Source organism: Pseudophryne corroboree, chromosome 9 (assembly GCF_028390025.1).
Source record: "Pseudophryne corroboree isolate aPseCor3 chromosome 9, aPseCor3.hap2, whole genome shotgun sequence".
In the NCBI taxonomy this organism is placed as follows: Eukaryota; Metazoa; Chordata; class Amphibia; order Anura; family Myobatrachidae; genus Pseudophryne; species Pseudophryne corroboree.
The window spans coordinates 342,397,790-342,974,505 of NC_086452.1; the positions used below are offsets into that span (position 1 = coordinate 342,397,790).

General features: G+C 46.9%; 4 protein-coding genes, 4 non-coding genes and 2 pseudogenes across 14 annotated transcripts in view; 3 read left to right on the forward strand and 7 right to left on the reverse strand.

Annotated features, from left to right (window-relative positions):
- Nucleotides 1–18,788: 18,788 nt before the first annotated feature.
- On the reverse strand, nucleotides 18,789–97,823 carry GNL3 (G protein nucleolar 3). Its single transcript, XM_063940629.1, has 15 exons — nucleotides 97,708–97,823; nucleotides 96,595–96,653; nucleotides 96,150–96,287; nucleotides 95,924–96,037; nucleotides 95,631–95,714; nucleotides 80,377–80,509; nucleotides 57,121–57,224; nucleotides 56,030–56,168; nucleotides 55,652–55,739; nucleotides 49,807–49,981; nucleotides 49,298–49,440; nucleotides 48,968–49,098; nucleotides 20,326–20,504; nucleotides 19,798–19,840; nucleotides 18,789–19,124 (listed from the first exon to the last, which is right to left on the reverse strand). The coding sequence occupies exons 1-15, from the start codon at nucleotides 97,718–97,720 to the stop codon at nucleotides 19,030–19,032; spliced, it is 1,638 nt and encodes a 545-aa protein (XP_063796699.1). The 5' UTR covers nucleotides 97,721–97,823; the 3' UTR covers nucleotides 18,789–19,029.
- Nucleotides 49,534–49,607, reverse strand: LOC134959602 (small nucleolar RNA SNORD19). The gene has a single exon (XR_010187611.1). It is a non-coding gene; the product is annotated as a small nucleolar RNA SNORD19 (small nucleolar RNA).
- Nucleotides 50,048–50,113, reverse strand: LOC134959607 (small nucleolar RNA SNORD69). The gene has a single exon (XR_010187614.1). It is a non-coding gene; the product is annotated as a small nucleolar RNA SNORD69 (small nucleolar RNA).
- LOC134959603 (small nucleolar RNA SNORD19) lies at nucleotides 55,910–55,983 on the reverse strand. The gene has a single exon (XR_010187612.1). It is a non-coding gene; the product is annotated as a small nucleolar RNA SNORD19 (small nucleolar RNA).
- On the reverse strand, nucleotides 74,365–77,954 carry LOC134958191 (uncharacterized). Its single transcript, XM_063940621.1, has 2 exons — nucleotides 76,534–77,954; nucleotides 74,365–76,370 (listed from the first exon to the last, which is right to left on the reverse strand). Exons 1-2 carry the CDS (start codon nucleotides 77,699–77,701, stop codon nucleotides 74,377–74,379), a joined length of 3,162 nt encoding a protein of 1,053 aa, XP_063796691.1. The 5' UTR covers nucleotides 77,702–77,954; the 3' UTR covers nucleotides 74,365–74,376.
- Nucleotides 80,246–80,317, reverse strand: LOC134959606 (small nucleolar RNA SNORD19). The gene has a single exon (XR_010187613.1). It is a non-coding gene; the product is annotated as a small nucleolar RNA SNORD19 (small nucleolar RNA).
- Nucleotides 97,824–98,007: 184 nt separating the features above from the next.
- Nucleotides 98,008–360,611, forward strand: PBRM1 (polybromo 1). 7 transcript variants are annotated; one of them, XM_063940622.1, is made up of 31 exons: nucleotides 98,008–98,360; nucleotides 124,677–124,832; nucleotides 140,131–140,228; nucleotides 140,911–141,058; nucleotides 149,482–149,622; nucleotides 149,755–149,871; nucleotides 157,485–157,553; nucleotides 157,714–157,812; nucleotides 158,594–158,679; nucleotides 159,732–159,823; nucleotides 160,800–161,022; nucleotides 166,314–166,455; nucleotides 242,100–242,200; nucleotides 258,581–258,857; nucleotides 262,089–262,194; nucleotides 267,368–268,010; nucleotides 269,138–269,349; nucleotides 270,431–270,604; nucleotides 277,558–277,715; nucleotides 277,904–278,170; nucleotides 279,127–279,272; nucleotides 304,368–304,525; nucleotides 314,857–315,040; nucleotides 316,721–316,931; nucleotides 319,382–319,588; nucleotides 319,972–320,173; nucleotides 323,277–323,474; nucleotides 325,048–325,215; nucleotides 351,597–351,667; nucleotides 353,414–353,630; nucleotides 360,083–360,611. In XM_063940622.1, exons 1-31 carry the CDS (start codon nucleotides 98,307–98,309, stop codon nucleotides 360,253–360,255), a joined length of 5,298 nt encoding a protein of 1,765 aa, XP_063796692.1. In that variant the 5' UTR covers nucleotides 98,008–98,306; the 3' UTR covers nucleotides 360,256–360,611. The 7 variants fall into 7 exon arrangements, with proteins under 7 accessions (XP_063796692.1, XP_063796693.1, XP_063796694.1 ...); XM_063940623.1 differs by having other exon boundaries at nucleotides 323,277–323,465; XM_063940624.1 differs by lacking the exon at nucleotides 325,048–325,215.
- Nucleotides 305,368–305,486, reverse strand: LOC134961885 (5S ribosomal RNA; annotated as a pseudogene).
- Nucleotides 313,586–313,704, forward strand: LOC134961887 (5S ribosomal RNA; annotated as a pseudogene).
- A 33,449-nt stretch (nucleotides 360,612–394,060) lies between the features above and the next one.
- The window catches only part of DUSP12 (dual specificity phosphatase 12), a 184,190-nt gene continuing 1,534 nt past the window's right edge, over nucleotides 394,061–576,716 (forward strand). Inside the window, exons 1-6 of the mRNA XM_063940630.1 lie at nucleotides 394,061–394,235; nucleotides 465,608–465,900; nucleotides 496,166–496,279; nucleotides 509,883–510,001; nucleotides 559,925–560,015; nucleotides 562,543–562,720. Coding sequence (XP_063796700.1) covers nucleotides 465,644–465,900; nucleotides 496,166–496,279; nucleotides 509,883–510,001; nucleotides 559,925–560,015; nucleotides 562,543–562,720 — 759 coding nt within the window. The 5' untranslated portion in view covers nucleotides 394,061–394,235; nucleotides 465,608–465,643. The remainder of the gene's footprint in view (nucleotides 394,236–465,607; nucleotides 465,901–496,165; nucleotides 496,280–509,882; nucleotides 510,002–559,924; nucleotides 560,016–562,542; nucleotides 562,721–576,716) is intronic.

The window sequence follows — 576,716 nt, forward strand, 5'->3', positions numbered from 1 at the left end:
TATCCGGAGATGGTAGTGCCACCTTTTTAGACAAACGTGTGAGCGCTTTATCCACCTTAGGAGGTGTTTCCCAACGTGACCTATCCTCTGGCGGGAAAGGGAACGCCATTAGTACCTTCTTAGGAATTACCAATTTTTTATCAGGGAAAACCCACGCTTCTTCACACACTTCATTTAATTCATCTGATGGGGGAAAAACTACGGGTAGTTTTTTCTCCCCAAACATAATACCCTTTTTAGTGGTACCTGTATTTATATCAGAAATGTGCAACACCTCTTTCATTGCCTCAATCATGCAGTGAATGGCCTTAGTGGGCATCAGGTTAGACTCATTGTCGTCGACACTGGTGTCAGTATCAGTGTCGACATCTGGGTCTGCGGTCTGAGGTAGCGGGCGTTTTAGAGCCCCTGATGACCTGTGCGACGCTTGGACAGGCACGAGTTGAGAAGTCGGCTGTCCCACATTTGGCATGTCGTCAAATTTCTTATGTAAGGAGTCTATACGTGCACTCATTTCTTTCCATAAGCTCAACCACTCAGGTGTCTGCCCCGCAGGGGGTGACATCCCTTCTAAAGGCATCTGCTCCGTCTCCACATCATTATCCTCATCAAACATGTCGACACAGCCGTACCGACACACCGCACACACACAGGGAATGCTCCAACAGAGGACAGGACCCACAAAAGCCCTTTGGGGGGACAGAGTGAGAGTATGCCAGCACACACCAGAGCGCTATATAATGCAGGGACTAACTGAGTTATGTCCCCTATAGCTGCTTTTTCTATATAACTGTATACTGCGCCTAAATTTAGTGCCCCCCCTCTCTTTTTTACCCTTTTCTGTAGTGTAGACTGCAGGGGAGAGCCAGGGAGCTTCCTTCCAGCGGATCTGTGAAGGAGAAATGGCGCCAGTGTGCTGAGGGAGATAGCTCCGCCCCTTTTCCGCGGACTATTCTCCCGCTTTTTCCTATATTCTGGCAGGGGTATTTTCCACATATATAGCCTCTGGGGCTATATATTGTGGTATTTTTGCCAGCCAAGGTGTTATTATTGCTTCTCAGGGCGCCCCCCCCCCCAGCGCCCTGCACCCACAGTGACCGGAGTGTGAAGTGTGTGTGAGGAGCAATGGCGCACAGCTGCAGTGCTGTGCGCTACCTTGGTGAAGACTGATGTCTTCTGCCGCCGATTTTCCGGACCTCTTCTTGCTTCTGGCTCTGTAAGGGGGACGGCGGCGCGGCTCCGGGACCGAACACCAAGGACTGGGCCTGCGGTCGATCCCTCTGGAGCTAATGGTGTCCAGTAGCCTAAGAAGCCCAAGCTGGCTGCAAGCAGGCAGGTTCGCTTCTTCTCCCCTTAGTCCCTCGCTGCAGTGAGCCTGTTGCCAGCAGGTCTCACTGAAAATAAAAAACCTAATTTCTATCTTTCTTTCTAAAGGCTCAGGAGAGCCCCTAGTGTGCATCCAACCTCGGCCGGGCACAAAATCTAACTGAGGCTTGGAGGAGGGTCATAGTGGGAGGAGCCAGTGCACACCAGGTAGTCATAAATCTTTCTAGAGTGCCCAGCCTCCTTCGGAGCCCGCTATTCCCCATGGTCCTTACGGAGTTCCCAGCATCCACTAGGACGTCAGAGAAAGGTTCCTTAGTGTCAGTAAAAATTCAGAACCTTGCGCTGGCCTGCTGAGATTATTGGTTGGTACAAAGACCATGTGGTTTCTTCAGATGTGGAAAGACAAGATGTACAATGTGCTCCTATATACCTAGAGAAACAAACTCACTACAATTACCTCAAAATAATGAAACGTACACTCTAAAATCTTTTATGAATTGTGACTCCAAATTTGTTATATATCTATTGAGCTGTGGGTGTGGCTTACGTTATGTTGGTAGGACTACGAGATCCCTCCATACCCGGTTTATGGAACACCGACGAAATATCATAAAAAATTGTACCACACATAGTGTATCACGTCATTTCAATGAAAAACATTCCAATGATCCGAGTAGTTTAACTATAGTTTCATTGGAATTGATTCCCCCCACAGCTAGGGGTGGTGACCGTTATAACAGATTATGTAAGAGAGAGGTATATTGGATGCTAAAATGTAACTCATTATATCCTGATGGCCTCAATGAGGCGATTGAATTGAATTCAGTGATTTAGAGGTAATTTATCAATTGATGTATCCATGTACTTCTCGTTTTCTTGTTCACTCTTTCTCTCCTCCTAATATTCATATTTATATTTAGATCCTGTCTCCACTTTCGTGGGTTTTTTTTTCAGTGAATATATGCATGTGTAGATTTCTTCGAGATTTACATTTCATGTATACTATTATTATATGATCATGTTTTTTTCTCTCTCCATACTGATTTTTATGTAAACTAAAATGGGCAAAATTAATATATATATATATTTTTTCTCTCAATATATAAAGATACCACCAATACATCTAAGAAGAAAAAATATATACTATTGCATCAATTGGTTTTTCGAATGCCATCTATATATATATATTAACTCCAACTGAAGAGTATATTTACATATATATATTTACTTTTTCAATTTATTTTCCATTAGGGAACATATCATGTTTGTTGGATTGTATTAGATCACCTTGGTGACCGTTTATATAATGGGCTCCTTGGGACGGGGGCGCATGTGCGGCCAGGGCCTGGCTGCGCCGTTGCTATGCCCCGGGCCGCGTTGCTAGGGCATGACGTCTACGGGCCGATCATGTGATCTACATGTATCGACCACGTGGGCGGCGGCTTCACGTCACGACGTCGATCACGCGCCGTATGACGCGGACCGACCCCGTGACCACGTGTTCTGGTGACGCGGCTACGGAGCGTGGGGATGACGCCGTCATGGCTAGGACTGGCACCTGCTCCTCCGCCCAACTTCCCCATAATTCAGTTCGAATGAATCATCTGATCCATCTGACCCAATGAGATCTTGGTGAACGATCATGTGATGAATAATAATCACATGACCGGACAAAAGATCATTCTCATTAGAATAAACATAGTAATTTTATACTTTTCCAGATCTCGTTTTTGATTAAATTTATAAACATCCACATGTGAGACCAGAATACAGGCTTATATGATATTTGTCTTTATCGTTCTTTGGGACGGTTATGTAGTTGAATTAATTAATACACAGGTGTTTGCAATTTTATTAATTGTACAGGGTATATAAAGAGCTCTGGGTCATGCTCTATCATTCACTCCTGAGGAAGCTGGTAGTCAACATCAGCGAAACGCGTTGAGACGATATTGCTGGACAATTTTCACTACTTATCCCCTTTCAAATTGGAGACTCATCTCTTCACGATTGACCCGGACGGCATCAATTGGTCTCTCCACCTTGGACCCAACCTGCTATGGTGAGATTGAAAAAATCCCTGCCTGCATGAAAAAGCTTGCACAGTGTGCTTAAAAGAGGGACATTCAAAAGCTGCTACTCACCTAATATCTGACTTGTGGACCACGATCTGGAGAGAATCCTAGCCTGGGGTACTATTTAATTCTCCTAAGGGGATTAGTGAATGTCTTTGACCCACGAACTGAGTTTTCGAAGTTGATCCCAGATGTTCTAATCTTATATGTTTTTAAACAATATTATTATTATTATTTTTATTAAATCTGTCATTAATTCAACCTAAAACCTACCGTCCTTTTATATGTTTTCAGTTCCATCTTTCACTATTTTAATGTTGTTTTGATCTTTGGAGAGAATAGAGGGATATATCCATTAGAACAACAGAGCACAGGTGTTATTTTCTCTTTTTCTGTAACTACATTTATTGGGGATTGCCACCCCCTACACCAGCTGCTATTGACAGCGCACCCCATTTGTATATTTTTTTCTACTTGTTTGTTTTTTGGTATTCTGGTGGTGCTGCAGTCATGAGTTGTTTTACGAATATTAGTGAACGTAATGATAGGAGACAAGCCTACTGGTCTCACATGGATGTACCTAAGACTGAGAAATTGGGTTCAGATAGATCTGATATGATACAGGATTTCTACAAACTGGAGGACCTCTTGAAAGCCGAATCTAGGAACTGGCTTGATAGTACAAATTTACAACAGTATATTGACAAAAAAATGGTACCAAGAGGCCTCAGGTTGTTCAAATCCTCTATATTTCAAGACAATCAAGAATATCAAACTGAATGGGATAAACTTTTGGATGATTGTTCTCTTGCAATGATGAAATTGATTGTTAAATACAGGTCACATAAGGTTATGTGTATCGAAAAAGAGATAGTTTAAAAAAATCAATGGAGAGATTTAATAGAGAGGAGAGTTTCAACGAGAGAGATAGATCAGTCAATGATAAAGTTGTAAGATATGAACAAAATATTATGTAACAAAAACAGAAAAAATTTAGGAGAGATCTTTATGATTATGAGAATAATTCTGTAAGATCCTATAGAAAAAAACATAGAAAAACGGGCCCACTCTAAAGAACAAACAGCTCAAAATAGAGGGAGAGATTGGTATAGATTACGATCAAGACCACCCTTTAGAAATCAATCTAGAGACCCTTCTAATTCAAACAAATACAAGAACCAGGGCTATAGGAAAACAGAGAGGCGAGAACAACACCATTATGTAGATCATCACACTTCTCCCCCTCAAACAAGAAGGAATCACTATGGAGACAATGCTTCAGGAGGAACACAGGAACATCACACTGAGGATAGGGATTTTTTAGGGGCACGCCCGAAAACAAAATACAATTATTCCCACCACAAAGACACCCCAAAAAGAGGCAGGGATATAAGCCCAGAGGCAAGAGAGGAAAGCATGAACAGAAAATATCCAAGAAAAATCTAGCATCTTCTCAGACGAATGGGAAACACAAAAGAAGTATTTTCAACTTGTCCAACCGAGTTCTGAGTCAAGCCGATATATCTCTATTAGAGAAAGGCTTAAAATTTTCACCAACAGACGAACCAAACATTTTTGATCTCTATGTTGAATTAAATCGGTACGTCAGGTCTCTGTGCCGTAAAAGATTCTTTGCCAAAAGGGACCTTGAACGGCGCGGAGATCAGTCGATACCTATACTATTGGATTCTAACGATGATGCCATGCTTTCCATCCTCAAAGAACTGTGGGAACAGAACAGTACAGAGAGACCTGAATCTGGGGAATACTGTAAGATTTTTGATCTTCAAAAACCTGTTAATCCCTTCAGACTCAAGTCGGAATTTTTCCCAATTTCAGCCAAGAGTAGCTGTATTGAGTCCTTTTATAAAATCACTCTGGAAGACTTCAAAGATCTTATTGGGAAACAACGAAAACACACCTATCACTGCTCTAACCTTTCTAAGCAAGAAAAAAGTGCTCTTAAACATCTTACTAAAGATACTAATATAATTATAAAAGAGGCAGATAAGGGAGGCGGTCTGGTTATCATGAACAGAGAAGATTACATTGACGAAGCTTTCAGACAATTACTTGATACCCAATTTTATTCAGTTCTTAAAACTGATCCCACCCAGTCTTATATTAATGAACTTCGTTCTCTATTAGACTCCGCTGTCTCATCGGGGGTCATCTCCAGAGAAGAACGTAGATTCCTACTCCCCACATTTCCCGTCACGCCCACTTTTTATTTTCTTCCAAAGATTCACAAATCCCTCACTTCACCCCCAGGGAGACCTATTATTTCAGGTATTAATTCACTTACCTCCAATCTTTCTTATTATATAGATCACTTTCTTCAACCACGGGTTTCCACATTGAGGTCACATCTGAAGGATACAACAGATTTTCTCAAAAAGATCCCAAAAATTCCCTGGAAACAAAATTATGCTTTTTTGACACTGGATGTCAAAGCACTTTACACACATATTCCACACTCCAAAGGTGTTGAAACCATTTGTCAATCTTTATCCTCGGATGAAGACCTCAGTGTGGAACATAAACAATTTTTAAGGGATTGTATCTCTTTCATTCTTCATCACAATTATTTTTTATTTCAGGACACATATTATTTACAGGTTATGGGAACGGCCATGGGGACCAGGTTCGCGCCCAGCTACGCAAATCTCTACATGGGCGATTTTGAGGATCGCCATCTGTGGAATGGCGGATGGGGCGGGAGCCTGGTCTTCTATGGCCGATACATAGATGATCTTTTTATTATTTGGGATGGGGATTTATCTTCTGCACAAGATTTAGTCTCCTCACTTAATTCCAACTCTTATAATTTATCTTTCACCTTCACATATAGTCAGGAACGCGTTGATTTTCTGGATGTGACCCTCAGAGCAGTGGAGGATAGAATAATCACTTCAAATTATGTTAAACCAGTTAATACTAATTCTTATTTACACTATAAAAGTGCCCATTATGCCCCTTGGAAAAAGAATATACCCAAGGGACAACTAATGAGGCTGCGACGTAACTGCACGGAGATAGAAACCTTCCGTGCACAGGCAACTGATATGATTGACTCCTTTAGATCCAGAGAATACCCTGATAATATTCTAGAACAAGCTTTAGAAGAAGTACTTAATATGGATAGAGAAGATCTTTTAGAAAAAAAGACATATTCTAAAGCCTCTAAAAATTCTGCTCAAAAATCAGAAGAGAGACAATGTGCTTTTATTAGTAAATACAATAGGTGCTCTGGTCAAATCAAAACTATCATTTCCCGGAATTATAAAGTATTGAAACAAGATACAATTCTTGGAAAACTTCTACCAGATAAAATACAAGTTATTTATAAGAAAAATAAGACTCTTAAAACCATTCTAGCCCCCAGCCACCTTAGAGCGAACAAAACAAATGCCAAATCCGCTGACCAGGGTTGGTTAGTACAAAGACCATGTGGTTTCTTCAGATGTGGAAAGACAAGATGTACAATGTGCTCCTATATACCTAGAAAAACAAACTCAATACAATTACCTCAAAATAATGAAACGTACACTCTAAAATCTTTTATGAATTGTGACTCCAAATTTGTTATATATCTATTGAGCTGTGGGTGTGGCTTACGTTATGTTGGTAGGACTATGAGATCCCTCCATACCCGGTTTATGGAACACCGACGAAATATCATAAAAAATTGTACCACACATAGTGTATCACGTCATTTCAATGAAAAACATTCCAATGATCCGAGTAGTTTAACTATAGTTTCATTGGAATTGATTCCCCCCACAGCTAGGGGTGGTGACCGTTATAACAGATTATGTAAGAGAGAGGTATATTGGATGCTAAAATGTAACTCATTATATCCTGATGGCCTCAATGAGGCGATTGAATTGAATTCAGTGATTTAGAGGTAATTTATCAATTGATGTATCCATGTACTTCTCGTTTTCTTGTTCAGTCTTTCTCTCCTCCTAATATTCATATTTATATTTAGATCCTGTCTCCACTTTCGTGGGTTTTTTTTTCATTGAATATATGCATGTGTAGATTTCTTCGAGATTTACATTTCATGTATACTATTATTATATGATCATGTTTTTTTCTCTCTCCATACTGATTTTTATGTAAACTAAAATGGGCAAAATTAATATATATATATATATATTTTCTCTCAATATATAAATATACCACCAATACATCTAAGAAGAAAAAATATATACTATTGCATCAATTGGTTTTTCGAATGCCATCTATATATATATATTAACTCCAACTGAAGAGTATATTTACATATATATATTTACTTTTTCAATTTATTTTCCATTAGGGAACATATCATGTTTGTTGGATTGTATTAGATCACCTTGGTGACCGTTTATATAATGGGCTCCTTGGGACGGGGGCGCATGTGCGGCCGGAGCCTGGCTGCGCCGTTGCTATGCCCCGGGCCGCGTTGCTAGGGCATGACGTCTACGGGCCGATCATGTGATCTACATGTATCGACCACGTGGGTGGCGGCTTCACGTCACGACGGGACGTCGATCACGCGCCGTATGACGCGGACCGACCCCGTGACCACGTGTTCTGGTGACGCGGCTACGGAGCGTGGGGATGACGCCGTCATGGCTAGGACTGGCACCTGCTCCTCCGCCCAACTTCCCCATAATTCAGTTCGAATGAATCATCTGATCCATCTGACCCAATGAGATCTTGGTGAACGATCATGTGATGAATAATAATCACATGACCGGACAAAAGATCATTCTCATTAGAATAAACATAGTAATTTTATACTTTTCCAGATCTCGTTTTTGATTAAATTTATAAACATCCACATGTGAGACCAGAATACAGGCTTATATGATATTTGTCTTTATCGTTCTTTGGGACGGTTAGGTAGTTGAATTAATTAATACACAGGTGTTTGCAATTTTATTAATTGTACAGGGTATATAAAGAGCTCTGGGTCATGCTCTATCATTCACTCCTGAGGAAGCTGGTAGTCAACATCAGCGAAACGCGTTGAGACGATATTGCTGGACAATTTTCACTACTTATCCCCTTTCAAATTGGAGACTCATCTCTTCACGATTGACCCGGACGGCATCAATTGGTCTCTCCACCTTGGACCCAACCTGCTATGGTGAGATTGAAAAAATCCCTGCCTGCATGAAAAAGCTTGCACAGTGTGCTTAAAAGAGGGACATTCAAAAGCTGCTACTCACCTAATATCTGACTTGTGGACCACGATCTGGAGAGAATCCTAGCCTGGGGTACTATTTAATTCTCCTAAGGGGATTAGTGAATGTCTTTGACCCACAAACTGAGTTTTCGAAGTTGATCCCAGATGTTCTAATCTTATATGTTTTTAAACAATATTATTATTATTATTTTTATTAAATCTGTCATTAATTCAACCTAAAACCTACCGTCCTTTTATATGTTTTCAGTTCCATCTTTCACTATTTTAATGTTGTTTTGATCTTTGGAGAGAATAGAGGGATATACCCATTAGAACAACAGAACGCAGTTGTTATTTTCTCTTTTTCTGTAACTACATTTATTGGGGATTGCCACCCCCTACACCAGCTGCTATTGACAGCGCACCCCATTTGTATATTTTTTTCCTGCTGAGATTATGTCTGGCTGGGCTATGAATAACTTCACTATGTGACTCGTGGCCTTGTGTGATAGTTAAAAGGTCTGGCATTGAATCGTCTGACTGCAACGCAGCTGAAACTGTTAACATGCGACAAATGATGACTACTGTTAGTGCAAGACTTGGACATTGGTTATAGCAGCCATGCGCAACTCAGATGGTGTTAATATAGTTAGATCTAGCCGCCTTTCTACTTGCCCAAATAGGATCAGGGTAGATGTCCGTATGCGGACTGGTATTCACACTGTGCACGTGGATTCCATTAGATAACACTCGCACAGACATTAACTGTAATAAACCTCCTATGCATATATTACAATATATATGTAATATATATACACATATGTAATAACCAGATACCAGGGATTGTCATTCTATAGTGATGATGAACCTCCCCAGAGCAGTGGTGCTGTGGGTATCATCCTCCCATATCCCGCGATCTCACCCACTGCAGCGTCGCTGTGTGTACTGCTGACAGACCGCGGCAGCAGTGAAAGTTGCCCAATGTATAAGGATCCCCCCCTGTGCATCAGCGCAACTCGCGGTTATACTCCCTCCTCTCCCGCTGATCATAGCTAGCGGCAGGGAGCCGGAAAGCGGAGGAAGGCAGGGAGCGGTAGCAGAAGCCCAGCAGCGGCAGCCTGGCTGTCTGCGGCTGGGCTGAGTAGCGGGAGCGCACTTTGATCAGTGTGCGACCGCTGTCCTTATACTGGTAACGGCGTCTGGCCAGCGGCGGCAGTGTGGCCATCCGCGGCTGGACAGAGCTCTCAGCGTGTTCAGGTCCCAGGCAACGCATAGAAAACAGTACCTTGAGAGTTAGTGGAGGCTCTGACGGGGCTTCTACCTTCAAGCATCATCCAGCTCCTGCAGCCTTAGGCTGAATCAGCTGATGCAGCCTTAGGCTGAATCAGCTGAAGCTGATTTAGGTCTATGGCGGGGCTCCTCTGATTGAGCACCGACAAGCCTCTTCTGCCCATAGCAGTACACACAGACCCAGACACAAGCTTCTTAATAAGCTGGGAAGAGCTGTGGTGAAAAAGTAAAAAAATAAGATTTTACTCACCGGTAAATCTATTTCTCGTAGTCCGTAGTGGATGCTGGGAACTCCGAAAGGACCATGGGGAATAGCGGCTCCGCAGGAGACTGGGCACAACTAAAGAAAGCTTTTAGGTCACCTGGTGTGCACTGGCTCCTCCCACTATGACCCTCCTCCAAGCCTCAGTTAGGACACTGTGCCCGGACGAGCTGACATAATAAGGAAGGATTTTGAATCCCGGGTAAGACTCATACCAGCCACACCAATCACACTGTACAACTCGTGATACAATACCCAGTTTAACAGTATGAAAACAACTGAGCCTCTCAACAGATGGCTCAACAATAACCCTTTAGTTAACAGTAACTATGTACAAGTATTGCAGACAATCCGCACTTGGGACGGGCGCCCAGCATCCACTACGGACTACGAGAAATAGATTTACCGGTGAGTAAAATCTTATTTTCTCTGACGTCCTAGTGGATGCTGGGAACTCCGAAAGGACCATGGGGATTATACCAAAGCTCCCAAACGGGTGGGAGAGTGCGGATGACTCTGCAGCACCGAATGAGAGAACTCAAGGTCCTCCTCAGCCAGGGTATCAAATCTGTAGAATTTTGCAAACGTGTTTGCCCCTGACCAAGTAGCAGCTCGGCAAAGTTGTAAAGATGAGCCCACCTTCCTTGTGGAATGGGCTTTTACTGATTTAGGATGCGGCAGTCCAGCCGCAGAATGCGCCTGCTGAATTGTGCTACAAATCCAGCGAGCAATAGTCTGCTTAGAAGCAGGAGCACCCAGCTTGTTGGGTGCATACAGGATAAATAGCGAGTCAGTTTTCCTGACTCCAGCCGTCCTGGAAACATAAATTTTCAAGGCCCTGAATACGTCCAGCAACTTGGAATCCACCAAGTCCTTAGTAGCCGCAGGCACCACAATAGGTTGGTTCAAGTGAAAAGCTGATACCACCTTAGGGAGAAACTGAGGACGAGACCTCAATTCTGCCCTATCCATATGGAAAATCAGATAAGGGCTTTTACATGACAAAGCCGCCAATTCTGACACACGCCTGGCCGAAGCCAAGGCCAATAACATGACCACTTTCCACGTGAGATATTTTAGATCCACGGTTTTAAGTGGCTCAAACCAATGTGATTTTAAGAAACTCAACACCACGTTGAGATCCCAAGGTGCCACTGGAGGCACAAACGGGGGCTGAATATGCAGCACTCCCTTCACAAACGTCTGAACTTCAGGCAATGAAGCCAGTTCTTTCTGGAAGAAAATCGACAGAGCCGAGATCTGTACCTTAATGGAGCCTAATTTCAGGCCCATAGTCACTCCTGCTTGTAGGAAATGCAGAAATCGACCTAGTTGAAATTCCTCTGTTGGGGCCTTTTTGGCCTCACACCAAGCAACATATTTCCGCCATATGCGGTGATAATGCTTTGCAGTTACATCTTTCCTGGCTTTAATCAGCGTAGGAATGACTTCCTCCGGAATGCCCTTTTCCTTCAGGATCCGGCGTTCAACCGCCATGCCGTCAAACGCAGCCGCGGTAAGTCTTGGAACAGACAGGGCCCCTGCTGCAGCAGATCCTGTCTGAGCGGCAGAGGCCATGGGTCCTCTGAGATCATCTCTTGAAGTTCCGGGTACCACGCTCGTCTTGGCCAATCCGGAACCACGAGTATTGTTCTTACTCCTCGTTTTCTTATTATTCTCAGTACCCTTGGTATGAGAGGCAGAGGAGGGAACACATAAACTGACTGGTACACCCACGGTGTCACCAGAGCGTCCACAGCTATCGCCTGAGGGTCCCTTGACCTGGCGCAATATCTCTCTAGTTTTTTGTTTAGGCGGGACGCCATCATGTCCACTTGTGGACGTTCCCATCGATTTACAATCAGCGTGAAGACTTCTGGATGAAGTCCCCACTCTCCCGGGTGGAGGTCGTGCCTGCTGAGAAAGTCTGCTTCCCAGTTGTCCACTCCCGGAATGAACACTGCTGACAGTGCTAGTACGTGATTTTCCGCCCATCGGAGAATCCTTGTGGCTTCTGCCATTGCCATCCTGCTTCTTGTGCCGCCCTGTCGATTTACATGGGCGACTGCCGTGATGTTGTCTGACTGGATCAGTACCGGCTGGTTTTGAAGCAGAGGCCTTGCCTGACTTAGGGCGTTGTAAATGGCCCTTAGTTCCAGAATATTTATGTGTAGGGAAGTTTCCTGACTCGACCATAGTCCTTGGAAGTTTCTTCCCTGTGTGACTTCCCCCCAGCCCCGAAGGCTGGCATCCGTGGTCACCAGGACCCAGTCCTGTATGCCGAATCTGCGGCCCTCTAGAAGATGGGCACTCTGCAGCCACCACAGCAGAGACACCCTGGTTCTTGGAGACAGGGTTATCAGGCGATGCATCTGAAGATGCGATCCGGACCACTGGTCCCACAGGTCCCACTGAAAGATTCTGGCATGGAACCTGCCGAAAGGAATTGCTTCGTAAGAAGCCACCATCTTTCCCAGGACCCGCGTGCAGTGATGCACCGATACCTGTTTCGGTTTCAGGAGGTCTCTGACTAGAGATGACAGCTCCTTGGCTTTCTCCTCCGGGAGAAACACTTTTTTCTGGACTGTGTCCAGGATCATACCCAGGAACAGTAGACGTGTCGTCGGAACCAGCTGTGATTTTGGAATATTCAGAATCCAACCGTGCTGGTGTAGCACCTCCTGAGATAGTGCTACTCCCACCAACAACTGCTCCTTGGACCTCGCCTTTATTAGGAGATCGTCCAAGTACGGGATAATTAAAACTCCCTTCCTTCGAAGGAGTATCATCATTTCCGCCATTACTTTGGTAAACACCCTCGGTGCCGTGGAGAGTCCAAACGGCAGCGTCTGGAATTGGTAATGGCAATCCTGTACCACAAATCTGAGGTACTCCTGGTGAGGATAGTAAATGGGGACATGCAGGTAAGCATCCTTGATGTCCAGGGATACCATGTAATCCCCCTCGTCCAGGCTTGCAATAACCGCCCTGAGCGATTCCATCTTGAACTTGAATTTTTTTATGTATGTGTTCAAGGATTTCAAATTTGCCTCTGGACAGAAAGGACCCGCCTTTTCCACGCCTGTTTTTCTGAGTCCGAAAGGACTGTACCTGATAAAACGGCGCCTTTTTAGGCTGTGAGGGAACATGGGGTAAAAATGCTGACTTCCCAGCAGTTGCTGTGGAAACTAGGTCCGAGAGACCATCCCCGAATAACTCCTCACCCTTATAAGGCAAAACTTCCATGTGCCTTTTTGAATCTGCATCCCCTGTCCACTGGCGAGTCCATAAGCCTCTCCTAGCAGAAATGGACAGTGCACTTATTTTAGATGCCAGCCGGCAGATCTCCCTCTGTGCATCTCTCATGTATAAGACTGAGTCTTTTATATGCTCTATGGTTAGCAGAATAGTGTCCCTGTCTAGGGTGTCAATATTTTCTGACAGGGAATCTGACCACGCAGCGGCAGCACTGTACATCCATGCTGACGCAATAGCAGGTCTAAGTATAATGCCTGAGTGTGTATATACAGACCTCAGGATAGCCTCCTGCTTTCTATCAGCAGGTTCCTTGAGGGCGGCCGTATCCGGAGACGGTAGTGCCACCTTTTTAGACAAACGTGTGAGCGCTTTATCCACCCTAGGTGGTGTCTCCTAACGTGACCTATCCTCTGGCGGGAAAGGGAACGCCATTAGTAACTTCTTAGAGATTACCAATCTTTTATCAGGGAAAGCCCACGCTTCTTCACACACTTCATTTAATTCTTCTGATGGGGGAAAGACTACGGGTAGTTTTTTCTCCCCAAACATAATACCCTTTTTAGTGGTACCTGGGTTTATATCAGAAATTTGTAACACCTCTTTCATTGCTTCAATCATGCAACGAATGGCCTTAGTGGACATTAGACTAGACTCATCGTCGTCGACACTGGTGTCAGTATCCGTGTCGACATCCGCGTCTGCCATCTGAGGTAGCAGGCGTTTTAGAGCCCCCGAAGGCCTTTGAGACACCTGGACAGGCACGAGCTGAGAAGCCAGCTGTCCCGCATTTGGCATGTCGTCAAATTTTTTGTGTAAGGAGTCGACGCGTGCACGCAATTCCTTCCATAAGTCCATCCACTCAGGTGTCTGCCCCGCAGGGGGTGACATCCCTTCTATATGCAACTGCTCCGCCTCCACATCATTATCATCATCAAACATGTCGACACAGCCGTACCGACACACCGCACACACGCAGGGAATGCTCTAAGAGGACAGGACCCACAAAAGCCCTTTGGGGAGACAGAGTGAGAGTATGCCAGCACACACCAGAGCGCTATATAATGCAGGGACTAACTGAATTATGTCCCCTATAGCTGCTGTTATATATACTGCGCCTAAATTTAGTGCCCCCCCTCTCTTTTTTTACCCTTTTCTGTAGTGTAGACTGCAGGGGAGAGCCAGGGAGCTTCCTTCCAGCGGAGCTGTGAGGGAGAAATGGCGCCAGTGTGCTGAAGGAGATAGCTCCGCCCCTTTTTCGCAGACTATTCTCCCGCTTTTTTCTGGATTCTGGCAGGGGTAATTATCACATATATAGCCTCTGGGGCTATATATTGTGGTATTTTTGCCAGCCAAGGTCTTTTTATTGCTACTCAGGGCGCCCCCCCCTAGCGCCCTGCACCCTCAGTGACCGGAGTGTGAAGTGTGTATGAGGAGCAATGGCGCACAGCTGCAGTGCTGTGCGCTACCTTGGTGAAGACTGATGTCTTCTGCCGCCGATTTTCCGGACCTCTTCTTACTTCTGGCTCTGTAAGGGGGACGGCGGCGCGGCTCCGGGACCGAACACCAAGGCCAGTTCCATGCGGTCAGTCCCTCTGGAGTTAATGGTGTCCAGTAGCCTAAGAAGCCCAAGCTAGCTGCAAGCAGGTAGGTTCGCTTCTTCTCCCCTTAGTCCCTCGCTGCAGTGAGCCTGTTGCCAGCAGGTCTCACTGTAAAATAAAAAACCTAAATATATACTTTCTTTCTAGCTCAAGAGAGCACCTAGTGTGCATCCAACCTCGGCCGGGCACAAAATCTAACTGAGGCTTGGAGGAGGGTCATAGTGGGAGGAGCCAGTGCACACCAGGTGACCTAAAAGCTTTCTTTAGTTGTGCCCAGTCTCCTGCGGAGCCGCTATTCCCCATGGTCCTTTCGGAGTTCCCAGCATCCACTAGGACGTCAGAGAAATAAATTATAGCTGGAAGCTGAATCCAATATGTCCAATCCTAGGAGGCACATAAAAAACACTGGGGTACTTTGAAGTATGGAGGGGGAAGGGGGGTTACACATTTAAATATTAAAATGTGCCTATCCCTGCTAATGCACCATCCATATCCCATGAGTACTCCAGTGACCCCTAGTGCAGACATTCCCAACTGCGGTCCTCAAGGCACACCAACAGTGCAGGTTTTAATGATATCCAGGCTTCAGCACAGATGGTTAAATCAAAATAACTGAGGTACTAATTAAGTCACCTGTGTTCAAGCCTGGATATCACTAAAACCAGGACTGTTAGTGTGCCTTGAGAACCGCGGTTGGGAAACACTGCCCTAGTGCATAGGTTCTCAAACTCGGTCCTCAGGACCCCACACAGTGCATATTTTGCAGGCCACCCAGCAGGTGCACAGGTGTATTAATTACTCACCAACACATTTTAAAAGGTCTACAGGTGGAGCTAATTATTTCACTTGCGATTCAGTGAGAAAACCTGCAAAACATGCACTGTGTGAGGTCCTGAGGACCGAGTTTGAGAACCTGTGCCCTAGTGGATGAAACAGAAATTTAGTTTGAGTTTGCGAGAGGTCATCCAAGATGAAATGGCAGATGCCGCCATTTTCGCCAGCGACCCGCTAACCGGGACACCGGCGCTGTACTCTTCTATCTTCGGCTCTGTTAAGGGTGGCGGCGTGCTGCGAGTGGGTACGCTCGCCGTGGTGAGGCTTGCGAATGACTCACTCAGGAGCTCATGTCCTGCCAGCGGAAAACAGGACCATTAACTCTTTAGGAAGTTGGGCCAGTCTCCCCCCTAAGTCCCACGAAGCAGGCATGCTGGTGCCACCCAGCAATGCCTGTAAAACAAACAGAAAAAAAAATGTAAAAAACTCTTCTGGAGCTTCCTTAAGCGTGGAGCGGCTCATCCGGGCACATTTTCTAAATGGAGTCTGGTGGGAGTGGCATAGAGGGAGGAGCCAGTCCACACTATTGATTTCTTAAAGTGGACCCATCTGTACCCCATGGTACTAATGTGGATCCCAGTATCCTCTAGGATGTAAAAGAAATATGGCTCTGCTGACAAGCATACAACATACTGTATACACTCTAGGTTAACCTAAATCAGAATGTATGTCAACAGTAAACCAGTCCACTGTGTCATCTCCCTGTCTGCATGGGCCACCTGTTCATTCTGGACCACCTTTCGGCACAGGTGGGCCTGGCAGATGATTGCAGGTCAGATCCCATTACACATGCCTTCACTTTTGGAACAAGTGCAGAGTGAGATCACACAAATAACTGGTGTAAGACACACTACTACCAGTCCTTATATTTAGTGTATTACTGGGGTTTCTATTCTAAACCTGTGTTTTGTTGTATGTGCCATACAACATCACCTGGCAGCAAAAGTGTGTGCCCAATACAGTGGTTTCCAAACTTTTTTGAGTCACAGCGCCCTAGAATATCCCAAAAAATTTCACGGCACCCCTAGGCTAAAAATTTCTTATTGAGAAATTTAGAAAGAAATATTACATTAAGTAGATTGCGTTTATATGTCATCCTTAGGGTCAGTTGTGTGGTGAGGGACAAGATTTGCTTCTGTTTGACCACATATTTTATGACTGGCAGCCACCAGCACTGGTTTTGCCTATTATATTGACCATGAATAATTTGAATTGGTCCTGGACCACCAACCCAGGGCACCCCTGCAAGTGTCCCGAAGCACCCCAGGGAGCCACGGCACACAGTTTGGGAACCTCTGGCCCAATAACCTCCACTATGACTGCAGTGATCTCAAATACTCGCTATAGCGCGTATTTTACAAGTTACAAGCAGTAAGGGACCCGGTTTTCAAAAATCAGCGGGTCCCACAGGAAGCGCTGTACACCGCGACCAGTGAATCCTCCTGCTACCTCCCAGTCCAATTGATGCTGTGCTGCCGTGAGCCGCCCCCCACCCCGGTCACTTATAGACAGGGAAGGTGGAGCATGGTTGGTGCCACCTCCCCGTCCCCTTTCAATGGATGCTGTGCTGCCGTGAGCCGCCCCCCACCCCGGTCACTTATAGACAGGGAGGGTGGAGCATGGTTGGTGCCACCTCCCCGTCCCCTTCCAATGGATGCTGCGCTGCCGTGAGCCCGGGGGTGGAGATGGTTGGTGCCGCCTCCCCGTCCCCTTACAATTGGTGCTGCGCTGCCGTGAGCTCCCCCCCTCCCAGTCACTGGTCCCCTTACAATTGCTGCCATGAGCTCTCCCCCAGGTCACTGGTCCCCATTACAATTGCTGCTGTGAGCTCTCCCCTGAAACACCCCACCCCACCCGGGCCACTGATAGACATTGCTGCCGCCTCCCCTCACTCACAGCCGGCCCGACACAGCAGAGAGGGCGGTGGCTATAACAGAGCAGTGATGACCTGGCAGCAGAGGAGGAGGGGAAGGGGGGGGGGGGTCGAGAGAGGAGACAGCTCGTCAGGCACAGTGTCTATGGAGCTTGGCAGCAACAGGAGACGCGGAGTGGAGAGAGCTCTGTTACCGGCTATTCTCAGCACCCAGCAACAGGGATGGGCAGCTTGTGTTAGTCTGTATATATACACGTGTGTCTCGATGTTTGTGTACTTCATAATAAGTCTGTGTCTGTATGTGCACAATGGCATAATGCCACTTGGGCTGGCAGGGTAGTACCACACTCGTGCTGTGCCTGGAGCAAAGTGTATAAAACGTGCTGTGCCTGGAGCAAAGTGTATAACGTGCTGTGCCTGGAGCAAAGTGTATAACGTGCTCTACCTGGCGCAGTGTGCATAGGCGGTTCTACCTGGCGCAGTGTGCATAGGAGGTTCTACCTGGGGCAGTGTGCATAGGAGGTTCTACCTGGTGCAGTGTGCATAGGAGGTTCTACCTGGTGCAGTGTGCATAAGCTGCATTACTGTGTGGTGTAATGTGAATTGCCACTATTATGTGGTGACGCCCCTAAAATTTTGCAGCGCGCCTTACCTATGCTTTACAGTCTGTGAGGTGGAGCAGAAATTCACTTTCTGCCTAAGGGCACCAAAATGTCTAGCTACAGCTCTGGTGCAGGAGTGTCCTGCATGCCACACAGCCTAGCAGCATTGTCACCCCATCCCCCCACCTTGCAACACTTTTGTAGTGTCCAAACAAGATTAAGATGAATACGAACCTTCATTCCAATGGGACCCAGAAAAAGACCGGAAAGACCACAATTTTTAAAAGTGAGGGGTCCTGGGGCCCACTTTTTTGGGGGGGCTCAGCACAATCACTGGACTGTGTGAAAACGCATGTATAATGTAGTTCAGTGCATATCTTTATTGCATCTTTCAAAGATCAGCCTTTCTTTAACCACTCAGCCAGTACTACTCTGTTACTGTAGTTGTACTGTAGTTGTACTGTAACACTGTTACATTCACTCAGTACAGATAAGACCGAACAATGTATTTATTATAAGGCATTATACTCTCCAGACTTTGCATACATCAGTCATAATGGATAATTTAAGATTCACAGAATCCATGTTATACAATACCACTCTATATACAGTGACAATTGTCATTTCCAAGTCTATCAATAGCCTCAAAAACTCCAGGTACAAGCCACCATCTCTGTACAGCCATCCAAACTGGGCACAAGCGTTTCATGTAATCTAGATCAAATTGATTTTTCAGTTAAAATCCGTATTAAAGTCATAAGCATCATCAGTCTCCACTCCCAGCTTGTCAAAAGTGACTGATTTTTTAGCAATTTCCTTAGTCAAATCTAAATGGTAAAAGAAAGAAGGAAAAAAAAAATGGTTATGTCACATTTTGTTCATTTATTACACTCATTTCTCCACTATTGTGCAGTCAGGAATTCTAACTCAAGGGGAAATCCAATCACAAGTACAGGACAGAAAAGGACTACAAATTTGCAGGCTACATGGAAATACAGTACTTGTGTCCCTCATACAATAAATGTTCAATGTTTATTTCGGAGGCAATCAGGATCCAAAACCGCATCAATTTCAACATTTAATGCCCTATACACGATCATTCACCAATGTCTCATAAATTCCCCAGTAAGTATGCTTAGAAAATATCTAAAAAATTGCTAGAGATAAACATGAGGTTCTGTGTTCTAACAGTCAATGGTCAACACATCTAAAAAAGCCTGTTATAAGACTATAGAAGTGTGTTGCCAATCCTGCGCTTGGATTAGAGAATTTCTCAGGTAGAATGGTTACATAGAATTCTTTAAGTTAGTCAAAATTGTATCTAGCTACAGTATAAGCCAGCATTATGAAAATAGGAAGAGGAGGAATTTACTGTAGAGAACAGGATAGCTTGTGCTTCACTATATACAGAACATTTCATTACAACATTGAATATTATCTAGTATCTGACTGTACACTATGTCTCCCTACAAAGTTGATTTGCTCGCATTTGATACATACCAGGTTGTTCCTCCAAAGCTTCGGGCAGCTGAAGAGTCATTTCCTGGAAGACAATATACATTTTACTATGATGCCCGTTAAGCTGCATTACCTGGAAGGTGCAGCTAGATGGAGCCAGAGCTCTACCATAAACCCATTATTATGGCTGTCATAACCTCAGCATAATGGTTAATGAAAATGATTGTTGCAGGTGAACAGGAACTTAGCTATACTTTAAGTAAATTAGTCAAAATATTTTGTGATAGCACAACGATGTCCCGTCCCCATCAATATTTAGCATCTTAATTGCTTAATTTGAAAGTACAGAAGTCTATTCAACAAAGGCAGTAGTAACTCCAACCTACACCAGCCCCTTTTCCACTGAGATGGGAGGAAAATCCTGCATGTCCATGAGTTAAAAACTCTCCATGGAGCAGACACAGGACAATATGTGGTCAGGGTATTTAGTGTACTTCGAATTATCTAGAAAACTGAGCTATTATATGCTGGCATCACTGTAATGGCTGATACATTTTACCACTTTCCTACCTCTTCACTGCCATCATCATCCTTGTCGTCGTCCTCCTCCTCTTCTACTCCTCCTCCTCCTTTCTCATCCTCAGAATCTTCGGGTTCCTGCTCTATTATTTCAGTCTCATCAATGATACCATTGGTCAGATGAGAGAGGTGGAACACAATGCTGCTGGCAGGACTTGGGCTTTTCAAGGCTTTGGCAAAAAAATAAAAAAATGTCAACATTCAACAGGCAAAGCTATAACCAGGAAGTTGAAAATCACAAAAAAACGGCCAATTGGTCAATTCAGAATTTTGGAACCAATGTACTGGAAAAAAATTAGATTTTAAACCTACCGGTAAATCTATTTCTCCTAGTCCGTAGAGGATGCTGGGGACTCTGTAAGGACCACGGGGTATAGACGGGCTCCGCATGAGATAGGGCACCTAAAAAGAACTTTTACTATGGGTGTGCACTGGCTCCTCCCTCTATGCCCCTCCTCCAGACCTCAGTTACAGAACTGTGCCCAGAGGAGATGGACAATACAAGGCAGGATTTAGAAATCCAAGGGCAAGATTCAGACCAGCCCACACCAAATCATACCATGTAACCTGGATCATACATAACCAGTTAACCGTATGAACAATAACAGTCACGGTCCAAGACCGTTTCCAACTGTAACAGAACCCTTATGTAAGCAACAACTATATACAAGTCTTGCAGAGTTTCCGCACTAGATCCTCTACGGACTAGGAGAAAATAAGAATTTACTTACCGATAATTCTATTTCTCATAGTCCGTAGTGGATGCTGGGACTCCGTCAGGACCATGGGGAATAGCGGGCTCCGCAGGAGACAGGGCACATCTAAAAAAGCTTTTAGGTCACATGGTGCGTACTGGCTCCTCCCCCTATGACCCTCCTCCAAGCCTCAGTTAGGTACTGTGCCCGGACGAGCGTACACAATAAGGAAGGATCTTGAATCCCGGGTAAGACTCATACCAGCCACACCAATCACACCGTACAACTTGTGATCTGAACCCAGTTAACAGTATGATAACACAAACGAAGTAGCCTCTGAACAGATGGCTCACAACAACAGTAATAACCCGATTTTTGTAACAATAACTATGTACAAGCATTGCAGACAATCCGCACTTGGGATGGGCGCCCAGCATCCACTACGGACTATGAGAAATAGAATTATCGGTAAGTAAATTCTTATTTTCTCTAACGTCCTAGTGGATGCTGGGACTCCGTCAGGACCATGGGGATTATACCAAAGCTCCCAAACGGGCGGGAGAGTGCGGATGACTCTGCAGCACCGAATGAGAGAACTCCAGGTCCTCTTTAGCCAGAGTATCAAATTTGTAAAATTTTACAAACGTGTTCTCCCCTGACCACGTAGCTGCTCGGCAAAGTTGTAATGCCGAGACTCCTCGGGCAGCCGCCCAGGATGAGCCCACTTTCCTTGTGGAATGGGCCTTTACAGATTTAGGCTGTGGCAGGCCTGCCACAGAATGTGCAAGTTGGATTGTACTACATATCCAACGTGCAATCGTCTGTTTAGACGCAGGAGCACCCAACTTGTTGGGTGCATACAATGTAAACAACGAGTCAGATTTTCTGACTCCAGCTGTCCTTGAAATATATATTTTTAATGCTCTGACAACGTCCAGTAACTTGGAGTCCTCCAAGTCGCTAGTAGCCGCAGGCACCACAATAGGCTGGTTCAAGTGAAATGCCAAAACCACCTTAGGGAGAAATTGAGGACGTGTCCTCAATTCTGCCCTGTCCGAATGGAATATCAGATATGGGCTTTTGTATGACAAAGCTGCCAACTCCGAAACTCTCCTGGCTGAAGCCAGGGCCAACAGCATGGTTACCTTCCATGTAAGGTATTTTAAATCTACCGATTTTAAAGGCTCAAACCAATGAGATTTGAGAAAATTTAGAACCACGTTCAAATCCCACGGTGCCACTGGAGGCACTATTGGGGGTTGTATATGTAGTACACCTTTGACAAAAGTTTGTACTTCAGGCACTGACGCCAATTCCTTCTGGAAGAAAATTGATAAGGCCGAAATTTGAACTTTAATGGACCCCAATTTGAGGCCCATAGACAATCCTGCTTGCAGGAAATGTAAGAATCGACCCAATTGAAATTCTTCCGTTGGAGCCTTCTTGGCCTCACACCACGCAACATATTTTCTCCAAATGCGGTGATAATGTTGTGCGGTCACTTCTTTCCTGGCTTTAATTAAAGTAGGAATAACTTCCTCAGGAATGCCCTTCTCTTTTAGAATCCGGCATTCAACCGCCATGCCGTCAAACGCAGCCGCGGTAAGTCTTGGAACATACAAGGTCCCTGCTGAAGCAGATCCCTTCTTAGAGGTAGAGGCCACGGATCCTCCGTGAGCATCTCTTGAAGTTCCGGATACCAAGTTCTTCTTGGCCAGTCCGGAGCTACCAGTATTGTTCTTACTCCTCTTTTCCGTATAATTCTCAGTACCTTTGGTATGAGAGGCAGAGGAGGGAACACATACACTGACTGGTACACCCACGGTGTTACCAGAGCGTCCACAGCTATTGCCTGAGGGTCTCTTGACCTGGCGCAATACCTGTCCAATTTTTTGTTGAGGCGAAACGCCATCATGTCCACCTTTGGTTTTTCCCAACGGTTCACAATCATGTGGAAAACTTCTGGATGAAGTCCCCACTCTCCCGGGTGAAGGTCGTGTCTGCTGAGGAAATCTGCTTCCCAGTTGTCCACTCCCGGGATGAACACTGCTGACAGTGCTACGACATGATTCTCCGCCCAGCGCAGAATCCTTGCAGCTTCTGCCATTGCACTCCTGCTTCTCGTGCCGCCTTGTCGGTTTACGTGGGCGACTGCCGTGATGTTGTCGGACTGGATCAACACCGGCTGACCCTGAAGCAGCGATTTTGCCAGGCTTAGAGCATTGTAGATCGCTCTTAGCTTCAGTATATTTATGTGAAGAGACGTCTCCAGGTTTGACCACACGCCCTGGAAGTTTCTTCCCTTTGTGACTGCTCCCCAACCTCGTAGGCTGGCATCCGTAGTCACCAGGACCCAGTCCTGTATGCCGAATCTGCGGCCCACTAACAGATGGGCAGTCTGCAACCACCACAGGAGAGACAACCTTGTTCTCGGTGACAGTGTTATCCGCTGATGCATGTGCAGATGCGATCCGGACCATTTGTCCAGCAGATCCCACTGAAATGTTCGTGCATGGAATCTGCCGAATGGAATCGCTTCGTACGAAGCCACCATCTTTCCCAGGACTCTTGTGCATTGATGTACTGACAGTTCCTGGTTTTAGGAGGTTCTTGACAAGTTCGGATAACTCCCTTGCTTTCTCTTCCGGGAGAAATACCTTTTTCTGAACCGTGTCCAGAATCATGCCCAGGAACAGCAGATGTGTTGTCGGGGTCAATTGAGATTTTGGAAGATTTAGAATCCACCCGTGTTGCTGAAGCACTACTTGTGTTAGCGCTACACCGACTTCCAGCTGTTCTCTGGACTTTGCCCTTATCAGGAGATCGTCCAAGTAAGGGATAATTAATACGCCTTTTCTTCGTAGAAGAACCATCATTTCGGTCATTACCTTGGTAAAGACCCGAGGGGCCGTGGACAACCCAAACGGCAGCGTTTGAAACTGATAATGACAGTCTTGTATCACGAACCTGAGATACCCTTGGTGTGAGGGGTAAATCGGGACATGTAGATAAGCATCTTTTATGTCCAAGGACACCATGAAGTCTCCTTCTTCCAGATTCGCTATCACTGCTCTGAGTGACTCCATCTTGAACTTGAATTTCTTTATGTACAGGTTCAAGGATTTCAGATTTAGAATAGGCCTTACCGAACCGTCCGGTTTCGGTACCACAAATAGTGTGGAATAATACCCCTTTCCCTGTTGTAGGAGGGGTACCTTGACTATCACCTGCTGAGAATACAGCTTGTGAATGGCTTCCAAAACCGACGTCCTTTCTGAGGGAGACGTTGGTAAAGCAGACTTTAGGAACCGGCGAGGGGGAGACCTTTCGAACTCCAGCATGTAACCCTGAGATACTATCTGCAGGACCCACGGGTCCACTTGTGAGTGAACCCATTGATTGCTGAAAATCTTGAGTCGACCCCCCACCGTTCCTGAGTCCGCTTGTAAAGCCCCAGCGTCATGCTGATGGCTTTGTAGAAGCCGGGGCGGGCTTCTGTTCCTGGGCAGGGGCTGCTTGCTGCCCTTTCTTACCCTTTCCTCTGCCTCGCGGCAGATAAGACTGTCCTTTTGGTCGCTTTTTATAGGAGCGAAAGGACTGCGGCTGAAAAGACGGTGTCTTTTTCTGTTGGGAGGGGGTCTGAGGTAAAAAAGTGGATTTGCCGGCAGTTGCCGTGGCCACCAGGTCCGAAAGACCGACCCCAAACAATTCCTCTCCTTTATATGGCAATACTTCCATATGCCTCTTGGAATCCGCATCACCTGACCACTGTCGCGTCCATAAACTTCTTCTGGCAGATATGGACATCGCGCTTACTCTTGATGCTAGAGTACAAACATCCCTCTGAGCATCTCGCATATAAAGGAAAGCATCCTTTAATTGCTCTAGAGTCAATAAAATACTGTCCCTATCCAGGGTATCAATATTTTCAGTCAGAGAATCCAACCACACTACCCCAGCACTGCACATCCAGGCTGAGGCTATTGCCGGTCGCAGTATAACACCAGTATGTGTGTATATACTCTTCAGTGTAGTTTCCAGCCTCCTATCTGCTGGATCCTTGAGGGCGGCCGTATCAGGAGACGGCAACGCCACTCGCTTTGATAAACGTGTGAGCGCCTTATCCACCCTAGGGGGTGTTTCCCAGCGCGCCCTAACCTCTGGTGGGAAAGGGTATAATGCCAATAACTTCTTGGAAATTAGCAGTTTTCTATCGGGGTTAACCCACGCTTCATCACACACGTCATTCAATTCCTCTGATTCTGGAAAAAATACAGGTAGTTTTTTCACCCCCCACATAATACCCCTTTTTGAGGTACCAGCAGTATCAGAGATCTGCAAAGCCTCCTTCATTGCCGTGATCATATAACGTGTGGCCCTATTGGAAAATACGTTTGTTTCTTCACCGTCGACACTAGATTCATCTGTGTCGGTACCCGTGTCGACTGACTGAGGTAAAGGACGTTTTACAGCCCCTGACGGTGTCTGAGACGCCTGAACCGGTACTAACTGGTTTGCCGGGCGTCTTATTTCGTCAACTGACTTTTGTAATGTGCTGACATTATCACGTAATTCCATAACTAAAGCCATCCATTCCGGTGTCGACTCCCTAGGGGGTGACATTACCATCATCGGCAATTGCTCTGCCTCCACACCAACATCGTCCTCATACATGTCGACACACACGTACCGACACACAGCAGCCACACAGGGAATGCTCTAATCGAAGACAGGACCCCCTAGCCCTTTGGGGAGACAGAGGGAGAGTTTGCCAGCACACACCAAAAGCGCTATAAATGTATATAAACAACCCTAGAAGGTGTTGTTTACTATATATGCGCTCTTAATATATAAATATCGCCAATTTATGCCCCCCTTCTCTTTGTTACCCTGTTTCTGTAGTGCAGTGCAGGGGAGAGACCTGGGAGCCTTCCTCACCAGCGGAGCTGAGCAGGAAAATGGCGCTGAGTGCTGAGGAGAATAAGCTCCGCCCCTTTTTCGGCGGGCTTTTCCCCGGTTTTTAAGAAACTGGCCTGGGTTAAAATACATACATATAGCCTTAATGGCTATATGTGATGTATTTATTTTGCCACTAAAGGTAATTATATTGCTGCCCAGGGCGCCCCCAGCAGCGCCCTGCACCCTCCGTGACTGAGTCAGTGAGCCGTGTGACAACAATGGCGCACAGCTGCCGTGCTGTGCGCTACCTTCAAGAAGACTGAGGAGTCTTCTGCCGCCTGCTTTCCGGACCTCCGTTCTGCCGTCTCTTCAGCGTCTGTAAGGGGGATCGGCGGCGCGGCTCCGGGACGAACCCCAGGCTGACCTGTGTTCCGACTCCCTCTGGAGCTAAGTGTCCAGTAGCCTAAGACTCCAATCCATCCTGCACGCAGGTGAGTTGGAAATCTCTCCCCTAAGTCCCTCGATGCAGTGATCCTGTTGCCAGCAGGAATCACTGAGATTGAAACCTAAAAAAAAACTTTTCTAAACAGCTCTTTAGGAGAGCCACCTAGATTGCACCCTCTCGGACGGGCACAAAAACCTAACTGAGGCTTGGAGGAGGGTCATAGGGGGAGGAGCCAGTACGCACCATGTGACCTAAAAGCTTTTTTAGATGTGCCCTGTCTCCTGCGGAGCCCGCTATTCCCCATGGTCCTGACGGAGTCCCAGCATCCACTAGGACGTTAGAGAAATAGATTTACTGGTAGGTTTAAAATCTTATTTTCTCTTACGTCCTAGAGGATGCTGGGGACTCCGTAAGGACCATGGGGTTATACCAAAGCATCCAATCGGGCGGGAGAGTGCGTATGACTCTGCAGCACCGACTGAGCAAACGCTAGGTCCTCATCAGCCAGGGTATCAAACTTGTAGAATTTAGCAAAAGTGTTTGACCCCGACCAAGTAGCCGCTCGGCAAAGCTGTAATGCCGAGACGCCTCGGGCAGCCGCCCAAGAAGAGCCCACCTTCCTAGTGGAATGGGCCTTAACCAAATTTGGTACCGGCACAGCTGTAGAATGAGCCTGCTGAATCGTATTACAGATCCAGCGAGCAATAGTCTGCTTCGAAACAGGTGCGCCAATCTTATTAGCAGCATACAGGACAAACAGAGCCTTTGTTTTCCTAATTCTAGCCGTCCTGGCTACATAAATCTTTAAGGCCCTGACTACGTCCAGGGATCTGGAATCCTCCAGGTCACATGTAGCCACAGGCACCACAATAGGTTGATTCATATGGAATAAAGAAACCACTTTAGGCAAAAATTGCGGACGTGTCCTCAATTCAGCTCGATCCACATGAAAAATCAAGTAGGGGCTCTAGTGTGACAAAGCCGCCAATTCTGACACTCGCCTTGCTGATGCTAAGGCCAACAACATGACCACCTTCCAGGTAAGAAATTTCAACTCAACCTTGTTAAGCGGTACAAACCAGTGTGATTTTGGGAACTGCAACACCACGTTCAGGTCCCATGGTGCCACTGGAGGCACAAAAGGGGGCTGGATGTGCAGCACTCCCTTTACAAACGTCTGGACTTCTGGAAGAGAAGCCAATTCAATCTGAAAGAAAATCGAGAGGGCAGAAATCTGTACCTTAACAGAGCCTAATTTCAGGCCCATATCCACTCCTGTCTGTAGGAAGTGAAGACGACCCAAATGAAAATCTTCCGTAGGTGCATTCTTGGTCTCACACCAAGACACATACTTTCGCCAGATACGGTGATAGTGCTTTACCGGTCACCTCCTTCCTAGCCTTTATTAAAGTAGGCATGACCTCTTCCGGAATCCCCTTTTTCGCTAGGATTCGGCGTTCAACCGACATGCCGTCAAACGAACCGCGGTAAGTCTTGATATACACAGGGCCCCTGTTGCAACAGGTCTTCCCTCAGAGGAAGAGGCCAGGGATCTCCTGTGATCATCTCTTGTAGATCCGAGTACCAGGCCCTTCGAGGCCAGTCTGGGACAACGAGTATCGTCTGTACTCTTCTTTGTCTTATGATCCTCAACACTTTTGTGATGAGAGGAAGAGGAGGAAACGCGTAGACCGATTTGAACACCCACGGTGTTACCAGAGCGTCTACTGCTACTGCCTGAGGGTCCCGAGACCTGGCACAATACCTCCGAAGCTTTTTGTTGAGGCGTGACGCCATCATGTCTATTTGAGGAGTTCCCCAAAGACGCGTTACGTCTGCAAAGACTTCTTGATGGAGTACCCACTCTCCTGGATGGAAATCGTGTCTGCTGAGGAAGTCTGCTTCCCAGTTGTCCACTCCCGGAATGAAGACAGCCGACAGAGCGCTTACGTGATTTTCCGCCCAGCGAAGAATCCTGGTGGCTTCCGCCATCGCGACTCTGCTTCTTGTCCCGCCTTGGCGGTTCACATGAGCCACTGCTGTGACATTGTCTGATTGAATCAGAACCGGTAGGTTTCGAAGAAGACTCTCCGCTTGTCGAAGGCCGTTGTAAATGGCCCTGAGTTCCAACACATTGATGTGTAGACAGGACTCCTGGTCTGACCACAGTCCCTGAAAATGTCTTCCTTGTGTGACTGCTCCCCATCCTCGGAAGCTCGCGTCCGTGGTAACCAGGATCCAATCCTAAATTCCGAACCTGCGACCCTCCAGCAGGTGAGTACTTTGCAACCACCACAGGAGAGACACCCTGGCCCCTGGGGACAGAGTTATTTTCCGATGTAAGTGCAGATGGGACCCGGACCACTTGTCCAGAAGGTCCCATTGAAAAGTCCTTGCATGGAACCTTCTGAAGGGAATGGCCTCGTAGGCCGCCACCATTTATCCCAGAACTCGAGTGCATTGGTGAACTGACACCCTTTTCGTTTTTAGCAGGTCTCTGACAATGTTCTGGATGTCCTGGGCTTTCTCCAGTGGGAGAAAGACCTTAATTTGTTCCGTATCCAGTATCATACGTAGGAACGTTAGTCGAGTTGTCGGAATAAACTGTGACTTCGGTAGATTTAGAATCCAACCGTGTTGCTGGAGCACTCTCAGAGAGAGCGCCACACTGCTCAGCAATTTCTCTCTGGATCTCGCTTTTATTAGGAGATCGTCCAAGTATGGGATAATTGTGACTCCATGCTTGCGCAGGACCACCATAATTTCCGCCATTATCTTGGTGAAAATCCTCGGGGCCCTGGAAAGCCCAAACGGCAACGTCTGAAATTGGTAATGACAATCCTGTACAGCGAATCTCAGGTATTCCTGATGGGGGGAATAATAGGATTTTGGTACTTACCAGGTAAATCCTTTTCTTTGAATCCATAGGGGGCACTGGAGTACTCTTGGGATATGGACGGCGCAGCAGAACAAAGGCACTGAATATTTAAATTTAGAACTCTCCACCCCTCCATATCCCAGAGTACCTCAGTGTACGAACCCAGTGTTTTTACTGAGCGAACTACTATAGAGAGGTTGACAATGGAGAATTCCTATAACATAACGGACAACAACAAAGTTGACCCATAACGTTAATGTCAACTAAACAGTTGACAGCATAACCGATAGACCTTTATAGTTTGAACCAATCGGTGAAAATGTGTTACCATAAGCTCCTTTGAGCTTAATACAAACCAGGTAAAATGTGTTACCCTAAGCTCCTGTGAGCTTAACACAACCCAGGTAAAACTGCTCTGGGTGGGCGTCCAGTGCCCCCTATGGATTCAAAGAAAAGGATTTACCTGGTAAGTACCAAAATCCTATTTTCTTTTTCATCCACTAGGGGTCACTGGAGTACTCTTGGGACGTACCAAAGCTTCCCTCGTGGGCGGGAGAGCTGTTTGACACTTGTAACAGTAGGCAGCCAAAGCTAGATGCTGATGCCGCAACCATTCATAACGTGTAAACGTGCACAAACGTGGTGCACTGAAGGCTATGTAGCCGCGTTGTAGACGCTCCACGACCCGCTGGGTCTGACATTCCCACAGAACCTGTGGGATGAGCTATTACTGACGTAGGCGACTGTAACCTAGCCTTAAAGTAAGCCTGACCTGTAGTCATTATTATCCAACTGGATAATGTCTGCTGAGAAACTGGCTAACCCCAGTTGGCAGCATCATAGAGAACAAACAACATATCCGTATTACGTACTGTAGACGTTCGGGACATATAGACGCGTAATGCGTGTACCACATTCAGAATTCTAGAATGTGCTGTCAACACAGGAACCACTATTGGTATATTGATGTGAAGAATAAGAAAGCGGAATTCGTCCGAAGATCTGCTTTGTCATGAGAAAACTCAAATACGGTGGCTTGGAATACAAGGCACCCAAATATGAAAACAAAACCCTTGCCGAAGCTAAGGCTAGAAGAAAAATGTTTTCCCAAGTGAGAAACTTAATCCCCATTTGTTGTAAGGGTTCAAAATATGAAAACTGTAAGAAATCTGAACCCAACCTCAAGTCGCCTGGCGCTGTAGGTGGGATAAATGGAGGCTGCACTTTGATGACACCTTGTAGAAAGGTGTGTATCGACGCAATAGAGTCAAACGTCTTTGAAAATAAGTTGACCACACAGATACCTGCACCCTCAGTGCAGATAAACGCAGTTCTCCATCCCACCCAGTTTGTAAAATAACAGAATACGGGTAACTTGAAAGATGTCGGAAACTTCCGAGCTTTACCACCTATATAAGCACACCAAATTTTGTAATAATGAGCTGCCTTAAGCGGCTTACTAGCTCGTAACATGGTTGGTATAACCGATACTGTAATGCCCTATTTCTTTTCTTAAGAGGGCGGTCTGAACCCCCACCCCGTCAACCGCAGCTGCGGTACATAGGTAATAGGTACATAGGTAACTATGGGTAAAAGAACGTTCCCTGTTGTAACAGGTTGGACGTATTATGAGCTGGCCAAGATCGTGTGCAAGTATTCCTTGGAGATTCGAGAAGCAAGCTCTCCGAAACCCATGAGATATCACTAGTATGACTGTGACGAACTGTCTTATGATCCGTTTTGGCAACGGAGAGAGCAGCGGAAAATGGTGGAGCCAGATACACGATGCTGAATGACCACACGAATGTGAGAGACTCCACCGCCACTGCCCTTGTGATCTGTCGTTTTGTACACATACTGAGCTTTTGTAATTGTGGCGAGATGCCATCATGTATACCTGAGGGTAACCCCTTCTGTGGGCTCACATATGAAACACCTCTGGATTTAATGTCCAGTTTTCAGGATATAAATCCTGACGGGTGAGATCATCTGTCTAACAGATGTCCACTCGCGGAATGAACCCCGTTGACATCACATAATGGTGTTCTGGGCAATTGAGGATTCGAGTTACCTGCCGCATTGCTATGCGGCATCTTGGTTCTCCCTGGTTGTTGTGTATGCAACTCCCGTTGCGTTGTCTGACTGCCCTTGGTCAGACTGAAAGCGAAGCATGTAGTGCATTGTAAATTGCACGGAGTTCCAGGACATTTATCGACAGCAATCTGTCGTGATCCGTTTTAGAACCTCTGTCGCTGATCTTTTTTTTTAACTACAACTCCTGAACCTCTGAGACTCTTGTCCAGAGTATATACACCCTCGCCCCTCTGTGGGAAACGCGAGTGAAGGGCGGCGAACTAAAGCGCTTTGAAAACACACCATTATTCTTAACAGGCGAATACACCAATGTACCGCTAGTGTGCGTGGCTTTTGCACTAATTACTAGATGTACATTTGTTCTTGCTGGTGTAGTAGGTAAATGTCTTTGATTTACCGTATTTATAATCTTACCTAGGAATTGACGTCGTTCAGACGGAATTCGATGCGATTGTTTTTGAACTTGACCTGCCACCGCAGTATACATTAGTAGCGCAAGTTAGAGGAACTCTGTTGAGACAGAGTTCTTATGAGCAGATCGTCTAAGTATGGAACGATTGTCACTGTCAGGACTCTGAGATGAGCTATCATCACCAACATCACTTTGGTAAATACCCGAGGCGTTGACAAGAAGCCAAACGGTAGACCTGAAATGGTTAATGGTTGTGGCGTTTTGCAAACGCTAGAACCTGTGATGACCAAACCGGAATGGGTAAATACGCATTGTGAAGATCAAGTGCAATTATGCAATTTTGTGGCTCCAATATGCAAATACTAACCGCAGAAAATCCATTTTCAAACTGCAGTAAGTGACTTGCTGATTGAGACTGCGACGGAGCTGTCTGGTTTTGTTACCCCAAACAGAGGGGAATAAGTAACCCTGACTCTGTTGGTGTACTACTGCCTGGTTATAAAGACAGCTGAAAACCAGCAGAGACTAAATGGCAACCTGCCAAACCGTTCGACAGAGGCAGTCTTGTCCTTTAATCTGTAAATAGCTGAGACATCCATGAGTTGATGTCTGGAAACGCAAATGTAACGTGTAAAGACGCGCTTCCACAATTGGAACATGGAGATGGCCTAAGAGGTCGTCAAGCCACTGGCTTGCTGACTGTAGCGTCCTGTCGTTACAAGGCGTGACTGTTTTGTACCACCGCCTTGAAAAAACTGAAGTCTAAAGGGATTAAACGCCGGCACAAGTATCTCCGTTTTGATACTGGATGCGGTAATGGCTGAATATCAAATTTAGGACCAAGCAAGCTCTGGCCTTGTCGCGCTTAAACTAGCGACGATGAAAAGTGAGAATCGAAGTAACCGGCGTTAGCAGAAGCTTTACAGATATACTCTGCAGCTTCTTTTAACAGTTCATTGTTTCCATACATAGTCTAGTGACCCAAATGTATCTTGGGTCTTTATAATGTTTGACACAAACGCATTTACCAATGGCGGATCGCGTCTTAAATAGTGGTTAGAGTCTACTCAGTCTCTGTAAAAATGGAGACATTGACTCACTGGGATTTAGCAATGTATGGTTGTCAAAAACCCCGCACTATCTGAGTGCTGGACTAATGTACCCTTCTCACTCGTAGTTATCGGTGTGAGATTTGACATAGAATCGTGCATTAAATTATAAGACCAGTTAAATAAACACCCTGGTACCCAAAGGGAAATTGGCCCTTTGGAAAGACTGTCCTTCGTTAGTGCTGGTGGAGTAACTTCCGAGACTCCGATTACCGCTCTTTTAATTTGAATTGCCAATGCTTAACATAGGATCTTTAAAATTATTTTTAGTCTGCGCTAGAGCCTTACTCGCTATGCAGTCAGACACCACAATACTCAACGGACAAACACTTGCACGACTTATTGAAGTTATTATCATATATATATATTTTATTGCTGAAAAGCATATTTATATGAAACTCATGGTTGTTTCTCTCAACGGAAATCTGTAGTAAAAAGTAGTGATGAGCGAGGTTCGGTTTTACTCGGTTCTCAAAACGGCATCTTATTGGCTATCCAAAACACGTGACATCCGTGAGCCAATAAGATGCCGTTTTGAGAACCGAGTAAAACCGAACCCGCTCATCACTAGTAAAAAGCGAAAGATTTATTCGATCTGAAGAGAAACCAGAGTATTCTTTATGTGAAAAGCAATTCACATGGGCATGTGAAACCCGAACCAAATTCCCACTAACACCCCTGCGCCTCTGGTGGCTTAGAGATGTAGGGCAGGAATGTTCCAGAATTACAAACTGGAAAAACAACAGGAAGCATGTTAAAATGGCCCCTTTGCCATGCTGACTGTGATAATCACCGAACAAGTTACAATTGTTCAGTGTTAATATAGCCTCTTATACAGTATAATCACAGTATGGGTACAACACATGCTCTATGAATATATATATATATATATATATATATATATATATATATATATATATATATATATATATATTTCCAGAACGTTCCTGTCCTACAACACTGCTCCACCGGATGGCGCAGGGGTGTTGGTAGGAATTTTTGGATCAGGTTTCTTATGGTCTGGACACGTGCACTGCACTTTGACCATATACACTTTTTCGCAATTTTACTGAGGTGGAATTGGTTTGTCTTTGTCTATTTATTTGTCTGGTCACATAATAAGTCAGTCACCAGCAAAGACGGAAAAGTTGTTTCACTGCAATGTCTGTACCAGTTGGTTCCCGGTGAGTTCTACCACATGCACAGTATATTTTATACTCCCATTTCATCTCCTCTTTTGCAAAGATAGTTTTCATTTGCCTTATAAATTCCCAGTTTCTGCTATGTTGCAATCCTGACGATTCTATGCCAGGCCTAACTGCGCAAGATGAATGTGGGAAGGGTGAATAGACCAGCAGTCAGATAGTGTGGGTGCGTCAGACTCTGAAGTTTACAGGAACTGAAGAGGCTCTGACAATTTATAAGGTGGTCTTTACTAGGCCACAGATCTCCAGCGTGGAATCTCTAAATAAGATGTTAATAGGATCCTGATACACAGGTTTCGAAACCTCGCCGATTTCCGTCTAGGTACCCGTTTCCAAAGTCAGTGACATCTCCATGGGAGCTATGCTAGAGTCGCTGTATACAGCAGCAGGGGTGTTGCTTCGACCGTGTTTGGTTGGCATTTGGGTAACTACGGCGTTGCTTGTCTGGATAACAGGACTCGGGTCCGCCCTACAAAACGTCCACCTTATGCTTCTCGCTGATCAAATCTGCGAAGTTGCTTATTATCTATGTACAGCTTCTACGGACGTCTGCCTAGTCAGTTCTCGCCATTCAGCGTCACTCGTTGTGGCACGACAAGCGCTCTGGCTGCGTCCTTAGCAGGCGGAGGCAAAGGTCGAGAGAAGAATAGAAGCATTACCTTATGCGAAGGTTGTTTGGTCCTGATTTGGACAAAGGTATTTTTCACGGGATACTCTGGACCAGCGTTCGAATCCTTTAGACTTCAGCCCTTTCGAGGCCGTGGTAGACGAACAGCCACGCCTGGTGGTCGAGGACGTGGTTTTCAACAAACCAACGCCAGTCGTCCGGACGCTATGGTGACCGGCAAGCCAGTGGCATAACGGGCTCCCAGCCCATCTCGGTGCTCCAGTTGTGGGAGCACGCCTTCAGACGTTTCATTTGCCATGGTTGCAGATATCCACAGATGGGTGGATCCGCAATTTAGTGTTAAAAGCAGTCTACCGCCTCTGCGGTTTTTCAACACAGGACTGCCTGTGTAGGAAGAGGGCGGTTCGGTAAATTGCCATTCACTCTCTGGAGTCGGCAGTTTTGATTCCGGTCCCTGTACACCAACAAGGTCACGGTTATTATTACAGTCTGTTGTGGTACCAAAGCCGGATGGCTTGGTCAGGCCAATATTGCATACTTACTACAGATTCAAGATGGAATCTCTGCGGACAGTACTTGCAGGTTTAGAGCCACAGGAATTCATGATTGCGCTGGATCTCGAGGATGCGTACTTACGCATTCCGATTTGGCCACCTCTTCAGAGGTTCTTGCGTTTGCAATACGGCAGATCCATTATCAGTTTCAGGCTCTACCGTTTGCCCTCTCGTCAGCGCTTAGGGTATTCACCAAAGTGATGTATGTTTTGATGGCTCATATCATATTCCTGTAAGTGATAATAGTTCCGTACTTAGACGATTGGCTTATCAAAGCTCCGTCTCAACCAAATGCGCCTTCAACATGCGTTGCTAAGGTACAATGTGCTGGTTCAGCACGGTTGGTTTGTCATGTTCAAGAACTCACATCGGATTCCGTCTCAACGACTTCATTTCCTAGGAATGATTCTCGATACGGTAGATCGAGGAATTTGTCTACCAAAACGGAAAGTACAGACTATTAGTCATCTGGTACGATTAGTGCTCAAGCCTCGGTATGTTTGTGCATTCGCCTGTTAGGCACAATAGTGGCGGCTTTCACAGCGCTTCTGTTCCACTTCCTTTTCAACTGCATGTGCTCGCACAGTGGTCGGCCTCGCATCTGCAGTTTCACTAGAGAGTGAGGTTGTCTCCACGGGCCAGAGTTTCTGTACTCTGGTGGCTCCAAGTACACAATCTAACCGCAGGAACTCTGTTAGGCGTCTGGAATTGGATAGTGCTAATCACAGACGCGAGTCTCAGAGGTTGGGGAGCTGTAGTTCAAAATTGTCAGCTCCAGGGTCTCTGGGAGGATCACGACAGATTGCTGTCTATAAATGTCCTAGAACTCCGACCAATTTACAATGTGCTACGACAAGTAGTGCACTTGCTTCGGTCTCAGACGGTTCAGGTGCAGTCAATAAACAAAGGGGAAAGAGAAGCTGAATGGCAATGCGGGAAGTAGCTCGAATCCTCAATTGGGCCGAACATCACCAAGTGATATTGGCGGTAGTGTTCATTACGACAATGGACAACTGGGAGGCGGATGATCTCAGCCATCGGGATTTTCATCCAGGAGAATGGGCATTAAATCCAGAAGTGTTTCACATGTTGGTCCAGAGGTGGGGTTACCCTCAAGTGGACCTGATGACATCTCGCCACAATCACCAAAAACCAGTATGTGTCCAGAACGCGAGATCCAAAGGCAGTGGATGCTCTCACGATTGCGTGGCCGTACAGCCTCGGGTATCTGTTTCCGCTGCTCTCTCTGTTGCTTACTCGCAGACGATCCTTGGCTGCTTCTGTTACGTCCGGACCTGTTACGACAGGGTCCATTCCTTTACCCCGATTTAGAGCGGATGCGTTTGAAGGGGTGGCTGTTGAGACCGTCCTCTTAAGAAGAGAGGGCATTCCACTATCTGTTATAACAACCATGTTACGTGCTAGAAATCCAGTTACGACAGCTCATTATTACAGGATTTGGCGTGCCTATATAGGTTGGTGTGAAGCTCGGAAGTTTCCGACATCATCTTTCAAGTTATCCCGTCTTTTGTTATTTCTACAAACGGGGTTAGATGGAGGACTGCGTTTATCTACACTAAAGGTGCAGGTATCTGCTTTGTCAATTTACTTTCAAAGAATATTGGCTCTATTGCCGTCTCACACACCTTTTCTGCAAGGTGTTCTCAGAGTACAGCCTCCATTCATTCCACCTACAGCGCCATGGGACTTGAATCTGGTTTTAGATTTTGTACAGCTTCATACTTTGAACCCTTACATCAAGTGGATGTTAAGAGACTCACTTGGAAAACGATTTTTTTTCTCCTAGCCTTAGCTTCGGCAAGGCGTGTTTCAGATTTGGGTGCATTGGCATGCAAGCCACTGTTTGTAGTGTTTCATGATGTCAGAGTGGAGCTTCGTACGAATCCCGCTTTCTGGCAAAAGTTAGTGTCATATGTTCACATCAATCAACCAATAGTAGTTCCTGTGTTAACAGGACAGTCTGGAACTTTGGATGTGGTACGCGCATTACGCGTTTATGTATCCCGAACGTCTACAGTTTGTAAGACTGATACGTTGTTTGTTCTATATGATGCTGCCAAAATGGGTTGGCCAACTTCTAAGCAGACCTTATCCAGATGGATTATACTGACCATACGTCAGGCTTACCTTCATGCTAGGTAACAGCCGCCTACATCAGTAACAGCTCTTTCCACACGTTCTGTGGAAACTTCAGGGGCAGCTGGTCGTGGGGTTTCTACGACGCAGAATTGCCATGCGGCTACATAGTCATCAGTGCACACGTTTGTGCGCTTTTATAAGTTAATACGTTTGCGGCATCAGCATCTAGCTTTGGCCGCCTAGTGTTACAGGTGCCAAACGGCTCTCCCGCCCACGAGGGAAGCTTTGGTACGTCCCAAGAGTACTCCAGTGACCCCTAGTGGATGAAAAAGAAAATAGGATTTTGGTACTTACCAGGTAAATCCTTTTCTTTGAATCCATAGGGGGCACTGGATGCCCACCCAGAGCAGTTTTACCTGGTTGTGGTAAGTTCAGGGGATCTTATGGTAACACATTCTCACCGATTTATCGGTTATGGTGTCAACTGGTTAGTTGTCAGTTACGTTATGTGTCAACTTTATTGTTGTCCGTTATGTTATAATATTATAGGTAATTCTCCATTGTTCATCCTCTCTATCATGTTCGCCTCAGGAAAAAACACTGAGGTATTCGGGGAGTATGGAGGGGAGGAGAGTTACTGAAATTTGAATATTCAGTGCCCAGTCCTTGCTAACACCGTCCATATCCCAAGAGTACTCCAGTGCCCCCTATGGATTCAAAGAAAAGAATTTACCTGGTAAGTACCAAAATCCTATTATTTCTTTAAAAATTTCTCTAAGAGATTTTTGGCCTATGGGTGCCGTGAAAAAAATTCTGAAATTCTATGCGCCGTGATTAAAAAAAGTTTGGAAACAACTGCCCTAGGGTGACAAAGCATTCAGTGTAGGATTGTGGCAATAAGGGATGTGTTGCATATTGCGGATGAACCCTCGGTCCCCGACACAAGGGTACACCTGTTTAAGGGAAAGAAACAGATTATAAATTTTCCCACATCTCATGAACTAAATGATTTCTTTGAAAAAGCTTGGGAGACTCCGGAAAAGAGACCGCAGATACCCAAAAGAATTTATATGGCATACCCCTTCCCTAAACAGGACAGGGAGCGTTGGGAATCACCTCCCACAGTGGACAAGGCCCTGACGTGCTTGTCCAAGAAAGTGGCGCTACCGTCTCCTGACACAGCTGCCCTTAGGGACCCTGCAGATCGCAGGCAAGAGACTACCTTAAAGTGTGTGTATTCTCGTACTGGGGCAGTCCTTAGACCGACAATTGCGTCGGCATGGGTGTGTAGCGCGATTTCAGCTTGGACAGATGAGCTGACAGCTGATTTTGATAAGATGGATAAGGATACTATATTCTTAACTCTAGCCCATATTAAAGATGTAGTCTTATTTATGAGGGATGCTCAAAGGGACATTGGTTTGCTGGCTTCTAGGGCCAATGCCATGTCTATCTCTGCGAGAAGATCCTTATGGACTCTCCAATGGACGGGTGATGCAGATTCCAAAAAACATATGGAAGTTCTACCCTATAAGGGAGATGTATTGTTTGGGGATGGGCTGACGGACCTGGTTTCCACAGCTACAGCAGGTAAATCAAACTTTTTACCATTTATTCCCCAACAGCAAAAGAAAGTACCACCCTATCAGATGCAGTCCTTTCGGTCGCACAAGTCCAGAAGAGGTCGGGGATCCTCCTTCCTCGCCAGAGGTAAGGGCAGAGGCAAAAGAGCACCTGCAAATCGGCCCTACCAGCTTCCACATCGGAACGGGATGTAGTCTTAGCTGCAATTCAAACGCTGTGTCTACAGCAAGTAATAATCAGGGTTCCCCTGAACCAGCAGGGAAGAGGTTACTACTCAACCCTATTTGTGGTCCCGAAACCGGACGGTTCGGTCAGACCTATTTTGAATCTGAAATCCCTAAACCTGTACATAAAAAGATTCAAATTCAAAATGGAATCTCTCAGAGCGTTAATAGCGAATATGGAGGAGGGGGAGTTTATGGTGTCTCTGGACATAAAGGATGCGTACCTTCATGTCCCCATATTTCTTTTTCATCCACTAGGGGTCACTGGAGTACTCTTGGGATATGGACGGCGCAGCAGAACAAAGGCACTGAATATTTAAATTTAGAACTCTCCACCCCTCCATATCCCAGAGTACCTCAGTGTACGAACCCAGTGTTTTTTCTGTGCTCAAAGCACTAACATCGGCTTGTGGGATTCCCACACTTGGATGGAAGATTTTATTAATTTTTCATTTTGACTTTTTTAATTTTTAATTTTACACTTAGCACATCCCTTCCCTTCCCAGTTTCTGGAAAAACATGGGTCCGGGATGGTGCCGCTGCAAGGCAGCGCATGGCGTGTCGGTCCTCACAAAGAGCACCCTCACAGCCACAGGCAGCCCACTGTCTCCTGCAACAGCTGGACGGAGCTTACAGAAAGAAGCCCCGTCACAGCCAGGAAGAAATGATCAAAGAGCTGGACGGAGCTTACATAAAGAAGCCCCGTCACAGCCAGCAAGAAGTTATCAAAAGGAACAAGCTGGACGGAGCTTACAGAAGAAGCCCCGTCGCAGCCAGGAACAAGATGACTTGAAAGCTGGACGGAGCTTACACATAGAAGCCCCGTCGCAGCCTTGAATAGGAGAAAGGTAAGCTGGGGAACGGGGCGGTCAGCGCAGGCTGCCGCCCCGCTAGGTGGGTCACAGTGAATGCCGCTTCCACGCACCGCCCGCCACAGCGCCCAGCCGCTACGTCTGAGACTCGCTCCAGACGGCAGCGCTACGTCCGCCCGTCCCAGCCGCTCCGTCCGGCCGACCAGCACATCCACCCGCAGACGCTCACTAACAGCGTTAACAGGGTGACAACCGGGCCGCTGCTCCGTCCGGCCGCCCAGCACCGCAGATGCAAGCCTCCCTGCAAGTCTTCCCGGCTGTTCCTGAGAAGACAGTGTTACAGGGGGGAAGGGGGGCGGTGGAATCGGGCGGCTCACTGCGGAAAGTTTATGTAAAATACATATATAAACAGCAGTTATATATGCAGCTAGATGTGACAGTAAATAATGCAGACATGTATTATAACCTGTCCTGTGATATCAGACCTATATTAATGATTATCATGTATAATAGGCTATTGAGCCTATATATTAATATCTGTGATTATCACTGTATAATAGGCTATTGACCCTATATTAATGTATGTGATTATCACTGTATAATAGGCTATTGAGCCTATATATTAATATCTGTGATTATCAAATAGGCTATTGAGCCTATATTAATGCTGTATAATAGGCTATTGAGCATATATTAATGTCTGTAATTATCATAGGCTATTGAGCCTATATATATATATATATATAAGAAACAGAAAGTATGATTAAAATGGCCTCCAGCCATGTGCTTATAGTCAAAGAACATATAGCATATTTTGTTACATGACCATATATACATACAGTATTCTATATACATTTTCTATGGTATAACATTGTCTATGGTATAACAAGTGCTACACGAATGCATATATAACACAATGCAGCCCCTTCTTTAGCATAGGCTGTGTATTGCTGCTGCTGTGGCATAATCTCTCCCCCCTGCAGCTGCGCTACAAGTAATAGGGACAGGGAAACTCCTGACTGCCCAGCATGAGCCCACTAGTTACTAGAGGGCTGTTTTACAGGGACAGACCGCGGCAGCAGTGTGCACTGTCCGCTGTCTGAGTGATCAGAGGCGCCGACATCCCCCCCCCCCCCCCCTTGCTACCCTTAGTGTGTGCAGGGAGCGCTGGCAGTGCCGAGCTGCCGGCCGTTATTGAGACAGACCGCGGCAGCAGTGAACGCTGTCCGCGGTCTGAGCAGTTACCTTCCCCATAGCCTCCGGCCGTTACAGGAACAGACCGCGGCAGCACTGAACGCTGTCTGATTGCATTACAGGCAGGGAGCGCTGAGAACGGCACTTGCAGCGGCCGTCCAGCGCGTCCCTCGGAGCGGCGGCCGGGAATAGAGGAGCGGCGGCGGGGAGCTGAAAACAGCGGTGGCGGGGACGGAGCAGCGGGATGGCGCACATAGCAGTCCCCCCACACGGCGGGGCGGCAGCGTGAGCTGACCGCCCCTGTCATAAATACCTGGGTTCCTGTGCTCTGACGGGGCTTCTACAGCAAGCTCCGTTCGGCAGCCTCAGCTGAAGGTAGCTGATGTACTTGGGCTCTGACGGGGCTTCTTCCAGCAAGCGCCGTCCAGTCCTTTCTGCAGTCTCAGCTGTTAGCTGAGCTGCTTGTGGCTGTGAGGGGGCTCCTTTGTGAGGCCCGACACGCCAAGAGCTGCACGCAGCAGCTTCTATAATCCCGTACCCAGAGCTTTTGTGTAAGCTGGGAAGGGATTGTAATGTATAAAAAAGAAAACAAAAATGTTTAAAAGTAAAAAATGTATGTCCCCCTCTGGAGGTCCACACTTGTGCTTCCTGTCCATGTGAGCACCGAAAAAACACTGAGGTATTCGGGGAGTATGGAGGGGAGGAGAGTTACTGAAATTTGAATATTCAGTGCCCAGTCCTTGCTAACACCGTCCATATCCCAAGAGTACTCCAGTGACCCCTAGTGGATGAAAAAGAAATTACATTAAGTAGATTGCATATATATGTCATCCTTAGGGTTAGTTGTATGGTGAGGGACAAGATTTGCTTCTGTTTGGCCACATATTTTATGATTGGCAGCCACCAGCACTGGTTTTGCCTATTATACTGACCATGAATAATTTGAATTGGTCCTGGACCACCAACCCAGGGCACCCCTGCAAGTGTCCCGAGGCACCCCAGGGAGCCACGGCACACAGTTTGGGAACCTCTGCCCTAGGGTGCAATTTCACTTCGTCATAGTCGACACTGGAATCAGAGTCCGTGTCGGTAGTAGTGTCTTGTGTTAAGGGACGCTTTTGAGACCCCGACGGGCCCTGTGAGTCGGTCCAATTCGAGGATTGACCCCCCCGATGTTCCCCCTAATTCAGCCTTATCAAGCCTGATGTAAGGATGCCACACTTGCATTCAACATATGCCACATGTCCATCCATTCCTGATTCGGCACAACCGACGGGGGGGGACACCACTCATTTGCTCCACCTCATCCTTGGAAAAGCCTTTCGCTTCAGACATGTCGACACCACGTACCGACACCCCACACACACAGGGATTAACCTATAAGGGGACAAAACCCCAACCAGGCCCTTAGGAGAGACAGAGAGAGAGTATGCCAGCACACACCCAGCGCTTAATAACACTGGAAAAATATGACCAGATAGCGCTTTTATATATAAAATGACCAGATTCCCACTCACTGCGCTCAAAATACCCCCCTCCTCTTTTTTCCAGCCTGAATGTTCAGCAGGGGAGAGACCAGGGAGCCAGCGTTTTCCTCATGCAGCTTCTGTGGAGAAAATGGCGCTGGTTAGTGCTGGGGATCAAGCTCCGCCCACCCGGCGGCAGGCTTCGGTCCCGGTGATTTTTTTTTATAGAAAATGGCGGGGGATCGTAGAATTACTGCCCAGCAGCCTAATCTACCTGGTCAGCGCCCAAATGTGAGGTTTATTGCTGCCCAGGGCGCCCCCCCCTGCGCCCTGCACCCTTCAGTGCTGCTCTGTGTGTGTGTGAATGGGAGCAATGGCGCGCAGCTTACCGCTGCGCGCCTTACCTCATGAAGATCTGATGTCTTCTGCCGCCTATGATGTCTTCTGCCTTCGGCATCTGTGAGGAGGACGGCGGCGCGGCTCCGGGACGAACCCCAGGTGAGACCTGTGTTCCGACTCCCTCTGGAGCTAATGGTGTCCAGTAGCCTTAGAAACAGAGCCCAACCGTTAAGCCAGCCCTGCTTCTCTCCCCTCAGTCCCACGATGCAGGGAGCCTGTTGCCAACAGGACTCCCTGAAAATAAAAAACCTAACAAAATTCTTTTTCAACAGAAAACTCTGGAGAGCTCTCTGCACCCATTCTCCTCTGGGCACAAGATCTAACTGAGGTCTGGAGGAGGGGCATAGAGGGAGGAGCCAGTGCACACCCATAGTAAAAGTTTTTTAGGTTCCCTATCTCCTGCGGAGCCAGTCTATACCCCATGGTCCTTACGGAGTCCCCAGCATCCTCTAGGACGTAAGAGAAAACCCCCCAAAAAAACAAAAAGGGGAGGTGCATAACCCAGAGGTTCCCAAGACTGCTACTACCTCAGTCAACTTAATTTAACCATTTGTGCAAAGCCATGGATAATCTTTAAAAACCTGGAGCGCCAGGGTTCCCTGAAGATCACGTCTGGGAACCTCTGGCCAGGTTAGGCTGGCTCTCAACCAACATGATCTCTAACCCATGACATTTGGGCTATAGCTGAGGGTTAGGGGCAAGAACAACCTGCCGCTAGCCAGAATCCAGATTTGATCACAGGGCAGCAAATACAACTTAAACACCTCTATGGCAACACTTCATGTGGAGTTTAGCAACATAATGTGGTAAGGCAAAAATAGGATTTTAATTACCTACCGGTAAATCCTTTTCTCGCAGTCTGTAGAGGATAATGGGAATCCATTTACTACCGTGGGGTAGACTGGTCCACTAGGAGCCATGGGCACTTTAAAAATTTGATAGTGTGTGCTAGCTCCTCCCTCTATGTCCCTCCTACCAGACTTCGTCTAGGAAACTGTGCCCGAGGAGACGGACATACTTTGAGAAAAGGATATAAAAAGGATAGTGGTGAGATTCCGAACCAGCACACAAAAACAAGAGTAAAGCCATGCTAACCAAACTTGAAAACAGGAACAGCAACAGCTGAACCAAACAACAATACTTAACCAAGTAACAGTGCAGTAAGAACAAAGTACCGGGCGGGCGCCCAGTAACCTCTACAGACTACGAGGAAAGGATTTACCAGTAAGTAATTAAAATCCTATTTTCTCTTACATCCTAGAGGATACCGGGAATCCATTTAGTACCATGGGGGAAGTACCAAAGCTCCCAAACCGGGTGGGAGTGTGCAGAGGTTCCTGCAGAACTGATTGGCCTCTGAGGACCTTCAGTTTGGTCAAAGTATCGAACTTGTAAAACTTAGCAAACATGTTCGAACCTGACCAAGTAGCTGCTCGGCAGAGTTGTAAAGCCGGGTCACCCTGGGCAGCCGCCCAAGACGAACCCACCGACCTAGTAGAGTGAGCCTGTATCGATCTTGGAACCGGCAATCCTGCCGTGGAATAAGCATGCTGGATAGTGAGCCTGATCCAGCATGCAATTGACGGCTTTAAAGCAGGACACCCAATCTTACTGGGATCATAAAAGAACAAACAGCGAGTCAGATATTCTGTGACGAGCTGTTCGTTTTACATGCACCTTCAAAGCTCAGAACATCCAAAGACTTTGAAGTGGCAGAGGTGTCGGTAACAACCGGAACCACAATAGGTTGGTTGATGTGAAACGCAGACACCACTTTAGGAAGAAATTGCTGACGAGTTCTGAGTTCAGCTCTGTACTCATGGAAAATTAAATAGGGGCTCTTATGAGACAGCGCCCCCCCAGCTCCGACACACGTCTTGCTGAAGCCAAGGCCAACAGTGTGACGGTCTTCCACGCATGATATTTTAAGTCTACCTGCTGTAACGGTTCAAACCAGTCCGATTGGAGGAACTGCAACACCAAACCGAGATCCCAAGGTTCCGTGGGAGGCACAAAGGGAGGTTGGATGTGCAGAACATCTTTCAAGAACGTCTGGACCTCAGGGAGAGAAGCCAATTGTTTCTGAAAGAAAAATGGACAAAGCCAAAATCTGGACTTTTATGGAGTCCAGATGTAGGCCCAGATCCACACTCAATTGCATAAAAAGCAGGAAACGTCCCAGATGAAATTCCACCGCAGAATATTGTCTGCTCTCACACCAATAGACGTACTTCTTCCAAATACGGTGGTAATGTTTAGACATTACCCCCTTCCTGGCTTGGCTCATAGTCGGGATGACCTTATAAGGAATCCCTCTCTTAGCTAGAATCAGATGTTCAATCTCCATGCTGTTAAACGCAGCCGCAGTAAGTCTATATAGACGAACGGGCCCTGTTGCAGAAGATCCTCACAAAGAGGCAGAGGCCACGGATCTTCGAGGAGCATCTACAGATGGTCTGCGCACCAGGCCCTTTTTGGCCAGTCCAGAGTAATAAGTATTGCTTGAACCTTTTCCCCCTTTTTTTTTTTTAATAGAATTTTTGGGATCAGAGGAAGTGGAGGAAACACGTATACCATCTTGTAGACCCATGGAGTCGTCAGAGCATCTACCACCACTGCCTGTGGGTTTCTCGTCCTGGAACAATACAGATTGAGCTTCTTGTTGAGACGAAAGGCCATCATGTCGATTTGTGGATATCCCCAATGACTTGTCAACCACCTGAACACCTCCGGGTGAAGGCTCCACTCCCCCTGGTGCAGGTCGTGTCTGCTGAGGAAGTCTGCTTCCCAGTTGTCTACTCCCAGAATGAAGACCGCCAAAGACCTCCTGACTTGACCATCTTCCCTGAGGCTGCACCCCCTGGGTGACTGCTCCCCAACCTCTGAGGCTTGCGTCTGGTTAGCAGAAACCAATTCTAAATCCCAAACCGCCGATCCTCGACTAGGTGAGAAATCTGTAGCCACCACAGAAGGGAGATCCTGGCTTTTGGCGACAGACTGATCCTCAGATGCATGTGAAGATGCGATCCGGAACATTTGTCCAACAGATCGAGCTGGAAGGGCCTTGCATGAAACATTCCTTACTGAATTGCCTCGTAAGAAGCCACCAATTCCCCAAGAAGGCGAATGCACAGATATCCAGGTTGGCTTCAGGACAGCCCGAACCATTGACTGGATTACCACTGCCTTTCCAAGGGAAGGAACACTGAGACTTAGTGTCAAGTATCATTCCCAGGAAAGGAAGCCTCTGCATCAGTTCCAGGTGAGATTTTGGTAAGTTCAGAATCCACCCGTGATCCAGAAGTAATCCTGTTGAGAGGCGAATGCTGTCCAACAACCGCTCCCTGGACGGTGCCTTTATCAGAACATCACCCAGGTACGGAATTATGTTCACTCCCTGTTTGCGGAGCAGAAATATCATCTCTGCCATCACCTTGGTGAACACCCTCGGTGCCGTGGAGAGACCAAATGGTCAGGACCTGGAACTGGTAGTGACAGTCCTGCAGTGCAAAGCGTAGATGAGCCTGGTGAGGCAGCCAGATCGGAATGTGAAGGTATGCATCCTTGATATCCAGAGACACTAGGAATTCCCCCTCCTCCAGACCTGAGATCACCGCTCTCAGAGACTCCATCTTGAATTTGAACACTCGTAAGTACAGGTTCAATGACTTGAGGTTCAAAATCGGTCTTACCGAACCGTCCGGTTTCGGAACTGCAAACTAGTTGGAATAATACCTCTTGTTTTGCAGATGAGGTGGAACTGGAACAATGACCTGAGTCTGTACCAGTTTTTGAATGGTGTACTGTAAGGTTATACTTGCTTCCTGCAAAACTGCTAAGCCTGATTTGAAGAATCTGTGAGGTGGGAGCTCCTGGAACTCCCGTCTGTAGCCATGGGAAATAAGATCTACGACCCTGGCACGAAGTTGTCTGGATGTGACTGAAGAATTATAGCGGTCCACCGTCATGCTGAAAGCTTTTAGGAAGCAGAGCTTGAGCTCGGTTCATGAGAACCGGCAGTTGCTGGTTTGCGTGGTTTACCTCTAGCGCCTCTAGAAGAACCTCTGGTTTTGCCTTTAAACTTGGCCGTCCGAAAGGACTGTCAATAGGAAGCTGAATAAGCCTTCCTGGCTGGGGGAGCTACTGTGGACTTACCCGCAGTAGCTTTGGAGATCCATTTGTCTAGTTCATCTCCAAATAAGGCCTCTCCTGGGAATGGTAGGCCTTCCACACCTTTCCTGGAGTCCACATCAGCAGTCCACTGGAGTAGCCATAAGCCCCTGCATGCTGACCCTGCCATAGTAGTGGTGAGTGCATTAAGCAAGCCTATTTCTTTTATGGTTACCACCATAATGTTCACAGAGTCCTGTATATGTTGCAGGAGTTAAACAATCTCCCCCGAAATAAGTAATCTAACCCTTCAGTTAGGTTACCCGACGACCATTTAGTAATGGCTTTAGTAATCCACACACATGCTATAGTGGGTCACTGGGCCACCCCTGCAGCTGTCACCTTATCAGGGATTTGTAGAACATCTCCGATAGCTTCTAGGAGAGCCTCTATTCCCTGTGACAGAGTAGCCACCCCCACCTCCATGTCTAACCCTTCATCATCAGAGTCAGACTGCAGGATATTGGCCAAAGTACGTTTTTTGCGGACAAATGGCAGGGGTCTGAGACACTGGTTTGGGAACCGTCTCTTTTCATAAATTCATCCATAGACTGTCTTAAGTATTGCGTCTTTCTCACTGCAGGACAATTTAGTAGAAATAATGGAAATCATTCCCTTAATGGAGTCCAGCCATGCTGGCTCAGCCTCGCTAGCCTGGGAAGGTGCACTACACTGAGTACATAGTAGTGAACCACCTGGAGAAGAGGAACACTCTGCCTTACATGAAACAGTCTTTGCCTGACATATTGTAACTGTGACAGCGCACACACACAAAAAAGTTAAATGCACAATTAACATACAAAGAGCACTTCCAGGGAGACACAGATAGTATGGAGCCAGCACACAGCGCACTTACCACTAATGCCAAGCTTAGCAGAGTACCCAGATTGGGGACTTCGTACACTAATAATCGCTCCCTCCACTGGTACCGCTGAGGTAATCTGGAATCACTCCGGAGGAGCTGCGCGTCCCTGTCAGTCAGCGCCTGTGTCCACTGCAGAGGGAAAATGGCGCTGGTGAGCTGCTGGATCCGCTCATAGTGAAGCCCCGCCCCTTCAATGGCACGCGGTCTTCCCGCTCTTTTTATACTGGCTGAGGTGATTATGTGTCTAAAATGGAGTCAGTCTCCTTTTAAGTCTGTGATGCCAGTGTGGGTACTGCGTAGACATATAGTGTACCTAACTCCGTTCGCCCCCACAGAAGCTGTGCGTCTGCACTGTGTACAGAGTTTGGAGACCCAGCCGCCCCATGTAGAAGGCGTGGGTCTCTGTACCCTCATGCCGCCATAATGGCTGGCGACCTGCTAACCCGGGACGACGCCGGCTTAGTACTCACCACTCTCCTGGCTCTGATAGGGGTGGTGGCGTACTGCGGGAATGTATGCTCGCCGTGGTGGGGCTTGCGAAAAGTTCCCTCAGGAGCTAGTGTCCTGTCAGCGGGGAACGGGACCATTAACCCTGAGAGAGGTTGGGCCGTCCCCCCCTCTCCTAAGTCCCACTAAGTAGGCAGGCTGGTGCCATCCAGTCCTGCCTGAAAATAAACAGAAAAATAAATGCAGCAAACTCTTCAGGAGCTTCCATAAGCGTGACCGGCTCCTCCGGGCACATTTTCTAAACAGTCTGGTAGGAGGGGCATAGAGGAAGTAGCCAGCCCACACTATCAAATTCTTAAAGTGCCCATGGCTCCTAGTGGATCCGTCTATACCCCATGGTACTAAATGGATTCCCAGTATCCTCTAGGACGCAAGAGAAAACAAAATGCTTACCTTTCACTATGCTCTGATTGTCCTCCTCTAGGAGTTTACGGTTAATTCCTTTCTGCATTGCACCTGTTTGCAAGTTGCTGATATGAGATTTGAGATGTGCAGGTGGAGGAGTATGGTAACTAAGTCTGGCTCTATAAAACAATTAAAGAAATTCAGGAGGATAAACAATGAGTTGGGTAGAGTATTACAGCAAGTGCAATTCAACAGGTTATATAGTTTTGTCATCTATAAATTAAGATTTTGTTTGGAAAGTTTATGCTTCTTCCATCAACTCTAATGGACAGAATTCCCTTAGACCTAAAACCCAAGATATAAATAAGGTCTCCTCACCCCATCCAGTCGTTCAAAAACACGAAGGCCGCTCCATGTACATCCGTCACGCCACCCTTCTTCAGATGGCCGCGTTTGCGAGCGAGTAGATCTAAAAACTCCAGGTAATTGCGGAAGTCTGGCAGATTGTACTGCAACATGATCTGAAAATAAAAACAAAAAAGCAAATACATGTAAATAAAGGCTTAAGAGGCCCCAGTCTATACAATCTGTACAAGTATGCATACACAGATGTTTACACAAATGAGATCAGAGTTGGATCTGACAGTCATCAGATTGATCAGACTGCTTCAAATTCTCCTCATTTCTGCATATTCAAAGATCGATTTTAAAGGTTACAAAAAGTAGTCAAAATAAATCCATATAGATGATCCAGTCAAGCTACGATACACCACTTAAGTCGCACATATTAAATTAACTTAAATAAAATCAGAATGGTTTCATTGTACCAGTTGACATGAGACTCATACTAGTGAAGATATAGAAGCTGTACAGAGCAGGCTACATACCTGCTGTTTATTGCAGTTTTTTAAAATAATCTTGACCGCAATTAACACATCATCCTCCTCTCGTGGAAACACACTTCTCATGAGAATGGTCACAGGTGTGTTATCGGGAGAAACAACCAAACTGGGACTGTCAATCATCTTGATTTGAGGGTCAATATTAACATCTTGCTGGATTCTGAGAAAGTTAAACTTATAGTCTGTGCTCACAAAAGTAAATAATAAGGTCATATAAAACATACAAAATGTTCAGAGTTGGATTGGACGGACCCTCCATGGGATTGTCAGCTCCAGTTTCTCATCACACATCAGTCTGGCAACACATACTATAGACCAGGGCTGGCCAAATCGGTCCTCGAGATCTACCAACCGTTCATGTTTTCCAGGCCTCCTGGAGATCTGTAGAATTGTCAGTTAGGAATGAATGCAGCACATCTTAATTAGTAATGACTACACCTGTGCACTAGCTAGGTGGCCTGGAAAAATAAGAATTTACTTACCGATAATTCTATTTCTCATAGTCCGTAGTGGATGCTGGGGACTCCCAAAGGACCATGGGGAATAGCGGCTCCGCAGGAGACTGGGCACAAAGTAAAAGCTTTAGGACTAGCTGGTGTGCACTGGCTCCTCCCCACATGACCCTCCTCCAAGCCTCAGTTAGGATACTGTGCCCGGACGAGCGTACACAATAAGGAAGGATTTTCAATCCCGGGTAAGACTCATACCAGCCACACCAATCACACCGTACAACTTGTGATCTGAATCCAGTTAACAGCATGATAACAGAGGAGCCTCTGAAAAGATGGCTCACTACAGCAATAACCCGATTTTTGTAACAATAACTATGTACAAGTAATGCAGACAATCCGCACTTGGGATGGGCGCCCAGCATCCACTACGGACTATGAGAAATAGAATTATCGGTAAGTAAATTCTTATTTTCTCTAACGTCCTAGTGGATGCTGGGGACTCCGAAAGGACCATGGGGATTATACCAAAGCTCCCAAACGGGCGGGAGAGTGCGGATGACTCTGCAGCACCGAATGAGAGAACTCCAGGTCCTCCTCAGCCAGGGTATCAAATTTGTAGAATTTAGCAAACGTGTTTGCCCCTGACCAAGTAGCTGCTCGGCAAAGTTGTAAAGCCGAGACCCCTCGGGCAGCCGCCCAAGATGAGCCCACTTTCCGTGTGGAATGGGCTTTTACAGATTTTGGCTGTGGCAGGCCTGCCACAGAATGTGCAAGCTGAATTGTACTACAAATCCAACGAGCAATCGTCTGCTTAGAAGCAGGAGCACCCAGCTTGTTGGGTGCATACAGGATAAACAGCGAATCAGATTTTCTGACTCCAGCCGTCCTGGAAACATATTTTCAGGGCCCTGACTACGTCCAGCAACTTGGAATCCTCAAAGTCCCTAGTAGCTGCAGGCACCACAATAGGCTGGTTTAAGTGAAATGCTGAAACCACCTTAGGAAGAAATTGAGGACGAGTCCTCAATTCTGCCCTGTCCGTATGAAAAATTAGGTAAGGGCTTTTATAGGATAAAGCCGCCAATTCTGAGACACGCCTGGCTGAAGCCAGGGCTAACAGCATTACCACTTTCCATGTGAGATATTTTAAGTCCACAGTGGTGAGTGGTTCAAACCAATGTGATTTTAGGAATCCCAAAACTACATTGAGATCCCAAGGTGCCACTGGAGGCACAAAAGGAGGCTGTGTATGCAGTACTCCCTTGACAAACGTCTGAACTTCAGGAACAGAAGCCAGTTCTTTTTGGAAGAATATTGACAGGGCCGAAATTTGAACCTTAATGGACCCTAATTTGAGGCCCATAGACAGTCCTGTGTGCAGGAAATGCAGGAAACGACCCAGTTGAAATTCCTCTGTAGGGGCCTTCCTGGCCTCGCACCACGCAACATATTTACGCCAAATACGGTGATAATGTTGTATGGTTACATCCTTCCTGGCTTTGATCAGGGTAGGGATGACTTCCTCCGGAATGCCTTTTTCCTTCAGGATCCGGCGTTCAACCGCCATGCCGTCAAACGCAGCCGCGGTAAGTCTTGGAACAGACATGGTCCCTGCTGGAGCAGGTCCTTCCTTAGAGGTAGAGGCCACGGGTCTTCCGTGAGCATCTCTTGAATTTCCGGGTACCAAGTCCTTCTTGGCCAATCCGGAGCCACGAGTATAGTCTTTACTCCTCTCCTTCTTATGATTCTCAGTACTTTTGGTATGAGAGGAAGAGGAGGGAACACATACACTGACTGGTACACCCACAGTGTTACCAGAGCGTCCACAGCTATTGCCTGAGGGTCCCTTGACCTGGCGCAATATCTGTCCAGTTTTTGAGGCGGGACGCCATCATGTCCACCTTTGGTTTTTCTCAACGGTTCACAATCATGTGGAAGACTTCTGGGTGAAGTCCCCACTCCCCCGGGTGAAGATCGTGTCTGCTGAGGAAGTCTGCTTCCCAGTTGTCCACTCCCGGAATGAACACTGCTGACAGTGCTATCACATGATTCTCCGCCCAGCGAAGAATCCTTGCCACTTCCATCATTGCCCTCCTGCTTCTTGTGCCGCCCTGTCTGTTTACGTGGGCGACTGCCGTGATGTTGTCCGACTGGATCAACACCGGCTGACCCTGAAGCAGAGGTCTTGCCTGACTTAGGGCATTGTAAATGGCCCTTAGTTCCAGGATATTTATGTGAAGTGACGTTTCCATGCTTGACCACAAGCCCTGGAAATTTCTTCCCTGTGTGACTGCTCCCCAGCCTCTCAGGCTGGCATCCGTGGTCACCAGGACCCAATCCTGAATGCCGAATCTGCGGCCCTCTAGGAGATGAGCACTCTGTAACCACCACAGGAGAGACACCCTTGTCCTTGGAGACAGGGTTATCCGCTGATGCATTTGAAGATGCGATCCGGACCATTTGTCCAGCAGATCCCACTGAAAAGTTCTTGCGTGGAATCTGCCGAATGGAATCGCTTCGTAAGAAGCCACCATCTTTCCCAGGACCCTTGTGCATTAATGTACTGACACTTGGCCTGGTCTTAGGAGGTTCCTGGCTAGGTCGGATAACTCCTTGGCTTTCTCCTCCGGGAGAAACACCTTTTTCTGTACTGTGTCCAGAATCATCCCTAGGAACAGCAGACGTGTCGTCGGAATCAGCTGCGATTTTGGAATATTTAGAATCCATCCGTGCTGTCGTAGTACTACTTGAGATAGTGCTACTCCGACCTCTAACTGTTCTCTGGACCTTGCCCTTATCAGGAGATCGTCCAAGTAAGGGATAATTAAGACGCCTTTTCTTCGAAGAAGAATCATCATTTCGGCCATTACCTTGGTAAAGACCCGGGGTGCCGTGGACAAACCAAACGGCAGCGTCTGAAACTGATAGTGACAGTTCTGTACCACAAACCTGAGGTACCCTTGGTGAGAAGGGAAAATTGGGACATGGAGGTAAGCATTCTTGATGTCCAGAGACACCATATAGTCCCCTTCTTCCAGGTTCGCTATCACTGCTCTGAGTGACTCCATCTTGAACCTTTTTATGTAAGTGTTCAAGGATTTCAGATTTAAAATGGGTCTCACCGAGCCGTCCGGCTTCGGTACCACAAACAGCGTGGAATAATACCCCTTTTCCTGTTGTAGGAGGGGTACCTTGATTATCACCTGCTGGGAATACAGCTTGTGAATGGCTTCCAATACCGCCTCCCTGTCGGGGGGAGACGTTGGTAAAGCAGACTTCAGGAACCGGCGAGGGGGAGACGTCTCGAATTCCAATTTGTACCCCTGAGATACTACCTGCAGGATCCAGGGGTCCACTTGCGAGTGAGCCCACTGCGCGCTGAAATTCTTGAGACGGGCCCCCACCGTGCCCGAGTCCGCTTGTAAGGCCCCAGCGTCATGCTGAGGACTTGGCAGAAGCGGGGGAGGGCTTCTGTTCGTGGGAAGAGGCTGTTTGCTGCAGTCTTTTTCCCCTTCCTCTGCCCCGGGGCAGATATGAGTGGCCTTTTGCCCGCTTGCCCTTATGGGGACGAAAGGACTGAGCCTGAAAAGACGGTATCTTTTTCTGCTGCGAGGTGACTTGGGGTAAAAAGGTGGATTTTCCAGCCGTTGCCACCAGGTCCGATAGACCGACCCCAAATAACTCCTCCCCTTTATACGACAATACTTCCATATGCCGTTTGGAATCCGCATCCCCTGACCACTGTCGCGTCCATAATCCTCTTCTGGCAGAAATGGACATCGCACTTACTCTTGATGCCAGAGTGCAAATATCCCTCTGTGCATCTCGCATATATAGAAATGCATCCTTTAAATGCTCTATAGTCAATAATATATTGTCCCTGTCCAGGGTATCAATATTTTCAGTCAGGGAATCCGACCAAGCCACCCCAGCACTGCACATCCAGGCTGAGGCGATTGCTGGTCGCAGTATAATACCAGTATGTGTGTATGTACTTTTAAGGATATTTTCCAGCTTCCCATCAGCTGGTTCCTTGAGGGCGGCCGTATCAGGAGACGGTAACGCCACTTGTTTTGATAAGCGTGTGAGCGCCTTATCTACGCTAGGGGGTGTTTCCCAACGCGCCCTAACCTCTGGCGGGAAAGGGTATAATGCCAATAATTTTTTAGAAATTAGCAGTTTTTTATCGGGGGAAACCCACGCTTTATCACACACCTCATTTAAACTTTTACTCTAAGCAGCTCAGGAGAGCCACCTAGATTGCACCCTTCTCGTTCGGGCACAAAATCTTAACTGAGGCTTGGAGAAGGGTCATGGGGGGAGGAGCCAGTGCACACCAGCTAGTCCTAAAGCTTTTACTTTGTGCCCAGTCTCCTGCGGAGCCGCTATTCCCCGTGGTCCTTTCGGAGTCCCCAGCATCCACTAGGACGTTAGAGAAATGTGAACTGTTGGTAGATCTCAAGGACCGGTTTGGCCAGCCCTGCTATAGACCAAGGCTTCTTAAGCCCAGTCCTCAGGACACACTTATAACCTTTTCACATCGCCAAAATAACCTGGGTTATTACCGGGTTGTGGCCGCGTCGACCAAGGTCCGTGTGCAGTGTGAAAGCGCCAAAGTGAATAGCCCAGGTCGAGCAAACCTGCATTTCAACGCGGGTGAAAAGGGTTAAAACACGGGTCAGAGCCAGGTCGCTTTGCAGTGTGAAAGCCTCTGACCCTGGATATGGGATGCGGTCAACATCCCGCTGGACGGGATCCCGGCGGTCGAAATACCGACGCCGGAATCCCGACATATTCTCCCTCTGTGGGTGTCCACGACACCCATAGAGGGAGAATATATTAATGGCGAGCGAAGCGAGCCCGCAAGGGGCTGCGTTCCGCTCGTCACCCCTGTCGGGATTGTGTGGTCGGGATTCCGGCGTCGGTATTTCGATCGACGGGATCCCGTCCAGCGGGATTACGTACTGATCCCCTGGATATTCAACCCTGGTCTCAGAAAAAGGTGCTGATTGGCTGTGTATGTGCTCGCTCAGAGCAGTCCCCAGTCCCTCTCCTTTTATTTCCTTTGAAACCTTATCAATGTGAGCCTGAAAAGTCCATTTTAAAATCACATCACACAGTGTTTAACATGGGTGACCTGGGTTCAGTGTGAAAGGCACCAGTGAATAACCCGGGTTTGCGATGTGAAAGCGGTATAACAGGACATGTTTTCCCAAGTCTCCTCACAGAAATCAATTGAACTAGAATCACCTGTGGATCTTTAAAAATGTGCAGTCCGTAATGAAGACTCTCCAGCAAGAAGATACGGAAAACATGCAGTGCTAAGGTGTCCCAAGGACTGGATTTGAGTAGCACTGCTATAGTATTACAGAACTTACCTTGTAGTGCCTTTTAATGCTCCCACATTGCACACACGGAATTCCTTCAAGCTATTAATTATACTGCTCTTTCCCACATTTGAAAAACCTAGCAGGAAAAACAGAATTATTGCAATAAAGATTAGGAGCTCCTTTCTATAAAAGACATTACAAACCACATTTAAACTACACAATCTACATGTTTATTGCCCCATTAATGCTATATACAAGATATTTAATTTAGGCTACATCTCAAAGACAACAGCCCGAAAGACAACGTAAACAAATGAGATCAGAGTTGGATCTGACAGTCATCAGATTCATCAGACTGCTTCAAATTCTCCTCATTTCTGCATCTGTTCACGAGCAAAGACCATTCATAAAAACACAAACTCCTACCTATTAAGCCGACTTTAATTCCTTCGTTTGCCGATGGACAGAGATCATGTAGAATCCGTAGCAGAGATTTCTTTCCATAGCACACAGTCCCTTTCGATATGTCAATACAACCGGGTCTCACCCTCTGAACGCCACCTGGCTTTAATGTTAAAAAACAATATACCAATAAGTGACCTCAAATTTACAGAACAGCAATTTACTCACACTCATTGGCCCACAGCTGCAGACCCTCAGTGTCCTATGGGGAATGCAGATATAAATGGAGCTATGGTAAAACTGTAGCCTGAAACCTTCAGAAGACTAAGGTAGAAACAAAATGTACTATAATTGCCCAGTATCCAACGTCTATACAGAAGATATATCTGGTACTTCTAACACGAGAACCAAAACAATGGGAAACAAAGCAGTTACTTTGTAGGAGGAATAGACGCACACAGCCCCTAGCAATAGCACACACTGCGGGACCTAGAGCATGCAATAAATCACCATAGGTATGCGTGCTCCCGATACCCACGTTATCCAATGAAAAAAATTAAAAATAGTTACAGGGTTTTCAGCTCTGGGAGGCGGCTGGGGAATACACTCACATGGTGAAGGACACCTGGATCCCGGCGCTTGAGGAGAAAACACCGCTTTGGAACGTGAGTAATTACAGACTAATTAAGCTAATTGGAAACTATTACTATTACTTAATTTGTGCTCTTATGGGTGCCAGAGCAAGTCCCGGCGATTTTTCCTAAAAATAAATGATTTTAGTAAAAAAAAACTAAAAACCACACAACCCCACTAATTCTGGAGGTGCATTTTTTTCTTTTTTTTTTTTACTTTTCCTGCCCTCAAATTAATTCCTCTTAATGAAGCAACATGCATATCAGTGGTGACGCACCAAAGATGGTTATATATAAAAGTTGTACCTTTCACTGGGAACATGCAGATAAACAAAATATGCAACCCTGCAGTAAAACATTCCCTCCTTGGTCAGGCAACAACTGTGTGGTAGTTTCCACCTACTGTATCCAGGCTCACACTGGCATACACAGAAAATGGTCTTCTAAACATGCTGATGAATATTCATGAAGAGTGACATTTACCAGGCTCTTCTCTTGCACTTGAGTAGCACACTTGAAGGCGATGGTTGGAAGCTCATTGTTAAGCACGCGAAGCCACTTCTCAACGTTGTCTTTGGGAACTAGATCTGTACCACAAAAAAAAATAAGAATTTACTTACCGATAATTCTATTTCTCATAGTCCGTAGTGGATGCTGGGAACTCCGTAAGGACCATGGGGAATAGCGGCTCCGCAGGAGACTGGGCACAAAAAGTAAAAGCTTTAGACTAGCTGGTGTGCACTGGCTCCTCCCCCTATGACCCTCCTCCAAGCCTCAGTTAAGATACTGTGCCCGGACGAGCGTACATAATAAGGAAGGATCTTGAATCCCGGGTAAGACTCATACCAGCCACACCAATCACACCGTACAACTCGTGATCTGAACCCAGTTAACAGCATGATAACCGTAGGAGCCTCTGAAAAGATGGCTTCCAACAATAAACAACCCGATTTGTTTGTAACAATAACTATATACAAGTATTGCAGACAATCCGCACTTGGGATGGGCGCCCAGCATCCACTACGGACTATGAGAAATAGAATTATCGGTAAGTAAATTCTTATTTTCTCTGACGTCCTAGTGGATGCTGGGAACTCCGTAAGGACCATGGGGATTATACCAAAGCTCCCAAACGGGCGGGAGAGTGCGGATGACTCTGCAGCACCGAATGAGAGAACTCCAGGTCCTCCTCAGCCAGGGTATCAAATTTGTAGAATTTAGCAAACGTGTTTGCCCCTGACCAAGTAGCTGCTCGGCAAAGTTGTAAAGCCGAGACCCCTCGGGCAGCCGCCCAAGATGAGCCCACCTTCCTTGTGGAATGGGCTTTTACAGATTTTGGCTGTGGCAGGCCTGCCACAGAATGTGCAAGTTGAATTGTACTACAAATCCAACGAGCAATCGTCTGCTTAGAAGCAGGAGCACCCAGCTTGTTGGGTGCATACAGTATAAACAGCGAGTCAGATTTTCTGACTCCAGCCGTCCTGGAAACATATTTTCAGGGCCCTGACTACGTCCAGCAACTTGGAATCCTCCAAGTCCCTAGTAGCCACAGGTACCACAATAGGTTGATTCATGTGAAACGCTGAAACCACCTTAGGGAGAAATTGAGGACGAGTCCTCAATTCCGCCCTATCCGAATGAAATATCAGGTAAGGGCTTTTATAGGATAAAGCCGCCAATTCTGATACGCGCCTGGCTGAAGCCAGGGCCAACAGCATTACCACTTTCCATGTGAGATATTTCAAATCCACTGTGGCAAGTGGTTCAAACCAATGTGATTTTAGGAACCCTAAAACTACATTGAGATCCCAAGGTGCCACTGGAGGCACAAAAGGAGGCTGTATATGCAGTACCCCTTTGACAAACGTCTGAACTTCAGGCACTGAAGCCAGTTCTTTCTGGAAGAAGATAGACAGGGCCGAAATTTGAACCTTAATGGATCCTAATTTTAGGCCCATAGACAATCCTGCTTGCAGGAAATGTAGGAAACGACCCAGTTGAAATTCCTCCGTAGGGGCCTTCTTGGCCTCACACCACGCAACATATTTTCGCCAAATGCGATGATAATGTTTTGCAGTTACATCCTTCCTGGCCTTGATCAGGGTAGGGATGACTTCATCTGGAATGCCTTTTTCCTTCAGGATCCGGCGTTCAACCGCCATGCCGTCAAACGCAGCCGCGGTAAGTCTTGGAACAGACAAGGTCCCTGCTGGAGCAGGTCCTTCCTTAGAGGTAGAGGCCACGGGTCCTCCGTGAGCATCTCTTGCAGCTCCGGGTACCAAGTTCTTCTTGGCCAATCCGGAGCCACGAGTATCGTTCTTACTCCTCTCCTTCTTATGATTCTCAGTACTTTTGGTATGAGAGGAAGAGGAGGGAACACATATACCGACTGGAACACCCACGGAGTTACCAGAGCGTCCACCGCTATTGCCTGAGGGTCCCTTGACCTGGCGCAATATCTGTCCAGTTTCTTGTTGAGACGGGACGCCATCATGTCCACCTTTGGTTTTTCCCAACGGTTTACAATCACTTGGAAGACTTCTGGATGAAGTCCCCACTCCCCCGGGTGGAGGTAGTGTCTGCTGAGGAAGTCTGCTTCCCAGTTGTCCACTCCCGGAATGAACACTGCTGACAGTGCTATCACATGATTTTCCGCCCAGCGGAGAATCCTTGCAGCTTCTGCCATTGCCCTCCTGCTTCTTGTGCCGCCCTGTCTGTTTACGTGGGCGACAGCCGTGATGTTGTCCGACTGGATCAATACCGGTTGACCCTGAAGCAGAGGCCTTGCTGGACTTAGGGCATTGTAAATGGCCCTTAGCTCTAGGATATTTATGTGAAGAGACGTTTCCATGCTTGACCACAAGCCCTGGAAATTTCTTCCCTGTGAGACTGCTCCCCAGCCTCTCAGGCTGGCATCCGTGGTTACCAGCATCCAATCCTGAATGCCGAATCTGCGGCCCTCTAGAAGATGAGCCTTCTGTAACCACCACAGGAGAGATACCCTTGTCCTTGGAGATAGGGTTATCCGCTGATGCATCTGAAGATGCGATCCGGACCATTTGTCCAGCAGATCCCACTGAAAGGTTCTTGCATGGAATCTTCCAAATGGAATCGCTTCGTAAGAAGCCACCATTTTTCCCAGGACTCTCGTGCACTGATGCACTGACACTTGTCCTGGTTTTAGGAGGTTCCTGACTAGCTCGGATAACTCCCTGGCCTTCTCCTCCGGGAGAAACACCTTTTTCTGGACTGTGTCCAGAATCATCCCTAGGAACAGTAGACGTGTTGTTGGAATCAGCTGTGATTTTGGGATATTTAGAATCCACCCGTGCTGACGTAGCACTACCTGAGATAGTGCTACTCCGACCTCTAATTGTTCCCTGGACCTTGCCCTTATCAGGAGATCGTCCAAGTAAGGGATAATTAATACGCCTTTTCTTCGAAGAAGAATCATAATTTCGGCCATTACCTTGGTAAAGACCCGTGGTGCCGTGGACAATCCAAACGGCAGCGTCTGAAACCGATAATGACAGTTTTGTATCACAAACCTGAGGTACCCTTGGTGAGAAGGGTAGATTGGGACATGGAGATAAGCATCCTTGATGTCTAGAGATACCATATAGTCCCCTTCTTCCAGGTTCGCTATCACTGCTCTGAGTGACTCCATCTTGAATTTGAACCTTTTTATGTAAGTGTTCAAAGATTTTAGATTTAAAATTGGTCTCACCGAGCCGTCCGGCTTCGGTACCACAAACAGCGTGGAATAATACCCCTTTCCCTGTTGTAGGAGGGGTACCTTGATTATCACCTGCTGGGAATACAGCTTGTGAACAGCTTCCAATACTGCCTCCCTGTCGGAGGGAGACGTTGGTAGAGCAGACTTCAGGAACCGGCGAGGGGGAGACGTCTCGAATTCCAATTTGTACCCCTGTGATACTACCTGCAGGATCCAGGGGTCCACTTGCGAGTGAGCCCACTGCGCGCTGAAATTCTTGAGACGGCCCCCCACCGTGCCAGAGTCTGCTTGCAGAGCCCCAGCGTCATGCTGAGGACTTGGCAGAAGCGGGGGAGGGCTTCTGCTCCTGGGAAGAGGCTGAATGGTGCAGTCTTTTTCCCCTTCCTCTGCCCCGGGGCAGGAACGATCGGCCTTTTTCCCTCTTGCCCTTATAGGGACGAAAGGACTGGGTTTGAAAAGACGGTGTCTTTTTCTGCTGAGAGGTGACCTGGGGTAAAAAGGTGGATTTTCCAGCCGTTGCTGTGGCCACCAGGTCCGATGGACCGACCCCAAATAACTCCTCCTCTTTATACGGCAATACTTCCATATGTCGTTTGGAATCCGCATCACCTGACCACTGTCGCGTCCATAACGTTCTTCTGGCAGAAATGGACATCGCACTTACTCTAGATGCCAGGGTGCAAATATCCCTCTGTGCATCTCGCATATATAGTAATGCATCCTTTAAATGCTCTATAGTTAATAATATACTGTCCCTATCCAGGGTATCAATATTTTCAGTCAGGGAATCCGACCAAGCCACTCCAGCGCTGCACATCCAGGCTGAGGCGATCGCTGGTCGCAGTATAACACCGGTATGTGTGTATATACCTTTTAAGATATTTTCCAGCCTTCTATCAGCTGGTTCCTTGAGAGCGGCCGTATCAGGAGACGGTAACGCCACTTGTTTTGATAAGCGTGTGAGCGCCTTATCCACCCTAGGGGGTGTTTCCCAACGTGCCCTAACCTCTGGCGGGAAAGGGTATAGTGCCAATAATTTATTAGAAATCAGCAGTTTTTTATCGGGGGAAACCCACGCTTCATCACACACCTCATTTAATTCATCTGATTCAGGAAAAACTACGGGTAGTTTTTTCACACCCCACATAATACCCTTTTTTGTGGTACTTGTAGTGTCAGAAATGTTCAATGCCTCCTTCATTGCCGTGATCATGTAACGTGTGGCCCTACTGGACATTACGTTTGTCTCGTCACCGTCGACACTGGATTCAGTATCCGTGTCAGGGTCTGTGTCGACCATCTGAGGTAACGGGCGTTTTAGCGCCCCTGACGGTGTCTGAGACGCCTGAACAGGCACTAATTGATTTGTCGGCTGTCTCATGTCGTCAACAGTTTTTTGCAAAGTGCTGACATTGTCACGTAATTCTTTAATTACTACCATCCAGTCAGGTGTCGACTCCCTAGGGGGTGACATCACTAACACAGGCAATTGCTCTGCTTCCACATCATTTTCCTCCTCATACATGTCGACACAATCGTACCGACACCCAGCACACACACAGGGAATGCTCTGATAGAGGACAGGACCCCACTAGCCCTTTGGGGAGACAGAGGGAGAGTTTGCCAGCACACACCAGAGCGCTATATATATATATACAGGGATAACCTTATATAAGTGTTACTGTTATAGCTGCTGTATTTATATATTAGCTGCCAATGGTGCCCCCCTCTCTGTTTTACCCTGTTGCTGTAGTGCAGGACTGCAGGGGAGAGTCAGGGAGCCGTCCTTCCAGCGGAGCTGTGAAAGAAAATGGCGCTTGTGTGCTGAGGAGAAAGGCTCCGCCCCCTTCACGGCGGCCTTTTCTCCCGCTTTTTTCAGGAAACTGGCAGGGGATAAATGCATCCATATAGCCCAGGAGCTATATGTGATGCATTTTTTTTAGCCATAAGGTTTTTATATCGTTTTTATTGCGTCTCAGGGCGCTCCCCCCCAGCGCCCTGCACCCTCAGTGACCGGAGTGTGAAGTGTGCTGAGAGCAATGGCGCACAGCTGCAGTGCTGTGCGCTACCTTATTTGAAGACAGGAACGTCTTCTGCCGCCGCTTTCTCCGGACCTCTTCGCTCTTCTGGCTCTGTAAGGGGGCCGGCGGCGCGGCTCCGGGACCCATCCAGGCTGAACCTGTGATCGTCCCTCTGGAGCTAATGTCCAGTAGCCAAGAAGCCCAATCCACTCTGCAGTCAGGTGAGTTCGCTTCTTCTCCCCTTAGTCCCACGATGCAGTGAGCCTGTTGCCAGCAGGACTCACTGAAAATAAAAAACCTATTTAAACTTTTACTTCTAAGCAGCTCAGGAGAGCCACCTAGCTTGCACCCTTCTCATTCGGGCACAAAAATCTAACTGAGGCTTGGAGGAGGGTCATAGGGGGAGGAGCCAGTGCACACCAGCTAGTCTAAAGCTTTTACTTTTTGTGCCCAGTCTCCTGCGGAGCCGCTATTCCCCATGGTCCTTACAGAGTTCCCAGCATCCACTAGGACGTCAGAGAAAAGGAGGAGATTTATGGTAGACTTACCATTGTTAAATCTCTTTCTGCGAGGTACATTGGATTCCACAGGGAATAACATTGGGGTGTAGAGTTGGATCTTGATCCGAGGCACCAACAGGCTAAAGATTTGACCGTTCCCAAGATGCACTGCACCGTCTCCTCTATAGCCCCGTCTCCAGGCACCGGAGCTCAGTTTCATTAACCAGTCCAATGCAGTAGCAGGTAAGAGACGGTAGAAGTTAGTCACATAGACCCACATTCTCACGACAGGAGAAGGGACTAGTGGCTAATGCCATACAAACCCAAAGAAGCCAAGTGAGTCAGGGTGGGCGCCCTGTGGAATCCAGTGTACCTCGCAGAAAGATTTAACAAATGGTAAGTCTACCATAAATCTCCTTTTCTGCAGCGGGGTACACTGGTATTCCACAGGGAACAACATCGGGGATGTCCTAAAGCAGTTCCTCATGGGAGGGGACGCACTGTAGCGAGCACAAGAACCCAGCATCCAAATGAAGCATCCTGGGAGGTAGCAAAGGCATAGAACCTGATGAACGTGTTCACAGAGTACCACGTAGCCGCCTTGCACAATTTTCTGCGGATGCGCCACGGCGGGCTGCCCAAGAAGGTCCAACAGACTGAGTAGAATGGGCTTTAATAGCAGCAGGAGCTGGGAGCCCAGCCTGCGCATAGGCTTGTGCAATCACCATTCTAATCCATTTGGCCAAGGTCTGCTTATTTGCAGGCCAGCCACGTTTGTTAAAACCAAAAAGTACTAAAAAGGAATCTGACCTCCTGATAGAGGCTGTCCTCTTCACATAGATACAGAGAGCCCGTACCACATCCAAAGGTCTTTCTTTGGAGGACAAACCAGAAGAGATTAAGGCCGGAACCACAATCTTCTGGTTAAGGTGAAAAGATGATACCACCTTAGGCAAATAACCTGGGCGAGTCTGAAGAACTGCCCAGGCACGGTGAAAAATCAGAAAGGGTGGATGACAGGACAAAGTGCCTAAGTCCGACACCCTCCTAGCAGAGGCAATAGCCAATAGAAATAGGACCTTAAGCTTAAGGCATTTAAGGTCCACAGACTCAAGAAGTTCAAATGGAGACTCTTGCAGGGCATTCAGAACAGACAGATCCCATGGAGCCACAGGAGGGACATAGGGAGGTTGAATCCATAGAACACCCCGAGTGAAAGAGTGTGAACGTTAGGAAGAGATGCAATTTTCCTCTGAAACCACACCGAGAAGGCAGATATATGGACCATGAGGGAGGCCAGACAAAGGCCCAAGTATAGGACTTGTTGTAGAAAAGCCAGAAGCCTGGAAGTTCTGAAAGTATATGCATCATAATTCTTAGTAGCACACCAGGTAAAGTAAGAATTCCAGACCCTATAATAAATCAGAGCCGAAGCTGGTTTACGGGCCTTCAACATAGTTTGAATGACCGCCTCAGAGAATCCTTTTGCTCTCAGGAGTGAAGCTTCAAGAGCCACGCCGTCAAAGCCAGTCTGGCCAGTTCCGGGTAGACACAAGGACCCTGAACGAGGTGGTCTGGTCGTTGAAGTAGAAGAGGACGCTCTATTGAGAGACCCTGCAGGTCTGAGAACCAGTGTCGTCTGAGCCACGATGGAGCAACTAGTAGTATTCCGCCTTCTTGCTTGAACTTCAGCATTACCCTGGGCAGGAGGGAACACATATGGCAGCCGAAAGTTCAACGGAATTGCCAATGCGCCCACGAACGCAGCTTGAGGATCTCTTGTTGCTCCGAAGACCGGAACCTTGTGATTGTGTCGAGACGCCATCAGGTCTACATCTGGAATGGCCAACTTGTCCACTAGGAGGAGTTGAAAAACTTCTGGATGAAGACTACACTCTCTGGCGTGCACGTCCTGACGACTGAGGAAGACCGCTTCCCAGTTGAGGACTCCCGGAATGAACACTGCCGATATGGCTGGCAGATGGCGTTCCGCCCATTGGAGGATTTTTGACACTTCCATCATTGCCATGCGGCGAGTGCCGTCTTGATGATTTTATGTACGCCACCGTGGTGGCGTTGTCTGATTGTACTTGGAACAGGCCTGTTCTGTACCTGTGGTAGGGCCAGTGTCAACGCATTGAACACTGCCCGTAATTCCAGAATGTTTATCGGGAGGAGAGATTCCTCCCTGGTCCACCAACCCTGGAGAGAGTGTTTGTTCCAACACCACGCCCCAACCTCGCAGACTGGCTTCCGTTGTCAGGAGGACCCAGTTGGAGATCCAGAAGGGACGGCCCCTGCTCAATCGTTGGTCCTGAAGCCACCAGCTCATTGACAGATGAACCTCCGGAGTCAAGGAGATCAAATCCGATGAGCAGGCCATCCCACTTGGAAAAGATTAACCTTTGCAGAGAGCTGGAATTAAATTGAGCGTACTCTACCATGTCGAAAGCAGACACCATGAGACCTAGTACTTGCTTCGCCGAGTGTATCGACACTCTCTGGCGAGAGAGTAAGTATCCGATCCTGTCCTGAAGCTTCAGGACCTTCTCTGGAGACAGAAACAGTCTTTGGATGCGTGTGTCCAGCAGCACGCCCAGGTGCACCATGCTCCGAGCAGGGACCAGCGAGGACCTTTTCCAGTTGATGACACCCGTGGGCTTGTAGGAATTGGACCTTAAGTTCCATATGACCGAGGAGAACACCTTGGGAGTTCGCCAGGATCAGCAAGTCATGCAGATACGGCAGGATCCCGATTCCCCGACGACTGAGATGGGCCGTCATCACAGCCATTACCTTGGTGAAGATCCGAGGGGCCGTGGTCAATCCAAATGGTAGGGCCTGGAATTGATAAATGTAGGTTGCCAATAGCAAACCGCAGATATTGCTGATGCGACATTGCAATAGGAATATGCAGGTAAGCATCCTGTATGTCCAGGGATACAATATAGTCCATGGGTTCCAGTGCCAGTACAATAGAGCACAGAGTTTCCATACGGAATTTGGACACACTGTACAAGTTTGTGAATGATTTGAGGTTGAGGATAGGCCGGAACGACCCATTTGGTTTCGGGACTAGAAACAGGGTCGAATAGTAACCCCTGCCTCTCTGAGACAGGGGTACCGGCACTACCACTCCTGTTTCCAAGAGGGATTGTACTACCAGGTGTACAGCTTGCACTTTCAACGGATCCGAAGGGATAACTGTTCAACAGAACTGGCAAGGAGGATGACTTGTACATGATTGCGTATCCGAGAACAACTTCCTGTACCCAGGCGTCTTAAGTGGTCTTTAACCAGACCTGGGTGAACTGCAGAAGTCAGCCTCCCACCCTGGGGTCCCCCGGGGGGAGGCCCGCCCAGTCATGCAGCAGGCTGGTATCGTTTGGCAGCAGGCCGACGGGCGGCCCAGGATTGTTTAGCTTTAAGCTTAGTGGTTTTGGAAGCACGAGCCTGTCGCGGATACGCTTGACCCTTTAATTTCCCTGGAAGTCAAAAGGAACGAAAAGTGGCGATTTTAGCCTTCGGAGCAGAAGGATTAATATTAGGGAGACACGCAGTCTTGGCTGTAGCCAAGTCAGTTATGATCTTGTTCAGATCCTCCCCAAATAGGATGTCTCCCTTAAAAGGTCTTTTTGAAGTCCAGGTCCACCTTCCAGGACCTCAACCACATAATTCGACGAGCCAGGATAGACGTACTAGAAGCCCTGGCCGCCATTACTCCTGCGTCAGAGGCCGTCTCCTGAATATAATGGGAGGCTGTGGTAATATAAGACAGATATTGCCTGGCAGTGACAGAAAAATCCTGAGGCAGCTCATCTTCAATTGCCTGAACACAAGCTTAAATTCCTTTTGCAGCCCAGGAGGCTGCCATAGTGGGTCTATGCACAGCACTGGTAAGAGTGTATATAGACTTCAGACAACCCTCCACACGCTTATCCATTGGTTCCTTCAGCGATGCAATGGTGGTGACAGGCAGAGTCGAGGACACCACAAGACAGGCTATATTAGAGTCCACCGGCAGTGGAGTCTCCCATTTGTTACTTAACTCCGCAGGGATAGGGTAACGAGCTAGCATCTTCTTGGATAGGTTAAACTTCTTTCCTGGAGACGCCCAGGATTCCCAACGTATGTCAATTAACTGGTCAGAGTGTGGTAAGACTACCTTAGCAACCTTCTGACGTTAGAATTTATCAAGTTTCTTAGACGTAGAAGCAAGTTCAGCGTCATCCCCCATTTGGAGAATCAGCTTAATAGCTTCCACTAGGTCAGGAACGTCAACCTGTGTTATAGAATCCTCATCAGAAGCAACTGTATCAGTGTCTGACGGATCAGTATATTCCCCATCTTCATCAGAAGAGTTGTCCGAAATATTAGTGGATTGCGAGGAAGAAATGGCCCGCTAAGAGGACCTCTTAGCTCCTTTTGAGGGGCGAGGGGTAGGTTGAGCAATCATAGATTGATAAAAATTTCTGCACCGGAGTAGATAGTGAATACACCCATAGCGGGTTCACCACAGGGACAATATGTGGCTGTAATGACACAGGAGGGCACATATGGGGCATGAGATGCGTCATCAGTGTAGATAGCATATTTGAAAATGCTTCCCAGGGTGGTTCCTGAGCGGCCACAGGTGCTGTGGGCTGGCTGGGAGATGTATGACACCAAGTGCCTGAACCAGTAGCTAAAACTTCCCCCTCAGGTAAATTTGTGGTGCAAGCACTGCGTGATGCAGGAGCGTCCGCGAATTTCACACCCTGTGTAGCTACATTATAAGGAATGTAGCCTTAGACCATGACAATACAATATAGCCAAATATAATACCTGCAAATAACCCCATGTTATGTAACAGTCACATGTAAAATTCAGAAGTTATTACATATAAAACTGCACTGGACTAGTAATTTACATATTACTATGTATGAGTCTATATATATCAATGCACAGTAGATACTGGATGTATATCACAGAATAATTGTACTAAATTATTCATATAGCAGTACACTTGTTCTTAACTAGCACTGTCTAAAATGACATGTAGAATACTGGTGTCTATAAAAATAAGATTTTACTTACCGATAAATCTATTTCTCGTAGTCCGTAGTGGATGCTGGGACTCCGTAAGGACCATGGGGAATAGCGGCTCCGCAGGAGACAGGGCACAAGAATAAAAGCTTTAGGATCAGGTGGTGTGCACTGGCTCCTCCCCCTATGACCCTCCTCCAAGCCTCAGTTAGGATACTGTGCCCGGACGAGCGTACATAATAAGGAAGGATATTGAATCCCGGGTAAGACTCATACCAGCCACACCAATCACACCGTACAACTTGTGATCTGAACCCAGATAACAGTATGATAAAACGAAAAGGAGCCTCTGAAAAGATGGCTCACAACAATAACCCGAATTTTTGTAACAATAACTATATACAAGTATTGCAGACAATTAGCACTTGGGATGGGCGCCCAGCATCCACTACGGACTACGAGAAATAGATTTATCGGTAAGTAAAATCTTATTTTCTCTGACGTCCTAGTGGATGCTGGGACTCCGTAAGGACCATGGGGATTATACCAAAGCTCCCAAACGGGCGGGAGAGTGCGGATGACTCTGCAGCACCGAATGAGAGAACTCCAGGTCCTCCTCAGCCAGGGTATCAAAATTTGTAGAATTTTGCAAACGTGTTTGCCCCTGACCAAGTAGCTGCTCGGCAAAGTTGTAAAGCCGAGACCCCTCGGGCAGCCGCCCAAGATGAGCCCACTTTCCTTGTGGAATGGGCTTTTACCGATTTTGGCTGTGGCAGGCCTGCCACAGAATGTGCAAGCTGAATTGTACTACAAATCCAACGAGCAATCGTCTGCTTAGAAGCAGGAGCACCCAGCTTGTTGGGTGCATACAGGATAAACAGCGAGTCAGATTTTCTGACTCCAGCCGTCCTGGAAACATATTTTCAGGGCCCTGACAACGTCAAGCAACTTGGGAGTCCTCCAAGTCCCTAGTAGCCGCAGGTACCACAATAGGTTGGTTCATGTGAAATGCAGAAACCACCTTAGGTAAAAATTGAGGACGAGTCCTCAATTCTGCCCTGTCAGAATGAAAAATTAAGTAAAGGACTTTTATATGATAAAGCCGCCAATTCTGACACACGCCTGGCTGAAGCCAGGGCTAACAGCATCGTCACCTTCCATGTGAGATATTTGAAGTCCACAGTGGTGAGTGGTTCAAACCAATGTGACTTTAGAAAACTCAACACAACATTGAGATCCCAAGGTGCCACTGGAGGCACAAAAGGAGGCTGTATATGCAGTACCCCTTTTACAAATGTCTGAACTTCAGGCATTGAAGCCAGTTCTTTCTGGAAGAAAATCGACAGGGCCGAAATTTGAACCTTAATGGACCCTAATTTTAGGCCCATAGATAGTCCTGTTTGCAGGAAATGGAGGAAACGACCCAGTTGAAATTCCTCTGTAGGGGCCTTCTTGGCCTCACACCACGCAACATATTTTCGCCAAATGCGGTGATGTTTTGCGGTTACGTCCTTCCTGGCCTTGACCAGGGTAGGGATGACTTCATCTGGAATGCCTTTTTCCCTCAGGATCCGGCGTTCAAACGCCATGCCGTCAAACGCAGCCGCGGTAAGTCTTGGAACAGACAAGGCCCCTGCTGGAGCAGGTCCTTTCTCAGAGGGAGAGGCCACGGTTCGTCCGTGAGCATCTCTTGAAGTTCCGGGTACCAAGTCCTTCTTGGCCAATCCGGAGCCACGAGTATAGTTCTTACTCCTCTCCTTCTTATGATTCTCAGTACCTTTGGTATGAGAGGCAGAGGAGGGAACACATACACTGACTGGTACACCCACGGCGTTACCAGGGCGTCCACCGCTATTGCCTGAGGGTCCCTTGACCTGGCGCAATATGTGTCTAGTTTTTTGTTTAGACGGGACGCCATCATGTCCACCTTTGGTTCTTCCCAACGGTTTACTATCAGGTGGAAGACTTCTGGGTGAAGTCCCCACTCTCCCGGGTGGAGGTCGTGTCTGCTGAAGAAGTCTGCTTCCCAGTTGTCCACTCCCGGAATGAAGACTGCTGACAGTGCTATCACATGATTTTCCGCCCAGCGAAGAATCCTTGCAGCTTCTGCCATTGCCCTCCTGCTTCTCGTGCCGCCCTGTCTGTTTACGTGGGCGACTGACGTGATGTTGTCCGATTGGATCAATACCGCCTGACCCTGAAGCAGGGGTTTCGCTTGACTTAGGGCATTGTAAATGGCCCTTAGTTCCAGAATGTTTATATGAAGAGATGCTTCCATGCTTGACCACAAGCCCTGGAAATTTCTTCCCTGTGTGACTGCTCCCCAGCCTCTCAGGCTTGCATCCGTGGTCACCAGGATCCAATCCTGAATGCCAAATCTGCGGCCCTCTAGTAGATGAGCACTCTGCAGCCACCACAGAAGAGACACCCTTGTCCTTGGCGACAGGGTTATCCGCTGATGCATCTGAAGATGCGATCCGGACCATTTGTCCAGTAGATCCCACTGAAAAGTTCTTGCATGGAATCTTCCGAATGGAATCGCTTCGTAAGAAGCCACCATTTTTCCCAGGACCCTCGTGCACTGATGCACGGACACCTGGCCTGGTTTTAGGAGGTTCCTGACTAGCTCGGATAACTCCCTGGCCTTCTCCTCCGGGAGAAACACCTTTTTCTGGACTGTGTCCAGAATCATTCCTAGGAACAGTAGACGTGTCGTAGGAATCAGCTGCGATTTTGGAATATTTAGGATCCACCCGTGCTGACGTAACACTACCTGAGATAGTGCTACTCCGACTTCTAACTGTTCCCTGGACCTTGCCCTTATCAGGAGATCGTCCAAGTAAGGGATAATTAAGACGCCTTTTCTTCGAAGAAGAATGATCATTTCGGCCATTACCTTGGTAAAGACCCGAGGTGCCGTGGACAACCCAAACGGCAGCGTCTGAAACTGATAATGACAGTTTTGTACTACAAACCTGAGGTACCCTTGGTGAGACGGGTAGATTGGGACGTGGAGATAAGCATCCTTGATGTCCAGAGACACCATATAGTCCCCTTCTTCCAGGTTTGCTATCACCGCTCTGAGTGATTCCATCTTGAATTTGAACCTCTATGTAAGTGTTCAAGGATTTCAGATTTAAAATTGGTCTCACCGAGCCGTCCGGCTTCGGTACCACAAACAGCGTGGAATAATACCCCTTTCCCTGTTGTAGGAGGGGTACCTTGATTATCACCTGCTGGGAATACAGCTTGTGAATGGCTTCCGAAACTGCCTCCCTGTCGGAGGGAGACTTTGGTAGAGCAGACTTCAGGAACCGGCGAGGGGGAAACGCCTCGAATTCCAGTTTGTACCCCTGCGATACTACCTGTAGAATCCAGGGGTCCACTTGCGAGTGAGCCCACTGCGCGTTGAAATTCTTGAGACGGGCCCCCACCATGTCTGAGTCTGCTTGTAAAGCCCCAGCGTCATGCTGAAGACTTGGCAGAAGCAGGGGAGGGCTTCTGCTCCTGGGAAGCGGCTGCATGGTGCAATCTTTTTCCCCTTCCTCTGCCCCGGGGCAGGAAGGAATGGCCTTTAGCTCGCTTGTACTTATGGGAACGAAAGGACTGAGTTTGAAAAGACGGTGTCTTTTTCTGCTGATGTGAAGTGACCTGGGGTAAAAAGGTGGATTTTCCAGCCGTTGCTGTGGCCACCAGGTCCGATAGACCAGCCCCAAATAACTCCTCCCCTTTATACGGCAATACTTCCATATGTCGTTTGGAATCCGCATCGCCTGACCACTGTCGCGTCCATAACGCTCTTTTGGCAGAAATGGACATAGCACTTACTCTTGATGCCAGGGTGCAAATATCCCTCTGTGCATCACGCATATATAGTAATGCATCCTTCAAATGCTCTATAGTTAACAGTATATTGTCCCTATCCAGGGTATCAATATTTTCAGTCAGGGAATCCGACCACGCGACTCCAGCACTGCACATCCAGGCTGAAGCGATTGCTGGTCGCAGTATAACACCAGTATGTGTGTATATACTTTTAAGAATATTTTCCAGCCTTCTATCTGCTGGTTCCTTGAGGGTGGCCGTATCAGGAGACGGTAACGCTACTTGTTTAGATAAACGTGTGAGCGCCTTATCTACCCTAGGGGGTGTTTCCCAACGCGTCCTAACCTCTGACGGGAAAGGATATAGTGCCAATAATTTTTTAGAAATTAGCAGTTTTTTGTCGGGGGAAACCCACGCTTTATCACACACCTCATTTAACTCATCTGACTCAGGGAAAACTATTGGTAGTTTTTTCACACCCCACATAATACCCTTCTTTGTGGTACTTGTAGTGTCAGAAATGTTCAATGCCTCCTTCATTGCCGTGATCATGTAACGTGTGGCCCTACTGGACATTACGTTTGTCTCCTCACCGTCGACACTAGACTCAGTATCTGTGTCTGGGTCTGTGTCGACCCACTGAGGTAACGGGCGTTTTAGGGCCCCTGACGGTGTCTGAGACGCCTGGACAGGCACTAATTGATTTGCCGGCTGTCTCATGTCATCAACCGTTCTTTGCAAAGTGCTGACATTATCACTTAATTCTTTAAATACGATCATCCAGTCAGGTGTCGACACCCTAGACGGTGACATCACTAACCCAGGCAATTGCTCCGCCTCCACATCATTTTCCTCCTCATACATGTCGACACACACGTACCGACACAGCACACACACCGGGAATGCTCTGATAGAGGACAGGACCCCACAAGCCCTTTGGAGAGACAGAGGGAGAGTCTGCCAGCACACACCAAGCGCTATATATATATATATATATATATATATATATATATATATATATATATATATATATATATATATATATATATATATATATATACACACACAGGGATAACCTTATATAAGTGTTATTCCCTTATAGCTGCTGTTTATATAATTTTTAGCTGCCAATAGTGCCCCCCCTTCTCTTTTTTACCCTGATTCTGTAGCAAGTCTGCAGGGGAGAGTCAGGGAGCCGTCCTTCCAGCGGAGCTGTGAGGGAAAATTGGGATTTTTGTTTACTTACCGTAAAATCTCTTTCTCTGAGTCCATCTGGGGGACGCTGCGCCGTTACTTGTGGGTTAGAGGTGTGTGGTAGTGGAGTTTGGCACAGAATCTAAAGCTGACTCCTCCCCCCTCTAACCCCTCCCATCTCCTTCCTGCTCAGCCATATTCAGTTAACGTTTAGCCAAGCCAAAGGAGATAGACCAGAATAAAAAAATTAACCAATTAAACCAGACAAACTATGGGAGGGATCGCAGCGTCCCCCAGATGGACTCAGAGAAAGAGATTTTACGGTAAGTAAACAAAAATCCCAATTTCTCTGTCCTCCATCTGGGGGACGCTGCGCCGTTACTTGTGGGATTTCCCAAAGCAAGCTAATGAGAGGAGGGAGACGGTGACGGCATAGCCGTCTTCAATATACGACGCCCAACAGAGGCAGTCTCCAAACCAAAAGTATGAAAACGATAAAACTTTGTGAAAGTATGAACTGACGACCAGGTCGCTGCTCTGCACAGTTGCTCAACAGATGCACCACCGCGAACAGCCCAAGAGGCTCCAACAGCTCTAGTCGAATGAGCCCTAATTGAGTCAGGAACCGAAACATGAGAAGACAGGTAAGCCTGTCTTATGGCCGAAGTTATCCAACGGGCCACAGTATTTTTGGAGGCCGGCCAACCTCGTTTTGGAACATCAATTAAAACCAGTAAGTTATCCGTGCGACGGAATGACTCTGTGCGAGACAAATAGATACGCAAGGCTCGAACCACATCCAGAAGAGCCAAATGAGAGTCCTCCCCAGAAGAAGATGTCGGAGTAAAGGCAGGAAGTACAATGTCCTGATTTAAATGGAATGCTGAAACAACCTTTGGGAGGAAAGAAGGTTTAGTCCGTAGAACCACCCGGTTCTCATGAAACACTAACAAGGGGGGTCTGCAAGAAAGGGCCGCCAACTCAGATACTCGTCTAGCTGAGGCAATAGCCAACAGAAAAACAACTTTCTGTGTCAGATAACGGAGCTCAACTGATTCTAAAGGTTCAAATGGAGAGGTCTGAAGAGCCGTAAGGACCAAGTTTAAATCCCAGGGAGGAACCGGAGGGACAAAAGGTGGTTGAATCCGAAGTACTCCCTGCAGGAATGTTTGAACCTCTGGAATATTTGCTAGTTTCTTCTGAAAAAGAACCGATAAAGCTGAAACCTGACCCTTTAGTGAAGAAAGCTTTAGGCCCTTGTCGAGACCCTCCTGAAGGAAAGAGAGTAGGCGAGGTAGTCTAAACAAATGCGGAGTCAGTCTCCGTTTTTCGCACCATGCAATGTAAATACGCCATATTCTATGGTAAATGCCTGAGGTCACCGGTTTCCTAGCTCGAATCATCGTCTGGACAACCGATCGAGAAAGACCTTTTGCCTTCAAAATCTTGGATTCAAGAGCCAAGCCGTCAAAGCCATCCGATGTAAATCTGGGTGGCGACAAGGCCCTTGAAGAAGCAGATCTGGTCGCAGAGGTAGACGAAAGGGATCTCCGACTACCATACTGCGCAGAAGAGTGTACCATTGTCGACGCGGCCAATCTGGAGTCACTAGAATCACTGCGAGACCCTCTCGCCGAATGCGTTGGAGTAGACGCGGAATCAGTGGGATTGGCGGAAACACATATCCCAGTTGAAATTGCCATGGGGCAGTAAGAGCATCGATCAGGATTGCCTGTGGATCCTGAGTCCTTGCTCCGTAGTGAGGAAGTTTCGCGTTGAGGCGAGACGCCATCAGGTCTATGTCTGGCATTCCCCATCGATCCACTAGAGAGAGAAACACTTCCTGATGAAGTTCCCATTCCCCCGGATGAATCGTGTGACGACTCAAAAAGTCTGCTTCCCAGTTTTCGACTCCCGGAATGTGGATCGCGGAGATCACCGGAACCCAGCGTTCCGCCCACGCGAGGATCTGAGCGACCTCTCTCATTGTGGACCAACTGCGAGTTCCTCCCTGTTTGTTGATGTAAGCCACTGCGGTGGCATTGTCGGACTGCACCCGAACTGGTTGACCCTGCACCATGGTTTGAATGCGAATGAGTGCATACCGAATCGCCCTTCGTTCCAGAATGTTGATTTGCAATTTTGACTCCTGATTGCTCCAGCGTCCCTGGAAGTGATGAGTCTGGAAAACTGCCCCCCAACCACTGAGGCTTGCGTCCGTGGTGACCATCATCCAAGACCAGATTGTGAACGGTGCACCCTTTTTCAAATTGTGACTGTGAAGCCACCAGTGAAGAGACTGACGAGTCTTTATCGACAAGCGGATCAACTGCAATTCGAGACGTGGTTCCGTCCGAGTCCAACAGTTGAGAATCTGCGTTTGAAGAGGACGGGCATGAAATCTGGCATATGGAACTGCCTCGAAGGAGGATACCATTTTGCCCAACACCTGCATACATCTGAGGACCGACACTACTGGTAAGTGTAACAGGGTTCGGATTCTCGACTGCAGATCCTGAATCTTGTCCGCAGGAAGAAACACCTTCTGGCTGTTGGTGTCGAATAAAAGTCCCAGAAAAATCATCTTCTGAGAAGGGAGTAGAGATGACTTTGGAAAGTTGATTATCCACCCGAACGATTGTAGAGTCTCCATTGTTAACTGCAGGTTCTGAGTGAGAATCTCCGCTGACGGTGCCTTGACCAACAGGTCGTCCAAATATGGAGTGATGTTGACCCTTTGGCAACGAAGAACTGCGACTACATGGCCTAAGACCTTTGTAAAAACTCGGGGAGCCGTAGAAAGACCAAAGGGAAGAGCTTGAAACTGAAAATGCTCCGGCCCGATTGCAAATCTCAGCAGAGACTGATGTCCTATCCAAATCGGGACATGTAAGTAGGCGTCTTTTATGTCTATTGAAGCCAAATATTCCCCTGGCTCCATGGCGGCGATAATTGAGCGAATGGATTCCATCTTGAATTTTTGGGTTGAGAGATACGGGTTGAGAGCCTTCAGATTCAGAATGGGCCGAAACGAACCATCCGGCTTGTCCACAAGAAAAAGACCTGAGTAAAACCCCCGCCCCCTTTGATGAGAGGGAACCGGAATGATTACTCCATTTTGTAAGAGGTTTGTGATTGCCTGAAGAAGAGCTTGCCGTCTGGAGGGATCGTCTGGGAGAGGTGTTATGAATAGTCGGGTTGGGACCGTCTCTTCGAAATCCAACATATATCCTCTGGAAATGACCCCCATTACCCACCGATCCGGTTTCGATAGGAGCCACACTTCCCTGAACTGAAGTAACCGGGCCCCAACCTTCATTGATCCCTCCAGGGGACCTGAGACGTCATGCCTCAGGTTTGTCGGCAGGCTTACTGGCCGGTCTGCGAATAGCCTGATATCCTCTTCCTCTGAAAGAGCCCCTTCTTGGGAATCTGGAGGAAGCACGAAAGGATTGGAAGTTACCTCTGCCCTGCGTACGAAAGGACCGAAACCTTGTAGGTTTTGGTTTGTGAGGTGCAGATGGAAGGAAAGGGCTCTTTCCTCCAGTAGAATCTGAAATAATCTTCTTTAACTCTGATCCAAAAAGGAACTCACCTTCAAAAGGCACAGCCGTCAATGTTTGCTTTGAGTCAGAATCAGCATTCCAAACTCTAAGCCACAAAGAGCGTCTTGCAGATACTGTCAAGGCTGAAACCCGGGTCTGTAGCGCAACCGAATCCAACAAGGCTTCACCCACATAAGTGAGTGCCTCCGAAATCTGTTCCGCTACGTGAATGGCTTCCGACGGATCATCCGACTGCATTCCCGATACCACCTGTGCAAGCCATTCATCCACGGCCTTAAGTACCCAGGCACTCGCCAGTACTGGACGGAGAGAAACACCTGATAAAGAAAACATAGATTTTAGTAATGCTTCAATCTTTCTATCAGTAGCGTCTTTTAAGGTCACAGACTGTACCGACGGAATAACCGTAGCTTTTGCTAGATGTGAAATAGGAGCATCTACCTTAGGGGCCGTCTCCCAAAATTTCGTATCTTCCTCTGTAAAAGGATATAGAAATCTTAACTTTTTAGGCGCCTGAAAACGAGAATCCGGTTTAAGCCAGGGTTCTTTTAAAATATCCGCAAAGTGAGAATAAGAAGGGAAGGCCGTAACCTGTCTCTTTTGTCGTTTGAAGAAGGGGGAAGGAGTTTCCTCTACCACCGTGTCCTGAATATTAAGAGTCTGACGAATGGCTTCTATTAACAATCTAACACCTGAACTAGTAGAAGGTTCCTCATCTTCCCAAGCCGAAACTTCATCCCATTCAGGATCTACCTCCCCCTCCTCCAATGGAGATGCCAGGGTGTCCGCCTCCTCACCTGGAAATGCTATAGCAGGTAACGGCTGCGATCGTTTAGTAGCAGTCGAACTGCTGGCAGCATTTACAAACTTATTCAAAGATTGAGTTAAATCAGTGAGGCACTTTCCCATATTTTGGGCCCATAAAGGCTCCACCTGAGTCCGAGCAGATTCAGTCTCCCTAGATTGACGCAAATCTGAAATGGCGTCCACCATGTTTTTAACCCATGGGGGCGTCGGCTGATCTGCGGAACCTCCCTGCTGATCTGTCACTGATGCACCAGAGCATGAAGCACATAAGGTACCTGCGTCAGAACTACCTTTAGCCAGCTTTGAGCCACACTGAGAGCAGGAAAAATAAACTACCGAGGCCGTTTTTCCCTTTGTAGGTCTGTCCGGTTTACTAGTCACTTTTTCCATTCTGAAGGTATACACTAAAATAAAATCACCCTAAACCTTCTGACTAATGAGCTGTGTTAACAATCTACATTAAGGATAGAGTGGGACCTAATCCAGGATGACTGAGTGCAAGTCAGAGACTCTCCTTATTAGGTTAATCCCTAGGTGGATTCCAATATGGCCTGTAATCCCCCCTTTGATCAGCCCCCTCTATACTTGCGATTATGTTAAAATTCTCCCCCTGGCAGGCTCCGTGTGTGAAGCGCACAGCGTCCCCCTGTCCGTGCAGAAGAAGATGGCGTCAGGCAGATTGGCGCGCGCGCGGGCAGAGCAGGGCGGGAAGCCGTCCCTGCACTGCTGACGTCACCCGGCGCTGAAACCGGAAGTTCGGGCCGCCGCGCGCCGCTACTCACAGCGTCCGCGGCGGCTTCTAGCTGGTCCCCGGGAGTCAGAAGATTCTCCCGGACCAGTCTGCCATCTGTCCCCACAACCCTCCAGGTCTCTCACTGCGGTTGTAGGGGAGAAATCTCCGGCGCCGCTCCCGCTGGCGGCGGGGGGGGGGGGCTCGGCTGGCGTGCATGTTTATGAAATAAATGAGTGAAATAAATGAGTGAAATAAATAGGGACAGCCCAATACTGTCGGTGACAGATTGTGGCTGTCCGTTACCTTTCTTCTGTCGTCGTTAATGTACAAAGGCCCCAGTGACCCAGGTATGGTGGCCTTTCTAGACAGCATCCTCGAGTGGAATATTAGTCCACTCCATCAATACCTGTCACCCGTAAACAGGGACTAGGCATCCTGTAAACAACAAACAAAAAAAAAAAAAATCTAGGAGAAATAAAAACTGTGTCTGTACTCCACAGGCACAAAATAAAAACTGAATATGGCTGAGCAGGAAGGAGATGGGAGGGGTTAGAGGGGGGAGGAGTCAGCTTTAGATTCTGTGCCAAACTCCACTACCACACACCTCTAACCCACAAGTAACGGCGCAGCGTCCCCCAGATGGAGGACAGAGAAATGGCGCTTGTGTGCTGAGGAGATAGGCTCCGCCCCTTCACGACGTCCTTATCTCCCGCTCTTTTCTGTAAAAATAGTAGGGGTTAAAATACATTCATATAGCCCAAGAGCTATATGTGATGTATTCTTTTGCCAACCTAAGGTATTATCTGTTATATTGCGTCTCAGGGCGCTCCCCCCCAGCGCCCTGCACCCTCAGTGACCGGAGTGTGAAGTGTGCTGAGAGCAATGGCGCACAGCTGCGGTGCTGTGCGCTACCTTAGTCTGAAGACAGGATCGTCTTCTGCCGCCGATTTCACCGGACCTCTTCGCTCTTCTGGCTCTGTAAGGGGGCCGGCGGCGCGGCTCCGGTACCCATCCAGGCTGAACCTGTGATCGTCCCTCTGGAGCTAATGTCCAGTAGCCTAAGAAACCCAATCCACTCTGCACGCAGGTGAGTCCGTTTCTTCTCCCCTTAGTCCCACGATGCAGTGAGCCTGTTGCCAGCAGGACTCACTGAAAATAAAAAACCTAAAATACACTTTTATTCTAAGCAGCTCAGGAGAGCCACCTAGCCTGCACCCTTCTCGTTCGGGCACAAAAATCTAACGGAGGCTTGGAGGAGGGTCATAGGGGGAGGAGCCAGTGCACACCACCTGATCCTAAAGCTTTTATTCTTGTGCCCTGTCTCCTGCGGAGCCGCTATTCCCCATGGTCCTTACGGAGTCCCAGCATCCACTAGGACGTCAGAGAAAACACAGCGCTGACAAGGCAGGTGGTTTTAGAGGAGACCGTACCCAGCAGTCCCGGAGATCAGCCCAGCTAGTAGTTAATATGGCGCCAAAATTTCAGCAGGGAGTGAGGTAGAGAAATGCAGCTCCAAGGCGGGAACATCAGCAGTAGATGGTGCCCAGAGCTGGGGGGAGAGGCTACAGGTCAGCACCTCATCCCCTCTGCTGCACTTCACCACCGGGTACTGTGGAGTCTATTACAAACGGATTTTAGTAAATCTGACCTGTGCTCCATGCCCTGGTGGATAGTGGGGGACCCTGTACGGCCACAGTGTCCGCGCAGGTGGTGTGGTTTGTCTCCTGGGACCGCAATTTACCAGTGGGTCCCACCTGGGGGACCCTCTTACCTCCTCCCTGTCATGCAGCCATGGAATAGAAAAAGCTGCAGCCCTTGAAGTCTTCTAAAAAAACTCTTTCAGGGCTGCCTATCGCAGCCCCACCTGTTAGCTGCCTGTACTGCAGGCACCAACTTACAAACTGAGCTCCAGTGTCTGGGCTATAGAGGAGGCGGTGCAGTGCATCCTGGGAACAGTCAACGCTTTAGCCTGTTGGTGCCTCGGATCAAGATCTAACTCTACACCCCGATGTTATGCCCTGTGGAATACCAGTGTACCCCGCTGCAGAAACACCTGTTATTCAAATGGATTGTTAAGAACATGGAGATTAATCAATATAATTTTTTAATAAGGCCCAAGAATCCTAAGTACAGCTTTTCAGTTCCACTTAGGTATAAAGTCCATCGCGTAAAAACTAGAATTCTGTGTTAGGCGATGACCAGGCAGGGCAGATCAGAGTTGGATCTGAGTCTTCACTGTTAGATCAGACTCAATTACATATTCTCATCATGTCACCACTGATAAATCACAGTACAGGTTGTGCTTTACAGGAAGATAATAAAAAGCAATTACCAGCTTTATTGAGCACCAGTAAGAGTTTTTTGTTAGGAGATTGGAGTACAGCCTGCTCTGCTTGCAGACATCTGCTGCCCAGCGGATCTCTGGCGTCCAGCACTTCCAGGACAACATCAGATGCAGCAATCACCTGTCGGAAAATAAAACGCTCAGGCAAGTGTAGAACATGTAACTGGACCATTGTTAGATTTTCATGTGCCTTTCCCGAAACTCTTCTCCTATAGTTACGTCTAAATAATTCAATGTACATCACAAGACTATTTCCCATAGATTAACCCTTTATCCACTTAAATGGGCATTATTAAAAAAATAAGATTTTACTCACCGGTAAATCTATTTCTCGTAGTCCGTAGTGGATGCTGGGACTCCGTAAGGACCATGGGGAATAGCGGCTCCGCAGGAGACTGGGCACAACTAAAGAAAGCTTTAGGACTACCTGGTGTGCACTGGCTCCTCCCACTATGACCCTCCTCCAGACCTCAGTTAGGATACTGTGCCCGGAAGAGCTGACACAATAAGGAAGGATTTTGAATCCCGGGTAAGACTCATACCAGCCACACCAATCACACCGTATAACTCGTGATACTATACCCAGTTAACAGTATGAAATATAACTGAGCCTCTCAACAGATGGCTCAACAATAACCCTTTAGTTAGGCAATAACTATATACAAGTATTGCAGACAATCCGCACTTGGGATGGGCGCCCAGCATCCACTACGGACTACGAGAAATAGATTTACCGGTGAGTAAAATCTTATTTTCTCTGACGTCCTAGTGGATGCTGGGACTCCGTAAGGACCATGGGGATTATACCAAAGCTCCCAAACGGGCGGGAGAGTGCGGATGACTCTGCAGCACCGAATAAGCAAACTCTAGGTCCTCCTCAGCCAGGGTATCAAACTTGTAGACCAGTGATCGCAAAAACGCGCTATAGCGCGTATTTTACCCGATTTTGAGGGAAGGGGACTCACTTTTCTGAAATGGGCGAGTCCCCGAGGACGCGCTCTGCTGCAGCAGCCAATCACTTCCTGTTAAGTCAGTGATTGATGCCTGTGACTGTGGCGGGAGAAGGTGAGCACCGCGGAGGCACCGATTCATCACAGACTTATTGTTGCCTGAACCATCCGCTCCGGCGCCCGTGCTCATGGACTGAGCGCACCGCCTCTCCGCAGGTCAGTTTCCCCGCCGCTCCTGACAGCCGCTCTGAGCGCCGGCCAGAGTGTGTGTGTGTGTGTATGTATGTATGTATATGTGTGTGCGCGCGGTGTACATCTCCCGCCATCCCGGTCTCCGCGCTGCTGTAAACCGACTTCTGGCTGCCGGCTCTCGCCGTGCCTGCCATATGGGCTCTGCCAGCGAGGAGGTGAGGAGGTGCTTGCACTGTTGCGGTGTGTAAGTGGAGGGGGCCAGTTAGTGTGTGTGTGCCTGGGGTACAAGGGGAGATGGTCAATTACTGCTTGTGTGTCCTGGTTGTATGGGGGTTGGGGGGCAATTACTGGGTGTGTGCACGGGGTATAAGAGGGGGGGGAGAAGAGTATGAGGTGGTCAGCTGCTGAGTGTGCCCGGGGTATGAGGTGGTCAGATGCTGTATGTGTGCACGGGGTATAAGGTGGGCAGATGCTGTGTGTGTGTGTGTGTGTGTGTGTGTGTGTGTGTGTGTGTGTGTGTGTGTGTCCGCGGTATAAGGTGGGCAGATGCTGTGTGTGCGTCCGGGGTATAAGGTGGGCAGATGCTGTGTGTGCGTCCGGGGTATAAGGTGGGCAGATGCTGTGTGTGCGTCTGGGGTATAAGGTGGGCAGATGCTGTGTGTGCGTCCGGGGTATAAGGTGGGCAGATGCTGTGTGCGCGTCCGGGGTATAAGGTGGGCAGATGCTGTGTGCGCGTCCGGGGTATAAGGTGGGCAGATGCTGTGTGTGCGTCCGGGGTATAAGGTGGGCAGATGCTGTGTGCGCGTCTGGGGTATAAGGTGGGCAGATGCTGTGTGCGCGTCCGGGGTATAAGGTGGGCAGATGCTGTGTGCGCGTCCGGGGTATAAGGTGGGCAGATGCTGTGTGCGCGTCCGGGGTATAAGGTGGGCAGATGCTGTGTGCGCATCCGGGGTATAAGGTGGGCAGATGCTGTGTGCGCGTCCGGGGTATAAGGTGGGCAGATGCTGTGTGCGCGTCCGGGGTATAAGGTGGGCAGATGCTGTGTGCGCATCCGGGGTATAAGGTGGGCAGATGCTGTGTGTGCGTCCGGGGTATAAGGTGGGCAGATGCTGTGTGTGCGTCCGGGGTATAAGGTGGGCAGATGCTGTGTGTGTGTGTGCGTCCGGAGTATAAGGTGGGCAGATGCTGTGTGTGTTCGCGTCCAGGGTGTGTGGTGGGTAGCTGCTGTGTGTGTGCCTGGGGTATGATGCAATGTGTCTCGGCGCTCTACCTGGTGCAATGTGTCACGGCGCTCTACCTGGTGCAATGTGTCTCGGCGCTCTACCTGGCGCAATGTGTATAACTTGCTCTGCCTGGCGCATTGTGTGTAACATGCTCTACCTGGCGCAATGTGTGTAACGTGCTCTACCTGGCGCATTGTGTGTAACGTGCTCTACCTGGCGCAATGTGTGTAACGTGCTCTGCCTGGCGCAATGTGTGTAACGTGCTCTGCCTGGCGCAATGTGTGTAATGTGCTCTGCCTGGCGCAATGTGTGTAACATGCTCTACCTGGCGCAATGTGTGTAACGTGCTCTACCTGGTGCAATATGTGTAACGTGCTCTACCTGGTGCAATATGTGTAACGTGCTCTACCTGGTGCATTGTGTATAACGTGCTCTACCTGGTGCAATGTTTATATTTGATTTACCTGGTGCAATGTTTATATGTGCTCTACCTGGTGCAATGTATATAACGTGCTCTACCTGGTGCAATGTATATAACGTGCTCTACTGGGCGCAATGTGTATAATAATGCGCTCTAACAGGCACAATGTGTATAAAGTGCTCTACCTGGCGTAATGTGTATAACGTGCTCTGCCTGGCGCAATGTGTATAAAGTGCTCTACCTGGTGCAATGTGTATAATGTGCTCTACTTGGAGCAAAGTGTATAGCGAGCTGTACCTGGAGCAAAGTGTATAACATGCTGTACCTGGTGCAATATGTATAATGTGCTCTACCTGGTGCAATATGTATAACGTGCTCTACCTGGCGCAGTGTGTATAGGAGGTTCTACCTGGTGCAATCTGTATAAGCGGCACTACTGTGTGGTGTAATGTGAATTGGCACTATTATGTGGTCACGCCCCTTCCCCATGAAGCCACGCCCCTCAAATTTTGCGCACTGCCTGTACTTTACGATCTAGTAAGGTGGAACACCAATTCACTTTCTGCCTAAGGGCACCAAAATGTCTAGTTACAGCTCTGGTGCAGGGTGTCCTGCATGCTACACAGCCCAGCAGCACTATCACCCCATCATCCCCCCACCTTGCAACACTTTTGTAGTGTCCAAACAAGATTAAGATTAATAAGAACCTTCATTTCGATGGGACCCAGAAAAGGACCGGTAGGACCCCAATTTTTGAAAGTGAGGGGTCCCTGGGACCCACTTTTTTTTTGGATCAGCGCTATCACTGTAGACTCTTGCAAAAGTGTTTGAACCCGACCAAGTAACAGCTCAGCAAATTTGTAAAGCCGAGACCCCTCGGGCAGCCGCCCAAGAAGAGCCCACGTTCCTCGTGGAATGGGCTTTTACAGATTTAGGGTGCGGCAGTCCAGCCGCAGAATGTGCAAGTTGAATCGTGCTACAGATCCAGCGAGCAATAGTCGGCTTAGAAGCAGGAGCACCCAGCTTGTTGGGTGCATACAGGATAAATAGCGAGTCAGTTTTCCTGACTCCAGCCGTTCTGAAAACATATTTTTCAGGGCCCTGACTACGTCCTGTAACTTGGAATCCTCCAAGTCCCAAGTAGCCGCAGGCACCACAATAGGTTGGTTCACATGAAACACTGATACCACCATGGGAAGGAATTGGGAACGAGTCCTCAATTCCGCCCTATCCATATAAAAAAAAAAAAAAAAAATCAGATAAGGGCTTTTGCACGATAAAGCCGCCAATTCTGATACACGCCTGGCCGACACCAAGGCCAACAGCATGACCACTTTCCACGTGAGGTATTTTAGCTCCACGGATTTAAGTGGCTCAACCCAATGCGACTTCAGGAAATCCAACACCACGTTGAGATCCCACGGTGCCACTGGAGGCACAAACGGGGGCCGACTATGCAGCACTCCCTTAACAAAAGTCTGAACTTCAGGCAGTGAAGTCAGTTCTATTTTGGAAGAAAATCGATAGAGCCGAAATCTGGACCTTAATGGAACCCAATTTTAGGCCCCTAGTCACCCCTGACTGTAGGAAGTGCAGAAATCGACCTAGCTGAAATTCCTCCGTTGGGGCCTCACAGCACGCAACATATTTCCGCCATATGCGGTGATAATGGTTTGCGTTCACTTCTTTCCTAGCTTTAATCAGCGTAGGGATAACTTCCTCCGGAATGCCCTTTTCCTTCAGGATCCGGCGTTCAACCGCCATGCCGTCAAACGCAGCCGCGGTACGTCTTGGAACAGACAGGCCCCCTGCTGCAGCAGGTCCTGTCTGAGCGGCAGAGGCCATGGGTCCTCTGAGATCATTTCTTGGAGTTCTGGGTACCAAGCTCTTCTTGGCCAATCCGGAACAATGAGTATAGTTCTTACTCCTCTCATTATTCTCATTACCCTGGGTATGAGAGGCATAGAAGGGAACACATACACCGACTGGTACACCCACGGTGTTACCAGAGCGTCCACAGCCATCGCCTGAGGGTCCCTTGACCTGGCGCAATATCTTTTTAGCTTTTTGTTGAGGCGGGACGTCATCATGTCCACCTGTGGCCTTTCCCAACGGTGTACAATCATTTGGAAGACTTCTGGATGAAGTCCCCACTCTCCCGGGTGGAGGTCGTGTCTGCTGAGAAAGTCTGCTTCCCAGTTGTCCACTCCGGGAATGAACACTGCTGACAGTGCTAACACATGATTTTCCGCCCATCGGAGAATCCTTGTGGCTTCTGCCATCGCCATCCTGCTTCTTGTGCCGCCCTGTTTACATGAGCGACCGCCGTGATGTTGTCTGACTAGATCAGCACCGGCCGGTGTTGAAGCAGGGGTCTAGCCTGACTTAGGGCATTGTAAATGGCCCTTAGTTCCAGAATATTTATGTGTAGGGAAGTCTCCTGACTTTTCCATAGTCCTTGGAAGTTTCTTCCCTGTGTGACTGCCCCCCAGCCTCGAAGGCTGGCATCCGTGGTCACCAGGACCCAGTCCTGTATGCCGAATCTGCGGCCCTCTCGAAGATGAACACTCTGCAGCCACCACAACAGCGACACCCTGGCCCTTGGAGACAGGGTTATCCGCCGATGCATCTGAAGATGCGACCCGGACCACTTGTCCAACAGATCCCAATGGAAGATCCTTGCATGGAACCTGCCGAATGGAATTTCTTCGTAAGAAGCTACCATCTTTCCCAGGGCTCGCGTGCATTGATGCACCGACACCTGTATTTGTATTAGGAGGTCTCTGACTAGAGATGACAACTCCTTGGCCTTCTCCTCCGGGAGAAACCCTTTTTCCTGTTCTGTGTCCAGAACCATACCCAGGAACAGTAGACGCGTCGTAGGAACCAGCTGCGACTTTGGAATATTCAGAATCCAGCCGTTTGTAGCACTTCCCGAGATAGTGCAACTCAGACTAACAACTGCTCCCAGGACCTCGTCTTTATAAGGAGATCGTCCAAGTACGGGATAATTATTTCGGCCATTACCTTGGTAAATACCCTCGGTGCCGGGGACAGACCAACGGCAACGTCTGGAATTGGTAATGACAATCCTGTACCACAATTTTGAGGTACTCCTGGTGAGGAGGGTAAATAGGGACATGCAGTGTCCAGTGATACCATGAAATTCTCCAGGCTTGCAATAATCGCCCTGAGCGATTCCATTTTGAACTTGAACCTTCGTATATAAGTGTTCAAGGATTTCAATTTTAGAATGGGTCTCACCGAACCGTCTGGTTTCGGTACCCCAAACATTTTGGAATAGTAACCCCGGCCTTGTTGAAGGAGGGGTCCCTTGATTTCACCTGCTGGAAGTACAGCTTGTGAATTGCCGCCAGTACTACCTCCCTTTCTCCGAGGGCAGCAGGCAAGGCTGATGTGAGGTAACGGCGAGGGAGAGTCGCCTCGAACTCCAGCTTGTATCCCTGTGATACTACTTGCAGAACCTAGGGATCCACCTGTGGGCAAGCCCACTGGTCCCTGAAGTTCCCGAGACGCGCCCCCACCGCACTTGTCTCCACCTGTGGAGCCCCAGCGTCATGTGGTGGACTCAGAGGAAGCGGGGGAAGATTTTTGATCCTGGGAACTGGCTGTCTGGTGCAGCTTTTTCCTTCTTCCCTTGTCTCTGTGCAGAAAGGAAGCGCCTTTGACCCGCTTGCTTTTCTGAAGCCGAAAGGACTGTACCGGAAAATACGGTGCTTTCTTAGGCTGTGAGGAAACCTGAGGTAAAATTTTTTCTTCCCAGCTGTTGCTGTGGATACGAGGTCCCAGAGACCATCCCCAAACAATTCCTCACCCTTATAAGGCAGAATCTCCATGTGCCTTTTAAAGTCAGCATCACCTGTCCACTGCCGGGTCTCTAATACCCTCCTGGCAGAATGGACATTGCCTTAATTCTGGATGCCAGCCGGCAAATATCCCTCTGTGCATCCCTCATATATAAGACGACGTCTTTAATATGCTCTATGTTATCAAAATATTATCTCTGTCTAGGGTATTAATATTATCTGGCAGGGTATCAGACCACGCTGCAGCAGCACTATTCATGCTGAGGCAATTGCAGGTCTCAGTATAGTACCTGAGTGTGTATATACAGACTTCAGGATAGCCTCCTGCTTTTTATCAGCAGGCTCCTTCAAAGTGGCCGTATCCTAAGACGGCAGTGCCACCTTTTTTGACAAACGTGTGAGCGCCTTATCCACCCTAGGGGATATCTCCCAACGTGACCTATCCTCTGGCGGGAAAGGGCACACCATCAGTAACTTTTTAGAAATTACCAGTTTCTTATCGGGGGAACCCACGCTTCTTTACACACTTCATTCACTCATCTGATGGGGGAACAAAACACTGGCTGCTTTTTCTCCCCAAACATAAAACCCCTTTTATGTGGTACTTGGGTTCATGTCAGAAATGTGTAACACATTTTTCATTGCCGAGATCATGCAACGGATGTTCCTAGTGGATTGTGTATATGTCTCAATCTCGTCGACACTGGAGTCAGACTCCGTGTCGACATCTGTGTCTGCCATCTGAGGTAACGGGCGTTTTTTTTTTTGAGCCCCTGATGGCCTTTGAGACGCCTGGGCAGGCGCGGGCTGAGAAGCCGGCTGTCCCACAGCTGTTACGTCATCTAGCCTTTTATGTAAGGAGTTGACATTGTCGGTTAATACCTTCCACCTATCCATCCACTCTGATGTCGGCCCCACAGGGGGCGACATCCCATTTATCGGCCTCTGCTCCGCCTCCACGTAACCTTCCTCATCCAACATGTCGACACAGCCGTACCGACACAGGGAATGCTCTGACTGAGGACAGGACCCCACAAAGTCCTTTGGGGAGACAGAGAGAGTATGCCAGCACACACCAGAGCGCTATATAATGCAGGGATTAACACTATAACTGAGTGATTTTTCCCCCAATAGCTGCTTGTATACACATATTGCGCCTAAATTTAGTGCCCCCCCCTCTCTTTTTAACCCTTTAAGCCTGAAAACTACAGGGGAGAGCCTGGGGAGCTGTCTTCCAGCTGCACGGTGAAGAAAAAATGGCGCCAGTGTGCTGAGGGAGATAACCCCGCCCCTTTTTCGGCTGACTTTTCTCCCGCTTTTTTCATGGATTCTGGCAGGGGTATTTATCACATATATAGCCTCTGGGACTATATATAAACGTTATGGTAAGAACTTACCGTTGATAACGTGATTTCTCTTATGTCCACAGGTATCCACAGGATAACATTGGGATATTGTCGAGCGACAGCGAAAATGGCACCAACACGGTCACGAGCTTTCTGGCCTCCCAGGATGCATTGGGGCCTCCACTATATAGTCCCGCCCACTGACTCAGTCAGATCAGTTCTTTCCACAGGGATTATAGGCAGGAACATTAGGTAGAGACCTGTACAGGCGATAAGAACACACATGCACACCCTTCCATACAAGAAGGAAGAGGTTTTTAGTGTGTCTAGATCCTCAAATCAGATGCGTCCAGGTGGGATCCCTGTGGATACCTATGGACATAAGAGAAATCACGTTATCAACGGTAAGTTCTTACCATAACGTTTATTTCTCTGGCTGGGTCCACAGGATTATCCACAGGATAACATTGGGATTCCCAAAGCCATTTTAGTGGTGGGGACGCTCCTGATTGCACAGGAGGACCTTTCGCCCGAAGTCTGCGTCATGAGAGGCAAAAGTATCCAAGGCATAATGTCTGATGAATGTGTTTATGGAAGACCATGTGGCTGCCTTACATATCTGTTCTGCTGATGCACCCTGTTGTGCTGCCCAAGAAGGACCTAACTTACGTGTAGAGTGTGCAGAGACATTAGCCGGAATAGGGAGATCTGCATGAGAATAAGCTTCAGATATTACCACTCGGAGCCATCTCGCCAGCGTCTGTTTACTAGCAGGCCAACCTCTCCTATGGAATCCGTAGAGGATGAAGAGGGAATCTGTTTTCCTGATGGCACTAGTACGATCTATATAGATTTTTAAAGACCGGACCACGTCCAGTGACGCTTCTCCCGCAGATAGTCCCGATACCTGAAAAGCTGGGACTACAATCTCTTCATTCAGGTGAAACTTTGACACCACCTTTGGAAGATAACTAGATCTCGTTCTAAGAACTGCTCTGTCTGGAAAAAAAACTTAGGAAAGGAGACTTACATGATAATGCTCCTAAATCTGACACTCTTCTGGCTGACGCCATTGCCAGTAAAAAAAGAACTTTAATCGTTAACCACTTAAGATCCGCTCTCTCAAGTGGTTCCCAGGGAGCTGCAGGAGGAACAAATGGAGGTTGAATATGTACTACTCCTTGGAAAAACGTACGTACATCCTGTAGGTCAGCAATCTTCTGCTGAAACCATACAGTCAACGCTGAGACTTGCACCCTCAAGGAAGCAACCTTCAACCCCTTATCCAATCCTGCCTGCAGAAAATCCAAAATTCTAGCTACTTTAAAGGCTCTTGGATTGTAATTTTTTCCAGAACACCAATGAATATAGGCTTGCCATATTCTATGATATACACGGGCCGAAGAAGGCTTTCTTGCTCTAAGCATGGTTTGGATTACTTGCTTTGAAAATCCTTTAGCCTCTAAGAGGTTTCAACAGCCACGCCGTCAAAGACAGGCGATCCAGATGACTGACAACAAGGACCCTGCATTAACAGATCTGGACGTTGAGGTAGCAGTATCGGTGCTTCCACGGACATTCTCCACAGATCTATGTACCAATGCCTTCTTGGCCAAGCTGGAGCTATTAGAATGGTTGCTCCTTTTGCCTGTTTTATCTTTCTCACTACTCTGGGTAACAGAGATATTGGAGGGAACAGATATGCCAGCTGAAACCTCCATTCTACTGACAGTGCGTCTACCAGGACTGCTCCTGGGTCCCTTGTTCTTGATCCGTACCTCGGAACTTTGTTGTTTAGACGATACGCCATAAGGTCTATCTCCGGTAGACCCCATCTGTTAACCAGTGTCTGAAACACTTCTGGGTGTAGTGCCCATTCGGTTTCCTGAATGGTGTGCCGACTGAGAAAATCCGCTTCCCAATTTAGTACACCCGGGACAAATACTGCTGACAATGCTGGGAGATGGGAGTTCTGCCCACTTTAGAATGGGAGTTACTTCCTCCATCAGACTCTTGCTGTGAGTCCCTCCTTGATGATTTAGGTATGCTACTGCCGTCGCATTGTCTAAGCGGATCTGGACTGGTCTTCCTTGTAGATTGTCCTTTGCCTGAACTAGGGCCAAGTAAATGGCTCTTATTTCTAACAGATTTAATCGGCAGGCGACTTTCCCTTGCGGTCCATTTTCCCTGGAACCATAGGCTTCCGAGTACCGCCCCCCAACCTTGCAGTCTGGCATCTGTCGTCAGGACTTGCCACTTTTATCCAAAAGGGTCTCCCCTTGTTTAAATGGTCTGTCTGTAGCCACCATGCTAGAGACCTTTTTACATTTACTGGAATCTTTATCATCTGCTTCTTTATTGTTTGATGATTTCCGTTCCATTTTGTCAAAATGAGATGCTGCAATGGTCTGGAGTGGAATTGCGCATATTCCACCATGTCGAACGTTGATACCATCAGACCCAACAGTCGCATTGCTACATGGACTGACATTGTCTGGGCTTGCAACGCTTCCTGAGCCATGACCTGCACCTTGACTATTTTCTTCTCTGGTAAGAGAACTCTCTGTAGGTCTGAATCCAATATGGCTCCCAAATGAACCATCCGCTGTGATGGATTCAGGGACGACTTCTCCCAATTTATGAGCCACCGGTGTCTCTGTAAACAAACTATCGTCTGTTGGAGATGGCTCAACAGTAAATCTTGCGACTGTGCTAAGATTAATAGGTCGTCTAGGTATGGGAATATCCTTATCCCTTGTTTGCGCAGACAAGCTGCCATAACCACCATGATCTTGGTAAACACCCTGGGTGCTGTAGCTAGCCCGAAGGGCAGAGCTTGGAACTGGAAGTGTTCCTTGAGGATGGCAAACCTGAGGTAACACTGATGTGATAGTGCTATAGGCACATGTAGGTAAGCATCCCGCACATCCAGAGATACCATATAGTCTCCAGGTTCCATAGCCAACATTATGGAGCGTAACGTCTCCATGTGGAACTTCGGGATCCATATGTAATTGGTCAACATCTTCAGATTTAGAATTGGTCGATATGACCCATTTGGTTTCTGGATTAGAAACAGATTGGAGTAATACCCCTGTCCCTTTTGTGATGGAGGTACTGGGACAATCACACATGACTGCAGTAATTTTTGGACTGCTTCTTGCAGGGCATTGGCCTTCGACTCTATACAAGACGGGCTGGTGCAAAAAAATCTTTGAGGAGGCTGCCTCCTGAATGGGAACCCATACCCCTGAGATACTACCTTCTGCACCCAGGCATCTGTTGTTGACTGTTGCCATGTGTGTGCCAATTGCAGGAGTCGGCCCCCAACCCTGGAATCCTCCAGGCGGAGGCCCGTCTCTTCAGGCTGAGGGCTTTTGTTCAGGTTTGGAAGCTGGCTTTTTGCTAGCCCACTGCTTCCTACCCCTGGATTTAAACTGGGGTTGTTTAGGCTCCTCTTCACCTTTCGCTTTGCTTTGCCAGCGAAATGAGCGAAATTTTAAACCCTTGGACTTAGGGTTGTAGGTAGCCGGAAATCTGACCTTCTTCGATTCAGCCTCTGACTCTAGGATATCCGATAAAGGTTTTCCAAATAATATATTACCCACGAAAGGCAATGCTTCCAATTCCTTCTTGGACTCCGCATCTGCCTTCCAGGTCCGTAGCCAGACTGCTCTGCGAGCGACTACTGCCAGGGCTGAAGCTTTAGAAGCAACAGTGCCTACATCAATGGCTGCTTCTTCTAAATACTGGGCAGATTGTCTTAAACGGCAAAGACGATCCTCTTGCTCCCTAGTAGGAGAGGGGATGTCATTCTCTAGTTCCTCTATCCATTCGCCCATTGCCTTTGCTACCCAGGCCGAAGCCATAGCAGGTCTTACCACTGCACCCACAAGAGAAAAAATATTTTTCAATAGGCTCTCTACCCTCCTGTCTGTGACATCATTCAAAGAGGTAGACGACAGTGGCAAAGCAGATTTGTGCACGAGTCGCAGAACATGTGCATCTACTTTTGGAGGAACTTCTCTCTTCGAACAATCTCCAGCAGGAAATGATAATAAGAATCCCATCTCCTAGGAATCTTATACTTTTTACCGGGCGCTGCCCAAGACTCATCCATCATTTCCGTCAACTCCTCTGACGCTGGAAATTCAGCTTTCACTGACTTTGTTCGTTTGAATACAGGTGCTTTTGCTTTTAACGCTGTCTTGGCTGGTTCTTCCAGAGAAAGCACAGCCTTTACTGCATTAATGAGTTCAGCTACATCATCTGAACTAAAGCTCTGCGACTGATCATCATACGGAGTTGAATCTATTGTTTCCGCATCATCATCCGATGTATCCTCTTGTGTAGTCTGCCATACAGACGTATCTGTCTTAGTCTTACCTACCCCTTGGTTGCTTGTAGAGGCTACTGGAACCAGACCATAGGAAGGGAGCTGCATGTATGGGTTCATAGTGTAACCTAACCCTTGAGGTGGTGCTACTGGAGCTAACCTGTCCACTATTGAAGACAGAGTCTTTGCGAACATATTCCATGGTGGCTCTACTGGAGGTTGAACTAACTCCTGTTTTTTACTTTGCTGAAAAGCGAAACAGTTTGCACACAAACCCTCATGAGTGACCAATTGAATCATATCAATTACCCCTGACTTACAAGATAAGCATGTTAGGGCTGTAGGAGTGCTTGACAAATTCTCCTCATCACTTTTGCCGCTCACAGACATTTTTTCTGATATTGACTACACAATTTTGTGACTGAACCACACCCTATAATCAGTATATAGAGGTGAAATCAATCTGACCACAGTGCACCTGATTTGAGGGTCAGAACAGGACTGACATTACACAGAAAAGTCAGCACACATACTAGCAGTCAGTCACATGTTAAAGCATTAGACATTGTCATATGAGAATACAACCTCCATAATAACTTATACATAAGTAGGAAAATTGTACTTCTGTTTAACTGGTTCTTTTTCAACATAACATGCAGAAAACACAGTAATATACAGGTCTCATATGCAATACGTACTAAAAATTAACAGTGCACACTAAGAAGTAGAAGGAATTTTTAGTACTGTATACCCTGCCTCCAGGGAGCGGGATACAGGGAGACTCACCACACTTCCATATCCAAGCAAAGACGCTCGAAAGACGCTGAGTGGATTCAGACGCTACTGGTGTACACTGCCGCTCTTGGTAACTGATAACGGACACGGACGCTCACCAACGGACACGGACGCTGAGCGACTCCACGTGCATGCAGACACTAAAGGCCTGCGACTCGGTCTGGGCGGGTTTATATCCAGTGTACACAACCGCAGCGTCTAAGCTGCGACCGAGTACCCTCGTGGTAGCGTCTGAGCCGGAAGTGAGGTCATTCAGTTCATGAAACGAGAGACCCGCGGGAACTGGCCATGAACTCGGAGGAGGGACGGCCAGGAGAGCGTCTGAAACCCCCTGTTGACTTAAACTCCCAGGATCGCGGCCTCACCTAGTCCTGGCGCCTATGATCCCCGGAGCGTAGCGCTGTCACACTCGAGATGTTCGGCGCATCAACACGCTGTTTGTAGTCTCCACCAAATCAGCGTAGCTGTGTCCTGACCCCTCTAGTAAGAGGAAGTCCATATACTCACTGTCTCCCCATGCTCCGGCCACAGCCTGGTAACGTCTGCTGGACCTGCTAGAACATCCGACACAGACGCCCGTCGAGACAGCACTGTACCGCGAAGGTAAGCGTTGTTGCGACCCGGTGGGGAGTTGTTGGAGCGACTCTTTCTAATACACTTTTAAGACGCTGTTAAGAGAAGTCGCTCAAACCAAAACAGTAAGTCTATAAAAATAAAGTAATGAAAACTTGAGGCTGCTTTCACAGCAGCCCTGTGACCATGCGGCTTCCTGCCGCACCAAGCAAAAAACTGATCTGACTGAGTCAGTGGGCGGGACTATATAGTGGAGGCCCCAATGCATCCTGGGAGGCCAGAAAGCTCGTGACCGTGTTGGTGCCACTTTCGCTGTCGCTCGACAATATCCCAATGTTATCCTGTGGATAATCCTGTGGACCCAGCCAGAGAAATTGTGATTTTTTTGCCAGCCAAGGTATTCATATTGCTGCTCAGGGCGCGCCCCCCCCCCCCCCCCAGCACCCATCAGTGACCGGAGTGTGAGGTGTGCATGAGGAGCAATGGCGCACAGCTGCAGTGCTGTGCGCTACCTTGTTGAAGACCGAAGTCTTCTGCCGCCAATTTCCAGGACCATCTTCATGCTTCTGGCTCTGTAAAGGGGACGGCGGCGCGGCTCCGGGACAGAACGATCGAGGTCGGGTCCTGTGTTCGATCCCTCTGGAGCTAATGGTGTCCAGTAGCCTAAGAAGCCCAAACTATCTCCAGTCAGGTAGGTTCGTTTCTTCTCCCCTTAGGCCCTCGTAGCAGTGAGTCTGTTGCCAGCAGATCTCACTGAAAATAAAAAACCTAACAAATACTTTCTTTTCTAGGAGCTCAGGAGAGCCCCTAGTGTGCATCCAGCTCAGCCGGGCACAAGATTCTAACTGAGGTCTGGAGGAGGGTCATAGTGGGAGGAGCCAGTGCACACCAGGTAGTCCTAAAGCTCTCTTTAGTTGTGCCCAGTCTCCTGCGGAGCCGCTATTCCCCATGGTCCTTATGGAGTCCCAGCATCCACTTAGGACGTCGGAGAAATGTATTGCGTAGACTGTATTGTGATGACAGTTGCCATTCACTACTGTGACAATTCTCCAGCAGATGCTAGAGTATCAAAATAACGAATTAGCACAAATTGCAATGTTTTGGTATACAAGCTTACACTGCTTTTTGTACTAAAAACAAATATTTTTTGGATTTACTTTGGGGCCTCATTCGTCTAATTTACCAGTGTCATCTCTGGGATACACCGAAAACATGCAGTGGGACATGAAGGGTTAAGGTCATACTCATTGGATCGTTACATATTTCTCATTGTGTAGGAGATATAGCAGCACGGACCGTGCCACTATAGCACTCCCTGCTTCATCTTATTACCGAAGCGACACAGGAAGCTACACCAACAAGATGTATTTATATGTTGTCTGCCGAAGTGCTCTCCCCGCCCCTGTTTTTCACATTGCCCTGCATATTTGTGTGCTAGCTTGTATATAGCTACGTGCCCGTCATGTATCGCGCACACCAGCACATTCATACATGGGAAGAAGTGGTATCAGTGCACACAACCGATACCTTTCTCCCCCATAACGACTAATCTTACATCTACCGCTATGTCTGCACTTACTTTGTTTGCTTCACTGCAGAGAAATCTTGTTGAATTTCTAGCAACAGTCTTCTTGGGCTTTGGTTTTGGAAGTTCTTTCTTTTCCTTGGAGAAAGAAAACAATATAGCATTAAATACTAAATGTAAAATATATCTGCAGCAATATGCTTAAAACACCCAAAAAGGACCAATAAAGTGCTAGTCCCATCTAAAGGACGCTTGCAAGGTGTTTTCTTATAAACAAAAACCCAGAGGAAATATTCATAATAAAGTCCATGAGCCAAAATTGTAAGTTAACCAGAGCCCAGGGTTACCTTTATTTCCTTCTTTTTCCTTTCAGGTTTATCTGCTTTTTTGTCTTCTAATTTTCTTTTCTTTGCAACTTCTTTTTGTCTTTCAAGTTTCTGCTGTCGTTTTAATTCTTCTCTCTTGAAGAAAGAGGATACAGAGGTTAGTAATGGGCCAGCAACTAGCAATTAAACCAAACACAGGCACATTGTACCCAAGATCATGAGTGTGGAGATTGCCGATTGAAATTACCATTTGCTTTCGCTGCTCCGCTTCTCGCAAAATATCTTCCTTGAAAGGGGCATCATTGGGGATGCTGATATCCCTCTTTGGCTTCCTATGACCAGCTTTCTTTGCTTCCTTAGCGACCTTCCGCTTGTGTTCTCTGACCTAAGAAAAGTTTATCAGTTATTAATAAAAATAGACTGTCACTTGAATGTCCTTTACAAAGTAAAGCTGTAAAACCCATCTAAAATACTGCTTTGGCCGCCAAAATATTGCACATTTCATCTTGCAGCTCTGGAGGCTGGCGAACTGAAATGTGTTTGAAATATGCTGCTATTCGCTCCAAACGGAGGTACAACTAAATTGCCATCTAGTTGTTGCGGCACCATCTAGTGGCAGCCACGGGGAACAACAACTGAATTCCCCCTCAGACTCTAAAATCAGTCCTCAATGTGTGTTCATATAAACGTACCTTTTTCTGGATTTTAAACCGTTTGCTACATGACATCCGCTTACTAGCTTTTTTTAACTCTGTAAAAGTAAAACAGAAAAACAGCATTTACTTTTGTGAACAAATCATCCTTGAGGTGAGGCTATGACCTTTCATTAGTTTACTGAACAACATAAAACTATCTTATACTTCAAACAACTGTCAAAATACAGTCTTAAAGAAAATTTACTAACATATGAATACTTAAAACGGATGTGAGCCATGCATCTAGCGGTGATTCACCAATGGCGATCAAGAACGCTGATTAATGGACATCAATGATAGTATATCTGTTGTAGATTTGTAAAAAAAAAAAAAAAACTTAATTTCAATTATCCCCGACTTGCAGATTCTGATAATTTTGTGGTTAGAATCAGTGAATCAAAAATTTCCCTGTTCCCCCCCAACCAAGGCATTAGGAGAAAGGGGAACTGACCTAATTTTCCCCTGATGCACTGGCCTATAAGGAAACATACAGGTATTGCCAAATCAAAGTTTTTATTTTCAAGGTCTTATACATTGAATATAGAATAGGTGAATTTGTTTTTAGGAATAATGATGAATATGATATCACCTTTATATTGTGATGCCTCAGAATCATCTTTGTGATATGATGCGTGTATTATGAATATATAATGTTTAGCATTACATATTTGGTCTTGCTATCATTTAACTAACAAGTGGTTTCCGTTATGGTATTCAACACGTATTATAGATATATGAGCAGTGTGACAGCGCTGCCTTGTATCACCACTTGGGAGAGCTGTGTCCTGTGCGGTACGGAATGGCCGGAGGCACGGCGTTACCGCATGTGAGGCCTACACCTGATGGGGAAACCACGCTAAAGACACACGCCTGGCTAAATACATGCAATGCAGGCAATGGAGGAGCACATGCGTGTGCACATACACCCCAACCCCATACAGGACGGCTGCAGAGCACATGGGTCAGCGCACACGCACCCTGTCGCCTGTATGAAGGAGCACATGTATGTGCACACACACTCACGCTGGAGGGTACAGGAGAAATACATAACGCAAGAGCCGGGGCACCGGTCTCACACGCCATAGCACACCGCTTGCAGAGCAGACTTACTCGGGCGCTTCATGTCTCCGGTCCCTCCTGGTCCGCAGCGCGTGAGAAAGGGCCGAGCTCGCTCCCAATTCCCTACGTCACATCCGCAACCCTTCCGCCCGGCCGCAGCTGCTGCAGTATGCTATTCCGCTGTGGGCGGGGTTACGAATGGAAACGCCCCTTTGGTAAAGCCGGTACAGGTTCACCCGTTTCTATAGGACATTCTTTAGAGTCATCCGTCCTTAGCGAAGATACTGTCCCCTAGCACAGGAGGCCGGGCTCCCGCATACAGCCCCAAGGGAGACACTCTGGCAGCTGCCGCAATATCGCCGGTAGCTCCGCCTGTTGTCTCGCGTATCCCCGCCCTTAGGCTGGCACCAGCCTTTCTGGAAGCCGCTGCTGTGCTCGCGCAGGTAGCCGCGCCCACATGTTGGTGCCTGTAGCCCCGCCCACCTGTTGGCGCCTGTAGCCCCGCCCCTTAGTGCAGTGCTGTTGCTTGCTGCCCCCTGCTGGCCAGCCAGTGTGTTGACTCGCGGCCTGCCGCTCGGTGATCGCAGCCAGCAGCGCGGCTCATTGATCTGTATTTCGGGTTCAGGTACCGGCCGGTATTTCGTGCAGCCATGGCGACTCCAGCGTGGCAGCGGCAGCGCCTGCCCGGATGGCGGCGGCGCTCGGTGAGTGTGGGGAACACCGGGGCGGGCTTGTGAGGGAAGTATACGGCGGGGTTACAATGTTCCTTTGTTTGAATGATTTGCTTCTGCTCCTTTCTCGGTCCATTCATCTCCCCGGTTGCCCCATAGACCGACAGGACAGTCCCTGATACCGATATTATGCATGTCACTGCTTTTCTGATGGCAACCACGTCCCTAGCACCCACCTATCACCCTATCCCTGGTGCCCAGGTATTACCCCATCCCCGGTGCCCAGGTATTACCCCATCCCCGGTGCCCAGGTATTACCCCATCCCCGGTGCCCAGGTATTACCCCATCCCCGGTGCCCAGGTATTACCCCATCCCCAGGTATTACCCCATCCCCAGGTATTACCCCATCCCCAGGTATTACCCCATCCCCAGGTATTACCCCATCCCCAGGTATTTCCCCATCCCCGGCGGCCAGGTATTTCCCCATCCCCGGCGGCCAGGTATTTCCCCATCCCCGGCGGCCAGGTATTACCCCATCCCCGGCGCCCAGGTATTACCCCTATCCCCGGCGCCCAGGTATTACCCCTATCCCCGGCGCCCAGGTATTACCCCTATCCCCGGCGCCCAGGTATTACCCCTATCCCCGGCGCCCAGGTATTACCCCTATCCCCGGCGCCCAGGTATTACCCCTATCCCCGGCGCCCAGGTATTACCCCTATCCCCGGCGCCCAGGTATTACCCCTATCCCCGGCGCCCACATAGTTCCCCATCTGCCATGCCTACATAGTACCTCATCCCTGATGCCCATCTATTATCCCATCACCAAATCCCACCTATTTCTCTTTCCCTGGCATCCACATATTACTCCATCATTCTGCTCACCTATTACCCCATCCCTAGTATCCCTATATTGTATACCTATGCTGATACTATATATGCAAAAGTGGCCAAAAGGTAGATCGCTATTTTTAAATGTAAGCGTTATTATTGGTGTTATTTGACGTTGGCAGATCACCGGTAAGTAAGTGAACAAAAAGTAGATCCCAAGTCCCAAAAGTCTGGCTACCCATGATATATGGCATTCTTCTATTACTGAGGTATATTCTCTCATAGAGATCATGAAGTTTAGGATTCTAGACCTTGGACAGCACAGCAGACGTTCATGTTAGGTCACAGTGTAACTTTGTTATATAATTCTTCATCAGTTTCCTGTATCTCCCAGTTCTACAATCCTTGTATCTCCCAGTTCTACAATCCTTATATACAGTTTATGTCAGTGGTTCCCAAGCCTCCTTGAATCACGGCTCCCTAGAACAGTGTTTTTCAACCACTGTTCCGTGGCACACTAGTGTGCCCTGAGCAGTCTCCAGGTGTTGCCATAGAAGCAGAGCCAGGCCCGTCAGTATTTTGCAGCTACTGATGCTCTGGAACGATCAATACTGGTGGGTTTAGTGATTGCAGAGCCAGTTCTAATTTTGGGCCCAGGCAGTGTTGGGCTCTTCTGGCTTTCTCAGATGTGGCTCAGGCGTTACCTATGGAGAAGCTGCAACATGGCATCCTAGGACACGCAACTGCACCATGCATCACCATTATATTTGAGTGTGCCTTGGCAATATTTAAATCTTCTTCAGTATGCCGCGAGTTGTAAAAGGTTGAAAATCTCTGCCCTAGAGTATCAGATTTTTTTCTTCTAGGCCAAATGTTTCTTTTTTAGAAGTTCAGAAAAAAATATTCTATGTTATCCTTAGGCTCAGTTATGTGGTGAGGGGCAGGATTCACTTCTGTTTGTCCACATTATATGATTGGAAGCCTCAAGCTCTGGTCTTGCCTATTACATGGAATATAAATCATTTGATTTGGTCCTGGACCACCAAACCTGGGCACCCCTGCAAGGTCCCCAAAGCGCCCAGTTTGGGAACTACTGGTTTATGTTATTAGAACTTTGCTGACTTTAATAGTATGTGGTGTGAACATATAATCATTTGATTCACTCTCCCCATTATACACCACATTCTCCCTAATATTACAGAGTATTACAGAAGTTTCTCATGGTTTACCCTTTGTTGCTTTCTAATTGCCCATGTAAAGTTAGGCACACACTATACAATTATCGGGCCAATCAGTAATTGATTAGTTTGTTCACCGATTATCAGATTGGATGTTTGTATCTTCCATCTTGCTTAAAAGATGTGGTAAATGTGCTGTTATCGTGCACTTTTTGTAGTGTGTAATTCTCTGACGATAGACTGGCTGACAATTCCGTGGCTACATAGGCAGGTAATTTCTGCAGTGTGTACAACAGAGGTGACCAAAAGGTAGATTGCGATCTACCAGTAGCTCGCAGAGCATCCACCAGTAGATTGCGACAGACTTAACAGAAAACTGTAAGGAGCCTGCCGCCGCTGCTTCTCTTCACAGTTCCCAGGAAAACAGGGTGCGTGGGTGACGTAATGATGTCACCCGCGATGTGATGAGCCTGGGCACTAGTTGGATCCAGTTTGATCCAGCCGGAGGTGGCAACGACATGAGAAGCAGCCAATGGGAGGCCATGCAGCGTGAAAGCGGGAGAGTGACTGCGGGGTGAGGGAGAACTGAAGCTAGGCCGCGTGACAACTTGTCAAGTAAGTTATGCAAAGGGGGGTTTCTTCACAAGGGTAGGGACGATCTGCAAAGGGGTGGTGGAGGGATCTGCACAGAGCGTGGTATCTTCACCAAGGGGTTTTTTTTTTTACACAAGGGGGGATCTGCAAAGGGTAGAGGATCTGCACAGAGAGAATTATTGTACAGGGGCTAATATACAGGGAACTGGAAGGGGGGATATCTGCATAGTGGGGGATTTGCACGGAGGAGGGTATTGTACAGGGGGCTATTATGTAGGGGAGTGGAAGGGGGGATTTGCACAGAGGGGGGTTATTTGATGTCATTCTTAATGCTATTTTTAAATGTGCACATTAATATTGGTGCTGTTATTTGATGTTATCATTATTAATGCTATTTTTAAATGTGAGCTTTAATATTGGTGTTATTTGACACCAGTAGATCACCGGTAAGTAAGTGAACAAAAGGTAGATCCCAGGTTCCAAAAGTCCGGCCACCCCTGGTGTACAGGAACACTTTATTTCAATCTGATCATTAGAATAGATAATAGGGAGGACTGCAAGGAACAATTGTGTAGTCAGTACACACAATGGGGTTCATTCAGAGTTGTTAGCAATTGGTCAAAACCAAATTTCACTGCAGGTGGGGCTGATGTAACGTGCAGAGAGAGTTAGATTTGGGTGGGGTGTGTTCAAACTGAAATCTAAATTGCAGTGTAAAAATAAAGCAGCCAGTATTTACCCTGCACAGAAACAGTATAACCCCATACCTCCCAACATGACCCTCTCCAGGAGGGACACAATGCTCTGCTTCTGGACTTTTCGCTTAATTTATGATTGCAGGCACCTGTGTTAAACAGGTTAATGGATAAGAAAGGTGTTTCAGCACAGGTGATGGCAATCATAAATTAAGAGGGAAGTCCAGGAGCAGAGCATTCTGTCCCTCCTGGAGAGGGTCATGTTGGGAGGTATGTAACCCATCTAAATCTCTCTACACATGCCCCATCTGCACTGTAACATGGTTTTGCCCAGTTGCTAACTTTTTTAGTTTGCAAACAACTCTAAATAACTCCCAGTATCAGGTGTTCTCTGGAATGTTTCTTCACAACAGAAGGTGTTTTCCCAGCTCTAGGAATGGAAATTGGGTTAATTGAATAGACAATGGCCATTATTATTCTACAGTATTCTTGTGAGTTGTTGGTTTATTATATTGTTCTGCTCCAGAGTTTATAGCTATTGAGTTGTCTCTTAAAGTAAGTTGTACCTCAAGTAGTTTTAGATGAATGTGCATGCTGTACATCAGGCCTGGCCAACCTGTGGTCTCCAGCTGTTGTGAAATTACACTTCCCAGCATTCCCTGCCAGAGTTTTAGCATCCCCTAATAGCAAAACTGTGGCAATGTATGCTGGGACTTGTAGTTTCACAGCAGCTGGAGAGCCACAGGTTGTCCAGGCCTGCTGTAGATGAAATAGAAAAAAACTACAAGGGTGGTTCAGAAAGTAAGATAACAAGTCCTCTCACGTGTGTCGTGTTCTGTATTTCCTTCTAATTTCCCACCAGAGCAGAGCAGGTAGACCACTGCCTCCCTTCACGGCCATTAGACTGCGCGTCATGTCAGTCATACTATCCCTACATCAGTTCATGCCGGGATTGGCGAAAACATGGTCATTCATTGAGGAGCATAGTGTGATCAGATTTCTGCATTTAAATGGTACATCAGCAGCTGAAATTCATCGCCAACTTGTCGTGGTGTATGGTAATAACTTCATATCATGGAAACAGGTTTGGGTATGGGGGACGTGATTGACTGGCTGGATCGCTGCTCATCTTTAACGTTTGTTCTGCCGGTATCAAAGGCAGGTCTAAACCCAAACCTGTTTCCGTGACATGATATCGCGTACACATCGATAAGTTGTTGATGAATTTCAGCTGTTGATGTGCCCTTAAGATGCAGAAACCTAGTCACACTACGCACCTCCATAAATTACCATTTCTCTAACGTCCTAGTGGATGCTGGGAACTCCGTAAGGACCATGGGGAATAGCGGGCTCCGAAGGAGGCTGGGCACTCTAGAAAGATTTATGACTACCTGGTGTGCACTGGCTCCTCCCACTATGACCCTCCTCCAAGCCTCAGTTAGATTTCGTGCCCGGCTGAGGTTGGATGCACACTAGGGGCTCTCCTGAGCCCTTAGAAAGAAAGTATAGATTTAGGTTTTTTATTTTCAGTGAGACCTGCTGGCAACAGGCTCACTGCAGCGAGGGACTAAGGGGAGAAGAAGCGAACTCGCCTGCTTGCAGCCGGATTGGGCTTCTTAGGCTACTGGACACCATTAGCTCCAGAGGGATCGACCGCAGGCCCAGTCCTTGGTGTTCGGTCCCGGAGCCGCGCCGCCGCCCCCCTTACAGAGCCAGAAGCAAGAAGAGGTCCGGAAAAACGGCGGCAGAAGACATCAGTCTTCACCAAGGTAGCGCACAGCACTGCAGCTGTGCGCCATTGCTCCTCATGCACACTTCACACTCCGGTCACTGAGGGTGCAGGGCGCTGGGGGGGGCGCCCTGAGCAGCAATAAAAACACCTTGGCTGGCAAAAATACCACAATATATAGCCCCAGAGGCTATATATGTGGTAAATACCCCTGCCAGAATCCAGGAAAAAGCGGGAGAATAGGCCGCGGAAAAGGGGCGGAGCTATCTACCTCAGACACACTGGCGCCATTTCTCCTTCACAGATCCGCTGGAAGGAAGCTCCCTGGCTCTCCCCTGCAGTCTACACTTCAGAACAGGGTAAAAACAGAGAGGGGGGGCACTAAATTTAGGCGCAATATATATATATATAATATAAAAAGCAGCTATAGGGGACATAACTCAGTTAGTCCCTGCATTATATAGCGCTCTGGTGTGTGCTGGCATACTCTCACTCTGTCCCCCCAAAGGGCTTTTGTGGGTCCTGTCCTCATTCGGAGCATTCCTTGTGTGTGTGCGGTGTGTCGGTACGGCTGTGTCGACATGTTTGATGAGGATAATGATGTGGAGGCGGAGCAGATGCCTTTAGAAGGGATGTCACCCCCTGCGGGGCAGACACCTGAGTGGATGGGCTTATGGAAAGTAATGAGTGCACGTATAGACTCCTTATATAAGAAAATTGACGACATGCCTAATGTGGGACAGCCGACTTCTCAGCTCGTGCCTGCCCAGGCGTCGCATGGGTCGTCAGGGGCTCTAAAACGCCCGCTACCACAAGCAGACCCAGATGTTGACACTGATACTGACACCAGTGTCGACGACGATGAGTCTAACCTAATGCCTACTAAGGCCATTCACTGCATGATTGAGGCAATGAAAGAGGTGTTACACATTTCTGATATAAGTACAGGTACCACTAAAAAGGGTATTATGTTTGGGGAGAAAAAACTACCCGTAGTTTTTCCCCCATCAGATGAATTAAATGAAGTGTGTGAAGAAGCGTGGGCTTTCCCTGATAAAAAATTGGTAATTCCTAAGAAGGTACTAATGGCGTTCCCTTTCCCGCCAGAGGATAGGTCACGTTGGGAAACACCCCCTAGAGTGGATAAAGCGCTCACACTTTTGTCTAAAAAGGTGGCACTACCGTCTCCGGATACGGCCGCCGTCAAGGAACCTGCTGATAGAAAGCAGGAGGCGATCCTGAAGTCTGTGTATACACACACAGGCATTATACTTAGGCCAGCTATTGCGTCAGCTTGGATGTGCAGTGCTGCCGCTGCGTGGTCAGATAAACTGTCAGAAAATATTGACACATTAGACAGAGACACGATCCTGTTAACCATAGACCATATAAAAGACTCAGTCTTATATATGAGAGATGCACAAAGGGAAATCTGCCGACTGGCATCTAAAGTAAGTGCATTGTCCATTTCTGCTAGGAGAGGCTTATGGACTCGCCAGTGGACAGGAGATGCAGATTCAAAAAAGCACATGGAAGTGTTACCATATAAGGGTGAGGAATTATTTGGGGATGGTCTCTCGGACCTAGTTTCCACAGCAACGTCTGGGAAGTCAGCATTTTTACCCCATGTCCCCTCACAGCCTAAGAAGGCGCCGTTTTATCAGGTTCAGTCCTTTCGGACCCAGAAAAACAGGCGTGGAAAAGGCGGGTCCTTTCTGTCCAGAGGCAGAGGTAGGGGAAAAAGGCTGCAACAAACAGCAGGTTCCCAGGAGCAAAAGTCCTCCCCCGCTTCTTCTTCCAAGTCCGCCGCATGACGGTGGGGCTCCCCAGGCGGAGCCAGGTACGGTGGGGGGCCGCCTCAAGAATTTCAGCGATCAGTGGGCTCGCTCACAGGTGGATCCCTGGATCCTTCAAATAGTATCTCAGGGGTACAAACTGGAATTCGAGGCGTCTCCACCCCACCGGTTCCTAAAATCTGCCTTGCCGATTGCTCCCTCAGACAGGGAGGCGGTGCTAGCGGCAATTCACAAGTTGTATTCTCAGCAGGTGATAATCAAAGTACCCCTACTTCAACAAGGCCGGGGTTACTATTCCACACTATTTGTGGTACCGAAACCGGACGGTTCGGTGAGACCCATTTTAAATTTGAAATCCTTGAACACATACATAAAAAAATTCAAGTTCAAGATGGAATCGCTCAGGGCGGTTATTGCGAGCCTGGACGAGGGGGATTACATGGTATCCCTGGACATCAAGGATGCTTACTTGCATGTCCCCATTTACCATCCTCACCAGGAGTACCTCAGATTTGTGGTACAGGATTGCCATTACCAATTCCAGACGCTGCCGTTTGGACTGTCCACGGCACCGAGGGTATTTACCAAGGTTATGGCGGAAATGATGATACTCCTTCGAAAAAAGGGAGTTTTAATTATCCCGTACTTGGACGATCTCCTAATAAAAGCGAGGTCCAAGGAACAGTTGTTGGTGGGAGTAGCACTATCTCAGGAGGTGCTGCACCAGCACGGCTGGATTCTGAATATCCCAAAGTCACAGCTGGTTCCGACAACACGGCTACTGTTCCTGGGTATGATTCTGGATACAGTCCAGAAAAAAGTGTTTCTCCCGGAGGAGAAAGCCAGGGAGTTGTCATCTCTAGTCAGAGACCTCCTGAAACCAAAACAGGTATCAGTGCATCGCTGCACGCGGGTCCTGGGAAAGATGGTGGCTTCTTACGAAGCAATTCCCTTCGGCAGGTTCCATGCCAGAATCTTTCAGTGGGACCTGTTGGACCAGTGGTCCGGATCGCATCTTCAGATGCATCGCTTGATAACCCTGTCTCCAAGAACCAGGGTGTCTCTACTGTGGTGGCTGCAGAGTGCCCATCTTCTAGAGGGCCGCAGGTTCGGCATACAGGACTGGGTCCTGGTGACCACGGATGCCAGCCTTCGAGGCTGGGGGGCAGTCACACAGGGAAGAAACTTCCAAGGACTATGGTCGAGTCAGGAGACTTCCCTTCACATAAATATTCTGGAACTAAGGGCCATCTACAATGCCCTAAGTCAAGCAAAATCCCTGCTCCTACACCAGCCGGTGCTGATCCAGTCAGACAACATCACGGCAGTCGCCCATGTAAATCCACAGGGCGGCACAAGAAGCAGGATGGCGATGGCGGAAGCCACAAGAATTCTCCGATGGGCGGAGAATCATGTACTAGCACTGTCAGCTGTGTTCATTCCGGGAGTGGACAACTGGGAAGCAGACTTCCTCAGCAGACACGACCTCCACCCGGGAGAGTGGGGACTTCATCCAGAAGTCTTCCAGATGCTGGTAAACCGTTGGGAAAAACCACAGGTGGACATGATGGCGTCCCGCCTCAACAAAAAGTTAAAAAGATATTGCGCCAGGTCAAGGGACCCTCAGGCGATAGCTGTGGACGCTCTAGTGACACCGTGGGTGTACCAGTCGGTTTATGTGTTCCCTCCTCTGCCTCTCATACCAAAGGTATTGAGAATAATAAGAAAGCGAGGAGTAAACACCATTCTCGTGGTTCCGGATTGGCTAAGACGAGCGTGGTACCCGGAACTTCAAGAGATGCTCTCAGAGGACCCGTGGCCTCTACCGCTCAGACAGGACCTGCTACAACAGGGGCCCTGTCTGTTCCAAGACTTACCGCGGCTGCGTTTGACGGCATGGCGGTTGAACACCGGATCCTAAAGGAAAAGGGTATTCCGGAAGAAGTCATTCCTACGCTTATTAAGGCCAGGAAAGATGTTACGGCAAAGCATTATCACCGCATATGGCGGAAATATGTTGCATGGTGCGAGGCCAGGAAGGCCCCTATAGAGGAATTTCAACTAGGTCGATTTCTGCATTTCCTGCAAGCAGGAGTGAATATGGGCCTAAAACTAGGCTCCATTAAAGTACAGATCTCGGCTCTGTCGATTTTCTTTCAAAAAGAACTAGCTTCAGTACCTGAAGTTCAGACATTTGTGAAAGGAGTGCTGCATATTCAGCCCCCATTTGTGCCTCCTGTGGCACCTTGGGATCTCAACGTGATGTTGAGTTTCTTAAAATCACATTGGTTTGAGCCACTAAAAACCGTGGATCTGAAATATCTCACGTGGAAAGTGGTTATGTTATTGGCCCTTGCTTCAGCCAGGCGAGTATCAGAATTGGCGGCTTTATCATGTAAAAGCCCTTATCTGATTTTCCATATGGATAGGGCAGAATTGAGGACTCGTCCCCAGTTTCTCCCTAAGGTGGTGTCAGCGTTTCACCTGAACCAGCCTATTGTGGTCCCTGCGGCTACTAAGGATTTGGAGGACTCCAAGTTGCTAGACGTTGTCAGGGCCCTGAAAATATATGTTTCCAGGACGGCTGGAGTCAGAAAATCTGACTCGCTGTTTATCCTGTATGCACCCAACAAGCTGGGTGCTCCTGCTTCTAAGCAGTCTATTGCTCGCTGGCTTTGTAGTACAATTCAGCTTGCACATTCTGTGGCAGGCATGCCACAGCCAAAATCTGTAAATGCCCATTCCACAAGGAAGGTGGGCTCATCTTGGGCGGCTGCCCGAGGGGTCTCGGCTTTACAACTTTGCCGAGCAGCTACTTGGTCAGGGGCAAACACATTTGCAAAATTCTACAAATTTGATACTCTGGCTGAGGAGGACCTGGAGTTCTCTCATTCGGTGCTACAGAGTCATCCGCACTCTCCCGCCCGTTTGGGAGCTTTGGTATAATCCCCATGGTCCTTACGGAGTTCCCAGCATCCACTAGGACGTTAGAGAAAATAAGAATTTACTCACCGGTAATTCTATTTCTCGTAGTCCGTAGTGGATGCTGGGCGCCCATCCCAAGTGCGGATTGTCTGCAATACTTGTAAATAGTTATTGTTAACTAAAGGGTTATTGTTGAGCCATCTGTTGAGAGGCTCAGTTGTTTTCATACTGTCAAACTGGATATAGTATCACGAGTTGTACGGTGTGATTGGTGTGGCTGGTAAGAGTCTTACCCGGGATTCTAAATCCTTCCTTATTATGTCTGCTCGTCCGGGCACGGTGTCCTAACTGAGGCTTGGAGGAGGGTCATAGTGGGAGGAGCCAGTGCACACCAGGTAGTCATAAATCTTTCTAGAGTGCCCAGCCTCCTTCGGAGCCCGCTATTCCCCATGGTCCTTACGGAGTTCCCAGCATCCACTACGGACTACGAGAAATAGAATTACCGGTGAGTAAATTCTTATTTTTTCCACTAGCCCTGCCATCTTACAGCTAATGTTAAGACAGTATGGGGGGAATTCAATTTGTTTCCCCCCCCCTGTGGCTACCACTTGGTGGCGCAAAACAGAACAATTAAATTGTTGCTCCGTTTAGACGCACAGTGGCCGCGAGGATAACATTTCTTCTTGCAGCCTCCTGAGGTGCGAGAAGAAATGTGCGCGAAGTCAGCACTTTGGGCGTCCGAATGGGAGTTTGGATGGCCAATGCAGGACTTTAGACGCGTTTAACTGTTTTACGCAGCTAAACCCTGTCTGTTTCAGGGCAACATGCGCTATGTGCATGGGTGCCCAAACACAATTGAGTCATAACAATTGTTTGGACGTCTAAAAAGTCCAGTTTTAACGGAATTATTAGATGCCCCAAAAAATTGAATTCTCCCCATGACTGATATGAGGTGCAGTCTAATGGCCGTGTGAGGAAGCAGTGGTCTACCTGCTCTGGCCTGGTGGGAAATTAGAATGAAATAGAGAACATTACACACGAGAGAGGTCTTGTTACCTTATTTGTTTTTAAAGTGTTGAGTTGTAATAATCTATATACCATATCCTTTCTCATGCACGTGATACACTGTTCTATATATGCTGCTTGTAGACGAGAAAGGCACTTAGAGGGATTCTTTACTACAAGCCACCTCTTCTTGGTATGTTTAACCCCAAATTTAAAACGGCAAAAGACGCCGTGGCCGAAAAGCTTTGACCGTTTGCCAATTCGTTGTCGCATCATCATATCCCAATATTTTCCTGTGGATCTTGTGGACTTAGGAAAAATACCGTTATCAATGGTAAGTTTGTACCATAATGTGTATTTCCCACTCGTGGGTGTCTACGACACCCATAGAGTTGGTATAGAGCCTGTGGCTCAGACTGGCCCACAGGTGAACAGGGGAAATCTCAGTGCCCAGGGCTGGATTTACCACAAGGCAATCTAGGTGCCCGTAAGGTCCCAAGGGTGCTCGCGACCGCAGCAGCTGCCCCCATCACCCCCCCCGTTCGTGCCAGCACGCCCCTGTTTTGTAGCCACGCCCCTGCAACGTTCCATCTCCGCCTAGGAAACGGAGCGTTGCCGCCTCCCGCCCTGCGAACGCCTCTGCCTGATTGACAGGTAGAAGCGTTTGCATTTTCTCCGGGGCCGCATGATTTTAGTAATTTTTGTGGTAGGATCGCGATTAGCAAACAGTAAAAGCAAACCTATTACAGTCCAATGCAGTAAAAGCAAACGGGAAGCGGTTACAATACCGCTAGTCAGGATCCCGGAGGTTACAATGCCGACGACAGAATTCCCGACTAGCTGTGAAATGCCGCCACCAGAATACCGGTGCCACAGGCTCTTTTCCCTCTGTGTGTGTCCATGACAACCATAGAGGGAGAATATAACCAAGCGCCATGAGCCACTGTGCCCGCAGCCTGGCGAGCACAGTGAGCCCACAAGGGGCTTTCTAGCGCTCGCCCCACTGCCAGCACACTGGTGGCCGGGATCCCGCTGTCGGTATACTGATGGCCGGGATCCCGGCTGCCCGTATTTCATACTGATTCCAAGGAAACATATGACAGCCCTACGCAGTAAAACCAAACACATTACAGTCCTATGCTGTAAAACCAAACACATTACAGTCCTATGCTGTAAAACGAAACATATTACAGTCCTATGCTGTAAAACCAAACATATTACAGTCCTATGCTGTAAAACCAAACATATTACAGTCCTATGCTGTAAAACCAAACATATTACAGTCCTATGCTGTAAAACCGAACACATTACAGTCCTATGCTGTAAAAGCAAATATATTACAGTGATACACAGTGAATGTATATGATGACTCGCACAGTATTTCTCATGAATGTGGCTACTGACTTCACAGCATTCTGTAGATCTCTTCTAAACTGGCTTTTCTTGAATAGGAATGTCACAGAAGTATTAAATCAACCCCGTTTTCTTATACCCCTTTTCCACTAGCTCAAAAAACACGGGTAAATGCACAGGGGTGTGCATTTACCCGTGTTTTTTGCTAGTGGAAAAGGGTCAACCCGGATGAAGTGATCCGGGAATCCTACTCGGGTAGCTTACCAGGTTGAACACAAGTTCAACCCGGTAAGCTGTGTAGTGTAAACGGAAGCCGTGTCGATGCGACACGGCTCCTGTTCACAGTCTCTGGAAGGGCGGCGCTGGGAGATCATGTGATCTCCCAGCACCGCCCCTGCCGCGTCGCTAGCAGCGTCAACAACCCGGCAATATGCCGAGTTGGTGAGCGCAGTGGGAAAGGGGGCTGAGCACGGTCCGCAGCCGGGTAACACCCGTGTCAGGCTCCTGGCTGCGACCCGTGCTTAGTGGTGGAAAAGGGGTATTAGAAAGATAAGCACAGTTGCACATGGGTAATGACTGCTTTTAGCCTGGTGTGACTATTGTCTTTTTATTTATTTTTATTTTATTTATTTTTAGCAAATTATTGAAGTTATTGACAAATTTTAGCATATGTTCCCATAATTGTTATATGGGAATTTAGCTTGTGGGCTCAGTTCCCAGGAGCTGTCCCGTTACTTCCCCTAATGGCTACATTGTTGCTCATGAATGCATGGGATTAGCTGATTTTTCCACGATAAATGCTGGGCACGATGCAATTACAGCGCACTCGGCACAAAACCCTACTTATGGGGTTATTCAGAGTTGTTGGCAAAAAGCACACTAATGGGCAAAACCATGCTGCACTGCAGGTGGGGCAGATGTAACATGTGCAGAGATTTAGATTTTGCTACTCCTCTGTTACCTTTAGGAGCTTAGGGGCAGACTCAATTCGGTACTGCTCATTTTGCGCATTTATCTGCCAGTTACGGTAGGCAGGTTCTGAAGGTAGCCGGAAGTCACCCAGGACAATGTCTGTAGCTCTAACAGGGCAATTCAATTTAATATCTCATACCTGCCGCTCTTCACATGATATTCAGTTGTTTGTGCCAATGGGTGCCCATTACTTATCACGCACGTCACGCCCAAATGCACCAGGCTTAGTCGTGTAATGTGGCTAAACCCATACAAACTACTGGGCACACACTATAGACAAGCCTTTTGTATCTCTGGTTAGCATTTTAGTGGATAACAGTATATTTTCTTGATTAGCATTGATTAAACATACGTATTACATTAACAGTGCTTCATTATCTCTTATACCTCTTTTCCACTAAAATCCCGGGTCCAACTCGGGTGTTTGCACATGGGCCCTCATTCCGAGTTGTTCGCTCGCAAGGCGAATGTAGCAGAGTTACACACGCTAAGCCGCCGCCTACTGGGAGTGAATCTTAGCTTCTTAAAATTGCGACCGACGTACGCGCAATATTGCGATTACAAACGAGTTAGCAGTTTCAGAGTAGCTCCAGACTTACTCTGCCTGTGCGATCATTTCAGTGCTTGTCGTTCCTGGTTGACGTCACAAACACACCCAGCGTTCGCCCAGGCACTCCCACCGTTTCTCCGGCCACTCCTGCGTTTTTTCCGGAAACGGTAGCGTTTTCAGCCACACGCCCCTGAAACGCCGTGTTTCCGCCCAGTAACACCCATTTCCTGTCAATCACATTACGATCGCCGGAGCGAAGAAAAAGCCGTGAGTAAAAATACTTTCATCATAGTAAAGTTACTTGGCGCAGTCGCAGTGCGAACATTGCGCATGCGTACTAAGCGGATTTTCACTGCGATGCGATGAAAAATACCGAGCGAACAACTCGGAATGAGGGCCATGGTTCCAACCCGGGTCAGGCCGTAATTTTAACCCAGGTTATTCCCTGGTCAATCCCTTTAATACCCCTTTCACATCGCCAATGCCGGATCCCACCCGGGAATTGGAAACGGGTCCTTCCCGGGTGGGATCCAGCATTGGACGCTACTACTAGCTTCCATGACCCGGCAATATGCCGGGCGGGTTGCCATAGCAGTGGGGGACGGAGCCGGCAGCGGAGGCGGCGCTGGGAGATGAGATCATCTCCGCGCTGCCTCTCCCTGTTGCAGTGAACGGGTCCCGGGTCGCATCGACCCGGGAGCCCGTTTACGCTGCCATTGACCTGGTATTCAACCCGAAAATAACACTGCTTTATTCCCGGGTTGAATTGCCAGGTCAGGCGACCCGGGATTTCAGCTATGGCACTTTCACACCGCACGCTGACCCGTGTCGATCCGGCAATATGCCGGGTTGATACCGGGTTATTTGTGCGGTGTGAAAGGGGTATAACTCTCCAATTGTGTGCAGGGTGTTTCTGTTCTGCCAGCACTTGAAGATGACATCAATAACCCGGGTTATTGCAGCAGTGGAAAAGATGTATTATTGATTACTCAATCTGCATGGAAAACTCACTATTTCTTACGGTTTCACTAAGTTGGCATCTGACGTCAGTGGCCATTTCATCATTCCTTCTTGAAACAGAATTATTGTTGAGGGTAATTGATTGTGTTACATAACTTTTATTAGGCTCCATCATAGTACTCTCTCACTGCTGACAGAATAACTATTCCCCAGTGCTATGCAGTTACCCACATTTTGCAACTTGTATTGAAACTTTGTAAGAAGCAAGAAGTCTCTTGTTAGCATTAATACCCCCTTTACACCGCCAGCTTGTAACATGGGTTATTGCACATGATCGTGCATAACTTGTGTTGCTGTGCAGTGTAAAAGGGCCCCGCTGGAACAATCCATGTCGACTGACCCGGTATTCCAATTTGGGTAGCTTGCAGGGTTGAACATGGGCTCAACCCGGCAAGCTGTGCTGTGTAAATGGGAAGTCGGGTTGATGCATCCTGTTTCCCGTTCACACTCGTGAACAATATGCCGGGTTGGAAACAATGGCAGAGAGGAGCCTGAGGTGGGTCGCGCCCGGGAAGCACCCGTGTCAGGCTCCCAGGTGCGACCCGCTTGATTAGATATAAAAGGGGTATTAGTGAACTTTTTAAATAGTGCACTTACAGTATAAGTTTGGCCTTTAGGTCTCAGAAAAACGAAATATCCTTATTGGTATTGTCTGGGTGTTTCTTTGTTTGACGTTAGTCTAGAAGGCTTCATAGCTACATTTGAAAATGTATTTTAACAAAGTAGGCTTAATGGTAACTTTTCATCGGCGATGGAAGGAAGACTGATTTTAAGTAATCGGTTGAATACTGGTAACACTTTTTCTCTGACATCTGGTCAGCCCATGTTGATGTTTCTAGAAGGCTTACTTATTACTGAATGTCATTAATTATACCAAGCTTTGGCTAAAATAAAACCATCAACACTCCCATTTCACCCTCTGAAAAACAAAAAAAACTCTCAGAGGGCTGGGGGAGCGCACAAGGGGCAGTGCACAGGTTGGGAACCACTGGTCTAGAGCACACAGGTAAATACCACAATAAAGGACCAGTTGATTAAAGGAGTATATAAAGTGCGTTATCCTATTAGGAAGTACCGCTGCTAATAGAATCGCTGGGGGCTATCCTCAGGCAGCCAAAGCATAATCTGCGTAAAAATGGCTGCCAGAGCCGCAATAACACATGGGACCCATGCGTTTTCGTGTGATTGCGGGTCCCATTTTGGCCAATAAAAACAGCCTCTAATTGGACACCACAATAATGACCATCGATCAATTATCACAATATCCGCTGTTTTGATCTGTCGAATCGGCATTGGGGCTAATAAGATACCACCCAAAGTATATTGAACAGAATGTCTTACTAGGTGATGTCCCCTTTAGTAGCAGGTAAGCAATTAATATCCTTTTGTTAGCTAAATTGAATAAAGTCTAGCACAGGCCTGGCCAAGCTGTGGCTCTCCAGCTGTTCAGAAACTTCAAGTTCCAGCATGCCCTGCCGCAGATTAGCTATTAGGGAATGCTAAAATGGTGGCAGAGCATGCTGGGATGTATAGTTTCACAACAGCTGGAGAGCCACAGGTTGGCCAGGCCTGGTCTAGCACATGCAGGCTGATTCTGCTGCTCATCCCAAACGCGAAGCAACAAGATCAGTTCTCTTTTTGGCCGCATACTGAGGTTGCACTCTTGGACAAGATCTTGTTGTTTAATTACTCATCCATCAAAGATCGCAATAATGCCTGTATTAGTGTCTTAGCCATCTATAAAAACACAGCTATTTATTATTATTTATTAGCAGTTTCTTATATAGCGCAGCATATTCCGTTGCGCTTTACAATTAGAACAACAGTTATATAACAAAACTGGACAAAGACAGACAGACATAGAGGTAGGAAGGCCCTGCTCACAAGCTTACAATCTATAGAGCTAATCTATAGGGCTACTCTCTAAATATGTACTCGTGTACTTCTAAGGATCTTGTATGATATACCGGCAGACAGTATGCCAGCCGTCAGTATAGTGACAGTGGTATCCCGTTTTCCGGAATCCCGGCAGCGAGTCCCTTTTTGGGCTCGCTGCGCCCACCGCACACCTGGCCTGGTGGCTTGCCACATGTTCTATTTCCACTCATTTTTTTTTTTTTTAAACAAGGCGGGTGTCGTGATTCCGGCCATTGATATAAAATGGCGTCCTTCGGGATTCTGGCGTCTGTATCCAGAATGCTGGGATCCTGGCAGCTGGCATTTTTAACTTCATCCCATTTCTAAGTAGGAGATGAAGCTGAAACCCCCCATAAATAAAGTGCCTATTCAGCATCATTCATTTCCTGAGCTCTGACATTGGGGCTCTTAGGTAATGACAAACAACTCTGACTGACTTTGCTGTGTTATCCGTATACTCTTCCAGACACAGTCATTTTATTTCAAGATGAGACTACAAAAGAGAATACAGGACTTATACAAAAATTCATAGTAGCATGGCACAAACGCAATAGGATTTCCATCCAGTCAGATGCAGTAACAAGTGTAATAGACTATGGGGTATATTTACTAAAATGCGGGTTTATTAAAGTGGAGATGTTGCCCACAGCAACCGGTTAGATTCCAGCTAATATCTTGTAGAAGGTGCTAGATAACTGATAAGTAGTATATAAATGGTTGCTATGGGCAGCATCTCCACGTCTATAAACTCTCACTTTAGTAAATATACCCCTATGAGTTGTGGCAAGTGCTGACAGTTTGGTGACTTAGCCACAAGATTTAAAGTAGTGCATTGTTAAATGGCAAAACCATTAAACGGACTGCTTTAAAGCTCCCGGCTACTATAATACCCTTTTCAGACTGAAAATGAAATTACCGGGTGAAGCAGTTCCACCCGGTAATTTCATGAAACACGCGGGTCCTTTTTCTGTGTGAAAGGGTCAACCCGTGTTGTAATTCCCAGGACTTCGACCCAGGAATTTACCAGGTTCGGAGACACGGGAATTATGACACGGGTTGACCCTTTCACACAGACAAAATACCCGTATTGATCTGCAAATTACCGGGTTGAAATTTTCAACCCGGTAATTTGCATGTCTGTGTGAAAGGGGGGGTCAGGCATGTCCCGGCAAAACGACCCGGCACTGAAATGCCGGATAATTGCCGGGACTTCCAGACTTTTCTGTCTGAAAAGGGTATAACTCACAAAAATCTCAGCACTTGCTGCAACTAATACCCCTTTCAGACATACGACCCGGAAATTTCCCTGCTCAGTCCCGGGTTTTTCATCTCTGAAAAATCCTGGGTTTTTGCAGGAGACCCCTTTCACACTAAACCTGAGACCTGGGAAATTCCCGGGTTGACCCCTTTCAGACACAAGCCCAGGGCAGTCCAGGCTACTCTCATTACATACACACACACACACACACACACACACACACACACACACACACACACACACACACACACACACACATGTTACACACATGTTACACTCAAGTCACACTCAAGTCACACTCAAACACACACATACATGTGATATACACACACATGCCAAATTCATACACACACACATACCACAACAGGCTGCCTCTCTGTTTTTAGGCTGTGCCGGCTGCTTCACAGCAGCATGGATTACAGCAGTCGACACACGCCCCCTCTTCACTCCGGCCCCCTCTAGGCAGCCCCTTCCACAAGGACGCACGCCAATCAGGTGCATCCTGGGAGTAAACTTTCAGACCTAAGCCGGGTTGTCTACCCGGGGCTAAAGTACCGGGAAAAACCCTGCTCATTGCAGAGTTGCCAACCCGGGAACGTGTTCCAGTGTTGGCACCTTTCACACATGCCAGAATCCCGGGTTGATGAACGCGCATGTGCAAAAACCCGGGATTTTGGAACATGTCTGAAAGGGGTATAATAACCCTTTCAGACTTACAGAGCAATTTGTACACTGGTGCTTCCCAGGTGTGACCTGGCTTGAGACCCCTTTCAGATTTACTGCCCAACCCGGCACAATGCCAGGTTGGTGACGTCACCGCCGACGCTACAGGAGGCGGCGGTTGGAGATGATCATCTCCAGGCGACGCCTCCTCCTATTCAGAGAACGGGTTCCAGGTCTCCTTGACCCGGCTTACCCGCTTACACTGCATGCATCCCGCGTCGATTCCGGCTTCAACCCAGGTCTCGACCTGGGATGAAATGCCGGTACGCTCGACCCGGGATATTGCTTTAGGACGCTTTCAGACTGAGCAAAATCCTGGGGTGATGTGCGTTCATGTGCAATAACCTGGGACATTTTTGCTGGTCTGAAATGGGTATAACAGGATCTTACATCTGGTTTACAGTCTGTAGCCTTATACAATCTCTGCAGATGCTTCTGTGGGTCTGGGGGAAATCCTGCAAATTCCTACAACTCTGATACCTCTAATAAGATGGAAAACCCTTTTCAGATGCCATCATATTGGAACCTTAAAAGGTGCTCATACACACTACTATTTCTCTTATGTCCTAGAGGATGCTGGGGACTCCGTAAGGACCATGGGGTATAGACGGGCTCCGCAGGGGATAGGGCACCTAAAAAGAACTTTGACTATGGGTGTGCACTGGCTCCTCCTTCTATGCCCCTCCTCCAGACCTCAGTTAGATTCTGTGCCCAGAGGAGAAAGGGTACAATGCAGAGAGCTCTCCAGAGTTTTCTGTTTTGAAGAATTTGTTAGGTTTTTTATTTTCAGGGAGTCCTGTTGGCAACAGGCTCCCTGCATCGTGGGACTGAGGAGAGAGAAGCATAGCTGGCTTGTCAAGTTGGGCACAGTTTCTAAGGCTACTGGACACCATTAGCTCCAGAGGGAGTCGGAACACAGGTCTCACCTGGGGTTCGTCCCGGAGCCGCGCCGCCGTCCTCCTCACAGATGCCGAAGATAGAAGCCAGGTGAGTATGAGAAGGCAAAGAAGATATCAGGTAGCAGAAGACATCAGATCTTCATGAGGTAAGCGCGCATTGCTCCCAGTACACACACACAAGCAGGCACTGAAGGGTGCAGGGCGCAGGGGGGGGCGCCCTGGGCAGCAAGTTTCCTCATTTTTTGGCAATATAAAGCAGGATTAGGCTGTGGGACAGTAAATCCTAAAATACCCCGCCATTTTTTATATAGAATTACTGGGACCGAAGCCCGCCGTCAGGTGGGCGGGGCTTGATCCTCAGCACTAACCAGCGCTATTTTCTCCACAGAAACTGCATGAGGATACGCTGGCTCCCTGATCTCTCCCCTGCTGAAATTCACAGGCTGGAAAAAAGAGGAGGGGGGCACTTTGGCGACGCAGTGTGTGGGAATTAAGGTTATATATATAAAAAGCGCTATCTGGTCATATATATTCCAGTGTTTTTAAGCGCTGGGTGTGTGCTGGCATACTCTCTCTCTGTCTCTCCTAAGGGCCTGGTTGGGGTTTTGTCCCCTTATAGGTTAATCCCTGTGTGTGTGGGGTGTCGGTACGTGTGTGTCGACATGTCTGAGGCGGAAGGCTTCTCCAAGGAGGAGGTGGAGCAAATGAGTGGTGTGTCCCCATCGGTTGTGCAGACTCAGGATTGGATGGACATGTGGCATATATTGAATGCATGTGTGGCATCTTTACATAAAAGGCTTGATAAGGCTGAATTAGGGGGGACATCAGGGGGTCAGTCCTCGGATTGGACCGACTCACAGGGCCCGTCGGGGTCTCAAAAGCGTCCCTTAACACAAGACACTACTACCGACACGGATTCTGATTCCAGTGTCGACTATGACGAAGTAAAATTGCACCCTAGGGTGACTATAACCATTCAGTGTATGATTGTGGCAATAAGGGATGTGTTGCATATTGAGGATGAACCCTCGGTCCCCGACACAAGGGTACACATGTTTAAGGGAAAGAAACAGATTATTATTATTATTTTCCCACATCTCATGAATTAAATGATTTCTTTGGAAAAGCTTGGGAGACTCTGGAAAAGAGACCGCAGATCCCCAAAAGAATTTATATGGCATACCCCTTCCCTAAACAGGACAGGGAGATTTGGGAATCACCCCCCACTGTGGACAAGGCCCTGACGCGCTTGTCCAAGAAAGTGGCGCTACCGTCTCCTGACACAGCGGCCCTTAAGGACCCTGCAGATCGCAGGCAAGAAACTACCTTAAAGGGTATTTATTCTCATACGGGTGCTGTGCTAAGACCGACAATTGCGTCGGCATGGGTGTGTAGCGCAATTGCAGCTTGGACAGATGAGCTGACAGATCACTTTGATAATATGGATAAGATATTCTTAACTCTAGCCCATATAAAAGACGCAGTCTTATTTATGAGGGATGCTCAAAGGGACATTGGATTGCTAGCTTCTAGGGCCAATGCCATGTCTATCTCGGCGAGAAGATCCTTATGGACTCGCCAATGGACGGGTGATGCGGATTTCAAAAAACATATGGAAGTACTACCCTATAAGGGAGATGTATTGTTTGGGGATGGGCTGAAGGACCTGGTTTCCACAGCTACAGCAGGTAAATCAAATTTTTTACCATATATTCCCCAACAGCAAAAGAAAGTACCACCCTATCAGATGCAGTCCTTTGGTCGCACAAGTCCAGAAGAGGTCGGGGATCCTCTTTCCTTGCCAGAGGTAAGGGCAGAGGCAAAAGAGCCCAGGAACAAAAGTCCTTCCCGGCTGCTCCAAAACTCACAGCATGACGCTGGGGCTCCCCTGAGGGAGTCCGCACCGGTGGGGGCACGTCTTCGACTTTTCAGTCAGGCCTGGGTCAGATCAGACCTGAATCCCTGGGTGTTGGAAATAGTTTCCCAGGGTTACAAACTGGAATTCGAGGAGGTGCCCCCACGCCGATTTTTCAAATCGGCCCTACCAGCTTCCACATCGGAAAGGGATGTAGTGTTAGCTGCAATTCAAACGCTGTGTATACAGCAAGTGATAATCAAGGTTCCCCTGCAGGGAAGAGGTTACTACTCAACCCTATTTGTGGTCCTGAAACCGGACGGTTCGGGCAGACCTATTTTGAATCTGAAATCCCTAAACCTGTACATAAAAAGATTTAAATTCCAAATGGAATCACTCAGAGCGATAATAGCCAACATGGAGGAGGGGGAGTTTATGGTGTCTCTGGACATAAAGGATACGTACCTTCATGTCCCCATATATGCCCCCCATCAGGAATACCTGAGATTCGCTGTACAGGATTGTCATTACCAATTTCAGACGTTGCCGTTTGGACTTTCCACGGCCCCGAGGATTTTCCCCAAGATAATGGCGGAAATGATGGTGGTCCTGCGCAAGCATGGAGTCACAATTATCCCATACTTGGACGATCTCCTGATAAAAGCGAGATCAAGAGAGAAATTGCTGAGCAGTGTGGCGCTCTCTCTGAGAGTGCTCCAGCAACACGGTTGGATTCTAAATCTACCGAAGTCACAGTTGATTCCGACAACTCGACTACCGTTCCTAGGTATGATACTGGATACGGAACAAATGAAGGTCTTCCTCCCAATAGAGAAAGCCCAGGACATCCAGAACATGGTCAGAGACCTGCTAAAACCGAAAAGGGTGTCAGTTCACCAATGCACTCGAGTTCTGGGAAAAATGGTGGCGGCCTACGAGGCCATTCCCTTTGGAAGGTTCCATGCAAGGACTTTTCAATGGGACCTTCTGGACAAGTGGTCCGGGTCCCATCTGCACTTACATCGGAAAATAACTCTGTCCCCAGGAGCCAGAGTGTCTCTCCTGTGGTGGTTGCAAAGTGCTCACCTGCTGGAGGGTCGCAGGTTCGGAATTCAGGATTGGATCCTGGTTACCACGGACGCGAGCCTCCGAGGATGGGGAGCGGTCACAAAAGGAAAAAAATTTCAGGGACTTTGGTCAGACCAGGAGTCCTGTCTACACATCAATGTGTTGGAACTCAGGGCCATTTACAACGGCCTTCGACAAGCGGAGAGTCTTCTTTGAAACCTACCGGTTCTGATTCAATCAGACAATGGCACAGCAGTGGCTCATGTGAACCGCCAAGGCGGGACAAGAAGCAGAGTCGCGATGGCGGAAGCCACCAGAATTCTTCGCTGGGTGGAAAATCATGTAAGCGCTCTGTCGGCTGTCTTCATTCCGGGAGTGGACAACTGGGAAGCAGACTTCCTCAGCAGACACTATCTCCATCCAGGAGAGTGGGGACTTCATCAAGAAGTCTTTGCAGACATAACACGTCTTTGGGGAACTCCTCAAATAGACATGATGGCGTCACGCCTCAACAAAAAACTTCGGAGGTATTGTGCCAGGTCTCGGGACCCTCAGGCAGTGGCTGTAGATGCTCTAATAACACCGTGGGTGTTCAAATCGGTCTACGTGTTTTCTCCTCTTCCTCTCATCACAAAAGTGTTGAGAATCATAAGGCAAAGAAGAGTACAGACGATACTCGTTGTCCCAGACTGGCCTCGAAGGGCCTGGTACTCAGATCTACAAGAGATGCTCACAGGAGATCCCTGGCCTCTTCCTCTGAGGGAAGACCTGTTGCAACAGGGGCCCTGTGTATTTCAAGACTTACCGCGGTTACGTTTGACGGCATGGCGGTTGAATGCCGAATCCTAGCGAAAAAGGGGATTCCGGAAGAGGTCATCCCTACTTTAATAAAGGCTAGGAAGGAGGTGACGGTTAAGCATTATCACCGTATCTGGCGAAAGTATGTGTCTTGGTGTGAAACCAAGAATGCACCTACGGAAGATTTTCATCTGGGTCGTTTTCTCCACTTCCTACAGACAGGAGTGGATATGGGCCTGAAATTAGGCTCTGTTAAGGTACAGATTTCGGCCCTCTCGATTTTCTTTCAGAAGGAGTTGGCTTCTCTTCCAGAAGTCCAGACGTTTGTAAAGGGAGTGCTGCACATCCAGCCTCCTTTTGTGCCTCCAGTGGGACCTCAACGTGGTGTTGCAGTTCCTAAAATCACACTGGTTTGAACCGCTTAACAAGGTTGAGTTGAAATTTCTTACTTGGAAGGTGGTCATGTTGTTGGCCTTGGCATCAGCAAGGCGAGTGTCAGAATTGGCGGCTTTGTCACACAAAAGCCCCTACTTGATTTTTCATGTGGATCGAGCTGAATTGAGGACACATCCGCAATTTTTGCCTAAGGTGGTTTCTTCATTCCATGTGAATCAACCTATTGTAGTGCCTGTGGCTACATGTGACCTGGAGGATTCCAGATCCCTGGACGTAGTCAGGGCCTTAAAGATTTATGTAGCCAGGACGGCTAGAATTAGGAAAACAGAGGCTCTGTTGGCGCACCTGCTTCGAAGCAGACTATTGCTCGCTGGATCTGAAATACGATTCAGCAGGCTCATACTACGGCTGCATTGCCGGTACCAAATTCGGTTAAGGCCCATTCCACTAGGAAGGTGGGCTCTTCCTGGGCGGCTGCCCGAGGCGTCTCGGCATTACAACTTTGCCGAGCGGCGACTTGGTCGGGGTCAAACACTTTTGCTAAATTCTACAAGTTTGATACCCTGGCTGATGAGGACCTAGCGTTTGCTCAGTCGGTGCTGCAGAGTCATCCGATTGGATGCTTTTGTATAAACCCCATGGTCCTTACGGAGTCCCTAGCATCCTCTAGGACGTAAGAGAAAATAAGATTTTAAACCTACCGGTAAATCTATTTCTCCTAGTCCGTAGAGGATGCTGGGCGCCCATCCCAGTGCGGAAACTCTGCAAGACTTGTATATAGTTGTTGCTTAAATAAGGGTTATGTTACAGTTGACATCGGTCTTGGACCGTTGCTGTTATTATTCATACGGTTAACTGGTTTTGTGTGATCCAGGTTACGTGGTATGCTTGGTGTGGGCTGGTATGAATCTTGCCCATGGATTTCTAAATCCTGCCTTGTAGTGTCCATCTTCTCTGGGCACAGTTCTCTAACTAAGGTCTGGAGGAGGGGCATAGAAGGAGGAGCCAGTGCACAACCATAGTCAAAGTTCTTTTTAGGTGCCCTATCTCCTGCGGAGCCCGTCTATACCCCATGGTCCTTACGGAGTCCCCAGCATCCTCTACGGACTAGGAGAAATAGATTTACCGGTAGGTTTAAAATCTTATTTTTGCCAGCCAAATAGGTTGTTTTAGATCTAACTGGACACTGCAGTGTGTTCTGCATAAGGCCAAAAATATTTCACTTTCCTATCCACTTAATTAAGATTGGTCAGATGCCAACTGGAATGCCAACGGTGCTCTATTGCTGTGGTTCCCAAACTGTGTCCTCAAGGCACCTTAACTGTCCAGGTTTTAAAGATATCCTTGCTTAAGAACAAGTGACTTAATTAGTTCATCAGTCAGTTTCATTATACCATATGTGCTCAAACATGGCTATCCTTAAAACCTGGAATGTTAGGGTGGCTCAAGGACTGAGTTTAGTAAACTCTGCTTTGTTGGATTTGGAGGAACATTTTTGTTTTGGATCCACTGTGGGGAAAAGAGTGAAGATGTGGATCAGTGGAGTAGATACCCAAATCAACCAATCAGCTTCTACCTATCATATTATATAATGTACTTGATAAATGCTACCCCAAAGATTAATAGAATTCAGGAGAAGACATAGCACACCCTGGTGTGTGTGTTAAATGTTCTTCTGATGGCAAGAGACAGGTGACTGTTCATTCTTAATTGTTCTGGATCTCTCTGCAGCATTTGATACTGTGGACCATGGGATTCAGAAAACTCCTTCAAAAGTGAGTGTGACCCACACATCCCAGACCGAATGCCAGTTTGCTTCCGTACCGCTGGGGTTTTCTAATGGTACCAGTAGATGACCGTATGCCGTAGGTCCTAAAAGTTATCTACTGTGTTCTTTGCCAACATGTCCGATTTAGATCCAGTTGGATTGTTATTAGGTATCACAGTCTCTTTCAGGGCATACACTCTAATATCAAAATTACTTTACAATGTTTGTTCAGTATTGCAGTGTGTGATCAGCATTGGGATCTCTTTTAAAAGAAGGAGTGATTGTTAGGTAACATCTTACAGAAGTCAACAAATGACATTTCTCATAGAAATGTGGTGTAACATCCCAATAGTGATCTTATCTACACGTAGCATGTATGCCAGAATCAGCCATAGGCATAGGCAAATGTCTAGGGTGATGCCTTCCAAGCTTAGGGCCAGCTCAGCTTAACAGTGGGCAGTGGCGGTTTGCGGGGCATGTGACTGGCTGACGGCACCTCTGGCTGCCTACTATGGTCGGAGCTCTCTGCTCCGATCGGGCGGCAGTTCATACAGCTGAGCGGGCTGGAGCAGGGAGCGGAAACAGTGGGGGCCCGGCGGCCAGTAACGACAATGGTCACTGGTTCTGGAAGGGGAGCTGCTGCGCATGCCCAGCCGCAGCAGTTCCTCCTACTCCCATGGGCCTTTGCGGCTTCCAGTAGGCAGAACCTGCACTGATTGACACCCTGCAGCCGGACCAGGCTTCAATATCAGCAGAGTTCAGGCCATGTGAGTTCTGTGGGAGGGTGGGTTTGGGGTGTAATAATGTGTGGCACATATGTAAGGGACATTGTGCATATAAGGGCATTACTAATGTGTGAAACATTACTGTGTGGCATTATGTGTATAAGGGTAATACAAGTGTGTATGTATGTATGTATGTATGTATATATATATATATATATATATATATATAATGTGTATTTTGTTTCATTACATATTGTTGTCTTTAAGATAAATTGCCATATCTCTTACTATCTTAGGACAACATTGAACCCATGAGCTCCAAGAGACGCAGAGCCACGTCCCCATCCAGCAGTGTCAGTGGTGGAGACTTTGATGATTCCCCGCATACCACAAGTACCCCAAACTCTGGCAGGAAAAGGAGGAGACTTGCTAATGTGTCAACTGTGGATCCAGTAAGTGGAAGCAGAAGTTTACATGTTGCTGCAAATACGGCTGTAACTACGACCCCAAATGCACAGTGTTTTTAGCCCTTAGGGAGAAAATCATCCTATAACTGTTTTTATAATTTATTTTCTCTAGCATCCATAAGGGATATTGGGGAGACTTAGTACGATATGGTATAGACGGGGTTCAAAGGAGCTGGTGCACTTTAAATGTCTTCACTGGGTATGCTGGCTCCTCCTCTCTATGCCCCCTCCCACAGGCAGTTTAGAAAGAAGTGCCCTCAGGAGAGGATGCACATCTTTGCAGCTCCAGAGAGTTTTCTTCAGTTAATTTTAACTCTGTGTTATCTTCGTTATGCTGTTTGGACAACAGCATACCTGCACCATGGGAGTTAGGGGTGGGGGGCGGTCACCGGCCTTGCAAGGTGTCAGAGCCGCTCCCGCACTGCAGGACCACCGTCCTGAGAGGTTGTTTTTTCAGCGGGGCACTGCGCCTTAGCTATCGCAATCACAGTACACCGCACTGTGGTGACTACAGTGGTGAGTACAAACCGCGGGACCCGTTAGGGAGGTCCCCCGGTTCAAGGTGTGGCTGACACGCAGGGTGGGACCCGCTATAGCACCCTGTGTAAACTGGCTAGCAGTGGCTTAAACTAGCATTTGTGTGATGTTTTTAAGCACTTTAGGAGACATTGCCAGTATAAAAAACTCTGTAGCTCTGTCACCATTGGGGGGGCGGAGCTACCTCAGAGCGGGACCAGCTGCATTTTGGCGCCTTCCTCTGCTTACTGCAGCAACAGCAGGCACACACAGCTCCTCCTGACACACAAGACATGCTGGAAAACTGGTACAGGGTGTAGCAAAGGTGGAGAGCCGCTATTGGGGGTCATTCAGACCTGATCGCACGCTAGCTTTTTGTGCAGCGCTGCGATCAGGTCAGAACTGCGCATGCGTATGCACCGCAATGTGCGTCGCACTGGTACAAAGCGGATCATTGCTGTGCGATTGTTTTAACAAAGAATCCATTCGCACAGCCGATCAAAAAGGAGATTGACAGGAAGAAGGCTTTTGTGGGTGGCAACTGACCATTTTCTGGAAGTGGTTGGAAAAACGCAGTCGTGTCCAAGCGTTTGCAGGGCGGATGTCTGAGGTCCGTTCCAGGGCCGGACAGGCTGAAGTGATCGCAGTGGCTGAGTAAGTTCTGGGCAACTCAGAAACTGCACAAATATTTTTTGTACAGCCCGGCTGCACATGCGATCGCACACTTGCACAGATAAAATACACTCCCTTGTAGGCGGCAACTCTCTGATCGCAACTCTGCTAAAAATTGCTAGCGAGTGATCAGGTCTGAATTAGCCCCATAGTACACAATCTGTGTCCTATACAGGACAGAAATCATAGGTTTTCACAGTGATATAATAAGCTGACAGCCTCACTGGGGCTGAGTAGCTTCGGTGTGCTGGTCTCCTCTCTCTATTGGGGTTATTCCAACCCGATCGCTCGCTGCAGTTTATCGCAGCGATCGGGTCGGATCTGCGCATGCATCGGCGCTGCAGTGCACCGGCGCATGCTGGATGGCCGGAGGCCGTTGTTCCCTTGCGATCGCCTCTGCCTGATTGACAGGCAAAGGTGGTCGCTGGGCGGGAGGAGGCGGAACGGTGGCATTTGGCCGCCGTTATGGGGGCGTGGTCCGGCCAACGCAGGCGTGGCCGGACCGTGCGGGGGGCGGGCCACAGTGGCTGCTTGACGTCACACGCAGCCGCTGCGACCAGAGGCAGTGACTAGCAACTCCCGGCCAGCCGCAGGAGCTGCGCTGGCCGGGAGTTACTCACCAAGAACAAAAGCATCGCCGCTTATGCGGGGGGCGGACAGAGATGCATGGCGGACTAGCCCTGTGCTGGGCGTCCCCCCGTATGTCTGGGAACATGATTGTAGCTGTGCTAAATTTAGCACAGCTACGATCAACTCGGAATGACCCCCTTTATCTCCTCTCACATACAGTAGGGGCAGGCTTTCTAAGTATTACTGTCTGTGTGTATGTGTATATCATTGTGATTTACTGTGAACATGGGTAAACACAAACTATGCAGTGTATGCCACACCAGATTCTCTCCGTTATCACCTGATTCTGTTTCATGTGAACAATGCAGCCAATCTTCACAACTCGGTGAGGGGGCTGTGGGAGAGGGTCAAGAGCCTTCCTGACTAGGTGCTCTTAAAAATATAATGTTGATATGTCATCACAACTCACTGCTAATACTCAAAAACTCAGCTACTACAACAAGCTGTTGCAGACTTGGCTGCCAGGGCAGATGTTACCTAACTTCCTTCATCCCCCCTCCCTAACTCAGGACCACAAAAGCGTGGTTTACCTGCTCTACTCTCTGATTCAGATGAAGATGTACAGGAGGATGGGGAGGACTTGGATCCTGTTAGTGGGGATCCCACTTCTGCTCAGGGTATTGAACCCCTCATTCTGGCTATACGGGACGTGTTAAAACCCACTTTAGAGGACGCTGCATCACAGCAGTCGTTTTTCTTTACACAAAACAAGCCTAATGTCACTCTCCATGTTTCTGCAGAGTTAAATGACCTGTTTAAGTTAGGCTGGAAAAATCCAGACAAAAAATACCAAGTGTCAAAGTTTTTTGCACACTTTCCCATTTGCTCCTAAAAGTAGGAAATTCTGGGAAGAACCCCGCGGGGGTTGACGTATCAGTCTCTCGACTGTCTAAAAAGGCAGTGCTGCCAGCCCCGGGCTCCTTTACCATAAAGGACGCTGGGGACAGAAAAATAGAGACGACACTACACAGCAGCAGGTGTATCACAAAGGCCGGTCATAGCGGGTTGCTGGATGACCCATGCCATTCATACGTGGGCTACTCAAATTCAGGAGGGCCTCTCTGGGGATATGTCTCTGGTCACTACGGTGACTCTCCTGAAGCCCATTCAGGACACTGCACGCGTCCTGTGCGATTCGCTCAAGGAGATGGGTAATATTAATGCTAGGACTTCTGCCATGGCAGTGTCGGCGCGCAGGGCCTTGTGGTTGCGTCAATGGATAGCGGAGTGTGTGGAATCTCTCCTCTTTACTGGGGAATGGCTTTTCGGGGTTGAGTTGGATATGTTGATCTCCAAGGTTACTGTGGGGAACTCCACATTTCTCCCCTCCGGGGCCCCGCCGGCTAGGCGTTCCTACCAGGGGCCGTATGTTCAGTCCTTTCGGTCTAACAGATTTCGATCTAGGGCCAGAGGTGCCTCCAATGTGGCTAGAGGCACCAGAGGTAAGACAAGAAGACCTGTGAACACCAGTTCTCAGGAACAGAGCACCAGTTCTGCTTCCACTAAGTCCTCAGCATGACGGTCCCCACCCACCCCGAGGGAATCTCGTGGTGGGAGCTCGACTGCGTCACTTCAGCTGCGTCTGATAGGGTTCCTGCCAGGATACCTGGGTCACGGATCTCATTTCTCAGGGCTACAAGCTGGAGTTCGACGGTGCTCCTCCCCAACGATTTTTCAAATCAAGCTTACCAAGTTTGGAGGATACGCAAGTTACGTTGCAACAGGCCATCCAAAAGTTGGTCCAGTCCCACGTCACTGTCCAGTACCAATACAACAACGAAGAAAGGGTTATTACTCCAACCTGTTTGTGGTACCGAAGCCGGACAGGTCGTTAAGGCCCATTTTGAATCTAAAGTCCTTGAACCCTTACCTAAAGGTTTTCAAGATCAAAATGGAATCTTTGAGAGCAGTGATTGCGGGTCTGGAAGAACAGGAATTCATGGTCGCCCTGGATAACAAGGATGCCTAACTTCATATTCCGATTTGGCTACCTCATCAGGCTTATCTGAGGTTTGCCCTACTGGATGATCACTACCAGTTTCAGGCGCTACCCTTCGGTTTGTCCACAGCTCCGAGGGTGTTCACGAAGGTGATGGCGGAGATGATGTTCCAGCTCCGGGTCCAGGGGATCAATGTTGTCCCTTATCTGGACGATCTCCTGATAAAAGCGAGATCCAGGGAGATTTTATTGCTCCATATCGACCACACTGTCCAACTTCTGTCACACCATGGGTGGATTCTCAATGTACAGAAGTCTCACCTGGAGCCAAATCAGTGGCTCCTGTTCCTGGGTATGTTACTGGATACTATGACCTAGAAGGTGTGGTTCTCCGACCTGCTCGATTTTCCATCCATCTTTGCATAAGATTGTTGGTGAAGATGGTTGACTCATACGAGGCGATCCAATATGGGAGGTTCCATGCCAGAACATTTCAAATGGATCTCCTGAGCAAGTGGTCCTGATCACATATTCAGATGCACCACATGGCAAGGCTGTCACCTCAGGCCAGGATTTCCCTCCTGTGGTGGCTGCAGTCTTCCAATCTCCTGGAAGGCCAGAGTTTCGGGATTCAGGATTGGATCCTCCACACGGCAGTTGCGAGTCGGAGAGGATGGGGAGCTGTCACCCAAGGGGCTCAGTTCCAGGGCAAGTGGTCAGCCCACGAAGCCATCCTTCCGATCAACATTCTGGAACTTCGGTCGATCTACAATGCTCTGCTTCAGGCCTCTACTCAGGGATCACGCGATCCAGGTGATAATGCTGATTTATCCTTAGGAAAGAAAGCTATACCTTAAACACACCTTAAATACACTTTACTATGGAGCCGCTGCGGCCGCTGTACTTAACACACACTCTGCTCACTTTGTACGCTATTAGCGTACAAAGTCCCGTACTGCGTACGGACTTCGCGTACAAACGCCGCGCTGACGGTACAAAGTACTCACAGCGCGTACACACCCAGAGATACACCACAAACCCTGAACAGTTATGCAATGCAATGAAAATACGCTTTAAACCTTAGCAGGGCAATGAAGACACAACACCAATTGTGATTTTTACCGCTGGGTTCCGACACCACAGTGGATTATTGCTGAAAGGGGGTTACAATACAAATAATACAATACAATATAATATAACAGAGTAAATGGCTACATTCAATGGTACATACGTGAGTGGATAAGCGTGCGCAACCCGGTCCGGTCCTCGGTCATCTGATAGATAACCTTGTGAGTCTTGTGTCAGACCAGGCCTACAGCAGCTCTCTTTATACAATTCTTCCAAAAAGCAATACAATAGATACTGTAATATCTTTGTCCATTGGACACAGGAATGCACATTTACAGTACAGGAGAGGTCATAGGTCGGTTTGAATAGGTAGGCGATGTCTTTCCCAACTGCTCTTGTGGGTGGTCTCCTCTGGATTCCCGCCGCATACATAATGTACAGTAAATACAGTTTATATCTATATTCTGCTCCTGCACATAACTATCCGCAGGAACATGCGATCTTTCTCAAACCAACACCGGAATGTTACCCTTAAAATACCCTTCAGCTGGATACCAAACACCACCTTATGACCTTGTTCTGTCCCCTCCTATTCTGTAAAGGTGAATCCCTTTGTTCTGAAACCATTCAAACTGTTGTTACTTTCTGATGTGGTGCAGGGATACTATGTGTACATTGTGCACTATTTGGATTAAATATGTAATGTGTTTTGATAGCTTTCCATGCGTTCACAAACTCTACCGTAAATACCCATGCCACACGCTAATGCGCATGACCGCGGGAGCGACCATATACGCAAATTGCGGATATGTGCACGCACAGCAGAGCAAGTACGCGCACGGAGGCTATCTGTGTGTGGTTTGTACTTGGTGTGTGTGTTGTAATATTTTTCGACTTTGACACAGGTACAGTCGGACAACGCTACAGCAGTGGCGTACATCAATCGGCAAGGAGGGACAAAAAGCAGGGCCTGCATGCGAGAGGTGTCAAAAATACTACTTTGGGCAGAAAGAAATGCAAGAGCACTGTCCGCAATCTTCATTCCGGGAGTGGACAACGGGGAAGCGGACTTCCTGAGTCGTCACGATCTCCACCCGGGAGAGTGAGGGCTTCATCGTCAGGTGTTTTCAGCAGATCATCGACCGGTGGGGCTGCCCATAGATATACATGATGGCTTCTTGACTCAACAAGAAGCTTCCTTGGTATTGCTCACGAATCAGGGACCCTCAGGCGAGGGCAGTGGATGCACTGACTTTGCCTTGGCCTTACTGGCTGGTCTACCTGTTTCTTCCGATTCCGTTGCTTCCAAGAGTGCTCAAGCGAATCAGGTGTCAGAGTCCAGGCAATTCTTATTGCCCCAGATTGGCCTCTGAGGGCGTGGCACGCGGATCTTCTGGATATGTCCGTCGAAGACCCTTGGCCACTGCCACTGGGAAGAGATCTTCTTCAAGAAGGACCGTTTGTCTACCTGGACTTACGGCGGCTTCATTTGACGGCATGGAAGTTGAGCGGAACATCCTAGCTCACAAGGGTTAGCAAAAAGGTTATTGCTACCATGGTTCAGGCCAGGAAACCTGTGACGTCAAAACACTATCATCATATCTGATAGAGATATGTCTCATGGTGCGAGGAATGCACGTATCCGCCAGCAGAGTTCCACTTGGAATGTTTCCTCCGTTTCCTGCAAGCTAGTGTGGATAAGGGCTTACATGTGGGTTCCATTAAGGTCCAGATTTCAGCCATCTCTATTTTCTTCTAGAAGAAGTTCAGACCTTCTTGCAAAGTGTACTTTACATTCAACCTCCTTTCTCTGACGTCCTAGTGGATGCTGGGGACTCCGTAAGGACCATGGGGAATAGCGGCTCCGCAGGAGACTGGGCACAGCTAAGAAAGATTTAGGACTACCTGGTGTGCACTGGCTCCTCCCACTATGACCCTCCTCCAGACCTCAGTTAGAATCCTGTGCCCGGCTGAGCTGGATGCACACTAGGGGCTCTCCTGAGCTCCTAGAGAGAAAGTATATTTTAGGTTTTTTATTTTACAGTGAGATCTGCTGGCAACAGACTCACTGCAGCGAGGGACTAAGGGGAGAAGAAGCGAACCTACCTAACTGGTGGTAGCTTGGGCTTCTTAGGCTACTGGACACCATTAGCTCCAGAGGGATCGACCGCATGGAACCGCCCATTGATGTTCGGTCCCAGAGCCGCGTCGCCGCCCCCCTTACAGAGCCAGAAGCAAGAAGAGTCCGGAAAATCGTCGGCAGAAGACATCAGTCTTCACCAAGGTAGCGCACAGCACTGCAGCTGTGCGCCATTGCTCCTCATACACACTTCACACTCCGGTCACTGAGGGTGCATGGCGCTGGGGGGGGCGCCCTGAGCAGCAATAAAAACACCTTGGCTGGCAAATATATCACAATATATAGCCCCAGAGGCTATATATGTGATAAATACCCCTGCCAGAATCCATTAAAAAGCGGGAGAAAAGTCAGGTGAAAAAGGGGCGGAGCTATCTCCCTCAGCACACTGGCGCCATTTCTCCCTCACAGCTCCGCTGGAAGGAAGCTCCCTGGCTCTCCCCTGCAGTCTACACTACAGAAAGGGTAAAAAAGAGAGGGGGGGCACTAAATTTAGGCGCAATATACATATAGCAGCTATAAGGGGATATCATTTAGTTAATCCCTGTATTATATAGCGCTCTGGTGTGTGCTGGCATACTCTCTCTCTGTCTCCCCAAAGGGCTTTGTGGGGTCCTGTCTTCTGTCAGAGCATTCCCTGTGTGTGTGCGGTGTGTCGGTACGGCTGTGTCGACATGTTTGATGAGGAGGCTTATGTGGAGGAGGAGCAGGTGCCTATAAATGTGTTGTCACCCCCTGCGGGGCAGACACCTGAGTGGATGGACTTGTGGAAGGAATTACGCAAAAGTGTCGACTCCTTACATAAAAAATTTGACGACATGCCAAATGCGGGGCAGCCGGCTTCTCAGCCCGTGCCTGCCCAGACGTCTCAAAGGCCATCAGGGGCTCTAAAACGCCCCCGCTACCTCAGATGGCAGACACAGATGTCGACACGGATACTGATACCAGTGTCGACGACGAAGAGACTAATGTAATGTCCAATAGGGCCACTCGTTATATGATTGAGGAAATGAAAAATGTTTTACACATTTCTGATGCGACCCCAGGTACCACAAAAAAGGGTATTATGTTTGGGGAGAAAAAACTACCAGTAGTTTTTCCCCCTTCTGAAGAATTAAATGAAGTGTGTGAAGTAGCGTGGCTTCCCCCGATAAAAAATTGGTAATTTCTAAAAAGTTACTAATGGCGTACCCTTTCCCGCCAGAGGATAGGTCACGCTGGGAAACACCCCCTAGGGTGAATAAAGCGCTTACACGCTTATCAAAAAATGTGGCACTACCGTCTCCGGATACGGCCGCCCTAAAGGAACCTGCTGATAGAAAGCAGGAGCATCTCCTGAAGGCTATTTATACGCACACTGGTATTATACTGAGACCAGCTATTGCTTCAGCATGGATGTGCAGTGCTGCAGCTGCGTGGTCGGATTCCCTGTCGGAAAACATTGACACCCTAGACAGGGACACTATATTGCTAAACATAGAGCATATTAAAGACGCTGTCTTATACATGAGAGATGCACAGAGGGATATTTGCCGGCTGGCATCAAAAATAAGTGCACTGTTCATTTCTGCCAGGAGAGGTTTATGGACTCTGCAGTGGACAGGTGATGCAGATTCTAAAAGGCACATGGAAGTTTTGCCTTATAAGGGTGAGGAGTTGTCCGGGGATGGTCTTTCGGACCTAGTTTCCACAGCAACAGCTGGGAAGTCAGCATTTTTACCACATGTCCCCTCACAACCAAAGAAAGCACCGTATTATCAGGTACAGTCCTTTCGTCCCCAAAAGAACAAGCGGGGTAGAGGCGCGTCCTTTCTGCCCAGAGGCAGAGGTAGGGGAAAAAAAAGCTGCAGCATACAGCCAGTTCCCAGGAACAAAAGTCCTCCCCCGCTTCTTCTGCTAAGTCCGCCGCATGACGCTGAGGCTCAACAGGCGGAGCCAGGTACGGTGGGGGCCCGTCTCAAAAACTTCAGCAATCAGTGGGCTCGCTCACAAGTAAATCCCTGGATCCTTCAAGTGGTATCTCAGGGGTACAGGCTGGAATTCGAGACATTTCCCCCCCGCCGTTTCCTCAAATCTGCCTTGCCAACGACTCCCTCAGACAGGGAGGCTGTGATAGAGGCAATTCACAAGCTGTATTCCCAGCAGGTGATAATCAAGGTGCCCCTACTTCAGCAAGGACGGGGTTACTATTCCACAATGTTTGTGGTACCGAAACCGGACGGTTCGGTGAGACCCATTTTAAATTTAAAATCCTTGAACACATATATAAAAATTCAAGATGGAATCGCTCATGGCGGTTATTGCAAGCCTGGAAGAGGGGGATTACATGGTATCTCTGGACATCAAGGATGCTTACCTGCATGTCCCCATTTACCATCCTCACCAGGAGTACCTCAGATTTGTGGTACAGGATTGTCATTACCAATTCCAGACGTTGCCGATCAGCCTGTCCACGGCACCGAGGGTATTTACCAAGGTAATGGCCGAAATGATGATACTCCTTCGAAAAAAGGGAGTTTTAATTATCCCATACTTGGACGATCTCCTGATAAAGGCGAGGTCCAGAGAGCAGTTGTTGGTCGGCGTAGCGCTATCTCAGGAGGTGCTACACCAGCACGGTTGGATTCTGAATATTCCAAAGTCACAGCTGGTTCCTGCGACACGTCTACTGTTCCTGGGGATGATTCTGGACACAGTCCAGAAAAAAAGTGTTTCTCCCAGAGGAGAAAGCCAAGGAGCTGTCATCTCTAGTCAGAGGCCTCCTGAAACCGAAACAGGTGTCGGTGCATCAGTGCACGCGAGTCCTGGGAAAAATGGTAGCTTCCTACGAAGCAATTCCATTCGACAGGTTCCATGCCCGAACTTTTCAGTGGGACCTGTTGGACCAGTGGTCCGGATCGTATCTTCAAATGCATCGGTTGATAACCCTGTCTCCAAGGACCAGGGTGTCTCTGCTGTGGTGGCTGCAGAGTGCTCATCTCAAAGAGGGCCGCAGATTCGGCATACAGGACTGGGTCCTAGTGACCACGGATGCCAGCCTTCGAGGCTGGGGGGCAGTCACACGGGGAAGAAACTTCCAAGGACTTTGGTCAAGTCAGGAGACTTCCCTACACATAAATGTTCTGGAACTAAGGGCCATTTACAATGCCCTAAGTCAGGCAAAGCCCCTGCTTCAAAACCAGCCGGTTCTGATCCAGTCAGACAACATCACGGCAGTCGCCCATGTAAACCGACAGGGCGGCACAAGAAGCAGGACGGTGATGGCAGAAGCCACAAGGATTCTCCGATGGGCGGAAATTCACGTGTTAGCACTGTCAGCAGTGTTCATTCCGGGAGTGGACAACTGTGAAGCAGACTTCCTCAGCAGGCACGACCTCCACCCGGGAGAGTGGGGACTTCATCCAGAAGTCTTCCAAATGATTGTAAACCGTTGGGAAAGGCCACAGGTGGACATGATGGCGTCCCGCCTAAACAAAAAGCTACAAAAGTATTGCGCCAGGTCAAGAGACCCGCAGGCGATAGCTGTGGACGCTCTAGTGACACCGTGGGTGTACCGGTCGGTTTATGTGTTCCCTCCTCTTCCTCTCATACTCAAGGTACTGAGGATAATACGGAGAAGAGGAGTAAGAACTATACTCATTGTTCCGGATTGGCCAAGAAGAGCTTGGTACCCGGAACTTCAAGAAATGATCTCAGAGGACCCATGGCCTCTACCGCTCAGACAAGACCTGCTGCTGCAGGGGCCCTGTCTGTTCCAAGACTTACCGCGGCTGCGTTTGACGGCATGGCGGTTGAACACCGGATCCTGAAGGAAAAGGGCATTCCGGAGGAAGTCATTCCTACGCTGATTAAGGCTAGGAAAGAAGTAACCGCAAACCATTATCACCGCATATGGCGAAAATATGTTGTGTGGTGTGAGGCCCCAACGGAGGAATTTCAGCTGGGTCGATTTCTGCACTTCCTACAGTCAGTGGTGACTATGGGCCTAAAACTGGGTTCCATTAAGGTCCAGATTTCAGCTCTGTCGATTTTCTTCCAAAAAGAACTGGCTTCACTACCTGAAGTTCAGACATTTGTCAAGGGAGTGCTCCATATTCAGCCTCCTTTTGTGCCTCCAGTGGCACCGTGGGACCTCACTGTGGTGTTGGGTTTCCTAAAGTCACATTGGTTTGAGCCACTTAAAACCGTGGATTTAAAATATCTCACGTGGAAAGTGATCATGCTTTTGGCCTTGGCTTCGGCTAGGCGTGTGTCGGAATTGGCGGCTTTATCATGTAAAAGCCCCTATTTGATTTTCCATATGGATAGGGCAGAATTGAGGACTCGTCCCCAGTTTCTTCCTAAGGTGGTATCAGCTTTTCACTTGAACCAACCTATCGTGGTGCCTGCGGCTACTAGGGACTTGGAGGACTCCAAGTTACTGGACGTAGTCAGGGCCTTGAAAATTTATGTTTCCAGGACGGCTGGAGTCAGAAAGACTGACTCGCTATTTATCCTGTATGCACCCAACAAGCTGGGTGCTCCTGCTTCAAAGCAGACTATTGCTCGCTGGATTTGTAGCACAATTCAGCTTGCGCATTCTGCGGCTGGCCTGCCGCAGCCTACATCGGTAAAGGCCCATTCCACGAGGAAGGTGGGCTCTTCTTGGGCGGCTGCCCGAGGGGTCTCGGCTTTACAACTTTGCCGAGCTGCTACTTGGTCAGGGGCAAACACGTTTGCAAAATTCTACAAATTTGATACCCTGGCTGAGGAGGACCTTGAGTTCTCTCATTCGGTGCTGCAGAGTCATCCGCACTCTCCCGCCCGTTTGGGAGCTTTGGTATAATCCCCATGGTCCTTACGGAGTCCCCAGCATCCACTAGGACGTCAGAGAAAATAAGATTTTACTCACCGGTAAATCTATTTCTCGTAGTCCGTAGTGGATGCTGGGCGCCCGTCCCAAGTGCGGACTGTCTGCAATACTTGTATATAGTTATTGTTACCTAAAAGGGTTATTGTTGAGCCATCTGTTGAGAGGCTCTGTTATGTTCATACTGTTAACTGGGTATAATATCACGAGTTATACGGTGTGATTGGTGTGGCTGGTATGAGTCTTACCCGGGATTCAAAATCCTTCCTTATTGTGTCAGCTCTTCCGGGCACAGTATCCTAACTGAGGTCTGGAGGAGGGTCATAGTGGGAGGAGCCCGTGCACACCAGGTAGTCCTAAATCTTTCTTAGCTGTGCCCAGTCTCCTGCGGAGCCGCTATTCCCCATGGTCCTTACGGAGTCCCCAGCATCCACTACTGACTACGAGAAATAGATTTACCGGTGAGTAAAATCTTATTTTTGTGCCGCCCACGGCACCCTGGGATTTGAATATTGTGTTGGAATTTCTACAGTTCTCCTGGTTTGAACCAATGATGACGGTGGAAGACAGTGATGTTACTGGCCCTGGCTTCTGCTAGGCGTGTCTCAGAGTTAGGAGCTTTATTATGTAAAAGCCCTTACTTGGTCTTTTATGAGGACAGAGCGGAGCTCAGGACTCGGCAACAGTTCCCGCCGAAGGTTGTCTCTGCATTCCACTTGAATCAACCTATTATGGTTCCGTCCAATTTTGGCACTTCTGCTTCTCTGGACGTATTGGATGCTGTGCGAGCCTTAAAAATCTATGTCAAGCAAACGGCTCGGATCAGAAAGGCGGATTCCTTGTTTGTGCTTTATGATGCGCAGAAAAAGGGTTGCCCTGCTTCAAAGCAGTCCATTGCTTTTTAGCTTAGGCTTACTATCTAACAGGCCTATGTGTCGGCAACCTTACCTGTTCCTAAGTCTCTGAAGGCTCACTCTACAAGATCGGTGGGCTCTTCCTGGGCGGCTGCCCGTGGAGTCTCGGCCTTGCAACTATGCTGAGCTGCTACCTGGTCAGGGAAGAAAACTTATTTTTTAAGTTCTACAGGTTTGATACCTGGCCAAAGAGGATACCTAGTTTGGGCAGGCAGTGCTGCAGACGTCTCCACACGTTCCCGCCGATCGCACAGCAATGATCCGCTTTGTACCCTAACTCGCTCTACACATGTTATAAATGTTACAAATTTGCTGCTGCGATCAACTCTGAATTAGGCCCTAAGTCTCCCCAATATCCCTTACGGATGCTAGAGAAAATAGGATTTTCATTACCTACCGGTAAATCCTTTTCTCGTAGTCCATAAGGTCTATTGGGCCTCAGTGCGTTGACTTTTCTGCAGGTTCTCTTTTATATGGTTACCTGTTCAGCTGTTGCTGTTTGTTGTTACCAGCCGTTGCTGGTTGTTGTATGTTTGTGGTGTGCTGGTGTATAAATCTCGACACTCGTTGTTATGTTCCTTCTCTCATTTATGTCCTTTCTCCTTCGGGCACTGTTTTACCTATAACTGCCTGTGGGAGGGGGCATAGAGGGGGGGGGGAGCCAGCACACCAGTGAAGAAATTTAAAGACATCCGGCTCCTTTGGACCCTGTCTTTAGCCCATCGTACTAAGGGGGTCATTCAGAACTCATTGCACGCTAGGTTTTTTCGCTGCGCTGCGAGCAGGACAGAACTGCGCCATGCGTATGCACCACAATGCGCAGGCGCGTCGTACGGGTACAAAGCGGTTGCTGCTGTGTGATGGATTTAACAAAGAATCCATTCGCATAGCCGATTGCAAGGAGATTGACAGGAAGAGGGCGTTTGTGGGTGTCAAGTGACCATTTTCTGGGAGTGGTTGGAAAAACACAGGCGTGTCCAAGAATTTGCAGGGCGGGTGTCTATCGTCAATTCCGGGGCCGGACAGGCAGAAGTGATAGCAGCGACTGAGTAAGTTCTAGGCAATTCAGAAACTGCACAAAACTTTTTTGTACCGCTCGGCTGCACATGAGATCGCACACTAGCAAAGCAAAAATACACTCCCCTATAGGCGGCGACTATCTGATCGCAGCGCTGCAAAAAATAGCTAGCGAGCGATCAGGTCTGAATTAGTCCCTAAGTTTCACCAATATACCTTATGGACTACGAGAAAAGGATTTACCGGTAAGTAATTAAAATCCTGTTGTTATAGTTTTTTTTACAGTGTAAGTTGTATATTCTTATTTGAGCAGTATTAAGTGATGTAGAGCAGCAATTTCCTTGGTTGCACATTTATTTGCATTTGCAGATCGAGAACCTTCTAAATCTCACTGCAGCCTTTGATAGCGTAGGATTCTAATAGAGTGCCTGAAAATTACTGTGAACTGTATGGGACATTCCTAATGCTGGGCATACACTGCAAGATAAAATGCCTGTCAGACCAACAGACGTCACTCACGTCCTTTTCACCTTAATCTGCTCGTACAGGGGTTGCACTCTGCCCCCCAGGAAGGAGACATTTCCCGTTCCTTCATATGTAATGCGGCCGACCAGAAGCTTAGAAATGATCGCGTCGGACAGGCATGCTGGACGATACGGCATGCCTAACCGATTGATATTTTTAGATCGGTTGGCCACACACATGCTACAATTATCTGGGCGATCTGCTGATATCGGACGGATTGAGCAGATAATTGTAGCGTGTATGCCCAGCATTAGCTGATTCAAATAATTTCTCACCGGCAGATCAGAGTTTCGTTTGGGGTATACTTATCGTTGCCAGTGTCCATAGTCACATTATAGAAGGATGGATGGGGCTGTCGCCCAGGGGGCTCCCTATAGTCCCCCACACTGCCCCAAATATTGCCCGCTGTTCTTTCCGCCGGACAATAACCAGCATCAATGGCTCGTGGCACCAGCTGTTTGTACACCAGAGGTCATATCAGCCGCACTCGCCACCTATAACAACACCGGGTCACCAGGTCACATCAGCCACACTTGCCACATATAACACCACCAACCGTAGTCGCTTTATCGGTGCCTGGCAGCCATTAGGTTTCCAAGAAGCAATACTTCGTTCTTTATTCTTTTAAGCTTATTTGGAATTTTCTATCTTGTGTTTTGTTTTTTTTAATGCAACTGTAAAGAACTTTAGCAAAGGGTGCGTATTGCTGCTGTTTTTCAGTGTTTTAAACGCTGGCAACTTGCCTTTTCACGCACCCTTCATCTGGCCACCCGAAATTCCTGATTCGCACAAAAGTTATATGCAGCAGCAAACACTTTTGTGCGAGATCCTGCTGCTGTGAAGATTTGGAAGCGATTCGCCGGCAGTTGAATTCCCCCCCTTGAAGTCTTATTGAGACAAAAGTGATATATAAATTACATTATTATGTTTATTATTATTATTATTATTATTATTATCATTATCGTGAAATATAGAATGACAATTTAGTTATGCGAGTGTTTACCATGTTTCTTTAGATTGCCGTGTGCCATGAACTTTATAACACAATCAGGGACTATAAGGATGAACAAGGTCGTATACTGTGTGAACTCTTTATTAGGGCACCAAAACGCAGGTAAGACACAGAAAGCCATATGTAATATTTTTTAAGTAAAAAATTATCTAGTAATTAATTACAAGTGTCATACATTTGTTTTATTAGGTAAGGCGTATTTATCTTGTGGCATTATTAGTCCCTGCATGCAATGCCTGGGCCCGCCAGGTTCTGTGGCGTTTGTTCAGGATGTGTACTTCTGCATCAAACGTTATAAATTGGTTGCTGTGGGTTACTGCATGTGTTATTTGCACTATTTTATAAAAGTCCTATAGTAGTATTTGTGTAGTACCACAACAGGTGGCTTCTAAGCTTCTGTACATGCTAATGGATACACTTGGTGATTTATTGTAGCTGTCTCATGTTTGAGCATTAATTTTAGTTTAAGATATTTGAGATTTGATTTACCATTGTAGACTTTTTCGGCCCGTTTGTATCATGTGCCCCCTGATAATGCCAGTTACCCACAATTATGTATCAATTTGTCTTTCTATACATTTATTCCAAGTACTATAGACTGTGCAGCTCTCTATAAAGTAATACATTACGTAGTTCAATATATAAAAGAATAAACCTTCTAGTTTGTTTTTTAATTTGTTGTATTCCTCACTAGTTCATTACACTGGTGCGGTGCTTTGTTTTGGTTTTAAAATGGGTTTTTGCTCTATTATAAATAAGTGTCATTTCTTTTTGTAATCAACAGAAATTTGCCAGATTACTATGAAGTTGTCTCCCAGCCCATCGACTTAATGAAGATCCAACAGAAATTAAAGATGGAGGAGTATGATGAAGTCAGCCTGCTTACTGCCGATTTTCAGCTGCTTTTCCGGAACGCAAAAGCATATTACAAGGTGAGCATAAATTATGAGAGGAGTTTAAATCCAGCAGCGGCTGGGGGCTGCCACCTGACGCGCTACTTGCCTGAGCAGTGCCGCGGAGGTAGGGGTTGGGATTCGTGCATAAAAGAAAAGAAAAAAAACAAGGCCTGTGCTTGTGCACAAGTTGCTGTCAGTAAAGTGTAGGAGAAGGGGAAGACAACCCAAGACTCTCGCATGCTCACAAGCTCCTGGCTTTTTGTAACTGCATTAGCAGCAGCTCCTAGACATACATTATGGCTGGCAGGAGAACTTACGCATGGCAGATGTTACTGTGGGGGCTAGGTAAAATCTCTATTGCAAGGTGAGCTTGAATCTTAATTGAGTAGTATCAAGCCTTAAGAATAGGATTTTGTGTAAACAGTGCTGTCTGATAACCAAATAAAAGTAAAGCTGGATGTATTAATGCATGGATTTAGAATGTATCATAATATAACCGTGACTGTGATGTATATATGAAAGTCTGGCCAGTAACCTAAGATGCATATGTCATACATGCATAAAGGTGGCATAGAAGCAGGCATCAATTTAGGCTAATGACATCCAGAAAACAGCTTCCCTTCTCACGTTAGCAAGTTATATTATGTATATACATTGGGAATACAAAATGGCAAACAGGCAGAGACTATGCAAAATAAAGATTAATAAATCACCTGGCCCGGACAGACTCCATCCGAGGGTTCTTATGGAGCTTAGGTCACAACTAGTAATACCCTTATACTTTATTTTCAATAGTTCACTTAGATCTGTCATGGTACCGAAGGATTGGCAATAGAAGAGGTATTGGCATTATTTAAAAAGGGATCCAAAAATCATCCGGGTAACTACAGTCCGGTTAGTTTGACATCTATAGTGGGGAAAATATTGGAAGGCATTACATGGGATAGCATACAGGAGTATCTGCAGACTACTAAGATTATTAGCAAGAACCAGCATGAGTTTGTGAGGGACAGATCATGTCAAACTAACTTAGTTAACTTCTACGAGGAAGTGAGCGACAATCTTGACCAAGGAAAAGCAGTGCATGTGGTCTACTTAGATTTTGCATAATAATTCGATACAGTGCCTCACAGGAGACTAATCATCAAATTAAACCAGCTTGGCCTAGGAAAAACTGTTTGCACATGATGGATAAGTAACTGGCTGGACAACAGGGTACAGCGAGTAGTGGTCAACTGAAAGTCTTCAAGCTGGACACCGGTAGTCAGCGGAATACCACAGGGGAACGTACTCGGGCCACTACTGTTCAACATATTTATCGGTGACCTAGAAATAGGCCTGGAAAGCACAGTTTCAATATTTGCAGATGATACTAAACTGTGTAAGGCAACTCATTCAGAAATAGATTTGGAGTCTTTGCAGAATGACTTATCTAAACTTGAAATCTGGGCGTCTAAATGGGGAATGAGGTTCAATATAGGAAAATGCAAGGTTATGCATTTCAGGACTAAAAACAAACTTGCATCCTACATATTAAATGGGGAAAGTCTAGGGGTAACAGTTTTGGAAAAAGATTTGGGGGTACTCATTGATAATAAACTTAACCATATACAATGTCAAAGCGCAGTAAAGAAGGCAAGTAAGGTGCTAGCTTGCATAAAACGGCGAATTGAGACAAGGAACGAGGATGTAATTCTGCCATTGTACAAATCATTGGTACGTCCGCACATGGACTATTGTGTTCAGTTTTGGGCACCACTGTATAAAAAAAGATATCGGGGAACTCGAAAGAGTTCAAAGGCGAGCTACTAAATTGATTAAAGGTCTAGAGGGACTGGATTACGAGGAAAGGCTTACTAGGTTGGATATGTGCACACTGGAAAAGAGTAATGTCTTCAAATATGTAAAGGGTCACTACAAAGAGTTATCAGAGGAATTATTTATTAAAATAACTCTGTTTAGGACACGTGGGCACTCGTTGAGGCTGGGGGGGGGGGGGGAAATTCCGTACACAATGGAGGAAAGGGTTCTTTACTGTTAGGGCAATCAGGATTTGGAATTCCTTGCCAGAGAAAGTGGTAATGGCGGACTCTGTAAATGCATTTAAAAAAGGGTTGGATGAATTTCTGATTGAAAAAGATATCCAAGGTTACAACATTAAAAATATTGACGTTGTTAATCCGGGTGTAACATGACGTATAGTTGTTAACTAGTCATAAAAACATTCTTCAGCAGGTACAGTAAAATCAACTCCACTTAATACAGAATACAGGTTGAACACGATGGGCATTTTGTCTCTTTTCAACCTCAATTACTGTGTTACTATGTTACAATTCAGAACATAATAATCACAGCCCCCTGACAAGCAAAGGCTGTACAATTAATTTAAATTTGTCTGTATTACCCATTTAATAGTAAGAGAAGCAACAATTGGTATCATGCTGATTTGTAATACAATTGTTTAGTTCCACTCTTAAAGCTGCGTCCAATATTCCAGAATTGTTTTCTTAATACTAGGTGGATTGTGAAAATGTCATAGACCAGTGGGGGCAGTATATAGGGCCTTATTCAGGTTTGTTATGCAAACCAAGTAAGTTAGCAATAGGGCAAAACCATGTTGCACTGCAGGTGGGGCAGATGTAACCATGTGCCCAGAGAGTTGGATTTGGGTGGGTTATAGCAGAGTAATCCATTATTTTGATGCCACATCTCTAGGACTGTAATTATGACTGGCCTTGTACAATTACTCTGATTAATTCAAACATTAAATACAATCCTGCAGAGCAAAATTACAGTTTTGAGATACATATTTTTCCAGCATAGGTTTAAACTGCAGTTTAATTTAAGGTTTAACTTCATCAGATTTTCTCTATCGTCCTAAGTGGATGCTGGGGTTCCTGAAAGGACCATGGGGAATAGCGGCTCCGCAGGAGACAGGGCACAAAAAAGTAAAGCTTTACTAGGTCAGGTGGTGTGCACTGGCTCCTCCCCCTATGACCCTCCTCCAGACTCCAGTTAGATTTTGTGCCCGAACGAGAAGGGTGCAATCTAGGTGGCTCTCCTAAAGAGCTGCTTAGAGAAAGTTTAGTTTAGGTTTTTTTTCTTTACAGTGAGTCCTGCTGGCAACAGGATCACTGCAACGTGGGACTTAGGGGGAAAGTAGTAAACTCACCTGCATGCAGAGTGGATTTGCTGCTTGGCTACTGGACACCATTAGCTCCAGAGGGATCGAACACAGGCCCAGCCGTGGAGTCCGGTCCCGGAGCCGCGCCGCCGACCCCCTTGCAGATGCTGAAGCGTGAAGAGGTCCGGAAACCGGCGGCTGAAGACTCCTCAGTCTTCATAAGGTAGCGCACAGCACTGCAGCTGTGCGCCATTTTCCTCTCAGCACACTTCACTGGGCAGTCACTGAGGGTGCAGAGCGCTGGGGGGGGGCGCTCTGAGAGGCAAATATAAACCTTATACAAGGCTAAAAATACCTCACATATAGCCCATAGGGGCTATATGGAGATATTTAACCCCTGCCTGACTGGAAAAATAGCGGGAGAAGAACCCGCCGAAAAAGGGGCGGGGCCTATCTCCTCAGCACACGGCGCCATTTTCTGTCACAGCTCCGCTGGTCAGAACGGCTCCCAGGTCTCTCCCCTGCACTGCACTACAGAAACAGGGTAAAACAGAGAGGGGGGGCACATTAATGGCTATATATATATATATTAAAGCAGCTATAAGGGAGCACTTAATATAAGGATATCCCTTGTATATATAGCGCTTTGTGGTGTGTGCTGGCAGACTCTCCCTCTGTCTCCCCAAAAGGGCTAGTGGGTCCTGTCTTCATTAGAGCATTCCCTGTGAGTTTGCGGTGTGTGTCGGTACGTGGTGTCGACATGTATGAGGACGATATTGGTGTGGAGGCGGAGCAATTGCCAAATATGCAGATGTCACCCCCCAGGGGGTCGACACCAGAATGGATGCCTTTATTTGTGGAATTACGTGATGGTTTATCTTCCCTTAAACAGTCAGTTGAGGACATGAGGCGGCCGGACAATCAATTAATGCCTGTCCAGGCGCCTCAAACACCGTCAGGGGCTGTAAAACGCCCTTTGCCTCAGTCGGTCGACACAGACCCAGACACGGGCACTGATTCCAGTGACGACGGTAGAAATTCAAACGTATTTTCCAGTAGGGCCACACGTTATATGATTTTGGCAATGAAGGAGACGTTACATTTAGCTGATACTACAGATACCGTAAAACAGGGTATTATGTATGGTGTGAAAAAACTACAAACAGTTTTTCCTGAATCAGAAGAATTAAATGACGTGTGTGATGAAGCGTGGGTTGCTCCTGATAAAAAGTTGATAATTTCAAAAAAGTTATTGGCATTATACCCTTTCCCGCCAGAGGTTAGGGCGCGCTGGGAAACACCCCCTAAGGTGGACAAGGCGCTCACACGCTTATCCAAACAAGTGGCGTTACCCTCTCCTGAGACGGCCGCACTTAAGGATCCATCAGATAGAAAGATGGAAGTTATTCAAAAGAATATATACACACATGCAGGTGTTATACTACGACCAGCTATAGCAACTGCCTGGATGTGCAGTGCTGGAGTAGTTTGGTCAGAATCCCTGATTGAAAATATTGATACCCTAGATAGGGACAATGTTTTACTGTCGTTAGAACAAATAAAGGATGCATTTATCTATATGCGTGATGCACAGAGGGATATTTGCACACTGGCATCTCGGGTGAGTGCTATGTCCATTTCAGCCAGAAGAGCCTTATGGACACGACAGTGGACAGGCGATGCGGATTCAAAACGTCACATGGAGGTTTTGCCGTATAAAGGGGAGGAGTTATTTGGAGTTGGTCTATCAGACTTGGTGGCCACGGCTACTGCCGGGAAATCCACTTTTTTACCTCAGAAGCCCTCCCCGGCTCCTGCAAAAACCTCAGCATGACGCTGGGGCCTCTCAAGCGGACTCGGGGACAGTGGGGGGCCGTCTCAAAAATTACAGCGCGCAGTGGGCTCACTCGCAGGTAGACCCCTGGATCCTGCAGATAATATCTCAGGGGTACAGGTTGGAATTAGAGACGGATCCTCCTCATCGTTTCCTGAAGTCTGCCTTACCAACCGTCTCTTCCGAAAGGGAGAGGGTGTTGGAAGCCATTCACAAGCTGTACGCTCAGCAGGTGATAGTCAAAGTACCCCTATTACAACAAGGAAAGGGGTATTATTCCACTCTATTTGTGGTACCGAAGCCGGATGGCTCGGTAAGGCCTATTCTAAATCTGAAGTCCTTGAACCTCTACATAAAAAAGTTCAAGTTCAAGATGGAGTCACTCAGAGCAGTGATAGCGAACCTGGAAGAAGGGGACTTTATGGTATCCTTGGACATCAAGGATGCGTATCTACACGTTCCGATTTACCCCGCACACCAGGGGTACCTCAGGTTCATTGTTCAAAACTGTCACTATCAGTTTCAGACGCTGCCGTTCGGATTGTCCACGGCGCCTCGGGTCTTTACCAAGGTAATGGCCGAGATGATGATTCTTCTTCGAAGAAAAGGCGTATTAGTTATCCCATACTTGGACGATCTCCTAATAAGGGCAAGGTCCAGAGAACAGCTGGAGACAGCTTTAGCACTATCTCAAGAGGTGCTAAGACAACACGGGTGGATTCTGAATATTCCAAAATCCCATTTAATCCCGACAACTCGTCTGCTGTTCCTAGGAATGATTCTGGACACGGTTCAGAAAAAGGTTTTCCTTCCAGAGGAAAAAGCCAAGGAGTTATCCGATCTGGTCAGGAACCTCCTAAAACCAGGAAAAGTGTCAGTACATCAATGCACAAGAGTCCTGGGAAAAATGGTGGCTTCTTACGAAGCAATTCCATTCGGCAGATTCCATGCAAGAATATTCCAAAGGGATCTGTTGGACAAATGGTCAGGGTCGCATCTGCAGATGCACCTGCGAATAACCCTGTCACCAAAGACAAGGGTGTCACTTCTGTGGTGGTTGCAGAAGGCTCACCTATTAGAAGGCCGCAGATTCGGCATTCAGGATTGGATCCTGGTGACCACGGACGCCAGCCCGAGAGGCTGGGGAGCAGTCACACAAGGAAGAAACTTCCAGGGAGTATGGACGAGTCTGGAAAAGTCTCTTCACATAAACATTCTGGAACTAAGAGCAATCTACAATGCTCTAAGCCAGGCGGAACTTCTCCTGCAAGGAAAGCCGGTGTTGATTCAGTCGGACAACATCACGGCGGTCGCCCATGTAAACAGGCAGGGCGGCACAAGAAGCAGGAGTGCAATGGCAGAAGCTGCCAAGATTCTTCGCTGGGCGGAGAATCACGTGATAGCACTGTCAGCAGTGTTCATCCCGGGCGTGGACAACTGGGAAGCAGACTTCCTCAGCAGACACGATCTTCATCCGGGAGAGTGGGGTCTACATCCAGAAGTCTTCAACATGTTAATAGACCGTTGGGAAAGACAAATTGTAGACATGATGGCGTCTCGCCTCAACAAGAAACTGGACAAATATTGCGCCAGGTCAAGAGATCCACAGGCAATAGCTGTGGACGCACTGGTAACTCCTTGGGTGTACCAGTCAGTGTATGTGTTTCCTCCTCTGCCGCTCATACCAAAGGTATTGAAGATCATACGGCAAAGAAGAGTAAGAACAATACTAGTGGTTCCGGATTGGCCGAGAAGGACTTGGTATCCGGAACTTCAAGAGATGCTCACGGACGAACCGTGGCCTCTACCTCTGAGAAGGGACCTGCTACAGCAGGGTCCCTGTCTTTTTCAAGACTTACCGCGGCTGCGTTTGACGGCATGGCGGTTGAACGCCAGATCCTAAAAGGGAAAGGCATTCCAGAAGAAGTCATTCCTACCTTGATTAAGGCACGGAAGGAAGTCACCGTGAAACATTATCACCGCATTTGGCAAAAATATGTAGCGTGGTGCGAGGATCGGAGGGTTCCGACGGAGGAATTCCAACTGGGTCGTTTCCTACATTTCCTGCAATCAGGATTATCTATGGGTCTCAAATTGGGATCCATTAAGGTTCAAATTTCGGCCCTGTCAATATTCTTCCAAAAAGAATTGGCCTCTGTCCCTGAGGTCCAGACTTTTGTCAAGGGAGTACTGCATATACAGCCTCCTGTGGTGCCTCCGGTGGCACCGTGGGATCTAAATGTAGTTTTAGATTTCCTCAAATCCCATTGGTTTGAACCATTGAAAAAGGTGGATTTGAAATATCTCACATTGAAAGTGACTATGTTACTAGCCCTGGCCTCTGCCAGGAGAGTATCTGAATTGGCGGCTTTATCTTATAAAAGTCCTTATCTAATCTTCCATTCGGATAGGGCAGAACTGCGGACTCGTCCGCATTTTCTCCCTAAAGTGGTATCAGCATTTCATCTGAACCAACCTATTGTGGTGCCTGCGGCCACTAGCGACTTGGAGGACTCCAAGTTGTTGGACGTTGTCAGAGCCTTAAAAATATACATTGCAAGGACGGCTGGAGTCAGAAAATCTGACTCGCTGTTTATATTGTATGCACCCAACAAGTTGGGCGCACCTGCTTCTAAGCAGTCGATTGCTCGTTGGATTTGTAACACAATTCAACTTGCACATTCTGTGGCAGGCCTGCCACAGCCTAAAACTGTAAAAGCCCACTCCACAAGGAAGGTGGGCTCATCTTGGGCGGCTGCCCGAGGGGTCTCGGCATTACAACTCTGCCGAGCAGCTACGTGGTCGGGGGAGAACACGTTTGTAAAATTTTACAAATTTGATACCCTGGCAAAGGAGGACCTGGAGTTCTCTCATTCGGTGCTGCAGAGTCATCCGCACTCTCCCGCCCGTTTGGGAGCTTTGGTATAATCCCCATGGTCCTTTCAGGAACCCCAGCATCCACTTAGGACGATAGAGAAAATAAGAATTTACTTACCGATAATTCTATTTCTCGGAGTCCGTAGTGGATGCTGGGCGCCCATCCCAAGTGCGGATTATCTGCAATACTTGTACATAGTTATTGTTAACTAATTCGGGTTATTGTTAAGGAGCCATCTTTAAGAGGCCCTTTCTGTTGTCATACTGTTAACTGGGTTTAGATCACAAGTTGTACGGTGTGATTGGTGTGGCTGGTATGAGTCTTACCCGGGATTCAAAATGCCTCCCTTATTGTGTATGCTCGTCCGGGCACAGTACCTAACTGGAGTCTGGAGGAGGGTCATAGGGGGAGGAGCCAGTGCACACCACCTGACCTAGTAAAGCTTTACTTTTTTGTGCCCTGTCTCCTGCGGAGCCGCTATTCCCCATGGTCCTTTCAGGAACCCCAGCATCCACTACGGACTCCGAGAAATAGAATTATCGGTAAGTAAATTCTTATTATTTTCAGTCTACAATGATTAGCTGTATTTATTAATTTTATTTATTTTTAATTGTGCCCAACAGTCTGATACTCCAGAGTACAAAGCTGCATGTAAATTATGGGATCTATATCTACGCACAAAAAATGAGTTTATCCAAAAGGGCGACTGTGAAGAGGATGAAGAGGAGGAGGATGTACAGGACAGCGCAACGCCAGAAGGAGATGTTAGTTCTCACACTCTTATTTTGACTTTTGAAACTTAGTTTGTATACTTTTTGATATTTTATTTACATAAGATTATTTTTCAGTTAAGCGTGCAATCAAAGGTTTTTCATTTATTTATGTTTTTATCTTAGACTTCTCAAAATTATTTAAAGCCGATCTTGGAACAGTTACTGGAATCCATTAGCACTGCTGCACACCCGAATGGCAGACTGATCAGTGAGCTCTTTCAGAAAGTTCCTTCTAAAGTGGTGAGTTTTTAAGGTTACGACATTTTTCTTTTTAACAGTCATTTCTCTTACGTCCTAGAGGATACTGGGGTTCCATTAAGTACCATGGGGTATAGATGGGTCCACTAGAAACCATGGGCACTTTAAGAATTTGATCGTGTGGGCTGGCTCCTCCCTCTATGCCCCTCCTACCAGACTCAGTTTAGAAAATGTGCCCGGAGGAGCCGGTCACGCTTATGGAAGTTCCTGAAGAGTTTTCTGCATTTATTTTATATGTTTGTTATTTTCAGGCAGGGCTGGTTGGCACCAGCCTGTCTGCTTCGTGGGACTTAGGGGAGGGGGAACGGCCGAACCTCTTGAAGGACACTAAGGTCCTGAGAGAACTATTTGCAAGCCCCACCACGGCGAGCGTACATTCCCGCAGCACGCTGCCACCCCTAACAGAGCCAGAAGAAAGAAGAGTGGTAAGTACTAAGCCGGCGTCCAGACTAGCGGGTCGCTGGCCATTATGGCGGCATGATGGTACGGAGACGCACGGCTTCTAACCGGGCGGAATGTGTCTCCAGACACAGTATACAGCGGCGTCTCGGTTCACTGTACATAGTACCCACACTGGCAAAAACTGCCTCAAAACAGTTTTCTCTCCATTTTAAGCAACAGATTACCTCAGACAGTATAAAAAAAGCAGGAAGACCGCGCGCCATTTAAGGGGCGGGGCTTCACTATGAGAGGATCTAGCAGCTAACCATCACCATTTTCCCTCTGCAGTGGACACAGACGCTGACTGACAGGGACTTGCAGCTCCTCCAGTGTGACTCCAGATTACCTCAGTGGTACCAGGGGGTCATAGCAGGGGGTGAGCGATTTCTTAGTGTACTAAGTCGTCTATCAGGGTATTTAGTCTGCGACCCGGCTAAGCTTGGCATTAGCGATAAGGGCGCGTTGGGGGATGGCTCCAAATTACTCTGTCTCTCCCTGAAGGGCTCTTTGAGGGTTAATTGTGCTTAACCTTTTCCTGTGTGTGTGTGTGTGTGTGTGTGTGTGTGTGTGTGTGCTGTCACATTTACATTATGTCAGTCAGTGTGGGTACTCAGGGCAGTGCACCTTCCCAGAATAGCGGGTTTGAACTGGAATGGGTTAATTCCATTAAGGGAATGATTTCAAATATTTCTACAAAGCTATCCCGCGTTGAGAAAGAGAAGCAATACTTAAGACAGACTGTGGATGAGTTTATAAATAGAGACTCTGTCCCCAAACCAGCGTCTCAATCCCCTCCCGTTTGTCTGCAAATACGATCTCTGGCCCATATCCTGCAGTCTGACGCTGACGGGTCAGACATGGAGGAGGGTGAGGTGGATTTGGAGAGGGGGATGCTACTCTGTCACAGGGAAAAGAGGCTCCTATAGAGGCTATTAGAGATGTTCTGCAAATTCCTGATTAAGGTGTCAGAGGAGTGTGAGGAATCTTATTTTAATGTAAAAAAGAAGTCCTCTGTCACTTTTCCTGCGTCAAATTAATTGAATACCCTGTTTGAAGAACCGTGGGTTAATCCTGATAAGAAATTTCAAATCCCTAAAAAAAAAAAGGTTGCTCTCATCTTTTCCTTTTCCTCTGGAGGATAGGAAAAAATGGGAAAATCTGCCGATAGTGGACGCATCAGTCTCTAGGCTGTCAAGAAAAATTGTATTGCCTTTCCCTGGTGCAGCCTCCCTAAAATATACAGCTGATCGTAAAATTGAGACTACACTCAAATGTTTGTACACAGCTGCTGGGGTGGCACAGAGACCCACTATTGCACTAGTGCGTGGATCACAAAAGCCATTGCTAAATGGTCAGGTAACCTTATTGAGGGGTTAGATTCCTTGTCTAGGGGGGATGTTGTTTTACTCCTGCAGCATATACAGAACTTTATGGTGGAAGCCATACCAGAGATTGGTTTGCTTAATGCACGCACCACCGCTATGACAGTGTCGGCACGCAGGGGCTTGTGGCTACATCAGTGGACTGCTGATGCGAACTCCAGAAAAGGCTTGGAAGGCCTACCATTCACAGGATAGGCATTGTTTGGAGACGAATTAGATTAGACAAATGGATCTCCAAAGCTACTGCGGGTAAGTCTACGTATCTTCCTTTCGCAGCTCCTCCAGCCAGGAAAGCTTATTCAGTTTCAAATTTACAGTCCTTTCGGACAGCCAAGTTTAAGGGAAAATCCAGAGGCGCTTCTACGGCCTTCAGAGGCGCAAGAGGTAAACCACGTAAACCAGCAACTGCAGGTGCTCAGGAACAGAGCTCAGGCTCTGCTTACTCAAAGCCTTCAGCATGACGGTGGACCACGAGGCCTGGAGGACTGTCAGGTGGGATCCCAACTAAAATTCTTTAGTCACATCTGGTCAAGTTCGTGCTGGGATTCCTGGGTAATAGATCTTATTTCCCAGGGCTACAGACTGGAGTTTCAAGAGCTCCCACCTCACAGATTCTTCAAATCTGGCTTACCAGCTTCACAAGAGGCAAGTATAACTTTACAGCAGGCCATCCAAAAACTGGTACGGACTCAAGTCATTGTTCCAGTTCCACCTCATCTACACAACAAGGTGTACTATTCCAACTTGTTTGTAATACTGAACCTCAAGTCCTTGAACCTGTTCTTATGAGTGTTCAAGTTCAAGATGGAATCTCTGAGAGCGGTGATCTCAGGTCTGGAGGAAGGGGAATTCCTAGTGTATCTGGATATCAAGGATGTGTACCTTCACATTCCGATCTGGCCGCCTCATCAGGCTTATCTACGGTTTGCACTGCAGGACTTTCACTACCAGTTCCAGGCCCTGCCGTTTGGTCTCTCCACAGCACCAAGGGTGTTCACCAATGTGTTGGGAGAGATGATGTTTATACTCTGCATGCAGGGAGTAAACATAATTCTTTACCTGGACGATCTTCTGATAAAGGCGCCGTCCAGGGAGAGGTTGCTGGACAGCATTGACCTCTCAACCAAACTTCTCCAGGATCACTGGTGGATTCTGAATCTACCGAAATCTCACCTAGAGCCAACACGGAGGCTCCCATTCCTGGGAATGATACTGGACACTGAGTCGCAGAAAGTGTTCCTTCCGTTGGAAAAGGCATTGGTAATCCAGTCGATGGTTCGGGATGTCCTGAAGCCAAACCGGATATCAGTGCATTTATGCATTCGCCTTCTGGGGAAAATGGTGGCCTCTTACGAGGCACTTTGTCAGCGGTCTTCATTCCGGGAGTAGACAACTGGGAAGCAGACTTCCTCAGCAGACACAACCTGCACCCGGGGGAGGGGCCTTCACCCGGAAGTGTTCAGGTGCCTGACACGTCGGTGTGGATATCCACAAATCGACATGATGGCCTCTCGTCTCAACAAGAAGCTCAGGCAGTATTGTTCCAGGTCGAGAGACCCACAGGCAGTGGTGGTAGACGCTCTGACAGCTCCATGAGTCTATCAAATGGTGTACGTGTTTCTTCCACTCCATCTGATCCCAATAATTCTCAAAAGAATAGAAAGGGAAAAGGATCAAGCAATACTCATTGCTCCGGACTGGCCAAGAAGGGCCTGGTATGCGGGCCTTTTTTTAGATGCTCCTTGAAGATCCGTAGCCTCTACGTCTTTGCTAGGATCTTCTGCAACAGGGCCCGTTCATCTATCAGGACTTACCGCGGCTATGTTTGATGGCATGGAAGTTGAACTGCTTATTCTAGCCAGAAGAGGGATCCCTAACAAAGTTATCCCGACTATGATCCAAGCCAGGAAGGGGGTGACGTCGAAACATTACCACCATATTTGGAAGAAATACGTCTCTTGGTGCGAGAGCAGAACTTATTCTGTGGTGGAATTTCACCAATGGCGTTTCCTGCTTTTTCTGCAGGCAGGTGTGGATGTGGGCCTACGTCTGGGCTCCATAAAAGTCCATATTTCAGCCTTGTCCATTTTCTTTCAGAAAAAATTGGCATCTCTCCCAGATGTCCAGACGTTTTTGAAAGGGGTTCTGTGCATCCAACCTCCCTTTGTGCCTCCCACGGCACCTTGGGATCTCAATTTGGTGCTGCAGTTCCTCCAATCGGACTGGTTTGAGCGGTTACAGGAGGTGGACGTAAAATATCTTACGTGGAAGACACAAGACGTGTGTCAGAGCTGGGGGCTTTGTCTCACAAGAGCCCCTATTTTATTTTCCATGAGGACAGAGCTGAACTCAGAACTTGTCAGCAATTTCGTCCAGCGGTGGTTTCTGCATTTCACATCAACCAACCTATTGTGGTTACGGTTATCACCGACACTTACACTACTTCAAAGTCTTTGGATGTTGTGAGGGCTTTGAAGGTATACGTAAAGAGGACAGCTCATCCTATATGATCCCAGTAAAATTGGGTGTCCTGCTTCAAAGCAGACAATTGCACGCTGGATCAGGCTCACTATCCAGCATGCTTATTCCACAGCACGTTTGCCGGTTCCAAAATCTGTACAGGCTCACTCTACTAGGTCGGTGGGTTCTTCCTGGGCAGCTGCCCGGTGTGTCTCGGCTTTTCAGCTCTGCCGAGCAGCTACTTGGTCTGGTTCGAACACGTTTGCTAAGTTCAACAAGTTCGATACTTTGGCTTCTGAGGACCTTCAATTTGGTCAATCAGTTCTGCAGGAACCTCAGCACTCTCCCACCCGGTTTGGGAGCTTTGGTACATCCCCATGGTACTAAATGGAACCCCAGTATCCTCTAGGACGTAAGAGAAAATAAGATTTTAATTACCTACCAGTAAATCCTTTTCTCGTAGTCCGTAGAGGATACTGGGCGCCCGCCCTGTGCTTCGTTCTTCCTGCACTGTTACTTGGTTAAGTATTGTTGGTTCAGCTGTTGCTGTTCCTGTTAGAGTTGGGTTAGCATGGCTTTCCTCTGTTTGTGTGTTCTGGTTCGGAATCTCACCACTATCTTTATCTATCCTTCTCTCAAAGTATGTCCGTCTCCTCGGGCACAGTTTCCTAGATTGAGTCTGGTAGGAGGGGCATAGAGGGAGGAGCCAGCCCACACTATCAAATTCTTAAAGTACCCATGGCTCCTAGTGGACCCGTCTATACCCCACGGTACTAAATGGAACCCCAGTATCCTCTACGGACTACGAGAAAAGGATTTACCAGTAGGTAATTAAAATCCTATTTTTAATTGAAATTTAACACAAACAAATATACATAATATACAGAAAGTAAAAAGGGAAGGAAGAAGAACCAGGGGGTTTACACAACAACAGGGCAAAAGGCTAGACAATTATTATACATTTTAAATGAGAGGTATGGATATACAAATCATCTTACAAAAGTCGCTTTCCGCTCTAATAAGCCTTTTGTAAAGAATAAAACGAAATCCCCAAATTATAGATTGTGGCAATGGGTTTCCTTTATATGTTAGTTAGCTGGTTTTACCAGACCTCGCCGTAATGACCTGATTTGGGAGAGAAGAGCGTTGCCAGATAAACTTAAAAGTGCTGGAAAATCATCAGTAGTTGGTTGGTCAGATGCTGTCTTTATTGGTTTAGTTAGGTAGAATTGTTTTTTAAATGCACTTACTGTATGTAATGTACTTGACAAAGAAGGCACATAGACATGTATAGTGTAAAGTATCTACAGCATACAAAATGGAATACAGAAAAATATGAATGATCAATTATAGTATGGAGCTAAATTGCGACAAATAAAAGTGGATAAGAAATCACTCAGTCCTAAGGCACAAAGCAAAGATGGGCAAAAGTAACACTCCACATTATAAAGGAACATGAAAGAAAAACGTGAGAAATGAGGGGGAAAGGTGAAGACATTAGAAGGAAGGATAAAAGAAAAGGGAGGAGACATAGACTCAGATGGAGTCAAAGATCTAACAATAAAGCGAGGGGGGAAGAGAGTCAATAAAGTCTCGGACTTGAATGTAGGCAAAATTAACTAATTAGTAGATTTCCCAAACTTGCTCTGCAAAGAACCCAGAGAGGCACAATGGCCAGACTTGAGGAGGACAGATATTATCCTAACATGCCTCTCAATCCATGAAGAGAAGCGATTACAACTGAAATCTTGGGGGAATGCTGGATTGTGCAAGAGTGTAGTAAGGGGGGACAAATAGGAGATGGTATCATAATAAATGTTACAGTGATCTCAGATAGAACATGTAAAAGCTACAACTGGGTGGGATCATCTCTGCTCTGGTCTAACAGAGGCAGAGACGCCAACAATGGAAGACATAGAAGGAGTTAGCTTCTGCAGTGACAAACCTAGGAACCTGGGAGGTTGCAAATGGGTAGATTTTAAACACTTTGGACAAAGACTAGCAGTACGTGTCTGATTTAGTTGACCAGATTGCCAGTCCTTACACAGTATGTAGTCTTGTTTTAAATCAAAGCTAGGTACACACTGTACAATTTTCGTGCCTACCTAGTAGATATTGGGTCTTCAGTCTGATAATTGTTTCATATGCATGCTGAGCCATGGCCCGACGATTGATCCAAATTATGTTGAATAGGCTGTGCTGCTTGCACTATGTTGTTCATATAGTTCTGGAAAATGTAAACGGGCCCTGGCCTACTGTATATTGTATGGAGACACTATCGGTGAGCTATTTGGAATCAAAAGGATTGTATGGCACAAAATGATTATTGGGTATTTTGTACGTTGGTATTGTTTTGATCGATATGAATCAGTCTACGGTAGGAAAAAGCTTAATTTATTAAGGCTTTGTAGGCAATCTCTAGACAAATCCTTGATGCAATCCAGTCATTCAATTTGGTATCTGTATGAGGACATCTGTGCAAATTGTCCCTCCACATGGGTGAACAAATTGCTCATAGACCTGCTTGATACCTTCATCGTTTTTAAACAATGGGCGGGATGTAAAATCACAGAGTTCGGCTGCCGTGCGGGATGCCGGCTGTACTCGGACATTTTTTTTTTTTTTAAAGGGGCAATCACTGACTCACAACATCGATGTTGGACTATATAAAATCAGTCAACATTGATTTTTAGTACATTTACCCCAAAGTGTTTGCATGCACAGTGGTGATGCTTTATTATCACATACCCCACTGTTCTGATGGGGCTTACTGATTTGCAGTTTATAACATCTCTTTTATTTGTGATATTTCTGAGGGGTAGAGTTCTTTGGGTGTGGATCAAGCTGTTGTTATGAGAAAGCACAAGTATATTTAGGCTCTGACACACAACATCGATGTTGGTGGCTTTGAAAAAGTTCAGCATCAATTTTTAGTAAATTTACCCTTTTGAGTCCCAACACCTGGCGTAATGTCTCATATACATAGAAAAATGCAAAAAGCTGGAATTCTACTATATCTGTAGTTGATATATGAAAAACAAGAAAAAGCCACTATTATTCTATTCAGATAAGGTCCACAGTGCACTCACATATAGAGCAAAATAGACAATAAGCGTATTCTTATTATCTTCATATCTGTTCCTCTGATGTCATGGAATGGGCAATATAACTCAAAAAGGCGTAAAATATACTTTTGCTGTTATTTCCTGTTTGGGAATCACTTACTTTAAATTACTTAAATTTACGTCAAACTTGTTTGCTTTTGAATTTTAACTTCTGGATTACATTGTTGTCATGGTCTTTGTTTTGTAGCATTACCCAGACTACTACGCTATAATAAAAGATCCCATAGATCTGAAGACCATTGCTCAAAGGATTCAGGTATGTAATCTGGGTGTAATGAAGTAACAGCTTTGGTTTTACTGAGATTAGTGGGGAACTGAGTGAGATTTAAATTATACTGTGGTTCATTTATTTGATTGTGTTGGTTTTGGTGGTTTACTTTGTTAGAAACTGATATTTGTTATATTTTAATTCACAGTCATGTCATTATAAAAGTGTTAATGCGATGGCCAAGGATATTGATCTGCTAGCAAAGAATGCCAAAACCTATAACGAGCCAGGTTCCCAAGTATTCAAGGTAAGTGAATGACTCCTTCTTTTATTCTGTATAGGAGCTGGAAGGACAGAAGGCAGCACATGGGAGAGATGGTTCAGTATAGTATTGTATTACACATCAGGTAACATCAGTGCGGAGAGACACAACCTCACAGATCTCAGGGTACGGCCTATGGCATTGTAAAGTGGGAATGTACCTGTTAAAAAATGATTGTCATGTTTTTAATCTGTAATTACGCAATGAACAGATTTTGAGGGTTTTTATTAAATTTGTCAATACAAAGTCTAGAAGTAACAATTCTCAAATAAATCCAGTTTGATTGATTGATGTAGGAAATAAAACTGTGAAATGTTAATGGGTGTAAATCCATGTATAGCCACTTTCTCATTATGGTGAGTAGACTGTGTGGTATGACTAGTCGACAGGTTCAGAATGTCGACATATGTTTTTTTGCTTATTTTAGCCTAACCCTAAATATGAACACAAATATGTCGACATTATTGTATTGACATGTTAAATGTTGATTTTCTGAACGTGTCAACATTTTAACCATGTTGACCTGATTGTATGTTGACATGTTGTCCATGTTGACAGCCTGTCGTCTAGCTGACCGATTACCTTGAGTAGCATGCAGATCTTTTTTTCTTCCTACTGTTTTATTGGTGTTAAATAATATCACTATAAAAAGCATGAACACATTAACAATACTTCATATTTTATCTTTTTTTCTTAGGGTATCTTTTAAGTTTTGTGTATTTACATATACATTTTCTTATGACTGTTAAATCTATTTTTTTTATAGGATGCAAATACCATAAAGAAACTGTTTGCGCTTAAAAAGTCGGAAATCGACTTTACAGAGTTTTCCAAGTCAAGTGTCCGTATTAGGTAAGAAAGACTCTAAGGGGGACATGTACTAAGCAGTGATAAAAGTGGAGAAGTTACCCAAGGCACCCAATCAGCATTGATGTAACATTTCTAATTTGCATACTTTAAAAGTATACAGAGCAGCTGATTGGTTGCCATGGGCAACTTCTCCACTGGCTCCCTTCTCCACTTTTATCACTGCTTAGAACATGTCCCCCTTAATCCTTGTATGGTTAGCTTTGATTAAAGGGCAGCTGTCGTTTACTCACAGCTGACTAGACTACATATAACTCAACTTTGTATGTTGCAGAACTATAGTTTCTTCTTGTTTTTAGACCTGCATATATGAGTATTAACATCCCTTATTCTGAATATCGGAGCATGGAACATCCCATGTTCTGACAGTCGTATTCTTACTGTACTGCCAAGAAACTTTCTTTGACACAAACTGTCAGCTTTCAGTACATTGCATCTGAATGATCACATGGCATGAGTGGCACATAAGCTTTTACCAATCACTAAGTTAGCCATTAACAGGAAACAAGGGCGTTTTTACGGTTTGGGTCCATATTCAGTTCTTCTCAATGTGTGATCACGTGCATACGCACACACGCAAGCCTCATAGTCATGAGCACACTAGTCCCTCCATCCATGTACACATCACGGGATGGATAAGTGTGACCACTTCTGTACTATTGTTCCATTTGCATTTTATGGCCATTGCCCAAAGTTGTACTTAGCGTCGGACTGGCTGAATGCTGGGACAATGTTTAGGATCAAATAAGGTTAGAGATAAAAATAATGTAAAAAAAAAAAATAGGGGCAGACTAGATGGGCCAAGTGGTTCTTATCTGCCGACAAATTATATGTTTCTATGTTTCACCCGGCTCTTTTATACCCCTACCTGCATGCGACTGCAGGTGCAAGTCCAGAGAACCGAGTGCCTCTAAACATTGTCCCGACATAAATGGACCGGAAGCGGTTCACCGGTCAGCCAGTCCGACGCAGGTTGTTCTTATAATGTTAAATAGGTCCAGGATATTTTGAACAGAATGCAAGTACTATCATTTCAGGAACAAACGACCAGCGCAAGGGGATAGACTGTCTGCTATCACTATGGCCTTGCAATACGGGTCCGAGAGTGAGGAGGATGCTTCTCTGAATGGTAAGATCTGAGTACAAGTGTTTTCCCAAAGTTTTCCCAAAGTACCTATTTTAGTAGCAAATCTACCACAGTTTCTGCTCAATTTGTCTTCTATAGTCCTAAATATTCCTATCACCACACGTCTGACTTGATAACACTTTTAAAGCTGTGGGTATAAATATTGTGTATTAGAAGACCAATAGTTTATTACCCCACAGCTGAATATTTTCCATCAATCTCCAAACTCCTTAACCCAATACAGTAATCTATAAAACTGATTCACAATGATTCCAGACCCAAGATTGCAACACTATTTACTTTATTGTCTTATAAAACACAATGACGTGATAAAACTTTTAAAGCTGTGGGTATAGATTTTGTGGAAGGAAAAGCATGTAATGGTTCAAAGCCAGAGCATTATTAAATCCCCTAGATTTCCTTTATAACCTTTTGCCTGGTGTTTAGGTAATTGATCCTGTACATTTTGCCATTCTTGGGTATGGCCTTGCTTACTAGCATTACGCCACTTGATACTTTGCTTGTTGTGTATTGTAATTTAGACATGAATACAGAGGTTTATTCTAACACTGAAATGAAATGAGTCAGTAACGTTAAACCAGAAATGTTAAGACCTTCAGACGCTGTTCTACTTCTTTGACTTATACCCTGGTAAAAGAGGAATACTCCATGAAACTGGTGAATCAGGTTAAATAGGTGGGAGGAACAAATGCTTACTCACTTCAGTTCATAAAATTGTTCGTACAGTATATATGTTCCACCAAACTCAGGCAGTTCATTCTCCAGGTCTAGGCTGAAAACATTTTGAACAAATGATATTCAACGTGTCAAAATTATTTTTGTAAATAATAAAAGGACTAATAACATGGACACTTGGTAGCATAAACAGTTAAAAATAAAGTATATCCGTTGAGTAAAAGTCTCACTTCTACAGTCATTTTGAGTGTGATTCAGTGTCTTTTTATGTTTGTTTCTGTAGCAACAACATCTATTCGCTTTGAAGAAGGCGAGTCGGAAGGTGAAAGCATTACTTCTTTCATGGACATATCTAGCCCATTATATCAGCTTTATGAGACAGTGAGATCTTGTCGGAATAACCAGGGTCAGCTGATTGCAGAACCCTTCTTCCATCTTCCATCAAAGAAGAAATATCCAGATTATTACCAGCAAATCAAGAACCCTGTCTCCCTGCAGCAGATAAGGTACAGACAGAATATTTTACCTGGTTATTAATAGAAAACTACCATGTGGACTGTAAAAATAAAGGTACAAAGTCCTAAAGCTAAATCTAACTAAAAAACTGTCAACACAAATATGGCTTAAAAACATACTAGGTGCTTCATCGCGCCCTACGGGCGCTCTACACACCGTCGCAAGGGGCTACGCCCCCTTAACCCTTGCATGCCTTTCTGGGGTTCAATATTTGTATTATATGAAGTATTACCTGCATTCCTTTGTTAGTGGTTAAATATTGCACAATGAAAGTGCGTGCGATGGTGAAGGAGGCGCAGCCCCTTGCGACGGCGTGAACAGCACCTGCAGGGCATGATGTACTAAATGTAGCGGGTGCGGGGGGGACTGCGGATGGGGGAGGGTGTCTGTAGATGCTGCGGGTGGAGGGGGGGCGGAAGCGGGGGAGGGGCCCGGATGGGGAAGGGTCGGGAGGTGCTGCGGATGGGGGAGGGGCAGAGGAGTGGGGGCTGCAGATGGGGGAGGGGTCCGGAGGCACTGCAGGTGGGGGAGGGGCAGGGGTGCCACGGGTTTGAGAGGGGCAGGTGCGGGGATGTTGCCGATGAGTGAAGGGTTCCGGAGGTGCTGTGGGATGGGAAGGGGCGGGGGTGCCGGGGGTGGGGTAGGTGGTCCGGAGGCACCATGGGTGGGGGAGGAGCAGGCACAGGTGGTGCGGCGGATGGGGAAGGGGGTCTCGAGGCGCTGCAGGTGGTGGAGGGGCAGGTGTGGGGGTGCTGTGGGTGGGGGAGGGGTGGGTGAGGGGGGGGGACCATGGTTTGAGGAGGGTGTCTGCAGATGCTGCAGGTGGAGGGGGGCAGGTGTGGGGGGAGACATATATGGGGGGTGGATGGTGGAGGGGGCCTGGAGGGGCGGGGGAGTGGGAGCCACAGGTGGTGTAGGGGGTCTGGAGGCACAGTGTGTGGGGGAGGGGAAGGAACGGAGGTGTGGTGTATTGAGGAGGGGTCTGGAGGCACTGCGGGTACTGTACCTGCCAAAAAGGTAGTTGAAGGGTATGCAGTAACAGGGCCAGGACAGGGGTGACAGGGTCAGGACAGGGGTGACAGGGTCAGAACAGGGGTGACGGGGCCAGGACAGGGGTGACGGGACCAGGACAGAAATGATAGGGACAGGATAGGGGTGACATGGCCAGGGTAGGGGCGGCATGACCAGGACAGGGGTGACAGGGCCAGAGTAGGGGCGGCAGGACCAGGACAGGGGTGACATGGCCAGGGTAGGGGCGGCAGGACCAGTACAGTGGTGACAGGGCCAGCATAAGGGTGAAAGGGCCAGGATACGGGTGACAGGGCAAGGCCAGGGGTGACAGGGACATGACAGAACACAGGGCACGGGAGAGATTGGTATTTGGGACAGAACAGTGGTGACAGACAGATGTGTATTACTGGAGTCACTGCTGCTGGCTGCTGCTGTTCCACTCCAACCTGTTGGGATCTGCTGCTGGTGGAGACTTGGCATGGCTGACTCTCTCAGGCTGGAGTCCTGCTTCCTCTGCCCGTCCGCATCCCTCCCCCCCTCCTCAGTCACACACCGCGGACCTCGCGCAGCTGCCGGGCACTGTGGTAAGGGGAGACTGGGAGTGACTGGTTAGCCCCCAGGAGACGCTGCGGCTGGAGGGAGGAAGGGGTCATAGCATGCACGCGGCGTGGACCTCGCGGCTGCCTGGCAATGTGGTAAGGGGAGACTGGGAGTGACTGGTTAGCTCCCAGGAGATGCTGCGGCTGGAGGGAGGAGGGGGTCGGAGCATGCACGCGGCGCGGACCTCGCGGCTGCCGGGCACTGTGGGTAGGGGAGACTGGGAGTGACTGGTTAGCTCCCAGGAGACGCTGCGGCTGGAGGGAGGAGGGGGTCGGACCCTGCAAACAGCACGGACTTCTGCAGCGCTATCCGCCGGCTAAAGTGTGTGAAGGAGCTCGGCGCACCTCACTGCAGGCGGCAGCGCTGCAGCTAGCGGTGGGGTTGCCGGGACTGCAGATAACAGAGGCAGTACGGAACCTGCACAGCGGCAGGTGCCCCACAAAACTGCAGCTAAGAAGTGTGGAGTGTGCCAGAAAGTGACGCTCCTCCGCGCCAGAGAGCCCCTGCTGAGTTTGCTGATGTGGGAGGTCAAGCACACAGTGAGCCGGTGCCCGTCTGTCTGTTCAGCATACCCCCTCACACACACCCATACCTCCCCACTGTCCCGATTTTCGCGGGACAGTCCCATTTTTTGGAGTCTGTCCCGCTGTCCCACCCATGAGCCGCAGTGTCCCCCGGTGGGGGGGGGGGGGGGCAGTTGGGAAGCTCCTGAACTCGCTGTTCTGCTTAGCAGAGCAGAGGTGAATAGATGCGCACAGCGTCTATTTAGTGGAGACAGGAGGAGAGGGGGCATCGGGGGTACGGATTAAGGGGGGGTTCCGGCAGCGGAGCTGGATTAAGGGGGGGGGCAGGGGGTACGTACCGTGGGCCCCACAGTTTTAGGGGCCTCCCCGGCTGGAGTAGCTCTGTCCCAGCTCTGAAGCTCCCCGTCCTGCCAGCAGCAGCATTGTGCTACAGTCAGCGCACGCTGCTGCGTGTTGGCAGGTCTGTGGTGTTGCTTTCTTCTGCCTGTGCGGGTGTGTAGGGGGGAGCGACCACCCCCTCTGGATTTACCCCTAGCTGAGAGGCCAAAATCCCATTAAAAAAAAAATCTCTGGAATTTGCATAAGGGGGCGTGGCAACGCAGGCGCGATTAGGCCACGCCCCCAAACCCACAGCAGGCACAGCAATGAGATAGGGCCCCCCTGTTTAAAGTGCCCTGGCCCCCCCGGACTCATGATCCGCCCCTGGGGGCATGCCAGCAGCTCACAAAGCGCTGGGCATGACCCCTCACTGACGAAAACTGGGGCCCTCCCGTGAAGCCACGCCCCTTTTCGTTGACCACGCCCCCTTTTCGCCGCCTGTGTGTCCCTCCTTCTGCCTGAAGAAAGCTGGGAGGTATGCACCCCTGCCTGTGCCATGCCCATACCATCTGCTTCTGCTCCTAGTCTCCTATAGATTTGCCCAGATCTGTGACTCATTTGACTAACTCCGCCCAGTGTTGTGACTCCGCCCAGCGTTAGCAAATGAGTCACAAAGTCACAGATCTGGGCTATTATATAGGAGATTACCTCAAAGGCAAGCTGCAAAATACTTTGTGACAGAAGTTTTGGAAAACACGTCCGAATATCTGGCTTAACATTTCTGTATATGGGAAATAATATAGGTTCATGCTGCACTTCTGTGATATCAGGGCCTGATTAAGAGATTTACGCAGTAAGCACAGCCGCAGCTGTGGTGTGAATCTGTGCTAATGCTGCTTGTGTTAATAGATGCCTCCTACATGCTCGTGCAATCCTTCTGCTTCTGCAGACACAGAAATTGTATAACTCTGCATGACTTAACCTCCGGTAACTCAGGATGGCTGGGAAATTCACGCTGCAGATGCAGTAACTCCGCGTCAGAAAATGCAGACACCGGTCTCTACACTCCCACAAAACTAAGGCGACACATCACAGTTTTATGAAATGCTTCCCGCCACCTCCGCCTCCCCCAAATTTCCACACCCTGCCAATCAGGCTATCACGTAGCGGGTTCTGCGTCCAAAGACGCTGGACCTATTCTATACTTGTGCAGTATGGGTCATGCACATACGCAGTTCAGCTAACATTGTAGATGTAGGTAAACCATCCGTTTGTGTACATCTCAGAATTTGTACCTCAGTTTTTTGTATTAGTCTTGAGCATTAAAGGAGGTGATTGTACAACTGTAGGTAGCAAGGATCCTTGAAAAAGGCTACCTAGTAGCTGAAATGGGATGTACAGGTGTGTCCTCAGTCACCTGTTAACGTTAGGCGTCCTTTTTTTCTGGCCAAAATGTCTTGTTCGCATCGCTATTTGAATAGGACGCACAACAACTTATGCTGATTAAAATTACATGCAGCATGCCTATATTCTGTGTGTGACTGTGGCTGTATCTGCATGTAAAATGCTACATTACAGTGATTTCTAGGAACAGACTGTAATGTGCCATTTTGTATGCAGATACAGCCACTGTCACACACAGAATATAGGCATGCCGCATATCATTTTAATCAGCGTAAGCTGTTTGTGTGCCCTATTTGCATACCGATGCAGCATTTAAATGGAAAAAGTCACACATAAAGACGTTCGGCACTACTGAGTTATGCCACGGCATGGCGTGACTAGAAGGGCTCTTTAACGTGACTGATGCAAGGATGTATGAGGACACATCTGTAGTTTTTAGCTTGACGGTAATACTACAATGTCGACAGTTGTGTCAAAATTGTTAATTGTCTACAGGCAACTTATCGACACTGTCAGAATATCAACATGTGAAATGACGACATTGTCAGAATGTTAACATTAGGTTTAGGCTGTGGTATGGAACAATGAGGTACTAGGGGGAGGTAAATGGCAGGCTACGGGTCAGTCAAGCTGCAGTTTTGGGGTTACTGCCTGCAACGGGTCAGTCAAGCTGCTGTTTGGGGACACTGCCTGCTATGGGTAAGTCAAGCTGCAGTTTTGGGGTCACTGCCTGCTACGGGTCAAACTTCGGTTTGGGGGTACTGCCTGCGAGGATGCATAACCCATTCTGCACAGAATGGGTCCTGCGTATGCACAGCCACCCCACCATCGGAGATGTTTGTAAACCATCAGGCTTATGTGGATCTCTGAATCTGATCCGCTTTACCAAAGAGCCAGCTGGGCTTCATTGTTCAAATGCTCAATTAAGCCAACCAATGAAAGGAAGAAAATTATTTATATTTACAATGTTAATTATTAATGTATTTAGTCCTTCCCCAGAGGGGACAACCCTAAGAAATGGACCCAAACACACTTGCTGACCACCCCTAGAATAGAGTACTGGTGAAATATTCATTTCAGTGGTTTGAAAAGTTATATAATGAACGGATTATTGGTTTGTGTCCATAACCAAGTATTCTAAAATGGTTTAGAACAGTTCACTATAACCTTTCATTATTAATAACTGTTCATATTGGACAGAACTACTATCCTTCCTCCACTTCTAGTTGGGTATTAATTTATAAGCTCTTTCATTTAAATATTACATTCCCATGTAATATTGACAGCATGTCACTGCATATATAATATAAAGATCTGAATGCTGTGCTGTACCTTGTAGTTTGTGTTTGTCAGAAAATTCTGACCTAGCTTTTAGCTGAATAAAGTCTTTTATCTTTTTTTTTTTTTTTTTTTTTTTTGTGCAGAACAAAGCTAAAGAACCAAGAATATGAAAGTCTGGATCACTTGGAATCTGATTTAAATTTGATGTTCGAGAATGCCAAGCGCTATAATGTTCCAAATTCTGCAATATACAAGAGAGTGTTTAAACTGCAACAGCTTATGCAGGTAATACACTGGGACAGTCTTTACTACTAGATGTAACAAGCTTTCTGTCTGGATATTTTGATGTTCTAAGTAGTTGCTTTGGTGTAGGTATTTCATATGGAAAAATTATTGTGTTTCTCTTGTAGAAACTTAGTTAATGCTCATATAGAGTTAGGTCCATATATATTTGAACATTGACACAATTTTCCTAGTGTAAGCCACCACAGTTCATTTGAAATTAATCCGTGGAGATGAAATTGAAGTGCCTGCTATCAACTTTAATGCCACAGGTTGAGCAAACATATTGTAAGAAGTGTTTAGGAGTTGCAACCATTTTCATACACCCTCCCCTATTTTCAGGGGCTAAAATGTAATTGGACAAAGTAACATAATCAACTGTCTTTAGCTATTGTTTGTTTGTGGGTCTTTCTGCTTTTAGTGTTGTCTTCAGCAAGTGCAATGCACGCTTGATCAGGTGATTGACTCGGCCATTGCAGAATATTCTACCTCTCTAGCATCCGTAAGGGATATTGGGACAGCTTAGTACAATGGGGTATAGACTGGGTCCAAGGGAGCCGGTGCACTTTAAATTTCTTCAGCTGGGTATGCTGGCTCCTCCCATCTATGCCCCCTCCCACAGGCATTTTAGAAAAAAGTGGCCTCAGGAGAAGGATGCACACTCTGCAGCTCCAGAGAGTTTTTCTTCAGTTTCTTTCAAAACGTTATTATTGTCGGTATGCTGTTCTGAGCAACAGCATACCTGCACCGTGGGAGTTGGGGGGGTGGTAGACGGTCACCAGCCTCAGTAAGGTGTCAGAGCTGCTTCCCCGCTGCAGGACCACGGTCCTGTGAGGTGGTTGTACAGCGGGGCACTGTGCCTTAGCTGTCACAATCGCAGCACGCTGCACACCCCTAACAGTAGCCTGAAGGTGACGACAGTGGTGAGCACAAACCGGGGGCCCGCTAGGGGGGTCCCCCAGTTCTTGGTGCCGCAAAAACTCAGGGGAGGCATACGGGACCCTCCTGGGGGGGAGGGGGGGGCACTATAGCACCCAGTGTATACTGGCAGCGATAAGTGAAAACTAGCACTTGCTCTGATGTTTTAGACTTCTAGGGAGACTTTGGGGTATATTCAATTGAAGTCGAAAACTGCCGTCTGTCGAAAAGACAGCAGTTTTCGACTTTTTAAGGTCGAATCCTGATTTGACCTATTCAATATATCCCTAAATTTTTCGACATGTCGACAAATTCGACTTGTCGAAAAGCACGTGGATCGGCGGTATAGCTGCCGATCCACGTGCTTGTGTCGAAAACGGGGCCAAAACCGACAGGTTCTCAACTCACTGCTAATGCTCAAAAAACTCAACTGCTGCAGGCTGTTGCAGACCTAGCTGCAAGGGCAGATGTTCCACAGCCCCCCCCCCCCCCCCCTCTACAAATGCTACAAAAACATGGTTACCTGCTTTACTCTCAGACTGATGAGGAGACAGAGGAGGAGGGGGAGGAATTGGATCCTATTACTAGGGATTCCCCTTCTACAAAGGGTATTGAACCTCTCATTCTAGCTATACGGGACGTGATAAAACTCCCTCTAGAGGACGCTGCGTCACAGCAGTCGTTTTTATTAACACAGAACAAACTCTGTGTCACTTTCCCTGATTCTGCAGAGTTAGATGACCTGTTTAAATTAGCCTGGAAAAATCCAGATAAAAAATACTAAGTGTGAAGATGGTTTTTGCACACTTTCCCCATTTGCTCCTGAAGGCAGGAAAATCTGTTGACGTATCTAAAAAGGCGGTACTGCCAGCTCCGGGCTCCTTTACCATTAAGGACCCTAGGGATAGAAAAATAGAGACTACATTGAAGTTTATCTACACAGCAGCAGGTTGCTGGATGACTCATGCCATTCAAACATGGGCTACTCAAATTCAGGAGGGCCTCTCAGGGGATATGTCCCTGGTCACTACAGTGACTCTCCTAAAGCACATTCCGGACTCTGCACGCGTCCTGTGTGACTCTCTCAGGGAGATAGGCAATATTAATGCTAGGACCACTGCTATAGCAGTGTCAGTGCGCAGAGCATTGTGGTTGCATCAGTGGATAACGGACGCAGAATCCAAGCGCAGTGTAGAGTTTCTCCCTTATTCAGGGGATTCGCTTTTCGGGGTGGAATTGGATACGTGGATTTCTAAAGTTACTGTGGGGAAATCCAAGTTTCTCCCCTCTGGGCCCCACCTGCTAGACTTTCCTACCCAGGGCCGTCCTACCCAATCCTTTCGGGCTAACAGGTTTAGATCTAGGGCCAGTGGTGCCTCCAATGCGGCTAGAGGCACCAGAGGGAAGACAAGAAAATCAGCAATCGCAGGTTCTCAGGAGAGCACCAGTTCTCCTTCCACTATGGCCTCAGCATGACGGTGCCCACCCACCCCGAGGGGATCTCGAGGTGGGAGCTCGACTGCATTACTTCAGCCGCATCTGGGAAAGCTCTTGCCAGTATACCTGGGTAAAGGACGTCATATCTCAGGGCTACAAGCTGGAATTCGATGGCGCTCCTCCCCAACGATTTTTTAGATCTAGCTTACCAGCTTTGGAGGATACGCATGTTACGCTGCAACAGGCCATCCAAAAATTGGTCCAGTCCCAAGTCATTGTTCCAGTGCCACTGCAACAACAGGGAAAAGGTTACTATTCCAACCTGTTCATGGTACTGAAACTGGTAACCAGTAAGGCCCATTTTGAAACTAAAACCTTTGAACCCTTAGCTTAAGGTTTTCAAGTTCAAGTTGGAATCCTTGCGAGGAGTGATCGCTGGCCTGGAATAATGGGAGTTCATGGTCTCCCTGGATATAAAGGATGCCTCTCTCCATATCCCGATTTGGCCACCTCACCAGGCTTACTTGAGGTTTGCTCTGCTGAGCGATCACTACCAGTTACTGGTGCTACCCTTCAGCCTGTCCACAGCTCCGAGGGTGTTCACGAAGGTGATGGCAGAGATGATGTTCCAACTCCGGGTCCACAGGGTCAATATTGTCCCTTATCTGGATGATCTCTTGATAAAAGTGAGATCCAGGAGCTTTTATTGCTCCATAAAGACCGCACTATCCAACTTCTGTCACACCATGGGTGGATTCTCAATTTACAGAAGTACCACCTGGATCCAACTCAGCGGCTCCTGTTCCTGGGAATGTTGCTGGATACTGTGGCCCGGAAAGTGTTCCTCCCAGAGGACAAAGTGAGGACACTTCAGGAGATGGTCCGCATAGTTCTCCGGCCTACTAGAATATCCATCCTGCCAGAACATTTCAATTGGATCTCCTGAGCAAGTGGTCCGGATCACATCTTCAGATGCACCGGATAATACGGCTGTCACCTCAGGCCAGGATTTCCCTCCTGTGGTGGCTGCAGTCCTCCAACCTACTGGAAGGTCGAAGTTTCGGGATTCAGGATTGGATCCTCCTCACGACGGATGCGAGTCTTAGGGGATGGGAGGCTGTCACCCAGGGAGCTCAGTTCCAGGGCAGGTGGTCAGCCCATGAAGCCCTCTTTCCGATCAACATTCTGGAACTTTGGGTGATCTCTAATGCTCTGCTTCAGGCCTCTCCTCTACTCAGGTATCGCGCGATCCAAGTTCAGTCGGACAACGCCACGGCTGTGGCGTACATCAGTCGACAAGGAGGGACAAAAAGCAAAGCCTGCATGTGAAAGGTGTCAAAGATACACCCCTGGGCATAAAGAAATGCAAGAGCAATGTCCGCAGTCTTCATTCCAGAAGTAGACAACTGGGAAGCGGACTTCCTGAGACGTCACGATCTCCACCCGGGAGAGTGGGAGCTTCACCATCAGGTATTTCAGCAGATCATTGACCGGTGGAGCTGCCCACAAATAGACATGATGGCTTCTCAACTCAACAAGAAGCTTTGTTGATATTGCTCACGAACCAGGGACCCTCAGGCGAGGGCAGTAGTTGTACTTCGCCTTGGCCTTACCGGCTGGTCTACCTGTTTCTTCCGATTCCATTGCTCACAAGGGTGCTCAAGCGAATCAGGAATCAAGTAGTCCAGGCAATTTCTGATTGGCCCCGGAGTGCATGTTACGCAGATATTCTGGACATGTCCGTCGAAGACCCTTGGCCTCTGCCACTGAGAAGAGATCTTCTTCAACAAGGACCGGTCGTCTACCCGGACTTACGGTGACGTTTGACAGCATGGAGGTTGAGCAGAACATACTAGCTTACAAGGGCCTTTCCAAAAAGGTTATTGCTACAATGGTTCAGGCCAGGAAACCTGTGACGTCAAAACACTATCATCATATCTGGAGAAGATATATCTCTTTTTGTGCGAGGAACGCACGTATCCGCCTGCGGAGTTCCACTTGGGATGTTTCCTCCGTTTCCTGCAGGCTGGTGTGGATAAGGGCTTATGTCTGGGTTCTATTAAGGTCCAGATTTTAGCTCTCTCAATTTTCTTCCAGAAGAAATTGGAAGTATTGCCAGAAGTTCAGACCTTCTGGCAAGGGGTACTTCACATTCAACCTCCTTTTGTACCGCCCACAGCACCCTGGGATTTGAATGTAGTATTGCAATTTCTCTATCGTCCTAGTGGATGCTGGGGTTCCTGAAAGGACCATGGGGAATAGCGGCTCCGCAGGAGACAGGGCACAAAAAGTAAAGCTTTAGGATCAGGTGGTGTGCACTGGCTCCTCCCCCTATGACCCTCCTCCAAGCCTCAGTTAGATTTTTGTGCCCGGCCGAGAAGGGTGCAATCTAGGTGGCTCTCCTAAAGAGCTGCTTAGAAAAGTTTAGCTTAGGTTTTTTATTTTACAGTGAGTCCTGCTGGCAACAGGATCACTGCAACGAGGGACTTAGGGGAGAAGAAGTGAACTCACCTGCGTGCAGGATGGATTGGCTTCTTTGGCTACTGGACATTAGCTCCAGAGGGACGATCACAGGTACAGCCTGGATGGTCACCGGAGCCTCGCCGCCGGCCCCCTTGCAGATGCTGAAACGAGAAGAGGTCCAGAATCGGCGGCAGAAGACTCCTCAGTCTTCTTAAGGTAGCGCACAGCACTGCAGCTGTGCGCCATTTCCTCTCAGCACACTTCACACGGCAGTCACTGAGGGTGCAGGGCGCTGGGAGGGGGGCGCCCTGGGAGGCAAATGAAAACCTTTTTTGGCTAAAAATACCTCACATATAGCCTCCGGGGGCTATATGGAGATATTTAACCCCTGCCAGAATCCATTAAAGAGCGGGAGACGAGCCCGCCGAAAAAGGGGCGGGGCCTATCTCCTCAGCACACAGCGCCATTTTCCCTCACAGAAAGGCTGGAGGGAAGGCTCCCAGGCTCTCCCCTGCACTGCACTACAGAAACAGGGTTAAAACAGAGAGGGGGGGCACTAATTTGGCGTTAGAAATATATAAGAGATGCTATAAGGGAAAACACTTATATAAGGTTGTCCCTATATAATTATAGCGTTTTTGGTGTGTGCTGGCAAACTCTCCCTCTGTCTCTCCAAAGGGCTAGTGGGTCCTGTCCTCTATCAGAGCATTCCCTGTGTGTGTGCTGTGTGTCGGTACGTGTGTGTCGACATGTATGAGGACGATGTTGGTGAGGAGGCGGAGCAATTGCCTGTAATGGTGATGTCACTCTCTAGGGAGTCGACACCGGAATGGATGGCTTATTTAGGGAATTACGTGATAATGTCAACACGCTGCAAGGTCGGTTGACGACATGAGACGGCCGACAAACAATTAGTACCGGTCCAGACGTCTCAGAAACACCGTCAGGGGTTTTAAAACGCCCGTTTACTTTAGTCGGTCGACACAGACACAGACACGGACACTGAATCCAGGGTCGACGGTGAATAAACAAACGTATTCCTTATTAGGGCCACACGTTAAGGGCAATGAAGGAGGTGTTACATATTTCTGATACTACAAGTACCACAAAAGAGGGTATTATGTGGGATGTGAAAAAACTACCGTAGTTTTTCCTGAATCAGATAAATTAAATGAAGTGTGTGATGATGCGTGGGTTCCCCCCGATAGAAAATTATGGGCGGTATACCCTTTCCCGCCAGAAGTTAGGGCGCGTTGGGAAACACCCCTTAGGGTGGATAAGGCGCTCACACGCTTATCAAAACAAGTGGCGGTACCGTCTATAGATAGGGCCGTCCTCAAGGAGCCAGCTGACAGGAGGCTGGAAAAATATCATAAAAAGTATATACACACATACTGGTGTTATACTGCGACCAGCGATCGCCTCAGCCTGGATGTGCAGAGCTGGGGTGGCTTGGTCGGATTCCCTGACTAAAAATATTGATACCCTTGACAGGGACAGTATTTTATTGACTATAGAGCATTTAAAGGATGCATTTTCTATATATGCGAGATGCACAGAGGGATATTTGCACTCTGGCATCAAGAGTAAGTGCGATGTCCATATCTGCCAGAAGATGTTTATGGACACGACAGTGGTCAGGTGATGCAGATTCCAAACGGCACAAAGGTGTATTGCCGTATAAAGGAAGAGGAGTTATTTGGGGTCGGTCCATCGGACCTGGTGGCCACGGCAACTGCTGGAAAATCCACCGTTTTTACCCTAAGTCACATCTCTGCAGAAAAAGACACCGTCTTTTCAGTCTCAGTCCTTTCGTCCCTATAAGAGTCATATCTGCCCAGGGATAGAGGAAAGGGAAGAAGACTGCAGCAGGCAGCCCATTCCCAGGAACAGAAGCGTTCCACCGCTTCTGCCAAGCTCTCAGCATGACGCTGGGACCGTACAGGACCCCTGGATCCTACATGTAGTATCCCAGGGGTACAGATTGGAATGTCGAGACGTTTCCCCTTCGCAGGCTCCTGAAGTCTGGTTTACCAAGGTCTCCCTCCGACAAGGAGGCAGTATGGGAAACAATTCACAAGCTGTATTCCCAGCAGGTGATAATCAAATTACCCCTCCTACAACAAGAAAAGGGGTATTATTCCACATTATATTGTGGTACTGAAGCCAGAAGGCTAGGTGAGACCTATTCTAAATCTAAAAAAATTTGAACACTTACAAAGGTTCAAATCAAGATGGAGTCACTCAGAGCAGTGATAACGAACCAGGAAGAAGGGGACTATATAGTGTCCCGAGACATCAGGGATGCTTACCTCCATGTCCAAAATTTGCCCTTCTCACTAAGGGTACCTCAGGTTCGTGGTACAGAACTGTCACTATCAGTTTCAGACGCTGCCGTTTGGATTGTCCACGGCACCCCGGGTCTTTACCAAGGTAATGGCCGAAATGATGATTCTTCTTCGAAGAAAAGGCGTCTTAATTATCCCTTACTTGGACGATCTCCTGATAAGGGCAAAGTCCAGGGAACAGTTGGAGGTCGGAGTAGCACTATCTCGGATACTGCTACAACAGCACGGGTGGATTCTAAATATTCCAAAATCGCAGCTGATCCCGACGACAAGTCTGCTGTGCCTAGGGATGATTCTGGACACAGTCCAGAAAAAGGTGTTTTCTCCCGGAAGAGAAAGCCAGGGAGTTATCCGAGCTAGTCAGGAACCTCCTAAAATCAGTGCATCATTGCACAAGGGTCCTGGTAAAGATGGTGACTTCCTACGAAGCAATTCCATTCGGCAGATTTCACGCAAGAATTTTTCAGTGGGATCTGCTGGACAAATGGTCCGGATCGCATCTTCAGATGCATCAGCGGATAACCCTATATCCAAGGACAAGGGTGTCTCTCCTGTGGTGGTTACAGAGTGCTCATCTTCTAGAGGGCCGCAGATTCGGCATTCAGGATTGGATGCTGGTGACCACGGAGGCCAGCCCGAGAGGCTGGGGAGCAGTCACACAAGGAAAAAATTTCCAGGGAGTGTGATCAAGTCTGGAGACTTTTCTCCACATAAATATACTGGAGCTAAGGGTAAATTTATAATACTCTAAGCTTAGCAAGACCTCTGCTTCAAGGTCAGCCGGTATTGATCCAGTGGGAAAAACATCACGGCAGTCGCCCACGTAAATAGACAGGGCGGCACAAGAAGCAGGAGGGCAATGGCAAAAACTGCAAGGACTTTTCGCTGGGCGGAAAATCATGTGATAGCACTGTCAGCAGTGTTTCATTCCGGGAATGGAAACTGGGAAGCAGACTTCCTCAGCAGGCACGACCTCCACCCGGCAGAGTGGAAACTTCATCGGGAAGTTTTCCACATGATTGTAAACCGTTGGGAAATACCAAAGGTGGACATGATGGCGTCCCGTCTGAACAAAAAACGGGACAGGTATTGCGCCAGGTTAAGAGACCCTCAGGCAATAGCTGTGGACGTTCTGGTAACACCATGGATGTACCAGTCGGTGTATGTGTTCCATCCTCTGCTTCTCATACCTAAGGTACTGAGACTTATAAGACGTAGAGGAGTAAGAACTATACTCATGGCTCCGGATTGGCCAAGAAGGACTTGGTACCCGGAACTTCAAGAGATGCTCACAGAGGACTTATGGCCTCTGCCGCTAAGAAGGGACTTGTTTCAGCAAGTACCAGGTCTGTTCCAAGACTTACCGCAGCTGCGTTTGACGGCATGGCGGTGGAACGCCGGATCCTAAGGGAAAAAGGCATTCCGGAAGAGGTCATTCCTACCCTGGTCAAAGCCAGAAAGGAGGTGACCGCACAACATTATTACCACATGTGGCAAAAATATGTTGCGTGGTGTGAGGCCAGAAAGGCCCCACGAAGAAATTTCAACTCGGTCGATTCCTGCATTTCCTGCAAACAGGAGTGTCTATGGGCCTCAAATTGGGGTCCATTAAGGTTCAAATTTCGGCCCTGTCGATTTTCTTCCAGAAAGAAGTGGCTTCAGTTCCTGAAGTCCAGAAGTTTGTCAAGGGAGTATTGCATATACAACCCCCTTTTGTGCCTCCAGTGGCACTGTGGGATCTCAACGTAGTTCTGGGATTCCTCAAATCACATTGGTTTAAAACCAGTCAAATCTGTGGATTTGAAGCATCTCACATGAAAAGTGACCATGCTCTTGGCCCTGGCCTGGACCAGGCGAGTGTCAAATTGGTGGTTTTTTTCTCAAAAAAGCCCATATCTGGTTGTCCATTCGGACAGGGCAGAGCTGCGGACTCGTCCCCAGTTCTCTCCCTAAGGTGGTGTCAGTGTTTCACCTGAACCAGCTTATTTTGGTGCCTTGCGCCTACTAGGGACTTGGAGGACTCCAGGTTGCTAGATGTTGTCAGGGCCCTGTAAATATAGGTTCCAGGACGGCTGGAGTCAGGAAAACTGACTTGCTGTTATCCTGTATGCACCCAACAAACTGGGTGCTCTTGCTTCTAAGCAGACTATTGCTAGTTGGATGTGTAATACAATTCAGCTTGCACATTCTGTGGCAGGCCTGCCACAGCCAAAATATGTAAATGCCCATTCCACAAGGAAGGTGGGCTTATCTTGGGCGGCTGCCCGAGGGGTCTCGGCTTTACAACTTTGCCGAGCGGCTATTTAGTCAGGGGCAAACACGTTGGTAAAATCCTACAAATTTGATACCCTGGCTAAGGAGGACCTGGAGTTCTCTCATTCGGTGCTGCAGAGTCATCCGCACTCTCCCGCCCGTTTGGGAGCTTTGGTATTATCCCCATGGTCCTTTCAGGAACCCCAGCATCCACTAGGACGATAGAGAAAATAAGAATTTACTTACCGATAATTCTATTTCTCGGAGTCCGTAGTGGATGCTGGGCGCCCATCCCAAGTGCGGATTATCTGCAATACTTGTACATAGTTACAAAAATCGGGTTATTATTGTTGTGAGCCATCTTTTCAGAGGCTCCGCTGTTATCATACTGTTAACTGGGTTCAGATCACAGGTTGTACAGTGTGATTGGTGTGGCTGGTATGAGTCTTACCCGGGATTCAAAATCCTTCCTTATTGTGTACGCTCGTCCGGGCACAGTATCCTAACTGAGGCTTGGAGGAGGGTCATAGGGGGAGGAGCCAGTGCACACCACCTGATCCTAAAGCTTTACTTTTTGTGCCCTGTCTCCTGCGGAGCCGCTATTCCCCATGGTCCTTTCAGGAACCCCAGCATCCACTACGGACTCCGAGAAATAGAATTATCGGTAAGTAAATTCTTATTATCTACAGTTCTCCTGTTTTGAACCTCTGATGATGGTAGAGACAAATACCTCACGTGGAAGACAGTGATGTTACTGGCCCTGGCTTCTTCTGGGCGTGTCTCAGAATTGGGGGCCTTATCGTGTAAAAGCCCCTACTTGGTCTTTTACGAGGACAGCGGAGCTCAGGACTAGGCAGCAGTTCCTGACAAAGGTCGTCTCTGCGTTCCACTTGAATCAACCTATTGTGGTTTCGTCAAGTTCTGGCACTTCTGCTCCTCCGGAGGCATTGGATGCTGTGCAAGCCTTGAAGATCTACAGTATGTCAAGAGGACGGCTCGGATCAGAAAGACTGATTCCTTGTTCGTGCTATATGATGCTCAGACAAAGGGATGCCCTGTTTCTAAGCTCGTTGGCTTAGACTTACTATCCAACAGGCATATGTGTCGGCAGCCTTACCTTCTCTGAAGGCCCACTCTACAAGATCGGTGGGGTCTTCCTGGGCGGCTGCCCGTGCAGTCTCGGCCTCGCAACTATGCCGAGCTGCTACTTGGTTAGGGAAGAACACCTTTGTTAAGTTCTCCAGATTTGATACCTTGGCCAAAGAGGATGCCCAGTTTGGGCAGTCGGTGCTGCAGACGTCTCCATGCATTCCCGCCCGTTCTGGAAGCTTTTGGACGTCTCCATCGTACTAAGTTGTCCCCAATATCCCTTATGGATGCTAGAGAAAATAGGATTTTAATTACCTACCGGTAAATCGTACTCCATAAGGGATATTGGGCGCCCGCCTCAGTGCGTTGACTTTTCTGCAGGTTATCTTTTTATATGTTACCTGTTCAGCTGTTGCTGTTGTTGTTGATACCAGCCGTTGCTGGTCGTTTTATGTTAGTGGTGTGCTGGTGTGTGAATCACACCACTCGTTGTTATGTTCCTTTCTCCTTCGGCCACTATTTTACCTATAACTGCCTGTGGGAGGGGGCATAGAGGGGAGGAGCCAGCACACGCAGTTTTAGAAATTTTAAGTGCACCTGCTCCTTTGGACCCCGTCTATACCCCATCGTACTAAGTTGTCCCAAATATACTTTATGGACTATGAGTAAAGGATTTACCGGTATTTAATTAAAATCCTATTTTCTTTGCCTTAAAAATCCTGGGTTGGTTTCGCAGTATGTTTTGGGCTACTAAACCCTTCCCCCTGTATGGATGTGAATACCCAGAAATTAAAGCTGACAGTCTACACTTTAAAAACATATTAATTATAAAAAATATAACTTAAATATGGTTTGGTAAACAGCTAAAATTACAAAATTGTGTCAGTGTCCAAATATATATGGCTAACTAGTGCTGGTGACTACCATTATCTGTGTGTATTTACCCCCAGCGCTCATACTCCTGTGATAGGTTCAGCTTTGATAGGTGTATATGTGTGTCATCTCTCCATTGTCCCCTGCCTCTTCAGCCACAGGTGTCACAACTTTAAAAAAAGATGAGTAAAGCATACAGTCTGATTTCAGTATAAGGAGGGTGTGGGCCCCCTGGGTTGGTGTGGCCGGGCTGCTTTGGAGCATCAGTATTTTAAGACTTATGGGGGTATCCCAGTGGTTTCCAAACTTTTTTGAATCACGGCTCCCTAGAATATCAGAATTTTTTTCATGGCACCCCTAGGCCAAAAATTTCTTATTGAGAAATTTAGAAAGAAATATTACATTAAGTAGATCGCGTTTATATGTCATCCTTAGGGTCAGTTGTGTGGTGAGGGACAAGATTTGCTTCTGTTTGGCCACATATTTTATGACTGGCAGCCACCAGCACTGGTTTTGCCTATTATATTGACCATGAATCTTTTGAACTGGTCCTGGACATCCAACCCAGGGCACCCCTGCAAGTGTCCCGAGGCACCCCAGGGAGCCACGGCACACAGTTTGGGAACCTCTGGGGTATCCTATTGCCGGCGCTAAGTTACTGCATGGCAGTAATGGGCTAATATCGCCCAATGGTATTATTGGGCTATCCAGTTATAGCCTATTTTTACTGTGCAGTAAATTACCTGTTTTCTGGCGATAACACATAGGATCCTAGACCCATGTGTTATTGCGGAAAAACGGGGTTGATAAAGCTGGATATTGGGTATTCTGCTTTGCGTGCTCAAGAATCCCCAAAAATTTCCAGTAGTCAGGGATTAGATAGCACGTTTTTTTTTTTTCACGAGAGAAAATGATTGGGGCTAATTGGATACCGGCCTTTAACTGCTATTTCTTAGTAGTGTGATGCCTTTGGAGCAGTTGGTTTGTGCTGGTACGGGAGCTCCAGTGCTCTGGACTTGAACCAGGACAAAGTTAGAAACCCACCTGATAAGGGTCACCTGACCATGGTAGGTGGGCCCATATATTTTGTCCAAAAGTTATACTAAGAACCTCAGTTTTACTGCTAAATTGCAGAGTTTAGAATAATTGTTTTGATTGCCAGTGTTTCTCTAACGTCCTAAGTGGATGCTGGGGACTCCGTAAGGACCATGGGGATTAGCGGCTCCGCAGGAGACTGGGCACAACTATAAAGAAAGCTTTTAGACTACTGGTGTGCACTGGCTCCTCCCACTAAGACCCTCCTCCAGACCTCAGTTAGATTCTTGTGCCCGGCTGAGCTGGATGCACACTAGGGGCTCTCCTGAGCACCTAGAAAGAAAGTATATTTAGGTTTTTTATTTTCAGTGAGATCTGCTGGCAACAGACTCACTGCAGCGAGGGACTAAGGGGAGAAGAAGCGAACCTACCTAACAGGTGGTAGTTTGGGCTTCTTAGGCTACTGGACACCATTAGCTCCAGAGGGATCGACCGCAGGACCCGACCTTGGTGTTCGTTCCCGGAGCCGCGCCGCCGGCCCCCTTACAGAGCCAGAAGCACGAAGAAGGTCCGGAAAATCGGCGGCAGAAGACTTCGGTCTTCACCAAGGTAGCACACAGCACTGCAGCTGTGCGCCATTGCTCCTCATGTACACCTCACACTTCGGTCACTGATGGGTGCAGGGCGCTGGGGGGGGGCGCCCTGAGGGCAATAAATAACACCTTGGCTGGCAAATATACATCATATATAGTCCTAGAGGCTATATAGATGTAAAATTACCCCTGCCAGTATTACAGAAAAAGCGGGAGAAAGTCAGCCAAAAAGGGGGCGGGGCTTCTCCCTCAGCACACTGGCGCCATTTTTCCCTCACAGTTCCGCTGGAAGGAAGCTCCCTGGCTCTCCCCTGCAGTCTGAATACTACAGAAGGGTAAAAAAGAGAGGGGGGGCACTAAATTTAGGCGCAGTATAGATATTATATATATATAATATATATAAAAAAGCAGCTATAGGGAAAACACTCATTGATAGTGGGATCCCAGTGTTATATAGCGCTCTGGTGTGTGCTGGCATACTCTCTCTCTGTCTCCCCAAAGGGCTTTGTGGGGTCCTGTCCTCTGTCAGAGCATTCCCTGTGTGTTTGCGGTGTGTCGGTACGGCTGTGTCGACATGTTTGATGAGGAGGCTTATGTGGAGGCGGAGCAGATGCCTGTAAATCTGATGTCACCCCCTGCGGGGTCGACACCTGAGTGGATGGTGCTGTGGAAGGAATTACGTGATAGTGTCGACTCCTTACAAAAAAGGTTTGATGACATACCAAATGTGGGACAGCCGGCTTCTCAGCCTGTGCCTGCCCAGGCGTCTCAAAAACCATCAGGGGCTCTAAAACGCCCGCTACCTCAGATGGTTGACACAGATGTCGACACGGATACTGACTCCAGTGTCGACGACGAGGAGACTAATGTAACTTCCAGTAGGGCCACACGTTACATGATTGAGGCAATGAAAAATGTGTTGCACATTTCTGATGTTACCCCCGGTAGCCACAAAAAAGGGTATAATGTTTGGAGAGAAAAAACTACCAGTAGCTTTTCCTCCATCTGAAGAGTTAAATGAAGTGTGTGAAGAAGCGTGGGCTTCCCCTGATAAAAAGCTGGTAATTTCTAAGAGGTAACTAATGGCGTACCCTTTCCCGCCAGAGGATAGGTCACGCTGGGAAACATCCCCTAGGGTGAATAAAGCGCTCACACGCTTGTCAAAGAAGGTGGCACTACCGTCTCCGGATACGGCCGCCCTGAAGGAATCTGCTGATAGAAAGCAGGAGGCTATCCTGAAATCTATATATACACACACAGGTGTTATACTGAGACCGGCTATAGCTTCAGCCTGGATGTGCAGTGCTGCTGCTGCGTGGTCAGATTCCCTGTCAGAAAATATAGATACCCTAGACAGGGACACTATTTTGCTAAACGTAGAGCATATAAAAGACGCACTTTTATACATGAGGGATGCACAGAGGGATATTTGCCGGCTGGCATCCAAAATTAGTGCAATGTCCATTTCTGCCAGGAGAGGGTTATGGACTCGGCAGTGGATAGGTGATGCAGATTCCAAACGACACATGGAAGTTCTGCCTTATAAGGGTGAGGAATTGTTCGGGGATGGTCTCTCGGACCTCGTTTCCACAGCAACAGCTGGGAAGTCTACATTTTTACCCCATGTTCCCTCACAACCAAAGAAAGCACCGTATTATCAGGTACAGTCCTTTCGGCCCAATCGGGGCAAGCGGGTTAAAGGTGCGTCCTTTCTGCCCAGAGGCAGAGGTAGAGGGAAAAAGCTGCAGCATACAGCCAGTTCCCAGGAGCAAAAGTCCTCCCCCGCTTCCTCTAAGTCCACAGCATGACGCTGGGGCTCCACAGGCGGAGCCAGGTACGGTGGGGGCCCGTCTCAAAAATTTCAGCAATCAGTGGGCTCGCTCACGGGTGGATCCCTGGATCCTTCAAGTAGTATCTCAGGGGTACAAACTGGAATTCGAGACGTCTCCCCCCCGCCGTTTCCTCATCTGCCTTGCCAACCACTCCCTCAGGCAGGGAGGCAGTGTTACAGGCAATTCAAAAGCTGTATTCACAACAAGTGATAGTAAAGGTGCCCCTACTTCAACAAGGAAGGGGTTACTATTCCACAATGTTTGTGGTACCGAAACCGGACGGTTCGGTGAGACCCATTTTAAATTTGAAATCCTTGAACACATATATAAAAAAATTCAAGTTCAAGATGGAATCGCTCAGGGCGGTTATTGCAAGCCTGGACGAGGGAGATTACATGGTATCGCTGGACATCAAGGATGCTTACCTACATGTCCCCATTTACCATCCTCACCAGGAGTACCTCAGGTTTGTGGTACAAGATTGTCATTACCAATTCCAGACGTTGCCGTTCGGTCTCTCCACGGCTCCGAGGGTCTTTACCAAGGTAATGGCGGAAATGATGATACTCCTTTCGAAGGAAGGGAGTTTTAATTATCCCGTACTTGGACGATCTCCTGATAAAGGCGAGGTCCAGAGAGCAGTTGTTGGTAGGGGTAGCACTATCTCGGGAAGTGCTACAACAGCACGGCTGGATTCTAAACATTCCAAAGTCACAGCTGGTCCCTACGACACGCCTGCTGTTCCTAGGGATGGTTCTGGACACAGAACAGAGAAAAGTGTTTCTCCCGGAGGAAAAGGCCAAGGAGCTGTCATCTCTAGTCAGAGGCATCCTAAAACCAAAACAGGTGTCGGTGCATCACTGCACGCGGATCCTGGGAAAAATGGTAGCTTCCTACGAAGCGATTCCATTCGGCAGGTTTCATGCAAGAACCTTTCAGTGGGACCTGTTGGACAAGTGGTCCGGATCGCATCTTCAGATAACCCTGTCTCCGAGGACAAGGGTGTCTCTGCTGTGGTGGCTGCAGAGTGCTCATCTTCAAGAGGGCCGCAGATTCGGCATACAGGACTGGGTCCTGGTGACCACGGATGCCAGCCTTCGAGGCTGGGGAGCAGTCACACAGGGAAGAAACTTCCAAGGACTATGGTCAAGTCAGGAGACTTCCCTGCACATAAATATTCTGGAACTAAGGGCCATTTACAATGCCCTAAGTCAGGCAAAACCCCTGCTTCAAAACCATCCGGTACTGATCCAGTCAGACAACATCACGGCGGTCGCCCATGTAAATCGACAGGGCGGCACGAGAAGCAGGACGGCGATGGCAGAAGCCACAAGGATTCTCCGATGGGCGGAAAATCACGTGTTAGCACTGTCAGCAGTGTTCATTCCGGGAGTGGACAACTGGGAAGCAGACTTCCTCAGCAGGCACGACCTCCACCCGGGAGAGTGGGGACTTCATCCAGAAGTCTTTCAAATGATTGTAAACCAGTGGGAAAAACCACAGGTGGACATGATGGCGTCCCGCCTAAACAAAAAGCTAGAAAAATATTGCGCCAGGTCGAGAGACCCGCAGGCGATAGCTGTGGACGCTCTGGTAACACCGTGGGTGTACCGATCGGTTTATGTGTTCCCTCCTCTTCCTCTCATACCAAAGGTACTGAGGATAATGAGAAGAGGAGTAAGAACTATACTCATTGTTCCGGATTGGCCAAGAAGAGCGTGGTATCCGGAACTTCAAGAAATGATGTCAGAGGACCCATGGCCTCTACCGCTCAGACAAGACCTGCTGCAGCAGGGGCCCTGTCTGTTCCAAGACTTACCGCGGCTGCGTTTGACGGCATGACGGTTGAACACTGGATCCTGAAGGAAAAGGGCATTCCGGAGGAAGTCATTCCTACGCTGATAAAAGCTAGGAAAGAAGTAACCGCAAACCATTATCACCGCATATGGCGAAAATATGTTGCGTGGTGTGAGGCCAGGAAGGCTCCAACGGAAGGATTTCAGCTTGGCCGGTTCCTGCACTTCCTGCAGTCAGGGGTGACTATGGGCCTTAAATTGGGTACCATTAAGGTCCAGATTTCGGCTCTATCGATTTTCTTCCAGAGAGAATTGGCTTTACTACCTGAAGTTCAGACTTTTGTTAAGGGAGTGCTGCATATTCAGCCCCCTTTTGTGCCTCCAGTGGCACCTTGGGATCTCAACGTGGTGTTGGATTTCCTAAAGTCACATTGGTTTGAGCCACTGAAAATCGTGGATTTGAAATATCTCACGTGGAAAGTGGTCATGTTGTTGGCCTTGGCTTCGGCCAGGCGTGTTTCAGAATTGGCGGCTTTGTCATGTAAAAGCCCTTATCTGATTTTCCATATGGATAGGGCAGAATTGAGGACTCGTCCCCAGTTTCTCCCCAAAGTGGTATCAGCTTTTCATCTGAACCAACCTATCGTGGTGCCTGCGGCTACAAATGACTTGGAGGCTTCCAAGTTGTTGGATGTAGTCAGGGCCCTAAAAATGTATGTTTCCAGGACAGCTGGAGTCAGGAAGACTGACTCGCTCTTTATCCTGTATGCGCCCAACAAGTTGGGTGCACCTGCTTCTAAGCAGACTATTGCTCGCTGGATCTGTAGTACGATTCAGCTTGCACATTCTGCGGCTGGACTGCCGCATCCTAAATCAGTGAAAGCCCATTCCACGAGGAAAGTGGGCTCTTCTTGGGCGGCTGCCCGAGGGGTCTCGGCTCTTCAACTTTGCCGAGCTGCAACTTGGTCAGGGGCAAACACGTTTGCAAAATTCTACAACTTTGATACCCTGGCTGAGGAGGACCTTGAGTTCTCTCATTCGGTGCTGCAGAGTCATCCGCACTCTCCCGCCCGTTTGGGAGCTTTGGTATAATCCCCATGGTCCTTACGGAGTCCCCAGCATCCACTTAGGACGTTAGAGAAAATAAGAATTTACTCACCGGTAATTCTATTTCTCATAGTACGTAGTGGATGCTGGGCGCCCATCCCAAGTGCGGATTGTCTGCAATACTTGTATATAGTTATTGCTTAACTAAAGGGTTATTGTTGAGCTATCTGTTGAGAGGCTCAGTTGTTATCATGCTGTTAACTGGGTATTGTATCACGAGTTATACGGTGTGATTGGTGTGGCTGGTATGAGTCTTACCCGGGATTCAAAATCCTTCCTAATTGTGTCAGCTCTTCCGGGCACAGTATCCTAACTGAGGTCTGGAGGAGGGTCTTAGTGGGAGGAGCCAGTGCACACCAGTAGTCTAAAAGCTTTCTTTATAGTTGTGCCCAATCTCCTGCGGAGCCGCTAATCCCCATGGTCCTTACGGAGTCCCCAGCATCCACTACGGACTATGAGAAATAGAATTACCGGTGAGTAAATTCTTATTTTTTAGTGTTTAGAGTCTGCACCTGTGTTTCTCTCCGGGCACAGTTCCAAACTGAGTCTGGGGAGGCATATAGAGGGAGGAGCCAGGTCACGCCCCTTTGAAAGTCTTAAAGTGCCCATATCTCCTGCGGATCCGTCTATATCCCATGGTTCTTTTGGTGTCCCCAACAACCTCTACGGACTTATAGAAAAGGATTTACCGGTAGGTATTAAAATCCTGTTTTTCTGTGTGACACTACAAGTCTCAGCATGGTAGCATCTCTTATTATGTTTAGAATTAGGGTGTGCAGCCCAGCCCTCCCTAAAGAATATTCAGAAATAGTTTGTTATAGTCACTGAATTCTGTTGACACACATGGCTACATTCAAGGTACAGTGTTGAAGTGCTATCAGCATCTTGCCCAGAGTAAGAGGTAGGTTCCCAACTAACCTTTAAATAATGTAGACCTCCATCTCATCAAAGGTGAATAAACTTGTGTATTTCTCTTACGTCCTAGAGGATGCTGGGGTCCATATTAGTACCATGGGGTGTAGACGGGTCCACCAGGAGCCATTGGCACTTTAAGAGTTTAACAGTGTGGGCTGGCTCCTCCCTCTATGCCCCTCCTACCAGACTCAGTTTATAAAATGTTTCCCCGGAGGAGCCGGTCACAGGTAGGGGAGCTCTACAGAGCTTCTTTAGAAAAGTTTACTTTAGAGTTTGTTTTTTTTTACAAGGAGCTGCCTCCCTGCATCGAGGGACTGGGGGGGGGGGGGGGGGGGGGGAGAGCAGTGTCCGCCCTGCGGGGTCTGAGCCACTGTCTCTGCTGACTTGACACTGAGCACCAGTGGGGATAAATCACTCCGTACCGCAGGGGAACGCTCACCCCGGCAGCATGCCGCCAACCCCTTACAGATCTGAAGTATGGCGAGTAAGTCATCGGCTCCCTAACGAGCAGGGAGCCGATGTGAAGATGGCGGCTTCAGGGTAGGAGCGCAGTTAGTCCGGGGAGCTCAGCGGTACTTGGTGCGGCGCTGTGAGGGGCTTCCTGAGCCGGCGCCTTAACCCTACACTGACCAGACAGCCTTGTCCGGGTCCGCGGATCTCAGCCAGCAGAAAATCCTCAGGCCAGTATAATCTTGGAAGAGCGGGAAGACAGCGCCATTAAGGGGACGGAGCTTCTCAGAGTGGACCCAGCAGCGTTTAGCGCCATTTTCCTGCCTGCAGACACGCTGCCAGTGGAAGAGCAGTCCCTCCAGAGCACCTCCAGCTATCTGTACGGTACCAGGGAGTTGTAGAAGGGAAGGGAGGCTGTGAAAAGACTTTGTCACCTATTAAGGGACACAGCGCTGGTTAAGGGTCTCCCTATACCTATTATAGCGCTGTGTGTGGGTTGGCTCCAATCTCTGTGTCTCTCTGCCATTCTTGGTGGGGGGGGAACTCTGCCCTGTACCCTGTGTGTATGTGGGGTGTACAAGCAAACATGTCTAGAGACTCTGTCTCATATGCTGCAGAGGATTTGTCTTCTCAGGAAGATCCCATCCCATGTAATCAGGATTACACTCTTGTAGCACAGATCCCAGCTAGAAAACCGGAGTGGGTAGCCTCTCTTAGGGGGGCTATCTCTCAGATTTCTGAAAGGGTTGCAAGGACTGAGCATGCAATTCGGGTATTGCAGTCCTCTATGGCAGTATGGTCCGATACTGCTCCCTCGGGGCCCTCTGTGGTACATTCTCACAAACGTGCTCTTGCCCAGATTATGCAGGATGACACGGATACTGATTCTGACACAGCAGACGAAGATTGGGATGTGTCGAGGGGGACGGCATCACTTGCTAAGGGGGTGCAGCTGATGATTGAGGCCATGCAGGATGTGTTACATATTTCTGACACACCTCCTGAGCAGGTTGAGGAGGCCTTTTTCACAGACAGTAAGAAAGCCCCTCTCACCTTCCCGGCATCTAAGGAATTAAATGCTATATTTGAAAAAGCCTGGGAAAAGCCAGAGAAAAAATTCCAAATCCCTAAAAGGGTCCTGGTTGCTTTTCCCTTCCCGGAAGCTGATAGAAAAAAATGGGAGTCTCTGCCTATAGTTGATGCCTCTGCCTCTAGGCTGTCAAAACAGGTGGTCTTACCAGTCCCGGGATCTACCGCGTTGAAAGACCCAGCAGATCGCAAAGTGGATGCTACACTCAAATCCATATACACGGCTTCAGGGGCTAAACTACGGCCTACTATTGCCTGTGCATGGATTTCAAAAGCTATAGCAAAGTGGTCAATCACTCTGCAGTAGGACTTGACTACGATGGATAAAGGTGACATTGATTTATTTTTACGTAACATACAGGATTCTGCAGGGTTCATGGTAGAATCCATGAAGGATCTGGGTTCCATGGCTGCGGGGATCTCCTCCATGTCCATCTCGGCTCGCAGGGGTCTCTGGCTGTGCCAATGGTCTGCGGACGCGGAATCCATTAAAAGTGTGGAGAGGCTCTGTTTGGGGAGGCGCTGGATGCATGGATTGCCACGGATACCGCGGGTAAGTCTACTTTTCTCCTCTCAGCTGCACCGGCTACGAATAAGCCTCTTACTCCCAACACGTCACAGTCCTTTCGGTCCACTAGGCCTAGAAAGAACAAGCCCTCTCATACCTTCTTTAGAGGTGGTCGTGCTAATCCAAAAAGCCTGCTCCCGCAGGTTCCCAGGACCAGAAGCCTGCTTCTGGTACCTCAAAGTCCTCAGCATGACTGTGGACCGCACAGCCTGGAGGAAGGTCAGGTGGGAGCAAGACTCCGACATTTCAGCCACGTCTGGGTGTCGTCTGGCCTGGACCCCTGGATACAGGATGTTGTGTCCCAGGGGTACAGGCTGGAATTTCAATCTCTCCCACCTCACAGATTCTTCAAATCAGGCTTGCCGGCTTTGCCGGCAGACAGAGCTATTCTACTGGATGCTATCCGAAAGTTGATAGTGTCCAAGGTCATTGTTTCAGTTCCACCTCATCAATTGACCAAAGGTTACAATTCGAACCTTTTTGTGGTTCCGAAGCCGGATGGTTCAGTAAGGCCAATTCTGAACTTGAAATCTTTGAACCCTTATCTCGGGGACTTCAAATTTAAGATGGAGTCTCTTAGGGCAGTTATCTCAGGACTGACGGAGGGGGAGTACCTGGTGTCCCTGGACATCAAGGATGCGTACCTCCACATTCCCATTTGGTTGCCGCATCAGGCTTATCTCAGGTTTGCACTGTTAGACGATCACTATCAGTTTCAGGCACTGCCGTTCGGTCTCTCCACAGCAACGAGGGTCTTCACCAAGGTGATGGCAGAGATGATGGTTCTCCTCCACAAGCAGGGGGTGAACATAATTCCATATCTGGACGATCTGCTGATCAAGGCATCATCCAAGGAGAAGTTGTTAAGATCTATTGCTCTCACGATGCATCTGCTCAAGGAGCATGGTTGTATTCTGAACCTTCCAAAGTCTCACCTGGAGCCGACAAGGAGGCTGTCTTTCCTGGGGTTGATCCTCGACACGGAGGTGCAGAGGGTGTTTCTACCGGTGGAGAAAGCGTTGGTGATTCAAACCATGGTTCAGGATGTCTTGAAGCCTGCCAGGGTGTCTGTTCATCAGTGCATCTGCCTTCTGGGGAAGATGGTTGCCTCCTACGAGGCTCTGCAGTACGGAAAGTTTCATGCTCGGTCCTTTCAACTGGATCTCTTGGACCAGTGGTCGGGATCTCACCTACACGTGCATTAGAGGATACGTCTGTCTCCAAAAGCCAGGATTTCACTCCTCTGGTGGCTACAACTACCACACCTTCTGGAGGGCCGAAGGTTTGGAGTTCAGGACTGGATCCTTCTTCTAAACACGGATGCAAGTCTAAGAGGTTGGGGAGCAGTCGCTCATGGGGAGACCTTCCAAGGACGGTGGTCGAGTCTGGATTCTTTTCTTCCGATAAACATCCTGGAGCTAAGAGCCGTATACAACGGTCTTCTTCAAGCAGCACACCTTCTACATTATCGGGCTGTTCAGGTGCAGTCGGACAACGTGACCACAGTGGCCTACATAAACCAACAATGCAGAACGAAGAGCAGAGCTGCAATGTCAGAGGTGACAAAAATCCTCCTCTGGGCAGAAAGGCATGCTGTAGCAATGTCAGTAATCTTCATTCCGGGAGTAGACAACTGGGAAGCGGACTTCCTCAGCAGACATGATCTCCATCCAGGAGAGTGGGGCCTCCACCCGGAGGTGTTCGAGAAGGTAACCGGTTGGTGGGGTGTTCCTCACATAGACATGATGGCCCCCCGCCTCAACAAGAAGCTGCGGAGGTACTGTTCCAGGTTGAGGGACCCACACGCAGTGGCGGTGGACGCACTAGCAACGTCGTGGGTGTTCACGTCAGTGTATGTATTCCCTCCACTTCCTCCAATTCCAAGAGTTCTTCAACTTGTAAAAAAAACAAAGGTTCTGGCAATCCTCATTGCTCCGGACTTGCCAAGGAGGGCTTGGTACGTGGATCTGCTGGATCTACTGCTGGAAGATCCAAGGCTCCTACCTCTTCGAGAGTATCTTCTACTGCAGGGGCCGTTCGCTTATCAAGACTTACCACGGCTACGTTTGACGGGTATTCCGAGCGAGGTTATTCCTACCCTGATACAGGCTAGTAGGGGGTAACGTCTAAACATTACCATCGAATTTGGAAAAAATATGTTTCTTGGTGTGAATCCAAGAAATTTCATGCGGTGGAGTTTCAACTTGGACGTTTTCTCCTTTTCCTGCAAGCATGTGTGGATATGGGCCTTAGATTGGGCTCCATCAAGGTCCAGATCTCAGCTTTGTCCATCTTCTTCCAGAAACAATTGGCTGTCCTCCCTGAGGTTCAGACCTTTTTGAAAGGGGTTCTGCACATCCAGCCTCCCTTGGTGGCGCCAACGGCACCCTGGGATCTTGATGTGTTGTTACAGTTCTTGCAATCGGATTGATTTAAGCCTCTACAGGAGGCTGAAATCAAGTTTCTCACGTGGAAGGCGGTAACTTTGTTGGCCTTGGCTTCGGCTCGATGTGTGTTTTGGAATTGGGGGCTATGTCCTGTAAAAGCCCCTGTCTGGTCTTCCATGAAGATAGGGCGGAACTCAGGACTCGTCAACAGTTCCTTCCTAAAGTTGTTTCGGCTTTTCATATCAACCAACCTATTACGGTGCCAGTGGCTACTGACTCCTCAATTGCTTCAAAGGCTTTGGCTGTTGTGAGGGCTTTGAAGATTTATGTGAAGAGGACGGCACGTCACAGAAAATCTGACTCTCTGTTTGTCCTCTATGATCCTAAGAAAATTGGGTGTCCTGCTTCTAAGCAGTCGATTTCCCGCTGGATCAGGTTCACTATCCAGCATGCATATTCTACGGCAGGATTGCGGTGTCCAAAATCTGTTAAGGCCCACTCTACTCGTAAGGTGGTTTCTTCCTGGGCTGCTGCCCGTGGTGTCTCGGCTGTACAGCTTTGCCGAGCAGCTACTTGGTCTGGATCGAACACGTTTGCTAAGTTTTACAAGTTCAATACTTTGACCTTTGATGACCTCGTGTTTGGTCAAGCAGTTCTGTAGGAGCCTGCGCGCTCTCCCTCCCGTTCTGGGAGCTTTGGTGCATCCCCATGGTACTAATATGGACCCCAGCATCTTCTAGGACGTAAGAGAAAATAGTATTTTAATTACCTACCGGTAAATCCTTTTCTCTTAGTCCGTAGAGGATGCTGGGCGCCCGCCCGCTCAGCGCTTCTTTATCCTGCAGTGGTTGTTTGGTTCAGTACTGCCTGGTTCCTAGGTAAGTTCTGCGTTCTTTACTGTTTCAGTACTGTTTCAGCAGTTGCTGAGTTTTCCGGCATGTTGGCCGGATGTGCCTTGTTGTGTGAGCTGGTATGTATCTCGCCACTATCTGTGTATTTCCTTCTCTCAAAGTATGTCGTCTCCTCGGGCACAGTTTCTGGACTGAGTCTGGTAGGAGGGGCATAGAGGGAGGAGCCAGCCCACACTATTAAACTCTTAAAGTGCCAATGACTCCTGGTGGACCCGTCTATACCCCATGGTACTAATGTGGACCCCAGCATCCTTTACGGACTACGAGAAAAGGATTTACCTGTAGGTAATTAAAATCCTATTTTTTCTGAAACTGGTGTATACCTACAGTATAAATGTAAATGATTAGAGGGCAGTCAAGACTATAGTGGAGTAATCTGCCTGAGACTAGAATTCTAACTTGTAATCGGCGTCTGACTCAGACTATTGGGGCTCTTTTGGAAAGGCAATATCTATTTAATGAGGGAAATGAAAGACTCAGAGGGGGTTATTCAGTTGTTTTATCTGTCGCCCATTACTGTTGATGCGCCCTAAAGCACCAAGTTTAACTGCACAAAATGGCTAAACCAGTCTAAAGTCTGAATTAGGGCTTCGAAACCACAGACAGGTCATTAATTGAATTGCTCCATCAGAGGCCCATTAAGGTGCCTGATAAAACAATTGAATACCCACCAGAGTGTCATGAACATTCAGTAGTGGGTAGCAAAAAAAAAGAAGAAAGATGCGCCCCAGTTGTGCATTGTCTTCACTAAACCACCTTGGTGCTGTAAAATAATAGTGAAGCCATGTACCAAAAAAGATCTATTTTTATATTGTTGATCCTTTTACTAGCGTCACAGATTACACATCTTCAGGTCACCTCAAAAGAAGCTATACATATAGCATAATATAGCATAATACTGTATATCAAAATACATTTATTGCATAGGGTATATATCAAACTCACAATAAAACCACTTGTAATTCAGCATATCTGATGCACATATTCTGCGCATCAGTTAAAGGTATTGGTCCATATTCTTCCTTCTGCCACCCAAGGGGAACACAGGAAAGGCAGCATCTGGTGTCCAGCTCCAATACCTCACCAATTCCTTACACGTTTCATCCAATCAGAACTTCACCACATCTGCAATCAGGGTGAAAGGATATGCTGTTAGCTATATATATATATATATATATATATATATATATATACATATATATATATATATATGCAAAAGGTTGATGGTGGTAAATGGCGCTAAACCCTTCTTAAAAACGACCTCTCCTTTTCTCTATGGTCAGTTTCTTATATCTAAAATACACTCCCCCAATGTTATATTTCGTGGGGTGGCAGCCCTTTTCTCCAGTGGTTAGCTGTTCAAGCCCACCAATGGTAAATCTGGAAAACAAAAGGTGAGAATAGGCGCCTCCTAGTGTAATATTGTATATATAATGTGACCATCACCCTTGATATCACCCTGTAGAGTGGAACTGTACCGTGTATGGTGGAATTCCAACCACCTTTAAAATAGCATAAGGTCACAATCTGAGCGACGCCACCAATGATATCCTGTTAGTATTCCTCCATCTTGTCACTGGTAGGGAATTAAAGTTTGGAGTAGAATGCTTTCGTCAATTGAACCACTTTTATGTGGACACAACACAATAAGCTGCTGTTGCTGTGTAGGAAGGATCCTTCCTACACAGCAACACATCTGGGGGCTTATTGTGTTGTGTCCAATTGACGAAAGCATTCTACTCCAAACTTTAATTCCCTACCAGTGACAAGATGGAGGAATACTAACAGGATATCATTGGTGGCGTCGCTCAGATTGTGACCTTATGCTATTTTAAAGGTGGTTGGAATTCCACCATACACGGTACAGTTCCACTCTACAGGGTGATATCAAGGGTGATGGTCACATTATATATACAATATTACACTAGGAGGCGCCTATTCTCACCTTTTGTTTTCCATATATATATATATATACATATTTTTCACACAACAAGTCCTGATGCCCTGAATCCCTGGTTCTGCGAAAGAGCCTGTAAACGTTGTAATGGAACATTGTTCCTAATGTGCCCATACAATTTATTTTGCTGATACCATATTTTCAAGAACTATTCTAAAATATCAACACAAAAAAGAAAGTTGGAAATAAACACCCAGTTTAAGTATAAATCTGTAACATCAGTATACAAAATGGTTCAGCCGCTACTTTTAAATGAGGTCAGAGTCAACGCACTAGAGATTTTTCCAATGAAAGGAAAGGTCAAGTTTACCGTACATCTCTGATTAAATAAACCAACATGATGCCGTTCTCCTAACCAGTCAATAACTTTCTGCCTAGATTTCATCATCGTCATTAATGGATAATTAGTTAAAAGTAGGTCATCTTCCTGATGACACAACGAGAAGACCTATCACATATGAAAGGTTCCTCAGCCTTTGTTACTGTTCACTCAAACAGTTATTGAGAACACAGGTATAAACTATACTTTGCCACTGCAAAATGAAGGAGTCATTGGTGAGAATACTGAAAGCATAGCATAATAAACTGGAAGTATAATGATTTAGTTCCCCAAAAATATAACCAATACAACCGTTTAGCAAACACATATTTCTGTGTATAAACATGTAGCAGATTTTTTATATTTTAATGGTGACGAGGCAGTCACCAACACAGCTTCTAAATTGCCAAGGAAGCAGCTGACACAGGTTTAAAGTAAATGAGCTTAGACAGGGGCGCATGAGAAAGCTATATATACTGTATGTCTCTCTCTCCCTCTCTATGTATATATGTATGTGTGTGTGTATATCTATCTATCTATCTCTATATATATATATCTCTCTCTCTCTCTCTCTCTCTCTCTCTCTCTCTCTCTCTCTCTCTCTCTATATATATATATATATATATATATATATATATAGATATATATATATATATATATATATATAGATATATATATATAGATATATAGAGAGAGCGCTATAACAATACAACTGGTTGAAATTTGATCCTTTCTAGATTCAAGGGAGGGACTTCTCTTGAGTTTATCCCTTAGGACATTCCTGATTGGGGGCCTATAGAGAAACCCTCTCACCAGTAAAAATCACCCGACAAAAATGCACAATTTTAGTAGGAGTGGTAATTAAAAATAGTAATTTTTAATCCAAGTCAATCCAATCCAATCCAAGATCTCCCTTCCTGAATGCTGCAAACACTTATCCAGTGGGCATGTGGTATTAAGATTAGATTCAAGTGTTAATTACCGGATGGTCACTATATGTTATTGGTCCTGGACTCACCTGGTCCTGGTCGTCACCAATCATTAGGGACCCATTTCTATAAACGGTGGTAAACCGTTTCCCAGTTGCCTTTACGGCTTTTATTACTCTCCTAATATGTCATCTTCTATATCGCTATATTGGATCTAATTCTGCTTGTGATATATTGGATACCAAATAAACCATCTTTAAATATTTGTAGCGGAATTGAACACAACACCATTTTTTGGACAAATTTTACCCCTGAAGAAGTCCGATTGGACGAAACACGTAGGGTTTATCAATTATTGTACACTATCCCCTTGCTGTGACTATTCCTCCAAGAGCTCACACCGTTAGGTGAGGAGGATTGTCATCATAACATCTCTACCACTTTGTGATGTGTGTATCAAATAATTGTATTGTTATTTTATGATGTTTTATAATGTCAAATCTTTGACTTGGATTAAATATTACTATTTTTAATTACCACTCCTACTAAATTGTGCATTTTTGTCGGGTAATTTTTCTGGTGAGAGGGTTTCTCTATAGGCCCCCAATCAGGAATGTCCTAAGGGATAAAAGAACTCAAGAAAAGTCCCTCCCTTGAATCTGGAAAGGATCAAATTTCAACCAGTTTTATTGTTATAACGCACTCTGTATTCATTGCTTGTTTCTATTCTATCCTAAGATCTCACTAACAGGAGATCTTTCAGTGGTGCTTCTCAGTCTCAGCGCAGGAAGGGTATTTTTTGCGTTTTGTTTTCTCTCTCTCACTCTCTCTCTCTCTCTCTCTCTCTCTCTCTCTCTCTCTCTCTCTCTCTATATATATATATATATATATATATATATATATATATATATATATAAATGAGGCAACTACGTAGAAAAGGCCTTCAGCATTTGTATCCTCACCGACAATAAAGAACATAAACAGATCTTTGTACTAAGAGATAAAACCTTCAGAATATTGGTAATTGATAAACTATTAATAACGTCTAGGGAAAGCAGAGAATCTCATACAGTTTGTGAAAATAGTCATTAATGTGGTAGTTGGTAAAACAGAAACCTTCCTACGTGGAAGTTGGTGTTATTACTGTCCGTTTATTTTGGAAATAGATTTTCGCGACCATCCTTTACACAATTACGGCGAAAGAGGTGGAAATTATGGAAGTTTGTAAAACGATTTGCTGAAGCAACAAATTTAGGTTATATAAATTGCAGAAATGAGGTGATAGAAATGGTAGAAGCCAAAACTAATTTCTGTTCTTTTTACTAGACCTAGTTTAGTAAGCTAGGTTTTAATTGTAGTCATTTTTGTTCCAGTTGATTACAAGTTAATATGCTCGCAATGATTTACTAGGTCAAGTGATGGACTTACTCAACTTTGTGCCATATTCACAGTTAGGATAATCTGATCCCTTCTTCCCATTTCTCTTTACCACTTTACCACTTTGGGGTGTATTCAATACCTGTCGGATCCTTTCCGACAGGTCATTAACTGCTCCCGACAACTGCACCTGGGGATGCTGGGGAGGCAGACGCTGCTTAAACCCCGTGTTGCTGTGTCCGTCCATGCTGTGGTGTCCATCCGTGCTTCCGTTTCCTCTCCTCACCTCAGAAACAGGTCCTCTTGCAGCTGCTATTCACCCGTCCCCGCTCTTCTCCATCATAACGTCTCCCGCTCCCCTGTCTCATCTTCCCGGTTCCGACAATGTTAATCCGACTTTAAAAAAAGTCAGATTGACATTGTCGGAACCGGGGCCAAAACCTGTCGGGTTTGGCCACGGAACACGTGGATCCACGGCTAATCCAACAATCCACGTGGTTTCTGACTAGTCGTAAATTCCCGACTTGTCGGAAAAAATGGCCCGGCATTGAATAGTGCGGAACCCCTTCTGACCTAAACCTGTTGGAAACTGCTGTCTTTCCGACAAGACGGCAGTTTCCGATAGGTATTGAATACCCCCCTTTACGTTCATCTTTCTCTGCCCACTGTCCGTTCCAGTCTCTCCCTGTGTCTCCTGCAACTCCATTTCTGTCAGAGGATGAGGAGTTCTGTATTCTAGTGCACCACTGGCAGAGATCACTCTGAGTCCTTTCGGAAACAGTATTATTATTATTATTAGACAGAGTATTGGTAACTACATAATCCCCCTCCCCGTGATGCCTCTAATACAGCTGAAAATAACAGGGTAGAATTATTCTAAGGAGTTAATTCAGTTATAGGTGAGGGGAGTGAATTGCTCATGGTTCGGTGTGAGACCTGCACGGCCCTGTAGCTCGCCTCCCTCGCAGACCAGTCTCGCCATGGACGCATGTTTGTTTATGCAACCCTTTTGACTCTAAACCCTTATTATATTAATGATGACATAACTTGAGTATATTCCAGAATTTTAGTGACTGATTATGAAGACTTAAAAACGTCCATAACTAGCCATCACATAAGCAATACAGGGAATATATCCTGTTTATCTTAAATGAATATACATACAGTTGTGTCCACATACACTTATCCTAAACTTGCACAAATAGCCCCGTTTGTGCGCCACGGACTATGCGACGTAGTAACACCATATGACTTTTTCTTAAAATATGTGTCTTAATGTGCTACTTTATACCAATTCCATTGTGACAAAATCCATTAATCTGAAGTACTTTATACACAATTATTTACATAGTACTCTCTTAGCGAATTAAGCTGGAAAATTCAGGAAAAAGTATGTAATCTGGGTAAAAAAGGCAAAAAAGAGAGGTCCTATATTTTCCTTATGCTTAGCTCTACTTTATACATGTTCCTTTGCAAGAAGATATATACAGTACTATTCCTAAATACAGTACATAGTGCCTCATTTATAAATGGGTGTAAAGCCACCGATGCTGCATCTTTGTATGCAGACGCTGAGCAAAAAGATGTAAATATTGCAGCCTCCGGTGGCTTTGCTGATCCGCTGCTTGTCTAGAAAGACTCATCATCGGTCTTCTGTGTAACCCTACTCAGAATGGGCCTCACAACAAAGACACTAGCATGAAGTCTCCCTGTATCCCACTCTTCTGGGCCAGGTGATACAGCACTAAGGGCTTAATTCAGACCTGATCGCTGCTGTGTGTTTTCACACAGCAGCCGATCAGGTCTGAACTGCGCATGCCATACAGCCGAATGCAATCTCAGCCCAGCGATTGCCTTTGCCGGTCGCTGGGCGGGCCCACGGCGTTTGGCCACTGTTTTGGGGGCGCGGTCTGGGCAACGCAGTCGTGCCCGGACAGTGCGCCGGCGCATGCCAGACAGCCGATGGCCATCTCAGCCTAGTGATCGCCTCTGCTTGATTGACAGGCAGAGGCGGTTGCTGGAAAGGAGGGGATAGGCAGGCGGCGTCTGGCCGCCGTTTTGTTGGCGCGGTTCGGCAAATGTGTACACAGACTGTGCAGGGGGGAAGGCCGCGGCGGCTGCGTGACGTCACACGCAACTGCTGTGACCCGGACAGCAACTGGTAGCTCCCTGCCAGTGCGCAGGAGCTGCACTGGTAGGGAGCTACTCATTAAGTACAAAAGCTGTGCGATGCTTCGCTGTGCAATGCTTTTGTACTTGTTTGGGGGTGGGGTAAGGTCAGACAAGTAGGGCAGACTAGCCCTGTGCTTGGCGTCCCCCTGCATATCTGAGTAACTGAACGTAGCTTGCACGGCTACGATCAGGTCTGAATTAGGCCCCAATTCTCTACCTACCATTGGGTACGAGTAGTTGGATAAGTGCCTGATGCATATGAGTTTGTAAAGTATTGCTGCCATTTCTTTCGCTGTGCGTATAAATAAGTTAAATATCCTATATAAGGTAATACAGTAATATGTTTCTCCTACATACTTGAAATGTATCTGTAGTTGAATATGTGCTCGTATTGCTTATTATACTAATGTATAACTTGTGGCTGATTGCTAGTGTGATTGCTGACTTTACTATCCTGTCAGTTTCTGTGTATATACCGATCCTCAATGCTGGTGCAAGGCAGGGAGGGATCGGATTGTATGTCACTTTAGCAAGTTACAAAGTGATTTCTCTAACATCCATAAGGGATACTGGGGTCACTTATTACGATGGGTATAGATGGGGTCCAAATGAGCTGGTGCACTTTAAATTTCTTCAATAGGGTGCGCTGGCTCCTCCCCTCTATGCCCTCCCTCACAGCTCACTTTAGAAAAATGTGCCCTCAGAAGAGGATACACACTCTGGAGCTCCAGAGAGCTTTTCTTCAGTTTATTTTCTAGTTTGTTATTTTCAGGTAGGCTGTTGGGCAACAGCTTACCTGATCCGTGGGACACTGGGGGGTATATTTACTAAGGTCCCGATTTAATTCGAATTTGTATTTTTCTTCTAAGTGTGATCACGAGAATTTACTAAACACACATCTCGGCAGTGTTGGGGCTATTTGTATTGTTTTTCTCGGCTGAGTTCACAAATACGAATGAATAGACCATTGGTCAAACACGGCTGTTATTTAATACAACTTGGTCATTTACTAAGAATTCATATTCTCAATCACTGCCAACAATAGCCAAACACTGCTGGGAAAGCATAGAATTCGTAAAAAAAAGGAGCTTTCAAATAGACCTGCTGTTTGCTGGCGTTTTCAGATAGTCATGCACGGATCAGTGAGATCCGTGCATGCTTATCTGTGGAAAGGGGTCTGAAATAGTAAAAAAAGAATAAAAAAAAAATTGTGGAGGTCCCCCCTCCTAAGCATAACCAGCATCGGGCTCTTTGAGCCGGCCCTGGTTCCAAAAATACGGGGACAAAAGACGTAGGGGTCCTCCGTATTTTTAAAACCAGCACCGGGCTCCACTAGCCAGAGAGATAATTCCGGGGGACACTTTTATACTTGTCCCTGCGGCCGTGGCATTACCCCCTCAACTAGTCACCCCTGGGTCGAGTACCCTGAAGGAGTGGGGACCCCTTATATCAAAGCCCCCCCCCCCCCCCTCCAGGCACCCAAGGGCAAGGGGTGAAGCCCGAGGCTGTCCCCCCCTGGGTGGTAGCCTTTTTGTGTGTAAAAAAAGAATATATTTTCTTGTAGAACTAAAAGTCCCAGCAAGCCTCCCCCACTTGCTGGTACTTGGAAAACCACAAGTACCAGCATGCAGGGGAAAAACGGGCCCACTGGTACCTGTAGTTCTACAACAAAAGAAATACCCAAATAAAAACAAGACACACACACCGTGATACTACAAATTTAGTAAATCACACTTACACACTCATACATACTTACCTACATCCCACACTGACCAATCACGTCCTCTTCTCCATGTAGAATCCAATCGTTTACCTGTTAATCCAAAATTCCAATATACTCACCTATTATCCAGTGATGATCAGTCCTCTTCGATCCAGAAGTAATCCACGGCCTTGGCAAAAAAACAAACCGAAAGCCCGATCCACGCCACTAAAGGGGTTCCATGTTTACACATGGAACCCCTTTCCCCGAATGCCGGGACCCCCGTGACTCCTGTCACTGGAGATCCTAGCAGCCAATCAGGGAGCCTCACGTCATGGCGCTTTTCTGATTGGCTGTGCGCTACTAGCCTGTTAATCAGGAGTAGCGCACCGGCTACAATAGGGGAGTGCGCTCCTCCATTCTGGCCTATGATGGGAACTTTGCGGCCTGCGGTTAACCGCAGGGTTAATTGGGGTCACTCTTGCGGGTGACCCCAATTAACTTCGCAGTTGACCGCAAAGTTTCCATCATAGGCCTGAATGGAGGGCGCACACCCCCATTCTAGTCGGTGCGCTACTTCTAATTGGCTGTGCGCTACTAGCCTGTCAATCAGGAGAGCGCCATGACATGGCTGCCGATTGGCTGCTGGGATCTCCAGTGACAGGAGTCACGGGGGGTCCCGGCATTTGGGGAAAGGGGTTCCATGTATACACATGGAACCACTCTAGTGGCGTGGATCGGGCTTTCAGTGAAGCATTGTGGTGGTAGTAGTGTCATGGCGTGGGCATGTATGGCTGCCAATGGACCTGGTTCCCTTGTATTCATTGATTGACTGCTGACAAAAGCAGCAGGATGAATTTTGTAGTGTTTCGGGCAATATTATCTGCTCATGTTCAGCCAAATGCTTCAGAACTCATTGGACAGCGCTTCACAGTGCAGATGGACAATGACCCGAAGCATACTGCGAAAGCAACCAAAGAGTTTTTTAAGGCAGTCAAATAAGTGGAATGTTATGCAATGGCCAAGTCAATCACCTGACCTGAATCCGATAGAGCATGCATTTCACTTGATGAAGACAAAACTGAAGGGAAAATGCCCCAAGAACAAGCAGGAACTGAAGACATTTGCAGTAGAGGCCTGGCAGAGCATCACCAGGGATGAAACCCAGCGTCTGGTGATGTCTATGCGTTCCAGACTTCAGGCTGTAATTGACTGCAAAAGATTTGCAACAAAGTATTAAAAAGTGAAAGTTTGATTTCGGATTGTTTAGTTTGTCACATTACTTTTGGTCCCTTAAAAAGTGGGAGGCACATATAGAAACCGTTGTAATTTCTACACCATTCACCTGATTTGGATGTAAATACCCTTAAATTAAAGCAGAAAGTCTGCAGTTAAAGCACATCTTGTTTGTTTCATTTCAAAGCCGTTGTGGTGGTGTATAGAGTCCAAATTAGGATTTTAATACCTACCGGTAAATCCTTTTATCGTAGTCCATTAGGGATATTGGGAAAAACTAGTATGATGGGTATAGATGGGGTCCAAAGGAGCCGGTGCACTTTACATTTCTTCAACTGGGTGTGCTGGCTCCTCCCCTCTATGCCCCCTCCCACAGGCAGTTATAAGTAAAAACGTGCCCGAAGGAGAAAGGACATACAGTCAGGTCCATAAATATTGGGACATCGACACAATTCTCATATTTCTACACTGTTGGGGACATTTGCCAGTATAAATATATGTATAGCTCCAGCGCCATTGCAGGGGGCGGAGCTTCCTCAGCAGGACCAGTGGCTTCCTGGCACCATTTCCTGTGCTCACAGCGCTGCTGCAGGACTGCCAGCTCCTCTAAGAGGTTCTCCACGGTCAGACACTGGTACAGGGGTGTAGTTAAGGGGGAGAGACAGCTGTGGCACCCTTGTATTATGCTCCTCACGCACTGTACACTAAATTGCCTCTCTCCTAGCAGTTCAATTGTTAGTTTCAGGCTGTGTGCTGGTCCCTCCTCTCTCCACACATACTAGGCTGGACAGGCTTGCTTGTACCTTGTGTGTCTGTGTATGTGTGTTAATGTAAATGTCCTCTGTCAGCATGGTGAAAAAAGTTGTGTGTGCAGTTTGTCATATCAGGTTTTCCCCCTCTCCTGCGGCTTCTCTCATGTGTGAACAATGCAGACAGCACTCACAAACTAGTGTGGCTTCTGGGGGTGAATTGCAGGAGCCTCCTTGGCACAGTTCGATTAAAACTATGATGGCTGACATGCCAAATTAATTAACTACTGCAAGGCAGGAAAGGCAGCATTTACAACAGTCTATGGCTGCTGTGACAAAAGATAGGACAGACAGCAGATGTGTTTCTCCTCTCTCTAATCCTTAACCCAAATAAGGGGGTTACCTGATATCCTCTCGGAATCCGAGGAGGAGGTACCACAGGTGGAAGAGGGAGAAGAACTGGAATTAAATACTAGTTAGATGATTAGATGATTCCTCTGCTCCACAGCGGGTGGAATCCCTTATAATTGCAATAAGATATGTCTTAAGTATTCCTGGTGATGAATCTGATGTGCAGCAATCCTTTTTCTCTGCGCATAAAAAGGTACAGGTCACATTTCCTGACTCAAAGGAACTGGGTGACCTTTTCAGGGAACCATGAGTTACTCCTGATAAGAAATTCCAAGTGTAAAAAAAATGGATGGCCGCTTTTCCATTTACTCAGGAAGGGCGTAAAGTGTGGGAAACTCCCCCAACAGTGGACGCCTCAGTGTCACGCCTGTCTACAAAGTTAGTTCTGCCGGTTCCACGGGCTACAGCCTTAAAGGAACTTGCAGAAAATAGAAGCAGTTTTAAAATCTGTTTATGTTACAGTGGGGGCATCCCAAAGGCCTGTTCTTGCGGGTTGTTGGGTGACACACACCATACACACTTGGACTAGTAACATTCAGGAGGGCCTCGCTGGGGATAAATCCATGGCCGACTTGGTGTTGCTGGTTCAGCATATTCAGGATTCTGCCCACTTTTGTTGTGATACCATCAAAGGAATCTGTGTTATTAATGCCCTTACCTCTACCATGGCGGTCTCGGCGCGCAGATGATTGGCTGTTTGGAGGTGAGTTAGACAATTGGATTTCGAAGGCGACCACTGGAAAGTCCACGTACCTCCCCTCTGCTGCTCCGCCAGCTAGATGCTCTTGCACTGGAACTTCTCTGCAGTCCTTACGTACAGCGCACTTTCAGGGTAAAGCCAGAGGTGCCTCAAATGTGGCACGAGGTTCCAGAGGTAAGTCACGTAAGCCTGCTACCACAGGATCTCAGGACCAGGGCGTCGGCTCTGGCTCCTCAAATCCCTCAGCATGATGGTGTCCCTCTGCTCCAGGGGCATCTCAGGGTGGGAGCTCGTCTGAGATTCTTCTGCTCCATTTGGAACAGCTCCTGCCAGGACGCCTGGGTGAAAGACCTGATCTACCAGGGCTACAAACTGGAATTCGACAGTTCTCCGCCTCACAGGTTTTTAAAATCTGGTTTACCGGCTTCAGAAACCATGTGCCTCACCCTACGGGAGGCCATCCAAAAGTTAGTCCAGACCCATGTCGTTGTTCCTGTGCCTCTTCAGCAACGGAGTGAAGGATACTATTCCAGCCTTTGTGTGGTACCAAAACCGGACGGTTCAGTGAGGCCCATTTTGAGCCTCTAATCGTTAAACCCATATTTGCGGGCTCTGAGAGCAGTGATCTCATGTCTGGAGGAGAGGGAGTTCTTGGTCTCTTTGGACATAAAGGATGCCTACCTCCATGTCCCAATATGGCCGCCTCATCAGGCCTATGTCAGGTTTGCTCTGATGGAGGAACACTATCAGTTTCAGCCGCTGCCCTTCAGCCTATCCACAGCCCCAAGGGTTTTCACCAAAGTAATGGCGGAAATTATGTTACAACTCCGGATTCAGGGGGTGAACATTGGGCCTAATTCAGAGTTGATCGTAGCAGCAAATTTGTTAGCAGTTGGGCAAAACCATGTGCACTGCAGGGGAGGCAGATATAACATATGCAGAGAGAGTTAGATTTGGGTGGGGTCTGTTCAAGCTGAAATGTAAATTGCAGTGTAAAAATAAAGCATCCATTATTTACCCTGCACAGAAACAATATAACCCACCCAAGTCTAATTCTCTCTGCAAATGTTATAACTGCCACACCTGCAGTGCACATGGTTTTGCCCAACTGCTAACAAATTTGCTGCTTCGATCAACTCTGAATTATCCCCATTGTTCCCTACCTGGATGATCTTATAAAAGCAAGGTCAAAAGAACTACTGCTGCACAGCATCTACCGCACGACATCCCTGGTGTCGCGCCATAGTTGGATTCTGAACTTTCAGAAATCCCACCTGGAGCCAACCCAACGCCTCCAGTTCCTCGGGATGATCCTGGACACGGTGGCTCAAAAGGTTTTCATTCCTGCAGACAAGGCGAAGGCGCTTCAGGAGTTGGTTGAGGTGGTTCTGCAGCCACACAGGGTCTCGGTACATCTTTGCACCCATCTGTTAGGAAAGATGGTGGCCTCCTTTGAGGTCATTCAATTTGGTAGGTTCCATGCAAGGACTTTTCCAACTGGATCTCCTGAAGAAGTGGTCGGGTTCACATCTGCAGATGCACCAAGTCATTCGTCTATCACCACAGCAGGATTTCTCTTATGTGGTGTTTGCAGCTCTCCAACCTATTGGTGGAACGGAGCTTCGGGATCCAGGTTTGGATTCTCGTGACCATGAACGCCAGCCTTCGGGGCTGGGGTGCTGTTACCCAAGGGGTACAGTTCCAGGGCAGATGGTCATGCCTAGAGGCCTGCCTTCCGATAAACATACTGGAAATCGGGGCGATATACAATGCTTTGCTCCAGTGGGCTCATATGCTCCACGGTCAAGCCATTCAGGTTCAATCAGACAATGCAACAGCAGTGGCATACGTCAATCGACAACGAGGAACGAAGAGCAGGGCCTGCATGCCGGATGGTTCTCTAGGTAGAAAGGAATGTGAAAGCGGTGTCGGCCATTTTCATTCCAGGAGTGGACACCTGGGAAGCGGACTTCATCAGTCATCACGACCTCCACCCAGTAGAGTGGGGTCTCCATCCGCAGGTGTTTCGGATGATAATGGATCTGTGGGGACATCCGCAGATCGATCTGATGGCCTCTCGACTCAACAACAAGCTTCCGTGCTATTGTTCCAGGACGAGGGACCCTCTGGCAGTGGCAGTGGACGCACTGACAACACAGTGGGCTTACCGGCTGGTGTACCTTTTTCCTCCGATTCCTTTGCTCCCCAGGATTCTAAAGAGAATAAGAAGAGAGTACAGGCAATTCTCATTGCCCCTGACTGGCCTCGAAGGGTTTGTTATGCGGATCTTCTATGGCCATAGAAGACCCCATGGCCCTTCCATTATGGGAGGATCTTCTTCAGCAAGGGCCATTCGTCTACCGAGACTTGCGGCAGCTTCGCTTGAAGGCATGGCGGTTGAGCGGGACATTCTAGCTAAGAAGGCTATACCGGATAAGGCCATTACCACCATGGTTAAAGCCAGGAAGGCTGTCACGTCGAAGCATTACCACCATATCTGGAAACGATGCATCTCCTCGTGTGAGAGCCGAAGGTATCTGGCTGAGGTTTGCAACCTGAGGTGCTTCTTGATTGAAAGTCCAGATCTCTGCCTTGTCCATCTTCTTCGTCCAGAAGAAATTGGCTGCTTTGCCTGAAGTACAGACGTTTCTGCAGGGTGTCCTTCACGTACCGCCTCCCTTTGTGTCGCCCACGGCTCCTTGGGATCTCAACATGGTTCTGAATTTTCTACAGTCCTCTTGGTTTGAGCCTCTGGTGTCGGTTGAGGACAAATACCTTACGTTTAAGACAGTTATGCTCTTGGCCTTGGCTTCCGCAAGGCGTGTTTCGGAACTGGGTGCTTTGTCCTGTAGGAATTCCTACCTGGTCTTTCATGCGGACAGAGCTGAGCTCAAGACTCATCAGCAGTTCCTGCCAAAGGTGGTTTCTGTGTTCCACCTGAATCAGACTATTGTGGTTCCGGCGGCTTCAGCCACTTCCTCTCTCCCTGAGTCTTTAGATGTGGTACGAGCCCTGAGGCTTTACGTCAAGAGGACCTCTGCTGTCCGGAAATCGGATTCCTTATTTGCCCTCTGTAATGCTCACAAGAAAGGTCTTCCTGCTTCCAAAGCAGTCTATTGCCCGTTGGATTAGGCTTACTATTCAACAGGCCCATGCTTCGGCAGCCTTACCTGTTCTTAGGTCTGTCTAGGCCCACTCTACCAGGTCTATGGGTGCTTCCTGGGCGGCTGGCCAGAGTGTCTTGGCCTTGCAACTGTGTCAGGCCACTACCTGGTCAGGGACAAACACCTTTGTCAAGTTCTACAGGTTTGATACCCTGGCTACGAGGATGTCCAGTTTGGACATACGGTGTTGCAGGCGTCTCAGCATGTTCCCACCGGTTCTGGCAGCTTTGAGACGTCCCCATCGTAATAAGTGTCCCCAGTATCCCTTATGGATGTTAGAGAAGAAAGGATTTTAATTACCTACCTGTAAATCCTTTTCTCGTAGTCCATAAGGGATACTCGGCACCTGCCTCTGTGCTTCAACCTTTTCCAGCAAGTTATTGTTCTTGTGTGAAGTTGTAATTGTCAGCTGTTGCTGTTTCTATTTTCACTAGCGGTTGCTAGTTTTGTTGTTTTGCTGTGTGCTGGTTCGTTAATCTCACCACTCGTGTATTGTCATGTTTCCTCCTCTCAAGTATGTCCATTTCCTTCGGGCACATTTTTCCTAGGCTGAGCTGTGAGGGAGGGCATAGATGGGAGGAGCCAGCACACCCTTTTGAAGAAATTTAAAGTGCACTGGCTCCTTTGGATCCCATCTAGACCCATCATAATAAGTGTCCCCAGTATCCCTTATGGACTACGAGAAAATAGGATTTTGGTTACCTACTGGTTAATCCTTTTCTCGTAGTCCGTAGAGGATGCTGGGGTCCACATTAGTACCATGGTGTATAGACTGGTCCACTAGGAGACATTGGCACTTTAAGAGTTTAATAGTGTGGGCTGGCTCCTCCCTCTATGCCCCTCCTACCAGGCTCAGTCTAGAAACTGTGCCCGAGGAGACGACATCTTCGAGAGAAGGATTTTACACAGATAGTGGTGAGATTCACACCAGCTCACACACAAGGCAAACCAAGCTAACTAGCTTGAAACATGAGCAACGGCTGAATAATATTATTTACCAAGTAACGAAACAGTACTTACCAAGAACTAAGCAGTACTGAACTAAGTAACCACTGCAGGATCACGAAGCGCTGGGCGGGCGCCCAGCATCCTCTACGGACTACGAGAAAAGGATTTACCGCTAGGTTACCAAAAACCTATTTTCTCTTACGTCCTAGAGGATCCTGGGGTCCACATTAGTACCATGGGGATGTACCAAAGCTCCCAGCATGGGAGGGAGAGCACGGAAGCTCCTGCAGAACTGATTGACCAAACTTTAGGTCCTCAGAGGTCAAAGTATCGAACTTGTAGAACTTTGCAAACATGTTCGACCCCGACCAAGTAGTCGCTCGACAAAGCTATAAAGTCAAGATGCCCCGGGCAGCCGCCCAGGAAGAACCCACCTTACGAGTAGAGTGGGCCTTAACAGACGTAGGACACGGCAATCTTGTCGTTGAACACGCATGCTATATAGTGAACCTGATCCAGCGAGAGATTGTATGCTTAGAAACAGGACACCCAAGTTTTTTGGGATCATACAGGACAAACAGAGAGTTCGATTTTCTGTGACGAGCAGTCCTCTTCACATAGAGTTTCAGAGCCCTTACAACATCCAAGTACTTTGATGAAATTGAGAAGTCAGTAGCAACTGACACCACAATAGGTTGGTTGATATGAAATGCAGACACAACCTTCGGAAGGAACTGCTGACGTGTCCGGAGCTCAGTTCTATCTTCATGGAAGATCAAGTATGGGCTTTTACAAGACCAAATCCCCAACTCCGACACATGTCTAGCAGAAGCCAAGGTCAACAAAGTGACAGCCTTCCATGTGAGAAACTTGACCTCAACCTCCTGTAGAGGCTCAAACCAGTCCGACTGGAGTAAACTGCAACACCACGTTAAGATCCCAGGGCGCTGTAGGCGGCACAGAGGGAGGCTGGATGTGTAGAACTCCCTTCAAAAAAGTCGGAACCTGAAGGAGGGCAGACAACTGTTTCTGGAAGAAAATGAATAGGGCCGAATCTGGACCTTTACGTATCCCAACCTCAGGCCCATATCCACACCTGCTTGCAGGAAGAGAAGAAAATGTCCCAGTTAAAACCACACTGTAGGAAATTTCTTGGATTCACACCAAGATACATACTTTTTCCAAATGCGATGATCGTATTTAGACGTTCCTCCTTTCCTAGCCTGTCTCAGGGTTGGAATGACTTTGTTCGGAATGCCCTTCCGAGCTAGTATCTGGCGTTCAACCTCCATGCTGTCAAACGTAGCCGCGGTAAGTCTTGATAAGCGAATGGCCCCTGTTGCAGCAGGTCCTTCCGAAGAGGAAGATGCCTCGGCTCTTCTAGCAGTAGATCCAGAAGATCTGCATACCAAGCCCTTCTTAGCCAGTCCGGAGCAATGAGGAATTCTTGTTCTCCTTATGAGTTTTAGAACTCTTGGAATGAGTGGAAGTGGAGGAAACACCAAAGATCTGTTACCTCATGGAATACCTCCGGATTCTTCGTTCCGCCCTGTCGGTTTATGTAAGTCACTGTCGTTACATTGTCCGACTGCACTTGAATGGCCCGATTTCTCAGAAGATGGGCCACTTGGAGAAGACCATTGTCTTTGGACGTAGTCCATGCTTTAAGTATCTACGTGGATCGTACCAGTGCCATCAGAATGACAGAAACTCTCTTCGTTCTCTACGGATTTCACAAGAGAGGATGGCCTGCTGACAAGCAGACACTGGCGAGGTGGCTTCGGATGACTATTTCAGAAGCATATTGTTCGAGCTGATCTCCCTATACCGGCTAATGTCTTTGCTCACTCTACTCGTAAGGTAGGTCCTTCATGGGCAGCACAACGTGGTGCTTCAGCAGAACAGATATGTAAGGCAGATACATGGTCTTCCATTAACACATTCATTAGACATTATGCCTTTGATATCTTTGCCTCTCAGGACGCTGCATTCGGGTGAAGGATTCTCCTGTCCAATCAGGAGCGTCGCTGCCACTAAAATTGCTTTGGGACATCCCAATGTTATCCTGTGGATACTACTGTAGACCCTGCAGGAGAAATACGTAGTTATGGTAGACTTACAGTAGATAACTCTATTTCTCCTAAGTCCACAGTATCCACAGGGATCCCACCCCGACACACCTGATTTGATGATCCTTACACCTACTAACCTCTTCCTTCTTGTACGGAAGTGTGTGCATGTGTGTTCGTATCACCTGATTAGGACTCTCTATGATGCTCCTGCCTTGAGCTTTGGAAAACAACTGAATTTGCCTGAGCCAGGAGGCGGGATATAGAGTACTGGCCCGTTGCATTCAGGGAGGCCGAAAGCTTTTGATCGTTGGTGCCAATCTGCTGACGCTACCTCATATCCCAATGTATATCCTGTGGATACTGTGGACTTAGGAGAGAAATAGGTTTATCGATGGTAAGTCTACCATAACTACGTATTTGTGGTCCATTGACTAAGCCTTTGAAAAAGATAAAGTAGACAGAGGATGCTCGGAGTCTTCTGAAGAAATGTTATGAAATTGGCACATACTCTGTTGTCAGGATGGAAACTGTTACCTGTTTCCGGGATGTAGTTATGTGACGTGACCGCCAGTCACAACACCTCCCACTACATCTTGCCCCCTGAGAATCCACAACACCCATAGAGTGGGAATAGAACAGAGCCCGCAAGGGGCTTGATGCGCCCCCCTGCCGGCATTCTGCATACCCAACTCCTATTTCCAGTAATGGTTGATTCTCACATATCTGAAATTGCAAAATATTCAGAAATCCAAAATTTACTGAACGAGGCTGAGATAGTGACACCTTTGCTTTGTGATGGTTCAGTGTACACATACTTTGTTTCTTGCACAAAAATGACTAATTATATTGTATAAAATTACCTTTTATGCTACTGGCTTATTAATAATGGGTGCAGTGTATGGGGTGCACACAGGCTCCCTGCACCCATTATTTCCAATTCTTACCCTCCGGAGTCCCGTGTTGGCAGCAACAACACTACAGAAACCACCGGTAAAATGGAACGGTACTTTTCCCGGCGTTTGCATGCGCAGTAGTAAAATTACTGGTAAAATGGCAGCAGCGCTATTTTCCCGTAGACATGCGCATACGCACTAGAATCTGGGACAGCAATAGGGTTCCCTAGTGCCCAGAGTCTAACAGCGCTGCTGGAGGAGGGGGCCCAGACAGAGATTGCACATGGGCCACCTCCTCTCTCTTCCTCTTAACCATGTTTTAATGCTTTCTAACATTAATTATGTTATTTGGCTTTGAATTTATTTATTTTTCATCTTTCAATAACTATTTTTTTACAGCTTATTATTCCTATTACATCTGAATATATGTAGATAGCCTAAACATATTAATACATACAAAGTACACTCCGAAATAGATGAAATTGAAAATAAGAACAATAAGTTAATTTTAAGCATTAGTCCTACTTATTACTTATAATTAAATTAATCTGAATAGTAATACAAAATGGAAAATGCAAAAGCACTTTTCAGAGAAACACACACAAAACGAGGAGTTAAGCATAAACACTGGGCATGCCACTGCCATTAAAAATTTTGAATAGAAAAACACAATTTCTCTAACGTCCTAGTGGATGCTGGGGACTCCGAAAGGACCATGGGGAATAGCGGCTCCGCAGGAGATTGGGCACAAAGTAAAAGCTTTAGGACTAGCTGGTGTGCACTGGCTCCTCCCCCTATGACCCTCCTCCAAGCCCCAGTTAAGATTTTGTGCCCGAACGAGAAGGGTGCAATCTAGGTGGCTCTCCTGAGCTGCTTAGAGTAAAAGTTTAAATAGGTTTTTTTATTTTCAGTGAGACCTGCTGGCAACAGGCTCACTGCATCGAGGGACTAAGGGGAGAAGAAGCGAACTCACCTGCGTGCAGAGTGGATTGGGCTTCTTAGGCTACTGGACATTAGCTCCAGAGGGACGATCACAGGCCCAGCCATGGATGGGTCCCGGAGCCGCGCCGCCGGCCCCCTTACAGAGCCAGAAGAGTGAAGAGGTCCGGAAAATCGGCGGCAGAAGACGTCCTGTCTTCAATAAGGTAGCGCACAGCACCGCAGCTGTGCGCCATTGCTCTCAGCACACTTCACACTCCGGTCACTGAGGGTGCAGGGCGCTGGGGGGGGGGGCGCCCTGGGACGCAATGAAAATACCTTAAATGGCTAAAAATACATCACATATAGCTCCTGGGCTATATGGATGTATTTAACCCCTGCCAGTTTTCCACAAAAAAGCGGGAGAAAGGCCGACGAAAAAGGGGCGGAGCCTATCTCCTCAGCACACAAGCGCCATTTTTTCCTCACAGCTCCGTTGGAGGAAGGCTCCCTGACTCTCCCCTGCAGTCCTGCACTACAGAAACAGGGTAAAACAAGAGAGGGGGGGGGGGCACTAAATTGGCATATTAATATATACAGCAGCTATATTAGGGAAAAACACTTATATAAGGTTATCCCTGTATATATATAGCGCTCTGGTGTGTGCTGGCAAACTCTCCCTCTGTCTCCCCAAAGGGCTAGTGGGGTCCTGTCCTCTGTCAGAGCATTCCCTGTGTGTGTGCTGTGTGTCGGTACGCTGTGTCGACATGTATGAGGAGGAAAATGGTGTGGAGGCGGAGCAATTGCCTGTGTTGGTGATGTCACCCCCTAGGGAGTCGACACCTGACTGGATGGTCTTATGGAAAGAATTACGTGATAGTGTCGGCACTTTACAAAAGACTGTTGACGACATGAGACAGCCGGCAAATCAGTTAATACCTGTACAGGCGTCTCAAACACCGTCAGGGGCTATAAAACGCCCGTTACCTCAGGTCGATACAGACACTGACACGGACACTGACTCCAGTGTCGACGGTGAGGAAACAAACGTATTTTCCAGTAGGGCCACACGTTACATGATCACGGCAATGAAGGAGGTTTTGAACATTTCTGATACTACAAGTACCACAAAAAAGGGTATTATGTGGGGTGTGAAAAAACTACCCGTAGTTTTTCCTGAATCAGATGAATTAAATGAGGTGTGTGATGAAGCGTGGGTTTCCCTCGATAAAAAACTGCTAATTTCTAAAAAATTATTGGCATTATACCCTTTCCCGCCAGAGGTTAGGGCGCGTTGGGAAACACCCCCTAGCGTAGATAAGGCGCTCACACGCTTATCAAAACAAGTGGCGTTACCGTCTCCTGATACGGCCGCCCTCAAGGAACCAGCTGATAGGAAGCTGGAAAATATCCTTAAAAGTATATACACACATACTGGTATTATACTGCGACCAGCAATCGCCTCAGCCTGGATGTGCAGTGCTGGGGTGGCTTGGTCGGATTCCCTGACTGAAAATATTGATACCCTGGACAGGGACAATATATTATTGACTATAGAGCATTTAAAGGATGCATTTCTATATATGCGAGATGCACAGAGGGATATTTGCACTCTGGCATCAAGAGTAAGTGCGATGTCCATTTCTGCCAGAAGAGGATTATGGACGCGACAGTGGTCAGGGGATGCGGATTCCAAACGGCATATGAAAGTATTGCCGTATAAAGGGGAGGAGTTATTTGGGGTCGGTCTATCGGACCTGGTGGCCACGGCAACGGCTGGAAAATCCACCTTTTTACCCCAAGTCACCTCGCAGCAGAAAAAGATACCGTCTTTTCAGGCTCAGTCCTTTCGTCCCCATAAGGGCAAGCGGGCAAAAGGCCACTCATATCTGCCCCGGGGCAGAGGAAGGGGAAAAAGACTGCAGCAAACAGCCTTTTCCCACGAACAGAAGCCCTCCCCCGCTTCTGCCAAGTCCTCAGCATGACGCTGGGGCCTTACAAGCGGACTCAGGCACGTCTCAAGAATTTCAGCGCGCAGTGGGCTCACTCGCAAGTGGACCCCTGGATCCTGCAGGTAGTATCTCAGGGGTACAAATTGGAATTCGAGACGTCTCCCCCTCGCCGGTTCCTGAAGTCTGCTTTACCAACGTCTCCCCCCGACAGGGAGGCGGTATTGGAAGCCATTCACAAGCTGTATTCCCAGCAGGTGATAATCAAGGTACCCCTCCTACAACAGGAAAAGGGGTATTATTCCACGCTGTTTGTGGTACCGAAGCCGGACGGCTCGGTGAGACCCATTTTAAATCTGAAATCCTTGAACACTTACATAAAAAGGTTCAAGTTCAAGATGGAGTCACTCAGAGCAGTGATAGCGAACCTGGAAGAAGGGGACTATATGGTGTCTCTGGACATCAAGGATGCTTACCTCCATGTCCCAATTTGCCCTTCTCACCAAGGGTACCTCAGGTTTGTGGTACAGAACTGTCACTATCAGTTTCAGACGCTGCCGTTTGGATTGTCCACGGCACCCCGGGTCTTTACCAAGGTAATGGCCGAAATGATGATTCTTCTTCGAAGAAAAGGCGTGTTAATTATCCCTTACTTGGACGATCTCCTGATAAGGGCAAGGTCCAGAGAACAGTTAGAGGTCGGAGTAGCACTATCTCAAGTAGTACTACGACAGCACGGATGGATTCTAAATATTCCAAATTCGCAGCTGATTCCGACGACACGTCTGCTGTTCCTAGGGATGATTCTGGACACAGTACAGAAAAAGGGTTTCTCCCGGAGGAGAAAGCCAAGGAGTTATCCGACCTAGTCAGGAACCTCCTAGGACCAGGCCAAGTGTCAGTACATCAATGCACAAGGGTCCTGGGAAAGATGGTGGCTTCTTACGAAGCGATTCCATTCGGCAGATTCCACGCAAGAACTTTTCAGTGGGATCTGCTGGACAAATGGTCCGGATCGCATCTTCAAATGCATCAGCGGATAACCCTGTCTCCAAGGACAAGGGTGTCTCTCCTGTGGTGGTTACAGAGTGCTCATCTCCTAGAGGGCCGCAGATTCGGCATTCAGGATTGGGTCCTGGTGACCACGGATGCCAGCCTGAGAGGCTGGGGAGCAGTCACACAGGGAAGAAATTTCCAGGGCTTGTGGTCAAGCATGGAAACGTCACTTCACATAAATATCCTGGAACTAAGGGCCATTTACAATGCCCTAAGTCAGGCAAGACCTCTGCTTCAGGGTCAGCCGGTATTGATCCAGTCGGACAACATCACGGCAGTCGGCCACGTAAACAGACAGGGCGGCACAAGAAGCAGGAGGGCAATGATGGAAGTGGCAAGGATTCTTCGCTGGGCGGAGAATCATGTGATAGCACTGTCAGCAGTGTTCATTCCGGGAGTGGACAACTGGGAAGCAGACTTCCTCAGCAGACACGATCTTCACCCGGGGGAGTGGGGACTTCACCCAGAAGTCTTCCACATGATTGTGAACCGTTGGGAAAAACCAAAGGTGGACATGATGGCGTCCCGCCTCAACAAAAAACTGGACAGATATTGCGCCAGGTCAAGGGACCCTCAGGCAATAGCTGTGGACGCTCTGGTAACACTGTGGGTGTACCAGTCAGTGTATGTGTTCCCTCCTCTTCCTCTCATACCAAAAGTACTGAGAATCATAAGAAGGAGAGGAGTAAAGACTATACTCGTGGCTCCGGATTGGCCAAGAAGGACTTGGTATCCGGAAATTCAAGAGATGCTCACGGAAGACCCGTGGCCTCTACCTCTAAGAAAGGACCTGCTCCAGCAGGGACCATGTCTGTTACAAGACTTACCGCGGCTGCGTTTGACGGCATGGCGGTTGAACGCCGGATCCTGAAGGAAAAAGGCATTCCGGATGAAGTCATCCCTACCCTGATCAAAGGAAGGATGTAACCATACAACATTATCACCGTATTTGGCGTAAATATGTTGCGTGGTGCGAGGCCAGGAAGGCCCCTACAGAGGAATTTCAACTGGGTCGTTTCCTGCATTTCCTGCAAACAGGACTGTCTATGGGCCTCAAATTAGGGTCTATTAAGGTTCAAATTTCGGCCCTGTCAATATTCTTCCAAAAAGAACTGGCTTCTGTTCCTGAAGTTCAGACGTTTGTCAAGGGAGTACTGCATATACAGCCTCCTTTTGTGCCTCCAGTGGCACCTTGGGATCTCAATGTAGTTTTGGGATTCCTAAAATCACATTGGTTTGAACCACTCACCACTGTGGACTTAAAATATCTCATATGGAAAGTGGTAATGCTGTTAGCCCTGGCTTCAGCCAGGCGTGTCTCAGAATTGGCGGCTTTATCCTATAAAAGCCCTTACCTAATTTTTCATACGGACAGGGCAGAATTGAGGACTCGTCCTCAATTTCTCCCTAAGGTGGTTTCAGCATTTCACTTAAACCAGCCTATTGTGGTGCCTGCGGCTACTAGGGACTTGGAGGATTCCAAGTTGCTGGACGTAGTCAGGGCCCTGAAAATATATGTTTCCAGGACGGCTGGAGTCAGGAAATCTGATTCGCTGTTTATCCTGTATGAACCAAACAAGCTGGGTGCTCCTGCTTCTAAGCAGACGATTGCTCGTTGGATTTGTAGTACAATTCAGCTTGCACATTCTGTGGCAGGCATGCCACAGCCAAAATCTGTAAAAGCCCATTCCACACGGAAAGTGGGCTCATCTTGGGCGGCTGCCCGAGGGGTCTCGGCTTTACAACTTTGCCGAGCAGCTACTTGGTCAGGGGCAAACACGTTTGCTAAATTCTACAAATTTGATACCCTGGCTGAGGAGGACCTGGAGTTCTCTCATTCGGTGCTGCAGAGTCATCCGCACTCTCCCGCCCGTTTGGGAGCTTTGGTATAATCCCCATGGTCCTTTCGGAGTCCCCAGCATCCACTAGGACGTTAGAGAAAATAAGAATTTACTTACCGATAATTCTATTTCTCATAGTCCGTAGTGGATGCTGGGCGCCCATCCCAAGTGCGGATTGTCTGCATTACTTGTACATAGTTATTGTTACAAAAATCGGGTTATTGTTGTTGTGAGCCATCTTTTCAGAGGCTCCTTCTGTTATCATGCTGTTAACTGGGTTCAGATCACAAGTTGTACGGTGTGATTGGTGTGGCTGGTATGAGTCTTACCCGGGATTCAAAATCCTTCCTTATTGTGTACGCTCGTCCGGGCACAGTATCCTAACTGAGGCTTGGAGGAGGGTCATAGGGGGAGGAGCCAGTGCACACCAGCTAGTCCTAAAGCTTTTACTTTGTGCCCAGTCTCCTGCGGAGCCGCTATTCCCCATTGTCCTTTTGGAGTCCCCAGCATCCACTACGGACTATGAGAAATAGAATTATCGGTAAGTAAATTCTTATTTTCTCTATCGTCCTAGTGGATGCTGGGGTTCCTGAAAGGACCATGGGGAATAGCGGCTCCGCAGGAGACAGGGCACAAAAAGTAAAGCTTTAGGATCAGGTGGTGTGCACTGGCTCCTCCCCCTATGACCCTCCTCCAAGCCTCAGTTAGATTTTTGTGCCCGGCCGAGAAGGGTGCAATCTAGGTGGCTCTCCTAAAGAGCTGCTTAGAAAAGTTTAGCTTAGGTTTTTTATTTTACAGTGAGTCCTGCTGGCAACAGGATCACTGCAACGAGGGACTTAGGGGAGAAGAAATGAACTCACCTGCGGGCAGGATGGATTGGCTTCTTTGGCTACTGGACATTAGCTCCAGAGGGACGATCACAGGTACAGCCTGGATGGTCACCGGAGCCTCGCCGCCGGCCCCCTTGCAGATGCTGAAAAGAGAAGAAGGTCCAGAATCGGCGGCAGAAGACTCCTCAGTCTTCTTAAGGTAGCGCACAGCACTGCAGCTGTGCGCCATTGCTCTCAGCACACTTCACACGGCAGTCACTGAGGGTGCAGGGCGCTGGGAGGGGGGCGCCCTGGGAGGCAATGTAAACCTATTTTTTGGCAAAAAATACCTCACATATAGCCTCCGGGGGCTATATGGAGATATTTAACCCCTGCCAGAATCCGTTGAAGAGCGGGAGACGAGCCCGCCGAAAAAGGGGCGGGGCCTATCTCCTCAGCACACAGCGCCATTTTCCCTCACAGAAAGGCTGGAGGGAAGGCTCCCAGGCTCTCCCCTGCACTGCACTACAGAAACAGGGTTAAAACAGAGAGGGGGGGCACTAATTTGGCGTTAGAAATATATAAAAAGATGCTATAAGGGAAAACACTTATATAAGGTTGTCCCTATATAATTATAGCGTTTTTTGGTGTGTGCTGGCAAACTCTCCCTCTGTCTCTCCAAAGGGCTAGTGGGTCCTGTCCTCTATCAGAGCATTCCCTGTGTGTGTGCTGTGTGTCGGTACGTGTGTGTCGACATGTATGAGGACGATGTTGGTGAGGAGGCGGAGCAATTGCCTGTAATGGTGATGTCACTCTCTAGGGAGTCGACACCGGAATGGATGGCTTATTTAGGGAATTACGTGATAATGTCAACACGCTGCAAGGTCGGTTGACGACATGAGACGGCCGACAAACAATTAGTACCGGTCCAGACGTCTCAAAAACACCGTCAGGGGTTTTAAAACGCCCGTTTACCTTAGTCGGTCGACACAGACACAGACACGGACACTGAATCCAGTGTCGACGGTGAATAAACAAACGTATTCCTTATTAGGGCCACACGTTAAGGGCAATGAAGGAGGGGTTACATATTTCTGATACTACAAGTACCACAAAAGAGGGTATTATGTGGGATGTGAAAAAACTACCTGTAGTTTTTCCTGAATCAGATAAATTAAATGAAGTGTGTGATGATGCGTGGGTTCCCCCCGATAGAAAATTATTGGCGGTATACCCTTCCCCGCCAGAAGTTAGGGCGCGTTGGGAAACACCCCTTAGGGTGGATAAGGCGCTCACACGCTTATCAAAACAAGTGGCGGTACCGTCTATAGATAGGGCCGTCCTCAAGGAACCAGCTGACAGGAGGCTGGAAAATATCATATAAAAGTATATACACACATACTGGTGTTATACTGCGACCAGCGATCGCCTCAGCCTGGATGTGCAGAGCTGGGGTGGCTTGGTCGGATTCCCTGACTAAAAATATTGATACCCTTGACAGGGACAGTATTTTATTGACTATAGAGCATTTAAAGGATGCATTTCTATATATGCGAGATGCACAGAGGGATATTTGCACTCTGGCATCAAGAGTAAGTGCGATGTCCATATCTGCCAGAAGATGTTTATGGACACGACAGTGGTCAGGTGATGCAGATTCCAAACGGCACAAAGGTGTATTGCCGTATAAAGGAAGAGGAGTTATTTGGGGTCGGTCCATCGGACCTGGTGGCCACGGCAACTGCTGGAAAATCCACCGTTTTTACCCTAAGTCACATCTCTGCAGAAAAAGACACCGTCTTTTCAGCCTCAGTCCTTTCGTCCCTATAAGAGTCATATTTGCCCAGGGATAGAGGAAAGGGAAGAAGACTGCAGCAGGCAGCCCATTCCCAGGAACAGAAGCCTTCCACCGCTTCTGCCAAGCTCTCAGCATGACGCTGGGACCGTACAGGACCCTTGGATCCTACAAGTAGTATCCCAGGGGTACAGATTGGAATGTCGAAACGTTTCCCCCTCGCAGGCTCCTGAAGTCTGCTTTACCAAGGTCTCCCTCCGACAAGGAGGCAGTATGGAAAAAAATTCACAAGCTGTATTCCCAGCAGGTGATAATCAAATTACCCCTCCTACAACAAGGAAAGGGGTATTATTCCACACTATATTGTGGTACTGAAGCCAGAAGGCTAGGTGAGACCTATTCTAAATCTAAAAAATTTGAACACTTACAAAGGTTCAAAGCAAGAGGGAGTCACTCAGAGCAGTGATAACGAACCAGGAAGAAGGGGACTATATAGTGTCCCGGGACATCAGGGATGCTTACCTCCATGTCCCAAATTTGCCCTTCTCACTAAGGGTACCTCAGGTTCGTGGTATAGAACTGTCACTATCAGTTTCAGACGCTGCCGTTTGGATTGTCCACGGCACCCCGGGTCTTTACCAAGGTAATGGCCGAAATGATGATTCTTCTTCGAAGAAAAGGCGTCTTAAATTACCCCTTACTTGGACGATCTCCTGATAAGGGCAAAGTCCAGGGAACAGTTGGAGGTCGGAGTAGCACTATCTCGGATACTGCTACAACAGCACGGGTGGATTCTAAATATTCCAAAATCGCAGCTGATCCTGACGACACGTCTGCTGTGCCTAGGGATGATTCTGGACACAGTCCAGAAAAAGGTGTTTCTCCCGGAAGAGAAAGCCAGGGAGTTATCCGAGCTAGTCAAGAACCTCCTAAAACCAGGAAAAGTGTCAGTGCATCATTGCACAAGGGTCCTGGTAAAAATGGTGGCTTCCTACGAAGCAATTCCATTCGGCAGATTTCACGCAAGAACTTTTCAGTGGGATCTGCTGGACAAATGGTCCGGATCGCATCTTCAGATGCATCAGCGGATAACCCTATATCCAAGGACAAGGGTGTCTCTCCTGTGGTGGTTACAGAGTGCTCATCTTCTAGAGGGCCGCAGATTCGGCATTCAGGATTGGATGCTGGTGACCACGGAGGCCAGCCCGAGAGGCTGGGGAGCAGTCACACAAGGAAAAAATTTCCAGGGAGTGTGATCAAGTCTGGAGACTTTTCTCCACATAAATATACTGGAGCTAAGGGTAAATTTATAATGCTCTAAGCTTAGCAAGACCTCTGCTTCAAGGTCAGCCGGTATTGATCCAGTGGGAAAAACATCACGGCAGTCGCCCACGTAAACAGACAGGGCGGCACAAGAAGCAGGAGGGCAATGGCAAAAACTGCAAGGACTTTTCGCTGGGCGGAAAATCATGTGATAGCACTGTCAGCAGTGTTTCATTCCGGGAGTGGAAACTGGGAAGCAGACTTCCTCAGCAGGCACGACCTCCACCCGGGAGAGTGGAAACTTCATCGGGAAGTTTTTCCACATGATTGTGAACCGTTGGGAAATACCAAGGTGGACATGATGGCGTCCCGTCTGAACAAAAAACGGGACAGGTATTGCGCCAGGTCAAGAGACCCTCAGGCAATAGCTGTGGACGTTCTGGTAACACCGTGGGTGTACCAGTCGGTGTATGTGTTCCCTACTCTGCTTCTCATACCTAAGGTACTGAGAATTATAAGACGTAGAGGAGTAAGAACTATACTCATGGCTCCGGATTGGCCAAGAAGGACTTGGTACCCGGAACTTCAAGAGATGCTCACAGAGGACTTATGGCCTCTGCCGCTAAGAAGGGACTTGCTTCAGCAAGTACCATGTCTGTTCCAAGACTTACCGCAGCTGCGTTTGACGGCATGGCGGTGGAACGCCGGATCCTAAGGGAAAAAGGCATTCCGGAAGAGGTCATTCCTACCCTGGTCAAAGCCAGGAAGGAGGTGACCGCACAACATTATCACCACATGTGGCGAAAATATGTTGCGTGGTGTGAGGCCAGGAAGGCCCCACGAAGAAATTTCAACTCGGTCGATTCCTGCATTTCCTGCAAACAGGAGTGTCTATGGGCCTCAAATTGGGGCCCATTAAGGTTCAAATTTCGGCCCTGTCGATTTTCTTCCAGAAAGAATTGGCTTCAGTTCCTGAAGTCCAGAAGTTTGTCAAGGGAGTATTGCATATACAACCCCCTTTTGTGCCTCCAGTGGCACTGTGGGATCTCAACGTAGTTCTGGGATTCCTCAAATCACATTGGTTTAAAACCAGTCAAATCTGTGGATTTGAAGCATCTCACATGAAAAGTGACCATGCTCTTGGCCCTGGCCTGGGCCAGGCGAGTGTCAAATTGGTGGTTTTTTTCTCAAAAAAGCCCATATCTGTTTGTCCATTCGGACAGGGCAGAGCTGCGGACTCGTCCCCAGTTCTCTCCCTAAGTTGGTGTCAGTGTTTCACCTGAACCAGCTTATTGTGGTGCCTTGCGCCTACTAGGGACTTGGAGGACTCCAAGTTGCTGGATGTTGTCAGGGCCCTGAAAGTATAGGTTCCAGGACGGCTGGAGTCAGGAAAACTGACTTGCTGTTATCCTGTATGCACCCAACAAACTGGGTGCTCTTGCTTCTAAGCAGACTATTGCTAGTTGGATGTGTAATACAATTCAGCTTGCACATTCTGTGGCAGGCCTGCCACAGCCAAAATATGTAAATGCCCATTCCACAAGGAAGGTGGGCTCATCTTGGGCGGCTGCCCGAGGGGTCTCGGCATTACAACTTTGCCGAGCTGCTACTTGGTCAGGGGCAAACACGTTTGCAAAATTCTACAAATTTGATACCCTGGCTGAGGAGGACCTGGAGTTCTCTCATTCGGTGCTGCAGAGTCATCCGCACTCTCCCGCCCGTTTGGGAGCTTTGGTATAATCCCCATGGTCCTTTCAGGAACCCCAGCATCCACTAGGACGATAGAGAAAATAAGAATTTACTTACCGATAATTCTATTTCTCGGAGTCCGTAGTGGATGCTGGGCGCCCATCCCAAGTGCGGATTATCTGCATTACTTGTACATAGTTACAAAAAATCGGGTTATTATTGTTGTGAGCCATCTTTCAGAGGCTCCGCTGTTATCATACTGTTAACTGGGTTCAGATCACAGGTTGTACAGTGTGATTGGTGTGGCTGGTATGAGTCTTACCCGGGATTCAAAATCCTTCCTTATTGTGTACGCTCGTCCGGGCACAGTATCCTAACTGAGGCTTGGAGGAGGGTCATAGGGGGAGGAGCCAGTGCACACCACCTGATCCTAAAGCTTTACTTTTTGTGCCCTGTCTCCTGCGGAGCCGCTATTCCCCATGGTCCTTTCAGGAACCCCAGCATCCACTACGGACTCCGAGAAATAGAATTATCGGTAAGTAAATTCTTATTTTTTCTGCAGCGGGGTACACTGGGATTCCACAGGGATAACATTGGGGTGTAGAGTTGGATCTTGATCCAAGGCACCAACAGGCTAAAAGCTTTGACTGTTCCCAGGATGCTTAGCGCCACCTCCTCTATATCCCCGCCTCCAGGCACTGGAGCTCAGTTTGTAAGTTGGTGCCTGCAGTGCAGGCAGCTAACAGGGAGGGATGCGCTGGGCAGCCCTGAAAAGAGCTTTTCAGAAGACTTCAAGGGCCCAGCATAGGCACTTACAAGTGCTATATGTCATTCTGACATATCATTCTGCGGCTCCCTCAGCTCCCCCGGCGGCGCCGTATACTCTCGTGCCCGGTTGCCGGGTACTTACAGCAGAGGGCTCCGGGATCGCGTGGCCGTATCAAGGGAGTAGGTAAGAGGGTTCCCCAGGCGGTACCCGCTGGAATTCGCAATCCGGCGCGGCCTTTAGGAGACGGACCGCGCGCGCTGGCCTGGACACTGTGGCCATACAGGGACCCACTAGACCACCAGGGCAAGGGCATAGGTCGGATTACCTCATAATCCGTTTTGCTAAGGCCCGCAGTACCCGGTGGTGAAGTCCAGCAAGGGGATAAGGCTCTGACTTTTAGCCCCTCCCCCAGCCGCCATTTACTGCTAATGTTCCTACCCTGGAGCTGCATCTGTCTGTCTCCCTCACTCCCTGTCAGCGTTTGGGCGCCATTACACACATGCTGAGCTGACTTTGTACTGCTGGGCAATGTCTCCTCTGTAAAGCCCCCTGCATCACCAGCGCTGTGCACTTAAGTATTCTACATGTCTTTTAGACAGTGTTAGTTAAGAACAAGTGCATACATTCAGGGATATTTAGTACAATTACCCTGGAATATACATCCAGTCTTTACTGTGCATTGTTATATCTATATACATATATAGCTTTACTTTGTAGTGCAGTTACTTAGTATTGCTAGTCCAGTGCAGTTTTATTGTTTGTAATCATTTCTGCATTGTACATGTGACTGTGTGTGTGCCAGTAGCTGCTGTGTGATTTCCATTCCGAGTATCTCACATATACTGCTATCCCTATATTCTGTACCCTGAAGGGGGCTAAGTGCATCAGGGTTCTCATATAATATAGTGTTTCACAGGATATACTCTCTTGGTATTTTTCTCTGTGTATTACAGTCACCATATACCTCTTAAATCCTCCGTGTGTGCTTAGCTTGCAGTCACACTATACAGGGGGATTTCTGCCTGGTAGTTTGCTTATATTGTACAATTTTTCCCTACGGTTACGCTTTCATATAATGTCAGCTAAACAGGGTGATAATTCTATGGCTGATCCTGCAACATGCAGTGCTACTGGCATGGATGTCTCCGAGGAGAATATTGTTGCTGAGGGTTCAGGTACTGGGGTTTTTATACCCCTCAGTCAGTCTACAGCAACGGGGGCAAATCATGACCCGCCGTGGGCTACATTTTCTAATTTACTGACTACGCTAGTAACTAGACTTGCACCCCCTATCGGACCTCCTGTGCCATTTCAGCAACATATTGTCCCTGCGGTCAATCTGCCATGGGCAGATACTCTGTCCTCTCAGTTACAGCAATTAAATCAGTCTTTGGCTAAGCAAAATCCTAACCCTCGCCCGCCTAAGACCAAGGCGTCATCTAAGCGGGCCATTACTTCGTCACAATCCACACATGTTTCAGATACTTCATCTGATGAAGATGGCGCATATACTGACCCCTCAGACACTGATGCAGATGGTTCTGATGGGGAATCTATGACACAAGTGGATGTTCCTGACTTCTTGGAGGCTATCAGACTCATTCTTCAAATTGATGATGACGAAGAACCTCCAGCTACCTCTAAGAAACCAGATAAGTTCAAGCGTCAGAAGGTTAATAAATTTGTTTTGCCCCACTCTGACCACTTGGTTGACATATGTCAGGAGTCCTGGGAGTATCCAGAAAAGAAATTCTCCCTGTCTAAAAAGATGCTATCTCGTTATCCCCTCGCTGCAGAGTTAAGTAAAAATTGGGAAACACTGCCGCCGGTGGACTAACAAGTCGCGCGTCTGGTGGTGTTATCTGCTCTGCCTGTCACTACCATCACCTCTCTGAAGGAACCGACGGATTAGCGTGTGGAGGGTTGCTTGAAGTCTCTTTACACTCTTGCTGGAGCTGTGCACAGGCCTACTACTGTGGCCTCTTGGGCTGCTAAAGCTATTGAGGCCTGGGTTCAGGAAGTTGAAGCGGAACTACAGTCTAATTTTCCTGACAATGCTAGACAGTGTCTTTCATACATTATTACAGCCTCTCATTATATTTGGGAGGCGGCATCTGATGCAGGTATCCTGGCGGTCAAAGCGTCTACTACGTCTATTCTGGCTCGCCGGACCCTCTGGTTGAGGTCATGGTCTGTAGACCTGGACTCTAAAAAGACCTTGGAGGTGATCCCTTTTAAAGGAAACATATTTTTTGGTGAAGACCTCAATAAGATTGTTGCCGACTTGGCATCTGCTAAGACTGCATGTCTACCTAGTACTACACCTTCGGCCCCAAAGGCTAAGAGTACTTCCTTTTTGTTCCTTTCGACCTCCAGGTAAAGCAAAGGGTCAGGCGTACCCGAAACAGGCTCGCACTTCCAAATCCACTAAGTCCAAACCTAAACGTGCCTGGGCTGCCTGTCAACCTGCTTCCAAAACAGACAAGCCTGCTGCATGACGGGGCAGGCCTCCCCCTGGGGGATCCCAGGGTGGGAGGCCGACTTCTACGGTTTGCTCAGGTATGGTAACAGACCACTTCGGACACCTGGTTAAGGGAAGTTGTCGTTCACGGATACGCCATCTCTTTCAAGAAACGTCCCCCTCGCCAGTTTTGCTTGACAAACGTCCCTACGGATCCAGTAAAAGCAAAAACACTCCATCTGGTGGTGCAATCCCTCCTGGACACGGGAGTGATAGTGCCGGTACCTCTGACTCAGAGAGGCAGGGGGTACTATTCAACGCTGTTCCTAGTTCCAAAGCCGAATGGTTCTTCCCGGCCCATTTTCAAACTCAAGTCTTTGAACAAGTTTGTGAAAGTTTCCATATTCTGTATAGAAACTCTTTGCTCTATTGGACATACAGAATGCTTACCTACATATACCTATTGCAGTGTCGCATCAGCAATACCTGCGCTTTGCTATTGGCAACCTCCATTTTCAATTCCAGGCCTTGCCGTTTGGTCTGACCAAGGCTCCAAGAATTTTCACCAAGGTCATGACGGCTCTACTCCGCCGTCAGGGTATCAGGATCCTGCCGTATCTGGACGACTTGTTGATCCTGGCGAACTCTCCAGAGGTTCTCCTCTGTCTTCTGGAACTGACGTTCCAATTCCTACATGCCCGCGGGTGGCTCATCAACTGGAAGAAGTCTTCCCTGGTCCCTGCTCAGAGTATGGTGCACCTAGGAGCACTATTGGACACCCACAATCTGCGGTTGTTTTTGTCTCCGGAGAAGGTCCTGAAACTTCAGGACAAGATCAGATGCTTTCTCTTTCGCCCACGGGTGTCGATACACTCGGCGATGCAAGTACTAGGCCTCATGGTGTCTGCTTTCGACATGGTGGAGTATGCTCAATTTCATTCCCGCCCTCTGCAGAGGTTGATACTCTCCGAGTGGGATGGCCTGCCTCACCAGATCAGGACTCACATGGTCTCCTTGACTCCGGAGGTCCGCCTGTCACTGAGCTGGTGGCTACAGGACCAGCAACTGAGCAGGGGGTCGTCCCTTCTGGATCTCCAACTGGGTCCTTCTGACGATGGATACCAGTCTGCGGGGTTGGGGCGCGGTGTTGGAGCAACACTCGTTCAGGGTTGGTGAACCTGGGAGGAATCTTTCCTCCCGATAAACATTCTAGAATTGCGGGCAGTGTTCAATGCGTTGACACTAGCCCTGCCTCTGGTACAGAACAGGCCTGTTCAAGTACAGTCAGACAATGCCACCACAGTGGCGTACATAAATCATCAAGGTGGCACTCGAAGCCGCATGGCAATGATGGAAGTATTAAAAATCCTTAGTTGCGCAGAACACCATCTGCCAGCCATATCGGCAGTGTTCATTCCGGGAGTCCTCAACTGGAAAGCGGACTTCCTCAGTCGTCAGGACGTACATGCCGGAGAGTGGAGTCTTTATCCGGAAGTCTTTCAACTCCTAGTGGACCAGTGGGGTCTACCAGATGTAGACCTGATGGCGTCTCGACACAATCACAAGGTTTCGGTCTTCAGAGCAAGGACAAAGGTTCCTCAAGCAGCGTTCGTGGGTGCACTGGCAATTCCATGGAACTTTTGGCTGCTGTACGTGTTCCCTCCGGTGTCACTTCTGCTCAGGGTGATAAGGAAGTTCAAGCAAGCAGGAGTAATACTACTTCTAATCGCTCCAGTGTGGCCCAGTTGGCATTGGTTCTCAGACCTGCAGGGTCTCTCGATAGAGTGTCCTCTTCTACTTCCGCAACGCCCAGACCTCCTCGTTCAGGGCCCTTGTGTCAACCAGGATCTGGCCCGACTGGCTTTGATGGCGTGGCTCTTGAAGCTTCAGTTCTGAGGGCCAAGGGATTTTCTGAGGCGGTCATTCAAACTATGTTGAAAGCCCGTAATCCGGCTTCTGCTCGGATTTATTATAGGGTCTGGAATTCTTACTTCACCTGGTGTGCGGCTAAGAATTATGATGCGTACAAGTTCAGTACTGTCAAGCTTTTGGCTTTCCTGCAACAGGGCCTGAACTTAGGCCTTCATCTGGCCTCCCTCAAGGTTCATATTTCTGCCTTGTCGTTTTGGTTTCAGAGAAAAATTGCGACTCTGCCTGATGTTCATACATTCACTCAGGGTACTTTACGATTCAACCTCCCTATGTCCCGCCTGTGGCTCTTTGGTATTAGTCGGTTGTTCTGGACGCCTTACAATAGTCTCTGTTTGAACCTCTTGAGTCTGTGGACCTTAAGTGGCTTACTCTTAAGGTCTTGTTTTTGCTGGCTATTGCCTCTGCTAGACGGGTTTCAGATTTGGGTGCTTGTCCTGTCGGTCACCCTTTCTGATTTTTCACCGTGACCGGGCGGTTCTTAGAACTCGTCCTGGTTATTTGTCTAAGGTGGTGTCGTCTCTCCACCTTAACCAGTAGATTGTGGTTCCGGCATTTACCTCTCCAGGTTTATCCTCCAAAGAGTGGTCTTTGGATGTGGTACGGGCTCTCCGTATTTATGTGAAGAGAACGGCTTCTCTTAGGATATCTGATTCCCTCGTTGTCCTTTTTGGTTTTCACAAATGTGGCTGGCCTGCTAATAAGCAGACCATGGCCAGATGGATTAGAATGGTGATTACACGTGCTTATGTACAGGCTTGCCTTCCAGCTCCTGCTACCATCAAAGCCCATTCTATTCGGTCTGTTGGACCTTCTTGGGCGGCCCGCCGTGGTGCGACCCTTGAACAATTGTGCAAGGCGGCTACGTGGTCCTCAGTGGAACTCATAAGGTTTTATGCCTTCGATACTTCCGCCTCCCAGAATGCCTCCTTTGGACGCGGCGTTCTTGAGCCGGCTACAGTGCGTCCCCTCCTATGAAGAAATGCTTTAGGACATCCCTGATGTTATTCCTGTGGAACCCCAGTGTACCCCGCTGCAGAAAAGGAGATTTATGGTAAGAACTTACCTTTGTTAAATCTCTTTCTGCGAGGTACACTGGGTTCCACTGGGCACCTACTTTGACGCACTTAGCTTCTTTGGGTTGGTATGGCATTAGCTGCTGGTACCTTCTCCTGTCGTGAGAATGTAGTGTATGTGGCTACTAACAGTTGTCGTCTCTCTTACCTGCTACTTCATTGGACTGGTTAACAAAACTGAGCTCCAGTACCTGGAGGCAGGGATATAGAGGAGGCAGCGCTAAGCATCCTGGGAACAGTCAAAGCTTTTAGCCTGTTGGTGCCTCGGATCAAGATCCAACTCTACACCCCGATGTTATCCCTGTGGAACCCAGTGTACCTCGCAGAAAGATTTAGCAAAGGTAAGTTCTTACCATAAATCTCCTTTTTAGTATAATAGACTCTTTTTAAGAAGTCACGTCGCCAAGCCTGTAGTCACAGCATAATAAAAAAACAGTGATTTTTTATTTTTATTTTTCTCTAACGTCCTAGTGGATGCTGGGGACTCCGTAAGGACCATGGGCATAGACGGGCTCCTCAGGAGACATGGGCACTTTAAGAAAGAATTTATGTTCTGGTGTGCACTGGCTCCTCCCTCTATGCCCCTCCTCCAGACCTCAGTTTGATACTGTGCCCAGACGAGCTGGGTGCTTTTCAGTGAGCTCTCCTGAGTTTGCTGAGAGAAAGTATTTTGTTAGGTTTTTTATTTTCAGGGAGCTCTGCTGGCAACAGACTCCCTGCATCGTGGGACTGAGGGGAGAGAAGCAGCCCTACTCTCTGAAGCTAGGTCCTGCTTCTTAGGCTACTGGACACCATTAGCTCCAGAGGGATCGTACGCAGGATCTCACCCTCGCCGTCCGATCCCAGAGCCGCGCCGCCGTCCCCCTCGCAGAGCCGGAAGACAGAAGCCGGGTGAGTATGAGAAGCAAAGAAGACTTCACAGGCGGCAGAAGACTCCGTTCTTCACTGAGGTAACGCACAGCACTGCAGCTGTGCGCCATTGCTCCCACACACCTCACATACTCCGGTCACTGTAAGGGTGCAGGGCGCAGGGGGGGGGGGGGGGGGCGCCCTGGGCAGCATTTGGGCAGCATTTGGGACCTCTTTTGGCAAAAGTTAAACATATATACAGCTGGGCACTGTATATATGTATGAGCCCCCGCCAAAAATTGCATATTTAAGCGGGACAGAAGCCCTCCGCCGAGGGGGCGGAGCTTCTTCCTCAGCACTCACCAGCGCCATTTTTTCTCCACAGCTCCGCTGAGAGGAAGCTCCCAAGGTTCTCCCCTGCAGATACACGGCAGAAGAGGGTAAAAAGAGAGGGGGGGCACATAATTAGGCGCAAAAAAACAAAACAAAACAATATATAAACAGCAGCTACTGGATTAACATTAAGTTACTGTGTTATTCCTGGGTTTATAGCGCTGGGGTGTGTGCTGGCATACTCTCTCTCTCTCTCCAAAGGGCCTTGTGGGGGAACTGTCTTCAAAAAGGGCATTCCCTGTGTGTGTGGTGTGTCGGTACGCTTGTGTCGACATGTCTGATGAGGAAGGCTATGTGGAAGCAGAGCGGGAGCAAATGAATGTGGTGTCTCCGCCGACGGCGCCGACACCTGATTGGATGGATATGTGGAAGGTTTTAAATGATAATGTTAATTCCTTGCATAAAAGATTAGAAAAAGCTGAAGCCTCAGGACAGTCAGGGTCCCAACCCGTGCCTGATCCTATGTCGCAGAGGCCGTCAGGGTCTCAGAAGCGCCCACTATCCAAAAATGTTGACACAGATACCGACATGGATTCTGACTCCAGTGTCGATTACGATGATGCAAAGTTACAGCCAAAATTGGCTAAATCCATCCGTTATATGATTATAGCAATTAAGGATGTGTTGCACATCACAGAGGAAATCCCAGTCCCTGACAAGAGGGTACATATGTATGGGGAAAAGAAGCCGGAGGTAACCTTTCCCCCCTAACATGAGCTAAATGAGTTATGTGAAAAGGCTTGGGAATCTCCAGATAAAAAACTGCAGATTTCCAAAAGGATTCTTATGGCGTATCCTTTCCCACCAACGGACAGGTTACGCTGGGAATCCTCCCCTAAGGTGGACAAAGCTTTAACATGCTTATCCAAGAAGGTAGCCCTGCCGTCACAGGATACGACTACCCTCAAAGATGCTGCGGATCGCAAACAGGAGGTTACCCTGAAGTCCATTTATACACATTCAGGTACCTTGTTGAGGCCGGCGATCGCGTCGGCCTGGGTGTGTAGTGCTGTAGCAGCATGGACGGATACCGTGTCTGAGGAAATTGATACCTTAGACAAGGATACTATATTGTTGACCTTGGGGCATATTAAAGACGCTGTCCTATATATGAGAGTTGCTCAAAGAGACATTAGTCTACTGGGTTCTAGAATAAATGCTACGTCAATTTCTGCCAGAAGGGTCCTGTGGACTCGGCAATGGACAGGTGATGCCGACTCAAAAAGGCATATGGAGGTTTTACCTTACAAGGGTGAGGAATTGTTTGGGGAGGGTCTCTCGGACCTGGTCTCCACAGCTACTGCTGGAAAGTCAAATTTTTTGCCATATGTTTCCTCACAGCCTAAGAGAGCACTGTATTATCAAATGCAGTCCTTTCGATCACAGAAAAACAAGAAAGTCCGAGGTGCGTCCTTTCTTGCCAGAGGCAGGGGCAGAGGAAAGAAGCTGCATAACACAGCTAGTTCCCAGGAACAGAAGTCCTCCACGGCCTCTACAAAATCCACCGCATGACGCTGGGGCTCCACAGGCGGAGCTAGGCCCGGTGGGGGCATGTCTTCGAAATTTCAGCCACAAGTGGGTTCACTCCCAGTTGGATCCCTGGGCAATAGATATTGTGTCTCAGGGATACAAGCTGGAATTCGAGGAGATGCCCCCTCACCGATACCTCAAATCGGCCCTGCCAGCTTCCCCCCACGAGAGGGAAATAGTGTTAACTGCAATTCACAAATTGTATCTTCAACAGGTGGTGGTCAAGGTTCCCCTCCTTCAACAAGGAAGGGGTTATTATTCGACCATGTTTGTAGTCCCGAAACCGGACGGTTCGGTCAGACCCATATTGAATTTAAAATCCCTGAACATATACCTGAAAAGGTTCAAGTTCAAGATGGAATCGCTGAGAGCGGTCATCGCAAGCCTGGAAGGGGGGGATTTTATGGTCTCTCTGGACATAAAGGATGCATACCTTCATGTCCCCATTTATCCACCTTATCAGGCGTACCTCAGATTTGTGGTACAGGATTGTCATTACCAATCTCAGACGTTGCCGTGTGGTCTCTCCACGGCACCGAGAATATTTACCAAGGTAATGGCGGAAATGATGGTACTCCTGCGGAAGCAAGGAGTTACACTTATCCCATACTTGGACTATCTCCTCATAAAAGCGAGATCAAGAGAGCAGTTGCTGATCAGCGTAGCACTTTCTCTGGAAGTGTTACGGCAACACGGCTGGATTGTAAATATTCCAAAGTCGCAGTTGGTTCCTACGACTCGTCTGCCTTTCCTGGGCATGATTCTAGACACAGACCAGAAAAGGGTTTATCTCCCGACGGAGAAAGCTCAGGAACTCATGACACTGGTCAGGAACCTTTTAAAACCAAAACAGGTGTCAGTGCATCACTGCACTCGTGTCCTGGGAAAGATGGTGGCATCATACGAGGCCATTCCCTTCGGCAGGTTCCATGCGAGGACTTTTTAATGGGACTTACTGGACAAGTGGTCCGGATCACATCTTCAGATGCATCGGTTAATCACCCTATCCCCCAGGGCCAGGGTGTCACTCCTGTGGTGGCTGCAAAGCGCTCACCTTCTCGAGGGCCGCAGATTTGGCATTCAGGACTGGGTCCTGGTGACCACGGACGCAAGCCTCCGAGGTTGGGGTGCAGTCACACAGGGAAGAAATTTGTCTGTGGTCAAGTCAAGAGACTTGCCTTCACATCAACATCCTGGAACTAAGGGCCATATACAACGCCCTACGTCAAGCGGAGACCCTGCTTCGCGACCAACCGGTTCAGATTCAGTCAGACAACATCACCGCAGTGGCTCATGTAAACCGCCAAGGCGGCACAAGGAGCAGAGTGGCGATGGCGGAAGCCACCAGAATTCTTTGCTGGGCGGAGAATCACGTAAGCGCACTGTCAGCAGTGTTCATCCCGGGAGTGGACAACTGGGAAGCAGACTACCTCAGCAGACACGACCTCCACCCGGGAGAGTGGGGACTTCATCAGGAAGTCTTCGCACAGATTACAAGTCGGTGGGAACTGCCACAGGTGGACATGATGGCATCCCGCCTCAACAAAAAGCTACAGAGGTATTGCGCCAGGTCAAGAGACCCTCAGGCGATAGCTGTAGACGCCCTGGTGACACCGTGGGTGTTCCAGTCGGTCTATGTATTTCCTCCTCTTCCTCTCTTACCCAAGGTGCTTCGGATAATAAGAAAAAGAGGAGTGAGAACAATACTCATTGTTCCAGATTCGCCACGAAGGACTTGGTATCCAGATCTCCAAGAAATGCTCACAGAGAACCCGTGGCCTCTTCCTCTAAGACAGGACTTGTTGCAACAGGGGCCCTGTCTGTTCCAAGACTTACCGCGGCTGCGTTTGACGGCGTGGTGGTTGAACGCCGGATCCTAGCAGAGAAAGGCATTCCGGATGAGGTCATTCCTACGCTGATAAAGGCTAGGAAGGACGTGACGGCTCAACATTATCACCGTATATGGCTAAAATATGTTGCTTGGTGTGAGGCCAGGAATGCCCCTACGGAGGAATTCCAGCTGGGCCGTTTCCTTCACTTCCTACAGTCCGGAGTGAATTTGGGCCTAAAATTGGGTTCCGTTAAGGTCCAGATTTCGTCCCTATCCATTTTCTTTCAAAAGGAATTGGCTTCTCTACCTGAAGTTCAGACGTTTGTAAAGGGAGTGCTGCATATTCAGCCCCCTTTTGTGCCTCCAGTGGCACCTAAGGATCTTAACGTGGTGTTGAGTTTCCTGAAATCCCACTGTTTTGAACCACTCAAAATGGTGGAGTTGAAATATCTCACGTGGAAGGTGGTCATGCTATTAGCCTTGGCTTCGGCTAGGCGTGTGTCAGAGTTGGCGGCTTTGTCACATAAAAGCCCCTATCTGGTTTTCCATGCGGATAGAGCAGAATTGCGGACCCGTCCACAATTTCTGCCGAAAGTGGTTTCATCCTTTCATATAAACCAACCTATTGTGGTGCCTGTGGCTACTACTGACTTGGAGGATTCCGAGTTGCTTGATGTGGTCAGGGCTTTGAAGGTTTATGTAGCCAGAACGGCTAGGGTCAGGAAAACAGAGTCTTTGTTTATCCTGTATGTTTCCAACAAGCTTGGTGCTCCTGCTTCAAAGCAAACTATTGCTCGCTGGATCTGTAACACGATTCAGCAGGCTCATTCTGCGGCTGGATTGTCGCTGCCAAAATCAGTTAAGGCTCATTCCACTAGGAAGGTGGGCTCCTCTTGGGCGGCTGCCCGAGGGGTCTCGGCATTACAGCTTTGCCGAGCGGCTACTTGGTCAGGTTCAAACACTTTTGCAAAGTTCTACAAGTTTGATACCCTGGCTGAGGAGGACCTTGTGTTTGCTCAATCGGTGCTGCAGAGTCATCCGCACTCTCCCACCCGTTTGGGAGCTTTGGTATAATCCCCATGGTCCTTACGGAGTCCCCAGCATCCACTAGGACGTTAGAGAAAATAAGATTTTACTTACCGGTAAATCTATTTCTCGTAGTCCGTAGTGGATGCTGGGCGCCCGTCCCAAGTGCGGACTTCTTCTGCAATACTTGTATATAGTTATTGCTTCAATAAGGGTTAAGTTATGGTTGCATCAGGGTTTGACCTGATGCTCTGTTATTTGTCATACTGTTAACTGGTTGTTATCACATGTTATACGGTGTGATTGGTGTGGCTGGTATGAATCTTGCCCTGGATTACCAAAATCCTTTCCTTGTACTGTCAGCTCTTCTGGGCACAGTTTCTCTAACTGAGGTCTGGAGGAGGGGCATAGAGGGAGGAGCCAGTGCACACCAGAACCTAAATTCTTTCTTAAAGTGCCCATGTCTCCTGCGGAGCCCGTCTATCCCCATGGTCCTTACGGAGTCCCCAGCATCCACTACGGACTACGAGAAATAGATTAACCGGTAAGTAAAATCTTATTTTTAAACCAGCCAACCCTGTCTCCCACTTTAGTAATTATTGTTATACATTATAATTGTATGGGTAGGGAAGGGGTAGCTTTTTTTTTTCTTAATGGAATTTGATATGGTTTGTAACTGTAAGGGCAGAAGGTGGGCTGTGAGCTCTCCTAATAAACTTCACATAACTTTGTAGAAAAAGAAAAAACAGAAATTGTCATTCATATCTATCAAATGCCATGCATTAGTGAGCTGAAGTATGTACATAATATACCTGCAGTAATAGATTAAACACATCCCTCATGCTCACTCTTCAGCAAGTTGCCATGATAGGAGAGAGTAACAAAGTAGACCGTGATTGGCAGCTTTGTAGAAGTCATACACAGGGTCAGTAATATAGCATGTCCGATAACTACAGTCTAGTTTTTATTTTTAACCTGTATTAGATTACATTAGGTCAGAATGGGGATGATAATCCGGTTGACGGGATGCCGGCTGTCAGTGGCATCCGGTCTGCCGGTATACCAGTAGTGAGTCTGCTCGCCACGATTCGGGCCCAGTGGTGAGCTACGCTCGCCATAGGTTCTATTCCCACTCTGTTGGTGGCATGGACCCACCAACGAAGTGGGAATTATGGGCGGCTGTCTACTTTCCGACCGCATTAATATGTCGGCAGTCTGGATTCCGGAGTTGAGGTCCAGAATGCTAGGATCCCGACAGTCGGCATTATAACTGCATCCCCATTAGAACGCAATGGATTTCACCTTATTTGTATGGTTTAGAAGTAATGTCACTTGTACCTACAACTTTTACCTAACACATTGATTTCACTTATTTGTGTTCTCTTTGAATATGTATTTATATGATCGTGTAGAATTGCTTATCATCATTGCCTATGGCTATAACTCAGCTTTGTTGTATACTAAGAAAACAAGCAAAAAGCACAGACAGTGCTTGGCGGATTATATTTAAAAAAAGGAATTTTTATTTTTATATTAAATCATAAAATTACTTGGTATCTCCTTTCTAAAACCTCAATATTTAATTCCACATAACAATATATTACTGACTCAAAACATGGTTGTGTATACAGCAATTCATCACAGATAAGATATTATAAACAGAAACATTTGTAACGCTTAATCACATTCAGCATTATAATTTGGTCCTGCTCCTCTGTATACTTTGTATATTTTATAAGCACAAATGCCCAGTTTTAGTTTGTTAGTGATTTCAGCAGGTTGTTACAACAAATGTCTCTTTTATCCAGCTGTTAATGATATTCTGTGATCTGTGCAGCCTTTACATATAGTGAAGCATGTATTTTTCTGCCGCTTCTGATGTTAATAAGCATGCAAGATTTAAAGCAGTTTTTAGTTAGGAACAGCGGACTTATTCATGCAAAAGTGATTGCTATTTATACATGGCCATGTTTAGCAGTCATAGTGTAATTGTTACAACATCCTCCTCCTGGGTTATAATTGCTCTTATTCTCCCGGCTCTGGTGCTTACGAACCCTTGTAGCAAGCCTTATCCGCAGATGAAGTGATATACTCCCAGTCATGAGGCAGGTATCCTACGTGTGGTGTAGCAGCAAGAGGTAATCAGGATCACCGTTAAAAGACGGATTTTCCCCACCTGGGTAAATTGTCAGCGGAATTCCTCAGGCCAGTATAAAGAATTGAAGAGCGGGAAGCAGCGCCATGTTCAGGGGGCGGAGCTTCTCAGAGCGGACCCGGCAGCGTTCAGCGCCATTTTCCTGCCTGCAGATTCTATACAGAGACGCTGATAGGGAGAGCAGTCCCTCCAAGCAACTCCAGCTATCCTGTGCAGTACCAGGGGGTTGTAGAAGGGGGTGGAGGCTGTGTAAATACTGTGTAGTTTATTAAGGTACACAGTAAGTGCTAGGTAGTTGTTTTATATCTACTGCAGAAAGCGCTGTGTGTGGGTTGGCTCCAATCTCTGTGTCTCTCTGTGGCATACTTGGGGGGAAACTGTATCTGACATTTCCCTGTGTGTGTGTGTTTGGGTGTTTGTTGTCTCACATAGCCATGTCTAGGGACTCTGTGTCATATGCTGCAGAGGATGTTTCCTCTCAGGAGGAATCCATTCCATGTACACAGGAATGTAATGTCTTGTCTCAGATCCCAATTAATGAGCCTGAGTGTTTGTCCTCTATTAAGGGGATGATCTCTCAGATCTCTATCAGGATAGCTCATACTGAGACTGAAACTCAGGTGTAAAAGAACTCTATGGCAGTTTGATCAGGTTCTGTTCCTATTCCTGCAAAATCCCCTGGTATGTTCCCACAGAAACGTGCACTTGCCCAGATTATGCAAGATGACACGGATACCGACTCTGATACAGCAGACGGTGATGGGGACTTGCTGAGGGGGGTGGCATCCCTTGCAAAGGGGGTGCAGCTCATGATTGAGGCCATTAGAGATGTGTTAAACATTAATGACATGCTACCTGAGCTGGTTGAGGAGGTTTACTTCACTGACAATAAGAAAGCCTCTCTAACCTTTCCTGCGTCAAAAGAATTAAACGCTATATTTGAAAAATCCTGGGAAAATCCGGAGAAAAAAAATTCCAGATCCTAAAAAGGGTTCTCGTTGTTTTTCCCTTCCCTGAGGAGGATAGGAAAAAATGGGAAAACCCACCCATAGTTGACGCATCTGTCTCCAGACTGTCTAAAAAGGTAGTTTTACCTGACCCTGGATCTACCGCGTTAAAAGAACCGGCTGATCGTAAGATTTGACACTACGCTCAAATCCATATACACGGCTTCAGGAGTGGCGTTAAGGCCCACTATTGCCTGTGCATCGATTTCTAAAGCCATAGTAAAGGGGTCTGTCTCAGCTCGCAGGGGACTCTGGCTACGCCAATGGTCTGCAGACGCGGAATCCAGGAGAAGTGTGGAGAACCTACCGTACACAGGTCAGGCTCTTTTTGGGGAAGCGTTGGATGCGTGGATTTCCATGGCAACTGCGGGTAAGTCACCTTTCCTTCCCTCTGCTACACCTTCTACGAAGAAACCTTTTTCTTCAGCTGTGTCGCAGTCCTTTCAGACCGCTAAGGCAAAAAAGTCCAAACCTCCTACCACTTTCTTTAGAGGTGGTCGTGCAAAATCCAAAAAGCCTGCGACCACAGGCTCCCAGGACCAGAAACCTGCTGCTGATTCCTCAAAATCCTCAGCATGACGGTGGACTGCACAGCCTGGAGGACGGGCTGGTGGGTGCCTGACTCAGACGTTTCAGACACGTCTGGGTGTCGTCCGGCCTGGATCCCTGGGTACAGGATATTGTGTCCCAGGGGTACAGACTGGAGTTTTAAAAACTCCCGCCTCACCGATTCTTCAAATCAGGCTTGCCAGCTTTGCTGACGGGCAGGGCTATCCTAAGGGAAGCCATCCTAAAATTGGAAGTCACAGGTCATTGTCCCAGTTCCACCTCGTATGCAAGACAAGGGTTATTATTCAAACCTTTTTTGTGGTACCGAAACCGGATGGTTAGGTCAGACCAATTTTGAACTTGAAATCGTTGAACCCTTATCTAAGGGAGTTCAAATTCAAAATGGAGTCTCTGAGGGCAGTGATTTCAGGTCTAGAGGAGGGAGAGTTCCTGGTATCCCTGGATATCAAGGATGTGTACCTCCACATTCCGATTTGGCTGCCACACCAGGCTTATCTCAGATTTGCACTGTTAGACAGTCACTATCAATTTCAGGCACTGCCGTTCGGCCTCTCCACAGCACCGAGGGTGTTCACCAAGGTGATGGCCGAGATGATGGTTCTCCTCCGCAGACAGGGGGTGAACATAATCCCGTATCTGGACGATCTGCTGATAAAGGCATCATCCCGGGAGACTTTGTTGCAGTCCATTGTTCTCACGACTCATCTGCTCAGGGAACACGGTTGGATCCTGATCCTTCCAAAATCACATTTGGAGCCGACAAGGAGATTGTCTTTTCTGAGAGTGATCCTCGACACGGAAGTGCAGAGGGTGTTTCTGCCGGAGGAGAAAGCGTTGGTGATTCAAACAATGGTCCGGGATGTCCTGAAGTCAACCCGGGTATCGGTTTATCAGTGCATTCGCCTTCTGGGAAAGATGGTGGCCTCCTACAAGTCTCTGCAGTACGGAAGGTTTCATGCTCGGTCCTTCCATCTGGATCTCCTAGACAAATGGTCGGGTTCTCACCTACACATGCACCAAAGGATATGTCTGTCGCCGAAAGCCAGGATTTCACTCCTCTGGTGGCTGCAAATGCCTCACCTTCTGGAGGGCTGCAGGTTCGGGATTCCGTACTGGGTCCTTCTTACCACGGATGCAAGTTTCCGGGGCTGGGGCGCAGTCACTCAGGGGGAAACCTTCCAAGGAAGGTGGTCAAGCCTGGAATCAGCATTTCATATCAACCAACCTATTGTGGTGCCAGTGGCTACTGACTCCTCAATTTCATCAAAGTCCTTGGATGTTGTAAGGGCTCTGAAAATCTATGTGAAGAGGACTGCTCGTCACAGAAAATCGGACTCTGTCCTGTATGATCCCAAGAAACTTGGGTGTTCTGCTTCTAAGCAGACTATATCTCGCTGGATCAGGTTCACTATCCAGCATGCGTATACACGGCAGGATTGCCGCGTCCTACGTCTGTTAAGGCCCACTCTACTCGTAAGGTGGCTTCTTTCTGGGCGGCTGCCTGGGGTGTCTCGGCTTTACAGTTTTGCCGAGCGGATACTTGGTCTTGGTCGAACACGTTTGCTACGTTTTACAGATTCGATACTTTGGCCTCTGAGGACCTGAAGTTTGGTCAATCAATTCTGCAGGAGCCTCCGCACTCTTCCTCCCATTCTGGGAGCTTTGGTACATCCACATGGTACTAATATGGACCCCAGCATCCTCTAGGACGTAAGAGAAAATAGGATTTTAATTACCTACCGGTAAATCCTTTTCTCGTAGGCCGTAGAGGAAGCTGGGCGCATGCCCAGCGCTTCGTGGTTACTTCATTCAGTACTGCTTAGTTCTTGGTTAATTACTGTTTCGTTACTTTGTTAAGAAATCTTGTTCAGCCGTTGCAGAGTTTTCAAGCTAGTTAGCTTGGTTTGCCTTGTATGTGTGAGCTGGTGTGAATCTCGCCACTATCAGTGTAAAATCCTTCTCTCGAAGTTGTACGTCTCCTCGGGCACAGTTTTTAGACAGAGTCTGGTAGGAGGGGCATAGAGGGAGGAGCCAGCCCACACTCTCAAACTCTTAAAGTGCCAGTGGCTCCTAGTGGATCCATCTATACCCTATGGTACTAATTTGGACCCCAGCATCCTCTACGGACTACGAGAAAAACATTTACCGGTAGGTAATTAAAATCCTATTTTTGAGTCTGACATATATTGTTATGTGGAATTAAATATTGAGGTTTTACAAAGGAGATACCAAGTTATTTTATGATTTAATATAAAAATAAAAATTCTTTTTTTTAAATATTGTCTGCCAAGCGCTGTCAGTGCTTTATCCTTGTTTTCTTGGTTTATGAATTGAAAGGGTAGAGAAGTCCCTTATTTACACAGTGAGCTGCTTGCAGATAAATTATTTAAATACTGAGCCTTTTTAAGTAACGCCAGGGGGTATTTTGTTTCTGTTTTTGGTTGTATACTACATTTCAAGCGATGGTATCCAGAGTCCATCTCTGTATCATATAGCTGGGCAAGAACACCACCATGGAGTCTGCTCTGGCATGGCCTGCATGGTTTACCCCCTTTTTTGTTTTCTGTTTGCTGTGACCGCCACCCCCCTTTCATATACCTGGTAAGTCCTACCAGATTGATTGAGCAGTGTTCTCTGTGTATGGACTGCATGATACTAGGTGCATCTACTTGGTGTGCACATGCAATTGGTTGTGGTGTTTGTACCACAGTGCATAATGGCATATATTAAGCATTGGGTTTATATATTTTCATATATGGTATATACTTATCTGTTATAGAGTGGGAAGACCCAGGCACACCATTCTGGTTCGCGCCTGCGAAAAAATTTGTTAATAGCTTTTCAGTCTGGTCTTGTTCTTTCCTATGCAGATAGGGTATGCGAATGGTAGATGAATGATGTATTGGTCAACGTGTTCAAAAGGCCGACATGACAATGGTCAACACACAAATGGCTAAAACGTTTTTGGAGTTTTTCACGTTTTCTCAACGCCCAGCACAGGGAAAGTCCGCCCCGCATGTCAGGTCCTACCCCCCTCCCCCCCCCCCCGCACAGGTACTAAAGCATCGTACGGCGGCAATGCTTTTGCACCTGACGAGTAGCTCCCTGTCAGCGCCGCATCCCGGGTCGCAGTGGCTGCGTGTGATGCCACGCAGCCGCTGCGGCCCGACCCTCCAACGGTCCGGACACGCCTCCGTTGTCCAGACCGCGCCCTGCAAACGGCATTCTAACGCCGTTGTCACGCTCCCTCCCGCCCCGCGACCACCTCTGGTTGTCAATCAGGCAGAGGCAATCGCAGCCCTGAGATGCTGATAGCATCTCACTGGGCTTCCGGGGTGCGCAGGCGCAGTGCGGCCGCTGCGCGTGCGCACTTCACAAAGTAATTCAGACTGCGATTGCTGCCGCTGCAGCATTGCAGTCTGAATTACCCCCTAAGTGTGGTATATTGAAAATATAGCATTGCAAAGCATTCAAGTGTCCTGTGTTGCAGGAGTGGGGTCAGTAATATCAGCTTGGGTTTTAGCTCCTTCTTCTTGTGGGTAAGCTAATGCATCTGTCGCTGATGTAAAGTCTACAAAAGAGTCTCCTTCATATATATGTAGTTTAGCTGCATATAACAGAGCAAATGTGCGCTTGTTATTGACTAGATTAGAGCATACTGGGTTAAAGGCCTTCCGTGCACGGGAGAGTTCAGCTGAGAAATCTTGAAAAATATACAGCTGTTTGTTTTCCCACATGATGGTGCAGTGTTGTCTAGAGGCAGTCCAGAAGGCTACCTTGTGTAGGTAGTTCATACATCTAAATAAGGTAACTCGTGGACGGGGTACAGGGATGGGGGCCAACCCGATGAACCCTCTCAATTACAAGATCTTTGCAGGTGTCAGAAATTCCCAGTATTGAAGGTAAAGTGGTTTGAACAAAGGCAGACAATTCAGGTCCTTTGATAGTCTCAGGGAGCCCCACTAGCCGGATATTGTTCTGGCGCGATCTGCTTTCTGCGTCGTCAAGTTTATACCGTAACTGACGGTTCTCTTTATCAAGCTGTGTAAAATCGCATTGTGCTTTCGCCATATAATGGCATAAATTACCAATGCTATTTTCATTGACTGTGACTTTATGGGTTATTGCTGCAATTGCAAGGTGATGTCTGAAACAGCTTTCGCTGGTAACGGCCCCATTGTAAAGGTAATGGCGCCTACCATGTCAGAATACGTAACTGGAGAATCAAGGCGTTTACTAACCTTGGGGCAATAAGTTTGAGGTTGCATAGCAGCAGAGAGTGGCTTCTTAGGAGCAGGTGAGGCGGTTGGCGTTGTGGTGCTTTGAATTAGCTCTCCGTTTCTCATGGCATGGGGGCTGTGTGGCGATGTGCGGCTTCACAGTAGCGCTTGGGAACAAGAACTTATCCATCGGCAGCCAGAGGACGGGGAGAGGCTGGTATGCCGTTTTGAGGCCGTGATCAGCGGTATGTGAGCAGGTGCTGAGCCGTAGCTGTGCCGTGATGCTGCTCACAGCATAACGCCGGAACCGTTAGAGTACTCTTAATGTGCAGTGGTGTTATATAACCAATATAGGTAAGTTGTAAAATATGTAAATTGTTTTAGGTGATGTGCAGTTCTCTGGTGCTCAACTCTTATTTCTGTATATGTATTCTACCGTATTCAAAATAAAATATTTTTACTCACACATAAGGCCATTAACCAATCTACACCAATGTACATCACTTCGCTTATTTCAAAATATTTCCCAACCTGACCTCTCAGGTTAAGAGCTACAGCTTGCATTCACACTCATTATTTGCTCCCATCCACGATCGCAGGACTTTCTTCAGGCAGCACCCACTCTGTGGTATGTCCTCCCACGCACAACAAGACTCTCCTCTAGTCTTCGTACCTTCAAGCGTTCCCTGAAAACTCACCCCTTCAGGCTAGCTTATCACATTCCAGAACGGCTCACTCAACCTTCATAAGTTTTAGTATCCAGTTACATCCCCTTTGTACAGTGCACACATATCCTCACTGTGTGACCTTATCATACAGCCCACCAAGAACCTTTGCAATCTGGTGGACAATTACACAATAGATAGCACCTACCCTTGTGTATCAATGCTTATTTTCCAATAGATTGTAAGCTTACGAGCAAGGCCTTCCTATCTCTATGACATTTTGTTATTACCCAGTTTTGTTTTATCATTGTCGTTTCCAATTGTAAAGCGCAACGGAATATGCTGTGCTATATAAGGAACTTTTAATAAAAAACAGTAACAGTGGGACTGAGTCGCACTGCGCACGTGCCACAATGGTCTTGTGACTGTGATCGCAGACAGTATTTATTTGCAACGGTATTGATAGTCAGGGACCATTTGGGGAAGGTAACGGGTAGTGTAGGCAATAATGCAGTCTAGTCAAGACCATATTCAGGGCATGTCTCGGCCTGCATCTGTGATCCCAAACGTGGCTCAGGCATGCCGCTTCCTGCGGCTATGTTGCGCAACTATAGTGCTAGTCAGATGTTTGACAATAGACTGATCTGCTGCCGGTGCTGCATCTTTGTACGCAGGTGCCGGGACTCGCAAAGACGCCGGTGGGCGTATCAATACAAATCTAGGTACACATTTGCAGCACTGGCGTACATCTCTGCGTCAGGCCCAGTGGATGAATATATTGATTTTAAATGGTTACAAATATTTATCAATACTCATGCGTTTCGCTGGAATAGCTTGTTTCTGAGACATTACATCTGTGTTTTACGTATCCCAGCTTAGTGCAGATGTATTTTCATCTGTCTGCAGCAGTGGAGGGGGGAGCTGAATGCTCACAATACAATATTGGACAAATGTGTAGGAATATTGTGCATGATGAAATGTAAATTTTCTAAGCCTCTGTATCACAGATCCGTAACGCTTTCAATATTTATACCCTGACACCAGTTCTAGCTTTTTCCGAGTGAAACTGATCTATGCAGCTGTTTAATATTCATGTATTCTGAGAACGTTTGGCAGAGCGAGGCTGACTCTAGAGATTTGTTCTTTATTTCAGGCGAAAAAGAAAGAGCTGGCTCGCAGAGACCTGGATATAGAGGACGGAGACAGCATGATTTCTTCCGCAACGTCTGATACCGGTAGCGCAAAGAGGAAGAGGTATGTTTCGCTCTGCTAAAATGTACACGCCTGTGCTTCCATTGTGTTTATACTGTAGCACGTAGGCTGGTGTATGTGGTTCCCCGTTTGCATGGGCTTATAATCGTACAAGCAGTAATGATTGAGAAGAAATGGTAATCCTTTTATTCTGGCAGTAAGGGCTCCCTGAGCTAGGTAAGGGTCTAGTGACTGAGATCTGTGTTTCGTCTGACTTCGGTCAGTGAATGGTTTTACCAGTCTAGAATTGAGGTTTGCATGTTTTGACCCCCTGGAATGTTATTATTTATGTATTTGAGTTGTTAAGAAGGGTGTATAGGTTATACAGCTAGGGAATGTGGCAGCTCTCCCTCATTAATATATTTTTACAAATATTTTTTTATATGTTCATGTAAGTGAAAGTCCTGGCAAATTAAATGTCATTTTTATACATGGGATACATGTTGTTCCTCTAGATCAGTTCTCCTGTACTCTCTTCTGAAGTCCAGCACATATTGTAATCTTGAATTTAATCTTTTTTTATGAAATGGTAAAATTATTATAACACGCATGGGTGACATTGGAATGATCTGCATAAGGCTAACTTGATTGATAATCTGAGCGATTTCTCTGACTTTATTTGTCACTTCTGAGAACAATGAGGTTGGCTGCTGGGACTTTAACGCCTAGAAACTGATTTATGTCATGGATAATTTGACTTTAACTAAAAAGTATATAGATAGATTTCTACCCTCGCATAATGCAAAAGTTTTAGGTGTTATTCAGTTATACATGAGATGTTAAGGTCCACCAAACGTCTGCTTCAACCAACGTCCTTGGTTTTAATTAGGGGCCGCTGACCTGTGTGTGCTACTTGTGATTTTGGATTCCTTTTCCCTTTCCTTTCCCTTTTTCTTTTCCTTTCTTTCCCTTTCCCTTCCCTTCCCCTTTCCTTCCCTTCCTTCTGCAAAGTCTTTTATTGAATGTATCGTCCTACGTCCATTTCATTTCTATTAATTCAACCCTTCACCTGATTGTCTAAACCACATATTGTCACATGACATTTTAACGTTTACTCTTCCAATTTATATTTGTATCGCTAATAGTAATTGTTCACTAAAATATAATTTAAGTGGATAAAAATATTTGGTAATAAGCAAACATCATTCCATTTATTACCTTCCAGATTCATATTATTTCTAATGTTTGTTTTAATAAGATTTTACTCACCGGTAAATCTATTTCTCGTAGTCCGTAGTGGATGCTGGGAACTCCGTAAGGACCATGGGGAATAGCGGCTCCGCAGGAGACTGGGCACAACTAAAAGAAAGCTTTTAGACTACCTGGTGTGCACTGGCTCCTCCCACTATGACCCTCCTCCAAGCCTCAGTTAGGATACTGTGCCCGGAAGAGCTGACACAATAAGGAAGGATTTTGAATCCCGGGTAAGACTCATACCAGCCACACCAATCACACCGTATAACTTGTGATACTATACCCAGTTAACAGTATGAAATATAACTGAGCCTCTCAACAGATGGCTCAACAATAACCCTTAGTTAGGCAATAACTACATACAAGTATTGCAGACAATCCGCACTTGGGATGGGCGCCCAGCATCCACTACGGACTACGAGAAATAGATTTACCGGTGAGTAAAATCTTATTTTCTCTGACGTCCTAGTGGATGCTGGGAACTCCGTAAGGACCATGGGGATTATACCAAAGCTCCCAAACGGGCGGGAGAGTGCGGATGACTCTGCAGTACCGAATGAGAGAACTCAAGGTCCTCCTCAGCCAGGGTATCAAATTTGTAGAATTTTGCAAACGTGTTTGCCCCTGACCAAGTTGCAGCTCGGCAAAGTTGTAAAGCCGAGACCCCTCGGGCAGCCGCCCAAGATGAGCCCACTTTCTTTGTGGAATGGGCTTTTACTGATTTAGGATGCGGCAATCCAGCCGCAGAATGCTCCAGCTGAATTGTGCTACAAATTCAGCGAGCAATAGTCTGCTTAGAAGCAGGAGCACCTATTTTGTTGGGTACCTACAGGATAAAAAGCGAGTCAGTTTTCCTGACTCCAGCCGTCCTGGAAATATAAATTTTTAAGGCCCTGACTACGTCCAGTAACGTGGAATCTTCCAAGTCCCTAGTAGCCGCAGGCACTACAATAGGTTGGTTTAAGTGAAAAGCTGATACCACCTTAGGGAGAAACTGGGGACGAGTCCTCAATTCTGCCCTATCCATATGGAAAATCAGATAAGGGCTTTTACATGACAAAGCCGCCAATTCTGACACACGCCTGGCCGAAGCCAAGGCCAATAACATGACCACTTTCCACGTGAGATATTTCAAATCCACAGTTTTAAGTGGCTCAAACCAATGTGATTTTAGGAAACTCAACACCACTGAGGGAGTTGTCGGCAAGGCAGATTTGAGGAAACGGCGGGGGGAGACGCCTCGAATTCCAGCTTGTACCCCTGAGATACTACTTGAAGGATCCAGGGATCCACCTGTGAGCGATCCCACTGATCGCTGAAATTTTTGAGGCGGCCCCCCACCGTACCTGGCTACGCCTGTGGAGCCCCCGCGTCATGCGGTGGACTCAGAGGAAGCGGGGGAAGAATTTTGATTCTGGGAACTGGCTGACTGGTGCAGCTTTTTCCCTCTTCCCTCGTCTCTGTGCAGAAAGGAAGCGCCTTTGACCCGCTTGCATTTCTGAAGCCGAAAGGACTGTACCTGATAATACAGTGCTTTCTTAGGCTGTGAGGAAACCTGAGGTAAAATTTTTTCTTCCCAGCTGTTGCTGTGGATACGAGGTCCCAGAGACCATCCCCAAACAATTCCTCACCTTTATAAGGCTCTATGTGCCTTTTAAAGTCAGCATCACCTGTCCAGTGTCGGGTCTCTAATACCCTCCTGACAGAATGGACATTGCATTAATTCTGGATGCCAGCCGGCAAAATATCCCTCTGTGCATCCCTCATATATAAGACGACGTCTTATGTTCGCAAAATAGTATCCCTGTTCGACAGGGTTACAGACCACGCTGCAGCAGCACTATCTGCAGGTCTCAGTCTAGTACCTGAGTGTGTAAATACAGACTTCAGGATAGCCTCCTGCTTTTTATCAGCAGGTACCTTCAAAGTGGCCGTATCCTAAGACGGCAGTGCCACCTTTTTTGACAAACGTGTGAGCGCCTTATCCACCCTAGGGGATATCTCCCAGCGTAACTTATCCTCTGGCGAGAAAGGGTACGCCATCAGTAACTTTTTAGACATTACCAGTTTCTTATCGGGGGAACCCACGCTTTTTCACACTTCATTCACTCATTTGATGGGGGAACAAAACACTGCCTGCTTTTTCTCCCCAAACATAAAACCCTTTTTTAGTGGTACTTGGGTTAATGTCAGAAATGTGTAACACATTTTTTATTGCCGGGATCATGTAACGGATGTTCCTAGTGGATTGTGTATATGTCTCAACCTCGTCGACACTGGAGTCAGACTCCGTGTCGACATCTGTGTCTGCCATCTGAGGGAGCGGGCGTTTTTTGAGCCCCTGATGGCCTTTGAGACGCCTGGGCAGGCGCGGGCTGAGAAGCCGGCTGTCCCATAGCTGTTACGTCATCCAGCCTTTTATGTAAGGAGTTGACACTGTCGGTTTATACCTTCCACCTATCCATCCACTCTGGTGTCGGCCCCACAGGGGGCGACATCACATTTATCGGCATCTGCTCTGCCATCACATAAGCCTCCTCATCAAACGTGTCGACACAGCCGTACCGACACACCGCACACACACAGGGAATGCTCTGACTGAGGACAGGACCCCACACAGCCCTTTGGGGAGACAGAGAGAGAGTATGCCAGCACACACCAGAGCGCTATATAATTAGGGATTAACACTATATTGAGTGAATTTTTCCCAATAGCTGCTTGTATATACAATATTGCGCCTAAATTTAGTGCCCCCCCTCTCTTTTTAACCCTTTGAGCCTGCAAACTACAGGGGAGAGCCTGGGGAGCTGTCTTCCAGCTGTACTGTGAAGTGAAAATGGCGCCAGTGTGCTGAGAGAGATAGCCCCGCCCCTTTTTCGCTGACTTTTCTCCCGCTTTTTTATGGATTCTGGCAGGGGTATTTATCACATTTATAGCCTCTGGGGCTATATATTGTGATATATTTGCCAGCCAAGGTATTTTTATTGCTGCTCAGGGCGCCCCCCCCCCCCCCCCCCCCCCAGCGCCCTGCTCCCTCAGTGACCGGAGTGTGAAGTGTGCATGAGGAGCAATGGCGCACAGCTGCAGTGCTGTGCGCTACCTTGGTGAAGACTGATGTCTTCTGCCGCCGATTTTCCGGACCTCTTCTTGCTTCTGGCTCTGTAAGGGGGACGGCGGCGCGGCTCCCGGAACGAACACCAAGGCCAGTTCCATGCGGTCGATCCCTCTGGAGCTAATGGTGTCCAGTAGCCTAAGAGGCCCAAGCTAGCTGCAAGCAGGTAGGTTCGCTTCTTCTCCCCTTAGTCCCTCGATGCAGTGAGCCTGTTGCCAGCAGGTCTCACTGTAAAATAAAAAAACTAAAATAAACTTTCTTTCTAGGAGCTCAGGAGAGCCCCTAGTGTGCATCCAGCTCGGCCGGGCACAGAAATCTAACTGAGGCTTGGAGGAGGGTCATAGTGGGAGGAGCCAGTGCACACCAGGTAGTCTAAAAGCTTTCTTTTAGTTGTGCCCAGTCTCCTGCGGAGCCGCTATTCCCCATGGTCCTTACGGAGTTCCCAGCATCCACTAGGACGTCAGAGAAATAGATTTAACGCATTTGTCTATACAGGTTGAGTATCCCATATCCAAATATTCCGAAATACGTAATATTCCGAAATACGGGATTTTTTGAGTGAGACTGAGATATTGAAACCTTTGTTTTCTGATGGCTCTATGTGCACAAACTTTGTTTAATATACAAAGTTATTAAAAATATTGTCTTAAATGACCTTCAGGCTGTGTGTATAAGGTGTATATGAAACATAAATGAATTGTGTGAATGTACACACACTTTGTTTAATACACAAAGTTATTAAAAATATTGTCTTAAATGACCTTCAGGCTGTGTGTATAAGGTGTATATGAAACATAAATGCATTCCGTGCTTAGACTTGGGTCCATCACCATGATATCTCATTATGGTGTGCAATTATTCCAAAATACGGAAAAATCCGATATCCAAAATACTTCTGGTCCCAAGCATTTTGGATAAGGGATACTCAACCTTTATATACATTCTGTATACTTTAGCAGTGCATTATTTAATGTGCTTAATAGCTGCTTCTGAAACAAATGCATTGGTCAGTAAAAGATGAAATTCAATAACACGGTTTCCAATGTCATTATTTGTTTACCTCTGTTGTCTACGTGAGGGATAATTAGCAAAGGACATTAGAAAGGTCTGTGAGACAATGTTATTGGAGGTTTAAACAAAGCTTTTGAAATACAGAGGCATCCAGTCACATAAATTGGTCAAGTAAGGAGCAATGTAAGCAAAGGTGACCGTCATCTTTGCCAAATAAAGATTCATTGTCTGTGCTGTTAGCTCCACTTTAAAATGTATTGTTTTAGGTAAGTAATGTGACAGATAAAGAGCCTTATTCAGATTTCTTAGCAAACCGAAAAAGCATATTAATGGGCAAAACCATGTTGCACTACGCAGGGAAGACAGATGTAACATGTGCAGAGAGAGTTAGATTTGTGTGGGTTATAGTGTTTCTGTGCAGGGTGAATACTGGCTTCTTTATGTTTACACTGTAATTTAGATTTCCGTTTGAACACACCCCATCCAAATCTAACTCTCTCTGCACATGTTACATCTGCCCCACCTGCAGTGCAACATGGTTTTGGCCATTAATGTGCTTTTTTTGGTTTGCTAACAAACCTTAGTAAGGCTCTTTATCTGTCACATTACTTACCTAAGGTGGCTACTGCTATAGTGTAATTGTCTGAGGCCATCATCAGTCCTGTCCTGAATGCAGCAGCTTGTAATGATGGTACTGACTGGAATTTAAAGACCATGCTTACGTCTATTTATGTAGTAGCTTGTGCTTCTTTGAGACCCATTTTAGCGTCAGTTTGAGTTAGCAAGGCTGTTGAAATATGTATGGTTGAGGCAACTGTTAGAATGGTTAGAAAGAAGGACGCTAGGACCCAGGTTTATCAACCCTTGGAGAGTGATAAATAGCACTGTGATAAAGTACCAACCAATCAGCTCCTAACTTCCATGTTACAGACAAATGAAAAATGACAGTTAGGAGCTGATTGGTTGGTTCTTTCTCACCGTGCTATTTATCACTCTCCAAGGCTTAATAAATCTGGGCCTAGGTCTGAATTAGTGATCCTGGTTGTACAGATCCAATAGACATCTGATGGGATGTGGCTTTGCACGCTGGTGTCAACTAAATGAAAAAAAGGAAATTATAACGTTAAATACTTCTCTTAATTCATTCGAGGACACTGAACTTCCCGCCATTTCTTCTATAGTTCTTGTAAAATGGTTTTGTGAGTCTGATGTAGTTCCAGTTTCTCTCATCTCCTGTCCTGTGGAGGGCAATAATCCCTGCAGGGTGTGCATATTGAAGAACCTGTAGGTCAAACATGTGGAACATTATAACGTCCCAAATTCCTGAAGGATCTCTGTATGCTATAAGCTCACAGTGTTTTCTCTAACGTCCTAGTGGATGCTGGGGACTCCGTAAGGACCATGGGGAATAGCGGCTCCGCAGGAGACTGGGCACAGCTAAGAAAGAATTAGGACTACCTGGTGTGCACTGGCTCCTCCCACTATGACCCTCCTCCAGACTTCAGTTAGAATCCTGTGCCCGACCGAGCTGGATGCACACTAGGGGCTCTCCTGAGCTCCTAGAAAAAAAGTATATGTTAGTTTTTTTATTTTACAGTGAGACCTGCTGGCAACAGGCTCACTGCATCGAGGGACTAAGGGGAGAAGAAGCGAACCTACCTGCTTGCAGCTAGCTTGAGCTTCTTAGGCTACTGGACACCATTAGCTCCAGAGGGATCGACCGCATGGAACTGGCCTTGGTGTTCGTTCCGGGAGCCGCGCCGCCGTCCCCCTTACAGAGCCAGAAGCAAGAAGAGGTCCGGAAAATCGGCGGCAGAAGACATCAGTCTTTTTTTATTTTACAGTGAGATCTGCTGGCAACAGACTCACTGCAGCGAGGGACTAAGGGGAGAAGAAGCGAACCTACCTAACTGGTGGTAGCTTGGGCTTCTTAGGCTACTGGACACCATTAGCTCCAGAGGGATCGACCGCATGGAACCGGCCATTGGTGTTCGGTCCCAGAGCCGCGCCGCCGGCCCCCTTACAGAACCAGAAGCAAGAAGAAATCCGGAAAATCGGCGGCAGAAGACATCAGTCTTCACCAAGGTAGCGCACAGCACTGCAGCTGTGCGCCATTGCTCCTCATACACACTTCACACTCCGGTCACTGAGGGTGCAGGGCGCTGGGGGGGGGGCGCCCGCGCCCGCGCCCTGAGAAGCAATAAATACACCTTGGCTGGCAAATATATCACAATATATAGCCCCAGAGGCTATATATGTGATAATTACCCCTGCCAGAATCCATAAAAAAAGCGGGAGAAAAGTCTGCGAAAAAGGGGCGGAGCTATCTCCCTCAGCACACTGGCGCCATTTTCTCTTCACAGTGCAGCTGGAAGACAGCTCCCCAGGCTCTCCCCTGTAGTTTGCAGGCTCAAAGGGTTAAAAAGAGAGGGGGGGCACTAAATTTAGGCGCAATATTGTTTATACAAGCAGCTATTGGGGGAAAAATCACTCAGTTATAGTGTTAATCCCTGCATTATATAGCGCGTTGGTGTGTGCTGGCATACTCTCTCTCTGTCTCCCCAAAGGACTTTGTGGGGTCCTGTCCTCAGTCAGAGCATTCCCTGTGTGTGTGCTGTGTGTCGGTATGGCTGTGTCGACATGTGGGATGAGGAAGGTTACGTGGAGGTGGAGCAGAGGCCGATAAATGGGATGTCGTCCCCTGTGGGGCCGACACCAGAGTGGATGGATAGGTGGAAGGTATTAAACGACAATGTCAACTACTTACAAGGCTGGATGACGTAAAACTTCTCAGCCCGCGCCTGCCCAGGCGTCTCAAAGGCCATCAGGGGCTCAAAAAAGCGCCCGTTACCTCAGATGGCGGACACAGATGTCGACACGGAGTCTGACTCCAGTGTCGACGAGATTGAGACATATACACAATCCACTAGGAACATCCGTTACATGATCTCGGCAATAAAAAATGTGTTACGCATTTCTGACATGAACCCAAGTACCACATTTTTTTGGGGGAGAAAAAGCAGCCAGTGTTTTGTTCCCCCATCAGATGAATGAATGAAGTGTGTAAAGTAGCGTGGGTTCCCCCAATAAGAAACTGGTAATTTCTAAAAAGTTACTGATGGCGTACCCTTTCCCGCCAGAGGATAGGTCACGTTGGGAGATATCCCTTAGGGTGGATAAGGCGCTCACACGTTTGTCAAAAAAGGTGGCACTGCCGTCTTAGGATACGGCCACCTTGAAGGAGCCTGCTGATAAAAAGCAGGAGACTATCCTGAAGTCTGTATATACACACTCAGGTGATATACTGAGACCTGCAATCGCCTCAATAAATAGTGCTGCTGCAGCGTGGTCTGATACCCTGTCAGATAATATTAATACTCTAAGACAGGGAAAATAGTTTGCTAACATAGAGCATATTAAAGACGTTGTCTTATATATAAAGGATGCACAGAGGGATATTTGCCGGCTGGCATCCAGAATTAATGCAATGTCCATTCTGCCAGGAGGGTATTAGAAACCCGGCAGTGGGCAGGTGATGCTGCCTATAAACGGCACATGGAGATTCTGCCTTATAAGGGTGAGGAATTGTTGGGGATGGTCTCTGGGACCTCGTATCCACAGTAACAGCTGGGAAGAATTTTTTTTTTACCTCAGGTTTCCTCACAGCCTAAGAAAGCACCGTATTTTCAGGTACAGTCCTTTCGGCTTCAGAAAAGCAAGCGGGTCAAAGGCGCTTCCTTTCTGCACAGAGACAAGGGAAGAAGGAAAAAGCTGCACCAGCAGCCAGTTCCCAGGATCAAAAATCTTCTCCCGCTTCCTCTGAGTCCACCGCTTGACGTTGGGGCTCCACAGGTGGAGACAGGTGCGGTAGGGGCGCGTCTCGGGAACTTCAGGGACCAGTGGGTTTGCCCTCAGGTGGATCCCTAGGTTCTGAAAATAGTATCACAGGGATACAGGCTGGAGTTCGAGGCGACTCCCCCTCACCGTTACCTCACCTCAGCCTTGCCTGCTGCCCTCGGAGAAAGGTAGTACTGGCGGCAATTCTCAAGCTGCACTTCCAGCAGGTGAAATCTAGGTACCCCTCCTTCAATAAGGCCGGGGTTACTATTCCAAAATGTTGTGGTACCGAAACCAGACGGTTCGGTGAGACCCATTCTAAAATTGAAAGCCTTGAACACTTATATACGAAGGTTCAAGTTCGAAATGGAATCGCTCAGGGCGATTATTGCAAGCCTGGAGGGTATCACTGGACATCAAGGATGCTTACCTGCATGTCCCTATTTACCCTTTTCACCAGGAGTACCTCAAAATTGTGGTACAGGATTGTCATTACCAATTCCAGACGTTGCCGTTGGTCTGTCCCCGGCACCGAGGTATTTACCAAGGTAATGGCCGAAATAATTATCCCGTACTTGGACGATCTCCTTATAAAGGCGAGGTCCAGGGAGCAGTTGTTCGGCGGAGTAGCACTATCTCGGGAAGTGCTACAACAGCACGGCTGAATTCTGAATATTCCAAAGTCGCAGCTGGTTCCTACGACGCGTCTACTGTTCCTGAGTATGGTTCTGGACACAGAACAGGATAAAAAGGGTTTCTCCCGGAGGAGAAGTCCAAGGAGTTGTCGTCTCTAGACAGAGACCTCCTAATACGTATACAGGTGTCGGTGCATTAATGCACGCGAGCCCTGGGAAGGATGGTAGCTTCTTACGAAGAAATCTTATTCGCCAGGTCCCATTCAAGGATTTTCCAGTGGGATCTGTTGGACATGTGGTCCGGGTCGCATCTTCAGATGCATCGGCGGATAAACCTGTCTCCAAGGGCCAGGGTGTCGTTGTTGTGGTGGCTGCAGAGTGCTCATCTTCTAGGGGGGCCGCAGATTCGGCATACAGGACTGGGTCCTGGTGACCACGGATGCCAGCCTTCGAGGCTGGGGGGCAGTTACACAGGGAAGAAACTTCCAAGGCTATGGAAAAGTCAGGAGACTTCCCTACACATAAATATTCTGGAACTAAGGGCCATTTACTATGCCCTAAGTCAGGCTAGACCCCTGCTTCAACACCGGCCGGTGCTGATCCAGTCAGACAACATCACGGCGGTCGCTCATGTACACGACAGGGCGGCACAAGAAGCAGGATGGCGATGGCAGAAGCCACAAGGATTCTCCGATGGGCGGAAAATCATGTGTTAGCACTGTCAGCAGTGTTCATTCCCGGAGTGGACAACTGAGAAGCAGACTTTCTCAGAAGACACGACCTCCACCCGGGAGAGTGGGGACTTCATCCAGAAGTCTTCCAAATGATTGTACACCGTTGGGAAAGGCCACAGGTGGACATGATGGCGTCCCGCCTCAACTAAAAGTTACAAAGATATTGCGCCAGGTCAAGGACCCTCAGGCGATAGCTGTGGACGCTCTGGTAACACCGTGGGTGTACCAGTCGGTGTATGTGTTCCCTTCTCTGCCTCTCTTACCCAGGGTAATGAGAATAATAAGAAGGAGAGGAGTAAGAACTATACTCATTGTTCCGGGTTGGCCAAGAAGAGCTTGGTAACCAGAACTCCAAGAAATGATCTCAGAGGACCTATGGCCTCTGCCGCTCAGACAGGACCTGCTGCAGCAGGGGGCCTGTCTGTTTCAAGACGTACCGCGGCTGCGTTGACGGCATGGCGGTTGAACGCCGGATCATGAAGGAAAAGGGAATTCCGGAGGAAGTTATCCCTATGCTATTTAAAGCTAGGAAAGAAGTGAACGCTAACCATTATCACCGCATATGGCGGAAATATGTTGCGTACTGTGAGGCCAGGAAGGCCCCAAAGGAGAGATTTCAGCTAGGTCGATTTCTGCACTTCCTACAGTCAGAGGTGACTATGGGCCTACAATTGGGTTCCATTAAGGTCCAGATTTCGGCTCTATCGATTTTCTTCCAAAATGGAACTGGCTTCACTGCCTGAAGTTCAGACATTTGTCAAGGGAGTGCTGCATATTCAGCCTCCTTTTGTGCCTCCAGTGGCACCGTGGGACCTCAACGTGGTGATGGGTTTCCTAAAGTTACATTGGTTTGAGCCACTCAAAACCGTGGATTTAAAATATCTCACGTGGAAAGTGGTCATGCTTTTGGCCTTGGCTTCGGCAAGGCGGGTGGCAGAATTGGCGGCTTTGTCATGCAAAAGCCCCTATTTGATTTTCCATATGGATAGGGCAGAATTGAGGACTAGTTCCCAGTTTCTTCCTAAGGTGGTATCAGCTTTTCACTTGAACCAACCTATCGTGGTGCCTGCGGCTACTAGGGACTTGGAGGACTCCAAGTTACTGGACGTAGTCAGGGCCTTGAAAATTTATGTTTCCAGGACGGCTGGAGTCAGGAAGACTGACTCGCTTTTTATCCTGTATGCACCAAACAAGATGGGTGCTCCTGCTTCAAAGCAGACTATTGCTCGCTGGATCTGTAGCACAATTCAGCTTGCACATTCTGTGGCTGGCCTGCCGCAGCCTAAATCTGTAAAAGCCCATTCCACGAGGAAAGTGGGCTCTTCTTGGGCGGCTGCCCGAGGGGTCTCGGCTTTACAACTTTGCCGAGCTGCTACTTGGTCAGGGGCAAACACGTTTGCAAAATTCTACAAATTTGATACCCTGGCTGAGGAGGACCTTGAGTTCTCTCATTCGGTGCTGCAGAGTCATCCGCACTCTCCCGCCCGTTTGGGAGCTTTGGTATAATCCCCATGGTCCTTACGGAGTCCCCAGCATCCACTAGGACGTTAGAGAAAATAAGATTTTACTCACCGGTAAATCTATTTCTCGTAGTCCGTAGTGGATGCTGGGCGCCCGTCCCAAGTGCGGATTGTCTGCAATACTTGTATATAGTTATTGCCTAACTACAGGGTTATTGTGAGCCATCTGTTGAGAGGCTCAGTTGTTTTCATACTGTTAACTGGGTATAGTATCACGAGTTATACGGTGTGATTGGTGTGGCTGGTATGAGTCTTACCCGGGATTCAAAATCCTTCCTTATTGTGTCAGCTCTTCCGGGCACAGTATCCTAACTGAAGTCTGGAGGAGTGTCATAGTGGGAGGAGCCAGTGCACACCAGGTAGTCCTAATTCTTTCTTAGCTGTGCCCAGTCTCCTGCGGAGCCGCTAATCCCCATGGTCCTTACGGAGTCCCCAGCATCCACTACGGACTACGAGAAATAGATTTACCGGTGAGTAAAATCTTATTTTCTGAGAGAAAGATGTAACGTTTGTGTACCTACCCAGTGACTGCTCGATGCATTGCGCCGTCCGTACCCACTGCACGATGCAGTTAATGACTGCCTGATATACCATTCCATGATGCATTTAGCAGCATGGCATCATTCATTGTATCAACCCATCTGCTTTGCAGCACAGCAGATGGGATGATGCGATGAACGACCGCCAGACACGTATAATCGGGCATACACACTATATGATCCACACAGTATATCGTTAGATATATTGCAAACTTTTTCTTAAAGACAATAGAGGTGCAAGAAGAAAAATAGCAAATGTTTCCTTCGTTAATTGCCTGCTATATGCGCATCTGCATATTGTGGAATCTGATAATTGAGTTTCCCGCTATGAGTTGGTGTTACTGTTCTGTATATTGGCACCCTCTTAGCTGTTGGCCAAGTGCATGTATGCCTACATTTATGATCAAGTGGTAAGTGTGGAGGGTGTGGCGATGTGATTTGCTTCATTGTGGCCCTGACCTTGCTGTGTAATACTTCAGTTCACACCATTGCACAGTAGGCTCAGGAATATTATGACCTAAATCTGGATGGTATCAAAATCCCGGCAGTCACCGTTCCGATGGTCAGGATGCCAACACCACCATCCCGATGGTCACAAACCCAAGGGTTCGGGGAAGTATTTTAAAAAATGCATTTTACGTTCATGCTTATTTATGAAAAATATTTTTAGGGGGGGAATTCAATTGTGGGCGTAGGGGATGAATTGCTATTGCCGCAACGTTTTAACGTTAGAAATGGCAGACTGATTTGCACCCTTTATCCAGTCTGGTTTGCACCCCTTTTGTTTAAAAGTACTTGCCACCCTATGGGGTAATGAACACTTTTGAGTGAGAGCCTGCTGCCATAAAGTACAGAAGGTGTTGCACTAATTCGGCTGGGTGAATACGTTCGGCTACAATTGAATTACCCCCTTAGGGTTTGGTTGCCATTTTGTATATTTTTCTTCTTGGTTTATTAATATGTGGATCAGTAAGTATTTAGCATTTATCTTCTGACCTCTGTTGCTTTATATTTACAAGTCAGATTTGTACTGATATTTGCCACTTTAAGCTCTCACAATCACTGACGTTTGTAAATGAATTTTATACCATTTGTAAGTAGGTCTGATACCGGAAATCATTGCTTCTGGTTGTCACATTACCCATTGGCATTCATTCTGTTATGTTATGGGCTTCTTGTGTCATTTGTGTGTGACCTTTATAGATGTTAATAAAATGTATATCAAATTCATGAATGAAGGTTTAGATCTGTAATGTGCGAACCGTAATTTTATTTCCATGGCTGAAAAGAAAATGATTGCAAGGCATAAAACCAACTTTAAAAAAACAAAAACACGATTAATTGAACAGTGCTTTTCCTTCTCATTCTGCATGATTATATATTTTGTCATTGCCCATTCCTAGAGCTGCTTTAATGATAAAGTGTTTTCTACATGTTTCAATATTGGGATGGCTATTACAGAAATAGAGAAATTATGTACATTTATTAATTACTAATTTTATTGAATTGGAACTATTATGCACAGGTTACACTGTTTTGAATTAGAATCACTGTGTGCAGGTTACACTGTGTTGAATTGGAATCACTGTGCACAGGTTTCATTGTGTTGAATTGGAATCACTGTGCACAGGTTACATTGTGTTAAATTGGGATCACTGTGCACAGGTTACATTGTGTTGAATTGGGATCACTGTGCACAGGTTACATTGTGTTGAATTGGAATCACTATGCAGGTTGCATTGTGTTGAATTGGAATCACTATGCGCAGGTTACACTGTGTTGGTTTGGAATCACTGTGCGCAGATTACACTGTGTTGAATTGGAATCTGCGCACAGTGATTCAGATTCTACAGATTACATGGTGTTGAATTAGAATCACTCTACACGAATACATATGAATTTCCGGCGGATGGGATGCTGGCTGTCACTATCCCGACATCAGCATCCCACCCGCCAGAATGCTGGCAGTGGGTCGAGCGCTATGAGTCCCCTTGTGGGCTCGGTGGGTCGCTGCGCTCGCCACAGGATCTGTTCCCACTCTATGGGTTCGTGGACGCCCACGAGTGGGAATAGCCCCTGTTCGCCTGTATTCCGGCTGTCGGCATTGTTGGCTGTCAGGATTCCGGCATCGGTATCCTGACGGACAGGATCCCGACATCCGGCAAATTGATTGCCTCCCCTGTGTGCAGGTTACACTGTGTTGAATTGGAATCACTGTGTGAAGATTTTCACAAATCTGCTATTGCTAAAGATCGCATGTGAAGAGTCGCCTGGAAAGGATAAAAGACGCAAACCGATGCATTTGCAAGTCTGTGTAGGCATTAGCAGAATCGCACTGCATTACCAGAAAATTAACAACATCGACAGTTGTGGCTTACCCCAGCATACTCAAATCAATGAGAATGCAGTTGCACCGGATGCCATGTTTTTGAATACAGCGTTTGCAGATGACATCAGATACACGCCCTAAAAAAGGCCATGACACGCCTGAGTTTTCCCAACCACTCCCCAAAAATGCCATGTTACCACCCACAAACAATCACTTCCTGTAAATCAAAATGTGTTCTCTTTACATTAGGCTGCATATGCAGTGCGATTGCATTTTACCCTTCGCGCATGCGCAATGCATTCGCAGCGCATGCACAGTCTGCTGATTATCGCTCACTGCGTACAATCTCACATTTGCAAACGGTAGTGAATCAGGCCCACTGTATGCAGATTACACTGTGTTGAATTGTAATCACTGTATGCAGATTACACTGTGTTGAATTGTAATCACTGTATGCAGATTACACTGTGTTGAATTGGAATCACTGTATGCAGATTACACTGTGTTGAATTGTAATCACTGTATGCAGATTACACTGTGTTGAATTGGAATCACTGTATGCAGATTACACTGTGCTGAATTGTAATCACTGTATGCAGATTACACTGTGTTGAATTGTAATCACTGTATGCAGATTACACTGTGTTGAATTGGAATCACTGTATGCAGATTACACTGTGCTGAATTGTAATCACTGTATGCAGATTACACTGTGCTGAATTGGAATCAATGTATGCAGATTACACTGTGTTGAATTGGAATCACTGTATGCAGATTACACTGTGTTGAATTGGAATCACTGTATGCAGATTACACTGTGTTGAATTGGAATCACTGTATGCAGATTACACTGTGCTGAATTGGAATCAATGTATGCAGATTACACTGTGTTGAATTGGAATCACTGTATGCAGATTACACTAGTGTTGAATTGGAATCACTGTATGCAGATTACACTGTGTTGAATTGTAATCACTGTATGCAGATTACACTGTGTTGAATTGGAATCACTGTATGCAGATTACACTGTGCTGAATTGGAATCAATGTATGCAGATTACACTGTGTTGAATTGGAATCACTGTATGCAGATTACACTAGTGTTGAATTGGAATCACTGTATGCAGATTACACTGTGCTGAATTGGAATCACTGTATGCAGATTACACTGTGTTGTATTGGAATCACTACACAGATTAAACTGTGTTAAATTGGAATCACTGTGCACAGGTTGTATAAATGAGAAGTGTAAATCACTTCTGTATATGAATGAGATAAAGAGAAAATAGAAACTAATTTATTTCTCTTTAGATGAATATTTACTCTCAACTAGTGTAAAATAAATCTTTACTGCAACCTATTCTAAAATGAGCAGATTACTGGTTGTTATTTTTTGAAACTACATATGCTGGATGTGCTATTTGCTGTCATGTTTCTCCTGTCTATGTAAATACCCTCACTTGTTTCATCTAGCAAGAAGAACATAAGAAAACAAAGGATGAAAATATTGTTCAATGCGGTCCTGGAGTCTCGGGAGCCGGTAACTGGCCGCCGCATGTGTGAACTTTTTATGTTCAAGCCGTCCAAAAAGGACTATCCAGACTACTATAAAATTATTCTAGAGCCTATGGATCTAAAAACGGTTGAGCACAACATTCGTGCAGAGAAATATGCGACAGAGGATGCGATGATGGATGACATGAAGCTAATGTTTCGGAATGCCTGGCACTACAATGAGGAAGGCTCCCAGGTAGGCTGTACAGCATTTGTCATTTATGTCTGAGGAAACCTGCTATCTATAATGGTTACATTACAAATTTCCCTAGTTACTGTTATACTTTTCTGTGAGGACTCATCTACGCCCCGGAGTGGCCTTTAAGCTGGGTACACACATGACGACTGTTAGCCAGACACGTGGCGTTGCTTTGTAAAGCTACATGGCACTGCTGAACACACTGCGCAACCTGCTGTATTGCGGCTGCCTACATCGAGTGAGCTGTGGAATTGTCCCATTAGTTGTGCAGCACATCCAATGGCACAATGCAACCACTCACTTCATGAAACGATAAATTGGGTTTGATTTGAGGGTATGCTCTATATAGCGGTAAATATAATCCATTGCAGATCGCAACATTGCTTGATATATCGTATAGTGTGTACCCAGCTTTACAGATCTTTTCAGACGCTGGCCCCTATTTATTAAAAAGCTGCGGTAACAGAGATGTTTCTTTATTGCAGTGACAAAGTTGCTGATTTGGTGTTTGTTTTGTTTTTGAGCCAATTTTAAAAAGCCCATTAATGTCAGATGCAATTTACCTTTTATCATGGGGTTCCGTTGCTCTATAGCAAATACATGCCCCTTTATAAGATGGAGTTACGTATGTTGTGTCTTGAGTTTCTGTAGATAGGGGGTCATTCCGACCCGTTCGCTTGCTGCATTTTCACGCAGCAGAGCGAACGGGTCCCTGCTGCGCATGCGCCGGTGCCTTTGTGCGCATGCGGCACGGCCGACGGCCGTGGCAGGACAGCGATCGCCTCTGCCTGATTGACAGGCAGAGGCAATCGATGGGCGGGAGGGGGCGATACGGCAGCGTTTAGCCGCCATTTCGTAGGCGCGGTCCGGCCAACGCAGGCGTGGCCGGACCGAACGGGGGGCGGGCCGCAGTGGCTGCGTGACGTCACACGCAGCCGCTGCGTGACGTCACACGCAGCCGCTGCGGGCCGGGGAGCGAGGAGTAGCTCCCGGCCAGCTCGCAAAAGCTGCGCTGGCCGGGAGTTACTTCTGAAGTGCAAAGGCATCGCCGATGTGTGATGCCTTTGCACTTCTGCGAGGGGGGCCGGACTGACATGCGGGGCGGACTAGACCCGTGCTGGGCTTCCCCCTGCATGTCAGGAAAGCTGATCTTAGCTGTGCACAATTTTGCACAGCTACGATCAACTCGGAATGACCGCCATAGAGCGCTAAATAGATTTGTTAATGATGTATGCAAGGTAAATTAAAGCACAGTGTTTACTAAAGCCAGACAGTTATTTGTGCCCTTAGATTACCTTCAGAGTTGCACAATATAACATTAATATTTTGGTGTTTGCATGATACAGACAATTTATAAGTGTCAATCACAAAGGCATAAAAAATCATGTGCATTCTTAGCAGGGGCGAAACTACAGTGGGTGCAGGGGTGCTGTTACTTTACTGCCCATAGGCTTAGCTGAAAGCCAACTGCAGGACCTGCTACCCCTGCACATTGGCAACAGTGCTGAAAAAAACTCTGGCATGCTGTTGCTGGTAGAGATACTCCCAGTGTCACATCTGCTGGTGGCTCCTCAGTCTGTGTCATGACTGATGCTGATGAGATATCACTAGTGAGTAGATGACCAGAGCAGCCCCCAGCTGAAGTGGCACAGTAAGGTAAGTTGAAAACAGGGAATATTTGGGGCCCGTGCAGATATGGGTACAGAGACAACACTTGGTGTTGGAGTTGCATTCTGTAAACTAGGACACTACAGTGGAACTTATTATGAACAGGAGCGAGGGCACTGCTGTGGGGCATACAGTATAACACACAAGGGGCATTACTTTGGGGCATAATATAAATGTTTTTGTTATTCATTTAATCATTAAAAGTGTTTGTTGGATATTATAATATGAGGTCATGACTTTGATGGAAGAAGAGGATGGGGACATGAGTGATGATGGATACTTGAGAATGTTAATGCCTTAAAATGATAGGAGTCACTGAGCACTCCTCCTGGACATCACAAGGCATGGACACTTGGGTGGAGTGCTGCAGACAGTGGTTTCTCTTCAGAAGCATTGGGGAGATGTAGTTATATTTTTGATGGATGCTGAAATTCATGGCGGTTTACTGATACACTTGTAAAGCTGCTAGCCACATGATAAAGAGAATGGCATTGCACATTTATACATACTGCTTTAACAGCATGCTAAAAGTTGTAATATCGCCTTTAAAATGCTCTCGGCAACATTACGAGTGTGTTTCTGTAATGCCGCCATTTCAGTGTCCCCATAAAGATTGGTGACATCACATTTATTGAAAAATTGTATTGTGTCCGCATTTGGGGACACCTTCAAAATGCTACTGTTGGGCCCACAATGTTCTAGTTGCGCTCCTGATTCTTACTACAGGTAAACTTTATGTCCAGCAACAGATTGATTGGTGATCTTCCCCTTCCAGGTTGCATAATATGTATAACCATAAATGTACCGAAGTAATAACCTGAATTTCATTACAGACCTTTATCGCTAAACATTGCACCTTGCCATTGTAGTATCGAGGGCAGAGCTGAAAAGAAAACCTTCTTTTTCATGAATATTGTTATTACGCCAAGCACAAAGTATATGTGAGGAATTGTAAAAAAGTTAATAGATGGACAAACACGTGCTGATGGCATACATAACGTATGCTGGGTACACCCTAAGCGATCCGTCTTACGATATATTGTTCTGACACGGATTGGAATGATGTGTGATGTGTGGATCGTATAGTGTGTATGCCTGATCCCGGCGGTCGTTCATTGCATCGTTCCATCTTCTGCGTACGATGCCATGCTGCTAAAGGCAGCATAGAATGGTACACTGTGCCGCCGTCTACTGCATCATGCCGTATGTATGGATGGCGTGATGTATGTTGCAGTCACTGGGTTCACACATTGTTTGAGTATACACCCCCCCCCCCCCATTCCCCTTTGGCCCCTTAACCTCCCTTTTCCGCAGCCTAAGCCTAAATTCCCCCCCATAGCCTAACCCTAACCTTCCCTGGGGGTACCTAATCCCCCCTAACCCTTACCCCTCGGGGGCCCAGCCTAACCCTCTACCTGAAACCTAAACCTAACCTCCCCCTAAAACTAACCTTCTGACCGGATCCCTGTAAAAAAAAAAACACCTGTAAAAAGTATGATGCCTCTAAAGTGTTTGGTTGAAACCATTTCCTTATTATGTTGAGCATTGTTTTGGTATTAGGTTTATAATGATGCACATGTGCTGGAGAAGGTCCTTAAGGAGAAAAAGAAAGAACTTGGTCCTTTGCTAGATGACGATGACATGGCGTCTCCAAAACTCAAATTAAGTAAGGGTTTGTGTTATCTCCTATCGTCTGCTTCTCAGCCATATGTTATTAATTTCAATATCGGCAGTACATAGAGCGACGTACCATTGTCTCACTTTTCTTCACTTATATCTACGTCCTAGTTTCCGGTTACTTTCAAGGTTTTGTTGTTGGCTTTTCTCTAGCATCCATAAGGGATATTGGGGACTTTAGTACGATGGGTATAGACGGGGTCCAAAGGAGACAGTGCACTTTAAATTTCTTCAACTGGGTGTGCTGGCTCCTCCCCTCTATGCCCGCTCCCTCAGGCAGTTTAGAAAAAAGTGCCCTCAAAAGAGAATGCACATCTCAGAGCTCCAGAGAGTTTTCTTCAATTTCTTGTTCTTGTTTTTATATGCTGTTTGGGCAACAGCATACCTGCTCTGTGGTAGTTAGAGCAGGTATGCTGGGGGGAGGGGTGGGGGGTGGCGGTCACTGGCTTTACGAGGTGCAGAGCCGCTTTCCCGCTGCAGGACCACCGTCCTGAGGGTTTGTTGTTCAGCGGGGCACTGCGCCTTGGCTGTCACAGCCGCAGCACGACGCACACCACTAACACTGCCTGAAGATGACATCTGTGGTGAGCACAAACCGGGGGCCCTGCTAGGGGGGTTCCTTGTTTCACTGTGCGACTGAACGCGGGCTTGGCGTACGGGACCTTCCGTGTAGACTTGCACAAAACCGCTTAGACTAGCAGCTGTTGTGATGTTTTTTAAGCTGAAAGGAAACGTTGTCAGTATAATATATCACTATAGCTCCGGCGCCATTGGAGGGGGCGGAGCTTCCTCAGAGTGAGACCAGAGGCATTTTGGCGCCTTCCACTGCTTACTGCAGTCATTCACAGCACACACAGCGCTTCTTGACTCTTCAGCCACGCTGGATATCTGGTACAGGGTGTAGCAAAGGGGGAGAGCCGCTATTGTACACTATCTGGGTCCTATACAGGACAGAATTTATTAGTATTTACTGTGATATAGTTAGCTGACTAAGGCCAGGGGTGACCCAGTGCGACTAGAGGCACCAGAGGTAAGTCCAGAAGGCTTGCAAGGAACAGCTCTCAGGAACAGACCACCAGTTCTGCTTCCGCTAAGGCCTTAGCATGACGGTGCCCACTCACCCTGAGGGGATCTCGAGGTGGAAGCTCGACTGCGTCACTTCAACCGCGTCTGGGAGGCTTCCTGCCAGGACACCTGGGTCAGAGATCTCGTTTCTCAGGGCAACAAGCTGGAGTTTGACAGTACTTTTCCCCAATAATTTTTAAAATCAAGCTTACCAGCTTTGGAAGATATGCAAGTTACGTTGCAACAGGCCATCCTAAAGTTGGTCCAGTCCCACGTCATTGTTCCAGTACCAATACCGCAACATGGCAAAGGGTTTTACTTAACCTGTTTGTGGTGTCGAAACCGGACGGTTCGGTAAGACCCATTTTGAATCTAAAATCCTTGAATCCTTACTTGAAGGTGTTCAAGTTCAAAATGGAATCCCTGCAAGCAGAGATTGCAGGCCTGGAAGAACAGGAATTCATTCAGCTCCGAGGGTGTTCACGAAGGTGATGGCAGAGATGATGTTCCAGCTCCGGGTCCAGGTAGTCAACATTGTTCCTTACCTGGTTGACCTTTTGATCCAAGCAAGATCCAGGGAGCTTTTGTTGCTCCATATCGACCGAACTATCCAACTTCTGTCACGCCATGGGTGGATCCTCAACTTACAGAAGCTTCTGTTCCTAGAGATGTTGATGGATACTTTGACCCAGAAGGTGTTCCTACCAGAGGACAAGATGAGAACACTTCAGGAGATTGTCCGCATGGTACTCCGACCTGCTCAAGTGTCCATCCATCTTTGCATAAGATTGTTGGGGAAGATGGTCGCCTCCTATGAGGCGATCCTATATGGCAGGTTCCATGCCAGAACTTTTCAGCTGGATCTCCTGAACAAATGGTCAGGTTCACATCTTCAGATGCAGCGGATGATACAGCTGTTGCCTCAGGCCAGGTTTTCCCTCCTGTGGTGGCTGCAGTCCTCCAATCTACTGGAGGGCCGGAGTTTCGGAATTCAGGATTGGACCCTCCTCACAACAGATGCGAGTCTACGAGGATGGGGAGCTGTCACCCAAGGGGCGCAGTTCCAGGGCAGGTGGTCAGCCCACAAAAGCCTCCTTCCGATCAACATTCTAGAACTTCGGGCGATCTACAATGCTCTGCTTCAGGCCTCTCCTCTGCTCAAGGTACAGTCGGACAACGCCACAGCAGTGGTGTATATCAATCGACAAGGAGGGACAAAAAGCAGAGCCTGTGGATAACTGGGAAGTGGACTTCCTGAGTCGTCACGATCTCCACCCGGGGGAGTGGGGACTCCACCAGCAGGTGTTCCAGCAGGTCATCAACCGGTCTGGCTGCCCACAAATCGATATGATGGCTTCTCGTCTCAACAAGAAACTTCCCTGGTATTGCTCACGAACCAGGGACCCACAGGTGAGGGCAGTGGATGCACTGACGTCGCCTTGGCCTTACTGGCTGGTCTACCTGTTTCCTCCGATTCCGTTGCTCCCCAGGGTGCTCAAGCGCATCAGAAATATGGGAGTCCAGGCAATTCTAATTGCCCCAGATTGGCCTCGGAGGGCGTGGTACGCGGATCTTCTGGCCATGTCCGTCAAAGACCTTTAACCTCTACCACTAAGAAGAGATCTTCTTCAACAAGGACCGTTCGTCTACCCGGACTTACGGCAACTTCGCTTGATGGCATGAAGGTTGAGCGGAACATTCTAGCTCACGAGCCTTTCCAAAAAAGGTCATTTCTACCATGGTTCAGGCCAGGAAGCCAGTGACGTCAAAACACTATCATCATATCTAGAGGAGATATGTCTCTTGGTGCGAGGAACGCACGTATTCGCCTGCTGAGTTTCCTTTTGGACGTTTCTTACGTTCCTGCAGGCTGGTGTGGATAAGGACTTACGTCTGGGTTCCATTAAGATCCAGATTTCAGCCGTCTCCATTTTCTTCCAGAAGAAATTGGCAGTGTTGCCAGAAGTTCTGACCTTCTTGCAAGGAGTACTCCACATCCAACCTCCTTTTGTGCCGCCTATGGCACCCTGGGATCTGAATGTTGTGTTGGAATTTCTACAGTCCTCCTGGTTTGAACATCTGATGATGGTAGAAGTTAAGTACCTCACGTGGAAGACAGTGATGTTACTGGCCCTGGCTTCTGCTCGACGTGTCTCAGAATCGGGGGACTTGTCGTGTAAAAGTCCATACTTGTTCTTTTACGGGGACAGAGCGGAGCTCCGGACTAGGTAGCAGTTCTTGCCGAAAGTTGTCTCTGCGTTTCACTTGAATCAGCCTATTGTGATTCCGTCCAGTTCTGACGCTTCTGCTCCTCCGAAGACATTGGATGCTGTGCGAGCCTTGAAGATCTATGTAAAGAGAACGGCTCGGATCAGAAAGACGGATTCTTTGGTCGTGCTCTTTGATGCGCAGAAAAAGGGTTGTCCTGCTTCAAAGCAGTCCATTGCTCGTTGGATTAGGCTTACTGTTCAACAGGCCTATGTGTCGGCAGCCTTACCTGTTCCTAAGTCTCTAAAGGCCCACTCTACAAGATCAGTGGGTTATTCCTGGGCGGCTGCCCGTGGAGTCTCGGCCTTACAACTATGCCGAGCTGCTACCTAGTCAGGGAAGAACACTTTTGTTAGATTCTACAAGTTTGATACCCTGGCCAATACCCAGTTTGAGAAGGCGGTGCTGCAGCAGTCTCTGCACGTTCCCGCCCGTTCTGAAAGCATTGGGACGTCCCCACCGTACAAGATTCCCCAATATTCCTGGATGCTTGAGAAAATAGGATTTTAATTACCTACCAGTAAATCCTTTTCTCCATAAGGGATATTGGGTACCGGCCTCAGTGCGTTGACTTTTCTGCAGGTTCTTGTTATGTGGTTACCTGTTCAGCTGTTGCTGTTGTTGTTACCAACCGTTGCTGGTTGTTATACGTTAGTGGTGTGCTGGTATGTAAATCTCACCACTCTTTGTTATCATGTTCCTTTTCTCATATATGTCCTTTTTCCTTCGGGCACGTTTTTACCTATAACTGCCTGTGGGAGGGGGCATAGAGGGGAGGAGCCAGCACCCCAGTTGAAGAAATTTAAAGTGCACTGGCTCCTTTGGAACCCGTCTATACCCATCGTACTAGTTTCCCCAATATCCCTTATGGCCTACGAGAAAAGGATTTACCGGTAGGTAATTAAAGTCCTATTTTAGATGTCTGGGTGTGATTGTTTGCAGTGCGCTGAATAATACAGTGTCCCAAAAATACTTGGGATTACAATAATTAAATGATGATGCCATCCTACTCATACTTTGCTGTGATCACAATGGTGCTTAAGGAGAGCCCGAGAAAGCGGCTGTTACGGAGAGTGTTCACGCTAGGCTGTGTTAGAGCGATTTAAACTCTGCAAAATGTGCCCTGCCCTTTTAGTGGCGCACTGCTAAAACAGCCTACCCTGTGCCCTCCCCACTTGCGGGCCGCAGTGTCCAGGTTTGGGAAAAGTTGCAGGTTCTGATCATCACCGGGTAAATACATTGCATGTATTCCCAATGAGAGCCAACCCAGCATGTCTGTAAGTGCAGGGCATGCCCCCAAAAGTGGAGGGCCAGGCTCCCCAGCCGGACACACCCCTGTTTTGAGCCTTCGACCCGTGCCTGCACCCTGCCCTGCTGCATCATAGTGGGAACACTAACTGACCGGCATCTACGAAGCCATAACCCAACGCTTCCCATACTATCAGGTGGCACACAGTACAGTTTAATCCTGTGATTGTGATTTTAATTTTTTCTCTTTCTTTTCAATCCTGAATGGGGCAGGATTGGCTTCCCTAAAATAGACCTACCACTTATACAATTTTTGGGGCATGTAGGTGACACTACTGTTGCTCTATGCGTTATAGCTAGTGTGTGACGATGTGATATGGCTACTGCTTGCCATATCCAGTTGAATGCATTGATAGTCGTAGTGTCACAGTAATAACAGAATGATCTGAACTTCTGTGCACCTCTCACCCATAAAACATTATTTGCTATTGTGTTTGTGGCCTTCTACATATGGGTAATATGTTGCCTTCCATCCCCATTATTTTACAATCCAAATGATCAATTATATCTTCTCTCTAAAGGTAGAAAAAGTGGAATTTCTCCAAAGAAATCCAAATATCTGAGTCCTATGCAGCAAAAATTGAACGAGGTGTATGAGGCGGTAAAGAATTACACCGATAAACGCGGCAGACGTCTCAGCGCCATATTTCTGCGACTACCTTCCCGCTCTGAGCTACCTGACTACTACTTGACTATCAAAAGGCCTATTGATATGGAGAAGATAAGGAGTCACATAATGGCCAACAAGTACCAGGATATTGATGCTATGTGTGAGGACTTTGTGACCATGTTTAATAATGCATGCACTTACAATGAGCCCGAGTCTCTAATTTACAAAGATGCTTTGGTGCTACATAAAGTGTTATTGGAGACCCGAAGAGATATTGAAGGTGACGAGGACTCCCATGTCCCCAATGTAACGTTGCTCATCCAGGAGCTCATACACAACCTCTTTGTGTCCATGATGAGCCATCAGGATGATGAAGGAAGATGTTACAGTGATTCTCTGGCTGAAATCCCTGCTGTTGATCCCAAATTTCCTAAACGCCCTCCTCTAACTTTCGAAATTATACGAAAAAATGTGGAAAACAACCGCTACCGCCGGCTTGACCTATTCCAGGAGCATATGTTTGAGGTTCTGGAGAGAGCACGGCGGATGAATCGGTTAGTAACTAAATTGTAACAGTAAGGCCCAGAATTATCAAGCCTTGGAGAGTAATAAATTGCACGGTGATAACGTACCAACCAACCAGCTTCTGTTGTTTTTCAAACACAGCCTGTAACATGACAGTTAGGACCTCATTGGCTGGTACTTTACCACCATGCAATTTATCACTCTCAAAGGCTTGATAAATCAGGGCCTAAGTCTCTTTATTGCAGATAGAGAATATATTTACCCTGCAACTTTTTTTATGGAAAACAACTTTGTTTCTTACTGAAAAATAAAATAAATAGCATTTAACAAGGCTACGACTACTAGCACCTTCCTGAAGTGTAAAAAAACTATATTTCTCTCAGAATGAGTCACTTCCTTAAGCTTGTTTAGTCTTAAATCCATTATTACTTAAATCCATTATTACTATTGTGAAGCTGTGCAAAAAATGTTCTGAACAGTTCTACATTAATAGTGGATGTTTAGGCTACTTAGGCCCTCATTCTGAGTTGAACGCTCGCTAGCTGCTTTTAGCAGCATTGCACGCGCTAGGCTGCCGCCCTCTGGGAGTGTATCTTAGCTTAGCAGAATTGCTAAAGAAAGATTAGCAGAATTGCTATTAAATGTTTCCTTGCAGTTTCTGAGTAGCTCCAGACCTACTCCTAGATTGCGATCACCTCAGTCCGTTTAGTTCCTGGTTTGACGTCACAAACACACCCTGCGTTAGGCCAGCCACTCCCCCGTTTCTCCAGCCACTCCTGCGTTTTTACCTGACACGCCTGCGTTTTTTTAGCACACTCCCGGAAAACGCTCAGTTACCACCCAGAAACGCCCCTTTCCTGTCAATCACTTCCCTGATCAGCCATGCGACTGAAAAGCGCCGCTCGAGCAACAACAAAACTACTAAGTTTTGTGTTAAATAACTTAGCGCATGCGCGCTGCGTACCATGCGCATGCGCATTTTTCACCTAATCGCAGCACAGCGAAAAACGGCAACGAGCGAACAACTTGGAATGACCACCCTAGTGCTAATGAGACGTGCCTATAGCTGTTCCATAATTACATAGCCTTCCATTACTGGGTGTCAGGTGCAATCTGTGCTGTGTCAGTACTCATTTAGTTCCACGTTCTTTCTAAGGACCGACTCTGAAATCTACGAGGACTCTGTGGAGCTCCAGCAGTTCTTTATCAAGATTAGGGATGAGCTTTGCAAGAATGGAGAGATCCTCCTGTCTCCGGCCCTGAGTTACACCACAAAGCACCTTCACAATGATGTTGAGAAGGAGAAGAAGGAAAAACTGCCAAAAGAGCTTGAAGAAGATAAGGCCAAAAGAGAGGAGGAGAAAAAAGGTATTTCCACAATGTTACCATCTTAATGTGTGATCCGGAACATTTTTTAGATCTTTAACTACACTGATAGATGTTGGTCAGGCGGAATAGTTAAAACCTCAGTGTTGTTGAATTTTCAGGAGGGTTGAAGGACTGTGAGTTTATAGTAGTCCTTACAGAAAGCCCCATGGATGCATTGTTATACGAATTTACATGTACTGTCCTGTTTGTGTTCTGAGCGCGCACAAACCCTAATTGTAGAGATTTCTCTATAGTGTGTCACATAAGATTGTGAACTGAATGATGAGCGCTAGGTTAGTCTTCAACTAGAATTAGAACATTTTTATTATTAACTACTTTATGTATATTTAGGCTTATTTATCACAAAGCTTTAAGCAGAAATTAATAAATCCATAATAATTACAACCTTGGCAGTAATTCCAGGCGCTTCTTAGTATAGACTGTATTCCTCTCTCCATTCAGGGCATGATAATTAAGCTGGGGAAATCTCTGGTATTTAGTGTTGTTAGATTGCACAGTTCTTTATATTACTCTATAATTTTGCCTGGTGTTGACCCAAGCAGTGTGTTTATTCAAGACCCTATAATTGTCCCTATATTGGATGTTACAGTCGTCCATATTATCTTAGATTTATCATCTAGACATTGTAAGAGCAAATTATATGGTAGCTAGATGTGGCTAAACCGTAATTTAAAAAAACAATATTTTCTATAAGGCTACATGTATGCACATGCAGCAAGTTCATACTGTACAACTAAGCAATCCACATGAACCTACCACCTAATTGTAATCCTGTTCATGTTTTGTTCAAACCATGTTTCAAAAATAAATAGATGGGGCAACATATAATAAATACAGAGTTGTCCGGAGGTGTGGGTTTCTGGCCAAACTCAGATGTTTTATTTTAAAGGGGCATTCATATACAAGGCAACACCATGCTTTGGTAATGATTGCCACTTTAAAAAAAATGTTGAGTTCGGCCGGGAACCCGCACCTTCGGCCATCTCGGGCTTCTGAATTGTTGTGCCTAGGTGTGAGTTGTTTATTTACCTGTTTTATTTTGCTCATTTATGTAAATAAGAAGCAGAAAAGAGTGACGTTTCTGGCCAGTCTGGGCTGCACCGTACATACAGCCAGGACTGCAGCTTCAAGAACAGCATGTACCATGTTGGGGACTATGTGTATGTGGAACCCGCAGAAGCCATCCTCCAGCCACACATTGTGTGCATTGAGCGCCTCTGGGAGGACACTGCTGGTGAGTTTGTTAATGCAGCCAGAGTTTTTCTATGTATTATTCAGATGTAGCCGCGTTTATACATTCTGCAGCTCGGGCACACGTGCTGCGCCGAGGCGTGGGTGGGACTTAGTACACTGTCCATGTGTTCCTATGGGCACATGTACTTAGACGCACACATCCTAGTCATTGGCACACTTGTGGCGCCAGGATTGCCATGGATACACCAAGCTGCAGGATGGAGGAGCATGGCCACATCTGCAGTTCTGTTCTTAATCCACCACATATCGCCTTGTGGGTCTTTCATATGACTCCTGTTACATGTCATGTTCAATTTTAGAAGTTTAAATGCACCACACACAAATTAAGTTGAAATTTTAAAACTATTACCCTGTATGGGGTAGGTAATCAGAATTCATGCTTAGAAGCAGAAAACAATGTACTCTGTTAGTAGTTACATTTTATTGTTTATATGCGAGACTCGTTACTAATTATTCTTTTTTTTTTTACATTTTATTATTGGAATAACTGTACATAAGTGGATAATGTCACAATAAATGTGTTACAATGTCACAATAAACATACATAATATTTTAACACTGGTAAAAAATATAATATTGATATACCTCCGAATTATGTTTTCAATATGATTTATACTATACACTTATAAGACCATAAACGTATGATTGACACACAAACAAAAAACTGAATGTTAACCAAACTATACTTAAAATCAGTTTTTACACGTGACTCATGTTATATACAAATGTATAAATGTCCTTAATCAGAGTGCTTGTATGCAAATGTCTCCACCCTGTAAAGTCCACGTAAATTAATCAATGCAGGCTTGTTTATCTTCTTGATTGTGAGATGTCTTAAAATATTTCTCTATCGTCCTAGTGGATGCTGGGGTTCCTGAAAGGACCATGGGGAATAGCGGCTCCGCAGGAGACAGGGCACAAAAAGTAAAGCTTTTCCAGATCAGGTGGTGTGCACTGGCTCCTCCCCCTATGACCCTCCTCCAGACTCCAGTTAGATTTTTGTGCCCGGCCGAGAAGGGTGCAATCTAGGTGGCTCTCCTAAAGAGCTGCTTAGAAAAAGTTTAGCTTAGGTTTTTTATTTTACAGTGAGTCCTGCTGGCAACAGGATCACTGCAACGAGGGACTGAGGGGAGAAGAAGTGAACTCACCTGCGTGCAGGATGGATTGGCTTCTTGGCTACTGGACATCAGCTCCAGAGGGACGATCACAGGTACAGCCTGGATGGTCACCGGAGCCGCGCCGCCGGCCCCCTTGCAGATGCTGAAGTCAGAAGAGGTCCAAAATCGGCGGCTGAAGACTCCTGCAGTCTTCTAAAGGTAGCGCACAGCACTGCAGCTGTGCGCCATTTTCCTCTCAGCACACTTCACACGCAGTCACTGAGGGTGCAGGGCGCTGGGGGGGGGGGGCGCCCTGGGAGGCAAATGTAACCTATATAAAGGCTAAAAATACCTCACATATAGCCCCCAGAGGCTATATGGAGATATTTAACCCCTACCTGGATTCACTAAATAGCGGGAGACGAGCCCGCCAAAAAGGGGGCGGGGCCTATCTCCTCAGCACACGGCGCCATTTCCTCTCACAGCTCCGCTGGTCAGGACGGCTCCCAGGTCTCTCCCCTGCACTGCACTACAGAAACAGGGTAAAACAGAGAGGGGGGGCAAATTTATGGCGATATTTTTATATATATAAAGCAGCTATAAGGGAGCACTTATTATAAGGCTATCCCTGTTATATATATAGCGCTTTTGGTGTGTGCTGGCAAACTCTCCCTCTGTCTCCCCAAAGGGCTAGTGGGTCCTGTCTTCGTTAGGAGCATTCCCTGTGTGTCTGCTGTGTGTCGGTACGTGTGTGTCGACATGTATGAGGACGATATTGGTGTGGAGGCGGAGCAATTGCCAAATATGAGGATGTCACCCCCTAGGGAGTCGACACCAGAATGGATGCCTTTATTTATGGAACTACGGGATAGTGTCAACACGCTAAAGCAGTCGTTTGACGACATGAGACGGCCGGACAATCAATTAGTGCCTGTCCAGGCGACTCAAACACCGTCAGGGGCTGTAAAACGCCCTTTGCCTCAGTCGGTCGACACAGACCCAGACACAGGCACTGACTCCAGTGGTGACGGTGACGAATCAACCGTATTTTCCAGTAGGGCCACACGTTATATGATTTTGGCAATGAAGGAGGCGTTACATTTAGCTGATACTACAGGTACCACTAAACAGGGTATTATGTGGGGTGTGAAAAAACTACCTATAGTTTTTCCTGAATCAGAAGAATTAAATGACGTGTGTAATGAAGCGTGGGTTGCTCCTGATAAAAAGCTGATAATTTCAAAGAAATTATTGGCATTATACCCTTTCCCGCCAGAGGTTAGGGAGCGCTGGGAAACATCTCCTAGGGTGGACAAGGCGCTAACACGCTTATCTAAACAAGTGGCGTTACCCTCTCCTGAGACGGCCGCACTTAAAGATCCATCAGATAGGAGGATGGAAAATATCCAAAAAAGTATATACACACATGCAGGTGTTATACTACGACCAGCTATAGCGACTGCCTGGATGTGCAGTGCTGGGGTAGTTTGGTCAGAGTCCCTGATTGAAAATATTGATACCCTGGACAGGGACAATATTTTACTGTCGTTAGAACAAATAAAGGATGCATTTCTTTATATGCGTGATGCACAGAGGGATATCTGCACACTGGCATCACGGGTAAGTGCTATGTCCATTTCGGCCAGAAGAGCTTTATGGACGCGACAGTGGACAGGCGATGCGGATTCAAAACGGCATATGGAAGTTTTGCCGTATAAGGGGGAGGAGTTATTTGGAGTCGGTCTATCAGATTTGGTGGCCACGGCTACAGCCGGGAAATCCACCTTTCTACCTCAAGTCACTCCCCAACAGAAAAAGGCACCGACTTTTCAACCGCAGCCCTTTCGTTCCTTTAAAAATAAGAGAGCAAAGGGCTATTCATATCTGCCACGAGGCAGAGGTCGAGGGAAGAGACAGCAACAGGCAGCTCCTTCCCAGGAACAGAAGCCCTCCCCGGCTTCTACAAAAGCCTCAGCATGACGCTGGGGCTTCTCAAGCGGACTCGGGGACGGTGGGCGGTCGTCTCAAAAATTACAGCGCGCAGTGGGCTCACTCGCAAGTAGATCCCTGGATCCTGCAGATAATATCTCAGGGGTACAGGTTGGAATTAGAGACAGATCCACCTCGCCGTTTCCTGAAGTCTGCTTTACCAACGTCCCCCTCCGAAAGGGAGACGGTTTTGGAAGCCATTCACAAGCTGTACTCTCAGCAGGTGATAGTCAAGGTACCTCTTCTACAACAAGGGAAGGGGTATTATTCCACTCTTTTTGTGGTACCGAAGCCGGATGGCTCGGTAAGGCCTATTCTAAATCTGAAGTCCTTGAACCTGTACATAAAGAAGTTCAAGTTCAAAATGGAGTCACTCAGAGCAGTGATAGCGAACCTGGAAGAGGGGGATTTTATGGTATCCTTGGACATCAAGGATGCGTATCTCCACGTTCCAATTTACCCCTCACACCAGGGGTACCTCAGGTTCGTTGTACAAAACTGTCACTATCAGTTTCAGACGCTGCCGTTCGGATTGTCCACGGCACCTCGGGTCTTTACAAAGGTAATGGCCGAGATGATGATTCTTCTTCAAAGAAAAGGCATATTAATTATCCCATACTTGGACGATCTCCTAATAAGAGCAAGGTCCAGAGAACAGCTAGAGATGGGATTAGCACTGTCTCAAGAAGTGCTAAAACAGCACGGGTGGATTCTGAATATTCCAAAATCCCAGTTAATGCCGACAACTCGTCTGCTGTTCCTAGGGATGATTCTGGACACGGTTCAGAAAAAGGTTTTTCTCCCGGAGGAAAAAGCCAAGGAGTTATCCGAGCTTGTCAGGAACCTCCTAAAACCAGGAAAGGTGTCTGTACATCAATGCACAAGAGTCCTGGGGAAAATGGTGGCTTCTTACGAAGCAATTCCATTCGGCAGATTCCACGCAAGAATTTTCCAAAGGGATCTGTTGGACAAATGGTCAGGGTCGCATCTTCAGATGCACCTGCGGATAACCCTGTCTCCAAGGACAAGGGTGTCTCTTCTGTGGTGGTTGCAGAGTGCTCATCTATTGGAGGGCCGCAGATTCGGCATACAGGATTGGATCCTGGTGACCACGGACGCCAGCCTGAGAGGCTGGGGAGCAGTCACACAAGGAAGAAACTTCCAGGGAGTATGGACGAGCCTGGAAACGTCTCTTCACATAAACATTCTGGAACTAAGAGCAATCTACAATGCTCTAAGCCAGGCAGAACCTCTGCTTCAGGGAAAACCGGTGTTGATCCAGTCTGACAACATCACGGCAGTCGCCCATGTGAACAGACAGGGCGGCACAAGAAGCAGGAGTGCAATGGCAGAAGCTGCAAGGATTCTTCGCTGGGCAGAGAATCATGTGATAGCACTGTCAGCAGTGTTCATCCCGGGAGTGGACAACTGGGAAGCAGACTTCCTCAGCAGACACGATCTTCACCCGGGAGAGTGGGGACTTCATCCAGAAGTCTTCCACATGCTGGTAACCCGTTGGGAAAGACCAATGGTGGACATGATGGCGTCTCGCCTCAACAAAAAACTGGACAGGTATTGCGCCAGGTCAAGAGATCCGCAGGCAATAGCTGTGGACGCGCTGGTAACGCCTTGGGTGTACCAGTCGGTGTATGTGTTTCCTCCTCTGCCTCTCATACCAAAAGTATTGAGAATTATACGGCAAAGAGGCGTAAGAACGATACTAGTGGTTCCGGATTGGCCAAGAAGGACTTGGTACCCGGAACTTCAAGAGATGATCACGGAAGATCCGTGGCCTCTACCTCTAAGGAGGGACTTGCTTCAGCAGGGTCCCTGTCTGTTTCAAGACTTACCGCGGCTGCGTTTGACGGCATGGCGGTTGAACGCCGGATCCTAAAGGAAAAAGGCATGCCGGAAGAAGTCATTCCTACTTTGATTAAAGCAAGGAAGGAAGTAACCGTGCAACATTATCACCGAATTTGGCGAAAATATGTTGCGTGGTGCGAAGATCGGAGTGCTCCGACGGAGGAATTTCAACTGGGTCGATTCCTACATTTCCTGCAATCAGGATTGTCTATGGGTCTCAAATTGGGATCTATTAAGGTTCAAATTTCGGCCCTGTCGATTTTCTTTCAAAAAGAATTGGCTTCAGTCCCTGAAGTCCAGACCTTTGTTAAGGGAGTGCTGCATATACAGCCTCCTGTGGTGCCTCCAGTGGCACCGTGGGATCTCAATGTGGTTTTGGACTTTCTAAAATCTCATTGGTTTGAACCACTAAAAAAGGTGGATTTGAAATATCTCACATGGAAAGTGACCATGCTTCTAGCCCTGGCTTCGGCCAGGAGAGTGTCAGAACTGGCAGCTTTATCTTACAAAAGCCCATATCTGATTTTCCATTCGGACAGGGCAGAACTGCGGACTCGTCCGCATTTTCTCCCTAAGGTGGTGTCAGCATTTCATCTGAACCAGCCTATTGTAGTGTCTGCGGCTACAAGTGACTTGGAGGACTCCAAGTTACTGGACGTTGTCAGAGCATTAAAAATATATATTGCAAGGACAGCTGGAGTCAGAAAATCTGACTCGTTGTTTATATTGTATGCACCCAACAAGATGGGTGCTCCTGCGTCTAAGCAGACGATTGCTCGTTGGATCTATAGCACAATCCAACTTGCACATTCTGTGGCAGGCCTGCCACAGCCTAAATCTGTAAAGGCCCACTCCACAAGGAAGGTGGGCTCATCTTGGGCGGCTGCCCGAGGGGTCTCGGCATTACAACTTTGCCGAGCAGCTACGTGGTCAGGGGAGAACACGTTTGTAAAATTTTACAAATTTGATACTCTGGCTAAGGAGGACCTGGAGTTCTCTCATTCGGTGCTGCAGAGTCATCCGCACTCTCCCGCCCGTTTGGGAGCTTTGGTATAATCCCCATGGTCCTTTCAGGAACCCCAGCATCCACTAGGACGATAGAGAAAATAAGATTTTACTTACCGATAAATCTATTTCTCGGAGTCCGTAGTGGATGCTGGGCGCCCATCCCAAGTGCGGATTATCTGCAATAATTGTACATAGTTATTGTTAACAAATTCGGGTTATTGTTGAAGGAAGCCATCTTTCAGAGGCTCCGCTGTTATCATACTGTTAACTGGGTTTAGATCACAAGTTGTACGGTGTGATTGGTGTGGCTGGTATGAGTCTTACCCGGGATTCAAAATCCTCCCTTATTGTGTACGCTCGTCCGGGCACAGTACCTAACTGGAGTCTGGAGGAGGGTCATAGGGGGAGGAGCCAGTGCACACCACCTGATCTGGAAAAGCTTTACTTTTTGTGCCCTGTCTCCTGCGGAGCCGCTATTCCCCATGGTCCTTTCAGGAACCCCAGCATCCACTACGGACTCCGAGAAATAGATTTATCGGTAAGTAAAATCTTATTTTAATCTGTTGATGATGGCCATATAAAATACATTTAGAAAATATGTGGAATACATGTTCAATGTTTACACACTCTGGAAATCAATAAGCGATAAATATATAGATTTTTATATCGATTTTCAATTATCACACAATCTTTTAGCAGCATGAATATCTTAATATGTTTGCGGTTATGTGATATTAAATGTTTAGGTATTGTGTCCTACAGTATATTTCATGGAATGACCCATATCCTTATTATTATACTTAGTGTTATGTATAACACATCCTAGAATGATTCAACGGGGAATTAAATTACCCTACACAACTGAGCGGTCTTCCTCTGCTCAGTTTGTTGATACTAAGGCCTCCCCTGGAATTGGGTCTGTTTATCATACAGCGAATCTTGTAGTCGGATTGGAACGCTGTCATTTTCTTGGCAGGTGAAAAGTGGTTGTACGGCTGCTGGTTCTATCGTCCTAAAGAAACGTTTCATCTCGCCACTCGCAAATTCTTAGAGAAAGAGGTGTTCAAGAGCGATTACTACAACAAAGTGCCTGTAAACAAGATCCTCGGCAAATGTGTTGTGATGTTTGTGAAGGTAAGTGAGCACTTACCTGTCTGTGTGTCATTGTTATCCTACAATACAGTTCTCTTTTCCAAATGACTTGCTTAACACTGTAGTCTGATGCTTCTTAAAATATTCTATCCAAACTGGATCAGTCCCATTGTGTGTTTCTGGTTTTCCCCAGATGTCATTGGTAATTAATTTGTTTTCTAATCACACAGGAATACTTTAAAATCTGCCCTGAAAACTTTAGAGATGAAGATGTGTATGTGTGCGAATCCCGGTATTCAGCCAAAACCAAATCCTTCAAAAAGATTAAGCTATGGACCATGCCTATCAGCTCGGTACGGTTTAGGCCTCGAGATTTGCCTCTGCCTGTCGTACGGGTGGCCTCTGTGTTTGCGCTGAAGGATAAGATGGATGAAGATCTGCCCAGTGACAGCACCGATGACATCAAAGAAGAGGATATTACGATATGTTTGGAGAAGGTCTGTGTAACATATCGTATAAATTCATTTAAGATTAGGAGAATTTTTATTACTCTCACACCAGTTGATACACAAATAGCAATAAAAAAAACAACAACACAATATCGTACCTCTACCCTGCTGTTTTATATAGCAAAGTTGTAACAACGTATAATCGTGTATTCTCTACAGCTGATGGTCCCTTTCCATCTGGCTTTCCCCAGTCATTTTGATTTGTTATTTTTGTTTTAGATTATATTAAGAAATGTCAGTCCTCCGATTCAGTCATTTTTGAAAACTGGTTTATTTTATCAAGTCACAAGGGCTAGCTTTATTAGAGAATTCACTTTAAAATCTTATTGAGCACTTGTTCTGAATGGTATTTTGCTAATAATGGACTTTTGTTTGCTGTTCGTTTTTATGTTTGTCTTAAACACAATAAACATAGAGCTTGATTCAATTCAGCGCGAATTGAGCAGTGCCAGGAAGGTGCTCTTGGAGTTATTCAATTCCGTGCGCTGTTATGTTGGAGAATAACTGTTCTCGCGCCTTAAACATGGTGTTTAGTCGTTAGTGCCGGGAACGATGCTGTTTCTGGTAGGGCAGAAAAGAGCATTGTGCCAGTAGTTTTGTCAGACTTCTGCTTGCACCTCAGGAGGGGTGCGTGAAGAAATCCTTCCCGACGCTGTTCAATTCGCACACTGAATTGAATCAAGCCCATATATTGGAAAAAAAATATATATATATATTTTGAATGCCATGGGTGCAGCACATTTATTTTGTTGGTCTGCATGGTTCTAATAAATGGCATTTATTGTGTCGGTATATCATTTGTGAGAAATAGATTCTCAGTGCACAGATGTTTACGTATTTAATTATAAGTACTTAGTAGTTTGCAAACTATTGAAATGCATATGTTGACTAAATATTTTTTCAAAGCAGCAAAAATAAATAAAAAATTCTATATATATTTCCAGGAAAAGGAAGATGTTCCCGTTGATATGCCCAATGGGGAACCTGGTTGCTTCTACTATGAGCAGCTTCGGTACAATGACATGTGGCTCAAGGTTGGGGACTGCGTGTTTATTAAATCTCATGGATTAGTCCGACCAAGAGTGGGCAGGTAAGGACTGGAACACAAGACAGATTGAACAGCCTCACTCTCTTCCATTTCAGCATGTGCTATATTCAGTGTTCTATACTTTCATGGATGCTTTTATTTTGTGTGTTGTAATATGGCTCGCATAGTTTTGTGATTCTCTCTGTACTACCTCCTGCAGAATATCTATGGGGGATCCTGGTCACTGCCTCCCACAGGTAATGTGCCAGAGGTTTTCAGGTTTTCTAAGAGGCCTACACAAGGAGGCAGAGTGGTTTGTCGTTATGGACAGCAGTCTTCCCTTGGTGCTGGACCCTGGGGAAAAGTGTATATTTATTCAGTATCCCCTTGATTGGATTCCTACAGTGGAAATTCACCAGACTCGACAGTGGCTTCTTTTGTACCCATTATACTTTCTCCTCCCCAGGAAAGTATTGTTTTCCTGGAGGTTCATCAATCATGGGTTGTGATCTGCAGCTATTTTCTTCATTGTTCCATCATTGCTTTCTCCGGCAGGGTCCACAGGTTATCCACAGGATAACAATGGGATATGATGAAGCGACAGTGGATTTGCACCAGTCGGTCAAAGCTTTTACGGCCTCCCAGCATGCAACGGGCCCTTCCATATATCCCCGCCTCCTTGCTCAGGCAAATTAGTTTTTTGTTTGGTGCGGCAGGAGTCGGACCATGGTCAGAGGGCTGCTGGTTTTTAGCAGCCCTAAGCTTTCTTATTTTATTTTTATAGTCTTACTGTTTTTTCTTGAGTGATCTTTCTGAACAGTGTCTTATATGTACCTTAGAAAGAGTCGCTCCAGCAACTCTCCGCCGGGTCGCAACAACGCTTACCCACGAGTACAGTGCTGTTTCGCCGGGCGTCTGTGTCGGATATACTAGCAGGTCCAGCAGACGTTACCAGGCTGTGGCCGGAGCACGGTGAGAAGGTAAGGCATTGGTTCTGCTTAGAAGGGGAATACGTACACAGCCGCACTGTTTTGGGAGGAGACTACCAAACAGTCGCTGACGCGGCTACCACCACGGATGCACAAGCGCTAGGCCTTAGGGATCAGAGGGTCCAGGAATAGTATGAGGCCCCGACCCCTAGGGTTGATGTCAGCAGTGGGGAGTCAGACGCTCTCCTGGTCACCCCCTCCCCCCGGTTCATGACCAGTTTCCTCCAAGTCTCCCGCCATGAACTTTCCCGCTTTCGTCTCGGACGCTGTACACGAAGGGGACCCAGTCGCAGCTTAGGCGGCTGTGTTCACTATAGGTTAATGGAGCGGCAGTGTAACCTAGTAGCGCCTGGATCCACTCAGCATTCGGTAACGTATTGATCGGTCCTGGAAGCGAGGTGCGTCTCCCTGTATCCCACTCTACTGAGTACGAGTAATACAGCACTAAGTTTCTATCTACCCTTTTGAGTACGAATAGTTAGATAAGTGCCTATTGCATATGAGTCTGTATACATTTACTGTTGTTTCTTTTGCAATTGTGTCTGAAGACGTTAGATCTGTTTAAACATGATGCAGTAATATGTTCTCCTACATACTTAAAATGTAGTTGTAGTTGATGATATGCTCATATTGCTTATTATACTAATGTATAACATGTGACTGACTGGTAGTGTGATTGCTGACTTTACTATATTTCTGTCAGTTTGTTTATTCCGATCCTCAATGCTGGTGCATGGGTAGGGTCGGATTGTATGTCACTTTAAGAAGTTTAAAGTGATTACAGTCACAAATTGTGTAGTACACTGTGGAAGTGTGATTATTTATCATGTCTAAGAGCGACAAAGGTGAGGAAGGTACACTCACAGCAACACCAACACTCTTATCATGTTTGTCTTGCAAAGCTGTGTTATCCTCCCAGGATCTGGTTCAGGATGGTTTGTGTGCAAATTGTTTTAGCTTTCATAAGGGGTTATTGAAAAATACAAGGTAGATTCCTGAGCAGATGGATCCACCTTAGGCTATACTTGCACAGACTTTATCCAGTATAGCTGACTGGATAATTCCTCCAACTATTGTGCCAGGGATAGGTTACACTATTAACCCTTACATTCGGCTCCCCACCTATGGTGTATCACTTCCAGCAGCAGCCTCTCAAAAGAAACAAGCTGATAAGACGGTGGTAAGTAAATCTTCACCCTCACAAGCTACACATGATTCAGATGAGGATTCATCGGAAGATGAAAGCTCAATAAATTCTACTTTGGCATACGAAGAGGAAGGTCTCAGCTCAGAGGATTCATCAGAGCCTGTGTTAAAAACCAAGGCACCTGTGTTTAAACGTCCCAAAACAGTTAATACTGAGTTTCCAGGGTCAGATCAGCTGACGGAAATTATCGAAGAGGCTTGGGCTTCGCCTAATAAGAAGTTTAGAATTCCTATGAAATGGAATTTTAATTATCCTCTTCCAGCTGGGGAGTGTTTAAAAAGGGAGGTGGCTCCTAAAGTAGATACGCATGTAATTCGAATAGTGCGAAAATCTACATTACCTTTGCCTTCAACATCATTAAATGATGTCACGGATAGGAGAGTGGATGGTTTTCTAAAACCCATTTTTTCCCTGTGTGGGGCAGTCATAAGGCCAGCCATGGCTTCAGTTTGGATGGCAAAGGCAGTGGCTGCCTGGGCTGATGCATTGGAGGGGGATTTTTCAATAGCTTCTAGAGAGCAAAAATCCCATATAGCTCATATAAAACAGGCTGCAATGTTCTTGGAAGAAGCAGCATTGGATATGGGTACTATTGCCTCCAGGGCATCAGCTTCAACAATAGCTGCTCGCAGAGCAGTTTGGCTACATACGTGGAAAGCTGATTCAGAATCTAAGAAGGTGTTGGAATCTTTGCCCTTTTCTGGAGATATTCTTTTTGGTAAAGAATTGACAGATATTCTGGAGTAGGAAGCAGACTCCAAGACTGTCAAGTTTCCTTCCACATGCAATTTCAGACCTAAAGTTCCGGCTTTTCGGCCCTTTCGTTCTCAAGGAAAAGCTAAAGGAAAAAGTGATGGCAAACAACAAGTCTGGTAAGACTAAAAAGCATTGGGTTGGGAAGCGGTATCTCTAGGTTATGCATTTGCCTTCAAGAAGCACCATCCTCGAAGGTATTTTTGTACCAGCCCATCTCTGGTAGAAACGAAGGCCAGGGCTTTGTTAGAGGCAGTTCAGAAATTGCTTCACTCAGGAGTAGTCATTCCAGTTCCTCCTGCACAACGAGGACAGGGTTTTTACTCCAACTTGTTTTTACTTCAGAAGCCGAATGGGTCACTTCGGCACATTCTCAATTTCAAAGTACTGAACAAATACATTTGGGTACCTTGGTTTCACATGGAGACGTTTCGTTCCATTATTTTGGCCATGGAGCCAGGGGATTATATGGTATCCGTGGATATACAGGATGCTTACCTACATGTTCGTATAGCACTGTCCCATCAGTGCTATTTCAGGTTCGCTATCCTCCAACAGCATTTTCAGTTCCAGACCCTACCTTTTGGGTTAGCCACAACTCCCAGAGTATTAACCAAGATTATGGTTGTAATGGCAGTTTATCTCCGCCAGCGGGGGATAAGAATATGTCTGCAGAACCACGGGTGGCTCATAAATTGGGCAAAATCGTCTATGGTTCCGTCACAACGGATGACTCACTTGGGGGCTGTACTGGATTCAAGTCTTCAGAGAGTAATTTTACCTCTGAACAAGATATCCAAGGCTCAGTCAAGGATTCAGGACTTGTTACATAGTCAAAGGGTATCCATTCACGCAGCAATGCGCGTGATGGGTTTGATGGTGTCAACATTCGACATGGTGGAGTATGCACAATGACTCTGCAGCGTCTGATTCTTGGCAAATGGAATGGGTTGCATCAGATGATAAAAACACAGACTATGGTTCTTACGATAGAAGTAAGAAGGTCATTAGCCTGGTGGCTACAGACATCCCATCTAGACAAGGGGAGACCCTTTTGGATATCAGATTGGGAAATTCTGACGACATATGCCAGTCTCCAGGGCTGGGGAGCAGTGTCAGGGGAGCAGTGTCATTGCCCCTGTTTTCAGGGGCAATGGACCAAGGAAGAAAGTTGCCTGCCAATAAATATATTGGAACTTCGGGCCATATACATGGCACTGATTCAGGCAAAGGACATTTTTCGGGGAAAACAGTCCAGATCTGCTCGGACAATGCGACGGCAGTAGCGTACCTCAACCATTATGGAGGAACTCGCAGCCGAAGAGCAATGAAGGAGGTAAGTCATACTAAAGTGGCCAGAACTTCATCATCCAGCCTTGTCCGGAGAGTTTGTTCCGGGAGTCCTAAACTGGGAAGCGGACTTTCTCAGTCGACACGCCATTCAGGCAAGCGAATGGGCTCTACACCTGGAGGTCTTCCAGACTGTAGTAGACAAGTGGGGGTTGCCAGAGGTAGATCTCATGGCGTCCCGGCTGAACAACAAAGTGCTCGCATACGGGTCAAGAACAAAGGATCCCACAGCGATCTTTGTGGATGCCCTGTCGGTGAGATAGGATTTTCATCTGGTTTATGTGTTTCCTCCAATCACCCTATTACCAAGGGTGGTGAGAAAGATAAGGCAAGGAAAAGGTGCCGTGATACTAATAGCTCCGGCTTGGCCCAGAAGACATTGGTAAACAGATCTGCAGAGGATGTCGATGGATGTTCCACTTCTGCTCTCTGAATGTACAGATGTCCTTGTTATCACAGACATCTGGATCGGCTATCTTTGACGGCGTGGCTCTTGAAACCTATCCTGAAGTCAAGAAGAGTCTCACAACAGGTAATTCAACCTATGTTCAGAGCAAGGAAATCTTCCTCAGCTCGCATTTATTACCGAATATGGCAAACCAATATTCATTGGTACAGTGAATGGAAAATGGACCTTAAGTCATTCAGAATTTCCAGGGTCTTAGCATTCCTTCAGGCAGGAATGGATAAAGGTTTGAAGGTGGCTTCCTTGAGAGTGCAAGTGTCAGCATTGACTGTATGGTTCCAAAGGAAAATTGCCAATTTACAGGATGTGCGTACTTTTTTCCAGGGAATGCTGCGCATTCAACCTCCTTTTGTTCCTCCTACAGTTCCTTGGGACTTAAGTCTAGTCCTGGAAGCCCTTCAAGTTGCCCCGTTTGAACCACTTAATAAAGTGGATCTTAAATGGTTGACAGCTAAAGTTCTCTTTCTACTGGCTATGGTGTCAGCTAGAAGAGTATCAGATTTAGGGGCATTATCGTGTCATTCCCCATTTCTTATTTTTTTATCCAGATAAAGCAGTTCTCAGAACTAGATCTGGGTATCTTCCGAAGGTGGTGTCTAAATTCCACCTTATTGTAGAAATTGTAGTCCCGGCTTTCCAGGTACTGGGCCTTTCTGCGGGAGTGCATAATCTTGGAAGAGCGGGAAGACCGCGCCATTAAGGGGTCGGAGCTTCTCCTCAGAGCGGACCCAGCAGTGTTCAGCCCCATTTTCCTGCCTGCAGACACGCTGCCAGTGGAAGAACAGTCCCTCCAGAGCACCTCCAGCTATCTGTACGGTACCAGGGGGTTGTAGAAGGGAGGAGAGGCTGTGTAAAGACTGTGTCACCTATTAAGGGACACAGTCAGCTCTGGTTAAAGGTCTTTCTTATACCTATATAGCGCTGTGTGTGGGTTGGCTCCAATCTCTGTGTCTGCCATTCTTGGGGGGTAAACTCTGTCTGCCCTGTACCCTGTGTGTATGTGGGGTGTACAAGCAAACATGTCTAGAGACTCTGTCTCATATGCTGCAGAGGATTTATCTTCTCAGGAAGATCCTATCCCATGTATTCAGGATTGCACTTTTGTAGTGCAGATCCCAGCTAGAGAACCGGAGTGAGTTAGCCTCCCTTAGGAGGGCTATTTCTCAGATTTCTGAAAGTGTTGAGCATGCAACTCAGGTATTGCATTCCTCTATGGCAGTATGGTCCGATACTGCTCCCTCAGGGCCCCCTGCGGTACATTCTCACAAACGTGCTCTTGCCCAAATTATGCAGGATGACGTGGATACCGATTCTGACACAGCAGACGGTGATGGGGATGTGTCAAGGGGGGCGGCATCACTTGCTAACGGGGTGCAGTTGATGATAGAGGCCATGCGGGATGTGTTACATATTTCTGACACACCTCCTGAGCAGGTTGAGGAGGCCTTTTTCACAGACAGTAAGAAAGCCCCTCTCACCTTCCAGGCATCTAAGGAATGAAATGCTATATTTGGAAATGCCTGGGAAAACCCGGAGAAGAAATTCCAGATCCCTAAAAGGGTTCTGGTTGCTTTTCCCTTCCCAGAAGATTATAAAAACCTACCTATAGTTGACACCTCTGTCTCTAGGCTGCCAAAACCTGATTCTGCAGGGTTCCTGGTGGAATCCATGAAGGATCTGGGTTCCATGGCTGCGGGGATCTCCTCCATGTCCGTCTCGACTCGCAGGGGTCTCTGGCTGCGCCAATGGTCTGCGGAAGCGGAATCCAGGAAAAGTGTGGAGAACCTACCCTATACAGGTCAGGCTCTGTTTGGGGAGGCGCTGGATGCGTGGATTGCCACGGCTACTGCGGGTAAGTCTCCTTTTCTCCCCTCAGCTGCACCGGCTACGAAGAAGCCTTTTACTCCCAACACGTCGCAGTCCTTTTGGCCCACCAGGCCTAGAAAGAACAAGCCCTCTCACGCCTTCTTTAGAGATGGTCGTGCCAAATCCAAAAAGCCTGCTCACCCAGGTTCCCAGGACCAGAAGCCCGCTTCTGGTACCTCAAAGTCCTCAGCATGACGGTGGACCGCACAGCCTGGAGGAAGGTCAGGTGGGAGCAAGACTCCGGCATTTCAGCCACGTCTGGGTGTCGTCTAGCCTGGACCCTTGGATACAGGATATTGTGTCCCAGGGGTACAGGCTGGAGTTTCAAACTCTCCCACCTCACCAATTCTTCAGATCACGCTTGCCGGCTTTGCCGGCAGACAGAGCTATTCTACTGGACGCTCTCCGAAAATTTATAGTGTCCGAGGTCATTGTTCCAGTTCCACCTCATCGGTTGACCAAAGGTTACTATTCGAACCTTTTTGTGGTACCGAAGCCGGATGGTTCAGTAAGGCCAATTCTGAACTTGAAATCTTTGAACCCTTATCTCAGGGACTTCAAATTCAAGATGGAGTCTCTGAGGGCAGTTATCTCAGGACTGACGGAGGGGGAGTTCCTGGTGTCCCTGGACGTCAAGGATGCGTACCTCCACATTCCCATTTGGTCGCCGCATCAGGCTTATCTCAGGTTTGCACTGTTAGACAATCACTATCAGTTTCAGGCACTGCCGTTCGGTCTCTCCACGGCATCGAGGGTATTCACCAAGGTGATGGCAGAGATGATGGTTCTCCTCCGCAAGCAGGTACGAGCTAGATGATCTGCTGATCAAGGCTTCGTCCAAGGAGAAGTTGTTAAGATCCATTGCTCTCACGACGCATCTGCTCAAGGAGCACGGTTGGATTCTGAACCTTCCAAAGTCTCATCTGGAGCCAACAAGGAGGCTGTCTTTCCTGGGAATGATCCTCAACACGGAGGTGCAGAGGATGTTTCTACCGGTGGAGAAAGCGTTGGTGATTCAAACCATGGTCCGGGATGTCTTGAAGCCTGCCAGGGTGTCGGTTCATCAGTGCATCCGCCTTCTGGGGAAGATGGTTGCCTCCTACGAGGCTCTGCAGTACGGAAGGTTTCATGCTCGATTCTTTCAACTGGATCTCTTGGACCAGTGGTCGGGATCTCACCTACACATGCCCCCGAGGATACGTCTGTCTCCGAAAGCCAAGATTTCTCTGACGTCCTAGTGGATGCTGGGAACTCCGTAAGGACCATGGGGAATAGCGGCTCCGCAGGAGACTGGGCACAACTAAAGAAAGCTTTAGGTCACCTGGTGTGCACTGGCTCCTCCCACTATGACCCTCCTCCAAGCCTCAGTTAGATTTTGTGCCCGGCCGAGGTTGGATGCACACTAGGGGCTCTCCTGAGCTTCTAGAAAGAAAGTATATATTTAGGTTTTTTATTTTACAGTGAGACCTGCTGGCAACAGGCTCACTGCAGCGAGGGACTAAGGGGAGAAGAAGCGAACCTACCTGCTTGCAGCTAGCTTGGGCTTCTTAGGCTACTGGACACCATTAGCTCCAGAGGGACCGACCGCATGGAACTGGCCTTGGTGTTCGGTCCCGGAGCCGCGCCGCCGTCCCCCTTACAGAGCCAGAAGTAAGAAGAGGTCCGGAAAATCGGCGGCAGAAGACATCTGTCTTCACCAAGGTAGCGCACAGCACTGCAGCTGTGCGCCATTGCTCCTCATACACACTTCACACTCCGGTCACTGAGGGTGCAGGGCGCTAGGGGGGGGCGCCCTGAGCAGCAATAAAAAGACCTTGGCTGGCAAAAATACCACAATATATAGCCCCAGAGGCTATATATGTGATAATTACCCCTGCCAGAATCCAGAAAAAAGCGGGAGAATAGTCTGCGAAAAAGGGGCGGAGCTATCTCCTTCAGCACACTGGCGCCATTTCTCCCTCACAGCTCCGCTGGAAGGAAGATCCCTGGCTCTCCCCTGCAGTCTGCACTACAGAAAAGGGTAAAAAAGAGAGGGGGGGCACTAAATTTAGGCGCAGTATATATAACAGCAGCTATAGGGGACATAATTCAGTTAGTCCCTGCATTATATAGCGCTCTGGGGTGTGCTGGCATACTCTCACTCTGTCTCCCCAAAGGGCTTTTGTGGGTCCTGTCCTCTGTTAGAGCATTCCCTGTGTGTGTGCGGTGTGTCGGTATGGCTGTGTCGACATGTTTGATGAGGATAATGAGGTGGAGGCAGAGCAGTTGCATATAGAAGGGATGTCACCCCCTGCGGGGCAGACACCTGAGTGGATGGACTTATGGAAGGAATTGCGTGCACGCGTCGACTCCTTACACAAAAAATTTGACGACATGCCGAATGCGGGACAGCCGGCTTCTCAGCTCGTGCCTGTCCAGGTGTCTCAAAGGCCTTCGGGGGCTCTAAAACGCCCGCTACCTCAGATGGCAGACGCGGATGTCGACACGGATACTGACACCAGTGTCGACGACGATGAGTCTAGTCTAATGTCCACTAAGGCCATTTGTTGCGTGATTGAAGCAATGAAAGAGGTGTTACACATTTCTGATATAAACCCAGGTACCACTAAAAAGGGTATTATGTTTGGGGAGAAAAAACTACCCGTAGTCTTTCCCCCATCAGAAGAATTAAATGAAGTGTGTGAAGAAGCGTGGGCTTTCCCTGATAAAAGATTGGTAATCTCTAAGAAGTTACTAATGGCGTTCCCTTTCCCGCCAGAGGATAGGTCACGTTGGGAGACACCACCTAGGGTGGATAAAGCGCTCACACGTTTGTCTAAAAAGGTGGCACTACCGTCTCCGGATACGGCCGCCCTCAAGGAACCTGCTGATAGAAAGCAGGAGGCTATCCTGAAGTCTGTATATACACACTCAGGCATTATACTTAGACCTGCTATTGCGTCAGCATGGATGTGCAGTGCTGCCGCTGCGTGGTCAGATTCCCTGTCAGAAAATATTGACACCCTAGACAGGGACACTATTCTGCTAACCATAGAGCATATAAAAGACTCAGTCTTATACATGAGAGATGCACAGAGGGAGATCTGCCGGCTGGCATCTAAAATAAGTGCACTGTCCATTTCTGCTAGGAGAGGCTTATGGACTCGCCAGTGGACAGGGGATGCAGATTCAAAAAGGCACATGGAAGTTTTGCCTTATAAGGGTGAGGAGTTATTCGGGGATGGTCTCTCGGACCTAGTTTCCACAGCAACTGCTGGGAAGTCAGCATTTTTACCCCATGTTCCCTCACAGCCTAAAAAGGCGCCGTTTTATCAGGTACAGTCCTTTCGGACTCAGAAAAACAGGCGTGGAAAAGGCGGGTCCTTTCTGTCCAGAGGCAGAGGTAGGGGAAAAAGGCTGCAACAAACAGCAGGTTCCCAGGAGCAAAAGTCCTCCCCCGCTTCTTCCAAGTCCGCCGCATGACGGTGGGGCTCCACAGACGGAGCCAGGTACGGTGGGGGGCCGCCTCAAAAATTTCAGCGATCAGTGGGCTCGCTCACAGGTGGATCCCTGGATCCTGCAAATAGTATCTCAAGGGTACAAACTGGAATTCGAGGCGTCACCACCCCACCGGTTCCTAAAATCTGCCTTGCCGACAACTCCCTCAGGCAGGGAGGCTGTGCTAGAGGCAATTCACAAGCTGTATTCCCAGCAGGTGATAGTCAAGGTGCCCCTACTTCAACAAGGACGGGGTTACTATTCCACACTGTTTGTGGTACCGAAACCGGACGGTTCGGTGAGACCCATTTTAAATTTGAAATCCTTGAACACATACATAAAAAAATTCAAGTTCAAGATGGAATCGCTCAGGGCGGTTATTGCAAGCCTGGACGAGGGGGATTACATGGTATCCCTGGACATCAAGGATGCTTACCTGCATGTCCCCATTTACTATCCTCACCAGGAGTACCTCAGATTCGTGGTACAGGATTGCCATTACCAATTCCAGACGCTGCCGTTTGGACTCTCCACGGCACCGAGGGTGTTTACCAAAGTAATGGCGGAAATGATGATACTCCTTCGAAGAAAGGGAGTTTTAATTATCCCGTACTTGGACGATCTCCTAATAAAGGCGAGGTCCAAGGAGCAGTTGTTGGTGGGAGTACCACTATCTCAGGAGGTGCTACACCAGCATGGTTGGATTCTGAATATTCCAAAATCACAGCTGGTTCCGACGACACGTCTACTGTTCCTGGGTATGATCCTGGACACAGTCCAGAAAAAAGTGTTTCTCCCGGAGGAGAAAGCCAAGGAGCTGTCATCTCTAGTCAGAGACCTCCTGAAACCGAAACAGGTATCGGTGCATCACTGCACGCGGGTCCTGGGAAAGATGGTGGCTTCTTACGAAGCAATTCCTTTCGGCAGGTTCCATGCCAGAATCTTTCAGTGGGACCTGTTGGACCAGTGGTCCGGATCGCATCTTCAGATGCATCGCCTGATAACCCTGTCTCCAAGAACCAGGGTGTCTCTGCTGTGGTGGCTGCAGAGTGCCCATCTTCTAGAGGGCCGCAGATTCGGCATACAGGACTGGGTCCTGGTGACCACGGATGCCAGCCTTCGGGGCTGGGGGGCAGTCACACAGGGAAGAAACTTCCAAGGACTATGGTCGAGTCAGGAGACTTCCCTACACATAAATATTCTGGAACTAAGGGCCATTTACAACGCCCTAAGTCAGGCAAGGCCTCTGCTTCAAAACCAGCCGGTACTGATCCAGTCAGACAACATCACGGCAGTCGCCCATGTAAATCGACAGGGCGGCACAAGAAGCAGGATGGCAATGGCAGAAGCCACAAGGATTCTCCGATGGGCGGAAAATCACGTACTAGCACTGTCAGCAGTGTTCATTCCGGGAGTGGACAACTGGGAAGCAGACTTTCTCAGCAGGCACGACCTCCACCCGGGAGAGTGGAGACTTCATCCAGAAGTCTTCACGCTGATTGTAAATCGATGGGAACGTCCACAAGTGGACATGATGGCGTCCCGCCTAAACAAAAAACTAGAGAGATATTGCGCCAGGTCAAGGGACCCTCAGGCGATATCTGTGGACGCTCTGGTGACACCGTGGGTGTACCAGTCAGTTTATGTGTTCCCTCCTCTGCCTTTCATACCAAGAGTACTGAGAATAATAAGAAAACGAGGAGTAAGAACAATACTCGTGGTTCCGGATTGGCCAAGACGAGCGTGGTACCCGGAACTTCAAGAGATGATCTCAGAGGACCCATGGCCTCTGCCGCTCAGACAGGACCTGCTGCAGGGGCCCTGTCTGTTCCAAGACTTACCGCGGCTGCGTTTGACGGCATGGCGGTTGAACGCCGGATCCTGAAGGAAAAGGGCATTCCGGAGGAAGTCATTCCTACGCTGATTAAAGCCAGGAAAGATGTAACTGCAAAGCATTATCACCGCATATGGCGGAAATATGTTGCTTGGTGTGAGGCCGAAAAGGCCCCAACAGAGGAATTTCAACTAGGTCGATTTCTGCATTTCCTACAAACAGGAGTGACTATGGGCCTGAAATTAGGCTCCATTAAGGTACAGATCTCGGCTCTGTCGATTTTCTTCCAGAAAGAACTGGCTTCATTGCCTGAAGTTCAGACGTTTGTGAAGGGAGTGCTGCATATTCAGCCCCCGTTTGTGCCTCCAGTGGCACCTTGGGATCTCAACGTGGTGTTGAGTTTCTTAAAATCACATTGGTTTGAGCCACTTAAAACCGTGGATCTAAAATATCTCACGTGGAAAGTGGTCATGTTATTGGCCTTGGCTTCGGCCAGGCGTGTGTCAGAATTGGCAGCTTTGTCATGTAAAAGCCCTTATCTGATTTTCCATATGGATAGGGCAGAATTGAGGACTCGTCCTCAGTTTCTCCCTAAGGTGGTATCAGCTTTTCACTGGAACCAACCTATTGTGGTGCCTGCGGCTACTAGGGACTTGGAGGATTCCAAGTTGCTGGACGTAGTCAGGGCCTTGAAAATGTATGTTTCCAGGACGGCTGGAGTCAGGAAAACTGACTCGCTATTTATCCTGTATGCACCCAACAAGCTGGGTGCTCCTGCTTCTAAGCAGACTATTGCTCGCTGGATTTGTAGCACAATTCAGCAGGCGCATTCTGCGGCTGGACTGCCGCATCCTAAATCAGTAAAAGCCCATTCTACAAGGAAGGTGGGCTCATCTTGGGCGGCTGCCCGAGGGGTCTCGGCTTTACAACTTTGCCGAGCTGCTACTTGGTCAGGGGCAAACACGTTTGCAAAATTCTACAAATTTGATACCCTGGCTGAGGAGGACCTTGAGTTCTCTCATTCGGTGCTGCAGAGTCATCCGCACTCTCCCGCCCGTTTGGGAGCTTTGGTATAATCCCCATGGTCCTTACGGAGTTCCCAGCATCCACTAGGACGTCAGAGAAAATAAGATTTTACTCACCGGTAAATCTATTTCTCGTAGTCCGTAGTGGATGCTGGGCGCCCGTCCCAAGTGCGGATTGTCTGCAATACTTGTACATAGTTACGGTTAACTAAAGGGTTATTGTTGAGCCATCTGTTGAGAGGCTCAGTTGTTTTCATACTGTTAAACTGGGTATTGTATCACGAGTTATACAGTGTGATTGGTGTGGCTGGAAAGAGTCTTACCCGGGATTCAAAATCCTTCCTTATTATGTCAGCTCGTCCGGGCACAGTGTCCTAACTGAGGCTTGGAGGAGGGTCATAGTGGGAGGAGCCAGTGCACACCAGGTGACCTAAAGCTTTCTTTAGTTGTGCCCAGTCTCCTGCGGAGCCGCTATTCCCCATGGTCCTTACGGAGTTCCCAGCATCCACTACGGACTACAAGAAATAGATTTACCGGTGAGTAAAATCTTATTTTCTCTCCTCTGGTGGCTACAACTACCACACCTTCTGGAGGGCCGAAGGTTCGGAGTTCAGGACTGTATCCTTCTAACCACGGATGCAAGTCTAAGAGGTTGGGGAGCAGTCGCTCAAAGGGAGACCTTCCAAGGAAGGTGGTCAAGTCAGGAGTCCCTTATTCCGATAAACATCCTGGAGCTAAGAGCCGTTTACAACGTCCGCCTTCAAGCAGCACACCTTCTACAGGATCGGGCTATTCAGGTGCAGTCGGACAACGTGACCACAGTGGCCTACATAAACCGACAAGGCGGAATGAAGAGCAGGGCTGCAATGTCGGAGGTGACAAAAATCCTCCTCTGGACAGAAAGGCACGCTGTAGCGATGTCCGCAATCTTCATTGCGGGAGTAGACAACTGGGAAGCGGACTTCCTCAGCAGACACGATCTCTATCCAGGAGAGTGGGGCCTCCACCCGGAGGTGTTCGAGGAGGTAACCGGTTGGTGAGGGGTTCCTCACATAGACATGATGGCCTCCCGCCTCAACAAGAAACTGCGGAGGTACTGTTCCAGGTCGAGGGACCCACAGGCAGTGTCGGTGGACGCACTAGTAATGCCGTGGGTGTTCACGTCAGTGTATGTGTTCCCTCCACCAAGAGTTCTACAACTTGTAAAAAGAACAAAAGTTCTGGCAATCCTCATTGCTCCAGTCTGGCCATGGAGAGCTTGGTACGCGGATCTGCTGGATCTACTGCTGGAAGATCCAAGACCCCTACCTCTTCTGGAGGATCTTCTACTGCAGGGGCCGTTCGCTTATCAAGACTTACCACCGATACGTTTGACGGAATGGCGGTTGAGCGCCAGATCTTAGCTCGGAAGGGTATTCCGAGCGAGGTTATCCCTGATACAGGCTAGGAAGGGGGTAACGTCTAAACATTACCATCAAATTTTGAAAAAAATGTGTCTTGGTGTGAATCCAAGAAGTTTCCTGCGGTGGAGTTTCAACTTGGAAGGTTTCTCCTTTTCCTGCAAGCAGGTGTGGATTTAGGCCTGAGATTGGGCTCCATCAAGGTCCAGATTTTGGCCATATCCATTTTCTTCCAGAAACAATTGACTGTCCTCCCTGAGGTTCAGACCTTTTTGAAAGGGGTTCTGCACATCCAGCCCCCTTTTGTGGCGCCAACGGCACCATGGGATCTTGATGTGGTGTTGCAGTTCCTGTAATCGGATTGGTTTGAGCCTCTACAGGAGGCTGAAATCAAGTTTCTCACATGGAAGGCGGTAATTTCGTTGGCCTTGGCTTCGGCTCGATGTGTGTCGGAAATGGGGGCTTTGTCCTGTAAAAGTCCCTATTTAGTCTTCCATGAAGATAGTGCGGAACTCAGGACTCGTCAACAGTTCCTTCCTAAGGTTGTGTCAGCTTTTCATATCAACCAACTTATTGTGGTGCCAGTGGTTACTGACTCCTCAATTGCTTCAAAGGCCTTGGATGTTGTGAGGGCTTTGAAGATTTATGTGAAGAGGACGGCGCATCACAGAAAATCTGACTCTCTGTTTGTCATCTATGATTCCAAGAAAATTGGGTGTCCTGCTTCTAAGCAGTCGATTTTCCCGCTGGATCAGGTTCACCATCCAGCATGCATATTCTACGGCAATACTGCCGTAGAATATGTATGCTGGATGCATATTCTACTGCTGTAGAATATGCATCCAGCATGCATATTCTGCGGCAGTATTGCCATATCTAAGCTCTGTTAAGGCCCACTCTACTCGTAAGGTGGGTTCTTCTGGGGCGGCTGTCCGGGGTGTCTCGGCTGTACAGCTTTGCCGAGCAGCTACTTGGTCTGGATCGAACACGTTTGCTAAGTATTACAAGTTCGATACTTTGGCCTCTGATGACCTCAAGTTTGGTCAAGCAGTTCTGCAGGAGTCTGCGCGCTCTCCCTCCTGTTCTGGGAGCTTTGGTACATCCCCATGGTACTAATATGGACCCCAGCATCCTGTAGGACGTAAGAGAAAATAGGATTTTAATTACCTACCGGGAAATCCTTTTCTCGTAGTCCGTAGAGGATGCTGGACGTCCGCCCAGAGCTTCTTTATCCTGCAGTGGTTGTTTGGTTCAGTACTGCCTGGTTCGTATGTAAGTTCTGCGTTCTTTACTGTTCCAGCTGTTGCTGAGTTTTCCGGCATGTTGGCCGGATTTGCCTTGTTGTGTGAGCTGGTATGAATCTCGCCACTATCTGTGTATTTCCTTCTCTCGAAGTATGTTGTCTCCTCGGGCACAGGTTCTAGACTGAGTCTGGTAGGAGGGGCATAGAGGGAGGAGCCAGCCCACACTGTTAAACTCTTAAAGTGCCGATGGCTCCTTGTGGACCTGTCTATACCCCATGGTACTAATATGGACCCCAGCATCCTCTACGGACTACGAGAAAAGGATTTACCGGTAGGTAATTAAAATCCTATTTTTTCGTTTAATTTTAAAGATTTTCTTTCCCTTTTCTTCTCAGTTGGAAGACATTTTATGCAACTGTGGACAAAGCTTGATCGCAGGTTTCAGGTCTCCACAGGTTGCGATCACTGTGTCTTCTTCATAGCAAGGACACAGTGAAATGAAAATATTCTTCTATGGTGTATGAACCCTTGGAATGCCTTCTATGGTCATTACCACTCTAAATTCTAATGCTACTACCTTAATGGATAGGACAGTGCAGGCCATCATTTAGTCTGTTTACATGGCAGCAGGGGGCAAACGTGGACGAATCTTAGCTTAATATTGGCTCAATAAAGCAATCAAAGTTTAAAATCTGGCATATACAGGTCAGCTTTACTAACTGGGGTGGAGCATATCTGTGAGGCTTGGGTACGGGATCCTTACAGACAGGATGTCGACAGTCAGAATCTTGACACATTTTGGCAAGTACTCTTACCCTAACCCTTCCCTCCTGCAGTTTATCCCTAACCCTCCCACCCAGCATCCTAACCCTAATCCTGCCCTCCCACTGCCTATCCCTCCCCCTAGTGCCTAACCCATAACCCTAACTCTGACCCTAATACTCCCCTTCGGGATTGTGTCCGTTGAGATTCGGTATTGAGTGCTGTCAGGATTCCAGTGCCAAGATTGTGACCGTCAGCATAGCCACCGTTGGGATGTCCACTACATCCCATCTGTGAGGTTTCCATAGTTCTGTGGGATATGGTCAACAATGCCAGGTTCTTTGGGGTTAAGATTTGGGTTTTACTTCTTGGTTTAGAAACCGGACAGGTCCTTTTTCAATCCATTTTGCACCTGAAGATCTTGAATATACTGCTTCAGTCTGACAAGCTGAAGATAATGTCCTTATTGGCTAACTATGGTTAACTCCAAGATTTTCTTCAGCAGTTAGCTTGTTCAGCAAGGTCATGACTATAATGGCTGCTCTTCTTAGAGTCTGATCAAGATTGGTTCCTTGGCCTTGCAGCAAGAGCACGTTTGGGAGTTGACTAAGACCGTAGCATCTTGTGGTTGGATCTTTAACTTCGAGAAATCCAACCTGACTTCAGTCAGTAGGTACTCCTGTGACTGTTGTTTAACTCCCACCAGTACAAGTACAATTTCTTTTATTCTTACAGTCCATGTCTGTCTGTAACAGTCCATGTCAGACTGTAGACTGGTGCCTGTTCACTATTGCATGAAGATTCATGACAAGCTGATATCCAAAGGAGAACTAGTTGTCTCTGGTGGTTTTGGGGCAACATCCTCATCAGGGGTTTTCTCCTTTACCATTTGATAATGGGAATTGGTGAAAACAGATGCCAGCCTTCGTGGTCAAAGCTACTGATAGTTATTTAAAAGCTCTAGTCGGAGCATGATCTTGCGAGAAGAATGATAAAGTTTTGTTTGGACAGTTCCTAGGCAGTAGCATTCCTCAATCATCAAAACTCTACCAAGAGTTTGCTTTCTCCGATGACAGTGTAGACAGCAGCATGTCAAACTCGGCATGCCATCACGAAAGTAATGTGCTTTAAAGCATTGTAAATTAAAATGATCTGCTGTAGGACTTTAAACATGGTGGTAAAGCATCATGTTTAAAAGTCTAAAGCCGACCGACATGGTTACAGTACTTTAAATTACATTACTACCATGTCTGCATGCTACTGTTCACATTGTTATTGTCGACCCTATGACTATCGACAATGTAACTGTGTATTAGAGAAACCCATCATGTGAGAAGCAGAGCAAAACATTCCAGTCACCTATTTGGTGTTCATTACAGAGGTGAAAACTGGTAAACAGACAGGCTCTTCACCTCAAGTAATTGTTCCTTCACATGTAAGACTTCCAACAGACTTCCAAGTAGGAGTCGACATGAGTCGACATGATGGCATATCAGTTGAACCACAGATTGAAGCTTTCCAGGCCGAGGAATTCAATGACATTATTGGTAGACTCTATGATTATTATTATTATTATTATTATGCTTTATTTATATGGCGCCACAAGGGTTCCGCAGCGCCCAATTACAGAGTACATAGATAATCAAACAGGAAAACAGCAAGTTACAGTTGATGACAGTATAGGACAAGTACAGGGTAAATAAACATAGTTACATCAGCAGATGACACTGGAATAAGTATCGGGTGGCAGAAGACTGCTGGAGTTGATGCAGTTGAAGATTATTAAAGTAAGAAAGGATAAGCACATGAGGGAAGAGGGCCCTGCTCGTTAGAGCTTACATTCTAAAGGGGAGGGTACCTTGTTTGATGGTACCTTGGGAATTACATCTGATTTACCTGATGAGTAATACTGATGAGTATATGATAGATGTCCACTTGATCTTCTATGATTCCTGCAACAGAAGTTGGCCAACATGTAAACAGACCAATGCTAGATGTACTGTATTACTTCAGTGTTTCCACAGGCTTACATAGGCGGCAGGACAGCATGTTCCAAAAGAGTAGCCAGCACATTCTGCCTGATCAGCGAGTGCCTCCTGGGCAGAATGGCCATATGTGCCAGGGTGCAACCTGAATTTCAGGGCACACATTAACAGAATTCTGCTGATTCAACGATTTTGTGTCCAAATATATCAGATTGCTTTCACACATACAGCTGGTTGACTTTTTTCCTATCCCTCACTAAAAACAAACATATCATTTAAGGTAACTATACCAAACATATTACATACATACATACATACCAAGCTTTAGTCTGAGTGTCCATTTAATTATCCTGAGTGCCGCCATTGGTGAATATATAACACGCAGCCTGAGGGCTGATGTTGAGGAGAGCACCGGTCACAGCAAATTGCCATTTACAGTGAGTGCCGGAGCTGGGAGATTTTATATTTCTCTGACGTCCTAAGTGGATGCTGGGGACTCCGTAAGGACCATGGGGAATAGCGGCTCCGCAGGAGACAGGGCACAAAAGTAAAAGCTTTAGGATCAGGTGGTGTGCACTGGCTCCTCCCCGTATGACCCTCCTCCAAGCCTCAGTTAGGTTTTTGTGCCCGGCCGAGAAGGGTGCAATCTAGGTGGCTCTCCTAAAGAGCTGCGTAGAGTAAAAGTTTTGTTAGGTTTTTTATTTTCAGTGAGTCCTGCTGGCAACAGGCTCACTGCAACGAGGGACTTAGGGGAGAAGAAGTGAACTCACCTGCGTGCAGGATGGATTGGCTTCTTAGGCTACTGGACACTAGCTCCAGAGGGACGATCACAGGTACAGCCTGGATGGGTCACCGGAGCCGCGCCGCCGACCCCCTTGCAGATGCTGAAGAGAGAAGAGGTCCAGAAATCGGCGGCTGAAGACTTCCCAGTCTTCTTAAGGTAGCGCACAGCACGGCAGCTGTGCGCCATTGCTCTCAGCACACTTTACACCAACGGTCACTGAGGGTGCAGGGCGCTGGGGGGGGCGCCCTGGGCAGCAATGAAAGTACCTATGCTGGCTAAAAATATATCACATATAGCCTCTGGGGCTATATGGATGTATTTAACCCCTGCCAGGTTGTCAGAAAAACGGGAGAAGAAGCCCGCCAAAAAGGGGGCGGGGCCTATTCTCCTCAGCACACAGCGCCATTTTCCTACACAGCTCCGCTGCTAGGAAGGCTCCCAGGCTCTCCCCTGCACTGCACTACAGAAACAGGGTTAAAACAGAGAGGGGGGGCATTTTGGTGGCGATATTATAATATATTAAGATGCTATAAGGGAAAACACTTATATAAGGTTGTCCCTGTATAATTATAGCGTTTTGGTGTGTGCTGGCAAACTCTTCCTCTGTCTCCCCAAAGGGCTAGTGGGGTCCTGTCCTCTATCAGAGCATTCCCTGTGTGTGTGCTGTGTGTCGGTACGTGTGTGTCGACATGTATGAGGACGAGGTTGGTGAGGAGGCGGAGCAATTGCCTGTAATGGTGATGTCACTCTCTAGGGAGTCGACACCGGAATGGATGGCTTATTTAGGGAATTACGTGATAATGTCAACACGCTGCAAGGTCGGTTGACGACATGAGACGGCCGGCAAACCAATTAGTACCTGTCCAGGCGTCTCAAACACCGTCAGGGGCTTTAAAACGCCCATTACCTCAGTCGGTCGACACAGACACGGACACTGACTCCAGTGTCGACGGTGAAGAAACAAACGTATTTTCCATTAGGGCCACACGTTACATGTTAAGGGCAATGAAGGAGGTGTTACATATTTCTGATACTACAAGTACCACAAAAAAGGGTATTATGTGGGGTGTGAAAAAACTACCTGTAGTTTTTCCTGAATCAGATAAATTAAATGAAGTGTGTGATGATGCGTGGGTTTTCCCCGATAGAAAATTATTGGCGTTATACCCTTTCCCGCCAGAAGTTAGGGCGCGTTGGGAAACACCCCCTAGGGTGGATAAGGCGCTCACACGCTTATCAAAACAAGTGACGTTACCGTCTCCAGATACGGCCGCCCTCAAGTAGCCAGCTGATAGGAGGCTGGAAAATATCCTAAAAAGTATATACACACATACTGGTGTTATACTGCGACCAGCGATCGCCTCAGCCTGGATGTGCAGCGCTGGGGTGGCTTGGTCGGATTCCCTGACTGAAAATATTGATACCCTTGACAGGGACAGTATTTTATTGACTATAGAGCATTTAAAGGATGCATTTCTATATATGCGAGATGCACAGAGGGATATTTGCACTCTGGCATCAAGAGTAAGTGCGATGTCCATGTCTGCCAGAAGATGTTTATGGACACGACAGTGGTCAGGTGATGCGGATTCCAAACGGCACATGGAAGTATTGCCGTATAAAGGGGAGGAGTTATTTGGGGTCGGTCCATCGGACCTGGTGGCCACGGCAACAGCTGGAAAATCCACCTTTTTTACCCCAAGTCACATCTCAGCAGAAAAAGACACCGTCTTTTCAGCCTCAGTCCTTTCGTCCCCATAAGGGCAAGCGGGCAAAAGGCCAGTCATATCTGCCCAGGGGTAGAGGAAAGGGAAGAAGACTGCAGCAGGCAGCCCCTTCCCAGGAACAGAAGCCCTCCACCGCTTCTGCCAAGTCCTCAGCATGACGCTGGGGCCGTACAAGCGGACTCAGGTGCGGTGGGGGGGGTCGTCTCAAGAGTTTCAGCGCGCAGTGGGCTCACTCGCAAGTGGACCCCTGGATCCTACAAGTAGTATCCCAGGGGTACAGATTGGAAATTCGAGACGTCTCCCCCTCGCAGGTTCCTGATATCTGCTTTACCAACGTCTCCCTCCGACAGGGAGGCAGTATTGGAAACAATTCACAAGCTGTATTCCCAGCAGGTGATAATCAAAGTACCCCTCCTACAACAAGGAAAGGGGTATTATTCCACACTATTTGTGGTACTGAAGCCAGACGGCTCGGTGAGACCTATTCTAAATCTGAAATCTTTGAACACCTACATAAAAAGGTTCAAATCAAGATGGAGTCACTCAGAGCAGTGATAGCGAACCAGGAAGAAGGGGACTATATGGTGTCCCTGGACATCAAGGATGCTTACCTCCATGTCCCAATTTGCCCTTCTCACCAAGGGTACCTCAGGTTCGTGGTACAGAACTGTCACTATCAGTTTCAGACGCTGCCGTTTGGATTGTCCACGGCACCCCGGGTCTTTACCAAGGTAATGGCCGAAATGATGATTCTTCTTCAAAGAAAAGGCGTCTTAATTATCCCTTACTTGGACGATCTCCTGATAAGGGCAAGGTCCAGAGAACAGTTGGAGGTCGGAGTAGCACTATCTCAAGTAGTTCTACGACAGCACGGGTGGATTCTAAATATTCCAAAATCGCAGCTGATTCCGACGACACGTCTGCTGTTCCTAGGGATGATTCTGGACACAGTCCAGAAAAAGGTGTTTCTCCCGGAGGAGAAAGCCAGGGAGTTATCCGAGCTAGTTAGGAACCTCCTAGAACCAGGCCAAGTGTCAGTGCATCAATGCACAAGAGTCCTGGGAAAAATGGTGGCTTCTTACGAAGCGATTCCATTCGGCAGATTTCACGCAAGAATTTTTCAGTGGGATCTGCTGGACGAATGGTCTGGATCGCATCTTCAGATGCATCAGCGGATAATCCTGTCTCCAAGGACAAGGGTGTCTCTTCTGTGGTGGCTGCAGAGTGCTCATCTACTAGAGGGCAGCAGATTCGGCATTCAGGACTGGGTCCTGGTGACCACGGATGCCAGCCTGAGAGGCTGGGGAGCAGTCACACAGGGAAGAAATTTCCAAGGAGTGTGGTCAAGTCTGGAGACTTCTCTCCACATAAATATACTGGAGCTAAGGGCAATTTACAATGCTCTGAGCCTAGGAAGACCTCTGCTTCAAAGTCAACCGGTGCTGATCCAGTCGGACAACATCACGGCAGTCGCCCACGTAAACAGACAGGGCGGCACAAGAAGCAGGAGGGCAATGGCAGCAAGGATTCTTCGCTGGGCGAAAAATCATGTGATAACACTGTCAGCGGTGTTCATTCCGGGAGTGGACAACTGGGAAGCAGACTTCCTCAGCAGGCACGACCTCCACCCGGGAGAGTGGGGACTTCATCTGGAAGTCTTCCACACGATTGTGAACCGTTGGGAAAGACCAAAGGTGGACATGATGGCGTCCCGTCTGAACAAAAAACTGGACAGGTATTGCGCCAGGTCAAGAGACCCTCAGGCAATAGCTGGGACGCTCTGGTAACACCGTGGGTGTACCAGTCGGTGTATGTGTTCCCTCCTCTGCCTCTCATACCCAAGGTACTGAGAATTATAAGACGGAGAGGAGTAAGAACTATACTCGTGGCTCCGGATTGGCCAAGAAGGACTTGGTACCCGGAACTTCAAGAGATACTAAGAAGGGACTTGCTTCAGCAAGGATCATGTCTGTTCCAAGACTTACCGCGGCTGCATTTGACGGCATGGCGGTTGAACGCCGGATCCTAAGGGAAAAAGGCATTCCGGAAGAGGTCATCCCTACCCTGGTCAGAGCCAGGAAGGAGGTGACCCCACAACATTATCACCGCATTTGGAGAAAATATGTTGCATGGTGTGAGGCCAGGAAGGCCCCCACGGAGGAATTTCAACTCGGTCGATTCCTGCATTTCCTGCAAACAGGAGTGTCTATGGGCCTCAAATTTGGGTCCATTAAGGTTCAAATTTCGGCCCTGTCGATTTTCTTCCAGAAAGAATTGGCTTCAGTTCCTGAAGTCCAGAAGTTTGTCAAGGGAGTACTGCATATACAACCCCTTTTGTGCCTCCAGTGGCACTGTGGGATCTCAACGTAGTTCTGGGATTCCTCAAATCACATTGGTTTAAACCGCTCAAATCTGTGGATTTGAAATATCTCACATGGAAAGTGACCATGCTGTTGGCCCTGGCCTTGGCCAGGCGAGTGTCAGAATTGGCGGCTTTGTCTCACAAAAGCCCATATCTGATTGTCCTTTCGGACAGGGCAGAGCTGCGGACTCGTCCCCAGTTTCTCCCTAAGGTGGTGTCAGCGTTTCACCTGAACCAGCTTATTGTGGTACCTGCGGCTACTAGGGACTTGGAGGACTCCGGGTTGCTAGATGTTGTCAGGGCCCTGAAAATATATATTTCCAGGACGGCTGGAGTCAGGAAAACTGACTTGCTGTTATCCTGTATGCACTCAACAAACTGGGTGCTCTTGCTTCTAAGCAGACGATTGCTAGTTGGATGTGTAGTACAATTCAGCTTGCACATTCTGTGGCAGGCCTGCCACAGCCAAAATATGTAAATGCCCATTCCACAAGGAAGGTGGGCTCATCTTGGGCGGCTGCCCGAGGGGTTTCGGCTTTACAACTTTGCCGAGCTGCTACTTGGTCAGGGGCAAACACGTTTGCAAAATTTTACAAATTTGATACCCTGGCTGAGGAGGACCTGGAGTTCTCTCATTCGGTGCTGCAGAGTCATCCGCACTCTCCCGCCCGTTTGGGAGCTTTGGTATAATCCCCATGGTCCTTACGGAGTCCCCAGCATCCACTTAGGACGTCAGAGAAAATAAGAATTTACTTACCGATAATTCTATTTCTCGTAGTCCGTAGTGGATGCTGGGCGCCCATCCCAAGTGCGGATTGTCTGCAATACTTGTACATAGTTATTGTTACAAAAATCGGGTTATTATTGTTGTGAGCCATCTTTTCAGAGGCTCCGCTGTTATCATGCTGTTAACTGGGTTCAGATCACAGGTTGTACAGTGTGATTGGTGTGGCTGGTATGAGTCTTACCCGGGATTCAAAATCCTTCCTTATTGTGTACGCTCGTCCGGGCACAGTATCCTAACTGAGGCTTGGAGGAGGGTCATAGGGGGAGGAGCCAGTGCACACCACCTGATCCTAAAGCTTTTACTTTTGTGCCCTGTCTCCTGCGGAGCCGCTATTCCCCATGGTCCTTACGGAGTCCCCAGCATCCACTACGGACTACGAGAAATAGAATTATCGGTAAGTAAATTCTTATTTTTATATATATATATATATATATATATATATATATATGTGCAAACGGATCGGCACTCGCCTTGCTGAGTTTGAAATGTATATGTGTATGTATATGTGTGTGTGTGTGTGTATATATATATATATATATATATATTATAAATCTGTTCTTTAATTATTCTTACTGAGTGTATGACATTGTGTTATCGTATAGTTATGTTTATATGCTGTATGTTGAAGGGGAGGCCAGGTGTGGTTTAGGTTGGCACCAAGGTTTTGATAGTGAGGTCATAGAAGGACACTTATAAGGAAGCCTTTAGTGTTGTTTTTATTTGCTCTCCTTACTGTAAATTATATAGATATTAGAAGGCACAGAACTAGTTCTGTGATCATGTAAAAACATGAGGCTGAGTGACTGGACTTTTCATGCTGGCCTAGAATCACAGAAATCCAATGTGACTTCAGTGCTCTGTAATGATTTACAGTATGGGGTGCATTATTTGTTATAGTACATGTGTTACTAATGGGAAGTGCACGATGACCTAACTTATTATTTATTGTTAATTAAATAATAGACTTTATAAATATATATTCACAACATGGTTTTGTACATTAGTGGAGGAAGAATACATATTATAGGGATGACCGTGGTATTCGGTTTTATATTTATATTGTATACTACATGTTGCACACATCCGTAAAAATATATACATAAATTATGTTTAATGAGTTGTAATTTACTCTTCTTTTAGAATAGAAAAAATGTGGCTTCGGGATGGAGCAGCTTATTTCTTTGGTCCAATATTTATTCATCCTGAGGAGACTATTCACGAGCCAACCAAAATGTTCTACAAGAAGGAAATGTTCTTGAGTAATTTAGAAGAGACCTGTCCCATGACCTGCATTTTAGGTGAGCTGTTTTCTTTGTACAATTAGAGAAAAATGTAAGAGCCTGCAACTTGCATTCATTGGCGAGTTCCCACCCAGCGAGTTTTAAAAGTGGCTTTTAAATGATTGATAAATTAAAAAATGAGCCAGACTCGCCAGGATTTTGCAGATGCCTGCTGGTCACAGGATATTATATTTACCCCTTAAGCTGGGTACACACTAGGCAATATTTTAAACAATATCGCTCAATTTGAACCTTTTGAGCGATATCGTTTGTAATATCGTCCAGTGTGTACGCGCACTATCGATAACGATGCGCACTCCCGCGGGTCGCTAACGAGGTGTTCGGTCGTCTGTACATGCACTAGAAGGAAGGGAGAGAAAGAAGGCTCTTGTGTGGGCGCACTCTTGAAAGGAAAGGAAAATTCCTATGACATATAGGAAGAAATACTTAAAACATAACTTTTAATGTTTGTAATAAAAATACCCATATAAATGATCCATATCAAAGAAAAAATGTGATGATTAGAATTAATAAAATGTTCTGGTCTGTTTAATCACACTTGGTAATTGGAATGGTTGTAGACATTGATTGGTCTTACCCCCAATTCCCCTGACCAGCACAGAATATCTGTGTTAATAGAACCAGGGAGTGATCATAAGAGTTATTAAATAAGTAAGACCCACTTGGGCTACTTGATTCAAAATTGGTTAGTCTCCTGCATTCAAATGAGCTGGACTTTCTGACGTAAGCCACAAAAATTAGTATTAAGCCTCAAAAAGAAAAGGAAAAGGGGGGAAAAGGAGAATTAGTGGTGATGCTGCTGTTGGTATTGCAAACACATGTGGAGGGAAATGGTCCCAACTCTACAACACCGGGTATTCGCAGGAAGTCTCCTCTCCTGGTACTGACCCGGCCCAACGCTGTTTGGCTTCCAAGATCGGACGAGATCGGGCATTGGCAGCGTGGTATGATAGTAGAGAATTTTTTGGATTGCACCAATGAGAGTGCACCTATGTAGGAAACAGAAGAAAGAGGAAAAAAAGGGAAGACAGAAAGAAAGAACGAGAAAAGAAGAAATGAAAATAGTATAGAGGAGAAAAGAAATGAATCAGTGTAGCGTAATTGATGGATCTGCTTTCTGCGTTAGACACAGCTCAACAATTCCCACTTGGGTGGTATTGTGTTCCGTGAATCGCAGATGAGAGTCCATGAAGCAATAGTGAAGTATGAGCAAGAGATATGAAAGATATGCTGGGTTGAACTGTCAAAAAATTAAGCATTAATTTAGAAAATCACATTGGTATTTAACGTGCATATTTAGGATAAAGTTTAGAAGTTCAAAGAGTATGCTGAGGCTCACGATGAGTAAGATAATTATCAGACAAAATACTGGCCTCTGCTTGAAAAAAGTATTTCTTAGCAGTATGAATACTTTAACAGATATTGATTTTGGAAAAATAAGGGAAGAAGAAAAGGGATGAAAAGACAATTTGGGCTGTATTTATTAGACAGTGGTGCTGTAGCAAAGAGCTATGTGTGTGCTGCATAAGTCCAAATGACATGGAATAACATGCAACAGATAAATATAAAGCGCATCAAGAGTTGCGGTCTGTGCAGAATATCCACAGAACGGCAGTGGAACTCTGATAGGAATACACAGATCTAAACATTTGCTGTATAATCAAGCATATTAATAGATGCTCTTAATGTGTTGTTGTCTGTGCACACTATATACAGAGCAGAGCACCAATAGGTCCAATCGGATGTGATGGAAGCTTAATGCCCATCAAAAGGTTGCCGTCTGTGCCAAGTATGCATAGGACAGCGGCAGGCTTGTAGTCAATAGCACTATCTGCCAAAAAATATATCTACGTATGCTACATGGCTGTTAGCATGCTGTCTAATGAAACATAAGTAGTAAATACGAAAAGGTGTGTTGCTGTCTGTGCAAGATGTGCACAGAACAGCTGTAGGCTTACGGTCACCAAAATTGGAGAAAGAAGGCAGGTTAGGGCAGTGTCATGAAAAAGAAAAGGAGATTTTTTGCTGCGCCAATGTGTCTCAATTATCTTAATAAAATTTAAACAAAGCTAACAACTTAGAAATAAAATCACAAATGTCAGAAGTGTGTGCGCCTCTATAAGGAGTAGTGTGTTACTCCTAAGTAATAAGCTGGAGAAGAAATGGGTAAAAATAGAAGCGCTCAACACTAACTGACCCTGCGATCCAGAATTAATTCACAACCAAAGTGTCAAAAGGGATTTTTTGATATATTAAAAAATATTTATTACAATACAATAAAAATTGCACAATAAACCAGATATATATCTGACATAAAAACCTTTTTCCTCACTGAAATTCTGTATCAAAAGATATTCTACATTCACATCAGTTACAAGTGTCAACTAGATAACTAGCAGCAATTAGGTTGTAACAATTGTTGCAGTAAAGTTACCAGGCTGTTTGTTTGACACTGTTGGATATACCCTCAAACACAATTGTTAAATGTAGAATTAAAAATGAATATGGAATACAATCATAGGCTCTATATACAAGAGCTGTATTCTAAAACGTCTCAAAGTTCCAGGAGCCGATGACAGGTGATAATGAATAGTTAGATTACCTCTCCAATAAGGCTGAGTGGTCCCGAGCGTCCTCGGGTGAGCCCAGGAAGCCCAAAATAGAACTGCAGAGTTGAAAGCACTGGCTGTGCTAGCCGGGGTCCCGCTGTTAAGCCTGCTATCCCTGGGCGTGCACCGCCCGTTGCAGTCTGTAGGGAAAGACAGGTGTGTGGCTGCTGTGATGGAGAGCCCGCTGCAGGAATATAGTGCTTAGTGGAGCGCCTCGATCTCCCAGGACTGGCACCGTCCGTTGGAGATGTAGGGGAGAGAGGCTGCTGGTTAACCACTGGCGCTGTACGGAGCTGGGAGTTCGGCTGTGTCCTGTCCTGGCAGCCGCACTGTTTGCTCCCGTAGGAGGTGAACCGGAGCCGTGCGGAGAGTATCAAAGATTACAACCAGTCAGTGAGGCATAAGGGGGAGGAGTCCTGACGCGTTTTGTCACGTGACCCGTGACTTTTTCAAAGATTTGAAAAAGTCACGGGTCACGTGACAAAACGCGTCAGGACTCCTCCCCCTTATGCCTCACTGACTGGTTGTAATCTTTGATACTCTCCGCACGGCTCCGGTTCACCTCCTACGGGAGCAAACAGTGCGGCTGCCAGGACAGGACACAGCCGAACTCCCAGCTCCGTACAGCGCCAGTGGTTAACCAGCAGCCTCTCTCCCCTACATCTCCAACGGACGGTGCCAGTCCTGGGAGATCGAGGCGCTCCACTAAGCACTATATTCCTGCAGCGGGCTCTCCATCACAGCAGCCACACACCTGTCTTTCCCTACAGACTGCAACGGGCGGTGCACGCCCAGGGATAGCAGGCTTAACAGCGGGACCCCGGCTAGCACAGCCAGTGCTTTCAACTCTGCAGTTCTATTTTGGGCTTCCTGGGCTCACCCGAGGACGCTCGGGACCACTCAGCCTTATTGGAGAGGTAATCTAACTATTCATTATCACCTGTCATCGGCTCCTGGAACTTTGAGACGTTTTAGAATACAGCTCTTGTATATAGAGCCTATGATTGTATTCCATATTCATTTTTAATTCTACATTTAACAATTGTGTTTGAGGGTATATCCAACAGTGTCAAACAAACAGCCTGGTAACTTTACTGCAACAATTGTTACAACCTAATTGCTGCTAGTTATCTAGTTGACACTTGTAACTGATGTGAATGTAGAATATCTTTTGATACAGAATTTCAGTGAGGAAAAAGGTTTTTATGTCAGATATATATCTGGTTTATTGTGCAATTTTTATTGTATTGTAATAAATATTTTTTAATATATCAAAAAATCCCTTTTGACACTTTGGTTGTGAATTAATTCTGGATCGCAGGGTCAGTTAGTGTTGAGCGCTTCTATTTTTACCCATTTCTTCTAGGGCAGTGTCATGTGCCCAGGCAGGAGCTGAGAAATCACTCCGTGTGTGGTCCCCCTCTCGGAAAACGCGTTTCGCCCTGACGGGCTTGTTCACTTCCGGGTTTAGGAGGGAGTGTGCAGCGTGGGGTTTTATAGCAGCTGATGGGTGTGTACTAACCATTAATTGGAGGATATCATGAGCGCTAGGCTGAGGATAGCAGCCGCCGCTGTGGAGCGTCTGTCCGTTGTTATGGAGACGATACGTGACGTGCATTGGGGGGCGGGGCTTGTGCGATCACGGGAGGCCATTGGGTGACTGTCCGTGTGTGCACATATGATGGCCCTGAAGTATCGCGAGATCGCGGGCGCCATCTTTGTGGATGGCAATTGTCTATTGTGAGAGCAAATAGGTCCTTGGCGCCATCTTAATTAATGGCAAGACAGCGGCGCTAGGAAAGGAAGACTGATTACAACATAGATAAAATATAGAATTAAAGAAACATTATAATAAGTAGGACCCTGGGTGGGAAGACAGGTAGGAGAAAATTAAAGTGGCATCAATGAAGGTAGAATAAAATAAATTAAATATGAAAAAGTAAAAAATTATATTGATAAGGGATAAAAAAATAAAAATAAATGGAAAATAAAATATAAATAAAAATGGAATGATTATAAAAAACAAATGATAACAGTACCTTGGGGATTAAAACAGAATGGCCGATCAGCTGTGCCAAATGCTATCCAGGAACTAGAACATCTTCGCAGAGAATCCAATATGGATGAAGCATCCATTCAAAGACCCAAGTGCAGACCCAAATCCTCTTTTTTCCCTCCCGACAATAACTGTCCAGAGATCAAGGTCTTCTTGAATAGAGTGTCTAAAGAATTTGACGACATCTATATACAAACCAAAAACGGACTTCAGCAATTTCCTAATAATCTCAAATTCAAGGAGAGAAAAGCACTCCAGGAATTGGGTACATGGCGTGACATCATTATAAAACCTTCGGATAAAGGTGGCAACATTGTCCTTTGGCCCCAAGAAATGTACATCACTGAAGCTCATAGACAGCTACATAATCCAGCATGCTATCAAAAACTTCTCAGCAATCCCACCGCCAGATTCTTGACCGCCTACAATAACCTAATACAGGAAGCCGTAGCTCAATGTACAATCACCAAGCAGGAATCACAATATCTCACAGTCCTGAACCCAAAAACACCTACATTTTATCTTCTGCCGAAGATGCATAAAAATGCCCTTAACCCACCAGGGAGACCTATTATGTCTGGCAACGGCGGACTTCTGGAACAACCTAGTAGATTTTTGGACCTGCATCTTCGAGACTTTGTTCTTTCTTTGCCTTCCTATCTACAAGATACATCTGATCTACTACGCAAGATCCATGACATACATTTTGAAACCAATTTTCTTCTGGTGACTCTAGATGTAGAGGCACTCTACACTAGCATTAACCATCATCAAGGCCTTAGAGCTGTCAAATATTATCTGGATCAAGGAGGCGAGAAAGATTTTTCAAATTTTCTTTTGAGATTACTCGACTTTGTCCTCTCTAAGAATTACTTTGTCTTTCAAGAAAATTTTTTCTTACAAGTGAGAGGTACAGCCATGGGCGCAGCCTGTGCACCGACGTATGCAAACTTGTTTTTGGGATGGTGGGAACACTTTTATGTCTTTAAAACCATCAATGAGAAATACACCATTCATGTGATATTATGGCTAAGATACATCGACGATATCTTTATCATCTGGGACGGAGATAGGGACCTTCTGATGGATTTTATTACCATCCTTAATACCAATGACCTCAACATCAATCTGACCTACACCATCAGTGCAGAAAAAGTTCCATTCCTGGACCTGAATATCTATAAATCCACTACAGGTTTTCTTGAAACTGAGCTATATCGGAAGGAGACTGCAACCAACAGCCTCCTCTTCCAGACCAGCTCTCATTTTCCCCCTACGGTGGAAAACATCCCCAAAGGAGAGTATCTTAGGCTACGGCGTAACTGCTCAGAAGAACACACCTTCAAAAACAAGAGCAGAGAACTCACTAATCGCCTCCTGACTAGGGGTTATAGCAGACGATCACTCAAACGCGCATATTCAGCCACAGCAATGGTAAAGAGAGAGAGTCTCATTTTCAAGAAGAAGAAAGAGGTCCCCGAACAGGAAGATGTTATTAGATTCATAGGAACGTTCTGCCCTGAGTGGAGAATGCTCAAGAATGCGGTAACAAGACACCTCTCCATATTACAGCTGGATCCTGATTTATCCCCTTTTCTGAATTCACCCCTACAGATGAGCTGGCGGAGATCCAAAAACATTAAAGATCAGCTAGTTCAGAGCCACTTCACAACAACTACACTGAAGAAACCCTCGGTCACAGGCTCTTTTCCCTGTGGTAAATGTAAATCATGCCCTCAGATTCTGAAAATCAATACGATTAAGGACAGATATGGCCAAACAGTGAAATTACAACACTATTTTAACTGTGATACACAAGCAGTTATTTACTGTATAACCTGCGGATGTAATCTAAAATATGTCGGCATGACCACACGAAAACTCAAAGAAAGAGTTTTGGAACACTTGGGCAATATACGCAATGCAGCGAAAGACCTTGCACGAATGAAACAACTTACTTCTGTTGCCAGGCATTTTCACCATCACCACAAGGGATCCATCAAAGAATTTAAAGCCTTCGGTCTAGATCGTGTCCAATTGGGCATACGAGGTGGGGATATTACCAAGGAACTATACAAGAAGGAAAGTGAATGGATCTTTCGGCTCAACAGTGTCAGGCCTTATGGCCTGAATGAAAACATCAATTATGCAGTGTTCTTGTGAATAATCCTTCCACTAACAGAATTTATTCCAATTCTCACCACTTCTTTATAATTAACACTCCTTTAACTGCCAAATTCTCTTCTCTTTCCCCCCCCATTTTTTTCATTCCTTTTTTTCCTCTATTACTCTCCCCTTCCCTCCCCTTTCTCCACCCCTCCCCCCCCACCCGCCTATCCCCTTACCCACACTCCATTCACAGGCCTTCAATGGGTGGTCACTTCTACCCGTTTGCACTCCCCTTCCTTTCACCAACCTCCCTTTCTCCTCCCATACTCCATAGCTACACCGTTCCCTAGTTATCTATTCCACCTCACTGGCACACTTTTGTCCCATTCACCTTTTGGTGTTTACCAGTTATCTTTTCCCTCTTTCCCCCTCCCCTCACCTCCTACCCTTTTCATCAACACTATTTCAATCCTCCAATACCCTTAAATTATGTACCCCATTTACGCTCACATCTTTTTCTTGCGTATCAATATCAAAATTTGGCACAGCTGATCGGCCATTCTGTTTTAATCCCCAAGGTACTGTTATCATTTGTTTTTTATAATCATTCCATTTTTATTTATATTTTATTTTCCATTTATTTTTTATTTTTATCCCTTATCAATATAATTTTTTACTTTTTCATATTTAATTTATTTTATTCTACCTTCATTGATGCCACTTTAATTTTCTCCTACCTGTCTTCCCACCCAGGGTCCTACTTATTATAATGTTTCTTTAATTCTATATTTTATCTATGTTGTAATCAGTCTTCCTTTCCTAGCGCCGCTGTCTTGCCATTAATTAAGATGGCGCCAAGGACCTATTTGCTCTCACAATAGACAATTGCCATCCACAAAGATGGCGCCCGCGATCTCGCGATACTTCAGGGCCATCATATGTGCACACACGGACAGTCACCCAATGGCCTCCCGTGATCGCACAAGCCCCGCCCCCCAATGCACGTCACGTATCGTCTCCATAACAACGGACAGACGCTCCACAGCGGCGGCTGCTATCCTCAGCCTAGCGCTCATGATATCCTCCAATTAATGGTTAGTACACACCCATCAGCTGCTATAAAACCCCACGCTGCACACTCCCTCCTAAACCCGGAAGTGAACAAGCCCGTCAGGGCGAAACGCGTTTTCCGAGAGGGGGACCACACACGGAGTGGTTTCTCAGCTCCTGCCTGGGCACATGACACTGCCCTAACCTGCCTTCTTTCTCCAATTTTGGTGACCGTAAGCCTACAGCTGTTCTGTGCACATCTTGCACAGACAGCAACACACCTTTTCGTATTTACTACTTATGTTTCATTAGACAGCATGCTAACAGCCATGTAGCATACGTAGATATATTTTTTGGCAGATAGTGCTATTGACTACAAGCCTGCCGCTGTCCTATGCATACTTGGCACAGACGGCAACCTTTTGATGGGCATTAAGCTTCCATCACATCCGATTGGACCTATTGGTGCTCTGCTCTGTATATAGTGTGCACAGACAACAACACATTAAGAGCATCTATTAATATGCTTGATTATACAGCAAATGTTTAGATCTGTGTATTCCTATCAGAGTTCCACTGCCGTTCTGTGGATATTCTGCACAGACCGCAACTCTTGATGCGCTTTATATTTATCTGTTGCATGTTATTCCATGTCATTTGGACTTATGCAGCACACACATAGCTCTTTGCTACAGCACCACTGTCTAATAAATACAGCCCAAATTGTCTTTTCATCCCTTTTCTTCTTCCCTTATTTTTCCAAAATCAATATCTGTTAAAGTATTCATACTACTAAGAAATACTTTTTTCAAGCAGAGGCCAGTATTTTGTCTGATAATTATCTTACTCATCGTGAGCCTCAGCATACTCTTTGAACTTCTAAACTTTATCCTAAATATGCACGTTAAATACCAATGTGATTTTCTAAATTAATGCTTAATTTTTTGACAGTTCAACCCAGCATATCTTTCATATCTCTTGCTCATACTTCACTATTGCTTCATGGACTCTCATCTGCGATTCACGGAACACAATACCACCCAAGTGGGAATTGTTGAGCTGTGTCTAACGCAGAAAGCAGATCCATCAATTACGCTACACTGATTCATTTCTTTTCTCCTCTATACTATTTTCATTTCTTCTTTTCTCGTTCTTTCTTTCTGTCTTCCCTTTTTTTCCTCTTTCTTCTGTTTCCTACATAGGTGCACTCTCATTGGTGCAATCCAAAAAATTCTCTACTATCATACCACGCTGCCAATGCCCGATCTCGTCCGATCTTGGAAGCCAAACAGCGTTGGGCCGGGTCAGTACCAGGAGAGGAGACTTCCTGCGAATACCCGGTGTTGTAGAGTTGGGACCATTTCCCTCCACATGTGTTTGCAATACCAACAGCAGCATCACCACTAATTCTCCTTTTCCCCCCTTTTCCTTTTCTTTTTGAGGCTTAATACTAATTTTTGTGGCTTACGTCAGAAAGTCCAGCTCATTTGAATGCAGGAGACTAACCAATTTTGAATCAAGTAGCCCAAGTGGGTCTTACTTATTTAATAACTCTTATGATCACTCCCTGGTTCTATTAACACAGATATTCTGTGCTGGTCAGGGGAATTGGGGGTAAGACCAATCAATGTCTACAACCATTCCAATTACCAAGTGTGATTAAACAGACCAGAACATTTTATTAATTCTAATCATCACATTTTTTCTTTGATATGGATCATTTATATGGGTATTTTTATTACAAACATTAAAAGTTATGTTTTAAGTATTTCTTCCTATATGTCATAGGAATTTTCCTTTCCTTTCAAGAGTGCGCCCACACAAGAGCCTTCTTTCTCTCCCTTCCTTCTAGTACATGTACTCTCTGGCTCTGGGCGCACCACCAAGCAGGACAACGTTATTTATCGAAGTAAAAGACATAGTCTTCTCTTCTTTTTTCCTATTTTGGAGTGCTTTATTGTCCAAATGTTGGTTCCACATTATTAAAACAGTATTACTTTACCAGTGCCCGATCGCCCTTTGTCTAGTCTGTACATGCACCTCAATTTCGGCTGTCGTCCAAAACTACATGTTTGGGGTGGTGGCCGGGTGACATGTATGCACTATATAATTTGCCCGGGAGTCCAAGGGAAAACACTGACAATATCGCTCTCGGAGCATATCGTCTAGTGTGCACCCAGCTTTAGACTTCTGAGGTCATTATGTAAAGAAGAGGAATATAAATAAATAGATGGTGTCTTTTTATGTTTAGCTTTATCTTAGTAGGATGCTATGTTTTATATAGATTAATATTTACGTGCTCCGCCTACTGTTGTACCTTAGGATTTTATAAACCGTTTGATTTTTTCATATTAATGTTATTAACATCACCTAATGCACTAACAGAGAAATCTATTTTACAGTGCAGGTGACCAAACGTTGTTATTCTCCCAATAAAATTACATGACAATGTAATGTATCTGGTTTAGTTTGGCTGAGGTATGTACGGTTTGTTTTTCACCTAGGAAAGTGCGGTGTACTATCATTCAAAGACTTTCTGTCTTGTCGTCCTACCGAAATCCCTGAAAATGATGTACTGCTTTGTGAAAGTCGGTATAATGAGAGCGACAAGCAGATGAAGAGGTTTAAAGGCCTGAAAAGATTTTCCTTGTCTGCCAAAGTTGTAGATGATGAAATTTACTACTTCAGGTAAAACGCGTGGTGGGAATTCAGCTTTTAACTATACTAGTTAACTAAGATTTTACTTAAGTTATGTTACTACTTTCTGGATGAATTTCAGAAAATCAACAGAACTTGAACTCAAAAGAAATATTTTGGCAGTACAAATGGCACTGACTTGCAATCAGAGTTTGAAAAAAAACAAAACAAAACAGTTTTTAAAAACACAAACAATAAAAAAACGCTTTTTTGGTTTAAACCAGGTTTGTTTGTTTTTTCTTGATTTTTGCATTAATGAAAAAAATTGAATCATGTATTAGAAACCTTGTTTAACCATGTTTTAATGCTTTCTAACATTAATAATGTTATTAGGCTTTGATTTGATTTCTTTTACATATTTCAATAAAACCATTTTTTACAGCTTATTATTCCTATTACATCTGAATATATGTAGACAGACTAAACATATTAATACAAAGTATACTCCGAGATAGATGAAATTGAAAATAAGAACAACAGGTTAATGTTAAACATCAGTCCTACTTATCACACACACACACACACACACACACACACACACACACACACACACACACACACACACATATTAAACATTTTGTATGAAAACACTATTTTTTTTTGTATAATAGGTTTTTGTTAAGAAGTCACTGTGCCGTGCCTGTAGTACCAGCATAATAAATAAAAAAAGTTTTTTTTTTTTTATTAAAGAAACCATTTGTTTTAAACCAATGTGGTTGAAACCAGCCAACCCTGCTTGCAATATTTGTTGGGACCTGGATTCAGTTTTATGATCTGTTTAGCCTGTGCAGTATAATGCACTGTATTCTTCTCTGTCACTACTCTGACACTGAGATCACTACTGAGCCTTGACAGCACTGCCGTTCAGCTTCTGCAGAACAACTGTGCAACCTTCTGTTTAGTACATAACTTTACTTTGACAACTTTTATATAAACTACACATTTTGTATCTACATACCAGGGAAAAGTAGCTTATTGTATTTTACCAGCTGTACTTCGCGTGTGGAAGTAGAATCATAGAAACTTTTATTTTTACCGGTATTCCATATTTAGTATATTGCCGTTCAAGTATAACTATATATTCATATATGCTTCCAAAATACATTATTTGTTGACACCTTGCTTGTGCTAAGAATGAAGAAAAAAAACACTTTCATGTTCACCATTTACCTCCCCCCTGGGAAATGGCCCTCATAGTAGAAATATGGGGTCCACCTTATTCAGCTAACGGCAATATTGGCTCCTTTAATTAAAAGTAGTCTCCTAATTGCAAAAAACAGAAATACGGGTCCCTCAGATAGAAGGGGCCCCTTCAGTGTGTTAGGAAAAATAGGGTCTCTGCCCTTTAGAAATGGTCCCCTCACTGAGTGAGCAGAAATATGGCCACCTTCCCTTAGACAGCCACATTTACCTCAATATTGGCAAACATCTGACACTGTGGAGCCATCTGAAGGAGGTCGGGATGAACAGTGAAATTCAGAAGGTATAGAAAGAACTGTGTCAGTGGATTACCATATACACAGGTGTTGCAGCATATTGAGCCCAATTCCCATGGATAGATATTTAAATAGACCTATTACTTAACATTCTAAATTCTGCAGTAAGAATGATAAAACAGTTGGTTTTGTGACGATCTAATTAAATCTGCTAACTGGTTATTTGTATTTTTAGAAAACCTATTATTCCCCAAAAAGAGCCATCTCCCCTCTTGGAAAAGAAGATCCAGGATCTGGAAGCAAAATTTGCCGAATTGGAGGGTGGTGATGAGGAGATTGAAGATATGGTGGAAGAGGAGGGAGAGATCTTGGAAGCCCCATCTCTCCCACAGCTCCAAACTCCCATGTCTGGTGAATTAGAGCTCATGCCATACACCCCCCCGCAGGTAAAGGAAATTATAAGATGATACACAAATCTAGATTGCACACAAATAATGTTAAGAAATATAAGCTGCTCAGAAATAGAGAGAGCGCTCATTTTCAACTTCTACATTGAGAACACTTAAGGGTAGATTTACTAAAGCTTCTAAAACAGACTAATGGTGGTGTTCCCTATAGCAACCAATCAGATTCTATCTCTTTCTTGAATTAAATAGAGTATTGATAGCTAGAATCTGGTTGCTGTGGACAACACCACCACTTTTCTGTTTTGGAAGCTTTAGTAAATCTACCCCTTACTATGTAATGTCCATATACTATACAGCCAGAGTTCCAGTCCAGTGTGTCATACGTCTGCCCTCTAGGATCATAAAGTGGACTCAGCATTATATAATGCAAGTGATATGGTTCTATGTTTTATGCCCCCTGTTTACTCGTTGTGCAGGTAATGTTTATATTGTGTGTTGTCTGCACTGCTCAGTTTAGGGCAAGTTTATGGTTGTGTTATAATTTCCTTAAGATGTATGTACCTGAGCTGTAAGGAAAATATCACATCTCTAGTTTGCGGACTTTGCACTACTTGTGTTCCGACAAATGATCGCGATGCTTGGAGTGCCGGTTTCAAGTCACATCAGCTTCAGTGTCATAAGTGTCTATGTCTGTGACAGTAGAAAGGAAAGTGTCAAATCTAAGGTGTGTCCAGATCATCCGTCTCATTAATACCTGCCTGCTGATGTGTGCAGGTTACTTCAAATGCTATAGCGATGGGCAACAATGGGTTAATTCATCCTAAATGATATTAACCAAAAAGCAATTTAGTTTTACTGTGAGAGCAGCTTGTATTTTTTAGCCCTTTTGTATGATCTGTTGATGTCACTTGTCAATGAGGTATCACTGTATAACCTTAATCTCTAAATTCATATTGTGTATTGTAGTAATCTACCGTAAACCCAATCTCATGTTCGGGGGAAATGTAATGAGCAGCGATTTCTTTATTTATTTGTGTAAAACCAACCTGCTTTGGTCTCTGCCTTAAATCCTGCTGCCAAAATCGGGAAAAAAATTGCTATTTTCGTAAATATCTATCCATTACATTTCCCCCCATTGTGTTGTATAATTTTCTACTTATTAATATATATCTTTATTAATTCCTAATTTTTGTGGCAGTGACAACTTAGTTATATGTTTGCTGTTAGGTAATCAAATGTTAATTGACTACGGAGTAAGTCATCAGTCAGCTTTTATGAGGGAGAGGCTCACGTTATGTGGCACAATGATTACATACACTCGCTATCTATGAAGCTCTTGCAATCAGAAGATCTTATGGCTGGATATTTGGTGTGAGAAGAAGAAGAAATGCTTCCCTTTTCACTATTAATTATTTTAAAATAAATGGAGGGTTTACAGATGTGTGCTCACTGGGTGTCTGTACAACATACGTTGCGAGACACTTGGCGCATGAAGTAGTGTACCATATTTTTCTTTACATTTTGCATCAAAGTTGCAAGTGCAGCGAAAGGCTGCTCACAGTGCACCACTGATGCTGGGCTGCCACTGTAACCGCACATTAAGTGCTTTTACAAACTTAAAAAGTCGCAGAACTTGGTGTGAGGAAAAGCTGCGGCCGCTTACATCAGAGTCCTTTTGACACAGATGTACAAATGTCACGCATCAAATTGATCAGTGTATGCTAGCAATTTAGTTTTGTCACTTCAATGTGTTTTAATTATGCAAGTAAGAATCACATTTTAAGCGAAAAAGACACTTACCGGAAAATGTAATAGCCTCGGAGTTGCAGGACTTCAGGTGAGAATGCCCGTATTTTTAAAGCAACAATCATTTACTGGTCTTGCCTTGTTAATTATTGGCACTTAAAAAATATGGGCATTCTCACCCGAAGTCCCGCACCTCCGGCATCCTGCACCCTATTACATTTACCCCCTAATGTGGGCGAGTTGCACGGGACATGATGCACCTAGAAGGGGCTATTTGGAGCGACTGAAGCAGCAGAAAGATAAGACACATCTGTACATCGGTTTTTGCACTAGGACTTGATGAAGTTAGGAGTAACTAATGTAAAATATCACCTTGGATGATTATTCTTACAAGTAACATGTAGAAGCAAATAGTTTTTAATAAGCACAAAACATTATTGAATATAAGAGGCTTTTCCATTCTCTGTGTCATGTGCATTAGCAGGATGCTTTCCGCTCGTCTCATGGGATTACAAGTGTGGTTCCATGTCTGGCGCAGATTAAGTCTTGATTTGTGGGGCTTTGCCGCTTGGGCAGAATAATGAAAAGCAGCAATACCACGTATTTATGCTGTCTCATAAGCAATGACTTTCCCTATCTGAACTGAGCATTTCTATCTTATCAAATGCAAAACGAAATTAAAACAGAAGACTTTAATTTTTTGTTAATCCTTTGCAATTGGTGTTTTTAAAACACTAAATCAGGCCACCGCCGTGCTTTCAAGCTCCCCCCGATGTACCGACGACCTGACGCCAGGGGTCAGGCTGCCCTCCCCTTCCTCATTGACGCAAAAGGGGAACCTAACAGAGGCAGAGCCCATTGAAAAACCCAGTGACAGACAAACGAAAGATGGCGACCCAGGGGAGACAGTGGACAGCAAATTACCCAAACAGGTTTTAGACAACGGAAAGGTAATTTTTGTAGAGCCAAAGTCAGGCCGGCTGTTATTTTTCAGTATTTAGAGGGATAGTACTTTTTTTATTTGTATTTTTTATTTTTCTCTGGGGTGGGGGCGGATGGCGTGGTATTGCTGCTTTACCATGGCTGTGCTTGCGTATCTGCTGACTGTCTTCCTAGCTTGTTGTTTTTCCTTGTATGTCTCATTGTCTAGAGCTCATCTAACATAGAACCATACCGAAACTGTCCACTCTCTAACACTGGATAGAATAAGACTGCCTGGTGTCTACAACAGCCACTGAAACAATAGTTTTACCACTGGGTTTCAATATCTTAATTTTGCACAGAAAGTTTAATGTACATCTGAAAGAATTTTTTAATGTGTTTTTCATCTTAGTCGACGCCTAAGTCTGGCAAGAACAGCACTAAGAAAGAAGGAGGGAAGAGGAAGATTAATATGAGTGGTTACATCCTGTTCAGTAGTGAAATGAGGGCAGTTATAAAAGCCCAACATCCTGACTACTCATTTGGTGAACTTAGTCGGCTAGTAGGAACTGAGTGGCGGAACCTTGAGGCAACCAAGAAAGCAGATTATGAAGGTAACAGTAGCACTGCATATATACTGTTAATACAGCCAGGCTCAATACTTGTGTTTTGGGATTGTTCCAACTCTAATACTTCTGTTCAGGATTATGTTGTTATTTCCTCAAGTCCATCCATATTTTATCATCTAAGGAGACCTCTGTAAAGGTCAAAGGACACTCTCAATCTACATATTGTATCATTAGGACTGCCTAGCAAATGCTGTTCTTGCCCTTTCAGTAATATAAGGTAACATCGACCACATCATTCTTGCATAGACCCTCACATATATACATAACTGTACATCTCCTGTGTCTTGTCACATCAATACATATTTTTAGCTCTTCACACCATTCTACCTCTAAATAAATATTGCTGATGTTTTATCATGCAGTCGCCAATCCTTGCTCTGTGCAGTATTCTGTGGGGAATTATTAAAACAGTATCACGCCAGACAGCATCTATATAACATCCACTACCACCTCGGATAATCATACAAGCTGACCAGGAACATGCAGGATCTATTTTTTTCTAGAACTCCTCACAGTGCAATCCCAGAATATTTACTCACATTCATCTCTGCATTAGTTGAGCTAAAAATATAAATTTACCCCGCAGGCAGAGTGATATTCAACACACCAGGGGCAATTTTTTTTGTAAGATAAGTTACCCACCAGTATGTTTTTACGCTGTGAGGGATTTACTAAACTTGGAGGTAGCCCACGTAACCAGAGAGAATATCTAAATTAGAGGCAGATTGCACCCTGGTCTAAACCTAACCCTTGGCTCTAGTGGTGCGGCACTGAGCCGCCCATCTTTTGGGAATGATTTCCGTACTGTAGCTTCTACTGAGTATTGTTAATGCTTTAGAAGTATTATCTTTATATGAAGACATTGATCCTTGTATCACTTCCATCTAATCGGTCACCAGTCACACACCTGAATGTTAGATGACCATGATGTCTTAAGAATCACAGTTATTGTTGTTCAGTGGATCTGTCCTCTCAATAAAACTACAATGGTGTAATCATTCTAACAATACTTGTTGACTTTTACAAATCCATTTAAAAGGTGTGGGGCAAGCATGGTGCCGCTATTGCGTCATTGTGGCTCAGCCCACAGTGTTCAAAATAATGATGGAATGCAATGGGAATCACGTCCTTAAACTCCAGGGTTGCCCAAATCACAAGGAAAACCGGCAGCATGCAGGAGACTAACTCGCTCTCCCTGAAGCGTAAGATAGTCCCAATGCATGGCTTTTGAAACTGGTCTTTTATTCATCCTTACCAGCAGCAATATGGGTGATGCCTTGCAGATCCTGCCACTGGGTAAAGTTTTGTATGCAGCAGTGTCTGAGTGCACACCACCCTATGCTCATCTTTTAAACATCCCCAAGGTTATCTGTTGGAGAAAGAAATTGTTAATTCCCCCCTTTTTTTTTTATCTCTGCTCTTATATAGAGTTGTTTTGATTGGTTACTTTTTTTTCTCCCCTGTGGGTATGGTTAGCTTTGAAACTGAGCTCTTATTGGTGGAGTTGGATAAGGGTGAGGAGATCAAATACAAACAAGTTTTTTTCTTTTAGCATTTAGTGCCTACAAACTACTCCAAAGTTAGCAGTGCCCCCCCCCCCCCCCTTTCTCCCCGATGATTTCCATTTTAACAGTAAATAGTCTCTCTGTATTCTTCACCTGAATCATAGAGAGAGGGATATTTTTCTTTAAATCTTGTATCATCATTAAAGAATCATCACTCATATCCATGTGCACCTCTGAGGTATGTGCAGAAAAAGTAGCAATGATACATTGCTGTCTCTTTCCTTTGCCATTGTTCCAGACACTCATGGCAAATAATTTAATGACTCGTCGGGAGGCAGTCAATTTACCGGCTTTAAGGATCCCACTTGTCAGGATACTGCCGGCTGGAAACCCCACTTGGGTGGTGGTCCACGCCAACACCCGATGGGGAATATAACTTTGTGGCGACTGGCGACAAGGAGGCACACTGCGCTTGCCGTCGGGATCCCGGCGTCGGTCTCCTGACCTCTGGGATAACATACTGATCCCCTCCCTACAAGTGCTGGTGACTCATTTAAATACTAGAGCCACTGGCATGAAGCATGGTATAGGAGACCTCTGGGATAACATACTGATCCCCTCCCTACAAGTGCTGGTGACTCATTTAAATACTAGAGCCACTGGCATGAAGCATGGTATAGCAGCATGGACTCTTAATACAATAAAATGTGTTCTGTAGTATGAATGAAGAATTATTTATGCTAGTGACATGCACTTCAGTCAGTTCCATTAACAAATCTAGTGTAATAACATTGAGAGATGTTATATTTTAGAGATGTGCAGTTTGTGGAACACTTCCTGCCGAATACAACTTTATAGTACTTGCACCAAGTTGACTGGTTATCCACCATCAGAACATGGCTCTTATGGTTTTAATAAACTATATGTATTTTTTATTATTGGCTGTTTTTATTATTATTATTATTATTTTTGCGGATATTGTGCTTGCTTTATTTGCTTAGTGTAAGTATTGGCAGTAATTGGACACCCAGGGATGGTCAGTCGGGTTATGCTCTTTAAGCGGGTGTAGTATTGTATGCCGGCGGCCGGGCTCCCGGCGACCAGCATACCGGCGCCGGAATCCCGACCGCCATCATACCGACAGTGTGGTGAGGGCAAATGAGCCCCTTGAGGGCTCGCTGCGCTCGCCACTCTGTGGGCACGGTGGCGCGATAAGCGCGCCACGCTATTTATTCACACTTCAGGGGGGTCGTGGACCCCAAGAGGGAGATAAAGTGTCGGTATGCCGACTGTCGGGATTACTGTGCCGGTATACTGTGCGCTGGGATCCCGACAGCCGGCAAATTGAAGACTACCCCTTTGAGCAGCTGTTGTAACATGCACATAGTGGCCGACACATGGTTTTCGGACTATTGCTGTGAAAAGAAAGTGTACCTTTTACTACAAATTATTGGCCACAAGGCTGACTATTTCAAGTTTTCCCAAAAACGTGTTTAATTTCCTAAAGAAGCTGTAATCAGAGTAATAACAAACATGCCTCCATTTGAGCTATGATTGACTTGAAATTCAATTTAATTTAACAGAACGTGCCGCCAAAGTGGCAGAGCAACAAGAGAGAGAGAGAGCTGCCCAGCAACAACAACAACAACAGCAGCAGCAGCAGCAGCAGAACTCCTCTCCCCGAGCCGGCACACCTGTGGGAGCTCTTATGGGTGTTGTTCCTCCGCCAACACCAATGGGGATGCTCAATCAGCAGATGACACCGGCCCCAGGTAAACAAGGTATTAATGTGCTGAGATTTACAGATCCACAGTGTTCTTAGATGTCAGATTTGGCTTCTTAACAGCTTACTTGTTACATGAACAACGTGGAGGCAGCGATTTTTGTTACTGAACGAATATTCATTAGAATGGGAACTATAAATTCACTATAAACTGGTGACATCACTGCGGAATGACTCCCCTAATAATGTCAGTAGATCTGGGGGAATAGGCTGCATTCTCCTGAATATCAGTTCAGCCTACAATTTTGGCTATCTTCAGGCTGTGTAGTCGACAGGTACATCTTAAAGAGACTCCTTAATATCTGATCTAAAACTATTTGCATTATGTGGACATATACTATGAGTAATAACCGCATGACCGTGACAGTCCAAGGGGTTTATTTACAAAGCGTTGAGTTCTAAAACCTGGCACTTCCGATTGTGATGGTTAAAAAGGGCAATGTTTTTACTAGCTGTGTTTGGCTAGGAAAATCATTCTGGACAATATTCAACAGAACGATATGGTACTACTTTTAATTAAAAAAAAATCTGAATATCCGTATATTGTAAACCAAAGTGAAACCAATGATTCACCAGGATAACTGGGCCTAATATTTTCTCCCATCAGTTTCTACATTTATTCTAAATCTACATTGGCCTTTGTGCATGATGATAAAGGATGTTTGGATTGCAGCTCTTTTTCATCGATGTATAAAACAAAATAGGGACACTGCGGAATCATTTTTGATTTGTATCATTAAATCTACACCGTTCTGAAATTATTCAAGAAATAAGTCACAGTTTTCTTAACTTTATTTAGTTATGGCACAGCAAGAAGATAGTTGTGGGAAAAGACAGTGGAGCCAGGGTAAAGGCAGAAGATAGTGAGTTTATAATGGGAAAGGAATACGATACATGGAAAATCAAATGTTAATGATATTGGTTAATTAATGAGAACTAATATATAGCTAAAACAGTCTAGAAAACCATATAACAACTGGCACTGCCACCACAAAATAAAATTAAAATCAGTAGGCTTCAGGCTTTAACATATAAAAAGGAATGGAAAAGAAATGTTTGCCACTATCCCTGCTTTCCGGGGTTATTCGTGGAGAGATATAGGTATATTTGAGATCTTGTTATTTTTGCATGTTCAAGATATATAGCAGTAAAATGCATAATTGCTGTTTTATATTGTTCATAACCAATTGATTTTGAAGATTAATTTGTGGCGCAAAGGGATAAAATACAATGTCCACGATAAAAGACAAGAAAAACATTCTCAGTAAGCGAGAGAAATAGACCAGCTCACCAAATGATGTTGGTATTACTATAGTATTATTAAGGTGTAGGCTGGTGGAAATCTTTCTAAACCACTGGAAACGTCTAAAAGCTATTGGCACATTGAATAACTTTCATTTCTTCATGATGTAGCTATTAACAGCACATTTTAAGTTTGTTAAATCACTTATGCATTATTTATGTTTAAAACATTAACATCACAAAACTAACAGTAGATTATCATGGCAATGCATGTTTCTTTTTATTAATCCATTACAGTGCATGTTATTGATGCATGTTTGTTCTTCAAGGCATGATAGGGGTCTACCCGCCTGGCCTGCCACACATGCAGGGCTCAGTTGATGGCATTATTAGCATGGGCAGCATGCAGCCTCATCTTCATGGGGTGATCCCACCCCCCCACCTCCTTCCACCAGGTATACCAGGCATTTCGGGCATTCCGGGCATCCCGCTGCAGGGTAAGCTTGTCATAACCTCATTCACTCACTTCATCTCCATGCCACATCTTACTTGTTATGTGTGTGTATGTGGGAGCAATGCTAATGATTTTCTCAGGCAAAAAGTTTCATAAAGAAGAAGACTTATTTATGACATTTTATCAGTGTAATTATTTATTGTATTTGAGAGAATCCACAAAAATATTGATGTTTTGTCATGTAATATTAACTGTTCACCAAACCAATTTTAATAAAACTTTTTATTTAGTCCCACTACCTAATGTATAGTTATAGTATCACATGTATACTTGTTGTATACTTGTTTCACATTGCGGGCAGAGGTCAAACACAGTAGGAAAACTACTGCTATAAGAATGGGAATGTGAGTTCTTTATTAAAGGACTGTGTGGCCTTTACATGCAGAGTTGCTCAACACAATGGCCCTACTCTAGGGAGGGTGAGTTGTGAGATTAGGGAAATGGGAGGGAGGGAGACTGTCTGTCTATCATTTTCTAGGATGCAATAGAGAAATGATAAACAGAATATGATTGGTTGCTATGGGCAACATCACAACGTTTAATTTTTAGAACCTTTAGTAAATTTACCTCATTGAATTTAGGGGACCGTTACCACTTAAGAGGTTGATTGCATATTAAGCTTCTTCTACCATTGACCCTCCTTCAGATTTAAAATGTATATTTTATTGAAATATATAATAGGGATACAGAAAATTGAAGAAGGGACATAAACCATGACAAGGGGGGGACAAAAAACAGGATTTTGGTACTTAGCAGGTAAATCCTTTTTTTTGAATCCATAGGGGTCACTGGAGTACTCTTGGGATATGGACGGTGCGATAGCAGGGATAGGCACATTCAAATATTTAAATGTGTAACCCTTCTCCCGCTCCATACTCCCATAGAGACCTCAGTGTTTTTTACTGAACCGAACAGGAGCGAAAGAGAAGATGAACAATGGAGAATTACATATAACATTATATCATAACGGACAACTGGAAAGTTGAAACATAACATAACTGACAACTGGAAAGTTGACACGACAACAGATAACAAATCACCATAACATTTAACCAAGCCGGTGATAAAGTGTTACCATAAGATATACTAAACTTACCCCAAGACAGGTGAAACTTCTCTGGGTGGATGTCCAGTGACCCCTATGGATTCAAAGAAAAGGATTTACCTGGTAAGTACCAAAATCCTCTTTTCTTTTTCATCCACTAGGGGTCACTGGAGTACTCTTGGGACGTACCAAAGTTTCTCCCTTGGGCGGGAGAGCTGGTTGGCATCGGTAACAGTAGACGGCCAAAGCTAGATGCTGATGCCGCAAAAGTATTAAACTTGTAAAAGCGCACAAACGTGTGCACTGATGACCATGTAGCTGCACGCAAAGTTGTTTCGTGGAAGCCCCAAGACCTGCTGTCCATGACGTTCCCACAGAACGCATATGCTGAATAGATGCAGGTGGTTGTAAACTAACATCAAAATAAGCTTGACGAGTGGCCAGCTTAATCCATCTAGCCAAGGTCTGTTTGGAAGCTGGTCAACCTATCTTCACTGCATCATAGAGAACAAACAATGTATTTGTTTTACATACTGTACTGTAAATGTTAGGGCTACATAAACGTGAAGCGCGCAAACTACTTCCAAAGAAGCTGGAGTTCTTGAACCTTCTGAGGAAACAGGAACTACGATTGGTTGTTTATATGAAAAGAGGATACTACATTTGGTAGAAAAGGGGTGTTCGTCCGAAGTTCCGCTCTGTTATCATGAAACACCAGAAACGGTGGCTTGCATGGCAATGCACCCAATTACGAAAGGATAATAGGAAACTGTTTTCCAAGATTAGAAATTTAACATACATTTGTTGTAAGGGTTCAAAAATTGAGGACTGCAAAAAATGTAAAACTAGATTCATGTCCCATGGAGCTGTAGGTGGTATAAACGGAGGTTGAACTGTAAGGACACTTTGCAGGAACGTATGCACTGTTGGCAAAAGAGCCAAATGGCGCAGAATGAAAATTGACAAAACAGAAACCTGCACCTTTAGTGTCGCTAAACGTAGTCCTCCATCTAACCCCGTCTGAAAAAATAGCAAAAGACGGGATAACTTGAAAGAACATGTCAGAAACTTCCGAGCTTCACACCAACCAATATAAGCTCGCCAAATTCTGTGATAATGAGCTGCTGTGACTAGCTTTCTAGCATGGAACATGGTTGGTATAACCGACTCATGAATGCCCTCTTGTCTGAAGAGATCGGTTTCAACAGCCACCCTGTCAAACGCAGGCGCGCTGAATCGGGGTAAAGAAACAGACCCTCAAGGATCTAATCCCTGAACCGAAATTGGAGATAACGATAGGAACATGTTCCCCTTGGTAGCCCTAGCAAATTTATTTGTGTATTCAGAGCAAAATAAAATGTGACCTGTGTAAGGCAATGATTCAATACGCCTTTCTTAGCCTTGGCCAGGCAAAACCACAATGAGAGTGCCCTAAGGCAGCAACCAAAATGAATTTACCTGTACTACATTCATTGATGCAACTACTAAATACTCGTCCGAATAACAGCAGTGATCGAGTAGAATTATAAGCCGGGCAAAGGAAACATCCTGATGTAGGCGTAACCTATACTGTTTGGCCAAGCTAGAGCAGGGTAAGCAAAACAGCTGCTGCCGTATATATGGATTCTTTATGTTTAAATTGAAAACTGAAGAATCCACAGATTCTGGCATAGCCTGTGGAAACGGCTAATTGACAAAACTATTTTTCTCTGAATCTTGCCACCGTGATTTGCTTAATGAGAGTGAAACAGCAAAAAAAAAAAAAAAAACAGTCGCCTTTGTCTGTTTGACAATAGGACCTCATTGTTTGACATTGGTTTCTTAGTTTTTTTAAACGATAGAACCTGACGAACTGCTGTGATGAGATCAACGATGGCGGAAGCAGCAGGAATCTGCGCGACAGTGTCGTACCATCTGACTGCAGCTGCCAGTGTTATGCTGAGACAATAGGTCTGGTATTGAATCGTCAGAGTGTAAAAAAGGACGGATTTATTAGCAACCCGATAACCACTGTGAGGAACTCGAGTCTTTATAGAACTTTGTAAACCATGCAAAGCACTGGTAACCTTGCGAAAGTAGTGATTTCGCATTAGTCCTTGCTGCCTCACAGTTTCTTCGTGTGGCGGTCATTGTGACGCCAAATCAGTCATTACTGATCATTAAGTAACACATTTTCACAAAAATCTAAACCAAACTGCTTTTGGTGTGAATTTGCGGCTGCATTTACAGTCATGGTCACACTAACCGACACAGTTATATAGTGACTTTGTTTTGCTACAAGCATGTCTAATGGGCCCTACACATTAGGCGATAACACTGAACGATATGAACGTTCTCATTCATATCGTTCCATTTGTAGGCACCAACGATGAACGATGCGCGGCCCCGCACTCGTTCATCGTTGGTGCCGGGTCGCTTATGCATGCATGCCAATATGAACAATCTCGTCCATATTAGCATGCACTGCTATGGAGCCAGGTGACGGGGGGGGGGGGGGGGGGGGGAGTGCCGTATCGCCCGTCGGGCACATCGCTGTGTGTGTAGGGGGCATTAAAGTGCATTACAGACCCTACTAACAACCCTGCCCCATCTGGTGGCTGTGGTTAGTAATAGCAACAACGACCCTGCAATGAAGAGCAGGAAGTTACACATAAAATGGTGTATATACATGTTAAGCAAGAACATACTTATTGTTTGAAACGTTTGTAAACAATACACAGATGTTTTTCAGCATACTATATATATATCATCAGAGGCCAAAGTTTTGAACTTGTAAAACTTAGCAAACGTGTTCGAACCAGACCAAGTAGCTGCTCGGCAAAGCTGTAAGGCCGAGACACCCCGGGCAGCCACCCAGGAAGAACCCACTTTACGAGTATAGTGGGCCTTAACCGATTTTGGACACGGCAAATCCTGCCGTAGAACAGGAATGGTGAACCTGATCCAGTGAGAAATCGACTGCTTAGAAGCAGGACACCCAATTTTCTTGGGATCATAGAGGACAAACAGAGTCAGATTTCCTGAGACGAGCAGTCCTCTTCACATAAATCTCCAAAGTCCTCACAACATCCAAGGCCTTTGAAGCAATTGAGGAGTCAGTAGCCACTGGCACCACAATAGGTTGGTTGATAGGAGAAGTTGACACAACCTTAGGAAGGAACTGTGGACGAGTCCTGAGTTCCGCCCTATCTTCTTGGAAGACCAGATAGAGACTTTCACAGGACAAAGCCCCCAATTCCAACACACGTCGAGCCGAAGCCAAGGCCAACAAAGTTACTGCCTTCCATGTGAGAAACTTGAATTCAGCCTCCTGTAGAGGCTCAAACCAATCCGATTGCAGGAACTGCAACACCACATCAAGATCCCATGATGCCGTTGGCGCCACAAAAGGGTGCTGTATGTGCAGAACCCGCTTCAAAAAGGTCTGAACTTCAGGGAGGACAGCCAGTTGTTTCTGGAAGAAAATGGATAAGGCTGAAATCTGGACCTTGATGGAGCCCAATCTCAGGCCTAAATCCACACCTGCTTGCAGGAAAAGGAGAAACCGTCCAAGTTGAAACTCCACCGCAGGAAACTAATTGGATTCACACCAAGACACATATTTTTTCCAAATTCGATGGTAATGTTTAGAGGTTACACCCTTCCTAGCCCGTATCAAGGTAGGAATAACCTCGCTCGGAATACCCTTCCGAGCTAAGATCTGACGCTCAACCGCCATGCCGTCAAACGTAGCCGTGGTAAGTCTTGATAAGCGAACGGCCCCTGTATTAGAAGATCCTCCCGAAGAGGCAGAGGCCTTGGATCTTCCAGCAGTAGATCCAGCAGATCCGCGTACCAAGCCCTCCGTGGCCAGTCCGGAGCAATGAGACTTGCCAGAACTTCTGTTATTTTTACAAGTTGTAGAACTCTTGGGATAAGCGGAAGTGGAGGGAACGCATGCACTGACGTGAACACCCACTGCGTTACTAGTGCGTACACCGCCACTGCCTGTGGGTCTCTCGACCTGGAACAGTACCTCCTCAGCTTCTTGTTGAGGCGGGAGGCCATCGTGTCTATGTGAGGAACCCCCTACTAACCGGTTACCTCCTCGAACACCTCCGGGTGGAGGCCCCACTCTCCTGGATGGAGATTGTGTCTGCTGAGGAAGTCCGCTTCCCAGTTGTCTACTCCCGGAATGAAGATTGCTGACATCGCTACAGCGTGCTTTTCTGTCCAGAGGAGGATCCTTGTCACCTCTGACATTGCAGCCCTGCTCTTCTTTCCGCCTTGTCGGTTTATGTAGGCCACTGTGGTCACGTTGTCCGACTGCACCTGAACAGCCCGATCCTGTAGAAGGTGTGCCGCTTGAAGAAGGCCGTTGTATACGGCTCTTAGCTCCAGGATGTTTATTGGAAGAAGGGATTCCTGACTTAACCACCTTCCTTGGCCACTCCGCAGCAATGAGGATTGCCAGAACTTCTGTTCTTATTACAAGTTGTAGAACTCTTGGGATAAGAGGAAGTGGAGGGAACACATACACTGACGTGAACACCCACTGCATTACTAGTGCGTACATCGCCACTGCCTGTGGGGGTCTTGACCTGGAACAGTACCTCCTCAGCTTTTTGTTGAGGCAGTAGGCCATCATGTCTATGTGAGGAACCCCCCACCAACCGGTAACCTCCTGGAACACCTCCGGGTGGAGGCCGCACTCTCCTGGATGGAGATTGTGTCTGCTGAGGAAGTCCGCTTCCCAGTTGTGTACTCCCGGAATGAAGATTGCTGACATCGCTACAGCTTGCCTTTCTGCCCAGAGGAGGATCCTTGTCACCTCTGACATTGCAGCCCTGCTCTTCGTTCTGCCTTGTCGGTTTATGTAGGCCACTGTTGTCACGTTGTCCGACTGCACCTGAACAGCCCGATCCTGTAGAAGGTGTGCCGCTTGAAGAAGGCCGTTGTATACGGCTCTTATCTACAGGATGTTTATCGGAAGAAGGGATTCCTGACTTAACCACCTTCCTTGGAAGGTTTCCCCTTGAGCGACTGCTCCCCAACCTCTTAGACTTGCATCCATGGTTAGAAGGATCCAGTCCTGAACCCTGAACCTTCGGCCCTCCAGAAGGTGAGGTAGTTGCAGCCACCAGAGGAGCAAAATCCTTGCTTTTGGCGCAGACGTATCCTCTGGTGCATATGTAGGTGGGATCCCGACCACTGGTGCAAGAGATCAAGTTGAAAGGACTGAGCATGAAATTTTCCGTACTGCAGAGCCTAGTAGGAGGAAACCATCTTCCCCAGAAGGCCGATGCACCGATGAACCGATACCCGGGCCGGCTTCAAGACATCCCGGACCATTGTTTGAATCACCAACGCTTTCTCCACCGGTAGAAACACCCTCTGCACCTCTGTGTCGAGGATCATCCCCAGGAAAGACAGCCTCCTTGTCGGCTCCAGATGAGACTTTGGAAGATTCAGGATCCAACCGTGCTCCTTCAGCAGATGCGTCGTGAGAGCAATGGATCTTATCAACTTCTCCCTGAGCAGCAGGTCGTCCAGATACGGAATTATGTTCACCCCGTGCTTGCGGAGGAGAACCATCATCACTGCCATCACCTTGGTGAAGATCCTCGGTGCTGTGGAGAACCAAATGGCGTTGCCTGAAACTAATAGTGATCGTCTAACGGTGCAAACCTGAGAGATGCCTGATGCGGCGACCAAATGGGAATGTGGAGGTACGCATCCTTGATGTCCAGGGACACCAGGAACTCTCCCTCCGTCAGTCCTGAGATAACCGCTCGCAGAGACTCCATTTTGAATTTGAAGTTCCTGAGATAAGGGTTCAGTGATTTCAAGTTCAGAATTGGCCTGACCGAACCATCCGGCTTCGGTACCACAAAAAGGTTTGAATAGTAACCTTTGTTCAACTGATGAAGTGGAACTGAAACAATGACCTCCGACAATACCAATTTTTGGATAGCATTCAGTAAAATAGCTCTGTCTGCCGGCAAGCCTGATTTGAAGAATCGGTGAGGTGGGAGCGTTTGAAACGCCAGCCTGTACCCCCGGGACACAATATCCTGTACCCAGGGATCCAGGCCGGACGACACCAGGCGTGGCTGAAATGCCGGAGTCTCGCTCCCACCTGATCTATTTCCAGTAGGCTCTCCACACTTTTCCTGGATTCCGCGTCCTCAGACCATTGGCGCAGCCAGAGACCCCTGCGAGATGAGACGGACATGGAGGAGATCCCCACAGCCATGGAACCCAGATCCTTCATGGATTCCACCAGAAACCCTGCAGAATTCTGTATGTTATGTAAAAACAAATCAACGTCACCTTTATACATTGTAGTCAAGTCCTTCTGCAGAGTGATTGACCACTTTGATATTGCTTTTGAAATCCATGCACCTGCAATAGTAGGCCGCAGTATCGACCCTGAAGTCGTGTATATGGATTTGAGTGTAGCATCCACCTTCCGATCCGCCGGGTCTTTCAACGCGATAGATCCAGGGACAGGCAAAATGCCTTGTTTTGACAGCCTGGAAACAAAGACGTCAACTATAAGCGGGGACTCACATTTTTTTCTATCATCCTCCGGGAAGGGAAAAGCAACCAGAACTCTTTTAGGGATCTGGAATTTTTTCTCCGGGTTTTCCCAGGCCTTTTCAAAAATGGCATTTAATTCCTTAGAAGCAGGGAAGGGGAGAGGGGCTTTATTACTGTCTGTGAAAAAGGCCTCCTCAACCTGCTCAGGAGGTGTGTCAGAAATATTTAACACATCCTGCATGGCCTCAATAATCAACTGCACCCCCTTAGCAAGTGATGCCGTCCCCCTTGACACATCCCCATCACCGCCTGCTGTGTCAGAATCTGTATCCGTGTCATCCTGCGTAATTTGAGCAAGAGCACGCTTGTGAGAATATACAGCAGGGGGCCCCCGGGAGAGCAGTATCGGACCATACAGCCATAGAGGACTGCAATACCTGAGTTGCATGCTCAGTCCTTGCAACCCTTTCAGAAATCTGAGAAATAGCCCCCCTAAGAGAGGCTAACCACTCTGGTTCCCTAGCCGGGATCTGCGCAACAGCAGTGCAATCCTGATTACATGGGATGGGATCTTCCTGAGAAGATATAGGACATATGCAGCATATGAGACAGAGTCTCTAGACATGGTTGCTTGCATACCCCACATACACACAGGGTACAGGGCAGACAGAGTCGTCCCCCCCCCCCCCCCACCCAAGAATGGCAGAGAGATACAGAGATTGGAGCAAACCCACATACAGCGCTATACAGGTATAGGGAGACCCTTAACCAGCGCTGACTGTGGGGGTAATTCCAAGTTGACCGCAGCATTAAATTTTTTAGCAGTTGGGCAAAACCATGTGCACTGCAGGGGAGGCAGATTTAACATGTGCAGAGAGAGTTAAATTTGGGTGTGGTGTGTTCAATCTGCAATCTAATTTGCAGTGTAAAAATAAAGCAGCCAGTATTTACCCTGCACAGAAATAAAATAACCCACCCAAATCTAACTCTTTCTGCACGTTATATCTGCCTCCCCTGCAGTGCACATGGTTTTCCCAACTGCTAAAAAATTTCCTGCTGCGATCAACTTGGAATTACCCCCTGTGTCCCTTAATAGGTGAAACAGTCTATACACAGCCTCCCCTCCCTTCTACAACCCCCTGGTACCGTACAGATAGCTGGAGTTGCTCTGGAGGGACTTCTCTTCACAGGCAGCGTGTCTGTAGGCAGGAAAATGGCGCTGAACGCTGCTGGGTCCACTCTGAGGAGAAGCTCCGCCCCCTTAATGGTGCTGTCTTCCCGCTCTTCCAAAATTATACTGGCCTGAGGATTTTCTGCTGGCTGAGATCTGAGGACCCCAACAGGCTTTCTGGTCAGTGTAGGGTTAAGGCGCCCCTCACAGCGCCGCACCATGTGCCGCTGAGCCCTCGGAGCGCAGTCAGTACTGCGCTCCCTACCCTGTAGCCGCCATCTTCACATCGGCGCCCCGCTTGCCAGGGAGCCGATGACTCACTCGCCACACTTCAGCTCTGCAAGGGGGTGGCAACATGCTGCCGGGGTGAGCGTTCCCCTGCGGCGGAGAGCGATCTATCCCCTCTGGAGCTCAGTGTCCAGTCAGCGGAGACAGTGGCTCAGACCCCGCAGGGCGGACACTGCTCCCCCTCTCAGTCCCTCGAAGCAGGGAGGCTGTTGCCAGCAGCCTCCTTGTAAAATAACAAATTCTAAAAAAAACTTTACTAAAGAAGCTCTGTAGAGCTCCCCTAGCTGTGACCGGCTCCTCCGGGCACATTTTCTAAACTGAGTCTGGTAGGAGGGGCATAGAGGGAGGAGCCGGCCCACACTGTTAAACTCTTAAAGTGCCAATGGCTCCTGGTGGACCCGTCTATACCCCATGGTACTAATATGGACCCCAGCATCCTCTACGGACTACGAGAAAAGAGAAATACCTTTAGAACAGTGATTCTGAACTCCAGAACTCAAAAATCGCACACAGGTGGTTATTTGTGGCTTTCTTTAATCACTTGCCTGGCATGGTCGCATCAGATGTGACCATACCAGCAAGTGCTTTATGTGACCTGGTCGCACAGGATGTGACTAGTCAGATAAACTGTGTTAGCAGCTGCAAGAAAGGGAACCTCCGCTGCTGCTGTCAGGGACCGGAAGGTCCCTTCCTCCCTGCACCCTCCCCTCAGTGTTGCTGTGCTGCTGATCATTGCTGATCAGTCAGGACCCCCAACCCAGCGGCTGCAGGCAATAGCAGCCGCTGGGGAAGTGTAAACCAACCACCCCCCCACCCCCAAGTAAAAAGTAATGTCGCAATGGATGCAATGTTTCCGATGTTCTCGGCCAGTGGTTCGATGTTTTGGGTGGGGGGTATTTAAAAAAAAAAAAAAGTCAACGTTTTCTTATTTTTCAACTAAAATCATTTTGGATGAGGTTAAATTAATGTTCTTTACCTAATTCACTCATAAAAATAACCGTCAATTTGTGAGCGGTTTTTTTTTTTGGGGGGGGGGGGGGAAATTGTAATTTAAGTGGTTAATGATGCACAGGTGAGTTCATCTATTTTGCTGGCACAGTACTATCCCACCTGCTTCCACAGACAGAAATTTTCAAACAGTTACCTGTTTGGGGTTTGGAAACCTCTCTTTTAGTAGATTCATGGTTCTCTAGGTCACACAACTGACCACGTGTAGATTAGGTCCACTTGAAAGTTTTCTTCAGATTCAAATTTCTCTTTGCAAGAACTTCAGAATGATTTTGTAATTACTCAATTTCTCATATATATGAAGCGAGGGGTGGCCAAGGCATTTATAACTTAGTGATTGCAGTCCATCAGACTATGTACATAGTCCACACTTCCGATTCCAGGGACAAGCCTATCTGAAGTGTGGAACAGACCGAAAATACAAAAGCATTTTGAAGTCCATTTACAGTATATAGCTGGGAGTGTGGTACAAAGACCTAATCTAGTATCATTATAGACAAATGTTCAGAGGTTCTTGTAGAAAGGTGTACAATTGGACCATCCTAGGTTCTACTTTGTGGCCTTAACAGATCAGGTCAAAGTAGTATCTGGTAACTTTGGGGATGCAGGTCCTGGATAGTAGACTCAGAGATCCTTGGAGGCATTGCCATTTGATGAAAAGATTACGTTTGGAGAAAGCGACTGGTTTTCTTTTAACAGAGAAAAAGGCTTAGACATCAGTCAGACCATACCCTCTATGTTTAGTCATGGGCAGATTATCTGAGCAGGACAAGACATGTTGATCCATTTTCAGCCTCTGATTCCTGTACACCGTCCTTGAAGTAGAGAGGTCCATGTTAGAACTGAATTGGGGCAGGCGTTAGCGTCTTGTCAGATTCAGGGTCCAGGATCTTTTGTTTAGGGCTGGAAGTTTTACTGTTGTAGGGATGGATTTTCCACAGATAGAATCTGGTTCCCAGTCAGTGCTTGCTGTTACAGGGTTTGGAAACACTGCAGAGGATTTTCCTGCTGGAAAACTAGATCAGTACCCTTCAGGCAAGGGTGTTGGACACCCAGAGATATTATGTTCTCCCCTGCAAGACTTCTTCAGGGGAAGAATATCATCATAGTTCTTTTTTTGTGCATAACACTTGATTCTAGGGATAGCTGCATTGTACATTTAGGGGGTGAAGCTGGAATACCTTTATGCAGGGAGCTTGGTCTCTCCACCTTGAAAGTTTTCTTCTGCTTGCAGGCTCCCTTGTGTTCTCAGGCAAACAAAAAAGAAAGGGTTTCCGATTAAACTTGGTAAACCTGGATTGACAAATAAACCGCTTGGTACTCTGGTATGCTAAGCATATCGGTGGATCCTGGGAGGCATCGTCCTCTACAGAAAGATCTGCTGCATCAGTATATACATATACACCGTAATTTTCATAGAATGGTTTTATAAGACTATTTCTGCTGCGGGGTACAATGGGCTCCACAAGGAACGACATAGGGGTGTAGAGTAGGATCTTGAGCCGAGGCACCAACAGGCTTAAAAGCTTTGACTGTTCCCAGAATGCAAAGCGCCGCCTCCTCTATAACCCCGCCTCCCTGCACAGGAGCTCAGTTTTGTAGTTGGTGCCGCAGATAGCAGGCACATAACAGAGGGGCTGCTCTGGGAAGCCCTAAGAAGAGCTTTTTGAGAAGAAAAGTGAAGACTTCAAGGGCTGCAGCAGTGTGTACATGTCTAGTGACATTCACTGCTGCAGCTCCATCTCTCCCCAGCGGCGCTGTACACTCCCGAGCCCTGGTTGCCAGGTAACTACAGCAGGAGGCTCCGGTTTTCTTCTAAAGTCAGGCACACACGACGGGGGCTCTCCGGGATCGCATGCCGCGCTTCGGGAGGTGGTGAGTGGGTCCTGCTTGCGGGACCCGTACTTTATCGCGATCCGGCGCGGTCAGTGGGAGGCGGGCCGCGCGCGCTGGCGGTGGACTCTGGCAGTACAGGCGATCCCACTAGATCACCAGGGCATGGGTGCAGGTCAGGTTTTCCCTTAAAACTGTTTTACTAGTAGCCCACAGTACCCGGTGGTTTTGCCAGCAGGGGGATAAGGCTTAGACCTGGAGCCCCAGCCCCAGGGCGCCATTTCCAGCAAATGTTCCCGCCCTGGAGCTGCATATCTGTCTCTCCCTAACTCCCTGTCAGTGTTTGGGCGCCATTTCTCTCAGCTACACTGTTCCTGGGACTGCTTGGGCAAATCCTCCTGTGTAAAGCCGCCTGGTTGTCAGCGCTGTGACTTTACATGACACTTAAGTATTCTACATGTCAATTAGACCGTGTTAGTTAAGAAAGAGTGCATTTAGTCACGGTTCTCTGGTACAAGTACCCTGTGATATACATCCAGTACTTACTGTGCAGTGTTATATCTATTGACTACATAGCTATATAAGCTGGTCCAGTGCAGTATTATTGTTAGTAATAACCTCTGCATTGTTTACATGTGTCTATATGTGTGTGCATTAGCTTGCTGAGTGGTTTCCATTCCGTGTCTCTCACTCACCTTGCTATCCCTATATTCTATAACCTGAGGGGGCTTGGTGCGTCAGGTTTTATAATTATATAGGATTTTCACAAGATATACTCGAATATGTATTTTTCTCTGTGATTTTAGTCACCATATCTCTCCTGTATCTCTTCTTGTGCTGACTACACTGTGCAGGGGTTTGGGTAAGAGGTATTGTGCTGCTGCCAATTGTACTGTGTTACCTGATACTGCAAGTTATATCATGTCTGCTTCTGAAGGTAACGGTTCTGGGGCTGAACACACTGCCGGTGTTGCTGAAGCCACAGACCCCTATGAGGAGACTATAGCAGCTGTGGGCTCTGGTTCTGGGGGCTCCTTGCCCCCCAGTGGGACTGTGGCAATGGGGGTACATAATGACCCACCGTGGGCTACTTTCTCCACGCTTCTACATACGCTAGTTACTAAACTAACACCCCCTATGGGACCTCCTATGCCGGTGCAACCGTATGTGGTCCCCGCAGCTAACCCGCCTTGGGCGGACAATTTATCTGCTCAGTTGAAAAAGTTGAACCAGTTCCTGACTACTAAAAAGTCTGACCCTCGCTCGCCTAAGACCAAGGGGTCCTCTAAGCGAGCTCTTATCTCCTCACAATCCACTGCTGTCACTGACACCTCGTCTGATGAAGATGGCGCTTACACTGACCCCACAGATTCTCACACAGATACTGCTGATGGGAAGGGTAGTTCACATGTGGATGTTCCTGATCTTTTGGAGGCTATTAAGTTAATTTTACAGATTACGGATGATCCCGAGCCATCCGCCCCTCCTAAGAAACCAGATAGGTTCAAGCGTCAGAAGGTGGTTAAACAAGTTTTACCTCACTCTGACCACCATACGTCAGGAACCCTGGGGAAACCCGGGAAAGAAGTTTGTGCCTCAAAAGAAGATGTTGGCTCGCTATCCCCTCGCGCCAGAGCTGTCTAAAAAATAAGATTTTACTTACCGATAAATCTATTTCTCGGAGTCCGTAGTGGATGCTGGGGTTCCTGAAAGGACCATGGGGAATAGCGGCTCCGCAGGAGACAGGGCACAAAAAGTAAAGCTTTTTCAGATCAGGTGGTGTGCACTGGCTCCTCCCCCTATGACCCTCCTCCAGACTCCAGTTAGGTACTGTGCCCGGACGAGCGTACACAATAAGGGAGGATTTTGAATCCCGGGTAAGACTCATACCAGCCACACCAATCACACCGTACAACCTGTGATCTAAACCCAGTTAACAGTATGATAACAGCGGAGCCTCTGAAAGATGGCTTCCTTCAACAATAACCCGAATTAGTTAACAATAACTATGTACAATTTATGCAGATAATCCGCACTTGGGATGGGCGCCCAGCATCCACTACGGACTCCGAGAAATAGATTTATCGGTAAGTAAAATCTTATTTTCTCTATCGTCCTAGTGGATGCTGGGGTTCCTGAAAGGACCATGGGGATTATACCAAAGCTCCCAAACGGGCGGGAGAGTGCGGATGACTCTGCAGCACCGAATGAGAGAACTCCAGGTCCTCCTTAGCCAGAGTATCAAATTTGTAAAATTTTACAAACGTGTTCTCCCCTGACCACGTAGCTGCTCGGCAAAGTTGTAATGCCGAGACCCCTCGGGCAGCCGCCCAAGATGAGCCCACCTTCCTTGTGGAGTGGGCCTTTACAGATTTAGGCTGTGGCAGGCCTGCCACAGAATGTGCAAGTTGGATTGTGCTACAGATCCAACGAGCAATCGTCTGCTTAGACGCAGGAGCACCCATCTTGTTGGGTGCATACAATATAAACAACGAGTCAGATTTTCTGACTCCAGCTGTCCTTGCAATATATATTTTTAATGCTCTGACAACGTCCAGTAACTTGGAGTCCTCCAAGTCACTTGTAGCCGCAGGCACTACAATAGGCTGGTTCAGATGAAATGCTGACACCACCTTAGGGAGAAAATGCGGACGAGTCCGCAGTTCTGCCCTGTCCGAATGGAAAATCAGATATGGGCTTTTGTAAGATAAAGCTGCCAATTCTGATACTCTCCTGGCAGAAGCCAGGGCTAGAAGCATGGTCACTTTCCAAGTGAGATATTTCAAATCCACCTTATTTAGTGGTTCAAACCAATGAGATTTTAGAAAGTCCAAAACCACATTGAGATCCCACGGTGCCACTGGAGGCACCACAGGAGGCTGTATATGCAGCACTCCCTTAACAAAGGTCTGGACTTCAGGGACTGAAGCCAATTCTTTTTGAAAGAAAATCGACAGGGCCGAAATTTGAACCTTAATAGATCCCAATTTGAGACCCATAGACAATCCTGATTGCAGGAAATGTAGGAATCGACCCAGTTGAAATTCCTCCGTCGGAGCACTCCGATCTTCGCACCACGCAACATATTTTCGCCAAATTCGGTGATAATGTTGCACGGTTACTTCCTTCCTTGCTTTAATCAAAGTAGGAATGACTTCTTCCGGCATGCCTTTTTCCTTTAGGATCAGGCGTTCAACCGCCATGCCGTCAAACGCAGCCGCGGTAAGTCTTGAAACAGACAGGGACCCTGCTGAAGCAAGTCCCTCCTTAGAGGTAGAGGCCACGGATCTTCCGTGATCATCTCTTGAAGTTCCGGGTACCAAGTCCTTCTTGGCCAATCCGGAACCACTAGTATCGTTCTTACGCCTCTTTGCCGTATAATTCTCAATACTTTTGGTATGAGAGGCAGAGGAGGAAACACATACACCGACTGGTACACCCAAGGCGTTACCAGCGCGTCCACAGCTATTGCCTGCGGATCTCTTGACCTGGCGCAATACCTGTCCAGTTTTTTGTTGAGGCGAGACGCCATCATGTCCACCATTGGTCTTTCCCAACGGGTTACCAGCATGTGGAAGACTTCTGGATGAAGTCCCCACTCTCCCGGGTGAAGATCGTGTCTGCTGAGGAAGTCTGCTTCCCAGTTGTCCACTCCCGGGATGAACACTGCTGACAGTGCTATCACATGATTCTCTGCCCAGCGAAGAATCCTTGCAGCTTCTGCCATTGCACTCCTGCTTCTTGTGCCGCCCTGTCTGTTCACATGGGCGACTGCCGTGATGTTGTCCGACTGGATCAACACCGGTTTTCCCTGAAGCAGAGGTTCTGCCTGGCCTAGAGCATTGTATATTGCTCTTAGTTCCAGAATGTTTATGTGAAGAGACGTTTCCAGGCTCGTCCATACTCCCTGGAAGTTTCTTCCTTGTGTGACTGCTCCCCAGCCTCTCAGGCTGGCGTCCGTGGTCACCAGGATCCAATCCTGTATGCCGAATCTGCGGCCCTCCAATAGATGAGGACTCTGCAACCACCACAGAAGAGACACCCTTGTCCTTGGAGACAGGGTTATCCGTAGGTGCATCTGAAGATGCGACCCTGACCATTTGTCCAACAGATCCCTTTGGAAAATTCTTGCGTGGAATCTGCCGAATGGAATTGCTTCGTAAGAAGCCACCATTTTTCCCAGGACTCTTGTGCATTGATGTACAGACACCTTTCCTGGTTTTAGGAGGTTCCTGACAAGGTCGGATAACTCCTTGGCTTTTTCCTCCGGGAGAAAAACCTTTTTCTGAACCGTGTCCAGAATCATCCCTAGGAACAGCAGACGAGTTGTCGGCATTAACTGGGATTTTGGAATATTCAGAATCCACCCGTGCTGTTTTAGCACTTCTTGAGACAGTGCTAATCCCATCTCTAGCTGTTCTCTGGACCTCGCCCTTATTAGGAGATCGTCCAAGTATGGGATAATTAATATGCCTTTTCTTCGAAGAAGAATCATCATCTCGGCCATTACCTTTGTAAAGATCCGAGGTGCCGTGGACAATCCGAACGGCAGCGTCTGAAACTGATAGTGACAGTTTTGTACAACGAACCTGAGGTACCCCTGGTGTGAGGGGTAAATTGGAACGTGGAGATACGCATCCTTGATGTCCAAGGATACCATAAAGTCCCCCTCTTCCAGGTTCGCTATCACTGCTCTGAGTGACTCCATCTTGAACTTGAACTTCTTTATGTACAGGTTCAAGGACTTCAGATTTAGAATAGGCCTTACCGAGCCATCCGGCTTCGGTACCACAAAAAGAGTGGAATAATACCCCTTCCCTTGTTGTAGAAGAGGTACCTTGACTATCACCTGCTGAGAGTACAGCTTGTGAATGGCTTCCAAAACCGTCTCCCTTTCGGAGGGGGACGTTGGTAAAGCAGACTTCAGGAAACGGCGAGGTGGATCTGTCTCTAATTCCAACCTGTACCCTTGAGATATTATCTGCAGGATCCAGGGATCTACTTGCGAGTGAGCCCACTGCGCGCTGTAATTTTTGAGACGACCGCCCACCGTCCCCGAGTCCGCTTGAGAAGCCCCAGCGTCATGCTGAGGCTTTTGTAGAAGCCGGGGAGGGCTTCTGTTCCTGGGAAGGAGCTGCGTGTTGCTGTCTCTTCCCTCGACCTCTGCCTCGTGGCAGATATGAATAGCCCTTTGCTCTCTTATTTTTAAAGGAACGAAAGGGCTGCGGTTGAAAAGTCGGTGCCTTTTTCTGTTGGGGAGTGACTTGAGGTAGAAAGGTGGATTTCCCGGCTGTAGCCGTGGCCACCAAATCTGATAGACCGACTCCAAATAACTCCTCCCCTTTATACGGCAAAACTTCCATATGCCGTTTTGAATCCGCATCGCCTGTCCACTGTCGCGTCCATAAAGCTCTTCTGGCCGAAATGGACATAGCACTTACCCGTGATGCCAGTGTGCAGATATCCCTCTGTGCATCACGCATATAAAGAAATGCATCCTTTATTTGTTCTAACGACAGTAAAATATTGTCCCTGTCCAGGGTATCAATATTTTCAATCAGGGACTCTGACCAAACTACCCCAGCACTGCCCATCCAGGCAGTCGCTACAGCTGGTCGTAGTATAACACCTGCATGTGTGTATATACTTTTTTGGATATTTTCCATCCGCCTATCTGATGGATCTTTAAGTGCGGCCGTCTCAGGAGAGGGTAACGCCACTTGTTTAGATAAGCGTGTTAGCGCCTTGTCCACCCTAGGAGGTGTTTCCCAGCGCTCCCTAACCTCTGGCGGGAAAGGGTATAATGCCAATAATTTCTTTGAAATTATCAGCTTTTTATCAGGGGCAACCCACGCTTCATTACACACGTCATTTAATTCTTCTGATTCAGGAAAAACTATAGGTAGTTTTTTCATACCCCACATAATACCCTGTTTAGTGGTACCTGTAGTATCAGCTAAATGTAACGCCTCCTTCATTGCCAAAATCATATAACGTGTGGCCCTACTGGAAAATACGGTTGAATCGTCACCGTCACCACTGGAGTCAGTGCCTGCGTCTGGGTCTGTGTCGACCGACTGAGGCAAAGGGCGTTTCACAGCCCCTGACGGTGTTTGAGTCGCCTGGACAGGCACTAATTGATTGTCCGGCCGCCTCATGTCGTCAAACGACTGCTTTAGCGTGTTGACACTATCCCGTAGTTCCATAAATAAAGGCATCCATTCTGGTGTCGACTCCCTAGGGGGTGACATCCTCATATTTGGCAATTGCTCCGCCTCCACACCAATATCGTCCTCATACATGTCGACACACACGTACCGACACACAGCAGACACACAGGGAATGCTCCTAACGAAGACAGGACCCACTAGCCCTTTGGGGAGACAGAGGGAGAGTTTGCCAGCACACACCAAAAGCGCTATATATATATATCAGGGATAGCCTTATAATAAGTGCTCCCTTATAGCTGCTTTGTTATATCAAAATATCGCCATAAATTTGCCCCCCCCTCTCTGTTTTACCCTGTTTCTGTAGTGCAGTGCAGGGGAGAGACTTGGGAGCCGTCCTGACCAGCGGAGCTGTGAGAGGAAATGGCGCCGTGTGCTGAGGAGATAGGCCCCGCCCCTTTTCTGGCGGGCTCGTCTCCCGCTATTTAGAAAAATCAGGCAGGGGTTAAATATCTCCATATAGCCTCTAGGGGCTATATGTGAGGTATTTTTAGCCTTTATAGGTATTCATTTGCCTCCCAGGGCGCCCCCCTCCCAGCGCCCTGCACCCTCAGTGACTGCCGTGTGAAGTGTGCTGAGAGGAAAATGGCGCACAGCTGCAGTGCTGTGCGCTACCTTTAGAAGACTGCAGGAGTCTTCAGCCGCCGATTCTGGACCTCTTCTGACTTCAGCATCTGCAAGGGGGCCGGCGGCGCGGCTCCGGTGACCATCCAGGCTGTACCTGTGATCGTCCCTCTGGAGCTTGATGTCCAGTAGCCAAGAAGCCAATCCATCCTGCACGCAGGTGAGTTGACTCCTTCTCCCCTCAGTCCCTCGCTGCAGTGATCCTGTTGCCAGCAGGAATCACTGTAAAATAAAAAACCTAGCTAAACTTTGTCTAAGCAGCTCTTTAGGAGAGCCACCTAGATTGCACCCTTCTCGGCCGGGCACAAAAATCTAACTGGAGTCTGGAGGAGGGTCATAGGGGGAGGAGCCAGTGCACACCACCTGATCTGAAAAAGCTTTACTTTTTGTGCCCTGTCTCCTGCGGAGCCGCTATTCCCCATGGTCCTTTCAGGAACCCCAGCATCCACTAGGACGATAGAGAAATTGGGAAACGCATCCTCCAGTAGACTCGCATGTGGCTAGGATGGTGGTTTCCTCAGCTCTACCTGTCACTACCATCACGTCTCTAAAAGAGCCTACGGATAAACGTGTGGAGGGTTGTCTGAAAGCGATTTACACCCTCACGGGTGCTGCACAAAGGCCCACTATTCAGCAACATGGGCTGCAGAGGCTATTGAAGCATGGGCCTTGGAGTTAGAGGCTGAAGTCTCTTCTGACCATGCTAGACAATGCTTGTCATATATTGTCACAGCTTCTCACTATATTAAAGAGGCGGCTTCTGATGCCGGTATCCTAGTAGCCAAGGCCTCTACTACATCAGTCCTGGCTCGCCGGATATTGTGGCTGAGATCCTGGTCTGTGGATCTGGACTCTAGGAAAACCCTGGAGGTACTCCCTTTCAAGGGAGATATTCTGTTTGGGGAGGACTCAAATAAAATAGTGGCTGACTTGGCTACTGCCAAAACTTCCTGTCTGCCAAGTACCGCTCCTTCTGTGTCGAAGGCTAAAGGTACTTCCTTTCGCCCCTTTCATCCTTCAGGTAAAGCAAAAGGTCAGGCGTACAACAAGCAGGCCCGCACTTCTAAACCTGGTAAGCTGAAGACCAAAAGAGCCTGGGCTGCCCGTCAGCCAGCTTCCAAGACTGATAAGCCTGCCGCATGATGGGGCGGGCCTCCCCCTGGGGGATCCCAGGGTGGGGGGCCGGCTTCTAGGGTATACCCAGGAAGGGTTGAAGACCACTTCAGATGCCTGGGTACGGGAAGTCGTCACTCGAGGTTACGCCATAGCCTTCAAAAACCGACCCCCTCATCGATTTTTCCGGATCCCCTCATCGACCCCCTCATCGATTTTGGACCAGACAAAGGCAAACACTCTACATTCAGGAGTCGTAGTACAGGTGCCTCTTGCTCAGAGGAGCCGGGGGTACTATTCTCCGCTGTTTCTAGTCCAGAAACCGAATGGGTCCTCCTGGCCCATTCTCAACCTCAAGGCATTGAACAGGTTTGTGAAAGTTTCCAAGTTCCGTATGGAAACCCTTCGCTTTATAGTTCTGGCCTTGGAACCTGGGGTCTACATTGTCTCCCTGGACATACAGGATGCTTACCTGCATATTCCTATAGCAGTGTCACATCAGCAATACCTGAGGTTTGCGATTGGCAACCTCCATTACCAGTTTCGGGCGTTAAATTTTGGTTTAACTACGGCTCCGCGAGTCTTCACCAAAGTTATGGCGGTGATGACGGTGGTACTCCGCCGTCAAGGGGTCAGGATACTGCCGTATCTGGACGACTTGTTAATCCTGGCAAATTCCCCAGAAATTCTCCTACGTCATCTGATATGACTGTCCGGTTTCTACAAGCCCACGGGTGGCTCATCAACTGGAAGAAATCCTCCCTGGTCCCTGCTCAGAGCATAGTGCACCTTGGAGCGCTTTTGGACACTCGCAACCAGCGGTTGTTCTTGTCTCAGGAGAAAGTCCTGAAGCTTCAGGACAGGATTCGTTGCTTCCTTTCTCGTCCGCAAGTGTCGATACATTCGGCGATGCAGGTGCTGGGCTTCATGGTATCAGTATTCGACATGGTGGAGTATGCTCAATTTCATTCTTGCCCCCTCCAGAGGCTGATTCTAGCCAAGTGGGACGGCCTGCCTCACCGGATCAGGTCTCACATGATCTCATTGACTCCGAAGGTCCGTCTTTCGCTGCACTGGTGGCTCCAGGACAAACGATTGTGCAGTGGCCGTCCCTTCTGGATATCCGACTGGGTCCAGTTGACGACAGATGCCAGTCTCAGAGGTTGGGGAGCGGTCGGTGGACCAAGGAGGAATCTCTCCTCTCGATCAGCATTCTGGAATTGCGGGCGGTCTTCAATGCGTTGAACCTGGGCCAGCATTTAATTCAGAACCGTCCTGTTCAAGTACAGTCGGACAACGCCACCACAGTGGCTTACAGAAATCATCAAGGCTGCACTCGAAGCCGTTTGGCAATGAAGGAAGTCTCACGGATTCTACATTGGGCGGAACGCCATCTACCGGCCATATCGGCAATATTCATTCCGGGAGTCCTGAATTGGGAAGCTGACTTTCTCAGTCGTCAGGACGTACATGCCGGAGAGTGAGGCCTCCATCCAGAAGTGTTTCAACTCCTAGTGGAAAAGTGGAGCCTTCCAGACGTAGATCTGATGGCGTCTCGACACAATCACAAGGTTCCGGTCTTCGGAGCAAGGACGAGGGATCCTCAAGCAGCATTCGTGGATGCGCTGGCGGTGCCGTGGAGGTTTCGACTGCCGTACGTGTTCCCTCCGGTGTCACTCCTGCCCAGGGTAATTCGGAAGTTCAAGCAAGAAAAAGGAATTCTGCTTCTCATAGCTCCAGCGTGGCCCAGACGGCACTAGTTCTCAGACCTGCAGGGCCTATCGTCAGAGCGTCCAATCTACTTCCACAACGCCCAGACCTCCTCGTTCAGGGCCCCTGTGTCTAGCAGGACATAGCCCGGCTGTCTTTGACGGCGTGGCTCTTGAAGCTTACGTCTTGAGGGCTAAAGGGTTTTCTGAGGCGGTCATTCAAACTATGTTGCGGGCCCGGAAACTGGCTTCTGCTCGGATGTACTATAGGGTCTGGCATTCTTACTTTGTTTGGTGCGCATCTAACGATTATGACGATTCCAAGTTTCGTACAGCCAAGTTGTTGGCCTTTCTTCAGCAGGGCCTGGACTTAGGCCTGCGTATAGGCCTCCCTCAAGGTTCAAATATCTGCCTTGTCGGTGTGGTTTCAGAGAAAGATTGCGACCTTACTTGATGTGCATACCTTTACTCAGGGTGTGTTGCGTATCCAACCTCCTTATGTCCCGCCTGTGGCTCCTTGGGACTTGTCGGTGGTTTTGGAGGCGTTACAAGAGTCTCTGTTTGAACCTCTTGGTTCAGCTGATCTTAAGTGGCTTTCCCTTAAGGTGGTGTTTCTGCTGGCTATTGCTTCAGCTAGAAGAGTGTCTGATTTGGGTGCCTTGTCTTGTAGTTCCCCATATCTGATATTTCACCGTGACCGGGCGGTTCTTAGGACTCGTCCCTGATATTTATTTAAGGTGGTTTCTTCGTTCCACCTTAACCAGGAGATCGTGGTCCTTCTCCTGATCTATCTCCCAAAGAGCGGTCTTTGGATGTGGTACAGGCTCTCCGCATCTATGTGAAGAGAACTGCTTCCATTAGGAAATCTGATTCTCTCTTTGTGCTGTTTGGATTTCACAAACGGGGCTGGCCTGCTCACAAGCAAACTTTGGCCAGATGGATTAGAATGGGGACTGCACATGCTTATGTGAGGGCTGGTCTCTCAGCTCTTGCTCACATTACGGCCCATTCTACTTGGTCTGTTGGACCTTCTTGGGCGGCCCGCCGTGGTGCGACCCTTGAACATTTGTGCAAGGCGGCTACGTGGTCCTTCAGTGAACACGTTCATAAGGTTCTATGCCTTCGATACTGCCGCTTCCCAGGATGCTTCCTTTGGACGCCGGGTTCTTGTGCCCGCTACAGTGCGTCCCCTCCCATAAGGAACTGCTTTAGGATATCCCCTATGTCTTTCCTTGTGGAGCCCAGTGTATGCCCGCAGCAGAAAACGAGTTTTATGTTAAGAACTTACCTTTGTTAAAACTCTTTCTGCGAGGTACACTGGGCTCCACAAGGCGCCCACCCTGACGCACTTAGCTTCTTTGGGTTGGTATGGCATTAGCCGCTGACACTTCTCCTGTCTTGAGAGTGTGGTGTATGTGGCTACTAACCCTTGTCGTCTCTTATCCTGCTACTGCATTGGGCTGGTTAACTAAAAACTGTGCTCCTGTGCAGGGAGGTGGGGTTATAGAGGAGGCGGCGCTATGCATTCTGGGAACAGTCAAAGCTTTTAAGCCTGTTGATTCCTCGGATCAAGATCCTACTCTACACCCCTATGTCTTTCTTTGTCGAGCCCACTGTACCTCGCAGAGAGCGTTTTAACAAAGGTAAGTTCTTACCATAAAACTCGTTTTTAAGATACAGAAAGCCAGGTACAGCATTTAATTACCATAGGGTCTAGAAGATTTGTGTGATTTGGTGTGAGCGCTGTGGTTTTCTGTCTTTCATGCTAAGGCAGAGCAATAATGGGAGCTTGTAAAATTCATGGGTATTCATATATAAAAAAAAAAGACTATGGGGTTCGCAAAAGGAAAAAATTGAGTTGTTGCCCATAGCAACCAAATCAGCTTGTATGTATTATTTTCTATCATATACTAAATATGCTTGGTTGCTATGGGCAAAGATCATCCCCTGATATGAGACCGCTTTACATGCTCATGTTTAAGTTTTCCCTTTTCTGTTCTCCCCATAATGGATGTCTTTATTCTGTGTCTGTGTGATGAAATGTCTAATGTGTCAGTAACACTTATCACAACATTAGAGGTGGCAAATAGTCTTGTAAGATGTTTGGGTTGTAATTGTATGGTAGCCAAGTTTGATATATGTTAAAAAAAAAATATTTGTCATTGGTATGTCCTGTTGATGATCCTACTTACATTCAGTAGGAGGGCTGCTGGTACCTCCGTGTCGGGAAGAGGAGACAGCCAGCCCTGGCACCTCCACATTAAATCCAGCAGCTGCCGGGACTGGCACATGCGCAGACACCACCGTGCAACTGCACATGTGCAAGCCGGCAGCTTCCATGGACTGCATCAGTTGCAGCCCATAAAAAGCCACATGCAGAAAGGCAGGAAGCCAGCTCTCTGCTTATCGCCACCCAATCTAGCAGTCCCAGAGGGAGGAAACAACTCCCAATGGGACTGCCTGGTGTTTCTGTGACTGACAGCTACGACTTTCAATAGGAAGTCATTGACAGACACAGTGAAGCTACTGGGTGTGTTCTATTTTTTTAGTTTTGTAATGGCTTTGCTTATAGAGGTTGTCGGACCTTGTATAACTCAAAGTTGTAGGTGTTGCACAATGTAATTTAAAACACATCTGGTAGCAGTTACATGTATGTACAGATTCATATACTGGTAAGATACCTCATATGTTTTGCATGTATATTCAGTGTGGGGGAATTGGGCAATTGAATTGGGCAATATTCAATTGTTTTACGCCTGCAATCTCCAGTCTAAAGTGACGGGCGATCACGGGGCGCAATTCAATTGTTTCGATTTTTTTGCGCACATAAAGGTTGGATTTAGCTGCGCACAATTTGGCAGCCATCACGCCCGAACGGAGCTACAATTAATAACTTTGGATATAACTGCAAATGAGTGTTCCCTATCTCAGATGCATTTATAGGCCAGTTACTTGCATCTAGTCACTGGTTCATCTTTGTCCACCACACTTTCTTGAAAAGGCATTCCCAACCTCAGTCCTCCAGGCACACTAACAGTCCAGGTTTTAGTGATATCCATGCTTGAGCACAGGTGACTTAATAAGTACCTCAGTTATTTTGATTTAACCATATGTGCAGCAGCCTGAATATCACAAAAACCTGCACTGTTAGTGTGCCTTGAGGACCGAGGTTGGGATGAAGCACTCCTTGACTGGCAACTTAGCCGCATCCTCCACAGTTTACAGCAGGGCGGTTAGCTGTCCCACCTCACCCTGGTCTCTTTCTACTCCTCCTAGATTGTAAGCTCATACGGACAGGGTAATTTACCCTATTGTCTCAGGCGTACATGCTCTCCATCCTTTTTGTATATCCTGTGCCTGAATTTTTAAGTGTGCCATGCAGTTAGGTTGAAATAAGGCCACCAGAAAAGATGATCTGATCTGCAGAGCCGTACACTGTGGGTGGCTAATGTGGACCCCAAATATGCAGCTTTTTCTGGCTAATTTGTTTAAAAAAAACGACTGTATGCATGATTGCACAGCGGAACCAGTATAGGATCCCAACGGTCGGGATTCCAACCTCCGGGTTTACCTTGGCTGTCAGGATTCTGGCGTTGGTATCCTGACCGCCGGGATCCCGACAGCCGGGAAACTAGCTGCTTCCCTGCACAGCTGTAGTAACCTATTTATGCTGGCTACAAAATACTCCTAGAAGAAAAGTATTCGCAAAGCACATTCATATTTATTGATCCATAACCACATTTATACAGTGACTTAAAGCTATATAAGACTTTTCTGGGGGGAGGAGGGGTTGAATCTTACCTTAGATTAAGCTGTGAACAGTTTTGATACATAATAACCAAAGAAATGAATGCGTATTATTTGTAACCAGTGTTCAGAGATGTTTATTGAGGTTGTTAATACTTTGTCACCTCAGGTGGTGGGCCATCTGTTGAATGCAGCTCCTTTCCTCTTTGTAAATGGGGTTACATTATTGTTTTGGCTGAGGACATATGTTTTTAGTTAGTAGAAACAACCCTTGAAAAATATAATGTTGATTTAGTGATATACTTTTACATTGTGTACTGACATGGAGTATTTGAAGAATTGATGAATAAGCTGGAACTCTGTAGAGTATTATCATATAATCAGATGTTTTATATCATTACTTTTTTGGGATGGCATTATATGCTTCTTTTTTTTTTACAATAAATATTGTTATTTTGACATGCTGCTTGTACTCGATCTATATAATGTTGAATTCAGTACTGGTGTTTTAAAGTTTTTATTCTCATACTGAGTTATTTTTTGTTTGTTTTTTATTTATTTTAATAATATCACTTATTTCTAATTAACAGTTTAAGTAAAGTTTTTCACATTAATTAACATAAGTATAAAATACTTCTTTTTAACCAAGTAAAGGGCTCCTAATTAAAGTTGCGTTTAGTCTGAGCTTGTTATGTGTGTTCCATTTTTTTACACAGTGTGGCACGTATTGTCCTCTGCTGTTATCCATTTCTGGCTGTTCTGTGTCCTTGGGTGCCCTACACAGAAAGCAGAATGTTCATAGAGAACTTGCTTTTCCCAGTGACGCGTGTAGTTTCATCATAGACCTGAAATGTGTATATAGCTAATAATTACTAATGGCTGATACCAAATAATTCGTCAAACTAGGGAGCTCAAAGTGATATAATGAATGTCGTCATACTACCACTTTTCTTTTACTAATAGCTCTTTCTAGTAAAGGTTTTGTTTTTTGTTTTGTTTTTAATCGGCAACTTTCTGTACTTGAGAATACAAACCTGATTAAGTACATTTCAAGTCTCTGTATTCCTTTCAATGTAGGGGTGATGGCACAAGGAGTGACTTCCATGGTAGGATCACCTGCAGCTGGAAATAATCCTTACAATCAGCAGGTAAATAGCTATTGTCAGACTGTTTTAGGCTTAGAATTGTACCTCGCATGCAAGTCATATTATTAGCGCTGAGAGACAGCCGGTTAGTAACACTATAATGTACCTAGAGATGTTACATAGAGCAGGTTATACAGACCAGTTATGTCACTAGTGCTGGGCAGTGATTGCATTGTTACAGTGCATTCAGTATGACATCCCAGTTGTGGGGATCCCGGCGGTCATGAGACACATCCCGACAGCCAGAATACAGGCGGCGAGAGCAGCGTATCCCCTTGTGGGCTTGCTGTGCTCACCACGCTGCCGACGTGGTGGCGACCGCACTAATTTATTCCTCCTCGGGTGGTGGCGTGGAGTGAAATTCCGACCGCCGGTATTGTGCCAGTTGTCGGGATTCCGACGTTGGTATCCTGACCAACAGGATCCCGACAGCCGGCAAACAGATTGCCTCAAGTTACAGTGATGTAACTGAGGAGTGTAATAATGGGCGATCATCAATTTTACTGAACATTAAAGATGTGGAAGGTGGGAGTATTTTAACATATTTTTACATTTTAATATAAAGTATTATTTGTAAACATAAATATGCCTTTTTGTTTTTCCTCACTCTGACTGTAATGTAGTGTGGTACCTCAAGCCATTGTTGTAGTTTTTGTTGTTGTAAAACAACTGGATCTTAAGGTGTGTACACACGGTGAGATCCTTGCTATGTCCGATTTTGACTATGCGATTTCTCTTGAACTCCCACAGAGCATCTGACTATCTGTACTTTCGATTTTGTCTATGTAGGATTTTGACTAAGTGCCAATTTTGACTATACTTTAAACTAGATAGTACTCTAGCTAGTCAAGATTGACTTGCCTGCACAGTCTATCTAGCCTTGCGATACCGACTACACGGGAGTGCGCATCGGGATCGAATCTGTATCGCAAGCTGCCTAAAGGTCCATACACACGGAGCGATATAGCTGAGAGATTTTGACTATATAGTCAAAATAGCTCAGAAAGTTAGTGCATATTGCTCTGTGTACACAGCCAGTGATAGTGATGCGCGTCCCCACCAGGTCGCTATCGCTGCTAAAAATAGACTGTGCAGGCAAGTCAATTTTGGCTACGTCGCTGGAAAAGAAAAAGCATCCCCTTGCTTAAATGAGTTAGCCAAAATCGCCCATAGTCAAAATCACTGGAAAAGTTAGTCAAAATCTTCTACTGCCAGTTTAGGGGAAAACGCTCAGTCAAAATATCTCATAGTTAAAATCTCTCCGTGTGTGATGTGCAGTAACTTTTCTTAAGATTCCTTAAGATTTTGACTATATAGTCCCACCTTTAGGTGTACACACCTTTAGAGCTATAGCATTTTAAACATTGATGTTAGCAGATTACATTAAATCATTGTTTTTATATTTATCATATTAAGTAATGCATCACACAGCACTGGCAGTACACTGATTCCTTTTTAACTCCCCACCCCCTTCAAAATTCAGAAAGATGATCAATATCTCAGTGTAACATGATACATAGCTATTCCTATGCCACATGAGGTCAGTGGTTATAATAAAGTCATGATAAATTATTATTTTCGCACAGCGGCTTCTCCAATGGTCAGCCACATGTTGTGTAATTATATGCATTGTTAAATTTCCTTTTTTTGTTAAAGCATAAAATCTGATGATGAAGTGATGCACATATAGAATAGAAACATATTTTGTCATCAAATTGATGCACTTTTTTTGTGTTTTTTAATTAATAGATGGGACTACTAGTGCCACAAGGTCAACAGGCGCCACCACCTTATCCTGGTCAAAATCAAGTTAGTCAGCCGGTCATGCAGCAGCCTTCAACCCCAGTGTTTGTGGCACCCCCTCCTAGGACGCAGAGGGTACTTCATTCAGAAGCCTACTTGAAATACATTGAAGGGTTAACAGCTGAGTCTAACTGCATCAGCAAATGGGACAAGACTCTTTCAGGTGAGCTGTGAGATCAAGTCGCATTTCCTGTGTCATACGCTATGCATTTTGGGATTACTTTTTTGTGCTCGAGCCTTGTAAACTTTCAGGATAATACCAGCTTCTATTTTTTTTTTTTTTTTTAAGCATGACCTAGTGATGCAATTGTAATAGAAGTGTCTTTTTCAGACATGGAGATAAAGTCAGTATTACGAGTAAGTGATGGTTCATAAATATCACATAGAGAAAACACCAGCTTCTATTTTTAATCACATATTCTTTGAATACTCTATACCAGGGATATTTATTATGCAGCCCTATAGCTAACTACACATCCCAGTCCTGCCACAGTTTTGCTATTAGGTCATACTAAAATTGTGGTAGGGCATGCTGGGATGTGTAGTTTCACAGCAGCTGGAGGGTCGCTTGTTGAATACTCCTGCTCTATACTAAGTAGTGGATAGAGAATCTATCTAGATAAATTGTACTTGTTAATTTGGCAAAACTGTGAAGGACCAGTGGGGAAATGTTAATAGAAAGGGTCTTCGTTTCAGTAATTTTGATTTTATGATAAGAGGTTGCAATATAGTTATCCAAATACCCTGCGGAGCGAGCAACCAGGTCTCAGGGTCAGTTACAAACAAGAGGACATCATCCACAAAAAGGAAAATTTTATGAGGGGAGCCATTTATCAACAGCCATGGAAATTTGGGCATAAAGCATAGCCTTCGGGCTAGAGTTTCAATTGCTAATACTGAAATTAGGGGAGCAAGGAAGCATCCCTGTCTAACGATGTTGGGAGATTGAAAAAGGAGACAAGAGGAAAGCAGTTACTGAAGATTTGTACTGAGGGACCTCTGTAAAGGGCTACTCCTAGTATTCCCTTGAAAGCTGAAATTAGAAAAGACATGTTTCATGTACTCCCCAAAGTAGCCTATCATATGCCTTTTCAGCATCGAGCCAGAGGAACAAGACCTCCATCCGCGTGCTTGACAAGATTCAACCAAGTCCAAGACTCTACCTTGTATTAGTGGGGGCCTGATGTCCAGCAATAAAGCCCACCTGGTCAGAGTGATCAGTCTAGCAAATATTTTCACATCTCTATTGGGAAGTGCTATGGGGTCTATAATTTCTGCAGTCGGCTTCGCTATCATTATAATTTGAGCCTCAAGCATCTGCTGGGAAAGAATGAGGTTGAGAGCCTCGCCAAATGCAGAATAGAATTAGTTTATGTCACCACCTGGGCCTGGGGCCTACCCTTTAGGTATTTGCTTAGTTACCAGCTGTATTTCTTTTCGAGATCAGGAGGCATTCACTGTCTAGGGTTGGCAAATGGATATTATTGATGGAGGATATGGAGCACACGGATGGTTAAGGGAGTGACTGGTCAACTCCTTAAGGGGGGTACACACGAAGAGATCCGTTCTTAAAATCTAAGCAATCTGACTAGTGGGGGTGGGCTGCAACCATCTCCACTCATGAGACAAAAGTGTAGAAAGATCCAGATATTAAAGATCCTACATGTGATATAATGCAACAAAATAAACTTAAACATAGAACCTGTGTTTAAATAAATTGGGCATCCTATCAGGAAGCAAAGTAAAATGGAATCAGGAGAAACCCAACAGAATATCAGCAAGCTACGAACACACACAGTCCAAAACCGGTGGCAGTGAAATCATCCAAGCACAGTAGTCCATGAACTGTAAATTACCTGCAGCTGGGAAAGGCATGCTGCGTCAGTGAGGAGTGGTGGAGATAAAGGTGATTTTGAAGCAAACCAGTGTTCAGAACAAAACCTCTGATCATCTCCAGCAGAAACTTTGCCGGGGCAAGACTATAACAGCAGGCCAGGTGGAGTAGGTTAGCCCCACTTAGCACAGTCAATGAACGGACAAAGGAAATTGATCTGATAGGATTTTTATAGGTATGTTACCATCAGGCCACTGAGGTCCATTCGGGTTGTAGAGCTCTGTTGCAGGAGCAATAGAAACAGGAATTTGCTATTCCTCCAGGAGTTTGGCACCTACTTCTAGGGATGAGATAACATAGGAGGATCCATTCTTGTGGATAAGGAGCTTGATCGGGAATCCCCAACGGTGTTGGATATCATGGGCATGGTGTGCTGTTGTGATAGGATGGAAGGAACGTTGTTAATGGTATGAATTGAGAGACCATGGAAGAACTGTAGATTGCCTAGAACTGCTGTACCCTCCGCCAATCTTGCCACTTTGAGAATGTCCTCCTTAATGTGGAAAAAGTGAACTTGGAGAAGAGTATCACGAGGTAAATTGTTTGGTGCGGAACAAGGTTTCGGAAGATGGTGAATCTGATCTATAACAATCACAATCATCCAAAAAAAGGGCCATTGCTAAGTCACGTAGATCATTGTTAAATATGGAGTCTAAAATGCCCATTTCTTAATTTAATTTAATATTTTGTGCGCCTATCCTCCAAGTCATCGAGCTTATCCTTTCACTTTCGAAAGCTCCGCTAGGTCTGAATTGTGGAAAGTAATAAGGTCATTGTGAGATGTCACCAGTTCCTGCACTTGATTCTATAGGTGATTAGTATAGTCACCGAGGTCCGTCACCTCATCCAATGAGTTGAAGTTTATATACAGTATCTGCAGTGAGGTCTGCTCAAAAAGCTTGAAGCATCTGATATAACGTTTGGATTGTACGCGGCTCATCTGCAGGAGGATTGGACATGGGGGTAATTCAGCTGCAGCGATCACAGTCTGGAATTCTTTGTGGAGTGAGCACGCACACCCTGGGAGCCCCGTGAGATGCTAAAAGCATCTCAGGGCTGCGATCGCCTCTGCCTGATTAACAGGCAGAGGCGGTCGCGGGTCAAGCCAACAGTGTTCGAATGCCGTTGGCAGGGCGTGGCCTGGACATCGTGGCGTGAAAAATTGAGCATCCTATCAGGTAGCAAGGGGGGCGGGGCGCGGTGGGTAGTTTCCTGCCAGCGCACAGGAGCTGCGCAGGGAGGGAGCTATTCGCTGGGTGCAAAAGCATCGCCGCCATGCAATGCTTTTGCACCTGTGCGGGGGGATAGATCCAGACATGCGGGGCGGACTAGTCCTGTGGTGGGCGTCCCCCCGCATGTCTGAGAAACTGATCGTAGATGTGCTGTGCTAAATTTAGAACATCTAAGATCAGATCTGAATTAGGCCCATAGAGCCAGGAGCAGATGAAGAGGTACTTGTAGAGGCCTTTATCAGAGAAGACCCTGTAGAGGCCACTGCGTCAGATAATGTGTTTGTGGTGTAGCAGATTGGAGGGGCAAGAGTAGACAACTTGCCCTTTTTAGCAGGCATATTGGGCCTCAGGAAAGAGAGAGGACCAGACAAAGGACAGACAAACTGGCGGCAGGAATAAGATTCAGAGGTGTTAGCAAGGTCTCATGGGTGCAGAAAATGATTACAGAGGCAGCATACTGTAGTACAGGCATTCCCAACTACGGTCCTCAAGGCACACCAACAGTGCAGGTTTTAGTGATATCCAGGCTTCAGCACAGGTGACTTAATTACTATGTAGATACTAGTCGCACAGGTGTGTCGATATCAAATGGATCACCCCCATTTTTAATATCTAAACACAATCTTATTTATCAAAAATATTTGGGTGGTGCTACCACAGGCAAGGTAAACATACAGTAGGAGAATAGAGAGAAGGTTCGAATTGCCGTATGGTGGTGCACAGTTATGGGTATATGTTAAAATATAACTTTTATTACGATATATAATAAAACCAGCGAATATTAAAAGGAAGATAGAATAAGTGTAAATAAGAAAGAAAACGTGATTAAAAGTAAATGTTCTGCGCACTAGACATTACTGGATTTACTCTTATGAGTATATTGTTGTGTCTTAGAATGCAGGGTAAATAGAGTGTGTCCTTTTTGCTCATATGCAGTGAGTATATTGATGTTCCTATATGATCACTCGTTATCTATATTTCATAAATCACACTGATATCATTTCAACCGTTGAAAGGGCCCGTTAAAGTCATAACGATCTCAGACATATTAATTTTATTGTCCTTCCCAGGACTTTAAATATCTGCAATAACAGATCGTTTAAAGACAGGATTACCAATTACGACTCTGTGTTGGATATGTTCACCTTGCCCAGTATATGTCAATTTCTGTGTGTTGTTCACCTTAATATCACTCTCAGAAAAATATACTGGTCAGATAGGTTTGTGTGTGATTGTTGATCTTCTGGGGCATAAATTATGTTTTCACGTCCAGTTATGTCTCAGTGTTGAAACTGTTACTGTTGCCATACTGCTTAGTTTTAAATGCACGTTGATAAACTTCAGAACACATAGATACTGTTGCATCCACAAGGGGAAAGCAGCTGCGCACTTTAGATAGTTACTGGATGTTGCATATAAAATAATGTACTAATGAAAATTATGTGTCCTAAACTCTGGGGAGCCCTACCCAATGTATGTCTAAGGCAGTGATTTTCAACCTTTTTAAACTCGTGGCACACTAAATGAGATTTTAAAATTGCCAAGGCACACAGTCAGTTTTTTCAACTAATATACTGGTATTTCCCGCAGTAATAAAACAGACACATTGGCCCCCACTGTAATAAAAAATTCATTCACCTCCACAGTAATAAAATATAGTAATAGTAATTCCACCACACACTGCTACCCACAGTAATGTCACACATTGTGTAGCCCCCCCAGTAATTCCACCACACACTGTTCCCCCAGTAATGTCACACATTGTGTAGCCCCCCCCAGTAATTCCACCACACACTGTTCCCCCAGTAATGTCACACACTGTGTCCCCCCCAGTAATTCCACCACACACTGTTCCCCCAGCAATGTCACACATTGTGTGTGTTGTCCCCCAGTAGTTCCACCACACTGCCCCCCCCCAAGTAATGTCACACATTGTGTCGTGTGTCCCCCCCCCCCCCCCCCCCAGTAATTCCCCAGCAATAAATTAAATAAATAAAATACATTGGCCCCAACCTCAGGTTTCTCGCTCAGCACGGAGCAGGGGAATGGGTAGGTGCGGCGAGCAGGAGAGCTGACGGCCGGGGCAGGCGTGCAGGAGAGCTGGCGGCCGGGGTAGGCGGGCAGGAGAGCTGGCGGCCAGGGTAGGCGGGAAGGAGAGCTGGCGGGCAGGAGAGCAGACGTGTAGGCGTGATGTGCGTGACCTATGAGTCACCCCACGTCACCATAGGTCATGGGCCGGGCCACGGAAGAGAGCAGTGTGCTGCCCGAGCCCAGTAGCAATAATAGGGGCAGCAGAGCGGCAGACATCTCTGACGGGCGACAGGCAGCGGCACATCTGACAACCGCACGCGGCACACTAGTGTGCCGCGGCACAGCGGTTGAAAAACACTGGTCTAAGGGATTACATTTAAATCTATAAAGCAGTGGATATCCTTAAAACCTGCACTGTTGGTGTGCCTTGAGGACCGTGGTTGGGAATGCCTGCTGTAGTAGAAGGCCAGCCTGTCTTGCCAAGCAGGGGCGGGGGGGGGGGGGGGGGGGGGGGTCACTCACCACCTGGTGTAGGATATCCTGATTATGTGCCATTTAGCAGTGGAGGTCAGCTGATTAGTGAGAAGGAGAACCCAGGAAGGGAACCAAAAATGGTGCTACGAGGAAATTAAACTAAAGCTGGAGTGGGTAGGCAATACCACACTGCCACTGCACCACAAGGGGCAGTAAGGTAAGGATGAGGGTTCTAGTGTTCCAAGACCCTTACAGGAGGTGTTGGTCTGCAGTTGTAACCACCAGTAGGATGATCACGGAAATAGACTAGAATATAGGTATTGCTGACAGTGAGGGTACATTGATGGCTGGAGGGAAACTAATCCTCCAGAGGTTACTGCAAGAGAGACAGTAGCAGCATCTGAAGTATTTACCCAGCTCCAATGCACAGAAGAACAGTCCAGGCCAGGAAGTGGAGAGATTGTCTCCCCGGGAGCACGGCAGCAGTGAGGAGGGGTAGTGAAGAGGCTGCAACAGACTAATCAGGGTTAGAGCTGCCTCAGATCAGCAGACCAGCAGCAGGAGCGCCAGAGGACAGAAACAGTGACCGCCGGGAGTAGCAGCTGAACCAGGAAGGTGATGTAGGTGTCAGCCGGTCGGGAGCACAGCTCTGTGGGGACCAGTAACTGAGACAATCTGGTAGGGGTTCTCCTCACTTGAACGGTCCATCGGAAAGTAGAACCCCCTAGCAGATCCAGGGCGTTTGGGCACTTGACATGCACGACAAGGGCTTTTAGCAGCTGAGGTTCCGGAGTTTCAGCAACCTGCGTCTACCCAGTATAGCTGCTAAGCCACGCCCCCCTTAGATCACTTCTACGATAACATAGAAGAGATTTCTTAACCCATAACAGATTGAATAGACAGATACATTTTTTTTTGTAGCACATTTTGAAAATTGTGCTCCTAAGCCTATTTTAATGATTTTACTGCCTTTTCTTTTTTCAGCTCGAAGACGAGATGTCCATTTGTCCAAAGAACAGGAGAGTCGACTTCCTTCTCACTGGTTGAAGAGCAAAGGGGCCCACACAACCATGGCCAATGCATTATGGCGTCTTCGAGATCTCATGCTTAGGGACACCTTAAATATCCGCCAGGCGTACAGCCTTGAAAATGTCTAATTTCACACCATGGTTTCCTTCATACCAAGATAATAAGTTTTGTGGAACAATTGATGTTTTTAGTGACTGGAGAGAACCAGGCAAATATTTTTTATTGCATTTTCTGTACATTGTAAGACCATTTTGATATAAGTACATTTTTAATAAGCTTATTTTGATTGTGTTGTTTTTTTTTTTTTGTATTAAGTTGATGTCAATACAAGATTTTTACATCTCTTCAGTTGTGTTTTTGGGGTTTAGTGTCAGGGATGCTCATTGGAGATTGGAGAGTCGGATACACTGTTTTTTATTGTTGTCGTGGATTAGGCTGTACCACACAATGCCATTATTTTAAATTAAATATTTTTGTCACTACACTCTGGTCTAGATCTTATCTTTATCCACCTAGGCAAATGGACTTGATATACTTTGTATACTGATCATATACGGATATCACTGCTAGATGTAGATATTTCAAAAGGGATATATGGAGCACCTCTCCAATGCGCGGAGACGGCTGCCTTAACAGTATAAACCAAAATATGGGCGTAACTCACTCCCAGAAAAGGCAATAAAGTGTAAAGAGACAGGTATATACTGTACTAGGCACCAAATTACAATGTATAACACAACAATAGCAAGGTGTGAAGACAAACAATGAAAATACAATAGGTAAACGTCCCTTTACAATACTTTAAATCAGGCGTGTAAAGGGTTCTCTGATTTCCTCATAGATAGACGGGCAGTCTCAGCAGGGATTCAATTCGTGATGTCATAGAAAATGAAGAAAAAGGAATATCTAGTGTAATACAGTTTTATTCCTTTAATAATAATAATAATAATACTTTATTATCATCAATAGTTCAATGAACAATCAACGAAACTAAAAAGCAAGCATATACAGAGACCATAAGAACAGAACGAAGAGAGCACTCCTAAACCCAAGACATTCCCAATTGTCAATTTATCTCGGTCCTATCTGGTTTAACATGTTTATTGCTTTTGGGAAAAAACTACCCCTTAACCGGTTTGTCCGACAAAGAATAGAACGGTAACGCCTATTAGATGGCAACACAGAAAACATCCCCCCATTTGGATGAAATAGATCTCCCAGAATACTTTTCACCTTAGTGAGGAGCCTTTTTTCATATATATCCTGAATACAGGGCAGGCTGACTCCAATTACTCTACTTGCAGTTTTAACCACTCTCTGAAGGGACTTACGTTCTATAGCAGTACAGTTTCCAAACCATACTATAATTCCGTATGTGAGGACACTCTCTAAAATTGCTGAATAAAAGTTTACTAAAATCTCCTTACGTATCCCTGCCATGCGCATTTTCCTCAATAAAAACAGGCGTTGTTGAGATTTTTTAACAACACATCGTGTATGGATACCCCAAGACAGGTCATTGGAGATGTTAATACCCAGGAATTTAAAGGACTCAACTGTCTCCACAACCTGGTTATTTACGACTAGGGGACAAGAAGGCTGCATGTGAATTTTCCTAAAATCTACAATCATTTCTTTTGTTTTTTTTACATTTAAAATTAAGTGATTAATTTGACTCCAAGCTTCTAACCTAGCGACCTCAGATCTATATTCTGACTCATCGTCCTTACTTATTAAACCTACGACTGCGATATCATCGGCAAATTTAATAATGTGAACTGACTCCGAATTTGAATGGCAATCATAGGTAAACAGAGAGTACAGCAGGGGACTCAGTACACAACCCTGAGGCACCCCTGTACTGATTACAAGTTCGCTTGACAGGGAATTGTACAATCTAACAGATTGGGGCCTGTTAGTCAAGAAATCCAAGATCCATCTACATACAAAGTTATTCAATCCCAACTCAGATAATTTAAACACTAATGATGTTGGGATTACTGTATTAAATGCCGAACTGTAATCCACGAACAAAATTCTCGCAGAGGAACATGTGGATTCTAGATGGGTAGCCACACGATGAATCAAGGTGATAGCAGCGTCATCTGTCGACCTATTTGCTTTATATGCAAATTGAAAAGGATCCAGATTGGCTGGGATACTTTTTTTTATGTGTCCCATAACCAATCTTTCAAAGGCCTTCATTATAAGAGATGTCAGAGCAATTGGTCGGTAATCGTTTGGCTCACTGGCCTTACCATTTTTGGGGACCGGGACAATAATAGATGACTTAAAACACTTAGGCACATGACAAGTGGCAAGAGAAAGGTTAAAAATTATAGTAAAAATCCCAGCCAACTGCTCAGCACATGTCTTGATAACATTTCCCGGAATCCCATCTGGGCCGGGGGCCTTACCTGATTTAGAACTGGCAAAGCACCGTCTGACAGACAATTCATCCAGTACCAGGGGCTCCGCGTTCTCCAGATTCCCATCCCAGTCTACAGGGGAAACAGCCATGCTATCAAAACGAGAGTAAAATATGTTTAATGTCTCCCCTAGGGAACTGTCAGCCTCTTTATGAGAGGGGTTCTTATTAACTTTGTAGTCAGAGATATCTTGAATACCTTTCCACAGACTTTTTGCATCTTTATCATTTTTAAACTTGCTTTCGAGTTTAACAGAAAAGGCCCTTTTTGCCTCTATTATACCCTTTTTTAATTTTTGACGGGCAGCCCTAAAAACATTTTGGTCACCAGATCTAAAAGCTTTGTCTCTCTCACTTAATAAGGTTCGAACCGTACCATTTATCCATGGTTTATCATTTGCGTAAGTACGAACACACTTTTTAATTGTTACACTCTGTATGCAACAACACACATAACCAAGGACCATGGAAGTAAGGGAGTCCACATTCACATTATTATCATCCCCCAATGATTCTTCAATGAACAACCCCCAATCAGTAAATTCCAAAGCATCCTGAAGTTTCTGCAATAACAATAACACACATATTCCCTGTAAACAACCCTTTCCAATGGATAGAATTAATTATTGAATACTATATAGAGCACATGCAGCATAAAGGATGCCAGCCAAGCTGTGTATAGGGGTTGCAATTACCGGATAGTAGGAGGATAAAATATCCTCAAACAAGCATATTCTTAGTCACCAGACAGCCTCCCGGGAAATGGCGTTCTGGATTTTCCGGCAAAAGCTCCTTCCACAAACAGCAGACCAAGTACCCCAGCTGCGCCGACGCGTTTCAGGCCTTACTAGGCCCTTTTTCAAGGCTAATGTGCTCCTTCTACAAACTACAAAATTTTTATACTCCAACTGACCAATCATGATATTGATTGAAAAAATTGATGACATCTGTGTATAAAATGGCTCCCTCCATAAGTTGATTTAGGTTGCCATAACGACCATTTCCGGTCAAACATCCCACTAACAATCTAAAGTGCCAATAATCCATAAACAGGTTCAGTCTTCAATAACATAATTAAAAGAAGTCCACTCCCATTCCCCCCCATAAATAGATGTACCGAGCAGAATAGTCAAACACTGCCGTTGTTAGTTCATCTATGCTGCATTTTCATCCTGGCATTCCCCGGTTGCTAAGTTACAGTCAGTAGTCAGGTGTTATGGATGATCCGTCACTTCCGCCTTCTGTCTCCATTCGTTCGGTGCGTCATTTGACTACTTCCGGTTGCTGGATTAGCCCCGAGATCGGCTATCCTGGACAAGTCGTCACTTCCGCCCTCCGGCTCCATTTCTCCGATACGTCACTGAGTGTCAATAGGCAATTATCTTCCTGTTATTACTGTGTTACTATGGCAACTAAGTCCCAGCCAGAAACACTTCCATATATAGATAAAGTCCGACATAAAATTTCCAACAAGGAAATTAGCAAAAGGTCCATATTCAGTACCTATTTGATTGAAAAAGGAGTCTTTTAATATTCGACATCCCGCCTTATAAACTACTAAAAGTACATAAAAATGATAAAATGTGATAAATAAACCACAAAATACACTTTAAAAGTTATTATGCAACTAAAATTTCATAAAAACCACTTAACTTCAAAATCTGAATTCAGGCCTCCAAGTATAAGTGTATTATATTTATAAATTAACTGCATCTCCTTCTTAGCCAATAATTTAGGATGTAGATATTTAACTCTCTCCCACTCAACTTCATTTCCCATTATCTTATTATTGTTCTTGATTTGTCTTCCCCAATAAAAAGTTAATCAATTATTAGAATTTCCAGCAATCTGTAGACTGTATACCTCACCCCAGGTACAGGCATACTGGTATAATGTAGGTCATTACCTTAGGAGGAAGAAGGATGCCGCAAGTAAGAAAGTAAAGATTCACATGGAAGCACTCAAGCTTGATAAACATTATGACAAGGATCAATAAACTACAGCAATCAGCCAGGAGGATGAGAGATTATACACCGGGGTGGCCAAGCAGTCACAGGCAAAGAACCAGAAAAAATCTATATATATATATATATATGTCCCACAGTCCCAGATACACATGTCCCCACAGTGCCAGGTACATATATGCCCCCACAGTGCCCAGATAGACATGCCCCCACAGTGCCAGATATGCCCCCAGTGCCAGAAACATATATGCCCCCAGTGCCAAATACACATGTCCCCATAGTGCCAGATATGCTCCCAGTGCCAGATATAGATATGCCCCCAGTGCCAAATACACATGTCCCCATAGTGCCAGATATGCCCCCAGTGCCAGATATAGATATGCATACATAAATGCCCCCAGTGCCAGAAATGCCCCCACAGTGCCAGATATGCCCCCAGTGCCAGATACAGATATTACCCCAGTGCCAGATACACATGTCCCCAGTGCCAGATATGCCCCCAGTGCCAGATACACATGTCCCCACAGTACCAGTGTGCTGCTCACTGCGCTGCTGCTGTGAGGGGAGGAGAGCGCAGCGTGTGCCTCTCCTGCCCCTCGGTCTCCGGCGGTGATGCGGGTCACGGTGTCTATCTTCAATTAGGCGCCGGTCCGTGAACCAATCAAAGCTTGCGGTCCAGCAGCCAAACCAGGAGCCTTAGCTGCCGGTCAGCGAGCTCTGATTGGCTCACGGGCCGGCGCCGAATTGAAGATAGACACTGAGGGGCAGGAAAGACGCACACTGCGCTCTCCTCCCCTCACAGCAGCGGGGTGAGCAGCACTTGGAGGAGGGGGAGGTTAGAGACCTGTGTCTGTTGTGCAGCGGTGGCCGGGAGTCGACCGAGCTGCATGCGGAGGATTGAAAAGCCACATACGGCTCGAGAGCTGCGGGTTGGCTGCCGCTGCTATACACAATCTGACTAATGCAGAGTTGGAAGCAAAATAGGAGGAAATGAGTCAAAAGAAGGGGAAAAGAATGCAGGCAAAAACAGCATATTTCCGCACTGTGGCCGAATTCAGATTCAGTTGCAAAATCGCAAATCGGCGATAATCGGCAGACTGCAAACGCATTGCGCATGCGCACAGTCTAAATTGCAATCGCAATTTAGCAAAATGTGATCGCAATTAGATTGACAGGTAGTGACCATTTGTGGGTGTTAACATGGCATTTGTGAGGTGTGGTTGAAAAAACGTAGGCGGATCATGGGCATTTTCAGGGCGTGTATCTGACATCAGTTGCAATGGATTGCGACTAAAAACATGGCACTGGTGCGTCTGCATTCTCATTATTTTGAGTAGCCCAGGGTCAACCGCAATTGTTGATGGTACTCAATTTCTGCGTTTGCATCGCAATTTTGCAATTGCATCGGTGGGCATTTTTTACCTTTCTGGGCGGCTCTTCACATGCGATTTTTAGCAGAAGCAGGATTGAGAAAATTGCAAATTCTGTCTCCATAGCAGTCCAAGTTGAATTAGACCCTGAGTGACATACGTCTAATGCCGCCCCCCCCCCCCCCCCTCCCAGGGAGGAGACATTTCCCCATTCCTTCCCATGTGAAGGAACAGGGGAATGTCTATCGGTCAGCTGTGGCATGGCATACACCGCATAATGCTGCCGGAAGGACACTTAGAAAATATAGCAGTGGAGGGACATGCTGGATGATCCAGCATGCCCGACCGAACGATCTTTTCAGATTGGTCAGCCACATACACGCTGTGATTATCTGGCCGATCTGCTGATATTAGGCCGTTTGACCAGATAATTTTAGTGTGTATGCCCAGTTTTAGTGGCAAACATTTCTATTTGACGACAAGAGCCACAAAATCACATGCTGAAGGCTGGCCAGCATCGGGGCAAGGTCGCCCAGCATGCAAATTCCCAGCAGAGTGATCGCAAATCAAGTTCCCCTGCATACAAAGCCAGGCTGCATATGCAGGTGCATTGCCGCCATCTTCCGCTACGCAGCGGCTGTGACGCAGCGCAGCTGCCCCGAAACAGTCCGGACACACCTGCTTTGTCTGGACCACTCCCCCAAAATGCCACGTTGATGCCCCTTGATTGCAATTTTTCTTACGTCCTAGAGCATGCTGGGGTTCCATATAGTACCATGGGGTATAGACGGGTCCACCAGGAGCCATGGGCACTTTAAGAGTTTAATAGTATGGGCTGGCGCCTCCGTCTATGCCCCTCCAACCAGACTCCGTTTAGAAAATGTGCCCGGAGGAGCCGGTCACAGCCAGGGGAGCTCCTATAAGCTCTCTTAGTTTTTTATTTATAGAGTTTGTTATTTTACAGGAAGGCTGCTGGCAACAGTCTCCCTGCTTTGTGGGACTTGGGGGGGGGGGGGGGGGGGGGGGGGGGGGTGAGTAGGAACCAACTTAATAAAGAGTTCATGGTTCTCTACTCCGCTGACAGGACACTGAGCTCCTGAGGGAACTGATCGCAAGCCCACGAGGCGACCGCCCACTTCCACAGCACGGCCACCACTCCCTAACAGAGCCAGAAGATAGGAGAGTGGAGAGTACAGCGCCGGCGTCCCAATTAGCAGGTTGCCGGCGGGTATGGCGGCACAAGGGTTGGAGCGCAGCTCTGACAAGCTGTGCTCCTGGAAGGCTCAGCAACATGCAATGTCTACGCTTGAGAGACGTCCTGAGCCAGCGCATTAACCCTACACTGGTCACATTAGTTAACGGGCTAATCCGGCTGTTAACATATAGAAAACCTCAGGCCAGTATAAAGACAAAGTGCTGGAAGCCGCGCACCATTATAGCGGGCCATTTTCTCCATGCAGATCATAAGAACAGGACGCTGCCAGGAAGCGCTGCCCTCCACATCACTCCAGCATTACCTCTGCTGTACCATGGTGTTATAGACCGGGGGGAGTGTGCTAACAGTACTAACTACCCTATTAAGATTAGCTAGTTAGCGCCGGGCTTTTATCATAATAACAGCCTACAAGGGCGATGTGTGGCTGGCTCCTTATACTCTGTGACTCTCTGCAGGTACTCTGGGGGAAACTGTGTTGGACATTTTTCGTGTGTGTGCGTGCATATCCCACATTGCCATATCTATGGGCTCTATGTCCTGTGCTGCAGAATGTTTATCTTCTCCTGAGGAGTCTATTCCATGTACTCAAGACTGCAATATAGTTTCTCAGCCTTCTGGATCCGAACCCCCTTGGGTGGATTCTTTAAGGGGAATGATGTCCCAGATTTCAACAAGGATGTCGCACACTGAGAGACGCAGTTTTTGAGAAAATCTGTGGAGGATATAGGTGGTCATTCCGAGTTGTTCGCTCGCAAGCTGCTTTTAGCAGCTTTGCACACGCTAAGCCGCCGCCTACTGGGAGTGAATCTTAGCATAGTAAAATTGCGAACGAAAGATTAGCAGAATTGCGAATAGACACTTCTTAGCAGTTTCTGAGTAGCTCCAGACTTACTCGGCAACTGCGATCAGTTCAGTCAGTTTCGTTCCTGGTTTGACGTCACAAACACTCCTAGCGTTCGCCCAGACACTCCCCCGTATCTTCAGACACTCCCGCGTTTTTCCCAGAAACGGCAGCGTTTTTTCACACACACCCATAAAACGGCCTGTTTCTGCCCAGAAACACCCACTTCCTGTCAATCACACTACGATCACCAGAACGAAGAAAAAACCTCGTAATGCCGTGAGTAAAATACCTACTGCATAGCAAATTTACTTGGCGCAGTCGCACTGCGGACATTGCGCATGCGCATTAGCGACTAATCGCTCCGTTGCGAAAAAAAAATAACGAGCGAACAACTCGGAATGAGGGCCCTGATGTATTCACCCCCACTACTTTGTCTAAAAACCCACCTACATACCCACAAAAACGTACACTTGCCCAAATAATGCAAGCTGACACTGATACCGACTCTGATACAGGGTACGGTGATGGGGATGTGCAGGAGGGGGGGATGCAACCCTTGCTAAAGGGGTGCAACTTATGATTTAAGCCATTAGGGATGTTTTGCATATTACTGAGAAGGTACCTGAGCAGGCAGAGGAGTCTTATTTTACCTTAACTAAGAAATCCTTGCTTACCTTTCCTGTGTCTAAGGAGTTAAACTCCTTATTTGAAAAGTTCTGGGAAAACCCAGAGAAGAAATTCCAGATCCCTAAAAGAATTCTCATTGCCTTTCCTTTCCCTGAAGAGGATAGAAAGAAGTGGGAAAATCCACCTATAGTGGACGCTTCTGTATATACGCTGTCAAAAAAGGTTGTTTTACCTGTCCCTAGCTCAACCTCCTTAAAGGAGCCGGCAAACCGCAAGATTGAGACTACGCTCAAATCACTATACACTGCTACAGGAGTGGCTCTGAGACCCACGATTGCTTGTGCGTGGATTTCTAGAGCCATAGTAAAGTGGTCAGGCACCTTACTTGAGGATTTAGATTCTATGGATAGGGGTGACATTGACTTGTTTTTACATCACATACAGGATTCTGCAGGTTTCATGGTAGAGGCCATGAAGGACATTGGCCAACTTAATGCAAGGGCTACTTCCATGGCAGTCTCGGCACGCAGTGGACTCTGGCTGCGCCAATGGTCTGCAGATGCAGGATCCAAGAAAAGTGTGGAGAACCTACCCTTCACAGATCAGGCCCTGTTTGGGGATGCTCTGGATGCGTGGATATCCACGGCAACTTCGGGTTAGTCGACTTTTCTTCCTTCCGCAGCTGCACCGGCTAAGAGATCATATCCTACTCCTACACTGCAGTCCTTTCGGACCGCAAAATTTAAAAGATCCAAAAGTTCCCCCACCTTCTTTAGAGGAGGTCAGGGAAAATCCAGAAAACCTGCACCAACAGGTTCCCAGGAACAGAAACCAGGTTCTGCTTCCTCAAAATCTTCAGCATGATGGTGGACCTCCAAGCCTGGAGATCGGGCAGGTGGGAGCGAGACTAAAAGATTTCAGTCACATTTGGGCGTCATCATGCCTAGACCCCTGGGTAAAGGATATTGTTGCCCAGGGGTACAGACTGGAGTTTTCAGGAACTCCCACCTCACAGAATCTTCAAATCAGGCTTACCAGCTTCGCTGACAGAAAGTACAATCCCGCAGGAAGCCATTCAAAACTTGGTTCAAACAAATGTCATTGTTCCAGTTCCACCTCACCTACAAAACACGGGTTACTACTCACACCTGTTTGTGGTTCTGACCCGGACGGTTCGGTAAGACCAATATTGAACCTAAAGTCATTGAACCCCTACTTGAAGGTATTAAAATTCAAGATGGAGTCTCTGAGAGCGGTGATCTCAGGTCTGGAAGAGGAGGAATTCCTAGTATCCCTGGATATCAAGCACTGTCAATCAGTTCCAGTCATTGCCATTTGGCCTCTCCACTGCACCAAGGGTGTTCACCAAGGTCATGGCAGAGATGATGCTCCTGCTCCGCCAGCAGGGAGTGAACATAATTCCATATCTGGATGATCTCCTGATAAAGGCATCTTCCAGGGAGAGGCTGTTGCAGAGTATTGCTCTCTCAACTCAACTACTCCGGGATCATGGGTGGATCCTGAACCTTCCAAAGTCACATTTGGAGCCGACAAGGAGACTGCCCGTCCTGGGGATGATACTCGACACGGAAGTGTAGAGGGTGTTTCTACCAGTGGAGAAAGCGTTGGTGATCCAATCAATGGTCCGGGATGTCTTGAAGGCAGCCCGGGTAACTGTTCATCAGTGCATTCGCCTTCTGGGAAAGATGGTAGCCTCCTACGAAGCTCTGCAATACGGAAGATTCCATGCAAGGTTCTTCCAGCTGGATCTCCTGGACAAGTGGTCAGGATCACATCTTCACATGCACTGGCGGATACGCCTGTCACCGAAAGCCAGAATTTCACTCCTCTGGTGGCTGCAAACTCCTCACCTACTCGAGGGCCGCAGGTTCGGGATTCAGAATTGGATTCTTCTAACCACGGATGCAAGTCTCAGAGGTTGGGGAGCAGTCACCCAGGGGGAAAACTTCCAAGGAAAGTGGTCAAGTCAGGAATCTATCCTTCCAATAAACATTCTGGAACTAAGGGCCATATACAACGACCTTCTACAAGCAACACATCTTCTGCAAGATCAAGCCATTCAGGTTCAGTCGGACAACATCACGGCGGTGTCCTACATAAACAGGCAGGGCGGAACGAAGAGCAGAGCCGCAATGTCAGAGATAACAAGAATCCTCCCGTGGGCAGAAAGGCACGCTGTGGCACCGTCGGTGATCTTCATTCTGGGAGTGGACAACTGGGAAGCGGACTTCCTCAGCAGACACAATCTCCATCCAGGAGAATGGGGCCTCCACCCGGAGGCATTCACAGAGGTAACAAGCTGATGGGGGGGTACCTCAGATAGACATGATGGCCTCTCGCCTCAACAAGAAGCTTCGGAGGTACTGTTCCAGGTCACGAGACCCACAAGCAGTGGCGGTGGATGCCCTGGTAACTCCGTGGGTGTTCAAGTCGGTGTATGTGTTCCCTCCTCTTCCACTCATCCCAAGGATTCTCAAACTAATAAAAAGAATAAGAGTTCAGGTGATCCTCATTGCTCCGGACTGACCAAGAAGGGCTTGGTACGCGGATCTTCTGGAATTACTGCTGGAGGATCCGAGGCCTCTTCCTCTTCGCGATGACCTTCTACAACAGGGGCCGTTCGCCTCTCAAGACTTACTATGGCTACGTTTGACGGCATGGAGGTTGAACGCCAGAGCTTAGCTCGGAAGGGCATTCCGCATAAGGTCATTCCTACTCTGAAGGAAGGGAGTAACATCTAAGTATTACCATCGGATTTGGAAAAAGTATGTGTCTTGGTGTGAATCCAAGATGTTTCCAATGGTGGAGTTTCAACTAGGACGTTTCCTCCTCTTTCTACAATAAGGTGTGGATGTGGGCCTATGCTTGGGCTCCATAAAGGTCAAGATTTCGGCCTTGTCCATTTTCTTCCAGAAACAATTGGCTTCTCTCCCTGAGGTTGACATTCTTGAAGGGAGTTCTGCACATCCAACCTCCCTTTGTGCCACCTACGGCACCTTGGGATCTTAAAGTGGTGCTCCAGTTCCTGCAATCGGATTGGTTCGAACCTTTATAGGAGATAGATGTAAAGTTTCTTACTTGGAAGTGTCACGTCTAGCAAAGTTTGAGGATCCGGCAGCTGAGACATGCCTGAGGAGGTAGATGGCTGTGGGTGAACAAGATGAGGGTGTTGGATATAGTTCCTTTGCATGGGACACGGAGCAATGAAGAACGTAGGCGGGATTGAAAGTCAATAAATAGTATTTATTATGTACAGGGCTGAGGTAGAGAACTGTGGCTGGAGCACGATGATTAAAGAACGTAGTTGCGGATAAAGAACTGCAGGTTGTGGCTTGAAAGACGAGGTTGTGAATAATGAACTGCGGAACTGAGGATGGTGGTTAAAAGACGTGGCTGGAGGTAAAGAACTGTGGACTGTGATATGAAAGACGAGACTGTAGATGATGAACTGTGGATGGTAGTTGAAGACGTGGCTGGAGACAAGGACTGTGGACTGTGGTTTGAAGGATGAGGCTGAAGATAATCTGCAGGTTGTGGTCGGTGGTACAAAGACGTGGCTGGTGGAGTAGATCTGTGGAATGTGGCTAGAAAGACGAGGCAGAAGACCCGGGGCCGACTGTGCCCAAAGAGTCTTACTGGACCGGGTTTTCCAGGAGCGCTTTCACAGGCAGTAGCAGGTTAGGAACGGCAGGACTGCAGCAGCAATAGGGAACCGACCAAGCAGGAGCAGGAGTAACCAGAATACGACTAGGATTCTGGGAGCACAGGCTAAAGCACCTACAACAGGGTTGTAACATGAAGCACTGGCGTCCCTGTCCTAAACCAGCCCCCTTTTATAGGAAGAGCTTCCCCTGGATTGGCTGGAAGAAACAGGAACTATGCGTAAAACTTGGTCTCCAACATGGCAGCGCCTAGTAATGCAGACCTTTCTGCAAAGCCACATTGCTCACTGCCTCTGGTCTCCTAGCAATGGCTCAGCAAGAGCGACTCGCTGTAGCGGCGTCCCGCCGCCACGAGCGAGGTGAGGTATTGAAGGTCGACAGTAACTAGGTCGACAATGTCTAGGTTGACAGTAACTAGGTCAACAGGGTGTCTAGGTCGACAGGGTATTTAGGTCAACATGTTCTAGGTTGACAGGTCAAAAGGTCGACATGAGTTTTTGATGTTATTTTGGTGTCGTTTTCTTCGTAGAGTGACCGGGAACCCCAATTAGTGCACCGCGTTCGCTCGCCTATGCTTCGGGCATGGTGCCTTTGCTCGGCACAGATTACCGTTCCAATCGTAGTCCACGTGGATCGTTAAGTATGAAAAGGTTAAAAAAAAAAGAAAAAAATTGTGAAAAACGCATGTCGACCTTTTGACCTGTCGACCTAAAGACCCTGTCGACCTAGACACTGTCGACCAATAGTGGTCGACCTAGACATTGTCGACCTAGTTACTGTCGACTTAGAGACCGGATCCTCCACGAGCGAACCCTCTCACTGCCGCCACTGCTGCCCACGGACCCGGCGCAGCAGCCCACCTCCGCCGCTGTCCGCACACCGCCAGAGAAGCCAGCCCCGCGGCCCCAGCGTACCGGTAGGACTCCAGACGCTGACAGTACCCCCCCCCTTTTGCGGGTGGACTCCAGACACCTATATGGTTTAGTTGGGAACTTGGCATGAAATGACCGAAGAAGTCTTGGAGCATGGACATCTTCTGCTTCTACCCAAGATCTCTCCTCTGGTCCATATCCCTTCCAATCAACAAGGTACTGGAGGCGACCATAACGTCTGTGAGAATCGAGGATCTTGTGAATCTCAAATTCGTCTCCTTGTGCTGATTGGATCTTGGGTGATTTAGGCAAAGCAGCTCTGAATCGATTAAGTACCAAAGGTTTTAAGAGAGAAATATGAAATGCATTAGGGATTCTTAACTGCGGAGGTAATTTCACTTTATAAGCCTACAAATATAGTTTTCAATATACACTCAACGTTACTTGGGTGTTTATGAATATTTGATCGGGCGCACAAAAGCAAATATATCTACCTGTAAACACACGGAACAAAAAGGGTTTTATCTTTTGTCAATACATGTAATAAATAACTTCCAATAGCAGCTCCTATAAGACAACTGGATGTCAGGATAAGATAAATATATAAATCTCTAATAACTAGACACAAACATAAGGAGCGCTGGTTTAAAATTCAATTCGTAGATTTAATATCAATTTAAACACACATATAGCATAGTAAAAACTCAATTAAGTATCTATATAAGCTGACACTTCAATAAGCTCATAAAAGTGCACATAACTATATTTAAAAGTTCAAAGACAGATTCCAATCGTGATCTACAGCAACAGAAATCAGATGGTAGTTGTCGGTCAAAGCTTAATTAGCAATCCAGGGTTCCTTTTAACTGCCTTTCAGCTGTAATTATGTCCTCCAAGTGTGCAGATGATTAGAGAGCATAGAATGGTTTTATGATAATTCAGATTAGAGCTCTATAGCGGTTCAAGTATCCGTTTAGTATAATCACACAGACAATGCAGAAGATGGAATTACCAGACCAGGCTGTCACGGAAATTTCTCCACCAAAATGCTAGTATTTTTCAAGCTGACACTGCATGTATACTTAACGGTGTTGGACCCAGCGGTCAAGATGTCCCGGGAGGGCTCGCCGGATGTGGTGGTCACGGCGTTCGGTCCTCACAGCTGGTAGACGCACTGAAAGGTTTGCACACGGAGGAAACAATTGGCAGGGAACCAGGCTGGCTGTAGCATACACGGTGCACAGTGGAGCGTCCTCTACGCGTTTCTCCACTCTAGTGGTAAGCGGTTTCCGCAGGGTTCCCTGCCAATCGTTTCCTCCGTGTGCAAACCTTTCAGTGCGTCTACCAGCTGTGAGGACCGAACGCCGTGACCGCCACATCCGGCGAGCCCTCCCGGGACATCTTGACCGCTGGGTCCAACACCGTTAAGTATCCATGCAGTGTCAGCTTGAAAAATACTAGCATTTTGGTGGAGAAATTTCCGTGACAGCCTGGTCTGGTAATTCCATCTTCTGCATTGTCTGTGTGATTATACTAAACGGATACTTGAACCGCTATAGAGCTCTAATCTGAATTATCATAAAACCATTCTATGCTCTCTAATCATCTGCACACTTGGAGGACATAATTACAGCTGAAAGGCAGTTAAAAGGAACCCTGGATTGCTAATTAAGCTTTGACCGACAACTACCATCTGATTTCTGTTGCTGTAGATCACGATTGGAATCTGTCTTTGAACTTTTAAATATAGTTATGTGCACTTTTATGAGCTTATTGAAGTGTCAGCTTATATAGATACTCAATTGAGTTTTTACTATGCTATATGTGTGTTTAAATTGATATTAAATCTACGAATTGAATTTTAAACCAGCGCTCCTTATGTTTGTCTCTAGTTATTAGAGATTTATATATTCACTTTATAAGCCACAGGATTCAAAACTTTTTCGATTGGGTAGGGCCCAATAAATCTGGGAGAAAACTTTTTCGTAGGAACCTTTAACCTTAGGTTACGTGTGGAAACCCAAACCCGATCTCCTACCAAAAGGCTTGGTACAGCTTTTCGCTTCAGATCTGCATAAGTCTTATACCTCTTGGATGTTTTGAGCAAGGCCTTGTGAATTTGTTTCCAGGTTTCAGTAAATTGTCGAAGTGTTGACTCTGCGGCAGGAACCTCGAGCGTAGGCAGAAGTTGGAAGTCAGGAACACTCGGATGGTAACCATAATTAATGAAGAATGGAGAAGATTTTGTGGCAGAGTGATAGAGATTGTTATGGGCAAACTCTGCGAACGGGAGGAAGTCCAGCCAGTCGTCCTGTGAGGAGGACATAAATAAACGCAGAAAAGTCTCCAGATCCTGGTTCACTCTCTCTGTTTGACCATCCGTTTGGGGATGATATCCTGAGGAGAAGTTCAATTTCACACCAAGAGCAGAACATAGGGATCTCCAAAACTTGGCCACAAACTGAGGACCTCTATCAGACACGATTTCCTGCGGTAGACCATGAAGTCGAAAGATCTCTGCTATAAATAATTTTGCCAACTGGGATGCTGATGGAAGATTGGCCAGAGAAACGAAGTGTGCCATTTTGGAGAATCGGTCAACTATGACCCATACGGTGTTCCGTCCACCAGACGTAGGTAAATCAGTAATAAAGTCCATAGAAATATGCGTCCATGGTCTTAGTGGCACAGGTAACGGATGGAGTAACCCGGCTGTAGGACCTTTGGGACTCTTATGCTGGGCACATTTTGGACAGGCAGCCACGAATTCCTGAACGTCAGTCCTGAGATGAGGCCACCAGTAGGAGCACTGAATGAATTTGAGTGTTTTATGACCGCCTGCATGGCTCATGAAGGAGGAGGAGTAAGCCTATGTAAGAAGTTTTTTGCGAAGATTTGGTGCAACGAAGATCTTTCCTGGAGGAGGAAGTGGAGAGGTATTAATTGCTGAAAAAGGTGGATTCCAGGATGAATTGCTCTTTTGAACGGTCAGAGGGTTCTTCAGAACTTAGGGAGCGAGATAATGCATCTGCCTTTTTGTTGAGGGAACCTGGTCGGTAGCTAAGTTTAAAGTTAAACCGGGTAAAGAAGAGTGCCCATCTTGCTTGCCGTGGGTTCAGACATCGGGCTCACTGTAGATACAGGAAGTTCTTGTGATCCGTGGTTACCGAGATTGGATGCTGAGCTCCCTCCAACAAATACCTCCACTCCTCAAAGGCCAACTTAATCGCCAGTAATTCCTGTTCCACAATAGTGTATTTCTGTTCAGCGGGGGGAAATCTTCGCGAGAAGAACGCACAAGGATGGACCTTCTGGTCCTCGAAGAGCTGGGATAATACTGCTCCTACTCCTACAGTAGAGGCATCAACCTCCACCAAGAACGGACGGCTGAGATCATGTTGTCGAAGAACTGGTGCGGTCATGAAGGCCTTCTTTAAAGACGAAAAGGCTTCCTAAGCCTCTGGAGACCACTTGGCAGGATCGGCTCCTTTCCTAGTTAATGCGGTTATGGGAGCTATGACAGAAAAATAATTTTGAATGAATCTTCGGTAGAAGTTAGCGAAACCCAGGAAACGTTGAACTCCTTTAAGGGTAGCTGGAAGTGCCCAATCCTGAATCGCCTGGACTTTAGCGGGATCCATCTGTAACCTCTGCCCAGAAAGAATGTAACCGAGGAATGGAATCGTGGGTACTTTAAAGGTGCACTTCTCTAATTTACAGAATAATTGATTCCTTCGTAAACGAGTTAGCACTTCTCTGACTTGTTCCCGATGGGTCTTTAGATCCCTAGAAAAAATGAGGATGTCATCCAGATACACTACCAAGCAGTCATAGAGGAGGTCTCTGAAGATTTTGTTAACGAACTCTTGAAAGACGGCTGGGTCGTTACATAGGCCAAAAGGCATTACCAGATATTCGTAATGGCCGTTGCGGGTATTAAATGCCGTCTTACATTCGTCACCTGGGCGAATACATATAAGATTGTAGGCCCCCCATAAGTCCAGCTTAGTAAATACAGTAGCTCCTTTAACACGGTCGAACAGTTCTGGAATCAGGGGTAACGGATATCTGTTCTTAATTGTTATGTCATTGAGACCTCTCTAGTCAATACAGGGCCGCAAACCCCCATCCTTCTTTTTGACGAAGAAAAACCCTGCCCCGGCCGGAGATGTGGAAGACATGATGAACCCTTTATCCAAGTTTTCCCGGATATACTCCGACATGGCCTGTGTCTCGGGAAGTGAGAGAGGGTAGATTCGACCTCGGGGAGGAGTCTTACCAGGTACTAGCTCAATGGGACAATCCCAAGTACGATGCGGGGGCAAGGTGTCCACCCCATGCTTACTGAAAACATCTTGAAAGGCTTGGTATTCCACAGGAAGGCTGGAAGAACAGAGAAGTCTCACTGAAGGTAAACAGTTCTGGAAGCAGTCTTGTCCCCAAGAGAGAACATCCATAGTTTGCCAGTCTATGTGAGGATTGTGCCTGATTAACTATGGAAACCCTAGGATCAGTTCATGAGAGGCTTTAGGAATTACAAGGAAAGAGATTTTTTCTGAATGAAGAACTCCGACCTTCATCTTGAGAGGTATAGTACGAAAGGATATAATACCCTCAGGGATATAACTTCCATCCACCGCAGTAACAGAAATGGTACGATCCAAAGGAACCGTTTGTATTCCAGATCGTTTGACCAGAGCTGATGTAATGAAGCTTTCGGCGGCTCCGGAGTCGAGTAGTGCAGGGATGAGAAGAAAAGAAGAAGGGAGCTCCAATTGGGTTAAAAAGACAGACTTTTTCTTGGTATGTAATTCTGAGAATTCTCCTAGCTTGACCTCTCCAGCACAAGCTAGGAGCGGGCGTTTCCTGGACGTAGATTGCAAGTTTTGACAAAAGTGATCAGATGCACCACAATACAAGCAGAGGTTCCCTTGTCGCCGTCTCTGACGTTCTTCGTTGGAGAGGCGGGAGCGATTGATCTGCATGGGTTCTTCCGCTGTTGGTGATGATGGTGTTGGTGGAAGAACAACTCTAGGCTTAGGGCGATCTGACCGCGACCTCTCCAGACAGCGTTCTCTGTACCTCAGGTCTAATTTATTGCATAAAGAAATTAGTTTATCCAACTTATCAGGTACGTCCTGAGTTGCAAAGTCATCTTTGATCTTTTCGGAGAGACCGCTCCAGAAAGCTGCAATGAGAGCCTCCTCGTTCCAGTTCAGTTCTGAGGAGAGAGTACGAAACTGGATCACATACTGACTGACTGTACGCATGCCCTGATGCAGGCGCAGGATCTCCAATGAGGCGGCAGAAGTCCTGCCCGATTCGAAGATTCGTCGAAAGGTGGCCACGAATTCTGAATAGTTAGACAGGATGGGATCCATCCTCTCCCACAAGGGTGAAGCCCATTCCAACGCTTGCCCGGTAAGTAAAGAAATTATATAAGCTACTTTGGTTCGTGCTGATGGGAAGTTGACCGACTGTAGTTTGAACTGGATTTCGCATTGGTTAAGAAACCCGCGGCATTGTTTTGGATTCCCATCGAACTTACTGGGAAATGGCAAATGCAACCGTGGAAGTGGTACTGGTACAGGAGGAAGCGGGACCGGAGGTGTTAATCTGGGAGCAGCTGTAGATAGTTGAGGGGCCGTCATGACAGCACAGAGAGAGTCGAGACGTTCGGATATATTCTGCATGAACTGCACAATTTGAGATTGTGTGGCCTCCTGCTTACTTAAGCGAGACCAGATATCTGCAGTTGAATCCCCTCCTGAGGCCTGATCACACGTCGAATCCATTGGGCCAGTGCTTACTGTCACGTCTAGCAAAGTTTGAAGATCCGGCAGCTGAGACTTGCCCGAGGAGGTAGATGGCTGTGGGTGAACAAGATGAGGGGGTTGGATATAGTTCCTTCGCATAGGACACTGAGCAATGAAGAACGTAGGCGGGATTGAAAGTCAATAAATAGTATTTATTATGTACAGGGCTGAGGTAGAGAACTGTGGCTGGAGCACGATGATTAAAGAACGTAGGTGCGGAAAAAGAACTGCAGGTTGTGGCTTGAAATACGAGTTTGTGAATAATGAACTGCGGAACTGTGGATGGTGGTTAAAAGACGTGGCTGGAGGTAAAGAACTGTGGACTGTGATATGAAAGACGAGACTGTAGATGATGAACTGTGGATGGTAGTTGAAGACGTGGCTGGAGACAAGGACTGTGGACTGTGGTTTGGAGGATGAGGCTGAAGATAATCTGCAGGTTGTGGTCGGTGGTACAAAGACGTGGAGTAGATCTGTGGAGTGTGGCTAGAAAGATGAGGCAGAAGACCCGGGGTCGACTGTGCCCAAAGAGTCTTACTGGACCGGGTTTTCCAGGAGCGCTTTCACAGGCAGTAGCAGGTTAGGAACGGCAGGACTGCAGCAGCAATAGGGAACCGACCAAGCAGGAACAGGAGTAACCAGAATACGACAAGGATCCTGGGAGCACAGGCTAAAGCACCTACAACAGGGTTGTAACTTGAAGCACTGGCGTCCCTGTCCTAAACCAGCCCCCTTTTATAGGGAGAGCTTCCCCTGGATTGGCTGGAAGAAACAGGAACTATGCTTAAAACTTGATCTCCAACATGGCGGCGCCCAGTAATGCAGACCTTTCTGCAAAGCCACATTGCTCATTGCCTCTGGTCTCCTAGCAACGGCTCAGCAAGAGCGACCCGCTGTAGCGGCGTCCAGCCACCATGAGTGAACCCCCTCACCGCTGCCACTGCTGCCCACGGACCCGGCGCAGCAGCCCACCTCCGCCGCTGTCCACACACCGCCAGAGAAGCCAGCCCCGCGGCCCCAGCGTACCGGTAAGACTCCAGATGCTGACAGGAAGGCGGTCACACTGTTGGCATTGGCATCTGCTAGACGTGTGTCAGAATTGGGGGCATTGTCGCACAAGAGCCCCTACTTGATTTTCCATGAGGATAGAGCTGAGCTAAGAACGCGTCTGCAATTTCTTCCAAAGGTTGTATCGGCTTTTCATATCAACCAGCCTATTGTGGTGCCAGTGGCTACTGACACCTCAATTACCTCAAACTCCTTGGATGTTGTGCGGGCTTTGAAAATATATGTGAAGAGAACTGCTCGTCACAGGAAGTCGGACGCACTATTTGTCCTTTATGATCCCAACAAGATTGGGTGTCCTGCTTCTAAGCAGACAATTTCTCGCTGGATTAGATTTACTATCCAGCATGCTTATTCTACGGCAGGATTGCCGATTCCAAAATCTGTTCATGCCCACTCTACCCGTAAAGTGGGTTCTTCCTGGGCGGCTGCCTGGGGTGTCTCGGCTATTTAGCTTTGCCGAGCTGCTACTTGGTTAGGGTCGAAACACGTTTGCTAAGTTCTACAAGTTCGATACTTTGGCCTCTGAGGACCTAAAGTTTGGTCAATCTGTTCTGCAGGAACCTCAGCATTCTCCCTACCGTACTGGGAGCTTTGGTACATCAACATGGTACTAAATGGAACCCCAGTATCCTCTAGGACGTAAGATAAAATAAGATTTTACTTACCGGTAAATCTATTTCTCGTAGTCCGTAGTGGATGCTGGGGACTCCGTAAGGACCATGGGGAATAGACTGGCTCCGCAGGAGACAGGGCACTTTAAGAAAGAATTTGGATACTGGTGTGCTCTGGCTCCTCCCTCTATGTCCCTCCTCCAGACCTCAGTTAGAGAAACTGTGCCCGGAAGAGCTGACAGTACAAGGAAAGGATTTTGGAATCCAGGGCAAGACTCATACCAGTCACACCAATCACACCGCGTAACTTGTGATAAACTTACCCAGTTAACAGTATGAACAACAATGGAGCATCAGATAAACCCTGATGCAACCAAACATAACCCTTATTTAAGCAATAACTATATACAAGTATTGCAGAAGAAGTCCGCACTTGGGACGGGCTTCCTGCATCCACTACGGACTACGAGAAATAGATTTACCGGTAAGTAAAATCTTATTTTCTCTAACGTCCTAGTGGATGCTGGGGACTCCGTAAGGACCATGGGGATTATACCAAAGCTCCCAAACGGGCGGGAGAGTGCAGATGACTCTGCAGCACCGAATGAGCAAACACAAGTTCCTCCTCAGCCAGGGTATCAAACTTATAAAACTTTGCAAAAGTGTTTGAACCTGACCAAGTAGCCGCTCGGCAAAGCTGTAATGCCGAGACCCCTCGGGCAGCCGCCCTAGAAGAGCTCACCTTCCTTGTGGAGTGGGCTTTTACTGATTTTGGAAGCGGCAATCCAGCCGCAGAATGAGCCTGCTGAATCGTGTTACAGATCCAGCGAGCAATAGTTTGCTTTGAAGCAGGAGCACCAAGCTTGTTGGGTGCATACAGGATAAACAACGACTCCGTTTTCCTGACTCTAGCCGTTCTGGCTACATAAACCTTCAAAGCCCTGACCACATCTAGTAACTCGGAATCCTCCAAGTCTCGAGTAGCCACAGGCACCACAATAGGTTGGTTCATATGAAAGGATGACACCACTTTTGGCAGAAATTGTGGACGGGTCCGCAATTCTGCCCTGTCCATATGGAAAACCAGATAGGGGCTTTTATGTGACAAAGCCGCTAATTCTGACACATGCCTAGCTGAAGCCAAGGCCAATAACATGACCACCTTCCACGTGAGAAATTTTAACTCCACGGTTTTGAGTGGCTCAAACCAGTGTGACTTCAGGAAACTCAACACCACGTTAAGATCCCAAGGTGCCACAGGAGGCACAAAAGGAGGCTGAATATGCAGCACTCCCTTTACAAACGTCTGGACTTCCGGAAAAGAAGCCAGTTATTTTTGAAAGAAAATGGATAGGGCCGAAATCTGGACCTTAATGGAACCCAATTTTAGGCCCAAAGTCACTCCCGACTGTAGGAAGTGAAGAAAACGGCCCAGCTGGAATTCCTCCGTAGGAGCATTTCGGGCCTCACACCAAGCAACATATTTTCGCCATATACGGTGATAATGTTTAGCCGTCACGTCCTTCCTAGCCTTTATCAGTGTAGGAATAACCTCATCCGGAATGCCTTTTTCAGCTAGGATCCGGCATTCAACCGCCATGCCGTCAAACGCAGCCGCGGTAAGTCTTGGAACAGACAGGGCCCCTGTTGCAACAGGTCCTGTCTTAGAGGCAGAGGCCATGGGTCCTCTGTGAGCATTTCTTGCAGCTCTGGATACCAAGTCCTTCTTGGCCAATCCGGAACAATGAGTATTGTTCTCACTCCTCTTTTTCTTATGATTCTCAGCACCTTGGGTATGAGAGGAAGAGGAGGAAATACATAAACCGACTGGAACACCCACGGTGTCACTAGTGCGTCTACAGCTATCGCCTGAGGGTCTCTTGACCTGGCGTAATACCTCTGTGGCTTTTTGTTGAGGCGGGATGCCATCATGTCCACCTATGGCAGTTCCCACCGACTTGCAATCTGCGCAAAGACTTCTTGATGAAGTCCCCACTCTCCCGGATGTAGGTCGTGCCTGCTGAGGAAGTCTGCTTCCCAGTTGTCCACTCCCGGAATGAACACTGCTGACAGTGCTCTTAAGTGATTCTCTGCCCAGCGAAGAATTCTGGTGGCTTCCGCCATCGCCACCCTGCTCCTTGTGCCGCCTTGGCGGTTTACATGAGCCACTGCGGTGATGTTATCTGACTGAATCAGCACCGATTGGTCGCGAAGCAGGGTCTCCGCTTGACTTAGGGCGTTGTATATGGCCCTTAGTTCCAGGATGTTGATGTGAAGGCAAGTCTCCTGACTTGACTACAGACCTTGGAAATGTCTTCCCTGTGTGACTGCCCACCACCCTCGGAGGCTTGCATCCGTGGTCACCAGGACCCAGTCCTGAATGCCGAGTCTGCGGTCCTCGAGAAGGTGAGCACTCTGCAGCCACCACAGAAGAGACACCCCGGCCCTGGGGGATAGGGTGATCAGCCGATGCATCTGTAGATGTGATCCGGACCACTTGTCCAACAGATCCCATTGAAAGGTCCTCGCATGGAACCTGCCGAAGGGAATGGCCTCGTATGATGCCACCATCCTTCCCAGGACTCGCGTGCAGTGATGCACGACACCTGTTTTGGTTTTAATAGGTCTCTGACCAGTGTCATGAGCTCCTGAGCCTTCTCCATCGGGAGATAAACCCTCTTCTGGTCTGTGTCCAGAATCATGCCCAGGAAGGGCAGACGAGTCGTAGGAATCAACTGCGACTTTGGAATATTTAGAATCCAGCCGTGCTGTTGTAACACTTCCCGAGAGCGTGCTATGCTGATCAGCAACTGCTCTCTGGACCTCGCCTTTATGAGGAGATCGTCCAAGTATGGGATAATTGTGACCCCTTGCTTTCGCAGGAGCACCATCATTTCCGCCATTACCTTGGTAAATATTCTCGGTGCCGTGGACAGACCAAACGGCAACGTCTGGAATTGGTAATGACAATCCTGTACCACAAATCTGAGGTACGCCTGATGAGGTGGATAAATGGGGACATGAAGGTATGCATCCTTTATGTCCAGAGACACCATAAAATCCCCCCCTTCCAGGCTTGCGATGACCGCTCTGAGCGATTCCATCTTGAACTTGAACCTTTTCAGGTATATGTTCAGGGATTTTAAATTCAATATGGGTCTGACCGAACCGTCCGGTTTCGGTACCACAAACATGGTCGAATAATAATAATAATGTTGAAGTAGGGGAACCTTGACCACCACCTGCTGAAGATACAATTTGTGAATTGCAGCTAACACTATTTCCCTCTCTAAGGGGGAAGCTGGCAGGGCCGATTTGAGGTATCGGTGAGGGGGCATCTCTTCGAATTCCAGCTTGTATCCCTGAGACACAATCTCTATCGCCCAGGGATCCACCTGGGAGTGAACCCACTTGTAGCTGAAATTTCAGAGACGCGCCCCCACCGGGCCTAGCTCCGCCTGAGCCCCAGCGTCATGCGGTGGATTTAGTGGAAGCCGGGGAGGACTTCTGTTCCTGGGAACTAGCTGTGTTATGCAGCCTCTTTCCTTTGCCCCTGCCTCTGGTAAGAAAGGACGCACCTCGGACTTTCTTGCTCTTTTGTGATCGAAAGGACTGCATTTGGTAATACGGTGCTTTCTTAGGTTGTGAGGGAACATACGGCAAAAAATGTGACTTTCCAGCAGTAGCTGTGGAGACCAGGTCCGAGCGACTGTCCCCAAACAACTCCTTACCCTTGTAAGGTAAAACCTCCATGTGCCTCTTTGAGTCGGCATCGCCTGTCCATTGCCGAGTCCACAGGACCCTTCTGGGCGAAATCGACATTGCATTTATTCTAGAGCCCAGAAGGCTAATGTCTCTTTGAGCATCTCTCATATATAGGACAGCGTCTTTTATATGCCACAGGGTCATTACTATAGTATCCTTGTCTAAGGTATCAAGTTCCTCTGATAAGGTATCCGTCCATGCTGCTACAGCACTACACACCCAGGCCGACGCAATTGCCGGCCTTAGTAAGGTACCTGAATGTGTATAAATGGACTTCAGAGTACTCTCCTGCTTTCTCTCCGCAGCATCTTTAAGGGTGGCCGTATCCTGTGACGGCAGGGCTACCCTCCTGGATAAGCGTGTCAGAGCTTTGTCCACCCTAGGGGAGGATTCCCAGCGTAACCTGTCCGATGGCGGGAAGGGATACGCCATAAGCATCCTCTTGGAAATCTGCAGTTTTTTATCTGGAGATTCCCAAGCCTTTTCACATAACTCATTTAGCTCATGTGAAGGGGGAAAGGTCACCTCCTGCCTTTTCTCCCCATACATATGAACCCTCTTGTCAGGGACTGGGGTTTCCTCTGTGATGTGCAACACATCCTTTATTGCTATAATCATATAACGGATAGCTTTAGCCAATTTAGGCTGTAACTTTGCATCATCGCCATCGACACTGGAGTCAGAATCCGTGTCGATATCTGTGTCAACAATTTGGGATAGTGGGCGCTTCTGAGACCCTGATGGCCTCTGCGACATAGGATCAGGCATGGGCTGAGACCCCGACTGTCCTAAGGTTTCAGCTTTATCCAACCTTTTATGCAAGGAATTAACATTATCATTTAAAACCTTCCACATATCCATCCAATCTGGTGTCGGCACCGTCGGCGGCAACCCCACATTCATTTGCTCCCGCTCTGCTTCCACATAGCCTTCCTCGTAAAACATGTCGACACAAGCGTACCGACACACCACACACATACAGGGGATGCTCTTTTTGAAGACAGTTCCCCCACAAGGCTCTTTGGAGAGACAGAGAGAGAGTATGCCAGCACACACCCCAGCGCTATAGGTCCCAGGAATCACACAGTAATTTAGTGTTAACCCAGTAGCTGCTGTATATAAAGCTTTTGCGCCTAATTTATGTGCCCCCCCCTCTCTTTTTACCCTCTTCTACGTGTTTCTGCAGGGGAGAGCCTGGGGAGCTTCCAATCAGCGGAGCTGTGGAGAAAATGGCGCTGGTGAGTGCTGAGGAAGAAGCCCCGCCCCCTCAGCGGCGGGCTTCTGTCCCGCGTTTCTGTGTAAAATAATGGCAGGGGCTCATGCATATATACAGTGCCCAACTGTATATATGCTCACTTTCTGCCAAGAGGTTCCTAATTGCTGCCCAGGGCGCCCCCCCCCTGCACCCTACAGTAACCGGAGTGTATGGGTGTAATGTGGGAGCAATGGCGCACAGCTGCAGTGCTGTGCGCTACCTCAGTTTGAAGACTGGAGTCTTCTGCCGCCGATTTTGAAGTCTTCTTGCTTCTGTCACCGGCTTCTGTCTTCCAGCACTGCGAGGGGGACGGCGGCGCGGCTCCGGGATCGGACGACAAACGGTGAGATCCTGTGTACGATCCCTCTGGAGCTAATGGTGTCCAGTAGCCTAAGAAGCAGGACCTATCTTCAGTGAGTAGGGCTGTTTCTCTCCCCTCTGACAATGCTGATTTTAATTACCTTATAACCTTCACTATATGGGTAAGAGACTTAATACGCAATTGGCGTATGGGGTACCGTAAGGGTACGCATTTAGCGTAGCATACGCTCGGCCGTGATCGAGACGCACATGCGGCACGCTCGCTCACAGCTTACGCTTGGTGTCGAGCACGCTATAGGCGAGCGACTACCGTAATGCTACGCTACCAGCGTAGCGGACGCTCGGGACCACGAGGAGATCACGAGCGGCGCAGACGCTCACAAGATGATAATCAGTAAACCTTGAATGTAACACACAGAAAGGATACTCTTATGTTGTAAACCTTGTATTGAAACACTGTAGCGATATAACGCTGCTTAACCTGATTAACACAAAAGCTGTTTGAGCGATCGAGACGCTCCTATTACCCACTGCAATGTAATGAACACACGATACCGTGCTAAGGTTCCAACACCTTTACTAACAAGCTTTTAAGTTATATCGAAAAAGGTAAACAGTTCACAAGTCATACACTACAAACTAACATATAATTCTAACAGATTATCTAGACAGAAATATACAATAACGTTACAATCTTATACTAAACAGAGAGAGAGAATGTGGCCAATACAAACAAAGAGCGAGATGATTACAAAGAATTACTTACACACACTGGGAATGATCGCTGCGCTAGTCCTGGTACCAGCTCCGAGTTAGTCAATATGAAAACCGTTTGTGGAGTGAGAGAGACTGAGCTGTCCAGGCTGGCTGATCTTATATACACTGCATACAGTATACTACAAAGGGACCTATAATCTCATTGTTCATTGGACACAGGAATGTCTCCTCGCATCATAACAAAAGGTCATAGGTTAGTTTGAACAGGTGGGCTGTGACTATATCAAACTGCTCAGGTGGGAGGGAATCTGAAGATTCCCGCCGCATGGGTAATGAATCGCAAATATAGTAAATGTCCAGAAAATACTAATGGCCATATCTATACGCAGGAGCGATTAATCTTTACCTAACCAGCACCGGATTGTTTCTAATAAAATGTTCTTTAGTTAGGTACCAGACACAGCTGTTCAAACCCTGTCTGACCCTTCGTACCATACAAAGAGGAATTCCTCTGTCCAGCGACCATTTACATTAAACAAACTTACAGTCATTATTAAGTGGAACATTATCTATAAAACATGCTATGTGGATTTATTAAGGAGCGATTGAGTCGCTCGCTAGACGCGCACAAACGCTACCGTAAGTGCACATACCATGCGCTCGAGCGCACGCCCGTAGAGGCGCCGTCACGCATTTGCGAGTATGTGCACGCACGCCAGTGAAAGTGCATGTGCAGCGGGCAAGCGCATGAGGTGAATATATGGCAACGTGCAGCGTGATATTTTTCTGACTTTGACAGTCCACCCTTTGGCAGTCATCAATAACTGCCACTTCCTAAAACAGTTCAAAAAGAGAAAAATATATGTCATGTATAAATACATTTCTATGATTGGGTAAGGGAGAAGAGAGGAAGGTGGGAAAAAGGTATGACCTAGTGAGATGATAGTAGCATGTGTGTATGAATCCATGTTTGAAGGGTCATGTATCATCGTGCCGTACTTGTTTTAAATCAAGCTTCGAGGTATTGCGAAGTATACATTTGAATTCCTTCTTATCCCGTATTACGGGCCTGTGGATGGGCTGTCAAACTTTACTGAGCTCTTTTCGGCTTTTGGTTGCAACAAAATGGGGGAGCACATTTTAGTTGATGATACATGAATGGGGGGAATATGCGAGTGCTGATATCTGTGCCTATATTCCCTATCGACTATGTGTGTCATTACCTGAAGGTTGTAGAAATGAAGATAAGAAGCAATTATGGTAAATGCAGTCATAAACTATGTGAGTTTAATATACATTTGCTGATTGAGGTCTTGTCTGATGTCTTGTCTCGATGTACATGTTGACTGTAGTCTCCCGATGCTTTTGCTATAATTGCTTGAGCAAAAAGCTTTCTCAATGTCCATAAAATTTTTAAATCACTAAAGTTCTGGGCTAGCGTTTTCATTAAAGTCACTAGGGATATTGGGGGCCGGCAACATAGTCCATAAAAAAATCTTTGTATAAATGTGGTCTTCAAATCCTTCTTCCAAGCGAGTCTTTGTACCTTGGAGAAAAACAAAGGAGAAACGGGTGAAAGAAACGGGTCGTGGACTCACATTTTATCACAGCGGGGTCTCAATGGTTGGGTCGTAAATCAAATCAATTTTGTTATGCGATACAGTCATTACTTCAGGCGGTACCTTTCCAATATAACATAATCCCTCTGAGTTTGGGGCAAGCCACTCATACGCCTTTCTCCCGCATATGAAATATGCATCATCGGGGAGAACATATGGGACTGAATATGTCAAAACCATGTTACACATTTTCCATGTGAACTCTCCTAACCCTAATTCTCCCATCTGTCTAGTACACGTATCCGGTTGTATGATATGTGCACAGTATCCTGGTGATACTTCTCCAACTCTCATTGTCCTACTTCCTAGGGTATACCTATATTGGAAATATTTTCCACTGTGGCGTATAAGCTCTGTATCTGTAGGCATTCTATCGGCTCTATATGAAAAGGTCATGGTTTTGTTATTCCATGACACTTCCCAATTTCCCGGCTTTCGGGGATTGGAAATGTTAAAACACACTATGGACCTATCCACATGATATTGGTGGAGCTTCAAACTAGGAGGACTAGAGATATTAAACCTCTTGTCCACCGGCCTCCCACCACTTAACTCAAGTACCTCCCCTATCGTTAATGGGAATGGTACTAGTCCTGATGTGCTATGACCTTGAGGTACTTGAGAGCATACCCAACAGTCTGTCTGATTTAACACTTTACCCACTAAGGAGTGATAGTCACTCAATGGATGCCGGTCCATGTGGACATTAAAACTGGACTGACATTTCTTGATGCACCCATCCTCAACTAAGTTATCACAATGCCTACAGATGCAATTTTCTTCAGCTAACAATCCTTCACAATTCCTTCTATGGTCAATGCTACCAGATCATTTTCTGATACTCGCCTTTGCTTGGTGATTATGTTGTTCTTGGAAATCTACGCCTTCTGTCATCAGAACCTTTCTGGATCCTTTCTCGACCTCACTGGTACTCTCACCGAAACAGACTGCTCTGGTCAACATCAGGGTCAACATGAAAACACGGATCACAGTCTCTTGAGGCGAGTCCATCTTACAGGAGGAGAAAGGGGAAATTTGTAATGGGGGTACAGAAAAACAGTTTGAGGGGGAGAGAAACTTGTTACGATAATTAGTTCTCTAGTCTTGTTGTTCTTCTTGTTCTGTTGTCATCTCAAAGGTGCTGTCTCTCAGTCTTCTAAACATTCTGGTGATACAATATTCTTTCTAGCTCAGTGCTCTTTCTGTAAGGAGAATAAATCTTGTATTACCATTTATCCAACTGATGTGGGACATACCATCTGTAAAGTATGAGAACATGAGAAAGAAGAAAAAAAAACAAAAGAGAGAGAGAGAACAATTCATATATATATGTTACATAAACCAACAATAAACAACAACAGGAAAAAAAACATTTTCAGGGGAAAAAAAAACATTGTCAGATCTTCCGTTCACCATCAGGCTGTCACATCTACATGTCCAATGGTATCTTTGCATAGTCTCTCCCACCAGTATTTCCATACTCCACCCTTTGTATCTGGCCAGGATACATCGATGCTGGTAGGTCATACTGGGGTTTGGTAGACTTCTGAAAAGGTCAGGTAGTCAGGTGATGTTGGAGCTGTTGTGGTGAACGTCAGAGATGGGGAAAAAGAAACATTTTACAGATACATTACAAATTTTACCCGGTCATTCCTGTGTCTTCAAGGAATGACCTCCCAATTTATTAACTGTTACCTCAGGCTTTATCAAGGTTAATGATCAACTTTCCTAATCATAAATTATATGTGTGGACCAAAATTTGACATGTGTGATACCTGATTATACTTCCGAGTGTCGTAACTCTGCTCGTGTTCTTGTCTAGGGGGTCTGACTTTATGTGGGCTGTTACAGTTGCTGGCATGATGCCCTTCTCTTTTACAAAGATAACAAGCCCTGGGCTTCCTCCAAGTGCCAGTGACCTGAGGTCTTGGTTGATTTGATGCCTCCTCAAACGCTTGGATGCTCATCACCATCAACCGCTTTCCCTGTACTTCCCTGATTCCTTGGATACCATGGTTATGTTGTTGTCTAGGGGGTTGATATACCTTCTGTAAATTAGTCCCACGCTGCAGAGAGTCTGTTGCCAGCAGTTCTCTCTGAAAATAAAAAAACCTAACAAAATACTTTCTTATAGCAAGCTCAGGAGAGCTCACTAAGTAGCACCCAGCTCGTCCGGGCACAGATTCAAACTGAGGTCTGGAGGAGGGACATAGAGGGAGGAGCCAGAGCACACCAGTATCCAAATTCTTTCTTAAAGTGCCCTGTCTCCTACGGAGCCCGTCTATTCCCCATGGTCCTTACGGAGTCCCCAGCATCCACTAGGACGTTAGAGAAAATAGGATTTTATATACCTACCGGTAAATCCTTTTCTCGTAGTCCACAGAGTATGCTGGGCGCCCGCCCAGTGCTTCTTATTCCTGCATTGTTACTTGGTTGTATTGTTGGTTCAGTCGTTGCTGAATCGTTTCAAGTTGGTTAGCTTGACTTTCCTTTTGTTATGTGTGAGCTGGTGTGGATCTCCCCACTATCTGTGTATTTCCTTCTCTCGAAGTATGTCCGTCTCCTCAGGCACAGTTTCTAGCCTGAGTCTGATAGGAGGGACATAGAGGGAGGGGCCAGCCCACACTATTAAACTCTTAAAGTGCCAGTGGCTCCTAGTGGACCCGTCTATACTCAATGGTACTAAATGGAACCCCAGCATCCTCTACGGACTACGAGAAAAGGATTTACAGTTAGGTAAATAAAATCCTATTTTTTGGACTTCTGGGTCCCGTGCTGAATGAGAGCCTTAGTTCAATTTTACAATAGATAAATCTTTTTTTCTCCCTTTATCGACTCCATGGTAGCAATAAGAAGCAGACAAAAATACGTCAAGCTATCCAGATCCAAAGAATTCAATAACCAGATTAATGTTAGTGGGTTAAGAAGCAATAAACGTAAATAAAAGTCAGTAAAGTGCTAGTCTATCACACTGGGGCCTATTCAGAATTACAAGTCGGCCATAATTGCAATTGTGCTGTGTGCAATAGCTGTCATAATTTTCAGCCAGAACTTTCACCAGCACAATACCTGGTGCAAGAGGTCCATCACAATCAGGTCTCTGTGTAAACCCATGATTCCATCTGCACGCCTTTACTTAACGTTACTTATGTGTGAAGTGAACGCCACATTAACACCCTGTTATGACGATTCAGCCACAAGTGGAGATGCTACTGAAATGCATAATAGTCTGTATCGCCTGTAGGCTCTAATACACAGCCACTGCAGTGAGAAAAATAGCAGGATCCATCCTCAAAGTGGACTCGCGGGTAACTCTGCATAAGCCCAACTGCTAATTAAGGGGATTCAGAGTATGAAGCTCATAGCCAAGCGTCTCTACAGTTTTAACAGACCAAGCTTTTAAAAGTAACTAGGTGCATACTAATCCACAATTCCCACCTCACCAGTATCAGTCTGCAATCATTAAGTCCACCAAATAAAATACCAGCGTCACTGCATGAGTAAAGGTGCATACACACGGTGCGATGTATGCTTACAATTTTGACTATAAAGTCAAAATCGAAAGCAAAGTTAGTCAATATCGCACCATGTGTACACAGCTTGCGATACCGATGCATGCTCCCGTGGGGTCGGTATCGCAAGAAAAAATAGATTGTGCAGGCAAGGCAAGTTTGACTATCTAGTACAAAATATAGTATAGTCAAAATTGCACATAGTCAAAATCTCAAGTAAAGATACTGTAGTAAAAAAACGGAGATAGTCAATATCTCTACGTGTATATGCACCTTTAGTCTGATGCATTGTGTTGGTTTCATGAGAGAAAATTACTCCACGTCCTAATCGGCACTATTTCTAAGTACATTAGCAAATTGGATGTATAGCCCTACCTAAATTGTCAGGGCAACATATGCAGTGGAACAGAGACTGTTGTTGTCGGTGCTATCACTAGCAAGGCAGATCTGTTTGTATCTAGCAAATAAAACATGAGGATGTTTTTACACGTTTTGATCAAAAGATTTAAGCCTGCAGTCTGTCATCAAGAAACTGCACATCTCTGCAAGTCCTTACGCTAGCTTATCTGCTTAACATGCCATTAAATTGCCCACAAATGCAATCACCTCTCAGGTACAGAGCATAACGGGGGTCATTCCGAGTTGTTCGCTCGGTATTTTTCTTCGCATCGCAGCGATTTTCCGCTAACTGCGCATGCGCAATGTTCGCACTGCGACTGCGCCAAGTAAATTTGCTATGCAGTTAGGTATTTTACTCACGGCATTACGAGGTTTTTTCTTCGTTCTGGTGATCGTAATGTGATTGACAGGAAGTGGGTGTTTCTGGGCGGAAACTGGCCGTTTTATGGGAGTGTGTGAAAAAACGCTACCGTTTCTGGGAAAAACGCGGGAGTGGCTGGAGAAACGGAGGAGTGTCTGGGCGAACGCTGGGTGTGTTTGTGACGTCAAACCAGGAACGAAACTGACTGAACTGATCGCAGATGCCGAGTAAGTGTGGAGCTACTCAGAAACTGCTAAGAAGTGTCTATTCGCAATTCTGCTAATCTTTCGTTCGCAATTTTGATAAACTAAGATTCACTCCCAGTAGGCGGCAGCTTAGCGTGTGCAAAGCTGCTAAAAGCAGCTTGCGAGCGAACAACTCGGAATGACCACCAGCATAGACAAGGGCTGTACCACTCAACTATAGTATAAATAAAAAGTTAAACATCCAGTTGTTTTAACTGTTACTATAAAACACTGCTTTTTGAGGAATTTTTTTTTTTTTTGCTACAGTGTGACCGAAATCACAGACCCATACAGAACATGCGCATTATGGGTCTGGTGCACGTCAGTACTTTGCGGCATGCACCAGCACCGCTATTCCATATGGACCTGTATCAGGCCCAGAGGGCCTAATAATTAATGGGGTCAATTCTATTCGGCAACTAAAGAATAGCGCCGGGAATTAGCTCCCGACGCTATTCAATTCTGCTACTAGTTGCCCGCAATTGTCGTGAATTCTTCTCTCATCCCCGGGGGATGAGAGAATAAACCCGACAAAAGTGCTGCCTCGCGGCCGGCGCGAGGCTGATTCTGTCGGGAATCAGCCTCGCGCCGGGTAGTCAAGTCGGAGAATGCCCGTTCTCCCGACAAAACTACCTGTTAAGTCGGCGATAACGGGACATCGCCGACTTAACTTTAGCTGAATTGAATAGCGTCGGGAGCTAATTCCCGGCGCTATTCTTTAGTTGCCGAATAGAATTGACCCCAATGTTTGTACACACATGCCTATGCAGCTGTGATATTTTTTTTTTAGCCCGTATGTGTCTGCCCTCCTGCCTGCCTGCCTGCCTGCCTGCATCAGCAACCTGTGTGACTTCTATGGGGTCTGGACTACCTCCAGGGCCCCCGCACCTGCGTCCTTGCAAGTCACAAGCCAAAACTAGCTGTGCTGCCTGCTCTGCGGAGATGTCTGTGGGAGGAGGCGTGAATGTCCTATGCCTACAGCCCTATGCATGTAAGCACAGTCTGAATGCAATTATCACATTTATACGTATGATGTATGAATAGGTATGAACAAGGTGTTGCCTGCATAAGGTATAGCTGTTTTATACAGTGAGTGTTACATAGAAAGTGTCGGGTATATAACGCTAGCTGTACACGTCTCACCACCTAGTTCAGTACTTGCTGCATCTCTGTCACTTTCTGGTTAGTGAGGCACCAGGCTGTGGAGCATGCGCACTCCGTGCTTTGCCGTGTGAGCCGCCTCGGCACCCGTAGAAGCATGTCTGCGTGAGTTGCTTAGAGAAGGGAGACGCGGCAGCAGAGCAGAGAGTCGGTGCGGAAATACGGCGACATGTGAGCCGAGGAGCAGAATAGGGAACTGGCAGGATAGAAGGCCTTGGGTGGGCGGTGGTGCAACTTTGACGGGCTATACTGCTGTGAGTATATGCACGCTCTACGTCTGCTGTGTAACTTCAGGTGCCTGTCCCCCAGCATTGGTCTCCTGACTGCCGGCATTCCATATGTCAGGATGGCAACTACTGTACATCTGGTTAAGGGATGTTACGTTATATTGGGGGACATGTACTAAGCAATGATTAAAGTGGAGAAGTTGACCAAGGCAACCAATCAGCTTTGATGTAACCGTTCTTATTTGCATACTTTAAAAGTATACAGAGCAGCTGATTGGTTGCCATGAGCCACTTCTCCACTTTTATCACTGCTTAGTACATGTCCCCCATTGTGATGATTTGTCTTATGGGAGGACCTCCTGGTCTCACCCGTGATGTATGTTCCTGTGTGTGTTGTATGGTATTTGTACTGTTATATAGCTATATATGTACCTTTGGGCACATTCATCATCCAGCACCTCAGCCACCCTTTACTTTGGTACCCAAAGCCAAAACAAAAAAGAGTTGCAGTGCGGATACTACCAACCAAAATATGGGGGAGGAGAGTCATACAGTGGAGAGAGAGAGTCCCAGCCAATCAGCTTCTAAACGCCATGTTACAGGCTGTGTTTGGAAACTGAGTTAGTTGGTTGGTACTTTATCTCCACTTTATCACACTCCAAGGTTCAGTACATCTGCCCCTATGGGAGCAAGTCAGTATTGCCCCTATGCGGGCCAATAATCACACTACTTTTTACTACTAGTTAATAGTGGCTAAAGTTTACACTTCTAAGTTTTCACCCAGTAGCGTTACAGCGCTTCAGTAAACGGAGTTTGCACATGTACTAATGCACTGGGGAATGCGGATGTATCAGAATGGTTCTATCTTCACAATCCACTCCTTCCATTAAGATGCAGGGCTCCAAGAATTAATGCCATCTCAATTCCTGCAGTCAGACTGAATACTTTCATGTAGTTACATTGCCGGCAGTCGGGATCCCGGCGGTCAGGATACCAATGCCGGAATCCCGACCACTGACATTGCCGCCAGCCAGAATTGGGCTATTCCCACTCCAGAGTGGAAATAGAACCTGTGGTGAACCACCGAGCCCGCAAAGGGCTTTATTGCGCTCGCCCCCCTGCTGGCACTCTAGCGGTCGGGAACCTGTCGTCGGTATGCTGAGCGCCGCAATCCCATACCCAACTCCTTAGGACCCCACACAGTTCACGTTTTCCAGGTCACCCAGCAGGTACACGGGTGTATTCATTATTTACTGACACATTTTAAAAAATCCACAGGTGGTGCTCATTATTTCACTTGAGATTTTGTGAGGAGACATGGAAACCATGAACTGTGTGGGGTCCTGAGGACCAGGTTTGGGTTATTGTTTTTTTTTTTGGGAGCCAGTTAACCTACCAGTCTATTTTTGGATTGTGGGCGTAATCCCACACAGGCACTGCAAGAATATACAAACTCCACACAGGGCAGTGATGAGACTCGAACTCAAGACCTAAGTGTTGTGATGCTAACCATTATATCAGCTGTGCTGTCTATAGACCCTTTGGGGCCTATTCATCATAGAGGGCTAGTTGGGCCCCCGATAATTAAGTATCCAACTCGCTGCAACTTGCGGTGGTGGATACTTAACTACAGGAGCAATCCAGTATTGCTCTGGTATAGGGACAGCTACTCTGAAGTGGAAGTGATGCTTACCATTGCCGATCCAGCCTGACCTGAGTTCACACAGTTGAAAACCGTTATTTGTAATTAGAAATCTGCACATATACAGTATATAGAAATGTACAAATGAAAATACTCCCCCACTGGGCAAAATTATACCTAATTGTAGTTTTCATTTAATTAAAATTCTCTCTTAATAAACATTAAAATGCTCATACAGGCAATAAGAATCCCATTATTTCTGCATCAGGTTACATTAGTTTCCACAGGGAAACATTGGGGTGTAGAGTGGAGCTTGATCTAGAGGCATCAACAGGCTAAAGCAGGGGTGGGGAACCTTTTTTCTACCGAGGGCCATTTGGATATTTATAAAATCCTTCGGGGGCAGTACAAAAATTCTCAACTTAAAAAATGACCCTGCCCCCCAGTAGGTCTGCCCCTTAGAGGCACGGAGGCGCGCACGCGCCAAAAAAATGGGTGTGGCCAGTTAAAATGGGACGTGATACACATATGCCCCCAATAGTGCGGTGCCAGGTATACAGATGCCTCCCACAGTGCCAGGTATACAGATGCCCCCCACAGTGCCAGGTATACAAATGCCCCCACAGTGCCAGGTATACAGATGCCCTCCCCTCCGTGCTGCTTACCGTGGGACACGGAGGAGAGCGCGGCTGTCGGGTGGGAGCGGCGGCGTGTAGTACTTCAAACCAGCCGCCGGTTCGAGAGCCAATCAGAGCTCGTGGACCGTCAGCCGCGGCTCCTGATTGGCTGCCGGTCCGCGAGCTCTGATTGGCTCACGGACCGGCGGCTGGTTTGCATACTACACGCCTCCGCTCCCACTCAACAGTCGCGCTCTCCTCCCTGTCTCCCTGTTCTGACAGCTGAGACACGCTGCCGCCGGACTGAGCGGCAGCGTGTCTCACTGACACAAGCTGGTGGGCCGGAGCAAACGACTTCGCGGGCCGTATACGGCCCGCGGACCGGAGGTTCCCCACCCCTGGGCTAAAGCTTTAGGCTGTCCCAGCATGCATTGTGACCTCCTCTATAACCCCTCCTCCAAGCACTGTGAGCTCAGTTTCAGTTGGTTTCTACAGCAGCAGGTCACTTAACAGGTGGACTGCACTGGGCAGCCCTGAAAAAGCTTTTTCTGACAGAAAATTTCTTCAAAACTGGGCTGTCAGTGCTGTATCTCATGGTGACCCTTCAGCGCTGCAGCTCCATCACCTTCCAAGTGGTGTTGCATACTCCCGCGGCCTGTTCCCGGGTACTTGCAATGGAGACGCTCTTGCTATAGTCACACGGTTGCAGTCGCCCTCCTGGTTCGCATGGCTGCTACGAGGAGGAGGTAAGAGGGTCTCCCAGGCGGGACCCGCCATTAAATTGTGTTCCGTCCGCGACCTAGGGAGACGGGTCACGACGCTGGCATGGACACTGTCACCGAGTAGGGACCCCTCTAGACCACCACGGCAATAGAGCACAGGTCGGGGTGTACTAACGCCCCATTTAATAAGGCTTTCTAGTACCTGGGGTGGAAGTCCCGCATAGGGGAGTCGGCGCTTGACCTGTAGCCTCTCCCCGGCCCAGGGCGACATCTACTGCAGATTTTCCCGCCCTGGAGCTGCCTCACACTCTCCCTCACTCCCTGACTGAGACGCTGGGAGCCATTTTGTAAGCATAGTTGCGGCTGGTCTCTGGGACTGCAGGGCAAGGTCTCCCTTGTAAAGCTGCCTGTATACAGCGCTGTGACTTTTTAAACGCTTGAGTATTCTAACAAACGTATATGTATGTAGCCCTGCGCTACCAAACAGAAGCTGCTGGTTTATAACACTTGGGATCTTCCCTTAACAATCCCTAAAAACAACAGATATGCAAAAAATGGATGGTTACAAACTAGCGCTGGTTTAAAATAATAAAATCTTAAAACGACTTGAGACTCCTAAGCTTTGTCCAAGGATTCTTTCAGATTTTCTCTTTTCATTAGAAAGACACTCACTTTATAATTCTGTCTCGTTTTCACATAAAGGTATCTTTCGGTCACCAAACATCAGGGGTATATTCATTTGAAATAGACTTAGCTATTGGAATAACACTTACCTTTTTGTGCACGCGAGACAGGACACTAATGTATCTTTCATCCCTCACAGTGTGGGCGACGGGAATCAGGCAAACCACTGCTTTCTTTTTCAAAAACACACGGATTTTGTATTTATCCAATACAGCAAAGTAGATGGTCAGATGAGGTAAATGGCAGTAACTTCAACGCGTTTCGGGGATTCCCTCCCCTTCCTCAAGAAGTAAAATGTATGATCCGGTTACCCCGGTTAAATTTAAACATCACAAGGTCACATGGTACATTTTGACCAATCATAAACAGCAAAAAGATACACAGGTGTATGTATTTAAACAATTAGACATAAAGACGTACACATACATACTACAGCATTTTTATAATCAAATTTAAAAACGTTCAAAACACAGAGATTAAAACATTAATAATCACTAAGATGTCAGATCCTTAATTGAGTGTAAATTAACCTGCACGACATTCAGAAAGTATGCACGTTCAGAGAGCGAGTAGCCTAATGTCTAAACATTATTTAGTTTTGTGTGCCCGTACAGAGCGCTTGCAGCACAGGAATGCTGTCACATTCTGTGCAGCGTAGAGAGCCCCGCTTTGTAATAGGCGGGGATGAAACTTATGCCGATAGGCACACTGGTGTCCGGCGATGTAATAATATAATACTATACTGTGTGCGACCTCAGAGTATAAGGGGTCTATTAGCATATAGGATATTCGATCTCCAAACAAGGCAGACAATTATTCATATATATATATACAGAAAAGCATTGAGTATACAACATTGTGGACTCCCGAAGATCACTGGACACAACCGACTTCTTGTTGTAGTCTTTAAGGGAGTTCAGATGTATGGATAGTTCTTATCTCAATGTGTCGATTTTCATATTTCACATGAGACACGTAATTGTGGTTCAAATGCAGACATACAAACAGAAAAAAGGGGGAATTTTAGAACAGACAGGCCAATATATACAGCTTCACAGAAACCATTTTAACTCGAACTCTAGATTTAAACCACCTGGTGACAGAGTTCTTAATTGGTGTATAGTTTTCATTTCAGTTTGTGCTAGAAGTTTCTCTGAGTATCGAGTTCTCCAATTACTTTTTGCCACTTTTATACCCATAAAACTTTTTAGCCCTTTCAGGTTACAGTCATGCTTATTTTTAAAGTGATTAGACACACTGTGTAATTCATATCCCTTCTTTATGTTTCTGGTATGTTCAGATAGACGTTCTTTAAGTAATCTTCCCGTTCTACCCACATATTGCAACCCGCAGTGGCATTCCAATAAATATATCACATTCTTAGTAAAACAGGTGATAAAATCCTTGATTGGATATGTGGTGTGTGTCTGATTGGATTTGTATTCTGATATTTTTCTTTCAACATTACAACTTTTGCACATGGGGCAAAAGCCACAACGGAAAAACCCTTTAGAGGTTATTCTAGTTTGCATTCTTTCAATAGGCAAGGCGCTTTTTACAAGTATGTCTTTTGAATTTCTAGCTTTACGATAAATGAATCTCGGTCGATTCACAATACTTCCAGACAGTAAAGGATCCTTCATTAGTATGTACCAGTGTTTCCCAATAATTTGCTCTAACTGCTTATACTGGGAGTTATACTGGGTTATAAATGCCACTTCTTGGTTCACTGAAGGATTATTTTTCTTATTACTCAACATGGTAGAACATTCTAAGTCACGTACATCTGCACGTGCTTTTGTGACTATTGTGGGGTTATACCCCTTATCGAGAAAATGTCCTTCCATGATTTCAGCATGTGAATCGTATGTGGTCAAATCCGTACAATTCCTACGAAGTCTTCTAAACTGGCTTTTAGGTATACTTTTCAGCCAATTCGAATGGTGGTTGCTATTAAAGTTCATGAAGGAATTACAGTCTGTTGGTTTTGTGTAATTTCTTGTAGCTATTTTATCTCCTTCTGGGTAAATACTTAAATCCAAAAAATTTATCTCTGTATTACTAATGTTGTATGTAAATTCAATATTTTTATTATTGGAATTAAGGTATGTGCAGAACATTTCCAGAGATGCAAGATCTCCGTCCCAAATAAAAAGGACGTCATCTATATATCTCACCCAGAGCACTAGACTGGCACCCCACTGGTGATCAGACCATATTGTCTGATTTTCCCAGTGGGCCATAAATAAATTAGCATAACTTGGTGCCAGTCTAGTGCCCATCGCCGCTCCGAGTAGCTGTAAATAGAAGTCACCCTCATACCAAAAAAAATTATTGTGCAGTATGAGTGATACTCCTTCAATAATAAACTGTGTGTCCAAGGTTTGAGTATTTGCTTGGACTAAAAAATGCTGGAGCGCTTCTATACCCTGATCGTGTGAGATAATGGTGTATAGGGACTTCACATCTGCCGCAACAAAAAAATAATGTGATTTCCATTGCACAGCTGCCAACTTATTGATGACTGATATGGTATCTCTAAGATAAGATTTTGTATCTGCTACAAGTGGTTGAATTTTATGGTCTAAAAATTCTGATAAATTTGAGAGGACAGAACTGATCCCAGCCACAATGGGACGACCTGGTGGTTGGTCTATATTTTTATGCACCTTAGGCAAAACATACAGTGCTGGAATAGCAGGATTATCGATCTTAATGTAATTTTGTTCTTCTATCGTCACTACCCCTAAGGTTGTATATAGTCCCAAAAAAGTTTCTAATTTTTTTGTTATCCCTATCGATGGGTCACCTTTAAGTTTTTTATAGGTAGTGGTGTCTGATAACTGCCGCACTACCTCCATGTGGTAATCATCCCTGTTAAGGATGACTACCCCCCCGCCTTTATCGGCGGGTTTAATTACAATTTTATCGTTACTTTTAAGGGTACCTATAGCTTTCCTTTGGTTACTAGTTAAATTACATTTTTTGGGGGGCTTGAACTGCGTCTTTTCTAGATCCTCTTTAACCAGCCGCTCGAAGGTCTCGACAAAACACCCCCTTTTATGCTTAGGGAAGAAAGTGGATCTTTTTTTAAAAACCCTTTCACAGTCTTGTTCACCCTCCATAACGGTATTGGCGTCTGTGTTATCCGCAAAGAATCTTTTTAAAGACAACTTGCGGATGAAACACTGCAGGTCTATATAAGTTCCAAAATTGTCAATCCTGCTGGAAGGGGCAAATTTTAGGCCCTTTTCCAGAAGATCTTGTTCATCCTTTGACAGGATATGGTTACTGAGATTGTATATCTTTGTTTTACTTTGTTCTTTCTCTATGATCTCTGATATTGGATCTTTTTGATTTTCTCCTTTTTTTAGGGCCAATCTTTTCTTTTTTGACATACCATTAAGTGTGCCCGCTCTGCAACCTCTTGTTTTTTTAAATGTATTCATCTTTCTGGTTACCTTTGTCTGTATTTGATTGGTCGTCTCTCTAAAAAAGTGTTCGTATTATTATGTCTATTATGACTACTATATTCCCTCCTTTCTTCATGGTAAACTGAATCCCCGGTGGTATTGTCATTATAGGAAGGTCTTCTCATTCTATGTTCATACTCATTAGGTGAAGGTCTTTCTATATGTTTACCACCGGCGATAAAACGGTTGTGATTTCTATCCACAAATCGTCTGTTTTTATTGGGGCTTTCCCTATATGATGGCAAACGACCTCTCTTTGAATACGTACGACGTACTCTCTGTTCACGTGGTATGTCATTTCCATAATTTACGGGTCTCGACACGTTCCAACCCGAAGAAGGGTGTTGTACATCCTGTTCGGGCAAAACTGTCGTGACCCCCAAGTTTCCGTTTACCTCATGCACATTACCTTCTTTATAATCATTTTTATCTCTGTTGTACTTTTTTTGTTTCTTTTTCATAAGGTCCTGTTCATTCCTTCTTACCCTAATTAAAATGCGATCCTCTAATTCTTTATATTCTTTCAACTCAGATGATGGTTTGGTCAAAGATTCTGTCAGTTCTATTTCTCTCTCTATATCTGTAAGCATACGCTTTTTCTCTTTAACTCTGTCACCAGGTGGTTTAAATCTAGAGTTCGAGTTAAAATGGTTTCTGTGAAGCTGTATATATTGGCCTGTCTGTTCTAAAATTCCCCCTTTTTTCTGTTTGTATGTCTGCATTTGAACCACAATTACGTGTCTCATGTGAAATATGAAAATCGACACATTGAGATAAGAACTATCCATACATCTGAACTCCCTTAAAGACTACAACAAGAAGTCGGTTGTGTCCAGTGATCTTCGGGAGTCCACAATGTTGTATACTCAATGCTTTTCTGTATATATATATATGAATAATTGTCTGCCTTGTTTGGAGATCGAATATCCTATATGCTAATAGACCCCTTATACTCTGAGGTCGCACACAGTATAGTATTATATTATTACATCGCCGGACACCAGTGTGCCTATCGGCATAAGTTTCATCCCCGCCTATTACAAAGCGGGGCTCTCTACGCTGCACAGAATGTGACAGCATTCCTGTGCTGCAAGCGCTCTGTACGGGCGCACAAAACTAAATAATGTTTAGACATTAGGCTACTCGCTCTCTGAACGTGCATACTTTCTGAATGTCGTGCAGGTTAATTTCTCTAACGTCCTAGTGGATGCTGGGGACTCCGTCAGGACCATGGGGAATAGCGGCTCCGCAGGAGACAGGGCACAAAAACTAAGCTTTTAGGATCACATGGTGTGTACTGGCTCCTCCCCCCATGACCCTCCTCCAAGCCTCAGTTAGGTTTTTGTGCCCGTCCGAGCAGGGTGCAATCTAGGTGGCTCTCTTAAAGAGTTGCTTAGAAAAAGTTTTTAGGTTCTTTATTTTCAGTGAGTCCTGCTGGCAACAGGCTCACTGCATCGAGGGACTTAGGGGAGAGAAGTGAACTCACCTGCGTGCAGGATGGATTGGCTTCTTAGGCTACTGGACACCATTAGCTCCAGAGGGAGTCGGAACACAGGTCTCGCCCTGGGGTTCGTCCCGGAGCCGCGCCGCCGACCCCCCTTGCAGATGCTGAAGATTGAAGAGGTCCGGAACCAGGCGGCAGAAGACTTTCAGTCTTCATCAGGTAGCGCACAGCACTGCAGCTGTGCGCCATTGTTGTCAGCACACTTCACACAGCGGTCACGGAGGGTGCAGGGCGCGGGGGGGGGGGCGCCCTGGGCAGCAATGTATAATACCTGTATGGCGAAAAATACATCACATATAGCCCTTGAGGCTATATGGATGTATTTAACCCCTGCCAGATATCACAGACTCCGGAGAAGAAGCCCGCCGAAAAGGGGGCGGGGCCTATTCTCCTCAGCACACAGCGCCATTTTCCCTCACAGAAATGCTGGTGGGAAGGCTCCCATGCTCTCCCCTGCACTGCACTACAGAAACAGGGTTAAAACAGAGAGGGGGGGCACTGATTTGGCGATATGAATATATATTAAAATGCTATAAGGGAGGAACACTTATATAAAGGTTGTCCCTGTATAATTATAGCGTTTTGGTGTGTGCTGGCAAACTCTCCCTCTGTCTCCCCAAAGGGCTAGTGGGTCCTGTCCTCTATCAGAGCATTCCCTATGTGTGTGCTGTATGTCGGTACGTGTGTGTCGACATGTATGAGGAAAATGTTGGTGAGGAGGCGGAGCAAATTGCCTGTAATGGTGATGTCACTCTCTAGGGAGTCGACACCGGAATGGATGGCTTAATTATGGAATTACGTGATAATGTCAACACGCTGCAAGCCGGTTGACGACATGAGACGGCCGGCGAACAAATTAGTACCTGTCCAGGCGTCTCAAACACCGTCAGGGGCTGTAAAACGCCCATTTACCTCAGTCGGTCGACACAGACCCAGACACGGACACTGATTTCAGTGTCGACGGTGAAGAAACAAACGTATTTTCCTTTAGGGCCACACGTTAAGGGCAATGAAGGAGGTGTTACATATTTCTGATACTACAAGTACCACAAAAAAGGGTATTATGTGGGATGTGAAAAAACTACCTGTAGTTTTTCCTGAATCAGATAAATTAAATGAAGTGTGTGAGATGCGTGGATTTCCCCCGATAGAAAATTATTGGCGGTATACCCTTTCCCGCCAGAAGTTAGGGCGCGTTGGGAAACACCCCTTAGGGTGGATAAGGCGCTCACATGCTTATCAGAACAAGTGGCGGTACCATCTACAGATAGGGCCGTACTTAAGGAGCCAGCTGATAGGAGGCTGGAAAATATCCTAAAAAGTATACACACACATGCTGGTGTTATACTGCGACCAGCGATCGCCTCAGCCTGGATGTGCAGAGCTGAGGTGGCTTGGTCGGATTCCCTGACTAAAAATATTGATACCCTTGACAGGGACAGTATTTTATTGACTATAAGAGCATTTAAAGGATGCATTTCTATATATGCGAGATGCGCAGAGGGATATTTGCACTCTGGCATCAAGAGTAAATGCGATGTCCATATCTGCAAGAAGATGTTTATGGACACGACAGTGGTCAGGTGATGCAGATTCCAAACGGCACAAAGATGTATTGCCGTATAAAGGGGAGGAATTATTTGGGGTCGGTCCATGGGACCTGGTGGCCACGGCAACTGCTGGAAAATCCACCGTTTTTTACCCTAAGTCACATCTCTGCAGAAAAAGACACCGTCTTTTCAGCCTCAGTCCTTTCGTCCCTATAAGAGTCATATCTGCCCAGGGATAGAGGAAAGGGAAGAAGACTGCAGCAGGCAGCCCATTCCCAGGAACAGAAGCCCTACACCGCTTCTACCAAGTTCTCAGCATGACGCTGGGACCGTACAGGACCCCTGGATCCTACAAGTAGTATCCAAGGGGTACAGATTGGAATGTCGAGACGTTTCCCCCTCGCAGGTTCCTGTAGTCTGCTGTACCAATGTCTCCCTCCGACAGGGAGGCAGTATTGAAAACAATTCACAAGCTGTATTCCCAGCAGGTGATAATAAAATTACCCCTCCTACAACAAGGAATGGGGTATTATTCCACACTATATGGTGGTACTGAAGCCAGAAGGCTAGGTGAGACCTATTCTAAATCTGAAATATTTGAACACTTACAAAGGTTCAAATCCAGATGCAGTCACTCAGAGCAGTGATAGCGAACCGGGAAGAAGGGGACTATATGGTGTCCCGGGACATCAGGGATGCTTACCTCCATGTCCCAAAATTTGCCTTTCTCACCAAGGGTACCTCAGGTTCGTGGTACAGAACTGTCACTATCAGTTTCAGACGATGCCGTTGAATTGTCCAAGGCACCCCGGGTCCTTACCAAGGTAATGACCGAAATGAGGATTCGTCTTCAAAGAAAATGGACGACCTCCTGATAAGAACAAGGTCCAGAGAACAGTTGGAGGTCGGAGTAGCACTATCTCAAGTAGTTCTACGACAGCACGGGTGGATTCTAAATATTCCAAAACCGCAGTTGTTCCGACGACACGTCTGCTGGTCCTAGGGATGATTCTGGACACAGTCCAGAAAAAGGTGTTTCTCCCAGAGGAGAAAGCCAGGGAGTTATCCGAGCTAATCGGGATCCTCCTAAAACCAGGAAAAGTGTCAGTGCATCATTGCACAAGAGTCCTGGTAAAAATGGTGGCTTATTACGAAGCGATTCCATTCGGCAGATTTCACGCAAGAACTCTTCAGTGGGATCTGCTGGACAAATGGTCCGGATCGCATCTTCAGATGCATCAGCGGATAACCCTATATCCAAGGACAAGGGTGTCTCTCCTGTGGTGATTACAGAGTGCTCATCTTCTAGAGGGCCGCAGATTCGGCATTCAGGATTGGATGCTGGTGACCACGGAGGCCAGCCTGAGAGGCTGGGGAGCAGTCACACAGGGAAAAAATTTCCAGGGAGTGTGATCAAGTCTGGAGAATTCTCTCCACATAAATATACTGGAGCTAAGAGCAAATTTATAATGCTCTAAGCTTAGCAAGACCTCTGCTTCAAGGTCAGCCGGTATTGATCCAGTGGGATAACATCACGGCAGTCGCCCACGTAAACAGAAAGGGCGGCACAAGAAGCAGGAGGGCAGTGGCAAAACTGCAAGGATTTTTCGCTAGGCGGAAAATCATGTGATAGCACTGTCAGCAGTGTTCATTCCGGGAGTGGACGACTGGGAAGCAGACTTCCTCAGCAGGCACGACCTCCACCCGGGAGAGTGGGAACTTCATCGGGAAGTTTTCCACATGATTGTGAACCGTTGGGAAAGACCAAAGGTGGACATGATGGCGTCCCGCCCGAACAAAAAACGGGACAGGTATTGCGCCAGGTCACGAGACCTTCAGGCGATAGCTGTGGACGTCCTGGTAACACCGTGGGTGTAACAGTCGGTGTATGTGTTCCCTCCTCTGCTTCTCATAACCAAGGTATTGAGAATTATAAGACGTAGAGGAGTAAGAACTATACTCGTGGCTCCGGATTGGCCAAGAGGGACTTGGTACCCGGAACTTCAAGAGATGCTCACAGAGGACTAATGGCCTCGGGAGCTAAGAAGGGACTTGCTTCAGCAAGTACCATGTCTGTTCCAAGACTTACCGCGGCTGCGTTTGACGGCATGGCGGTTGAACGCCGGATCCTAAGGGAAAAGGCATTTCGGAAGAGGTCATACCTACCCTGGTCAAAGCCAGGAAGGAGGTGACCGCACAACGTTATCACCACATGTGGTGAAAATATGTTGCGTGGGTGAGGCCAGGAAGGCCCCACGAAGAAATTTCAACTAGGTCGATTTCTGCACTTCCTGCAAACAGGAGTGTCTATGAGCCTCAAATTGGGGTCCATTAAGGTTCAAGTTTCGGCCCTGTAGATTTTCTTCCAGAAAGAATTGGCTTCGGTTCCTGAAGTCCAGAAGTTTGTCAAGGGAGTATTGCATATACAGCCCCTTTTGTGCCTCCAGTGGCACCGTGGGATCTCAACGTAGTGTTGGGATTCCTCAAATCATATTGGTTTGAACCGCTCAAATCTGTGGATTTGAAATATCTCACATGGAAAGTGACCATGCTGTTGGCCCTGGCCTCGGCCAGGCGATTGTCAGAATTGGCGGCTTTGTCTTACAAAAGCCCATATTTAATTTTCCATTCGGACAGGGCAGAATTGCGGACTTGTCCCCAGTTTCTTCCTAAGGTGGTGTCAGCGTTTCACCTGAAACAACCTATTGTGGTGCCTGCGGCTACTAGGGACTTGGAGGACTCCAAGTTGCTAGACGTTGTCAGGGCCCTGAAAAAAAAAAAAATATATATATATATATATATATATATATATATATATATATATATATATATAATTCCAGGACGGCTGGAGTCAGAAAGTCTGACTTGCTGTTTATATTGTATGCACCCAAAAAGCTGGGTGCTCCTGCTTCTAAGCAGACTATTGCTCGTTGGATTTGTAGTACAATTCAGCTTGCACATTCTGTGGCAGGCCTGCCACAGCCAAAATCTGTAAATGCCCATTCCACAAGGAAGGTGGGCTCATCTTGGGCGGCTGCCCGAGGGGTCTCGGCTTTACAACTTTGCCGAGCAGCTACGTGGTCAGGGGGGAACACGTTTGTAAAATTCTACAAATTTGATACCCTGGCTGAGGAGGACCTGGAGTTTCTCTCATTCGGTGCTGCAGAGTCATCCGCACTCTCCCGCCCGTTTGGGAGCTTTGGTATAATCCCCATGGTCCTGACGGAGTCCCCAGCATCCACTAGAACGTTAGAGAAAATAAGATTTTACTTACCGATAAATCTATTTCTCGTAGTCCGTAGTGGATGCTGGGCGCCCATCCCAAGTGCGGATTGTCTGCATTACTTGTACATAATTATTGTTACAAAAATCGGGTTGTTATTGTTGTGGGCCATCTTTTCAGAGGCTCCTTCGTTGTTGTTATACTGTTAACTGGGTTCAAATCACAGGTTGTACGGTGTGATTGGTGTGGCTGGTATGAGTCTTACCCGGGATTCAAGATCCTTCCTTATTGTGTACGCTCGTCCGGGCACAGTACCTAACTGAGGCTTGGAGGAGGGTCATGGGGGGAGGAGCCAGTACACACCATGTGATCCTAAAAGCTTACTTTTTGTGCCCTGTCTCCTGCGGAGCCGCTATTCCCCATGGTCCTGACGGAGTCCCCAGCATCCACTACGGACTACGAGAAATAGATTTATCGGTAAGTAAAATCTTATTTTACACTCAATTAAGGATCTGACATCTTAGTGATTATTAATGTTTTAATCTGTGTTTTGAACGTTTTTAAATTTGATTATAAAAATGCTGTAGTATGTATGTGTACGTCTTTATGTCTAATTGTTTAAATACATACACCTGTGTATCTTTTTGCTGTTTATGATTGGTCAAAATGTACCATGTGACCTTGTGATGTTTAAATTTAACCGGGGTAACCGGATCATACATTTTACTTCTTGAGGAAGGGGAGGGAATCCCCGAAACGCGTTGAAGTTACTGCCATTTACCTCATCTGACCATCTACTTTGCTGTATTGGATAAATAAAAAATCTGTGTGTTTTTGAAAAAGAAAGCAGTGGTTTGCCTGATTCCCGTCGCCCACACTGTGAGGGATGAAAGATACCTTTTTGTGCACGCGAGACAGGACACTAATGTAAGTGTTATTCCAATAGCTTGAGTATTCTACATGTCTTTATGCAGACAGCATTCGTTAAGAAAAAGTGTACCTATTACAGGATATATTGTATGAGTATTCTGATATATACCTCCAGTCTAGGACCGTACTGTGTGTATATCTGTACATATACTAGTCCAGTACAGTTTTATTGTCATAATAAATATCTGCATTGCAACGTGTTGTTGAGGCCCTGAGGAAGGGGTTGAGCCCCGAAACATGTCGGTTGAATAAAGCTGACCTTTTCATACTGCATATGAAGCCTGTCTGAGTGCCGCCTTTATTCCTTATCTATACATGGAGGATTTGTTCCCCTGGGAAGGCATCGCAGCACATTACCCAGTTTTAGACGAGTGCCGGGACTCTTGCAAATATATATATATATATATATATATATATATATATTGATTGATGTGGGCAGCCGGCACTCACTCCAACCAGACATAAATACCCAGGTTCCATCTTGTATTGGTTTCTCAACCGAATGTATAGAAAGAATATATATATAATCTCTCGGTGCAAAAAGTGTCCCTGGCACTCCGGATTTACCTTCACCTTGCTCCGGTGCCCTCCCCTCAGATTTGCATCTGTGTATGTCGTCCTTGTATGGGCGGCACTCAGAGACTGTAGAAAGCATTTATTAGATGAAGAAAAGCAAATTTATTTGTGACGTTTCGGGGTATTTCTCCACTTCCTCAGACAACCAAACATAACAAAAACCGTGCAATATATAGACAGAAACCAATCTTACCCTCCTCCTGTCACTGCAGTGTGTCCCCAGGCATTCCCGGCCGCAGTCCTGCAGTGGCACTTCCGGCCGCGGACCTCCCGTCACGAGGAGGCGCCATTATTCCCTCACAGCTTCGCTGGAAGGAAGCTCCCTGGCTCTCCCCTGCAGTCCTGCACTACAGAAAGGGTAAAAAAGAGAGGGGGGGCACAATTTAGGCGCAGTATATATATATTCTAGGCAGCTATAGGGGAAAACACTCTGTATAGTGATATCCCTGTGTTATATAGCGCCCTGGTGTGTGCTGGCATACTCTCCCTCTGTCTCCCCAAAGGGCTTTGTGGGGTCCTGTCCTCTGTAAGAGCATTCCCTGTGTGTCTGCTGTGTGTCGGTACTGCTGTGTCAACATGATGAGGATAATGATGTGGAGGCGGAGCAAATGCCTGTGAATGTGATGTCACCCCCTGCGGGGTCGACACCAGTGTGGATGGACTTATGGAAGGAATTACGTGACAGTGTCAGCTCCTTACATAAAAGGTTTGACGACATAGGACAGCCGGCTACTCAGCTTGTGCCTGTCCAAGCGTCTCAAATGTCATCAGGGGCTATAAAACGCCCGCTACCTCAGATGACAGATACAGATGTCGACACGTATACCGACTCCAGTGTCGACGATGATGAGACGAGTGTACCCTCCAATAGATCCACCCGTTATATGATTGAGGCTATGAAAAATGTTTTACACATTTCTGATGATACCCCAGGTACCACAAAAAAGGGTATTATGTTTGGTGAGAAAAAACTACCAGTAGTTTTTCCTGCATCTGACGAATTAAATGAGGTGTGTGAGGAAGCGCGGACTTCCCCAGATAAGAAATTGATCATTTCTAAACGGTTAATGGCTGCGTACCCTTTCCCGCCAGAGGATAGGTCACGCTGGGAAACACCCCCTAGGGTAGATAAAGCATTGACACGCTTATCAAAGAAGGTGGCACTACCGTCTCCGGATACGGCCGCCCTAAAAGAACCTGCTGATAGAAAGCTGGAAAGTACCCTAAAAGCTATATACACACACACTGGCATTATATTGAGACCCGCTATTGCATCAGCTTGGATGTGCAGTGCTGCTGCTGCGTGGTCAGACTCCCTGTCGGAAAACATTGATACCATGGATAGGGACAATATTTTGCTAACGATTGACCATATAAAAGACGCGGTCTTATACATGCGTGATGCACTGACAATGCTAAATTCCTTGTCGTATAAACAACCCTTTATGAAGCTAAGAACACTGTACTCTGTTTACTTAAGAAGTACCGTAATGGTACGCTATTGGCGTAGCGATCGCTCAGCCGTAGGCGAGACGCTCAAGCGTCACGTTCGCTCACGGCCCAGTGATCACAGGACACGTTATTGGCTATGTCTAGGGGAATGATTCGCTGTAGCGTAGCGTACGCTCGAGACCACGAGGAGGTCACCAGCGATGCAGACGCTCACAACACTATACCTTTATGTTAAAACCTTATACCAATGAAATACACTGAATACCTTAATGTGAGTACAGGGTGTAAGTGCAACCTTGTGTAGCCTGACTAACTACAAAGCTGCTTGAGCGTCACCGACGCTCAAGTGAACACTTAACACTATAGAAAATGCACAGATACTGGTTTAGGTTCCAAAGCCTATTAACTGTATTATATCTAATATACTTGTAAAAGGGGATAACAGTACAAATGATACACTACAATATAACAGAGACTTCCTAACCACAGAACTAAACAACAAATACAAAAAAGACAATACTACACTGACCTGAATGCAATACAGTACAATACTATAATACTATGAGAGATATAAGAGAAAAGAGGAGAGAGAGAGATAGAGAGAGAGAGAGAAATTGGCTCACAGAAAGACAATGATTACGGAGAGAAACTTACGCACAAAGGGTATGATCGCCTGCGCCTCGATATCCAGCTCCCGGCTATCAGCAGATAACCGTTGATGAGAGAGTGAGCTGGATGTGGTCGGCCTGCCTATTTATGCCCCACACACAATGCAATCTCCTGGTCCTACAATCCCATTGTCCATTGGCCGAAGGAATTCGGCCCTGCATCATAACAAAAGGTCATAGGGTGATTCATACAGGTGGGCTGTGACGATTTCCAACAGCTCAGGTGGGTGGGAAACTGGGTTTCCCGCCGCATACCTGAGTATGTGTAAATAATAGAAATGGACATAAACTTCTTATGTCCATAACTATTCGCACGAGCGATTAATACGCTCCAAACCAACACTGGAATATTGCTAATTAAATACTCTTCCGATGGGTACCAAACACTGCTGTATGATTCCTGTTAGACCCTTCGTACGATATAAAGAGGGATTCCTCAGCTCTGGGACATTGTATTTTAACCAAACTTTCAGAATCTATCAAAGGGACCATGATCTATAAACTACATTAATTGTGAAAATATGTAACGAATGAGTCGCACGCTACGACCACATAAACTCTACCGTAAATACGCATACCGCGCCTGCGTGTGCACACTATTGCGGGTATGCGCTTCCACGGGAGAGCGTACGCACGCGCAGCGCGGACCAGTGTGCGGTGCAAATATGGCAACGTGCATTGAGACATTTTTCTGACTTTGACAGTCCACCCTTTGGCAGTCAATAATAACTGCCACAAAACATTTAAGGAGAAAAATGTAAGTCAGGGGTTAATTGATTTCCATGGTTGGGTAGGGGAGAAGAGTGGAGTAGGTGTGAAGAGGGTATGACCTAGTGAGAAAGTAGAAGCATGTGTGTATGAGTCCATGTTTGGAGGGTCATGTATCATCGTGCCGTACGTGTGGTAAATCAAGCTTCGAGGTATTGCGAAGTATACATTTGAATTCCTTCTTATCCTGTGGTACAGGTCTGTGGATGGGCTGTCAAACTCTACCGAGCTCATTTCGGCTGTGGTTGTAACAAAATGGGGATGCACATTTTAGTTGATGATACATGAATGGGGGGGGTATGTGGTTGCTGCTATCTGTGCCTGTATTCCCTATCGACTATGTGTGTTATTACCTGAGGGTTGTAGAGATGAAGATAAAGAACACTTACGAAAAATGCAATGATATTCTATGTCAGGGAAATGTACATCTGTCGTCGAAGTTGTTTTCGGTATCTGTTGAGAGTCGTCTTCTTTGCGCTGTATTGCTCCTTGGGCATGAGCAAATAGCTTTGTCTGAGCCATCAGATTTACAAAAAATGTTGGGCTAGCGTGAGTTTAAAAGTACTAGGGAAACTGGGGATCCATGGCAAAGTTCATCAAGTGTCCATATTTAAAGTTGTCAAATCTTCTTCTTTGGTCAATCCGTTGTCTGTATACATCTCGTCTCGTCAGCTTCCTCGTCCAAGGGGGTCTTTGTATCTTGGAGAAAAGCAGAAAAACAGGTGAAAGAAACGGACCGTATAATCGCATTTTCATCACATTCTGGTTTCTATCATTGGGTCATAAATCAAATCCAGGTTAATTACGGTTTCCTCACTCCTCAAGCTCATCACTTTTGTACTTTGTTTGCACCTCATTAAAGCCTGCCCGCATCTAAATATCAATCCAATCGATATAACGACACCCAAGATACATAGTAGAAACTTTCCAACATCCATTATGACTCCTTGAGCCCAGTCTCCTAAACCGGAGAACCAATTTCGCGGGTTCAACCATGACACCCAACCAGTCAGCTCATTACCTACAGCAGCAAGGGTGAGATTGTGTTTTCGACGAAATTCCCACTTTAATTGCAGAATATCGTCCATCTTTTGGTCTATGACCTCTACCGGATCCTCGGTGCTATTTGTGATATACGTGCAACACTTTATGCCGTACTGTGTTGCCAATGTAACACAATATCCGCCTGTTACTGCTGTAAGATAATTAAGAACCATCCTATGCTGAACTAGTTCTGTTTTGTAAGCTTGAAGTTCTCTTCCAGTGTATCTAAACGTGTCATCATACATTTCAGTGATATTATCTAACAAATTGGCGAGTGCGGAAATGTATCTATAATTCATCACACCTCGAGCGGTGCGAGTGAAATCTAACGCTACCAGAACCTGAATCCCGGTGGATTCATGGATAAGATCAGAGGCCGGATGCTCTAACCTTTCTGACAGTTGTCTTTTAACTCGGTGCTCGTAATGAGTGTGAGTATAAGGAGCTTGGGCACCACGGTGTATGTCCTTCATTTTGTCATGTGTAACAGTCATCACTTCAGGCAATACTTTTCCAATATAACACAATCCTTCAGAGTTTGGGGCAAGCCACTTGTACGCCTTTCTCCCGCATATGAAATATGCATCATCGGGGAGAACATATGGGACGGAGAAGGACATGACCATGTTACAAACCTTCCAGGTGAAATCTCCTGACCCTAATTCTTCCATCTGCCTAATGCACGTATCGGGTTGTACGATATGTGCACAGTATCCTGGTGATACCTCTCCAACTCTAGTAATCCTATTTCCTAAGGTATATCGATACCGAAAAGATTTCCCTCTACTGGCTATGTGGCGTACGAGCTCTGTATCTGTAGGCATTCTATCTGCTCTATGTGAAAAGGTCATGGTAAGGTTGCTCCATGACACTTCCCAATTTCCCGGTTTTCTGGGATTGGAGATGTTAAAACATATGAGGGACCTATCCACATGGTATTGGTGGAGCTTCAAACTAGGAGGGCTGGAGATGTTAAACCTCCGGTCCACCGGTCTCCCACCACTTAGCTCAAGTACCTCCCCTAACGTTAAAGGAAATGGTACTAGCCCTGATTTACTGTGACCCTGAGGTACTTGAGAGCATACCCAACAATCTGTTTGGTTTAACACGTTACCCACTAGAGAGTGATAGTCACTCAATGGATGCCGGTCCATATGGATATTAAAACTAGATTGGCATTTCTTTATGCATCCATCTTCAACCAGATTATCACAGAGCCTACAGATACAATTTTCTTCAGCTAACAATCCATCACAATTTCTTCTATCGGATCGTTTTCTGATACTCGCCTTTGCTTGTTGGTTTGGTTGATCTTGGAAAACTACGCCTCCATCATCATAATCGGAACCCATTCCAGAACCTCTCTCGACCTCTATGGTACTCTCGCCGGAACAGACTGCTCTGGTCAACATCATGGTTAACATCAAAATCCGGATCACAGTCTCTTGGGGCAAGTCCATCTTTGAGGAGGAAATAGAGAAGAATGAGAAGGGGGAAAAAGAAATTTTAAGGGAGAGGGGATGGGGAGTGGAGAAAACAATAAAAGGGAGAGGGGAGTCGACAGCTGCTTTCGATCTTCAAGGCTCAGGTGCCGCCTCAGTCCTCCTGGAACAGACACTCTAGTGATACAACCTCTACCGTCTGTTCCTTATCACGGGACTTCTCGGGATCAACAACCTTCTTGCAGTGGGATGAATGGACCCAAGTCTCTCTCTCAGCAACCTTCAATGCTGTGGTGCTAGTCAATAAGACCTGGTATGGTCCTTCCCATCTATCAATAAGACAACCTGAGCGTAGGAAATTTCGTATCATTACATAATCCCCAGGTTCAATGTCATGACAATTACTATCTGGTAAATCAGGAATCACCAACTTCAGATTATCATTTTGATTCCTCAACTGCTTACTCATGTTAATCAAGTATTTTACAGTTACTTCATTGTTACATTTCAAATCATCCTGAGGGTTAATCATGACATGCGGTTGTCGACCAAACAAGATTTCAAAAGGAGACAGATTAAGAGGGGACCTGGGAGTGGTTCTGATGCTATACAAAACAATGGGTAAAGCTTCTGGCCACGTCAATCCTGTCTCTGCCATTACTTTACTCAATTTATTTTTAATAGTGCTGTTCACTCTTTCGACCTTCGCACTCGCCTGTGGACGGTACGGAGTGTGCAGCTTGCTATCAATTCCCATCAACTTACACATTCCTTGAAAGACATCACCTGTAAAATGGGTACCCCTATCACTTTCAATGATTCTAGGGATACCATATCTACATACAAATTCCTGCACAATTTTCTTAGCTGTAAACATAGCGGTATTTGTAGCTGCTGGAAAAGCTTCGACCCAATTCGAGAAAACATCTATACAAACAAGTACATATTTCAAATTTCTACATGGGGGTAATTGAATGAAGTCAATTTGTATTACTTGGAAAGGGCCGCCGGCAGGTGGGATATGGGATGGTTCTGTAGGTATTGCCTTTCCAATATTCTTTCTCAGACAGGTAAGGCATGACATTGCTCTTTTACCCGCATGAGAGGAGAATCCTGGGGCGCACCAGTATGCTCTTACCAATTTGCACATCCCCTCCCTGCCTAGATGAGTCAGCCCGTGAGCTGCTTCAGCCAGACATGGAAGGTATGCCCTGGGGGCCACTGGTTTACCATGTCCATCCGTCCAGAGCCCTGAGGACTCCTGGCCATATCCCTTTGCCCTCCAGACTGCTCTTTCCTGTGTGGAACACAAATTCTGCATCTCACACAACTTCTGTGTGTTGATGGTATTAAATACCATCAACTGTGTGGTGTCTGTCCGTGTGGGGGTAGCAGCTGCAAGCTTTGCGGCTTCGTCTGCTCGGCTATTACCAAGGGATACTGGGTCTTGACTATATGTATGTGCTTTACATTTGATAACAGCCACTCTGTCGGGTTCCTGTATCGCTGTTAGAAGCCTTTTTATGTGAGCTGCATGCGCTATCGGTGTACCAGCTGCCGTCATGAAATTTCTGAGACGCCATAGCGCTCCGAAATCATGTACTACCCCGAACGCGTATCTAGAATCGGTGTAGATATTGGCAGACTTACCCTTAGCCAATTCACATGCTCTGGTTAGGGCGACCAGTTCAGCAACCTGGGCTGAGTGAGGTGGGCCTAGCGGTTCCGCTTCTATGGTGTTTTGGTCATCTACGACTGCGTATCCAGTACACAAGTCTCCCGAGTCTGACTGTCTGTGACAACTACCGTCCGTGTAGAACGTGAGTTCTGCATCTTCTAGTGGATTGTCACTGATGTCAGGCCTTGCGGTAAAATTTTGGGTCAAATATTCCATACAATCATGTGCATCTTCCTTTGCATTAAATCCTCCTTCCCCATCACTCTCACCTCCCACCCTTTGTGCCTGACCAGGCACACCTGGGAGAAATGTCGCAGGGTTTAATGCACTGCATCTCCTTATGGTGATGTTTACGGGGGCCATTAATGCCAATTCCCATCTTGTAAACCTTGCTGATGAGACGTGTCTGGTTTGGGCAGAATTCAATAAGGCAGATACTGCATGCGGTGTATGGATTGTGAGGTTGTGGCCTAGCACGACATCTTCGCTTTTTGTCACTAGCAATGCTATCGCCGCAACGCTACGCAAGCATGTGGGGAGGGATCGCGCTACCGTGTCTAGCTGAGCGCTGTAGTATGCAATTGGCCTGCTGGCATCACCGTGTTTTTGTGTTAGTACACCTGCTGCGCACCCAGCACTTTCTGTTCCGTATAGTTCAAAGGGTTTCCCATAGTCTGGCATACCTAGTGCTGGTGCCTGCGTTAGGCACTGTTTGAGTCTCTCAAATGCTGTTTCGGATTCGTCTGTATGCGAAATCCGATCAGGTTTATTTGAGGAGACCATTTCCTGCAAAGGTAGCGCCAATATGGAAAACCCTGGGATCCAATTACGGCAATACCCACACATTCCTAAAAACGTCCTGATCTGTTGCTGGGTTTGTGGCAGTGTCATGTCTCTAATGGCTTGGATTCTATCAGCGGTCAGGTGTCTCAGTCCTTGTGTTAGACAGTGTCCCAAGTATTTTACCTTAGCTTGGCATAATTGCAACTTGTCTTTGGAGACCTTGTGACCTGTGTCTGAAAGATGAAACAGGAGCTGTTTCGTATCCTTCAGGGATGCCTCCAATGAATCAGAACACAGTAGTAGATCATCCACGTACTGTATCAACACTGATCCACTTTCCGGTTGGAAAGACTGTAAACAATCATGCAAAGCCTGAGAAAATATACTTGGACTATCTATGAAACCTTGGGGTAACCGAGTCCACGTGTATTGGACTCCTCTGTATGTGAATGCAAACAAATATTGGCTGTCAGGGTGCAGAGGTACCGAAAAGAAAGCGGAGCAGAGGTCAATAACAGTGAAAAATTTGGCAGTGGGAGGAATTTGCATTAGGATGACAGCTGGATTAGGCACTACGGGGAACTGACTCTCAACTATTTTGTTAATCCCCCTTAGATCCTGCACTAGCCTGTAACCCCTCCCCCCACTCTTTTTAACAGGGAAGATGGGACTATTTGCTGTGCTGGACGTTCTTACTAGAATGCCCTGTTGTAGCAAGCGCTCTATTACGGGAAAAACTCCTAACTCCACCTCTGGCTTCAGAGGATACTGTGGGATTTTTGGAGCTATCCTACCATCTTTTACTTGCACAACTACTGGAGCTACATTTGCCATTAATCCAGTGTCCTGTCCATCTTTTGTCCAAAGCGACTCTGGTATCTGAGATGTCATCTCTTCTACTTGGGATGGATTCCTATTTGTCATAATGGAATGTGACATTAATTTTGATGGGGAGTCTAACATGTCTCGTACTTCCTGAGCGTGATTCTCAGGGATGTCCAAGAATACACCCTCAGGAGTACAATAAATGACGCAACCCATTTTACATAGTAAGTCTCTACCCAGGAGATTAGTTGGTGCAGATGCAGCCAGCAAAAAGGAATGCTTGGTATGCAAAGGCCCTATTGTAATCTCGGCTGGTTTGCTAACAGGGTAGTGCTGGACTACTCCTGTTACTCCCATGGCTGGAATTGTCCTACCAGTGGTTCTCATGCCCACTGTCGAATTTATCACTGACTTGGCCGCCCCTGTGTCTACAAGAAAGTTTAAAGTTTTACCAGCTACATTGATTGCAATCTCTGGTTCACTTCCAAGACTGGCAATCAACTTAACTGGCTGCAGATTACAGGTATGGCCACACCCCTATTGGGTATGCTGACCTCCCTGAATCCCGCTGGCAGCGACTACTTGTGCGGGGGTTAGCTGGGAACTACCAGAGGCATGCCAATCTCTGTTCGGGGGGTATCTTTTTGTTTCCCCTGTATGTGGCTCAAAACTCCGCCTCTGTGGACCCTGCTCCCAATGTCGTGTGTTGTGTTGTTGTCTAGGGGGTTGAAAAGATCTTTGTACATTCTTTGTTCTACATTCTCGTGCAAAGTGTCCCGGTCTGTTACAAGAAAAACATGTTATTACACTTGCCTTACCCACAGGATTCGGTGGTACATACGCAGGCTGCCTTGTGGTCAGCGCCTGTATACTTACGGACATCAACTTATCACTTTGCGACTCCCTGTGCCTAGTGATATTTCTGTCGTGATCAATAGCAGCCTCTCTCAAGGTGGACACTGACAGACCTCGCCAACATGGCTGCGTGGTCTGTACCCTAGCTTTTAATGTTTCTTTCAAACCATCCATCAGTACAGATACTGCTACTTCTCGATGGTTTGGGTTGGTCTTAATGTCTTCTATACCAGTGTACTTTGCCATTTCTAATAGTGCCCGGTGAAAATATTCTGTTGCCGTTTCGGACTCCTTTTGCTTAATGGAAAATATTTTATTCCATTTAACAACGGCAGGGAAATACTCTTTTAGCTGTAAATTTATCCTTTTTACATTATCCTTGTTGTACACGTCTGTAAGCGGTACATCTTTATCCAATGCACAATCAGCTAAAAATTGAGTTGCATCAACATTGGAAGGTAAACAAGCTCTTAGCAGTATCTGCCAATCCTTGTTGTTGGGTTCTACAGTGTTACCTAAATCCCTGATGTATTTTTGGCTAGCAACTAAATCCTTCCTGGGGTCAGGAAATTCGGACACTATTGTTCTTAATTCCATTCTGGAAAATGGAGTGTACATGGCAATGTTCCTTATGGGAGTGGCTCCAGACACATCTGTTTTTCCATTGGGAACTGCTATTACCCTTACAGGAGCAATTCTAACAGCCTCTTCCTGTGTAGATTCTACTGCTTGTTGTGGTACCATTGTTTCAGTGTAGTGCATGGTGCCGTACTTACCCGTTGACACGACCTCACCTATCCCTCCGCTAGGGGCTTTCACTAATCTCGTGGGTGTCGCTGTGCCTACTGTGGTCTCTGCTATGGTGGCCGCAAGAGAGAGAGCTGAAATTGTTGCTGAATCGTCTTCTTGATCACACTCCTGAGGAAGGTTCAAAACAGGGTACAACTTGCACGGGTTAATACTTGCATGAGTTATTTGGTTAACATCATTAACATTTACAGTGTTACTAAGAGTTTGTGTTTTACAACCCAGTGCGTTTCTCTCCGCAATCAACTTCTCTCCTGCAATGTATGGTGGGGGAGGAGCTGTGGCAATCAACTTCCTGACTGCCCCAGATCCTGCCGCCAGAGCCAAACCTCTCTGTATCTCACCTTCCTGGTGCCATAACTGTAAATAATCATGATGCTGAATTCGTCTCTTTGCTGATTTTACGAGACATATCCTCCTCCTTAAATTTTGTAACACTTCTGGACTGAAGCTACCTATTCTTGGGAATTTGTCCCTGTCTTGTACTGTCATTCTCTCCCATTCATCACATAAAACCTCTGTGTGACTACCGTATTTTTCACACATTACATATCGTGCCGACCCAACTGGTCGGTTCACAGAATCAACTTGAACCAGGGTTGATCGCCCCCTACCTGAGCAACTGGCCCCCATAGTCTGCAGGTGTTGCTTAGTCCTCCTTGGATCTCTGTATCAAGGTTTTCAGCAAGCCTTTTCAGACAACCAAATTACTCCACAGTAGGCCGGCGGTGGCGGTTTACCGAGTACCCCACTCACTCGCCCACCTCGACCAATACGACCTGATCACACCGACGTGGTGCTGGCGTACTCGATACAGGGCCCCTATGGAACCTTCAGTTTACTGGAACATATGAGGGTTACCCGCAGGACACTTACTCTTTCCAGTAAAGTTGGGGTTGTTAGATAGTTCCTGAGTGACCAGCGAACTTCCCTTCCAAAAATAAAAAATTACACAAATCACGTCAGAATGTACAAATAGCGTTTGTGACCACTTTACTCTAATGGTATTAGGTCAGATTACTAACTACTGCACACAATTACGTGCGGTCCAATCGTTCAGTACACGAGCACTACTTGTCATGTACTGAAAGACCAATGGAATCGATGTTTCCGGCCGCGATTCCTTCAGCAAGAGCTTGTGGCCTATATGGGTTCTGCACCAACACCCCAGGCGTTGTGCCACTGGACTTTTATAGCGGACCTTTTACCTTACGACCTCCTGGTCTTGTTCCTTATGACCTCCTGGTCTTGTTACCTTATGACCTCCTGGTCTTGTTACCTTATGGTCCGCTATACTCTAATGCTCAAATATTATTTAACCAGGGATGCCTCCCTAGCCACCGTATATGTCACTTACACGTATGTCCCTTGACGAGTACCCGGCTTTCCTTTTGGTTCCACCTTAAAGTTATATAAACTTTTGTATACAAAACACACTCACTCAACACATGTACACTTTGTTTCTATATCTATTTCTGCGCAGAAATTGTCTTTAGGCCAAAAGTGTTACCAATTAGGAGCAGGATCTGTTAAACTAAATTTCAGATTTTTCCAAAAATAGATTTGCGTTATTTACCGCGTCGCGTTATCTACCGCTGTGCGTTAATTATCGCCTTTGCGTTACCTCACTTTATCACAGCTTGAGCTACGTGGGTGTAACCGGACGCTACGTTGCGTAATGAACGCTGCGTGCGTCTGCCTTTGGATTGCGTACGCTAGTCTTTGTTAGCGACACGTGTACGCAATGCAAAGATCCACCGTAACACAATATATTTTTATCAATGTAAATGATCCCTGATCATCTACCGCAATCCACACTGACTGCCTTGTATCTCAGACAAACCGTGTGTTTGTTCTATACTTTAACTATTACCTCTACTATTAAATAACAGCAAATCTCTTTTTAGCACTTTCTATCAACTATAAAATTGGCAAACAGGAATAGTGATATACGAAAATGAAACAGAAATGCAGATATATGCGTGCGTACGCAAGACAAAAGAAAAATAAACAGTTTTTAAAAGACACAAGCGTTTTGTTCTTACTTCCGGTTACCGGGTTCCTTCAGCACTCTTTATCTAAGCGAAGCAGACGCTTATCCCGCCAGCACTATGAGACAATCTCCCACCCTTTGCTGGGGGATAATGTCTGCTGATCTACCTAGTGCAGATGTGAGAAGTATAGGACGAGGCCCCCAATTGACAATGCTAAATTCCTTGTCGTATAAACAACCCTTTATGAAGCTAAGAACACTGTACTCTGTTTACTTAAGAAGTACCGTAATGGTACGCTATTGGCGTAGCGATCGCTCAGCCGTAGGCGAGACGCTCAAGCGTCACGTTCGCTCACGGCCCAGTGATCACAGGACACGTTATTGGCTATGTCTAGGGGAATGATTCGCTGTAGCGTAGCGTACGCTCGAGACCACGAGGAGGTCACCAGCGATGCAGACGCTCACAACACTATACCTTTATGTTAAAACCTTATACCAATGAAATACACTGAATACCTTAATGTGAGTACAGGGTGTAAGTGCAACCTTGTGTAGCCTGACTAACTACAAAGCTGCTTGAGCGTCACCGACGCTCAAGTGAACACTTAACACTATAGAAAATGCACAGATACTGGTTTAGGTTCCAAAGCCTATTAACTGTATTATATCTAATATACTTGTAAAAGGGGATAACAGTACAAATGATACACTACAATATAACAGAGACTTCCTAACCACAGAACTAAACAACAAATACAAAAAAGACAATACTACACTGACCTGAATGCAATACAGTACAATACTATAATACTATGAGAGATATAAGAGAAAAGAGGAGAGAGAGAGATAGAGAGAGAGAGAGAAATTGGCTCACAGAAAGACAATGATTACGGAGAGAAACTTACGCACAAAGGGTATGATCGCCTGCGCCTCGATATCCAGCTCCCGGCTATCAGCAGATAACCGTTGATGAGAGAGTGAGCTGGATGTGGTCGGCCTGCCTATTTATGCCCCACACACAATGCAATCTCCTGGTCCTACAATCCCATTGTCCATTGGCCGAAGGAATTCGGCCCTGCATCATAACAAAAGGTCATAGGGTGATTCATACAGGTGGGCTGTGACGATTTCCAACAGCTCAGGTGGGTGGGAAACTGGGTTTCCCGCCGCATACCTGAGTATGTGTAAATAATAGAAATGGACATAAACTTCTTATGTCCATAACTATTCGCACGAGCGATTAATACGCTCCAAACCAACACTGGAATATTGCTAATTAAATACTCTTCCGATGGGTACCAAACACTGCTGTATGATTCCTGTTAGACCCTTCGTACGATATAAAGAGGGATTCCTCAGCTCTGGGACATTGTATTTTAACCAAACTTTCAGAATCTATCAAAGGGACCATGATCTATAAACTACATTAATTGTGAAAATATGTAACGAATGAGTCGCACGCTACGACCACATAAACTCTACCGTAAATACGCATACCGCGCCTGCGTGTGCACACTATTGCGGGTATGCGCTTCCACGGGAGAGCGTACGCACGCGCAGCGCGGACCAGTGTGCGGTGCAAATATGGCAACGTGCATTGAGACATTTTTCTGACTTTGACAGCACAGAGGGATATTTGCCGGCTGGCATCAAAAATAAGCGCTATGTCCATTGCCGCCAGACGGGGGTTATGGACTAGGCAATGGTCAGGTGATGCCGACTCCAAGCGGCACATGGAAGTTTTACCCTATAAAGGGGCGGAACTTTTTGGGGAAGGTCTTTCAGACCTCGTTTCCACAGCTACTGCTGGGAAATCGACTTTTTTGCCACAGGCTACCCCACAGCAAAAGAAAGCACCGTATTATCAGGTACAGTCCTTTCGGCCCCAGAAAAATAAGCGGGCTAGAGGCTCATCCTTTCTGCCGAGGGGCAGAGGAAGGGGGAAAAAGCTGCAGCACACAGCTAGTTCCCAGGAGCAGAAGTCCTCCCCTGCATCCGGTAAGTCCACAGCATGACGCTGGGGCTGCTCAGGCGGAATCGGGAACGGTGGGGGCACGTCTCAGGTTTTTCAGCACACAGTGGGCTCTCTCACAAGTGGATCCCTGGGTCCTTCAAGTAGTATCTCAGGGGTACAGGCTGGAATTCGAGACGTCTCCCCCCCGCCGTTTCCTAAAATCTGCCTTGCCGGCAACTCCCTCTGCCAGGGAGGCAGTGTTGGTGGCTATTCAAAAACTGTATTCACAGAAAGTGATCGTCAAGGTACCCCTCCTTCAGCAAGGAAAGGGTTACTACTACACAATGTTTGTGGTACCGAAACCGGACGGTTCGGTGAGACCCATCTTAAATTTAAAAACCTTGAACACTTATATCAAAAGGTTCAAGTTCAAGATGGAATCGCTCAGGGCGGTTATTGCGAGCCTGGAGGAGGGGGATTACATGGTATCCCTGGACATCAAGGATGCGTACCTGCATGTCCCCATTTACCCTCCGCACCAGGAGTACCTCAGATTTGTGGTACAGGACTGTCACTACCAGTTCCTGACGCTGCCGTTCGGGTTATCCACGGCACCGAGGGTCTTTACCAAGGTAATGGCCGAAATGATGATACTCCTTCGCAAGAAGGGAGTTTTAATTATCCCGTACTTGGACGATCTCCTGATAAAGGCGAGGTCCAAAGAACAGTTGATAGTGGGGGTGGCACTTTCTCAGGAAGTGCTACAACAGCACGGCTGGATTCTAAACATTCCAAAGTCACAGCTGGTCCCGACGACACGTCTTCTGTTCCTGGGAATGATTCTGGACACAGACCAGAAAAGAGTGTTTCTTCCACTGGAAAAAGCCGAGGAATTGTCATCTCTGGTCAGAGACATTCTAAAACCAGGAAAAGTGTCGGTACATCAATGCACACGAGTCCTGGGAAAAATGGTAGCTTCGTACGAAGCAATTCCATTCGGAAGGTTCCACGCAAGGACGTTCCAGTGGGACCTGTTGGACAAATGGTCCGGGTCCCATCTCCAGATGCAACAGCGGATAACCCTATCGGCCAGAACCAGGGTGTCGCTGCTGTGGTGGCTGCAGAGGGCTCATCTACTAGAGGGCCGCAGATTCGGAATACAGGACTGGGTCCTGGTGACCACGGATGCCAGCCTTCGGGGCTGGGGGGCAGTCACAAAGGGAAGAAATTTCCAAGGACTGTGGTCAAATCAGGAGATTTCTCTTCACATAAATATCCTGGAGCTAAGGGCCATTTACAATGCCCTAAGCCAGGCAAGACCCCTGCTTCAAAACCAGCCGGTACTGATCCAGTCAGACAACATCACGGCGGTCGCCCATGTAAACAGACAGGGCGGCACGAGAAGCAGGATGGCGATGGCAGAAGCCACAAGGATTCTCAGATGGGCAGAGAATCATGTGTTAGCACTGACGGCAGTGTTCATTCCGGGAGTGGACAACTGGGAAGCAGACTTCCTCAGCAGGCACGACCTCCACCCGGGAGAATGGGGACTTCATCCAGAAGTCTTCCAAATGCTGGTCAACCGGTGGGAAAAACCACAGGTAGACATGATGGCGTCCCGCCTCAACAAGAAGTTGACAAGATATTGCGCCCGGTCAAGAGACCCTCAGGCGATAGCGGTGGACGCTCTAGTGACACCATGGGTGTACCAGTCGGTTTATGTGTTTCCTCCTCTACCTCTCATACCCAAGGTACTGAGAATAATAAGAAGGCGAGGAGTGAAAACCATACTCGTGGTTCCGGATTGGCCAAGAAGAGCTTGGTACCCGGAACTTCAAGAGATGCTTACAGAGGACCCTTGGCCTCTGCCGCTCAGACAAGACCTGCTGCAGCAGGGACCCTGTCTGTTCCAAGACTTACCGCGGCTGCGTTTGACGGCATGGCGGTTGAACACCGGATCCTGAAGGAAAAGGGTATTCCGGAGGAAGTCAAAGCCAGGAAGGATGTCACCGCAAGACATTATCACCGCATTTGGCGAAAATATGTTGCTTGGTGTGAGGCCATGAAGGCCCCGACGGAGGAATTTCAACTGGGTCGATTCCTGCACTTCCTGCAAGCAGGGGTGACGTTGGGCCTCAAATTGGGGTCCATAAAGGTCCAGATTTCGGCTCTGTCGATTTTCTTCCAAAAAGAAATGGCTTCACTGCCCGAAGTTCAGACTTTTGTCAAAGGAGTACTGCATATTCAGCCTCCTTTTGTGCCCCCAGTGGCACCTTGGGATCTCAATGTGGTTTTGGCATTCCTGAAATCACATTGGTTCGAACCACTTAAGACTGTGGATTTAAAATATCTCACGTGGAAAGTGGTCATGCTGTTGGCCTTGGCGTCGGCCAGGCGGGTTTCAGAATTGGCGGCTTTGTCTTGTAAAAGCCCTTATCTGATTTTCCATATGGATAGGGCAGAATTGAGGACTCGTCCTCAGTTTCTCCCAAAGGTGGTCTCAGCTTTTCACTTGAACCAACCTATTGTGGTGCCTGCGGCTACTAGGGACTTGGAGGATTCCAAGTTGCTGGACGTAGTCAGGGTCCTAAAAATTTATATTTCCAGGACGGCTGGAGTCAGAAAGACTGACTCGCTGTTTATCCTGTATGCACCCACCAAGCTGGGTGCTCCTGCTTCTAAGCAGTCTATTGCGCGCTGGATTTGTAGCACTATTCAGCTGGCGCATTCTGCGGTAGGCTTACCGCAGCCTAAATCTGTAAAAGCCCATTCCACACGGAAGGTGGGCTCATCTTGGGCGGCTGCCCGAGGGGTCTCGGCTTTACAACTTTGCCGAGCAGCTACTTGGTCGGGGGCAAACACGTTTGCAAAATTCTACAAATTTGATACCCTGGCTGAGGAGGACCTGGAATTCTCTCATTCGGTGCTGCAGAGTCATCCGCACTCTCCCGCCCGTTTGGGAGCTTTGGTATAATCCCCATGGTCCTTACGGAGTCCCCAGCATCCACTAGGACGTCAGAGAAAATAAGATTTTACTCACCGGTAAATCTATTTCTCGTAGTCCGTAGTGGATGCTGGGCGCCCATCCCAAGTGCGGATTGTCTGCAATACCTGTACATAGTTATTGTTACAAAAAGCGGGTTTTGTTGTGAGCCATCTCTTCAGAGGCTCCATTTTGTTATCATACTGTTAACCGGGGTTCCTATCACGTGTTATATGGTGTGATTGGTGTGGCTGGTATGAGTCTTACCCGGGATTCAAAAATCCTTCCTTATTGTGTCAGCTCTTCCGGGCACAGTTCCTAACTGAGGCTTGGAGGAGGGTCATAGGGGGAGGAGCCAGTGCACACCAGATAGTCCTAAATCTTTCTTAGATGTGCCCAGTCTCCTGCGGAGCCGTCTATTCCCCATGGTCCTTACGGAGTCCCCAGCATCCACTACGGACTACGAGAAATAGATTTACCGGTGAGTAAAATCTTATTATTTTCAACACCTTGGGTATGAGAGGAAGAGGAGGAAATACATAGACCGACTGAAACACCCACAGTGTCCCTAGGGCGTCTACAGCTACCGCCTGAGGATCTTTTGATCTGGTGCAATACCTCTGTAGCTTTTTGTTGAGGCGGGACGCCCTCATGTCTATCTGGGGTAATCCCCACTGACTTGCAATCTGTGCGAAGACTTCCGGATGAAGTCCCCACTCTCCTGGATGCAGATCGTGTCTGCTGAGGAAGTCTGCTTCCCAGTTGTTCACTCCCAGAATGAACACTGCTGACAGTGCGCTTACATGAATTTCCGCCCAGCGAAGAATTCTGGTGGCTTCCGCCATTGCCACTCTGCTCCATGTGCCGCCTTGGCGGTTTACATGAGCCACTGCGGTGATGTTGTCTGACTGGATCAGAATTGGTTGGTCGCGCAGTAATGTCTCCGCTTGACGTAGGGCGCTCAGTTCCAGGATGTTGATGTGAAGACAAGTCTTTTGACTTGACCAAAGACCTTGGAAGTTTCTTCCCTGTGTGACTGCTCCCCAACCTCTGAGGCTCGCGTCCGTGGTCACCAGGATCCTGTCCTGAATATCAAACCTGCAGCCTTCTAGAAGGTGAGCACCCTGCAGCCACCACAGGAGAGATGCCCTGGGGAACAGGGAGATCAACTGATGAATCTGTAGATGTGACCCGGACCACTTGTCCAGCAGGTCCCACTGGAAAGTCCTCGCATTGAGTCTGCCGAAGGGAATGGCCTCGTATGATGCCGCCATCTTTCCCAGGACTCGAGTGCAGTGATCAGTGGCGGTTCTTGCCACGGGCAAGCAGGACTTTTGCCCGGGGCGCCGCCTTCTGGAGGGCGCTGGCGCCATCCGGAGGGCGCCGCACCGTGGCAAGATCCGCCACTGCTGCCCGCTGTGTCCCCCGTCCGCCCCCGCTGCCGTCCCCGTCCTCGGCGCCTCCTGTGAAGGGAACTAGACGCTATGCGTCTAGTTTCCCTTCGTGGAGAGTAACTGCTGAGCGGTGCGCGATGACGTCATCGCGCACCGCACAGCAAAGGTCCTCTCCACGAAGGGAACTAGACGCATAGCGTCTAGTTTCTCTTCGTGGAGAGGACCTTTTGCTGTGCGGTGCGCGATGACGTCATCGCGCACCGCTCAGCATTCAAGTGGCACTTTCAATGTACAGGGGGCGTGACTCACCACGCCCCCTGTATTAGGCCACGCCCCTTTCCTGCCCGGGGCGCTCTGCGCCCTTGAACCGGCCCTGGCAGTGATGCACTGACACCTGTTTTGGTTTCAATAGGTTCCTGACTAGAGTCATGAGTTCCTGAGCTTTTTATATTGGAAGATAAACTCTTTTCTGGTCTGTATCCAGAATCATGCCCAAGAAAGTCAGACGAGTCGTCGCAACCAACTGGGACTTCGGGATATTGAGAATCCAGCCGTGTTTCTGTAACACCTTCAGTGAAAGTGATACGCTGTTCAGTAGCTGCTCTCTTGATCTCATTTTTATGAGGAGATCGTCTAAGTACGGGATAATTGTGACACCTTGCTTGCGCCGGAGCACCATCATTTCCGCCATTAGCCTGGTGAAAATCCTCTGGGCCGTGGAAAGCCCAAACGGCAACGTCTGAAATTGGTAATGACAATCCTGTACCGCAAATCTCAGGTACGCCTGATGAGGTGGATAAATGGGAACATGAAGGTATGCATCCTTTATGTCCAGAGATACCATAAAATCCCCCCCTTCCAGGCTGGCGATGACCGCTCTTAGCGATTCCATCTTGAATTTGAACTTTTTCAATTATAGGTTCAGGGATTTTTAAATTTAATATGGGTCTGACCGAACCGTCCGGTTTCGGGACTACAAACAGGGTTGAGTAATATCCCCTTCCTTGTTAAAGCAGGGGAACCTTGACCACCACCTGTTTAAGATACAATTTGTGAATTGCATTTAACACTATCTCCCCTTCCAACTTGTAACCCTGAGAAACAATTTCTATTGCCCAGGGATTCACCTGCGAGTGAACTCAGATGTGGCTGAAAATTCGAAGACGTGCCCCCACTGGGGCGGACTCCTTTAGCGGAGCCCCAGCGTCATGCGTGGATTTTGCAGAGGCCGGGGAGGACTTCTGTTCCTGGGAACTAGCCTTGTTGTGCAGCTTTTTTCCTCTGCCCTTACCTCTGGCAAGAAAGGACGCACCTCGTACTTTCTTGTTTCTTTGTGATCGAAAGGACTGCATTTGGAAATGTGGTGCTTTCTGAGGCTGTGAGGGAATATAAGGCAAAAAATTTAGATTTACCAGCTGTAGCTGTGGAGACCAGGTCCGAGAGACCTTCCCCAAACAATTCCTCACCCCTGTAAGGTAAAACCTCCATATGCCTCTTTGAGTTGGCATCACCTGTCCATTGCCGGGTCCATAGGACTCGTCTAGCAGAAGTCGACATAGCGTCTTTGAGCATCTCTCATATACAAGACCACATCTTTTATATGCCTTAGGGTCAATAAAATGGTATCCTTATCTAGGGTCTCAATTTCCGCTGATAAGGCCGACGCAATTGCCGGTCTGAGTAAGGTACCAGAATGTGCGCAAATGGTCTTCGAGGTAATCTCCTGCTTGCGGTCAGCGGGATCCCTGAGGGTAGCCGTATCTTGGGATGGCCGCGCTACCTTTTTGGATAAGCGTGTCAATGCTTTTCTCTAACGTCCTAGAGGATGCTGGGACTCCGTAAGGACCATGGGGAATAGACGGGCTCCGCAGGAGACATGGGCACTTTAAGAAAGACTTTAGACTCTGGGTGGGCACTGGCTCCTCCCTCTATGCCCCTCCTCCAGACCTCAGTTTTAGACTGTGCCCAGAGGAAGATGGGTGCACTGCAGGGAGCTCTCCTGAGTTTCCTGCTAAGAAAGCATTTTGTTAGGTTTTTTCTTATTTTCAGGGAGCTCTGCTGGCAACAGACTCCCTGCATCGAGGGACTGAGGAGAGAGGAGCAGACCTACTTAAATGATAGGCTCTGCTTCTCGGCTACTGGACACCATTAGCTCCAGAGGGAGTGGAATACAGGTTCGTCCTGGGCGTTCATCCCAGAACCGCGCCGCCGTTCTCACAGAGCCGGAAGAAAGAAGACTACTGAGGCGGCAGAAGCCCTCGGGTGCTTCACTGAGGTAACGCACAGCACTGCAGCTGTGCGTCATTGCTCCCATACACCTCACACACTCCGGTCACTGTAAGGGCGCAGGGGGGGCGCCCTGGGCAGCAATAGAATACCTCTCCTATGGCAAATGACTATATACATGTACAGGTGGGCACTGTACATGTATATAAAAGAGCCCCCGCCATATTTTATTAAGTTTGAGCGGGACAGAAGCCCGCCGCCGAGGGGGCGGGGCTTCTCCCTCAGCACTCACCAGCGCCATTTTCTCTCCACAGCACCGCTGAGAGGAAGCTCCCCGGACTCTCCCCTGCTTGACACACGGTGAAAGAGGGTTTGAAAGTAGAGGGAGGGCACATAATTGGCGATTATACATTACAGCAGCGCTACTGGGTAAACATTCTCTGTTTTTCTCCGGGGTCATATAGCGCTGGGGTGTGTGCTGGCATACTCTCTCTCTGTCTCTCCAAAGGGCCTAAAGGGGAACCTGTCTTCAGAAAAGAGTTTCCCTGTGTGTGTGGAGTGTGTCGGTACGTGTGTGTTGACATGTTTGACGATGAAGGCTCGCCTAAGGAGGAGGGGGAGTGCATGATTGTCAGGTCGCCGTCGGCAACGCTGACACCGGACTGGATGGATATGTGGAATGTCTTGAATGCTAAAGTAAATTTATTGCATAAGAGATTAGACAAGACTGAGGCTAGGGATCAGTTAGGTAGTCAGACCATGCCTGTCCCAGTGGCACCGGGACCTTCTGGGTCTCAGAAACGCACATTATCCCAGATCACTGACACAGATACCGACACGGATTCAGATTCCAGTGTTGACTATGAGGATGCAAAATTACAGCCAAAAGTGGCTAAAGGTATTCGTTACATGATCATTGCTATTAAAGAGGTTTTGCATATTACTGAGGAACCCCCTGTCCCTGACACGAGGGTACACATGTATAAAGAGAAAAAGTCTGAGATCTCCTTTCCGTCCTCATTTGAGCTAAGCGAATTGTGCGAAAAGGCTTGGGAATCTCCAGACAGGAGACTACAAGTACCCAAAAGGATTCTTATGGCGTATCCCTTCCCACAAAAGGACAGGATACGATGGGAATCTTCGCCTAAAGTAGACAAGGCGTTGACACGCTTATCCAAGAAGGTGGCACTGCCTTCCCAGGATACTGCTACCCTCAAGGATCCTGCGGATCGTAAGCAGGAAGTTACCATGAAGTACATTTACACACATTCTGGTACTATTGTTAGGCCGGCTATGGCATCGGCCTGGGTTTGTAGTGCTGTCGCAGCATGGACAGATTCCTTGTCTACGGAGATTGAGACCCTAGATAAGGATACCATTCTAATGACCCTAGAGCATATCAAGGATGCTGCGTTATATATGAGGGATGCTCAAAGAGACATTTGTTTACTAAGCTCCAGAATAAATACTATGTCTATTTCTGCTAGGCGACTCTTGTGGACCCGACAGTGGACGGGGGATGCCGACTCAAAGCGGCATATGGAGTCGTTGCCTTACAAGGGGGAGGAGTTGTTTGGAGAAGGCCTCTCGGACCTTGTCTCTACTGCTACGGCTGGTAAATTGAATTTTTTACCTTATGTTCCCCCACAACATACTAAGAAGGCACCTCATTACCAAATGCAGTCCTTTCGTTCAAATAAAAGCAAAAAGGTACGGGTATCGTCCTTTCTTGCCCGAGGTAAAGGCAAGGGAAAAAAGCTGCACACAGCTAGTTCCCGGGAGCAGAAGTCCCCCCCCCCCCTACGTCTGCAAAATCCACCGCATGACGCTGGGACTTCCCTGGGGGGGCCAGATCAAGTGGAGGCACGTCTTCGATTTTTCAGCCACATCTGGGTTCACTCACAGGTGGATCCCTGGGCAATAGAGATTGTTTCTCAGGGATACAGGCTGAAATTCGAAGAGATGCCTCCTCGCCGGTTTTTCAAATCGGCTCTGCCAGCTTCTCCGTCAGAAAGGGAGTTAGTGTTAACTGCAATTCATAAATTGTACCTGCAACAGGTGATAGTCAAGGTTCCTCTTCTCCAGCAAGGAAAGGGGTATTACTCAACCCTGTTTGTGGTTCCGAAACCGGACGGTTCGGTCAGACCCATTTTGAATCTGAAATCCCTGAACCTGTACTTGAAAAAGTTCAAGTTCAAGATGGAATCGCTCAGAGCGGTCATCGCCAGCCTGGAGGGGGGGGATTGGATGGTGTCCCTGGACATAAAGGATGCTTACCTTCATGTTCCGGTATTCCCCCCTCATCAGGCGTTCCTGAGATTTGCAGTGCAGGACTGTCACTACCAATTTCAGACGTTGCCGTTTGGGCTGTCCACGGCCCCGAGAATTTTCACCAAGGTAATGGCGGAAATGATGGTGCTCCTGCGCAGGCACAGGGGGTCACAATTATCCCATACTTGGACGATCTCCTCATAAAGGCGAGATCTCGGGAGAAGTTGCTGGACAGCGTGTCTCTGTCCATGAAGACGTTGCAGTTACACGGCTGGATTCTCAATATACCGAAGTCCCAGCTAGTCCCTACAGCGCATCTAACTTTTTTGGGCCTGATTCTAGACACAGACCAGAAAAAGGTTTTTCTTCCGGTCGAAAAGGTTCAGGAGCTCATAGCCCTGGTCAGGAACCTATTAAAACCAAAACAGGTTTCGGTGCATCATTACACGCGGGTCCTGGGGAAGATGGTGGCTTCATACGAGGCCATCCCTTTCGGCAGGTTCCATGCGAGGACTTTTCAATGGGACCTCTTGGACAAGTGGTCCGGGTCCCATTTACAAATACATCGAAGGATCACCCTGTCTCCCAGGACCAGGGTATCTCTCCTGTGGTTGCTGCACAGTGCTCACCTACTAGAGGGTCGCAGGTTCGGCATTCAGGACTGGGTCCTGGTGACCACGGACGCAAGCCTCCGAGGCTGGGGAGCAGTCACACTGGGAAGAAATTTCCAAGGTCTCTGGTCAAATCTAGAGACTTGTCTCCACATCAACGTTTTGGAGTTGAGGGCCATATACAACGCCCTGCGTCAAGCAGAAGAATTGCTTCGGGAAAAACCGGTTCTGATTCAGTCAGACAATGTCACGGCAGTGGCTCATATAAACCGCCAAAGGCGGAACGAGGAGCAGAGTGGCCATGGCAGAAGCGACCAGGATTCTACGCTGGTCGGAAGGCCATGTAAGCGCGCTATCAGCAGTGTTCATCCCGGGGGTGGACAACTGGGAGGCGGACTTCCTCAGCAGGCACGACCTGCATCTGGGAGAGTGGGGACTTCATCAAGAAGTCTTCGCACAGATCACGGGTCGGTGGGGACTGCCTCAAGTAGACATGATGGCATCCCGTCTCAACAAAAAGCTAAAGCGGTATTGCGCCAGGTCAAGGGACCCTCAGTCGGTAGCGGTAGACGCTCTGGTGACACCTTGGGTGTTCAGATCGGTCTATGTGTTTCCTCCTCTTCCTCTCATACCCAAAGTGTTGAGAATAATAAGAATAAGCAGGGTCCGAACAATCCTCATTGTTCCAGATTGGCCACGGAGGACTTGGTATCCGGAGCTGCAAGAGTTGCTCACAGAAGATCCGTGGCCTCTTCCTCTAAGGCAGGACCTGCTGCGGCAGGGGCCCTGTCTGTTCCAAGACTTACCGCGGCTGCGTTTGACGGCATGGCGGTTGAACGCCGGATCCTAGCGGAAAAAGGGATTCCGGAGGAGGTCATTCCTACCCTGATCAAGGCTAGGAAAGACGTGACGTTAAAACATTATCACCGTATATGGCGAAAATATGTTTCTTGGTGTGAGGCCAGAGCTGCTCCTACGAAGGAGTTCCATTTGAGCCGTCTACTTCATTTCCTTCAAACAGGAGTGAGTTTGGGCCTAAAATTAGGGTCCATAAAGGTCCAAATTTCGGCCTTATCCATTTTCTTTCAAAGAGAATTAGCCTCTCTTCCTGAAGTACAGACTTTTGTGAAGGGTGTGCTGCATATTAAGCCTCCCTTTGTGCCTCCGGTGGCGCCTTGGGATCTTAACGTGGTGTTACGTTTCCTCAAGTCACCTTGGTTTGAACCACTTAAAACTGTATTGTTGAAATACCTCACGTGGAAAGTGGTAATGTTGTTGGCATTGGCTTCGGCAAGACGTGTTTCAGAATTGGCGGCTTTATCACATAAAAGCCCATACTTGGTTTTTCACGTGGATAGGGCAGAGTTCAGGACTCGTCCTCACTTTCTGCCAAAAGTGGTCTCATCTTTTCATGTGAACCAACCTATTGTCGTGCCTGTGGCTACACGGGACTTGGAGGATTCCGAGTCCCTGGATGTGGTCAGGGCTTTGAATATTTATGTGACCAGAACGGCTAGAATCAGGAAGACTGTTTGTTCTGTATGCGGCCAACAAGGTTGGCGCTCCTGCTTCAAAGCAGACTATTGCTCGCTGGATACAATTCAGCAGGCGCATTCTACGGCAGGTTTGCCATTGCCTAAATCGGTTAAGGCCCATTCCACTAGGAAAGTGGGCTCTTCTTGGGCGGCTGCCCGAGGGGTCACGGCATTGCAATTGTGCCGAGCTGCTACTTGGTCGGGTTCAAACACCTTTGCAAAGTTCTACAAGTTTGATACCCTGGCTGAGGAGGACCTCATGTTTGCTCAATCGGTGCTGCAGAGTCATCCGCACTCTCCCGCCCGTTTGGGAGCTTTGGTATAATCCCCATGGTCCTTACGGAGTCCCAGCATCCTCAAGGTCGTTAGAGAAAATAAGATTTTACTTACCGGTAAATCTATTTCTCGTAGTCCGTAGAGGATGCTGGGCGCCCGTCCCAAGTGCGGACTTCTTCTGCAAGACTTGTATATAGTTGTTGCTTACATAAGGGTTATGTTATAGTTTATCGGTTTAACCGAGGCTATGTTGTTGTTCATACTGTTGACTGGGTAGTGTATCACAATACGGTGTGATTGGTGTGGCTGATATGGATCTCGCCCTTAGATTTACAAAAATCCTTCCTCGTACTGTCAATCTCCTCTGGGCACAGTTTCCCTAACTGAGGTCTGGGGGAGGGGCATATAGGGAGGAGCCAGTGCACACCCAGAGTCCAAAGCTTTCTTAAAGTGCCCTATCTCCTGCGGAGCCCGTCTATTCCCTATGGTCCTTACGGAGTCCCAGCATCCTCTACGGACTACGAGAAAAAGATTTACCGGTAAGTAAAATCTTATTATAACAGAGTAAATGGCTACATTCAATGGTACATACGTGATTGGATTTGCCGCGCTACCCGGTCCGGTCCTCGGTCATCTAATAGATGACTTTGTGAGTATTGTATCCGACCAGGCCTGCTGCAGGCTCTCTTTATACAATTCATCCAAAACATAACACAATGGATACTGTAATCTCTTTGTCCATTGGACACAGGGATGGTCATTTACAGTACAGGAGAGGTCATAGGTCGGTTTGAATAGGTGGGCGATGTCTGTTCCAACTGCTCTTGTGGGTGGTCTCCTCTGGATTCCCGCCGCATACATAATGTACAGTAAATACAGTTTATATCTATATTCTCCTGCACATAACTATCCGCAGGAACATGCGATCTTCCTCAAACGAACACCGGAATGTTACCCTTAAAATACCCTACAGCTGGATACCAAACATCACCTTGTAACCTTGTTCTGTCCCCTCCTATCCTGTAAAGGTGAATCCCTTTGTTCTGTTACCATTTAAACTGCTGTTACTTTCTGATGTGGTGCAGGGAGACTATGTGTACATTGTGCACTATTTGGATTAAATATGTAATGTGTTTTGATAGCCTTCCATGCGTTCACAAACTCTACCGTAAATACTCATACCACGCGCTAATACGCAGGACCGCGGGAGCGACCATACGCAAATTGCGAATATGCGCACGCACAGCAGAGCAAGTACACGCACGGAGGCCATCTGTGTGTAGTTTGTACATGATGTGTGTACTGCAATATTTTTCAACTTTGACAGTCCACCCTTTGGCAGTCACCAATAACTGCCACTATCTACTCACTAAACAGAAAAATATCTATACAATATCTACAGAAGTTTTGGATGGTAGGTGGGAAATGTATGACCTAGTGGGATAGTAGAAAGCATGTATGTATGAATCCATGTCTGAGGGGCATGTATCATCGTGCCGTATATGTTCTAAATAAGCTTCGAGGTACGCGAAGTATACATTAAATCCTTCTCATCCCGTATTAAGGGTCTGTAAATGGGCCAACAAACACTACCGAGCTCTTTTCGGCTTCTTGTTCCAACAAATGGGGGTGCACATTTAGTTGATGATACATGGAGGGGGAACATATGTGAGTGCTAGTATATGTGGATATCACCTGTCGACTATGTGTGCTGTTAACTGGAGGTTGCAGAGATGAAGATAAGACACATATCTAAAATACGTTCACATAAACATTTTTTTTTGGGTAGGGCTGTTGTCTTTTCCGGATGGATGTATCTGGCCAGAGGAGAAACAAAAGAAAAACGGGTGAAAGAAACAGGCCATGAAATTAATTTGCAATCCTTATCATAACACTGTCTCTATGGATGGGTCATAAATTAAATCTGCTGCTATAACAGCGCCCTCGCTCCTTAGACTCATCAACTTTGTGCCATGCTTGCGCCGCGTCAGAATTCGACCACACCTAAATATCGAACCAATAATTATGACGACTTCCAGGATACAAAGGAGAAACTTCCCTACACTCATAATAACATTTTGAGCCCATTCTCCTAAACCTGAGAACCAATTTCGTGGGTTCAACCATGAGACCCAGCCGGTCAGTTCATTACTCACAGTCGCTAAAGTAAGGTTGTTCTTCCTCCTTGTGATCGATCCATTTCGTTAGGGGAAAGGAGGAAAATAAGAAGGAGAAAAGAAAGGAAAAATGCAGGGGGAGGTGAAAAAAGAAAGTGGTACGACAACCGTTCTAGCTCTTGTTACTCTCTGTGCTCAGATGCCTTTCAACAGTCCTGCCTCTCAACTTTCCCGGAACAGACACTCCAGTGATACGAGATTCTCTACACTCTGCTCTTTGTCACGAGTTCTCTCAGGGTCAGCGACCTTCTTGCAGTGGGACGAGTGGATCCAAGTCTCTCTTTCGGCGACCTTCAATGCTGTTGTGCTGGTTAACAAGACTTGATACGGTCCTTCCCACCTGTCTATGAGGCAACCTGAGCGTAAGAAATTTCGAATCATCACATAATCCCCAGGTTCAATGTCATGACAATTACTGTTCGGTAGGTCAGGAATCACCAGCTTTAAATTTCTTTGTTGATTTCTCAGCTGCTGGCTCATCCCAACCAAATATTTCACAGTCACTTCATTATTACATTTCAAATCATCCTGGGGGTCTATCATTACATGAGGTTGTCGACCAAAAAGAATTTCAAAGGGTGATAGGTTAAGGGGAGACCTGGGAGTGGTTCTGATGCTGTACAATACTAGTGGCAAAGCTTCTGGCCACGACAATCCAGTTTCAGCCATTAATTTGCTCAGCTTGTTCTTAATAGTGCTATTCACTCTCTCCACCTTTGCACTCGCCTGTGGACGGTACGGAGTATGCAGCTTGCTATTAATTCCCATCAGCTTGCACATGACCTGAAAGACTTCACCTGTAAAATGGGTACCCCTATCACTTTCAACTATTCTAGGGATACCATATCTACACTCAATTCCTGCACAATTTTCTTTGCAGTGAACGTAGCAGTATTTGTGGCAGCAGGGAACGCTTCTACCCAGTTGGAAAATACATCAATACAAACTAACACATATTTTAAATTCCTACAGGGTGGTAACTGTATGAAATCGATTTGTATTACCTGAAAAGGTCCATCTGTCGGAGGGATATGGGATGGCTTTGTTGGTATTGACTTTCCAATATTCTTCCTCAAGCAAGTGAAACATGTCATTGCTCTCTTTCTTACCTGCATGAGAAGAGAATCCTGGCGCACACCAGTAGGCTCTCACCAGCTTACACATACCCTCTTTACCCAGATGAGTCAAACCGTGTGCCGCCTCAGCTAAGCTTGGAAGATATGCTCTGGGGGCCACTGGCTTACCTTGTCCACCTGTCCACAGTCCCGAGGATTCCTGGCCATATCCCTTTTACCTCCAGACTACCTTTTCCTGTAAAGAACACAGATCTGGACTTCCGGTTCCGGCACCCATGTGAGGAGAAGCGGATTGCTGCAGCTCTCCTGCACCCTCTGTAACCGGAGCACACAGCGCCTCCCGCTCGCGGCTTTTCTCCGCACCTGGCGCACACTACCTGTGGGAAAGTGCTGGGGACTGGATGGAAAGGTTTCTGTCCTCCCCCATGCCCCCTAAAGCCCAGAGATCGAGGTCTGAAAAACGGCCGGGGGAATTCAAGATGGCCGCCGCACCTAGCTCACAAACGAGTCTGCAGGCTGCTGGCAGCATTAAACAGGCTTCTGCAAAACACATTTCTCCCTCAGGTGAGCCTGACTGTTCCCCTGCCTCTCCAGTGACTTATGCTGATGTAGTGAGAGCTGTTAGGGATGCCATGGAGCCTATCATGGATGCACATGCTGCTAAAATGCAGCAGGCAGTAAAAGACCTAAAATCCCAAATCAAGCAGTTATCTAAGATTGTTCTTACAAATGAACAAAGGCTGGGGGAGACTTTTCAGGATGTTGGGGATCTTAAGCACAGATATGATGAGCTCCAGAAATCTCACTTCCAGCTGCTGAACAAGGTTGACGATCTTGAAAATAGATCGAGGAGATCAAATCTTCGGGTGCTGGGGGCTCCCTGAGTCACTGAAAGGTCCTGATTTGACACTTTTTTTTTTTTTTTTTTTACAAACGTCCCTCCTTGATTTATTGCATATCCAAGATGAATGCGCTGGCTTAGTTATTGAGAGAGCCCACAGACTGGGTCCCCTACGTTCTTCACCTAATAGCAGACCACGTGTGGTTATATTTAAATGTCTGAACTTTCTCCATAAGGAGGCAATATGGACGGCATCCAGGAGGCATAGGAATTTACAATGGGAGGGAGCTCGTTTGGCCATTTTCCAGGACTACTCCGTGGAGGTATCCCGGGCACGTCGGGAATTTACCCCACTTTGCTCCCGTTTGGTAAAGGCGAATAAAAAATTTGCTCTGCTCTTCCCTGCAAGACTACGCCTGTTTGATGGAAATTCTTTCCGGGACTTTACAAATCTTGCAGATGCAGAGGCTTATGTTTCTGAGGCATCCAAGGCAGATGACGACTCCTCTCAGGCGGATGACACCCTGGATCGCGATGGCTGAGTATTGCTCCTGGACTTCTCTGTTTCCGGTTATGTCTGCCAATTTAATTACTGCTGTAAAATCTGCTGCAGGTGTTTTTTCCCCCAAAAGAGACTTTGGTCTTATACAGCGGGCTGAACCTTTTTGCCTTGTTTTCTGTTTTAGATTTTTCTTATTCATCTGTTGTCTTTTTGTGGCTATGTAATCTTTCTAGAATGGTTATATATGCTTAGCGGAGATATCTCCCCCTACTACTTATGTGACAGGCTGCGTTTTTCTTTTTCTGTAACATGCTCTGTGTGCTCTGATATTTTCTTGTTATTTTTCCTATGTATATTTTCATATATTATGTTGCCGAGGGTGGGTAAGGGCGCCCCCTCCCTCATTTTTTTCTCAGGTTTTCATAATTCTGGCTGGCTCATTGGCGGTCTATGACGGCCTCTGTGCTTGCTTGAACCGGTTGTTCTCGTTTTCTGAAGTTATGATTGTCCTTAGCAGGACTTTCTTTCACAATGTTAATGTTATATTTTGTGTGTTTTCTATGTTTCTGTTCCTCTTTTCTTCTCCCCCTCCCCTTCTCCTCCTTATGTGTCCACCCCGGTATGATTTGTATCCGTTTTTCGGCGGCTGTAGATATCATGATTACTGCGCAGGTTTTCAGGTTTTCACAGTTCATTTGATGCATGGCTAGTTTGAGTGTCGGCACGTGGAATGTGGGAGGGATCAATTCCCCAGCTAAACGCAGAAAGATTTTGCTCTATCTTCGGAAGGTGGGGATGGATGTTGTTTTCATTCAGGAATCTCACCTTATGCCAAATGAGGTAGTAAAACTGAACACTATGGGTTGGTCTGTGGTATTCTCTTCCTCCTTCTCTTCTAAGGCTAGGGGAGTGATTATTTTAGCATGGCACACGATCCCTATCTCTGTCCATGTGATTTTAGATGACACTCAGGGTCGGTATGTACTGGCAGATGTCACATTGTATGCATCCAGGTTCCTACTTTGTAATATTTATGCTCCCAATCAGTACTCTAAGCAATTTTACACGAACAAGGTCACTAAGCTACTAAGCTATTCTGAAATTCCTATAATCTTGGGTGGTAATTTTAATTTATATTCTTCTCCAACCTAGGATAAATCTCCCCCCCCCTCGCGCTCCCCCCTCGTTACCACGTATTTGTATCCCTTATATTTGCTCGCAGTTGTCCTTAGTGGATGTGTGGCGCGCATGCTACCCATTAGAAAGAGAATTTACATGCCTCTCAGCTGCGCACCACACGTTCTCGAGGATTGATTATTTGCTGCTATCTGACTCCTTTTTCTCTGACGTCCTAAGTGGATGCTGGGACTCCGTAAGGACCATGGGGAATAGCGGCTCCGCAGGAGACTGGGTACAACTAAAGAAAGCTTTAGGACTACCTGGTGTGCACTGGCTCCTCCCACTATGACCCTCCTCCAGACCTCAGTTAGATTCTTGTGCCCGGCTGAGCTGGATGCACACTAGGGGCTCTCCTGAGCTCCTAGAAAGAAAGTATATTTAGGTTTTTTATTTTACAGTGAGATCTGCTGGCAACAGACTCACTGCAGCGAGGGACTAAGGGGAGAAGAAGCGAACCTACCTAACAGGTGGTAGTTTGGGCTTCTTAGGCTACTGGACACCATTAGCTCCAGAGGGATCGACCGCAGGACCCGACCTTGGTGTTCGTTCCCGGAGCCGCGCCGCCGTCCCCCTTACAGAGCCAGAAGCAAGAAGTGTTCCGGAAAATCGTCGGCAGAAGACTTCTGTCTTCAACAAGGTAGCGCACAGCACTGCAGCTGTGCGCCTTTGCTCCTCATGCACACCTCACACTCCGGTCACTGATGGGTGCAGGGCGCTGGGGGTAGGGGGCGCCCTGAGGGCAATATAAGACACCTTGGCTGGCAAATCATCACAATATATAGTCCCAGGGCTATATATGTGATAAATTACCCCTGCCAGAATCCATAAAAAAGCGTGAGAAAAGTCAGCTGAAAAAGGGGCGGGGCTATCTCCCTCAGCACACTGGCGCCATTTTCTCTTCACAGCGCAGCTGGAAGACAGCTCCCCAGGCTCTCCCCTGTAGTTTTCAGGCTCAAAGGGTTAAAAAGAGAGAGGGTGCACAAAATTTAGGCGCAATATATGTATACAAGCAGCTATTGGGGGGAAAAATCACTCAGTTATAGTGTTAATCCCTGCATTATATAGCGCTCTGGTGTGTGCTGGCATACTCTCTCTCTGTCTCCCCAAAGGACTTTGTGGGGTCCTGTCCTCAGTCAGAGCATTCCCTGTGTGTGTGCGGTGTGTCGGTACGGCTGTGTCGACATGTTGGATGAGGAAGGTTACGTGGAGGCGGAGCAGAGGCCGATAAATGGGATGTCGCCCCCTGTGGGGCCGACACCAGAGTGGATGGTTAGGTGGAAGGTATTAACCGACAATGTCAACTCCTTACATAAAAAGCTGAATGACGTAACAGCTGTGGGACAGCCGGCTTCTCAGCCCGCGCCTGCCCAGGCGTCTCAAAGGCCATCAGGGGCTCAAAGAAAAACGCCCGTTAACTCAGATGGCAGACACAGATGTCGACACGGAGTCTGACTCCAGTGTCGACGAGGTTGAGATATATACACAATCCACTAGGAACATCCGTTACATGATCTCGGCAATGAAAAATGTGTTACATATTTCTGACATGAACCCAAGTACCACATAAAAGGGGTTTTATTTTTGGGGAGAAAAAGCAGCCGGTGTTTTGTCCCCCCATCAGATGAGTGAATGAAGTGTGTAAAGAAGCGTGAGTTCCCACGATAAGAAACTGGTAATTTCTAAAAAGTTACTGATGGCGTACCCTTTCCCGCCAAAGGATAGGTCACGTTGGGAGATATCCCCTAGGGTGGATAAGGCGCTCACACGTTTGTCAAAAAAGGTGGCACTGCCGTCTTAGGATACGGCCACCTTGAAGGAGCCTGCTGATAAAAAGCAGGAGGCTATCCTGAAGTCTGTATATACACACTCAGGTTTTATACTGAGACCTGCAATTGCCTCAGCATAAATAGTGCTGCTGCAGCGTGGTCTGATACCCTGTCAGATAATATTAATACCCTAGACAGGGATAATATTTTGCTAACATAGAGCATTTTAAAGACGTCGTCTTATATATGAAGGATGCACAGAGGGATATTTGCCGGCTGGCATCCAGAATTAATGCAATGTCCATTCTGCCAGGAGGGTATTAGAAACCCGGCAGTGGACAGGTGATGCTGCCTGTAAAAGGCACATGGAGATTCTGCCTTATAAGGGTGAGGAATTGTTTGGGGATGGTCTCTGGGACCTCGTATCCACAGCAACAGCTGGGAAGAAAAATTTTTACCTCAGGTTTCCTCACAGCCTAAGAAAGCACCGTATTTTCAGGTACAGTCCTTTCGGCTTCAGAAAAGCAAGCGGGTCAAAGGCGCTTCCTTTCTGCACAGAGACAAGGGAAGAAGGAAAAAGCTGCACCAGCAGCCAGTTCCCAGGATCAAAAATCTTCCCCCGCTTCCTCTGAGTCCACCGCATGACGCTGGGGCTCCGCAGGTGGAGACAGGTGCGGTAGGGGCGCGTCTCGGGAACTTCAGGGACCAGTGGGCTTGCCCACAGGTGGATCCCTAGGTTCTGCAAATAGTATCACAGGGATACAGGCTGTAGTTCGAGGCGACTCCCCCTCGCCGTTACCTCACGTCAGCCTTGCCTGCTGCCCTCGGAGAAAGGTAGTACTGGCGGCAATTCACAAGCTGTACTTCCAGCAGGTGAAATCAAGGTACCCCTCCTTCAACAAGGCCGGGGTTACTTTTCCAAAATGTTGTGGTACCGAAACCAGACGGTTCGATGAGACCCATTCTTAAATTAAAAGCTTTGAACACTTATATACGAAGGTTCAAGTTCAAAATGGAATCGCTCAGGGCGATTATTGCAAGCCTGGAGAATTTCATGGTATCACTGGACATCAAGGATGCTTACCTGCATGTCCCTATTTACCCTCTTCACCAGGAGTACCTCAAAATTGTGGTACAGGATTGTCATTACCAATTCCAGACGTTGCCGTTGGTCTGTCCCCGGCACCGAGGTATTTACCAAGGTAATGGCCGAAATAATTATCCCGTACTTGGACGATCTCCTTATAAAGGCGAGGTCCAGGGAGCAGTTGTTCGGCGGAGTAGCACTATCTCGGGAAGTACTACAACAGCACGGCTGGATTCTGAATATTCCAAAGTCGCAGCTGGTTCCTACGACGCGTCTACTGTTCCTGGGTATGGTTCTGGACACAGAACAGGATAAAAAGGGTTTCTCCCGGAGGAGAAGTCCAAGGAGTTGTCGTCTCTAGACAGAGACCTCCTAATACAAATACAGGTGTCGGTGCATCAATGCACGCGAGCCCTGGAAAAGATGGTAGCTTCTTACGAAGAAATTCCATTCGCCAGGTCCCATGCAAGGATTTTCCAGTGGGATCTGTTGGACAAGTGGTCCGGGTCGCATCTTCAGATGCATCGGCGGATAACCCTGTCTCCAAGGGCCAGGGTGTCGCTGTTGTGGTGGCTGCAGAGTGCTCATCTTCTAGGGGGCCGCAGATTCGGCATACAGGACTGGGTCCTGGTGACCACGGATGCCAGCCTTCGAGGCTGGGGGGCAGTCACACAGGGAAGAAACTTCCAAGGCTATGGAAAAGTCAGGAGACTTCCCTATACATACATTTCTGGAACTAAGGGCCATTTACAATGCCCTAAGTCAGGCTAGTCCCCTGCTTCAACACCGGTCGGGGCTGATCCAGTCAGACAACATCACGGCGGTCGCTCATGTAAACCGACAGGGCGGCACAAGAAGCAGGATGGTGATGGCAGAAGCCACAAGGATTCTCCGATGGGCGGAAAATCATGTGTTAGCACTGTCAGCAGTGTTCATTCCCGGAGTGGACAACTGAGAAGCAGACTTTCTCAGAAGACACGACCTCCACCCGGGAGAGTGGGGACTTCATCCAGAAGTCTTCCAAATGATTGTACACCGTTGGGAAAGGCCACAGGTGGACATGATGGCGTCCCGCCTCAACAAAAAGCTACAAAGATATTGCGCCTCAGGCGATAGCTGTGGACGCTCTGGTAACACCGTGGGTGTACCAGTCGGTGTATGTGTTCCCTTCTCTGCCTCTCTTACCCAGGGTAATGAGAATAATAAGAAGGAGAGGAGTAAGAACTATACTCATTGTTCCGGGTTGGCCAAGCAGAGCTTGGTAACCAGAACTCCAAGAAATGATCTCAGAGGACCCATGGCCTCTGCCGCTCAGACAGGACCCTGCTGCAGCAGGGGGCCTGTCTGTTCCAAGACGTACCGCGGCTGCGTTTGACAGCATGGCGGTTGAACGCCGGATTCTGAAGGAAAAGGGCATTCCGGAGGAAGTTATCTCTACGCTATTTAAAGCTAGGAAAGAAGTGAACGCAAACCATTATCACCGCATATGGCGGAAATATGTTGCGTGCTGTGAGGCCAGGTAGGCCCCAAAGGAGAAATTTCAGCTAGGTCGATTTCTGCACTTCCTACAGTCAGAGGTGACTATGGGCCTAAAATTGGGTTCCATTAAGGTCCAGATTTCGGCTCTATCGATTTTCTTCCAAAATAGAACTGGCTTCACTGCCTGAATGTCAGATTGTGTTTTGGCTGTGTCCCCGGAGGGGGCGCTAGTGGGTCAGTGGAGGTAGCTGGGAGAAAACGAGGAGGCTGGATAACGTTCCTGCGCATGAGCGCAATGATATTTATTAGCAGATGATATAACAGAATGGCAGCAGAAATAATAATAACAAATGGAAATGTCAATCACACAGCGTAATAGCTGAAAGTCTATGGCAACAGGATGACAGATGACTGGAGAAATAATAACCGGTAATATGTTAAACAGAAGAACAGGTGTTTGTAGAGATGATTCTGGTTTGGAAACCAGTGCAGGTTTTAAACATGAAACTTGGCAGTGAGATGTTGAATGGCAAACCTGGTAGCAGAGGCAGGAGTCTGACTATCCACAGTGCAGGTGGTGAAGCACTGACAGCAGCAAGCTGTATCACAGGTGGAGGAATGGAGCACACCTGGAGTCAGTCTCAACTGCAAGGCTGAAGCACACAAGGTGGTGATGAGTGTGAAGCCTGTTTGAAGTTGCAGGTATTGCTGAGCCTTGAAGTTCCACGGAGCTGTGCAGAGTAACCAGGAGTACAAGTCTTTCAGTAGAGAGCCAGGAACACGGAAGGAACAGGTACAGATCCTTTCACATGGGTCGCAGGAGTGACACAAAGTCCAGGATGCCTGCAGACTGATCCTGCAGTCTCTTATGTACCCCTTGGTGCACAGGCATTGGATGAGTGAGGGAAAGTGGGTGCGGCCAAGCACCGGATTGGCCGCTGTATGCTGGTTGTTGTAAACTGTCATGGCGGCGCCCATGCCGCGGCCTAGCGGGAACGCGGCGTGCTACACGCCTGCTGTCTCAGAAGCGCTCCCAGGCCCGTGATGGCGTCCAGAGGCAGGGACACGGACGACAGGTGACCGCAGGGAGCCAGGACGGAGTCCGCAGCGGCGGACGGATGTCAGCTTGGTGAGTCGATTCCTGACAGTACCCCCCCCTTTAAGGGTGGACACCGAACACCCACGTGGCTTAGATGGATGAGTGCTGTGGAAGACACGGACCAACCTTGGAGCATGGACATCCGATGAATTTACCCAACTTCTCTCCTCTGGGCCATAACCGGACCAATCGACCAGGTACTGGAGACGTCCATACCGGCAACGAGAGTCCAGAATTTTGCCAATCTCGAATTCCACGCCCCGCTGAGTTCGAATTTTGGGGCCAACTGGAAGGGCACTCTGAAAACGGTTCAGGACTAGAGGTCTGAGGAGAGAAACATGAAAAGCGTTAGGTATTCGAAGAGAAGGTGGTAACTTCAGTTTATAGGCCACAGGGTTGATGACTCTTTCGACAGGGAAAGGACCAATGAAACGGGGTGCAAACTTCATGGACGGAACCCTAAGACGGAGGTTACGGGTTGACAGCCAAACCTTGTCCCCAGGTTTCAGGTTAGGAACCGCACGTCTCTTGCGGTCGGCAAAGTACTTGTACCGGCTGGAGGCCTTTTTGAGAGACACGTGAATCTTTCTCCAAATTAATGAGAACTGAGTCAGAGCAGTAGTGGCAGCAGGAACATCCATATGAGGGAGTTCTTGGAAGTCTGGAACACGGGGATGTTGCCCATATACTGCGAAGAATGGTGTTGTTTCAGTAGCAGTATGATAGCGGAAGTTGTGGGCAAACTCGGCCCATGGGAGCAGATCGAACCAGTCATCCTGGGAAGATGAAACATACAATCTTAAAAACGTCTCAAGTTCTTGATTAACCCTCTCTGTCTGCCCATTCGTCTGAGGATGGTACGATGACGAAAACTTCAGCTTGACTTGCATGGCAGAACAGAGGGCCCTCCAAAACCTCGCTACAAACTGTACCCCCCGGTCAGATATTATTTCCGAGGGTAGACCATGTAAGCGGAAAATCTCCCGTAGGAAGATTTGGGCAAGTTTCGGGGCAGAAGGGAGACCCTGGAGAGGAACAAAATGAGCCATCTTGGTGAATCTGTCCACTACAACCCAGATGGTATTGTATCCTTGAGAAGGAGGAAGGTCGGTGATAAAATCCATGGACAGGTGTGACCAGGGACGACTAGGAACAGACAATGGTTGTAACTGACCTGCTGGAGACTGACGAGGAGTCTTATGCTGCACACACTTAGAACAGGATGCCACGAAATCCTTGATGTCAGCCTTCATCTTAGGCCACTAGTACGTCTCGGAGAGAAACTTGAAGGTCTTCAGGACACCAGGATGACCGGTGAACTTGGATTGATGAGCCCAAGATAGCAACTTGGGACGGAGTTCTGGGGAAACAAAAGTCTTACCAGGAGGAGGAGCTGGGGAGACTTGAGATGCAGCGAACACCACTGGACTCAGGATGGAATGAGGCACTGAGTCAGGCGTTTCCTCTTCGGATTCCATAGATCGGGATAAAGCGTCAGCTTTAACATTCTGCGAACCTGGGCGGAAATGAAGCTTAAAATTAAAACGTGAGAAAAACATAGCCCACCTGGACTGGCGAGGATTAAGGCACTGAGCTGCCTTTAAGTATAGCAGGTTTTTATGATCCGTGTAGATGTTGAACGGATGTTTGGCCCCTTCTAGGAGGTATCTCCATTCCTCGAGAGCCAGCTTGATCGCCAGTAGTTCTTGGTCTCCAACGGAGTAGTTAGCTTCTGCAGGAAGGAATTTGCGAGAATAAAATCCACAAGGGTGGACTTTCCCATCGGTTCCCTTCTGGGAGAGAACTTCTCCAACCCCAACTGTAGAGGCGTCCACCTCCAACTCGAACGGTCTGTTTACATCTGGCTGAGACAGAACTGGAGCAGACATAAAGGCCAGTTTGATCTTCTGGAAGGCTGCTAAGGCTTCTTCTGACCAGTTGGAATGGTTTGCCCCTTTCCGAGTCAGGTTGGTAATAGGAGCGATGAGAGTGGAGAATCCCCGAATAAATTTCCTATAGTAGTTGGCAAAACCCAGGAACCGCTGGATAGACTTGAGAGAATTTGGAATGGACCAATTGGCAATAGCTTCCAATTTTGTCGGGTCCATCTGAAGATCCGATCCGGAAATTATATAACCCAGGAAGGGTATAGAGGGAACTTCAAAGGTGCATTTAGAAAGTTTACCGTAGAGCCGGTTCTCACGAAGACGTCGGAGGACTTCACGGACTTGTAGACGATGAGATGGCAGGTCTTGGGAGAAGATGAGGATATCATCCAAGTAAACAACGAGGTACTTATACAGGACATCACGAAAGATTTCGTTCACAAAGTGTTGGAACACTGCTGGAGCATTACTCAACCCAAATGGCATTACCAGGTATTCGTAATGGCCATCTCGAGTGTTAAAAGCTGTCTTCCACTCGTCACCACTCCGGATTCTGATGAGATTGTAGGCACCGCGGAGATCTAACTTGGTGAAGATGCGGGCTCCTTTAACTCTGTCAAATAATTCGGTAATGAGTGGTAATGGATAACTATTTTTAATGGTAATGTCATTGAGACCCCGGTAGTCAATGCATGGACGCAGTCCTCCATCCTTCTTTTTAACAAAGAAGAAACCTGCACCAGCGGGTGATGATGAAGGGCGGATGAATCCCTTTTGTAGATTCTCCCTGATATATTCACTCATCGCCTCGGTTTCAGGAACAGACAACGGGTAGGTGCGCCCCCTAGGTGGCTTCTTGCCAGGAAGGAGATCGATGGGACAATCCCATTCCCTATGGGGCGGTAGGACATCAGCGGCCTTCTCACTGAAGACATCTGAGAAATCTTGATAAACTGCTGGGAGACTTGACTGTGTCTTAACTTCGGTAGATTTTATGGGACACACTTGGGCTAAACAGGACTGATGGCAATGTGAACCCCATGAGGTAAGCTGCAACGTTGACCAGTCAAACTGTGGATTATGTAGCTGGAGCCAGGGCATGCCCAAGACGATCTCCTGGGTGGCTTGAGGGATGACTAAGAACTTAATCAGTTCAGAGTGTAGGAATCCAACTCCCAGAACCACTGGGGCAGTTTGATGAGAAATATTCCCCTTGGAGATTCGACTACCATCCACAGCGGTAATATAAACTGGACAGGAAAGTTCACATATAGATAAGCAAAATGTATTTACCGCAGCTTGGGTGATGAAGTTACCTGCAGCTCCACAGTCCACTAATGCTGATGCGGACTGGAGCCCAACTGAAGTCTCTAACGTCACAGGAAGGATAAGGTCTTGTTTAGAAGGAGCTTGACTAAAAGATCCCAACTTGACTCCTCCTTTACAAGTCAGGATCTGGCGTTTCCCGAACGCACTGTGCAGGAGTTAATCTGATGGCCCGCAGCCGCACAGTACAGACAGAGTCTCTCACGCATTCTTCTTGTCCGCTCTTCAGGAGTTAGGCGGGACCTATTTACCTGCATAGGCTCGTCAGAAGAAGGAGACTGGAACTGTACCGAAGGTATCATCCTTGATCTGCGTGGCTCACTCCGAGCGCGTTCATTATTGCGTTCGCGGATGCGAGAGTCCAACTTAATGCACAAGGAAATCAATTCAGACAATTGTACAGGAAGGTCGCGGGTCGCCAGTTCATCTTTGATCCGGTCAGAAAGTCCATGCCAGAAAGCTGCTACCAGGGCCTGATTATTCCACTGAATCTCTGCGGCCAACGTCTGGAACTGAATGACATATTGTCCCATGCTACGGGTACCTTGACGAAGTTGAATCAGGTCAGCGGAAGCTGATGTTGCACGACCCGGCTCGTCAAAGATCCGTCTGAAGGTTGACACGAAGTCTGTGTAGTTGTTAATCAGAGGGTCAGCACGTTCCCACAGAGGAGACACCCAGCTCAGAGCAGATCCAGAAAGTAAGGAGATGATGTAGGCAACCTTGGATCTTGGCGTGGGGAAATTATGTGGCAACAACTCAAACTGGATTTCACATTGGTTGAGAAACCCGCGACATAACTTTGGACTGCCATCATACTTGCTTGGCACGGGCAGGTGCAGACGTGACACTGGAGCTGATGCAGCCGGCATAGAGGAACTCACAGCACTGGCAGGTGCTGGAGTAACAGGAACAGTAGGAGTGAGTACACTAGGCAGGGATTGCTGTAGTGTATCAATCCGGGAGGACATCCCTTGCAGGAATTGAAACATCTGCTGCTGCGCAGCCTCTTGACCATCCAGACGGGAGACCAGATTTTGCAAGGCCTCTGACCCCACACTCCGTCCACCATCCGAGTCCATCGATCCTGGACTTACTGTCAGATTGTGTTTTGGCTGTGTCCCCGGAGGGGGCGCTAGTGGGTCAGTGGAGGTAGCTGGGAGAAAACGAGGAGGCTGGATAACGTTCCTGCGCATGAGCGCAATGATATTTATTAGCAGATGATATAACAGAATGGCAGCAGAAATAATAATAACAAATGGAAATGTCAATCACACAGCGTAATAGCTGAAAGTCTATGGCAACAGGATGACAGATGACTGGAGAAATAATAACCGGTAATATGTTAAACAGAAGAACAGGTGTTTGTAGAGATGATTCTGGTTTGGAAACCAGTGCAGGTTTTAAACATGAAACTTGGCAGTGAGATGTTGAATGGCAAACCTGGTAGCAGAGGCAGGAGTCTGACTATCCACAGTGCAGGTGGTGAAGCACTGACAGCAGCAAGCTGTATCACAGGTGGAGGAATGGAGCACACCTGGAGTCAGTCTCAACTGCAAGGCTGAAGCACACAAGGTGGTGATGAGTGTGAAGCCTGTTTGAAGTTGCAGGTATTGCTGAGCCTTGAAGTTCCACGGAGCTGTGCAGAGTAACCAGGAGTACAAGTCTTTCAGTAGAGAGCCAGGAACACGGAAGGAACAGGTACAGATCCTTTCACATGGGTCGCAGGAGTGACACAAAGTCCAGGATGCCTGCAGACTGATCCTGCAGTCTCTTATGTACCCCTTGGTGCACAGGCATTGGATGAGTGAGGGAAAGCGGGTGCGGCCAAGCACCGGATTGGCCGCTGTATGCTGGTTGTTGTAAACTGTCATGGCGGCGCCCATGCCGCGGCCTAGCGGGAACGCGGCGTGCTACACGCCTGCTGTCTCAGAAGCGCTCCCAGGCCCGTGATGGCGTCCAGAGGCAGGGACACGGACGACAGGTGACCGCAGGGAGCCAGGACGGAGTCCGCAGCGGCGGACGGATGTCAGCTTGGTGAGTCGATTCCTGACACTGAAGTTCAGACTTTTGTTAAGGGAGTGCTGCATAGTCAGCCCCCGTTTGTGCCTCCAGTGGCACCGTGGGATCTCAACGTGGTGTTGGATTTCCTGAAGTCGCATTGGGTTGAGCCACTTAAATCCATGGAGCTATAATACCTCACGTGGAAAGTGGTCATGCTGTGGGGCTTGGCGTCGGCCAGGCGTGTATCAGAATTGGCGGCTTTGTCATACAAAAGCCCTTATCTGTATTTTATATGGATAAGGCGGAATTGAGGACTCGTTCCCAATTCCTTCCTAAGGTGGTATCAGTTTTTCATGTGAACCATCCTATTGTGGTGCCTGCGGCTACTTGGGACTTGGAGGATTCCAAGTTACTGGACGTAGTCAGGGCCCTGAAAAGTATATGTTTCCAGGACAGCTGGAGTCAGGAAAACTGACTCGCTATTTCTTCTGTATGCACCCAACAAGCTGGGTGCTCCTGCTTCTAGGCAGACTGTTGCTCGCTGGATCTGTAGCACGATTCAACTTGCACATTCTGCGGCTGGACTGCCGCACCTTAAATCTGTAAAAGCCCATTCCACGAGGAAAGTGGGCTCTTCTTGGGCGGCTGCCCGAGGGGTCTCGGCTTTACAACTTTGCCGAGCTGTTACTTGGTCGGGTTAAAACATTTTGTAAGAGTCTACAAGTTTGATACCCTGGCTGAGGAGGACCTAGAGTTTGCTCTTTCGGTGCTGCAGAGTCATCCGCACTCTCCCGCCCGTTTGGGAGCTTTGGTATAATCCCCATGGTCCTTACGGAGTCCCAGCATCCACTTAGGACGTCAGAGAAAATAAGATTTTACTCACCGGTAAATCTATTTCTCGTAGTCCGTAGTGGATGCTGGGCGCCCATCCCAAGTGCGGATTGTCTGCAATACTTGTTTATAGTTATTGCCTAACTAAAGGGTTATTGTTGAGCCATCTGTTGAGAGGCTCAGTTATATTTCATACTGTTAACTGGGTATAATGGCCCTCATTCCGAGTTGTTCGCTCGCAAGGCGAATGTAGCAGAGTTACACACGCTAAGCCGCCGCCTACTGGGAGTGAATCTTAGCTTCTTAAAATTGCGACCGACGTACGCGCAATATTGCGATTACAAACGAGTTAGCAGTTTCTGAGTAGCTTCAGACTTACTCTGCCTGTGCGATCAGTTCAGTGCTTTTCGTTCCTGGCTGACGTCATAAACACACCCAGCGTTCGCCCAGGCACTCCCACCGTTTCTCCGGCCACTCCTGCGTTTTTACCGGAAACGGTAGCGTTTCCAGCCACACGCCCTTAAAACGCCGTGCATCCGCCCAGTAACACCCATTTCCTGTCAATCACAATGCGAACGTCGGAGCGATGAAAATGCCGTGAGTAAACTTACTTTCTTCATAGTAAAGTTACTTGGCGCAGTCGCAGTGCGAACATTGCGCATGCGCACTAAGAGAATTCTCACTGCGATGCGATGAAAAACTCCGAGCGAACAACTCGGAATGAGGGCCCATATCACGAGTTATACGGTGTGATTGGTGTGGCTGGTATGAGTCTTACCCGGGATTCAAAATCCTTCCTTATTGTGTCAGCTCTTCCGGGCACAGTATCCTAACTGAGGTCTGGAGGAGGGTCATAGTGGGAGGAGCCAGTGCACACCAGGTAGTCCTAAAGCTTTCTTTAGTTGTGCCCAGTCTCCTGCGGAGCCGCTATTCCCCAAGGTCCTTACGGAGTCCCAGCATCCACTACGGACTACGAGAAATAGATTTACCGGTGAGTAAACTCTTATTTTCTCAAAAGTGGCGGACTCTAAAATTGAGGATATCTGTATTTCGGACCATGCTTTATGCTGGATGAAATTGATGCTCCTCTCAGAAAAATCCCCTTTTCGCTCCTGGCACTTCCCCTCTCATTTAAGTGGCTCTCTGAAATTCCGCTCCTCATTAGATGCAGCGTGGCTGGATTATCATACGCATAATGGAGAAACTCTTAGTGAGGATCCTGCTCTTTTCTGGCAGGCGTCAAAATCAGTTATTCGGGGGCACATTATGTCCTAAAGTAAAAAGAGGGATTTAGATTTGAACTCACAATATTTGGAAGCCCAGGCGGCTCTTACTCACTCTTTTCAGGAATTTAAATCCTCCCCCTCCCCTTCTACTAGAGAACGATACCTTACACAAAAAACACTGTTTGATACCCTCCTTTCTCAAATGGAAGCTAAATATTCATTTTCAAGAGACTGTGGCATTTACAGATATGGCAATAAGTCTGGCAAACTGTTATCCCGTTTGTTAAAAGGCAGACACCCTAAAGTGGTCATTCACTCTCTGCTCACCCAAGGTGGGGATAGAGTACGGACCTCGGCCGAGATTGCTGAGGTGCTACAGTCTTTTTATACCACTCTTTATGCACGTCCTGTTATTAACCAGACCCACAGGTCTAGCTTTTGGTCTTCCACTGATCTGCCTCAAATGTCAGAGTCGCACTGTACCTCTCTTCTTGCACCTATCACCACTGAGGAAGTTTCTTTAGCAATAGCTGGACTGAAGACTGGGAAGACTCCGGGCCCTGACTGTTTTGCCAATGACTACTATAAAATTCTATCTACTAGACTGTGCGAACCTCTTTCTGTCTTATTTAATTCTTTTATGCAGGGTGCTTCCTTGCCCCAATATTTTAATTCCGCAGTCATAAAGGTTATCCCGAAGCCTGGCCGGGATCCTGAGTCTCCCAGTTCATATCGTCCGATCTCCCTTCTAAACACGGATTATAAATTGTTCACTAAAATCCTCTTGAATAGACTCAAATTCATAGTCCCTGATATAGTTCATACAGACCAGACTGGATTTGTCTGGGGTCGGCAATCAGTGAGCAATATCCGAAAGGTCTTGACTGTTATGCAGGCCTTTCAGCTTTCCAAACCCACTGACACTAATGTATTATTGTCACTTGATGCCGAAAAGGCGTTCGACCTGGTCACCTGGGACCATCTGTATGAAACGCTTCACCGCTTTGGTGCACCTGAGGACTTTGTCTCTCTTATTTCCCGATTTATATGAATCTCCTTCCACTCAAGTTTTGGGGAATGGTATCCTCTCATTCCCTTTTCTTATTCAGAGTGGCACACATCAGGGCTGCCCCTTGTCACCTTTATTATTTGCCTTAGCTTTAGAACCCCTAGCTGTTTCCCTGAGAAATTCTCCCAGATTTACAGGCATAAAAATAATGGACACCATGGTAAAATTATCACTGTATGCTGACGACATGCTTCTATTTATTTCTCATCCGGATACGTCCATCCCTGCAATTGTCTCCCTGATTGAACAATTTGGTTCCTTTGCGGGATACAAAATTAATATATCTAAATCCGAGCTTCTCCTACTTTCAGGAGATTCTTCCCTCTTTTCATTACACCCGGTCCTGTCCTGATTCCCAGTGGCTCGAGATAGTCTTAGATATTTAGGGGTTCAGATCCCTACTTCCCTCCCGGATCTATATGCGGTTAATTTTGGTCCTATTTTGTCCAAGGTGTCTAAAATCCTTACAGACTGGGCGTCTCTGCCCTTGTCTCTTATGGGTCGCGCAGAAGTTATAAAATCTGTTGTTTTTCCCAATATTGCTTATTTTCTTCTTATGCTCCCTATTGCCCTTGTTGAGAAAGATGTCCTTTTTCTTAAACAGTGTTTCACTAGATTTCTATGGGCAGGTAAACGACCAAGAGTCCCCTACGCTAGGTTACAACTATTACGTGAAGAGGGAGGTATGGGAATCCCGGATCCTGTTCTATTTAGTAGAGCAGCGATGTACCGGTATATCACAGATTGGCTTTGGGGCAGATCAGTATTTACGAACTTGCCACTTGAACTGGCCGTATTCCATCCTTTCTCCCCTGCTGCACTCTTACACACCCCAGACTCTCGTCTCCCATCTGAGATAAAACATAATATTTTATTTTGGCATACATATCGAGCATGGCAGGCCACTCACACTAAAGCCCAGAGAAAACCTGACACCTCTCTTCACACTACGTTTTGGGGTAACCCATGTTTCCTTCCTGGCCTTGATAACGCACATTTTTTGAGTTGGAGAGAAAAGGGGATCGCAGCTATTAGAGACATATACGACCCAGGAGGCAATGCAGTGCTTTCTTTCTCTGATATCCAGATAAAATTTGGTATTTCCCACCGGGAATTTTTTATGTACCTGCAGGCTAGACACTTTGCTCAATCCCAGTCTCACCCAATGATTTCTGAGGCTACCACAGACCCGCTGCGCACCTTAATGGTGCTTACTAAAGATTGTCCTTACCATCTTAGTTACTTCAGAAACACCTTTAGGATCTCATATAGAGACCGGCTCTGGGATTCCGCGTTGTCTTCATGGTCCAGAGATATCCCCAATATGGGATCGTGCGCTGAATTGTTAGATAACATTTTACCCACTTTTAGGTTCTTACACTCTGCCTCTTTGCAAGAGGTTCACTTGAAGACGCTCCAAAGGGCATATATACCGCCTAATCAGAGGGCACACATGGTCCCAGACGACACTGGCTGTTGCATCAAATGTACTGCGCAGAGTGCCACCTTGTACCACAATATCTGGTCTTGCCGGAAAATATCTAAGTTTTGGTACAAGGTGGTCGCTTATCTCAACACAGTATTTAACTTACGGTTAATAAAACGCCCGAGGGCTTGTTTGCTACTTGATTTTAGGGAGTGGTCTCTTGGGCCTGAAGATAGAGACATTGTTCCGGTACTCTCTGTTATCCTTACAATTGCCAAGAAACAAATTCTTAATAATTGGATCAAACCGTCTACCCCTTCTTTGATGGCTGTGAAACACATGACCCTCCGGATTATTTATTTTGAGAGGCGTGCTACTCTTCCTGATATTGAATTGGGGGTCAGGCGGTTTGCCAAGAAGTGGGAGAGGTATATTGATACTCTAGACCCGGATGTACAGTCGTTCATATGTAAACTTTTTGAGACAACAACGTGGTATCTATATAGACAAATCGATAGGGCCTCTTGACAACCTAGGCCCATGTTCTGTTCCTTTGGGACACCCTGCTGTTTTCTTAGGAAATGCAATTATATTAATTTTAATAACCCATGCTGTATGTTTAGTCTGATGCCATATGGGTACTGAACCTTCTCTTTGGTTAGAAGGGCTAACCATGCTTGAATTACTTCTTTAATATTTTTACTTAGGACTTCTTTTGCCGCTACTCATTCATGATATGATTATACTTGTATTGTCTTCCCCATTTGTTCCCCCCCCCCCCCCCCCCCTCCTGTCTGTCTTCTTTACTGACCTCTCGGGTATACTGATGTACTGTGAATCCTCATGTAGAATTGTATGTTTAGCCTTAGGTATATGGTGATTTCTTATGCTAAGACGCACGTCGGTAATGTCTTCATCATTTCCTTGACCTCACGTAGGTTAAGACTGTTTATCCTTTACCTCTTACTCAAGCCTACAAGTATCGACTATGTATCTGTGGTTTCACTGATGTGGCTTAAAAGCACCTTACGATGGATTATTGTAACTATACCGGTTTCTCTCCGGTTTTTGGTATGTCTGTATCATGAAGGTCTTCCCTGTTCTTGTATTTCTATAAAAATCTAATAAAAATTATTGAATTTAAAAAAAAAAAGAACACAAATCTTGCATTTCAATTAATTGTTGTGTATTATCAGTTGTGTGAAGTAAACCGTCTGTGGAAAGTGAAAAGAGAGGGGAAATAATAAAAAGAAAAATTTGTCAGATTTGCGTTCACCATCAGGCTGTCACACCATCATGCATATCTGTGTCTATACACAGTCTCCCTTCACCAGTATTCTCATTCTCCACCCTTTGTGCATGACCAGGCACACTATGTTAATACTGGTGTCCCTATGCTGGTGAGATATACTGGATTTGGGCAGAGCTCTGTAAGACCGAGTAGGCATGTGGCGTTTGAACTGTAATCCTGTCGGTGAACGTAAGAGATGAAGAGGAAACTTTGAAGACAAATCACATAGAGTTTAGTAACAGATAAATTTGTAGAGGCAAAGAATATTTTTCAAAATTTGACATCTGGATTGGGCACTACTGGGGAATGATTCTCTACTCGGTCTGCTCCCCTAAAAGAAATTCTATGTGTGTTATATCTCTACTGGGACTATCCCAGCCATCAATCCAGTGTCTTGTCCATTCTAAGTTCATAGGGAACCCGGTATCTTTGAGATAATTTCCTCTACCTGTGATGGACATGCATCTAGAACAGTGAAATGCAACGTTAATCTTCGTGGGTATCCCACATACTTTGTGCTTCCTGGGCGGGAGCACTCGATATGTATACCATCTCTAACAAAACTCCTGTTAAGTTAATTAGCGGTCACTTCTGCTAGAGAGAGAAGCAAAAGTTTAGAGACCTCCTCCTAACCCCAGTAAGTTCTGTCAAAAGGGTAAAGTTGCATTTATTCTGTTCTTCCCATTAATCGAATCTGTGTTTTCTATATGGCTCGTGATTCCTTACTATATGTCCCTTGATCCCGTCTATGTGTTTAATAACGTGGCTTGTTTTTTCTGTCTAGGGGTCTATATTGACTATGTGTCCTACTACTCCTACAATCTCTGGCAAAATGCCCTTCCTTTTTACAACTGTAACATATTCTTGGTCTTTTCCAAACAGCAGGGGTCTGGGGTTTAGGCTGATGAGACTTTGGTGTAAGAGCCTGTATACTTTCAATCCTCAGCCTCTCCTCCTGTTGTTTTCTACGCCTAACAATATTCTTGTGGTGTTCAATTGCGCACTCTCTAAGACAAGCTACTGTGACCCCTTTCCAATTAGGCAACGATGTATGTACCCTGTCCCTTACTGTCTTATTGAGTCCGTCCATTAGCACAGAGACAGCCACCTCCCTGTAATACCTCTTTTACACTCGCAGTGAAGTTCATTCCCGGGAATGTGTCCCGGTATATTTGCCGGGACACATTCCCGGGAATGACCCTTTCACATTAGCGGGCTGACCCGGCATATTGCCGGGTCAGTGACGTCACCGGTGAGTCTCCCAGAGGCGGTGCTTGGAGATAATCTTCTCCAAGCACCGCCTCCTCCTATGCAGAGAACGGGTGCCGGGTCGCCTTGACCCGATATACCCGTTTACACTGCCAGCTTCCCGGGACGGTCCCGGGTTCAAGCCTGGTCGAGACCTGGGATGAAATCCCGGGATGCTCGTCCCGGGAAATGGACCCTGTACCCATTCACACTGAGAAAGATCCCGAGATGATGCGCGTTCACGTGCAATATCCCGGGATTTTTCTGCGAGTGTAAAAGGGGTATAATTTGCATCGTTCCCTGTATCTGATACCCCTATGTATCTGTCCATTAGTTGCAGGGCCCGGTGGAAATATTCAGATGTCATTTCATTTTCCCTCTGTTTTATGGAGAAAATTCTTCTCCACTTAACAGTTGTGGGGAAATACAACTCTAGTTGTCTATTAATTTGTTCTAAGTTCTCATGATTGTGTTTGTCAGTCATAAGACTATCCGACTCTAACCTACAATCAGTGATACATTTTTGGGTGTCAATATTAGGGGGTAGGCACGCTTTCAAAAATATCCGCCAGTGTTTGTTTGTCGGTTCATACGCATTACCCAGATCTCTGATAAATTTCTGACATCTGGCTAAATGCTTCCGAGGGTCGGGGAATTCTGAAAGGATTGATTGCAGCTCATCTCTGGGCCACGGGCAATACATTGCATTATTCCTGGTGAGGACTACTCCCTGACTATCGGTTCCCCCATTGGGAGTTACTATTTCCAAGACAGGGTGTAATTCTACCATTCCGCTCCTAATCTGTTTACTGTGAGGTGTTGTTGTCTCTGTGCAATGAACTGTCTCACACTTACCGGTAGCTGTGACCTCACCAGTTCTTTCATTGGGGAATATTGTTACTGCTCTACCTGGTTGGACAGGCCCCACCTGATTTCCCTGCAAAGTGACTGTTTGGAGGAGAGCTGAGATTTGGCTGGATCCTTCATCTTCCTGTGACCTATAACCTTGAAAAGACTCAAAAACAGGATACATCTTACAAAGATTAGGGTTAATACATTGTTTTTGCATACTACTATCATTTACGGATATACCATTGACTGTAGCCATCTCTTCCCCTTCGACCTGTGTCGACAATGGTGTGTTTGTGTTCTCATTCCCGCTAGGTTTTGAACCTGTTTTGCGAATTTGTTCTCTTTGCATATCCCCCTCTTGCTGCCATAATTTTGAACAATCGTTATGTTTAATCCTTTGTTTTCTGGATTTAAGAAGACATATTTTACTGCTTACATTCTGCAATACCTCTGGTTCAAAGCTGCCCACCCTAGGGTATGGTACCCTATCTTTGTCAGTCACACTTTCCCATTCAGACAAAAAGTCTTCAATACTTTTTCCTTGAAACTTCGCTGACCCCCTGGGCCGCGGCTCTTCAACCTGAACCCTGGTTAAACGTCCCTTACTTGAGCAACTGGCTCCCATAATTGTGGTCCTTTTCCCACAAACACCAAAATACTCAATATAAGGTGAAGGTGAAAGTTCTCCGAGCGCTCTTCACCCGCTCACCGCCCACGTTGGCCAGTACTACCATACACTGTCGATAGCGAAGGCAATGTACCCAACTTAGGGCCCTATCTGACCTATATTTACTGGAAGATTTTAGGAATAACTTACCCTTTCCAGTAAAGTATCTGCCGTTGGAGATTCTCCTGAGAGAGACCAGCGAAAACTCCCTATGCACTTTATTATACACAAATCACGCTTGCGTATGCTCTATACAGCGCTGTTGATACCGCGATTTTAGGCAAAAGCTCGTAAAAAGGATATCACGTTGCGCTATACATCGCACCCACAAACGCGCGGTCCAATCGCACAGCGTATAGGTACTTGTTACTTATCTGCCGTACGACCACTGGAATCGAATTTCAAGCTGTGAAACCTCAGCTGGAGCGTATAAAAAAAACTATATGGGTCACAACACAATTCCCTACCACGCTACAGTGTAAGTCTCCTCATGACTTACGTATTAAACATTATACTAACGTGAGTCAGCCGCCTCACGCCACCAAGTCTCCACTCACTTGATGTACCAAACGACGGGATCCCGAATTACTGGGTTTGAATTTCACTCACTCTTACGTTCGCTCACTCAGGTATACTTTGTTTTTCTGTACAGAAAATTTGGATTCATTCAAGTTGGCAGCTTTACCCCCAGAGGCAATTTAAAAAAATTATTTATACTAAATTTTGTTTTTATACTACATTTTTTTAGAAACCGGGTAGTTTTGTGCTATTGTAGCGTGGCTACTGTCCCACCTTTAAACTAAAAGAACTATTGTGTAATTTGTACTTAGCGACCGTACTCTTACGCAATTTGCGTAAACATGCACCGTGCGTGTCTTACGCCGCGTGTGTAGTTCCGTACTTTGTCCGAGACACGTGTACAAAACCGTACGTCCGCAATAGCACAAATCATACAATTCTATAAATGTGAGCAATAAAACTACTATTGCCCACTAAACACAATCCACACTTGTTCCGTTGTAACCCTCTTACTACTGGGCCAGAACTGCGTTTTGTGATTTTACTCTTCCTTAAATATTTATTTTTAACTATATAGCAACAAATATCTCCGGTTTCACACAGGTCTAAATGAATCTAGCAATCTGAATGTTATGGCAACAATGTGAGGATATACAAAGAGTATGGGTGCCGTGTACGCTTTTGGCGCCAAAAAAATTCACAGATTTTAAATAGCTTTTTTCCTGTTTACCTTACGAGTTCTACCAGCATCTCTACAAACCATACAGAGCAGACGCCATCTAATCAGCAATCAAGTAGGGTTTTCAGTGCATCCACCGACCAGGAAAAGGATACTTTCTGTCCACCCTTTGCTGATAGATTAAGTCTGCTGTGACCTGTTAGGTACTAAGTATGTGGAAAACCGGAGGAGCCCCCAATCGAGAATGCTGATTTATCTACAGGAATGAAAGCTGTACCTTAAACACACCTTAAATACACTTTACCATGGAGCCGCTGCGGCCGCTATACTTAATACACACTCTATGTACTTTGTACGCTATTAGCGTACAAAGTCCCGTACTGTGTACAGACTTTGCGTACAATCGCCGCGCTGACGATACAAAGTACTCACAGCACATACACACCCAGAGATACACCACAAACCCTTAACAGCTATGCAATGCAATGATAATACACTTTAAACCTTAGCAGGGCAATGAAGACACGACACCAGATTGAAATTAAACCGCTGGGTTCCGACACCACAGCGTATTATTGCTGAAAGGGGGTTACAATACAAACAATACAATACAATATAACAGAGTAAATGGCTACATTCAATGGTACATACGTGATTGGATTCGCCGCGCTACCCGGTCCGGTCCTCGGTCATCTAATAGATGACTTTGTGAGTCTTGTGTCCGACCAGGCCTGCTGCAGGCTCTCTTTATACAATTCATCCAAAACATAACACAATGGATACTGTAATCTCTTTGTCCATTGGACACAGGGATGGTCATTTACAGTACAGGAGAGGTCATAGGTCGGTTTGAATAGGTGGGCGATGTCTGTTCCAACTGCTCTTGTGGGTGGTCTCCTCTGGATTCCCGCCGCATACATAATGTACAGTAAATACAGTTTATATCTATATTCTGCTCCTGCACATAACTATCCGCAGGACCATGCGATCTTCCTCAAACCAACACCGAAATGTTACCTTAAAATACCCTACAGCTGGATACCAAACATCACCTTGTAACCTTGTTCTGTCCCCTCCTATCCTGTAAAGGTGAATTCCTTTGTTCTGTTACCATTTAAACTGCTGTTACTTTCTGATGTGGTGCAGGGAGACTATGTGTACATTGTGCACTATTTGGATTAAATATGTAATGTGTTTTGATAGCCTTCCATGCGTTCACAAACTCTACCGTAAATACTCATACCACGTGCTAATACGCAGGACCGTGGGAGCGACCATACGCAAATTGCGAATATGCGCACGCACAGCAGAGCAAGTACGTGCACGGAGGCCATCTGTGTGTAGTTTGTACATGATGTGTGTACTGCAATATTTTTCGACTTTGATACCTACATAGTATAAGCCGCATGGGCATACTATAACATAAACCACATAACGGCTGGTGCAGGTAAGTGGCCATTTAATACTGAACCGCTTACCTGTGTGAGGATGTGGAATAGAATCCCTAACAAGCATGTACGAACAGGTCGTGCACCCCAAATACTTGTAACAGCCGTTTTTGCGGCTGAGGAAGTTTAGGGGTGTGGGGGGTTCGAGAAAACCTGTCACGTCAGTTTTAACTAGTAGGTCTTTTAAGTTTCTCCCATGTGAGTAACTGGGCATCAGCCTGGTTTTGTGAAAGTATCTCAAATCAGGATCGGAGCTAACCATTTGACATACATTTTTGGCCTTCTCTAATGTCTGGGGACTTTGCGTGTTATATTCATTCACCCAAGGGATGGTCTCCGAGCTCACTGGTTTTTTGTTCGATGTTTTATTGACCAACTTTTGTCGAGACACTCGCAGGGCTTTATCGTGGGCGTTTTCCAGTTCCACTAAGGCATACCCTCTTACCCTGAACTTCTCGACCATGATGTCCAGTTGTTTTGATGTCATATCCTGATCATTATTAGTTCTACACACCCGAATGAACTGTGAGTAGGGGAGCCACCGAACTGTGCTTTTGCGGTGAAAACTATTGGCGTGTAGAATTATATTGCGGTCAGTGGGTTTTGTGTACAACTAGGTATGAATTTTCATCTGTATACAGATATCCAAGAAACAAATTTCCCTTGTACTACTTGTCATGGTAAATTTGATAGGACTGTTTGAGGCATTTTGGGTTTCAATAATGGAAGTCCGTTTTGCTGGATCTTCTTTCCAAAGGATCAGAAGATCGTCAATGAAGCGATAATACATGAACAGTGCCCCGGTGATATGTTGATCTTCATAAGAAATACCTTTTTCTATCTCCCACATGTAGCAATTTGCAAAGGAAGGGGCCACCGAAGAGTTTTTGCCAAAAGTAGTGTCTGCTTTTTATGTAATTTACCTATAGTGGTTCCGGTGTTGGCTGACGCATCAATTGCACCAAAGTTCTTGGACGTGGTGAGGGCTTTGAGAATTTACGTCAAGAGGACTGCTCGCCACAGAAAATCTGACTTTTGTCCTTTATGACCCTACCAAGATTGGTCGTCCTGCTTCTAAGCAATCCATTGCTCATTGGCTCACCATTCAACAAGCCTATTCTTCGGCAGCTTTGCCGCTGCCAGCTTCTATCCAGGCCCACTCCACTAGTGCCCGGGGTGTCTCGGCCTTACAGTTGTGCCGTGCAGCTACTTAGTCTGGTTTGAACACGGTTGTGAAGTTCTACAGGTTCGACACCTTGGCCAGTGATGACCTTCAATTTGGTCAGGTGGTTATGCTGGGGTTTCAGCACTCTCCCACCCATTTTGGGAGATTTGGGACTTCCCCGCGGTACTAAAGTACAGTTCCCAGTATCCACTAGGACGTTAGAGAAAATAGGAGCTTGATACCTACCGGTAATTCCTTTTCTTGTAGTCCGTAATGGATACTGGGCGCCCGCCTCAGTGCTTTGTTTTTCCTGCTTACTACGTTGTAAGTGTTCTTGGTTGGGTCTACTGTTGCTGTCCCTGTTCCATATTTGATTAACCTTGCTGATCTTGTTGTTGGTTAGCATTGCTACCTTCTGTTTTGGTTAGCATTGCTATGCCTTTATTGTTGTGTGTTGGTTCGTTACCTCACCGCTGTTTGTGTATATCCTTCTCTCAAAGTATGTCCGTCTCCTCGGGCACAGTTTTCCTAGACTGAGTCTGCAGGAGTGGCATAGAGGGGAGGAGCCTGCACACACTATTCATTTCATCAAGTGCCAGGCTCCTACGGACCCGATCAATACCCCACGGTACTAAAGTACAGTTCCCAGTATCCACTATGGACTAAGAGAAAAGGAATTACCGGTAGGTATCAAATTCCTGTTTTTTAGCTATTATTTTGAAATGACATCAGCATTAATTGCATATGATAAACATAGAAAAATACCATGGACCAGCGCTATTAAAAATTAATGCTTACCACCAACATGGCAAATTGTAATAGTCAAGACACAATGACAGATAAATTGATATTAGCGATTCTGTCTAAAATGGAACCAACCCTGCGGTATAGTTACAAAGCACTGTGCTTCGATAATGATGGCACCTAGTACTGACTGTTTGTACGTTCTTAATAAAGTTTTTATTGTAGTTTCATTTAAAAAAATACAGTTAAGGACGCCTTATCCAATCACGAGATGTGATCGATGTCACGTGTCAGAATTACTCCTTTCTGCCACTTGCCAGCAGTGCAACACTAGAGGCCGGATTCAAACGTGCGCTCCCTCCTTCCACCGCCAGTGGTATTCTAATGTTACTGCTGACGGGCGTGACATGAGCATTTCAGTTTGCTACCCCCGGAGGTAGCGAGCTGAAATGTGTGTAGAGAGACCCGTTTGGTTGGGTGCCCAAACGGGTCTTTTTACGATCACATTAGTTTAATCGGGTTTAGATGCTTTGCGCGCCTAAACCTGACTGTACTGGGCGCGATAGGGGTGAAAACGGGTGACATTTGAATATCACTTTAGATGGGAGATAGGGGGCACGTTAACATTTGAATCCGGCCCTAGGACTGCTCAACCCATGTGCATTGTGACTGCAGCTCAATAGAGTGAGTTACAGACAGTATATACTCAGCTGCTGCTCAGTGCTCCACTGACAGACGCTCGCTGCATGATGTTACAGTGTCGTAATCTAACACATGTGGTGACCTTTATCGCATGAATATTCCCTTTGTAAAGCTGATATAATGTACCTATGTGTGTGTCATGTCATACTAGAAGATATTGGCTACAATTACTTTAGCTTCTATACTGTTCTGGAAATGTTTATATCTGCTGTTGACCATTATACCCTTTTATGCCCTTACTGAATACATTTGTTTCGTTTCCTGTAAAGCGGTCCGGCTCCCGGCAGCCAGCATACCTTCGCCGAAATCCCGACCGCCGGCATACCGACAGCTGGGCGAGCGCAAATGAGCCCCTTGCGGGCTAGCTGCGGGCACGGTGGCGCGCCACGCTATCTATTCTCCCTCCAGGGGGGTCGTGGACCCCCAAGAGGGAGAAAATCTGTCGGAATTCCGGCGCCGGTATGGTGGTCGTCGGGAGCCCGGACACACAACCTGAAGACCACCCTGAAGGGGTGTATATGGTGGTCGTCGGGAGCCCGGCCGCCGGCAACCTGAAGACCACCCTGAAGTAACCAGTGTTTGTATTAGCTGCAGTAGACATTCATTTTATTTATTTTGTCACAGGGTTCACTTTGACTTATTGATCTCTCCAAGCGGAAGATGATTGCTGTGCTGCCTGGACTGTATCTTGGCGGGGTCAGTGATGTTGCAGATGTACAGCAGTTGCAGCAAGCTGGTATTACTCACATTCTGACAATTGACAGCATAGAGCAAAATCATCTACAGCATTCATTTCAGACAAAGTTTGTTAATATATTGGATGATTCCAGTGCAGACCTTCTCAGCCGTTTGCCTGAATGCTTACAGTTTTTGAAAGAAGCTTTGGGAAAGCCTGAATCATCTGTATTTGTTCATTGGTAAGTCCTGTAACACGTATGTTAATGAACATAAACAGTTTAAGACTGATGTTAATAAATCCCTTCCAGTTGTCAATGCCAGCCTGAAACCCAGCAGATATTGTGACCATTGTCTATGAGATATTGCACAGTGTATGGTCACACAATATCTGCGTCCCCCACCCCTGGAGAGGAAACATTTACCTGTTCCACCCCTGTGAAGGAACAGAGGAAATGATGGCCGGCCGCTGTAGCGCATACACTGCCTATGACTGGATTAGTGGATAGAGTTCGATCGTGACCATACACTTTGCGATTTTTGGCCATATCCGATAATCTGCAGATCGAGACGATAATTACATAAGGTATGCCTGGCATAAGGCAACTCACTGTCTTCTAGAGCAAGTCGTGATAAATCTTGGGAGGGAAGGCATTTAGGCACTCAAGGCTATTCTCAAGTTGAAGGTGAGCATTAAATATCAGTCAGTGTGCAAGATTTAATTTCTTGAGACGCCGACAGCCACTTGATGGTGCTTAAACAGAGCTATTGAATTGTAGCTCCATTCGGGCGCGATTGCTGCCAGCATCTGCATTTCAGGGGGGTACCAGCGCTAGGGGGGTAATTCAGATCTGACTACAGCAGCAAATTTGTTAGCTAATGGGCAAACCATGTGCACTGCAGGGGGGCAGATATAACATGTGCAATGTGTATATATATGTGTGTGTGTGTATGTGTATATATATATATATATATATATATATTAAAGAGTAGAGGAAATTGGTGCCCAGGGATTATGTCAACCCCTAATATTAAAAGAGAACCCCAACAGGTTTCACAATTGGTATTAATCAAGTTTTGAAACATAAAAAGGAACTGTTCCGGGGACGTGGCTTAGCTGGCAAGCTGTATCGATGTGCTTGCTGTAAGCTCCTGCTGGCTCGTCTCTTAAAGTGCCTTTCCCCCTGGTATACCTTCCCCTCGACACCCACCCACGGCTGCCCGTCAGACTCTGAGCCCGGAGGGACTCGAGAGACGTTCCCCGCCGCATCTATCCATCGGGGCCTACATCCGGCGCCGTGACCGGGGCTTCGAGTGTGAGATCTGGCCGGGCGCGGGCTCCGTGACCGGCCCGCGGACGTAGAGAAGTCTCTGGCGGCCTCCATCAGCCCCACATCCAACTCCCCTTCCGCCTCATACCTGCTACAGGTCGTAGGGAGCGGCGGCGGACCCCAGCCTTCTGCGCCGTGTCCTCTGGAGCGGCTGCTGCGGCCTCCCAGCTCCGACTGACATGCTGACTGTGGTCATCTTGGTGCTACCAGCTGTAGCATCAGTCGCCTCTCCCTGCTCTCACGGGCGACGGCCCTGCTCCTGAACCCTCCTACTGCATAAGAGCCACCTCTACAGTGGCACTGTGAGGGCTCCGGCATTTCAGGACACCGCTGCAGGCTGGGGTCTACGTTCGCCACGGGGACCGGGACCTGAAGTGGTGGTGTGGCCCCCCTGAAGAGATCCCTCCAGCGTGGGAACGACACACAGCCTCCCCTGTTTGTGGCCCCTGCTGTGGAGGACCCGCCTACTCTCTGGGCTCTCTGTAGACATGCTAGCTGAAGTACAGCACTGCGTGGGCATCCCCACTGAAGTAAGTGATAGCTCTGCTGGGCCTGAGCTGTAGGACCCCGGTGACGCTGTGCTGCCGGCCGCCGGCTGGGACCCTTGTGTCTCCCTCCCCTCTGCTCAATGGGAGCCTAATATACGGGCGATACAGACTCTCTCCTGCTTATGTTTATTTCACCCTTCTGTCTCCAACATCATCTACTGGAGCCTCATAGATTTCTACATTAAGCTGCCGCACATTTCTACAGCAGGAATCCCCCTCCTGGGCAGGGCGGGCCTCCTATGGTCACCCAGTCCCGAATTTGGAGTCGCTGCTGGACGGGACTTCCCGCTCGGGCCGGGTCTACTATAATTCCGTTGTGGTTACTGGTCGCATCTGAAACGCAGGCTACCTCTGATGGCCACAGGCGTTTGCTAACGTCACCCTCTCTAGCCTCCCATGAAGATCCACATATGACAGTCTAGTACCTGCGGATCGGCTGGGTGCCCCTTTCATCATTGCCACCTTTGTTCGCTTATTTGTGTAGTCATATACACGCTTCTGATCTCTCGGGTGACCCCTGGCCCCGTTTCGATACCCTCCACAGTGACCTATTACTTCAACAGACTGCTTTGAAATGGCCAATAGGACCCGTCGAAATTCCTCGGGGGCTGCATCCTCATTCTTTGGCCCCAAACGAGGTAAAAACTCATCTCAACAGCCCGCCTCGCCGAAGATCAATTCCAATATCCCATCATCTCCCTCAAGGACGGATGAACCCATGGCTGCTGACTCTGACCAATACGAGACTCTTGTCCAGTGTATTGCAGCGACTTTCAGGGTCGAGCTGAGAGCAGCTATTCAAGACCTGAGATCGGACCTCTCCTCTTTGGGTTCTCGTACGGACGCCCTGGAACATAAAACAGACTATCTTTGTAATTATCAAGACGTGGTCACCCAGGAGATGTCCGACTTGCGCTCGGAAGTGGAGTTGCTGCAGGAACACGTTGAGGACTTGGAAAATAGGTCCATATGGAACAATCTGCGGATAAGGAATGTTCCGGAATCCGTTGACAATTCAGCTTTACAAGATTATCTGTTCGGCCTGTTTAGTCTCCTCCTGCCGGATCTCACAGAAGACCAATTCTTATTGGACAGAGCACACAGAGCCTTCCGTGCGAAGGCCCCCCCTGATCAACCTCCAAGGGACGTTGTCTTAAGAATGCATTTCTTCCACGTCAAAACGAAAGTTCTGGCGGCTTGCGGGGGGGTTCCGGCGGTCTTGTACAAGGGATCCGAATTGCTCATATTTCAGTACCTGGCTCCCTCCACTTTGAAAAAAAGACGGGAAATGTTGCCGGTCACTAAAGCTTTGCGGGATCGGAAGATTTTCTGTAGGTGGGGTTTCCCGTTCTCACTCCAATTTTCGTTCAACGGCAGGAACCAGATGGTGAAAACTCCTGGCGATGGTCTGGACTCCCTTCAGAGACTTAGAATCATTTTCAGCCTCTGCCGAGTCTCCCTCTCATAGTCGATCCCGCAGCCTGACAACACGTGGACCACCACAGGCTGATTGGTCGACGAAATAGTTGGCACCCTTGGAGTGTCCTGCTCCCATCACTGTTGAAACGTTTTACTGCATTTGATTAACCTTTTCTCTTTCAGGTTCTGGGGACACCTTTCCCCTTCACCCTATGTTGCTTAGTGTTTAATATACTGTGTATGTCTTTGTAATGGTATTCACCCTTCAGGGCGGATTTCTGGTATTGCTATGATATGCCGATTTTCATGCTCTAAAATATGTTATCCAGTATGGTTTTATTCTATAGAAGGCTTAAGTTAGGCCGCTCCCCACTCTCATGACTACATTATTTACTGATCTCTTTGTTTTAGGATAAGGTTGCTTTTGGTTCCATCTTGCAATAGGGGCCCACCCAGCCCCATCCGTACTTGCTTATGTCTGTTATGTTGCCGGCGCGAAAGCTGGCCTACTTGTTATATGCCTTTTATTCGTTACGCTGCTAGTTCACCACCACCACCCCCCCACCCCCCATCACAGTGGGCTCCATCTTCGCAGAAGGAGCCTCCCAACTGTGGTGTACGTCGAGTCCTTGAGACTCCGACCACACTTTATTCTACTATTGGTCTACGGACCTTTTTTGTTTTGTTTTTTGTTCTCCCTGGTTTTCCGCTATTTCCACTGCCCTCCCCTCTCCCTGTGCATGCTCACTCCTGGCTTAGATCTCTCAGGCATATTGCTTATCTACCATCCCATTGGTATCTGCCATGAGTTTGAATATTTCTCTATCGTCCTAGTGGATGCTGGGGTTCCTGAAAGGACCATGGGGAATAGCGGCTCCGCAGGAGACAGGGCACAAAAAGTAAAGCTTTAGGATCAGGTGGTGTGCACTGGCTCCTCCCCCTATGACCCTCCTCCAAGCCTCAGTTAGATTTTTGTGCCCGGCCGAGAAGGGTGCAATCTAGGTGGCTCTCCTAAAGAGCTGCTTAGAAAAGTTTAGCTTAGGTTTTTTATTTTACAGTGAGTCCTGCTGGCAACAGGATCACTGCAACGAGGGACTTAGGGGAGAAGAAGTTAACTCACCTGCGTGCAGGATGGATTGGCTTCTTTGGCTACTGGACATTAGCTCCAGAGGGACGATCACAGGTACAGCCTGGATGGTCACCGGAGCCTCGCCGCCGGCCCCCTTGCAGATGCTGAAACAAGAAGAAGGTCCAGAATCGGCGGCATGAAGACTCCTCAGTCTTCTTAAGGTAGCGCACAGCACTGCAGCTGTGCGCCATTTCCTCTCAGCACACTTCACACGGCAGTCACTGAGGGTGCAGGGCGCTGGAAGGGGGGCGCCCTGGGAGGCAATAAAAACCTATTTTTGGCTAAAAATACCTCACATATAGCCTCCGGGGGCTATATGGAGATATTTAACCCCTGCCAGAATCCGTTAAGAGCGGGAGACGAGGCCGCCGGAAAAGGGGCGGGGCCTATCTCCTCAGCACACAGCGCCATTTTCCTACCTGATGAAGACTGAGAGTCTTCTGCCGCCTGGTTCCGGACCTCTTCATCTTCAGCGTCTGCAAGGGGGGTCGGCGGCGCGGCTCCGGGACGAACCCCAGGGCGAGCCCTGTGTTCCGACTCCCTCTGGAGCTATGTCCAGTAGCCTAAGAATCCAATCCATCCTGCACGCAGGTGAGTTGAAAATCTCTCCCCTAAGTCCCTCGATGCAGTGAGCCTGTTGCCAGCAGGACTCACTGAAAATAAAGAACCTAAAAACTTTTTCTAAGTAACTCTTTAAGAGAGCCACCTAGATTGCACCCTTCTCGGCCGGGCACAGTACCTAACTGAGGCTTGGAGGAGGGTCATAGGGGGAGGAGCCAGTACACACCATGTGATCCTAAAAGCTTGCTTTTGTGCCCTGTCTCCTGCGGAGCCGCTATTCCCCATGGTCCTGACGGAGTCCCCAGCATCCACTACGGACTATGAGAAATAGATTTATCGGTAAGTAAAATCTTATTATCTCATGGACAGGCAGAGCGAATGCTTTAAAAATGAATGTTTTGCCCCGCTTGCTTTACCGCTTTCAGGCCCTACCAATTGCAATACCCTCCTACGTTTTCGCAACTTTGCAGAAAAAGATGTCTCTGTTCCTATGAGCCGGCAAGAGACCTAGAGTCCGTCTTAAGACTCTGTTTAATGGGGCCAGGGAGGGATGCTTGGAGGTTCCAAACTTGAAGCTCTACTACTATGCTGCGCAATTATCGCAGGCTGCTCAGTGGCATGCCGATAGCTTCTCTAGACGGTGGGTACATCTTGAATCTGCTCTTATACAGCTAACCTCGGTGTCCCGCCTGCTCTGGATTCCCCGGGCTCAACGACCTCCCAATCTATCCCTTTTTCCACCTATTGCCTTAACCCTTATTTTATGGGATAGGCTCTGTAAGACTTATTCGTTGGTCCCTTCCCCTGCTTCGCTCTGCCAATTATGGGATAACCCCTCATTCCCTGAAGGTTGTGGCCACCTTAACTTCAGAAGCTGGAAGTCTCAGAACTTGCTGTTTCTTAATGATTTAGCTCCCCTGCGAGGCTTACCCTGCTTTTGCCGCTCTTCGGGATAGATTCAATTTATCGCACCAGTGTTTTTTTCAATACTTGCAGCTGCGTAGCTTTCATTCGGCCTGGTCTTGAAGAGTTGGAGTATGGTCTGGATCTGCACTTGAGCGGCTCTGCCTCCATCGGCCACCGTCTAAGGGTCTCATTTCCACATTGTACCAGATGATGCTAAAACATAACCAACCCCCTCTGGCTAATCATGAAGTAGCTTGGGAATCAGACTTACATGAACAGCTGGGTCCTGACACTTGGGCCCAAATTAGATGAGGCATGGTAAACTCCTCAACGGCAGTCAGACATAGAGAAAACTCTTATAAAATTTACACAAGATGGTACTTGGTCCCATCTCGTTTAAAGCGTATATTCCCGAACTCCTTGGGCCTCTGTTGGAGGAGTTGTGGGATGGAGGGCACCCTGCTCCACATATTTTGGGAATGCCCAAAAATCGCCCCGCTATGGCTAGAAGTTAAAAGGTTGATCTTTAACATCACTAACGTTAGGGTCCCATTCTCCCCTTCCTTTTTCCTTCTCCCGCGGGAGATCCAGGGTTTGGAGCGAGCAGACCAGAGACTAATATGGCATGTCACCAGTGCGGTGAAGTGCAGGATTGCTTCTCACTGGAAATCCGGTGCTCTTCCATCCATGGCCGCTATCACAACGGCCATTTGGAATACGTATCAGATGGAATTTATGTCCAGTATTGTGGAGAGTAGATCCTCCGCCTGCGCTAAAACTTGGGCAGCGTGGTTACGTTTCCATGATGCCCCCCCCCCCTTTTACCTGCGGATTGTAGAGATTGTGGTGTCATGGGGTTTGTTAGCCTTTCTATATTGTCTGTCAAATATGTTTAGGGATGATTGGGGTGTTGTGTCCTGTCTTTGATATCATAATGATTGTGTTCTTACTCCTGGTGACCTGTGGTCAAGATTATGCCTGTCCCAACTGTCTTTACTTCTCAGTGGAGTGTAATTGCACTTCCCCCCCTCCCCCGACCTCCCTTTCCTCTTCAACCCTCCCCCTCTCAATAGTATCTTTTAGCTGTTATTGTTATTGTTTACTATGCATTCACTCTGATTTGTCTATGCTGTATTATAAAGGAAAAATTCTCAATAAACTGTTCTTTTAAAAAAAAAAAATGAACTGTTCCTTCATAAAGGTTTATTAAAAATACAAAAGCATAATAAATGTCCATCAAGTTGTATAAACATCAAGATGTAATTTCTCCTATATTGATCCACAAGCAAGGTGTAGAGGAAAGTAGGTAACTTTCTGCTGTATCCTTAATCTTCCTCATAAATATTCGGAGATAACATCAAAAACAGTAACCCAACGCATTTCGTCTAATAACAAGACTTCATCAGGGGTATGTCTAAAACTATAGAACAACTAATCAGTACAATAACAATTTTACAAACGATGAAATAAAAACAAGAAACAGTCCTAGAACAAGAATGGGCAACACATGATGTAGCAAAACATGGAGTATACATTGTACTGTTCCACATGGTTAGGAACAACAATTAACATCCCTAGGTATCACAGTTGAAGTGCAACAAGAATAAGAAACAGTCCTAGAACAAGAATGGGCAAGACATGATGTAGCAAAACATGGAGTATACATTGTACTGGTCCACATGGTTAGGAATGGGTGGTCTTCAGGTGGCCGACTGTCGGGATCCCGGCGCACAGTATACCGGCGCCGGAATCCCGACAGCCGGCATACCGACATTTTTTCTCCCTCGTGGGGGTCCACGACCCTCCTGGAGGATGCGCGCCACCGTGCCCGCAGCGTGGCGAGCGCAGCGATCCCGCAAGGGGCTCATTTGCGCTCGTCAGACTGTCGGTATGCCGGCGGTCGGGCTCCCGGCACCGGTATGCTGGTCGCCGGCATACCATACTACACCCGTTAGGAACAACAATTAACATCCCTAGGTATCACAGTTGAAGTGCATAGGTATCATAATTGATTTCAAGACATACCTTTTATAGAAATGTCAAAAATAGACTGGACTTAAACATTCAATCAGGGTTGCTCACAAGAAGACTTCCGAGCCTCACTACAACCTAATGTAGCAATAACAATCCAGCCTAGTTACAATATAATTGATACTTAATGTAATCATGTGTGTGAAAAACTGTTACATGATTCAAGATAGTACTTCACATACCTCGAGAATCAGCTACTCCGATATCCTAGAACTCCAACTTATGGAAAATTCATTTGAATGGTGAAATAAGCGGATTCATGTGGCAGTGAACCTAATAAATTAATTATCTCTGATTTAATATGTGTCTGACCTTATTAAGACAAACAAGGGCCTGCTATTAAAGACAACCCTCAATTATGCCTTCTACTGGGAAAATATGATAACTTAGAAATATTAAACTAATCAGATTGAGTTATAATGAATCTTATCTTTATACCATAACTGAATCTGCTCCAATAAAAGACACCATTATAATACTTTAAATGAATCAAGGAACATGCTTTCAATATCCCCAAAGATGTAATAACTCTCAAATATGGAGGTAGTATAATTAAATTAGTATATTATTAATTTCTTAGTGAAAAATATATGAATAGTAACATACGTTATAGGTCAACTACAGATGTAAAAATGCTGATACAACTAGAAAATCCTTATAAATTCGAATGGAAAAAAGGGAACCTAGAGAATCAATTACACAATGTCAGTTGGTACTTATTAGGTAATTGACCTTAATGGGACTGTATAAAGACAAAAATCCACTGTTTATGCCCAAATGGCATGTGTGTGTGTGTGTGTGTGTGTGTGTGTGTGTGTGTGTGTGTAAGTGTAAGTGTATGTATGTGTATATATATGTGTGTGTGTATATATATATATATATAAAATATAGATGTGGTACATTAACCAATAAGTGTAAAACACAAATCGTTCGTGAATTAACCATCATAGAATAAACAGCCAATAAAATTTATATTATTAGCCCAAAAGTAGAACCCGTAACATAGTATGGATATTAGTACTAATTCAAGATATCCCTATATTAATGTACAGAGTGCCGATGTTGCAGTTTATATCATTAAACAGGAAAGAAAAGAAAAAATGGGGGAACATACATTGATGCAAGTTAAACAGAGCCTTATTCAAAATATTGTATAAAAGATCCTTACCCTCCAAATAACAATCAGTGGTGATCCAGTCTCCATGCCATGAGGCAAGGAAACCGGGTCTAAGTTTATATAGGGGAGAACCTATGACATCATTTCCCTAGCCAATTTGATTGGGGCTATGATTATCTATCAACTTCTCCTAAAATTGTGCTCATATTAAACCCTTGTAGGTATTGCATAATATCATTCATGTAAGAAATTCCTAAAATATACTTACACCCTAACTGGTTTAATCTAATATATTATACTGACCATAATTGGTAGATGTACCCATAATGCACTGTTACCAATCTAAGATAAAGCTATTCAGATTGACAGTCCATCGGACCAATGGGTAGTGAGGGGTGGAACATTTAACTTACATAGTGTTATCGGCATCCTCAAAAGATATACCCTTATACATAACCAAATAGTGTGGATCTTATTAACAACCCACATAATACTCAGAGCCGCGCTGACTTAATGTATTAGCAACGGTGCCGCAGTCTTAAGCTGCGGTGCCGGGGAGTATTTGATTTCCGTGGTGTAGGGAAGGCTGCTCACGTGAACACCATGTATGCACTTCAACTGTGATACCTAGGGATGTTAATTGTTGTTCCTAACCATGTGGACCAGTACAATGTATACTCCATGTTTTGCTACATCATGTCTTGCCCATTCTTGTTCTAGGACTGTTTCTTGTTTTTATTTCATCGTTTGTAAAATTGTTATTGTACTGATTAGTTGTTCTATAGTTTTAGACATACCCCTGATGAAGTCTTGTTATTAGACGAAACGCTTTGGGTTACTGTTTTTGATGTTATCTCTGAATATTTATGAGGAAGATTAAGGATACAGCAGAAAGTTACCTACTTTCCTCTACACCTTGCTTGTGGATCAATATAGGAGAAATTACATATTGATGTTTATACAACTTGATGGACATTTATTATGCTTTTGTATTTTTAATAAACCTTTATGAAGGAACAGTTCATTTTTATGTTTTAAAACTTGATTAATACTAATTGTGAAACCTGCTGGGGTTCTCTTTTAATATTAGAGGTTGACATAATCCCTGGGCGCCAATTTCCTCTACTCTTTACCTCATTTTCTATACCTAGCTCCCACTAACAAGGAGCTTAGTGCAATTAGGCAGCCCCCCTTTTTTAGAATACAGTGTATTTAGTTCATTACAGGAGAGAGGAGAGTATTTGTTTTTTATATATATATATATATACACATACAGACAGTACCAGTCGAAAGTTTGGACACACCTTCTCATTCAATGGCTTTTATTTATTTTAATTATTTTCTACATTGTAGATTAATACTGAAGATATCAAAACTATGAAAGAACACATATGGAATTATGTTGTAAACAAAAAAGTGTTAAACAAATCAGAATATGTTTTATATTTTAGATTTCTCAAAGTAGCCCCATTTTGCTTTGATGACACCTTTGCACACTCTTGGCATTCTCTCAATCAGCTTCATGAGGTAATCTCCTGGAATGGTTTTGAATTAATGGGTGTGCCTTGTCAAGAGTCAATCTGTGGAATTACTTGCCTTCTTAATGTGTTTGAGACCATCAGTTGTATTGTGCAGAGGTAGGGTTAGTACACAGTGCACACCCCTATTTGACTACTGTTGTAATCCATATTATGGCACGAACCACTCAACTCCGCAAAGAGAAACGACAGTCCATCATTACTTTAAGACATGAAGGTCAGTTGATATGGAAAATTCAAGAACTTTGAATGTATCCTCAAATGCAGTTGCAAAAACCATCAAATGCTATGATGAAACTGGCTCTCATGAGGACCGCCCAAGGAAAGGAAGACCAAGAGTAACCTCTGCTGCAGAGGATAAATTCATTAGAGTTACCAGCCTTAAAAACCGCTACTTAATAGCACCTCAGATTAGAGCCCACATAAATTCTTCACCGAGTAGCAGACTAATCTCAACATCAACTGTTCTTAGGAGACTGCATGAATCAGGCCTTTATGGTCGAATTGCTGCGAAGAAGCCACTACTGAGGATGAATAACAAGAAGAAGAGAATTGTTTGGGCCAAGAAACACAAGGAATGGACATTGGACCATTGGAAATCTGTACTGTGGTCTGATGAGTCCAAATTTGAGATTTTTGATTCCAACCGCCATGTCTTTGTGAGACGCAGAGAAGGTGAGCGGATGGTTTTTGCATGTGTGGTTCCCACTGTTAAGCATGGAGGAGGATGGTTTGATGGTGTGTGGTGCTTTGCTGGTGACACTGTGGTGTTTTGTTTTTTCCAAAATTCAAGGCATACTTAACTAGCATTGCTACCACAGCTTTCCGCAGCGCCATGCCATCCCACCTGGTTTGCACTTACTGGGACCATCATTTGTTTTTCAACAGGACAATGACCCCAAACACACATCCAGGCCATGTAAGGGCTACTTGACCAAGAAGGAAAGTGATGGAGTGCTGCGTCGGATGACCTGGACTCCACAATCACCCGACCTAAACCCAATTGAGATGGTTTGGGATGAGTTGGACCGCAGAGTGGAGGGAAAGCAGCCAACAAGTGCTCAGCACCTCTGGGAACTCCTTCAAGACTGTTGGAAAACCATTCCAGGAGACTAGCTCATAAAGCTGATTAAGAGAATTCTTAGAGTGTCCAAAGCTGTCATCAAAGCAAAAGGGGGCTACTTTGAGGAATCTAAAATATAAAACATATTTTGATTCGTTTAAAAAAAAATTTGTTTACAACATAATTCCATATGTGCTGTTTCATAGTTTTGATGTCTTCAGTATTAATCTACAATGTAGAAAACAATTAAAATAAATAAACCATTGAATGAGAAGGTGTGTCCAAACTTTTGACTGGTACTGTGTGTGTGTGTGTGTGTGTGTGTGTATATGTGTGTGTGTGTGTGTGTGTGTGTGTGTGTGTGTGTGTGTGTGTGTGTGTGTGTATATATATATATATATATATATATATATTTCTCTAACGTCCTAGTGGATGCTGGGAACTCCGTAAGGACCATGGGGAATAGCGGGCTCCGAAGGAGGCTGGGCACTCTAGAAAGATCTTAGACTACCTGGTGTGCACTGGCTCCTCCCACTATGACCCTCCTCCAAGCCTCAGTTAGATTTCGTGCCCGGCCGAGGTTGGATGCACACTAGGGGCTCTCCTGAGCTCTTAGAAAGTTATAGTCTTAGAATTTGTTATTTTCAGTGAGACCTGCTGGCAACAGGCTCACTGCAGCGAGGGACTAAGGGGAGAAGAAGCGAACTCGCCTGCTTGCAGCCGGATTGGGCTTCTTAGGCTACTGGACACCATTAGCTCCAGAGGGATCGACCGCAGGCCCAGCCTTGATGTTCGGTCCCGGAGCCGCGCCGCCGTCCCCCTTACAGAGCCAGAAGCAAGAAGATGGTCCGGAAAATCGGCGGCATGAAGACTCTGTCTTCACCAAGGTAGCGCACAGCACTGCAGCTGTGCGCCATTGCTCCTCTCACACACTTCACACTCCGGTCACTGAGGGTGCAGGGCGCTGGGGGGGGCGCCCTGAGGCAGCAATAAAAACACCTTGGCTGGCTAAAATACCTCAATATATGGCCCCAGGGGCTATATATGAGGTAAATACCCCTGCCAGAATTCCATAAAAAACGGGAGAATAGGCCGCGAAAAAGGGGCGGAGCCTATCTCCTCAGCACACTGGCGCCATTTTTCCCTCACAGCTCGGCTGGAGGGAAGCTCCCTGGCTCTTCCCTGCAATTCTACAGTACAGTAAGAGGGAAAAGAGAGGGGGGGCATTAAAATTGGCACTGTATACAGTATATTATATAAAAGCTATTAGGGACATAACTCAGTTAGTCCCTGTATATATATAGCGCTCTGGTGTGTGCTGGCATACTCTCACTCTGTCCCCCCAAAGGGCTTTTGTGGGTCCTGTCCTCGTTTAGAGCATTCCCTGTGTGTCTGCGGTGTGTCGGTACGGCTGTGTCGACATGTTGAATGAGGAGGCTTATATGGTGACAGAACAGAGGCCGATATATGTGATGTCGCCCCCTGTGGGGCCGACACCAGAGTGGATGGATAGGTGAAAGGTATTAACCGACAGTGTCAACTCCTTACATAAAAGGGTGGATGACGTAACAGCTGTGGGACAGCCGGCTTCGCAGCCCGCGCCTGCCCAGGCATCTCAAAGGCCATCAGGGGCTCAAAAACGCCCGCTCTCTCTGATGGCAGACACAGATGTCGACACGGAGTCTGACTCCAGTGTCGACAAGGTGGAGACATATACACAATCCACTAGGAACATCCGTGACGTGATCCCGGCAATAAAAAATGTGTTATACATTTCTGACTTTAACCCAAGCACCTCTAAAAATGGGTTTTAGGTTTGGGGAGAAAAAAACAGGCAGTGTTTTGTTCCCCCATCAGATGAATAAATGAAGTGTGTGAAAGCGTGGGTTCCCCCGTTAAGAAACTGGTAATTTATAAAAAGTTACTGATGGCGTACCCTTTCCCGCCAGGTGGATAAGTTACGCTGGGAGATATCCCCTAGGGTGGATAAGGCGCTCACACGTTTGTCAAAAAAGGTGGCACTGCCGTCTTAGGATACGGCCACTTTAATAGGTACCTGTTGATAAAAAACAGGAGGCTATCCTGAAGTCTGTATTTACACACTCAGGTACTAGACTGAGACCTGCAGATAGTGCTGCTGCAGCGTGGTCGGTGACCCTGTCAAACAGGGATACTAGTTGGAAAACATAAAAACATATTAAAGACGTCGTCTTATATATGGGGGATGCACAGAGGGATATTTTGCCGGCTGGCATCCAAAATAAATGTAATGTCCATTCTGTCAGGAGGGTATTAGAGACCTGTCACTGGACAGGTGATGCTGACTTAAAAAGCGCATAGAGAGCCTTATAAGGGTGAGGAATTATTTGGGGATGGTCTCTGGGACATCGTATCCACAGCAACTGCTGGGAAGAAATAATTTTACCTCAGGTTTCCTCACAGACAAAGGTACAGTCCTTTCGGCTTCAGAAAAGCAAGCGGGTCAAATGGCGCTTCCTTTCTGTACAGAGACAAGGGTAGAGGGAAAAAAGCTGCACCAGTCAGCCTGTTCCCAGAATCAAGATTCTTCCCCCGCCTCCTGTGAGGCCACACCATGACGCGGGTGCTCCACAGGTGTAGCCAGGTACGGTGGGGGGCCGTCTCAAAAATTTCAGCAATTAGTGGGCTCGCTCACAGGTGGATCCCTGTTTCTTTCAAGTAGTATTTCAGGGGTACAAGCTGGAATTCGAGATGTCTTCCCCCATCCGTTTCCTAAAATATGCCTTGCTGACAACTCCCTCAGGCAGGGAGGCTGTGCTAGAGGCAATTAATAAGCGGTATTCCCAGCAGGTAATACTCAAGGTGCCCCTACTTCAACAAGGACGGGGTTACTATTCCACACGGGTTGGGGTACCGAAACCGCATGGTTCGGTGTGACCCATTTTATATTTAAAATCCTTGAACACAAAAATTCAAGTTCAAGATGGAATCGCTCAGGGCGGTTATTCCAAGCCTGGACGAGGGGGATTACATGGTATCCTGGGACATCAAGGATGCTTACCTGCATGTCCCCATTTACCATCCTCGCCAGGAGTACCTCAGATTTGTGGTACAGGATTACCATTACCAAGTCCAGACACTGCCGTTTGGACTGTACATGGCACCGAGGGTGTTTTATCAAGGTAATGGCCGAAATGTTGATACTCCTTCAAAAAAAAAAAAGGGAGTTGTAATTATCCCGTACTTGGACAATCTCGTTATAAGGGCGAGGTCCAAGGAGCAGTTGGTAGTCGGGGTAGCACTATTTTGGAAAGTGCTACAACAGCATGGTTGGATTCTAAACAGTCCAAAGTCACAGCTGGTTCCTATGACACGTCTACTGTTCCTGGGGATGGTTCTGGACATAAACCAGAAATAGTGTTTCTCCCGGAGGAGAAAGCCAAGGAGTTGTCATCTCTAGTCAGAGACCTCCTGAAGCCAAAATAGGTAGCGGTGCATCATTGCACGCGAGTCCTGGGAAAAATGGTAGCTTCCTACGAAGCAATCCCATTAGGCAGGTTCCATACAAGAACTTTTCAGAGGGACCTGTTGGACAAGTGGTCCGGATCGCATCTTCCGATGCATAGGCTGATAACCCTGTCTCCAAGGACCAGGGTATCTCTACGGTGGTGGCTGCAGAGTGCCCATCTTCAAGAGGGCCGCAGGTTCGGCATACAGGACTAGGTCCTAGTGACCATGGATTCCAGCCTTTGAGGCTGGGAGGCAGTCACACGGAAGAAATTTCCAGGGACTTTGGTCAAGTCAGGTTATTTCCCTACACATAAATATTCTGGACCTGAGGGCCATTTACAATGCCCTGAGGCCGGCAAGGCCTCTGCTTCAAAACCAGCCGGTACTGATCCAATCAGACAACATCACGGCAGTCGCCCATGTAAACCAACAGGGCGGCACAAGAAGCAGGATGGCGATGGCAGAAGCCACAAGGATTCTCCGATAGGTGGAAAATCATGTGTTAGCACTGTCAGCAGTGTTCATTCCCGGAGTGGACAACTGGGAAGCAGATCTTCTCAACAGACACGACCTCCACCCGGGAGAATGGGGACTTCCTCCAGAAGTCTTCCAATAGGATTGTACACCATTGGGAAAGGCCACAGGTGGACATGATGGCGTCCCGCCTCAACAAAAAGCTATAAAAGATATTGCACCGGGTCAAGGGACCCTCAGGCGATAGCTATGGACGCTCTGGTAACACCGTGGGTGTACCAGTCGGTTTATGTGTTCTCCCCTCTGCCTCTCATACCAAAGGTACTGAGAATAATAAGAAGGCGAGGAGTAAGAACGATACTTGTGGATGGCCAAGAAGAGCTTGGTACCCAGAACTTCAAGAATTTATATCAGAGGACCCATGGCCTCTGCCACTCAGACAGGACCTGCGGCAGCAGGGGCCCTGTCTGTTCCAAGACTTACCGCGGCTGCGTTTGTCGGCATGGCGGTTGAACGCCGGATCCTGAAGGAAAAGGGCATTCCGGAGGAAGTCATTCCTACGCTTACTAAAGCCAGGAAAGAGGTTACAGCAACTCATTATCACCGCATATGGCGAAAATATGTTGCATGGTGTGAGGCCGAAAGGGCCCCAACAGAGGAATTTCAACTAGGTCGATTTCTGCATTTCCTGCAAGCAGGAGTGACTATGGGCCTTAAATTGGGTTCCATTAAGGTACAGATCTCGGCTCTGTCGATTTTCTTTCAAAAAGAACTAGCTTCAGTACCTGAAGTTCAGACATTTATAAAAGGAGTGCTCCAGAGTCAGCCCCCGTTTGTGCCTCCTGTGGCACCTTGGGATCTCAACGTGGTGTTGAGTTTCTTAAAATCACATTGGTTTGAACCACTAAAAACCGTGGATCTGAAATATCTCACGTGGAAGGTGGTTATGTTATTGGCCTTGGCTTCTGCCAGGCGAGTATCAAAGTTGGCGGCTTTGTCTTGTAAAAGCCCTTATTTGATTTTCCATATGGATAGGGCAGAATTGAGGACTCGTCCCCAGTTTTCTCCCAAAGGTGGTGTCAGCGTTTCACCTGAACCAGCCTATTGTGGTGCCTAGGCTACTAGGGACTTGGAGGACTCCAAGTTGCTAGACGTTGTCAGGGCACTGAAAATATATGTTTCCAGAACGGCTAGAGTCAGAAAATCTGACTCGCTGTTTATCCTATATGCACCTAACAAGCTGGGTGCTCCTGCTTCTAAGCAGACTATTGCTCGTTGGATTTGTAGTACAATTCAGCTTGCACATACTGTGGCAGGCCTGCCACAGCCAAAATCTGTCAATGCCCATTCCACAAGGAAGGTGGGCTCATCTTGGGCGGCTGCCCGAGAGGTCTCGGCTTTACAATTTTGCCGAGCAGCTACTTGGTCAGGGGCAAACACGTTTGCAAAAATTCTACAAATTTGATACCCTGGCTGAGGAGGACCTGGAGTTCTCTCATTCAGTGCTGCAGAGTCATCCGCACTCTCCCGCCCGTTTGGGAGCTTTGGTATAATCCCCATGGTCCTTACGGAGTTCCCAGCATCCACTAGGACGTTAGAGAAAATAAGAATTTACTCACCGGTAATTCTATTTCTCGTAGTCCGTAGTGGATGCTGGGCGTCCATCCCAAGTGCGGTTTATCTGCAATACTTGTACATAGTTATGGTTAACTAAATCGGGTTATTGTTGAGCCATCTGTTGAGAGGCTCTATTGTTTCATACTGTTAACTGTGTTTCATATCACGAGTTGTACGGTGTGATTGGTGTGGCTGGTATGAGTCTTACCCGGGATTCAAAATCCTTCCTTATTGTGTACGCTCGTCCGGGCACAGTACCTAACTGAGGCTTGGAGGAGGGTCATAGTGGGACGAGCCAGTGCACACCAGGTAGTCTAAGATCTTTCTAGAGTGCCCAGCCTCCTTCGGAGCCCGCTATTCCCCATGGTCCTTACGGAGTTCCCAGCATCCACTACGGACTACGAGAAATAGAATTACCGGTGAGTAAATTCTTATTTTTTATTTTTTTTTCCTCTAACGTCCTAGTGGATGCTGGGGACTCCGTAAGGACCATGGGGAATAGACGGGCTCCGCAGGAGACATGGGCACTTTAAGAAAGAATTTAGATTCTGGTGTGCTCTGGCTCCTCCCTCTATGTCCCTCCTCCAGACCTCAGTTTGAATCTGTGCCCGGACGAGCTGGGTGCTTTTCAGTGAGCTCTCCTGAGCTTGCTGTGAGAAAGTATTTTGCTAGGTTTTTTATTTTCAGGGAGCTCTGCTGGCAACAGACTCCCTGCATCGTGGGACAGAGGGGAGAGAAGCAGCCCTACTCTCTGAAGCTAGGTACTGCTTCTTAGGCTACTGGACACCATTAGCTCCAGAGGGATCGTACACAGGATCTCACCCTCGTCGTCCGATCCCAGAGCCGCGCCGCCGTCCCCCTCGCAGAGCCGGAAGACAGAAGCCGGGTGAGTATGAGAAGCAAGAAGACTTCGAAATTGGCGGCAGAAGACTCCGGTCTTCGCTGAGGTAACGCACAGCACTGCAGCTGTGCGCCATTGCTCCCACACACCTCACATACTCTGGTCACTGTAAGGGTGCAGGGCGCGGGGGGGGGCGCCCTGGGCAGCATATGGACCTCTTTTGGCAAAGGTACACATATATACAGTTGGGCACTGTATATATGTATGAGTCCCCGCCAAGAAAATGTATATTTAAGCGGGACAGAAGCCCGCCGTTGAGGGGGCGGGGCTTCTTCCTCAGCACTCACCAGCGCCATGTTTTTTCTCCACAGCACCGCTGAGAGGAAGCTCCCCAGCCTCTCCCCTGCAGATACACGGTAGAAGGGGGTAAAAAGAGAGGGGGGGCACATAATTAGGCGCAAAAATCAATATAAACAGCAGCTACTGGGTTAACATTAAGTTACTGTGTTATTCCTGGGTTAATAGCGCTGGGGTGTGTGCTGGCATACTCTCTCTCTGTCTCTCCAAAGGGCCTTGTGGGGGAATTGTCTTCAGATGAGCATTCCCTGAGTGTGTGGTGTGTCGGTACGTGTGTGTCGACATGTCTGAGGTAAAAGGCTCCCCTAAGGAGGAGATGGAGCAAATGTGTGTGTGAGGGGTGTCTCCGTCGACAACGCCGACACCTGTTTGGATATGTGTAATTAAGTGCTAAGGTGAATTTATTGCACAAAAGATTAGAGAACAGACAGGGAATCTATCCATGTCTGTCCCTATGTCGCAGAGACCTTCAGAGTCTCTCAATGCTCACTATCCAAAATAATAGACACTGATATCGACACGGAGTCTGACTCCAGTGTCGACTACGATAATGCAAAGTTACAGCCAAAATGCCAGGAAAGTATTCAATATACGATTATTGTAATAAAAAATGTTTTGCATATCACTGATGACTCATCTGTACCTAACACAAGGGTACACATGTTTAAGGGGAAGAAAGCTGAGGTAAATTTCCCTCCTCTCATGATGAAAAAAAGCGGTAATCTCCAGACAAGAAGCTGCAACTTCCCACAAAGAATTCTCAGGGAGTATCCTTTCCCTACTAGGGCCAGGATATGATGGGAATCTTCCCCTAGGGTGTCACGTTTGCCCAAAAGGTAGCGCTGACTTAACAGCTATCCTCAGGGATCCTGCAGATAGCGTGCACATTCTGGTACACTACTCAGACCGGCGATTGTGTCGGCATGGGTTTATAGCGCTGTAGCAGCGTGGACAGGTACCTTATCAGCAGAGATTGAGACCCTAGTAGGTATATATATGTGTATATATATAGATATATATATTAAAGATGCTGTCTTAGAGATATAATAAGAATTTACTTACCGATAATTCTATTTCTCGTAGTCCGTAGTGGATGCTGGGGACTCCGTAAGGACCATGGGGAATAGCGGCTCTGCAGGAGACTGGGCACAAAAGTAAAGCTTTAGAACTACCTGGTGTGCACTGGCTCATCCCCCCATGACCCTCCTCCAAGCCTCAGTTAGGATACTGTGCCCGGACGAGCGTACACAATAAGGAAGGATTTTGAATCCCGGGTAAGACTCATACCAGCCACACCAATCACACCATATAACTTGTGATCTAAACCCAGTTAACAGCATGATAACAGAGGAGCCTCTAGAAAAGATGGCTCTCTACAGCAATAACCCGATTTTTTGGTAACAATAACTATGTACCAGTATTGCAGACAATCCGCACTTGGGATGGGCGCCCAGCATCCACTACGGACTACGAGAAATAGAATTATCGGTAAGTAAATTCTTATTTTCTCTAACGTCCTAAGTGGATGCTGGGGACTCCGTAAGGACCATGGGGATTATACCAAAGCTCCCAAACGGGCGGGAGAGTGCGGATGACTCTGCAGCACCAATGAGAGAACTCCAGGTCCTCCTCAGCCAGGGTATCAAATTTGTAGAATTTTACAAACGTATTTGCTCCTGACCAAGTAGCTGCTCGGCAAAGTTGTAAAGCCGAGACCCCTCGGGCAGCCGCCCAAGATGAGCCCACTTTCCTTGTGGAATGGGCTTTTACAGATTTTGGCTGTGGCAGGCCTGTCACAGAATGTGCAAGCTGAATTGTACTACAAATCCAACGAGCAATAGTCTGCTTAGAAGCAGGAGCACCCAGCTTGTTGGGTGCATACAGAATAAACAACGAGTCAGATTTTCTGACTCCAGCCGTCCTGGAAACCTATATTTCCAGGGCTCTGACAACGTCTAGCAACTTGGAGTCCTCCAAGTCCCTAGTAGCCGCAGGCACCACAATAGGTTGGTTCAGGTGAAACGCTGAAACCACCTTAGGGAGAAACTGAGGACAAGTCCTCAATTCCGCCCTGTCCGAATGGAAAATCAGATGAGGGCTTTTACAGGATAAAGCCGCCAATTCTGACACGCACCTGGCCCAGGCCAGGGCCAACAGCATGACCACTTTCCATGTGAGATATTTTAACTCCACATATTTAAGTGGTTCAAACCAATGTGACTTTTGGAACCCAAAAACTACATTTAGATCCCAAGGTACCACTGGAGGCACAAAAGGAGGCTGTATATACAGTACCCCTTTCACAAACGTCTGAACTTCAGGGACTGAAGCTAGTTCTTTTTGGAAGAAAATTGACAGGGCCGAAATTTGAACCTTAATGGACCCCCATTTCAGGCCCATAGACACTCCTGTTTGCAGGAAATGTAGGAATCGACCTAGTTGAAAATTCCTCCGTCGGGGCCTTACTGCTCCGTCGGGGCACCACGCAACATATTTTCGCCAATGCGGTGATAATGTTTTGCGGTTATATCTTTCCTGGCTTTGATCAGGATAGGGATGACTTCATCCGGAATGCCTTTTTCCTTCAGGATCCGGCGTTCAACCGCCTTGCCGTTAAACGCAGCCGCGGTAAGTCTTGGAACAGACAGGGTCCTTGCTGGAGCAGGTCCCTTCTTAGAGGTAGAGGCCACGGATCCTCCGTGAGCATCTCTTGAAGTTCCGGTTACCAAGTCCTTCTTGGCCAATCCGGAGCCACGAATATAGTGCTTTCTCCTCTCCATCTTATAATTCTCAGTACCTTGGTTATGAGAGGCAGGGGAGGGAACACATACACTGACTTGTACACCCACTGTGTTACCAGAGCGTCTACAGCTATTGCCTGAGGGTCCCTTGACCTGGCGCAATACTTGTCGAGTTTTATAAACATGTGGAAGACTTCTGGGTGAAGTCCCCACTCTCCCGGGTGGAAGTCGTGTCTGCTGAGGAAGTCTGCTTCCCAGTTGTCCACTCCCGGAATGAATACTGCTGACAGTGCTATCACATGATTTTCCGCCCAGCGAAGAATCCTTGTAGCTTCTGCCATTGCCCTTCTGCTTCTTGTGTCACCCTGTCTGTTTACGTGGGTGACTGCCGTGATGTTGTCCGAATGGATCAACTCCGGGTGACCTTGAAGCAGAGGTCTTGCTGAGCTTAGAGCATTGTAAATGGCCCTTAGCTTCAGGATATTTATGTGAAGTGATGTCTCCAGGCTTGACCATAAGCTCTGGAAATTCCTTCCCTGTGTGACTGCTCCCCAGCCTCGCAGGCTGGCATCCGTGGTCACCAGGACCCAGTCCTGAATGTGCGGCCCTCTAGAAGATGAGCACTCTGCAACCACCACAGGAGAGACACCCTTGTGCTTGGTGACAGGGTTATCCGCTGATGCATCTGAAGATGCGACCCAGACCATTTGTCCAGCAGGTCCCACTGGAAAGTTCTTGCGTGGAATCTGCCGCATGGGATTGCTTCATAGGAAGCCACCATTTTTCCCAGAACCATCTCATTGATGTACTGAGACTTGGCTCGGTTATAGGAGGTTCCCGACTAGCTCGGATAACTCCCTGACTTTCTCCTCCGGGAGAAACACCTTTTTCTGAACTGTGTCCAGGATCATCCCTAAGAACAGAAGACGAGTCGTCGGAATCAGCTGCGATTTTGGAATATTGAGAATCCAATCGTGCTGCCGCAACACTACCTGAGATAGTGCTACACCGACCTCCAACTGTTCCCTGGATCTTACCCTTATCAGGGAATCGTCCAAGTAAGGGATAACTAAAATTCCCTTCCTTCGAAGGAGTATCATCATTTCGGCCATTACCTTGGTAAAGACCCGGGGTGCCGTGGACCATCCATACGGCAGCGTCTGAAACTGATAGTGACAGTTCTGTACCATAAACCTGAGGTACCCTTGGTGAGAAGGGTAAATTGGGACATGAAGGTAAGCATCCTTGATGTCCCGAGACATCATGTAGTCCTCTTCTTCCAGGTTCGCAATCACTGCTCTGAGTGACTCAATCTTGAATTTGAACCTCTGTATGTAAGTGTTCAAAGATTTTAGATTTAGAATCGGTCTCACCGAGCCGTCCGGCTTCGGTACCACAACAGTGTGGAATAATACCCCGTTCCCTGTTGCAGGAGGGGTACCTTGATTATCACCTGCTGGGAATACAGCTTGTGAATGGCTTCCAAAACTGTCTCCCTGTCAGAAGGAGACATCGGTAAAGCCGACTTTAGGAAACGGCGAGGGGGAGACGTCTCGAATTCCAATTTGTACCCCTGAGATATCACCTGAAGGATCCAGGGGTCTACTTGCGAGTGAGCCCACTGTGCGCTGAAATTCATTGAGACGGGCCCCCACCGTGCCTGATTCTGCTTGTAAAGCCCCAGCGTCATACTGAGGGCTTGGCAGAGGCGGGAGAGGGTTTCTGTTCCTGGGAACTGGCTGATTTCTGCAGCCTTTTTCCTCTCCCTCTGTCACGGGGCAGAAATGAGGAACCTTTTGCCCGCTTGCCCACGAAAAGACTGCGCCTGATAATACGGCGTCTTCTCATGTTGAGAGGCGACCTGGGGTACAAACGTGGATTTCCCAGCTGTTGCCGTGGCCACCAGGTCTGAAAGACCGACCCCAAATAACTCCTCCCCTTAATAAGGCAATACTTCCAAATGCCGTTTGGAATCCGCATCACCTGACCACTGTCGTGTCCATAACCCTCTACTGGTAGAAATGGACAACGCACTTAGACTTGATGCCAGTCGGCAAATATTCCGCTGTGCATCACGCATATATAGAAATGCATCTTTTAAATGCTCTATAGGCAATAATATACTGTCCCTATCTAGGGTATCAATATTTTCAGTCAGGGAATCCGACCACGCCAACCCAGCACTGCACATCCAGGCTGAGGCGATTGCTGGTCGCAGTATAACACCAGTATGTGTGTAAATACCTTTTAGGATGCCCTCCTGCTTTCTATCAGCAGGATCCTTAAGGGCGGCCATCTCAGGAGAGGGTAGAGCCCTTGTTCTTACAAGCGTGTGAGCGCTTTATCCACCCTAGGGGGTGTTTCCCAACGCACCCTAACCTCTGGCGGGAAAGGATATAATGCCAATAACATTTTTGAAATTATCAGTTGTTATCGGGGGAAAACCACGCATCATCACACACCTCATTTAATTTCTCAGATTCAGGAAAACTACAGGTAGTTTTTCCTCACCGAACATAATACCCCTTTTTGGTGGTACTCGTATTATCAGAAATGTGTAAAACATTTTTCATTGCCTCAATCATGTAACGTGTGGCCCTACTGGAAGTCACATTTGTCTCTTCACCGTCGACACTGGAGTCAGTATCCGTGTCGGCGTCTATATCTGCCATCTGAGGTAACGGGCGCTTTAGAGCCCCTGACGGCCTATGAGACGTCTGGACAGGCACAAGCTGAGTAGCCGGCTGTCTCATGTCAACCACTGTCTTTTATACAGAGCTGACACTGTTACGTAATTCCTTCCAACAGTTCATCCACTCAGGTGTCGACCCCCTAGGGAGTGACATCACAATTACAGGCAATCTGCTCCGTCTCCACATCATTTTTCTCCTCATACATGTCGACACAAACGTACCGACATACAGCACACACACAGGGAATGCTCTGATAGAGGACAGGACCCCACTAGCCCTTTGGGGAGACAGAGGGAGAGTTTACCAGCACACACCAGAGCGCTATATATATACAGGGATAACCTTATATAAGTGTTTTTCCCCTTATAGCTGCTGTATCTTTAATACTGCGCGTAATTAGTGCCCCCCCTCTCTTTTTTAACCCTTGTAGTGTAGTGACTGCAGGGGAGAGCCAGGGAGCTTCCCTCCAACGGAGCTGTGAGGGAAAATGGCGCCAGTGTGCTGAGGAGATAGGCTCCGCCCCCTTATCGGCGGCCTTATCTCCCGTTTTTCTATGTATTCTGGCAGGGGTTAAATTCATCCATATAGCCCAGGAGCTATATGTGATGCATTTTTTGCCATCCAAGGTGTTTTTATTGCGTCTCAGGGCGCCCCCCCCCCCCCAGCGCCCTGCACCCTCAGTGACCGGAGTGTGAAGTGTGCTGAGAGCAATGGCGCACAGCTGCAGTGCTGTGCGCTACCTTGTTGAAGACAGGACGTCTTCTGCCGCCGATTTTCCGGACCTCTTCTGTCTTCTGGCTCTGTAAGGGGGCCGGCGGCGCGGCTCTGGGACCCATCCATGGCTGGGCCTGTGATCGTCCCTCTGGAGCTAATGTCCAGTAGCCTAAGAAGCCCAATCCACTCTGCACGCAGGTGAGTTCGCTTCTTCTCCTCTTAGTCCCTCGATGCAGTGAGCCTGTTGCCAGCAGGTCTCACTGAAAATAAAAAACCTAAAACTAAACTTTTCACTAAGCAGCTCAGGAGAGCCACCTAGTGTGCACCCTTCTCGTTCGGGCACAAAAATCTAACTGAGGCTTGGAGTAGGGTCATGGGGGGAGGAGCCAGTGCACACCAGGTAGTTCTAAAGCTTTACTTTTGTGCCCAGTCTCCTGCGGAGCCGCTATTCCCCATGGTCCTTACGGAGTCCCCAGCATCCACTTAGGACGTTAGAGAAATATATATATATATATATATATATAAAACATGCCCAAAGAGACATTAGTCTACTGGGTACTAGAGTCAACGCTATGTCGATTTCTGCTTGACGTGTCCTGTAGAATATGCAATGGACAGGTGATGCCGACTTATGGCATATGGAAGGCTGAGGATTGTGTGGAGAAGGGATCTCGGACCTGGTCTCCACAGCTATAGCTGGTAATTCTGATCTTTTGCCTTATATTCCTGCACAGCCTAGGAAAGCACGACATTATCAAATGCAGCCTTTCGATCACAAAGAAACAAGAAAGTCCGAGGTGCGTCCTTTCTTGCCAGAGGCAGGGGCAGAGGAAAGAAGCTGCACAACACAGCTAGTTCCCAGGAACAGAAGTCCTCCCTGGCCTCTACAAAATCCACAGCATGTCGCTGGGGCTCCACAGGCGGAGCTAGGCCCGGTGGGGGCACGTCTTCGAAATTTCAGCCACAAGTGGGTTCACTCCCTGTTGGATCCCTGGGCAATAGATATTGTGTCTCAGGGATACAAGCTGGACTTCGAGGAGATGCCCCCTCACCGATGGCCCTGCCGGCTTCCCCCCACGAGAGGGAAATAGTGTTAACTGCAATTCACAAATTGTATCTTCAACAAGTGGTGGTCAAGGTTCCCCTCCTTCAACAAGGAGGGGGTTATTATTCGACCATGTTGTAGTCCCGAAACCGGACGGTTCAGTCAGACCCATATTGAATTTGAAATCCCTGAACATATACCTGAAAAGGTTCAAGTTCAAGATGGAATCGCTGAGAGCGGTCGTCGCAAGCCTGGAAGGGTGGGGGATTTATGGTGTCTCTGGACATAAAGGAGGCATACCTTCATGTCCCCATTTATCCACCTCATTAGGCGTACCTCAGATTTGTGGTACAGGATTGTCATTACCAATTTCAGACGTTGCCGTTTGGTCTCTCCACGGCACCGAGAATATTTACCAAGGTAATGGCGGAAATGATGGTACTCCTGCGGAAGCAAGGGGTCGCAATTATCCCATACTTGGACGATCTCCTCATAAAAGCGGGATCAAGAGAGCAGTTGCTGATCAGCGTAGCACTTTCTCTGGAAGTGTAACGGCAACACTGCTGGATTCTAAATATTCCAAAGTCGCAGTTAGTTCCTACGGCTCGTCTGCCTTTCCTAGGCATGATTCTAGACACAGACCAGAAAAGGGTTTATCTCCCGATAGAGAGAGCTCAGGAGCTCATGACACTGGTCAGGAACCTATTAAAACCAAAACGGGTGTCAGTGATGCATCACTGCACTCGAGTCCTGGGAAGGATGGTGACATCATATGAGGCCATTCCCTTCGGCAGGTTCCATACGAGGACCTTTCAATGGGACTTACTGGACAAGTGGTCCGGATCACATCTTCAGATGCATCGGTTAATCACCCTATCCCCCAGGGCCAGGGTGTCTCTCCTGTGGTGGCTGCAAAGTGCTCACCTTCTCGAGGGCCACAGATTCGGCATTCAGGACTGGGTCCTGGTGACCACGGATGCAAGCCTCCGAGGGTGGGGAGCAGTCACACAGGGAAGAAATTTACAAGGTCTGTGGTCAAGTCAGGAGACTTGCCTTCACATCAACATCCTGGAACTAAGGGCCGTATACAACGCCCTACATCAATCGGAGACCCTGCTTCGCGACCAACCGGTTCTTATTCAGTCAGAAGCCACCAGAATTCTTCGCTGGGCGGAGAATCACGTAAGCGCACTGTCAGCAGTGTTCATCCCGGGAGTGGACAACTGGGAAGCAGACTTCCTCAGCTGGCACGACCTCCACCCGGGAGAGTGGGGACTTCATCAAGAAGTCTTCACGCAGATTGCAAGTCGGTGGGAACTGCCACAGGTGGACATGATGGCATCCCGCCTCAACAAAAAGCTACAGAGGTATTGCGCCAGGTCAAGAGACCCTCAGGCGATAGCTGTGGACGCACTGGTGACACCATGGGTGTTCCAGTCGGTCTATGTATTTTCTCCTCTTCCTCTAATACCCATAAGAAAAAGAGGAGTGAGAACAAGACTCATTGTTCCGGATTGGCCATGAAGGACTTGGTATCCAGATCTGCAAGATATGCTTACAGAGGACCCGTGGCCTCTGCCTCTAAGACAGGACTTGTTGCAACAGGGGCCCTGTCTGTTCCAAGACTTACCGCGGCTGCGTTTGACGGCATGGCGGTTGAACGCCGGATCCTAGCAGAGAAAGGCATTCCGGATGAGGTTATTCCTACGCTGATAATGGCTAGGAAGGACGTGACAGCTCAACATTATCACCGTATATGGCGAAAATATGTTGCTTGGTGTGAGGCCAGGCATGCCCTTACGGAGGAATTCCAGCTGGGCCGTTTCCTTCACTTCCTACAGTCAGGAGTGACTTTGGGCCTAAAATTGGGTTCCATTAAGGCCCAGATTTCGGCCCTATCCATTTTCTTTCAAAAAGAGCTGGCTTCTCTACCTGAAGTTCAGACGTTTGTAAAGGGAGTGCTGCATATTCAGCCCCCTTTTGTGCCTCCAGTGGCACCTTGGGATCTTAACGTGGTGTTGAGTTTCCTGAAATCACACTGGTTTGAACCACTCTAAACGGTGGAATTGAAATATCTCACGTGGAAAGTGGTCATGCTACTAGCCTTGGCTTCGGCTAGGCGTGTGTCAGAATTGGCGGCTTTGTCACATAAAAGCCCCTATCTGGCTTTCCATGCGGATAGAGCAGAATTGCGGACCCGTCCACAATTTCTGCCGAAAGTGGTTTCATCCTTTCATATAAACCAACCTATTGTGGTGCCTGTGGCTACTACTGACTTGAAGGATTCCGAGTTGCTTGATGTGGTCAGGGCTTTGAAGGTTTATGTAGCCAGAACGGCTAGGGTCAGGAAAACAGAGTCTTTGTCTATCCTGTATGCTTCCAACAAGCTTGGTGCTCCTGCATCAAAGCAAACTATTGCTCGCTGGATCTGTAACACGATTCAGCAGGCTCATTCTGCGGCTGGATTGCCGCTGCCAAAATCAGTTAAGGCCCATTCCACTAGGAAGGTGGGCTCTTCTTGAGCGGCTGCCCGAGGGGTCTCGGCATTACAGCTTTGCCGAGCTGCTACTTGGTCGGGTTCAAACACATTTGCAAAGTTCTACAAGTTTGATACCCTGGCTGAGGAGGACCTTGTGTTTGCTCATTCGGTGCTGCAGAGTCATCCGCACTCTCCCGCCCGTTTGGGAGCTTTGGTATAATCCCCATGGTCCTTACGGAGTTCCCAGCATCCACTAGGACGTCAGAGAAAATAAGAATTTACTCACCGGTAATTCTATTTCTCGTAGTCCGTAGTGGATGCTGGGCGCCCGTCCCAAGTGCGGACTTTCTGCAATACGTGTATATAGTTATTGCTTCAATAAGGGTTATGTTATGGTTGCATCAGGGTTGGACCTGTTGCTCTGTTGTTGTTCATACTGTTGACTGGGTATGTTTATCTCAAGCTATACGGTGTGATTGGTGTGGCTGGTATGAATCTTGCCCTGGATTACCAAAATCCTTTCCTTGTACTGTCAGCTCTTCCGGGCACAGTTTCTCTAACTGAGGTCTGGAGGAGGGACATAGAGGGAGGAGCCAGAGCACACCAGAATCTAAATTTTTTCTTAAAGTGCCCATGTCTCCTGCGGAGCCCGTCTATTCCCCATGGTCCTTACGGAGTCCCCAGCATCCACTACGGACTACGAGAAATAGATTTACCGGTAAGTAAAATCTTATTTTATATATATATATATATATATATATATATATATATATATATATATATACACTGCTCAAAAAAATAAAGGGAACACTAAAATAACACATCCTAGATCTGAATGAATGAATTATTCTTATTAAATACTTTGTTCTTTACATAGTTGAATGTGCTGACAACAAAATCACACAAAAATTATCAATGGAAGTCAAATTTATTAACCCATGGAGGTCTGGATTTGGAGTCACCCTCAAAATTAAAGTGGAAAAACACACTACAGGCTGATCCAACTTTGATGTAATGTCCTTAAAACAAGTCAAAATGAGGCTCAGTAGTGTCTGTGAGCCTCCTCATGCCTGTATGACCTCCCTACAACTGGGCATGCTCCTGATGAGGTGGCGGATGGTCTCCTGAGGGGTCTCCTCCCAGACCTGGACTAAAGCATCCGCCAACTCCTGGACAGTCTGTGGTGCAATGTGGCATTGGTGGATGGAGCGAGACATGATGTCCCAGATGTGCTCAATTGGATTCCGGTCTGGGAAACGGGCAGGCCAGTCCATAGCATCAATGCCTTCGTCTTGCAGGAACTGCTGACACACTCCAGCCACATGAGGTCTAACATTGTCTTGCATTAGGAGGAACCCAGGGCCAACCGCACCAGCATATGGTCTCACAAGGGGTCTGAGGATCTCATCTCGGTACCTAATGGCAGTCAGGCTACCTCTGGCGAGCACATGGAGGGCTGTGCGGCCCCCCAAAGAAATGCCACCCCACACCATTACTGACCCACTGCCAAACCGTTCATGCTGGAGGATGTTGCAGGCAGCAGAACGTTTTCCTTGGCGTCTCCAGACTCTGTCACGTCTGTCACATGTGCTCAGTGAGAACCTGCTTTCATCTGTGAAGAGCACAGGGCGCCAGTGGCGAATTTGCCAAGCTTGGTGTTCTCTGGCAAATGCCAAACGTCCTGCACGGTGTTGGGCTGTAAGCACAACCCCCACCTGTGGGCGTCGGGCCCTCATACCACCCTCATGGTGTCTGTTTCTGATCATTTGAGTAGACACATGCACATTTGTGGCTTGCTGGAGGTCATTTTGCAGGGCTCTGGCAGTGCTCCTCCTGTTCCTCCTTGCACAAAGGCGGAGGTAGCGGTCCTGCTGCTGGGTTGTTGCCCTCCTACGGCTTCCTCCACATCTCCTGATGTACTGGCCTGTCTCCTGGTAGCGCCTCCATGCTCTGGACACTACACTGACAGACACAGCAAACCTTCTTGCCACAGCTCGCATTGATGTGCCATCCTGGATGAGCTGCACTACCTGATCCACTTGTGTGGGTTGTAGGGAGGTCATACAGGCACGTGGAGGCCACAGACACTACTGAGCCTCATTTTGACTTGTTTTAAGGACATTACATCAAATTTGGATCAGCCTGTAGTGTGTTTTTCCACTTTAATTTTGAGGGTGACTCCAAATCCAGACCACCATGGGTTAATAAATTTGATTTCCATTGATAATTTTTGTGTGATTTTGTTGTCAGCACATTCAACTATGTAAAGAACAAAGTATTTAATAAGAATATTTCATTCATTCAGATCTAGGATGTGTTATTTTAGTGTTCCCTTTTATTATATTATATATTATATTATATTATATATTTATTAATATAATCATATATTTTATTTAAAAAAAATTCCTTTATAGCCAAGCTGGAGTTAGCCGAAGTGCAGCAGTAGTTGCAGCTTATATGATGAACACCATAAGATGTACCTTTGAAGACGTTTATGGAAGACTGCAAAACATCAAACCAGATATAAAGTAGGTTCTTTACTTATTCTGCATGAATGAATTTTCAAAAGCATAGACAAGATTTGTGTCATTTAGTGCTTGCATATAAGGACAGAATTTGTGAAATGCAATTAAAATTGATAATATTAATACTTAGAACGGTTTCACAAAATTTTCATTGCAAGTTTGTGTTAAAAAGTTGTAATCTATCAGTCGAATCTGTAGGGCAGTATTAACGGGGGTACACACGGAGCGATGTTCAGCTAATTTCTAAGCAGTCTGACTAGATTGCTTAGAAATTAGCTGAACATTGCTCCGTGTGTAGGGGTGCCGGCGACAGTGATGCACGGTCCCGCGCTTCGCTATCGCCGGTGCTAGATTGGCCTGCATGTAGGCACAATATAACTGTGTTGTAGTTGGCTGTTTGGGGAACAGTATACCTGCACCCTGGGAGGGGGAAGCAGTCACCAACCTTGCGAGGTATCATAGCCGCTTCCCCACTGCAGGACCACCGTCCTGAGAGGTTTTGTTCAGCGGGGCACTGCGCCTTAGCTGTCGCAATCGCAGCACGCCGCACAACCCTAACATATGCCTGAAGGGGATGTCTGTGGTGAGTATAAACCTGGGGCTCCCGGTTCACAGTACGGCTGAACGCGGGTGCGGCATACTTGACCCACCTGGGGAGGAGGGGTACCCGCTAGAGCCCCCGGTGTAAACTGGCTTAGAATAGCTTAAACTAGCACTTGTGTGATGGTTTTAAGCAGAATAGGAGACTTTGCCAGTATAAAAATCACTATAGCTCTGGCGCCATTGCGGGGTGGCGGAGCTACCTCAGAGCGGGACCTGCGGCATTTTGACGTCTTCCTCTGCTTAATACAGCAGCAACAAGCACACACAGCTCTTCCTGACTCACAAGACACGCTGGAAAACTGGTACTGGGTGTAGCAAAGGGGGAGAGCCGCTATTGTACACAATCTTTGTCCTATGCGGGACAGAAATCATTAGTGTTTCACTGTGTTGTAGTTAGCTGACAGCCTCACTGGGGCTGTACAGCAGGGGTGTGCTGGTCTCTCTCTCTCTCTCTCTCTCTCTCTCTCTCTCTCTCTCTCTCGCTGTCTCCTCGCACATACAGTAAGGGCAGGCTTGATCAGTATTACTGTCTGTGTGTATGTAATTGTGATTACTGTAAACATGGGTAAACACAAGCTATGCAGGCTCTGTCACACCAGATTCTCTCCCTTATCATCTGATGCTGTTTCATGTGAACAATGCAGCCAATCTTCACAACTCAGTGAGGGGGCTGGGGAAGAGAGTCCAGAGCCCTCCTTGTTAGGGGCCCTTAAGAATATGTCTGATATGTCATCACAACTCACTGCTAATGTTCAGAAAACTCAGCTACTACAACAGGCTGTTGCAGATTTAGCTGCTAGGGCAGATATTACACAGCCCCCTCTCTAGCTCAGGACCACAAAAGCGTAGTTTATCAGCTCTACTCTCTGATTCAGATGAGGAAATACAGGAGGATGGGGATGACTTGGATCCCGTTAGTGGGGATTTCACTTCTGCTCAGGGTATTGAACCCCTCATTCTGGCTATATGGAACATGTTAAAACCCCCTCTAGAGGATGCTGCGTCACAGCAGTCGTTTTTCTTTGTACAAAACATGCCTAATGTCACTTTCCCTGTTTCTGCAGCGTTAGATGACCTATTTAAGTTAGCCTGGAAAAATCCAGACAAAAAAATATCAAGTGTAAAAAAGATTTTTGCACACTTTTCCATTTGCTCCTGAAGCTAGGAAATTCTGGGAAGAACCCACGGGGGTTGACGTATCAGTCTCGACTGTCAAAAAAGGCGGTGCTGCCTGCCCCGGGCTTTTTTACCATAAAGGACCCTCGGGACAGAAAAATAGAGACTACACTAAAGTCTATCTACACAGCAGCAGAGGTATCGCAAAGGCCGGTCATAGCGGGTTGCTTGATGACCCATGCCATTCATACTTGGGCTACTCAAATTCAGGAGGGCCTCTCCGGGGATATGTGTCTGGTAACTATGCTGACTCTCCTGAAGCACTTTCAGGACACTGCACGCGTCCTGTGTGACTCGCTCAAGGAGATGGGCAATATTAATGCTAGGACTTCTGCCATGGCAGTGTCGGCGCGTCGGGCCTTGTGGTTGTGTTACTGGATAGCGGACGCAGAATCCAAGCGTAGTGGGGGGTCCCTCCCCTTTTATGGGGAATGGCTCTTTGGGGTTGAGTTGGATATGTGGATTTCCAAAGTCACTGCAGGGAAATCCACGTTTCTCCCCTCTGGAGCCCTGCCGGCTAGGCGTTCCTACCCGGGGCCGTCTGTTCGGTCCTTTTGGTCTAACCGATTTCGTTCTAGGGCCAGAGGTGCCTCCACTGCGATTAGAGGCACCAGAGAGGAGACAGGAAACCCAGCCGCTGCAGGTTCTCGGGAAAGCACCAGTTCCGCTTCCACTGAGGCCTCTGCATAACGGTGCCCACCCACCCCGAGGGAATCTCGAGGTGGGAGCTCGACTGCGTCACTTCAGCCGCGTCTGGAAGCGCTCCTGCCAGGATTCCTGGGTAAAGGACTTCATCTCTCAGGGCTACAAGCTGGAGTTCGACGGCGCTCCTCCCCAACGATTTTTCAAATCAAGCTTACCAGCTTTGGAGGATACATGTTACGCGGCAACAGGCCATCCAAAAATTGGTCCAGTCTCAAGTCATTGTTCCTGTGCCACTGCAACAACAGAAAAAAGGTTACTACTCCAACCTTGGTACCGACACTGGACGGTTCGGTAAGGCCTATTTTAGATCTAAAATCCTTGAAACCTTGCCTAAAGGTTTTCAAGTTCCAGGTGCAATACTTGCGAGCAGTGCTTGCAGGCCTGGAAGAACGGGAGCTTTTATTGCTCCATTTAGACCGCACTATCCATCTTCTGTCACACCATGGTTGGATCCTCAATTTGCAGAAGTCCCACCTGGAGCCAACTCAGCGGCTCCTGTTCCTGCGAATGTTGCTGGATACTGTGACCCGGAAGGTGTTCCTACCAGGAGACACAGTGAGAGCACTTCAGGAGATGGTCCGCATGGTTCTCCGGCCTACTCGAATATCCATCCATCCATCCATCCATCCATCCTTGCATAGGACTGTTGGGAAAGATGGTAGCCTCATATGAGGTGATCCAGTATGGAAGGTTCCATGCCAGGACATTTAAATTTGATCTCCTGAGTAAGTGGTCCGGATCACATCTTCAGGTGCACCGGATAATATGGCTGTCACCTCAGGCCAGGATTTCTCTCCTGTGGCAGCTGCGGGCCTCCAACCTACTGGAAGGCCGAAGTTTCGGGATCCAGGATTGGATAATCCCCAGGACGGATGCGAGGATGGGGAGCTGTAACCCAGGTGGTTTAGTTCCAGGACAGGTGGTCAGCCCACGAAGCCCTCCTTCCGATCAACATTCTGGAACTTCGGGTGATCTGCAATGCTCTGCTTCAGGCCTCTCCTCTACATAAGGATCACGCAATCTAAGTACCGTCGGACAACGCCACTGCAGTGGCGTATATCAGTCGGCAAGGAGGGACAAAAAGCACGGCCTGCATGCAAGAGGTCTCAAGGATGCTCCTCTGGGCAGAAAAACATACAAGAGCAATGTCAACAATCTTCATTCTGGGTGTGGACAACTGGGAAGCGGACTTCCTGAGTCGTAACGATCTCCACCCAGGGGAGTAGGGGCTCCACCATCAGGTGTTTCAGCAGATCATCGACCTGTGGGGTTGTCCACAAATAGACATGATGGCTTCTCGATTCAAAAAGAAGCTTCACTGGTATTGCTCTTGAACCAGGGACCCTGGACCCTGAGCAGTAGATGCACTGATGTCGTATTGGCCTTACCGGCTGTCGCAAGGGTGCTCAAGCGAATCAGAAATCAAGGAGTCCAGGCAATTCTGATTGCCCCAGGTTGGCCTCTGAGGGCGTGGTACGCGGATCTTCTGGACATGTCCGTCGAAAACCCTTGGCCTATACCACTAAGAAGAGATCATCTTCAACAAAGACCGTTTGTCTACCCAAACTTACGGCGACTTCGTTTAACGGCATGGAGGTTGAGCGGAACATCTTAGCTCACAAAGGCCTTTCCAAAAAGTTATTGCTGCCATGGTTCAGGCCAGGAAACCTGTGACATCAAAACACTATTATCATATCTGGAGGAGATATGTCTCTTGGTGTGAGGAACGCACGTATACACCTGCGGAGTTCCACTTGGGAAGTTACTTACGTTTCCTGCAGGCTGGTGTGGATAAGAGCTTACGTCTGGGTTCCATTAAGATCCAGAAGAAATTGGCACTATTGCCAGAAGTTCATACCTTCTTGCAAGGGGTACTCCACATACAACCTCCTTTTGTGCCGCCTACGGCACCCTGGGGTTTGAATGTGGTGTTGGAATTTCTACAGTCCTCCTGGTTTGAACCTCTGATGACAGTAGAAAATTAGTACCTCACATGCAAGACTGTGATGTTACTGGCCCTGGCTTCTGCTAGACGTGTCTCAGACTTGCGGGCCTTATTGTGTAGAAGTCCATACTTGGTCTTTTACAAGGACAGAGCGGAGCTCAGGACTAGGCAGAGGTACCTGCCGAAGGTTGTCTCTGCGTTTCACCTGAATCAACCTGTTGTGGTTCCGTCAAGTTCTGATTCTTCTGCCCCTCCGGAGGCATTGGATGCTGTGCGAGCCTTGAAGATCTATGTAAAGTGAACGGCTCGGATCAGGAAGACGGATTCCTTGTTCGTGCTCTATGATGCACAAAAAAAGGGTTGTCTTGCTTCGAAGCAGTCTATTGCTCGTTGGCTTTGGCTTACTATCCAACAGGCGTGTGTGTCGGCAGACTTACCTGTTCCTAAGTCTCTGAAGGCCCACTCTACAAGATCAGTGGGCTCTTCCTGGGTGGCTGCCCGTGGAGTCTCGGCCTGGTCGTGGAAGAACACTTTTGTAAGGTTCTACAAGTTTGATGCCCTGGCCAAAGAGGATACCCAGTTTGGGCAGGCAGTGCTACAGATGTCTCCGCACATTCCCGCCCGTTCTTGAAGCTTTGGGACGTCCCTATCGCACTAAGTCTCCCCAATATCCCTTATGGATGCTAGAGAAAATAAAACCCTTTTCTCGTAGTCCATAAGGGATTTTGGCCGCCCAGCTCAGTGCATTGACTTTACCGCAGGTTCTCTCTTATGTGGTTACCTGTTCAGCTGTTTCTGCTGTTACCAGCTGTTGCTGGTTGTTGTATGTGCTGGTATATAAATCTCACTACTCGTTGTTATGTTCCTTCTCTCATATATGTCCTTTCTCATTCGGGCACTGTTTTACCTATAACTGCCTGTGGGAGGGGGCATAGAGGGGAGGAGCCAGCACACCCAGTGAAGAAATTTAAAGTGCACCGACTCCTTTGGACCCCGTCTATACCCCAACGTGCTAAGTCTCTCCAATATTCCTTATGGACTACGAGAAAAGGATTTACCGATAGGTAATTAAAAGCCTATATTTTTTTTTTTTTCTTGGTATGCAGGACTTTTTACCAGCAAATGCACTTTAAGAGTTTAATAGTGTCCTCCCTCTATGCCCCTCCTACCAGACTCAGTTTAGAAAATGTGCCCGGAGGAGCCGGTCACAGCTAGGGGAGCTCCATAGGAGTTTTTCTAGTTTTATTATTTTCATTAGAGTTTAGGCACAGGGAGGCTGCTGGCAACAGCCTCCCTGCTGCGTGGGACTTTAGGGGGGGGGGGGGGGGGGGGGGAGTAGTGTCCAACCCTGAGAGGTTAATGGCCACTATCTCCGCTGACAGGACACTGAGCTCCTGAGGGTGATGATCGTTAGCCGCCCGAGGCGACCCCTCTCTCCTGCAGCATGCCGCCACCCCCTTACAGAGCCAGAAGATTCTGGTGGCGAGTGAGTCACCGGCGACCCGACAAGCTGGGAGCCGGTGTGAATGGTGGCTACGGGGTAGGTGCGCAGTATTAACTGCACTCCGTAGAGCTCAGCGGTACACAGTGCGACGCTATGAGGTGGCGCCCTGAGCCAGTGCAGATACCCTACACTGGTCACTCAAGGCTATCGGGGACCTCGGTAACGCTGCTAGCAAAATCCTCAGGCCAGTATAATCCTTTGAAAATGCGGGAAGAGGCGCCATTTCCAGGGGGCGGAGCTTCTCAGAGCGGATCCAGCAGTGTTCAGCGCCATTTTCTCCCTGCAGATACATCACCAGAGACGCTGACAGGGAATGCTGTCCCTCCACGCGACTCCAGCTATCCTGTGCGGTACAAGGGGGTTGTAGAAGAGGTTGGAGGCTGTGTATTATCTGTGTAGCCTATTAAGGTACACAGTCAGCGCCAGATTAGTTATACTACCTAGTTGGTCGCTGTGTGTGTGTGCTGGCTCCGAGCTCTGTGTTTCTCTGAAGGTACTTGGGGGGGGAAACTGTGTCTGACATTTTCCTGTGTGGTGTATGTTTTCTCACATAGCCATTTCCATGGACTCTGGTGGTCATTCCGAGTTGTTCGCTCGCAAGCTGCTTTTAGCAGCATTGCACACGCTAAGCCGCCGCCTACTGGGAGTGAATCTTAGCTTATCAAAATTGCGAACGAAAGATTCGCAATATTGCGAAAAGACTTCTCTGTGCAGTTTCTGAGTAGCTCGAGACTTACTCTTCCAGTGCGATCAGTTCAGTGCTTGTCGTTCCTGGTTTGACGTCACAAACACACCCAGCGTTCGCCCAGACACTCCTCCGTTTCTCCAGCCACTCCCGCGTTTTTCCCAGAAACGGTAGCGTTTTTTCACACACTCCCATAAAACGGACAGTTTCCGCCCAGAAACACCCACTTCCTGTCAATCACATTACGATCACCAGAACGAAGAAAAAACCTTGTAATGCCGTGAGTAAAATACCAATCTTCATAGCAAATTTACCTGTCGCAGTGCGAACATTGCGCATGCGCAATTAGCGGAAAATCGCTGCGATGCGAAGAAAATTACCGAGCGAACAACTCGGAATGACCACCTCTGTGTCTTATGCTGCAGAGGATGTTTCTTCCCCAGAGGAATCCATTCCATGTACCCAGGAATGTAATGTATTGTCTCTGATTCCTATTACCGAGCCAGAATGGCTGACTTCTATTAAGGGAATGATCTCTCAGATTTCTACTAGGGCAGCTCATACTGAGACTGAAACTCAGGTTTTAAAGAATTCTATGGCAGTTTGGTCAGGCTCTGTACCTATTCCTTCTAAAACCCCTAGCATATACCCGAAGAAACGTGCACTTGCCCAGATTATGCAAGATGACACTGATACCGACTCTGACATGGCAGACGGTGACGGGGATGTGCTGATGGGGGCGGCATCCCTGGCTAAGGGGGTGCAGCTCATGATTGAGGCCATTAGAGATGTGTTAAACATTACTGACACACCACCTGAGCAGGTTGAGGAGGCTTACTTCACAGACAATAAGAAAGCCTCGCTAACCTTCCCTGCGTCTAAAGAATGAAATGCTTTATTTGAAAAATCCTGGGAAACCCCGGGGAAAAAATTCCAGATCCCCAAGAGGGTTCTGGTTGCTTTTCCCTTCCCTGAGGAGGATAGAAAAAGATGGGACGCATCTGTCTCCAGACTGTCAAAAAAGGTGGTTTTACCTGTCCCTGGATCTACCGCGTTAAAAGAACCAGCTGATCATAAGATTGACACTTTGCTCAAATCCATATACACTGCTTCAGGGGTGGCGTTAAGGCCTACTATTGCCTGTGAATGGATCTCAAAAGCTATAGTAAAGTGGTCAGGCACATTACTAGAGGACTTAGATACAATGGATAGAAGTGACATTGAAGTGTTTTTACGTAACATACAGGATTCTGCGGGGTTCATGGTGGAATCCATGAAGGACCTGGGTACGCTGACTGCAAGGATATCTTCCATGTCTGTCTCAGCTCGCAGGGGACTCTGGCTGCGCCAATGGTCGGCAGACGCGGAATCCAGGAGATGTGTGGAGAACCTACCCTACACAGGTCAGGCTCTATTTGGGGAAGCATTGGATGCATGGATTTCCACGGCAACCGCGGATAAGTCACCTTTTCTTCCCTCAGCTACGCCTTCCACGAAGAAACCCTTTTCTTCCGCATGGCAGTCCTTTCGGACCACTAAGAAAAAAAAGTCCAAACCTCCTACCACCTTCTTTTTAGAGGTGGGTGTGCAAAATCCAAAAAGCCTACACCTGCAGGCTCACAGGACCAGAAGCCTGCTTCCGTTTCCTCCTAAATCGTCAGCATGACGGTGGACCGCACAGCCTGGAGGACGGACAGGTGGGTGCGAGGCTCAGACATTTCAGCCACGTCTGGGTGTCGTCCGGCCTGGATCCCTGGGTACAGGATATTGTGTCCCGGGGGTACAGACTCGAGTTTCAAGAACTCCCGCCTCACGGGTTCTTTAAATCAGGCTTGCCAGCTCTATTGACAGGCGGGGCTATCCCACAGGAAGCCATCCAAAAATTGGAAAAATCAGAGGTCATTGTTCCAGTTCCACCTCAAATGCAACACGTGGGTTACTATTCAAACCTTTTCATGGTACCGAAAACGGATGGTTCGGTCAGACTGATTTTGAACTTGAAATCGTTAAACCCTTATCTGAGGGAGTTCAAATTCAAAATGGAGTCTCTGAGAGCGTTGATCTTAGGTCTGGAGGAGGGAGAGTTTCTGGTATCCCTGGATATCAAGGATGCATACCTCCACATTCCGATTTTGCCGCCGCACCAGGCTTATCTCAGATTTGGACTGTTGGATAGTCACTATCAGTTTCAGGCACTACCATTCGGTGTCTCCACGGCATTTGGGGTATTCACCAAGGTGATGGCAGAGATGATGGTTCTCCTTCACAGACAAGGAGTGAACATAATTCCATATCTGGACGATCTGCTGATAAATGCATCGACCAGGGAGACGTTGTTGCAGTCCATTGATCTCACGACTCGTCTGCTCAGGGAACATGGTTGGATCCTGAACTTTACAAAGTCACATTTGGAGCCGACAAGGAGATTGTATTTCCTGGGGATGATCCTCGACACGGAAGTGCAGAGGGTGTTTCTACCGAAGGAGAAAGCGTTGGTGATACCAAAATTGGTCCGGGATGTCCTGAAGCCAGTCCAGGTTTTGGTTCATCAGTGCATTCGCCTTCTGGGGAAGATGGTTGCCTCCTACGAGGCCCTACTATACGGAAGATTTCATGGTCGATCCTTCCAACTGGATTTCTTAGACAAGTGGTCGGGTTCTCATCTACATATGCACCTGAGGATACGTCTGTCGCCGTAAGCAAGGATTTCACTCCTCCGGTGGCTGCAAATACCTCACCTTCTTGAGGGCCGCAGGTTCGGGATTCAGGACTGGATCCTGCTAACCACGGATGCAAGTCTCCGGGGATGGGGCGCAGTCACTCAAGGGGAAACCTTCCAAAGAAGATGGTCAAGTTTGGAATACAGTCTTCCAATAAACCTTCTGGAACTAAGAGCCGTGTACAACGGTGTTCTCCAAGCGGCACATCTTCTGCGAGATCGATCTATTTAAGTACAGTCGGACAATGTAACGACCGTGACTTACATAAACCGACAGGGCGGAACGAAGAGCAGAGCTGCAATGTCAGAGTTAACAAGAATCATCCTCTGGGCAGAAAAACACGCGCTGGCGCTGTCAGCAATTTTCATTCCGGGAGTGGACAACTGGGAAGCGGACTTCCTCAGCAGACATGATCTCCATCCAGGAGAGTGAGGCCTCCATCCAGAGGTGTTCACGGAGGTGACAAATTTTTGGGGGGTTCCTCAAATAGACATGATGGCCTCCCGCCTCAACAAAAAGCTTCGGAGGTATTGTTCCAGGTCAAGAGACCCGCCAGCATTGGCGGTGGACGCCCTGGTGACTCCAAGGGTGTTCCAGTCGGTGTACGTGTTTCCTCCACTTCCACTCATTCCAAGGATTCTAAAGCTCATAAGGCGAACAAGAGTTCAGGCAATCCTAATTGCTCCGGACTGGCCAAGAAGGACTTGGTACGCAGATCTTCTGGGTCTACTGCTGGAAGATCCGAGGCCTCTTCCTCTTCGGGAGGACCTGCTACAACAGGAGCCTTTCGCTTATCAACACTTACTGCGGCTACGTTTGACTGCATGGAGGTTGAACGCCAGATATTAGCTCGGAAGGGCATTCCGAACAAAGTTATTCCTACCCTGATACAGGCTAGGAAAGGAGTAACGTCTAAACATTATCATCGCATTTGGAAAAAATATGTCCAAGAGGTTTCCTACAGTGGAGTTTCAACTGGGCCGGTTTCTCCTCTTCCTGCGAGCAGGTGTGGATATGGGCCTGAGGTTGGGATCCATAAAGGTACAGATTTTGGCCTTATCCATTTTCTTCCAGAAACAGCTAGCTTCCCTCCCTGAGGTTCAGACTTTTTTTGAAAGGGGTTCTGCACATCCAGCCTCCCTTTGTGCCGCCTACGGCACCCTGGGATCTTAACGTGGTGTTGCAGTTCCTCCAATTGGATTGGTTCAAGCCTCTACAGGAGGTCGAGGTCAGGTTTCTCACGTGGAAGGCTGTCTCTCTGTTGGCCTTAGCTTCTGCTCGACGTGTGTCTGAGCTGGGGGTTTTGTCTTGTAAAAGCCCCTACTTGATCTTCCATGAAGATAGAGCTGAGCTCCAGACACGTCAGCAGTTCCTTCCAAAGGTTGTGTCAGCTTTTCATATCAACCAACCTATTGTGGTGCCAGTTGCTACTGACTCCTCAATTCCATCAAAGTCCTTGGATGTTGTAAGGGCACTTAAAATATATGTGAAGAGGACTGCTCGTCACAGAAAATTGGACTCTCTGTCCTGTATGATCCCAGGAAACTTGGGTGTCCTGCTTCTAAGCAGACGATCTCTTGCTGGATTAGGTTCACTATTCAACATGCGTATTCTACGTCCAGATTGCAGTGTCCAAGATCTATTAAGGCCCACTCTACTTGTAAGGTGGGTTCTTCCTGGGCGGCTGCTCGGGGTGTCTCAGCTTTACAGCTTTGCCGAGCGGCTACTTGGTCTGAGTCGTTTGCAAAATTCTACAGGTTCAATACTTTGGCCTCTGAGGACCTAAAGTTTGGTCAATCAGTTCTGCAGGAGCCTCCGTGCTCTCCCTCCCTCCCGTTTTGGGAGCTTTGGTACATCCCCATTGTACTAATGTGGACCCCAGCATCCTCTAGGACGTAAGAGAAAAAAGGATTTTAATTACCTACTGGTAAATCCTTTTCTCGTGGTCCGTAGAGGATGCTTGCCGCATGCCCAGCGCTTCGTTATCCTGCAGTGGTTACTAGATTCAGTATTGCTTTGTTCTTAGTTAAGTACTGCATTATTACTTGGTTCAGTAATGTTATTCAGTTGTTGCTGGGTTTTCAAGCTAATTTGCTTGGTTTGCCTTGTTTGTGTGAGCTGGGGTGAATCTCGTCACGATCTGTGTCAAATCCTTCTCTCAAAGTTATCCGTCTCCTCGGGCACAGTTTCTAGACTGAGTCTGGTAGGAGGGGCATAGAGGGAGTAGCCAGCCCACACTCTCAAACTCTTAAAGTGCCAGTGGCTCCTAGTGGACCCATCTATACCCCATGGTACAAATGTGGACCCCAGCATCCTCTACGGACTACGAGAAAAGGATTTACCGGTAGATAATTAAAATCCTATTTTTGAACTTTTAAAAGTTTTCAGTCTTTTGATGTCTAAATATTGGTAAGGCTGGATGGGCCTTGCGCATAAAGGGCCTAATTCAGACCTGATCGCAGCAGCAAATTTGTTAGCAAATGGGCAAAACCATGTTTACTGAAGGGGGGGGCAGGTATAACATGTGCAGAGAGAGTTAGATTTGGTAGGGTTCAATATGAAATGTAAATTGTAGTGTAAAAGTAAAGCAGGCCAGTATTTACCCTGCACAAAAACAATATAACCCACCCAAATCTAACTTTTTCTACACATATATCTGCCCCCCTGCAGTGCACTTGGTTTTGCCCATTTGCTAACAAATTTGCTGCTGCGATCAGGTCTGAATCAGGCCCAAAATCCTATTGGATTGTTTGCCGTGCTGCTAGCATATATGAGGATACCAGGCCTCACTGGATTGAGTACAAGGGTAATTAGTTATGCAGTGCTCAGACTTGTATCTTTGTAGCTTGCGTTATGGTTGGTGTTCTACAGATATATTCATAATTGGTATGTGCGTGACAGGAATTTTATATGGGAGCCATAAAACATCAAAAGTTTACACAGTAACACAAAGTTTTATGGTGTGGTAAGCAACGGAATAAGTAAAAGAAAAAATGGCAAAAGAAGCAAGTTTATCTGTTTCAAGTTCATAAAGGAAATTTCAAAGTTACAATGTCATGTTTTGAATCCAGTGAGATGATGCTGCTGGTAGTAATCTTCCGTGGATTAATGAGGGTGGGAGGGCTGGAGTCCTGCACCCTCCACTATCCGCAGAACTTACCCCTCCGATGTACATGATGTGCAGTTTCTGGATATTAATGGTGCTAGCCGCGATTTGTTATCCTCCGTCCACCAGGTGGACATGTTTCATCGGTGAGCGTCACTTCTCACATGGCTGGTTGCCACTTACGTAAACTCGCACTACTGCGAGATCAGTTACTGAGTAGCTGGCCACTCAACTCGCCGGCTGGCAAGGAGACTTGCGAGATTGCTTTTTGATATTGGTTTGTGCACCAACGCGTTTCTGCCTTAGCATACCTTCCTCACACTGTTCCTTCAGGAAAGCCTGCTAAGGCAGAGACGCATTGGAGCACAAACTACCACCGACCGCTAGCCCGACAAGTCTCCTCACCAGCCGGCAGAACTTAATTATACTAACATTTCTTCCAAGAAGAGCAGTCTGCAGAAGAGGGCAATCCAAGGGTTCACCAATGACTCACTGCTTTTTGGTAGGAGGAGAGAGCATGAGGAAGCGGGTATGCTGTATTGCAGTCGGCCCAGGCTGGTAAATCGTGGTATCAAGATCACCTATCGCAGCTGCCTTCCTGTAGTGCCTGTGGCCAGGGGAGAGAAGGAAAGCCTGGGTTGTAGGAAGATGGTCTTCCTGAAGCCGTGGCTTAGCGATCCTTTAAGGATCCCCCCCCCCCCCTTTCTGTTGCCGAACAGGCAGGAGGAATCGAAAGAGAGGTTGCCATGGCAACCGTGTGACCCTCCAGATGGCCTGGCATGGTCGTATTAAATTCAACTACACCAGGCAAGCCCTATGATTTTTTTTTTTGTTTTTCCTTTTATGAAATGCGATACCAGGCATACCCTCTGACTTGCCTTTTTTACTCTTATGTTTTGGTTAAAATTGAAAACCCATAATCAATACTTATAATAAACTGTGACCTATTTGCCAAACACAAAGCTTATATGATACCTATTTGTCTTTAAGCTGCACTTGTTTACGTAGATGAACACCTTTTCAGAAAGTAAGACGAAATATCTCTGCTATTAAAAAAGTTATCTTTTCAGACACTTTATAGCTTTAAATGGGAAAAAATAAAACTGGGGTACGTGCACTGTAGCTTCTTGGAGTCCCTATCCAAACTTTGTGCTTCTTTCAGAATCAATGAAGAGTTTGTGCACCAGCTAGCACTGTTTGAACAAATGGGTTGTGACGTGGATATGAGCAGTGCGAGCTACAAACAATATCGCCTTCAGAAAGTGACAGAAAAATACCCTGGTAAATATTATAGTTTTTATGATATTCTGTGGTTTTTGGTTTTGTTTTGAGGTTTTTTTTAAGGTGCAGAGAACTGTGCAATGCTGTGGCCAGATATAAAAGACATGAAGTCTGCATCTTAAGGGCTTTTCTATTCTAACTGTTGGGATTCCTGGTCCTCTGCTTGTGGTTGACTATGATTCCAACTCTGATATCTCTGGCTATGGCTTTGCTTGCGGATCCGTGTCTGAACAGTGTTTGATCGTTTGTTTACTGAAATTTGGACTTTGGCTTGCTTAACTTCCTTTACCGCCAGCAGTTTGTATAGATATACATTGGGGATAAACCCCTGGTGTCCCCCAGCACACCGAGCTGTACCAGTACCAAGACATGAAAGATATATATATATAGAGAGAGAGAGGTCTTAGTTCCATACAGTTTGCAAACGTATGATAAGCCACCAGACCCCGACAAGATTCCTATGATGCTGGTGGCACCAGCATCAGAGGAGCCTTGTCAGGGCCTGGTGGCTTAATCTTTCATGTCTTGGTACAGGTACAGCTCGGTGCGCTGGGGGACAACAGGGGTTTACCCCCAATGTATTTCTAGCCAGTCTGACCCCCCCTTTCATGCACCTGAATTGTATTTCCTTATTGATTTGAGCAACTTACATTTTGTTCAGCAGTTTTGTAGAAGTATCAAGCAGTGAAAACAATGGAGAAGTTTTAACCAATCATCTTTGAGGTAGCATTATTTATTACAGTCTGTCAAATGATAGGTAAAAGCTGATTGGTCGCTATGAGCAACTTCTCCATTGGTCCACTTCTTGACTCTTTACAGAGCATTTTGCAACATTCGAAATATTGATGTCTAAGTTCCGGAGTCTAAATTTAGCTTGTCGACATTTTGATTGTTGACAAGCTAACTACATCCCCTAGCATGGAACCATGGGTATCTTTTCTAGTAAGTTTGCAGAAAAATGTACATGTTGCCAGATATTCTTCACTCAGTGCAGTCTGGTTTTGAAAATGAAAACCCAGACTAACATCACAGACCCTCCCAAAGTGAAATTAAAGCTGTCTTTCTCTAGCATCCATAAGGGATATTGGTCACACATTAGTACGATGGGTATAGATGGGGTCCAAAGGAGCCACTGCACTTTACATTTCTTCAGTTTCTTTTAAAACGTTATTATTTTCGGTATGCTGTTTGGGCAACAGCATACCTGCGCCGTGGGAGTTAGGGGTGGGGGACGGTCACTGGCCTTGTGAGGTGCAGAGCTGTTTCCCCGCTGCAGGACCACCGTCCTGACGGGCTGTTAGTTCAGCGGGGCACTGCACCTTGGCTGTCGCAATCGCAACATGCTGCACATCCCTAACGGATGCCTGAAGGTGATCGTCGGTGATGAGTACAAACAGGGGGATCCCGCTAGGGGGGTCCCCCGCTTCATGGTGTGGCAAAAGCGCGGGTGAGGCATATGGGTCCCTCCTGGGTGGGACCCTCTGTAGCCCCTTCGTGACACTGGATGAAATTTGCTGTACTTAACATTTATGTGACACTACAGCGTTTTTAGGCGACATAGCCAGTATAAATATGTACAGTAGCTCCGACGCCATTACATGGGGCGGAGCTATATTAGAGCGGGCTCAGCTGCATTTTGGCGCCTTCCTCTGCATAAGCAGCAGCAGCCTCACACAGCTCCTCCGGTCTGTCACACGCTGGATCACTGGTACAGGGTGTTTGAGTAGGGGGAGAGCTGCTATTTTGTGCACAATATTCCTCTAGGGGAATCCTAGTTAGAAACGGTTTACATGATATATCTATATAAAAACCGCTGACGGCCTCACTCGGGCTCTGCAGCGTTGGTGTGCTGGTGTCTTCTCTAACTCCTTGTCTTCTCTCACATGCAATAGGGCAGGCTTGTTTGTAACTCAGTCTGTGTTGTATGTGTTATTGTGTGTTACTCCATAATGGTGAAACAAAAATGATGCGGTGTTTATAGTGCCAGATTCTCCCCTCCATCATCTGGCTCCTTATCATGTGAGCAGTGTAGTCAGTCATCACAAAATGCTGACAGTGTGGGAGAGAGTCATGAGCCCACCAGGCTGGAGGCTATCAAAAATATGATGTCTGATATGTCATCTCAATTAACTGCTAATGCCAATAAAACACAAGAACTGCAACAAGCAGTAGCAAGCCTGGCTGCCCCCCCCCCCCCCCGTCTACTACAGGTGCACATAAACGTGCTTTACCTGCACTCCTATCAGATACTAATGATGATATACTGGATGATGTGGACCCCATAAGTGGGGACTACCCCCCTGCACAGGGTATTGATCCCCTCTTTTTGGCTATAAGGGATGTTCTAAAGCTCCACCTGGAGGACACTGCAAATCAGCAGTCCTTTTTCCTCCCACAAGACAAACTGACAGTCACTTTTCCTGATTCCAAGGAATTAGATGATTTGTTTAAATTAGACTGGAAAACTCCTGATAAATAATATCCGGTGTCAAAACAATTTTTGCATACCTTTTCCTTTGCCCCTAAAGGCAGAATGTTCTGGGAAGAATCTCCAGCTGTAGATGTCTGTGTCTCTCGCCTTTCCAAAATGGCGGTACTCCCTGCCTCTGGATCCTTTATGGTAAAAGATCCGTTGGGATAGAAAAATTGAGGCCACACTGAAATCTATCTACACTGCTGCAGGTGTATCTCAAAAACCAGTCATCGCAGGTTGTTGGATGACACATGCAATTCATTCCTGGGCTACTCAAATTCAGGAGGATCTCTCGGGGGATATGACCCTGGTTACTACAGTTACTTTCCTAAAACACATTCAGGACATGGCTAGAGTCCTCTGTGACTCCCTAAAAGAGATTGGCAATATTAATGCTAGGCCACTGCTATGGTTGTATCTGCACGCAGAGCCATAAGGTTGCATCCGTGGATTGCAGACGCTGACTCCAAACTAAATGTGGAATCTCTTCCCTTTACAGGTGAATGGCTATTCAGAGGTGAATTGGACGCATGGGTTTCCAAGATTACTGCTGGAAAATCCACGTTTCTTCCCTCTGGGTCTCCGCCTGGGTAGACGGTACCTACCCGGGACCGTCTACCCAGTCCTTTCGGTCCACCAGATTTCGATCTAGGGCCAAGGGTGCCTCCAACGCAGCTAGCGGCAACAGAGGTGAGCCTAAGAAACCAACTGTTGCCGGCTCTCAGGAACAGAGCACCAGTTCAGCTTCCGCAATAGCTTCAGCATGATGGTGCCCACCCACCCTGAGCGGATCTCGTGGTGGGAGCTTGGTTACGTCGCTTCAGCCATATCTGGGAAGGTTCCTGCCAGGATGCCTGGTTAAGGGACCTCATCTCTCAGGGTTACAAGCTGGAGTTCGACGGTGCTCCTCCCCAACAATTTTTCAAATCAAGCTTACCAGCTTTGGAAAATATGCGTGTAACGCTGCTACTGGCCATCACAAAGTTGGTCTAGTCCCAGGTCATTGTTCCGGTGCCCCTACATCAACAAGGACAAGGTTACTACTCCAGCCTATTCATAGTACCAAAACCAAATGTGAGACCCATTTTGAATCTGAAGTCCTTGAAACCTTACCTGAAGATTTTCAAATTCAAGATGGAATCTTTTGAGAGCAGTGATTGCAGGCCTGGAACACCAGGAGTTCCTAGTGTGTCTAGATATCAAGGATGCCTTCCTCCATATCCCAATTTGGCCTCCTCATCAGGCCTATCTGCGGTTCGCCCTGCTGAACGATCACTACCAGTTCCAGGCGTTACCCTTCGGCCTGTCTACAGCTCCAAGGGTGTTCACGAAGGTGATGGCGGAAATTATGTTTCAACTCAGATTCCAGGGGTTCGATATAGTCCCTTACCTGGATGATCTCCTGATAAAAGCGAGTTCCCGGGAGCTTCTACTGCTCCATATAGATCGCACTATCCAACTTCTGTCTCACCACGGGTGGATCCTCAATCTACAAAAGTCCCACCTGGAACCATCTCAGCGGCTCCTGTTTCTGGGTATGCTACTAGATACTGTAGCACAGAGTGTTCCTCCCAGTGGAATTAGTGAGAACACTCCAGGAAATGGTTCGCATGGTCCTCAGACCTGCTCGAGTATCCATTCATCTTTGCATAAAATTATTGGGAAAGATGGTGGCATCGTACAAGGCGATACAGTATGGACGGTTCCATGCCAGAACGTTCCAATTGGACATCCTGAACAAGTGATCTGGTTCCGATCTCCAGATGCACCGGATGATTCATCTGTCACCACAGACCAGGATTTCTCTCCTGTGGTGGCTACAGTCTTCCAATCTCCGGGAAGGTTGATGCTTCAGGATTCAGGATTGGGTCCTCCTCACGACGGATGCGAGTCTAAGAGGATGGGGAGCTGTCACCCAGGGTGTGCAGTTCCAGGGCAGGTGGTCTGCCCAAGAGGCACTACTTCCGATCAACATCCTGGAACTTCGGGCTATCTACAATGATCTGATTCAGGCCTCCCCTCTGCTCAGGAATCTGGCAATCCAGGTTCGGTCGGACAATGCCATGGCTGTGGCGTACATCAATCGACAAGGAGAAACAAAAAGCAGGGCCTGCATGTGAGAAGTGTCAAGGATACTCCTCTGGGTGGAAAGAAATGCAAGAGCATTGTCCGCAATCTTCATTCCGGGAGTGGACAACTGGGAAGCGGACTTCCTGAGCCGCCACGATCTCCCCCCGGGGGAGTGGGGACTACACCCTCAGGTGTTTCAACAGATCGACAGATGGGGATGCCCACAGATCGACATGATGAAGTTTTGCTACTATTGCTCGCGAACCAGAGACCCTCAGGCGAGCGCAGTAGATGCGCTGACATCGCCTTGGCCTTACCAGCTGGTCTACCTATTTCCTCCGATTCCGTTGATCCCAAAGGTGTTCAAGAGGATTAGGCATCAAGGAGTGCAAGCATTCTTGATTGCCCTGGATTGGCCCCGAAGAGCGTGGTACGCGGCTCTTCTGGACATATCCATAGAAGACCCTTGGCCTCTGCCATTAAGAAGGGAGCTTCTTCAGCAAGGTCCGTTCGTCTACCCGGACTTACGGCGGCCTCGTTTATGGCATGGAAGTTGAGCAGAACATCCTAGCTCACAAAGGGCTTTCCAAAAAGGTCATTGTCACTATGGTGCAAGCCAGAAAACCTGTGACGTCAAAACACTATCATCATATCTGGTGGAGATATGTCTCCTGAGGCGAGTAACGCACATATCCATCTGCAGACTTTCACTTGCGAGGATTCCTTATTTTCCTGCAGTCTGAAGTGTATAAAGGCTTACGTCTAGGATCCATTAAGGTCCAGATTTCAGCTCTTTCCGTCCTTCTTCCAGGAGAAGTTGGCTCTATTGCCAGAAGTTGACCTTCTTGCAAGGGGTACTTCACATACAACCTCCATTTATGCTGCCTATGGCACCTTGGGATTTGGATGTGGTGTTATGTTTTCTGCAGTCCTAGTTTGAACCTCTGACGGTGGAAGACAAGTACCTCACGTGGAAGACGGTGATGTTACTGGCTCTGGCTTCTGCTAGACGTGTCTCGGAATTGGGGGCCTTATCGTGTAAAAGTCCATACTTTATGAGGACAGAGCGGAGCTCAGGACTAGACAGCAGTTCCTACCAAAGGTGGTCTCCGCGTTTCACTTGAATCATCCTATTGTGATTCCGACCAGTTCTGGCACTTCAGCTCTTCCGGAGGCATTGGATGCAGTGCGAGCCTTGAAAATCTATGTCAAGAGAACGGCTCGGATCAGAAAGACTGATTCCTTGTTCGTACTCTATGATGCGCAGAAGGGGGGTTGCCCTGCTTCAAAGCAGTCCATTGCTCGTTGGATTAGGCTTACTGTCCAACAGGCCCATGTGTCGGCAGCCTTACCTGTTCCTAAGTCTCTGAAAACCCACTCTACAAGATCGGTGGGGTCTTCCTCGGCGGCTGCCCGTGGAGTTTCGGCCTTGCGGCTATGCCGAGCTGCTACCTGGTCGGGGAAGAACACCTTTGTGAAGTTCTACAAATTTTATTCCCTGGCCAAAGAGGATACCCAGTTTGGGCAGGCAGTGCTGCAGATGTCTCCGCACGTCCCTGCCCGTACTGGAAGCTTTAGGACATACCCATCGTACTAATGTGTCCCCAATATCCCTTATGGATGTTAGAGAAAATAGGATTTTAATACCTACCAGTAAATCCTTTTCTCGTAGTCCATAAGGGATATTGGGCGCCCGCCTCTGTGCGGTGATTTTCTGCAGGTTCTCTGTTCTGTTACCTGTTCAGCTGTTGCTATTATGTTGCCAGCCGTTGCTGGCCCATTTATGTTATGGTGTGCTGGCGTGTAAATCTCACCACACTTATTATGTTCCTTCTCTCAAGTATGTCCTTTCTCCTTCGGGCACTGTTTTACCTAGAACTGCCTGTAGGAGGGGGCATAGAGGGGAGGAGCCAGCACACCCAGTGCACTGGCTTCTTTGGACCCCGTCTATACCCATCATACTAATGTGTCCCCAATATCCCTTATGGACTATGAGAAAAGGATTTACCGGTAGGTATTAAAATCCTATTTTAGTCAAGGATTAGACCGTGACCTGGTTTAAACCATTATAAGAGAATATTGACAGAGTGCTGACATCTGGCATATTTCTGGCTGGATTTCCTTGAGATTTTGGTGATCCTCACCACAGATCTACAGCTGCAGCACTGACTCTCCTATGCCTTTACAAGCGGTCTGCACTGGACTATATTTAAGAATTCCAAAATTGGTTTGATGAGACTAGTTAGAAAGAAGCTGCTCTAGTTCCATCAAGAACTATACAGCTAAATTAAGGGGTGTGTTAGCTTGTAAACTGGCTGTAGACCAGTGGCTGCCAGAACACCGTATAGAATGCAAAAAGGAAGCATGTCTCCATGCCTGTGAGAAAATCTGAACACCTTGTTCTAGGTATAGGACCAGAATAGGAGTTTACTGTATGCATATTGGGGCCAATTCAGACCTGATCGCTGCATGCCAAAGATACGATCAGCATCTCAGCCCAGCGAACGCCTCTGCCTGATTGACAGGCAGAGGAGATTGCTAGGCGGCCGGTGGCGTTCGCCCGTTGTTTTGAGGGCGCGGTCCAGGCAATGCAGGTGTGCCCAGACCGTGCGGGAGGCGGGCGGCTGCATGACGTCACACGTAGCCGCTGCGACCCGGGGGCGGCGAAAGGTAGGGACTTTCTAGTCTGGTGCGCTAGCATTGCCGCCGTGCAATGCTAATGAGCCCATGCGGAGAAGGGAGTGCCAGACATGCGGGGCGGACTAGCCCTGTGCTTGCCCCCCCCCCCCCACACACACACACACACACACACACACACACACACACACACACACACACACACACACACACATGGTCAGGGTAGCTGATCGTAGCCGTGCAAAATTGGGGGCTGTTATGCACAGCTACGATCAGGTCTGAATTAGGCCCCTTGGGGCTATATGGTGAACACAACTGCATATGGGAAAAAGGCCTTTTGTTCTTGCTGTGCTTCTCCCAATCATTTTATCCAGCAAGGCATAGTTCGGTAGCTTGGATTCTACTGCTCCCAAGAGAAGGATTGTTCCCATTACTTATTCCACTAATGTTTGAATGTTGTTAACAAATTACTAGACATAACTCTAGCCCTATTTCTCAAATTTCTGCTTCAATATTCGCTAGGAGGTTCACAAAGGCCCTCATTCCGAGTCGTTCGCTCTGTATTTTTCATCGCATCGCAATGAAAATCCGCTTAGTACGCATGCGCAATATTCGCACTGCGACTGCGCCAAGTAATTTAACAATGAAGATAGTATTTTTACTCACGGCTTTTTCATCGCTCCGGCGATCGTAATGTGATTGACAGGAAATGGGTGTTACTGGGCGGAAACACGGCGTTTTATGGGCGTGTGGATGAAAACGCTACCGTTTCCGGAAAAAACGCAGGAGTGGCTGGAGAAACGGGGGAGTGTCTGAGCGAACGCTGGGTGTGTTTGTGACGTCAACCAGGAACGACAAGCACTGAACTGATCGCACAGGCAGAGTAAGGTTGAAGTTACTCAGAAACTGCAAAGTAGTTTGTAATCGCAATATTGCGATTACATCGGTCGCAATTTTAAGAAGCTAAGATACACTCCCAGTAGGCGTAGGCTTAGCGTGTGTAACTCTGCTAAATTCGCCTTGCGACCGATCAACTCGGAATGAGGGCCAAAGTCTGCTAGCTTTAGACCTGGACTTTGTTAAACCTTCTTTACCACCAGCAATTGGGATCCTATACAGAAATACACCACTGCAGCATGCCTGCTGTAGTTGCCTGTGACACTCGCCCAGTTTATTCCGTGATATTCACCCTGCAGTTCTTGGGTAGATATTGAGTTAGCTGTGCAGGGTAAATACTGGCTGCTTTATTTTTACACTGCAATTTAGATTGCAGATTGAACACACCCCAACCAAATCTAACTCTCTCTGCACATGTTATATCTGCCTTGCCCCTGCAGTGCACACGGTTTTGCCCAACTGCTAACAAATTTGCTGCTGCGATCAACTCTGAATTAGGCCCCTGTTGGTATGAGCACCCACCCAAAACTTGACTCTCTAACCACTGGAGATGTTTGTCTGATGGTGAGTCTCATCCATCTGTACAAAGTTTGTTTTGTAACTGACCAACCCCTCTTGGGACCGTTATACAGCACAAACAAAACGTCTTACTTTCTAAGGGAACTCGTAGCCTGTACATAAACCCTTAATGCCCTGACAACATCCAAGGAACTGTCCCCTTCTGACACTTGAAAAGATGGGACCACAATTGGTTGGTTTATGTGAAAACCCGAAACCACCTTAGGCAAGAACTCTGCCCTAGTACGGAGTTCCGCCCTATCCTCATAGAAAACAAGAAAGGGGCTCTTACAGGATAGGGCTCCCAATTCCGATACTCTCCTTGCCGAAGCCAAGTCAAGCAGCAAGACCGTCTTCCAGGACACATATTTAAGATCTGACCTTTCCATAGGTTTGAAAAGGTCAGATGTCAAAAACTAACACCAGGTTTAAATCCCACGGAGCTGTGGGAGGACGAAAAGGTGGTTGTAGTCTCAACACTCCCTGTAAAAATGTCTGGACCTCCTGTAAGGACACCAGACGTTGTTGGAGAAAGATTGAAAGGGCCGAGACTTGTACCTTTAAGGACCCCAACCTAAAATCCTCCATCCAAACCAGCTTGGAGAAAGCACAACAATCTGGTAAGGTGAAATTGTCTGGGGTCCCAACCCTTAGGCTGACACCAAACTATGTATTTCTTCCAGATTCTATAATAGTGTGCCACAGTAACCAGCTTCCTTGCCGCTAACATGGTAGGAATAGCTGATCTTGGAATACCCTTTTCCTTTAGTATCCTGGTCTCAAGAGCCACGCCGTTAAATGCAGGAGGTTCAAGTCTGGGTGTAGAAATGGACCCTGTGACAACAGACTTCCCTCTGCGGCAACCTCCAAGTCTCCTCCGCTAGGAGACCCCTCAGATCCGAGTACCAAATTCTGCGAGGCCAGTCCATTATTATCAGAATTACACACGCTCTTTCCTGTTTCATCTTTTTTAACACTCTTGGTAATAGAGGTAACGGTGGAAATATGTATACCAGATCGTAAGGCTAGTGAATCACCAGCGCGTCCACTGCCTCTGCTGCTGGATCCCGTGTCCTGGTCACATATCTCGGAAGTTGACGATTGTGTCGAGATGCCATTAGATCTACCTGTGGTGTAACCCCCACCCTCTTTACACTGCCTCGAAGACTTGGGAGTGTAGACTCCACTCTCCTGGGTGCATATCTTCACAGCTGAGGTAATCTGCTTCCCAGTTGTCCACACCTGGAATGAGGACTGTCGACAGAATTGTGTTGTGCTTTTTTGTCCAAGACAGAATCTTTGTAGCCTCCTTCTAAGGCCATCCTACTCTTCATTCCTCCTTGACTGTTTATATACGCGGCTGCTGTCACATTGTCCGATTGCACTTTCACGTGATGTTCTCATACTAGGCTCTCTGCTTGAAGAAGCGCATTGTAGATGGCTCGTAATTCCAGCACATTTCTCGGTAGACCACTCTTGTACTGAGACCACCTCCCCTGAAATTGATGGTTGCCTAGAACTGCACCCATCCTCTGAGCCTTGCATCCGTTGTCTAAATGATCCAATCCCAGATTCCAAATCTTTTTCCCGCTGTTAGGTTCTTGTGGATCGACCATCAAATCAAAGAAATTCTGGCTTGAGACAAGCAAATTTTCCTGTGAAGACACAGGTGCATACCTGCTCCTTATGCTATCAGGTTCATCTGGAAAGGTCTTGAGTGAAGTCTGGGGTACTGAATCACGTCAAAGGATGCTACCATATTTCCTAGAAGCCATATACAGAGATGTAGAGATATACATACAAAAGAAAATCAGACTGAGTTTGTTACCAGGCGCCACTTATACAATATGTCACAATGAAATATCCATGTGTGGTACGTTCCTGATAGCGAATCCACCAAAACTCCTCCCACTGTTGCGTTTATAGATCTCAGCGCATGTGGAGAGAATGGATAAGAATAATCATGTGTAGTACAGTATTTGTTTAATGACATACACAAGATAAAACACAGTGAAAAACAATTCTATGCTCCCCTGTTCTGTAAGAGATGCTGTAGATGTAACAATTACCAGAATAATATGAGGGCTGGTGTGAAGCAGTCCTCAACAAAAGCGTGTTATTTGAATAGTCACCACAGTAGTCCTCCCGGGATGGACCATCAGGTGTATTCGTCTGGTCACTGGAACAGTCTATCTCTCACTGGAACGAAGGGGTTCAAAGTACAGCCGACGCGTTTCAACCCAAAATGCTATGGGTCTTTCTCAAGGCAGTGTAAGGAAGTTTTCATTCTGGGCTTCCTTATAAACCCCCATCCTCCAATCAGAGGTTCCTTCCCGGAATTTTCTATCCGATAACCAATCCCAGCAGTCCTCTGTATTCCCCTATGGTATCTGCAGCTGTCACTCAAAGGATCCTGAGGGCTAGGGCTCCGGAAGTCCCACCCCCAACACAAATCTAAAACCTCCGAGCGAATGGTACGCTCGTCCCGCCGGAAGTGTGTTCACCCACTTCCGCCCTCACCGCCGGCTTCCTGTTTGTCCCTCCGGAGAAAGTCTCCTCCTGGCATCCTCGGATATTCACATTAGTTCCAGGCGCGGGTATAGCATTATGGTTTCCCCGCCGTAGTGTCACAGGAAGTCCGGATCTGCGGGTCGAAGTGGTGTAACGTCACTTCCGGTACAATGTTTACTGTCGGAATAGGTTCCTTTCTGCATTCCAAAACGCTCCATCCATTGATAGAATGGAATCTCACTGAGTACGTTCATAATCAGAGTAGTTTGTGATTAAACTACAATAAAACATATTTTAAAAATTAATACATAATTCATAAAACATTAAACATTTAAAACAATTGTCGTTTAAAAACTCATAAAATAAAAACATGATTATCATAATAATGGATCATAAATGACATTACATGATCAAAATGACTTGAAACATTTGTCGAAATGGCTTAACAATTTCTTTAATAAAATTATAATAAAAATTATAATAACCATTTTAGTTCAAAGTCATTATTGATCCCATGTGGCTGCAATGTATCAAAATCAAAAATACATTGCATCTCACACTTGGCTAAAAGGGAGGCAGTATCCCTTTGACGTTGATTGCACCTTACTAATTTGATACCCGCAAATCGTACAATGTTTTGTGTAGAGCTATTGTGAAATCTTTTAAAATGACTGGAGAGGGCATGAGACTCCAGCCCCTTTCTTATATTACGACAATGTTCTCCTATACGAACTTTCAAAGCTCGCGAAGTTCTTCCTATATAGAAAAGGTGGCAAGAGCATTCTAAAAAATAAACTACATTACTCATATTACATGTTATAAAATCTTTAAGTTTAAAAGAATGCCCATTAATGCTAATTTCCTCCAATTTTTTTGTGCCATCTGGTTTGATCTTTCTACATCCTACACATGACCCACAACGGTGAAAGCCCTGAGTGGCTATTCTACCATCTCGTTTCTTTTGAGGTAGGTAGCTTTTTACTAATGCGGTTTTCAAATTAGGCGCTTTTTTGTAAATAAACATTGGGCGGTCTGGAATAACCTTGCCCAATATCGGGTCCTTACATAAAATGCTCCAATTTTTCTTAAAAGATCTCTCTAAAATTTTGTGCTGGGAATTAAAACCTGTGATAAATGCCCACTCTTTCTTATTATTCTCTTGCCTAGTAGAAGATCCATTCTTTAGAAGATCCTCTCTATCTACCTCAATTGTTCTAGACAGAGCTTTTTCTACTAGGTCCATTTTATAACCATTTTCCCCAAGGGTTTCCTTAAGTTCTTCTGCCTGTTCTCTAAATACCATCTCGTTTGTGCAGTTCCTTTTCAGGCGTTTGAATTGCCCCTGGGGAATGGAATTGAGCCAATTCATATGATGGCAACTGTCATATTCAATGTAGGCACGTGAATCTGTTTGTTTAATGTAGGTTTTTGTATGTAGTGTCTGATCCATAATACTTATGGTAATATCCAGAAAATCCACTTTATGTTTATCTATGTTAAAGGTCAGATCTATGTTTAGATTATTGGTATTGAGATATGTACAAAACTGGTCTAATGTTTCTCTTTCCCCTTTCCATATGAAAAAAATGTCGTCAATATAACGACGCCAGGACACCAGGCCCGCTCCAAATGGGTTGTTATGGTATACCCAATCCATCTCCCATTGGCCCATGAAGATATTGGCGTAACTTGGAGCGAACCTGGTGCCCATGGCTGTGCCCACTTTCTGAACATAAAAAGACCCATTGAAAATGAAATAATTGTTGTTAAGAATAAATTTTATCCCATCAATGATGAAATTTTGAACATTTCTTTCTAGGGTGCTGTCTTTTAAATATTTAGTCACAGCTTCCAACCCAGCCTCATGTTTTATGATAAAATAAAGTGACCGTACATCCGTGGTCACCAAAAACATATCTTCTTCCCACTTTATTGTTGAGAGGAAATTAAGAAAATCTTTGGTATCTTTCAAATGAGAGGGATTTTTAATCACTAACGGCTGAAGGAAAAAATCTATATACTCAGAGAGGTTGGCTGTTGCTGAATTAACTCCGGACACAATGGGTCTGCCTGGTGGATTAGTTGCATTTTTGTGCACTTTGGGCAATAAATAAAGTGCAGGAGTTGTAGGGTTAATACTAATCAAAAATTTCACTTCCTTATCCTCCAAAATGCCTAGACCTTCATATCTTTTCACAAGATCCTGTAATTCCTTACAGATTTTATCTGTGGGATCTGATCTCAGTTTAAGGTATGTTTCTTTATCCTCAACATGGCTCTCCACAGATTTCAGGTACCAGTCAGTGTTCATTATCACTACCCCTCCGCCCTTATCTGTGGGTTTTATAGTTATTTCTGAGTTTGTCCTTAACTCTTTCAAGGCTGCCCTTTCCTTAAAAGAGAGATTGAACTTCATGCCAGTTGGTTTTATTTCTTTCAAGTCACTTTTAACCAATTCACAAAAAGTATCTATAAAACTCCCTTTCATATGTGCTGGAAAAAATACTGATTTTGGTTTGAAAGGTGTCCTTGCCGTTATTTCTACATTACTTATCTCCTCTATAGTGTCCTTACTCAAAAAGAATTTCTTTAGACACAATTTACGAATAAATTTGTGTATATCGACGAAAGTCTCAAATTTATTTATGGATACCGAGGGGGCATATTTCAAGCCCTTACTAAGGACTTTCCTTTCATGTGTTGTTAGTACATGTGAACTTAGATTAAATATTTTTACACCTTTTTCTTCCTTTTTCTCTATTGTCTCTTTTAGTATATTATCCCCAATTATGGGAGTAACAACTTCCATCTGGTTGAGTTTATTTTCCTTTGATACTATTTTCCTCCTAAGACGGTATCTTTTTCTCTTCTGTTTATTGACTTTCCTGTTTCCCCCCCTTTTGCCTCTATGGGTCTTTCTCTTTTCTATCTCCAACTGACATTCCTCCCTCTCCTCTCTAAAAAACGTGAACTATTCTGGATCCTCTCATATCTATTTCTTAATTGAACCGGTACGGGATCTGGTGTATCATCCCTTCTGTAGTGTGTATTTCTATAACCTAGATTTCCCTCCTCTCTCAAATTACTTCTCCATTGATTTCTATTTCTATCATCCTCTCTCTGCCGATCCCCATATTTATCCTGGGTTTTCTGACTTGATCTAAAACCCCTTCTACGATTTTCTCTTTTTTGAAAGTTATAATCCGTATTTGTGTTTACATTGTCTCTCCATTGTGTATTTCTATCCCTATTAGATGTTCTATTTGTTCTGCTGGGTTCGGGTTGCTTTCTTACTGGTGTTATAGGTAAGTCACTAGGTGGTGAGATCTCCTCTTCAGATTCCTTTTTGTCCCTAATAAATTTCCTAATCTTTCTTTCCACTAGGATTTTTTCATTTTTCTTAATATTTAACTCTATCCTATTTTCAAACATTTTATAATCAGTCATGTCTGCAAAAGGGACAATTAGGTCCTTACATTTCTTTATCTCTTCATCTAAGTGGGATAATTCCCTCCGTCTTTCATTAATAATTAGATTCATTAATGAGAAAGAACATTCATTTATGATCCTTTCCCATTCATCTTTGAAAGACTCACTTGAGGATTCAAAAGATGCTTTTTTATCAATTTTGAGACCTCTTGGGATTATTTCATGTGCTACATATTTCTCAAGTGTGACCATCTCCCACCATATTTTGTTCTCTTTCAGTAGTGTATTTTCTAACTTTCGCATTACATTTTCCAAGCTAACATCCAATAATTCAATACGTTCCCCTTCGTCCTTAAATAAATTCTCCAATAAGGACTTCCTCTGGTCCCTATATTTGAACATATTGGCGGATGTGAATATCCGAGGATGCCAGGAGGAGACTTTCTCCGGAGGGACAAACAGGAAGCCGGCGGTGAGGGCGGAAGTGGGTGAACACACTTCCGGCGGGACGAGCGTACCATTCGCTCGGAGGTTTTAGATTTGTGTTGGGGGTGGGACTTCCGGAGCCCTAGCCCTCAGGATCCTTTGAGTGACAGCTGCAGATACCATAGGGGAATACAGAGGACTGCTGGGATTGGTTATCGGATAGAAAATTCCGGGAAGGAACCCCTGATTGGAGGATGGGGGTTTATAAGGAAGCCCAGAATGAAAACTTCCTTACACTGCCTTGAGAAAGACCCATAGCATTTTGGGTTGAAACGCGTCGGCTGTACTTTGAACCCCTTCGTTCCAGTGAGAGATAGACTGTTCCAGTGACCAGACGAATACACCTGATGGTCCATCCCGGGAGGACTACTGTGGTGACTATTCAAATAACACGCTTTTGTTGAGGACTGCTTCACACCAGCCCTCATATTATTCTGGTAATTGTTACATCTACAGCATCTCTTACAGAACAGGGGAGCATAGAATTGTTTTTCACTGTGTTTTATCTTGTGTATGTCATTAAACAAATACTGTACTACACATGATTATTCTTATCCATTCTCTCCACATGCGCTGAGATCTATAAACGCAACAGTGGGAGGAGTTTTGGTGGATTCGCTATCAGGAACGTACCACACATGGATATTTCATTGTGACATATTGTATAAGTGGCGCCTGGTAACAAACTCAGTCTGATTTTCTTTTGTATGTATATGTTTACAAGTGTCTTGGGGAAACACTTATTTTGACTGTTGTAGTGTCCAGGAAGCCTTTTGCGCGGTTAGTGATACAACTTTTCTGTTTATCCATTACGTAGAGATGTAGAGACACCGTCTGATTTTGTAAGTCCTGGCGAACCATGTTTCTGATGTCTTGAATCTGGTCTTCCGGGAGGAAGACTCTCAACCATATTGTGTCCGGGATGAGACCTAAGAATTGAATTCTTTGGGTTGGTTGTAAGTTGGATTTTTTGAAGTTCACAATCCAACCATGTTGAGTCAGGACCTGATAAGTTATCTGTGCATCCCGGATCAAGATTCCCTAGGACGGGGCCTTGATAAGAAGGTCGTCCACATAAGGTATTAATGTTACCCCCATAGATCTCAATTTCACTACCATGATTGCCATGATCTTTGTGACGATCCTTGGGGCCGATGACAGGCCAAACGGTAGTGCTCTGAAACGGTAGTGGTTCTTCTCCACAGCAAACCTCAAATATGCTTGATGTGGTGCCCAAATTGGAACATGTAGGTACGCATCCTTTGTCCATTGACACCATGACTTCCTGTTGTTCCAATCCTGCAATGACCAACTGTCTGTATCGAATCCATCTTAAACCGGTAAACTGAGGTATTGTTTTAACACCTTTAAATTTAGAATGGGTCTGACTGAGCCATCTGGTTTGGGTACTACAAAAAGATTGGAATAACCCGTCCCTTTCTGTGGTACCGGCACCGGTACTATTATTTCTGTTAGAAGCAATTTTCGGATTGCTGTTTCTAATGCCCTTGCCTTTTGAGGGCACCGAGGTAGACCCATAGTAAAGAATTGCCTATGAGTGTGTACTAGAAAATATATCTTGTATTCCTGGGAGACTATATTGTTGATCCAGACTTCTGGAAAGGTTTCGGCCTAGGCTTCCTGAAACCTTGTCAACTGGGCGCCCACCTTGGGGAACCCAAAATGAGCTGGGAGACCGTCATGCCACAGTTTTGTCAGTGGGCGTAGAGTCCTGTTTTCGGGCTGTTGACTGGGACCGGCCTCTGTTTCCATGAGTTTGTCCTCCAAGACCTCTACCTCTGGCGTGAAAGGACTGTGTCCTAAATGAATTAAAGACCACACCAGAATTACTCCTTCTTATGGCTGGCATGGTTCTAGGGTATGTAGTAGGCAGGAAAGTCTATTTTCCAGCCGTGGCCTGTGAAATCCATTTGTCCAATTCTGGACCAAACAAAGTCTCCCCAACAAAGGAATAGCTTCTACTGCCTTTTTTGAGTCTGAATCCACCTGCCAATCTCTGAGCCACAATATACTTCTGGCCGATACAGCAGAAGCTGAAATATGTGATGCTCTCCTACTAGCATCCTTTGCCGCTTGGCAAAGATGAGTGGCTGACTCACGGATATGCTCCGCTAAGTGAGATATCTCCTCCTGGTTATTTATCTTCTGCCACTGCACAAACTATCTGACCAGCCCAAGCAACAATGGCTTTATTAACCCAGGCACTCACCAGCGTCTGTCTGTGGGAAGCCCCTGCTGCCACGAAGATGGACTTAAGTGCCGTGTCCAATATGTGGTCCGAAGCATTCTTTTAATGTAGTCACGTTTGGTATAGGCAAGATGGTCTTTTTTGACAATCTAGCCAAAGACGCATCCACATTAGGTGTGACCTCCCATTTCGTCATGACACCCTTAGGCAAAAGATAATTTACCGTAAACTTCTTGGGCAATTGGAAGCGCCTACCTGGCTGTTTCCAAGCTTCACCCATCTCATCCTGGGGTGTCTTAGGAATGGTAAATACTGCCATTTGTGGCTTTTGAAACTCAAACAGATCGAAAACTTCAGGTTCCTTAACCTCTTCTTCCTTGAAGTTAAGGACCCGTTTGACTGCTTCAGTAAGGGATTCCAAGCCCTTGACCTCTGAATTTTCCTCTGGAGGAGTAAACTCAAATATCTCATCTATCAATTCCCTTTCATCTATCAAGAGACCCTCTTCCTCCTCTGACTTCTTGCAAAACAGGAAGTGGCCTCTTTACTGATTTGTGCACAGGTTTTTCTACCTGTGTAGGGAATGGTAATTCCTTCATAGTCTTAGAAAAACCCGCAGCCCATTCTTAATGCTGCTTGCGAGATTCCGCCATTACCTTTGAAATAACTGCTAGGGCATTTTCCCATGTTCTGGATAGACCACTAACCCCAGCCTGTGCGTCCGTACCCAAACATGTGTCGCACACCCCGGAGCTGCCAACACTTGTGCTCTTTTTCTCACATTTAGAACACATGTAGCAAATTTTTGTGATCTTGGTTGGTGCTTTTGACTTCATGTTAATAGTTAACGTACACACACAGCAACCAGCAGTCCTGTCGCTCTATTAGAATAGATGGAGACAGACTGTAGGGATTACGGGAGCAATGAAACAGGAGATGCACAGCTGGTTATTATAAATCAAAAATACAATGCAGAAAAAAAAAATATTGTACCACTCAGAGGTTTACAAACCCCACACTACCAACTGTTATAACAGCTTGACTCAGGTCTGTGCCTCTGTTAATATCTCTCATGCTCCCCACCTCAGGACCTGTCAGCAGCGTCCCTTGGGAGATAGAATAAAATAAATAAATAAATAAAAAAAATATAAAAAAAATATATATATATATATATATATATATATATATTAATTATACACACACGTGAAAATCGGTGAGATCTTGGAGCTATGGCAACTAAGAGCCCGCCTTGTTGCTCCACCCCCCTCCTATCCCCCAGCCCGCTCTCTTAGCGCGTCTTAATTATATCTAACATGGCCGCTACTGAAAAATTTTTGGAACCTCGCTGCCTATACGGTCAGGGAGGGCGCAGCACATCATTGGTTTCTGGAGCTCGCCTCCGGCACCATAGTAATACCGCTGAGCTCCCCTGCGCTTCCGCTCTGTGTTGCACTGTCGCTGCCTCCGCATCCCCTGCCTGTCCAGGTCCTTCTAGCTGCTATCTCCTTTACACGCTCGACGCACTGCCGTGGTCATAGCCCAGCGTCTCCGGCGGCTACCATCCAGACCAGAGATACAAACTGCTGGCGCCAGCTCTCTGTAAGCGCTGCGCTAATTGGGGAATGCTGCTACCAGTGGTCTAGTCCTCACTGTGCGCATACTACACCCCTGTGCGCCTACACTGCGGGGAATGAGGGGGGCCCTTAATACCACCACTACTCATTGTTGTGGATTCTTAGTGAGCAGCCGATCCCTTCCACCGGGAACTGTCTCGCCAGTACTCCAGAGAGTACCTTAGTGTAACCTGCTCCCTCCTTTAATGAGGTGGGATTAGGCCACTGCAATCTTGGAATCCACTTCTTTATGGAGCCAGAGCTCCCTGATGTGCTTCTACCTCCTCAGCACAATTTTTCAAACTGGTGGGACGGGGGCGTGAAGGGGGAGGGGCCAGCTGTGCACTTAAATTTTCTCCATTCTTCACACCACAGCTGTCTAATCTCCAGTGTCCCCGAGTGCATGACAGAGAAACAGTGTTTCTCTTGCGTCCTAGAGGAAGCTGGGGTCCACATTAGTACCTTGGGGTATAGACTGGTCCTTTGGGAGCCACTGGCACTTTATGAGTTTAATAGTGTGGGCTGTCTCCTCCCTCTATGCCCCTCCTACCAGACCCAGTTTAGAAAATGTGCCTCGAGGAGCCGGCAGGGGAGCTCCTAAGAGTTTTTCTAGTTTTATTATTTTTCTGAGTTAGTTAGGTACAGGCAGCCTGCTGGCAACAGCCTCCCTGCTTCATGGAACTTAGGGGTGGGGAGTAGGAACCAACTCTAGAAGTTAATGGTTCTCTATCTCCGTTGAGTGGACACTGAGCTCCTGAGGGTGCTGATCGCAAGCCCACGAGGCGACCGCTTACTCCTGCAGCACAGCCGCCACCCCCTAACAGAGCCAGAAGAAAGAAGAGTGGTGAGTACAGCGCCCGGGAAGCGGGTCGCCGGCGGGAATGGTGGCACAAGGGTGGGATCGCAGCTCTGACAGGCTGCGCTCCGGAAGGCTCAGCGGCACACTGTGTACGGCGATGTAAGGGGCATCCTGGGCCAGCGCAATCACCCTACACTGGTCACATAATGCTAACCTGGACTAATCCCACTGTTAGCAGCAAATTACTTCAGGCCAGTATAAACAACTAAGTGCGGGAAGACGCGCCATTTTCTCCCTGCAGATCATCAGAAGGAGGCGCTGACAGAGAGCGCTGCCCTCCACATAACTCCAGCATACCTCTGCAGTACCAGGGTGTTCTAGACGGGAGGAGAGTGATTTTAGAACTGATTACCCTATTAAGGTTACTCAGTCAGCGCCAGGCTTTTACGATGTTAACTGCCTACTGGGGCGCTGTGTGGCTGGCTCCTTATACTCTGTGACTCTCTGAAGGTACTGTGGGGGAAACTGTGTCTGACATTTTCCTGTGTGTGTGTGTATGTATGTATGTATGTATGTATGTATGTGTATTTATCCACATTACCATGTCTAAGGGCTCTGTATCCTGTGCTGCAGAGTTTGTATCGTCTCCTGAAGAGTCTATCCCATGTACTCAGGACTGCAATGTGCTTTCCCAACCTGTCGAATCTGAACCCCCATGGGTGGCTTCTTTAAGGGGAATGATATCACAGATTTCATCAAGGATGTCACATAATGAGAAAGAGACGCAGTTTTTGAGAAAGTCTGTAGAGGGGTTTCAGCATTCAACTCCTACTCCCTCCAATACCCTACCTACATACCCTAAAAAACGTACACTTGCCCAAATATTGCAAGTTGACACTGATACAGGGGACGGTGATGCAGATATGCAAGGGGGGAGAAGGGTGCATCCCTTGCTAAGGGGGTGCAGTTGATGATTGAAGCCATTAGGGATGTTTTGCGTATTACTGAGAAGGTACTTGAGTCGGAAGAGGAATCTTATTTTACAGAAAATAAGAAATCCTCTCTTACCTTCCCTGCTTCTAAAGAGCTGAACTCCTTTATTTGAAATATCCTGGGAAAACCCAGAGAAAAAATTCCAGATCCCTAAAAAAATTCTCATTGCTTTCCCTTTCCCTGAAGAGTATAGAAAGAAATGGGAAACTCCACCTATAGTAGACGCTTCTGTATCTAGGTTGTCTAAAAAGATGGTTTTACCTGTCCCTGGTTCAACCGCCCTAAAGGAGCTGGCTGACTGCAAGATTGAGACTACGCTCAAATCTATATACACTGCTACAGGCGTGGCTTTAAGCCCACTATAGCTTGTTCGTGGATTTCTAAAGCCATAGTAAAGTGGTCAGGCACATTACTAGAGGACTTAGATTCTATGGATAGGTGTGACATTTGATTTGTGTTTGCGTCACATACAGGATTCTGCTGGGTTCATGGTGGAGGCCATGAAAGACCTTGGAATGCTGAATGCAAGGACTACTTCCATGGCGGTGTCAGCACGCAGAGGACTCTGGCTACGCCAATGGACTGCGGATGCAGAATCCAAGAAGTGTGGAGAACCTACCCTTCACAGGTCAGGCTCTGTTTGGGGATGCATTGGATGTGTGGATTTCCACGGCAACAGCGGGTAAGTCAACCTTTCTGTTATCCTACATCTACGCTGCAGTCCTTTCGGACCACAAAATTAAAAAAATCCAAATCCCCTTCCACCTTCTTTAGGGGTGGTCGGGGAAAATCCAAAAAACCTGCACCAACAGGTTCTCAGGAACAGCAACCAGGTTCTGCTTCCTCAAAATCTTCAGTATGACGGTGGTCCTCCCAGCCTGGAGATCGGGCAGGTGGGAGCGAGACTAAAAATTTCAGTCACATCTGGGCATCATCAGGCATGGACCCCTGGGTGACAGACATTGTTACCCAGGGCTACTGGCTGGAGTTTCAGAAACTCCCACCTCACAGATTCTTCAAATCAGGCTTACCAGTTTAGCTCACAGAAAGTGTTATCCTACAGGAAGCCATTCAAAAATTGGTCCAAACAAATGTCATTGTTCCAGTTCCACCTCACCTAAGACACAAGGGTTATTACTCAAACCTGTTTGTGGTGCCGAAACCGGATGGTTCGGTAAGGCAGGTTTTAAACCTAAAGTCATTGAACCCCTACTTGAGGCAATTCAAATTCAAGATGGAGTCTCTGAGAGTGGTGATCTCCGGTCTGGAGGAGGGGGAATTCCTAGTATCCCTGGATATCAAGGATGCGTATCTTCATATTCCGATCTGGCCGCCTCACCAGGCTTATCTCAGATTTGTGTTGCTGGATTGTCACGATCAGTTCCAGGCACTGCTGTTTGGCCTCTCCACTGCACCGAGAGTGTTCACCAAGGTCATGGCAGAAATGATACTACTCCTCCGCAGGCAAGAAGTGAACATAATTCCATATCTGGACGATCTCCTGATAAAAGCATATTCCAGGGAGAGATTGTTGCTGAGTATTTCTCTCGCAACTCATCTCTTCCAAAATCATGGGTGGATCCTGAACCTTCCGTGTCGAGTATCATCCCCAGGAAGGGCAGTCTCCTTGTTGGTTCCAAATGTGACTTTGGAAGTGTAGAGGGTGTTTCTACCGGTAGAGAAAGCGTTGGTGATCCAATCAATGGTACGGGATGTCCTCAAGCCAGCCCGGGTATCAGTTCATCAGTGCATTCGCCTTCTGTGGAAGATGGTAGCCTCCTACGAGGCTCTACACTACGGAAGATTCCATGCACCGTTCTTCAAGCTGGATCTCCTGGGCAAGTGGTCGGGATCACAATCCCCACATACACCAGTGGATACGCCTGTTGCCGAAAGCCAGAATTTCTGCTGCGGGGTACACTGGGCTCCACAAGGATTGGACAATGGGATGTAGAATAGGATCATGATCCGAGGCACCAACAGGTTCAAAGCTTTGACTGTTCCCAGAATGCACAGCACCGCCTACTATATCACCCCGCCTCCCAGCACAGGAGCTCAGTTTTGTTAGTTGGTGCTGCAGTAAGCAGGCAGTTAACAGAGGGGCTGCTCCAAGCAGCCCTAAGAAAAGCTTTTTATGAGGTAAAAAGTGAAGACTTCAAGGGCAGCAGCGGTGGTAAATGTCTTGTGACATTCTCTGCTGCAGCTCCAGCTCTCCCCAGCGGCGCTGTACACTCCCGAGCCCTGGTTGCCAGGTACCTACAGCGGAGGCTCCGGTTTTCTTCACGTTAGACACACACGGCTGGGGCTCTCCAGGATCGCGTGGCCATGCTTAGGGAGGTGGTAAGTGGGTCCCGCTTGCGGGACCCGGTCTTTATCGCGATCCGGCGCGGTCAGTGGGAGGCGGGCCGCGCGCGCTGGCGGTGGACACTGTGGCAGTACAGGCGATCCCACTAGATCACCAGGGCATGGGCGCAGGTCAGGTTTTCTCTCTAAACCGATTCTTATATCGCCCACAGTACCCGGTGGTTTTGCCAGCAGAGGGGATAAGGCTTAGACCTGAAGCCCCTCCTCCAGCCCCAGGGCGCCATTTCTAGCAAGTGTTCCCGCCCTGGAGCTGCATATCTGTCTTTCTCTGACGTCCTAGTGGATGCTGGGGACTCCGTAAGGACCATGGGGAATAGCGGCTCCGCAGGAGACTGGGCACAGCTAAGAAAGATTTAGGACTACCTGGTGTGCACTGGCTCCTCCCACTATGACCCTCCTCCAGACCTCAGTTAGAATCCTGTGCCCGGCAGAGCTGGATGCACACTAGGGGCTCTCCTGAGCTCCTAGAGAGAAAGTATATTTTAGGTTTTTTATTTTACAGTGAGATCTGCTGGCAACAGACTCACTGCAGCGAGGGACTAAGGGGAGAAGAAGCGAACCTACCTAACTGGTGGTAGCTTGGGCTTCTTAGGCTACTGGACACCATTAGCTCCAGAGTGATCGACCGCATGGAACCGGCCATTGATGTTCGGTCCCAGAGCCGCGCCGCCGGCCCCCTTACAGAGCCAGAAGCAAGAAGAGTCCGGAAAATCGGCGGCAGAAGACATCAGTCTTCACCAAGGTAGCGCACAGCACTGCAGCTGTGCGCCATTGCTCCTCATACACACTTCACACTCCGGTCACTGAGGGTGCAGGGCGCTGGGGGGGGGGGGGCGCCCTGAGCAGCAATAAAAACACCTTGGCTGGCAAATATATCACAATATATAGCCCCAGAGGCTATATATGTGATAAATACCCCTGCCAGAATCCATAAAAAAGCGGGAGAAAAGTCAGCGAAAAAGGGGCGGAGCTTTCTCCCTCAGCACACTGGCGCCATTTTCTCTTCACAGTGCAGCTGGAAGACAGCTCCCCAGGCTCTCCCCTGTAGTTTTCAGGCTCAAAGGGTTAAAAAGAGAGGGGGGGGCACTAAATTTAGGCGCAATATTGTTTATACAAGCAGCTATTGGGGGAAAAATCACTCAGTTATAGTGTTGATCCCTGCATTATATAGCGCTCTGGTGTGTGCTGGCATACTCTCTCTCTGTCTCCCTAAAGGACTTTGTGGGGTCGGTCCTCAGTCAGAGCATTCCCTGTGTGTGTGCTGTGTGTCGGTACGGCTGTGTCGACATGTGGGATGAGGAAGGTTACGTGGAGATGGAGCAGAGGCCGATAAATGGGATGTCGTCCCCTGTGGGGCCGACACCAGAGTGGATGGATAGGTGGAAGGTATTAACCGACAATGTCAACTCCTTACAAGGCTGGATGACGTAAAACAGCTGTGGGACAGCCGGCTTCTCAGCCCGCGCCTGCACAGGCGTCTCAAAGGCCATCAGGGGCTCAAAAAAGCGCCCGTTACCTCAGATGGCAGACACAGATGTCGACACGGAGTCTGACTCCAGTGTCGACGAGGTTGAGACATACACAATCCACTAGGAACATCCGTTGCAGGATCTCGGCAATGAAAAATGTGTTACGCATTTCTGACATGAACCCAAGTACCACATAAAAGGGGTTTTATTTTTGGGGAGAAAAAGCAGCCAGTGTTTTGTTCCCCCATCAGATGAATGAATGAAGTGTGTAAAGTAGCGTGGGTTCCCCCAATAAGAAACTGGTAATTTCTAAAAAGTTACTGATGGCGTACCCTTTCCCGCCAGAGGATAGGTCACGTTGGGAGATATCCCTTAGGGTGGATAAGGCGCTCACACGTTTGTCAAAAAAGGTGGCACTGCCGTCTTAGGATACGGCCACCTTGAAGGAGCCTGCTGATAAAAAACAGGAGGCTATCCTGAAGTCTGTATATACACACTCAGGTTATATACTGAGACCTGCAATTGCCTCAGCATAAATAGTGCTGCTGCAGCGTGGTCTGATACCCTGTCAGATACCCTGTCAGATAATATTAATACTCTAAGACAGGGATAATAGTTTGCTAACATAGAGCATATTAAAGATGTCGTCTTATATATAAAGGATGCACAGAGGGATATTTGCCGGCTGGCATCCAGAATAAATGCAATGTCCATTCTGCCAGGAGGGTATTAGAAACCCGGCAGTGGACAGGTGATGCTGCCTATAAAAGGCACATGGAGATTCTGCCTTATAAGGGTGAGGAATTGTTTGGGGATGGTCTCTGGGACCTCGTATCCACAGCAACAGCTGGGAAGAAAATTTTTTTTACCTCAGGTTTCCTCACAGCCTAAGAAAGCACCGTATTTTCAGGTACAGTCCTTTCGGCTTCAGAACAGCAAGCGGGTCAAAGGCGCTTCCTTTCTGCACAGAGACAAGGGAAGAAGGAAAAAGCTGCACCAGCAGCCAGTTCCCAGGATCAAAAATCTTCCCCCGCTTCCTCTGAGTCCACCGCATGACGTTGGGGCTCCACAGGTGGAGACAGGTGCGGTAGGGGCGCGTCTCGGGAACTTCAGGGACCAGTGGGCTTGCCCACAGGTGGATCCCTAGGTTCTGCAAATAGTATCACAGGGATACAGGCTGGAGTTCGAGGCGACTCCCCCTCGCCGTTACCTCACCTCAGCCTTGCCTGCTGCCCTCGGAGAAAGGTAGTACTGGCGGCAATTCACAAGCTGCACCTCCAGCAGGTGAAATCAAGGTACCCCTCCTTCAACAAGGCCGGGGTTACTATTCCAAAATGTTGTGGTACCGAAACCAGACGGTTCGGTGAGACCCATTCTAAAATTGAAAGCCTTGAACACTTACATACGAAGGTTCAAGTTCGAAATGGAATCGCTCAGGGCGATTATTGCAAGCCTGGAGAATTTCATGGTATCACTGGACATGAAGGATGCTTACCTGCATGTCCCTATTTACCCTCTTCACCAGGAGTACCTCAAAATTGTGGTACAGGATTGTCATTACCAATTCCAGACGTTGCCGTTGGTCTGTCCCCGGCACCGAGGTATTTACCAAGATAATGGCCGAAATAATTATCCCGTACTTGGACGATCTCCTTATAAAGGCGAGGTCCAGGGAGCAGTTGTTCGGCGGAGTAGCACTATCTCGGGAAGTGCTACAACAGCACGGCTGGATTCTGAATATCCAAAGTCGCAGCTGGTTCCTACGACGCGTCTACTGATCCTGAGTATGGTTCTGGACACAGAACAGGATAAAAAGGGTTTCTCCCGGAGGAGAAGTCCAAGGAGTTGTCGTCTCTAGACAGAGACCTCCTAATACGTATACAGGTGTCGGTGCATCAATGCACGCGAGCCCTGGGAAGGATGGTAGCTTCTTACGAAGAAATTCCATTCGCCAGGTCCCATACAAGGATTTTCCAGTGGGATCTGTTGGACATGTGGTCCGGGTCGCATCTTCAGATGCATCGGCGGATAACCCTGTCTCCAAGGGCCAGGGTGTCGCTGTTGTGGTGGCTGCAGAGTGCTCATCTTCTAGGGGGCCGCAGATTCGGCATACAGGACTGGGTCCTGGTGACCACGGATGCCAGCCTTCGAGGCTGGGGGGCAGTCACACGGGGAAGAAACTTCCAAGGCTATGGAAAAGTCAGGAGATTTCCCTACACATAAATATTCTGGAACTAAGGGCCATTTACAATGCCCTAAGTCAGGCTAGACCCTGCTTCAACACCGGCCGGTGCTGATCCAGTCAGACAACATTACGGCGGTTGCTCATGTAAACGACAGGGCGGCACAAGAAGCAGGATGGCGATGGCAGAAGCCACAAGGATTCTCCGATGGGCGGAAAATCATGTGTTAGCACTGTCAGCAGTGTTCATTCCCGGAGTGGACAACTGAGAAGCAGACTTTCTCAGAAGACACGACCTCCACCCGGGAGAGTGGGGACTTCATCCAGAAGTCTTCCAAATGATTGTACACCGTTGGGAAAGGCCACAGGTGGACATGATGGCGTCCCGCCTCAACTAAAAGTTACAAAGATATTGCGCCAGGTCAAGGACCCTCAGGCGATAGCTGTGGACGCTCTGGAAACACCGTGGGTGTACCAGTCGGTGTATGTGTTCCCTTCTCTGCCTCTCTTACCCAGGGTAATGAGAATAATAAGAAGGAGAGGAGTAAGAACTATACTCATTGTTCCGGGTGGGCCAAAAAGAGCTCGGTAACCAGAACTCCAAGAAATGATCTCAGAGGACCCATGGCCTCTGCCGCTCAGACAGGACCTGCTGCAGCAGGGGGCCTGTCTGTTCCAAGACGTACCGCGGCTGCGTTGGATGGCATGGCGGTTGAACGCCGGATCCTGAAGGAAAAGGGAATTCCGGAGGAAGTTATCCCTACGCTATTTAAAGCTAGGAAAGAAGTGAACGCTAACCATTATCACCGCATATGGCGGAAATATGTTGCGTACTGTGAGGCCAGGAAGGCCCCAAAGGAGAAATTTCAGCTAGGTCGATTTCTGCACTTCCTACAGTCAGAGGTGACTATGGGCCTACAATTGGGTTCCATTAAGGTCCAGATTTCGGCTCTATCGATTTTCTTCCAAAATGGAACTGGCTTCACTGCCTGAAGTTCAGACTTTTGTTAAGGGAGTGCTGCATAGTCAGCCCCCGTTTGTGCCTCCAGTGGCACCGTGGGATCTCAACGTGGTGTTGGATTTCCTGAAGTCGCATTGGGTGGAGCTATAATTCCTCACGTGGAAAGTGGTCATTCTGTGGGCCTTGGCGTCGGCCAGGCGTGTATCAGAATTGACAAAAGCCCTTATCTGTATTTTATATGGGAAAGGCGAAATTGAGGACTCGTTCCCAATTCCTTCCTAAGGTGGTATCGGTTTTTCATGTGAACCAACCTATTGTGGTGCCTTCGGCTACTTGGGACTTGGAGGATTCCAAGTTACTGGACGTAGTCAGGGCCCTGAAAAGTATATGTTTCCAGGACAGCTGGAGTCAGGAAGACTGACTCGCTATTTATCATGTATGCACCCAACAAGCTGGGTGCTCCTGCTTCTAAGCAGACGATTGCTCGCTGGATCTGTAGCACGATTCAACTTGCACATTCTGCGGCTGGACTGCCGCACCCTAAATCTGTAAAAGCCCATTCCACGAGGAAAGTGGGCTCTTCTTGGGCGGCTGCCCGAGGGGTCTCGGCTTAACAACTTTGCCGAGCTGCTACTTGGTCAGGGGCAAACACGTTTGCAAAATTCTACAAATTTGATACCCTGGCTGAGGAGGACCTTGAGTTCTCTCATTCAGTGCTGCAGAGTCATCCGCACTCTCCCGCCCGTTTGGGAGCTTTGGTATAATCCCCATGGTCCTTACGGAGTCCCCAGCATCCACTAGGACGTCAGAGAAAATAAGATTTTACTCACCGGTAAATCTATTTCTCGTAGTCCGTAGTGGATGCTGGGCGCCCGTCCCAAGTGCGGACTGTCTGCAATACTTGTATATAGTTATCATTAACTAAAAGGGTTATTGTTGAGCCATCTGTTGAGAGGCTCTGTTATGTTCATACTGTTAACTGGGTATCATATCACGAGTTATACGGTGTGATTGGTGTGGCTGGTATGAGTCTTACCCGGGATTCAAAATCCTTCCTTATTGTGTCAGCTCTTCCGGGCACAGTATCCTAACTGAGGTCTGGAGGAGGGTCTTAGTGGGAGGAGCCAGTGCACACCAGGTATTCCTAAATCTTTCTTAGCTGTGCCCAGTCTCCTGCGGAGCCGCTATTCCCCATGGTCCTTACGGAGTCCCCAGCGTCCACTACGGACTACGAGAAATAGATTTACCGGTGAGTAAAATCTTATTTTTCCTCACTCCCAGTCAGTGTCTGCGGCGCAATTATCCCTCAGCTCACTGTTCCTGGGACTGCTTAGGCAAATCCTCCTATGTAAAGCCGCCTGGTTGTCAGCGCTGTGCCTTTACATGACACTTAAGTATTCTACCTGCCTTTTTAGACAGTGATAGTTAAGAAAGAGTGCAATTAGTCAGGGTTTTATAGTACAATTACCCTGTGATATACATCCAGTTCTTACTGTGTACTGTTATATCTATTGTTATATAGCTGTGTAAGCTAGTCCAGTGCAGTATCTTTGTCAGTAATAACCTCTGCATTGTACAAACTGTGACTATTTGTGTGTGCATTTGATAGCTGAGTAGTGTCCATTTCGTGTCTTTCACTCATCTTGCTATCCCTATATTCCATAACCTGAAGGGGCTTGGTGCGTCAGGTGTTATCTAATATAGGATTTTCACAAATATATACTGTATTACGTATTTCTCTGACGTCCTAGTGGATGCTGGGAATTCTGTAAGGACCATGGGGAATAGCGGCTCCGCAGGAGACTGGGCACAACTAAAGAAAGCTTTAGGTCACCTGGTGTGCACTGGCTCCTCCCACCATGACCCTCCTCCAAGCCTCAGTTAGATTTTGTGCCCGGCCGAGGTTGGATGCACACTAGGGGCTCTCCTGAGCTTCTAGAAAGAAAGTATAGAATTAGGTTTTTTATTTTCAGTGAGACCTGCTGGCAACAGGCTCACTGCAGCGAGGGACTAAGGGGAGAAGAAGCGAACCTGCCTGCTTGCAGCCAGCTTGGGCTTCTTAGGCTACTGGACACCATTAGCTCCAGAGGGATCGACCGCAGGCCCAGCCTTGGTGTTCGGTCCCGGAGCCGCGCCGCCGTCCCCCTTACAGAGCCAGAAGCAAGAAGAGGTCCGGAAAATCGGCGGCAGAAGACATCAGTCTTCACCAAGGTAGCGCACAGCACTGCAGCTGTGCGCCATTGCTCCTCATACACACTTCACACTCCGGTCACTGAGGGTGCAGGGCGCTTGGGGGGGGGGCGCCCTGAGCAGCAATAAAAACACCTTGGCTGGCAAAAATACCACAATATATAGCCCCAGAGGCTATATATGTGGTAAATACCCCTGCCAGAATCCAGAAAAAAGCGGGAGAAAAGTCCGCGAAAAAGAGGGCGGAGCTATCTCCCTCAGACACACTGGCGCCATTTTCTCTTCACAGTGCAGCTGGAAGAAAGCTCCCCAGGCTCTCCCCTGTAGTTTTCAGGCTCAAAGGGTTAAAAAGAGAGGGGGGGCACTAAATTTAGGCGCAATATTATATATACAAGCAGCTATTGGGGAAATTTCACTCAGTTATAGTGTTAATCCCCACATTATATAGCGCTCTGGTGTGTGCTGGCATACTCTCTCTCTGTCTCCCCAAAGGGCTTTGTGGGGTCCTGTCCTCAGTCAGAGCATTCCCTGTGTGTGTGCGGTGTGTCGGTACGGCTGTGTCGACATGTTTAATGAGGAGGCTTATATGGTGACGGAGCAGATGCCGATAAATGTGATGTCGCCCCCTGTGGGGCCGACACCAGAGTGGATGGTTAGGTGAAAGGTATTAACCGACAGTGTCAACTCCTTACATAAAAGGGTGAATGACGTAACAGCTGTGAGACAGCCGGCTTCTCAGTCCGCGCCTGCCCAGGCCATCAGGGGCTCAAAAACGCCCGCTCACTCAGATGGCAGACACAGATGTCGACACGGAGTCTGACTCCAGTGTCGACAAGGTTGAGACATATACACAATCCACTAGGAACATCCATGACCTGATCCCGGCAATAAAAAAAAAAAAAAAAATGTGTTACACATTTCTGACATTAACCCTCTAAAAATGGGTTTTTATGTTGGGGAGAAAAAGCAGGCAGTGTTTTGTTCCCCCATCAGATGAATGAATGAAGTGTGTGAAAAGCGTGGGTTCCCCCCGATAAGAAACTGGTAATTTCTAAAAAGTTACTGATGGCGTACCCTTTCCCGCCAGAGGATAAGTTACGCTGGGAGATATCCCCTAGGGTGGATAAGGCGCTCACACGGTTGTCAAAAAAGGTGGCACTGCCGTTTTAGGAACGGCCACTTTGAAGGTACCTGTTGATAAAAAGCAGGAGGCTATCCTGAAGTCTGTATTTACACACTCAGGTACTAGACTGAGACCTGCAGATAGTGTTGCTGCAGCGTGGTCGGTGACCCTGTCAAACATGAGAACATATTAAAGACGTCGTCTTATATATGAGGGATGCACAGAGGGATATTTTGCCGGCTGGCATCCAAAATGAATGTAATGTCCATTCTGTCAGGAGGGTATTAGAGACCTGTCACTGGACAGGTGATGCTGACTTTAAGAGGCGCATAGAGATTCTGCCTTATAAGGGTGAGGAATTATTTGGGGATGGTCTCTGGGACCTCGTATCCACAGCAACAGCTGGGAAGAAATATTTTTACCTCAGGTTTCCTCACAGACTAAGAAAGCACTGTATTATCAGGTACAGTCCTTTCGGCTTCAGAAAAGCAAGCGGGTCAAAGGCGCTTCCTTTCTGTACAGAGACATGGGAAGAGGGAAAAAGCTGCACCAGTCAGCCTGTTCCCAGAATCAAAATTCTTCTCTCGCTTCCTCTGAGTCCACAGCATGACGCGGGGGCTCCACAGGTGTAGCCAGGTACGGTGGGGGGCCGTCTCAAAAATTTCAGCGATCAGTGGGCTCGCTCACAGGTGGATCCCTGTTTCATTCAAGTAGTATTTCAGGGGTACAAGCTGGAATTCGAGATGTCTCCCCCACGCCGTTTCCTCAAATATGCCTTGCCGACAACTCCCTCAGGCAGGGAGGCTGCGCTAGAGGCAATTAATAAGCTGTATTCCCAGCAGGTAATACTCAAGGTGCCCCTACTTCAACAAGGACGGGGTTACTATTCCACACGGTTTGGGGTACCGAAACCGCATGGTTCAGTGTGACCCATTTTATATTTAAAATCCTTGAACGCATACATAAAAAAATTCAAGTTCAAGATGGAATCGCTCAGGGCGGTTATTGCAAGCCTGGACGAGGGGGATTACATGGGATCCCGGGACATCAAGGATGCTTACCTGCATGTCCCCATTTACCATCCTCGCCAGGAGTACCTCAGATTTGTGGTACAGGATTACCATTACCAAGTCCAGACACTGCCGTTTGGACTGTACATGGCACCGAGGGTGTTTACCAAGGTAATGGCCGAAATGATTATACTCCTTCGGAAAAAGGGAGTTTTAATTCTCCTGTACTTGGACAATCTCCTTATAAGGGCAAGGTCCAAGGAGCAGTTGCTAGTCGGGGTAGCACTATTTTGGAAAGTGCTACAACAGCACGGTTGGATTCTAAACAGTCCTAAGTCACAGCTGGTTCCTACGACACGTCTACTGTTCCTGGGGATGGTTCTGGACACAGAACAGAAATAAGTGTTTCTCCCGGAGGAGAAAGCCAAGGAGCTGTCATCTCTAGTCAGAGACCTCCTGAAGCCAAAACAGGTATCGGTGCATCATTGCACGCGAGGCCTGGGAAAAATGGTAGCTTCCTACGAAGCAATCCCATTCGGTAGGTTCCATGCAAGAACTTTTCAGTGGGACCTGTTGGACAAGTGGTCCGGATCACATCTTCAGATGCATCGGCTGATAACCCTGTCTTCAAGGACCAGGGTATCTCTACTGTGGTGGCTGCAGAGTGCCCATCTTCAAGAGGGCCGCAGGTTCGGCATACAGGACTAGGTCCTAGTGACCATGGATGCCAGCCTTTGAGGCTGGGGGGCAGTCACACAGGGAAGAAACTTCCAGGGACTTTGGTCAAGTCAGGTGACTTCCCTACACATAAATATTCTGGAACTGAGGGCCATTTACAATGCCCTGAGTCAGGCAAGGCCTCTGCTTCAAAACCAGCCGGTACTGATCCAATCAGACAACATCACGGCAGTCGCCCATGTAAACCAACGGGGCGGCACAAGAAGCAGGATGGCGATGGCAGAAGCCACAAGGATTCTCCGATGGGCGGAAAATCATGTGTTAACACTGTCAGCAGTATTCATTCCCGGAGTGGACGACTGGGAAGCAGATCTTCTCAGCAGACACGACCTCCACCCGGGAGAGTGGGGATTTCATCCAGAAGTCTTCCAAAGGATTGTACACCATTGGGAAAGGCCACAGGTGGACATGATGGCGTCCCGCCTCAACAAAAAGCTATAAAAGATATTGCGCCAGGTCAAGGGACCCTCAGGCGATAGCTGTGGACGCTCTGGTAACACCGTGGGTGTACCAGTCGGTTTATGTGTTCCCCCCTCTGCCTCTCATACAAAAGGTACTGAGAATAATAGGAAGGCGAGGAGTAAGAACGATACTCGTGGTTCCGGATTGGCCAAGAAGAGCTTGGTACCCAGAACTTCAAGAAATTATATCAGAGGACCCATGGCCTCTGCCGCTCAGACAGGACCTGCGGCAGCAGGGGCCCTGTCTGTTCCAAGACTTACCGCGGCTACGTTTTGACGGCATGGCGGTTGAACGCCGGATCCTAAAGGAAAAGAGCATTCCGGAGGAAGTCATTCCTACGCTGATTCAAGCCAGGAAAGATGTAACTGCAAAACATTATCACCGCATATGGCGAAAATATGTTGCTTGGTGTGAGGCCAAAAAAGGCCCCAACAGAGGAATTTCAACTAGGTCGATTTCTGCATTTCCTACAAGCAGGAGTGTCTATGGGCCTAAAATTAGGCTCCATTAAGGTACAGATCTCGGCTCTGACGATTTTCTTCCAGAAAGAACTAGCTTCAGTACCTGAAGTTCAGACATTGTAAAAGGAGTGCTGCATATTCAGCCCCCGGTTGTGCCTCCAGTGGCACCTTGGGTTCTCAACGTGGTGTTGAGTTTCTTAAAATCACATTGGTGTGAGCCACTAAAAACCGTGGATCTAAAATATCTCACGTGGAAAGTGGTCATGTTATTGGCCTTGGCTTCGGCCAGGCGTGTATCAGAATTGGCGGCTTTGTCATATAAAAGTCCTTATCTGATTTTCCATATGGATAGGGCAGAATTGAGGACTCGTCCCCAGTTTCTCCCTAAGGTGGTATCAGCTTTTCACTTGAACCAACCTATTGTAGTGCCTGCGGCTACTAGGGACTTGGTGGATTCCAGGTTACTGGACGTAGTCAGGGCCTTGAAAAATTATGTTTCCAGGACGGCTAGAGTCAGGAGAACTGACTCGCTGTTTATCCTGTATGCACCCAGCAAACTGGGTGCTCCTGCTTCTAAGCAGACTATTGCTCGCTGGATTTGTAGCACAATTCAGCTGGCGCATTCTGCGGCTGGACTACCGCAGCCAAAATCTGTAAAAGCCCATTCCACAAGAAAGGTGGGCTCATCTTGGGCAGCTGCCCGAGGGGTCTCGGCTTTCCAACTTTGCCGAGCTGCAACTTGGTCAGGGGCAAACACGTTTGCTAAATTCTACAAAATTGATACCCTGGCTGAGGAGGACCTTGAGTTCTCTCATTCGGTGCTGCAGAGTCATTCGCACTCTCCCGCCCGTTTGGGAGCTTTGGTATAATCCCCATGGTCCTTACGGAGTTCCCAGCATCCACTAGGACGTCAGAGAAAATAAGATTTTACTCGCCGGTAAATCTATTTCTCGTAGTCCGTAGTGGATGCTGGGCGCCCATCCCAAGTGCGGATTGTCTGCAATACTTGTATATAGTTATTGCCTAACTAAAGGGTTATTGTTGAGCCATCTGTTGAGAGGCTCAGTTATATTCATACTGTTAACTGGGTATAGTATCACAAGTTATACGGTGTGATTGGTGTGGCTGGTATGAGTCTTACCCGGGATTCAAAATCCTTCCTTATTATGTCAGCTCGTCTGGGCACAGTGTCCTAACTGAGGCTTGGAGGAGGGTCATGGTGGGAGGAGCCAGTGCACACCAGGTGACCTAAAGCTTTCTTTAGTTGTGCCCAGTCTCCTGCGGAGCCGCTATTCCCCATGGTCCTTACGGAGTTCCCAGCATCCACTACGGACTACGAGAAATAGATTTACCGGTGAGTAAAATCTTATTTTTTCTCTGTGATTTAGTCACCATATCTCTCCTTTATCTCTGCTAGTGCTAACTACACTGCGCAGGGGTTTGGGTTTAGAGGTATAGTGCTGCTGATAATTGTACTGTGTTACCTCATACTGCAAGTTATATCATGTCTGCTTCTGAGGGTAACGGTTCTGGGGCGGAACACACTGCTGGTGTTGCTGAAGCCACAGACAAATATGAGGAGAATATAGCAGCTGTGGGCTCTGGTTCTGGGGCTCCTTGCCCCCCAGTGGGTCTGTGGCAGCGGAGGCACATACTGACCCACCGTGGGCCGCTTTTTCCGCGCTTCTGCATACGCTAGTTCATAAACTAACACCCCCTATGGGACCCCCAATGCCGGTACAACCGTATGTGGTCCCTGCAGCTAACCCGCCGTGGGCGGACGATTTATCAGCTCAATTAAAGAAGTTGAACCAGTCCTTGACTACTAAAACGTCTGACCAACGCTCGCCTAAGTCCAAGAGGTCCTCTAAGCGAGCGCTTGTCTCCTCACAATCCACTGCCGTCACTGACACCTCGTCTGATGAAGACGGCACATATACAGACCCCACAGGTTCTGACTCAGATACGGCTGATGGGGAGGGTAGTTCACATGTGGATGTTCCTGATCTTTTGGAGGCTATTAAGTTAATTCTGCAGATTACGGATGATCCCGAGCCATCCGTCCCTCCTAAGAAACCAGATAGGTTCAAGCGTCAGAAGGTGGTTAAACAAGTTTTTCCTCACTCTGATCACCTAGTGGATATACGTCGGGAACCCTGGGAAACCCCGGGTATGAAGTTTGTGCCTCAAAAGAAAATGCTGGCTCGCTATCCCCTCGCGCCAGAGCTGTCTAAGAATTGGGAAACGCCTCCTCCAGTGGACTCACATGTGGCTAGGATGGTGGTTTCCTCAGCTCTACCATTCACTACCGTCACGTCTCTAAAAGAGCCTACGGATAAACGTGTGGAGGGTTGTCTGAAAGCGATTTACACCCTCACGGGTGCTGCACAAAGGCCCACTATTGCAGCTACATGGGCTGCAGAGGCCATTGAAGCATGGGCCTTGGAGTTAGAAGCTGAAATCTCCTCTGACCATGCTAGACAATGCTGGTCATATATTGTCACAGCTTCTCGATATATTAAAGAGGTGGCTTCTGATGCCGGTATCCTAGCAGCCAAGGCATCTACTACATCAGTCCTGGCTCGCCGAATATTGTGGCTGAGATTCTGGTCTGTGGATCTGGACTCTAGAAAAACCCTGGAGGTACTCCCTTTCAAGGGAGATACTCTGTTTGGGGAGGACTTAAATAAGATAGTGGCTGACTTGGCTACTGCCAAAACTGCCTGTCTGCCTAATACCGCTCCTTCTGTGTCGAAGGCTAAAGGTACGTCCTTTCGCCCCTTTCGTCCTTCAGGTAAAGCAAAAGGTCAGGCGTACGATAGCAGGCCCGCACTTCCAAATCTGGCAAGCCGAAGCCCAACAGAGCCTGGGCTGCCCGTCAGCCAGCTGCCAAGACCGATAAGCCTGCCGCATGACGGGGCGGGCCTCCCCCTGGGGGATCCCAGGGTGGGGGGCCGGCTTCTTGGGTATACCCAGGAATGGTTGAAGTCCACTTCAGATGCCTGGGTACGGGAAGTCGTCACTCGAGGTTACGCCATAGCCTTCAAAAACCAACCCCCTCATCGATTTTGCCAGACAGACGTCCCTTTGGACCAGACAAAGGCAAAAACTCTACACTTGGTGGTACAAACCCTCCTGGATACAGGAGTCGTAGTACAAGTGCCTCTTGCTCAGAGGGGCCGGGGGTACTATTCTCCGCTATTTCTAGTCCTGAAACCGAATGGGTCCTCCCGGCCCATTCTCAACCTCAAGGCATTGAACAGGTTTGTGAAGATTTCTAAGTTCCGTATGGAACTCTTCGCTCTATAGTTCTGGCCTTGGAACCTGGGGACTACATGGTCTCCCTGGAAATACAGGATGCTTACCTGCATATTCCTATAGCAGTGTCACATCAACAATACCTGAGGTTTGCGATTGGCACCCTCCATTAACAGTTTCGGGCATTACCATTTGGTTTAACAACGGCTCCGCAAGTCTTCACCAAAGTTATGGCGGTGATGACGGTGGTACTCCGCCGTCAAGGGGTAAGGATACTGCCGTATCTGGACTACTTGTTAATCCTGGCAAATTCTCCAGATCTTCTCCTGCGTCATCTGGATATGACGGTCTGGTTTCTACAAGCCCACGGGTGGCTCATCAACTGGAAGAAATCCTCCCTGGTCCCTGCTCAGAGCATGGTGCACCTGGGAGCGCTGTTGGACACTCACAACCAGAGGTTGTTCTTGTCTCAGGAGAAAGTCCTGAAGATTCAGGACAGGATTTGTTGCTTCCTTTCTCGTCCGCAAGTGTCGATACATTCGGCAATGCAAGTGCTGGGCCTCATGGTATCCGCATTCGAAATGGTGGAGTATGCTCAATTTCACTCTCGCCCCCTCCAGAGGCTGATTCTAGCCAAGTGGGGACAGCCTGCCTCACCGGATCAGATCTCAAATGATCTTATTGACTCCGGAGGTCCGTCTGTTGCTGCTTTGGTGGCTCCGGGACCAACAATTGTGCAGGGGTCGTCTCTTCTGGATATCCAACTGGGTCCTGTTGACGACAGATGCCAGTCTAAGAGGTTGGGGCGCGGTGCTGGAGCAGCACTCCCTTCAGGGTCGATGGACCAAGGAGGAATCTCTCCTCTCGATTAACATTCTGGAATTGCGGGCGGTCTTCAATGCGTTGAACCTGGCCCAGCATTTAATTCAGAACCGTCCAGTTCAAGTACAGTCGGACAACGCCACCACAGTGGCTTACATAAATCATCAAGGCGGCACTCTAAGCCGTTTGGCAATGAAGAAAGTCTCACGGATTCTACGTTGGGCGGAACGCCATCTACCGGCCATATCGGCAATATTCATTCCGGGAGTCCTGAATTGGGAAGCGGACTTTGTCAGTCGTAAGGACGTACATGCCGGCGAGTGGGGCCTCCATCCAGAAGTGTTTCAACTCCTAGTGGAAAAGTGGGGTCTTCCAGATGTAGATCTGATGGCGCCTCGACACAATCACAAGGTTCCGGTCTTCGGAGCAAGGACAAGGGATCCTCAAGCAGCATTCGTGGATGCGCTGGCGGTGCCGTGGAGGTTTCGGCTGCCGTACGTGTTCCCTCCGGTGTCACTCCTGCCCAGGGTAATTTGAAAGTTCAAGCAAGAAAGAGGAAATCTGCTTCTCATAGCTCCGGCGTGGCCCAGACGGCACTGGTTCTCAGACTTGCAAGGCCTATCGTCGGATCGTCCACTTCTACTTCCACAACGCCGAGACCTCCTCGTTCAGGGCCCCTGTGTCTACCAGGACCTAGCCCGGCTATCTTTGACGGCGTTGCTCTTGAAGCTTTCGTCTTGAGGGCTAAGGGTTTTTCTGAAGAGGTCATTGAAACTATGTTGCGGGCCCGGAAACCGGCTTCTGCTCGGATTTATCATAGGGTCTGGCATTCCTACTTTGTTTGGTGCGCATCTAACAATTATGACGCTTCCAAGTTTAGTACAGCCAAACTTTTGGCTTTTCTGCAGCAAGGCCTAGATTTAGGCCTGCGTCTGGCCTCCCTCAAGGTTCATATTTCTGCCTTGTCGGTGTGGTTTCAGAGAAAAATTGCGACTTTACTTGATGTTCATACTTTCACTCAGGCTGTGTTGCGTATCCAACCTTCCTATGTCCCGCCTGTGGCTCCTTGGGACTTGTCGGTGGTTTTGGAGGCGTTGCAGGAGCCTCCATTTGAACCCCTTGGTTCAGCTGACCTTAAGTGGCTTTCCCTTAAGGTGGTGTTCTTGCTGGCTATTGCCTCTGCTAGACGAGTGTCGGATCTGGGTGCCCTGTCTTGTAGTTCCCCATATCTGATTTTTCACCGTGACATGGCGGTTCTTAGAACTCGTCCCGGATATTTACCTAAGGTGGTTTCTTCGTTCCACCTTAATCAGGAGATTGTGGTTCCGGCCTTTGTCTCTCCTGATTTGTCTCCCAAAGAGCGGTCTTTGGATGTGGTACGGGCTCTCCGTATCTATGTGAAGAGAACTGCTTCTATTCGAAAATCTGATTCTCTCTTTGTTTTGTTTGGATTTCACAAACGTGGCTGGCCTGCTCACCAGCAGACCCTGGCCAGATGGATTAGAATGGTGATTGCACATGCTTATGTGAGGGCTGGTCTGTCTGCTCCTGCTCACATTACGGCCCATTCTACTCGGTCTGTTGGACCTTCTTGGGTGGCCCAACGTGGTGCGACCCTTGATCAATTGTGCAAGGCGGCTACGTGGTTCTCCGGGAACACGTTCATAAGGTTCTTTGCCTTCGATACTGCCGCTTCCCAGGATGCTTCCTTTGGACGCCGGGTTCTTGTGCCCGCTACAGTGCGTCCCCTTCCATAAGGAACTGCTTTAGGACATCCCCATTGTCCAATCCTTGTGGAGCCCAGTGTACCCCGCAGCAGAAAACAAGTTTTATGGTAAGAACTTACTTTTGTTAAAACTCTTTCTGCGAGGTACACTGGGCTCCACAAGGCGCCCACCCTGACGGACGCACTTAGCTTCTTTGGGTTGGTATGGCATTAGCCGCTGTCACTTCTCCTGTCGTGAGAGTGTGGTGTATGTGGCTACTATCCGTTGTTGTCTCTTTTCCTGCTACTGCATTGGGCTGGTTAACTAAAAACTGAGCTCCTGTGCTGGGTGATATAGAGGAGGCAGCACTGTGCATTCTGGGAACAGTCAAAGCTTTGAACCTGTTGGTGCCTCGGATCAAGATCCTATTCTACACCCCATTGTCCAATCCTTGTGGAGCCCAGTGTACCTCGCAGAAAGAGTTTTAACAAAGGTAAGTTCTTACCATAAAACTCGTTTTCGCTCCTCTGGTGGCTGCAAACTTCTCACCTACTCAAGGGCCGCAGGTTCGGGATTCAGAATTGGATCCTTCTAACCATGGATGCAAGTCTCAGAGGTTGGGGTGCGGTCACCCAAGGGGAAAACTTCCAAGGAAGGTGGTCAAGTCTGGAATCCATACTTCCGATAAACATTCTGGAACTAAGGGCCATATACAACGGCCTTCTACAAGCGGCACATCTTCTGCAAGATCAGGCCATTCAGGTTCAGTCGGACCATGTAACGGCAGTGTCCTACATAAACCGACAGGGCGGAATGAAGAGCAGAGCGACAATGTCAGAGGTAACAAGAATCCTCCTCTGGGCAGAAAAGCACGCGGTGGCGCTATCAGCAATCTTCATTCCGGGAGTGGACAACTGGGAAGCGGACTTCTTCAGCAGATACGATCTCCATCCAGAGAATGGGGCCTCCATCTGGAGGTATTCACAGAGGTGACAAGCTGTTGGGGCGTACCTCAGATGGACATGATGGCTTCTCGCCTCAACAAGAAGCTTTGCTGGTACTGTTCCAGGTCGAGAGACCCACAGGCAGTGGCGGTGGATGCACTGGTAACTCCGTGGGTGTACCAAAGATTCTCAAACTAATCAAACAACAAGAGTTCAGGCGATCCACGAAGGGCTTGGTACGCCATGGTAATGGCGGAAATGATGGTGCTCCTGCGACGGCAAGGAGTCACAATTATCCCATACTTGGACGATCTCCTCATAAAGGCGAGGTCCAGAGAGCAGTTGCTGATCAGCGTAGCACGCTCTCGGGAAGTGTTACAACCGCACGGCTGGATTCTAAATATTCCAAAGTCGCAGTTGATTCCTACGACTCGTCTGCCCTTCCTGGGCATGATTCTGGACACAGGCCAGAAGAGGGTTTATCTCCCGATGGAGAAAGCTCAGGAGCTCATGACACTGGTCAGAGACCTATTAAAACCAAAACAGGTGTCGGTGCATCAATGCACGCGAGTCCTGGGAAAGATGGTGGCATCATACGAGGCCATTCCTTTTGGCAGGTTCCATGCGAGGACCTTTCAATGGGATCTGTTGGACAAGTGGTCCGGATCACATCTAAAAATGCATCGGCTGATCACCCTATCCCCCAGGGCCAGGGTGTCTCTCCTGTGGTGGCTGCAGGGTGCTCACCTTCTCGAGGGCCGCAGATTCGGCATTCAGGACTGGGTCCTGGTGACCACGGACGCAAGCCTCCGAGGGTGGGGAGCAGTCACACAGGGAAGAAATTGACAAGGGCTGTGGTCAAGTCAGGAGACTTGCCTTCACATCAATATCCTGGAACTAAGGGCCATATACAACGCCCTACGTCAAGCGGAGACCCTGCTTCGCGACCAATCGGTGCTGATTCAGTCAGACAACATCACCGCAGTGGCTCATGTAAACCGCCAAGGCGGCACAAGGAGCAGGGTGGCGATGGCGGAAGCCACCAGAATTCTTTGCTGGGCGGAGAATCACGTAAGAGCACTGTCAGCAGTGTTCATTCCGGGAGTGGACAACTGGGAAGCAGACTTCCTCAGCAGGCACGACCTCCACCCGGGAGAGTGGGGACTTCATCAAGAAGTCTTTGCGCAGATTGCAGGTCGGTGGGAACTGCCACAGGTGGACATGATGGCATCCCGCCTCAACAAAAAGCTACAGAGGTATTGCGCCAGGTCAAGAGACCCTCAGGCGATAGCTGTAGACGCACTAGTGACACCGTGGGTGTTCCAATCGGTCTATGTATTTCCTCCTCTTCCTCTCATACCCAAGGTGCTGAGAATCATAAGAAGAAGAGGAGTGAGAACAATACTCGTTGTTCCGGATTGGCCAAGAAGGACTTGGTATCCAGAGCTGCATGAAATGCTCACAGAGGACCCTTGGCCTCTGCCTCTAAGACAGGACTTGTTGCAACAGGGGCCCTGTCTGTTCCAAGACTTACCGCGGCTGCGTTTGACGGCATGGCGGTTGAACGCCGGATCCTAGCAGAAAAGGCATTCCGGATGAGGTTATTCCTACGCTGGTAAAGGCTAGGAAGGACGTGACGGCTAAACATTATCACCGTATATGGCAAAAATATGTTGCTTGGTGTGAGGCCAGGAATGCCCCTACGGTGGAATTCCAGCTGGGCTGTTTCCTTCACTTCCTACAGTCGGGAGTGTCTTTGGGCCTAAAATTGGGTTCCATTAAGGTCCAGATTTCGGCCCTATCCATTTTCTTTCAAAAAGAACTGGCTTCTCTACCTGAAGTTCAGACGTTTGTAAAGGGAGTGCTGCATATTCAGCCCCCTTTTGTGCCTCCAGTGGCACCTTGGGATCTTAACGTGGTGTTGAGTTTCTTAAAGTCACACTGGTTTGAGCCACTTAAGACCGTGGAGTTAAAATTTCTCACGTGGAAGGTGGTCATGCTATTAGCCTTGGCTTCAGCTAGGCGTGTGTCAGAATTAGCGGCTTTGTCACATAAAGGTCCCTATCTGGTTTTCCATATGGACAGGGCAGAATTGCGGACCCGTCCGCAATTTCTGCCAAAGGTGGTGTCATCTTTTCATATGAACCAACCTATTGTGGTGCCTGTGGCTACTCGTGACTTGGAGGATTCTGAGTTACTTGATGTGGTCAGGGCTTTGAAAGTTTATGTAGCCAGAACGGCTAGGGTCAGGAAATCAGAGTCTTTGTTTATCCTGTATGCTTCCAACAAGCTTGGTGCTCCTGCTTCAAAGCAAACTATTGCTCGCTGGATCTGTAACACGATTCAGCAGGCTCATTCTGCGGCTGGATTGCCGCTGCCAAAATCAGTTAAGGCCCATTCCACTAGGAAGGTGGGCTCTTCTTGGGCGGCTGCCCGAGGGGTCTCTGCATTACAGCTTTGCCGAGCGGCTACTTGGTCAGGTTCAAACACTTTTGCAAAGTTCTACAAGTTTGATACCCTGGCTGAGGAGGACCTTGTGTTTGCTCATTCTCTAGGTCAGCCGTGACAAGATGGTTTCAAATCATCACGAGGAGTCCGAGTGTTTATTCTTTTCCCGCTGTGGATAGAATAAAGTGAGAGTCAACCCCTGTTCTGCACGGGGCCCTGTCACAAAGGATCGTTTACAGGAAGCTAAGTGATACTTTAATTATATGCTTTGATTATACTTGCATTGCATGCGCAGGGGTGAGTGCTTGTATTCAGAAATCGTCGGTTACTTTGTCATCCGATATAATTACCCTGGGGAGAGATGTGATACTCCTTAAATTGGGTCATATCTAGAACATTGCAGCATACTGCCGTGCGACTACAAGGGATGGGACTCTTGGGTGCGCGGGCCACTTCCATGGCGGTCTCTGCTAGGAGGGCGTTGTGGATTCACCAAAGGGATACAAATGCTGACTCCGAAAAGAAGTGGAGTCTCTTCCCCATGAAGGTGAAGCCTGATTTGGTGATGGCCTTGTTAATATGCTCTCGGCAAGTGCCATGGGTAAGTCTACCTTCTTGCCCTATGTTCCCTCACAACGTTTGGTGACGCATTGTTGTAGGATGCAGTCATTTCGACCGAATTGATAAGGATTCCCCTTTCTTTGCAGGTAAGGGAAGGTAAAAAAGGTAAGAGGTCAGCTGCCTTTTCAGGTTCACAGGAGCAGAAATCATCCGTTGTTTTCTGCCACGTCCACCGCGGGACGTTGGGTCTATCTTGCGGGGGCCCACACAGGTGGGACCACGTCTAAAACTCTTCAGTCAGTCCTGGAAAGGACATGGACCAGTGAGTTAAGGATAGAGTCCCTAGGGGGGCATACGGGAGTTCCAGACGTTCCCCTCACCGATTTTTATCAAATCGACCTTACCGATCCTCCTCATGACAGGGAGGTAGTATGTGACGCAATACAAGAGTTGTGTCTGGATCAGGTCATTGTCCTGCTTTTCCGGTCATAAAAAAAAAAAAAGAAGAAGCTGTTGTTCAAGCTTTTTCGTGCTCCCAAGGCCGGACGGCACGGTCAGACAAATCCCAATTTTTCCTACTTAAACTCCATGAGGGAATCTCTCATGGCAGGGTTCTCCACTCTGAAAGTGGAGTTAGGAGGTCTAATTACGGTTTCTTCCAAATTAGGCTTACCTGAGGTTTGCGATTCAGGATTGTTGTTACCATTTCACCAGGGTGATGGCGGTATGATAGGTTTCCTTCGATAGTAAGCTGCCAGCGCTATGTTAATGTTTAATAGCTCATAAGTGACTTGCCTTTACTGTACACCTATACGCCGTGTAATGTTTGGAGGAGACTCAGTGATAGGAAGCCTGGTTATATACATACATCTTAAATGTGTTACTCGTCGATATACCGTTATTTTTTGATACACTGTCATGCTCAATAATACACACTCATAAGAAGCAGAGATAGCATATCCCGAGTTTAAGTACTAGGATTAATGATTTAATATATATCAATTGCTGACTCTCACATATTCTATTACCATTTAATTGTATTAGAGCAGGCAGTAGATCTTGCAGTAATCATCACATCTAGTATCCACATGGGGGACATATGGTTGTACGATATTGATATTGAAAAATAAGGACATACCTTTAATTGACATACGGTGCATGGGAAATTATAGAACATTGTGCATACTAGCATAGGATAAGATATATCTGGAATTATACTGGAACATTAAATACAATACATATAAACTGACTGGTACATTACTTGGGACGTGCTGCCCCTGTTGCTGGATATTATGAGCAATTATGTCTGTGTAATTCTACACATCTGTTCCAGGCAGTGATATATACAGGGACACAGATTAAGATAACAAATATCTGTGGCAAAATATTATAAATAGCCACATTCTTGGCATATGTAATGCCTGTTTAATGTCCTCAGTACAGAAACAAGGGCAGACTGCCAAGAACTCTATATAGCAACATTTGTTGCCAGTCTCTGTACATAAAGCAATACAAAATTGAAACTAATTGTTGCCAGTTTAATAAAGTGAGTAGACACATTACAAACACCAAGGCTGTGAGTGAAACATCAACTCTATATTCACTCCTCCTTTTCCTTTTTTAATAATTCATTGAGACTAAAATTAATTATATTTAATACCTCATACAATAAATCATTTGGGTATAGGTACAGTTACGTATTGCACACAGAAATCCATGGCAAGGATAATAATATAATAATATTTATAAGAGACATATATAAACATTTGGAGCTTTAAACATTTATACTCATCATAAGAGTATATTGATTATATGAGAAATAACAGGCGGCACACGATTTGGTTTTAACAATAATTTTATTTGTACACAAGACAGAAATCTGTCTAATAAAGATTTTCTTTCCTTCACGTTTTTCTATTTCTATATTGTTTTTAAATTTTTCGCTTTGTATGGTCAAATATCTAGGCCATAATAATACTGCATGTGGAACTAAAGTAAAGGAAGTATTCCACGTGGGTATTGGTTATTTATGTTTGAAAATATATATTCAGTAACAAATTTATTAAATTATTAAACATCACATACATACACTTGTGAGTGGAATAGAGTGCACCCAAACAAACTGATCCCAGCTACAATTCTTTTCTTCTGTATATACCTTTGGATTAGTGGGTAGCACCGATGTTTATATGCACATATGTTATGTACATTAAGAACTCAACATATAATCCCCAATATTAAAATTGATTACTAGTAGTTCAGGTGCGGGATACAGAGGCAAACGCAGGATTTAGTCGGCGGGGTTTCCGTGTGTATGTGTGAGTACATATATATATATGGGTGTAATCCTTTGACTAATACATTGACATTTAACAGTCCTTGAGTGCCGCAGTTTTTTGCTTTTTCTGTATATATTATATATATAGATCCAACAAACGGTAGCACTCACATCCTCATAGTATGCAAGCGCTGGGGTGTCCACTCGAATACCACGGTATCCAAATATGTAGATAAAAATCAGAGGGGGCACTCTCCAGACTTTTTTACTATAAACAACTGTTCATTTATTAATGGTATACTTTACATAATCAGCATAATGACAAGAAATTCTTGTCATTATGCCGATTATGTAAAGTATACCATTAATAAATGAACAGTTGTTTATAGTAAAAAAAGTCTGGAGAGTGCCCCCTCTGATTTTTTATCTATATATCTATATATATATATCTATATATATATATATATATATATATATATATATGGATTGGGTAGTGGGGGTATGGCGCCACAGGTGTGTGTGAGTAGATACTTATCAAAACAATATATAATATATTAGTTACAGACACTCCTTTTGAGAATGTAAGGTGTCAGCTAACCCCTAAATAAACAGCAGTGATAAGCTGCCTTTAAAATGTGGAAAAGAAGGGGGGAATAGGGGTACCAGCGACTTGCAGTGTCTACCAAATTAATATAACTATGAAGAATATAGCAGGATACGGTTTTAACAAAGGGGTAACAATATATTTATTTATACAATTTATAACATAATGATGGGATAAAAAAGTAGGTAAAAACTTGATATGCAAAAAATTTTAAAACATAAAAGGATATAATAGATAAAAAATTTATAATTTAGCTAGAATCCAAAATCACATAAAATCAGTAAAAACAATTTTATACTGATAGAGTATTTTAGGATGGTGAAAATGATGCTTATCTTTGAAGATGGAGAGTCAGTGGAGGTACACCCAATGCGTTTCGTCCTTGATGAAGTCTGAGGACGAAACGCGTTGGGTGTACCTCTACTGACTCTCCATCTTCATAGATAAAGAGTATTTTAGGATGGTGAAAATGATGCTTATCTATGAATATAACCTGACCTCTTCCTCTGCGAGAGGATCTGTTATAGCAGGGGCTGTGTTTGTTCTAAGACTTACCGCGGTTTCCATTGACGACTTGGAGATTGAACGTCGGATCCCAGCCCGAAAGAGTATTCCCAGTGAAGTCATCCCGACTCTTCTTCAGACAGAAAAGAAGTAACGTCAAAACATTACCACCATATTTGGAGGAAATTATGTGTCTTGGTGTGAATCCGAGAAGGTTCCTACGGAAGATTTCCAGTTGGATCGTTTTCTCCATTCTTTTCTTACAAGATCGTGTGGTTGCGATCTTGGGTTGGGCGCGATTAAGGTTCAGATGTCAGCCTTATCGGTTTTCTTCCAAAAACAATTGGCCTCCTTTCCAAAGTTTCAAACTTTTGTAAAAGGAGTCTTACACATCCATCCTCCCCTTGTGCCTCTGTGGCACTATGGGATCTTTACGTGGTGTTGCAGTTCCTGCAATTTCTTTGGTTGAACTTTTCAGTATGGTTGAGTTGAAATTCCTCACTTGGAATGTGGTCAGGCAGTTGACCTTGGCATCCGCGAGGCGGGTGTCTGAGTTGGCGGATTGGTCTCACAAGAGCCTGTTTAATCTTCCATGAAGATAGAGCGGAGTTAAGAACTCGGCAGCAATTTCTGCAAAAAAGTGGTTTCATTGGTTTTACTTGAACCAACCTATTGTGGTGCCGGTGGATACTGACGCCTGGGCGACATCGAAGTATCTCGATGTGGTCTAAATTTTGAAATTTTATGTTGCCAGATTGGCTCAGATCAGGAAAACGGAGGATCTGTTTATCGTATATGATCCCAACAAGATTGGGGTTCCTGCTTCCAAGCAGACTATTGCACGCTGGATCTGTAATACGATTAAGCTTGCTCGTTTTATGGCTGGATTGCCGTTACCAAAATCGGTGAAGGCCCATTCTATCAGGAAGGTGGGCTCATCCTGGGCGGCTGCCCGAGGGGTCTCGGTTTTATAGCCTTTTATAGCAGCTACTTAGTCGGGTTAAAACAATTTTGCAAATATTCTACACGTTTGATACCCTGGCTGATAAGGACCTCTTGTTTGGGCAATCGGTGCTGCAGTCATCCGCACTCTCCCGCCCGTTCTAGAGCTTTGGTATAGACTCCATGGTCCTTTTGGAGTCCCCAGCATCCTCTAGGACGTATGAGAAAATAGGATTTTAATACCTACCGGTAAATCCTTTTCTCTTAGTCCGTACAGGATGCTGGGTGCCCGTCCCAGTGCGTACTGTATCTGCAGTTATTGGTTATGGTTACACTCATGTTGTGTTTCTTTTCAGTCAGTCGGTATGCTTTTATTGGTTGTGTTTACACACAGGTTGTGTTACATTTTTGATCAGCGTATTGCTGTATATTTTTCATGCTGCCGGCTGGTGTTCTATTGAATGCCACGTTCTGTGGCATGTTTGAGGTGTGAGCTGGTATGGCGCTCACCGTGTTTAAACAATTAATTATTTCCTCGAAATGTCCGTCTCCCTGGGCACAGTTCTATAACTGGAGTCTGGAGGAGGGGCATAGAGGGAGGAGCCAGTTCACACCCATTCAAAGTCTTATAGTGTGCCCATGTCTCCTGCGGATCCCATCTATACCCCATGGTCCTTTTGGAGTCCCCAGCATCCTCTACGGACTAAGAGAAAAGGATTTACCGGTAGGTATTAAAATCCTATTTTTAAAGTCCATGTGACTGTAGCAAATCTAAGGACATGAGAAGATAGAAAAAGATGTCTCTTATACCCCTTTTCCAATGCAGCTAAAAAATAAAAAGGTTATTGTCATGATAACCTAAGAGCTGGTCAGTGGAAAAGGGTTTACCCGGGTCCAGTTACCCAGTAATCCAACACGGCTAGCTTGCAGGATTGGCCCAGGGAATGACCCAAGTCGTGGTATAGTGTGAACGGGTAAGCCGGGTTGATGCGACCCTTCTGACATTTACAGCATAGGGAGAACCAATGCCAGGAGATGATCTCGTCTCCAAGCGCTGGTACTGGTCACATGTCCAGTGACGTTGCTGGCCCGGCAATATAAGCTGGCCTGGGAGTGTGACATGAGGGAGACTTTGGAGCCGGAGGAGTAGGAAGAAATTAGGGAAAACACTGTTAAGTCTGCCATTTGTGTAAGAATCATCTAAAGTTCTTGAAGTGCCCACTACCTGCAGCCTTCATACGATCTTCCTGCAAGCCTCTGATAGATGTTGGAGGGATTGCAGGGGAAGGAGGGGTGACACCTTGGCCCACACACTGTGTGGTGGCTCTGCCAAAACATCGGACAATTTGGAGACTTTGTGCATTGCTTTATCTTCTCAATCCCTGGCACTTTGCCTCTCATACTCAGTGTTGTCAAGATCTCTAATGCTGCAGAGCATCTACAGCTTTTATTAGACATGTACTAAGGACATCTACTAGTTATTGCAACAAGCTTGAAGAAAACCAAAAATGATAGTTAAAATTGCACAGTTATGCATACCTCCCAACATGACCATCTCCAGGAGGGACAGAATGCTCTGCTCCTGGACTTTTCTCTAAATATATGATTGCCAGCACCTGTGGTGAAACACATTTCTTATCCATTAACCTGTTCAACATAGGTGCTGGTAATCATAAATTAAGAGGGTAATCCAGGAGCAGAGCATTGTGTCCCTCCTGGAGACGGTCATGTTGGGAGGTATGAATTATGTTATGTGTTTACAATAACATGTATATGTGTCGACCATAACTAGCAGCTAATAAAATATATTCAGGCAATGTAACCAGCATCAAATATACTGATAACTGATGTTACATAAATAGCCTATTAATCAATTGCTATATTATGGTCAACTGAAGTAAGTGCTATGGAATGGCTGGTGTCAAAATATATCTGAAAGACAGTTGGTGCTTTTCCTTTAATTGAAAAAGTTTGTGGTTTCTTTGGTCTTGGTTGTGGACAGGAATACCTTGATGTTCTAAAAAAACAGGACATGTATGTGGTAAATCACATTCACCATTTTCAATATGTGCATTATAATAGTCAATGTGATATGAAAAATAAGCAATGTTTTGTTGCTTGGTAAGATCAAGTGTTGCTAAAATGACAGTGAGGTTATAGCAGAGTAACTGACCAAATGTCATTATTTATCATGTAGATACATTATGATTCTCTCTTTCAGAATTGCGGAATATACCACGGGAAGTCTTTGCTTTGGACCCCGGCTCCTCAGATCAAACTAAAGAGGTTCTTTTCCGATGCAGAAAATGCAGGTTGGAACGGCCTTCTTGAAGAAGTAGATTTTGTATCTACTATACATTTTAGAGGGCAAGGGTAAATGGTAACCACATGAGTTGTTCAGTGTTTCTGGATGGGTTCTATATCAGTGTGGAGAATACAGTAGTAGCATGTAATACTGTAATTAGGAAACGTGGCAACATATTTTAAGAGTAAAACTTATAACCAGTAGAAATAACCTACATTTTGTAAATGATAACAATGAAAGCTATCTAGTACAATTACAGTGCATCCGAAAAGTATTCGCAGTGCTTCACTTTTTCCACATTTTGTTATGTTACAGCTTTGTTCCAAAATGGAATAAATTAATTTTTTTTGCAGCAGGGTTCTCTGGTATTCCACAGGGAATAACATCGGGGGTGTAGAGTTGGATCTTGATCCGAGGCAACAACAGGCTAAAGCTTTGACTGTTCCCAGGATGCACTGCGCTAGGCAGTGCAGGTCACTAACAAGGGGGGCTGCGCTAGGTAGCCTTTTTAAGAAGACTTCAAGGGCCGCAGCACTTTTATTTCATTCTGACATGCTGTGCTGCGGCTCCATCATCTCCCTCAGCGGCGCTGCATACTCCCGCGGCCTGGTTCCCGGGTACTTGCAGCGGGGACGCACCGGTTTCTAGGCACACCACCGCTGCTGCTCTCCTGGATCGCGTGGCTGCATGACAGCACCTCTCAAGATCCATCAGGTTGGATGGGAAGCATCGGTGCACAGCCATTTTTCGGATCTCTCCAGAGATGTTCAATCGGATTCAAGTCTGGACTCTGGCTGAGCCACTCAAGGACATTCACAGAGTTGTCTGAAACCACTCCTTTCATATCTTGGCTGTGTGCTTAGGGTCGTTGTCCTTCTGAAAGATGAACCGTTGCCCCAGTTTGAGGTTAAGAGCGCTCTGTAGCAGGTTTTCATCCAGGATATCTCAGTACATTGCTGCATTCATCTTTCCCTCTATCCTGACTTGTCTCCCAGTTCCTGAGGCTGAAATACATCCCCACAGCATGATGCTGCCACCACCATGCTTCACTGTAGGGATGGCATTGGCCTGGTGATGAGCTGTGCCTGGTTTCCTCCAAACATGTCGCTTGGCATTCATGCCAAAGAGTTAAATCTTTTTCTCATCAGACCAGAGAATTGTTTCTCATGGTCTGAGACTCCATCAGGTGCATTTTGGCAAACTCCAGGCAGGCTGCCATGTGCTTTTTACTAAGAAATGGCTTCCGTCTGGCCACTCTACCATACAGGCCAGCTCTAGAAAGAGTCCAGGTGGTTCCGAACTTCTTCCATTTACGGATGATGGAGGCCACTGTGCTCATTGGGACCTTCAAAGCAGCAGATATTTTTCTGCACCCTTCCCCAGATTTGTCCCTTGAGACAATCCTGTCTCTGAGAACGACAGATAATTCCTTTGACTTCATGCTTCGTTTGTACTCAGACATGCACTGTCAAATGTGGGACCTTATATAGACAGGTGTGTGCCTTTCCAAATCATGTCCAATCAACTGAATTTACCACAGGTGGACTCCAATTAATCTGTAAGAACATCTCAAGGATGATCAGTAGAAACAGGATGCACCTGAGCTCAATTTTGAGCTTCATGGCAAAGGCTGTGAATACTTATGTACATGTGATTTCTTAGTTTTTTATTTTTAAGAAATTTGCAATAATCTTTAAAAAAATAAAAAATCACATTGTCATTATTGGGTATTGTGTGTAGAATTTTGAGGAAAAAAATGAATTTATTCAATTCTGAAATAAAGCTGTAACAACAAAATGTGGAAAAATGAAGCGCTGTGAATACTTTCCGGTTGCACTGTATATCATGACAAAATGACATGATTTACACACAGAATAGATGTCCATTCATTTCAACCATTACCACTATATTAGTATTGCTTGTGCCGTCAGGGAACACCATTAGACATTTGTGATTAAATCTTAGTAACCTTTTTTTTAGCAAACTGTACATTCTGCTTATGTGATCTACAATAGCAGAATACACAAATGCGTCAGCATACCATACTTTACACTTTACTGTGCATTACACATTAAATGTAAGTTATAATATTGATAAGCATTTTTCTATCCGGAGATCCAGTTTCCACAAAGTTCCTAAGACCAAAAGAAAAGTTATAATTGCTGGTGTTAGATAATAATGACACAGAACTAATCACAGGTGACCAGTCCTAACAGGCACTTTGAAGAATGCTAATAGTTTAGTATGGAGGGCCGTCGTGGGTTCAGCAGAGGGAAAGCAAGTGTTCTGATTGAGATAATGGCTTTTATTTTATTTTTATTTTTTCATTTTAAAGTTCAAAGAATGTAGTCACTGTATACACACACACATGAAAAAGTGCACAAATGAAGTATGTCAACACACAAAAAAAAGCATTAAAATAAAAGAGAAAGTAGCATTAATAGTTGTATTTGTCCTGTATTAACAATCTGGTTCTCTTTTTAAAATAGTTTATGAATGCTAGTTAATTACAAAGTATTTTTCTGTTTTTCAAGACGTTCACTGTTCAGGGAAGGAAGTATCTTAAATCACGCTCTAGGCGCTGGACCTGCAGCTTTTGTTAATAAAAGACTGATGCCGGTACAACATTCAGACTCCACAAAGTGCACCTCTTTCTTTGTGGAGCCAGTGCAGTGGATGGAGAAATCTCTCTTGGGAGTGTTGGATGGACAGGTAAAGCTGGAATATCATTGGCATAAATATCATTGGCATAAATAGATAATTGGATTTTAAATACCTACTGGTACATCCTTTTCTCATAGTCCATAAGGGATATTGGGGACACAGTACGATGGGTATAGACGGGGCTCCTCCCCTCTATGCCCCCTCCCACAGGCAGTTATAGGTAAAACAGTGCCCGAAGGAGAAAATACATACTTGAGAGTAGGAACATAACAATAAGTGTGGTGAGAGTTACACGCCAGCCCACCATAACATAACTGAGCCAGCAACAGCTGGCAACATAAACAGGAACAGCTGAACAGGTAACACATAACAGAGAACCTGCAGAAAGTCACCGCACAGAGGCGGGCGCCCAATATCCCTTATGGACTACGAGAAAAGGATTTTACGGTAGGTATTTCAAATCCTATTTTCTCTAGCAATCTATAAGGGATATTGGGGAGATTTAGTACTATGGGGACATCCTAAAGCTTCCAGAACGGGCGGGAACGTGCAGAGACATCTGCAGCACAGCCTGCCCAAACTGGGTATCCTCTTTGGCCAGGGTATCAAACTCATAGAACTTCACAAAGGTGTTCTTCACTGACCAGGTAGCAGCTCGGCACAGTTGCAGGGCCAAGACACCACGGGCAGCCGCCCAGGAAGACCACACCGATCTTGTAGAGTGGGCCTTCAGAGACAGTGGAACAGGTAAGGCTGCCAACCCATAGGCCTGATTGATAGTAAAGCCAATGAGCAATGGACTGCTTCGAAGCAGGTCAACACTTTTTCTATGCATCAAACAGCACGAACAAGTAATCAGTCTTTCTAATCCAAGCCGTCCTCTTGACATAGATCTTCAAGGCTCGCAATGCATCCAATGCCTCCGGAGGGGTAGAAGTGCCAGAACTGGATGGTATCACAATAGGTTAATTCAAATGAAATGCGGAGACTACTTTCGGCAGGAACTGCTGTCTAGTCCAGAACTCCGCTCTGTCCTCGTAAAAGACCAAGTAAAGACTCTTACATGATAAGACCCCAAATCCGAGACATGCCTAGCTGTAACCAGGGCCAGTAACATCACCGTCTTCCACGTAAGGTATTTGTCTTCCACTATCATCAGCGGTTCAAACCAGGAGGATTACAGAAATCGTAACACCACATCCAAATCCCAAGGTGCCAAACGGAGGTTGTATGTGAAGCACCCCTTGCAAGAAGGTCTGAACTTCAGGCAGCATAGCCAACATCTTTTGGAAGAAGATTGAAAGAACTGAAATCTGGACCTTAATGGATCCCAGACATAAGCCATTATCCATTCCAGCCTGCAGGAAACAAAGGGAATATACCCAAGTGGAATTCGGTAGATGGAAATGTGCGTTCCTCGTACCAGGAGACATACCTCCGCCAGATATGATGATAGTGTTTTGACGTCAGAGGTTTCCTGGCTTGCACCATAGTGGCAATTACTTTTTTGGAAAGTCCCTTGTGAGCTAGAATATTCCGCTCAACTTCCATACCGCCAAATGAAGCCGCCATAAGTCCGGGTAGAAGAACGTACCTTGCTGAAGAAGATCCCTGCTTACTGGCAGAGGCCAATGGTCTTCTATGGACATGCCCAAAAGATCCGCGTACCACGCTCTCTGGGGCAAGCAGAATTGCTTGTACTCCTTGATGCTGTATCCTCTTAAGCACCTTTGGGATCAACGGAATCAGAAGAAATACGTAGACCAGCTGGGAAGGCCAAGGCGACGTCAGTGCATCCACTGCGCACGCCTGAGGGTCTCTGGTTCGCAAGCAATAGCAGCGAAGTTTCTTGTTGAGGCGCGACGCCATCATGTCGATCTGGGGGCAACCCCACCTGTCAATGATCTGTTGAAACACCTGAAGATTTAGGCCCCACTCCCCTGGGTAGATATTGTGGCGACTGTGGAAGTCTGCTTCCCAGTTGTCCACTCCCGGAATGAAGATTGCGGACGGTGCTCTTGCATTTCTTTCCGCCCAGAGGAGTATTCTTGATACTACTTGCATGCAGGCCCGGCTTTTTGTTCCTCCTTGTCGATTAATGTACGCCACAGCCGTGGTGATGTCCGACTGTACCTGAATTGCCTGATCTCGGAGCAGAAGGGAGGCCTGAATCAGAGTATTGGAGATATCCCGAAGTTCCAGGATGTTGATCGGAAGTAGGGCCTCTTGGGAAGACTACCTGCCCTGGAACTGCACCCCTTGGGTGACAGCTCCCCTTCCTCTGAGACTCTCATCCGTCGTGAGGAGGATCCAATCCTGAATCCCGAAGCATCAACCTTCCCCGAGATTGGAAGACTGCAGCCACTACAGGAGTGAAATTCTGGTCTGGGGTGACAGTTGAGTCATGCGATGCATCTCAAGATTGGAACCGGACCACAAACCATCTTATGCAAATATGAATGGATACTCGAGTCGGTCGGAGAACCATGCAAACCATTTCTTGGAGCATTCTCACTTTTTCCTCTGGGAGGAACACTTTTTCTGCGCTACAGTATCCAGGAGCATTCCCTGAAACAGGAGCTGCTGAGATGGCTCCAGGTAGGACTTCTGTAGATTGAGGCTGCACCGTGGTGTTACAGAAGGTGGATAGTGCGATCTATATGGAGCAGTAGAATCTCCCTGGAACTCTTTTATAAGGAGATCGTCCAGGTAAGCGACTCTGAGCTGTAACATCATTTCCGCCATCGCCTTCGTGAACACCCTCGGAGCTGTAGACAGGCCGAAGGGTAAGGCCTGGATCCGGTAGTGATCGTTCAGCAGGGCGAACCTCAGATAGAGGAAATGGGTCTAGACTGCACACCCTAGTGGTTGTAATGAGAGGTGCTATCTGCTGAGATTTTATGGTAATACAGGGGAAGAAATGTGTGCAAATGCACTATGGAATCATTACTGTAAATTACAATATATAATAAGAGGTTGTTAGCATGTAATTGGCCAATGATATGGGCTGGCTCACTGCGTCGAGGTCACCTCTATTGTGCAAGTCCCTAACACTTTGGGGTTCACATTGGGGCATAGGGCACCCCCAAATCAGCCCAGCCATGAACCCCCCCAAGGCATCACACTAGTAGAAAATTTTGAGGTGTGATAAAGTGTAGGATAAGCATAGATAGTTACTGAGGGTACAGAGTGTTTTAAAATTAGATATAAAGTGGGTGAAAAAATATACATGGATAAAATAACACACATAGGAGGTAGTGAAAAAATAGTGACTGTAAGTGTTAGGGTGTGATGCCCCGGAGTGGCCTAGACAGAACAGTTCAGGGGACCCCACATCCCAATGCTTACCCCCAAATAGGATGACACTATATGAAAATAATAGGACTTAGTGAAATCCTCGTCTGGGGTGACAGTTGAATCATCCGGTGCATCTGAAGATTGGAACCGGACCACTTGTTCAGGATGTCCAATTGAAAGGGTCTGGCATGGAACCTTCCATACTGAATGGCCTCGTACGAGGCTACCATCTTTCCCAACAATCTTATGCAAATATGAATGGATACTCGAGTCGGTCGGAGAACCATGCGAACCATTTCTTGGAGCGTTCTCACTTTTTCCTCTGGGAGGAACACTTTCTGCGCTACAGTATCCAGGAGCATTCCCAGAAACAGGAGCCGCTGAGATGGCTCCAGGTGGGACTTCTGTAGATTAAGGATCCACCCGTGGTGTGACAGAAGGTGGATAGTGCGATCTATATGGAGCAGTAGAAGCTCCCTGGAACTCGTTTTTATCATGAGATCGTCCAGGTTAGGGACCACGTTGACCCCCTGGACTCTGAGCTGGAACATAATTTCCGCCATCGCCTTCGTGAACACCCTCGGAGCTGTAGACAGGCTGAAGGTAGTGATCGTTCAGCAGGGCGAACCTCAGATAGGCCTGATGAGGAGGCCAAATTGGGATATGGAGGTAGGCGTCATTGATATCTAGGGACACTAGGAATTCCTGCTGTTCCAGGCCTGCAATCACTGCTCTCAAAGATTACATCTTGAATTTGAAAACCTTTAGGAAAGGATTCAAAATTGGCCTCACAGACCTGTCTGGTTTTGGCACTACGAACAGACTGCAGTAGTAACCTTGTCCTTGCTGTTGCAGGGGTACTGGAACAATGACTTGGGACTGGACCAACTTTGTGATGGCCATTAGTAGCGTAACACTCATATTTTCCAAAGCTGGTAAGCTTGATTTGGAAAATCGTTGGGGAGGAGCACCGTCGAACTCCAGCTTGTAACCCTGAGAAATAAGGTCTCTTACCCAGGCGTCCTGGCAGGAACTTTCCAAGATGTGGCTGAATTGACCTAACCGAGCTCTCACCTCGAGATCCTCCCAGGGTGGGCGGCACAGTCATGCTGAGGTTTTTGCGGAAGCTGAACTGGTGCTCTGTTCCTAAGAGCCGGCAACGGCTGGTTTCTTAGGTTTACCTCTGGTTCCTCTAGCTGCATTGGATGCACCTCTGGCCCTAGATCGAAATCTGGTGGACCGAAAGGACTGAGTAGACTGTCCCGGGTAGGTACGTCTAGCAGGCGGATCCCCAGAGGGAAGAAACATGGATTTTCCAGCAGTAACTTTGGAGAGCCATGCGTCCAATTCACCTCCCGAAGAGCCATTCACCTGTAAAGGGAAGAGATTCCACATTGCGTTTGGAGTCGGCGTCTGCAATCCACTGACGCAACCATATGGCTTTGCGTGCTGACACATCCATAGCAGTGGTCCTAGCATTAATATTGCCAATCTTTTAGGGAGTCAGAGGATTCTAGCTGTGTACTGAATGTGTTTTAGGAAAGTTATCGTAGTAACCAGGGTCATGTCACCAGAGAGACCCTCCTGAATTTGAGTAGCCCAGGAATGAATTGCATGTGTTATCCAGCAACCGGCAATGACCGGTCTTTGAGATATACCTGCAGCAATGTAGATAGATTTCAGTGTGATCTCAATTTTTCTATCCCCCGGGTCCTTTACTGTAAAGGAGTCCGGAGCCAGGAGTATCGCCTTCTTAGAGAGGTGAGAAACTGAGACAGCCGGAGATTCTTCCCAGAACTTTCTGCCCTCAGGGGCATAGGGGAATGTATGCAAAAAATGTTTCGACACCGGATATTTCTTATCTGGATTTTTCCAGGCTAGCTTAAATAAATCATCTAATTCTTTAGAATCAGGAATTGTGACAGTCAGTTTGTCTTGAGGGAGGAAAAACGACTGCTGATTTGCAGCGTCCTCTAGGAGGAGCTTTAACACATCCCTTATAGCTAAAATTAGGAGTTCAATACCCTGTGTAGGAGTAGAATCCCCACCTATGGGGATCCACATCGTCCCCATCATCCTGTGTATCATCATCAGTGTCTGATAGAAGTGCAGGTAAAGCACGTTTATGTGGACCTGCAGTAGAGAGGGGGTGATGGGGAACATCAGCCCTGGCAGCTAGATCTGCTACTGCTTGTTGCAGTTCTTGTGGGCAATGTGCAGTGAGCTGAGATGACATATCAGACGACATAGTTTTGATTGCACCCAGCCAGGAAGGCTCGTGACCCTTCCCCACATTCTCAATGTTTTGTGAGGACTGACTACACTGCTCACATGAAATGGAACCAGAGAGTGGGGAGAATCTGGTGTTACACATACTGCATAGCTTGTGTTTTACCATGATGAAAAGTAACACACAACAATACACATACAACACAATGCAAGCCTGCCCTATTGCATGTGAGAGGAGACACAGATGAAAAGAAGGCACCAGCATACCCAACACTAGAGAACCCTAGTGAGGCTGTCAGTGTTTTTATATCAGTGAAAACTGTTTGTTTACAACAATTTCCCCTTTAGGAATAAGTAATGTGCACAAAATAGCGTCTCTCCCCCTAAACTACACCCGGTATCAGTGATCCAGCGTCTGTCAGAGTCCGGAGGAGCTGTATGAGGCTGCTGCTGCTTATGCAGAGGAAGGCGCCAAAATGCCGCTGAGCCCGCTCAGATGTAGCGCCGCCCCCCGTAATAGCGCCGGAGCTACTGAATATATTTATACTGACCATGTCTCCAAAACATGCTGTAACCTCACATGAATGCTTAGTTCAGCCCACCGCTAGCCAGTTTTACACAGGGGCTATAGTGGGTCCCCCCCAGGAGGGACCCGTATGCCTCACCCATGTGACAGACGCACCATGAATCGGGGGACCCCCCTAGCGGTGCCCTGGGTTTGTACTCACCACCGACGTTTATCTTCAGGCATCTGTTAGGGGTGTACGGCGTGCTGCGGTTGCGACAGCCAAGGCGCAGTGCCCCGCTGAACAAACAACCCCTCAGGATGGTGGTCCTGCAGCGGGGAAGCGGCTCTGCACCTCACAAGGCTGGTGACCATCCCCTCCCTAACTCACATGGTGCAGGTATGCTGTTGCCCAAACAGAATACCGAAATAAACAAAAGTTTAAAATAAAATGAAGGAAAACTCTGGAGCTAGCAGAGTGTGAATCCTCTCCTGATGGCACTTTTTTCTAAACTGCCTGTGGGAGGGGGCATAGAGGGGAGGAGCCAGCACACCCAGTTGAAGAAATTTAAAGTGCACCGGCTCCTTTGGACACTGTCTATACCTATCGTACTAATGTGTCCCCAATATCCCTTATGGATGCTAGAGAAATATTTTTTATATGTTAATTGTGTAACCAGCTGCAGGAGTGACATTGAAATACAAAATAGATTGCACTTTTGTTTCTTTTAATATTCTTGTATTACAATAATATAATACACTGATTTTTACACCTATTCATTCTGCAGGTCTGACTAAAGGGGGGTATACACGGGAGAGATGTGTGCTGAGCGAACCACTCAGCACACATCTCTCCCGCCGCTCAGCACAGCGCGATGTGTGCTGAGCGATGCGGGGGGAGGACGGGGGCCGCTCATTTCACCCAGTGGGTGAAATGAGCGACCTGCTAGATTGGCCTGCATGCAGGCTCAATCTAGCAGCGGCGGTAGCGATGTGCGGGGCCGCGCATTGCTATCGCTGAGGGGGCTACACACGAGTGATCTGTGCTTAAAATCTAAGCAATCTAGTCAGATTGCTTAGATTTTAAGCATGGATCTCTCCGTGAGTACCCCCCTTAACCAATTTATGAACATCCAGCCAAATCAGTGTTCTTATAACAACCTGCTGTTCTGCAGCATTAGCATGCATCTGTACGCACTTCACATGTGTGAAGTCCTGCCTTAGCCATGTATCATATTGCCAGAGGTATAGTGGGCTAGATTTGTCCACTTAGTAAAAAGATGAGGCTTCCATCCCCATTGGTTTTTAGGCAATGTACAGTAGTTGGAGTAAGTGGAGTTTATAATTTGACCTTTGAAATTTTATTAAGTTGGTGAAATGTGGGTAAACATTATTTAACTATGTAAAATATCCAGTATTTCATCTCAGAAGCTGGCCCTAACCATGGTCAAAAAGATGTCTTCATGATCTTGTAGGCTAGACCACTTTTAAATAATTACATATGAATCTTCTATTCCCTGAGGGTGAATTTCATTTGAATTGATTGATCTCTACAACAGATTAAAATATCTGCCACTTGCTCGGCAATATGCTATAATGGTGTTAGGATACATAGGATACATTTTAGATTTGTGTTTCATTCTTGAAACCCCGCTCTACTAGGGCCTTGGACACTTCTTAGGCAGCTGGTGACCCAGGATGGGGATGACAGGGGAGCACCCATGTGACCAAGGGAAGCTGGAGGAGCAGCGCTGCATCGGGAGCTGTCAGCAGCCGGCACCCGGTGCAGCATCAGGTAACCCCCGATAAGCCACCGCTCATGCTGGCATATCGGGGGTAATAGGATATTCCCCAGCTATCCCCCCTAGTCAGTTTTCCACTGCTGGTCCTCTACTGCTTGTTCTTATCCAGGGTTAAGGTTCCTCTTAGGAGTGATATTTTCCTCTTTACTATCTCCAGCCGGGTTCCAGTCCTTGAGTACGAACTTTATCTAGCCACCAAGCTTCCTTCATACAGCCTCTCATTCCTTTCTAACCCCATACTCCATTCCGGGAACACAAATTGATATGGATGTGACAGTCACACCAGAGGAAAGGATGATCTGGCCTTATATGCTTCTGGTGTAAACTTTGTTTGTGTCTAGCCATTTACTGTGTGTACTAGATGGCACCTGACGGGGGAATTCAATTGTCGCTCCGTTTGGACACGCACAGAAGCCTGGTGCTGACATTACAATTATTGACTGGCTGCTATCTAGTATTGTAATAAACGAACATTAAAAATGGTTATGGAAAACACATGCTAGCGGATATATTTACTAAAGTACGGGTTTATAGAAGTTGAGATGTTGCTGATGGCAACACAGATTTTAGCTATTGTCTAGAACGTGCTAGATAAATAAGTAGAATCTGGTTGCAGTGGGCAACATCTCCTTTCCTATAAATCTGCATGTTAGTAACATCCCTAGGTGTGCACTGAAAAATAAGAATTTACTTACCGATAATTCTATTTCTCGTAGTCCGTAGTGGATGCTGGGGACTCCGTAAGGACCATGGGGAATAGCGGCTCCGCAGGAGACTGGGCACAAAAGTAAAGCTTTAGAACTACCTGGTGTGCACTGGCTCCTCCCCCTATGACCCTCCTCCAAGCCTCAGTTAGGATACTGTGCCCGGACGAGCGTACACAATAAGGAAGGATTTTGAATCCCGGGTAAGACTCATACCAGCCACACCAATCACACCGTACAACCTGTGATCTGAACCCAGTTAACAGCATGATAACAGAGGAGCCTCTAGAAAAGATGGCTCACTACAGCAATAACCCGATTTTTTGGTAACAATAACTATGTACCAGTATTGCAGACAATCCGCACTTGGGATGGGCGCCCAGCATCCACTACGGACTACGAGAAATAGAATTATCGGTAAGTAAATTCTTATTTTCTCTAACGTCCTAAGTGGATGCTGGGGACTCCGTAAGGACCATGGGGATTATACCAAAGCTCCCAAACGGGCGGGAGAGTGCGGATGACTCTGCAGCACCAAATGAGAGAACTCCAGGTCCTCCTCAGCCAGGGTATCAAATTTGTAGAATTTTACAAACGTATTTGCTCCTGACCAAGTAGCTGCTCGGCAAAGTTGTAAAGCCGAGACCCCTCGGGCAGCCGCCCAAGATGAGCCCACCTTCCTTGTGGAATGGGCTTTTACAGATTTTGGCTGTGGCAGGCCTGCCACAGAATGTGCAAGCTGAATTGTACTACAAATCCAACGAGCAATAGTCTGCTTAGAAGCAGGAGCACCCAGCTTGTTGGGTGCATACAGAATAAACAACGAGTCAGATTTTCTGACTCCAGCCGTCCTGGAAACCTATATTTCCAGGGCTCTGACAACGTCTAGCAACTTGGAGTCCTCCAAGTCCCTAGTAGCCGCAGGCACCACAATAGGTTGATTCAGGTGAAACGCTGAAAACCACCTTAGGGAGAAACTGAGGACAAGTCCTCAATTCCGCCCTGTCCGAATGGAAAATCAGATGAGGGCTTTTACAGGATAAAGCCGCCAATTCTGACACGCACCTGGCCCAGGCCAGGGCCAACAGCATGACCACTTTCCATGTGAGATATTTTAACTCCACATATTTAAGTGGTTCAAACCAATGTGACTTTTGGAACCCAAAAACTACATTTAGATCCCAAGGTGCCACTGGAGGCACAAAAGGAGGCTGTATATACAGTACCCCTTTCACAACCTTCTGAACTTCAGGGACTGAAGCTAGTTCTTTTTGGAAGAAAATTGACAGGGCCGAAATTTGAACCTTAATGGACCCCCATTTCAGGCCCATAGACACTCCTGTTTGCAGGAAATGTAGGAATCGACCTAGTTGAAAATTCCTCCGTCGGGGCCTTACTGGCCTCGCACCACGCAACATATTTTCGCCAAATGCGGTGATAATGTTTTGCGGTTATATCTTTCCTGGCTTTGATCAGGATAGGACTGACTTCATTCGGAATGCCTTTCTCCTTCAGGATCCGGCGTTCAACCGCCATGCCGTCAAACGCAGCCGCGGTAAGTCTTGGAACAGACAGGGTCCTTGCTGGAGCAGGTCCCTTCTTAGAGGTAGAGGCCCCGGATCCTCCGTGAGCATCTCTTGAAGTTCCGGTTACCAAGTCCTTCTTGGCCAATCCGGAGCCACGAATATAGTGCTTACTCCTCTCCATCTTATAATTCTCAGTACCTTGGGTATGAGAGGCAGAGGAGGGAACACATACACTGACTGGTACACCCACTGTGTTACCAGAGCGTCTACAGCTATTGCCTGAGGGTCCCTTGACCTGGCGCAATACTTGTCGAGTTTTTTTAAACATGTGGAAGACTTCTGGGTGAAGTCCCCACTCTCCTGGGTGGAGGTCGTGTCTGCTGAGGAAGTCTGCTTCCCAGTTGTCCACTCCCGGAATGAATACTGCTGACAGTGCTATCACATGATTTTCCGCCCAGCGAAGAATCCTTGCAGCTTCTGCCATTGCCCTCCTGCTTCTTGTGTCACCCTGTCTGTTTACGTGGGTGACTGCCGTGATGTTGTCCGAATGGATCAACTCCGGGTGACCTTGAAGCAGAGGTCTTGCTGAGCTTAGAGCATTGTAAATGGCCCTTAGCTTCAGGATATTTATGTGAAGTGATGTCTCCAGGCTTGACCATAAGCTCTGGAAATTCCTTCCCTGTGTGACTGCTACCCAGCCTCGCAGGCTGGCATCCGTGGTCACCAGGACCCAGTCCTGAATGTGCGGCCCTCTAGAAGATGAGCACTCTGCAACCACCACAGGAGAGACACCCTTGTGCTTGGTGACAGGGTTATCCGCTGATGCATCTGAAGATGCGACCCGGACCATTTGTCCAGCAGGTCCCACTGGAAAGTTCTTGCGTGGAATCTGCCGAATGGGATTGCTTCGTAGGAAGCCACCATTTTTCCCAGAACCATTTCATTGATGTACTGAGACTTGGCTCGGTTATAGGAGGTTCCCGACTAGCTCGGATAACTCCCTGACTTTCTCCTCCGGGAGAAACACCTTTTTCTGGACTGTGTCCAAGATCATCCCTAGGAACAGAAGACGAGTCGTCGGAATCAGCTGCGATTTTGGAATATTGAGAATCCAATCGTGCTGCCGCAACACTACCTGAGATAGTGCTACACCGACCTCCAACTGTTCCCTGGATCTTACCCTTATCAGGGAATCGTCCAAGTAAGGGATAACTAAAATTCCCTTCCTTCGAAGGAGTATCATCATTTCGGCCATTACCTTGGTAAAGACCCGGGGTGCCGTGGACCATCCATACGGCAGCGTCTGAAACTGATAGTGACAGTTCTGTACCATAAACCTGAGGTACCCTTGGTGAGAAGGGTACATTGGGACATGAAGGTAAGCATCCTTGATGTCCCGAGACATCATGTAGTCCCCTTCTTCCAGGTTCGCAATCACTGCTCTGAGTGACTCAATCTTGAATTTGAACCTCCGTATGTAAGTGTTCAAGATTTTAGATTTAGAATCGGTCTCACCGAGCCGTCCGGCTTCGGTACCACAACAGTGTGGAATAATACCCCGTTCCCTGTTGCAGGAGGGGTACCTTGATTATCACCTGCTGGGAATACAGCTTGTGAATGGCTTCCAAAACTGCCTCCCTGTCAGAAGGAGACATCGGTAAAGCCGACTTTAGGAAACGGCGAGGGGGAGACGTCTCGAATTCCAATTTGTACCCCTGAGATATCACCTGAAGGGTTCAGGGGTCTACTTGCGAGTGAGCCCACTGCACGCTGAAATTCATTGAGACGGGCCCCCACCGTGCCTGATTCTGCTTGTAAAGCCCCAGCGTCATACTGAGGGCTTGGCAGAGGCGGGAGAGGGCTTCAGTTCCTGGGAACTGGCTGATTTCTGCAGCCTTTTTCCTCTCCCTCTGTCACGGGGCAGAAATGAGGAACCTTTTGCCCGCTTGCCCACGAAAAGACTGCGCCTGATAATACGGCGTCTTCTTATGTTGAGAGGCGACCTGGGGTACAAACGTGGATTTCCCAGCTGTTGCCGTGGCCACCAGGTCTGAAAGACCGACCCCAAATAACTCCTCCCCTTAATAAGGCAATACTTCCAAATGCCGTTTGGAATCCGCATCACCTGACCACTGTCGTGTCCATAACCCTCTACTGGCAGAAATGGACAACGCACTTAAACTTGATGCCAGTCGGCAAATATTCCGCTGTGCATCACGCATATATAGAAATGCATCTTTTAAATGCTCTATAGGCAATAATATACCGTCCCTATCTAGGGTATCAATATTTTCAGTCAGGGAATCCGACCACGCCAACCCAGCACTGCACATCCAGGCTGAGGCGATTTGCTGGTCGCAGTATAACACCAGTATGTGTGTCAATACATTTTAGGATACCCTCCTGCTTTCTATCAGCAGGATCCTTAAGGGCGGCCATCTCAGGAGAGGGTAGAGCCCTTGTTCTTACAAGCGTGTGAGCGCTTTATCCACCCTAGGGGGTGTTTCCCAACGCACCCTAACCTCTGGCGGGAAAGGATATAATGCCAATAACATTTTAGCAATTATCAGTTGTTATCGGGGGAAAACCCACGCATCATCACACACCTCATTTAATTTCTCAGATTCAGGAAAACTACAGGTAGTTTTTCCTCACCGAACATAATACCCCTTTTTGGTGGTACTCGTATTATCAGAAATGTGTAAAAACATTTTTCATTGCCTCAATCATGTAACGTGTGGCCCTACTGGAAGTCACATTTGTCTCTTCACCGTCGACACTGGAGTCAGTATCCGTGTCGGCGTCTATATCTGCCATCTGAGGTAACGGGCGCTTTAGAGCCCCTGACGGCCTATGAGACGTCTGGACAGGCACAAGCTGAGTAGCCGGCTGTCTCATGTCAACCACTGTCTTTTATACAGAGCTGACACTGTCACGTAATTCCTTCCAACAGTTCATCCACTCAGGTGTCGACCCCCTAGGGAGTGACATCACTATTACAGGCAATCTGCTCCGTCTCCACATCATTTTTCTCCTCATACATGTCGACACAAACGTACCGACACACAGCACACACACAGGGAATGCTCTGATAGAGGACAGGACCCCACTAGCCCTTTGGGGAGACAGAGGGAGAGTTTGCCAGCACACACCAGAGCGCTATATATATACAGGGATAACCTTATATAAGTGTTTTTCCCCTTATAGCTGCTGTATTTTTAATACTGCGCGTAATTAGTGCCCCCCTCTCTTTTTTAACCCTTTCTGTAGTGTAGTGACTGCAGGGGAGAGACGGGGAGCTTCCCTCCAACGGAGCTGTGAGGGAAAATGGCGCCAGTGTGCTGAGGAGATAGGCTCCGCCCCCTTCTCCGCGGCCTTATCTCCCGTTTTTCTGTGTATTCTGGCAGGGGTTAAATTCATCCATATAGCCCAGGAGCTATATGTGATGCATTTTTTTTTGCCATTCAAGGTGTTTTTATTGCGTCTCAGGGCGCCCCAGCGCCCTGCACCCTTAGTGACCGGAGTGTGAAGTGTGCTGAGAGCAATGGCGCACAGCTGCAGTGCTGTGCGCTACCTTGTTGAAGACAGGACGTCTTCTGCCGCCGATTTTCCGGACCTCTTCTGTCTTCTGGCTCTGTAAGGGGGCCGGCGGCGCGGCTCTGGGACCTATCCATGGCTGGGCCTGTGATTGGTCCCTCTGGAGCTAATGTCCAGTAGCCTAAGAAGCCCAATCCACTCTGCACGCAGGTGAGTTCGCTTCTTCTCCCCTTAGTCCCTCGATGCAGTGAGCCTGTTGCCAGCAGGTCTCACTGAACATAAAAAACCTAAAACTAAACTTTTCACTAAGCAGCTCAGGAGAGCCACCTAGTGTGCACCCTTCTCGTTCGGGCACAAAAATCTAACTGAGGCTTGGAGGAGGGTCATGGGGGGAGGAGCCAGTGCACACCAGGTAGTTCTAAAGCTTTACTTTTGTGCCCAGTC

Bases quoted from the DNA above. Each gene is read 5' to 3' on its own strand.
- PBRM1 (XM_063940622.1), top strand. From the start codon at position 98,307: ATGGCGACTCCAGCGTGGCAGCGGCAGCGCCTGCCCGGATGGCGGCGG. The intron at 124,833-140,130 runs GTAAGTGGAAGC...ATGTTTCTTTAG, and splicing joins ATGTGTCAACTGTGGATCCA to ATTGCCGTGTGCCATGAACT. The intron at 141,059-149,481 runs GTGAGCATAAAT...TGTGCCCAACAG, and splicing joins ACGCAAAAGCATATTACAAG to TCTGATACTCCAGAGTACAA.
- GNL3 (XM_063940629.1), bottom strand. The intron at 96,038-96,149 runs GTAATTTCAATC...TCTTTCTTCAAG, and splicing joins CGGAGCAGCGAAAGCAAATG to AGAGAAGAATTAAAACGACA. The intron at 49,982-55,651 runs GTAAGTTCTGTA...TAACTTTCTCAG, and splicing joins GCATTAAAAGGCACTACAAG to AATCCAGCAAGATGTTAATA.
- LOC134958191 (XM_063940621.1), bottom strand. From the start codon at position 77,701: ATGGAAAAAGTGACTAGTAAACCGGACAGACCTACAAAGGGAAAAACG. The intron at 76,371-76,533 runs GTGAGTTCCTTT...TGCTTCCTCCAG, and splicing joins GACGGCTGTGCCTTTTGAAG to ATTCCCAAGAAGGGGCTCTT.